At 31.0% G+C, this 547,572-nt stretch overlaps 12 protein-coding genes and 1 long non-coding RNA gene across 17 annotated transcripts; 7 read left to right on the top strand and 6 right to left on the bottom strand.

The window, feature by feature from the left end:
- The first annotated feature begins 3,703 nt into the window (after window positions 1–3,703).
- Window positions 3,704–8,755, top strand: LOC142319356 (uncharacterized). Its single transcript, XM_075356556.1, has 3 exons — window positions 3,704–3,865; window positions 6,893–7,304; window positions 8,434–8,755. The coding sequence occupies exons 1-3, from the start codon at window positions 3,754–3,756 to the stop codon at window positions 8,522–8,524; spliced, it is 615 nt and encodes a 204-aa protein (XP_075212671.1). The 5' UTR covers window positions 3,704–3,753; the 3' UTR covers window positions 8,525–8,755.
- A 10,426-nt stretch (window positions 8,756–19,181) lies between these two features.
- Window positions 19,182–154,093, top strand: LOC142319358 (solute carrier family 35 member E2A-like). 2 transcript variants are annotated; one of them, XM_075356560.1, is made up of 9 exons: window positions 19,182–19,311; window positions 42,360–42,458; window positions 133,847–133,982; window positions 139,718–139,833; window positions 142,614–142,746; window positions 145,210–145,263; window positions 148,664–148,867; window positions 150,602–150,779; window positions 153,867–154,093. In XM_075356560.1, the coding sequence occupies exons 3-9, from the start codon at window positions 133,858–133,860 to the stop codon at window positions 153,909–153,911; spliced, it is 855 nt and encodes a 284-aa protein (XP_075212675.1). In that variant the 5' UTR covers window positions 19,182–19,311; window positions 42,360–42,458; window positions 133,847–133,857; the 3' UTR covers window positions 153,912–154,093. The 2 variants fall into 2 exon arrangements, with proteins under 2 accessions (XP_075212675.1, XP_075212674.1); XM_075356559.1 differs by lacking the exons at window positions 19,182–19,311; window positions 42,360–42,458 and adding an exon at window positions 118,057–118,678.
- Window positions 28,576–33,280, bottom strand: LOC142319357 (uncharacterized). The gene is made up of 3 exons (XM_075356558.1): window positions 33,126–33,280; window positions 29,820–30,324; window positions 28,576–28,745 (listed from the first exon to the last, which is right to left on the bottom strand). The coding sequence occupies exons 1-3, from the start codon at window positions 33,220–33,222 to the stop codon at window positions 28,700–28,702; spliced, it is 648 nt and encodes a 215-aa protein (XP_075212673.1). The 5' UTR covers window positions 33,223–33,280; the 3' UTR covers window positions 28,576–28,699.
- Window positions 69,114–75,634, bottom strand: LOC142320286 (uncharacterized). The gene is made up of 3 exons (XM_075357986.1): window positions 75,478–75,634; window positions 74,287–74,431; window positions 69,114–69,367 (listed from the first exon to the last, which is right to left on the bottom strand). The coding sequence occupies exons 1-3, from the start codon at window positions 75,587–75,589 to the stop codon at window positions 69,259–69,261; spliced, it is 366 nt and encodes a 121-aa protein (XP_075214101.1). The 5' UTR covers window positions 75,590–75,634; the 3' UTR covers window positions 69,114–69,258.
- An 11,855-nt stretch (window positions 154,094–165,948) lies between the features above and the next one.
- LOC142319359 (uncharacterized) lies at window positions 165,949–224,772 on the bottom strand. Its single transcript, XM_075356561.1, has 11 exons — window positions 224,616–224,772; window positions 208,149–208,245; window positions 201,041–201,251; window positions 198,918–199,117; window positions 195,908–196,231; window positions 193,334–193,435; window positions 184,898–184,975; window positions 176,577–176,640; window positions 173,121–174,178; window positions 168,141–168,329; window positions 165,949–167,120 (listed from the first exon to the last, which is right to left on the bottom strand). Exons 2-10 carry the CDS (start codon window positions 208,221–208,223, stop codon window positions 168,141–168,143), a joined length of 2,301 nt encoding a protein of 766 aa, XP_075212676.1. The 5' UTR covers window positions 208,224–208,245; window positions 224,616–224,772; the 3' UTR covers window positions 165,949–167,120.
- LOC142319809 (proton-coupled amino acid transporter-like protein acs) lies at window positions 203,986–205,323 on the top strand. The gene has a single exon (XM_075357487.1). The coding sequence runs from the start codon at window positions 203,986–203,988 to the stop codon at window positions 205,321–205,323; it is 1,338 nt and encodes a 445-aa protein (XP_075213602.1).
- Window positions 224,773–225,459: 687 nt separating the features above from the next.
- On the top strand, window positions 225,460–305,396 carry LOC142319363 (uncharacterized). Of its 3 annotated transcripts, none has more exons than XM_075356567.1 (4): window positions 225,460–225,565; window positions 278,963–281,066; window positions 295,055–296,146; window positions 304,501–305,396. In XM_075356567.1, the coding sequence occupies exons 3-4, from the start codon at window positions 295,793–295,795 to the stop codon at window positions 304,558–304,560; spliced, it is 414 nt and encodes a 137-aa protein (XP_075212682.1). In that variant the 5' UTR covers window positions 225,460–225,565; window positions 278,963–281,066; window positions 295,055–295,792; the 3' UTR covers window positions 304,561–305,396. The 3 variants fall into 3 exon arrangements, with proteins under 3 accessions (XP_075212682.1, XP_075212683.1, XP_075212684.1); XM_075356568.1 differs by having other exon boundaries at window positions 278,963–279,181; XM_075356569.1 differs by having other exon boundaries at window positions 278,963–279,051.
- Window positions 230,963–418,758, bottom strand: LOC142319989 (uncharacterized). The gene is made up of 10 exons (XM_075357669.1): window positions 418,560–418,758; window positions 330,409–330,554; window positions 318,411–319,302; window positions 315,686–315,936; window positions 307,344–307,430; window positions 256,531–277,828; window positions 247,481–247,557; window positions 243,992–244,073; window positions 235,388–235,422; window positions 230,963–231,529 (listed from the first exon to the last, which is right to left on the bottom strand). The coding sequence occupies exons 2-10, from the start codon at window positions 330,523–330,525 to the stop codon at window positions 231,074–231,076; spliced, it is 23,295 nt and encodes a 7,764-aa protein (XP_075213784.1). The 5' UTR covers window positions 330,526–330,554; window positions 418,560–418,758; the 3' UTR covers window positions 230,963–231,073.
- On the top strand, window positions 338,844–398,773 carry grnd (grindelwald). 2 transcript variants are annotated; one of them, XM_075356563.1, is made up of 5 exons: window positions 338,844–339,176; window positions 357,088–357,372; window positions 380,797–380,856; window positions 392,060–392,235; window positions 396,927–398,773. In XM_075356563.1, the coding sequence occupies exons 2-5, from the start codon at window positions 357,147–357,149 to the stop codon at window positions 397,152–397,154; spliced, it is 690 nt and encodes a 229-aa protein (XP_075212678.1). In that variant the 5' UTR covers window positions 338,844–339,176; window positions 357,088–357,146; the 3' UTR covers window positions 397,155–398,773. The 2 variants fall into 2 exon arrangements, with proteins under 2 accessions (XP_075212678.1, XP_075212679.1); XM_075356564.1 differs by having other exon boundaries at window positions 392,060–392,229.
- On the top strand, window positions 418,740–471,727 carry LOC142319360 (protein-lysine N-methyltransferase SMYD4-like). The gene is made up of 12 exons (XM_075356562.1): window positions 418,740–418,925; window positions 426,056–426,258; window positions 431,030–431,201; window positions 433,963–434,107; window positions 437,556–437,746; window positions 440,813–441,017; window positions 444,378–444,618; window positions 448,571–448,697; window positions 452,891–453,092; window positions 457,446–457,661; window positions 464,726–464,912; window positions 471,149–471,727. Exons 2-12 carry the CDS (start codon window positions 426,064–426,066, stop codon window positions 471,278–471,280), a joined length of 2,013 nt encoding a protein of 670 aa, XP_075212677.1. The 5' UTR covers window positions 418,740–418,925; window positions 426,056–426,063; the 3' UTR covers window positions 471,281–471,727.
- Window positions 437,875–452,996, bottom strand: LOC142319364 (uncharacterized). Its single transcript, XR_012755181.1, has 3 exons — window positions 452,889–452,996; window positions 439,953–440,128; window positions 437,875–438,205 (listed from the first exon to the last, which is right to left on the bottom strand). It is a non-coding gene; the product is annotated as an uncharacterized LOC142319364 (long non-coding RNA).
- An 8,783-nt stretch (window positions 471,728–480,510) lies between the features above and the next one.
- LOC142319362 (uncharacterized) lies at window positions 480,511–482,461 on the bottom strand. Its single transcript, XM_075356566.1, has 2 exons — window positions 482,169–482,461; window positions 480,511–481,393 (listed from the first exon to the last, which is right to left on the bottom strand). The coding sequence occupies exons 1-2, from the start codon at window positions 482,293–482,295 to the stop codon at window positions 480,900–480,902; spliced, it is 621 nt and encodes a 206-aa protein (XP_075212681.1). The 5' UTR covers window positions 482,296–482,461; the 3' UTR covers window positions 480,511–480,899.
- An 18,300-nt stretch (window positions 482,462–500,761) lies between these two features.
- LOC142319367 (actin-binding Rho-activating protein-like) lies at window positions 500,762–531,742 on the top strand. The gene is made up of 4 exons (XM_075356579.1): window positions 500,762–501,073; window positions 517,268–517,472; window positions 525,393–525,485; window positions 530,648–531,742. The coding sequence occupies exons 1-4, from the start codon at window positions 500,910–500,912 to the stop codon at window positions 530,765–530,767; spliced, it is 582 nt and encodes a 193-aa protein (XP_075212694.1). The 5' UTR covers window positions 500,762–500,909; the 3' UTR covers window positions 530,768–531,742.
- Window positions 531,743–547,572: the final 15,830 nt, after the last annotated feature.

Raw genomic sequence — 547,572 nt, forward strand, 5'->3', positions numbered from 1 at the left:
GCACGCGTCATTAATATATATATTCCACTGTTGGTCGTTTTCTAATAAATTCAGAGCTTGGTGAAAGGCACAGCTCAATCACGACACGATCACACAAAAGTACCTCGATTAAAGTGAATATTTAATTCAGATTGTATAATAATCTGAATCAGATGCAAGTGGATACGTTTTTTGTTTTTTTTTTGTTAATAAACAATGTAATTAGGAACAGGTATTGTTTCACATGTGACTGCGGTTGTCGTTAGCTAGTATGGCAAGTGTTCTCCTCGCTTCCGGCAGATGGTCACTGGTACACAACTGACCGTTAAAAAAAAAATGTTTTCTCGCGGTCGCGGGTATATGACTGATGCGAAAAATAGATAAAAACAAACTTTGATGCCGGTTATATATCGTGCTAAAATTTGAGCTCAATCGGTGCAGAAAATTTTGAGTTTTTGAAGCGTACACTTAACATTTTTATATATAAAGATTTGTGAGCTGTGAAAAAAATCTCTTAAGTCGTGTGAAAAAATACACCATTTTAAATGCTTACAAAAGCAAAGTAATGCTTACAAATTACAGAATAATCAAACGGCGTTGATTTCAGATGTTAATAAACTGCTAACGTAAGTAGAAGTTGTGCTGCTTCAGTGTACAACGTGATTCTCTAGTATGAATCTGCTAATGAATTACGGTCTCCAAAGAAAACAAAACCCCGCAGGTCAATTGAGAAAAAGGTGAGATTTTGATAAAAACGCGATTCGTAAAAAAATTACACGAATTTGAATTATTGAGAAATAGTTTAGCGGTGTATTATGTCCTTTGGAAGAGAATTCGGTGATTGTCTTCGACAACGCTTCTTATCATTAAACGAAAAGAATTCCAGCCGTGTTATAGAAAAACAATGATATCAAAATGTGGCTTAGTTCAAAAGGAATAATTTTTGAAGAGGTTTAAGTTAATGTTCAATCATTGCAAAGGGTTTCGCGTCATCTGTTACATTTCGATCTGATTTATTAGCCTCTTATTTATTAAAAAACTGTACAAATTAAAAATAGATAGATAGATTTATTAAAAATAGATGAAAACAATTTTTTATGCGGGTTATATATCGTGCTAAAATTTGAGCTCAATCGGTGCAGAACATTTTGAGTTTTTGAAGCCGTACACAAACGAACTTAACATTTTTATATATATATATATATATAGATAAATAAATCAGTAAAAAAATGATAATAATTTAGTAAGTTTAATAGTAATACTTTTATTGTGAACATAATGAAAAAGATTAAATTTAATATCATTGTAAACACCGGTAATTTTCATTATGTTATCCAACATTCAGCTGCCACACACCACTACACCCAACAAAAATGTACTACCTACTAAATAAATTTACATGTGATATACATATCAAACCATTAAATAATTATCAGGCCGGTCTAGGCAGAACATGGACCCTTAAAGCTCAGATCAGCCCAGGCGAATCCTGGAGGGAGCCAACTTAGGGGCTCCTCAGGGTCTACCTCATGGTCACATAGCTCGCAGAGCTTGCCATTCGCAATTTGCCAGGGGGACCGGTGCCCTGGCAAAGCTTGCTTCGGTCGCCATTCCCATCTATCCAGAACCCCCGCCTGTATGTTATTCTTGTGGTTGTGAGAATAATACTGATAAATAATAATTATAGTATTCAGGCTTTATAGAATCCTGAAAAAGAAACTAAATTTTAAAAGATAGAATAGTAACTATGGTAATTAAAGTATCTAAACTAACTAAAGTATCACCTTTGACGACGAAAAATTCACAACTTATTTCTTTGCCATGATGGCAGAGTTTTAATAATAAAGTAAAAAGATTAATGTTTTTTCCTTATAGAATATCTTTAATTCATAACTTCACCACCTTGAAGGCGAAGAAATAATGAGTATTTGTAATACTTTTACCTTTAAGGGATCCAGGACCTCGATCGATGGCTTAAAACCTTCCCTGGGATAACACAAATATATCCTGTAAATTTGAAAGTAATCGGTCGGTTGGGTCTCGCGTGATACAATAACAAACAAACAAACTTCATATTTACGAGTATATACATTTCCGAATAATCGTGATCTATTAGGTCGAAAGTGTACCTGATACATGCAAAAGTTAACCTTCAACCTACTAAATAATGCCGCGTTTGAATTTTTGTGACTCGTAGTCCCAAGGGAAGCCCACTATTGTTAAATAAAAAATGTTTAATTCATTTAATATTATTTTATTTAAGTAAATTTAATTCTATTATTTTTGTAATGTTATTCATCCGATTGATTCAAATCATTCAGTTCAAACCCAGCTCACACAATGATAGAGACTCACTGTTCATAATTTATTAAAGTTTGTGCTTCAACCAGCAGATCTCCAGTATTACATGTACAATTTTTTCCAGATGAAATATATATAATAACCTTCTCATTTATACCAAGAAACATGGGTAAAAATTTGGTTGCGATTATCGAGTAATTTTTTTTGTTTACCCCGAACAAACAAAAATCCTCTTCCGTTTGTATAATAGTATAGATAATTATTAGTTATCATATTATAATTATTACAATATATATATATATATATATATATATATACATAAAATTTCTTCTTTCGTTTGAGATGATGGGCATCGAATGCTTTGGTCATTTTGCCCATGAGAATGGAAATTTGTAGCATATGAAAAATGCCATTCCAGACCGGAATTTGAACTCAGAACCTCCGGATGAAAGACTGAGACGCTACCACTCCGCCACGAAGATCGGCTTTGTTATTAGTAATTAATATTAATTTCTGTTATTATTATTATTATCATATATGAGAACCAAATTGATATTATGAAAACGATTTTATTAGTGAATGTTGATTTTACTTGATTCTTGTAACACTTGCAGATGCTTTCAGTTAACTATTTTTTTTTAACAACTTCAGTTGTAAAATAATATAACGGAAGGTATTTTTTTGTAAAAAAATGTTTAAAAAATAAAAATAATTGTTTAATATAAAATAATCCTGCGAGAAAAAACAAATTTACTTCCCAAATCTTATAATTGGGTCACTATCTTTTAAAAAATAATAGTTTTACTATAAGTGTGTGTGTGTGTGTGTGTGTGTGTGTGTGTGTGTGTGTGTGTGTGTGTGTGTGTCTGTGCACATACGGAAGTGCACATAGCGTGTACTTTATAATATAGCGTGTAATATACTTGACAATTAATGTATTAATTAACATCTCTTCAACGTCTCTAAGACAAAAAATTTCTAAGCATTTAATTTAAATTATTAAAACACTTTGTAGGCTTGTATATCACAGATAAAAGTGACTCATAAATTATTCCAGAAAATGTCGAACTGTTTTGTAGTATAACAAAACTAGCTTTATTAAGAAAAGTGCGAAATGAAGTGGTTTTCTGATAACATCATTTAATCGCATATACGACTTAAATTATTAATCATACATAAATCGTACTACCATAAATCTATATGCATGGCCTGAGAAATGAGATAATTTTCAATCTTACGGATTAGATCTTCAATATATTCAAAAAGACAGTGCAGTAATAAAGGAAAGAATGCATTTTATCTCTTTTTAAATGCTTAATCTATTAAGCAGATTATAAAAAAATTATTAAGTAGGAAAACTGAATTATTTAAAATAACGTTTTCCTGATGATAAAATGTTAATATAAAAGCAACGGAAGTAAAACTACCCAGTTATACTTAATCGCTTATAATCGTTTAACTGTTACATACAAAATGAGACAGAATACACTTATGCTATCTTCATTAATAATATTCGTCATTTTCTGTTCAATTTCAACGGCTCAAACAATCTCCGATTATGATGAGGATCAATTTAATGGCTATGGTAGGTAACAAACCGTGTTATTGTATTTATTATTACAATTTTACTATGAAAGAATAACTTATATATAATTTCATTACCCAAGAAAATAAGTTATTCGTAATTAAAAAGTACTCAAAATATTTGTCTCATATGTATTCTTGAACCCTAACAATGAAGTACACGAGTGAACTATAATTTATGCAACTATATTAAGTTGAGAACTATTTCCAAAAGGCAGTAAGTATTTCAGATTGTTAGAATCTGAATAATGATGACTAAATATTTAAAAATTAAATGGCATAATTTTTTTTATTTAATAAAATGAATATGTAATATATTTAAAGTATTTATACATTTTTTCTCTGAGTTATGTTTTTTACAAAATAGCTAGCCTGTGATGAACAAAATAAATGTGTCACTTAAAGGGCAGAATTTTATTTTCTGTAATGTTTGCGGCTGGAAGAAAGTCAACTGCTTCACCTTATTTTCAGGAGTAACTAGTGATTCATATTAAGGTCGCCTACAATCTTTATTGTGTGTGTGTGTGTGTGTGTGTGCGAGCGCGCGTGCGTGTGGCTCTCTCTGAGTGTCTCTGTGTGTGTATGTATATATATATATATATATATATATATATGTGTGTGTGTGTGTGTGTGTGTGTGTGTGTGTGTGTGTGTGTGTGTGTTTGTGGTTGTGTTTGCGTGTTAAATACCCTAACCACAAAGGTTAACATTTATTACCATAATTAAAAAGTAAATTACAGAATAATTGAACTTTTTTCAGTTAAATGTATACCCGATACGTTATCTAATTTTATAAGTATAACATTCTGAGTTAATTGAAAATTAAAGAAAAATAAGTCAATTATAATTTTGTTTCTTTATTTCTTTTTAAAAAAATATGTAACGTCATTTACCTTATATGACTACTCCCAATATTTTTTAATGGTTTTATCTTTAAAATTAAAGGTTAGTTTTAAAAGCAAATGTAAAAAGGTCGATTGAATAATTCTTTTCTTTCAGAATTAAATTTAAGTAGCGCAATATAATATTTTTTTTTAAATATTTAACATTAAAAAAATCATTTTCAACGTAAACATTAATTTAAAAAATAAAATATTTCCATCAAATTTTTCACAAATTGTAAAATTACTTTGTTAAAATTTTAATTATCTTTATTTATTTATTTATTTCTACTGTAATGTGAATGTTAAATATATTTCTAGTTATTTTTTTTAAAGCTAACAGTTTAAAATTTCTGATTAACATGCCAATTTTATTTTTGTTTCCTAAACAAGTAGTTTTTTTTTTTATTAAAATACTTTGAAGATGTATAAGATAAATTGTGAACTATAATTTCACTTAGAAACTGCTATCAGACACCATAATCATAAATTAAAACAAATATCAAATTTCCCGTTGCACATTATTTCGTATATTTTCCAAATTATGAAATGCATGAAGCCTCATATACATTTACATATATTTACACATACTTTACGTTTTAAACAGTATATCCATTAAATCACTTATTAATTCAAATAATCATTTATTCTTGCATATTTTTGAAATTTCAATATAGCGGAATGATTATTACCCTCATGTTGGATTGTTAAAAATGAAGGTACGTGGTAATTCATATATTTTTAATAGGCATTACACGCGAATTCATCATTTTAATTTTGATAAGTAAAAGTACTAGTGTAAAAAATTATCGATCTGATAATTTTAGCAAAATTATAGACACTATCGTACCTTCACCTATACATATCTTCAAATTTCAAATTTCGTTACACTGCATTGCAAAATAAAAGTAATTACTTTTATTCTGGTGGTAGAATATAAAATAGAAACATATTTATTAGAAGACATTAAACTCCATTAACAATTTTTCACTATAAAGTAAATCCTAAAATACTAATAAATTTATATATTATTATGTAAAAACAATTGTGACCTCCTAATTGATTATTTATGCACTATAATTAATAAATATAATGAAGGGGAACCGACGGTTTTCTTATTGTAAATGGAAATATTAAAATTAATCTAAAAGGATTTACTGCTAAATTTAGTTTCCAGATTTTTTTAATACAAAAATTTGAAACATTAATCTACTAACAATATGCAAATCATTTTAATATTCACATCCTCTTGGTTCAAGAGGAAGTTTTCCTCTTGGGAAATTAACTCCAGTTTCTTTTGTCATACTGTTTGAAATTAACTGGAATTGTGGCTAGAAAACCGTTTAATATTCGTACAACAACTTCTTTGAAATCAGTTTTTTCAATATTTTAAGATAGTCTTAAAGGAAAAAGGAATTTTTCAAAGAGATCTTATATGTCTTAATAACAGGATTTCAAGTTCTCAAATTCCCATTTGCTTATTTTTATTCGTATTTTAATAAAAACTCTAAAATAAAAGTATTTAGTGATTTTAAATATTATTATAATGTAATGAAATCTTAAGATAAATTAGTGCCAACATTTTTGCCTTATTAAATTATTTGAATTTTTATATAAGCTGTAAATAGTTTCCATATAATATATATGATTTACCTCAATTTCCTTTAAGAGGCTTGGACCCACCCCACTTATTAAGAACCTAAAATGTATGTTCTCAATAGTTATTCTTGCGCTTTATTTAAATTTTTAAATTCGTGGGCACAAAATTTTATTTGGAATTAATAAGAACGATGTAACATTCTGATGTATGCATCAGACACTTATATAGAATTTACATTTTTGATTTAGAAATTTATAATAAATATTTTACAAAAAATTCTAGTGAAAATAAATTAAAACCGAAAAAATAGGTTACAGGTGAATAACATATAACTAAGTTTAATGTTTTGTTACCTAAACAATCATTAATATAAATCATAGAAAAATTATTCATTTTCTGTCATTTGACTTACGAATTATTCTTTTTTATGTAGATTTTGTTTAATACACTTGGGCTGACAAACATTCAAATATTTTGTAACCAAAAAGCGATAAGAAACGATCTCTTTATATAATATTATTATCATATTTGTATGTTATTTTTACAGAAAATGGACGTCTTCGTCGTTTTACGGATAGTGAGGTAATGAGTTTCGGTCAACCCGAGGAATATCGCCGAGAGAAGAAATGGAGTTTCTTTGGTCTTTTTGGAAAAAAAAACCAACCTAAAAATGAAGTAAAATTAAAAGAAGGTAAATTAGATACCTCATCGAATGGAAATAAGATCGCATTTAATGGTATCAGAGGTGAAACTAAACCCTCCGGTGCATCAAATCTTGATGTGGATGGATTTAAACTTAAAACATCTCCAGCTGCATCTGCAGTCGGTATTCCACCAAAAGGTGAACCGGATTTTTCTCCTAGTAATAGTGGATATGGTGGATATAGTGGATATGGAAAAAATTCTTATGTTTCCAACAGAAATATGAATATCAACGGAGAAAGAAAATCAGAACACAGGTGAGTGTAAAAGTCTTTAGAAATAATTTTTTTTTAAATGTTGTTTTGTGATTAAAGATTATCACGGATATTAAACCAAAACGGTAAAAGTTAAACTTCAAAATGTTTTAGGCCTCCCTATTGCATGAAAAGAAAAAAAAACAACACAAATAATATATATCCAGAACTTATTTTGTGAATGCAGTTCCAAAAATAATTCAAGAAGTACATATTTATTACACTTATGAGTTTGAACATGTCTTATAAATCAATTAGGCCTGGGCATCCATCAGTATGGATACAGGAGTATTTCCAACTGTAATTTCCAGGTTACATCCAAATTCCTCTCAAATTCACACATTTATGTTCTCTTTGATATCAGTTTGTATTAGGGAAGTATTAATTTAACTGCAACTAGAACATTATAAGTGTAGTACAATGTTTTACCTTGCATATAATCACTGTCAGGTCAATCCTTTTAACTTCAAGCATTCTTTTATAATTATCTCATCTCATTATACTAGCTTTATGATGTAACAACTATTTGTCAACTTTGCTTCTCAAAGCACCAAATTTTTCTGAAAAACATTCTCACAAAAATTAAGTGGGTTGTAAAATTAATTTTGTAATTGTGTAAAAATATTTTTTGTGTCTACTGACACTCATTTTTTTTTCAATTGGTTCATCAATTTTTTTTTTTTTACTTCTACTCATTATACCTTATTTTTCTTCTGTTATTCTAGTGGGTTTAAGTGACATTTATAATTGCTAATTATATGTGCTTAGCATAAAAATTTTTATATTGATGCATAACTTTTTAGGAATTTCTCTGAGGACTTTACCGTATGATTTAAGATGTGATCCAATTTACTAAAAGGTTTACGTAATGTAACCAATTGTAAATAAGCTTTAAAACAACAACAAAAAAAATTGAAACTCCACTGTACTATTTTTAAAAATCGAGAAATGTGATCATTCAATCATATCAAACACTGGTACCTCTCAACTGCAATTACAAACCGAAAAAATAAGTAAAAACATATAATCTGTTTCAACATTTTTCTTGCAAATTTTGAAATAAATGATTTTTATATTTTTTACTTTTTTCTAATTTAACTAAATTTTTCATTCATTTTTATTTTCTTTTAAGGATTATTGAAAATGGTCAAGATACGATATATAGATATAAAGATGGTGATCTGGCTTCAAAAACAGTTAATGGTGTTCCTCAACCATACTGAACAAGAAAAGCAACGTAGAAAATCACACTGATTATTCTTCCTCAACCTAACATTACAATAAATTATAACTGTCATAATTAATTGTAATCAATATACTGGAAAAATAAGGAAATATAAAATGACATAATATATAAGTCGCATACATTGAAAAATATATTAATTTTACTTAATATGCAGGTAATTAAAATAAATATAAATAAAAATGAATAAATTATTTAAAAAATAAGTAAATTTTATTCTTTTGTGGTTACAAAACATAAATCCTTAGTTAGTATCTTTTTAGAAGTAACTCCTAATTCTTCTCATCGTTAGTCGTATAGTAAACAAATGTATAAAATCCACATTACTCAGGGAACAAGTGATCAAGGATAAAAAAGTGAATGAATAGTGAGAAAGAATCAGTCTATCCAAAGAGAGACCATGAATTCCTTTAAAAAGTGGAAATCGATTCCTCCCAAAAAGGGAGGAATCCCTTTTTTGTGAGATTAGGATATTCTGATCATATGAGAATGATAGAAGATAAGTCATTTTTGCATTGATAGAAAATAAGTCATTTTTGCATTGATCGACCCAAATGTATATTTAAACTACAGTAACCCTCAAATTCTTAGGAACCACCTGAGATTAAACTCCACGCTTTCTTAAGGAATACTCTCATCCCCCCTCAAGAATTATATTGCGTGTAGAAGTATCTAACAAAAAAATCATTCACCCAATACAAGGTACACTATAGTCCATAGAACTGTAGGGTATAAAAAATTTCATCAACTATTACATTAAAATATTTATGCTCAGAATTGAATTTTATTGTTGAGCACATGCAAGACAATAGATTATCATATAAATATATGTGAATTAACATGTAATTTTTAAAAATATTTTTTACTTTCTGGCTACCTGTATATTTATACTTTAACTACTTATATACATATTTATACTTACAGCTAGCTGTGCAGTAACTATATAAGTGAAAGTATCAGGTCAAATTTTGTATACCAGGTTTTTGCAGATTTTAACATTTCATGACCCCCTTTAACAAAAAATTGAAATTTTATTTTTTGTATGTACGATACAATGATTTTTGTAATTTTTGCCATTTAAATTTCATCAAAATTTGCTTAAGGGGGAGATACTCTTAACCTTACGGACTTTATGGATTCTATATCTTAAAATGTTACTCAAAGGGAAAGTAAATTCTTTCACATAACTGAATGTTCCTTAGATAGCTAATATATTTTCTGATTATGTTTATTCTTATTCAAATTCCCATAAAGAGAAGGGGGAAAAACCTTTTTGATAGTTTCTGAATTCGAAGTCACAATCTTATACTAATTAGCTGACTCCATTATATTATTATTTCTCTTTGGTTATGGGTTTGGACAATTTTATTTAGAAGAGGGAATAATAAACCTAATTCTTTTTTCATAATTTATTGTTTTGCAGATATCTTCATTACTGAATAATCAATTTTTCTGAAATTTTATTCAATAACTTTTGATTATGGTTCATTGATGCCACTTAATTTGGTTACAAATTTAGGAAAGAATGGAAGTTACAGTTACCATGCTTCCTGTATCTTAAAATTTTACTGAGAGTATATCATTTTTTTAAATAATTATTTACTAATGAAATTATGGAAGATCAGGAAAGCAATGTAACTGCATGATTTTTATTAATAACTATTATCTCTGATTATGAAGCAGTGTTTATTATGGGCTGTTTCACAACAGTAACAGGCCTAATTTCTTGTTCATATTATCCATCTTGCAATCTTTTTTAAGATTGTTATGCAGGTAAGGGGTGTAAGGTATAAGAGATGCCAATCAATTTGCGTTTTTGAGTACAAGTGATGTTCAACCCAAATCGATAATTGCAAAAGACAGAGTAAAGGTATCACTTGTAAATCTGAATATCAACTGAATATAACTAACTGTTCATATCATGTTAATACATATCAGTTTATTCAGCTAACTGAAGAAGACAACTGGAAACCACTTCATTCCTTATATCACTAAGGAATTGATATGGCTTGTTGAAGATGCTCGAGTTTGAATGCTCGTTACTTTAAGAATAGCTAACTGTTTTCAGAGAATCTTGTTACTCCCACACAGAAATTATGCTTATGGTAGATAACAAGCAATAAACATAATTTTAACTGCTTTGCATTAATTTGTTTTATATAGATATAAGACTTCATTATTCTCATACTAGTTAATTTAATAACAAATTCATATACTCATATAATAAAAGTAGATATGAGATCACTGTGTTAGAACACCAACAAAGAAAGGCATATAATGACTAAAAAAAAGTGAAATAGGGACGTAGTCTAACTTCTTTGCTGTTTGGTTTGTTTAAAGGAGAAGAAATAAAAGTTTTTAGAGAAAATTCCAAGAATTCAGGAGAAATAATAAAGATATTGAAGGTCATACTTCTATTTTAGTTATATTTTTAAATATAGTTTAGTACACTGCTCAAATTAATTAGAACACTACAGGAATTTTGATGTATTTCTGTAACAGGGAATTGGCAACACTGCAGTAGCTCTTACCAGATGTTTTTTTACACATAACCTCTCTGATAGTTAGTTCACTTGTGAGTTTAGGGTTTAGGATTTTGTATATTGTTTGCTATATTTTGTCAGTTTTATGTAAAATATAAATATTATAAGGCAATAGTTCTTTAAGCTTTGTTATTCATTTATCAGACAAGATGGATGTAATACCTCAGAAATATAGCAGAATTATTGCCTTACCTCAACGTATAAGCATTTTACAGAAAGAAGGGCTGAAGAATGTGAGGTAGGTTTGGCTACTTTAAAAAGAATTTTAAAGCTGTTTAAAAAATACTGGTTCTTTTTAACCCAAAAGAAAAGAAAAATGAGGTCTTAAAAGGAAAACCACTCCTCAAGCAGAACATTTATTAATTAAAAAAAGCAAAATGAATCCAAGGTTATCGGTTGTAAATCTAAATTGAGAAATGAGAAAAAATGGTGTTGATATCTATGAGTATTATTAAACAAAACTCTGAGAAGTTGGTTGAAGAGCACACTGATCAATGAAAAGCAGCTGATTACTGCAATAATATGCAATAAATATCTACAATTCGCTAAAACCTATAAAAAATATGAAATAGAACAATGCTAAAAATTCTCTTTTCTGATTAATCATATTTTGAAGTTAAGGGACATAAAGTAAAGTTTGTGAGCAAAAGTTCAAATCAAGTTACATCATATCTCATATCCTGCAAACATCAAAACATTTTCCAAAGAAGATGTTTTGGGTCTTCAAAGTACAGGACCTACTGTTCCAGTAGAAGGAATGATGAATCCTGATAAAAACATATCATTACTCTAGAGAAGACTGGTTCCACTCTTAAAAAAATTGTTTCCAGCTGGCAACATGATTTTTCAGCAAGATCTACACCTTGCCATATATCTAAAAATTCAATAACTTCTTCACTGAAACTGTTATAGATGTTCTTACATGGACAGGCAACTCACAAGACTTAAACCCAATTGAGAATCTATGGTCAATATATAAGCCAAAACTTGCTAAATAAAACCACACAGCAAAAATGTCTGTGATTCCTGCAATGATCAAGATATTTTTTCATGGCAATGAATGGAAAAAACATGTGATAAACTAAATGAATCAATTCTGAATGTTGTCAGGAAGTAACAAAGAATAAGGAAAGGCACATCAACAACTATTAAAATATAAGTCTGTACTCTTTATTGTTAATAAGTTTTGTATTAAGAGAAATTTGTTGTTTTTCAAGTGTTCCAGTTAATTTTAATGGTACTGTATTTTATTCCCAACATATTTAATCAGAAATCATAGATATTTAAAATATAATATTTAAATAAACAGTAACATTTCACATCAAAATATTTTGCTTCCAAACACCAACTTAAATAAGTATTTACTTTTGTATCATTTTTACTTTGTTTTAATAATTATTAAACAACTTCTATTACTTTCATTTATTTATTTATTTCCCTTTAGTAAGTATTGCTATTATTAAGGAAATGTTTACAGTATATATAAGCAATATTTAACAACTAAACAATAAAATTAAAATAATCACATATAATCAAGTATCTTAACAGTAAATTACAAAGACTTAATCTATTAAACATTATTATATATTCCTTTAACTACAGTTTTTTTGGTTAAAATACATCATATGATTTAAATATAAACTTCTCATTAATAAAATCTAGCAGTTAATGTTGAATTGTTTAATAAATATGTCAAGTTTCAACAGTAATTAAGCAAAGCTAAATTCATTTGATATCAAATGCCTTTTTATTTTGTTTCATACAACTTTATAACATATACATTCATAAGTAAATCAGATAATTTATTATGCATAGCTAGTTCCATATAAAATAATGAATTGAAGATTTACTAATGTTTTACTTCCATTAGATTGTCTTTGACCTAGTATCATATTTGTACAAGTTCTTATTCAATAATCAATTGACAGTTAAATATGATAGCATTAACCCAATTTTCATTTTATGATTCAAAGAGAATATTAAAATTAATACAAATATTAATCTCTAAAAAATTTTAATTTTAAAAGAACATCATATATACGTCTGATAAGATACACACAAGGTCTATAAATAAAGTAATGAGACTAGTTTTTTTGAGCCAAAGTGGCAACACTGTAAAGTTACTAAACATATGGTTATATGAACAGCTGATTTATATTAGATAGTAATATTTTTAGTCTATTGTTGCCACAGGAGACGTAAACAAACTTTTTGCGAAACAAATTTTTGTTGTGCATTACAAAAATGAGTGATACTGATTATGAGCAACATTGTGCGGTGAGAATGTTACTGAAACTTTTTCAAAATTGAAAAGGGCATATGGAGATGACGCTCTGTCATGAGCTCAAGATTTTAGGTGGTTTAAAGCATTTTCAGATGGCCAAGAATCAATTGCAGACAATTCATGCTCTGGAAGACTGTTAACGTTAAAAAGAGACAACAATGTTGAGTGAATCAGAGACTTGATATGGTACGATTGGTGATTAACTGTCAGAATGACTGCAGAACAATTAAATTTGAACCATATCACAATCGATCAAATTTTGACAAATGAATTGGACATGAAAAATGTTTGAACAAAGTTGATCTCAAAAAAACCTCACTATTGAATAGAAAAACAACAGGGGGAAGTGTGCTACGATCTTCTAGGGCGAATTGAAACTGATCCTGATTTTCTAAAAACTGTTATTACTGGTGATGAATCTTGGATATTTGTGTACGTCCCAGAAACAAAACACCAGAGCAAGAAGCGGCACACTTCAAACTCACCACGTCTCAAAAAAGCAAAAATGAGCAAATCAAAAATCAAAACCATGTTAATTTGTTTCTTCGATAGTAATGGCATTATCCATAAGAAGTTTTTGTCTATAGGGCAGACTGTAAATCAATATGTTTACAGAGAAATTATTGAAAGACTGCGAAAAAGAGATGCCCACATGAGACCAGCCATCAAAGACAACTGAACTGAACTGAAGTCAGGATGCTGCATCATGACAATGCACCTTGTCACACTAAACTTTCAATTAATGAATTTTTAGCAAAGAAAAGTATTCCTGTAGTTCCTCAACCACCTTATTCACCTGACTTGAGTCTCTGTGACTTTTTCCTGTTCCTGACTTTAAAAAAAGACCTCAAAGGACACAATTTTGGAACAGTAGAAAACAAAAAAAAAATGTAACCGACCATCCAAAGGATATTCCAGTTTCTGAGTTCCAACACTTCTATGAAGAGTGGAAAAACTGTTTAAAGCGTGCATGGCTTCCCAATGGAACTATTTTGAAGATGATAGAGTCCATATATAATTAGATTATAAATAAAAAGTTTTTCTGAACCAGTCTCATTACTTTATTTACAGTCCTCGTATAATATTCTCCTCATACATTTATTTTTTAGCAACTGTAATATATTAATTTCTGATTTATTAAAATTGGTAAAATCGTACTGCAGTATTGGATGTAATAACACTAATATACACCAATAGATGTGATATATAATTCAGATTATTACCAATTTGATAAAAATAATCTAATTTTTTGTTTATTTTTTTACACTGTCTAGCAAAAAATGGAAAGAATTTCAGGACAAGTTTCACAAATAAAAATAATTAAAAATTTCAATATAAACATGGTTCTGGAATCGCTCTGTTTCAGATGTAGCTTGTGATCCCTGCTCCAAGGGTAAATTGGTTCTTCTTGTATAGCCGCCACCCTTAACATAGAAAACAGATGGTGGTCTAAATCTACCATATGGGAAACTTCTGTTAAGTATTTTTTAGTCTAGTTTCTAAACTTATTCCCACCCAGTTCATATCCAGCTTAGGAGATGTTTCCAACAGCTACAAAAGATTTGGCTACCTAAGCTGCCGTATTCATAGCTTTATACTCAAAAGTGTACTTAAGCCTTAAAATCACAACAAGCTCCTGTACTCTTTAGTTACAACAAGAAACTGGAGCTATAACAGTTTTTTACAGTTATACAAATTATTCTGCCCTTATAAATTCTCTGAATAGTTACACAAAAAGAAAATGAAAGGTATAACTGTATTTTATACCGTGCAACATGAATATTCATGGTAGGTTCTAAAAACATGAAAATATGAATTTTAATTAATAAAGTAAAATTCTTAGCAGATTTTCAGGTTTATTTCAGCATAGACTTATATATTTCATTATGAAACAAAATAGCCATAATCAGATGAAAATCTTTGGGACTAAGAGGAAATAAATACTGATAATGTTGCAAGTAATTGATTAGATAACAATAAAGCAAATAAGTGGGACATTCTGCCTCCAGAGTATATAGCTGTGGAAAAAGTAAATTAATCAATACAATATTACAATAACATTTACTCTTACTTATAACTGCTGCTACTTTTTTGTAGAAAATTATATATTTAATTTTGATTATTCCATTTTGTAATTTTTTTTAAAAATGTCAGTCAATCATTAAAGAAAAATTCATTACTACCTTAACTATTAATTTCAGTTGAATTTTAGTTTTACTGTACCAAGCTATGTAACATGTTATCACCAGTACATCGATATGCAATTTTATTGCTTTAATCTCTTCAATGAAAGGGATTTTTACATTCCTTGTACAGAAAAAATCCATACCAAAAATTTTCATCACATTTTGAACCAACATGCCACTGATCATATTCTCATCTATCTTATTACAATCAAAGAATCAAGTAATCAGCAACTGATCCAGAACTGGATGATAGATATATTAAGAAAAACGTCATAGTACCTTGTGCATAAATATAAACTACCAATAATTCAAATAGGATTTCAAACAACCTTTCTATTTAATCTAATAACAGAAAATACAATCTAATAAAGTTTTATAATAAATCACTTTTTCTATCCTCTTCTAAAATAAATGACATTACTTGAACTTGGAAGTAAATGAACCACAACCAGGTCCTTCAAGGATTGCAAATCAAAAAGTAGTGATATTTGAAGGACAAGTGAGAAGATAAGCTGTAATATTAATTGTTTCTCCAAAGACAAATACATGCTTTCTCTGTACCTGATGGAAATTTTTCAGTTAAAATAGTTCAAATCAATATCATATAATTACACATTCTGATGTTAATGAAGATCATTGATCCAGCAAAATTGCAAATAAGCAAAGTCAATTTTAATTCACTAATGAAAGGAATTTTTTAAAAATGTAATAAAATGTCTGTTTATTGACAGATATAACAAGAAGAAAACTATTGTTATGATACTTTATGAAAAATAAAATATCCAACTACAGATAAAATTAGATAGAAAAAAAAGTTGAATTTTCTGTGACTTGATTAATTATACTGAGCTATTCTTTAAATAAAAATAAATTAACTTTTAAAAAAATGAACAACATTTGAAATTTCCTCCTTAAAATCAATGCATCATGAAATCAAGGCATAGTGAAATATAATTTTTGAAAAAAAAATACATTTGAAAAAAATTAGTTTAAAAATAGAAATGATAATTGATTTTTTTTTTTAACTTAATGAAAGCTTGATGTCAGATCAATTCATCAAATAATACTGATTACATCAGTAATGAACGGAAGTCTAAAGATAGAAAGCATAATGGGAAGATTTAAAGAGAAAATAATAATCCATCTACAGGCTTAAAAAACAATTTTTTTTAGAATAAAGCTAAGGGAATTCACAAGTAATGCATCACTGGCTGAGAATCTTTCAGAAATAATAGTATTCTTCATTAATTTGTTTATAAGTCAATTTGTAAATAAATTGAATTAGTATAAATTATTATCATGAACAATAATTGACTGAATATTAAAAAAGTGACTCAATTCAAACTAATATGACACTACACCTTATGATAAGCAAATCTAATAATGAACTTGTTGAAAAAGTTCAAAAATATGTAGGACATAAAGAAAGTTTACTTATTGGATAAGATAGTTAAGCACATGGATATGAGATATTTTGTTTATCACCCACCTGTATCAGCACATTACTACTGAACTGGTTTAGACTCACATACAAAATTATTTAGCATTTAAGAGATAGGTTAAAGACACTATCTTCAAGTATGCTTTATTTATCCTCCTGTGCAGCAATATCAAATTAAAATTTTATTAAAATGAAAAAAAAAATTAACTAAACATTCAAAAAAATGTTTGCAAAAGATTTATTTTTTAAATCTATATAAAAATATACAACTCTTTTTTTAGTGAATAACTGACTAAAAAGCTGCAGTGTAGATCAGAGAAGATCTCTTGGAAACTTATTTTCATATGCAGTTTTTAGAAAGAGAGAGAGAGAGAGAGAGAGTTGCTTTTAAAAATAACTTTTTTTAGATATATTAATAAACAATAATTATATTGCTATTTATCAAAAGAAATGTCAGGTATGTTATCATTTATATGAACTGATATAGAACAAATTGATTTAAAATCATTTTGTTTTATTCAAATATAGTAAAACTTTCTACTAGATTTTGCTATGAGATCCCACTAGTCAAATACAATGTGTTCAAAGATATTTTATTGCATTTTCACATAGCAAGATACTGGTCTCAACCCTTGAAGGAATAAACAGATAAAAAAATTTGTTGTCAGCAGAGTGAATACACATATTTTTGGCCACATGCAACCAAAATTGAACAATTTATTTTTATTTATCCCACCAGCATTATCACAAGAAGTCTCAGTTTTAGTAAATTTTAATTATGGAAGACAAAATAAATTTCCTAGATTTTTCTTGACACTTTATTTCTCAGCCACATATAGCTCTCACTCACTAGGTTATGAATTACAAAACTGAAAGTCTTTGACTATCTAAAGTAATAGACTCCACTGCAATTAAGATATGGAGTATGTAATGTTTTATGCAAAATGAATGAAAATACTAAATTATTTAATGATTTTCTTGCCAATCTTTGATATTTTTCTTAACTTGCCTTATAGCGTCAGCGTTTCATATTTGCAAACCTTTTAATATAGAGGCATGAACTTTGAATGATTCTTGAACTTTGAATGAGGCATGAATGATTCTAGAATCATTTTTAATAAGTTAGTCACAAGTAGTATGCGTAACACTATAATCACAGATTGAAAAAAGAATTAAAAGTATATTTATGCAAATAAATTTTTGCCATGTAGACCTGTGCTGTTCTTTACTAATTCTATACTGTGCCCATATTATGCTGACACTCATATTTTGTTGTGCAAGTCCAAATATTATACATTAGGATTATTTTGTTGAAAATAATGGCAGTTAATTTAAGGAAACCAGTATCCATATATTGGATGAAACAGAAATTTATACATTTGATTTTACAGATTTTCATTCATGAAATGAATTTTAACATTAAATTATTTGATTATTATATGAACAAAAGTAATATTGAAAAAAAAAATGTTTTTCATGGGTGATTTTATGTTGAATGTTTTAACTGCTGAGGATGCAGATTACAAAAAAAAATTAAACTAAAGAAAATTAAGCAAATCCAACTGAAATAATTCTTATAAACAAATCATTAAGAAACAACAGTGCTGAGAGGTTAGTGAAATAAATTAAAAATTTAAGAACACTGAAAACTGTTTCCAAAAAATATGTTTTGAATATAAAATTGGATCACCATTTCAGTTATTAAATAATCATCTTCCATAAATAAGAAATTAATAAAAAGTAAAAAATAAATAAAAACATAAGAAGATAAAATATAATAATTAATAAATGAACAAAACAAATTAAAATTTAGTTTATTAGAAATCAATGATATAAAAAATATCTGTAACAATTAGTAATCTTATCTTACAAAAAACAATGAATATTGATGCAGAGATTTTATTGTTGAATAATGATACAATTTTAGGTTCATTAAAAGCTCTTGTGAAATCTTTCTATCAGAGTAATTCTTAACAGTTACTCCCTCCCTTGCAGGCAATATTTCTTTTATTGGTTTAAGGTTCATGTTATATCTGTCTTTCTTGAGATAAATTTTTATCTTATCCAACTCAAAATAAAATGTATATATTAGGTCACATGATATGCAATCTGACCTGGAAAGTTTAATGGTAATGATTTTTAAATATAAGTTAGATGAATTAGGTTGATAATTGTTAGAAAAAATTGCATAATTTGATAATTGGTACTTATTACTTTTTATCAAACTGTATAATACAAAAGTAATGATTTAATTTCACTTTTATTTAGTTAAAGGGCAGAAAACAGAGATCCTGCCTGCCATTCCATTAACAGGTAAGTGGCCTTAATTATTTATCTCACATCAGGTTGTAAAATGCCATTCAAAACTCAATTTTTGAATTAACCTTATTAGATTACACTAAAAGGATTATATATATATATATATATATATATATATATATATATATATATATATATATATATATATTATGTATGTAATTATTTGAATTAGCTATTACAGATATTATTATTTATTTATTATGGTGTTTCCAATTAATATAGAACAATGTAAATTTTTAAGTAGAATTAATTAATGACTGCATAAAAAAATACAAGCATACTCATTAAAGCATGTAAATTTTGTTTAAAGCTAGAAAAATAAAATTCTAAACTAATATTAGATCAGGTTAACTGATATTTTCTTAAATTTTCATTACTTAACCATAGATCTGGGATCTGAGACAATATAAAAGTAAAAAAGAAACAGAACTTAATTATAATTAAGAATAAACAATTATTATTTCAGCTGCAGTTGGTTGTAGACTTTCAAACAGCAGGAAATTTGTTAACCAGCAGTGTTTATTTATAAATTCTATAACATGCTGGTGAGCAGTCTGAACCAATTACTTTCAAAGTTGCAAAGCCATGTTTATGAACAAATACCCTCCAGACATACCTGGAAAAGTGAAATATCATCCATTGTCTTCTTTACTTGGCCAAGTTAGTCATGCAAGAAATTAAACATTAATAAAAGAGTTACTAATAATTAAATCTTTATTGAAATAAACAATTAAAAATTAAAAAGATTTACTTACTTAGATCTACCTTAAAGATTTAAGGGAATGAAAATAAACTTAGCATTTTTACAAACTGCTTTACTGTTAATTATTATCAAACCAATCAAATGTTTTAAATTTAGAGGCAACCCAAGATATAGTACATTTAATTCTATCTTGACATGAGTTGTAAATAACTTTAACTTTTTTTTAATCTAATTTAGATAAACTAAAGTTTAACTTTTATTTAAGTAGTTGTCAGTGTGCTTGTATGTCTATGTATGTAAAACATGAGTATTAAAAATTATTCCAACAGATTTCTTTAAATATTCTCCTCAGCCATTTTGCCAGAAATCTTAGTGTAGCTGATATGAACGTATGGAAGTTTTATGAGTTGCTAGATTTAGATAAAATTTTGAATGGAAGTGCCTTGAAAGTTTTTTTTAAAATTTTTATTATGTAATACTCTATGCTCACTATTCTTCTTAAAAATTTAAACTGGAATGTTTGAATTTAATTGAGATGGCATTGTTTTGTGGAACCATAAAGTTTTGTTACATATAGTATAAATATGTACTTTTATAAGGTGTCAGTTTATTAAAGTGGACAATTTTGAATTTTTATTAAAGAAGCAACATAGAAATTTTAACCTGTTGTTAAATTGAAGTAATTTTATCTTGACCTAAGAAGATTATGTAAGCTAACTACACAATATGTTTGCAGATATTTTCCCTTATTATCATCAGAAGTTTGTTAATTAAGATCATTCAACAATAATCTTTTTACCACAATCTTTTTTACAGATTTCACTAGTACTTTCACACTACATTATTTTAACCAAGTCTCTAGAAGGTTCATCTGATGTCTGTTCAGTAAACTCATGTCTGACTGTTTTTTTATATAGACTTTTTGGATTAAAATTTCAGTAAGGTTTGGCCTTTTTCATGATACAAAAAAAAATTACATTACTTATAATTGTGCGTTACCTGAAGTGGCTAAATCAGCCACTAAGCTAGTTGAAGCCCTGAATTGCATTATTTTAAAAAAGAAAAGATGTTTAGAATGATTTTGTACAGGAATATATAACACTTTACAGATTTAAAATTTAAGTTTATATCATGATTTAACTGAAATGCAGATGCTTCAAGGAAAATGTAAGATCTTAAGTATTAAACTCTTGTTTAATAAATTTATACTTGAAATTATTTGGTAAACATCTATTTCAGCATAGAGGGTCTTTACTTGGATTGATTATTTAGAGTAGTAATGAATAAAAATCTCCAATCATTTACTTTATTATGTAATATTTTTATTAAAAAATCTTTAATTAACATTATCTGGAAGGAACTTGCAACAGGATATCTACAAAATAAAATTAAGAAAAGAGATTTCTCACAAACAAACACACATTTACAATTTTGAAAAACATGAGCAAAAAAACAAGGGCAAAACTGATAAATTAAATCATTAATGTAAGTCACATCATCTTAAAGTGGCACAACAATCATAGACTCAAGCATCGAGTCCATGGTTATCAGTTCATTTGAAGCCATAGTCACAGGATCCCAAAGAAGAATAAAACAATATGAACATTGCTGAAAACCTGATAAAAAAAGATTAGAAAAATGATGTATATATATATATATATATATATATATATACATTAACTCGTTTTGTGGGTAAGAAGGCATGAGCTTTCCTTCTCATACTACTTTTTTTTGAAGGTAAAACAAATTTTTAAAAAACTTTGATCACAATATTTCAATTTTTATTAATTAAGAGGGCCATAGGCAAGAAGATCTAAAATATTCTCCTACAAAATCTTTAATTTTTTTATATAGAACATGTTTAAAAAAAAAATTAATATTCAGTATTTCAATTTTTGTTAATTTAGGGAGCTGGAGTTACTAGCCAAAATTAATCTTAATCTTGATTTAATTTAAACATCTCCTTCTCCTGGAAGGTATTTTAATTTTTATACAGGCAGTAAACATTATGAACAATAAATAAATTTCATATTTTCACAGCAGTAAATTGGGAGACATCTGATAGGCATTATAAGAGTCCAGAATTTTTCCAACCTTAATGATGTAACACTTTTTAATCAATCTAAGTGAAATAAGTGTTTTAATCTGGTATCAAATTCCAGAGTTTTGTGAATTAGTGATAGATTTATTTTCCTATTCTTACTTAATTTTTTATCTATAAGGATGATTCAATAATTAAAGAAAAAATTTGCTCTGAACCTAAAACAGTTTATTTAACCAGTGTGACTTTTTTTTTAACATAATCTCCAGCAACAATATTGCACTGTCCTATTTCTGAAGAAGAAATTTTGTTTTGATGTTGGAGCCAATTTAGAACATATGCTTTAGTGTTGTCATTGCCAATTAAACTTCTTACCATAAAGACCTCCTTTATTGGACCAAACAAGTGAAACTCTGATGGGATCAAGTCAAGACTCTATGGTGGTGAGGTAGTACTTACTGATGCATGTTTTTTTTTATGGTTTTCACATACCCACTTCCCCTTGTAAGATACAAATATTTCATTAAATAAAATTTTATTTGGCTATAACTCTAAAACCAATGAAAATAAGTACCACTTATATATATATATATATATAATTGGAAAGCTCTCAATGAGGGCTTATTACTGCAGTTAAGAAAAAGTCCAAAATCCAATTTTTTTGGTGATCGCAAAAAATTTTGGATTTCAGATTTCAGGAAACATCCATTTTAACTATCCCTGAATCCATTATGACTAGTTTCGGTGTGATGTTTGTACGTACATATGTAAGTATCTCGCATAACTCAAAAACGATTAGCTATAGGATGTTGAAATTTTGGATTTAGGACTGTTGTAACATCAAGTTATGCACCCTCCTTTAATTACAGTCGACTGAACCAAAAGTGTCCAAAAAGCCCAAAATCCAAAAAAAAATCTAGATTTTGGACTTTTTCTTAACTGCAGTAATTACTTCATTGAGAGCTTTTCAAAGATATATCATAAGTGGTACTTATTTTCTTTGGTTCCAGAGTTATAGCCAAATAAAATTTTAATTAATGAAATATATGAATCTTACAAGGGAAGGAACAAGGGAAGTTCAATCAGACTACATTTCCTTTTCTTTTTTTAACCTTTTTTTTTTTAATTTTTATATATTGATTTATTAATCATTACTAACCTCTGATTGTAAAAATAATTTGACCATAAATAATAATTCAATAATAATAAAAAATATATGTACAAAAAAATCAGAAGTTATTATTGAAATAACATTTTATGTACTTTTAAAAATGTACATGTAATTTAATAGGCATACAAGGAAGTCATGTGGTGTCCACATCTGATTTTTTAATTTGGTTTATTAAATTATATTTGAATCATTCTTCATGTTTAATATTCCACAAACGTATGAAAAAACTAAAAAAATACATCTTTCTTAATCTCTTTTAAGGCATTATACTACACTAATTATTCTTAAATTAAAGAAAATCAAAACTATTGCTATTTTTCTTTTGTAGTAATTAATATTAATCCTGATGTGATTAATATTATTTAATAAAGAAATCTAATGTAAAAGTAAGGTGAAATATGGTTATTAGGTAATCTTCATGTTTAAAGATATTTTGGAAGGTTTAACATTCTACATTTATTATTAAATTATTTGTTTCGAGAACATTTTACTTGACATCAGGGCCCCAAGTATATACAAGCCCTGACAGTTTCAAGCATGATTTTCTCTTGACTAATTACTCTAATGACTCTCACTCTTAGTCAGTCAGTCAGTCAGACAGCTGTGCTCACCACATTTATCAATCACCTGAGACAGGAAGCAGCAAGAGTATTCAAGGCCGTTCCAAGGATCTTCCATATGCACCATTCCATCATTATTCCTAACAGACTTTTACTGGTGACTACTAGATGACAACTTCACCTGACATAACTTTGGTCGATACAGATAATTACTTTTTTTTTATCAAAATGTTCTATTCACATGGTGGTTGGCGGATAAACTGATTATTTAAAGCTAGAACAAAACTGATTTATTTAAATAAATATTCATACACATGAACATCACAATTTCCTTCACTGCGTAATAGTTAAGAAGAGAAGGTGTTTTTACATTTTGCTGGTGTCTCTTCTATGTTGAAAGATAAAGATGATCAATTTATTAAATGGTATTAGTTGGACAGTGCTGGCTGATTTCTGCCGGATAGTCTGGAATTGTTGATACTCAACTAATTCAAGAATCTAATTACTGAAATGAATTCTGATTTCATGTTATATGCTTGTTAATTTTAGACTGCTATCAGTACATTAGAACGTTTTTTTTCAAAACCGTTATTATTGCTTAGCTTATACACTTTGTATTTTTGTTGCAACATCTCAAATGATCATATGACCATCAGAAATGTGTTAATGTGTTAAATTTTATATCGTAAGGTTTAGAATTTAGTAAAGCATTATTATTATTATTATTATTATTATTGTTATTATTGTTATTATTATTATTATTCCATTGAAACAACAATAGTCCCATTACCATTTTAAATTTACTTATGAGTTCATTTCATACATATTATTTATCATTTCTGTCCACTCTTATACTATTACTCGGCTGGGTGTACTGTCTGTGTTTTTATATTGTTTTCTTCATTCTGTAAGAGAATTGAAAATAATTTACCTTATGAGTATTATCATTACTTGGTTACTTACACATGGCATACAGCAACGCTTGAATGAACGTAAGTAGTTAATGTATCCTGAAGAAACTGAACGAATTTTAGTTTATTTAGGTAAATTGTAATTACCTCTAATACCGGTAATTACTGTAATTGGCCCGTGGACTACTTGTCAACTACAGAAGTTGTTGGTGAGCCTCCACATGACTCTGGGGAGCTGGTCCTTCTCGTTGATCTGCCGAGTACACTCCATCACTTCTCTATAGGTCGTTGCGCCTCTGATCCTGTCTGGTCTCTTCCCTGCTGCGTGAGGACAGAGCCAGGTGAGGTCGAGTAGTCCGACATAGGATGGAGGGGCCGAAGAGAACTCACTGTGGTTGATAGTGCCTTCTGTATTGCTTTTTATGATTCCGGCTGCGGAGTTCGTGAAGTTCTATTCGATCTTCTTCAGAAGATTTCGGCTCAATCTTGATGAGTTTTGTGTTTTGTCTCCCAAATAATAAGACTGAACATTCTTCAAGAAGGCTTTTGGACTACCTGGGTCGGGGTGGAGAAGTCCCATCCGGGTAGCCCTCCTGAAGTTAAATGGACGAAAACCCCACGTGACAAGATTTCCTCAACGGCTAGACCTAGACCTCCTGATACCAAGACTTTGGTTGTACGGGCTCCCGGAAAGACATAAGCATATCTGCTGAAGACCATGAAAGACCGGGTGCCGGCCTCTGAGGCAAATGATGTATTGTGACTTCGTAAGGGCGGTGATGGAGAATTAAGAATTAGGGACAAGAATGTTCGGGTGGCCGAAGTCTTCAAAACTGTTCTGCAGACCAGGGCTAACGATTTCACGATAAGTTTGCGGTCCAAAGCTGATCGGCGGACCGTGTTTCATGTCAGTAACATCGATGCAACGACAGATGAAGAGGCTGTTAAGGATTGTATCTCTGCTATTCTTTGCGGGAGTGAAGAATTTTAGGTGTCATCTACGTATGGGTCTACCCAGAAGGCAACATTGATTATGTCTCGCGGGGCGGCTGAGTTGGTGACAAGAAACAGAGGACACATTGGGTGGGTACACTGCCATGCTGTCATCCGGGATATGGAGATCCGATGCTACAGATGTTGGGAAACAGGGCGTGTTGCGTCGAGGTGCTCCGGTACAGAACGGTCTGACCTCTGTTTTAATTGTGCCAGGCCAGGTCATCGATGACAGCAATGCACTGAGAAGGCGTCGTTTGCATTGTGTGGTGCGGAGGGGCACAAGTCGTTCAGCGGTTCCTGTGTTAAACAGTCATGAAGATTCTACAACTCAACGCGCACAGGTGCCGACAGACTGTCGATAATTGCTGGCAGACGGCTCTCCTAATTGCTGTGGATGTGGTGGCCATCTCTGAGCGATCAAGGGTCCCGTTATGGGTTACCGCTGGCTTGTTGACGCCAATTCTAATGCCTATCTGGGTTTTCCGGTTACGGTCATTTCGTTAGTCAATTTCGGCAGTGCTGATGGCTATGTATGTGCTGATTTGGGGAAGGTAATATTCTCTTGCTGTCACTCTCCAAACACTGATCTGGACACCTACATCGGCTTCTTGGATTGTCTCTTCGGTGACGTCGCTGGGTTTCCTGGACGAAGCTTGTCGTTCTGGACTACTTCAATGCCAAGTCTCCCGATTTTGCAGGCCTGCAACGGAATGCTCGCAGATCCTTTCTGGGCGACTTCATCAACACCCATGACCTGTGTGTCAATGATGATGTACAACTCTTCTGTAAGGGTGACTCGACATCTTGCATTGACTTGAGTTTTATGAGTTCTTCCCATGTGGATTCAGTTTTCTCGTGGCGGGTCCTGGATATTGAGAGTTTAAGCGACCATCTACTTATCCTACTTGAGATAGCTGGTACGGTTAGGCTCCAACGACAACAACTGAAGAGAGTCTCTAAAGCCGGTTGTGTCAGACTTGAAGGGTCCGTGGCAGCCAGCCTCGGACCAGGTCTTGACTCCATTGGCTGTCACGGGCGTTGTGACACAAGAGTGCGAGAGAGCAGGTGTCATGTTTTCTTTTGACGCCACACGACGTTGCACGTACTGGTGGTCGCCTCAGCTACATCTATCCCGACGAAGGTGTTTGGTACTGCGTTGGGCTTTCCAATGAGCTGCCAGGCGTGATGATCGACTCAAGCACGACCTCGCACATGGAGAGTATCTGTCATGCAGTCGTGATTATAAATTTGCCATCAAACAGGCGAAGAAACAATCATGGAGGTCGCTCTACGAAGTTATCGACCGACATGTGTGGGGGAACGGCTTCAAGATGGAGTATTTTGGCCCTATGGGGTATTTTGGGCATCGATTACCCGCTACCACCGCCGCTCAAGTTGAGGATCTCGTCACTACTCTGTTCCCAAGGGTGGCTAATTCCCCACGTACGGAACGGAAATTGTTGCGGACGACCTTTCTTTCTTCGAGATAGGTGAACTACATGCAGCAGTACGGTAGATGATACACAAAAGCCCGACACGGATGGGATCCCGGTTAAGGTTTTCAAGATTGTTGTCAAGCTCGCTTCTGCGGCTGTTCTCCGTGCAATGAACTTCATGCTCTTGCAATTATTACATCCCTGCAGGAAGCTTTCGCGGCTTGTTTTCGTTCAGAGGCCTGGAGCCCCTGGAGATGCTCCTGCATACCGCCCTCTGTGTCTGACAAACAACTTTTGCAAGTTATTCGGTAGCTTGAGTGACCGACAGTTTGGGTTTCGACCGGGTCACTCTACGATTAACATAGTCGACTACTTGATGCGTTTGGTGGAAAGAGCAGCTAACGGCAATTGGCGTTCCAGGAGTATCCCTGCTGTGGTACTGCTTAATGTTAAAAACGCATAACACTGTGAGTTGGACATCTATTTTTAAAGCACTCGATGAAAGGGGTATCTCAAGAGGATGATACATAGGTATTTGCAAGACAGGAAAGTTATCTACGAACTGGATGCGGGCGGCTCTTCGACGTTTGGTGTGGGATTCCACAGAGTTCTGTTGTTGGCCCTTTCCTGTGGAACCTTGTGTACGATGGAGTACTAAGATTACAGTACCCTGCAAGGGTTTCGTCCGTCGCCTTCGCTGATGACTTGGCGCTGTTGTCGTTGCCAAGACGGAGGCGGACGTAATGCTGCGGGCCAACCGGTCGACCACCCTGGTAGACGCCTGGCTCTTTCAGCAGGGTCTGTGCCTGACCCCTCAAAAGGCCAAAGCGGTGATATTGGCTGGTCGAAGGCGTCTTGCCTTCTTAAGGTAAGAAGGGACTTCTTTATGTCTGCGCTTACCCGGCCCTTCTGCGGGCCTATTGTGTCCTGTGATGGCAGCAGCATGTCCCGGGTAATGCCTTTATGGCGGGTACTGGGGCATGTTGTTTTTTTACGGAAAGATTTTTTAGTGGGTCCCCGCTTAGTGAGTTTTTGGCGGGAAACCCCTCACATACCCAGTAGTACTGGCTGCTGGTCGTCTAACAGCAGATTTTCTCTCCCGCGGAAAAAAAATTTATTATATGAGTGCAATTATTCAACTTCACGTGCAACATTTTATTTCTCTACCTTGTCGAATACCTTACCTAGAAAAAAACATTTTGATACTGCAAATTACAATAAGTAAAGATTTACAACCTTTTACTACCAAAAGCACAATTTTAACATATTTGTTCTTTAATATATTGATTTATTAAAATACCACAGTAAGTGCAAGGTAAAAATTACATTTATTTGCTCTACATATATATGTGTTATAAAATATATAATTATATATATATATATATATATATATATATATCTTTTTTTTACTCTTTTTTTTTTACTTCCATCAATCTGATATCCAGTTATAGTAAGTTTTTAAATTAAATTTTTGTTGAAGAATATTAGTACTAAAAATTAATAATATATTCGTTTACTCTTTTTTTTTTAACTGATTAGACAACACCATTTAATGTTTACGAGCTTATCCATGATATCTATATACTGTGTCCTGACCATCGTCGACGACCCTTAAAGAAAAGGAAAAAAAAGATTAAAAATTAATAACATTTTAATTTAAGCTAACTTCGTTAACATTAAGTTCTCTTTCCTAATAAACAAATAATACAATTAAATAAACACATGACCAGTAATCCACTTATATGATTGTTTTTTTTTAGTTTGATGAATTAATTCACCACAGAAGCTTAAAGAGAAGCTTGTACATGGGAATATGGAGATGGAATTTGTAGCATATGAAATATGCCATGCGTGAACGGGGTTCAAACCTGGGACCTCCGGATGAAAGGCCAAGACGCTAACACTCCGCAATGGAGATCGGTGGAGTGTTATATACTTTAAAGAACTATAAATTTATTTATGGTTTTAAGGGAAATTGGGGCAGATAATTTATACTTTTGCCAAGTTACGTAAGATTTTATTAGAATATGACTGTATTTCAGGACTGAGTGGTTACGTAGCTCGACTTTTTAATATACAAATTAAGACATATGTCGAAAGTAATCTTGTAGCCATCAAAAATGTTCCATCGAAAGAAAGACGTTAAATTAAATAACTGTTGTTAGTATCACGAGTTAAAGCGAGAGGGAAAATGTACTTGATAAGACCTCCTATCAATGAAGACAGACACAGAAAAACGTTGCAGTACCATTTTTCTGGTTAAAAGTGAATTATCTCTTTATCCCGGCAAAATCAAACAGAATGAATATAGTTGAATTTCAGGAGATAAAAACGCGCTGTGGAATCACAGTTGGCCACCGTGGCTTAAGTTAATTTTAATTCATTCTGCAGATCGGACGAAGATTTGCGTGATAGGAGATGTTCAATCTAAAAACCTTAAGAACTTTTTACATTATTTATTGGGGTTCCTCTGACTAAAAAACTTGTTCTGGATATACTTTTTTATGCACTTATTTTATGGGCGCTATTTTTTTTTATTTGTTCTTCTTTTAAGCAAAACTATAAATTTCTCCATTTCATTGTATCCTACAACTTTGCATTAGAAGAAGAAAACTGGAGAAGGAAAATTTAAAACCGGTTATTATTTCTACTGTTACTATTTACTATAAAACTTTTACACTCACCTGACTGTTGAAGACCTTTGTCCGTTGATATTCTTATTTTCAGAGGAAATGTAAGAATTTCTTCCATAACCACTATTGCCACCAACTCGATACCCGGGACTTGAATAAGTGCTTGCTGTAATAGCCGGCCCGTTAGATGGTGGCGTAGACACTGACGCTACGTAAGAATTTCTTCCATAACCACTATTGCCACCAACTGGATACCCGGGACTTGAATAAGTGCTTGCTTTAATAGCTGGTCCGTTAGATGGTGGAATAGACACTGACGCTCCATATGGTGATGTTCTAAGTGAGAGTCCGCCAACGTCAACATTCCGTTCATTGGAAGGACTTTGATATCCGCTAGTCTGATAACTAGGAGAATTATAAGTATTAGCTGTAATTGCAGGACCGTTTGATGGGTAAGATACTGCAGCAGATCGATATGGTAATGTGCTAACTCTGATTCCATTAACATCAACAGTCGGTCCAACGGCTCTAGTGAAAAGACGGTAACGAGTATTCTCTGTAAAAACATAATATCAAAATATAATATAAATATTACGTAAAGGAGTATTCTGACACGTCGTTAAAAATTCCAAACACTTGACCGTTAATTGTATCCGTCAGACGGTAAATTCTAAACTTATGGGACATAAAAAATACTTTACTTTTTGTACGGAAAAAATGCTCACGCATAATATAATTTTATACTCTTAGACACCTATATTTTATTAGTAACATCAATAAATCGGTTTGTTTTTAATTTATTTTAGTTAAGGCCATAAGAAGGAATAGATGTAACAACAGCTCCATAACCTAATTAAAATACTAAATTTATGTAAAACAAATAAATTAACCCTCAAAATTATGAAATATATAATATTACTAATTTAATTTAATTCAGCTTTGACGTTTTCATATGCTATGAAACTTTCACTACTATTATTTTAAAACTAAATTTTTGTTCAACATATACCTTAATGATAAATTAATTATTGCAAAATAAATCCTTGTTTTTGCAGTTTATCCTGGCTTGAAAATATCTTAAAGATTCCAGATACAGTCGACTCATACGCTCACTAAATTGTCAAAAAATGAATGATTATTAGGAGATCTATTTCAGAGTCTGATTAAGTAACGAAATTTAAATATTTTATTTCTTTAAAATTGTGTTTACTACATTTCTTTACACATTATTATAAATTATACATCAACTAATACAGAATTTATAAACCTATAGTAATTTTTTTATTCACTGAGTTTAATTTTAAATACTCACATAATTCAATAAAAGTGTAAAACCAAAATAATAACGTATTTAAAATAATTTAGTAATAACTTACGTCTTTCAGCAGATCCTTGGAATTTCGTATTTGTAACTATCCGGAAATTTTTTTCGTGTATATTTAATGTTATTCATATTCATATGTTCACATATTCATATTCACAACGAGTATGAATGAAGGATATTGAGTGGAACGTAGGATAAATATTTAAACTTAATTTATATTCACATACGAAGGCAAAAAATAACATGAGTAACATCTACAATAGCATACTCAGTGAGTTGGCTTTCTACTATTTTGGGTATTTTATGGAATCTTTTAATTTATCGCCGGATAAATAATATTTATATTAATTTTAAAATTCATGTAATTCTGAAATATCCTAGGTCGTTGATTATTATTGAATTATTATTATTATTATTATCAATTATTTGAAAGTATATCTTTAAATAAACACATGGAACAGCATAACTCCATGAGAGAACATTACTGTTACAATATGAATACATATATATATATATATGCAGAATTTAGTAACTGTCATTATTGCATTTACAATTGAAAAGGAAACTAACGACTATATTAAACACAAAAATTAATTCTTCTACAAACTTTATACGTGAAGTATCTATTATGATTGTATATCTTTAGTTAAAATATCTCCCTACAACGTAATCGGTTTGAGGAAAGCAGTATCTGTCCGCTTCGTCAAAACTAGGAAAGTAAGTTCGTACCTGACACATGTATACTCTATTCGACTTAACAAACGCTGATTTTTCTGCATTTAATAGTTACACAAGAAAGCTTATTACTTATTTTATTATCTTTAAATAGTGTTATATTTATGATCATTAAAAAATAGACAAATTAAATGAAAATCATTTAAGTCATTTAAATGAAACCTTTAGTTTAATTAAATTATTAAGTCCTTTTACTACATCTTGAGGATCTATAACCTAAATAGAAGAATCGAATTTGATGATGTCATCTCTTTTTTGTCAGCAATATATCTGTTTGTTGTTTCATTAACCGTAGTAAATTACATCGATTCAGAGAGAGTTAAAATATCACATAGCTTTTGTTTCAATATATTTTTAATTTACTACATGCTTTATGGAAATATTAAATAAATATATACAATTAAGAATCTACAGTGCCAATTCATACGTAGTAAATATTTTAAAAGGTGAAGATTTTATTACCTTTTTTTTTTCGGATCTCCAAGTTCGATTAATATTCGATAGTTCATCTTATCCATTTTCAGGTTACCAATCCTTCTGCTGGCAGAGGAGGGGAGGACTTTGAAATGAAAGAAAAAATTTGCAATAGAAGTTATTTTCGTAGACTATGTAAATCCTTTAAATATTTCTATTACCTCACAAGTCAGTATAGGAAGGAAATAGTTGAACTCGAAGGGTATTGCTTCGATAGAGATTTTAAGATCTGGCACTAATTTTAATCAAAGATACAATAAATGTTTCTTACTAACTTCACTAAGTCGATTTCAGCTTCATTTATAATTTGTGGGCAAAACAAAGAAGAAACCCATTATAAATGACTAAGTTTTCACTTTTCAATCAAATTCAACGTTTTATAAGTACAATCAGAGATCGGGTTTAAAATTAACTAAAAAATGTTTAATTTATTTTACAATCTTTGTAAATAATGTTAAATTAAATATTAAATAATGTTTAAATCACTGCATTAATAATTTACTAATTAATTAGTAATAATTCAATTAATTATTTGCTTATTAAAAATATTAACAATTTCTGGACCTCTACGAAAATTAGTTTAAATTTTTATTAGACGTATCCAGAATCTACAGAGTGAACGACTACTTTTTCTCTGGAAACTCAGGCGTTCTGAGATTCGTATTACTGGATACACATGAATGAACTAACTGTAAAGTTCAAGGATATATTCCAGAAAAGTTCTTGATGTAGTAACCAAAAAACGAAATTATAAAAGTTACCAATAGTTTATTTAAAGTAAAATTTAAACTACAAATACGATTTCTTACTGTAATCAGACATACCTTTATCCAAATAACTGGGACTACTTTGAGCTCTTGAAATTGAACAGAAACTGAAGTATATTACCAGTAGAAATAGCATTATCGTTACTTGTCTCATATTTTACGGTAACAATTGAACAGCTTATGGTCAGACAGTGATGCATAAGTATAACCGACTAAGGTTAAGTCTGTTGCTTTTATATAAAAATTTTATCATCAGGAAAACTTGATTGTTTCTTTTACAATGTGTTTGCGGTCGATCTTCAACTAATTTAACACATAACAGGGGTTCATCTCTATTTGTTTTTGTTTTAAATAACACATGTTTTAAATAGTATCGTAACACAGACTGTATGCTATATGCTGCTGAATGTTATGTTTTTATACATGTTGTAAATTTTTAACGCTTTTAATACTTGATAAAATTAAATTCAGCGATAATTCTGGTAAGTTTATGGTTTTATTTATTTTTTTAAGTACGAAATCTATTTCTAAAGTAATTAAAAAAACATATCGGCCAACGATGTTAAGATGCTGAAATTTTCTAGTATTTACAAAAAGATTAAAAAGCTAATAATCCTTCATATGTTAATAAAGTTGAGAATTATTTTTACCCTTTTTTACCTACTACCTAAATTTACATAATAGATATTGTGGAAGACCTACCAACCCAACCATTACCTAAATTTACAAGATACATATTGTGGAAGATTTGATGTAAACAAAAGTAATTTAAAAAGGCATTAAAAAATTTCAAGAATCAAGAATCACAATCATTCTATGCTCGACTTGCTTGCTTAGTAATTTAAGAAACTGTCTAATATCAGAGGCGGATTCTAAATTACGTTTCCAGGTTAACTTTATTGGATGTTCTTAAAATTTATTTATTTATTTGATTATTCAGATTACTATGATGTTTTGGAAAAAATAGAATCTTTGTCATAACTGCTGTCGGGAAGCAATACTTTTACAAAAAATATAATAGCCGTACTCCAAAAACCCTTAACGTGTTTAGCCAACAGGATATAAAGATGACTGTTTCCTCCTGAAAATATTTTTATTCTTTGTAATATTAACCTTTTTAGGCTGGTTGCAGAAAAACCCCAGACCCTTAATTAGATTCACAATTGAAAACCATTGCTAGAAAGCTGAATTCAATTAAATCGACCATTAAATTCCATCTAATGCTCCTTTCACATTTGGCTTTTTGATTCGGTGGTTTCTCCACCTAACCACATGCCTGGTAAAACATTCTGCAACTTACTCACCGCTAAATTTTACGCTCACCGATAGATTTCAATATTTGATTTATCAAATCATGCCAAACGTTTGACCTTTTTTAATGGTTTCCTACAAAGTTGGCCTGAATCTCAAGCTTTCTCCCTTAAATAATCAAACATAATATTTTATGGAAATCTCTGAGCAATGAACAAATCAAAATAACAAGGAAGAACCCCATTAATAATAAATAGCGTTGTCCTATCTTTCTTCCCGTACTTAAATCAGTAATAATTCTATAACCTGTTACCTTTTCTTATAATATACTTACATAGGAACCTAATGATAAAATGAGTTCTATGCTGATAAACAGATAACCTGGATTATGTATACACTCACACTTATATCCTCCCCTCATGAATTTCAAAAAACGTTTGGTTTTTGTTTGAAAAAGAATTTTAAGTAGATATACATTCGCTAATTACCATTGCTAATTCAGATAAATCTTTTATTACCTAGCTCAGAAAAATCGAGGGGTCCATCTGACATAAAATGTCACAGAATTTAATATTTTTATTCAAGCAAAATTGCCAAAGTCATTGCCTAAATTTCCCAGCTGGGGGTGTAATAACCCGTTTTTTGGCGGAGCTTGGTGAAAAAAGGTGTAGCCTTATTGGACCAAAACTTTGTTCGCAAATTTCTCTTAAATTATTTGACCAAATAATTTGAAATTTTGCATGCATTTTCTATACAAATTCAGAAGGTTTACAGTGAAATTTTGGTACTTCTAGGTATATTGGTTTCGAGTTATAATGATTTTTAAATTATCGATATAAACTGATTATTTTTTTCCATTCAAATCGATTTAAAAATAAGTTATTCGGATATTTCAGGTTTTTGATTAATTTTTTTTATCGAATTTCAAATATTTATGTACAGGTGTAAAACAAAATCGGGGTTTTAAAGCTATGTAATATCTCTTAACGTTGACTTACAGTAGTAATGAATAAAAAGTAAAATAAAATAGTAACTCTTACAGTTTTCCCTATAAGTATTCAATGGGAGTTCTTTTCGTCTCGCGACACACGTCCACCTGATAGAATAGTTCTTCCTACACTTTAATCAGCATATCTGGAAGCAACAGTTGCTTCATTCCTGTGCTTCAAATCGGATAGACAAGTAGCTAGTGGAGGCATACACACACAATTATTTATAAAATCTCAAAGGAAAAAGTCACATGGGGTCAGTCGGGTAAACATGGAGGTCATAAACACAAATAAGTTCTGTGATCGTATGTATGTCTAATCCAGTACCAGTATCGGGTATCGATCCAGTAGTTGGGAAAAGCGTCATTCAACTAATTCCATACAGAGTTATGGCAGTGAGAAGGCACAGTAAACTGTTGCCAATAACATTTCTGGTCCACCTTGGAGTTGACGAAAGAGCTACTTGGATATGCATCATATTCAAATAAACAATCTGTTACATTTGCTTCAGCAAAAACGAACGGCTTGAAAAATTGCAGTCGGGATATTGCACAAAATAAAATTTGGTTTTGTGGAGTTCCTTTCGCATTGTACAACAAACAAAAATACATTCTTGTGAGGAATTAACTGTTCACTTTATGGATGCGGCTGAGAAACTTAAGGACAGCCTTGAAGAACTAAAAAGAGTAACAAGTATTTTTCTGACAAATGTAGTAATGCATCGTTTCTAAATAAAATTTAAATTGCTCTAACTTTTTTTAATTTATTCCTATACAATTTTGTTCAAAAATGAATTCTGTACAAGTTTTTTTTTTTAAAGGTTTTATGTGTTTATTACCGATAACCAAGTTACTGTAAGTTAAATATAAAAAACAGGGATTTTTAGTCAATTTATTGGTTTTCAAAAAAGATTTCTCAAAGACTACGGCAAATACGATTCTGGGATATTTCATTCAATTTTTCATGTTAAAAGACATAAAAAAATCACCATTCTGCCCCTTAATTAACGACCTAAAAGTTCTAGAACGACCTCATTTCACCGGGGTAGATGAAATCCGAACAAAATCTTTCACTAGCCTTAACTCGCAAACAAAGCATTTTAGGTCATAAGTTTATGCTAACTTTTTCAATTATTTTACTTATACAACAGGTTATGAATATTCTGGGCAAACTTTGTGATACACTCTGTATATTTGATTAACGAATATGATCTTTTTTTTTTAATATCAATTTTCATGTAAAAATGTGTCAAAATTTTATCTGTTCCATGTCACAGACAATAGATAAATCGTATTAAACAAAAAATATTTCTTTTGAAATACAACGTAATATTTTTAAAGTTGCATAGCAATTTGCAGGTTAGAGGACCCGCTGTCATGAACTCATTTTTCTTGTCCCTCTTCTTTAGTAACGATTTATTTATTTCATATTTTTAACAGACGTGATATAGAAATTTTAAGTCGATTTTATTTTGGTTTTAACCTCAAAACTAATGTTTCTTTTTAATCTTAAAAATATTGAATGTTTGATATTAGGGTTAAGATGTAATTATATAATTTCCTTTTTTATAGAAGGTTATTCAAAACAATGAAGAAAATTCTCTTAGAAATAAGAATGACCAAAAAGCTACTATCACAGTAGGTTTTATTCCTTTTGAACTCGTATCGAATGTATGTGGTTGATCTAATAAAAAGATAAGGAAAACACGCTAAACTTTACTGACCGTTTGTACTTCCTTTAAATACAACCGCCATTTCTGACCTAGATGTTTGTTTTTTTCATAAATGATAATAATAAACGGGAAGGAGATAATATATAAATAGGCATTATACATTATTTAAAATAATATAATTTTGAAATAATCGTTTTTCCCCTTCTTTTATTCATTGAAAATTTCTAAAAATGAATTGTGAGTATTCTTAAAACATCGATTTTCGAATCTTTTCCTAGCCTTAGGTGGAAGAAGTCTTTCAACTTTATCTTGATCTGTAAGAGCTTTTATAAATTTTTTATCTATTCCAGCATCTTTAGTATTCAACTGAAATTCATTTTCATTTACAATAATCCTTATTATTTTTAAAATGTTTGGTAACTTTAAAATTGTTATTTATATTACCTTAAGTACAACATAAAACAACGATTTATAAAGTCAGATAAGGAAATAAAACTTGTAAATATTTATTTATTTATTTCGTACAGAATCACTGTAGTCTGAAAATCTATAAATTCATATTACTCATTAGATGACTTGTTAATAACAAGTAGATAACTTATTAAAGAGCGGAAAGATAAAAATGCGAGCATTGTATTTATTTTTCATAACTTTATTCTAATAATTATTCCTCTGCATAAAAATATTAAATTATATTATATCTAATGTATTCCAATAACTTGGATTTGTTAATTTATAACAAACTTTTATCATCCGTCTGAAATAGAATATTTATTTGAGAATATTTTATCTACATAACTACATACAGGTTTGTGTTTTGGCATTATAATTCCATAAAAACTACACCGATTTTATAAAAAAGATATGAAACGGTTTTTCTATTTGCTTAATCATATCATAAAAAAGTATATATATTTCCCTTCCTGAACCTTTCAAAACCTAAAATAATTAAAACTGTTTCAAGCACAACAAACTGAGTAAATAGTATCCAGCAAACCGATTTCAAAAAAATTAAATGGTTAAATAATTTATTAACAATTTTATACCTACAGAATAATTATAAAACTTTTTAAAATGTATAATTTGATAAAAATAGCAAAAAAAAAAGAAAAAAATTTTAAAGGATTCAGGTATTTAATAATTAAATCGGTTCCGAATCCTAGTTTGGCTTAGCATTTATCACATGCTAAGAAATTAATTCCTTATCACAACAAAAGGAGAAGATGCAACTGAAAGTAGAGCATATATTTATGGAAAAAGAATAGATATATAAAAATGTTAATTCAGGAAATAGAACAAATTGGATAAATTTTACAAACATAGATTGAAGATTTACAAAGACAAAATATTAAAATAGATAAGACTTCCTTTAAAATGTATTAAAAATTAATCGCTACAGAATAAAAATTCAAACCGTAAAATCTACAGAATATTATACTAAAGTTAATAAAAAATAATAGCTTTTAAATTCTTATTTGTATTTTGACTTTTTGAAGTGAAAATTTCCAAAAGTGAAGAATAAGAAAGTAATTGAAAGACTACTAATTTTAATAATAATTAGATTTCAGTCTTTTAATATATCATGTTTCAGATTATTTAGTTTTATTTCTACTTTAAATATGGATAGCCTTACAGAAAGAAAAATTGTCCACATAAAAAACTCATGTGAAAAAACGCAACAGCGAGAAATCTACCTTTTTAAAAATAAGAAAGTAGGTAATTTTCAAATTAATTATGTAAAGAGAATACCGTAAGCTCGTTTGGATACTGGAATTTATACAACAATGTGAAAAACGTTTTCAAACTAACGTTTTCCAACTAATTTTATTAAATATTTTCTCGAAATTTATTTTGAATATAAGAATGACATCAGACTACATCATTACTTTAATACAACCCAAAGACAGCAACAAAGAATTTTTAATAATCTTCAAACACATCGGCAAAGATACAGTGCTACAAGTAGCTTTTTTTATATAGAATTAAATTTTAAAGTATATCCTTGACAAAACTGACTTTTAAATAACGTTCTAGCGAGTAAAATAATAATCCTTATTTTGTTAACAATTTACTGTACATTTAAAGTTAAAATATTTAAACATTTTACTATATTAAAATCGTAGAAACGTTACCACCAGTTAAAGTTTATCACCAACAAATTATAGTCTTGTGTATGTGTTTAAGTAGTGAACAGAGTATGAAATTGACAAACTAATTTGGGTAAAGATGGTTTCAAATTCATTCAAATCAAGATACTGGATTTTTAAGGTACTTTTGAGAAAAGAGGATCCTTATGTAGGTGTACCTTCTTGATATAAGTATGATATCAGGCTAGATCATATTTAAGAAATTTATTTGATATGAAATCCCCACAAACTGAAAAGTATTAAAATTCTTCTGCGTTTCTTTATAACTTTTTAACATTAAAATTGGTCGGTGTTAATTATTCAAATGAAATATTTCACTTAAAAGATGAGTAATGTTAAATTTCATGTTTCGCTTTGTGAATTCAAAGACAGTTTCATTCCCAAATAGACTGAAAGATGAGACTACTAATTATCTAGCACATCATGTACATCTATCCTGCATGATCTTAAAACGTTTTATAACATACGCATGGAATTACTGTAAGAAATCAGTTAAATGATATTGGTTTTGTAAAAGATTTATGTATTTATTTTTTTTTATGTAAGGCGTCAGTTGCTAGGGTCATTAGCCTGTGTTATTTAATAACGAATTACGTTCGTGGTTTATCATTTGCATAAGTAATACGCATCCTTACGTAGTTACGCGCGCGCACACACAGACACACACACACACACACTTTCAACCGGGTTCCCGCATACGATATCTTAATTTGATAGAACACTTTTTTAAATCTTCACGAGATCACTGCATACGGGATAAATGACCTTATGAAATTTCCATAATAAATGAATAAAAAGAGCTAAAAAAGTAGAACTAATTTCAGATGTCACTGCATAAGGTATGTAAGGTCTTATGTAATGGTGGACATCACATAACCCACACATATCACAGCCAAAACACTCCTATTAAAAAATAAATTCCCAAGATTAAAAACTTAAAGCGAATATTTTCAAAACGAGGTATAAAGGTTTTTTTCAGTCCTGTTAACAAATATTTTAATGTTTCTTCCATTAAAATATTTATTTTAATGGAATTTTATTATTGTTATTGTTATGTTAGATGCAAACCAAACAGTCGTAGTAACCTGTCATGAGACACAGATCACCTTCCTCTTCATCATGACTGGTTGTGGCTATATAATAAACATCTTTTCTCTCAGAGAAAATAAATGTAACTTATACCACTCGCATCTCAATTGTTTTACACGAGTTACAGCCATATTAAGACTGGAATAAACTCTTAAAAGATTAAATTAATGTAACTCTTTATTTAAGAAACTATGTTTTAAACAACCATTTCTTTTTCTGTTTAGCCTCCGAAACCAGCGTAAGGTATTACTTCAGAAGATGAATGAGGATAATATATATGAAAGCAAATAAAGTGAACTCTTGTGCAGTATCAGGTCAACCACTCCTGAGATGTGTGGTTAATTGAAACCGAACCACTAAAGAACACCGGTATTCATAATGTAGTATTCAAAACTGCGTTTACTAGAATTTGAACCTTAAAACTCTCGACTTCGAAACCAGATGATCTGTGATGATTTCACCACTATATCAACTCGGTGCTTTAAATATAATTAAAAGAGTTTTTTTTTCTGTTTAGTTTTTTGATTTCTATATTTTTTCCGTAAAAAAATGTTTTTATATATTTATTAAAGGCATAGTTTTTAGAAAATCCCTGTATTCTTTAACAATCTGAGCGTATTGAATAATTTATTTAAACAGAATTTTTGTTTTTTAATAATTTTAAAAGTTTTGTATTTTTATGAATAAAAAAATCAAACTTTTTACTTAAATCGCTTTTTTCCCTAGCTACATTCCTATTTGAAAAAGATCTCATTAAAATAGTAGTTAGTATTATACTTAATCCCATGGTTATCATCTTTGATCTACTGAATAACAACTTAAATTAGTTTTGAATTACCTTTAGAAACCGAATAACATTTTTCTTCCTATTTCATAATAGATAACAGTAGGATATAGGTCAAAAACCTTTGCAGATGGAGGTTCATGGTTTTATTCCCAATTCATTTTCAACTCCACCATTTTGGTAATGTCTTTCCATTTTAATAATATTCTGGTTAATTATTTTTCATTTACACTCTTCTGCCGCACAAAATAACGTAAATAACATAAATTTTTAGAAATCCATAACATAGATGATATCGTAAAATTCATTACAGCGATATAAGGAAAAAGCAACAAAGATTGTTGTCGAAACGATCGAAGTCACTGCAAAGAATTAAAATAAACCACAATGCTGTTAGTTAAATTATAATGAAGAAAGTGAATGAAATGATTGTATAGCCAATTGTAGGTAAGGTGTGATGGTCGATCATTTCGCCGGAAGATAACAAGCAGTATCGACTCTTTTTTAATCATTTCCTAAAAACGAAGTATAGGAATCTTTTCGGGAGTTGAAATAAAAGGTAGAACGGAAAATACTAAATTCATGCAGTTTAAAAATGATAGGATACTGGTGCGTAACGATTAACAAAAAAAGATTTATATTTCAAGGGAGAAAGATATGGAAAAAGTGTTCTAAATTATGTTTTTTTAAAAATATTTAGGTATTTCTTTTTGATTCATACAGTTTTTACTTCCTTGTACATAGTAAAGGAAGTATTGTGATCGCGAAAAATTTCGGTTTCCAGATTTCAACGGAAATATCCATTTTGATCATCTCTGAAACTATTTTCACTAGTTTAGTCTGTACGTACGATGTATTTATGTACGTATTTACCTCGCATAACTCAAAAACGATTAGCCGTAGGATGTTGAAATTTTGGATTTAGGACTTTTGTAACATCTAGTTGTGCACCTCCCTTTTTGATTGCAATGGAAATTAAAATTAACATTTTAATTAATGAAATATTTTAATCATAAAGGGAAGGCACATCGTTCGAAACAGACGCAACGTATTATCACCTTTTGTGTTGTTTTTTTTTTGAATTTAGTGAATCGTAAGTAGAAGTTGTATTTTTAAATACTAAAAATTATAATAAAATCTGGAAATTAAGAAAACACAAAGTTTTTATGTTTCATATAGGTAATTTATTTCTGTACAGAATCATTAGTAATATTAGTGTAAGTCTTAGTAAGTTAGTACATTATTACGTTGGTATATAGTTTATACTTGTAATTATATGTATTACATTCTCTCTTCTTGAAAATATTGCAATACGAGTACTGTTGTTGGAATCAGAAATAATGAGATATTTATTTCCAGTTATGTAACCCGTGGCGAGGTACGGATCACACCCGATTATTGTACATGAAGTAGAAGAGCAGGAACACTTAGGATGCACATTACATCATAGGAATGTTCGTAAGTTATATTTTTGAATTGTTAGATAATAAAAAAGTAAATTAACAAATAATGGATTTTAATTAAAATATGTTTTATGATTTAGAAGGTGTAAGTAATTCTGTCTTGAATGTAAAAATTTATAAATCTATTATCAGTATAATTTATTATCAGTGTAAATAAGAGAGATTGATGGTATGGGCCTCAAAGTAAAAAAAAAAGAAGTTATCATTAGAGTCGGATGTCATATTATAATGTATGTATATGTCAAAATAAAAGAAAGAGTTCGCTTCTTTAAAGAATTAAAATTATAAAACATATAGAAATAAGTTTAGTAATGAAAGAGAAAAAAACAAAAGATTTCCTTTGTTTTGAAAAAAGGTTTGAGCAGCATTAAACTAATTTAAACAAAATATTCTACGGATTAAGTAGAATTATATATTGTGTTAAACAGGAAAATTGATAAAAATATTGGCAAAAAATAGGTACTTTTTGATGAGGTAGTTACAAAATTTTTCGTTACACAGATTGACTAAATTATTAAGAAAAATAACAATGTTTCCATTAATACTGCTACTTTTGATTTAATTATTGCTTGTAACCTTAATGTGAATTTTTGTTTGCCGTTTTATAGATTCTAAGATTATTGTAAACGATGTTTCTGTAAATGAGTCTTCTAGTTTTGAAAAAATTAAAGCTAGAGATATTATTAACAACAAAAATATCTTTGCTTCCTTATTATTAACTCAGATTTTCAATTTTTTTATAACAGTTAAGTTTCCTGATTGTTTGAAGATTTCAGTTATAAGATGACACATAAAAAATTAGATACAGCAGGTTACACAAATTATCGATTCTATCTATAACTGAATTAAGTTTGATAAACTTATTTTCTGTTGAAAAAACTTACAATTTATATGTATGTACATATGAATGTGTGTATGTCTGGATTGTAAGTTATATAAAATTGCTTAGAAAATTAAATAATAAAAAATTGTATTATTTATAATAATTTTTTTTTTTAAAGACAATTCTATTAATTTTTAATGTTATTATAATTATACACAAAATTTTTGTCATCTCTATAAATTAATTGTATTTTTAAGCATACGGTAACCTGATTTTAAGTCGAAAGATTTATCAAGACAAAAAATTTGGGAAAAATGAGGACTTATCAATTTTAATTGTTATTAGAAATAACAATTATTATTATCATTATTATTATATTTTAGCCAACTTTTTGGCGTGACAACGTCTTATAAATCGATGAACGCCGGCAGCACGCACGAAAAAGCATGACACATTGTCCCGTTCCGCATGAGCGAGCGTGCAAGAGAGAGACAGGATCGGCCTAAGCGTTCGGTTTGTGCCGCATCTATCTCTCTCTTCCACTCGATTGGCCCATGCGTCCGAGTAGAAGAGAGACAGCGGCAGCACACAACTTACACCTACACGTGAACTGTTTTCGTCAACTGTTAATAAAGTAAAGTGAGAAGTTAATGTAGTTTTCATTGTTTATTACACAACAATTGCGGCAATAAGGGTAAATAATTCTTACATTTTAAATATCTAATTAGCGATATAATGTCATGTATTTATTTTTATTATTAAAAGAAGTAGCATCGTTCGACGAGTGCAGTAATAATAGGTTATGTTACAATTGACTAAAAAATTATGATGATTCATATTAACAATGGTATGAAAAGTTAACTGCTTTTCTTTATTATTCAATGGAAAAAATGATTGTGCGTAAATGATTGTTATTAATGTAAGATTAAAAATTAATTTTTAACCTCACACATGTCATAACAATGTGTCTAAAATGACAATGTGAACCGGCCAACCGCCGTGCGAGGAAATCTACTATTTTATCAAACAGGTTAGGGCGGGCTTTTCAAAAGCAGCAATTTCATAAATTTGATTTATATTTTCAATTTCATCATTTCAAATTAACAATTTATTGTCATTGATTTGATTTCAGTTTATTTCTATAATTAATTATTCATGATTATATTTAAACAAATTATTTAAGTTAAACTTGCAAAAACTATAAATAATATTTAAAAATTGAATATTAATGTTTTTTAACCAGAATTTCGATTTACTTAACACGAGTTTTAGAAATATTGTCGGTCTTTGCAAGACATTGTCACGCTCAAATCTCGTGCGAAACATAGTTCAACACAAACCAATTTGTTTTTAAAGGTATCGAATGCGAGGATCGTTAGCGTGTGGTATTTATTACGTAGTTGGAAAGCAATTCTAATACTAAGTCAATCAAGTAGCTTTGCAAGAGGAATAAAAAACAATAACCTGGATTAAAGAATTAAAAAACCAACTAAATTCTTGAAACTGACAAAAAATATCATTAGGTAATGTGTAGAACTACTTATTTAAGTGGCACAAACACGTAAAGGTATAATGTGCCATTACATGCATCCATGAAAATCCTTGTTTAGTTATTTATCTAAATAGCGTAAAAATTCCTGTATCATAAAAAAAACCGTGGAAACATTGATATCTTCTTTCCTGTTTCCTAGGACTACTCACAAACGTTTTGATAATCCTAGTTTTTCGCTGTTCATAAAAAGCGCATTCAGTTAGCAAGATGATTTACAGTGTTTTTTGAGTCGAAGACAGCACATGTTGGTCTTTCCTGCCCAGACAACAAATACATAGGTATGAGGTTCGAGTGTCCAATCCTCTCAGTCGTTTCAGTAAAAAATCTTCTCTTCTTTTTAATGTTACCTTGTGCTTCCATTTAAGTGGAGAATACTTAAAGTGTTTAATTTTGTTGTTATATTTCTCCTTATCATATCCCATTTCTTTTTGATAGCTGACGTTACCGCAGCTATTGCATTTCATGGTTTAATTAAAAAAAGTCTTCTTTTAAGAAATTCGCAGCATTACATCTAGTTGCGTCTGCGGCCTCATTCCCTAGAATACTGAAGTGACTGGGCGTTCATATGTACAACCACTTATGTTTTCTATCTGTAATAGCCGGGACTGTAGCAATACTGCCTATTCGAGTGGTTTAGACCTACAATAATTAATCTAACATGGAATGCAAAGCTAGTGCTTTTATTGTTGGCAGTTTTTTGTACTCCGTAGTGGTCACTTTACCACTAAGGCAATTACTTGCCGTATCTCGCTGTACTTTGCTATGAACATGCTATACTCTCTTGGAAGATCAGGTTGCAGAGATTTTATTCATCGTCATAAACGTATGGCAGATCCCGCTCTTTTTCTTCGATCAGTACGTATAAAAATCTTGCCATCCGGAATTTTCAGCCAGAATTCCATTGAAATATTCTGTATCTCCAGTCTACAAACTATCTATGGAATACATAATGATGGAGTATCTGAGAAAAAAAGTGGAAAAAATCGTGGGTAATTTAATTCATATTTCTGTCGTAGTTCTATAGCTCTAATATTTCTGGTCGTGAGTTGGTCTGACGGTGAATATAATTAGAGATGATTATTAAATCATCTCTAATTATCATTAAACATCGTCATCTAATCATTACCTAATTATCATCTCTAATAATCATTATTAAATCACCATTGGTCCTTTAGGGATGATTATTATATTGGCCCCAATTTTCAAGTCCTTAAACAGAAAGAACTTTCATTGTATATTGCAGGAGGAGCAGATGTTTAAATATTGCAGGCAGAAAAAAAATTCATTCCAAAGACTCTCAACCGGTCTGGTACCAATAGTATATCTAATCTCCTTGCTTTTGATTAAATCAAGAGGTCATAGTACAATTCCCTTGACGATGAATAGACGGCAGTACTATAATTCACTTTTTACTACTCTAAAGACAAGTAAGAAAATGTCTTTGTCTGCAGCCTAGTCAATGTTGCTAAGGCAATGGATAAGATTTAAGCCAGTCGAAATATTTTTACGTTTACTATTCATCATGCACCCAGCATAGAAATTTATTTTAATTCTACTGATTCAAAATACCGTTCTCGTAAAATCGGCTTAGGCTGAAATATGGAAATGTGTAGAAAAGAAAATTAAATAGAGTGGTAAGCTATTGTTAGTTGTTTAAGTGAATAATTAACTATGCAATTAAGTAAAATCGATTAAGAAAAAGTAATTAATATTTTTTTCTACTTAAACTCATATAAACAAAATACTGCATACAAAAAATAAAAAAATACCCAAACTGGAATTTTGGGAACTTCTAATTTAATATTATTTTAATCATATGTATTATTACAGATTTTAATTAAAAAATAACGATTTTTTAAGTAGCTACTAAATCAAGAAAATACTAATGGGCTATTTATTTAAGAAAAATTTAAGTTTTTTAATCTACTCAGAATTGGATAAAATATTAATGACATTGAAAATAAATGAGTGAATTAATAGCTGTAAATTAACAAAGACAAATAGTTGAAAAGAATTAAAATGTGATTATTCTTATCCAAATTAATGTAAAAATAATTTTAAAACTAGAAAACAATTTTATCGTTTCTAGAAAACAAGTTAAAGCTTACTTTGACGTGTAATTCGTGATTAATTATTTCTTAAAATTTACAAACAGAAAGGATGTCTCAAAAATCTATTAAATAAATTAAAAAATATTAAATAGGGTATTTAAGAAAGGGAATAAATTTTAAATAATAAATATTATAAGGAGATTCATACAAATTTCGGAAATAAATTTAATTTAATAAGGAAATAGGAAAATAGTGACATTACATAACTACCATTACAGAAATTTTACATTATACGATAAATAAAAAATAATAATAATAAAAATAATTTCCGGATTTAAATAAGGCGAGTTTATTATATCGATTTAGTTACAAATTTATTAACTGTGCTGAGGCCTTTATGCAGAAATGTTACATTAAACTTTTCATATGTTCACTTGAATTTAAAAATTTAATTAAATCAAAATAAATCACCTAGGTCTGATGACCATCTAATTTTAAGTATTTTAAAAACGAATTTTTTTTTCTACAATAGTTTGCAAGTTCGCCTTAAATAATATAAACAATTCTATATCATTCGAGTATTAAGATTATTTGATTTATTTGCATATTTTTAGTTACTCATATGTAATGCATTTCCTTTTTGAAATTAAAAGTTTTGTTATCTAACATCAAACATGTTACACTAAGTTTTAAGGCTTATCAGCAGCCAGGAATACTGGAAATAAACTTAAAAAATTGTATTATTGTTGTTGATATTATTTTTTTTTTTTATGCCACAGAAGATATGAAAATAAGGAAAGAGGAAGGCCTTATGGAAACTTATGGAAAATAAGGAACATAAAATTAAAAATTATAACCGCAGCTTATTTTTAAAAGAAATAAATAAATCATACGATTTAAATTATCATTGGAATAAATGATTAGATTGTGGATACATTGTTTTAACAATTTTTCCTTCCTGTAAACCAAAATTAAGATATGGTAATAAAATTATTTATTTAAAAAAAAAGAAAAAATAATAATAGGTTACACGCTGTGCGAAAGTCAGCGGCCAAAAGAAAGATTACAAAATATCGCAAAATCAAAAATAAATTAGTAGTTATCCACACTTGGGTAATTCCTTTTTTTTAAATAAATATCCATTATTTATTTGTAAAATTAGATCTGTTTACCAAAAAAATTTATATCATTCAATTAATCTTATTGAAATTAAAAATACTAATTTTTTTATGCATGACTAATAAATAGCTAATTCAACACAGAGGTAAGAAGGTATAGCAAAAAAATATTAATAAATAAATAAAAAATCAAAAGTGCACACACACACGCGCGCGCGCGCGCATATATATATATATTTTTTTGTTTTTTGTTTATTTATATAGAGCATGTATCACGAAGTTCTCCCGGGACTTTTATTCTATTCTGTGAAAATAATCGAAAAATTTCACATAAACATTTGACAAAATGCTTCGTTTGCGAGTTACGGCTAGCGAAAGATTTCGCTTGAATTTTAGCTACCCCGGTGAAATGAGGCCGTACTGAATTTTTAGGACATTAATTAAAGGACAGAATTAGTAATTTTTTATGGTTTTTAACAAAAAAATCGAATAGAATATATTCCAGAACTGTATCTGCAGTAGTTTTTGAGTAATATGAGGTGAAAACCAATAAATTGGGGTAAAAGACCCTGTTTTTTATGTCTCACGTACAATAACTTCGTTAAATGGGTAATAAACGTCTACTTATTTTAAACAAACCTTTCAGAGAATTTAATTCTGAATAAATGGTTTAATAACAACAAAATAATAGTTGAATAAAGCAAAGTAGTTAGAAAAATTCGAATTTTATTTACAAACAGTACATTACTGCGTTTGTCAAAAAAGTACTTATTTAATGTAAACAAAATCCAAATTCTCTTTTGGTGACGGGAAAAATCTGTTAAACCAAAATTTACTGTTAAAACTGGCTGTTAAAAGGTTTTTAAAAAAAGGAAATTACACAATTATAAAATAAAAATTACTTACATAATTTTTTTTTTCTTTTTTAATAATGACAGAAATACAATAAATTATATGAAAAATTATTATTTAATAGTTGGCAATAAAAGAACAATATTCGCTATGCTATATCAACAATACTGATAGCGATACAATGCAATTCGTTATATACTAATCAATAATGTGCTATATTATGTTAGTGTTTCAATTATTCTGAAAGGTATATTAAATAAATCGTGTACAGTGAACTGTGCTATCGTTAGCGAAGGTTTTCTGTGAATCATAGTTTCAACGTGATCGGTTTGCCATTGAAATGATATCGTACTTATTTACAATAGAGGAATACGCTGATATGGCATCCATTTTGGGTGTATGTAATGGTAATGCTATAACTACTGCACTAGAAAGTGAATTACCTTTTCCGAATCGCAGGATTCCAGATCCTAAAACAATTAGCACGACTTTTCGCAATCATCAGGAAACAGAATCAATACCTAGCTATTCGTACCAGCTAGGAACGTTTGTCCAATACGGCGTTGTTATTAAAGAAATTATTATTGATGCAGTTCAGCGCCATCCAGGCGTCAGTACACGACATCTTTCTAAGCGGAACGAATTTTCGCATTAAATGGTTCGGATGACACTTAAACAAAACAAGTTTTATTCATATTATCAACAGCGAATTCAATATCTACACCCAGCAGACTGTCCGCTTCGCTTTTAGTTCTACAACTGGTGGAATACAAATCGGCAACTTTGCAAATATGTTCTGTTTACCGGTGAGGAAAATTTCACTCGAGAAGGTGTAAACATTTTACGCAATGAGCATACCTGAACTCATCCTCATGAAACGGTGGAAGGCAATTTCCAACACCGATTTAGCTTCAATGTATGGTGCAGCCTTCCTCACAATCAGCTGTTTGCACCGTCTATAATACATAGCCGCTTAAATACTGAATGGACTTTCACTTTCTTCAAAAAGAATTGCCGCCGTTGCTTGAAGATGACCTCCTAGCGCTAAGACAAAAAGTATACTTCAAGCCCCACTTCTCTTGTACCGTTTACACTCACTTAAATCATTATTTCCCTAAGAAATGGATCGGTCATGGAGGTTCACATTCCTGGCCAACAAGATCGCCTGATCTAATAGATTTTTGCGTCTGGGGATGGATGAAAATATTATATATAAACCAAAAATACATTCTCGTGAGGAATTCATTGTCCACATTATGACTGCAGCTGAGTAATTTAAGGACAGCCCTGAAGAACTAAAAAGAGCAAAAAAAGCAAAAAAGCAGTGCAGAAGCCTGCCAAGAAACGTTCTGAAAGTGGGGGGACAGTTTTGAACATTTATTATAAACTAAAACACATGAATAACATTCATAAACTTGTACATATAATGCATTTAGGTCTAGTGTGTTTCTAACTGAGGCCTTCGTAGATGCCGTTCGCGTCCAGGACACAAAATATACGTCTGACGAATTTAATAATCTTTTTAAGGTCATATTTTGAGCTGGCAGAAGGGACAGCAGCGATGTTCACTACATTATCGAGTATTACAAGGAGTTAAGTAGGACCTTTATAGAGAAAGGTCGTGTTTTTGTAGAGTAAAAGATTAAGTTAAGGTGAGTCACAGTTTTCGTTGTTTTGGGTTGGGGTACGTGGTCAAATCTTGTAAAGAAAAAGAGCTCTGCTCGTTTTGTGGAAAAGATTGCCACCATGCCAAAGTTTGTTCAACGGGGAGTGAAGGGGGTGTTGCCCGTATGCCCTAACCGTTCCCGGTTGGGAAACCACCAACCGTGACTGTAGATTGGATGAATGTCCTGCGTACAAGAGTGTACGGGACATTCTATGTCGCCGGATAGATATATAACAGTGATTTTTTTAATTTATTTTATGTTTTTGTGCTTAAGCTTTGTTTATGTTTATGTTTATATTGTTTATTTTATATTTACTTTTTGCTAGTGCTAAAAACGAACAAATACTAAGTTGTTCGTTTTTGTGTTTCAACTCGTGACTGAGCATCGGCTCCGCAAACACTGCAGACCGTCCGTGGTGCTAGCCCATCAGCCCGTGAGGCCGATTCCATTGTCGCCTCGCTTGTCAGTACCGCCTTCTGCCCAGCAACCTTACTGACCAACTGTTACATCTCTACCTGGATGCATTTTATCTCCCTTGTTTTGGTGGTTAGTTTGTGTATTTGTTTTCAGTTTACTTTTGTTTTGGTTTACATTTAGGTTATGTATATGTTTATAGTTGGGGTTTTTTTTAGTTATTTTAAGTAATCTTCAAGTTTGGTAATTTCTTTTGTTTATGTTCATGTTGAATCTGTTTCTGTAAGTGTTTTTGTTCTGGTTGTGTATATGTTTATAGTTTTTGTTTTTTCTTTGTTTTGTCTGGATTAGTTTTGCGTTTGTTTTAGTGTTCTTCAAGTTTTGTATTTTCTTTATGTTTCTGTTTTGGTTGATTCTCGTTTGGTTTTCACGTTAAATTCACCTTTATATCGTTTTCGGGAAGGTATGGACTAGGCAGCTCAATCGGTATAGTCTTGCTTAAGACCACTCGAAGACAGGTTAATTAGTATACCGATGGAAATGTCATTCGTGGCATTTGCATCGGTGGCATCCTGACTGAGGCACTTTAGACTAAAATATGTCAGTTGCTGAAGTATTGAAGATGATTTCCGGTAAAGCCTCTAAGGGCTAGGTACAGAGGGGGTGGAGTAGCGACCGTAACCGCCATGGAGGGGTCTTCCCTTCTGGTTCAGGATGGTTCTAAATAATATTCGAATTTTTCTAATTTTTCTTTGTTTTATTCAACTCATCTTACACCATTTTGTTCAGAATTAAATTTTCTACAAGTTTTTTTTTAAAGATTTTATGTGTTTATTACCCATTTAACAATGTTATTGTACGTCAAACATGAAAAACACGTTTTTGTTTTCCAAATTACTGCTTTTCACTCCGTATGGGTTTTTTAACCCCATACGAATAATTGTTTTATTTCTTTTGTACCTAATAAACATTCTTTTTTGAAAGCAAAACATAAAACGCTAATTAGTGAAAATAACTTTAAAAGAAATACAAAATTTATAAAACAATATTTTAGCTGTATATATTAAATTATTTACACTGGTAAAACGAAATAATTACTTAAAAAAACTACTGCACATAATGTTTTAAGACCTATTTTATTCGATATTTCATGTCAAAAACCATAAGACATCACTAATTCTGTTCCTTCATTAACGTCCTAAAAATTTCAGTACGGCCTTATTTCACCGGGGTAGCTGAAATTCGAGTGAAATTTTTCACTAGCCGTAGCTCACAAACAAAGCATTTTAGGTCACATATTTATATGAATTTTTTCCATTATTTTCACAAGTGAAATAGGTTATGAAAATCCCGGTAGTACTTCGTGATACGCCTTATAGAGTGTCCACGAAGAAACAGAGAAACTTTCAGGACATGTTCCACAGGTGAAAATAATGAAAAATAATAAAATACGATACACAGCTAAAATATTGTTTTATACATTTTGCACTTCTTTATAATTATTTTCAGTAATTAGAATTTTTTTGTTTTCAAAAAGAATGTTTTTTAGGTACAGAATGAATAATACGATTTTCTGTCTCTTTTTTCTGTTTTACATTTTATTCACTGCATTTATATTAATTTTCTCAGAATTAAATTCTGTGCAAGTTTTGTTACTAATACTTTCGCATTTACTTGTCATTTAAAAAATTATTTTACTACAAATCCAAAAAAAAAAGAAAAAAAAAGTTTTTCGATACTAAATTTTGTGTTTTACGTCAAATATTTTTAAAACTGGAGTTACATTTCTGGGAACTATTTTATCCTATTTTCCAGCTCAAATTACATAAGAGACCACCAATTTTACTCCTTAATTTTGGTTCCAAATATTACAGTAGTGCTTCCTTTTTTAGAAGAGCTGAAATCCAGGAGAAATTTTTCGCTAGCTGTAAAACAAAAACAAAGCGTTTCCAAACCTATTTTTGTATGAACTTTTTTCATTATTTTCACCAGTAGAATATGTCCCGAAAATTTCTCCGTTTCTTCATGGAATACTCTGAATACTCATATAAAACTACAGAAAAATTAAATTTTATATTCACCAACCTACAATTTTTTAATCCTACCGTAATTTCTTAAATCCCATTTAAAATTTCAGTTGTTACATGATTTTCAAGTAAAATCTGATTATAAAACTTATGGTGAAACCTCTTTTCCTACACTTTTTTCTGTTTTAGATTTATTATCAACCAAGTTTTGTACGATTTATTGCACTATTTTTTTTTTTTTTTTTCTTTGGCAATATAATGGTATGAAAAGATGGAAAATTGCTATAGAATTTTTTTTTCTTCAGTCACATTTTTATTACTCTTAATGTCGTTACTTACCAGGTATTACTATCGTAAAAGAACTTAAAGATTATTAAGTCTATTCAACATTTTACTTAATAACTTAGCAGCAATGTGAATGAACAATTATTAATATTTTAAATTATTATAAAATTGAATGACGTATGCTATAGGCTAGTTAATATATATTTCAAAACAGAGTAAAAAAAGTTAAGTTCACCCTTCAGTATGCTGAATGGCTTTATCTCTATGCTATGTAATAAAATATATTTTAGATGCTCATCTTTCTATAGTCAACTTTTCAGTATCTTCCTTGACCAGCCTGAAAGCGTGTTTATCTCAAGTCTATCCGTTTTGAATTCGTTGCATCTTATAGAGTTATACAAAAGTTGCTTCGACAGTTGTCTTTTTTCTAATCAGCAACGGTTTTGGGGTTTGGTTTGTAAAACAAGTGTTAGGTATTCCCAAAAGAATTATCTATTAGAATTAGATATCAAGAATCAAGAGAATCACTCTATTTTTATTTTTTAGAATCACGATCTATTTCGATGTTAAAAAGTAACACTGAAATTAATATTTAACATCTGCATTTTTATTTTACTTTTATTCGTATGTTTTTGTCTATCTCGAATAAGTTGTAGAAGTCCATTCACAGTATTTCGTTTTAATTATATTAAAAGAAGCATCATTAATAATAATAATATTACAAAACAAATGCAATTGTGTATAGTTTTGTTTGAGTTATTTAATACAATAATGAATGTTTTAGGTAGATTTCATAAGAAAGCTACCTATTGTAATGGGTACCATGATTCGACTTGCGGAAAACTTCGATATATCTTCACGTTTCACATCCCCCAGACCCAAAAACCAACGTCAGCTCAAAAGTTTATATATACATATATATTTCACTTCCTTATGAACACGATAACTGCCGTAATTTTGCGCCAATCACTTTCATATTATTCGTTAAAAATAACTCGTCAGAAAATCTCGATTGAGTTCGTAACGGCCAAAATCGGACTATGGGAATTGAAATGGGGAGCCTTTTTCGAAAAACAAAATATCGCTATAACTTTTTCATTAAGTAAAATATCGAATTCGTTTAAAGTTCCTACTGTTTTTTTGATAAGGGCCTAAAACTTATGTAAGTAAAGTTTTTTGATATCACCAACCACTGGCCCAGGGGGTTGGAAAAATTGAGTTTTAAAGACAAAAAAGAATCATACCTCTCTTAATAGTCACAGTATCGAATCGGTTTGAAGTTGTTGTTAGTCCTCCAAACATTATCTAGAATTTTTGCCTGAAACAATTTTTGATATGACCAACCCTTACAACAAGGGATAATCAAAGTTTTGCTGGAATTGTAAGAAGATGAGCTTGTCGTATGCTAAACATGTGAAACTTTTTTTCACATGCAACCATTGTCGTATTGATTAAATTTGATTTTTTTCTTAATTTTAAGATGTAAATTTTTTATCGCCTCTTTAGCACCGGCGAAATCTTCTTTTTCAACTTTTTTTTTTTTAATTTAATTATATTGATTTATTAATAATTATTAACCTCTGATTGTAAAAAAAGTTTTACAATAAATAATTAAATAATAACAATAGAAAAAATATGAAAAAAAAAATCAGAAGTTATTAGTAAAATTGAATTTTATGTAATTTTTATTTAAAAAAAAAAAGAAGGAAATAAAGTCGGATTCGAACCGATGTATCTTCCCGTTTAAGAGTAAAATATTTCATTAATTAAACTTTCATTTGGCTATAACTCTGGAACCAATCAAAATAAGTACCACTTATGCTATATCGTTGAAAAGCTCTCAGTAAGGGCTTATTACTGCAGTTAAGAAAAAGTCCAAAATCCAGATCTTTTTGGATTATTGGCTTTTTGAGACACTTTTGGTTCAGTCGATTGCAATCAAAAAGGGCGGTGCACAACTAGATGTTACAACAGTGTTAAATCCAAAATTTCAACATCCTACTACTAATCGTTTTTGAGTTATGCGAGACACATACGTAAGTACGTACAGACGTCACGCCGAAACTAGTCAAAATGAATTCAGGGATGGTCAAAATGAATATTTCCGTTAAAATCTGGAACCGAAATTTTTCGCGATCACAGTATTTCCTTTACTTCGTACAAGAAAGTAAAAAACTATAAAAGCAATCTAATTTTCAGGTTAGTTCATAAAAGTTTAAAAACAAAAGAATAAATTTTAAGTTGAAATTCTTTTACACTATGCTATGAAGAAATACGCCATTATTATAAATATAATGTAATTATAAATTATCAAATTTTATTCCTTATCAATTTACCTACATTAACAATAAAAAGTTTATTTATCAGTGTATTTAACATGTAATAATTAATATTCTCTGTCTTTATTCAAGCTCTAAAAAGATTAGTCTAAAGGAAACCACATTTATTGGCAGGAAATGATAGAAATAAATAGAAAAATAAGAAGAAATTTTAATAATTCACATATAAAAAAGAACAAAGAAAATTATTATCATTCTTTACTTATAAAAAGAGTATGTTTTATCTTGGTGCAGTATTTGATAAATTTTATTTCAGTACATTAGTATTTTTATCACAATATATATTAAAATGAAATTTACAACACTCTTTTTACTAGGACTGGTAACCTTATTCACTGTATTTTCGACGACATCAGGATATTACACCAGCCAAATTACTGATGAGGAGGAACTGCTTAATGATGGTAAATAGTATATTATTTACATTATTTCTTCGTACCGACATTTCCTAATTGAAAAATAATAGAAAACTAATTAAAAGATAAACTAATACAATAGATGTGTCCAAAAAATGAAGTCTGTAGTACCACATTAAAAGTGAAATATATTTATTCAACCACATTAGAAAATATAAACTGGCAAAGTATTGTATGACTTTCCCGGCTACGCCGATCAAGTCATGCAATACCTTGTACAGATTTTTCATTGTAAAACCTTTCCGGCGAAGCTGAAAGTCTTTGCAATTCACTCATTATTCTTATTTTTATTTTCGTAATAAACTTTTAAATATAAGTAACAAAAACAATTTTCGAATTTTTAAAACTTTATGTGCCCGTATCAATGGGTGTTTTTTACTGATTACAATGTTTCAATGATCACCACAATATGATTCAAGCATTAAAATTTTCAATTATCAAACAATAAAGGTTTAATCCTGGGAGCTTCTTAACTCTGTGAAAAAATTTAATAAAGAAGTGATGCTTAACAAAAAGATAATAAATTTTAAAAAAGAACTATTAAAAAATAATGAAAAAGTAAAATAAAACTTTCCTGATAATAATGACAAAAGATTGCTTCTTATTTTGGGTGCGGGCTATATCATAGGAAACAAAACTACTTAAACTTTTATTGCCCTTAAAGTGAAGAAGAAAAATTTTTTTAAAGAATTTTATATGAAAATTAAAAGAGTTATGCAAAAAAAACCGATTATTATACTTTTTAGAGGTGAAGAATAAATCTAAATTAAAATTTCTAAAAATATTTATATGCTTAACAAATTTTCTTAAATAGAGTTTTCTCTAAATCTTACACCCAGTCCAATGAAAGCCAAAACAATAAAACAAAACTTAAAAATTGTTCGTGTTTAATTTTGTAAAACTATAAACTTTTCGATAGCCTACGTATCTGACGAATAACATAACAAAACTTTTTTTTTTTAATATTAAAAATTTAAAACATAGATAATTCGTTTTATTTTTAGGATATAATATGATGCCTGTTTTCAATTATCATTATTCATAGGTTATTAGATAATTTATTCGTGCCTACTGACTTCCTAAATTAACATAAAACGGATAAATAAAAAGTATTAAAAACGCTTGGAAAGACTAAGCAATATCTTATCATTTTCATTAAAAAAAATAAATAAAAATCCTAATTAATAAATCGAAAAAGGAAATAAATATGTTTATATTATATTAAAAATAAAAAATCTAAGTATTTTATATTTTTTCAAGTTTCTTTACTTTTAAAGAATCAATTTATTCATCAAATTATTTACAAATTAGATTTCCCAAACTTTTGTTTTTTTTGGGGGGGTTCCCCCAAAAAAATTAATAGTGATAAACTATTTTTTTTGAAAGACTAATTTTTTCGTTTTTTTTTCTTTTACTTAAGTGCAACTCAATGGACGGTTTTCGATTTTATTAAAAATCAAAAATTTCTAGGTAAAAAAGCTAGATTTGTTGTTTTACATTAGCAAATTCGTCTAAAATTTTTATATAAAATTGTTCGATAGTGCATATTTTTTTAAAACTTATAAATATTTTATGCCATTAAAATATTTGTTTAAAAACAAAAAAAAATATATTCTTGTATAATATAACATTATGATGACAAATTTTATTTTGATTTGGTATTTTGTAATTTATCAAATTTTAATTAAAGGAACGACATTTAAATATTTACATTATGAGTAGAAAACGTAAATAATGATCTTTCGAAGGTTCCCGATCCTTTCGTTACCGTAATAATATTATTCCACTTTATCCCTAAGAAAAGAACGTAGAACCATATCGTATTAAAAATATACCTAGAAAAGAAGTAGGCTTTCCCACGTGAAGATAAATAGAAATCTCAAAATAACTTGAATTAGCCGAAAGCTTGCGCGGTCTTATCTCACAGCAGTTTCTGCTTAATATTTCTCCCTCGGCCAATGCGTTTACTTCATTAAAATTATTATGCAAGTATAATTACAAAGATATATTTTACGTTTGATTGCAAATAAAATTTCCTCACCTTTCTTTAAAAAAAATATTTTTTTAAGAAGATTAAAAACAAATTAATTAAATTTTCTGGACCAATAAATGTTAAATATTTTTATGATACAAAAAATATGAAATTTTATATAATATTTAGAAGGTTTTCATCCAAAGGAATTTCCAAAAGAAACTGTAGGCTATAACGTTTTTCTTGACATATTTCCGCAAAATGAGTATTCCTCAATTTCAAACACGTTTAAAAAAATCATGATTTTAAAAGAAAGCTCCTAAAAATTGAGTGTTTATAAACGCTAACACAAGCATAATAAAAAAATGTATTCCATTGCTAACATCATTAAAACCACCACATGTAATTTTTTTAAATGCTTGATTTTTGCAATTGTTAAAATAAAATTTGCCGGTGTAGTGCATTTTACTCTACAAAAAAGCTCTAATTATGTTAGAGCTGTATGTACGTACATATGAATTATTTATTTATTAAACTGCATTAGTGTGTATAAATGTACTTATTAATACGTATTTTCATATGTTATATATATATATATATATATATATATATATATATATATATATTTGTTTATTTACTTTATTACACATTTATTTATAAATGTAATGATAGAGCGTTAAGATTAGAGTGGAAACCAAACGTTCACTCTGCGGCAGCAGTTTCGTTACGGCGGAAACCTCCTCTAACTAACCTCCTTTCCCCTATCTAGGAAAGATAACAAGCTACCACAATTACGAAACGGAAAGTTTTATCAAGTATCATTACAGTTAATCATTTTGACGTATGACAAGGGAACCTTACTTAAAATTTCATAAAAATCGGAAAATGCATTTAATCTCACGCTCACGCTCAGTCAAACTAGCTTCACTTGGTCAATAATCACATTTGATTTATATATCAAAAATCAGCAAACTAGGGGTGTACATTTTCGTAAAAATATTTTTTTTTAAACGATTGATCCTTTTTATAATTTTCGACTATGATTTTGAAATTTGACCATTGAAAGACAAAATCAAAAATAAATTAAAGGAAATTAAATGATAAGCTTTCAATTATTTTTACTTTTTTTGTAAGCTTTCAATTTCTTAAGAAAAAACAAAAAAAGGGCCTTCTTTAAAATTAACAAAATATGATTAAAGACATTCTAACTTCTGTTAAATTTGATAAAAACTAAATTAATGTTAATTTCATAAATTTTATTTTAAAAGTCTCTTGACTTTTTTTTTATAGGACTTTTTTTCTTTAATTCTTTACTAAAACCTTATTTTTATCTCCTACTACTTGTATTCAACCCCGACTTTCAGATAAGTAGGATTATAGATTCTACAGTCTTCAAAATTCTTAAAAAATATAATTCCACAAGTTCATGAAATCAGATAAATTTCACCGCACTTATTAGAAATATTCTGAAAAATATAGTTACCGAATGAAAGAAAATTAAACTATTAAAACGCAATGTGAACATAGAGATAGCACCACCCTCACCTTAAAACATAGATTTCGCCAGTCAAATAATTTATCTTTCATTTAATAATTATCAATCTTACAACATAACTTCTTCAAGTCATGATCCACCTGCACGGTTGAAATGAAGAAGATTACTATTCTCATATCTTCACAATTTTTAGAAAAAAGAAACATTTCATTAAATTTCTTCTGTTATTTCTGAAGACCAAATAAATTATTGATATATTTCTTCAGGAGGATTTTTTTCTGAAAAGTTTATTTCAACTCAAACAATTAATCTTATTAGTATATTATATCTTAATTTAACAATTTATTCTTTGAATTCTTTGTTTTTTAATCTATTAATAAGAGTATATCTTTAAATAAGAATTATTCTTATTCTCTGATTGCGTTTTATGTTGTTGATTTGAGAATAAATAATGCAGGTTAAAACTTTTATTTCTGTATATAAACAGAGTGGTCCAAAAGTCGCAGTACAGCCTATTATTTCAGAAGTTGTAAAGAAAATGAAATATTTGGATACACCAACGTAAATTAGGTATGAGGGCCCATCTTTGGGGCATAACACAACAATGACCGCCATTCTGAATCGCCGTCTATTTATTTAAATGGGAAGGGGTTCATGTGACGTATCAAAAGAGATTGAAATTTTACCATGAATTTATTTCTGCAATCAGATTTCACATAACTGTTACGATGCAAAATTGACACTGGAGGACTACATGATGTGTTCAATATGTCGACCGTTTCGTTGAAGCATAACTCTATCCGCTTAATCCAGTCAGCAGACACTCGCAGAAACACTTCTGGTGCGATTTCCGTGCAGCACAGCGTAATTCTTTGTTGTAGATGGTGAACAAAATGAATCTTCTCTGCGTAAACAAATTGCTTCAAATGTCCCCACAAATAAAAGACAACTGGACATCGAAAGAAAAGGCAACTGAACGTCGAGCCACTGACAAACATTTAGCCCAAAGTGTGGCAGGGCACCATCTTGTTGAAAAATCGAAGGGAATGTTCCATCTTTATTTAAAAGGGAAGGAAAGACAGTGTCTCTCAGCATGTCCAATATCGCTCGGAATTAAGGGTTCCATCGATGAAGACTGGTCCAACCACACGGGTACTCCATATTCCAAACCACACCATAGTTTTAACATTCTAAAACATTGGATGGGTCAATCCAGTACAGATTTTCATAACACCAATATCGGTGATTCTGCCGCTTCACCTCGCCACTGACGTAGAAAATTGCTTCGTCACTAAATAAAATACTCTGTGGGAATATAGGGTTGTTTGATATTAACGTGGTGCCCACATAAAGAACTCGACACGTCTGTCTTGGTCACCTCGAAAGTTTTTGCACCATTTGCATCTTAAATGGGTGCCATTTGTTCCTATGAAGAATACGCAAGATGGAGGAATGACTAACACCAATTTCACTTACAAGATGTCGAGTGCTGCATTGTGGGCTCCTCGCAAAGGCAGCGAAGACCATCGTCGAGGTTGACTCATCAGTGGAATATTTGGGGTGACCACTACGTCCCCTGTCGGACACACTTCCAATTTCCTTGAATTTGGATATGAGACATGCAACATGTTAGGCAATATCGGTGGTCTCTCTGGGTGGCGCCTGTTGGAATCTGCTGCAGCGATTCGACTGCTTCGTTCACCAGACAACAGGATCACCTCAATTCGCTCTTCCTTTGTCAATGTAATCATATCTCAGCTGCAAAAGAGTAAGATTTTCAAAGTTTTGGATGTCAATAACTCCTACACCGTAACAGTTAAGTAAAATCTGATTGCAGAAATGAATTTCGGGTAAAATTTCAATCTGTTTTGATACGTGACATTTAAATAAATGTGCCCTTCCCATTTAAATAAATGGACGGCGATTCAAAATGGCGGTCATTTTTGTGTTATGCCCTAAAGATTGGCCTTCATACCTAATTTACGTTGGTGTATCCAAATGATTCATTTTGTTTACAACTTCTGATTTTTTATGTATTAATTTGATTAATAGGCTGTAATGCGACTTTCGGACCACTCTGTAGATCAGAATAGACATCCTATTGATCCTAATTTCATTGCATCGCCCAATTCTACCTGAAAGAAGAGGGTTCGAACCCTCTTTTTATGGCACGGCAGAATAAGAGAAACGAAAGTTTTTTATTGAATTTGGGACTTCGTGACAGTTAAATTCTATTGTGATAATCTATAATGGTTGTCAAACAGTACTTAGAGCCAGCGATCATAATACTAAATAACGGCTCCATAGTTACAACTTAGCCTAGCCTTGAACCAGGAGAAATCACACCCTAGTTGACTTATACCTAAATGTACTTATTCTATTAAATATTTTAATTGGCCAATAAGCTTGGAAATTATTTATTTATTTTTTAAGGATATTATAATGGATGTTCGACTTGGCGCTTAACTCGTTAGGGCGCAATTTGATTAATTTTATTTTACAATAAATACTAATTTTTTATTTACCACTTTTACAGTATTATTATAAATTTAAACAGCGGCGGCTCGCGTATAGGCACTGTGGAATTGCATAACCCCCTATTTCCACTTCATATTATCGATAACACTTAATACAATGAGTCCTTTTTTCTTTAATTCTTTCTTTATACTTGTACAACATATAATTCTTAAGCTTAATGTCAGTAGCCATCCCCCAGTTAATGAAAACTACATAAAATATTTTGTATGGAACTGTGTTTTGTATTCACAGTTCCAGTGGCATGGTGCTATTGCACACATAGAAAGCTGCACGCGAGGCTGCGAAGGAGATAGAGCACTGTCGCTTCCGCAGTGCCGTCTTTAGCGTGCTGGTGGAAGGTAGTTTATTTTTACTCCGCGTATGTATGGAACGTTCCTTGTTCCATACAAGGTGGAAGGAATCCAGCTTTTTCTAGTTTAGTCGGTGGAAGGAATATGAAAGTGATTTAGTTGTTTTTTAAGTTTTGATCAGAAGATGGCGGAAAGCAAGGGCTCTTTGATTGTCAAATGTGTCCAAAAACACGCTGGAAGGGCGAAAGAGAAGGTAATTAGTAAAAACGAATTATGTATTTGTGTCTGTCTACATAGAAATTTAAATTAAGACTAAAATGTTTTTAAGCGGACATCTTATTAAGTTATTATCTAATAATATTAAAAAAATATGATCTGTATTGGCATTTTATTATTTATTCGATTAAACCTAACATGGCTTTTAAGCATATATTCTTGAATGTGATAAAATGTATAATTAGATTATTATCCTGTTTCTAGCTATTCTATTTGATTCTTTTTGTTCGGTTCTTTTATTTTACAGAAAACATTAACTATGGCCTTGAAAAAGGCCCAGAAAATAATTTCCTGGAGCAGCATCTCCACCTATTAGCTACGAGCCGCCACTCAGGAATTTAAATAAAAATTCCTGAATTTAATTTTTTGGTTTAATTTGTAGTAGATATAAACATTTATATTTTTTTTAATCTTAAAATATATTTTCTTTTCTTAATATAGTAGGGTAGGCAATTTTTTTAATAAATAAATTTTTTTATTTCTTGTATCCTTTTTCTATCTCTTCAGATGAGCTTGCTCCCGATGAAATAATGAGAAACCAACGTTCTTTAGTCGGAGGTCGTGATTATAATGTGGATATACGTGACGAAAGATCGAGAAATCCTGATCTACTTTCCCCCTGGTTTATGGAGAAACCTATGGATAATTATTATAAAAAAAAATAATAATCAACTTTTTTCATATTAAGAATATTTTTATGTTTATTCTACTTTTTTTCTCTTTGAATTTAGATTAAACTGAATAGCAAATTTGTTTAATTTTGTTGTTTTATTTACTAATTTATTCTCAGTGTCAGATTGAATGTAGCTTCGTCTTTCATGATAAAGTTACTTGGTTTAAATTCCAATCAGATATTTTTCAAGTCCAACAAATTTTCATACTTTTTTCCATTTTCTAATCAAGAAAATCTGGCAGTAAAAATCTCATCAGATCGCAGTAGTCTTAGCCAAGAAAGTTTTGGGGTACAAAAATTATAAACTGGCCTGTATTGAGAGTACTTTAATTTAGTATGCGTAATTAAATAATGAAAATTTATTTTTTTTATATAGGAAATGAGAGAATGGAAGGTTAGTATAATGTAAAACTTCATCTATGTAACTTACTTATGCCGAATTTTGTTGAATAGGGGACTCCCAGTGACTGGAGTGAAGTAAGTATATTAATGGTCTGCCTACTCCTATTTCTTGCATTAAAAACTCTTATTTAACAGATTCATTCTCGACGTTGCTTTTTTATTTTGTAAATAAATTATTCATTATATGCTGTACACAGTTTTTCTACACCTTTTTTTCACTATATATAAGTCTTTCAGTTCTTTATAACTAATTGAATATCTCCTCTTTATGTATTAATTTTTTACATGATGAAAAGATGAAAATAAACTTCATTTTCCATCAAATATTTATAACGTTTTTTTAAGGTTCATATACATGGATAAAAGAAGTATTTAATCAACTGAAGTTAATAGAACTACTTTTTTATTGGATGTATAAAAGGATAATTTATAATAATTTGTTAAAACTGTAAAATCATTTAATTCCATTATTAATAATCTATTATTCGCATTCTTTCAAAGAAAATCTAGTTCTACAAAATGTTTATTAAAGTGAAACTATAGCGTAGATGATTTCACTTTCAAAAAAGGAAGTCACGGTCTTTTACAGTTATCAGTTCCTTTCCAGATAGAAATAATATCACAAACTTTTCTTTGTATACATATAAACAGTTTTTACTATAAGTTTTCAATGTGAGCACCATTCGTAGCACGGCACACATGCTGCCGATAGCATAGTTCATCTATTACTTTAATCAGCAAGTCTGGAGTAATTGATGTGACAGCTCCTTCAATGCTATTTCTCAAGTCGGGTAGATCAGCTGGTAACGGTATCACAAACACTTGATCCTTTATAACCCTAAAAGAAAAAAATCGCACGGGATCAGATCAGGAGAATGTAGAGGTTACGGTAAACAAACCTTTTCACCTGGTCCCTGGAAAAATATCCAGCGGTCCAGGAGAATTTCATTCAACCAATCACGTACAGCTTACGCCGTCGAGGAGGCGCACCATCTTGTTCCCAAATAAAGTTCTGTAGTTCGTATTGCGGTTGAGGAAATAGCCATATTTGCAGCATATCATTCCAGACACACTTGCTTCCGCGAAAAAGAACGGCCCGTAAACTTGCCGTCGGGATACGGCACAAAAAAAACATTTAGTTTTGTTTACAAATACAGCCAGTTTTTTTCAAATTGTTTACATCATCAGCGAATGTTACTGTTACTCGGAGGATCACAATAGAACTTCGAAAAAACGCAGATTGAATGGTAATTACAGATTCACACTTTGCGAACTGCAGAACACAGAACTTTTTTGTTGGGGGGGGGGGGTCGCCATATTTGCTACTAGCGCTTTCAAGCAGAAGGTACAGAAAATATTTATGAGTTTTAGCACACGTAAAACTGAGTTTCTTTTTCATTTCCTTTATAAATAATCAATGTACGTGAAACTTGAGAAATATTATGTAGCTTTAAAACCCTGATATATACCGTGTGTTATGTGTTTTATATATATATATAAAACTTAACAACCCCTTCCTTTCGGTGGTTAGGAAGGAATAATTTTCATTAATAAAAATTCGATAGAATATTATGAGGGGTGGCTGAAAAGTAATTCATAGTCGAACAAAACCATCTACGTCATTTTGTTCAAATTAAAAGGCTTAGTATTTTAGTAACGTATTTTGATAAAACTTATATTTATAGAGATATAACGGACTGAAAAATAAACATGGCCGCCACTTTGTAATTTGATATTTAAGTCCTGATTTTTTACTAATTTTAAAGCTTTATTACAAAGACGCTTACCAACTATTAATGTGATTCCTCTATCAGAACTTGAGATATAAATTTTTATTTAAGAATAACAAAATGGCGGACAGGGGAAGAGCGAAGGAGAAATTGCTATTTTTCCTAAGGATATTTTTTGTTTAACTTTACAAGTAGAATCCAAAAAAGTATAACCAGCCCACCATTTTAGAAACACTCTATACAGAATAACTTCTGCTTTGTTTATACAGTTCTACTTACCAACAATTTTAAAAGTATATGTACCAGTACTTTCGGAGCTGTTACTCCATCGTCAGGAATTTCCCAAAATACGTTAATTCAAATGTATAATTGTATTTAAATTAAAATTGTTACGTTCATAATAATCAGTCGTCAAGAAATAAAATTAAATTGTACGTCAATAAGACCGTAACGTCATGTTCATAAGATGTTTGCGACTATTATGAAATAAAGTTAATATTAGATGAAATATTACTAACCTATTAATAATTAATTATTATATAATTTGTTTATAAAGGATATCATATCGAATCTAACCTCTTCATCAGTTTATTATTATTCAGATATATATGAAATTATATAAATATATATGACATTTTATTTTTCCAAAATACTGGTTTTATAAAAATTATTATTGTATTCTAATATTTTATTATATTCATTAGGGTTACAAATGTCCAGTTTCTAAAATGTGTTTAGCGAAATTAGATTTTTCTTATTAACTGATTTTCTACATCTTCTTAATAAATTATTTTTAATATTACAATTAGTATGTTCTTTAATTCTAATTGCGAATGAATGATTTGTCATTGCAATATATTTTAAGTCACAATTTTTGCAATTAAGACAATACACTCCTTGTTTTTCTAAGTTATAGTTACTATACAATGCAATAAACTACAGGAAGGTTTACTGAGCGAAACAATCTTCTGTTCAGTTGAACATGAAACTGTATTTGCAAAACGTTTTCACCTTTTTTCACGGAAAAGTAATTAAAATACCCGTTACACCAAGAACAACCTCGTTGCTGAATCTAAAAATTTTAAAACCTTAAAATTAAAAATCATCTTTGTTTTTTAATATCTTATTTTTATAATATACATTTTTTTTCACTAATAAATATATAAGAGCGGTATAGTTCGTTTGTAAGTGTTTTATAGACTCCCCTTCTTTTGCTGACAATTAAAAAAAATTTTATTTTTTTCTCCTTTTGGATGTCTAATTTTTTCTAAAAAAAAAATAAAAAATAAAAATAAAGACGTTGGCTCTTGTATTAGGTAGATATTTAGTTAACTGCAAAATTATGCATGAATATTTTTGGAAAAATATTTAGAATTATTCGTTATGTTATCATGCTATTCAGTGATTTCAAAGATCTTCATAAGAATTTTATGAATACCGTAATAAAAAAATATTTGCTCCCATATCCTTTTTAATTTTTTTCTCTACAGGTAATCTTAATTTCACGTTTTATGAAATTACTGGCACTATATTTTTATGTAAAATGTTTTTTATGTAAAAATAGTAGAAATCAATAGAAAACTTAAGTAATGATAAAAGTTATTCATCTATTTTTTCCTTGTATGTTGGTATAACATTAAAGCATTTACAATGAAATGGTTAACCGTTTTATTGGTTTTTTTTTTTTACTGAAATTAAAGCATGTTATTTTGTTGTTAATATATTTAAATAAAATATATCAAAATTTAGTGAAACTTTAAAGTAACGTTGTAAAAGAAAATCCTTAGAATTTTATTAGCAACTGCTAACTATCCAGTTGGATAATTCAGTCTTTTTACATTCATTTATTTTTATTTTGGGGGCTGATATTTAGAGGTATACGAATATTTACGAATAGTTACTTTTTCTGATTACTTATTGAAAAAGGAAGTTCTATTTGCCTATCTAATTAAAATTGTTTAGGATTTTTTTTTTGTCTTCAGTCTTTGGTTTGATGCAGCTCTCCAAGATTCCCTATCTAGTACTAGCTGTTTCATTTCAGTATACCCTCTACATCCTACATCCCTAACAACTTGTTTTACACATTCCAAATGTTGCCTGCCTACACAATTTTTTCCTTCTACCTGTCCCTCCAATATTAAAGCGACTATTCCAGGATGCCTTAATATGTGGCCTAGAGTGGTCCAAATAGGGCAAAATTTTTGTCGATAAACGTGCACCCCCTGATTTAAAAGTACTCTCAAAAAAAAAATTTTTGACGCGTTGATGAACACTTTCCGTTTGAAAAAAGTCACCCCCACTCCACTTGAATTTTAAAGGGGATTTAACATGGGTTTTAGGTTATTTTCTAGTCGTGACGATATAGCGCTAGCATGTTTCATCACAAAACTTCAAAAATAACGTATATAAGGGTTTTTGGGGTCGGAGAACACGAATTTGAAGTAAAAAAACTCATTTTGGCTAGGTACGCTAGCTCTTTTTGATGAAGACATCTCAACTGAATTAAAACTGAAAATGGTTGAAAAACTAGCAATTTCGGGTGAAACTTACGAAAATTTATTATCTGCGACAGATGATGATTGTGATTATGATAACGAACCTGCTCACACGAAACGCTACGAAACTAAAAATGTTAACGAATTGTTAAACAAAGAAATCGACTTTTTTTGTCAACACGGAGTCCTTGAATTTTTTTAAACGATTCGAACTTGCGACTAGCTTTCTAGAAATTGATCCATGTATGTGGAGCGAAAACGAAGATTATTTGGCTGCTTTGAATTGTGTTAAAAATCTAAAGGTCGTCAATGACTGCTCAGAAAGAATGGTTAAGTTGGTGAAAGAATTTAGATGTAAATTCACTAAAGATGAAAGTCAATTGCAATATATACTACAAATTGTAAATGATCATAGCAAAAAACATCCAAATGTATATAATTACATTACATATGTAATGTAATATAATAATAGAAATAGAAATCATAAAATTTTAACAACATTATTTGAATAATTATATAGATGAATATAAAATTTTTTAAATAAAATGAGAGATTTTTTTTAATTGACAACGACTTAACAGTTTTAATGGGTCAAAACAATTTTTTCACTTCAAATTCGTGTTCTCCGACCCCAAAAACCCTTATATACGTTATTTTTGAAGTTTTGTGATGAAACATGCAAGCGCTATATCGTCACGACTTGAAAATAACCTAAAACCCATGTTAAATCCCCTTTAAAATTCAAGTGGAGTGGGGGATGACTTTTTTCGAACGGAAAGGGTTCATCAACGCGTCAAACATTTTGTTTTTGAGAATACTTTTAAATCAGGGGGTGCACGTTTTTCGACAAAAATTTTGCCCTATCTGGACCACTCTAATGTGGCCTATCAGTCTGTCTCTTCTTTTAGCTATATTTTTCTAAATGCTTCTTTCTTCATCAATATGGCGCAACACCTCTTCACATGTCACTTTATCCACCCACCTGATTTTTAACATTCCCTGTAGCACCACATTTCAAAAACTTCTAATTTTTTCTTCTCAGGAACTCCGATCGTCCAAGTTTCACTTCCATATAAAGCTACCCTCCAAACATATACTTTCAAAAATGTTTTCCTGACGTTTAAATTAATTTTTGGTGTAAACAAATTATATCTCTGATTGAAAGCTCGTTTCGCCTGTACTATATGTTCTGGATAAAAATATAAAAATGGTTTTATAATAATATATGATACATATTTTTATTTGGCAAATATTTATTTAATTTTTATACATTTCTCCATAAATAATCTATCTGTAATAAACTATTTCTGATAGAATGAATTACAAAATATAGAATTAAAACATGGATATGTATTTAGTATTAGTTATTACCAAAAATAATTATTTTGGGTGTGCTAAATGAACATAGTTACTTATTGGTTTGTGTTCTGCTGAGTTACCATATGGTAACAATGAAAAGATGCGTAACGGTTCATTTTCATCCAGAAAACTGCAACAAAACAAAAAATAACAAAGTATAATACAATACGAGTATACTATCATGAATATAACCTAATCACTTAAACTTGGTGACAAAATACTTTTAACTTTAATATTGTAACATGTATAATCTTATAATCTAACTGTCATTTTTATCAGTAACTCAAATTATTTATTTTAAGAAAGAATACAACTTTCCAACATTAAATATAAAAAAAAATTTAAAAACAGTTCAAATTTTTTTGTTTATTTTGCAGTAATGACAACAGTGAAGAACTGGTTCAAATTAAAAAAAAAAAAAAATTTCCTTGACCTTCCGTTTAGTTATCTAATATTACTTCATACTGTTTAAATAATTTTCTCATGCAATCTCCTTTGCAATCCATTATTTCTACACTTTATATGCATCAATAATTATGTAATGTCATGATTTTTTTTTTAATTTGGCCTGATACAAGCAATACTGTTTATTACTGTCTTCCTTAAGTAAATTGTATGCCTTATTATTTCTTAGATAATACGAACAAAATCATCCACAGTCACAAAAGGAACAAATCGAGATGTAGAAAGTGCCTTTTTCAAAAAAATCTTGATTTTCATTACCACTGTCGGTAATAATAATGTTTTTATTACATTGCATAGGATTGGACTTATTATCTGGTACACGACTATTCAATTTTAGATCAATAACCTGTTTAGGTACAATTTACTTTCCCGTCTAGCCCTATAGCAGAGCTATAGCTTTAGAAGGGAGAGTATTGTAATCGAATCCAATATGGGAATGTGCGGATTTCATCGGATCTTTACGTTTTGACATCTAAGGAACACAAAAACCCAAAAACCGGATATAAATTTTCCGGATGTTCGTATGTACGTGTGTATGTTCGGTGTCGCTCTCTAAATCACTTTATATCTCCAGAACTACTCGAGCGATTTTGACCAAACTAGGTCATATTACTTCTATATATGGGGTATTGATGCCATTAAATTTTCAACTTAAAAGGTCAAGGAGGTGAGGCTGTAGAACAAGGTTACCCTCAGAATCTCCAGATTTCGCCTAATTAAGGTTATATTTTCCTTAGACACATTTGTTAAAAATTAAAAATAAAAATATTTGCAAAAAAACATTTTTTACAAAATCACACCTCCATTCCAAAAAATGTTCTAAATTACTGCTATGTTGTGACGTCACAGGTGAGCGGTAGAATTAAATAAATGAATAATATTTAAAGTATAAAAAAAAGTATTTAAAGTAGCCGCTAGTGCTGCCACACCCCTAGAATGAAATACGGTATGTGCGTTCAATTTAATTAGAATAATTGGATTAAATAAACAAAAAATATTATATTAAAATAAAATTATAAATATTTTAAATTAAGTTGTATGTGTATGAGTGTGTAAGCCGTGTATCAGAAAAAAGTCGCGTGACAGGAAAGTCCTACAACTGTGTTGTCAGCTTTTTTTTCCATTGATCTTCCAACAACTCTTGATCATGTTTAATCTCCAATAAGATCTTCATTGTCTTTCTAACGAAGCACAGGTAAAAAAACTATGCACTCATTATTGAATTCACAAAAATAGATTCAGAGCGTACGCCAGACGAAACAGCATTTTTATCTTGTGAATTATTTTACTGCTTTCGTTTTTTTTCTTATTTTTTCAGATTGTCTCATGAAATGAGAAGAATCTTCAATACCAAAGCGTAATCAGTTTTTTCTTTATAACTTTGCAAATTGGTTCCACAGAATATCATTCGCTTTTCTGAATGAAACAAGTTTATTTTTAACAAATTTTCATAACACATTTTAAAATGGTACTGACTTTTCCATACATTAAGACACTTATGAAGCTTAAAATATCCTTATTTTTATTTAAAGATTTATTTTTTATTTTCATTCTGTACATTTTTATTTTTAATTATTTATAGTTTATTTACATATTTACCTCTAAGCCGAAATTCGTCACTACAAAAAACATCAAAAGATAAATCAGGTTTTGTCTAAGATAAGATTTCTAATTGATATTGTTTGACTTCATCCGCGTATCAGTATTTTTAATGATTTTTTTAACATGTTTCCTATTTAAATTTGATTAAACAATAAGCTACATTTATTTTCAGAAACTGAAGGCAGTTAATACGAAACATTTCTTATAAATGAAGAAATACAGAAATGTTTGTTGCTTGCCCTAAAAGGTTTTTTTTGGGTAGTATATATAAATCTCCACTAGGAGACATTAAAAATTAAAACTTATAATTTTTTTATTCGTTATTATTCCAATTAATTAAACGAATTATTCAATTCAAACTGCTGTAATTTTATTATCTAAAAGCTAATACAAAATTATTAATAAATTAATAATAATATTTCACAAAAAGAGAACAAGCAACTTGATAACGCCGATTATAACACATCAAACTCCGTTCTAGTTGCCCAGAGTACCCTGGCCAGTTCTGCTAACACTCGCAAAAAAAGACTGACCAGCATCCTTGTTACAAGCTAGCAGATAAATCCATAATTGATTTTACAGTTAGATTAATCCATCAAATAGTTTTCAAAGGTAAATTTTTAGATTCGGATTTTAAATCTATCTGCAACTCTTTTACATACCTTAATTTTGCCGTTTTATGGTAATTTAAAACAAGATTCTATCTTAATCAATGAGCCAGCGGAGGAAGATGATGATATAAAACAAACGAACAGTTTGTCCAACATGTTTCAAAACGTACGTGTTTTACAAGTAAATTAAACAAACTGTTCGACTCCAGTTCAGGTTCTCATTATGATTCACTTGTTTATTTGAAACCTAGCCGGCTGATTATCATATTTTATTAAAAACTATTATCCTTACGAATACATGTATACAGACAGAAGTGATATTGATTATAAAAACTTGTCATGTTCTAATAAGCAGGGGTTTTTATTACAATAAGGAAAAAGATTCATCGTATCAGAAAAACTGACTTACAAGTTGTTTCTACATGGGTTTGGATCAAAGTAATCATAATAGAAGGAAACGTTTTCTATTTTCATGCCACTACTTCCAACTGGAGTGTCATTCCAATCATCTGAAGAAATACCTAGTACATCTCAAAGCTAAAATCTTTGTAATCGTTTAATAGTGATTTAACAAAAACAGTGGAGATGATTGGACTACAAAATTAATATTCATTTTTATTTATCTACAGGAAAGGAAAAACTGAAAATTTTGCTAACATTATTACTAAAATTTGGCATCACTTCTGATTTCTTTAAAATTACATTCGATATTCTGCAAATTTATTCTTGGTCCGTTGTTGTTCATAATTTTCCTGAATGACTGAATTGCTAAAACGTCGACGTTAACAGTTCAATAGATACGGATAATGTTAAACTTTACTAACACATAAAATCTGGAAACTCACAATCGGCAGAATATAATTTTTTGGGGGGAGTGAAAAACGTGCTTTTGCGTTATCACCGTCCGACATAAGTTATCATAAACTACATTAAAAAAACAAAAAAAATTTACAATTAGTATCACAGTTAACATACCAAAATACTTACTTAAAACTAATATCACAGCCGGAATCTTAAAACACTTATATGCTTTATTTAAAAAATAATAGCAAACATAGAAAATATAAATTTTAAACAAAATAAATCTTAACCAAGTCCGAGAGAAATGTAAACGGTCTCTTCTCGGATAATAATAAAATTAAATACAGGTAACAGGTAAAACAATAAACTAAAAAACAAGTACATAGTCTACATAAAACAGTACCCAAATAAGAAGAAGAAAACAACATAATGTACAGATGATAAAAATAGAAACAACAAAAAGGAAATAAAATAAAAAGAAATGAACATAAAACAGAAAAATTAAAATAAATTTATAACTGATGATATATTCCTATGCAACGGAATAAATTAATAACTTTCATAAATTAATAACATCATAACCCAGAATACTCCGTATTGTGGTAGGCACTTAAACCTGCGATGTAAGGCCGTGTAACGTATACAGCCACAAGAATGTGGTGAACAGTTAAACGGCAGTTACACAGAGAACAAATAGGAATATCACCCGTCAACATAAGATGGTAGCGTATCAATCAAGTATGAACTATCCGCAGACGACAAAAACAACTTCATCTCTCCTGTTTGCTCTACTAGCCGAAAACCGAGGAAGTAACATGTTCTTCACAGGTCGTAGCTTGTTATCCATTGTTGCATTCCATTCGTTCTACCATTCTATTCGCAGAATAGAAAAAAGACAAACTCTTTTTCAAAGAGAAACTTTGAAAAAAGAATTTCAAAATTTCAATGGTCTAGGTGTAGGGCGGCAAATTGATCGATATTGATTGAAGTTGCTTCCATATGGTGGAAGTCGGAGTCATGCGGGTTATCGTTTCAACACATCTTGTCCGTCACCATTATTTCGAATTAACGAACATTCTTTGACATGCAGCTCTCGTAGTCGATTATTCGTATCTGTAGTCGATTAGATGTTCTGTTTTCGGCTGACGATTAAAATGGCGTAGAGTACGATGACGATTTTTCAACGTATTCGGACAGTCCTCATTCCACCATGGGACGAGAGGTCTGTTAGGATTCCCAGATATTTGTGGGATGTAGTCGTTCATAGCATATCTGTCAAGATAGCCAGATCTTCAAGAACAACATCACTAACTATAAACTGTGAACTTCTGAGCTCGAGAACTCCAGTTAGCACACACACACACACACACACACACACACACACATACATATATATATATATATATATATATATATATATATATATATATAATTAAAATAACAGGTTAAAAAAGGTATCTCATTAAAAGAAAAGTGCAGGTAGGGGTTTAATTACAAATCATGTTCTGTAATGCGACAAAAGATCGAAAGGTAGAAAACACTGAATATTAATATTAAATAAATTACCTACCTCAAATCACTATGATGTAAATGTGAATCGTGTGAAATAGAAATTACATTTTCAGCAGGAGGGGATATTTTCTTTGAATGAAATATTCCACCCAAAATAGAAGGGTTTGGCAAGTCTGGAAGTCCCACATCTGCGTGAAATATACCTATAAGGAAAAAAAATCAGAATTTAATTTTCAGATCACCTTGATGAAATGGTAACGATTTTACTGGAACTAAAGGGCAAAAGGTTATCCGAAACGATCTTCTGAGTTTGTATTCCACAGTCATTTTTTCACACGCTGCAAAATTTATTTCTTATAAAAAAAAAGTAAGGCGATTGTTAATTGATTCAGTCAGTCAGACAGTAATTGCGAGCATAAATAAACAAAATTATAATACAACGTCTATTGTAATTAATTGTTCCTGTAATCAATTAAGTATAATTTGTTGTTTGACAATGTCTGACAAGTGATGTGGAAATCGTGAAAATTGCATAAAATGTAACCTTTCCTCCAGTTACCTACAAAATTATTACTGCTGTTATGATTGTATTTCTATTTATTTACTTATTTCCTTACCCATGAGGGAAGGAAAAAAGGAAATTTTGAATTTATGTTTCCAACTACTGAAAGTTACATCAGCTATAGAAAATTTAATTCTGCGGTAAGGTAAGATCTTAAGGTGTTGTAAAATTTAATTAAAAACATCTGTGATGTGTCACTACTTACCTGTAAAACAGGGAAAATAATTATCTGTGACAGTTTGAAAACTACTTCTCTATAAAAAAGCTGAAAAGTCAGATAACCTGTACCGAATCTCACGGCTGGAGGTTAAACCATTACAAAAAGATATTGTTATATATAAAGCAAATTTCATCACTTTTCCTCATACAGTAATTACATTATTATTTTATTAAAATTGCTCTCCAAAGTTTAGTGGTGCTTGGGATTCAATTAAGGGACCAAGTATTAAGAGTGATCTGTTTAATACTAAACAAAATAAACTGAAGGAATGTAGTTTACAACCTAGATACAAATAATTAATAATATATATAAATTAAAATACAGGTATATTTATGGTAATATGCATCTCTAACTTTTAATACTTATCTCAGTATAAAGAACAGCCCTCTACTGAAGGATCTAATGAATTGCCGTCACTTTTAATATTAATAAATTTATAAAATTAAACTAAATATTTATGTTCTCACCATTTCCATCACCGCTGGAAAGATTTATGCTGCCCAGTTGGAACGCCGTAGTCACAAAGATGAGGCAGAAGAATTGAGCAAGAGCAAACAAAATAAGAGTTGCTTGTTTCATGGTTACCAGCAGCTGTTGTACACTGCATTAAATTACACATATACTATATCTTTTATATACAAAAAAGAAACCGAGCATCCTTACCAGTAATCGTAGCGTAGGGCTATCGGTTTTCTTTATCGCATTAAATATATATTTTTAATAGGTTCCTTGCAATGAAATTGATATGTGTTTAACCACACATAAACCACAAGTACTCCTTTTTGTACGCCCCTATTTATAAATATTTCCAATCTTGAAATATTTTATACAAAATAAAAAGCCTACTATAATTTACGTATGACTAGAGGGTATACTTTATTATGTAATCAATAACGGACTGAAACTGAAAAATATATATGTACTTTCATCAGTTGATGGGGAAAGCCATCTTTGTGTCATTTTTTGTTAAAATAGGGTCGTTTCTTTAAACTGCTTTAGCCCCTTTCTTTTGTGTTTGGAGACCTTCCAAGCCATTTTAAAGAATAAATTTAAAAAAATTTCAAATCTTCCAAAATTTATCGTTTTTTAGGAAAAATCTCATATATATTACATTAGATTTCAGATTACTGTGAAATAACAATGTTATTAGTAGACGCGTTTTTTCACAGTAATTATGTAACATATTAATGTAAACACTTTATACATTAGAGGTTTTTCAAAAAATTGCGTAATGTTTAACCTTTCTGTTTACAGTTTTACGCAAAAAGATTTCCTGAATTACAATTAAAGTTCACGTGTGGTAAAATGTCTTATGTGTATCCTTAAGCAGATTATAGAGGTAGTGGAAGGTGAGATAATTAACAAAGCGACTGTTCAAGTAAATCATAACAACAGAAGCATAAGTGATGGGTAAGATAATAATGAAGGTATTGATGTAAATCGGTGACAAAAATCCACAGTCAGTCCTCTAAAAGTGAAAGATGATCACATTCCTTAGCAAAATGTTGAAGAAAATTGGCAACCTGATAAACCTACTGACATTGATGAAAAACAGGGAAATATGTATATAAAAAGGTAACAAAAAAGGGGGTTATATTACTTTCCTGGCTTTGCCTTTGACAAATTTCTTTTTCAAATACGCCATAGGAGTTTTAAATATTAATTTCTTAAATACGCAATAAAGTTCAATTAGAAAAATTCAAAATTTTCAGTATATAATGTTGAGTCCAAGACCCCAAGATCAAATAATGTTTTTCCCAAAAAATTATGTAGCATTAAAAGTATAATTTAATAAATATTTTTATCTTGTAATTAATTGTTTATTCCATGGTGTTGCTCTAATTAAAGTTTTACCACAGTTTCCGTTGATGAATATACGTAAGTGTGAGAATTCTTTTTTTATCATGTAATAGTGTATATTCCGAACATGATCTATGTAATGTATTATTTTATACTAATCAGAATAAAATATTTATTTTAATTAATTTAGAATTGGTGCCATTTTAGTTCATTTAATTTGGGGTTAGTGTTCTGAAGAATTTCTAAGTTAATTTTATTTAAAATAATTACTTTAGAATTTATAAAACTATTAAGTATATATTTTTAACTTTTTACACACTACAACATCATAATTTTAACACAATCATTCCAGCAATCAGAGACGTTGTTAAAATGAGGAAATAATGTTTTTATTACAAATATGATAAGTCAATAAAAATATTTGTTTATCTAAGTGAATAATTAATAAATATGAAAAATAATATATATAAAGTACTAATAATAATTTTTTTTTCGGAGGGAGGTGGAATGCATTTACGCACGGAGTGTTGGGTTCCCGCTGATTATCCAATCACTATCAGCAGACTACCAACTAAAACCACCCCCTTTTCTACCAGGACTCGACCCAGAACCGTTTAACACATTACTTCCGGTCGAGTCCTCCTATACTACTAGCCTGATTAGGTGCTACATAATTTTCAGGATATCCAGGTCAACCTACTTGGCCCTGAGAATGTTGCCAACAAATCGGGCTACACTTTCCCAGCTGCTCAGGTCACGGAGCATCATCGCAACCACGTTGTGGGGGATCAGTGCTCCGAGATCTACCTCTAGTGTCCATCGATCTGCCGCCCACCAAGCACATTTGAAAAAGGTGTGCTCAGCGTCGTCCCGTACACCAGGGCAATAGAGGCAGTCGGGGGACGGCGCTTTCCCTATGACATGGAAGTAAGCGCGGAAGTACCCGTGACCCGTTCAAAATTGGATCATGTAGTACTCCACCTCTCTCCATTCCGTCGTTCCGTCCACGGTCTGACCAGAGGGATAAACATTTCGGTCCATCGTCCTCTGGTCTCGTGGTTCCAGGTCTCTTGCTATGCGAGGAACGTGCGAGTGCGTTCCTTGTTGGCAATGGTCTCCCGGTCTTCGCCTGTCCATCCCCTCCTGTAGATCACCTGGCGCTCCCTTGCAAAAGAGCAATGGGTATGTCGCCGGCGACCACAAGTACTGTAGGCTCGGAGACCGTCCGATACGCGGAAGCGACTCGCAAGGCTGCGGTGCGTTGCACCTGCACGAGCCGCTTCCGTTTTCTTGCAACTCTGAATGCCTGGACCCACACTTCCGACCCGTATATCAGGATGGAATGCACCGTGGATATCAGCAATCGCCGTCTGCTGGCCTTCGGTCCGCCGACAGTCGCAATGAGCCGGCTGAGAGCAGTTACGACTCTCGCAGCTTTGTCGGTGGCTCTATGAATTTGCTCAGCAAAGCTGAGTTTCCGGTCAATCATCATACCGAGGTACTTTGCGGCCTGCTTGGTCTCGACAATCTCTACCCCGACCCGCAGGGAGAGAAGGGTTTCAATACGCTTCTTCGTTAGAACCACGATCTCCGTTTTGCTGAGGGCTAGAGACAATCCATGGTCGTCCAGCCAGGCACGGACTCTGTGCATAGCTCGACTGAGCCTCAGTTGAGCGAGCTCCACGTCGCGGTCTGCGACAAGTAGCGCAACGTCGTCAGCGTACCCAACCAAGACAGATTCTTCAGGCATCTCCAGCCTCAGCAAGCCATCATAAACGACGTTCCAAAGGTCAGGGCCGAGAATCTACTCCTGCGCCGCCCCTTGTAGTCCTACTACAGCCTGCCGCGGTCTCGTAAATGAGACCGCGGTTTCTCAGATATGCGTCCACCATTTTGAGAAGGTATTGACGCACATGGAACGAATGGTCCGGGGCTCGAATCATATCGCTCCACCGTGCGGAGTTGAAAGCGTTTTTAACGTCCAACGTAACGAAGAAGACCACACGTCGCGAAAAATGATTTTGGTCCTCTGCTCGCCGTACTGCCTCAACAACCTCTTGAATTGCGTCTACGGTCGATCGATTCTGCCAGAAACCGTACTAGTTAGGTGACAGGCCTCCTGCCTGAGTCATCGCCGCAAACAGTCTTTTCTTTAACAGCTTCTCCAATACCTTCCCATCTGTGTCAAGCAAACACAATGGGCGGTAGTAGGACGGCGACTCTGGGTTTTCTTTTCCCTTGAGAATTAGCGCAAGACGCGCGTCTTCCACCTGGCGCTAAAAGACCCAGCCTTCAGACATGCATTATACATGTCTAATAGAAGACGGGGCCTGCAGCGCCCCACTAGTTTGAGTACCTCGGCCGGTATACCGTCGGGACCAGGAGCTTTTTTGCCTTTTAGCGACCGTAGGAGTCCCTCCAGTTCCTCCGTCGAGAAGAGCGGGAAGTCGCCCACGCCGCCGAAGTCCCGCTCGGCACGGACCGAGTAGGCCGGGAACAACATCTTAACGACGTGCTCCGCTTTAGTCTCGTCTAGTGGAGCTGGTGACCGCGAGACCCCCAATCGCCGAGTTACTACCTTGTAACCCAGTACCAAGGGTCTGCATACACGGTCTCCGTCAGTTCTCTCCAGCAGCATGCCTTGCTCATGTTGATGGCTCGACCGAGCCGCTTCTTTGCCGTCATATACTCGGCTGACCTGGCATTTGCGTTTGTGCGATTCCTTGTACGTTGCGCCACTCGTCTTAGTCGAAGACAGTCTCGGCGCAACCCCGCAATCTCCGGTGAATAATAATAATAATGTATTGAATAATAACATTTTGTTATGGTGGTAGTGGTAGTCACAGTGTCAGTAGCAGTAGCAGTAATATTAGGTGACATTTTTACATGTTACTCACAATTTGTAAAAATAAGATGGCTCCATTTTCATTATCAGTATTTTTTTTGTTCTGCTGTTTCTTATTTTTATAATTATTGTTTTACTTGAACAAAACTAAATTCAGTTAAGATTTTTTCTGGTAAAATATCTTTTTTTCTTCAAATTTTATTTTTTTTCTGTTTTCCCTTTCACAATTCTGCTTTTTCTTATTTCCTTTCACCTGAAATTTAAACCAACCTCTGCGACTTGGCACAAGAAAAGAGTTGGCACAAGAAAATTAGAAGGTAGGTACTTCTAACAGTAATATCCATTGAAACGAATTAAAAATTAAATAACAGTTGCTTATTTACCGACTTACTAGCTGTTAACTATCAATGACGTACGTTAAAAAACATGTTTATGCAATAAAACTGTTCATGAAACTTTTACTTAAAATCTAAAAGTAAATTTCCATTTTGATTGTTAAGCAAACAACATTATCAGTATATTCTAAGGAATTTGTTTTCAAAGTGGGCAGTAATGACCCCTTGTGGGCACTGGAGGCCTTGTGGGCACTGGAGGGCAGTAGAAGGCCCACAGAAAATTGGGCGTGTTCAGGTGTGCTAGGAAGGCAATGGCTGATTAAAAAACAATTGCAAAAATTATGTTTTCCTGATATTTCAAACTAAAACTAAATATCTAATACACAGTAAAAAAATAAAGGAACACCTATTATTTTATGATAAAAAATGATTGTATTCAAACACATTAACTTTGCAACCAAAAGGCTTAGAGAGATGAATAAAAAAAAAATTAAAGCTTGAATACTCTACTTTTTGACAGTATACTTAAGATTTCAAAAATCATCAAATTAAAAAAAATCAGTGCGAAGAAAAGTTTTAAAAATTTGAAAAATATTTCTTCATGTTTGATCAAGCGCATGGGGAAACAAAATTTTTCAGTAAACTGGATTAAAATTGTTTAAAAGTTTAAGACTTTAGCTCTATTTTTTTTTTTTTTTGTATATCTCAGCGATTTTTCTGAATCAAATTATTCCACTTTAAAGAGGCCCCTTTTGTCTTTAATGCTGCATATCTCCTGATCTAAGCAACATATTGATACAAATAAATATGGAAATTAAAGGGTTCTGATCTAGCTGATCTAGCTTTAATGACAAACTGTGAAGTCATTAATGTTGCATTGTAGTTTTTGCCTTTTGTTCATTTTGTGTCTAGATATTGAAATCTTTAAAGTTTGAGGCTGCAATATGTATCGCCTGCTCTCACCTTAATCCAAGATCATGTTACAGTCTCAATCATTAAATATTTAAATATCTCAGCACAAAATGAACAAAAACCAAAAACTGCAACACTACATTAAAGACCTCACAATTTGTCATTAAAGCTAAATCAAAACCCTTTAATTGTTGTTTTTAAGAGCGCATCTTAAAAACAGCAATTGCAATTATTATTTTTAACAGATGGTAAGTTTAAAAATTTTGGGGAGCACTAAAAAGTTTTGGTTCTCAATGTGGGTGGTGGGTGAAAAAGTTTGAGAATCAATGCTCTAAGGGAAAATTATATGTACGAAAGTAAATAAAATGGATAAATTAATAAACAAAGATAAGAATAATAATTATTAATTGATCAATGAACAATGAAATCATTAAAAAACAAGTATTTTTAACTTGTTTTAAGAGTAAGACTAAAAAAAATATAAATAACTATTGTTTTTGGCAATTCCAGTAGAAAATATGGTTAAATATACATTAACCAATTAATTTGAAACTGAGATCACCTATGAGTTAATTCTCTTCTCATATTTAGGTTTCATGTTTAGTTTCCTCATATTTATGTTATATAACCATTTATCTAAAGGATAGAAAAAATAATAGCATGAACCTTAACCAATCAAAGAGATATCCCCCCTCATGAAAAAATTTAAGGAAGCGAACAAGTGTTTAATGTTATGATTAAACATTTTCACAAAATGATTTTTAATTTAAAAATTCAAAAATATTGAATTCTTACCATTATTTATTTTTTATCTATGGATTAGAATATTTAAATAATGTATTCCTGTCATCTAAATAATGTATTATTTTATACCAAACAGAATAAAATATTTATTTACTAATAATGTAAGGGTAGTAAAGACTATTACTAATGACAAAATTTTTGTAAACTAAACCAGAAATGAAAATCCACAATTAAAAAAAAGACATTTTTTGTCATCAGAAAGGGCTGCATAACTTTTCTGGATTTGCTCGTGGTAGAGTTAAATATGCAATAGGATTTTTAAATATTAACTACTTAATTATGCAAAATTTAAAGCACAATTGGCAGAAAGATCAAAATATTTAAAAAAATGTGTGCCTGATTTGACATCTTTTCTTTATAAATATCCAGTATTAAAAGTATAATTGAGAAAAAATCAAAATTCTTAGCAAAAAAATTGAAATTCCAGCTGACCTTCTTGATTGATAGCTCTCTCTTATAACATTTATATTAACAGACATAATTTTAAAAATTAATAAAGTATCTTATCTTACAGTTAAGTAAAGAGGTTTAATTCTTGTCAGATCCCATGGGACCCTCGTTTTTAAAAAAAAGTTCATATGATATCTTGATTTGACATTTTGATTTTCAGTCTTGAAAATTGAAGTTTAAAAAGATTGATATTTTAATTATGATTCCATTCGGCCTCCTTTTTTTTGAGCTTAAAATTCTAATTTTTAGAGTAATTACTTATTTAAAATTTCTGTAATTATTTATGTATTATTACTCTTGGGTTAATAAGTTAAAAAAAAATAATAATAATAATAATATAGGAACTGTGATGCCCTCTTATCAGATGGAGTCCAAAATGAGCAAAAGCTGAGATATAGATAGCCAAATGTTTACTCTTTTGGTAAATAGATTTTTGAGGTAAAAACTGTTTAGAAATAATGTTGAATATCCTTACTCCTAAATCCGATAAATTTAAAACTTCAGAATTTTAAATACTTGATCATCATACTAAAGCAGTTTTCTATGACCACTATCCAGGTCAAAAATTAAACATGGTAAAAACTTCCCTTTGTTTAATTCTTTCAAAAATTTAATGCCATTAATGCCCATAACCTTTGAGTAACACTAATGTTCACCTTTTTGTGTATTTTTGGATTAAGCAGGGCTTGAAATATCATCATTTCCAAAACCTCTGATACCCAAAATTTTGACCCATCACCATACTTTTCCTTTATCTATGCTGTTACAGCAACAATAAAACTATAACCAAGAAAGTAAAAATGTAGAGTATTGGATACAGCACATACTTGCTATAAAATTTTAGTTTTCTTCTTAATTTTATGTATTAAATATTGAGAAGATTAATTTAAATTATGTTTTAAGATGTCTCAAGATATGAAGAATAGTGAAGAAAATAAAAATGATGATGTCAAAGAAGATATGCCAATTAATACTACTCATGCAAATAATAAGAATATTTATCTGAAAATGTAATGAAAGAGTTGTTCAAGAGTCTACCAAAAGCACATAATCACTACTCCAAGAAATCATCAAGAAGGCTTTGTGTTGAATTTGTTTTTCATTCAGTAGCACATATATTTAAAGTTGTTAAAGAATAGTATGAAGAGAAACAAATAATAATGACTGCATGAAAAGAATGTTTAAAAGTTTCTAAAAAAGGAGAATATAGCTACTTATCATGAAAAGATCAGTGCTATGCTTGATGTGGATTTAAAACCAGGTGTATTGGTGAAAAAGAATATAACAACTATTGCAAGAATGATTACAATTGTAAGAATAATTGTAAAATGCTGCTTTAGCAGAGAAAAACATGTTTCAGGAATGATGAGCCTGAACAAGACTACACCTCATTTACTTGTCATACATATCATCCCCATCTCTTTGGGCCATGGGATTTCTTATTGCTCACAAGCTGAACAGATTGCAATATACATGTAAGGAATAGAAAATTTTAAAAATATATTAATTTAGTACACATGTTCTCCTCCTATCTTATATAAATTTCTCATTATCTTCCTTTCTGTTACATTTTATTATATCTTTTTTTTTAATAAATATAAATTTTTTTTTCTTAATAAATCCATGCCAGTTATTATTTCTTGTAATTCATCTTCAGTTTCAGTTTAAAAACATTTAAAATTTTTTTTCTTATTTATTACTTTACTGTCAATAGTTTCTTTCAATTCCTGTACTGCTTCTTCTACAGAATATACTAGTTCAAAATCAACAGAGATATACTACATCCTTCTCTCACTACTTTTTGAATCAGATCTAGTCTTTCTTCATCCTCTACTCCCATAACTGCATACTGAAATTCCTTCTCTATATTTAATACTTTATTTTCTTAAACATTTAACATATAATTCTGTTTTACATTATCAACATTTTCCAGGTAAAATTTGCCTTCAAAATTTAATTTCAAATGGTCTCTCCTATACCCTTGTTTATTTTGAAATAGATCATCTAAATCATAAAATTTACTTTATTTAAATTCAGTATTATCTAAATTTTTTCTTCATCTAAACTACTTTTTACCTCACATTTTATTTGCCGACGATATGATAAATATGTGAAGTTTTTCACCATTATTCTATTACCAGGAGTTTTAATAATAAACCAGGAAAAAATTAATAGAATTTTTCTTCACAAAACAATAACTCTAAATGTTGTAATATTTTACACTGAATTAATGCTAAAACATTATATTATTTCATTATGAGTGATGTTTCAATTAGGTCCTGGGCGCTACTTCAGACTTTAGTGAAAACATTCTTCAAAGACAGTATATTTTTTGTAGAATTATAGGTTATACATTTCATTTTAAAGAAGCAAGCAGTCAACAAACTATGTAAATCTATAATGTTAAGTCATTATTACCATAATGACTCAAATACGTGACAAAGATGTAAATGGTAATTAAAGAAGAATAAAGAGACAATTTTAAAATCCATTCAACAAATTTTCCTTTGTTATAAAATATTTCAAAAACTTTATAACAGTTAAACAAAAAAAGTCTAAACAATTAAAAAAAAGTCCAACCAGTTTTTACAATTGTTAAGTAGGAATACCACTCTACTGTATTGTATAATAAAATGCCTATCTATGGCTGAATAACAGAGATGGAATGACTGGCTTTAAGTGCAATGACTGTGAAGCCTAACAAACAAATAGCATTGTATTCATAAGTCTACTTTCACAGTTTTAATAAGGCATATATATTTTTTCTTCTTCAGCGTTTATATATATATATATATATATATAGAGAGAGAGAGAGAGAGAGAGAGAGAGAAAGAGAGAAAGAGATACACAAAACACATACAAACTTATATTAAATTAATTTTAATTTATGAGATAATTAAGATAAATACTCATCAGAAGCTAATATTGTTAAATTCTTACATGTTAAATAAGCTTACCTAAATTTAAAAATAATAAAGTAACTAAAGGTCAGCCAGAAGTAAGATTACTTTTATTTAATTACATCATATAATTTATTTTATATTGTAATACTTACATTATGTTGATTTGTGACAGTATTGTAATAAATCATTCAGATAAATGTTTTTTTTTCTTTCTAAATTGTATTTCACACGTGGTTCACTTGTTAACTAATTTGTTAATATTAACTTTTTTTCATTAATTTATTGATTAAGGTTTTTTATAGTAATTATTTATTAATGACGCACAATATATATATATTTTTTTTATTTTTTTAGTATCATTTTATAACTTACATTATCTAACAACTTTTTTTTAATTGACTGACAGTTCTGACACAACAAAGGATCAGAGGTTCGGATGATACCTGCACTAGTGTAGATGTGTTAATACTGATTTCTACAAGGTATTTGCACTGCTAATTATGATAGTTTTTCTACAAACATCAGTTTTTTGACTGGAAAGATCGCATTTGATTATTTTGAAAATACCTTAAAAATTTTATGTCCATTTTCTTGGCATTATTCTTACTGCCATAAGAGCGGCTCCGGGGTGTGCCTCGGAGTTCAAACTTCGATCCACTTCTATTTTACTTTTTAATTTATGATCTGCCTTCTGATTCTCTTAATGTGATTATCTGAGTTTGCTAACAATGTAAAGAAATTCAGTGAATTTAAACTGTGGACGACATAAAATCAGTATTGTCTGACACAACTAGGCTTATTGAAACAATATTACATACATAACAGAGTGGCATTTGGTTTTGATTGACCCGAGGTTGAAATAATCATGTTACATGTTAATTATATTTTAAATAGGTGTCAACAATCAGACTTTATTTTTAGAATATGCTCACTGTTTAAAAGTAAGATTGCAATCTGTTTGGTTACAGTATTAAAAGATTGTGGCAATTTGGAATTGAATAGTTTAAACACTGACGAAAATTTAGGTCACTGCAGTTTGTTCACAATTTCATAATGGATTAATTGATGCTAGTTTCTTCTGCCTAAATTTAAAAATTACATTCCTCGGAAGGCTTAATCAGCTTTTTTTAATTTTATAATGCTAGATGATTTAGAGTCAATCATTACTACACGAGAGAGAAAGAAATATAATTTTTATTTAAAAGGTAATTGTTTAGCTTTTTGTTAATATCTAAACTAAGTAAAATGTCACAAGCAAATTAGCAGGGAGCAACACTATTATGTATATGTTGTAGACGCATAGTCTTATAAAGAGTGGTACAATCATTATTATTTTATGTATACATTTAGTTATTATTTTATCTTCATTCATCGCAGTCTAGAATATTTATTGCCAAAAAATAAGATTTGAATAAATTAATGTATAATACTTGTATATTTGCAGCTCATGATGAATTGTTTTTTTACTTAATTGAATAGATGATAAATAAATGTATTCGAGTAAGATTGTTAAAAGTAGATAAAATACTCTTATCTTAATAGAAATTATGTAGAATAAATTGATTTTAAAACAAAAATGGTAATAAAGTTCCTGCTTTCAAAAAATAAATAAATAAAATTACATGTTACGCAAATTAAATGTTATATTACTAAAAATAGCATTATATATAAAATTAAAAAAATATTAGAATTAAAAAAAAAATTGATCTGTGTAAGCACAGTGTTTGAAGGGGAATGTGATCCATACAGTACCAGTTCAGTACCAGCCATCATCAGTAGGATAAATACTAACAAGCATTCTTCAATAATTTTTTTCATTGAAATTTTTATAAATTCTCTTAAATTTTTACAATTATAGACATTTAAATAGATTTAAAAATCTATTGATCTTAGATAAAATTTTTACTCTTAAATAAACAATAATTCTGTTCTGTGGCCTCTGTATCACATAAATGGTGGTTAATATCTAATAATCTTTTGTAAAAAATAATCTATTAAATATTATAAAATATTTTTGTACGTTAAAAGAATATATATTTTTATAATTATAAGCAAAAATCTATGCCAATTTTACTAGGCCATTTCAATGTAACTGAAAATCTAACTTTTTCAAAACTGACCATTGATTACTCTGGAACTGAAAGCGAATGTGTAGAACAATTATTATAAATTGTTTAAGAATGGAAAAATTATTACAAAGAATGCTCATTAATTCTTTCATCTAGCCATACTGATTATTTCTACTAAATTACCCCATTTTTTGCTGCCCTCCGTGGCGCAACTGGTAAAATTTGGCCTTTCATTCAGAGCTCCCAGTTTTAAATCCCGGTTAGACATAGCATTTTCATAAGCTAAAAAACTGCCATTTCATCTCATCCTCTACCTAATGGTGGTCCTGGAGTCTAAAAAAAAAAATTAACCTGATTTCAGTCAATTTATGAGATTGTCTATCAAATTGACTTTGGTAAAGCCAATACAGGAAAATATTAATAAAAAATAATTTTATGATAAGCAATCTAAAATAAACAAATTGGTCTGGTGAAATCTTGGAGAGTATGAACTTTCCAGCCACAGTGAAGAGAAATAAAATTTAACAATAAACTTTGAAAATTATATTGATAATATTAACAAAAATGTTTCATATTATAGGACATACCTAATATTTAAATTTATTTTTACAATTTATCAGTGTGTCTCCTCAATTTACCTTGGGTGCTTTTTTTTTTATAAAACTATAGGAAAACTTTAAACAGCTATTTTTTCTTCTGTTATTTTTTTGACAGATTTGATCTATATAGATTCTTCTCCACATTTCTGTTACTCTACAATGTCTGTAAATTTAGACTGCTAGCTAAGCACTTTCTGTAGAATTCAATTCAAGGAAGAAATACAATTCAACAAAAAAAAAACAGGAATATAGAGGATAGAAGGAGTGTTTATTACAATATTTGGCTGACATTGAAGATTTACTGAGAACTTAAAAGAGCAGGAAACATGTTCATATGTGTATTTATAACATTACACATTATTTTCTTTAAATTATTTATTTTATTTGTGCTAACTTTACTTAATTATAATTTTTCTGCCTTATTCTTTATATTTTGTAATAATATTTCTTTCAATAATCTGAAGAATAAAGATAAAACTGATGATATCGGTAAAAAATAGTTGTCTCTGTATATTTACAATACTTTTTTTCTTATTCTGTTACTGATCAACCCATTCACCGGGTAAAATATCATATTGATATCATCTTCATTTATATATTTTATGTTCACACCATTTACCATCCTAGAAAAAAATAGAAAAATAATTAAAATTCAAAAGAAATTAAAATCAGTTTTTGTGATTTTTGCATGCATAGGTATGTAAAATGCAACTAGTTTAATAAGGGCTACTTTATAACAATTTTTTATAATTAAATGATAAAATGGAATTTTTAACATTAAAAAATACTGAAAAATAAAATTGCGCTTGTTATATAACAATAAGTCATCAGGTACAATTTTTTATTTATAAAAATTTATTCTTCTCATTGAAAGTAAGTAAAAATCTAAACAAAGAAAATGACTCGGATGTGCACACACTTTCATATATAACAGATAATACCTGTACTTCCAAATGTTTATCTAGATCTGTCACATATGGATCTGTCCACCTAAGCTAGACCGACTAAATCTTCGTCTGCTGTTATATCTAATTGAAGAGTGAGCAGCGGTTTGTGGATAATCTGCATCACTTTCAAATAAAGATGAAATAGGATCTGTTCTTTGGCGGATTCTGAACCATTCATCATAAAAACTAATCCCTGCTGAACGTTGATGCCTGTAACCTGTAAGTAAATTTAAAAGATTCATTGCAAACTAATAAAAATTAAAAGCAGTAAAATGTAATTTTTAAACATGACAATAGATTCTAAATATTATTTAACAGGATATTTTAACTGATCATCATTTGTGGAATTATATTATGGTCCCAGCCAAGGCAGAAAATTACCTTGATCACTTCATTATCAGAGATTATCCCTATGTGATTGAGTTTCCCTTCGCCCTATTCTTTTCCTTCATCCTTATTATTATCATGTAAAACAACCTGAGCAAGTATAACTTCTTTTTCAATTTCAAGATTTACTGGTACTTTAGCCATTTAAATTCAGTTTTCCTTGGAGCTTCTTGACAATTTTGAATTGTTCAAGTAATTGTTGGTAATTGGCAGAAGAAGCTAATTTTGGATAATAAAAAAAAAACCAATAAATATGGTATATTTTTGTAAAAAAAAAAATAATAGCAACCAATTTTGGCGACCAAAATTTTTCGATCCTGTTTTTAAATTAAATCTCAGCCCATTTCTGCTTATTTTTTTAAATCTTTAAAAAATTAATGATGGTATAAGTAAACGATTTATCACATCGTAAGTTTACAAGCCACAAGTCATTTCTGTCGCTTTATAATCGTACAAGTAGAGTCTTTGTAATTACATGTCGTTTTAAAACGTATTTTAATTTCTGCTTGAAGGAAAATCATATTACATCATCCAAGAATGATATATAGAAAGGTATGAAAGGTAAGACGAATCCGTAAAAATAATGTTACAAATTTGTGCAACGGGCTTTTGTAGAGGAACGCATTTAAATTCGAGTTATGCTGTCCTACATTATAGACCGAAGAACTTGAGGGATTTTTAACTAAGCTTATTACACTAATGGTTGGAAAGGGCAAATTAACTGATACGGGTAGTAAATATATTTATTGGTACTAATTTTACATGTCGATAACGGATATACGTTTAGGTAATCTAAACTGAAAAATTAAGGAATCAGATTATTAACTCAGTTTACTGATTGAACTGGGACAATGTGTGCATTGTTCAATTATACGTTATCTCAATTAATACATATTGTAGAATTAGGTTATATTATTCCTTTATTTCTCTTGTACAGAATATAATTAAAAAAAGGATTACAATATATAGTTAGGAAACATATACCTGCAAAGGATAACCTGTGTGCAGGTAGAACCACGTTATATAATATTTATAAAAAGAAAATAAAAAAATTACAACTGTTTTTTAAAATAAATAGTAATAAATAAAAGTTCTTACAAACAAAAACTTAATCAATAAAAACTGAAATCAATTAAAATTAAAACTTATCTTAGAAAACGACGAAAGAATAAAAAAAAATTGAATGTAACAATGCAATGACCCCAACCGTGCATTCAAATTAAAAATTCTAGATTTAGTAATATCAAGGAGATACAAGAATGTGAAGATGATGTAAATAATATTTATATTGTTGTACACTTTTATGCGATATATTGTATAAATTGGAGTAAAATGAATATTGTTATAATTTTTATGTTGTTAACCTTATATTGTAACAATGTAAAGTAATACTAAATAATCTTAGTACTCGTGTTAATATTATGATTATAATTACAAATTTCCCCTAATAAGTTTGCCTTCCTTAGTTAAGATTTAGCTCTGTTATAGGATTTTATATATAAAGAAAACAAAACGTTATAAACATGATTAGAAAATTAACTAATTCTGAATCATTTGGACAGGATGGCAAAAAAACATTTTTAGATTACTGGTTCATACACATTATTTGTCATTATCCATTCGTCTATTTCTTTAAGGATTTTTTGTTCAGCCTGTTATACATAAATTTAGGAGGAAAATGATTTATTAGTTTAGTAGAAATATACGTGAAATGTTTTCTGCAGACTGATAGGTCATTTAAGGGTATTATAAAGGTGATACTAAATGTTCTCAGATTACATGATGAATCACTGGTATTAAAGAGATTTATATTTTTGTTAATATATAAGACAATGCTTTTGACGTAAAGCTGTCTCATTGTTAATACGTTAAACTATAATAGGTCAACTGTAGCATTTACTTATAATAATCAAAATGTCTATTAAAAGAACTTGTCTCGGTTTTTTATGATATTATAGGTTAAAGTAATAATTTAATGGTATTTTTATAAATGTACTAAATGTAATACATTTAGTAGAAAAAACATTTGTAGAAAATGTAAAGTTTTATTTTTTATAATTTTTTAGTCTGGTCGCCTCAGTTTATTATAAAGCTAAATTTTCATTTTGGTATAATCCTTATTTTTGAACACTGTTTTATTAAACAAAATAAAACTATTTATTTCAAAATTTTTAAGAAAATAATACATTTTTTTTTACGAAAAGGGAAACTAAAATTGCTGGTCCGTATTCTGAAGACTAATTTCGAATAAACTCTTTCCATTACCGTTACACAATTTGTGTAATCAGGATGTAGGTTTCAATGAAAATTAAAATTATTGTTTTACAAAGTTCAACTAAATTTTTTTACTAACCTTATAAAACCTTCAAAACAGTTAGTAACTCTTGTTATGATTAGAAAGGAAATTACTTAGAAAGGAAATAAAGTTAAAAATTAAAAAAAGAAAAAGTATAGAATAAAAAAAAAATGATTTATCTGCTTTTACTTTTCTTAATTTATTGAGTCGTTTTAACACCGTAACCGTAAAATGGTTCGAGGATTAAAGCTCATGTATGCCAAGTAAAACAAACTAACAAAAATTAAATAGCACGACTACCGAAAAAAACATTGTCGACAAATATTGCTCTTTTTGTTCTGGTTTGGTTTCATCGTGATTTTATATTTAGCAGCCCTTTGAGTTCTGAAAATTGGAAAATTAGATGCGAAAATATAACATTTCCGAATTCCCGTGAGCTGTTATATCGAGAGTGTAACTGATGCATATACAAACACGCGCACGCGCGCACGCACACACACACACACACATTCAGAATCAATAGAGGTTATATTTGAACGGAACCTGGTTATATTTGATTGAACAGGTTGAGAACATAAGAAACCATCATCAAATTTACCCTTATATAACATCTTAAAATTTTCAATATGACCTCATTTCACCGGGGAAACTGAAATCCAGGAGAAATTTTCCGCTGGCCGTAACTCAATAACTAAGACATATATTTGTATGAATTTTTTTCCTTATTTCTAGTTCTAGAATCAGTTCCAAAATTGGTTCCCTTTCCTCCTGAATCACTCTGAATATATATATTTTGTTTCAAAAAAATATATACAAATCTGGCAACAAAACAGTTTTAAAAAAACTTGTTCAGCAATTCACCGCAAATCTTTATTCATTTATTCCTTAATAAAGTTTAAGTATAAACATAGTTTTAGCAATAGTTTGCCTGAAGGTTAAAATAAAATTGCAAGTAAAATTGTTAAAGTTGCCTACTGTTTATTATTGAACCTACACAACGTCATTGTTAGTCATTGTTTACATATCTTGATTAAATTTTGGTAATATTAATAAATAAATCAGTTAAGAGCATGATGTACTTCTTAAAAAAATAAAAAATAAAATTTAAACAGTTTTTAATAAAATATTATGCACATTTTGGATATCAAAATAAAAATAGATAAAAATGAATCAAGATTAGTTATCTATCCGAAAAACAAAATTGTCGGTAATAGAAATCACAAATACCAAATCACGCGCAAATCTGCGCAGTTTAAATACGCAGCAAGTTTATTTTAAATTGCTACGTATAATTAATACAGCCCTAAACTGTGTACGATAATAATAATGTTGACTTAAATGAGAAATTTAATTTAAAAAAATTCATAGCAACTTAAAATAGTTACAATACAGTACATATTAATAAATTAATAAAATTTTATATTCCTTTAATACCAACAAAAATAAATAATTATAAAAATGGGTTTAAAAAGCACAAAAACAAGTAAATAAGGTAATTAAATTATAATAAATTTACTTCTAATATTTATAATAAAACATGTGATTAGAAAATAAGACGCGGACAATGAAATTGAACAAAATATTTCTTAGGAATTACAGTTTAGGAACACATATTAGTATAATATAATTAAAGACATAAAACACTAATCACGCTGTTCACATTACGGAAAATAGATACATATTTTTTTCATAAAAAACAAATTAAAACTTCTTATTTAAAAAAAAAAAAAAAAAAAAATTAAAGATAAAAAAATAGTAATTAAGTTATAATTAATTAACGAATAAAATTTTATCATTATGATTGGATTCGGAAAATAATAAAATATAAATTAAATTTTCAGAAATGTATAACATATTTTTAAATACATTTATATATGTTACCGATATATGGGTTATAAATTGTTTGCCCAGTATTTATTAGAACTTACTATGTTGTAGAACACTTGGGACTGCAAAAGGATGTCCGTTACATTTATAGGCTATGATGAAAATAACAGCTAAAAAAACAAGAAACAACGAAGTTCTCATGCTGAATGTATGTTAGAATGTATGTCTGAGCATCTACTGATAAATGAACATTTTCCCACAACATGTTCTATTAATACTAGCGATGAAGATCATAGGGGTCAGTGACCAATGTCACTTTGAATTTAGGATTACTCTGAATACACAATTAAATTGTTTTTATCTGTTATCAATTCTACGTAACCTAACAAAAACAATTATCGAAAGAAATTAAGGAAAACTATTTAAGACGATCATAAACCCAACTAAATATATACGCTTACAAAACTTCGTCGTATTGCAAACGTCATGAGTTTTACATTAAATTAGGTCTACGAAAAAATTAGAATAAAATTAAGATTAAACAACAATAAAATTAAGAATCTATTTTCGTCATTTCAAGCATTGCAAAATAAGGAAAGTTATTTTACTTTGATTAAGAATAATAGTGAAAGATAAATTGAGATAGTAAAAGATAAATATTATCAATAGCGATATTAACTAAAACTATTAGTAAAATTAATGATGAGTTAAGACAATTTGTTGATATCAAATCGCCGAGTCAAGAGATTATTATACAGTAATGTTTTTCGAAACTGTTCCTTCAGTTACGAAGTCGGCGGTTCAAAAAAAATCTTAAACTCATTTGAAGAAATAGGAAATATTAAAAATCCGCTAGCTCAGGATTAGGAGTATTAGGATGCCTTTCAACTTTTGCTAAAGATTTTAGATTGATATCAGTTAAAATTATATTAAAAATGAGTTTCATCTTCAAATTTAACTATTTTTAGTTTGAGGACTGATTGTCGAATTACCTGATCATCATTTAAAATTAATAATAGTTTTCTTTTTTCAATAAAATTTAACTCTGTAACTTAAAGGAAAAAATTCATCGAACAAAATAAATGTTCGTCGTTGAACTTTTAATAGAATTTTTCTTTGAAATAAAATATTACACAAATACTTCGCCGTTAAAAAATTCAAATTATCTTCAAAAGGGCGGAGAGAATTTAATTATTTTTTAATAACTATTATTTATGATAAAAAAATTTCATTCAGTTTAAAAGTTAAATATAAAACCATCTCAAATTATTATATTTTGGTGTTTCTAGATTTCTAAGATACCTGAAAATCTACACACGCATTTTAAAGCAGCAAGTCAATTATCAAAGGGGATTTAAATGAAATAATAAACAATTTTAACAAAAACAATAATATAATGATATTATTACCAATAGGAGAGCATCAAAGGACTCAAAGCGTGCGTAACGAAAGAAATTACTCATCTTTGAAGTATTATACCTATGAACAAATTTTTATTTGAATGGCCTTCATACTTCCTTGAATTTTTGTTTACTTACTTAAAGGCTAAATAAACTCTATTCAATATTATGTTTAAATACTAACCTTTATATAATTTATTAACAAAGTTATGGAAGTTGAAATTGTACTGATAGGAAAAAATTAAAAAAACCAGGTATCTTTTATTTCTAATTTTAAAAAATCATACAAATATTTTTAAAAATAATTTTTCAACTCTATTACAGAATTTCACAATTTTTAAAACGGTATAAAATAAAAAAATAAATTTATTTTCATTAATTGTTGTCTCTTAAAACTGAGTGGTTGTTCGGAAAGTTCCCGGCCTGACAAAGAAAGTACTTCTTTTTTTCAAAAATTCTATTTTTTAACGTAGTCACGTTGCATTTCGATATATTTAGATCAACGATTTGCAAATTTTTAATACCCTCAATATAATAATACAATTTGTCCAACTCTGCAAAATAAGCGGTGTCTCAGGTTTGACTTCACCATTTGAAGTAAATCTTAGTCCAGCGAGCCATTCCTTCAAGGTTGGGTAACAATTACTGGAAGCCAAATCAAAGCACAGCTTTGCAGCAACAAACTGAGACGTGTGTAGATACACTTCATGATGAAAGGGCACCTTTCTTTATGACCAGAAGTGGACGTTTAGCCTGAATAGCATCTTTTAATCGATGTAGTAGTTAAGTGTAATACTTTGCGGTGATACTCCTGGTTTTTTCCAGGTCTTCTATGAGCACTACACCACGAGAATCCCAAAAACTCTACCCATGACTTTTCCTGCAGACAGAACCGCTTTCGCTTTTTTGGGCGCACTTTCACCTGTTCCCTAACCACAGTTTGGACTACTATTTGGTTTCGTGCATGTATTTGTGAATCTATGTATCATTTTTTGTTATAAAACGTCAAAGAAACTCAGCGGAATCGCGTTTTCGGTTTTGGTAGATTAACAAACGCAGCACCCATCTAGCGGAAATGTTTTTCATACTCAAAACATCATGTAAAATGGAATGGCCATGTTCCATCCAAATGTTTGCGATATTAGCAAGCGCGCGTAACTTCAATCGAAGATCATTAATTACAGTTCTATGAATTTTTGTTACGATTTCGTCGGTCATCGTGGTTTTTGGGCGTCCCGAGATCATCTTGAATGAATTTACGATAATGTTTAAATTCAGCAATCCACTTTTGTTACCGTCGAAAACAAGGTAGAAGAATCCTTTAAAGTGGGGTTAAAAACCTTTTAAAACTAAATATTTTGTAACAGCTCGAACTTCAATTTTTCAGAAAATGTCAAATCATGTTTAATCGATTGCTACAAACAAGAAACTAGACGTAAGTTTCTGAAACTTTGTAGCACGCTATCTGGATGTTGATACTTGACAGACATTATAGTCATTTGGTCACAATTGCACCATCTCTGTGTCAGCTTGTGAACTTTCCGAACGATCCCGGCAAATGTATCCTCGAAAGAATAAATAAAAAATTATAAATAATTTTCGTTGGAACATTTAAAAAAAAAATTAAATACAATCTTCTTTTGTTTTTTTGTTTTTTTAAACAAATGGAAAATAATTTTGTAATTTATTCGCTATAGATACATAGGAAAGTTATTTATGAAGATAGTTGTTAAGTTGGATATAAATTAAATGGCAACGTGAAAACTACTAATTACTTATTTTGATTGTAATATTTATTTAATTGGGATAGAAGGTTAACTGATAACTTATTGTCAGAATAAAAGCTAGCAATGAACTGATCAATTAAACAGAAGTTAATAGGTTAAATAAAAGGAAAAGAACGCAATGTGTTTTCCACTTGGCTTAGGCCATGTTTGCATTTAAAGAGCACTTGTTATGTAAGAAATTAGATGCAGATAAGTTAAGATATCTAAATAACATTTTTGTTATTCTGTTATACACTGAAATACGCATACGCATTGGCTCATGTAGTCTTGGTAGATAAAAGGTTGTCAATTATTATTAGAGAAGAATAGGCATAAAATTTATAAAATCTGTCTTGAATAGTGAGTCTACTTGATAGTTTTTTAATTTGTCAATTAAGAAATATGGTTCTTATAATCAACGACCTACTTTCTCAACATTCCGGTATAAATATCATCAAAATTCATTTACAAAACAATTTTAAGTTATTTTTTCTGTAGTAATTATTCAAAGAAAACTAAGTTTTCTTAGTTTTACCTTCATAATTAAACAGGGATGCACTGGTATCGGAAAGCCGCTTTGGTACTGCTTTTTGGAAGAAATAAAAAATCGTCCTTTCACATAAAATTTGCTTTAGCTTAAAGTCTGGCCTATTCTATTTTAACATTTAATATTCATTGTTATTATTTCTTAATGAAAGATATTACCTCTTCCTTAAGTGATATATGACGGACACAGGCTGTAGCCTTTTCTTTTTCCTGTTTAGTCTCCGGTAACTACCTTTCAGATAATACTTCAGAGGATGAATGAGGATGATATGTATGAGTGTAAATGAAGTGTAGTCTTGTACAGTCCCAGTTCCTGAGATGTGTGTTAATTGAAACCCAACCACCAAAGAACACCGGTATCCACGATCTAGTATTCAAATCCGTGTAATAATAACTGACTTTACTAGGACTTGAACGCTGGAACTCTCGACTTCCAGATGAGCTGATATGGGAAGACACGTTCACCACTAGACCAACCCGCAAACAAATCTTCAACACGAGCAAGCGCTGTGAGTCAGTGACCCCTTTATTTACGTCTAGCAGACAGAAAGCCACGTATAAAAACATGACTTTAAAAACACCGGACTGCAGACGATAACCGATTGAAATAAACAAAACCAAGAACTCTTCATTTGCTAAGTCTGTGTAACTCTATGGACATTGGATGTGTCAAAACTGGACTATCTAAATTAATAAAACATTTTCTGCTTAATGTTTCAACTATTAAATGTTAATTTGTTCAAATTTTCATATATAAAATGTTTTTGTGCGTATTAAAATCATTTGATTTGATTTCTAACTTCAGTTTTATTTCTATTGATATGTGCTATTAAGAAATTATGAATCGATAAAATATAACCTACATTATAAAAAGATCGAACAAACGTGGTTCTTGGTTTTGGACATCCGTAGGTAAAAGGCAACAAAATAAGTCGCTAAAAATCTAATTTACAAAAAGTTTTTAACATCTGACATGAAAAAAATAACTTTTGCTTCTTATCAATGTGCATTTTTCATAACATCGCCATGTAGCCAGCCGCCGGTGACATTGTCAAGTACTACAGTAGCTGTCCGTATTCTTACGATCAGCTACAATATAAAATCAAAAGTTACGGTACCAGAAAATTTACGAGTGCATCCCTGACAACAAAGTAAACAAAATGCTGAAGATGCAAAATATTAGAACACGACAAATTAAAAACCTTCTTAATAAATATATTTTTATTAATTTTTTATGCATTTCATTTTCTTTTTTCAATCATTGTTTTAAAAAAGAATTATACAATACAAATAAGATAATGCTGGATATACAGTTATTTATTTTGTAACGTAGAATTATTAGTAAGTATATTGCTGTAGTGAAAAATTACTTAGTTTGAAACTAGCAAGATTAACAAAAGTTCAGAAGAAGAAGAACAAGGAGAGGACACAGAAAACAAAATTAACAACTTTGGAGAGCATTGGGTATGGTCGCACAGCTGAAAGAATTCGCGATTTGCATAAACAGCGATGATTTGCGACTAGAATACGTTAACCACTAGAAATATTATTGAAAACGAAAGCTCCAAGAGTAAATTTTTGAAACAGAAAACTGCACCTGAATGTTTTAGAAAATTATTTTATTTTAGAGTTAGTGTTAGATCAAGTTATGTTTTAGGCTAAGCATATGTCTTCTAATTAAACGTAACTTTTAAATGAAAAATTACTAACTTGTAAAAATAAAAAACATCCTCTTTTAGTGTAACTGAGCAATTTTTGAAAATTAGCGGTTAATATTCTCTATATGCAGTATAATTTCCGGATTATTCCAAACGTTTATCCTTGTCTAACTTTATTTTACATTTGTATAATTCATAGCACAGGACCTCACGATAAATTAGCTCAATTTTTAAAAACCACAAGACGGAAACCTCTTCAAAACGGAATACTTACTCGGTCCTGTCAGATTCCGTTTGGGGAGGTTATATTGTATTACTAAAATTTATTTTTATAATCATTATTATTATAATCACCATTTTCATTAATATTGATTTGTATTGTTGTAATTATGAACATTTTAAACCAATAAACTGTGATTATATTCTAAATTGTCAATCTCTCAATATCCTGATCGAGCCGCGAACACGTGACAGTATTTTACACACTTCGTCATTACGGGATTGTGAAGAGGGTAGTGGTTTACAAAGACATGACATACCTCATAAAAATTAATTAGATAAATAAAAATAACTTAATTTAAAAATGCAATAAAAGAGAAAGTAGGCTTATTTTGTGGCAATTTTCATTAGAAATTAAGGAGGCTTCAATGACCTCCCCCCTCTTCTTCAGGCCAATAAATGTTTAGCTATAAGAATGCATAGTATAAGCCAAAAAAATGAATATATTATATTAATTTATTACAAAAAAAACTTTTTTATTTATTAATTGTATCATTTTCACAATTTTTTAACTTTTTACAAATTTTGAAATTACAATTTTCGAAAAATCCTGCCGTGATGGAATAAAATGAAGGTTATTTTCATACTCAGCGCTAAAAAATACATATAAATCAGTCAACAAGAATTAAAACCACAACCACCGCAGGCTTGAGTAATTAGAAGTTATTTCAGTTTATCTAAATTTTAGTGGTCATCAACTTTTAGATAAAATAAATAATGACTTGAAGAATAACTTTAATATACGTATAACAAAACTAAAAAATAAATAATGATAACAAAATCTTACAACAAAAATATAACTTTTTTGTTATAACACTCTCCTCCTCTATGAATCATGAGACCTTGCCGTTGGTGAGGGGGCTTGAGTGCTCAGGGATACAGAGTAGCTGGACCGAAGGTGCAACCATATCGGAGAGGTATCTGTTGAGAGCCAGACTAAGGAATGATTCCTGAAAGAGGGCAGCAGCTCTTTCAGTAGTTGTTAGGGGCGTGAGTCACAATGACTTAAACGGCCGTATCAACATCACTCAGTCCTCTGAGTACTGCGCAGCTGAAAGCAATGGAAAACTACAGCTGCTTTTTTTCCAAGAAAATGTGGCTCTCTGCATTTTCACATAGCAACAATGGAGGCGCCTTCCTTGGTAAAATATTCCGGAGGTAAAATAGTCCCCCGTTCGGATCTCCGGGTGGGGACTACTAAGGAAGGGGTCACCAGAAAATTAAAAAATAACATTCTACGAGTCGGAGCGTGGAATGTTAGAAGCTTAAAAAAGGTTGGTAGGCTAGAAAATTTAAAAAGGGAAATGGATAGGGTGAATGTGGATATAGTAGGAATTAGTGAGGTTCGGTGGGAAGAGGAAGGCGACTTTTGGTCAGGTGATTTTAGAGTAATTAACTCAGCGTCAAATAATGGGCAGGCAGGAGTAGGTTTCGTGATGAACAAGAAGATAGGGAGGAGAGTGGAGTATTTCAAAACGCATAGCGATAGAATCATTGTAATAAGGATAAAATCAAAACCTAAACCGACAACGATTGTTAACGTTTATATGCCTACAAGCGCCCATGATGATGATGAGGTAGAGTGTGTATACGAAGAGATTGATGAAGCAATTAAACACGTAAAGGGAGATGAAAATTTAATAATAGTTGGAGATTGGAATGCAAGCATTGGAAAAGGCAAGGAAGGAAATATAGTGGGTGAATACGGGCTGGGCAAAAGGAATGAAAGAGGGGACCGACTTATAGAGTTTTGCACGAAGTATAATTTAGTAATTGCCAACACCCAATTTAAAAATCATAATAGAAGAATATACACTTGGAAAAAGCCAGGCGATACTGGAAGGTATCAGATAGATTATATCATGGTTAAGCAAAGATTTAGAAATCAACTCGTTGACTGCAAAACTTACCCTGGAGCAGACATTGATAGCGACCATAATTTGGTGATAATGAAATGTAGATTGGGGTTTAAAAACCTGAAGAAAAGTTGTCAGATGAATCGGTGGAATTTAGAGAAGCTTGAGGAAGAGGAGGTAAAGAAGATTTTTGAGGAGGACATCGCAAGAGGTCTGAGTAAAAAAGATATGGTAGAAAATGTAGAAGAAGAATGGGAGAATGTTAAAAAGGAAATTCTTAAATCAGCTGAAGCAAACTTAGGCGGAATAAAGAGAACTGGTAGAAAACCTTGGGTTTCAGACGATATATTGCAGCTGATGGATGAACGTAGAAAATATAAGAATGCTAATGATGAAGAAAGTAAAAGGAACTATCGGCAATTAAGAAATGCTATAAATAGGAAATGCAAACTGGCGAAAGAAGAGTGGATTAAAGAAAAGTGTTCAGAAGTGGAAAGAGAAATGAACATTGGTAAAATTGACGGAGCATACAGGAAAGTTAAGGAAAATTTTGGGGTACATAAATTAAAATCTAATAATGTGTTAAACAAAGATGGTACACCAATATATAATACGAAAGGTAAAGTCGATAGATGGGTGGAATATATTGAAGAGTTATACGGAGGAAATGAATTAGAAAATGGTGTTATAGAGGAAGAAGAGGAAGTTGAGGAGGATGAAATGGGAGAAACAATACTGAGATCTGAATTTAAGAGAGCATTAAAAGATTTAAATGGCAGAAAGGCTCCTGGAATAGACGAAATACCTGTAGAATTACTGCGCAGTGCAGGTGAGGAAGCGATTGATAGATTATACAAACTGGTGTGTAATATTTATGAAAAAGGGGAATTTCCGTCAGACTTCAAAAAAAGTGTTATAGTTATGATACCAAAGAAAGCAGGGGCAGATAAATGTGAAGAATACAGAACAATTAGTTTAACTAGTCATGCATCAAAAATCTTAACTAGAATTTTATACAGAAGAATTGAGAGGAGAGTGGAAGAAGTGTTAGGAGAAGACCAATTTGGTTTCAGGAAAAGTATAGGGACAAGGGAAGCAATTTTAGGCCTCAGATTAATAGTAGAAGGAAGATTAAAGAAAAACAAACCAACATACTTGGCGTTTATAGACCTAGAAAAGGCTTTCGATAACGTAGATTGGAATAAAATGTTCAGCATTTTAAAAAAATTAGGGTTCAAATACAGAGATAGAAGAACAACTGCCAACATGTACAGGAACCAAACAGCAACAATAACAATTGAAGAACATAAGAAAGAAGCCCTAATAAGAAAGGGAGTCCGACAAGGATGTTCCCTATCTCCGTTACTTTTTAATCTTTACATGGAACTAGCAGTTAATGATGTTAAAGAACAATTTAGATTCGGAGTAACAGTACAAGGTGAAAAGATAAAGATGCTACGATTTGCTGATGATATAGTAATTCTAGCCGAGAGTAAAAAGGATTTAGAAGAAACAATGAACGGCATAGATGAAGTCCTACGCAAGAACTATCGCATGAAAATAAACAAGAACAAAACAAAAGTAATGAAATGTAGTAGAAATAACAATGATGGACCACTGAATGTGAAAATAGGAGGAGAAAAGATTATGGAGGTAGAAGAATTTTGTTATTTGGGAAGTAAAATTACTAAAGATGGACGAAGCAGGAGCGATATAAAATGCCGAATAGCACAAGCTAAACGAGCCTTCAGTAAGAAATATAATTTGTTTACATCAAAAATTAATTTAAATGTCAGGAAAAGATTTTTGAAAGTGTATGTTTGGAGCGTCGCTTTATATGGAAGTGAAACTTGGACAATCGGAGTATCTGAGAAGAAAAGATTAGAAGCTTTTGAAATGTGGTGCTATAGGAGAATGTTAAAAATCAGATGGGTGGATAAAGTGACAAATGAAGAGGTATTGCGGCAAATAGATGAAGAAAGAAGCATTTGGAAAAATATAGTTAAAAGAAGAGACAGACTTATAGGCCACATACTAAGGCATCCTGGAATAGTCGCTTTAATATTGGAAGGACAGGTAGAAGGGAAAAATTGTGTAGGCAGGCCACGTTTGGAGTATGTAAAACAAATTGTTGGGGATGTAGGATGTAGAGGGTATACTGAAATGAAACGACTAGCACTAGATAGGGAATCTTGGAGAGCTGCATCAAACCAGTCAAATGACTGAAGACAAAAAAAAAAAAAAAAAAGTTATAACACTCTATATATATATACACACACTTTAAAATAAAGTTTTTTTTGCTTGTTACCAGGTACTAGATTGTTCAAATATCAAATTAACTGTGATATTATGAATGAATATTTGTAATTTAGCTTATTGTTACTTGAAATATCGTATCAGTTAAAAAGTAGGTTCACAAATAATATGGACTTTCAAATGACAATAAAATAAAATATTTCAACAAATATGTTTGCGATTCTGAATGAATGTCTTTTTTTTATGGAAACAAAATGAACTTTTCATTTAGTATTCATTACTGTAATTTTTAATTACAAAATACAGTTGAAAGGATTTTAACTTTAAAAATAGTACAGATTTTGTGGTATCTCTCTTATAAAGTGTTTTTTTTTACTTTAAATGCCCCAATTTTAGAAACCTAGTTCTGACCATGAAATCATAAAACTTTCTGAAAGTACACCTTATGAAGTAAAGAGTAGAGATCTGCTTCAAAAAATCAACTTCCAAAAAATTATCTACATGAATACAACACAATATGTTTGCTTTATAATGTTTGTTTTATAACATTAATTAAAATGACTGATATTTACATTTTATGACTGGAAATATGTTGTGTATATATTTATAGTATAAATTAAAATAAATTTAGCTTTTAAACATTTTTTGTTAATAAATATTTATAAAAAATCAAAAACTGTATCTGTTATTAAAAAAAAGCATTTGTTTTTATTGTTCTTTGTATCTTTCAATTTATTATGTAAAATAAACTTTTTAGGTCATTTTGCTATCTTAAGATTATTAATACGAGTAATTAATCATATGTAAAAAAATAAACTAAATTATGTGGTGTTTCTAAAATGTTATTATGGATTTATTTTGTTGTAGTATGGCTGGTCGTTGATCTTCAAACTTATATAATTTATTCCCTATAAGATCTGATACAATAATATTATTGTACCATAGTTAGAAACCATGAAGTTAGTGTATATCATGGTTTTTATAATCATGACTGTATATCATGACTGTCATCATGGTTTTTTTCATTTTATTGACATAAATATGTTTGACTGGATTTTGTTCCATTAAAGAAATAGAGTATAATGAAGAGGAAGGTGAATTTCGACTAAGCTTTGCATCATTTATATTTTTATTTGCTATTTTTATTAGCGTTAATAAATGAGAAGCAAGCGAATCAAGATACAGCTAATTCTTCTCAATTCACTTGGACCCTAGTACTAATTTGGAACCTTTGCTAACAGGTCCAATCAATTTTTTATAATACCAGGTAAATTAACTTGGATATTTTATTACGCCAGCGAATCGTTTGTTTACACTTGTCCTTTAAATGGAATACAGTTTTAAAAAATATACACGGCATTATTTATAAGAATATAAATATAAATATATATAAATATTATATCCTAATATAACAATTTTGAAATCCTTGAAATGGTTTATTTTATTGTTTTGTAATAAAATTTTACAAAATTTTATTTTTTTTTTGTTTTTACAAAATTTAGTAGTAAGAGAATATGTAATTAAATTTACTTATGAAAATCTTGTTTCCCATTTTGTTGTTTTACATTCTCAGCACTGCTGAGTATGAACTGTAAGTAGTGGTTTATAACAAAATTTATAAATATTTCTTGATGAGTATAAAGTACAAAAATAAAGAATAACTTGTACACTGTAATGCTGTCACTGAAATGCTTACTAATAATGATGTTTTTCTCTTCTTACTAGTTTTGAACCACAGAAAACATTAATAAAAATAACTCATTATGTTCTGCCTAAGAAATTTATTTTATGAAACCAAATTAGTTTGTTTAAAACATTTTTTGTATGAATTCTTTTAGGCTCAATTCAGAGTAAACTATAGTTCAAAACTTTCATCTATATGTTCATCTACAAATTGTTTGTATTATGTAACATCTTAATTGTTTTCTGAAATCTCCACTTCTCAATTTTCAGAAAATTAAATTGAAATTTACATTTAATTCATAATTTATATTTTCTAGTTTATGGATATATCTATTGCAGCCAACAACCAAAGTGATAAGTATATTTTGAGTACTTTTCTTATTTTCTGACTATTAAAAATGTTAATGAAAACTTATTTGTTACTTTTCGTATGAAGTACTCAAAATTCTTTTTTCTTCTGCATTTATTCTTGCATCATTTTCCTGAAGTGGTATTTTTATTCTTCACAAATTATTCACTTTAAAGAGTTAGGGTTTATGGCATTTATGCTTATGTTTGTTATACGTACATTAGCAATTACTTTTAAAAAATTGACAAATATGAAATATCTGGAAATGTGCTTTCATAAGATCTTTTCAGCATTGATATGTAGTTACTTCATCAATGATAATGTTAATGGAGAGGCTAGAAAACTTGTTTAATACGCAGTCAAATGCCAAATCTGACCTATGTTGTGTTTATTTATTTAATCATTTTGCATGTGTTGTTTTTATCAAATTTATTATATTTATAAATTTGCTATACTTTTGTGCATCAGTCTGTGATGAGAATTATGTAGTACTACAAATTTTTAATACATCAGAGGCAGATTTATTAAATATAGTTTTCAAAATTAACATCAAAATATCTTCATTTATATGATCACTTGACTCTTCAATGACTGATGTTACAATCAATTATGGTATCTGCTGGTAGTTTTTTTTAGGTAGAAAAACAATTATTATTAAAACAATTATTTGGTCCACAGTAGAATTCGATCTGCATTTTAAATATTTCTGGTTTAAAATAAAACTACTGATAATAATACTACTGATGCCACGGTGTTATCAATGGGACTTTTCACAGAAGCTTACTGCAAAACAACTATGTGTTAGAAAATTTGCTTTGAAGATTATTTGAAATAAATCTGGTTCTGTTCATATTTAAAACATTGTTAGCTCTTTCAAATTTCACACTGTTCAAGTTTGTTGAGTTCATAGCTTTTATATGTTAAGTGAAACATTTGCTTAGTGTCTTTGTGTCTGTGAATGAATGTGGATCTTTCTATTAGTATACTGCATGTTGTTGTTTTATCACTGAGTGTTATGCAAGTTTCAATATAATTTTTGTTCATTGATTTGAAAGTGAGAGACAAAAATAAACCTTCTGTGAGAATACAAAAAAATTTTGTATGAATGTTTGTTAGTACATGTTCACATTTTTACCAAAGAATAAGAATGCTATGGTTACTCCACAATGAACATCTGAACCCCAAATACAAGGTGCTACCGAAAAGTTCAGGGATTTTACCATAAAAATAAAATAGTTTACCATAACTTATAATTCCCACTGTCTCCTTCAAAGTAATCCCCTTGGGCATTGATACAGTGATCCCAGCGTTTATCCCCTGATTCCATGCATCCCTGGAAGTCTGCAGGTGTAAGTGTTCAAAGCATGTTCTGCATTTCTTCCTGAATCTCCTCAATTGTGTTAAAACGACGGCAAACAATTGAAATTTTATTTTCGGAAAGAGAAAAAAGTCGCACGGGGCAAGTTCAGGCGAATAGGGTGGCTGGGGAATCATTACCGTCTTTTTGGAAGCCAAGAAATTCCGAACGGCTAGTGATGTGTGCGCGGGCGCGTTGTCATGGTGCAGAACCCCAGCTGTTGTTACCCCACAGATCTGAAGGTTTGCGTCTAATGCATTCACGTAATCGCTTCAAAACTTCACAATAGAACATCCCATTGACAGTTTGATCAACAGAAATAAATTCCTTATGGATAATGCCTTTGATGTCGAAAAAAACAATCATCGTGGACTTCACGTTACTGCGAACTTGGCGTGCTTTTTTTGGCTGCGGTGAACTTGGCGACTTCCACTGCGACGACTACTGCTTAGCTTCAGGGTCATACTCGTACAGCCATGTGTCATCACCGGTTATGATGTTGGAGATGAAGTTAGGGTCATCTCTTGCTGAATTTTTTAATTCACTAGAGACAGCTACGCGATTTTGTTTCTGGTCGCTGTTCAACAGTCTCGGTACGAATTTTGCAGCAATGCATCTCATGTTCAAATTGTCCGACAAGATTCGTTGCACGGATCCATATGACATTTGTACGATTGCACAAAAATCATGGATTGTTTGTCTACGATCTGCAACAATAGCCTCTCGCACTTTCGCGATGTTTTCTGGTGTTGCCCTTGTTGATGGTCTTTCTGAACACTCATCGTCATCGACTGTCGTTCGTCCATCTTTGAATCGTTTGTACTACAAAAAAATTTTACTTTTACTCATAGCATTGTCACCAAATGCTACCACAAGCATGCGATGGGTTTCTGCACCAGTTTTTTTAAGCATGAAGCAAAATTTGATGCAGGTTCTTTGCTCTTTAAAATCTGCCCTTTAGAACTTCGCCGAAGCAGTAAAACACAACGCTACACAACTTCACGAACAACAATGCAGCCTCTCACCGTCACAGCTGTTGGAACACTGATTCACAAAGAGTACTGTTAGCCACATCTAGCGGCAGCAGCTCGTACCAGCAATGTTTCGCGCGCGAAATTCAAATTCCCCGAACTTTTGGGTAGCATCTCGTATGTTGAAAAATATTTAATCTTACATATATATATATATATATATATATATATATATATATATATAAATGAATGTTTGTTTGTTTTTTTGTCAGATATGCGTTCCTATACCATTCATCCAATTGCAATGAAACTTTGGGGTGAGTTGTGCGCATTCCCACGAAGGTTTCTGTATTAGTTTGGACCCGCTAGGGGGCACTGGAGTCGAGATATTTCAAAAAATTGTATTTATAGTCCGATTTGACTCATATTCAGAATATGTTATTTACACGGAAAGAAATACCTCTGTAAAAAATAAACATGCTAGATGGCAATGAGGTTGAGATATTTGGAAAAATTTCATTTATGGTCCGATTTGGCTCATATTTAGAATGTATATTAGTTACATGAAAAGAAACATTTTTGTAAAAACTATAACCACCACTAGGTAGTGCCGGTGTCAACATATTTAAGAAACAAACAAATATACAGACTTTCTTCTTCTATTATTTATTTAAAAGGCAATGTTTGTTTGTCCACTATAACTAAAAAACTACTAGACCGATTTATCTACGGGGAAAAAAGAAAAATGGAATAAATAAAAAAGGAAACAGGGAAAACGGGGAAAAATAAAAATGGAAATAGAGAAAAAAGAAAATTGAAAAAGGGGAAAAGGAATAATGGAAAAGGGGAAAAGGGATAATGGAAAATGGGGAAACTAGAAAAAGGGAGAAGTAAATAGGGGAAAGGGGAAATAAAGGGAAGAGAGAAGTGGTGAAACAGGGGAAAGGGGAAAAGGGGAAAGGGGATAAAGTGAAAGGTTAAATTTTGTGAATTCTGTAATGTTCAGTTTTTTAATGTTTTATCAAACTTTCAGTTGTGTTCATTTAATCTATGTATGTACTCAAATCTAACAATAGTGAATTATTGCTGGGTCTGCAAGTATATATATATATATATATATATATATATATATATACGAGTATATACTTGCAGACCCTGCAATATAATATATATATATATATATATATATATATATATATACATAAAAATGAATGTTTATTTGTCCCATTTGCATTCCTACACCATTCATGAGATTACAGTTAAACTTTGGTGAGTTGTTGTGTACATGCCCAAGAAGGTTTCTGAATTATTTTGGACCCACTAAGTGGCGCTGGGGTTGAGATATTTCAAAAAATTGTATTTACGGTCCACTTTGGCTCATATTCAGAATATGTATTAGTTATGTGAAAATATTTTTTTTGCAAAAAAGGGTAAAAGGGGAAAAGGAAAGAAGAGAAAAAGGGAAGATGGGAAGGGAAAAAGGAAAAGGTTAAATTTTATGAAGTTCTGTAATGTTCAGTTTTTAAGGTTTTATCAAACTTTCATTTGTGTTCATTTGATCTATATAAATATATACTCAATCTAGCAATGGCAAAATATTGCCAAGTCAGCTAGTAAGTCAATAAAAATTATGCAAACAAAATATAAATTTAATTTAGTTAGACATTTTAATTAACAACTTATATTTTAAGATAAACATCTTAATATCATTACTTAATATTTATATTATTCAAGTAAATAAATTCACTTAAATTGTAACTATAAAATACAAGGAGAATATATTCATATCTTATTTAATATTGAATAATGAAATTTCAAAGGTATCTTCATGATAGTTCCTACAAAAAATAAATCTGTTAAACTAAGATTTGTTTACATCATGCTGTTCATTATTTTTTAATCTTCTGCAGCCAATCTGGATCAAAAAATCCTAACCTGTAAAAAGTATTTTATTCTTCTACTTCTTTTATTAAAAAAAAAGTGTTTCTCTAACACAGATGTTTTGAAATAACTCAAAGAGACCGAGTAAATTATGGGGTTTTCTGTAATTAGATTTTTATTGGTAATTTCTATTTACCTTCTGTTGCCATAAGATGTAACATTTTTTGTGCAACATGTCTCATCAGAATGGTGTGTAACCATTATTCTGTGGTATGTATTTCATTGTGTTGAGCTTTTTTATAGTTGTTTGATGTGGGTACATAATTTGTAATAAAATGAGAGTTGCATATTTATGTGCAGTGTGAAGTGATTGAATGTGTTGAGGAAAAGTTGACAGATGTGCTGACTTTGTTTATGGTAAAGTTTAGAAGTTAAGTGCACTCCTCTCTGCAAAGAGATGAGATTTGCAGTGCAGTTTGTTGAAGACTGCAAGAAATTATGCCACATGTTTTCCCTTTGTGTAGGGGTATGATATTACTAAAATACTTTGTTAATGTGTTTTTAACCGCATACTATAAGTTTATTTTTAAAGTTGTGTACAAATATCTCCTTCCACCAGAAGATTAAGAATGGATGTATCCATTGATACATCTAGTTGAGTGTAGTGTTTATTGTTGTAAGTGAAACAGTTCTGTTTGTTACAGCTTCTATTAAGGTTGTGAGCTCAGTTTTGGGTTGTACTGAAGTACTGTGTTTTTAGTGTAGCTTGGTGACTGCCATAAGCAGAGGTATTAACAATATCAGTCAACAAATTTGTTGGTTTTTGAAGGTCTTCTGGAAGAATTTTTATATTCACTTACAAAATCATTTTCAGTTTTAGATTTTTAAAGGTTTTGATCAGATTTATTCATTCTGATCATTGAATAAATATCCTAGTAATAAATAATCTGCAGAATAGCATCCTGCAGCATGTTGTACGCAGTGTTGAAATATATTAACAGTACAGCTTTATTTTATTTCTAATTTGTAAAGTTTATATTCTAGTAAGTACAAGAGAGATAAAAAAGGGGGATATAGTTTTTATTACAATTATCTTCTACATTAGAAACACAAATCAATCATTCAAATTATTTTTCATGAATCAGATTTTTTTATTTCACAAATAACTGAACTGAATAGCTAACTTAAATAAATTTTAAAAGCATCGTAGTTTGATTTTGTATTTTTGTTCTTGATTTTTTGACAGTTCATATTTTTTCTTATCATCTTTGTTTAAAATTATTGCACATTGTGTTTCAGTATCAGATGATACTGAATAATGATATAACTGAGCATTACTGTTGTATAAATACACAGAATTTGTAGCAATAATGTAATTTATTATTACAAATTTGGCTGGGGGATATTAATTCATAATTTTACAGAAAATCTAATGTGGAATGCACTGTTTCAATTTATTACATATGCTTCCAAAATACTGTATAATAACGTAAGTATACTGCTATGAATTAGACTAGTTAATGGTATTAAAATTAGTTTCTAGAATTGAGAATAAGAAATACAGTGCATTGTAAACAGTGTGCCTCCTCTATGAATCATGAGACCTTGCCGTTGGTGAGTGCTCAGGGATACAGAGTAGCTGGACCGAAGGTGCAACCATATCAGAGAGGTATCTGTTGAGAGCCAGACTAAGGAATGATTCCTGAAAGAGGGCAGCAGCTCTTTCAGTAGTTGTTAGGGGTGTGAGTCAGAATGATTTAAACGGCCACATCAACATCACTCAGTCCTCTGAGTACTGCACAGCTGAAAGCAATGGAAAACTACAGTTGCTTTTTTCTAAGAAAATGTGGCTCTCTGCATTTTCATATAGCAATGATGCTATATCATTGCTATATAAATATAGCATATTGCTTGGTAAAATATTCCGGAGGTAAACTAGTCCCCCGTTCGGATCTCCGGGTGGGGACTACTAAGGAAGGGGTCACCAGAAAAGTAAAAAATAACATTCTACGAGTCGGAGCGTGGAATGTTAGAAGCTTAAAAAAGGTTGGTAGGGTAGAAAATTTAAAAAGGGAAATGGATAGGGTAAACGTGGATATAGTAGGAATTAGTGAGGTTCGGTGGGAAGAGGAAGGCGACTTTTGGTCAGGTGACTTTAGAGTAATTAACTCAGCGTCAAATAAGGGGCAGGCAGGAGTAAGTTTCGTGATGAACAAGAAGATAGGGAGGGGAGTGGAGTATTTCAAGATGCATAGCGATAGAGTCATTGTAATAAGGATAAAATCAAAACCTAAACCGACAACGATTGTTAACATCTATATGCCTACAAGCACCCATGATGATGATGAGGTAGAGTGTGTATACGAAGAGATTGATGAAGCAATTAAACACGTAAAAGGAGATGAAAATTTAATAATAGTTGGAGATTGGAATGCAAGCATTGGAAAAGGCAAGGAAGGAAATATAGTGGGTGAATACGGGCTGGGCAAAAGGAATGAAAGAGGGGACCGACTTATAGAGTTTTGCACGAAGTATAATTTAGTAATTGCCAACACCCAATTTAAAAATCATAATAGAAGAATATACACTTGGAAAAAGCCAGGTGATACTGCAAGGTATCAGATAGATTATATCATGGTTAAGCAAAGATTTAGAAATCAACTCGTTGACTGCAAAACTTACCCTGGAGCAGACATTGATAGCGACCATAATTTGGTGATAATGAAATGTAGATTGGGGTTTAAAAACCTGAAGAAAAGGTGTCAGATGAATCGGTGGAATTTAGAGAAGCTTGAGGAAGAGGAGGTAAAGAAGATTTTTGACGAGGACATCGCTAGAGGTCTGAGTAAAAAAGATAAGGTAGTAAATGTAGAAGAAGAATGGGGGAATGTTAAAAAGGAAATTCTTAAATCAGCAGAAGCAAACTTAGGCGGAATAAAGAGAACTGGTAAAAAACCTTGGGTTTCAGACGATATATTGCAGCTGATGGATGAACGTAGAAAATATAAGAATGCTAGTGATGAAAGTAAAAGGAACTATCGGCAATTAAGAAATGCTATAAACAGAAAGTGCAAACTGGCGAAAGAAGAGTGGATTAAAGAAAAGTGTTCAGAAGTGGAAAGAGAAATGAACATTGGTAAAATAGACGGAGCATACAGGAAAGTTAAGGAAAATTTTGGGGTACATAAATTAAAATCTAATAATGTGTTAAACAAAGATGGTACACCAATATATAATACGAAAGGTAAAGTCGATAGATGGGTGGAATATATTGAAGAGTTATACGAAGGAAATGAATTAGAAAATGGTGTTATAGAGGAAGAAGAGGAAGTTGAGGAGGATGAAATGGGAGAAACAATACTAAGATCTGAATTTAAGAGAACATTAAAAGATTTAAATGACAGAAAGGCTCCTGGAATAGACAGAATACCTGTAGAATTACTCCGCAGTGTAGGTGAGGAAGCGATTAATAGATTATACAAACTGGTGTGTAATATTTATGAAAAAGGGGAATTTCCATCAGACTTCAAAAAAAGTGTTATAGTCATGATACCAAAGAAAGCAGGGGCAGATAAATGTGAAGAATACAGAACAATTAGTTTAACTAGTCGTGCATCAAAAATCGTAACTAGAATTCTATACAGAAGAATTGAGAGGAGAGTGGAAGAAGTGTTAGGAGAAGACCAATTTGGTTTCAGGAAAAGTATAGGGACAAGGGAAGCAATTTTAGGCCTCAAATTAATAGTAGAAGGAAGATTAAAGAAAAACAAACCAACATACTTAGCGTTTATAGACCTAGAAAAGGCATTCAATAACACAGACTGGAATAAAATGTTCAGCATTTTAAAAAAATTAGGGTTCAAATACAGAGATAGAAGAACAATTGCTAACATGTACAGGAACCAAACAGCAACAGTAATAATTGAAGAACATAAGAAAGAAGCCGTAATAAGAAAGGGAGTCCGACAAGGATGTTCCCTATCTCCGTTACTTTTTAATCTTTACATGGAACTAGCAGTTAATGATGTTAAAGAACAATTTAGATTCGGAGTAACAGTACAAGGTGAAAAGATAAAGATGCTACGATTTGCTGATGATATAGTAATTCTAGCCGAGAGTAAAAAGGATTCAGAAGAAACAATGAACGGCATAGATGAAATCCTACACAAGAACTATCGCATGAAAATAAACAAGAACTAAACAAAAGTAATGAAATGTAGTAGAAATAACAAAGATGGACCGCTGAATGTGAAAATAGGAGGAGAAAAGATTATGGAGGTAGAAAAATTTTGTTATTTGGGAAGTAGAATTACTAAAGATGGACGAAGCAGGAGCGATATAAAATTCCGAATAGCACAAGCGAAACGAGCCTTCAGTAAGAAATATAATTTGTTTACATCAAAAATTAATTTAAATGTCAGGAAAAGATTTTTGAAAGTATATGTTTGGAGTGTCGCTTTATATGGAAGTGAAACTTGGACAATCGGAGTATCTGAGAAGAAAAGATTAGAAGCTTTTGAAATGTGGTGCTATAGGAGAATGTTAAAAATCAGGTGGGTGGATAAAGTGACAAATGAAGAGGTATTGCGGCAAATAGATGAAGAAAGGAGCATTTGGAAAAATATAGTTAAAAGAAGAGACAGACTTATAGGCCACATACTAAGGCATTCTGGAATAGTCGCTTTAATATTGGAAGGACAGGTAGAAGGAAAAAATTGTGTAGGCAGGCCATGTTTGGAATATGTAAAACAAATTGTTAGGGATGTAGGATGTAGAGGGTATACTGAAATGAAACGACTAGCACTAGATAGGGAATCTTGGAGAGCTGCATCAAACCAGTCAAATGACTGAAGACAAAAAAAAAAAAGTAAACAGTGTTTAAGGTTTGCCACTAAAAATTTATCATTTATCAGCATTCTACTGTTGTAGCATGAGCCTGTAACTCAGAGTGTTTACCTCATTGGAAGGTGGGATGTGGACTCCCGCTTCTCCAATTATACTTAGTAATAATCAAATTACTTATTAATAGGTACAGAGTTGTAATAAAAACAATCCATCTGTATATTGTTTTATTTATTTTTCTCATTATATTTAGATTTTGTCTGATAAGAATATTTAATTGCTCATTAGTCAATAGATTAGTAATGTTATGCATGATATACACGAATGATAGAATGATAGTGATGTTCATGATTGTACGATATACAGTTACTCTCTAATTATAAAAGCAAGGATATTTGACTAGCTGGTTATCCATATATGCAGGGTTGCATGTAAAAACAAAATCAGGATTAAAACACATTATCTCAATATCTCATTTAATATAATTGATTGATACGCTGAAAATTACATGTTCAACCGCTTTTGGAAATCTATGTAGAGAAATACTTATAAAAGGGCTACTATATGTAAGAAAGCAGATAAGAGATTTAAGAACTAAAAACAATCAGAATCAAAAAGTAGTGTCTGATGTTACTATACAATTTTACTCTAATTTGCTGTTGACTTTGAGGGGTGGGAGCAATTCAAATATCTGAAATTGGACTAATGGTATCTGAAATATATTCTGATATGCATCTGAAAAATATATATATTTGATATGTATTTATCTGATATATATTTGAAAAAGTTCAACAAGATATTTAATGCCATTCTGGAGGCTTTGGTATGGGAAATTCTTTGCAGTGTGGAACTGGTCTCATTGCAGACTGCTAATTAAGGTACACCACAGTTTGTTTTGATTTTGACATAATCCCTTTAATGTTCGTTAAGCAGAAATAACAGTCAGAAAAGTGATCTTTGGGTTCCCTCCAAAACATAGGGATAGCAAATGGCATGTGGTGTGTGCCATTTTTCCATGCAGTGAGAATCCTAGAACACGATAGACAACAGATATGTGGGGCCCAGGCCCTTGTTTGGTCCCCGACTTTACACCCAAAATAAAGTTCATAATACTTTTTTACTAATGGTTTTGCATTTGGAACTTCAGTGCCACTTCACCACAAATATAACAAAAATTATTAGGATATTTAAACAAACTCTAGGCATTTTGTAACTAATGACTAATTAAAAGAAATAAAGTTAAAGAAATAAATATGTTAAGTTAAATAAATATATATAATAAGAAATAAATATGTAATACAGAATAATTCAGACACACAAAGTACTCACAATAACCTGTTTACTGGTTCATTACTATCTCACAACTAACATCATTCTGATGAATGTGTGCTACACTAGATCATGTTTGTACATGTCTATACACGTCTGAACCTGCATAACAGTAGCACCGCTACCCTTTGAGTTAGTTCATTTGGTTCCATCATATTTACAATACTCTAGGAGCTTTCACTTGACAATGGAAATAACAAAAAAAAAACTGTGGGTGATGGAGAAATTCTGAATATATATTTGAAAACAGGATAAAAAACTGCCTTAAGTTCACCCATTGATACTCATGAGACAAAAATTATGTTGAGCAGTGTAATTACTTAAAATCATCATAAATTAAAAAAAGCTAAAGTGTTTTACACATGCATTTCTGGTCACAGGGCCATACTGGAAAGGTATTATTAGTATTAACAGCTTACTTTATAAAACTTTATATGAAATAGAGAAGATATTTTAGTAAACCTTCAATTAAATATCAGAAACAAGGAACAATTAAATAATCTTAGAACAAGGGTTTTGCTAAAAGGCATACCAAACAAAAACATAAAATTTTTGTTGGTAGGGTTTGATTTCCAATACACTTACAAAGAGTGACAGAAACACATAAATAAATGATCAATTTAGTAAATAACAAAGTAGTGAAAAGGATGATATTACTTACAATCTCCAATATCAACTCAATTTCCTATTATGTGAGAAAAGTATGAACAATCAGAGAGAAAGAGAAACAGTAAATTAGCAAAGTAAAATTGTTACATTCAAATGATATTATGAATTTAGTAACAAATTCAAAAAATTGAATGTTATAAACAGAGTAAATATTCCATCATCTAATAACAAACATATTAAAATATTAAACTCAAGAACCATTTATTGGAGTTTAAGAGAATACTGAATTGTAGTTTCATAGAAGATTCCTGTTCAGAACTAAGTCTGGAATATCACAGAATTACTGATATTTGTTTATATAAGTCTGCACTGATGACCCAATGCTGAAAATCTGAAATCTATTAAACCTTTTAAGTCAATGATCTTTAGGACTCAGGAATATTCCCATGTTTCATAAAAATTCCATGTTTCTTGAAAATATGTTGTTGGACCATTGATCAGTAGCATTAATATACCTTTTATCAGAAGCTGTCCTGTCCAATTCTCTAAAACATTGTGAGGTATACAAGCATCATGAGTGAATTGATCACTCACATTTTCAGTGCTGCTGCCCTCATCAAGGAATGTGAAGATATCATTAAGTTGGTGACAGAAAATGTAAGGAAATTAATACAATGTAGATAATTAGTATTTTTTTTTAAGTAAATTAAAAGTATTTTAATTTTTCTAAGGTCTAAATTTATTGCATAAATACAGCAGTTTTTAATTTTTACTAATTTACAAATTTGTTCTGTTTTGTTTATAATAGTAAAAGTTGATATTTTTTTTGTTTTTAATACTTTATTTACTTTATTTCATTAATCAATTTTCTCATGGTTAAATTCTCTTTAAGTTTTGTTAATAAAATTTATGCATTTATTAATCATTTAACAAAGTTATTGTACTTCAAACAAAAAAAAAATGTGATTTTTGTCACATTTTTCTGTTTGTTGTCACAATTTTCCTGTTTTATGTTGATATGAAAACTACAGGAGATACAGTTCTGGGGCCAGTTTTATTTGATTTTTCAGATCAATAAAACATAAGAAACAATCAAGTTTACCCCTTATATGTGTTAGAAATTTCAGTATAACCTTTCACCAGTGGAAGTGAAATCCGTTTGAAATTTTTGGCTAGCCATAAATCGAAAAAAAAGTATTTTAGGGCATATATTTGTATGAACATTTTTTTTCCTTCAAGCTCTATAATCAGTTGCCAAAATATTAAATTAATGTTTTCTATTCAAAACCTAAAAATATTAATTATTAAATTAACGTTTTCTCCTGAATCACCTTGTGTGATTCAGTGCGTGCGCGCGTGTGTGTGTTACGATAAATTTGATTAATCCAACGTTAAATATCCGTTATTATCCATTATATAAATTGCTATATATTTTATAAATTCTCCGACGTTGGAAGTGATTATACATATTAACCGGTAATTACGCATAATCACCGGATTAATCAAGTTTACTGTAACATATTATTATGTATTAAATAAACAAACGGAAAAGCATGAAGCAGATCAAATACACGATTTTATCAGTACTAAGATGTTTCATAACTACTTGAAACTAGCACCCTTTATAGCACAATCTGCAATATCCCTGATGAGGTAATTATATATATATCTATATATATAAAGTTTAATTTTTATAAGTTTATACAACTCGTCATTTTTATATTCAAGTAATATTTCGAGAAAAAATTAACTTTAAGTTAGTTTTGAATTACTATTTGAACTAGTTTTCTAACAAATTATGCAGTGAATAATGTTTAGGGTTCGAAATCATGCTAGCTATTCAGTAATGGAAATTGTTTGTAGTTTTATAAAAGGTATTAGAAATTACTCAACAGTAAATTCACATATGATAAAAAAAATTGTTCAGTTTTTCGAGTTATGGACTTTAAAAAATATTTAGAGAAGTTAATCTTCTAAAATGCATTACATATTTTTAATCACTTTCTGAAAAAAGAGATTGTCAAGCGATTATACGTATGCATCTCAACAATATAAGTTGGCTAACTTTAATATTAAACAGCTGATTATGATGTTTTCAGCTGGGTTGTTTACATCAGTTCTCCTTCAGATAGTAATATTTTTCGTGCTTCGTTGGCAACGTGTTATTTAAGCGTGGATTTTACGGTTTTTTTTTTTTAAGTAGTTATTCTAAAATTAATATGTTATTTGTAGAGTCGCATACAACACAGAATAATTTCGCTTATTTAGTGCGATCTTAAATTCTTCATTCTTAACCTTTTCAGATATGTGCACAGTGTTAGTAATGTTACAAATTATGTTTTTTTAGCATATATCCGAATCTTTTATACTTTGTACATCTGTAATGGTAGACATGAATGTTGTAACTAATGGATTATTTAGTAGGTAGTATTAACATTACCGGTATGGCCAGTATTGCGGGTATGCCTTTATTAAAACATCATAGCTTACGCGAGGACGATTTTGAATATAAGGAAGATAGAGTTAGAAAGAAAAGTGTTGTTATAATACCACCCTCCTTGCTTGGACACAACGAAAAATGTGCTAGCAAGGAAGGTTTGTTTAATGTGCGTGCGTTTTTCTTTTTAATACTCTGGTATTTTTTTAGTGGTTGTACATTATTTTTAAATAAATATATTTTGTCTTACATGCAGGCAGATCCTACAATTTTGGGTAAGTAATTTTTTTAATTTTTTTTTGAGTGTGTATTTTAAATTTGATTTTATAGTGGTATGTATACATTAATATGAAGCAATAACAAACCAAACCTTGCTGTGTATCATCTTGTTAATAGTTTTATAGATTATTTTTTCAGAATTATTAATAAAATACTGTTGTGTTCAATTTGGTATGTTCTTCAGTACTGTCAAAATTATATTTAATGTAGTTTACTCAACTTAGTGAGTATAATAATAAGTTTACTGTGGTTTTAAAAAAGCCATCTTTCAAATTAAAAAATTAATTTAATTTGCATTTAATGAAGTTTTTCTTGTTTACGTTATTATAATGTATTGATCAGAATATGTTGTTAGTTTACTCATTAATTCATTATCTTAACACTCGCACACATGTAAACATAATACCCTATAATATACTTTATCCAGATATCTGTTATATTCAATTAGCCTTCTCATATTTTATATTTCCCATCCTTCGCACTTAAGAAGTTTTATATAAGAAATTAATGCAGATCATTGTACCAAAAGTCGTAATCACCAGTGAGTGTGATAATATCATAAGATTTGAGTGGGTTTTTTATTTTAAAATGAATAATCTGCATTTAGTTGCAGATCGATTTTTGCTCAGTTGTAAGAATAACTGGATGTTGAGTTGCTGTTTAACATTTACTGCGCTTTTACTATTGAAAGGAAACTAGTGATAATTAAATCAGTGGGCACTGTATTAGAATGGTTATTTCAGCTTTGTTTTGGCTTTTTTCTGCTTATTATTTTGCTTTTACAACAGTAATTTTGCTCAAAAGTCCCTGTATAGTTTTTCAAAATTACTTTAAGCAGCATCAAATAATCTTTGTATATTATATAAACCTTCAGGATATTTTTGAAATGATATTTATCATTCTGTAGAGTTTTATAAATGTTTCTTTGGTTTTAAAATTTAATCTACCAATCACATTTAGTATTGGTACCAAATATCTCAACTTTTCCATAAAATGTGCCACAAATTTATTATTTTTACTGTGTTTATAATATTATTAGCTTCTCCTTCATATTTAATTGATTTCATTGCAAGTGTAACATGTTCAGTTACTGCATCATATGTCAGATGATGCTTATTCAATAAATGTCCTTACTACTTTATCCCACAACTTGCCACTTAATTCATCCCAAGAGAATAAATCTTCGTTATACTTAATCCAGCAATTATTAAGACTAAACTAATATTTGGAAAATAATTTTTATTTTAATCATTAGAATCCATTAGTTTTTGCTTACCTACAAGAGTTGTACAATCTGTAAGTATGAAAACATATTCAAAAAGATTCCTTCATTTATTTGTATGGTACTTACGTATTAACGCCACCACAGCAGAAGTTGCGCGGTGTTCATCTGTTGATGAACACAATGATTATCGAAAAAAATTCTTACATCATAGTGAAACATATTTAAAGATATAAACATGAAAATATAATCTAACCATACTTAACCTATGCTCGATTCGCTCGCTAACCTTGACTAATCAACAGTAATGTTTTGATTATTTAAGTAATAAATAATTAATTAGGTTAGGTTCAGCTCTTGATGATTGCGGTTGTGTTTTTCTTGTTCCGAGTATTCGTGGTTATTATTGCAGTTTCGTTAATAGTTCTGTTTCTTTTTCGTTTTGTTGTTCGTTTTTAGTTGTTTAATGATGTTTTTTAATAGTTTTAAATGTTAGATGTTTTAAATATTACCCCGAAATTAATTGCAATAATTACTGAATTTATTAAATAAATACGCAAAAAATTACGGTGTTAATTAGTCAAGGTTAGCAAGCGAAGCGAGCGTAGGTTAAGTTTGGTTAAATTATATTTGGAATGACTGTTTTGAATCTTATGTTAAACTCTATATCGGCCCATTTTCCACCGAAATCCGATTGACTACTTTGTTTTTAAATAAATCTGTAGCTGTGGTAGCGTTAATACATAAGTACCATTTGTATTATTGCTATAGATATTCACTTCTTTAGCTGAATGCTGGATTAGAGATAACTACTTGACCATTAAATTATTTTCAGGAATTATAGTAAACATGTAGTTTTACATTTTGTTATAACTTTTACTTTACTAAAATTACCAATTTCTATTTGCAGTACATACTAGATACTATTAATCTATTAACACTATTTATTTGATGCAGATTTATTATACATATACAAAGAATAACAATTATATGTATGTGTGTTTGTTAGTGTATATGTACATGTAAGTGTATATATGATTATATTCAACAGTAAATGATGTTTAAAGAAAAAAATAATAACCATAGTGTAAACTGTTAAAAAATAAAAACACGACTGCCAAAAAAAAATAAAAAAGTAGGATGTCTGACTAGTGCAGATCATTACATGACAGTGTTAGTAGAAGTGTGGAGCCCCTACATTTCTTTATGCCAGTATGACTTGGTTAAAATGCTTATGTACATTATGTATATGTATAAATGCTTATGTATAAACTTCCCATTGCCTGTATCTTGGAAATGACATTGTTCATTTTTGGGTATTGATTTTGCTGCATTATTTGTATATAGTATAACTTTTTCAAATTTTTTTATTTATGTATTTTTATATACATATTAGATAGCCTATATATTATATATTTTATACATATTTAGATAGCCTACAACAGTGTTTATCATTTTATTTAAAACTACAATTTATGACAGTTTCTTAATTTTTTTTTTAAAGCAATAATTAAAAAAAATACAACGAAAAATTTTACGAGAAATATAGACTGTCATTAATATTAATAAGAAATCTCTGTAAAGGGAAATTTCTTCTCAGTGATTGTTGGTAGAAACAAAAAGAATAGACTAGTTCCAAGTATTTCTGAGCATATGTCTATAGGAAATTTTATGTAATTTTTATTTCATTACAAAAAATTTTTATGAAGTTTTGCCTTCTTTTGTATTTGAAAAAAATATAATATGAGTGATATACGTTACAGATGCTACATCCGTGAGACTTAATTTTGTGGAGCATTTAAGATTAATTACCCTTTCCTGAAAATATTCTAAAGCATAAAATGTTTACTTCCATCCCTGTCTAGAAACCAAAAAAACTAAACTTAATTTTATATAGAAGAAGCAAATTTTAAAGTTATTATGAAAGTGGTTTTTTGAGTATAAAAGTAAACTGATAGAATTTAATGTTTTAAAATCGAAGGACAAATGATGTATAAATAACTTTCTCCTTGAATCTACTACAAAAACACATGCACAGCATAATGTATAATATGTTAACTCCATTTAAATTCTTTATGACAACTTGCTATTCTGTTTCATCTTAAGTCATAATTCATCATTCTCTATCTGTCTTTTCAAGTTAGGTACAAGTTGAATGATTCTTTACATTTTATGTATTAAAGTGAGTGATTGTTAATGTAAAAATATAACCTTTTTGGTAATATTTAGCCAGTTTACTGTAGAAATAAAGCCCTACTTTTAGGAAAGCAGGTTTATTCCATCCTCACCCAGTAATAATATTTGATAACTTGACTCCTCTTAAAATACATAATTAAGGAAAAAGTAGTAATAGAAAAATTTCATGTTTATAGATTGAAAACAAAAAGAAAAATTATGAAAATTTTGTGTAAGGAGGAGGGCTGTTATCGTTAACTATCTGAGGTAGGCCTATAAAAAAGTTTCCCCACTGTCATAAATTAATTAGAGAAAAATAAAAATTATTATACCAAATCTCTTTACTGGTATTTTCTTTTGATATTACTTTTTCTTATAAAGCTCAGCCCAGTTGAAATATAGTTTCCCTCAATATTTTCCATCCCTTAATTTGATTTTTGCCATGAATTAATACAATCACTCTTCCTAACATTCATAATCTAAATCTCAGGGTTGTGGGTAAATTTGTTTCACATAGACAAATAAAAGCCAATATATGCATAAAAACACAGTAGAAGGTTTTAATTCCATGTACCTCAAAATGTTGACAAATACAAAAATTCAGGATTATCATTTTTATCAGTTGCTATATTTACCATCTTGGTTTAAAAGAAAAGATATGTGACTGAAATTTTTTGTTCAATACATTTTATTTTTGAATTTGTAGAAGAAAATCCTTTGCAGAGTGATCCAAAAAACTGTGATCAGTTTTTTTTAATATCTTTTCATAACTAAGCTGTTTACCTCAAAACATTTATACTTATTGTAATATAATAATTAATACTTTTCTTTTTTTATACATTATTAACTGCTGTGATGATAGTTATTAATAATTGGCTATGAAAGCAGTGGAATTTCAGGTAAGTTTAACTTTAATGTTTTACAGGGACCGCTCAGTTATATCTAGCTCAGCATTTGCTTGTATTCTTATTTCACACCATTCATCTTCCTAGATGAAACTCTGAAACATTTTAGGTGTTAAAGACTAAACAGGTTGTAACAACTATTTACAGTATTACAACTGCATTCTATTATTATGCTTGTTTCACACCATATTAATATTTGAGTGATATTGTTAAATAAACATTAACAATGGAAATAATTAGTTTCAAGTATGATATTTATTTACTAGTGGTGAAGTTGAGTAATTTGCTCCACTTTGTCAATAGAAAAATTAATTCTAATTGCAATAGTTATGATAAGATAAGCTGTAATTATACAGATTGATTATTTGATCAGTTTTAGTAAGGCAAAAGAGCTAGGTTAATGGATTATTTTATACATCATTCTATCACCATTGACATGTTAGTCTATTTAATATAAAATTCTTGAAGAATTCTTACTAAAATAATTAAGATTTATAATATATTGTGTGCAATGTTTTACTTTGTATCAGTAACAAATTAATTTATAAATATTTGAAATTAAATATTGATGCAATTAGATATCCAAAAAACAAGCAATGAAACATGAAGCAGCACAGCTTACAATGTATGAAAGTAAAGCAGACACGTTTATATAAGTAGTAATGAACCAGAATGTATTCGTATTGCATCATGCAGTACATCTTACATCAGTACATTTGGTAGTGAATGTAAATATCGAGTATGTTTATACTTTTTTAATTGATGCAGATGTTGTAATATGTCAATAAGTGATGAAATTTCAAAAACTGGTTTGTAATATTTGAAATCATTTTCTCCATTCTGATTTATTGGATGAACACTGTGTTTCCTTTCACTGTTTGGAATAAAGTATTTTGTGCCACTACTGCTAGAATAATCCTTATCATTATCATTGGAATTAGACGTAGTGAAAACTTTATGGTTTCCCAAAGAGTATGTTTGATAAAATGTAAAAATAAAACTGGAAAGTAAACTTTACTCTTAACACCAAGTATCAGATTAACAAGTGTACATAGACTGATTGGATTTTTTATTGTGCTACCACTTTATTTTGATGTGCTGTTTGGTGCATGATGCTGCCTTATTTAGTAAGCTGCTTTCACTGTTCAAACCCTAACTGAATACATCATGAATAACAAATTCAGTCAAATTTACCAAAAAAACTGCCATTTGTTGGATTTAGTCCAAAAAAATTCTGTCGTTTCATTAAGTTAATTTTATTGTATATTTATTTTTTATACCTTTATTTAGTAATGAACGTGACTCTTTAAACTCAAATTATATTTTTTATGTTGTATTTTTCAGATTACACTAGTCAACACAAAATTTGTGTTGAATAATATCACCTCCCAAATAGTGCGTTAGACATCTGTTGTCTGTTTAAAATAAAATATTCTCCCACTAGTTGTTTCCACATTCCTAGTCAAAAGCATTGGCATCCCCCTACTGATACCTGGTAAAAATAAATCATGCCCTTTCAGTTATTGTCTTGTATCCATGATCAGTACCCTGTGCAAGTTAATAGTATATATGATAAACTGTCATCTAGTATGGTAGCTTGAGAGAATTGCCCTTACTGCCACCAAACTATGCGGTTTCTGCCTAGGTAGATCAGCTATCAGTCATGTAGTTGCCCTAGAATTTGTTATTCAAAACGACTTCGTACTTCGCCACCTCCTGGTTGCAGTATTTTTTAATATGCAAAAGATGTACGACACAGCTTGGATGAGAGGAATCCTAAATAAACTGCATGAATGGGGTATACAACAAAATCTTGCATTTATCGGGGGTTTCCTCAGCAGTTGGTCCTTTCGAGTTTGGGTTGGAACGACGATATCCAAAAGTTTTACACTAGCAAACGGAATACTACAGGAAATTGTTTTAAGTGTTTCCTTGTTTGCTGTAGCCATAAATACTATAACAAACTGTATACAAAAACCCATTAATGTTCATTAATTTTAGATGATTTTTCTATTTATGAACTCTAGCTGCTGTTGAAGGCTACTCCAAAACACTATAATCCATTTAGAATCGTTTTACATCAGTAAAACGACTGAATTTATGTTTTCTCCAGAGAAAACGAAATACATTTGCTTTTCATGCTTGAGGGAACATGTTGACCCGCAACTGTTTCTTCATGTTGAACCAGTTCTAGCATTCACACAGATTACATTTTTAGGAAGGTGGTTTGATCAATGATTAATTTGGATAATGCATTTAAAGGAGCTGGAGGTGAAATATTTAAAAATGCTAGACATTCTGAGAATTTTATCTAATACTTGATGGGGAGCTGATCAAGTATGCATGTTGCTCTGCTACTGAACTGTGATCTGTTTTTGCTTAGACGGATGCATAGCTTATTCGTCCACACAGCTTACCACACTAAAGATCATCGATGCAGTTCATCAATCATTTATCCATCACTCTACATGTGCATTTTGCTCAAGTCCCGTGGTAAGTCAACTAGAGGATATTGGTAGGCCATCTCTCTGGAATAGATGGAACCAAACTGTATCCTCCTATGCAGCTAGCATTAAAGGACAACCAATCATCCTTCCTTTGCTGCATTATTCTTCAACAGCATGTTAATCGATATGAAGAACGGCCAAGATCTACTGCTCCTCTAGCCATCAGAGCTCATCGGCTTTTCTTATTTCTAAATATACAATTACCTATAGTGCTTCCTGTTACTCCTTTATTACCCTCCTTGGCAGCCCTCCCTCGTGAATTACTGCCTTAATCTTGGTCGATACAAAATGAAGGACAAGAAACTGGTTAGCTTACAAGAAAAACTTTTCAATAATGTTAAGCAAAACTCTATAGATGCTATAGTTTATACAGACCGCTCTAGACACGATAATTCTGTTGGTTGTGCTTTCGTTATTGTCAATAGAACATACATCTTTGGCTTTGTCGCAGAGTTATATGCTATTAACAAGGCCTTAATTATAATTAGCCCAACATTCTGACATGTACTTGTCTGCTCAGATTCCATTAGTACCTTACAGGCGCTTAGTGACATGTACTCCAGACACCCTATTGTCTGTGATGTGCAGTCTGTTATTTCTGAAATGACTCTGCATAATACAACTGTGAGCTTCTGCTGAGTGTTTAGTCATACTGGAATTTCAGGCAATGAGTGCACTGATTGTGCGCCAAAAGAGGCCTGTTTACAGTCCCCTTTCACTGATCACGTTGTTTTGTACAATCTTGTCTGTTTTCTGAATAGGTTGGCTCATGATTGGTGGCAAAGTAAATGGAATGCTACCATCAACAATAAACTTCGTCCAGTTAAGAACATAGTGTCACCATGGGGCTCTTCATGTATGGATAACCGTCATGAGGAGGTTATTGTTTGCCACTTGTAAATAGTGCACACAAGGCTCACACATTGATATTTGTTGACTCAGAATGATGTTCCTGTTCGTGTTCGGTGTGACTGTTAACTAACTGTGCACCACATCCTTTTGGACTATGTCTGTTATGCAGTGTAGCATTGGAAGTTTAAACTAGGACCTAACATATAAATAAGACCTCTAAGAAATATCTTGGGCAACAATTTATTGATGTTGTCTAATGTGTTATGATTTCTTAAGGCCATACATCTGGATTCAGGCATTAGATTAAAACTTTCATGTTTCTGCCTTTTGATGTTTTGCAATTTTATTGTTTCATGTAAGATTTTTAATATTGTTTGTATTTCAAACTTAGCATTCCACATTGGCGTTTTCAATCATTTTAGTTTTCAATCATTTTCTTTGATAATTTTGTATCCGGGCGCTGATAATGACACCTTGTGAACCCAGGAAAGAAAAGATTGACCTGTAAATTTACTATTGAAAGATCACATTACTATTCTTTGATGTTGAAAATTTTATCATGTAATACAAATTTAAAATTATTACGCTTAACGCTGCTGCTGCTGCCACCATGATTTTTTTATTATAGTCTGATACTTATCCATTAAACCAGACTAAAATATTACTATTAGAATCAATATTTTCTAACTTTATTAACCTTTCCATGACTTAATTTAAATCAGTCAAAATATGCAACAAATACCTTTTTTCTCTCGTTAATTTTTATTACACTTTGTGAGAGCATGTTGGAATTATATTTTTTTTGTTTTGTTCTAATAAGTTTCTGAGTTCAAGTATCTGTCAGTGCTGAATATTTTCACCTGGTGCAAAATTAATTTCTTATTATACAGAAAGTATAGTAATTGTAATTTAGTATTGTTGCCTGTGTAACTCATAAATAAATAACATGGTGCTATCAAGCAAAAGAAATTACTGTAATTAAATAAAATATTAAATATTATTTTATGCTTTGTTTGTTAAGCTAACATTTGGTAGGTATGTAGTTAACATGAATGTATTATCTAAATTATATAAATGTGACTAATTGAATATTTCTAATTTCCTTTGTTTATACAGCGTGAATCAAAAGTATAAACAATTAAACAACTTTAAAACTACTCCAGATAGAATATTGTAATTTTCAGAATAACATATCAGTCAACTATTTTACCTTTTGACGATAAATAGAATTTCATCCCCTTGAGGGATAGCAAATTAAAATTTAATCTAATTAAATTAAAATTCATTTTAAAAGTTTACTCAAATTTTAAAATATAAAAAAAAAAATTATTTTTAGCACAAAAACCTTTTCTTGTTCCAATTAATTGAATAAATAAATAAAAATATTGTCTCATAATCTTGCTGATCAGCCGATCATTGATGGTCGTCTTTCCGTTCTTGCAAAAATGCAGCTTACTTCATTGTTGTGTAATATTCCAGGTTAGACTGTTTCATTACTATAAAGTTAGCTTCTTATGAGAATTTATTTTGATCAGTTGGCTAATTAATTTTGTTTACCTTTACCACATTTGTAAGCCACTTTTGTTATTTACATCATTTTACCTTATTTGTAATTGTTTTTTACTGAATTAATTTTCTCTGCAGTATGTTGTTGAAAACAATGTTTAGCAGTATCTGCTAAATTTTTTAATTAATTGGGTTACACTTTTAATGATGGGCTAATTGTAACCCTTTTTCGAAAGGTACAGTGTCAAAATCATCAAACGATTTGAAGAAACAGGGAGCATTAATAATTGGGAAAACTAGGGAGACCTAAATCTACAAAAAATAATAACAAATTGTTAGAGATTATGCAAGGATTTATTGAGCATCCTCATTCCTTGACAAGAACAGCAGCACAAGAACATAACATTAGCCAAATTTCAGTGATTCGAACATTAAAATGTGAAAATTTCAAACCCTTCAAAATTTGTCTGGTGCAAGAACTTAGTGAACATGACTACGATTGAAGACTTGAGTTCAGCAAAATTATAATGAACAATATTTCTGCAGATTCTAATTTATTAAATATCGCAGCTTTTAGTGATGAGGCCACTTTTTTTTTAAACAGCAAGGTAAATTGCCAAAATCTTCAATACTAGACTGATATCGTGAGACACATACACAGTATTCGATAAAGTAAATGTGTAGGCTGGTATTACTAGTGGACGATTGATAGGGCCCATATTTATTGATGGAAATTTAAATGCAGTGAAATATGAGGCTTTGCTTCTCATCCATATCACTCCAAACATTCAAAATGTTGTTGGTATGGCCTCACCTTCCAAAACATTTAGTTTCAATGAGATGGTGTCCTGTCTCAGTGTGGTCTTCATGTGCGTGAAATTTTAAATGCATTTTTCCCTGGAAGATGGATGGTCGAAGGGGTAAAATAGAATGGCCATCACAGCAAGATCACCCAACTTCTCACCATTGGATTACTTTATATAGAGCCACTTAAAAACTATTGCGTATCATAATAAGCCCAAGATACAATAATTTTCAAAATAGAAATCTTTTTTTTTTTTGAGGGCAAAAAATACTTTCGTGTTACAATCACCTGGATACGATATTTGTTCTAAAAAACTGGACAGTTAAAAATTAATTAAAAACTAAAAACACTGACACGCAGTAATACATCTTCAAAATAGAAAGCGTTTAAAATGCTAAAAGCAAAATAACAACACAAAGATTTATCACATTATATATCTTGTAAAATAAAATCGCAATCTGCATTACAGCAAATGACAGGAATATTTGGAGCACGCTACAGTAACTTATACATTTGAATACAAACAGACGACTCCAAGAAATCATAATACAGAAGATAACATTTCACTTGTGGTGCATTGTAAGTCGGCAGTCGCAGCGGCACAAATTGGTTCGTCTGTTTGAGACATCAGATATCCACAAGTGTGACTAGTTTGCCCTAATCGCAAACAGGATATAATAGCCTTCTTTCGACGGTTATTTCTGCACGAGGAGCTCCATGGTGAAATTGTTTTTAATTGGATGAAGTTTATTGTTCGTGATAGCATCCTGCTCACTTTGCCACTCATCATGAACTACCCTCTTCTGGAAACAGACAAGATTGTTAGAAGCAATGTGTCTGGTAAAAGGAGGCTGAAAACAAGGCTCTTTTGCCGCACTGTTTGTGCGCACATTGCCTAAAATTCCTATATGACTGAGAATCCAGCAGAAGCTCACTGTTGTATTACTTCTACTCATTTGCGAAATGATACAATGAATCTCACAGACAACAGTGTGTCAGGTGTACACGTCATTAAATACTTGTAGCACACTTATGGAATCTCAGCAAACAAGTACGTGTTGATATTTTGGGCTAATTATATGTAAGACCTTATTAATGGCATACAGTTCTGTAGTTAAAATACTGGTGATGTTGGGAAGGCCATCTATGTTCTGTTGCCAACAACAAAGCCACAACCAACGGAATTAACGTTTCTAGAACTGTCCGTATAAAGTGTAACATCAGGATTCATGCTTTTTCTAATATTATAAAATTCATTTTGTAAGAGTACTGGATTTGTGTTATATTTACTATATTGACCAAGATCTAAGCAGTAATTAATTTGAGAAGGCTGCCAAGGAGGGTAATAACAATGAGGGAACAACAATAAAGATTGGAGGTAATTGTATACTTAGAGCTGAGAAAACACGTTGAACCCTGATGCCCAGTAGAGCAGTAGATCTCATCTGTTACTGGTATTGATTAATATATTGGTTCTACAATACCACATCAAAGGTTGGTTTAGTCGGTTGCATTTTGAGGCATATAGGAGCATGTCATTTGCTTTCGTCTATTACGATTGTGTATCGGCTGCCACAAGGCTCCCCATCGGGTAGTAGACAGAACTCTCAGCATGTCTATCATTTTTAGACATTTTACCATCAGCTCCTTCATATGTGATATTACCTATTTCTGATATATGGCTTAGACACAACATAATTTAAAATATTTATAATTTTATTTAAATGTAATATTTTTTCGTTTATTTAATTCAGTGATGCTAATTAAACGCGCATACCATATTTAATTCGTACAGGTGTAGTGGTACTAGCAGCAATGGTCGGCACTAACTACACCAATGTAATTTCACAACTTACATAGAACAAATTTCAGTTGTAAGGTCGGAAATTGGTGTAGCTGCAAGACTTAACGCACCAGGTATTGAGTCAACCGGGCGATCGCGTTCGAGACCCAGCCAGACTGAGTTACTTTTTTACACTTTAAATATTACTCATTTATGTAATTCTACCGCTTACCTGTGACATAACATAGCAAACGACTACAATGAAATTATTTGGGTTGGGATCTGAATTTTCAAAACACTTTTAGCAGATAATTATTATTTTTTAATTGTTAACAAATGTGCCTGAGAAAATATGACTTCGATTACGTGAAATCTCGAGATATTGAGGGTGACCTTGCTCTACAGCCTCACCTCTCGACCTTTTAAGTTGAAAATTTATTGGCATCAATGCCTCATATATAGAAGTAATCTGACCAAGTTTGGTCAAAATTGGTCCAGTAGTTCTCTGGAGATATAAGGTGATTTAGAGGCCAACTCCAAACACACACACACACACACACACACGCACATGTGCATATGAACATTAACATCCAGAAAATTTCCATCCGATTTTTTGGGTTCCTTAGTTGTCAATACATAAAGATCCAGTAAAAACTGCATCTGCCCAAATTACACTGATTACAATACTTACTCTTCTAGAGCTATAGTTCTGCTGCAGTGGTATCTATATGGGAAAGTAAAAATAAAATAAGAATTGTACCTTTTTACGTTGATGCCATTTACTTGAAAATAATCAGGCTTTACAAACTACAAGCTTCGTTGTTAGAATAAGTGTTAAATTTTTTTTTTATGTAAACATTTTTGAAGCAGCCAAAATGCAAAATAAATAATTTTTATAAATTTATTTGATAATATCCATTTAATCAAATTTGTGTAAATTTATTTATTTCCGATAACAGGTCCTTAAATTATCCCGCCACCATTTTGGGTTCAGACATTGTACCAACTTTTTATTTATATAGTTTTTCTTGTGTTAAATAGGTTTTTAAAATGATGTATCACACAAAAGGTGTACCATTTAAAATATTTTTGTTACAACCCTTCGGGATTGTTATTTCTCATCAAAAGGTAAAGTAGTTGACCAGTATCTTATATTGAAAGTTACGTATTCTTTCTGGAACTGTTTTAAAGTTGTTGAGGGGTTTCATACTTTTGACTCAATTAAAAATTTATTTAAAGTGTTTGTTCAGTTAAATTACAGTTCTGTTACACAAGGCATTCCAGTTGTTCAAAATCCTTTAAGATGCATTTTGAAACATATGCTTCTGTAGCCAATCAAAATCTTTCAAGAATTTGATTAAATTTTCTATACGTTTTGGATATCTTGATGGGAAAACAGAAATATGAGAAAACTCTTTTTATATATTAATGTAATCATTAGGAAATCATCAAGGAAAATATAATTGTTAATGTTTATGTACACATTTTACCCATAATTTATTTATATGGGTTGTGATAAAATGTTGTAGTAGATGATTTGTTTTTTTTTTACATTGTAAAAGTAATCACATCTCATTTAATTTTGTAAGAAACCCTTTTTTTAAAATGTGAATTTCACTACCGTTATTACAAAATTTGTTTTGTAATGTTTTTTTTTTTTTCATTGTAATTAAATAAAACAGTTTCCTTGGGACAAACTGGTTATTAGGTATGGTTTTTAATCATGTTAATTTTTATTACTTTCTCTTTCATTAGGTCATTGTCAGAAAAATTAATGAAAATAATTAATTGTTCTTGCTTTTCCTCACTTCATACCATTTAATTTAATATAAATAAAATAAAATAAAAGTAATATTTGTACAATTTATTCACTCTAGATTTACGGCCTAAATAATATTTGTTGCATTCTGTGTGAATGTGCAGGATATATTAAGAATGGTTGTCAAATATTTTGTCAATTCCTACAATAGTGCAAAAAAATCATATGAACTTAGGTCCAGAAACATATGTTTATTTAATTGTCTTCCATTCTGGCTTCTTTAAATAGAAATGTATAAGCCCATAATAAATTAATTTTTTTTTTTAATGGGTATATTTTTAAAAGTAATATTCTCAGAGAAGTTATGGAAATGTTATGTTTGTAGAATTCAAAATCTTAATTTTTGCTCCAGAATAGCTAATCAGTTACTAATGTTAGGAAGTAATTAGAATATTAGCCAAAATTTTTGACATTTCATTGTGAATAAGACTTCCAACTGCAAAGTTATAATAGAAAATCTTAGCTTGAGTCTACACACAAATTAAAAAATAATAGTCAATGATACCACTTATAAAATGATATACACAAATTCTACTGAACTGGTCATGCTTGACAAAAGCTCCCAAAATTTCAATAAAATTATTATTAAAAAACAACATTTAAAAATTCTCTAAAAATGTTTTAAATTTAAAATGTGGAGGTTTAAATTTTTTATTTGTGATGGAAAGTGTACTAGATAAAGAAATTTTGGTTTAGGAAGAGTATATGTATTAGAGGTAATTCTGGTCCATCAGCCTAATATTAGAAAACAGGGTTTAAGAAGAATAAAGCCATCTACGATTAGATCTAGAGAAGGTATTTAATTATGTAAAGATGGGACCAAACATTTAAAATTGCTTTTCATCTTTTTGTAGAAAAGGCAATACTGTGATTGAAAGACAGATTTGATAGAACATTAAAAATCCAAGATAAAATTAAAATTGTTAAAATTTTTCCATGACATTGTTTTCAGAATTAGAAAGTCTTTTTCTTAATTTTTGTGTAAAGTGTAGTGCTTTTAGACAACAAAACATGAATGATAGGGAAAAACTACTAGAGACCTTTGAAGTATTATGTTACAGGAAAACTGTCAGGTTTAGTTGAGATTTATCAGAACTATGCTGTTTTAGAACCACCAGAAAAGAATTGAGAGTAAGATTAAACCAATGAAGTGACCTTAAAAAGAAAATTCATTTATTAATTTTTTGGTTCATTCTAGTTATGATTCTACAGTTTAATCATAACATCGTATATTCTTCTTTTCCAAGTTTTCTTGGGCTTAATCATTCACCATTTTTCTCCATCTCATTATCCAAGTAGAATTTCTCCCTAAATGTTCTCATTAATAATATCTCCTTCACAGCTCTTTTATCATTGCAGCTAGCCGACTACCTACCTATCTTCAATCATTATTCACTAAATACATGTAACTATTGTCTATATTATTTACTGCTGTATAAACATATTTACTCACCCCATATTTTGTTACTGTAATGTACTCAATTGTTACATTTAATATTAAAGTATAAATACTTAAATACATATTAAGTGTTAAATTAAATAAATAAATTTAAAAGTTAATTAACACTTATTAAATATTCTATTTTTTAGGTACATTTCAAATGTTAATGACTGCAACATGTGGTTTTATTCAAATGTATTTTCCATGTGGAATGTACAAACCAACACAACGACACAGTAAGCCTCCAGGGTTTTATAAACATATGACTTTTGTCGGCTGCACTAGGTAAGTATAAGAATATGTTTTTTATCTATATGGGTGTATGTGTGCATGCACAGCTGCATATGCATGCATGTTGTGTATGTTTTAATGAGAAGAAGTTTTGTATGAGTTTAATTGACAAAACAACCGTAATAATTGATATTGAAAATATATATATTTATAAAATACTTTTTTTTAACATGAATCGTTTTTATTTTTCAATGTTTATTTATCCAAAAGTTAAATTGAGAAAGTTGGTTCTGCCAACTTATTTGAATATTTTAGTCTTTTAACAAAACGAATTAAAATATTTACAAATGCAGGTTAGTATTAATGGAATATAGTATTTTTATTTAATTTTGTCATTATAAATAATTATGAACATTTATAAGAAGTAATTGCCGAGTTTTGCTATTATTAATCTAATGTTAAAAGTGTTGTATTCTTTTTCCTACTTATTTTAATTTTCTTTATTCTGTATATATATTTATATTTAATTTTTAAATACTTTATTTTTTAGGTACATTTCAGATGTTAATGATTGCATCATGTGATTTTTTATCCAAATTTATTTTCCATATGGAATGTACAGATTAACACAATACACAAGCCTCTTGGATTTTATAATTAATGACTTGTTTATAAAGTTGACTTTGCTCAACTAGTACTCTGTAAAATTATCCTTCTGCAATCTCTGTGAATACATTCTTATATTGATTTTAATCTTTTCAGTTAATCCTGAATATCAGTTTTTTTAGGATGTAGAATTAGACTGAAATACTTGAAAAAATCATAAGTGATGTAACAGTATATAGATAAAAATGCTATTTCTTCAATAAATATATCATTATATTTAAATATGTCCATCATAAGGATCATATTCTTTTCCCATAAGTCGATTGGCTGTCCAAAGCCATAACTTTCCAGAGTGAAGCTGCATCCATTATTACTGAGTATGATGATACAGGAACTTATTTTATTATGTGTGTTGTTTGCAAATTTAATTGTATTGTAACTTTATTTTTAATGTGTTATATTATTTTCTTCTGGTGTAGCAAAACTAAATGCTATAAAAGCATAGTATATCTGCAGTCTAAAGACTCTTAAAATTTTTAAGGAGAATATTTTTGTTATTGCAGTATATTTTTAAATTGGTCAACATAGTCATTGATGAGTAATATATCCCTCAACTAGGGAAAAAGTACTCAGTCTCTCAAGAGTTGTCTATAGTATTGATAACCGCTGCTTGGAGGGAGCCATCAGCCATTCCCTGGGCCAAGTAATTTGTTTTATGTGGTTCCTTTGTGACTGGAACATCCTCACCCTCTGTCCTCACCTCATGTGTCCCCTTTTCCTTAATCTTAGTATTTTGGATCACGTAGTTTAAATTTTGCTTGGTCCATTGTGAGAATGTAGACTTGGTATATCCTCTACATATACAGACACAGATACTGCCTATTATTGTAATTGCTATTATTCTGCTGACTGTTTCCTGCCCAGCAGCTATAATAATCTCACAGGTTAGATCGCTCTGAAAATACAAGGGCATGGATTCATTTGCCATTTGTTCATGTGTTTCACTGGTTAAAATTTGTCCTGGTCCAAATTTATAATTTAACAGATGTTTTTATTTATGTCAAAACATTTTCAGCTATGCATTAATAATTTTCATTAATGAATCATGTTTCTAAACTGATAATTTTTATGAGGAAGGGTGGTTTAAAAGAATTCTGTGTTCATCAAACAGATATCATAAGAAAATTAAATTAGACTACTTAAAAACTCGTAAGAAAAATTGACAGCCGAAGGTAATTAAGCCCTTGTGTGGAGTATTGTGCTATTATGAAACAATATTAAGATATTTAATGTAATACTTTAAAAGCTGATGGATTGTATTATTAACAGTACTATTCAAGAATGGCCTCTGTGCGTAAAATAAATCACCTAAACATAATAATTAGATAAGTTAAACTTACCTTATTCATTTCTAGTAATCAGTTTTCACCATATCCTTCACCTTTAGTTGATATTAATTTCTGTATTTATTAAATTAAAACTTATTCTTTTTAATGATGTTATTATTTTTTTGGAGATTATATTTTCTGTTGTCAAATTTTAAATGATATAAACATACATGTACTTGTACTGTCCAGTACTGGAATAATTAAATCTTTAAAACATAGTATTTTCCTTTTTTCTGTTGTCATTATTGCCAACTGTTAGATTGTATTTTTATTATATTTTTAACCATATCATCCTCAAATGTGATCTGGTGGTTCATCATTTTATATTTTTATTAATATTTATAAATATAATATTTCTTGACTATATTTATTTATTTTATCATTTTCACAATATTAAAAGATCTCTTGCAATGTGTAATACTACTAACAGGTGGTCAGGTACATTAGATACCTCTTTTTTATTTTGGTTTGCTGTGTAATGTTCTGTGAATCTTTTTTTAAATGATCTATTTGTTTTACCTAAATAAATATTGTTACATTCATTGTGTTTAATTTTATATATTCCTCTTCATTGGAAATTAATAAGGAAAGTTTAACTGAAAACTACTGTGTTTCAGTAGTTTATATTTCATACAATATTAAATTCTATGAGAACAGTGGCCAAAATATTAAAATGTTACTGAAATGTTTGAATATTCAAAAAGAAATTGTAACTATTCTATTTATAGAATTCATTTTTAGAAATATATATTTATAAAAATAAAAAAATTTCAAGAAATGCGATATATTGTTGTATATTCAATACACTATTGCATGTATAATTCTTACATCTTTGATCAACAACAACTGTTTTCTCTTCTATTTTACATTGAACAACACTACAAACATTGTTGCAATGTCACTGATCACAAACTTTATTCCATTTAGTATAATTATAATGTCTCATTTCCATTTATATATATATATTGCTTTTAAGCCTTCAAGCTACTTTTCAAAAATTTGAATTCATTTTCTACCAAAATTCTTAGCCCTTACAAAGCTTAAGCTTGAATAATTGGTTCTGAAATATACAGGTGATTACAAATGAAATATACACTTTCGATAGCTTATTAAAAATTATATTTTAAGAGTTGATGACTTACATGATTATATAGAAGAATTCAAGTTTTTATTTATAAATGTTCAATGTGTCCACCATTTGTAACAAGACAGATATCAACATGGTAGTCGAATTCATCCCAGACCTGGGCAAGCATATGTTTGTCAATGGTAGCAACAGCATTTGTGATATGTTGTTTTAAGTTGTCAATATCAACAGGAAGGGGTGGCACAAAAACTTTGTCTTTTACATAACCCCATAAAAAGTAGACGCAAGACATTAAGCCTGGACTATGTGGTAGCCAAAGCTTAAACACCATTTTTTCCTCACTTGCATTACCAATCCATCATCTGGAAAGGCGTTCATCCAGATAATTTTTGACCTGTAAGTACCAGTGAGGCGGAACCCCATCTTGTACAAAAACGAAGTTGTCACTATCTTCTTCGAGTTAAGGCATTAGCATTCTCTTAACATGTACACATAAATTATACTCAGGTTACTGTTTCTTCGTGAAAAAAGAATGGCCCCTACAACCTTTCACAAGATGCAGCGCAAAACATGTTCACTTTAGGGGAATTGGGTATATGTGGTGAAGTTTTTCTTGGATTTTCTATACCCCATATTCTTACATTATGTCTATTAACTTTTCCACTAATCTGAAATATACATTCATCATTGAAAATTAGGCGATGAAAGAAGCCATCGTCATTTTCAACACATTCCTGCAATTCCATGCAAAATTGTTTACATAAGACTTTATCAACATCTAAACTTTGAAAAACTTTTCCAAAGTGTAAATGTTGACATTTGTAATTTATAAGGCGTCATTTTCAAAAGTTTCCACAGAATTTTCCAAACAGTTTATTGAGGAATTTGCAATTCTAAACTTGCTGATCTAGTCGATTTACTTGGGCTATGTTGATACAAATCACGAACATGATCAATTTATTCTGAAAGAGGAGGTCTTTCAGCACTTTTCTTTTTACACTGGCACCCTGTGTTTTGAAACAGTTTATTCCAGTCACATTGTTCAGACTCATGTATCATTTCCTCCTCATTATTTTATAATTAAGGAAACTAACTGCCTTCTTATTCATCTAAAGTATATAAGTTGTTACAGTTCAGTTGGCCTTGTTAAATGCTGATATTTTATATTAATAATGTAACAATGTATCTAATTCTAATAATGTTTAGTCCAAAGTACACTTCATGTAATACATGAAAATACAGTAACATTTAATACAGTAAATTACATATACTCTTCAACAATATAACACAGATTAAATTAAAATGTGAAACATATAATGATCATGATTTATGAAAATATATTCTTTAAACATAACTGAACTATGTATTTTATTTGCTCTGAAATATGAACCAGCAAGGTTAATAGATGATAATAAATACACCTAACCAAGGTATGACACTAAGGCAGTTTTTATTCGAACACATAGATTGATTTTCTTGTTGGTGGTGATTTACCATATTTTGTTCTGAAACGTTGTGCACGACAGTAACAGTTTGTTTTGGCTAATTCGAGCACATAAAAAGCTTTCTCTACTGCAGTAGCGGCCATCTTGTCAGACTGATAACATGGCATATCAATCAGTGACATTAGCAGCAGAGCAGATATACAAACATAAACTTTAAAAAATTCCCTGTAAAACCATAATATCATTTACTGTATTCACATACACCAGATTAATTTTTTATTAGCTATCAAAAGTATATATTTCAATTTTAATCATCCTGTACATCTCTTTCAGTCACAAACATACAATTCCAAATGGCACTGTTGACGTTATCATCAACAGAAATCATTCACTTACTTTTGTTAAAAGATTGAGGATTGTTCTAATCCTGTTAAGATTACTTTTTCAGTTATTCTTAAGTTATTATTTCATACTACTTTGAGACATTTTGTAAAAAAAATGTAAAACTGAAAAAATAATAATAAAATAAAGAAGTAATTAAAATTTTAAAATTCATAGCATTTTTTTTTTTGAATAGGTGAACAATTTAAACATCAGCATTTTGTGAATTGCTAAAAAATTCAACCTGCATGATTCACGAGCAACAAAACATTTGAACAATTGAAAAGATATATTTTGGTACTGTATAATATAATACTGCTTCATAGTACTCATTATAGGTATTAAATAACTGAAAATAATAAAACTAATCAACATAGAACTTTTTAATATGCTTAACAGCAGACCAAAGAAGGCCTGAAGTAGTTTTTTTCTACGGGTTGTGATTCATTTTGCAGTTCTGTATTGTTAGAAAATATACCATGATGCAAATGTTGTGAAGTTGAGTATAGCTTAGTAGAAAGGAAATAGCTCCCAGTAGTGTAACATATATCAAGGTAGCACCTTCAATACAATTCTGAAATAAATTATTTTTCATTTCTGCTTTAATTAAAAGGGTAAACATTCTAAGGAAAAAAGGGTTTCACTTCTACATTAGAAAGGTTTCTACTTTATTAAGGAACTTGTACATTATGAAATGATCAGGACTTAGAAAGAAAGCCATTTAGAAAGATTTAATATAGGTACTTCATCTTCAGTTAGATGCTTCTCTTGTATTCCTGTTTTCCATAATTCTGTACAATATGTTGATCTGTAGCTTATCAGAGCATTTTTTTTATTCAAAATTCACCCTATAATTCTATTAGATTTATTTTATTATTTCAGGTTTATGACTGTAATCCTTGGATTGGTTTCATTAAATTATGTTGCAGTTAGTTTTACAGAAACTATTAAAAGTTCTGCTCCTATATTTACTGTGATTATTTCAAGATTATTATTAGGTAAGCAAAATAATAATATCCATTTATTTAAACTTAAATATAATGATTCTTTAACTATTAATCGTTAATAAACTTTTACTATAATCCTTTAGTATTTTTCCTTAATTTTTATTGTTTTTATTGAACAATTCTAATTTGAATTTTTTTTTTTTCCATTGATGAGGTTTAGCTAATAATTTTTGACAATACTCAAGGTGATTCTTCCCTTTGTTGTTTAACTTGCCTATAGAAACCAGTATATCGAATTAAACCATTGACTGTTGGCATTTTATATTATTTCCTTCATTTTATACGAAGGCAACTCCAGATGTTGTGAAAGTGTGGTTGTAAGGAATATGGTGAATCTCTTAATGTTATTAAAAACATAAAAATCTCTTTGCTTCAATTTGTGAACACAACACATCTTGACAGTTGGTGCCCATGTCTGTAGCCAAAATATCTAGTTAATATTACATTTAAATCATCCATAAATTAATTTTTTGTGTACCAATATCTGTTAAAAAAATTTTTAAATTACTTTTTTGTTTCAAAATTAATTTTGCTTTAAATCATATTATATATGTAAGTTTGGTATTATAGAATTTTATATGCCAAAATTACAGAATAATTGTTGTATATTTTGATTATTTCTCAAACTTTATAGCCTTTTAAAAGTTCATTCCTTATTTTCAGCAATGTAATTACCAAAAAATTATTAGATTTGAATATTTTTTTTTTTAAAAACATGCATTTAATAATAAATTATAATATTATATTGGGTAATAAATAGATAATTTCATCTGTAGAAAATTAGTTAATAACTGCAGTTAAGACATTGTGGGCTTCCAGTAAAAGTTTGCTTAAGAGAGAAGTTAATTTACATCCTCTCATTTATTTGACTTTAAAACAAAAAGGTATAACATTTTCCTACAGTAGAAATTATATAATTTTACTAAATTAATTATTTATAATGCACTTTTGCCGCTTGTTGTTCCTGACCGCTTGGGGAAGAGGGGAAGACACCCTCCATGTGACTGTTTCAGTTACAACGCCATCCCCTCCATACTTAGCCCTGATAGCTTTACCGGAGGTCATCATCAAACCCTTGGCAAAACGCATCTCTCAGCCTTGTTCTTACCTCAGTCAGGATGGCACTGATGTCAATCCCACATGTGACATTCCCATCGGTGTACTATCTACTAGGTAACTCTTTAAAAACAAAACATAATTTTAAGTCTTTAACAAAACTGAATAGACAACTACCTACCCGAAATAGGAGAAAGTTGAGTTCAGCATGTAACATTAGTTAAAAACATAACACGAAAACAAGAAACAATGGTAAAACATGAAACCAAAAACAACAAATACATAAACCATAAAACAACACAAAACAAACTAACAACAAAACGTAGAATAAGACAAATCCAAGCGGAACCCCAAACTGCTTTGGCAATCCTTTCCTTTACTAAGTAAATAATGAAAAATTCTCAACAATCGCGTACTCGGCCCAGTCTCTTTACCTCTTTTTCATGCTAAGTATGACACAATCCAAAATCTTACCGTATAAATTCAATGAAATTGAAGTTGGTAAGTAATCTCATTTCTTTATTTCTTAGCCATACCAGACAATTTCTATTTAAAGGTGATAACTAATTACATTTTAAAATTTGATTAAAGTTATCTTAATAAATAGACCAGCAAGGTCCTAATAACCAAATTCCTAACAATTTGGTAGAATTGGCTACCTCAGATGATTAATTTAATGGATGGCAATTGTAAGTTTAATGGATGTTGGTATTAAGTCAGTATAATTTATTAAACTCTTTTGATTGTTTACCTTACCTAATAAACACTCGCACGTGCATGCACACAAAATATATTAAATTAATATTCTATTTTAATTTATGATTTTGTCAGTTCTCTGAGGTTTAGTGAAGTTCGTATAACTTGTTTTTATGGTTGCTGTAATATTTCAGCATCATATTAAATATATTTGTGCCACAGAATCATAATAAATGTTTTCAGAAATATGAAAACAGTAGAATGTAAAATAATTAAGATATTATTCAAGATTTTAGTCAATTTAGTTTATGATGTATTCTGTAAAATCTCTGAGCAATCGTACAAATGGTTTTAAAAAATTTTATAAATTTGTAAATCAAAAAGTAAAATTAAAAGTAAATCAAAAGTAATCAAAAAGTAAAAATTAATAATGTCTTTCTTATCCAGTAATAACATTTTAGTGTTGTTGGAAAGGATAAAAACTAAAATCAATGCTACTTGCTTTCAAATTGTACAATCCATTTTTTGTAGCTTAAAGCTTCAAGCTGGGTCTATATACTTTCCAAGCAAACTATTGTATACATTATACTGAAATAAATGATTATATTTAAGTTCCATTCTGTAGAAATATTTCTGCATTATCTTTCCCTCAAACTTCATTGTCATAGTGGTACAATGCTAATATCTCGTTTTTATGATTAGCCAATCCTTTAAAATAGTTGTTGATAATATGGAATCCTACCTCATTTTTTCCTAATAGTATATAAGTGTGGTATATAATGACATTTTTCTAATAGTATATAACTACCATTTTAGCCAAGTGAGATGAAACGTAATCCATTTGTTCATAAATTGGCCTGGAAAAAAAATTGCTTGAAATTGTTCATATTGATTGCCCTTAAGTTAAAATCAACAACCCTTTCAGAGGAAATTTAAGTGTCCTACATTGTAGGTTTCCTGATCCCTTCATTCATATATTTATACATATTTTATATTCAGATTTACAATTGATGTTACAGGTGAACATACTGGATTATATGTCAATTTATCTTTAATACCTGTGATGGGTGGTCTTGCATTGTGTTCTGCTAATGAAATAAGTTTTAATACTAGAGGATTTATTGCTGCTCTTGCTACTAATATAACTGAATGGTATTTATTTATAAATTTTTTTTGTAAAAAGATTATTAAAGTTAAGTAAAGTTATTAACATAGAGAAATCCATGGTAAAATTCAGATCTCAAAATTTGAGTGCTAAAAATCTACTCTAAGAGAGAAGATATTTAAAAAATATACAAGGGTAAGTCAATTATTATCCGCAATTTAGTTATATTTTTTTCTATGTTGGTAGTACTGTCATGTTGGGTAGATGACACATGCGTGGTTTAATTGTTGTTATGTCTGTGCAAGTTTGATGCTGCTTGGTCAGATCCATTATCATTGCCCTGCCATTAACCATGGCTACTCCGCTTTCTGTTTGCACCAAAGAAGAGCAACGTTCAGTGATTCGTTTTTTGTCTTCGGAAGGTGTATCAGGGGCCGAAATTCATCAAAGACTTTCGGTACAGTCCGCGAACAATGTGTTGTTGCAACGGAGTGCCTACGAATGGAGTGAAAAATTCAAAAACGGTCGCACAAGTGTTACGCACTACGAAGGAGTCGGACGACTGTTTACCTCCACAAATGAGGAAAACATTGAGCGTGCACGTGACTTGGTTTTCTTAGACAGATGAGTAACTATTGATGAAGTGGCACATCGTCTGCAAATTAGTCACGGTTCTGCCTACGAAATCATCCACAACAGACTTAAGTTTCATAAAGTCTGTGCAAGATGGGTCCCAAAACAACTGACACAGTCGCATAAACAAACACACTTAAAACATTTGGATTGCTATGGTAACGAACGGGACATCTTCTTAGACAGAATCATCACTGGTGATGAAACATGGATCCATCATTACAAGCCAGAGAGTATGGAATGGAAATTTCCAAATTTGCCCTGCAAAAAAAGGTTCAAGACCAGTTACCCTGCAGGTGGTTGGGTCTTGAACTTTTGCGTATGGTTTTTTGGGACTCACAAGGCCCAGTAGTGGAACATTATGAGGAAAGGGGCACGACAATAAACAGTGTGCGTTACAATGAGATGCTTACTGCCATGCTGAAGCAAATGTTGAGTAGTGCTGTCAAAAGTGTTGTGTTGCACGACAATGCCTCATCCACATACTGCTGAAACGCTCTAGAAACTCAACTTTGAAGTACAGGCTCATCCTCCATATAGTCCTGATCTTGACCCTTCTGACTACCACTCAAAGAGACATTAAGGGGCTCATCAATTTACATCGGATGAAACAGTGAAAAAAGCGGTGCATTCCTGGCTTGCAGCTCAACTGAAAACCTTTTATGAGGGCATCAGGAAGCTTGTGCAAAGATGGACCAAGTGTGTTGAAATGCAAGGGGACTATGTTGAAAAATGATGTATATGTAAGTTTCCTATTTGTATTGCAATAAAATTTATAACTACATTACAGATAATAATTGACTTACCCTCGTATATTTTTTTTCTATAAGAGATAAATTTAATACCATACATTTACCAGTTGTTATGGTGATTAGAATTTTTTTTAGAGTATTGGGAAATTACTGTTCATTAAATCATATTTTACATATAAAAATTTGTATGAAATTTTGGAAGCAGTGATCCAACAAAGTTGAAAATTCATTTAAATTAAAGAAAATAAAGTTAAATTATTATGACAGACTAAGTTTTCTGCAAATTTTTTTGATATTTTTAATTGAAAGTTAAATATACCGTTTAAGTAGAAGGTGTTAACATCCACTCACATTGACAAAAGATATTGATGTAAAGGAATTGACTATACTGAAATAAGATGTAAACTGTACATAATATTTTAAATTAAGATCATCATGAATTTGAATTTAAGTTAATCAATTTTTTTTAAAACATTTATTCAGGTTATGTTATTACTTTCATTGGAAAAATTTTAGATTAGATTTTATTGCTTTATGGGAAAAGTTTTTTCTTATAAGTTATTTTAAAAACTTAATTTTTAGATTATTTTGAAAAAAACAAAATGAAGTAATAAATTGTGTGAATAATAATTTATTTATAATTACACATGTAAAGTTATCTGCCTATTCAAAATCCTAATTTTATAAATTTAATATTAGTGTTTAATTTGTTTTAATGCACATAAGTTGTGTATGGGTTTCCCATCCAGTATCAGTTTTTAACAGGGTCTAGTTTTATCTGTTGTAAAATGAAATGTTTGTTTTAAACATTTTGGATATATAACAAACAGCATAAGAAAATAATACTTGAGGATTAATTAGTTCTCAAGAGTACTAATGTTTTACTTCAATTATTTAATTTATAATTACAGTATTTGACAACTTCTAGATGACAGAACAGTTTCTTGAGCTAAAAGTACCTACATTTTTTTTAAATTATTGTGAAAAAATGACAATTCTCTGGAATTCTAGCACAGAAACTTCAAATTGTTATCTATCGTGTGGGAAATTGATATTTATTTGTATTTGTTGATTAGATTAGTAAAATATCATTTTGTGTAATCAACTATTTTTTCTTTTTTTCAGTGTTCAGAATGTATATTCAAAAATGCTAATTAGTGGTGAAAAATTTAAATTTACGTATGTATTATGTTAGATATATTTTATTACAATATAATTTCCTTAATTTTATTCATTTGACTATGTATAAAAATATTAATTTTTATATGTACTAGTATGCTTATGCTTAGATGTCATTTAGTAATTGTGTATGATAACTACTGGAGCCTACCCATTTTGCTGTTCAGCAGACTTTTTGGAATCCTCATTTTGCAAAATAGAATGTTGAAAGTCTGTGTAATTTTTAGAAATTGTGTCTGTCTTTTCTCAAAAATGCATCTAACTTGAAAGAGACAATATTTGGGTCTGATATAAAAATACATACATTCAGCTTCACAAAAATTTTTCTATTTAACCAATTATGGTGATTTTTTTTTTAATTGCATTATAAACTTAAAATTTACATCCTTTTACATGTTTCTTAATACTGAAATTGATAGTTTAACTTATTTTATTCCCTTACCTTTAAATCTTAAAAAAATGCACAAAAATGATCTGTTTTACTTATTTGTTAATTCAGATATCTTTTTTTAATGTTTGGTGTTCATGATGCGAGTTAATCATTGACAAAAGCAAAAATATCCAGAATTTTTTCTATAAAAATTTTTAGTTTAACAAATACTTACCAGAATAATATAAAGATTTAAAAAGTTATAAAAAATACCTTTTCATTACTATCAAGATAAATTTTAACTAAAAGTAAGGGTTTTCAAGCATGATTTCCCAAGTTTTTTAAAAATTAATTTTTACAATTATAAACACAGTTAATGTACATACATGCACATTAATGTGTACGTGTACATACATACATACACCAAACACTCACATGCATATATAAATATACATAAAAATAAGGTCAGTCCAATATGTATCAGACTATAGGACATGAAGAAAAATCTTCTCGCCTTGCAACTTCAAATCCTGGTCTCCTCCAAAGAAGTCACATTGTGTTTCATTTTGAAATCTAGTGAAAAAGAAGTAATTAGGGAAACTGAAATACCCATCGAATTTTCTAACATGCACTAGCAGAAAATATTTTTGATTTGATGTGGTTTGAAAATTATTAATATATAATCCATATGACATTTTATACAGATAAAAGTAAAAGTTGAAGTCAGCATTTTACAATTTATTTAATCATCTCTTAACATTGAAAGGTACAAAAATTAAAATATAAATTTAAAATTATACCAGTGCTTTTCAAAAACTTGTTTAAATATATTTGTAATGTTTTACAATTTTTAGTTTGTTGATGGCCATGTGTAATGTGAATGAACTAAGTAATGTTGATCGAGGAAATGTAGTCATAGATGACACAATATTGGCTGGTTAAGAACTATGTAAGACCGCCTGTATTAAAAGGATAAAGGAGCTTGAAATGATTCTGTAAATGAACTATTTTATTATTTAGATTTTTTTTTTTTTTTACTGGTACTTATTTTTAATAATTCCTATTCTGTTTATTTTTTGAATGTACCATTCTAGTTGTATATATTATTTTTCTCTAATGTAACTGTTTTATTATTATTCAATCATGTCAAATTTTATTATATAATTATTCTTTTTGAATAATTTATTACACCTCTTGGTAATTATAAATGTAATTAATTCTAATAAAAACTATAAATATGAGTATAATAATGCAGTTAAATGTAAGGTTTTAGTAACATTGTTTATATAACCATATTTTTTAAAGAATAATATTAATTTTGATTATAAATGTCAATCAACAATGTATAAAAAATTGTTATTTAACAATGAAAAACAATATTATTTTTTATACATCTTTCATAACTCCCAACTGATGTAAAATTAACCTGAAAATATAAAATACATCAATATAAAAGGTATCAACAGCTAATTATTTATTTATGTGTAATGTGGTGTGAAATAAAATTTTATTGAAAGGTTGAATTTCTGTTACGAGTGAATGTGATAAACCTCAACTACATCCATATTTTGATAATAATGATTTTTATAATTTCTTCGCTGTTTTTCAGTAGTGTATTTTAAAATAGATCATAAAATGTAGATTCAAAAAAGGAAGAATTTTAGCTTTGGGTATAAATTTGTATGTACTTTTTTATGTTTGGTGAATTGATTGAAACATTTTAAGATTCTGTAAGAACCTTATCAAAAAACATGGATATATCTTAAAAGTAATTACTCATCGATTCTATATGATGAAGCATATAAATAAAGGTACATGCTCAACCTGGATAAAAAATATTTTTATTGTACTAGTTTTGTCGTGTGTTTTGTAAAATCACCATCACCTATAAAAAATTCCATTTGATAAACAGGATTTACTCATCTCTCTCTGTGTGTGTGCATGTGTGCACACACACGTGTGTGTGTGTGAGAGGTATATCCAAAAGTAAATTCTGTTTGTAAATATTCCTACTAAGTGTATGTTTAAGAAACTGAGACTCCTGCTGTGTCTAAAATTTGGTTTGTGTATTTCTTGATGCAAGAGACATTAAACTAGTTAAAATACACCATCAGATTTGTGACGTTTTTGAAGAAAATACAAGTGATTTCGTGGTGTAGAGATATGTATGATTGTTTAATGAAGGATGGCAACATTCTCGATAAAAAAATTACCACCATTGTAGATTTTTTAACAACTTCTGTATTATAAATCTCAGTTGTAATTAATTATTATATTTCAGATTTTTTTTTTTAATACTGATGACCAATGAAAGATGGTTATTTCAATATACCTACTGTCATTTTTATTATCCCATTCAACAAATATATAGTTTGCAGTGGAATTCTGTTGTAATTTTCTTTTAACATTTAAAAAAGAAAGTAAGCCTGTAGAAAAGGTGGTTTCTTTATATACAAAAGTCTAATTTCTGTGGCATAAAAAAGAAAATGTTTTATTTTTAGGTTGTTAAAAATGTTAAACTATTTTTTCCTCCATTGAGATTTCAGTGAGTATTTCCATGTCAATTCCTATTAAGCTCTGTGATTGTTTAATAATATTAAAGATGTTCTTTTCTGTTGATCAAAATCAGTTAGCTGTTTTTGTATTGTGTAAAAGTAACAAAAACTAAGAAGCTATAGTTCTCTAGAATGGTCCATAGGTAGGCCTTACCGATTCTACAGGCCCCCATTCCTGAGCAGGAATCAAACTGATAACTGCAGAACTGAAGTAGAAAAGAAATAAGTAAATGGTGGATAGCAAGATAGAAGACATATTATAAATAGGCTTATCTCAGGATTACCAATTCCCCAGTATAGTGCAGAAGTATCAAACTGAATTTTTATTTTTACTTTTATTTTGTATTACATTTTTTCTAATTCATTCTTTATTTTTTAATTATTGAAATTGTATGTTTTTATGATTTCTTTTTTTTTTAGCTAGTAAAGAAAAATAAATTTTTTATTTATCCCTTTTTACTAATTTATTTTACAGGCCGGCAGAACTGCAGTTTTATACCAGTATGGCTTCTGTAGTAGTGCAGATACCAGCATCTGTGTTCTTTGTTGACATTCCTAGAGCAGCGGAGACATTAACATTGGCGCAGGTGTTTGCCTTTATACTTAATGGAATTTTTTTCCATTTTCAAAGCATCACAGCTTATGTTCTTATGGATTATATTAGTCCTGTAACTCACAGGTAAAACATAATTATTTTTATAAGTATACGGTAAAATTCTGTCAAAATAAAAAAATAGACTTGCTTTTAGTTCAGTTTAATTTAAAATAATCTATGAATATACTGACATTTCAGAGTTAAAAATGACATAAATCACATGTATGGTGTATTTGAGAAAAAATGTTTTTGATTAATTATAAAAAAGATAATAATTTTCAACGTAAAGTAAGAAATATATTTCTACTGTGATCTTAATCATGATTTATTGGATCTTACTTGACAAGGCTTCAGTTCATATTTTGATATTGGCTTGTCAAAATGTATTGTATCATTTTGTAAAAAAAAAAATGATTGTGTAAGGCATGAATAAATGTTTTATAAAAAAAGTATTACTGCCTAATAAATTGATGTATTAATTTATTCATTTATGTTTATGTTTGTCATTAAATAATAGATAGATAAATTTAATTTTATGTACAGTAATATAAATATTAAAGATATGTTACTCTCAATTTTGTGTAACAATTTTTTTAATTTTATATTACAAACTAATTAATATAATTTTGATAATGTTAGGATTTACATGTTTATTTTTTATGACAAAATTGCTTTGATATGATATTTGGGAATGCAATTACAGATTTCTTTTTATATGGCTTACCAGAGTTAAAATAATAATAAAGGAGTGATGTGAAATGTAGTGAAGCTAAAGTTAATTAATCATTCATATAAAACAAGTTCATCGCATATTTAAAAAAAATTGTTTATATAAGTTATAGGTGATTATATGAAAAATATAAACATCCTTTTATATTTATTTTAATGTGTTCGTAATACACTCTCATTGAAAATGATAGATGTCAATTTAGAATACATTTTTGTGTAATTATAGTTTTCCTTTGTTAACCAAACTGTAACTGTATTATTAATTATTAATAATACTTGTGTAATTAAGGTCTTAGAATTTCTAATTTAGTAATAAAAATTTATATAAATTGTATATTACCAAATGATTTGGGGGGGTCAAAAACCAGTTTTTTTTTTCTTGTGTGCTTATTATAATGCCTAATGTCTGCTTTTTATTCTTTGAGTATGGTCTATGTTTGAAAACCAGTTAGGCCTATTATCTTTCATACATTGCTAAATTTTTTTACATAGTATTCTCTCATACTTAAACATTAAAACATTACTGAAATAAATAGAAGCAATAAAAAGCCCAATGAGGCCTGTGTGTAGAAAATAAAGAATCTGACTTGCCCATTATCTCCTGAGTCTTCTCAATAGATATGACTGTGGTAACTGATCAGTTTCTGAGAACCTATCTAGGAAAGAATAATCAAGTATTCCTCTGAGAAAAGCTGTTGTAATTCTGTGAAGAAATCAGGGTTGTGATTTCCTGATGGGCCTACAGTGTGTTTTATCCTGGAAACAGAAATATATAACATTTACAATATAAAGCAGAAGTTATTATTATTCAAGTGTATCATTAATCTCCACCTTGTTTAATTAATTACCTTGTTAGTTTTTTTATTTACCTTGGTGTAAAAACTAAAAATGGTATTTAGAGCTATGTAGAGCAGCAGAACTCATGTAGAAGTCCTGCTTTTATTCATACTAAGTTGCTGCTGCAGCAAACTTATATGTTAGATGGGAATGTACAGTCTAAATTATTTGATTTGCAACTTTGTTATTTTATTTAGTCTTATTCTATTTATGCTAAAGTTTTTTTTTTGTTTTGTTAACTTTATGTTACAGTGTTGCTAACACAGCAAAGAGGGCATTTCTTATTTGGTTATCAGTTGTGTTTTTTGGTAATGCTGTTACTTTGCTCAGTGGACTGGGCACATGTACTGTGATAATTGGTGTAATGCTGTATAACAAAGCACAACAAATTGATACAAGTTTATTGTTACATGCAACTGCTGATTCAAAAGTATGATTCTCTTTATCTCTTTTTGTATTTATACTCTTTTATATTTTTTAATTTTCCTTTGAATTAAAATGTTTGACTATTTTTTATTACAAATGAAAGTAGTCAAGATTTTTCTGAGAGTTTAGGGAGAGGATAAAAATTAAATCCTGGGAAAAAATTTATACAAGTTATATGTATAAATGATATTAACGATATGATAATATAATTGTTGTGATTAATATTTATTTATTAATCATTTGGAATAAAATTACCTAATAGTAACCTAACAAATCCAAAGATTGCAAATCAAGACCACATTGCTATTTACCAAGAAGTAATAACAGCATATAAATTTAAGGCTCATAAAATAAAGTCTAGCTCTACATTTTTGTCTCTGTGAAGAAGGTAATGGAATACCATTCCCTTCTTTCTGATGGAAGTTAAATTTTGTAACTAAAAAAATTATTTCTGAATAAATTATCATACTTTATAAAAAATTTGAAAAAAGTTTTGTTTTTTCAAAAAAAAACAGAATTTTTTCAAAATTTTTCAGAAATTTTGTGTTTTTGAAGAAAAAGTTAAATTCATTATTGTTAATTTTACTTTGTAATCTACTTACTTTATACATGACAGTATTTGACCCTGTCAATGTTGACAGTCTCTGTTGACCCAAACAATGATGAGGAGTTGGTTCTGCGACAGAAACAATAAACTATCATTGTCATTGATATCCTTATTTTCTTTAAAGTTCTTTTCCCTTTACTGGTATGATCATCTTCCTGATAGTTGAAATATTCTTCCATACCTTCTTTATAAATCTGAATAAGTGCATCATATTGTTGAAGTGTGTCATTATCCAGAAGCCCATTTTGCCACAATTTTGATGGAGGTGTGATAATACCTCTAATATCCATTAAAACTCTATGCCTCTACATCATAGTCCTGTGCTACTGATATCTTGCTTCCATTTAATTTTATTCCATTCTATAGATTTTTTGTGACTTGAAAAAGAACACGATCAGACCAGCACCCTTCAAACTAGAATCAAATCTTCAGTTATAATTAAGATTCTTTCTGCATACTTCTTCAGACATAATCTTGTTAATATCAATAATATTATCCTCTTAGGTTTCAAAGATTTCTTATTGTGGCTTACTGATCACAAAAGGAACCACATTGTTCTGACAATCCCTCCAATGTGGCATGTTATTTTTAATGGTAATTTTGAAATCCTCTTTTTCCCCAAGTTGCTGAATTCTTTATTTTGATCTGCCATTACTGAATGATGTTTAACTTGCTAATTTTTTTCCATTTTGATATCATTTCTATACCAGTTTTATATCATTTTTTGACTTGTCAAGCTGAGATGACATTTGTTATATCAATGTTTTCTTTTCGTTTAATCTTTTAAATTAATTAAAATAGTTTTTTTTTAAATTATTCAATTTTTGTATTTTTTAGTATAGATTAATGTAAATTTAAATACTTCAGTGAGTAGTACTTATACTATTGTATATTATAAATTTATTTAAATATTATGTAAATAAGATTTTTCAAATAATACAAATACTTTATTTGCTTTACTTTATAACTCTTATAGTAAAACATTGAAAATAGAATTTATGTGTGGCATTACAGTAGCCACAAAGTTGATTTATTTTTGATAGTTTGATTATGAGTGACCAAAACGTGGTCTGATGCATTATCTAACTGTTGAGAGGTAAACATAAACTAACATTGCATATGTTATCAATAACAGAAATAAATAACAGAAACCACAGATTTAAAAAAAATAATTAATTGTTTAATTTTAAGTTATACAAATAACCAACTGCTATCTATTTACCATTAAGTAGAAAAAAAAAATTCAATGTAATTTAGGATATAAATGTTGGCAACATCCAAGTTTGAAGTTCAAATTAATATAATTAATGTTATCTTCCTGGTGTTTTCTCAGAATTATTCTTTACCCTAACCTGTAATGTACATATTGGAAGTCTTTTTCATAAATTGCTCATAAAAAAATGTAAACTTTATACCTCTATTTCCTGATGTATGCTTACTTTTCTATTCCAACACAGCCAAATAAATTTAATTATATTATTACTTCAAAGATTACATAAAATACAGAGCACAATTTAAGCACTGTTCACTCTCTAATCACTAGCACCAGTTCTACCAATCACTGTTATTTAACTGCAACCAGTGTATTGAATTTGATCATTTTTGGCTGATAAGTTCAGTTTGTCTAGTTGTGGTACGATTTTACTTCATGGATTTTAATTCATGGCTGAATTTTGGTTTATCAGCCTTTATCAGTGATTTCATTATCAAAAAATTAAAGCATTTTCTACAAGTACTTAAGGAAGTTGATAGTTTAACTAGTTTTAATATATATGTTGGTTGATTGCAGAATTTCTCAGGTGCATGGTTATTTAGACTAACCACTTAGAAAGGAGTGCTAGACATCAAGAAGTGCAAACTGTCAAAAGATAATGGATTTACAGTTTTGTTTCTATTATTGTAGATATTGATTGAAAATCCCATTGTCATCCTTACTCATTCCTATTCTTTCTGCCTTGTGGCAGTGAATTTCAGGTATGTATCTGGTTTATGGAGTGAGGGGTCTGTCCGATTGGGCGTTCATCATGTCCGATTGTTTTTTCTATAAATTTTTAACTTTTTAGAGAATCTTGAACAAACTGTTGTCTGAGCCTCTAAGTTAATAAAATAATTTGTTTTTTTTCAGCAAATGTTTAATGTTTGCTATATGCATATCACCTTCTTAGGATAAAAATTTTTCAAGTTTTTATCCCTACATTTGTTTTATTATTAAAAATAAAATCAAGCTTAATACACCTTTTGTCTATCCCATCTTTTATCATTATCCCATTCTGTCACAGGACTCAGCTATCATACGATTCTGTTTAATGAGTAATTTTCTCTTTAGTGTTATACATTAGTCTGTTTTTCCAGTTTACTTGAGATAAAACAAACCTGCTATGAATTTTTATAAACCCAAACCTACTTAATAATAATTAATATAAACTAATTATTAATCAGTGACGTTTTTCTTCTGTATTTTTTTAATTTTTTACAATGTTACAGAAAAGTGGTGGAATACCATTAATTGGTAAAGTAAGAGCAATATGAAATGACATGAAGGGACTAAGTTACTATCAATGGCAGTTTAAGAGGTTTTTTTACAATTGATTGTTATTTTTCATCGCCACCATTCCTACTGCATTATTTGTAATATTTATACATTATAAGATGTACTCTTAATTATCCGTATTTAATTTAATAAATTATACAATAATAATGAATGTATATAATTTATTATTTTATTTATACTCTATTAACACTATACTAGGTATGGAAAAGACCTCATTTTTCAAAACTGAGGGGGTATACTAGAAGCAGAAATAAATACTGATCTATATAATTAATTACAAAGTTATTATTTTTATGGTATGTTTAAAGTTTTTGTCCACCATATTGAATCATCTTGTTTTTAAATAGTGATGTGGACTTATGTTACATGTTGTTAATGTAAAATTTTATGGAATAACAATGGCGAAAACTTTCTCAATAAATACCTTTCTTTTCAAGTTATGCAATCAAATTTGCAAAATTGGCAGTAATGAATTAAGAAAACCCATTGTCATAACTTTTTTATTTTGTTTATCTTCAGAATTACATTTAGAAATAAACTTAATAGTTTATGTTGAAATAACAAACAGTTAATGTTGGAATTAATGGCCCAAACACCAATAACAGCCTTTACTTACAATAATAATAATAAGACAGACTCCTTTTTGGGAAGAGAACAGCTGCCTCTCCCCTCAGTCGTTTGGTGAGCAGCAACCTGTACCATCCAATGTTCTACCTGATCTTCAGGTGCCCATGCCTATATGCTGGAGCATGAAGCAGTTTACATGGACAATGGAAATAAATACCTTCCTTTATTTCCAACTAACAAAAATGGAAACAGACAGATCATACAGCGTTGAATTGCACCACATCATGATTAAGTGTTTCCATAAGCTGCAGGGTAAAATTGTACAAAACATCCTGACCAAAGCAGGTCCCTTTTTATATCGTGCACTGTGCTTGCAGATATTGTCACAGCAATCAGGTTGGAAGTTTTAAGGGAACTCGGTTTGCTCTTTTATCAAAAGACCATCTTTTGATAACCAGTGAGTTGGCAGAGTTGTGAAGCAAGACAGATCTAAGATGCTGGCTTGGGAGTTTCATTTGGCTAGGAAAATCAGCAAGCTGTGGAGAGTTGGTCATCAGACCACATTCGCAACAACTCAAAATCCCCGCCAGAAAATGTGAGCTGCTGCGGAGAACGTTGTCAGTCCATAGGAGCCTGGAAAACAACTAAATTGTGAAATCCTGAATTTTCTCCTGTAGGATGCGTCGTTGCTACTAAATAATCATTTTTTCAGAATCAACCAGTGCAAATTCTCTAAGAAGCTGCAAACACCAGCTGAGCAGCATTGCCAGGCTTCAGCAGCTCCATCCAACACAGATGTCTTAGATTACCAGATACCAATCTGAACTAGTTTGTTACAACATCATGGTGGGGCAGAGTGGATCTGTGATGAGAAGAGAAGAGTGAACTGGATACCATCTATGGTTGACCACATTGTGACTCTTACTGATGTAATTCAGTCTGTTGCAGGAACCCACAACTGGAAGGCACCTGGGATTGACAGAGTGCAGAATGTTTGATTTAAACACTTCTCAGCTGCACATGGGCAACTTGCTGAGTTTTACTCAGCAATAATAAAGGATGTGTGTCTTATGCCAAAAGTTTCAGCCAGAGAGTGGTGACCTACCTAATTCCCAAGATTGTTCCAGCTGCGGCTGACCCTCAAAATACCATCCTATTAGCTGTCTCTCAACGATTTTTACGTCTATCCTGTGCGCTAAAATTTCTGATCATCTAGAACAGCAGCAGCGGTTGTAAGGAACAATTGGTGGTGGACAGTGTTCTTTCTGTCTTGGCTAAAAAAAATTGTTCGACTCTGTGCCACATTCCTGGATTGTGGAGTTTGTTTTGTACAATGTTAATCCTGTAATTGTGGAGTTCCTGCAATAAGCAATAGACAAACGGTGTCCCTGTCTTATGTTGTTATGTTCCTAATAAAAAGCCTGTAACCACCAGAAAAGTGGTGATGCACCAGGACATATTTCAGGGTGATGCTCTGAGTGCTCTCTGGTTCTGTGCGGCACTAAACCCTCTGTCCAACATTCTAAAATCAGCCAATAATGGGTTCACTACTGGCCAATACTCTTATTCAGCAAATTGGCAATACTCTTATTCTATAAATACATGGATGATATAAAACTTCTTGCTGACACTGAAAAGGGTATCCAACAACTTAAGCTGGTCGAGAAATTAAGCTGTGTCAACATACTTATGACATATATTGACACTGATGCCAAATTGTTCGCTGAAACTGAGGGATTTGCATTTGCAATTCAGGATTTGGTAATCAGCACACTCAATTACTGGAGGTGCATATTCAAGGACTATAGTGTGCTCGTGGATAACTGCCAATTATAGTGTGGGAGTATGAGTGAAACACGTGATTAGTGGCTGCCAAATCCTGGTCCAGTAAGAGTACATGTTCCACCACAATAATGTGACTAGCACCAAAGGCTAGCAGTAAGGCTTCTTACTTCAACATACCAACATACAAGTGTAGTATTTGATTGTCTCTAATTTAATTACTTTTGATGAATTAATATTATAGTGGTTCAAATTTTCGTTCTCTAGAGCAAATTTTATTATTATCTTTGATTCATTTAGTTTTATCAAATAATAATGCATCCTTTAAGTGAAATCAAAAGAATAACACTGTTAATGATGTAAAACAGAATTTTTACACTTATAAGAAGCTATATGCTGTGCAAGAACTTCTCCCAATAAAATTCAGAGAGCAGTTGTTTCAATATTAACACCAAAGTATCTTAATTCATTTTTACACTAACACATTAGATGTGTTCTTGAAACAGGTATATGCCCTCTTCAAGAACTGCTCAATGTTAGACGAACATATCCACCTCAAAACAGAACGGGAGAGTTTCTGAATTTAATTTCTTTCATGGGGGAAGGGTAGTCTATGAGGGGGATGTTGACACAATAAATGAAGATCTGCAATGCATTTGATAAACATTTTTTCTTGTTGCTGCATTTTCCTCTTCAGCTAATTTCTCTAATGCATTAACAATAGTAACGAAGTGATCCTTAAAAACACAGATGCCCTTGTATTTCCTTGACCACCTATTCTCACAATTTAGGAATGCTAGTAAAACAGACTCGCGAAAAAATGTGATTACCTCAGATAGTTCCAACACAGTTTCGAATTTCTGGAATAATATTCAAGTCGTTCACAACAATGAAAGTAGAAAGCTTTTTATGTACTTTGTCTCAAGATCACCAGTACACCTTCTACATTCCCAGAAATGGTGGAATATCCATTGAAGCGTAACCCCACACACTTATCAGGGTCTCAGTGGCTTTGGCAATACTCACAGCATTAAGTCCTTCAAGCTCCACAAACCCTAAAAATTCTTTTTTTTGATTTCATTTACGTCATCGAAGAAACATAATTTAACAGACAGCTGTTCTTTACCAGAAATATCTGTGGTTTCGCTAGCTAAAGCATAAATGCAAACTTTTTTAACCCATGTGACAGTGTTCCCCCGATTGTAGCGCCACATAGATTAGTTATTTCATTTTGGATGATAAGTGATCGGTATGATGTGTTTTTCGGTCCGTGCTCAAAATGGTCTTTTAGTAGAATATCCTGCCTCGATGCATAAATTGCTTAAGTCTATAAGTACACCTTAATCCAGATATTTGCCACTGAGAGGTAAATCGTGTGTGCTGGGAAAAATTATGCAAGAAACAACTGAGGACAGTACTTTTTTTGGTTTTTTTTCTATTAATTTTCAAGAAAACTAGTGAAGTAGGATGTTCACTGGAATGCCCTCCATGAGTGATTTTGCATATTCCATTGTAGTTTGTGTCCCTAGGACTGTACACGTGCTTTGCAATAATCATGCACATCCTTGTACTTAGTGAAAGGTCTGATGGAAAAATAACCCAAACACTTATCATTGTTCTGGTTGATGGCAAAAAGAAAAAAACACAATATTTACAGAAAGCACCTTTGTCACCTTGAGTAAGCCAACCATGGTGAATATGCATCCAGCCACTGGTGATTGACTTTCCTCATGAGATGTTTGGCATTTGCCACAAAACAAAATCGTAGTTCTTTGAAGGTACCCAAACATTTTCCAAGAAACTTTTTTCTTATCAACTGACAGTGCTTACCAGGCCGATGAATTTTCCAATATCATCTTCATGACAACTATTGTCTTCAGTTTAACTTTCACTGTGTTGGACATTGGTTTGAACAGTAGAAGGCGTGGAAGATGCAGTATTTGAACCAGAGGGTGGTTGTACTACCTTGTCTGTATCACATTACTGCTGCTGGTATTTTCTTTTTATTTTAAATTCACAGCAAAAAAGATAAATTTAATTTAACCAAACATTGATGTGAATGCAGACATGGCATCTCACTGTATTGGTTTAACAAGGAAGGTTCTAAGTGACATTTTTGTCAAAATTCAGTTTTATATGGTGTATGACTGTATTAGCTGAGCTTAATTCAAAAAGTACGACACTTATTATATAATAAAAACTTATGTAAGAATCGTCAATAGAAATTTACCAGACATTTTTTAAAAACTACTTTTTTGGATTCAGGGGCCCCAAAACGGACATTTCCCTATGTGTGTGTAATAATCATAAATCTGTCACAAGATAGTTAAATGTTTTCCTTTCTATACTGAAGAATTCAAGAAAAACTAGAAATGAGCCAACTTTACTTGTATAAAAACTGAACAACTGTCAGAAGCAATATTGGTAATTAGGCATTTTGAATTATTTTTAACTTTGTCAAAAGTATTGATAATTTAGAAGAACTTAAAAATTATAAAAGTAAAATATTAAATTAATGTGAAAATATGAAACGATTTTATGTTGAAAGAACCAAAAGAATCCCTAGTGGCATAACACTTGCAAGCATAGAATGATAACCAAAAAAGCTGAACTCAGTTGTAGGACTTTTTTGTCACTTGGCTTTTTCTGATGCACGGCTTACACACAACTTAATTTAAAATATTTATCATTTTATTTAAATACAATATTTTTTGTTTATTTAATTCACTGATTCTAACTAAAGCGCACATGCATACTGTATTTCATTTGTGTGGGTGTGGCTTTAGTAGCAGCCACTTTTAATATTATTCATTTAATTCTGCCACTCACCTGTGATATCACAACATAGCAGACAACTACAGCAGTAATTCGGCCGCTAAGTGGGATGTGGGGTGCGTAAGGAGAGGGTTGGGTTGAGATCCTATCAAGGAACAAATTTGTGCATCCAACATGATGCTAATAGAAGAAACTGCAACTAGAAAGACCCACTGTACTGCCTCCTACAAAGTTTCAAAATTATTACTATTTTTTGGGGGTGCAATTTAGCAAAAAAATGTTTACAAAGATGCGTTTTTTATAATTTTTCACAAAAATATTTTTAAAAAGTGCAATGAAAATCACCCCTCATACTGCATTTTATAATTCTTCAAGATTAAAACCACTTTTAGGGGTGGGCATGAAATCTAATAACATTTTTTTTTAAAGTTTATTTTATTAATATGCACAAAATTATTTTAAAAAATATAACCTTAATTATGTAAATTCTGGAGACGATTTTGTTTTCCCTCCTGTATCCCCCGTCAACTGACCTTTTGAACTGAAAATTTAATAGCATAATGCCCCTACTATAGAAATATTATAACCAAGTTTGGTGAAAATCAGTCAAGTAGTTCTGGAGATATAAAGCAATTGCACACCAACATACGTATGTTGTGTTAATTTTGATGCCATTTTTCCATTTTCAGGGGTCCTTGGGGTCAATTCGTCAAGATTTGGTGAAAACCGGTTATACCCAATTTTGGCTGATCACCATACTTTCCCTTCTATATAACTATAGCTGCTATATAGATAGGAAAGTAAAAATAAAGATTAACAAAATTCAAGTTATTTGCTTTTAAAGTAAGAGCCGCGCTTCGGTAAATTTATGGTATGTACATTGCAGGTTAAATTAGCATCTAATAAACATCATAGAAGGCTACTTACCAAAAAAATTTCTAATATCCATTTGTTATAATAAAGTGGATGCATGTAAAAATTGCATACACTACTTTCATTTGGGTGAAAGTGACAACTGCACTGGCTGTAACCAAAAATTCATGCACACTTTTATATTTTGTAAATAGCTTCTGGAATATTTCCATTGTATTGTGAAAAGAGACAAGTGTGACAGGACTATTCTAGAAAACTCTTGTTGCCACAAGTAAGATGGCGCCAGTGTGTAACAGTAGTTCTTAAATCTTCTCCCAGATGCTGCGAGTGTCTTTTATAATTAATATCTTTCAAAATGCTTAATTTAAAATTTTTCAAAAATTATTTATATATATATATTTTTTTTATTTTTGAATGGAGGCAGCTGACCCCCTAAGGATATGGCCCATAATATCATATGCATTTCTTGAGTTTTAAAAAAAAGTTGATTTTTTTTCCTATATTTGATATTCTTAATTTTTTCATATTTTGTATTCATAATGTAGATAGTAATCCCACAATATAAATAATATGACATCATCTTTCCCGAGCATGAGTCATGCATATTGTCAGATTTGCAATCAGGAGTAGCCCTTCAGATTGTCCACACTGCTTGCAACACACTTTTGGCTCTGTTAATATAACATCTACCTCATTATGTAATTTAAGTGTGTATGTGCATCTGGTATCATTTTTCTCTTTTCCTAATAAAAAATCCAAATTTAAACAATCAGCTTTGACATTTGTTTATTTTTCTCCCTCCTGAATAATTTGATGGATGTAATAACCACTTCATTCAACAAATAAATGTTTAAAAATTTTGAAAAGATGAAAAAATAAAATAAATCTTAGTTAAAAATATTATGTATGTTTAAATTTTTTGGAGGCTGCGGTTCATTGTCAGACTTCTAGGAATGAGAAGATTAGATTTTAAAAAGTAACATTACTTACAAGTAAACATTAATTTTGTCATTTTTGAAAAAATGTTTCTAAACTTTCTCCTTTTTTATGGTATAAAATAAGTATCTCCCTAATATAAAAGATAAATTTATCAATACTAATGGATTTTGATTCGATCTATAAAATAAAAACATAGCTATCTTATATTTTCTGATCCCATCCTTATAAAGTAAATAAAATCCCATCATAAAATAAAATGTTCATTAAAAAATACATTTTGCTTAAAAAAAATTACTTATAAAAGCATAATTAATCCTGACATTTTTAACCTAGACTAATTAGACAAAAGAAATCTTAATCAATAGTATCCTCTTCTCTGGGTTAATTGATAACGTGTTCAACTTCCATGATATAGTGGTTGGATTTGAACTGATGAACTTCCTTACATGGCATCTGAAGTTTGACTAACTGGACAAATGGTCAGGAAAATAGAAGACTTGTGAAAAATATTATATAAAATTACATTATTTGAATTATAAGATACTCCTGTTTAAATAGGAACAAGAAATAAAATTATTAAACCTATAAAAAAATTACCAGTATGAATGATGTTATTTGTTTTTGTGGATTAAGAACTTTTTTAATTATGCGCCAACAGATATTTACTCACATGCTGTTGGCAGCATTGTGTTCCGCATAACCTCCTCTGTAATATGTTCTTGAATTGTTGATATCTCATTTAGTTTTAGTGTTATTGTTATTTGAGTGCAACATGTTTAAGTGTTTGTAGCAATTTTTATAATGTGCGTTTTTCAGGTGCACTGATACAACATAAAATTTTATGTGAAACTGGGGAAAACTTTTATAGAAACTTCAAGCTTTAAAAAAAGCTTAGGGAAATGACGCTCTGGGTTGAACACAATGCTTCAAATGATTTTCACAATTTAAAAGTGGTCATCAAGTGTCAATTGAAGATGACCAAAACTCAACCAAAAATGCCTTTTGACTTCAACTGATGAGATACACACTCAGAAAATGAACGATCCTGGTGCTTGCAAATCGCCAATTTCAACTGTCAGAGAACTTGCAGAAAAAGGATTAGCATCTCGACTGGATCATGCCACAACATTTTGACTGAAAAAGTTAACATGCATCAAGTTGCAGTTAAGTTTGTTCCTCATTTGACTAAACAGCAGAAAAGAACATCAAGTGGACAATTGCCATCAACTCCTTGAAACAAGCAGATGATGATGAAACATTCATAATGGGAGATGAAAGCTGGGTTTACGGCTACGACAATGAGACAAAAGTGCAATCATCAAAAAATTGGACATTACAAAATTCACCTATCACTTAAACATGTTGTACTCAAACAAAAATAACACAAAGACTAAATGAGATGTCAACAATCCAAGAACATGAGTTTACAAAGTAAGTTATGTGGAACACAATACTGCCAACTGCACGTCACTAAATATCTCTTTTAGCGTGCAATTAAAAAAGTTCAGCTATTTTCTGAATAGACTTTGTATTATTATTTAAGTTTATTTCATAAATATTGTTGATGAAGTTATCAGAATTTATGTTTTACGGTATTTTAGCAATACTATATTGTGTTTTGTAAATGAAATGTTTATCTTTAATAAATTGTTTTTTGTTATTTTCTCCTTTTAAGATACAGCTGTTGGCACCTTACAGAAATTTGCTTATTTAATAAGGTGCAAAATAATGTAAAAAATATTCTTATTAGAAAAAATGAATAGCATATCACCAAAATGTCTAAAAACATTATAAGAAAATATTAAATACTTTAATTATAATTAAAATTTTGTTAATAAGTAATTAAATATAAAACAGTTGGAAAATAATTACAGTGCTTGACACCACTGTCTTGTAATTACTGGCAGGGAAGATTTAAAGACTTTTCATGTTTCAAAAATCATGTTGCTGAAGTTAAACAGAGATATTTAAGGAAAATCTAACCTAACAATATATTTTAAATACAAAAAAACACAAAACAAGTATGGAAATAGGTTTTTTACATATAAAAAATACTTCATGTACAAGTGATATAAAAAACAACCTCTTCAAATATTAAAAATCACAAATTTTTACTTGAAAAACCATACTGTTTTAATTTCCAGGCCACCTTCTGTTTACAAATTTAGGTTTATTGGAGTTTTTATAATTTATAAATTCTACTTGACATGTCTTATGTGGTTGTTTGTTACAGCTATTACAGTCTGACTGACTTTCTTCTGTGTTGAACAAAAAACATTATACAGTGATTACCAGCACTTTCTGGGTTCATACTACTAGCAAAAAAATAAAAAAAGTTCATAAAAACATGGGTCCACAAATGCTCTGTTAGCGAGTCATCTTGCTAGCAAAGATCCCTGATCCTGATTCCTGGGCAGTTTGAAATAAAATCATACTGAAATTCTAGGGACCTAAATTAAGGGGTTAACTTGATGGTTACATGTGGTTTTTGACCTGAAAAATTGAATAAACCATTATGAGGCTACACAATCCAGTTCAGGTGTTGGTACACAAAGCGCTTCCCAGACTATGGTGTAGAGGTCACTTTGTAACAAGCTGTATCCTTACCATATTCGAGTAAAAAATCTTCAACAAAGAGGTCCTCATCCTCATTTGCAATATTGCAACTGGTTGAATATGAACCACCAATTGCACAGGTTCATTTTATTTACTAATTAGGGTCAGTTTACTGAGACGCATCAATAACCTCTGAAATGAACACTTGGGCAGAAGTCAATCCACACAAAACAGTAGAACCTAGTTTCAAACACCAATTTAGTGTCACTACGTGGTGTGGTCCAGTTTACGATCAGCTAATTGGACTGTTCATTTTCCCAGAACATCTAAATTCCAAATTTACTTGGAATTCCTTGAGAAACAATTTTGCCACTGCTAATAAAAGCACTAGCATCACGATACTGCATGTCCTTTCATCACAATGGTGTACCTTCCCACTTCTCACGTGCTATAACAGCATATTTAAATGAGCAATGGATTGGCTACAATCCTAGCCAGCAAGATCACTTGATTTTATACCATTAGCTTTTTGAATGTGGGATTGGATAAATTACAGATTGAACTGGAATTGCCTATTTTACAAATGCCATTGCACAAATTAATGCTAGCAGTCTGAAAGTATAGCCAAAAAAATATATTATAAGTAGGAAGAATTCAAAAGTTTACTGTAAACTTTATTAGATATGTCAATTATAACATCTTTATCTTTTTAATATCATAAATGTTAGTAATAAAATCAAATCTCTTGGAATGTGTATTTGTTTTTTATTGGACTATTTTTCATCAGTTTTCTCCTAATTAAATTCTCTAAAAGTTTTAATAATAGATTTTACACATTAATTATTTATGTAACAAAGTTTTTGTATTATAAACTTAAAAAAAATGTTTTTAGACAACAAATTTTTCTGTTTTACATTAGACATTATGAAAACTACTGGAGACATGATTCTGGACCTGTTATATTCAATTTGTCAAGTCATAAAATGATAAGAAAGCATCAAGTTTATCCCCTTAATTTGTGTTCTAGAATTTCAGTATGGTGTTAGTTCTCTCTTTGCCCAGGAATCACAATGAAATCTTTCACCTGCCGTAACTCGCTAACAGGGCATGTTAGCGACCAGACCCATGTTTTTTATGAAATTTTCATTATTTTTGCTAATAGAATGAGCTTAGAAGGTGCCAGTTACACTATGTGAATCCCCTGTATATCATGCAATAATTGTCTTCAATATTATCACATTAATGTCTATCTATCTGTTTGCCATGCAAATGCTACATTGTAGTATACTGGTTTACTCAAAATTAATTATTGTGAATGAAGTATGATTAAGATTAAGTGCAAATATTATTACAAATGATCGAATAATAAAAGGTAAAAATTGGTCAGGGTATTTTGTAAAAAAATATTACCAAAAAAAGCAAATTATTTATTAATTATTAAAGAACTCACATAAGACAACATAATGAAGTTTCTGACAAAAGAGATCTTTGGAAAAAATATTACTTGTTGGATGCACTGGATTCTGAAAGATTGATGAAGCAAATGTGCACACATAAGGTCATAGAACTGTGAGAATTGTTTTCTCTTATATAACTTATTGTTATAAAGTTTGTTAATTTGAAAAATATATCAAGTTACATTCTGATACAGTAAAGTAACTAACTTACAGGATCCATAAACGATTAAAATCTTTAGTATTAGCAATAAAAAATGATGCAGACGATATATGTTGCAAGGTAGAATAAAAAATACTAACTCCCGAGGTGTAGGGTTCATGGTAGTCAAATACTGACAACAGGTAAAGTAAATGACGAAAATAATACAGGCTTTTGAAAATGGAGTTATAGGAAGATGTTAAAAAAATGGTGAATTGAAAATATATGAAATAAGAGTTCTAAAGCAAACAAAAGAGAGACGTTTGTAGCAAGTTCTTATGTTAAGATACAAGACATAAGGTTAAATTAATTTGCTCCTATAAAAATGTATAAAGAATAAACTGTGCAGAGGCAGGCAATTTATAAAACACATAGAGGGTTATAATTTATATAACAGATAGCTGAAAACATAGGAAGTATAGTAAATACATTGAGAAAAGAGCTGGAAAATAGCATCAAATGTAGTAAAATGACTGGATAACAACAAAAAGGAAAAAATTGCTTACAAAGTTGAAAATTACATTTTTAGCACAAACTAGACAATTTCACAAAAATCACTATATCTGATCCAAGTACCTGAGATTATCATCTGCAATTTTAGAAGTACTCAAATAAGTTACTTTGCATTTAATTCTGTATACAAATATCCATTCAAAAAAATTACACACACAAAATCCCAAGTGAGGTTCTAAGATCACCTACAACCAAAAATAAGGTTTCATGTCCCATTTTTCTGGTGATGCCAATTAAAATTATAAAATTTTTAAAGTACTCTTCCAGGTAAAGTTATTTCTTGTAGTTATAACAAAAAACTCAACAACCGTCCCTGATAGAAAAAAGGAAAAATGAGGTAAACAGACTAACAAATTAATGCATATAAAATATCTATTAATAAAAATAAAATAATTACAATAATAACACAGTTATGCATTACTAAGATAATTATGACAACTTTACATAACATTTATTATTATAAACACAATAAGTAATAATTGAATTAACTAAAATAATTCATCATCATAACTTCAAAAAAACACATATTATGTGGAATGGATTGCATAAAATATTCATAATTTTTTGTCTGTCGATTTTTAATTATTTCTTTTTTTCTAAGAACATCAGTACAACTGTTGCCTGAAAAGGACACAAACATTTTATAATTCCATTCAGCCTTTATTTAACAGATAATTAGTCATTTAAACATTTCCACAACAGAAATATATTAGTACAAAGACCATATACCAATAAAAACAGAAAAGGAAGAGTTTTACAGTAGCTGAAAAATATGTTATAAAATTATTATATTGTTATGAATACTTTCTTTATTATTTGTTATGAATACTTTTATTATATTGTTATGATCACTTTCTGTGAAATGCTGTACAAAAAAAAGTTCTCCTCAGTATAGAGTTAATATTCTTCCACAGCATAATTTATTGTCACTGAAACATCAAGCCATCTGCAATACATATGGAATGTTGGAGAGAGGAAAGGTTCTCTAAAATGTAAAATTCTACATTGGTAAAACCAGGAAAAGTTGCACTTTATATGGTAAGACAGAATTATTTTTTTGTTAGATGTTATGGAAGAATAGGAACTTTCTTTACACAGTGAAGACAACTTTTTTTATACAGTATTATCACAGAAAATGATAAAAACTTTCTTCATAACATCATAAAAATTTTAAACACAAAAAAGGAGTATATTAAAAAATTCAAAAAAAAAAGAATTTGCATCTTTTTTCATTAAATTAATATAAAAACCAAAAACTGGAATAACACAATTAACCAATAAGAAAACAGGTTTTACTTTAAACAATAAAGTACATTACACTATGATATACTAATTTACCAAAAAAATATAAGTAAGATAACAAATGAGAGGAAATAATTACACAAAAAAATTAAAAACAAAATAATATTACGTTATAAAAAAAAAAAAAAAATTGAAATAACAGTATTATTATTGTAATTCTTTTATCCATTCCAGAAAAGATAGTTTTTATATTTCAACTCTAAACCATTCACCGACAGCCCAACCTGAAACAGTAAACAGTATTAGAAAGATACTATACTATGAAACTAAATTAACACAACAATAATACATTTTGTATGAAAGGATTTTTTTTATATTTAATAACTCTTTAGCAAAAGTATTCAAATATGTAATTTATGGAAAGATTTTTAATAATATTACATGCCTTGTTGCTCTTTTCCAATATCGATTAATATTGTATATTTCCAATATACGAATATTCTTCTTTTTAGTGGTGTATCATATGAATTAATTCTCATACAGATGCACCTTTCTGATTTTAAAAAGGCATTTAAAATCAAAAAAAAATGATAAGGTGGATGTAACATCCTGCTAAAAAAAGCTACATTCAACTGGGGTTTTAGTCTGCTTGATATAAAAGCAGTTTTAGTCTGCTTCTAAAATTATTTTTAGTCCCCTACAAAAATAAAGTATCTAAATGATTTACTAGGAGCTTGGAAGTGCTGCAGATGAACTTGGGCCCTCTACTTTTTCTGTTATAAATACATGATTTACTTCAAGTATTAATAAACTTAAATGTTTACAGTTTGCCAATTACGTGAAGATTTATAAATCTGTCCACTGTAAATTAATAATGTTACCATTGATAATGTTACCTGTATAGACCTTAATTAAGAAGTTAGAATTAAAATAAGTAAAGGTTAAGTATTATTAACAACCTCAGAAATAAAAACCTAGTTATGGGGTCTTTATCAGCAAATTTAGTGCAGCCTAACCTTTGAGCTATTCAACAAGAGTGATTTAGTAATTTATTCTCCAATAATTTGTTGTTGATTACACAGAAGGTGAAGATAAAGGTACTGATTAAATGGAAGGAAGGCATTCTACTTTCCTTATCAACAAGCACACATAATTATAAAGGGTTCAGTGGATCTTACATTCCTCTTTTTATACTTATTTAATAATTTTAAATAAATTTTTGTAAACACGGCCATTTTGGCAACTGTTAAGCCACTATATATATGCATAGATAAGAATAAAATAATATTACAATCTGTACATACTCAGTTTGTTTGTGATGTTGATGGAACACAATCAGCAGTTGATGCTGTTGAAGTAAAAGCACGTTGGCTATCCACTGTAACCAATAACATCCTTTGATACTGTTCTCTTTCTTTGAATAACTGATTATAGAGTTTAGCATATTCTTTAGCAGATTGTTTTAAACGTTCTTGCATTTTATCACAACATTTCTGTAAAAAAATATGAGTACAAAATAAATTCAGTGTTAAGTGTTTAAGTCAAATCAATTCTTTTACTATTTAAAACTTAACACATATTAACCCTCAAGCAGACGCAAGTTCCTGTTTTTTTACAAGAACAGGAACTTCTTCCTCGACAAGGATTTATATTTTTTTTGTTACTAATTTTTTATCACTATTATTTTATTTATTAGAATTTTTAAAGTACTAATTCAACATATGTTTTTTTTATGCAAGATAAAAATTTTATTACGAATTCAAATTAACTTTACACATCACAACAAATCTCCAAATCAGCAAAAAATTTTAAATCATTATAATGATAATGGTAACAACAATAATTATAAATAAACAACAAAAGCAGTTCCTACTTTTGGTATTTATTTGTAATTTCTTGTTTAATTGTTATACTAGGTTTGTTTTTATCTATGAATTATAGATTTTATTATTACTATTAAATAATTATTTATACATAAATGTGAAATTAAATAATTATTATATATAAATGTGAAATTTTGTGGATCTGTTTGTTTGCAACAGCATCACATGAGAACAAACTGACTGCTTTCAAATTTTCAGGATACGTCTGTTTTGACCCACCGGGTTGGTCTAGTGGTGAACGCGTCTTCCCAAATCAGCTGATTTGGAAGCCGAGAGTTCCACCGTTCAAGTCCTAGCAAAGCCAGTTATTTTTACACAGATTTGAATAATAGATCGTGGATACCGGTGTTCTTTGGTGGTTGGGTTTCAAGTAACCACACATCTCAGGAATGGTCGAACTGAGAATGTACAAGACTACACTTCATTTACACTCATACATATCATCCTCATTCATCCCCTGAAGAATTATCTAAACGGTAGTTACCGGAGGCTAAACAGGAAAAAGAAAAAAAAAGGATAAGTCTGTTATTTCAGGAAAGGTTTTCAACATAGATTGAGGCTCTCTCCCTTGAGGGTGAAGTTGTGAATTAAATATATTCACCACAGAAATAAAAATAAATTTTTTTACTTCATTATATTTCTGTTGCCAAAAGAAATTTCATGAAGTAAAATGATTTTCCAATAATATATGAAGTAATATTTTTTTCCAATGGATTTCTGTAATTTAATATTCTAACAACCAAGAAGATAATGAATTGCATCAGGGGTTCAGGAGAGAGGCCCCTCTTTGCCCGGGTGAGCAAAGCGATCCTGACCGAGTATGCAAATATAAATTCACAATAGAATTAAAATAATCTTACACTAACTAAAAGTACATACGAAAAAGATTCTGATTGTGATTAATCTAAGTCATATGTTCCTTCTTGGCTGCATATTTCGCAAGAAACCTCAATTCAAGTGCTTCTTGCACACAAAACTGATCACATTTTGAGCACCAAACAGTAGTGTATCTTTGAAATTGACTGCATATTACACACCTTTCTTTCCTTTTTTCTTTATGGTATCTCCTGTTATTGAACACTATACTGTTTAAAAAAAGCAGTAATATTCAATGGAAGACAGGTAAATTTACTATTAAATTTACCTGTCGCCCGACACATTTGATCTACACCACCTTTTGTGATATTATGACCATATACTATATGAGATCTCCCAACAGTTAATCAACAATACCTTCGTTATGCATGAAGGATCATAAAACAATTGCTCTATTTTTTTTTTTTTTGTATATGTCATCATGATGTAATCTTGGAATCCAAATATCGAGAATCATACTTTATGATTTTTATCTGGCAACATAGGTTGAATTTTCTTTTTATTCTTTCGAACAGTTCCAGTGCATGTTATCTTCTCTTAACAATGATGCGATTAGTGGATAGCTGTCATTAATAATTATAAAGCGTGACAATTCTGTTATGTCCCTCTACATCAGAAATTAACCTGTGTAATATGTCAATTTGATACATTGTAAAGTTCTGGAGCTGATGTCTGCAATATATCTAAAACAAGGAGGTATAAAACATATTGGAATCACATAATGTGTTTATCTTGATCCCATATTTTGTTGGTTCATCCTTCACATAAATAATGAAGCTGCATCGTCCTGTAAAAGGTTCAAGTTTTTCATTTATTACTGCAAATTCCACTATGTTGTAAGAACAAAGAAAATTATTTTGTAAAGAAACTACAAATGGTCAAAAGACAAACAGTTTCTCGATCTTTTGCATTTCCTCCCTCGTTATTTTCTGTATAATTGTATAAATTAAAGTAGAAAGAGAAATCTATATAACTCATAAATCGTCTTAGCAGCTGGTTACCAGTTTCATATTCTCCCCCCAGTTCTAAAACATTAGTATGATTCTCATTTCTGAACCTATTAAATATAACATGCCGATTAATGCACAAATTTTGAATGGAGAAGTCAGATGAGCATCCTTGTCATGACTGTACTTTATTTCTATTTTTTTGTTAAATATACTCATTAGTATATTTTACTATTTAGTCTATCATGTCGACAGAAATTATTTGTTGGAAATCTCTTTTTCATTCTTTATTTTGTCTTGTGAACCCTGTAAGACCTGAAAATATTTATAGAGCTTTTGTTTCAAAGTAAAGATTATGCAAACTTGTTTCTGAACACATAGTTTCTGAATCCCTCCAGAATAAAAAAAATGCATCCAAATCATTGTACTCATTATCAGATCGTATTCCATTTCTAAATCACTTTCATGAACACTGAATAATAAATTTCTCTTCTCTATCTGAAAAATCATCATTTTCAATTGCTTCATTCTTTTTCTCATCCAATTCTTCTAATAAATGATTTTCCCATAAAATCTTTTCACTCTTCTGGTAACTCAAAACACTTAACCTACATGGATAAAAATGATCACTGAACTACATGTAGGAAAAACCATAATGTAAGCTTAAATTATAATTTATTTTATGATAATATTGAATAACATAACCTCAAGAAGAAACCATGAACAATAAAAATTTGGTAATTTGTAACCAGTTGTAATTGCATGACCGAGTGCAACAGGATATAAAATAAACAAACTTCAAAATAAACTACACACCAAAATATCACTGATAACAATAAGGTAACATACATTAACTTCTAACTTCGACTGACATAAAAAGGTTTTTCCGAAGGGATACATTCAACAAAGCCATAGATGTACGTCCAATAATACCAATATTAAACACCATTTCCCTACAATGGGGAACTCAATTCCCTAGCGCACCTGCCCCTTGGGTGGGTTTCTTTCAATTACTAAATGAAAAATCAATCTCTTTGTTCGTAATCAAACAAGCATGTTTATTTAAACTTTAATGTGAGCTACCAATATGTCTTTCTTACACTAACTTTTTTTAATAAATCTTTTTCTTTTTTTTTATATGGGTACAGTATTAAAAAAACGTAGATAAAAATAATTACTGCCAGGAAATACATTATATAAAAAAATTATCACACTGAAGTCTAGTATAATGTAACAAAAATAACATTCCATTTTTCAATCACTGACTTATGTTTATTAATTTAACTATAATAATCAGAAATTAAAACTGCATCAAGAATGAGAGATGGAGAACCTTGTTTGTTATAAATGTATTAACTTGACACAATAGAATTACTAAAAAAAAACTCCCCCTTCAAATTTCCTAAGCACATATTTAAAAACTCCATAATGAATTGAATGTTTCTTAATCTGGAATGGTATTTCAGTCATCTATTTTCTTAATGTATTAGCTGCTAATTTACAGAACATTTCATTGCTTCTCTACATTCACTTCATAGTGAAGTGAATGTGTCTGAAAATTTAAAAAAATATATATTTTTTTGATTTGTAAGTAGAATAAAAAAAAAGTTCAAAAGCCATAATAAGTTGATAAATTGGCTCAAAACATCTCAGTAGGTAATGCTATATCAGAGCACACTGCTTAGGTAATACTACTGTGCTTAGCTATAACCATGTTTATAATAGTTCTCTCTTTTGATTTCTGGAAAATTACAATACACACAGTATGCACATTCTGTTGATGTTTTGTCAATTGGTTGAATGATGTTTTCCCCAACCAATGGATCAATCAGCATGAACCTGATGACAGGGCTTGTTTGGAGGAGATCTACAAGGTCACCCAATCTAACCCCATGTGATTATTTCCTGTAAGGTTTTACAAATGGCTTTATGGTTTGTACATGTGCTTCCATTAGCTAATTTACCCGATTTGGGGTACAGGATTGAAGCAGCTGTATCTCCCATTACTCCAGACATGCTGGTTAAAGTATGAAATGAAGTTTCTTATTGTAAGCTATGTATCACATAGAATGCTCACAATGTAGTGCTCACATTAAACACTGTAAGAATTACTTTTTCATTTATTTGTGATTGATTATTGTAGGTCAATATTAAATGGTTTTAAATTCTGATATTCTCTTTTGTACAACCTGTATTGCATTGTATACAAATTATGTTGCATTTAATCAAGTTTATGTAAAACAGATCTGACAACTGAAAATGTTTATTAAAATTCTGATGTCACATTCAACAATGTGTTTCAATGAAGAAGTCTAAGTTCAATTTCTAATATTTATTGTGGAAGTTAAATTACAGTCCACTGATAAAATCTACAAGATTTAATAATAAAAATACTATTCTGCAAATACTTTTGTAACATGCACCATAAAAATGTTTAACTATTAGTCTCATTACTGCTATTACACACGTATTAGAACACAGCAACATTGAATTGTGGCAGCAGGGAAAAGACTACAGTAGAAAGATGAAACAATTTATTAATAAAATTACTTAATGGTAAAGTATGAAAAACAATTACCTGAGGTACTGCAGATGACTGCTGATCTTCCAGTTCTCTCACCCTTTTTCTTAGAAGCTCTACCTCTGATTTTAATGCTGTCTGATCAAGAGTGACATGACCAATATTAGTTAATGCACTGGCTATTTTTGCTTCTTTCAGCTGTTTTTCAAGATCATCTTTTTCCAATTTTAATGTGGTAATCTGATCTTTCAGTTCTTTAACCTGTTGTAATTCACATTTATCTCTTTTAACTGCATTTAAACAATTACTCATTTCACTGACTACTTCATTCATTTCAACAACTTTATTGTTACTTAATTCATTTTCTTCACAGACTCTTTTTAATTCTCTATTACTTTCTTCCAGAATTTTATAAACATTTTTATTTTCTTCCCTACATCTATCTAGATCTTGTTTTAAAATGCTGAATTCATCAAGTAATCGACGAACTTTTACACCAATATCAAGATTTTCAAAATCAAGAAACTGCAAGCTCTCAAATAGATCCTTATAAGTATTCATTGCATTGACACGAGTTGACTCAATTAAAATTTTACAAGATTCTTCAAAAGAAGGTTCAGTGATAAGTGCTTCTCTCAAACACCTCACTACCTCTTCTAACTCCTCTTTCTTTTCTGAAGTGTTACCTGCTTCTTTAAGTTTGCTTATTGTTAACAACAGTGCCTGTTTTTCAGATTCATATTCATCTTTTTTCTTAGAATAGTCTTCCTGTAATTTACTTAACTGATGCAACACTTCATCCTTATCCTTTAACATATTTGCATGCTCAAGTCTTAATCTGTTTAATTCATCGAGTACTTCTTTTTCTTTTTTTACGTAATTTTCTTCAAATGATTTCAAATGAACCAATTTATCATTCATACTTTTCATTTCTTGATACTGTTTTGTAATAATATCATTTAGTTTACTGATCTCTTCTTTATTCTTTACGTCATTTTCTAGAAATGTTTTAATATTGCTTTCTAATTCAGTAACATACTGTTCAGAATGTGCTGGCTGATTCTGTAATGTTTCATCTAGTAAGTGTAATGCATGCTGAAGTTGAGTTTGCATTTCTGAAAAAAGTTAACATCCAAAAAAATCAGAATAAATATTTACAATGTATATGATTGAAAGATAATACGTTATAAAGGACAGATAATAAAGTGAAAAAGTAATTTTGAATTAACTTTGTAAAAAAAAAAAACATTTGTGGTAACAAAAACTATACATCCTAGAAAAGGAATTAAGTCTAAAAATAAAATGTAGCAAGTTAGAAGTAATGAAATTAGAGAAATTAAAATAGCCATTATATTAGTTTTAACATAATCAAGCAATTGTCACTCTGTACTACTAAAAGTAATATACTAATTACATTTACAAATAAATGATAAAGCAGCAGCTAGTACATTCATTAACATGCAAATTTGACATAAAAGAAGTTAACTTAAAAACAGAAATGAGATCAGATAATAATTGCTGATAATGCAATATGCATATTGATAGAACTGATATTGTCAATGAAGATTAAGTAAGCAGTGCATGTAATATATAAGGATTACTCATAAAGAAAAATTTAACAATCTATTTAAAACTGGAAATGATTAATTACTATATTGTTTTTCTACCATCATTACACTACTGGGCACCAGTATTTAATTTATTGCAAATGGAAGAGAAATTCACAAAATAAACAATTTTATTTGACTTTACAATAGGTTGTCAATTGTTTCAAATTGCATGACACACCCATTAAGTGTTAACATCCTCATAAATTATTGTTATTCACTTCCCATGAAACCAACAACTATGACCTCAACTTCAATTGTTTATAAATAGATTGATGTTTCATCATCACTAATGTTCTGGATTACAAATTCATCACATTATGGTTTATGCTAATAAAGAAGAATCATGTCAATTCTGCTCCCATTCACTTTTTCTGATCTTTAGACAGCAGTCAAGGATACTAAGTGATCTTTTTTTTTTTAATTCAAGGTGTTTATTGTGAAATTCATTATAATAGACCTTGAAATTTGAGAAACTAAGCTAAGCAATACATTATCAATGTATTGTATTATCTCTAATTTCTAATAAAAAAAGAATTTCCAAGATTTAATATTCAGTTTAATCTATCAAAATTCACCATAAATAAAATAAAATAAATTTTTGAAATTTGAGATAAGAACAGTAAGTAAATCCTTATAGAAAAATAAAGTTGACCTGAAAATAATGAAATTCACCCAGAAACACTACAAGAATTGATTGTATCAGAACCAATATTACAGGCCGCTGTGAAGAAAATTCTTTAACAGATCTGAATAAATATATCATCTACAACAGCCATCTGACTGGATAAACTTATAAACATTGTATTCAGTTCTGCAGATATAAATGAAAATACTGTAAATGATTTCTGATTTGACTGATATTAACCAAAAGAAAGTATTCTCAATTCAGATGATACAAATGCTAAAATAAATTGTGGAGAAAAATATACAAAAGGAAAGTTACTGTCTTATTCTGTTGCAGAAATAAAGGAGAAATTAAAACCTTTGGTTACTGCTCAAAATTATACTAAACAACATGGAATTGTTGTCATATGTAAAATATAATTGAATTTTGGTAAAACTTTTATGAGATTTTATAATGTAATAAAATAAATGTATTTATTATTTTTACTTTTATGTAGAACAGTAAAATCTAAAAAAATTAAGATTGGATTTTTTACAGAAGTATTTCATAATTATTTATTAGAACATAAACAAATAGGAGAAAATTGAAAAAATTGTTTGTTTTTTTTATGTCTTCATATAGAGATCAATTTAGTTATCATTTCTTGTTATTAATATTATTAGTAATTATTTTATCTTGTTACTATCTTTATTATTATCTTATTATTATTAATTATTAGTAATTATTTCAAGATATGAGAGGAAGCATGAAAATATCATAAAGTGTGGTGGGGGGGTAAATATTGATAAGCATTATACAATTTTTGGAAAATTTCTTTAACAATAATTTATTTAAAAATTTTCTTGAATATGGTTCCACTGGTATATTTTATTTTAATAAAATAAAAGTAATTAATAAGTGATATATCCATCTTACAAGCAAATAGATATTTTAAGTCCTCGAGGTCTTTCTGTTTTTTAAACCATCATCATGAGTTAAAATATAATTAAGTCAAAAGTTAAAATACGTATACAGTCATAACTGTTTGCATATTAACAGTATACTGAAGAGAATAAAAAGACTATTGGATTGAAATGCAATTAAAATGACAGCCATGTTATCAGAAATGATATTTTAGTTGTTATGATTATTTCTTTATGTTCGTATTTAGTGCTTGTTTAAATAATTTATATTTAAAAAATTTCTGTTTAATAGATGTGAGTGCAAAATAATGATCTTGTTAGGTTATTTAATAGAATTACTTAATTAAATTAAATGATACAATATTATTCTACTTACCCAATATGTTTGTATCTGTATCCATATTGACACCAGCAGTTGGAGCTGAAGGTTCAACGTGCTCCTGTAACAGGACAACAGCAGACTGAGATATCATGAGTAAGAGATAATGTCTTTAAGCAACACATTAACAGGCGCGTGGTTTATCATATTGATTCCACTTCAAAATCAAATACCACTCTTTTATTAGTTAATATAATACATATTATATTTACTAAGTACAAGTGTAAATAATGATGAGTATATGTGTTCGTGTATACATAAAGATGCAATTACACACTCAAACGTAGATAAAATAACAATAACAGCAAAAGATATGGCATAAGAAAGATGATAAGAAAAAAAAACATTTACACTAAAGATAAGAAAATACCATTTACACTAAAAGAAGGGAACACCTACTTTAGAAAAATCTGGAAAATAGCCATTTTCTATATAATGGAATTTCATTGATTTAACAGGAAAATTAATACTAATAATCTTACAGAAACACACAGACTATCTTATAACAAAGATTTTATATTAAGGGGAGCTTAAAATGGATTTATAAGTAGTAGTAGAAATTTTATAAATGAGACTAAAATAATAACATTCTCTTTTCTACAAATAACAAACTTTTTATTATATCAATTATTATTTCTCCTAGAAATGAATAGAAAAAACACTTGCTATCTACTAATTTAAAAAGATTAAATTAGTTTAAAGTTCAGTAATACAAATCAGTCAGCAGTCACAAAGTGCGGTTCATCTGTTAGACTCATCAAATACCCATGACTGAGCCCAGTGTGTCCTATTCGCAAATAGCAGAGTTCCATGATGACTGGGTGAAGTTTGGTTTATATGTTCATGGTAGCATTCCGACCACTTTGCCACTCATCATGAACAAAAGATGTCATACAGCACTACCTGGGATGAATGATAAAATACTGAACCTGATATCCTTTCTGTCAGAAGAATTATTCAGGGCATACCTTAGCTCATTACGAGAGACGGGAATGTTCCATTCATTTTGTGAGTCTCGAATCACCAATGGGATATTTTCTACCTGCAACTTACATAATGCGTTTCCAAATCAACTGTCACACAACATCAACACAATGGGACCTGTGTATGACCTTGTATGATAACTGATTATTTTTTAAAATGGAGGCAGAACTTTTAGGCTTTCAGACTTGAGGAATTTCTTTGTATATAACGCCATGCTTCTGCACATCGGGAATGAGTTTCCATCAGTGTTACTCGCTTACGCTACAGATCTGAAAGAAAATTAGGTGAACATTGAACTTCTGCTTGATAAAATAATGTTAAATGAGGTGAAGAAAGCTGCATGGAAGTCTTAACCAAAAAATTACAAAGAAATTGTGGATTGCTTAAAATCATGGGATGCAATGTCAGTCAATGAAGATTCAATTCATGGACTCACACTTGGGACATCCCAACCCCCATAGGAGAAGACACCTACCTGCCTTGTGACGATAGTGATGAAGATGGTTAATGGTTCCATGATGATATTTCAGAGGGAAAGTGGTACAAAAGCAAGTGGGGTCTGAGCATGCAAACCAACTAATCAGCACAAACACACAAAAGATGTACAGCTCTCAACATAGCGAACACTGAACATGAACTGGTTATGGCTTGAAACAGTAACTCAGATCACTGTAATCAAAACAGATGTTGTTTGTGACTTAACAAATGATGACTAAGTCTATAAGAAAGCCATATTCTGACTCATTTTAGATTTTTAATTCATTTATATATTACAAATGTGTAATACCATAATACAATTGCATAATTTTGAATTCAAGGGGGAAAATACATGGAGAAACCACTTCTACTTGCTCAGAGATAAAATTTTGTTTACCAGTGCTATTACTTGTAATATAGAGTACTTCAAAAAGATCTTTTGTCTCAATTAATGAGAAATAATAAATATTGGGATTTATTTAATAAATTATATGAAACCTATACAAGAGAATCATTCCAAAAAACCAGCACAGCTATTCCCTAATATAAAAGATCCCCTCAGGGTTAAAGAAAGAGGAATGAACTGATTTCTTGTTGCCTTCCTCAATCAAACATACTGTTGCATATTAGCATGCTAAGTTCACTGAAATGTAAATATATCAGCCCAATAAGTCATTACCATTTACTATGTCCACCACAGGAACTGACTGAAAAATAAATATTACGTAGGGGAAAATACTGATCAGATTCACTACTTCAGACCTTCAATCATGTATAACAAATTTTTAATGACAAACAATCACCACTGCAATGGTCAGAATGAAGAGGAAAACAGGAAATTATGTTATGTGCAGAGAGCACCAATTTGGCCACACATTTATGAAATGTATTTATGATATTAGGTATTCTCATTAAACAACGATTTTCCCATTTTCCTTTTTTTCTTTTTAATACAGTATAATTATTATACAAAAGGTTTTTTAAACAGAAATTCATACCTCAAACATAGGTACTTTAATAAATAATCAGCACTCATAATCACTTTCTAATAAATAAAAAATTATTGAAATTTAATGCTGGAATTTCAAAATGGCAGCCATTGGTCAAATGCAATTTTAAATATTTATTAAACATACATAATACAGATTAAAAAGTACATGTTCACATATTTTGGCTTTCTTATACTTTTTGCACATTCATGTACAAGTGAAAGTATGGTCCAACTAATATACCTCCATGATGAATTTTATTTTATTTTTTATACTTCCCCTCCCTCGTACACGTACACAAGTTTTTTTAAACATTTGAAATTGAGCCAAGATGATAAAATAAAATATATACATCATAAAAGATCAAATGACAAATATCTCAAAATTTGCTATGCTTATCATTTTATATTAAAGATGTGTAATTAAAACAAAGAATAAACTGTTCGATAAAACATTTTTATAAGCTGAAAAAAGCAAATTAAAATGTATGGTATAAAAAAACTCTTATACTCATTATCAGAAAACTGATTGCTTGTCTGCTAAATTCAACTAATACCATAATACTTTAGACGTCACTCACAATTATACAGCATAAACATGAAATATGTTATCATGACCTCTCACAGAAAAAATAAACTGATTATTATAATAGCACAATCAATTATTATAATAATTAATCAATCACGCAAAATCAATTATTATAATAAATAGCAATTTAACACTACACTTAAGATGTTATGAAAAATTATTTTACAAAAAAAATCAAATTTTAAATACATGTTTCATGATTATCTTGTGCAAAAATAAACTTTTTTTTCATATTAAGATCACAAAGTCCACCAGCAATACTAACTGTTAATTTAGATATGACACTAAGAAAGAAATTATCAAATACAATTAAACATAATCTTAGATGTTATATGTGTTAAAAATAAACTTTAAGCTACACAACACTGTAATCAAATTAAAGACAACTTCACAGTAAAAATAAAAATGATGATAATAATAAGGCCCCAGACAAAATTCAACCCACATCCACCACGTCCATGCTGACATCTACACATGTCTGCGGTGGGCAACTTAGTACTTTGGTACTTTCACTTATGTTGGCCAATGGAGCAAGCATTGTTTTTTTGCTTTGCTCAGGAGCTCCTCTGTGGGGTATGGTACTGTAAATCCTGTTCTGTCCAAGCTGGTCACGGTTGTTTTCGCTGCAAGCAGAGAAAGCGAGAAAACAACGTGACTGACAGGGGGAACCCAAACAGGATCAGTGATCCAGGGTATGCTCAACTGCCTCTCCACCTGCACTTCGTGTCAAATTGATTGGCAACACCTTTTTACAGAATAATCTACTTCCACACTTTCTGTGGCTGAGAGTCCATATAAAAATCCTCACCTGGAGAACCTTTGTCTTAAAATGCAAAGCGAGGGATGAGTTCAGAGTCTAGTGATAAGGAGAACTAACAATGTAAGAATAATATAGTGATTCTGAAATAATTGGTTATTAAGAGAAGTGAAGGGGGATCAGCTCTTTTGTGATATCGTGAGGAATCAAGGAAGCTGCAGGAGGACCAGTGAAAGAAGTTAGAAAGACTGCTGTAGGTTTATTTACTGACACTGTTAGTGATTACAGTTTTCACGGCTACTTTAAAATAAAGGCTGATTTTCATACACTACAAATACATCCGTTTATCCTGATTCCTTTACAGTGCTTTGGATGTCAGCAATTTAGACACAACAGTACGTTGTACAAGGCAACAATTTAGATATGACCTGTATCCAAGAATCCACCAGTTTGTGTTAATTGTCGTAGACACCATTTGGCGAGGTCGCAAAATTTCCCAATGTACAAAGAAATAGTAATCTACAGGGTAAAGAACATACAAACAGCTAGTGTTCACAGCAGCCTAAGTCAACATCATGCTCAAATTGCAGAGGCTCTTACAACTTCTTACTTCTTTACAACTTCTTTAAAATCTAAAAAACATTATATCTGAGGTAGCACCAGCAACCAGAAGACTGAACCCACTATGTGGATGCACACATTATCTGTGAGGTCTCTAATGTTGAAATATGATCTATGTAAATGGTCAATCTTACTGTGGAACATCAATGGATGTTGCAGCCACACTGCATCAATGGATGATACAGAATTAAACCCTTCATGCATTTACTTACAAGAGATGTATTTAGGGAGTGCTGATACTTTGAAATTGAAAGCCTATATGTTCAACATAGTTAGGCTTGATCAAATGCCTAATCAGATATCACAAGAGAGGAGTTACCATAATTTCATCAACTCATTATACCCATACACCGCACAGTCAACAATTCAGGTCTAGAATTATAAATACTGGCACAGGAGCCTTCTTAATACCTTGGATGGTTTTTCATCCTGCAGCTTTTGCCATTATCGCCATAGGGCATAAATTAAGATTGGAAAGCTGTTGAAGATTTATATGGACTTGATCACTTTCCAATCGTGGTGCTATTAGATACACCCATCCATTTCCAAGTTTAAGTTTAAGGATGGTTTTTCATCCTGCAGCTTTTGCCATTATCGCCATAGGGCATAAATTAAGATTGGAAAGCTGTTGAAGATTTATATGGACTTGATCACTTTCCAATCGTGGTGCCATTAGATACACCCATCCATTTCCAAGTTTAAGGAATAAAGTGCTGGAAGACTGAATCAAAAAAAAAATATATACATATATATATATATATATATATAATTTTCAAAACAGCAGTTATAACCACGAAACTTGGAAAAAAAAATTTGACTAATATAATAACAATAATAGTGAAATAAAGATTTAATGAACAGAAGAAAAAACACTCATTATTATTTAGAGTAAAGTGTACTTCATTCATGATAATTCACTCTAAATAATAATGAGTGTTTTCTCTTCTATTCAATTCTTTATTTCACAATTAGTGTTATTATATTAGTCAATTTCCTTTTTGCCAAGATTCTAATTGGTAAAAAAAGCAAAGTTAAATAATAACTATTTGGAAAATTATTAATATATTGTATTAATTGAAATAAATAAATAGCAATAAATTGTGATTGCAGTTCTGCTTTACACACTTAAATCTAATTCACATTAATCTTCTTACATGCAATTATATATAAATATATATGTTTTTTTTTATTCAGTCTTCCAGCACTTTAATTCCTTAAACTTGAAATGTTAGTTAACCCTAAAACATTACTACTAACATTCAATGTCAGTTAATATGATGAACAGGAGTTCCAATCTCTCATAAAAAATGGATGACCTTTGCTACTCAGTAACATCAACTAAATATGGCAGAATACAAAGGAACATGTTTTACCTTTTACGACACTTTTTTTAATGACAATATTCATTTCCTTGAAAATTTAAAAATGAATAAATTAACACAGTCACTACTGACTTTTCATTAACCCTCCTTGCTGAATTATTCTTTTGTTTTTAACTCAAGTATACTAGTTATTATAAATGATATATGTTCTGGGAGAAAAGTTTGAAAAACTCGAAAAACATGACCAAGCACTAGAGCTTGGTGGAGATGAGAGATGAAAAACACTGGATTTAAACCATACTTGCTGAACTCTCACTCACACGTGGTTTAGTGTATTCGTAAACTTCTTATTTGTTGATGCTGACAATTACATAAAAACTATTTTTTTTTTGCCTTTTAATTAGATCTTACATAACAAAATTTTAAACTGATGTGCATGTGCAATAAATCCTCAATTTATTCAATTTAAATAACTGATTTAGAATTTTTTATTTTACTTTGGTATAATTGCTATAACTGTTTATTATCAATAACTAATAATCAACTGACATTATCTTCTAAATAAAAATTACACAAGTGTTAATAGCAGCTTATTTATTACTTCACATAAATGAAACAGATCAGCTGGAAATACTTACTTAAAAAATATATTACAAATTTAGTTGAGTAAATCATCTGTTGCAACTTATTAACTCCTTTTTTCACCTACTTACTTTAAATATTTGTAATAGTAAAATTTGATAGTGCTAGTAAAAATTAAGTTGTAGGCCTAGCGAATCAAATTTCTTATTTTGATGGAAGTTCTATTATTACTTTCCTCGTTCAATTTAGTTCTATTGATGATGTACAGGTATGGTGATAGAGTTCAGTCTTTACAAGGGGTATGCGATTTATTTAATAACAGAAACCTGTAAGTAAATCGAGTGTGATCAAGACAATAGAGCGATTTGAAGAAACCGGTACTACAAAGAATTGTCCTCTTACCGGTAGACAAGAAATGTCACAACGGATGAAGTCATTAGATATATTATTGCACACTTTTGTTGAAAACCTTCATTCATCGATTCAGAAAGATGCTGTCCAACACTACATCAGTTATTTTTCAATTCAAAAAATTCTTGTTCTTAAAACAAATAAATTTCACCCTTATAAACCACACCTGGTGCAAGAACTTACGAAGAGGATTTGACGGCCAAGTTGGAGTATTGTGATATTATAACACAAAAATTAGACATAGACACAAATTTTTCTGATTCAATAATATTTAATGATGAAATGACTTTTACGTTAAATGGTCATGTAAATGTGTGTAGGACGTAGAAGAGCCTGTCAAGCCCCAGACCTATCTCCCCTGGTTTTTCTTTTTTGGAGGTACCTGAAACATAATTAAAACAAAACCTGTGCAGACACTGATGAACCGAAAAGCAGAACTAACGAATCTGCTCGTATAACCAGTCCTGATACAAATTATTAATGGATATTACTTGAGGTTAGCACAATGTCAAGCTGTAGAGAAGCACTTTGAACAAAATTTATTTCACAAGTAATTTGAAATCAAAAACATTTATTTAAAATTTTTAAATAAATATTGTAATATTTAAAGTAAATGATATAAATTGATATAACCGTTCAATATTATAGTACTGTTTAAAGTTTGTTAGTGTATGCATTATGAATGTAAAATGCAATAAAATTGTTCATGCAGCGTTTTACCTCATTTTATTGTTAACATGATTTTTCCATCGTTGCAACTTTCAATTCTTGTAACTTGATAACGAAGGCATTCGGGTTTTACCATTTTTTTTCTTAAAAACTTTTAAATCATTATCATGTGTCATATGTCTACCTTCCTATTTAAAAAAAATTAAGTATGATTCAATATGGCGGATCCAAGATGGTGGACATAAAAACATAATGCAGATTATTTTTTTTTTTTTTTTAATTATGTAGAATTCCATTTCTTTCTGCCTCCAAATACCTTTCAGAAAGCTGTCTCCATACTTAAAAATCACCTGGTATAATTATAAAATATATTTAAATCCAATTACATAAACCACCTAGTACGGAATATTGAAATAAGACGTATCTTACATTAATTTTTCATTACAGTACTTTTGCAACATCCCACATAATGTAAAATGATAATGCTAATACCTAATGATAATACATAATTGCCTAATCAATACTAACCAACATATAAATAATTTATAAAATAAATCTATTATAAATTTATCTTCTTTCAAAAGTGATGAAAGTTCATAATAATTTAAAATTTCAACAAAAAATCCAGTTCAATGTAATTATGAATGAAATGTACAGTAATAAAATATAAACTTTTGTGGTGCATTAACATAAAATACTGAGTCAAGAGTAACATGCCGACACCCACTAGTAAAGACAGAAAAGTTGCTATACTACCACGCATATGTATGAGGACAGCAGGTTGCATGCATGCATAGACCATGATGAGCCTGCAAGTGCTAAGCACTGAATGCGTTAATTATATGTCAATAAATATTTTCAAATATCTACATCTAATATCTATAACAGACAGGAATGTTATTCTTTTTTTAAACCTACCTGACAAGTGTGGTGCTGCTGTTTTTGAGCTTTTTGTTGAAGTTGAACAATATCTTTCTCCATCATCTGTTGTTTGGACTAAAAAAAACAACATCTTATTAAAAATGACTAATGAAGAAAATAATAAGAAATGGAAATTACTTGCAACTCCTATCAACATCACTTTAACAATAAGCTTTAAGTTTAAAACTAACATTGAAAAGCAGAAAATCAGCATCTCTGCACTATTAATATTTCCAATACTATCAGTGAACTGTAACTTGGAGTAAATCAGTGATATTGATCAATATCAATAGCAAAAGTCTATACCATTCAAATAATATAAGCCATTAATGAGAATTATAACTAATTCTTTAAGTGGTTTTGTTCAGTTTTCTGGTTCAATAATCTGTCAATAAATAGCTGAATCAAAAGAATTAATTTGAATCAGGAACTATCAACAAAAATTATCTCAAGGCCAACTTAAAATGTAATTTAGCAATTAAATGGTAATGTTAAAAGATGCGCGTATCAGCTAGGTTTGTGTTTTATCCTATCTCATAAGGTTACACATTTTTATAAATAAATTGATCATTTTTATGAGTGTGTGTGTGCGTGCGCGCGAGCGCATATGGGCACCTAGTAAAAGTGATGCATATGATTTCTACATCTGCTCAATATTTTTAAATCTGAAATAGATGGGTTGTATGTGCATTTATGCTGTATGGTTTATGTGTATTTTTTGGATAATATATATTTATGCATTAAGTTAGTAATATAATGCCAGTCAGGCATGGCATTTTCACACATGCTACACATCATTCCATCACATCCTCTGAAGCAATACCTAATGGAAGTTTGCAATCCTATTATTTTATCAAAAGATAACTTTTGTTTGGTTATTATTGTTATTGTAATTGTATTCTTGGCTTCATTACTGGTTTTATTTTTGATTGTTCATAATATTATCAAGCTATTCATCCTATTAAATTTATTATAAATAATCACAGATTTAGGTATAATACATTTTTAGAAGTTAATTTTACTCATTAAGCGATATCAGTGAAGTAACTTCAAATGTTTCCCGTTAAGTAATTTATTTAAATTTATATTTTACTGTTATTACAACTTTGTAAATGGTTGTGTGGCTGACACCAAACTTTTTTTTTTTTTTTATATGGTTTTTTTCTTTTTTAATGGCACTGGTTTGTAAGGAACTCAAATGGTTTGTAAGGACACAAATTTCAATAACTTAATTTTTTTTGAAGGGTATAAAATGAATATTTTATAATCAAAAAAGGTGTTAGAAAAAATATTCCAGTTCCATTGCCTAAACTGCCTGAAAATTAAACCTGATTTAATCATCTTAAAAAGACATGGATTCAGAAAACTGTTGAAGCTTATAAGTATGACACTAATGGTCATTTTATTACACTTCTTGCAACAGAAGTAGATCTAGTATCAATTTGTATCATAGATGAAGTACTGTATGCGACTTGATTGCTAAGTCTTTTGAGATGCAGACTCCCTATTGGTTAAGTGTCAGGTGGCTATATTTCTATTTTGTTTGGTCTTTAAACAGGAGAGAATGTTCTTCCTGATATTATTGTGAAATTATTTAAGTTATTTAAGAGTTAGAGAAAATAATGGCTTAAGGAGGTAATGGCATAATTGGTTTATAACAGTGTAAATGCCAATAAAACTAGTTAATAATTAAAAAGAAATAGTTACTGGTTTTGAATAAGAAAATCTTGTCAATCACAATACATAAGTTACTGAAACTGAAATAAGTGATAATTTATTATCTTATCATTGTTCACCATGTTTTTTAATAAGATACAAATTGACTATTATGTGACTCATAGTTTATGTAATATGCGCTGCTAATGACAAACAGATAATTAAAAGTGATTAAACTGATAAACTCCTAACAGGGAGTAAATTCATCACTTTTGTATGAAAGTCTAGAAGTTTATGGTTCTTTTTACAGTTTTTATTATCTATTTGCTTTCAGGGTTGGAAGTTCTGATTTTTAAGATTTTATACCCTTTAATAAACTGAGTGTTTATTAACACAATAGTGGCAAGTAATCTTTTTAATGCATTTTCTAACATAACAAATCCCTATTATCTGCTATTCATGTTTTCATTGGTGTGTGTGTGTGTGTGTGTGTGTGTTCTATTGGAGATCCATATCTTATAAACTACGTGAATTCTATTTACAAATGGTGCAGTACTGTTCACCCAAGTCAAACAAATTTAATCCTTCTAACATCAGAATTTAATCTTTAGAATTATTAAGTATGACAAAAAATAAATGAGGAGAATAACTGATGAAAAATACAACTGCCTTACAGATAGAAAATCGAAGGCAGAATAGGATGCCTCATCATAAATGCTCATCATTACATACCTAACTGGAACCATAGCCAACATGAAAAAGGCAATAAAACTATGAGGTTAACATAATAAAAAATAAAATAAAAAATGAAAAGGAACCCAAATAATAGACAATTAAAAATCAAATTTAAAACATTGAAATATAAAATATTTTTAGTTGGGTTAATGGGGAAAAAAGTTATAACATTACAAGATTTGAACAAATAACACTAAAGGACAATGGGAAATGATTAATAAATTAATGGTGATGAGGTAAGATCTAAAAAACGGAAAAATACAAGATAATTAGAAAAGATAAGAAAGAGTACTCTTATTTCATAATTTACTTAGTCCCCAGATACGAAAAATTTTATTTTGCAAGGCAATTTCTAGACACAAAGAAATACACCTTAATATTTTTAAAACAAATCACCAGTAAATTTATTTTTTGGGATCCTGTATACTAAAAAAGTATAAACTATACTATACTAAAAGTAGTATAGTATCCTACTAAAATTAAAAAATTAACAGATTCCTTACCAGAGAGTAAGTTCATTAATGATGATGTAATTTCTCTGCAAATTATTAATTATGTAGATGAAATTTGTCTCATCTTGGAAGTAGAACAGATATTTGTAACTATAGACCTTTATAATATTATCTACTTTTTTCTGAATTATTTGAAAAAATAGTTGAAGGTAGGTTATTAAAATTTTTGGTAAATAATTTTTTGCTAATGCGGTGGCTTAACAAAATTTTACTGTTTCACTGTGTAAAAACTTATATGATCCTGCAAATAAAGAGATTTTGGGCTTTCTCTTAATATAAAGAAAGTTTTTGATATCACACATACGATATGAACCTGTATACTGGTATAATATGAACCTTGATAGTAGGATTCATTTCAATGTGATAAAAGAAATTAAAATAAGGAAATAATATATTATGGCAATTTCTTAAGCTATATTTTTTTTATGTAGATTTACACCTTCCCTGTATTAATGGTTCAATGACTGCTTTCACTGACTCAACAGCTTGCATACAGCTCAATGGACAAAGACATTTACATAAATCTATTCATCAGATCTGAATAAATTAAGCTTATGGTTTTTCTGCAATAAAGGTTGGTTCTGAATAGAGTAATCAATAATATAGAAATTTTATTTAATACTATCAGGTTTTCATTGACCTAACTTTTAACCAACCAATGAACTGTAAGTTTCTCATTTATATAATTCTATATGCAAGAATAACCAAATTAAATATTTGGGGTATGGTGGATGAAAAACTGTTGTAGATTAATGTTATACATTTACACAATTAGTTTTAATTTATATATAATTTTTTTATTTAAAGCAACTTTAATTATGTGCTTAGAAATATATACTATACATTTTTACACTCCGGCTAAATTATGTGTTTTCGTAGTACTTAACACTTTTGATTCAACAGAAGTCACAGTAAGATTACTGCCTAAAGAGGAAGGGAAACTTCACCAGAAGTTGATGGCAGGGAAGCCTACTTAAGACTGTATCACATCCTGTTTTTCTTTCTTTTTCCTGTTTAGCCTCCGGTAACTACCGTTTAGATAATTCTTCAGAGGATGAATGAGGATGATATGTATGTGTAAATGAAGTGTAGTCTTGTACATTCTCAGTTAGACCATTCCTGAGATGTGTGGTTAACTGAAACCCAACCACCAAAGAACACCGGTATCCACGATCTAGTATTCAAATCCGTGTAAAAATAACTGGCTTTACTAGGACTTGAACGCTGTAACTCTCGACTTCCAAATCAGCTGATTTGGGAAGACGCATTAATCACTAGACCAACCCGGTGGGTACATCCTGTTTTTACTGAATTTACAATTTTGCCTCTAAAATATATCAGTTTTCAGTACTTTCTACTTTTTTGAAATGGGTGGTACTTCAAGGTGACAATCGATGATAATACAACAGTTTAGACCAGATCTACATTGTGTAGATGACCTTGTAGATGATCTACAAGGATCTTGTGTAGATGATCTACATTGTGTTCATGACCTTGTATGACCTTGTGTAGATCTTGTATGACCTTCAGTCATATCACTTAATTCTTCAGAAAATAGTTTCTATTTTAGATCTAAATTCTTTAACACAGTGCCTGCTGTTATTAAGTTTAACAAGTGGTTACTTACATCATTACAGGTTTTGTTGACTTGTGTCCAATATTTTAGTCTAGATCTATGCTTTTCAGCTCTTATCAAATGCAAGTAGTAAAATACCTTGCTTTTAAATTTTTAACAGTAACCTTTTTTGGATTTAGAATAACTCTAGTTCTTCATAAATCTAGCAGCATAAAACTGTTGTTTTAATTTTGTTATTTATTTATCTGTGTAAAAGACAGATGAATTTTCATACAATTATGTTTAAAAGGGTCTAATTTAAAATGCTATAAAATTTCCCAATGTTGAATGGAACTGTTTACATCATTATTATTATTATTTGTTGTTGTAAGTTACAAAATGGTCGAATTTTAATTCCATCTTCAGTTAAATGACATATGTAATTCTTCATATTGTTATTTGGCAAAATGTGTTAACAGTATAAGTTGATTGTTCATACAAATGGAAATGTTTTAGTTAAGATTATGTATTAAAAAGATGCCAGTTCCTAATTTTAAGCAGATGTAACAGCCTTGACAGTTGATAAAAGAGTACAAAACTGCAAAATACATTCATTTTTGTTAATATTAAGTAAAATTTTTTAACTCATTATAGATCTTCGCAACAGCAAAGCAATTTATTACAAACTTGTATCAACAACAATTTTTCTCTCTAAATTATAAAGTTGTTGATTTGTATGCACTAGTGTAACACATATTTAAAGAGTTGTGTTTATTATCTTACTATTTACTTTATGCTACTTATTCTATTAACAATTATTTATAATGACTGAGTGAGGGTTACCTAGCAATAATTGATGATTATGATCATGATTATATTTTCCAGATAGTTTTTCCAGCTGTTTTTCATTTTTTGTTTAACCAATATCATATGTATGTGCTGTTTGTCTGGATTGATATTTTCCATTATATCTAAAACTACTGTTTAATAACTACTATTAATACTTAATAACAAATAATTAACATATTAGCTGTAAGTATAGGATTACAATAATATTTTTTTCTCAAACTTGGAGAATTTTGAGAAAATACATTCAGCAGAAAATAAAGCCTACTAGGAAATATACCTATGATTGAAAAGGCTAAATTAAGAAGATGTTAAAACATGAGAAATTTAATTTCAACAGAACATATATAAAGAAATGATTAATATTTATCACTAGTCTGAAATTTCTTTAGAAATTCTTTGTTTTTTAATGGTATCAAAATATTCACTACATTTTAGTTTGTTATTGATTTTGCAGTGCAGTAAAGCTTTTACAGTTGATTTAGTCATTCAATTTTTCTTCAGACCATATGACATTCATTAATGAGCATACTCTTTCGACTGGTGTAGATGTGGTTGGCATGCTGAAAATGTATTTAATTTGAACAAGATTGGGCAATGAAATATTCTTTTATCTTAAATGACTGAAAAGTTGTATCCATTTTTTTCACAACTTATTTTCCAAATTTCACAGTAAGCTAACCAAAAGGTTTTCACAATCACTACGTCATCAAAGAATTGATCCATGTTTTTTTTTTGTATTATTTCCAGCAGTTTCCTTAATTTGTTCACCTGAAGCTTAAATTTCAGACCATTTTATTCATGTTATTTATCCAAGTAAAAGATTCTACTCCACCAAAACTGTTTTCCTGTATTTCAATGTAAGAAAGACATCTGCAATAAAATGTCTGTAAACTCTTGTAGGATTGCATTGATATTAATACTCCTATTATTTTATAGTAATCTAAAACAATCTTTTGCTTCTTGAGGCATAATGCCTTTCCACAAATTTTATTTTTAATTTTCCAAGTTCACTGGCAATATCAGTTGCACTCACTTTTGTACTGTCCATAATCATGATAACTTTAATAAACAATATGAGTAGCCCTTATACAAACCACAAATACATTCCACATAATCTTTATAAAAAAAAACCGTTTCATCACCACTAGACAGTGTTCTTGTGAAATAAAATAAGATTTCAGTCCTTCATAGATTTCATAGCAGTATTCTGTGCATAGTAGCAAAAGAAATCAGATTTTGCCGTATTGAAGAACATTTTCATATTCTACATTTACAGATTCAACAGAACTCTTTTAGTTGAGTGTCTTGAACCATATAGATGTTAAATATTTATTAATTTTGAGCTTCTATTTCTATATTTAGGAACATCAACTGTAATTTAAAAGCAGTTGTGCACGATATGAGCATCACAACCAATGCCAACAATATTTCTTCCTAGTTCCTTCTTCAATCTACTGTAAATATTGTTTTCCTCTATGTTTAACACCCTCAAAATTAGTATTATCTCCACAAAATCCACTATTTTTTTACTATTAGTTTTTATAACTGATATTTAATGGTTGGTCAATATTTTGTTCTGGCTAGTCTAATCTAGGTTTCAAAAAACTCTGAAATCAATTTAGATGAACTACCAGTTGTCTTAAAGCTGGATTGTGAATAGCAACATAAAATGCAAAAGTTGCTTCTTTATTACTATTAAAAATTCTTCGTCATTTAAATCGGTATCTTTAAAATAAGACAAAATATTTGAGGAAGCTCCTGCCCACTGCTACTAGGCTTGCTTTATGTTTGGCACATTTGAAGCGATTTTTAATGTCCAAACATCCACAATCAGCTACTGAAAATTCCAAAAAGCACAGTTCACATTTCATTTTGTCAATACTATAACAAACTTTTTTCGAAAACCAGATAATTCTTTTTTAATTCATCAGTAACGCAACAAGTTGAAGCCAACTCTAATTGAAACAAAATACCTAAAAATAACTGCATCTCATAGGCTACATACTATTATAAATTATGTGAAAAGATATCCGAATGAAAAAAATAAAATTTCTAAATTAAGCTTCATTTTATAATTTTTTTGGAAAAACATCTAGACAAGATTAAAAGTACTTATATTCAGATACAAAATATTTAGATTGACAACAGTGTGTAACAAGAGGGGATATTTTAGATGCCAAATCACTATTTTACCTGAAACTGCACTATTTTTACTTCTTGTATATTTGCCATTAAAATTTTATCAAATAACTCTGACAAAATGACAAACTGGCTGTGACATTTGGACCACACCAAATTGGGACAGTCCCAGTCAAGGTGAGATGTCTGGTAATCCTATTTAAGTGTATTCTTATCTATAATGTTGTTCTGGCCACATCTTATTCATTATGGATATAACATCATCTATTAAAAAAATAATAATTTAGATTAAAGAAAATATGCTGATACTTAACGAGAATAATTTCCTTATGCTAACAACAATGGGCTAGCAACCAATTACTGATTTGGGTTTTCTTTTTATTTGAGAACTGCATTATGTAACATATGTAAACTGCAATACTTGACCAGGTTTCAAAACCCGAAGCTACCTGTTTAAAAACAAGTGCTGCAACCACTTAACCAGAAGAGAGCGAATGGTGATTATTATCCACTGAGGACTGAAGAGGGGTTAATTATACGAACAACCAATTAACAATTAAATTTGTTTACCACAGTAACATAGAAAAAAGGGTAAAAGATGATAGCACGATCAATTATATATAAACACATTATGCTGATTGTGTAAGGATGTATTTCAATAAATTTTGTAACATTGCAAATGTCTGGAGATATAATACGGGTTTGTAGCAGCATGCAAATATTACATTACACCATTATTGAAAAGAATGTTTTCAATGATTTAGAAAATAATAAGCAATTAAAATACCAAAAATGTTTTACAAAAATTACTACATGAAGGGACTTATTTAAATAGAATCATTTATCAGAAATTCAGCATGGACAACAATACTCCTGAGTGAACAGTGCATAGCAGGGCACTAAGAAAAGAGGTACTCCAGCCACTACACTTAAGAAGCGATTAAAGTTAAATAAAGAGGGATTAAATATTATAATTAATTCACATACTATAAGTGTCTCTTTAACTTCTTTTAAACTGTCCACCTCTTCTTTTAATCTTGAATTATATTGTGATACTTCCTTTAAAGTCAGTTCTGCATGAATTTTCTCCTTTAAACAAAAAAAAATTATTTTTAATTTGTAAAAATAAGTAACTATATCAAATACAAAAATACTGGGCGATTCAAAAAGGACTTCACAACTTTAAGGCATATAAAAACCTATTGATAACTTACAGATTGCTGAGATCTCATTCCATAGGAACACATCAAGTTTGTCACCCAAAATTCACTTTTGTTCGATATGGCTTCCATTTGTAATACAACATATATCTCACTTGAAATCGATTTCATTCCAGATTGTAGCCAGCAAGTCAGATGTCACCTCTGCAGCTGTGGCGTTAATTTTAAGTCCTAGCTCAACAAGATCAACAGGCAAAGGTGGTACATAAATCAGATCTTTAATGAAACCCTTTAATGATCTTTAATGAAAGTAGGGTCAAATCTGGGAAGCGAGATAGCTATGCAATTGGACCTTCAACTAATTCACCGATCCGGGAATCAAGTATCAGGAAAATCTCACTTCCTAGGTGGTAGTGTGGTGCCCCATCTGGCTGATAATAATGGCGTCCATGTCGGTTATCAAAGTCTAACTGAGAAATTAGAAAATTTTGAAGCATGTCTAGTTAAATGATACGATTTACGATGTCTCCTGGAAGAACGAGCTATACAGACTTTTTTCTCAGAGCAAAAGACATAGACCTTATGGCTATCACGAATGTGCTGCAAAGTATCATGAGGGTTTTTGCTATCCCATATTTTATAGTTATGGGTGTTCGCCTTGTCACTGATGTGAAACTTTGACTAATCACTAAAAATTACATTGTCTAAAATGTTTCGTTGCCAGCAACTCTATCCATCATTTCCACACAAAACTGCGGGAGAACGACTTTGTTGTCACCTGTAATGTATCCCTTTTTAACAACACTGGTGATAGAACTGGTGGCCAACTTCAGTACTAATGAATTATGAGTAAAAATTTGATGTGTTTTGCTATGAAATGAGACTTCAACCAAATCTGTTATCTAATTAATCTTTATATATTTTTAAAGACATGTAGTCCTTTTTGAATCACCCAGTAAATAAAACACATATGTATGTGTATTAGTGCTACAGTGTATGTAACACGTCAGGTGATTGTCAACCTCACATTAGATTACATCATATTAATTAAGAAAACCATTCCCTTTTTCTCATAGCAAGTTATTCAGTTGCTTGATGGAAAACCAAAGTCAAATGAATTTCACTGCTCTCAGACAAAGCACTCTTGCTTGGTTAATGCCTTTTGTACCTAAGTTGCTTTACATGTGTCAAATAAGATTGACTGGGCCAGGTAGCAAAAAGCAACCAATTATTTTATCTCCTTTCTGACAAGACAGGGAATACATTAATGTGTTACATGTTACAAGACATAACACTGTTTTATACACTGCATCAATTAATAAATAGTGGACAATAAAATACATACATCATCCACAAAATACTTATTTTGTGGTTAATATAAGTATTACATTTTTATACAATTGACAAAAAATAAATATGCATTAACAGAATTTAGGATATTGTTAAACAATTCAATTACAAAATAAATATTTTTATGGATAATTGAATAAAGTAAATATTTTGTGGATAACACTACAATTAGGTGAATTTTCTAGTTTGCCTGGGAACACTGTGAAGATTTCTAACAAATACTACTACAACTCCATACATTTTCTAGATATTTCTTGTAATATATAAACATTTTTAACTTTAGTTTATTATTGGAATTGATAAAAAAGATCTTATTCAATTTGACTAATTGCATCTTATCTTTCCAATTGGTGGTCTTCAATGCTGCTCAATTTATGACTTATAATGCAGGAAAATCAGACAGAAAATATGCCATTACTTCTGGCACCCTATGTCCAGTAATTTTACCTCTTAATAAATTTTAGATTTTCTTCTCTAATCCTAAACCAAAAAATTTTCTTTCAGCTGATTAAAGGTACCTTCAAGCATATTCTGAGTTTTGATTTCCTGATTAGGTCAGGTTCTTCTCAGTCTTGCTTAACAGCAAAACATCATCTACAAATAATTAACATTAATGATTAATATTATACCTTCATTATACTGGTTAGATTAGTTACTACTAAACACATCATTTGTAACATTACTTTAAAAAGTTTTAGTATCATAATAAGTCAGTATCATAACACCACCCATCTTATTTTCATACACTGTTTTTAAGATATTTTACACTGTTAACCTGGAGAATCCTTCCAACTGCATTTTAAAACTGGAGATCATTTAATGCTTATTTAATTCCTTTCCTGGATGTTCACTGTAAATTTTATAACATGTTGAAATTTTAGATAAAAGAAGAATATATAAGCATTAAGTTATGCTAGTCATAACTGCAAACATTTTATAAGTAGGACTTTTTTGATTGCTGATTAATATTTTATAAAAATACTGAAAATAAGACTAGTCTCTAAAAAATTTAATGGTGAAGGGACAAATCAAAAGAAATAACAATATTTACCTGTTTTACACTATTTAATTCAGTCATAATATTTTGCAATGCCTCTTCTTTAGAAATTAATGAGGTATTTAAATTTCTGTATGCTGAGCTTACACCATTTATTTCAGTTTTAAAATTTTCATTCACAGTTTTTAATGCTTCAAGTTCAGTTTTCATATTTTTTAAACTAATAGTCAATTTTTCAACACACTCTTTAGCATTTTCTAATGATACATTCAGGTCATTCTTTGCTGTGCTAAGTGAAGATACCTCTTTTTCTAAAACTGAGATCTGATTAGTTAATGTATATACTTTTAGTTCAGCTAATTCTTTTTCTTCTTCTAGCTGTTGAGAAAAATAAAAAAAGGATTATAAATCAAATAAATCAAAATGTTGTTGTTTAAATCACAACAGCCTCTTTAACCATTTATTATTAAGCTTTTTTATTTGGTCAGGACAAAATTAGATTTTTGAATTCCGCATTTGCATAACAAGAAACTCAATTTCACAGTAAAATAATGCAGAAAAACGAAAAAAAGGAAGATAAGTTTTCAAGATTTGAATTCAGAGGATTGTTTACTTTTAAATAATTTAAATTGCTGACCACCACAGAAAAAAAAATCATACTTGCAAAAACGACATGCTTTAAACACCATTTTATGGAACAGATTACAATGAAAATGTTAAATACTTTAGTATTTATACAGTGCTACTAGTTTTGTTATTACATGAACAATTACTGCTGAATGTAATAAACAGATTCAATCCAAGAGAGTATGCACATGTTCACCAGGTTTATATACATATGTATATAATTCATCAACATATTGACCATTGTGCTAATTAAATTAAAAAAACAACTTAATCCCCAAATACAGTAACAGAAAAACCTTTAAAAAATGAATACCAATAGTGAAATTTAGCAGGGTCCGCGTCCTCAGACGATATGCAATTCTATAATTACATTAACAAATAATAAAAAAGAAAAACTTAAAACTTTCGAAAACATAAACACTCTAAAAATCACAAAATTTGTAAAAAAACACTACTCCACTGCAATTACTGGAATGAAATAGATTTAAAACATCAAACATCCACTTTGCCTAATTAAAACATTATCTTCATACACACATCCACTTTGCCTAATTAAAACATTATCTTCATACACAAACTGTTGGATCATCATATCACACTTCAATTTAAATTTTTAAATACAATATTTTTCAAGTAAATTCATTTTTTTATTACAACAAACTTCTAAATTATCTTTACAATCAGTAATACTATGCTTACATTGCAACAATTGGTTGGCCGCATTAGATACCTTTTTCTGTTTCTCTCAGCGTTTTAATGTTTCATAAACTATTTTTTTTTAAAGATTTGTTAGTTTTACCAATATAAATTTTATTACATTGATTATCTCCATTTTTATTAATGTTATTCCTTAAATATTTTTATACGGTTACTTATTATATGCTTTTTTACACAGATTCTTATCAGATAGATACATTAGTAATTTGGTCTATTATTTTATTTGTATATAATTGTATTCTAAGATGAAACTATTACTAATCTCTATGTTATATTCTTGTAATTTTGTAAAACTATCTTGGTACTTTATACTCTTCTTTTTTTTTTTATACGTTTTCTATAATATTACTGAAACCATTAAATACTGCTGCTATTTGTTTTATTTCATAAATGTATTTTTTGAGTTTATTTTCATAGTTTTTTATATAATTTATAGCTCTAAAGATCAGATTTTAATATGCAATAACTTTCTGTAACCATGGGTGATCAGAATTTAAATCCATTATAATACTATTCATTGTGGGGTTTTCTATAAACTAATGTTTCTATAATATTGTTTAAGTTTACTTCAATTTCAATATCTAAAAAACATATTTTTCTGTTCTTTTCCATTTCACATGTAAATTTTTATTGTAAATTATCAAAATATCATCTACGTATCTAACCCACAATAGTACTTTGTGCGTACCAATATAAATTACCATGAACTATAATACGTTCAAAATTAAAAAAAAAAAAATGTCAGACCCTTCTGTTTGTGAATAACAATTGTTATCATATTCAAAATAATTTGAAAATTCCTTATAATGGTAATCAATGCATTAGTATTTATATTAGTATATATTCCTTTAAATTATTTCTATTGTTTTATCAACCGGTATATTAATGTATACATTCGTGATATTATAACTTAACATTTCAGTGTTAGAGTTAGCTTTAATAGAATTTAACTTATTTATATGACTTCGTAACCATTTTTTACACTATGTTTACATTAAAGATTCATTTTTAATCTATGAATTTTAGCTGTTATTTTAGTGATAAAATATGTAGGTGCTGTTTTAAAATTTATGAACGGTCTTATACAATTATTTATTTATGTAACTTCAGTATCCAGTAAGTTTTGGGGGTGATTGTACACACAGATATTATCTTGAGTGATAACCTAATTTTTATTATCATAATTAAATATTGGTTTATATTTAGATATTAAAATCCTTTAAAATTTTTAAATAGTTTGTCGGGTCTATTATTACTTTAAAATCATTTTCTTCAATGTAATTATCCATAAGTTCTTTGTACTTATTTTTATACATAATTTTGTGTATTAGTCTAGTCCAGTTTTAATAATATTAGATCATTATCATTTTTTGGCTTCATAACTTGAAACTTTGTTATTTTTTTATTAATTATATTTTGTTTGTTTACATTACAGCTAATTATATATTTCTTATTTGATTTTATTCAAAATATCCATTCTTTCAATATTATATTACATATCAATTGTGATATTCTTAATTATATTGTATACATGTTACAATCTTTACAATATTTTCTTTATTATTAATTTTAAAAACTTCACTAATATATTTTTTGGTAATACAGAAAAGTAAAAACGTGAAAATCTGGCACATCAGGTGCGTTTATGTGCATACACACTAACAATCACCACAATTTATAATTTTATTAGAATAATTAAACAAAATTTTATCATACTTACAATAGCTATTTTATCATACAATATTGAAGTACGTGATTTATATTGTATGAGCCCAGGATTATTTCTATCCTCAAGACCAACTAGTTCATTTTCATGAGGGCGGCGAAAACCAAATGGAATACTAGCACCAAGAATCTCATTGTTGCCTGATATGTAACATAACTGATACAATTCATCTTCTTCACGTGGTATTATACTTGCTATAAAATAAAGGAGACTGCTAACATTACATAAATTAAAAAAAGTAATAGCAAACGTAGTACTAAAAATAGCCCTATTTATAAATTTACTAATTCAGGATAAATTTTCAAGGCAACTACAATATAATACATGAAACAAAAATAAATATGTTACAGTACCATTCTACACACATCCCTTATTTGTTTTACTGTTGATAAAAATTACTCATTAACTAATTCATTAAGTTAATGTTTAGTTGAAAGAAACTGTTAACTCATCTAACTGGCTTATATCACCAAATCAATGGCTTTTATATAAATATTCAACTGTCACCTGGGCCAGCTCTAAAAGCCACTCATGTTACTGTTGACTATTAATTTTGTGAACAACACTCTTTGAGCAAATTGGCAAGGTAACTGGACTGCTACAGTAGATAAAAAACTCAATACACATTAAGGATACTGTGCTGTCATGGGACTCATCATGTAGATAATTCACCAAGAGGGCGTGGTCATCTGCCAATTGCGGTTAGGACATACCATTCATTGCTACCCATGGGTGTCTGATGTATCAGAAAACTCACCCTTCTGTGAACAGTGCAACTGCTGCTTGACTGTGCACCATATCCTTGTGGATTGTATATGTTATGCAGCCTTGCATTATAAACTCAAATTGCCATTAAACATTTGTTGTATCCTGGGCATTGTTGAGCCCCATGAAATATAGTGGGCATTAAAATCTCCTACTATTAACAAAGATTTTTATGGTGACTGCAGGGATGTGGGTAGCTTAGTGATATCCTTGTAGCTGCTACCCCATTCTGCATTGACACCTATCAGTAAAGGCAAAGCCTTGTGGACAGGAACTTTTGAAGGGATCCCACTCATGATGGATTCACTGGCTGTAATTATTGACTTCTTGCTATTTCTAGTCAGCTTTAAAACAGTAGCAGTGAGCGAAGTAACTTGATCAGATAACATCTAAACCAACTTTTTTTTAATTCAAGTTTTTGTTTTTTTGACCCGGGCGATAAACATGAAAGCATTTTTCACTTGGGTCAAAATAATAACAAGAGGCTCCTTCTCGGATATTAAAATATTAGTAAGATAGGGTTAAAACTAAAATGAAAAGATAGTAATAGTAATAAAATTGAACTAGTAAAAGAAATGCAACAATTAGGCTAACATATGTAACCTGAATAACAAAATAATATCAATGTTTATGACATTTATAAACAATAAATAAACGATAAATAAACATTTAAGGGTTAAATCTTATTAAGTACATTAATTCTTCTTAGTAACAATATCCAGTCTAGTACATTTTTGTCATTTCCTAGGACGTGCTATACGTCCCTCAACAATTTAAATTTGTTACATAAGGTAGCAATATACGCAGTCCAGAAGAATGTGGCGCACAGTCAAGCAGCAGTCGCATTAGGACACACAGTGGTGCACTCTCTGGTGACATCAGGTATGCATGAGAGGCTCTGGTATGTCCTAATTGCAATCGGCACAGGACCATTTCCTCTCAGCAAATCTTTCTGCATGAAGAGTCCCATGGTAACACTGTGAGTTTATTATCCACTACAGCAGTCCAGTCACCTTGCCACCTTCTTTGAAGAGTATGTTTAATGGAATTAATAAAATTTGTAGTAGTAACTCAAGAAAACCAGTTGGCTACATGCATAATCCGTTCATTACCCATGATTACTACATGGCTAGGGATCTAGCAGAAATTCACTTGTGTGTTGTGATGATTCAGCTCAACAATTGTATTATGAACTTTTATGAAAAGGATAAACAGAATATTTTAAACACTGAAAAGAAATAAAAAAGTTTAAACTAATTTTTATTTTGAATTATAAAATGAATCTACTTCAACAGAAATTCACAGAATAATATTAACTCAAGAGATTAATAATTATATAATTTATCACTAACCAGCAAACGTTATATGCAGTGTAGAGTACTCTCTTTCAGACAGTGGCATTGGTGCCAATTTACTTACAATACTATCATTCCATCTTTTCCACCCCACTTTAAATATTCCGATACGATCACGTTGCGAAGGTTGGACATGTTGAGTTAAAGTGTAACGGCAGTGAAGATCACAGTCTATTGGGTATATATCAGCAAGTTCATGAAATATTACCTTAAAAAAATGAAAATAAAACTCTACAGATGTAATACTAATATTATTACAGCACTGCTATAAATACATTTTTTCCTAGAAATTAAAACTATTATTTTAGTCTGAAATTTGCATTTATTGAAGAACTTTCCATTCAACACAAACTTTAAATAAAATTTACATTGTAACTTAATGTTAATTTTCCAGTATACCTATTTCAAAGTTGGTCCTAGAGCATTATTATGCTCTATATTAAGTATAGTGTTATGTAAAGGATAATACATCCTTTACATAACACTATACTTAATATTATATATTTGGTGTAACTGTTAAATAGATAAATACATAAACAATTAATTCATTTAATTTTCATAATTAGATCCACCATATAAAACGTTTTTTAATATAGTATTACTTTAAATTAAAATATCAGTTTCTAAAATAGAGTGGATTGATGATTTAGCATAATCTACTTCATCTAGATTTGAATTAAATAAAATAATCTTAAGACTACTTATTAAACACCAAGAATAACATAAACATTTATACCAACGTTTTTCAATCTTTCAATATTGCGATCCAATTTTCAATCATAATTTTCATCGCGCCCCCTTCCATACAATAACAATGTATGCAATAATAATTTATTTTGAATGTTTTGACGTTAAAGCTACACTACCACCTCATCATAAATCTTAGAAATTACCATTAAGTAGATTTATTGAAATTTGGCAACACCGATCCGCTGCATTGACAAAACCAGAATTGATGCCTCTCTAATGCTCTCTGTCTTACATCCACCATATCAGACATTCTCACGGCTTCGCGAGAAGTTCCAATTTGTCTCATTGTGGAACGTCTGTGCAAACATGTATAAATGCTACACCTCGTTTAATTCCAGTCAGTCTCAGTCGAGTCGATCCTTCTATCACTATTGAATCTATAGTGAATGTGTATGTTGTAATTTGCATGTTAACAGCAATTCACAGTATTAAATATTCACTGCAGTAAATTTAAACAGAATCATGGATAAATTTGTAAGTGCGTGTAAGCAAGCATTAGACAATAGTTAAACATCAACAAGTGTACAGAGCGTAGTTCCGACAATAAAAATCAAGAAAATATCCTCAACAATACTTAAATTTTGGGTTTACCACTACTGAAGTAAATGAGAAGAAAGGCCCCTCTGCATGTGATTTGCTCAAAGATTTTGGCAGCAGACAGCATGAAAACTAAAACCTTAAAATTACTTTTGGAAATGTTTCAGTGAGTACATTAACAAACCCTGAGAATTCAAAATAAAATCACATGAAAACCAAACACTTTTAAAAAAACGTTGTCTGTGAATAAAAAAGCTTTACTTGCTTCTATCAAAGTTTCATATAAAATAGCCAGATGTAAAAAGCCTCACACCACTAGTGAATAGCTTATTTTGCTAGCTGCAATGAGATTATAAACTATGTTTGGAGATAATTTTACCAAAAAATTGCAGTCCATAGCTCGATTTGTTTTCTTTTTTTAGCAGGTGAAAAACTCTGTTGCACTATCATCACCCGAACATGATGAATGTGCTTTAAAAAACTAAATTTTATACACAATTAAAAATTAAATAAAAATGCCCAGAAAACAAAACATGAAATATAAACACAAAACCTAGAATAAAAAAATTAAAACATAATAAAAACTTAAAAGTAGAAATTTAAAAACAAAATCAAAACAAACTAAAATATTAAAAACAAAGATAAAACAAAAACTTAAACTAAATGTTAAGACACAAAAACATACAAATAGTGTTATAAAGAATAACACTATTAAAAAGTTTGTAAAATATTAGCACCCCGTAGAAATAAAAACACCTGGTCCAAAACTTCTCATTAAACGATACTGCTGCTCATCAAATTGTTGATATGGCTGAAGATGTGCAGCTCAGCTTTTTGGGTATTTGCATGACAAAGTGTTTTCAGTTCAGCTTGATGAGGCAACAGATAGCAGCAATAAAGATGCTCATTTCACTTTACTACCAGATTCAAGGTTAGACTATCCTTACATATCAACAACTTTTATACTATCCAAGCATAACAACTTGGTTTCAAATATAATGTACTACTTAATTTTATAGAAAAAAGTAAACATTTATTTAGGCATATGTAATTACTTAGCATAATAAAGAAATTGGTGAATACAATATATGATGAAATAGACCAACACAAAACTATTAACTAGTTTTTGTTTTTAATAATAAAGAGCCATGATTGTTCCCAAATTTTCAAGTAAGGCCGAAATAAAAGTTTAACCAGTTTTTTATGTTTGAAATAATACAGTATTCTCTGAACTCTATTGCAATTCATTACGAACCAGAAGGTCCCAAATAAGCAATGATCAAAAATAGATAGGCAAATATAAATGAGAGTGAATAAACATTAATTCTGTTGGGTCCATTCAAGAGTACTTTTCAAGGCACATTTCAAAATTGCTGTTGCTTAAGCCCAATATATTTGTCTGAATTAGTCCAGTCCTAACACCAGTTCAATCTAGACTACTCAACAAATGGCAGGGATAATAGCGAGTCATTAATACATTAAAATAATTGCTGGTTAGTCATGAACTGGAAATGAAATCGTAACCTATTTAAATACAATACTAAAAAATATATAGGAAGCATTTGTTACTATGGATACGAACAGTAAGTAATAAGTCATTTGGGTTTAAAAGACTCTACACAAATTCTATGCGATAAATTACAACAAAACGGCAAATGGCAAGAGTAGATGATCATGAGACAGGATCATCACTACAATATGAACCATCTGAACACAGAAGAATACGATATCCAACAAATTATATAGAAACACTATTTCATCTGTTAAAGGCAAGTATTGGAACAGGGATATTAACTATGCCTAACGGATTTGCCAAAGCTGGATATGTAGTTGGTTTCATTTCTACACTACTACTAGGAGCTATATGCATTTACTGTATCAGACGACTAGTGCTAGTTCAGTATGAATTATGCAAAAGAAGAAAAGTACCAAGTATGGCTTATCAAGAAGTTGCACACTTTGCAATACTAGAGGGACCACAATGTCTAAGAGGTTTCAGATACATGAGACCAATATCAAATATATTTCTAGTGGTATTTCAAGTTGGAATATGTTGTATATACCTATTATTTGTATCAAAAAATGTAAAACAAGTAGTAGAATATAATACATCATTCAGAAGTGAAATAAGATCATATATTCTCATAGCTGCACTACCAACTTTAATTGCATCTTTAATAAATAGTTTAAAAGTTCTAGCAATATTTAGTTTTATAGCAAATTTGACAACATTTATTGGGTTTGGTATTATCATGTACTACGTGTTTAATGACAGACCCGACTTTTCAACTCTGTCAAAATTTGGAGATCCAAAAAAATATCCATTATTTGTTGGAACAGTAGTGTTCTCTTTAGAAGCAATTGCTGTAGTAATGCCACTGGAAAATGAAATGAAAGATCCATTACAATTCACAAGTCTCTGTGGTGTTTTAAATGTTGCCATGATTCCCACAGTAGTATTATATGCGCTGGTTGGTCTGTTTGGCTACATGAAATACGGAGACGATGTGGCAGGGACTATAACACTTAGTTTACCCGATGATGAAACATTATCTCAAGTGTGTAAATTGTTATTAACATTTGCAATATACGTGACATACAGCCTCGCTTTGTTTGTTGCATATGACATAATATGGAAAGCATGGTTTGAAAAAGAAAATCTTGAAGAAAATCTTGAAGAAAATAGTAAGTGGGTTACATTCATATGGCAATATATAACAAGAGTATTACTAACAACTATAAGTTTACTGTTAGCGGTAATAATACCAAATATAGAGCTCTTCATATCACTTGTTGGATCACTTTGTCTATCGTTTTCAGGAATAGCATTTCCTGCACTGTTTGACCTCTGTACATATTGGAATAAATACACAGGTAAAACTTTCATTTTATTTTCTATGAAGTGCTTTTCCATAATGATTCTTGGTATTATAATGTGTATTATAGGAGTAACTACAAGCATTCAAGAAATCTATGTAAATGAATATTCTTAGGAATATTGAAGAGAAAATATACAAGAAAATGAAAAAAAAAACATAATAAATTAACCTGCAATAATCAAGTTAAATTGACATAAAATAAATAATTATTACTTGAAGTGCTTTTTCATAATGTTTCTTGGTGTTATAATGTGTATTATAGGAGTAACTACAAGCATTGAAGAAATCTTTGTAAATGAATATTCTTAAGAATATTGAAGAGAAAATATACAAGAAAATGAAAAAAAAAACATAATAAATTAACCTGCAATAATCAAGTTAAATTGACATAAAATAAATAATTATTACTTGAAGTGCTTTTTCATAATGTTTCTTGGTGTTATAATGTGTATTACAGGAGTAACTACAAGCATTGAAGAAATCTTTGTAAATGAATATTCTTAAGAATATTGAAGAGAAAATATACAAGAAAATGAAAAATACTTAAAATAAATTAACCTGCAATAATCAAGTTAAATTGACAAAATAAATAATTATTACTGAAAACTTAGAATTTTTTTTAGTGTTTAGAGTGTCCTTTTAGTTATAGTGTTAGACATAAACTTTTTTCAAACTCTTTTCATAAGATTTAGACATCATTAAAAAGTTAATGTTTAAGTAACTAAACTTTTATAAAATACATTGAAGAAAGAAAAAACATTCAAACCATACATATGAAAACTAATTACAAAGAATGAATGAGTTATAGTACGTTGTTCATATTCAATAATAGTAATAGAAAATACTTGATCCCTAAATACAGCCCTTCTAAATTAAAAATTACAAACCTGGAAAAATTTTGAGTTATAAAATATTTTTCACTAAAGATTAGAAATCATACAAAACCAATTAAATGGGGACTACATAACTTAAAAAATAGAAGCAATATCAATACTAAAGCAGTAAGGTAGGAAAATCATAAATTAACCACTGATAAATGATACTAATTTACAACTACCAATTTAATACAAATACTATAGTAATGATACTAATTTAAATTTACATTATCTAAACATTATCTGATCTTTTTTTCAACTTTTACGACTTTAGATCAAAGAAAAACTGTCATTATTCTTCACTGACGGAATGAGAAATCTGGTTCACCATTAGCAGAAATGTGTAGCTGTAAATGGGACTGTACAAAAAATAAAAGTTTTTGTAGCATATAACACTTGTACTTTAATCCCATATTTTCATCTGACTACTTCTTTTCATTTGTAATTTATGAGCAGTAACTGTGCATTATATTTCAGCCACCCCTTGAAGAAATAAAAATACTCTACACCACAATGAAGAAGATACAATTTTAGAACAAAAAATTTTAGGTTAAAATTTAAGGATTTCAGAAAATCCACATTAGGAAATAAGGTTGTAAATGGCATAAAATTTTACTATAATACATGTTTTTTTTTTTTTTTTCTACTGCAAGTTTTTTTTTTTAAAGAATGGAAATCCTTTCTTTACAGTATATAGTACTGGTTACCTAGACATGTCACCACAATTACAGAGAAATATGAACAAAAAATTTATTTCGTTAATAAGGTACCACTAACATTCCATCATGAGGCAGTTTGTCTTTCTCAGTCGCTGTATTTGAAAACACACTTTTATTTTATATTTTTTCCTGTATGGACTCACAAAACGTTTTTTTTCTAAAATCTTATGAAAAATTTAGTACTTTGATCATTTAAGTTAAGAATAACAAACTTAAAAGAATGCAAAATGAGAAAAAGATTTGTCAAAATGATAAAATTAAATAAATATATTAAAATTTTATTTTATTTCAAGCATTAGCTATGACCAATAAGTATGTAAATAAATAAACTTAACAGTAGCAGTTTACAAGCTACACTTATTACATTCATAGAAACAGTAACATTTTTTCTGGGCCCAGAACAAATTGTCGTTATCACCACCCAGACACAATATTACCATAGGAAAAGATAAACCAAACTTCAAAATTAAGTCATATAAAAAAAAATAGTCACAAGACACAGCATTACGGATTCCACCATACCACTGCAATCTGAATCCAATAGAACTAGTGTACAGTCAAGTAAAAGGATTTATATTTCAGAATAACAAAACATATATAAATTAGTGGATGTAAAGGTTTTATTTTAAAAAGGTACAGCTGAGGTAATGGCAGATAAGTGATGGAAATGTGTTGCAAGAAGAAAAAATGTGGAAGACAGATTATTTTGTTAATACTGAGATTGATAAATGCATTAATTTTGAAAATGTCTCCAAAGATTATATGTTAGTGAAAATGAAGGATGAGGTGTTGAGGTGATTAGGTGTTGAGTGGAGGATGTGATTATTTATCCAGTGATCGGAAGAGAATAAAAAAAATAAAACCAACAAAAAATGTTAGTAAATCAAAGTATTTTTTAAATTATTTTATTCAGTAAATAGTATTTCAAGGTTTGTTTAAAGCACTTAAATTATTTACAAACCTATTTATGTTTATCATTTCATTAAACCATTATTTTTTTTGTATAGTTACTAACTGCGTATGACAATTACTGCTGTAACAATAAAACAAAATTACCACTGAAGATAACTTTAGTATATTTATCAATTTATAACCTCTTCTTAATTTAATAGTATATACTAAGCAATAGGCAAATATTTCTATATTATTAACGTTAGGAACTAAATCAGGCAGTTCACATCTATCTGATTTAGTTGATTGATTTATCCCAAACACCTGGTTTATACTTACTTACTCGCTTGGCATCTGTTTTGTTTGCTATATTCTTTTTCACAAATTAAGACCTATAAAATATATTTGTGTCAACAGGTCATGCATGCATAATAAAATAATTTATTTTAAATACCTGTCCAAACTGTGAACTTGTCAGTGACAAGTCATCTTTTACACAAGAATCACAATCATCTTGATCAGAATCCATTTTATTTTTGCACACTGATTTCCTACAAAAAAAAAATAATAAAAAATAAACACACAAACCCACGTCAAAACAAAAAGAACTACAATCTAAAACATTCGTTACTAACAAATATCAGAAAATACTGCAAACGGAAATTTTGCCAGTTTCTACATAGGTATAGTAATAAGATTTTTATATATCAAGCCAAAATTAAAAATTAAATTCTTGCTTGAGATTGTGAAACAAATCTTACTTCATATATACAGAATGTTCATTTCAAGGTGGCCATCCACCACTAAATTAAACTATTAACTATACTGGAAAATATATTAACCTATGAGAAACTTTAAATTGATATTTTAACATTTTATCTTTTTATATTTTTTTTTAATATCATTACAACAAATATATTATCAACATATCTTATGTTTTGATACAAGTTCATAAAAAACCAGAATTGCACCTTGCACCCCACAAACGCACAACAATCTAAAAAAAATTAAGATATAAAAAAAACAACTATTAAAAAAGTAATCTTCATTATTCTACTGTATATATCAAATTCAGCATCTGATAAGGTTGCCAACTGCTAATCTTTTAATGTTACATTGTTACAGTCACTAAAATTATCTGAATTTAAAATTGACCTATAGTTGTATACATTAATTTAACACTCAATTTCACACACTGCAGATCACACAATGCCCATAAATCATATGGTCTGTATCATGTATAAGTCATAAGAATATTTATTTCAATCAAGTATCCAAATTTATACATGCACACAATTCTTGAATATTGAGTTTTCACATCACTAACAAAAGAATTACATAGTAACACGCCAACAAAAATAGAAAACTGTGTAATACTACCCCACAATATCCATAGAGACCTCAGGACATCAAACCATGTTCTACGCAACAAGCATAAAAAATCTTGAAAATCTTTGGCATAATTTAAGTGTGAACTTATCATCAATCCTTTATCTGTAGATGATTTAAGTTTCAATTCACAAATATAATTATTTTTAACTCCATAATTCGTCTGTCCTAAGTCTTGCCAAAATTGCAAACTTTTTAGTAATTTAAAATTACAAATTTGTGGATGATATTCATATACCAGCAGATGTGCAACACCATTATGCATACTAGATTATCCAATACCTTTCATTAATTTGGAAATGTACCTTACTGGCCAAATAACCATAATGTTATAAATACATAAGGAATTTTAGGTTTTTCAAATGTAGCAGCAAATAATTATTTTATAAGACAACTACCATTTTTGGTAAAATATAACATCATTAAAGTTATTCTATGCAACAATGTTTTTCTAAAGCTAATTCTTAAACACTACAACCAATTTTAAAAATAATGTTTTCCAAGTTTTGGAAAAAGCTTTCATTGAATTTAAGGATAAAGTACACAACCACTTATGACTTTCTAGTCTTATTTTCTTCTTTTTTTTTTGGGGCGAAAAACATTTATATATTATCATCGCCTGGAAAACAAAATATGAAATACAAATACAGAATCTAATAGAATAACAAAAATTAAAACAAAATAAAAGCTTAAAGTAGAATTTAAAAACAAAATAAAAACTAACTATAAAATATTAAAAACGAAGACAAAATAAAAACTTACAACATGTTAGTCACAAAAAACATACAACTATTATTAAAAAAAAACAAATATGTAAAATATTACTTAGCACTCCGGAGAAACTAAAACACCTAGTCCAAAACTTCCTTATTATTGCCCAGGATTTGACAAAAATTTCTGGACAAAATTTTCGATAAGGCTGCATAATGTATGCATTCCACAACAATGTGGCGCAGAGTCAAGCAGCAATTGCACCATATGCATACTGGTGCATTTACTACTGACATCAGCTACCCGTGAGTAAGCCTCATATGTCCTACCTGCAATGCATAGAGGACCACTTCCTCATGATGAATTTTTGTGTATGAGGAGGGCTATAGCAACACAGAACCTTTTATGTGCAAGAATTTTTTTATTTACTGTAGTCATCCAGTCAGCTTGTCACTTTATACAAGGAGTGAGTTTTGCACAGTTAATAAAGTCAGATGTAGTAACACGGGTAGTGAAGCAGGGTTGATTACATGTGTCTTTAACAGTAGAATCTGCACGTTCATTACCCAGAATCCCCATGTGGATAGGGATCCAGCAGAAACTCACTTGTGTTGCGATGGTTCAACTCAGCAATTGCGTTGCGCATTTTGATGGCGATAGGATGTCTGGAATAAAAGTTTTCTAAGGATTGAAGAGGACTACACAAGTCACTGCAAATAAGGATATTTCGGTACTTATATTAATATTCTGAGCCTTATTTAAAGCGTATAGTTCAGCAGTAAACACACTCGTAATACAAGGTTAGGTATTCTACTCTTATGTACTTCTCTAGATCCAACGGTACAAGTGCTACAGTCAGCTGACCGTGATAAAATTCATTAATTATTAGATATTTGGGAAAAATTTTATTTTATTGGATGATTCAGATTGGAATGAAAACAAGAAATTTAACATTCCTGCAAGTACCTTTTCATTTGAAAAAAAAAAAATTGTTTGCAATTAATAAAAATTAAAAGAAAGATCTGCATTTCAGAAGGACTCATGTACAGAAAAAAAAATCCAAACAAATACAGAACAAATTGAAAGGCTTTTAATTTACTATAAGATTACGTAAGGGCTGTTTGATACCAAAAAAAACGACAGAAGAAACTGAAAGATATATTAGCATTATTCAATGTCATAGCTGTGAGTGATTGCTTGCACATCCAGTAAGTCAACCGACTCAGTAACCAAATTGCTCTAGAAAAACAAATAACATGTACACAACCCTGCTATACTGATCAAATCAAGGCTATGGCTTGATGGCAAGGCTATGGCTGATGAAAATCAAGACAGAGGCTTTAGTTTTCAAATGGATAGCAAAAGAGGCTAAACTAATCACAATTTTCTTTCATAAATCATCTAAAATGTTGAAATAAATTTTCTTGTATAAGATATTCAAGAAAAAAATAATTTACTGGTCAATACAAAACTAATTATTGGTGGAGGTTATAACTGTTAACTGTAGGTTCATCATATTACTTGAATATTATCATTAACTTCTACAACGAGAATGTTTTCACTGTTATGGTGCCTTCAAACTTTAGAAGATATTTTTCTGAGTCTACTGAGGATGTCATAAAATAAAAGAGGATGTCATAAACTAGACAACTGATGTATTAATCAACAAGAACACTAGCAAACAACACTGCAGAAGTTATAGCATCTTTACATACTTATTTCCCATACAAATGGGCTGCCACAAATCTACATAAGAAATTTTATAGCTAGAATAATATAAATCTTTAATATCATTCACTGCAATACTTTACACTGAATGCCAAAGATGATAAATGGTATTTACAGAAGAGAACACACTCGTCTTTACAAAGGTGGGGATTTTGAGCATCAATTACAAGTTCTCCACATTAATCAATAGTTTTCGTTTAAATTTTTTTGTTAAAAGTATTTTTTTTTGTTAATAAAATAAATTTACAGACAGTAATTAGCTGTTTCTTTCCTCAAGGTAAAAGAAACCATGGTCTAATTTGTTTAATGGAGATCCATACATTCTTACTCTTTTTGTACATTGTTTGAGGATAGAGTCTGAATAAAACTTACTCCAGGTTGTACAGGATTCCTTTGCTGAGGAATTTACTGTATTCCTGTTGAGTCACAGGAAAGGGAACTTTCTGTTCAGTACAAGATATGGAAACAACATTTCTTGTTTCCATATCTCCTGATACATCTAAGGCTTACAACGTTGGTCAAGGTCTTTTCAAACTCCCCAATTTGTTGGTTTTTTCAAGAGGACCAACAACCATCAAAAGATTGTTATTTAGGACTGCCATATGGTTACTACAAGTACTGATTTAACGGACCACTCCAGCATTGCCCACACGTACTTTTTTCTTTTTCCTGTTTAGCCTCCGGTAATTACCGTTTAGATAATACTTCAGAGGATGAATGAGGATACGTATGAGCGTAAATAAAGTGTAGTCTTGAACAGTCTCAATTAAACCATTCCTAGATGTGTGGTTAAATGAAACCCAACCACCAAAGAACACCGGTATCCACGATCTAGTATTCAAATCCTTATAAAAATAACTGAATTTACTAGGACTTGAATGCTGGAACTCTCGACTTCCAAATCAGCTGATTTGGGAAGACACATTCACCACTACACAATCTGTTGGGTTAAGCCCACACATACTGGAGCTAGGGCTTCATACAAGTAAGTTTACCCTGGTGCTCAGAGAGCATCATCCAAGACTCATTTCATAGAGCCATCCACCCATTGGCACAAGATTCCACATTGGGTTATGGTTGCATTTCATAGGTGTTGCAACACCACAGAGTGTACATGTAAGAAGAAACCATGTACAGTGGTTTCTTCTTGGGTTGCTGTGTATGTGTGTATGTTGCGTAATTTGTATGGTGCATGTGGTGTGATGTATGTATGATGTAAAAGGTTCAGCAGCTCTGTGTGAAGTAGGAAGAAAAGCTGCATAGCTTTTTTGACAAGGTCGGTTGAAATCTCTTTAAACTGCCGGGTATATTGTTTATTTTCAAGTGGACCAACAACCACCAAAAGATTATTTGGAACTGACATTCAGTTCCCAGGAGTACTGTCAATTTAATGGCCACTCCAGTAGAGCATTCATGTACTGCAGCTAGGGCTGCATAAATTCAGTCGACATTTGGTTAATAAATTCTAGTGTTCAATTCTGTACTCTGCTTTAGGTTTCAACCCACATTTTCGCTAAGTTTTGAATTAAATATTTTTGCATAGTTAATTATAAGAATCAGTATCAGTAATTGTGTGTGCCACTCCGTGCTACATTAGTTCGTGTTAATGATGTTGTATACTTCAGACCATCTGTATACAAATTTTTTTAAGTACAAACAATTAGAAATAGCTAAATTTTTTTATTTAAACTTTTAGTAATATTAAAAGTTTAATTAAACAAGTTTAGAAAATTTTTTTTAAATTTTAAAATTAACCGATTAAGTGAACATTTATTTTATCAGAAAAAATTTCATCATTAAAAAATATGTATAAAACTAAATTTAAAAACTTGAAATTACATTGAAAATGAAAATATATTCTTAGTTAAAACATTTTTTTTCAGCTAAGTGCACTGGGCTCCCAACTGAATTAATAAATAAAAAGCAGTATAGCAAGCTAAATCATTCTAAAATTCAGCTATCATTGTAACCACTTAAACAAACTCATCTTTTAATTCTTAAATTTAAAATTATTCAAATGTTAAATTTATTAAGGATAAAACACCATTTGTAGACTAAGTGCTTATATAAATTGATTATTACGAGAAATAATACTATTTTTAAATCAGAAAATGAATAGAACGTAAATCAATGCTTCTGGGCGCTAATAACAAACATGATAATGGATGACCTTGAACTTTGTGAAGATTATTCTCACATTCTCACAGCTGTCATTTATGGTTATATTTATTATAATAAGTGATAAATTAAACAGACATTTAGATTTTATTTATAATCCAAACTTTTAATATGAAAAATACCACTCTTGTTATCTAAACCTAGAATCTTCTGGTTGAAAGCAAAGACACTATCACTCAGCCCAGAATTGATATCGGTATTATCAAATTAATAATTTATGATAAATTCCACTTACACTTATTCAGTGACAAAATCTGAACCAATCACTACGCAGTCAGTCAATCATTGTAAATATAGATTATGTTAAAATAATAAATCACATTTATAAATTCAGCCCTCTTTTCCCATAAAACTTAACTGACAGTAGATTAGATTAGGTCTAGTTTTTTCAAGTGCTCTAAAACATTTTATTTTAGGATATTAGATAAGTGCTGTGCAGTAATGTAAAAAAAGTGCTATAATACAAGAAACTTAGTATACCAGTTAACATCATCTTAAAATGTAATGTTTAAAGGCTTGCATATTTTAATGCAGCACATGTATAATCATTTAGTAAGAATATGTGTCTAACGTCACACGATGTTTTAGAAACAACATGCTCGAATAATACAAAATTAACAAACATTAAATTGCCAAAGACATCACACCCCATAAAGAAAACAAAACAAAGATCAAATATACTATGTGATCATATACAAAGCAGGTTTAATGACCGCTTTACAATAAGTTTCAGCAACATCACAGAAGCTGGATCATATTACTGGAAAAACAAAATCATGGAAACATATTGCAATTATTTGGGAAGGTAGATGTGATTTTTTTATAAAAATTAATAATTATTTTGATAAACTAATTAATAAATGAATTAATGCTTTAGATATAATACATTTATTTTTATTTTTTTAAGTACATAAACACCTCAATTACTTTAATCTAAGATAATTACATACATCACATTATATATATAAAAATGTTTTTTAAAAATTAGGCAATCCTATTGCATATTATGGGACATTTTATTATTTTTAATTTTATACTTTTTTCATTCTTAATATAAAATCCAGGCAAAGTAACTATTTTAAAAGTTTTATTTAAAAACTTTTTTCATAAATACTATTTATTTATCAAATATTATTTTATTTACTTTCTGACATATTTTTAAACAAGCCTATACTTTTACAAATTTTTTGAAGTTTTTCAAGATTTTCTAAAATTGGAAACAACACTGGGTTGTCCTAGGCTTTTCAAACAAACTGCATTGTATTCAGTACATTCTGGCCTACACACTGAAGCCTTATGGTAAATAAGGCTTTAATGGTTAATCAAGCTATTTAAATAAGGCTAATTTATGGTTAATAAGGCCTATCTATTATTATTTTGTTCATATACACTTTGTAGCCCAAAGTTATTGGAATGCGAATGAACAAAATTCTATTTTCACACGGTAACCTCCCAAACAAGGAACAGTTTCTCAATTTTTATGTGCGTTTATATATAATTTTTAGTTTTTTAGTTTTTATATATAATTTTAGTTACAATATTTTTGTTAAAATATTAATGGTGAATAGCATACCTTTTAAAGAATTTCATTCTTTTCCCCCAATTTTTCAGCTACAATATACCTGTTGGGGGACCAGTTAAATTTAAAGACCATAATGAAATAAAAATCTTCTAAAATGGAATCAAAATAGCAATCAGGTAAAATGTAAAAAATTGTTTCCCTGAAATACTTTATTCCTGAATTTTAACAATTAATAAACTGACAATATAATGTCTTCTCATCTTTAATCAGTTTTTACTTTGAAGTTTTTAACAGCTGTGAGATTTCTTCACAAAGTTAGAGTGTGTATTAAAAGTGCACCCAGACACAGTGGTGAATAACTGGGGTCGATCAGCTTCTTAAATATATTTTTGATTGACACCCAAACTTAGTCCTTTTCATTTTTTTGGAATGACCTTCTTGTTGAATGATAAAATATAAAACGCACATCTTTGTTTTGATCATCTATGTTGTTCACTTCTGGCAAGCTCACCATTTATATTTTATATAAAGTAACTAACTGTTCCTTCTTTGAGAAATTACCCTATGAAAATTGAAGTTTGTTCATTCGCCTTTGATAACTTTGGACTACGAAGTGTACATGAACAAAATCATATTAGGTAGATAAACAGGGATTTGATTTGTAGGCTATAAATGAACATACTGAACATAATTCAGTTTATTTGAAAAGCCTAGGGCAACTCAGTGTTGTTTCTTCAATTTTTTTACTAACTGTGAACTTTGATTTGCCATCATCAACATTCAAAGCAATACCGAAAAAGATAGGAGTATATGGGATAGCATATTACATATTTTCTCTCATAAGAAAGATTTTTCTTTTTTATATATTTACATTTCAATTTCAGTCTAACAGAGCCATCAGTTGAACTTTTCTGGGAAGTTTTCTGATGCCTGATAAGTCTTCTACATTGCCAATGGGTCATTTCATGCCAAACTCAACAAGATGGATATAGCCAATTACAACCCAACCAACTGGGATTTTCATGAAATTTGGTATGAAGAGTTATGAGTAAATACTAATTTCAGATCTCTATCATAAACAGTTTTGTTTTAAGAACCCTACAAACAAATTTGCTGGAAAATGGCAAATTCCAATTTATAGCAATTTTTTTTTTGGGCGAAAAACGGTTCAGCGTTATCATCAGCTGAACTCAATAGAAGTGTTATAAAAACTATTCAAAAAAAAAACTGTCAAAAAAAAAAATAAAATTTACAATTAAAAATTTAAAAGAAATGCCCAGAAAACAAAATATGTAATATAAACACAAAACAATGGTATAAAAAATTTAAACTTGAAGAAGAGATTTAAAAACAAAATCAAAATAAACGAAAATAAAGACAAAACAAAAACTTTAAAAAAACCAACATTAAAAAATGTATAAAATATTAGCACCTCAAAGAAATAAAAACATCCGGTCTAAAACTGATTTATTTTTGCCCAGGATTTGACGAAAATTCCCGGGAAATTTAAACTTAAGACGCAAGGCCGCATATCGTATGCATTCCACAAGAATGTGGCGCACAGTCAAGCGGCATTTGCATCGCATGCATGCTGGTGCGTTTACTGCTGACATCAGTTACCCGTGAGCAGCTCTCGTATGTTTCTTTATGAGTAGCTTCCTCACGACGAATTTTCCTTTATGAGGTGACCCGTGGCAACACAGAACCTTTAACATGCCGCAGTTTGGTATCTACCGTAGCCGTCCAGTTATCTTGTCACTGCGCGAAGGGTGAGTTTCACACAGTTAACAAAGTCGGATGCAGTAACACGGGAAGTAAAGGTTGGTTGACTACATGCCTCTTTAGCAACAGCATCTGCATGTTCATTACCCAGAATTCCCACGTGGCTAGGGATCCAATAAAAAATTACTTGTGCGTTGCGATGTTTCAACTCAGCGACATTGTAGATGTAACAATAGGATGTCTGGAATAAAGATTTTCTAAGGCTTGGAGAGCACTACACGAGTCACTAAAATAAGGATACAACGGTATTTACAATTAATGATATTCAAAGCCTTATTTATATCGTATAATTCAGCAGCAGACACTCGTAATAACAGGTAGACCAAACATATAGGTTCAGCCAATAACAATAAATGCACAGCCAATGGTATCATTCTGTTTCGACCCACCTGTGTATAACACTGCGCCCAGGTTTTCTTTGAAAAGAATATGGTGAAACATTTGCTGAAAGAAAATAGGTGATGTTGACTCTTTATTGTATTTCACGAGGTCAACCATAAAATGTATGCGAGTGATTGTCCACGGAGGATATGAACACGGATAAATAGGAAAAATAAAAGGTGTGGCCACATTCATAAGGTGCAGTAAATGTCAGGTACGAATACCTACAGGTGAAGCATAACGTGGATGATGCTAATACCTGCAAAAGTAAATTTCCAATAACTGCGTCAAAGGCCGGGTTAAGTCGACATAACTGTTATTTATTAAGGTAGAATGATAAGCATGAACTTATTTAAAAGCTTATTTGATGCTCTTTCATATGATATACAACAAAGCTATGTTAAAAAAATCTTCATTTTGACTGTTAACAAGCCTTTGACTTTTGATCTTCAATTTCAGAAAAAAACAGGTGTGTTATGAAGAATATATTTTATTCATCATTATATTATAAAATAGCTGTGCAAATCTGAAACTGGGACTGCACTGGGATCAAGAGAAAAATGAATGTTTATCAATGTTTTATCAAAAAATATCTTTTTTTGTGGGGTTTTGAAGTTGTAAATACTTATTTTTGTTTGCTGAACTTGCAAAATCAAATAAAATGTCTTGAAAAAAGAAACTTAAAGTAATGAGGTAATGTTGCTCATTTGTTTTGTCCAGTAATAAGAAATAGCATATTTCAACTAAATTAAATGACCAATGATAATGCAATGCGATGAATTTGTAATTAATACAAATTGAAAGATAAAATGTATTGAAGCTTACTATATATAGGAGAGGATATCTTAAAACAAAAATTATTTCTGAAATGAAGAACATGAACTATATAAAGTTTTGCATGAAACAGAAGTTTCTAAAAATTTCTGATTTCAGAAAGGTTTCATCACGTGAATTTATAATGGTGCTTGGTGGTTAACTTGTGTATTATCTACAAATGAATCAACAAAAATGGAAGTAAGTTTTCTTTACCCTTAAGGTCCATATTATCACCCACAGTGATATTCCAATATCTTGCCAAGAAGTACTAACGAAAGTTTATCCGAAAACTGCTACTGGACATAAATATACATTATCTGAAAAGAAACTACTTGGGCAAATTAAAAACTGACAGCAAAATAATCAGATATTTCAAATAAACAAGTAAGCACTCTTAAAATTTAATTTAATACTAATGTTATTGGTATAATTTTTAAGTAGCAATAATTGGAAACCCAATGAAAATACCATATTACACTTATTAAATCATTATTATAAAAAGTTATCTTTAATAAGAAACAATACTTTGAAAAATTAATCAGTACATACTACATAAGCATTAATCAACTTATAAGTGCTGCTGATGTATTTTATCACACTATTGTTAAAATTAAAATATTTATTTAAAATAACAGCTACTGGAATTAAACAGTTAATTTAAGAATGTATAAAAGTAAGACTGTCAAAGTCCAAATCATAAATGCCATACTGTAATTATTTAAAGACATGCATTATTATATTTTAATTATTAGTCATACAATTATTATTTATATTATTGTAGGTTCTTGTATTAGGAGAAGTGAGTCTTGAGAATTATATTTTATACATAATGTTTTACACTTGAGGTTTTTGTATCACTTAAAAATGTATGAAGATTTATTGTTTTACTTAAAATCATTAACTAAATTTCACTTTTAAGTATGAAGTGTAATGAATTTTCAACCAAATTTTGACTTAATTTTCATTGCAGTCTAGTTTTACAACTAAAAATACATTTTTAAAAAAGTAAATTTTGGTAAAACATCGATTGATACAAATTTTATTTTTTATCTCCTATCTCAGAAAAATCCCAGTTTCAAATTTTCTGTAACACTTCTTAATATAATGACAAATACATATATTTTTTATAAAAAAATTGAATACTTTTTTCTAAAATTGAACATCAAAAGTCAAAGCTTGTTAACAGTCAAAATGAAGCCTTTTGTAAACATAGGCTTGTTGTATATCATATGAAAGAGCATCAAATAAGCTTTAAATGGGCCCAAGTTACTTATTCTATTTTAACAAATAACAAAATTATGTTGACCTAACACTACTGCCACAAGTTAAAATTTGACATTTTCCAGCAAATTTGAAGGGCTCTAAAAACTAAACTGTTTATGATAGAGATCTGAAATTCAGGATTTCCTCATAAATCTATTAACAGTTAATTCACACCAAATTTCATGAAAATCCCAGTTGGTCAAGTTGTGGGCCTTGTTGATTGAACAACATGGAATTTAATCAGAACAGGAAAATACTTTCAATTTGATACAGGTCAGAATATTATGGTAATTTTAAAATTGAAGATCTTTTTGACAGAAAAATTTAATCTATTTTGCATGTTACCATTTCTGGTTGTTGTACTTCATAATGCAATATAACTCCAGTGTCAACATAGATTTATTAAATGCAAATTTCTGCTTTGTTAAATACCTACCATTATCACTTTTAATCAATTAGAATTACTTAATATCATATACTACAGTAAGTGTTACTAAATGTAACTGTAAAGTTAGGTAATAATGTAAAAATTTACAACATAGTTTTTAATGAAGGCATCAAGAAAAATTTGTTAATAATAAAGAAATAAATACATAGAAAATATGTCTTATTTATGATGACCTTTAAATGCTAACAGCAATAAATGGTGTTATATTGCCATCTCAAACAACAAAATATGCCCATTACATGACTTCAGGGAATAAATTTTCTTATAAATATACAAGATAAAACTTACTGAGGGTATTGTAATAAATAAAGAAGCTAAATTTTATTTGAAAACATAATCTTTAGTGGATTAATTCGGTTACTTAGTCTTATGACAATACCTAATGTAATAAAGCTGGAGCATTTTATTAGTTGTATATCCATCATAAATATGTTTTCAAGAGAAATTAGAAGATAAATAGAATCAAAATCAACAATATGAACAAATCTAATGATAGCTGACAATTTGCCAAAGCAAAGAGAATCTTCACAGGTAGCCTGCTGAGCATTATTACTGCCACACCAACTAAATACTAATGTATGCCAAATAAGAAACCTACGTGGCCAACAAGGAAGTAATCCAAGTAAATCAAAGCAACAAAATACAATTTTTTTGAAGGAAAAAGGCCTTTAGTAAATGAAGTACATCTTTTTCAGCCCCAGGGGCTGAAATCCTATTATTTTTTTCCTTCAGTTAAGGTAAATTATTTTAGTAAAAAACTGAAAATTACAAAGAGTAAAACAATTCATAATAATTGAAAAAATGTTTTATTATTAAACGCAGTAAATTAATAGAAATTATTTAAACAAATTACTAGGATATTTAACTTAATGACAAATACCCATGAATCAAGTTAATAAAGTCGGATACAGTAATACAGGTAGTAAAGGATGGTTAACTACATGCGTCTTTAGCAGCAGAATCTGCATGTTCATTACCCAGAATACCCACGTGGCTAGGAATCCAGTAGAAACTTGCTTGTGTGTTGCAATGGTTCTATCGCATGGTAGATTTCCCGTGATGGTAGAATGTGTGTAATAAAAATTATACTGATAATGATCAAAGCAGTAATTAATGAGAGAAAACTGCCAGAGAAAATAATAACATGGAGCAACAATATGGACTGGGGGGTAACTTTTTATTTAAAGTTGAGAAAACAAGTTGAACTCTGATGCCTAGAGATCTTGGCTGTCCTAGTACTCATTTACATGCTCATTCAAGAATACCACATTACAAGGAAGAATTTACAACATTACCATTTTCAAAACAACATATATATATATATATATATATATATTGTTTTGAAAATGGTAATGTTGTAAATTCTTCCAAAGATTTCAATGATTTTGGCTTAGAAAAACGAAAAAAAATATATATATATATATATTTTGTTAATAAATTAAAAATAACTAAAAATCAATAATATCCATTTCTGCATAATATACAACCTATTTTAACTTTCAAATACTGATTCATAACTACCAATTAACTTTAACTGAATAATTACTTAAGACTTAACTGAGATTAACATATTTTTCTCAAACAAAATTCAAGTGGACAGAACTTGAAAAATTTCACACGAGACCTTTTCTAAAACTTCAAATAAGTTCATGCTCATCTAAAGAAAATCTTTTTATAGAATCATTTGCTGACGACATGTTCTGCTATAAAAATTACAGGGGATATGAATGAAAACAACAAAATATAAATTAATTTTCTTAGGAAGGATATTTCAATAATTTGACCAATATTCTTTTTCAACAAATTATCTGAGTTGGTATCCAAAGGAATAATGGGAAATACCAATTTATAACTTTGAAAGAATAAGTATAGTAATAATATTGTTTTTCATATAATACTATACAACAAATTTGATTAAAAGATTAAACTATTATATAAGAAAAATCTGATGTGGACATCACATGACTTCCTTGTACACCTATTAAATTACATAAACACATTTTTTGCTGCATTTCATTTAAACTTATTTCATTTGAAAGTGAGATACAATCCTCCAATTCTTTAATAAAGAATTTTTTTTCATACTTTTTTGATAATGAATTGTTATTTATTGTAATGATTTTTTATACAATTCCAGGTTAATAATTATTAATAAGTACCACCTATGATATATCACTGAAAAGCTCTCAATGAGGGCTTATTAGTGCAATTTAAAAAAAAGATCAGTCCAAATTTTTTTGATTTTGGGCTTTTTTGGACACTTTTGGTCTAGCTGACTGCAATCAAAATGGAAGGTGCACAACTAGATATTGCAACAGTCCTAAATCCAAAATTTCAACATTCTACGGCTAATCATTTTTGAGTTGTGCTAGATACATACATATGTACATTCAGACATCACATCGAAACTAGTCAAAATGGATTCAGGGAAGGTCAAAATAGATATTTCTGTTGAAATCTGAAACCTGAAATTGTTCACGATCACAATACTTCAAATACTTTACTTCAGAGAAGGAAGTAAAACTATGGCGGGTTATTATAGGAACAAGTTTTCAAATAAGTATAGTGTTATAAATAATTACTTTGTATAAAATTAGCACTGCATAGTTTTTTTCATAAAGACACAGTGTCTTCACTTTTATACAACCACAAATTTTTAATTTTCAATAAAATTTTAACAAATAGAAATTGTATCATCGTATAGAAATAATAGACTTGATTTATCCTGCTCAACAAATGCTAATAACAGAAAAAAAAATGTAAGTAATCTATCACTTGGCTATTGAATACCAAAATGAAATGACTACTCTGCTATTGCAATGAATTAATTTTTTACCAAACTGAATATCAGGTTTAGGCATGGAAAAGAACTGGAGTAGAACATTTTTTAGTATCATGAAGTGTGAAATATCATTTGGATATTTACAACAAACACGACATGTAGAGGAACTATAAACAAGAGCGCAGGTCAAATGTAGCAGTAAGAAACAGTGCATTCCCTTTCAATAATTTTTTTTTTACATATTCAAGAATAAAATTACAATTTGATTAACAAAATGAGAAAATGTTTGATTACAGGTTGGAAAAATCTTGCAAAATGTTTGTGGCAACTATCTACAAAATCTGAACTGACACAAGAGTGGAGATTGTTGTCAAAAGGAGTCTTGTTTTTTTAAAGGAAAGGATGAATATCAGATGAATCTACTTCCAAAAAATTCAATTTAAAAAAATTATTATAAAAATAAGCAATGCTTTACATGCCATATCATTCTGCAGAAATGTTTCGAGGTATTAATGAGTGCTTTGAACCCAGTTTAACTGTAACCTCAAATTTGTGAAAATCTTAAACCAGAATCATTTAAATTTCTGGAAAGCATTTACAACATTAACCATTCTCAAATTCTGACCTAGGAAATGACCCACTCAAACCACTATGTTACACAATTTGGAATCACCTCAATTTTTGGTTATATAAGTTTTATAGAGGGAAGGATGTCAAAATTGTGATTTCAAAATCATGCATTTTGGTCTCTGAATGATGTATATTTTTAGCATACAAATAAGATCAGTTATATTAAACAAGGTATCTTTTTTTGTGATCGAGCTGTAGCTTCAATACAAAGAAAACTACTTAAAAATCTAATCTGCGCACACCAGATAAGAAAGATGCTTTCATTACACTGTAACTCTTAAATAAAACATTTAAAATTTGGTGGTCGTACAATAGAAAAGGCGACACTATTAAATCAAAACCATTACAGGCCCCAAAAAATAATTCTTGATCCATTGCACAGGGTCAAAGTATAATAATCAACAATAAAATACATAGTGAGAAAACAAAAAAAATATTTTGTGGAATATACTTCATTACAATTTTCTTTTATACAAAGTGCAATTTCTTAAGAAAACTCTTCTCAATATATGGCTTTCCGTTTTGTAAATCGGTTATTGATGACATCCGAGGTGGCTAACGTAAATAAAAATTACTGTGAAACTATTAATGAATATAAAATTTAATTTCATTCACAAACCCAACAACAATAAATTTATTTCTTACGTACGGTTAGATAAATTTTCCACCTCCATACGGAGAATAGCAACTGCGATTTTTATAATATAAATTACATGACAAAAATATTAAAATTCAATACAAATCATTTATAAACAGTCGCCAACAATATGACCGGTGTGTCGTACAACTTAAATGTTTCTCACGTCGCTTAACAAAATATGTGCCGACATTAAAATGGCGTACCACGTAAAATCGTACTTCCCTAAACTACTCTTCTACTATTAATTTGAAATATACGATAAAAAAAATACTTTAAAAAGGCAACATAAACGTTATGGTCTCGATAATCTTTTATTTCAATAAAAAATTCTTGATTTAAATTTATTATAAATGCCCTACGATGAGAATATCTTTTTTATTTTAAATTCCCTTTTAACATAATAGAGAAAATTAATCTTAAGCAAGCATAAAAGATGTTCCTAGTAGTCAATGGATACCAAAAATGATATTACAAAAATGAAATTAGGAAAACAAGAATGTTGTGAAATCATAACCACTATCATGTAAATGTCACGACGGAGTAAAAACTCAATGAAGGAACTGCTGGTCTGAGCTTCAGGAAGTCATCAAAATAAATTCCTATTTAAAAGTAAAATAACTTATTTTAAATTGTACTCGTTTACGTTCTTACCTTTTGTGAAATTGTAAATAAGAAATCTGCAACAACCACAACTTCGCTAAAGAAAACCTAACAGCAGCTCACACACACACGCACAAAGAAGTTACCAAACTCACAACGTTGCATAAAACATGGAAGATTGCTTACTACTATCACCAGCGTGCAACCCGCGTGTAGTATCTCTTTTCAGGATTTTACCTACGTTCTTCGTCGCTCACTTCCACCTTCTTAATATCTCATTATTTACCTACAGGTTAAAGAATCAGTAATATAACAGTTTATAAATAATAATCACAATCCGTTGTAAGTTAAATAAGAAATCATAACCATTCTTAAACTAGAAGAACTATCTAATCACTACCGCTGCTACTCAGCAGTAATTTTTTTTTTTATTTACTTACAGAATCATATTTTACATCTACAATTTGAAATTTGTAGCTAAAATGTATAAAGTAGTTAACAATTTTAACGATGCTTTTGCAGAAATGACAACAGTATTGTAGAATTATGTAATATAAAATTTACCGCTAACATTCAGCATTTGAATTTCTAATCCTTGTTTATCTGTCTAATTTGAGGTAATCTTTATGAATGAAGAAGTAATATTTTAAGTTTGTATTCATATCATTTCATTGTTTATTTTACTCCTTTAAAGATCAGAACAGGTTAGTTATGTACTTCGCATAATACCTTATGGTACACTCCTAAGAAAACTGCCATAACTCAAAAAAATATAATTTCAGTATTATTTCATAATTATGTGCTAAACACAATCCTCTGTGTCCCAGAAAAAATGTATTAACAACAGTTCATTCGTTAGCCAGTAGAATGCGCATGTGTCTCTTCTTCTAACCTACTTATCACGAAGTCTCCGGTCCAAATAGTTATCATTTTGTGTTGCTATATGAGTTAGAAGTTTCCGATGAAAATCGTATTATTCTGTTATGCAACTATCGTCTTTGGTAAGTATTCCTTATTTATTACACTTCCGTAATAAATAGTATTATTTTTCTATTACTACATTATTCCTAGGAATTTTAACAGATTTAGATGAATAGTGTGTTATTGTGGATTATTATTATATTCATTTGAAGACAACTTTTATGTAACAACACCTTGCTAACAACAATGCATTATTTTGTCTTATATAATATTTATCGAAAAACTTACGGTATATTTTAGAAATAACTTAGATTGACAATATATTATTTTGAAATAACACGGTATTCAGCGCAACGTGATGTTTAATATTATTGTCCTAAAAAAAATAACTCAGATTAAATATCAACATCATCTTCATGTTCCTTACGCTCAAGTAGTAGTAGTAGCAGTAGCATCCCGTTCTTTCTCAAAGCCCGGTAGTTATTATTAAAAGGGTAATATAACTCCGAAATAATAAGCTATACAAGGTGTAAATGTAATATTAATCATATAATAAAAATTTACTAAAACAAGCCAAGAAGGCAAAATAAAACCCAAAACTAATATCACAGACAAAGTTGATAAAACATTAAAGATAAAATAATAGAATAAAGAAAGTATAAAAACTTACCTAACTCTGATGGGTTGTGCAAAAATCCCCACCCCGGATAGTAAAATTAAACTAAAAAATCAAATCGAAAATAAAGGTTAAAATTATTAAAAAAACTCTCCTTACAGAAAATATAAGTATATTAAATCCTTTGCAGTAACCCAGTACTATGCAAAAAGAGAAACATTCACTCCAAAACCCTGCCATCATTGCCCAAGACATCACGAATGCTGCGGGGTATATTAAACTGACGACGCAATGCCGCATAACATACGCAGTCCACGAGAATGTGGTGCACAGTCATGCTGCAATTGTATCGTGTGCACAGGGGTGGGTCTCCTCCTGACATTAGATATTCGTGTGTGATCCTCGTATGCCCCAACCGTAACCGGCAGAGGACCACTTCCTCACGACGAGAGTTCCTGCAAGAGGAGCTCCATGGCAACACTGAGTCTTTAATCCGTCGAAGTTTACTATCGACGACAGCCGTCCAGATACTTTGCCACCTTGCTCGCAGTGATTTTTTTATATGATTAATAAAATCAAAGGTAGTAACTCGGGTGGTGAAAGGAGGCTGAATACACGCATCTTTCGCAACAGAATCCGCCCTCTCATTACCAAGAATCCCAACGTGGCTAGGGATCCAAGCAAAAACCTACCCCCTTGTTTCGTTTTTCTAACTCAGCGATTTTATAATAAATGCCAACGACGACAGGATGTCCGAAATAAAGGTTTTCCAACGCCTGGAGAGCACTGTACGAGTCACTGCAAATAAGAATGTTCCTATATTTAGGGCCAACGATACTTATAGCCCTATCCACAGCGAGTAGCTCCGCGGTGAACACACTCATAACACCGGGTAGGCCAAACGTATAAGTCTGTTCATTGAAAACAAAAGCACAACCAACGTTACCGTCATGCTTCTACCCATCAGTGTATACCACCACGTCTGGGTTCGAATTGGTGAGGAGAAACTGGAACACCTGCTGATAAACAATAGGTGGCGTTGATTGTTTATCATACGTTGTAAGATGAAACATGTAAAAATTTACATGGGCTATTCTCCACGGGGGATTCGAGCACGGACATGATGGAAAGAACGAGGGAGTGCCAACATTCATACGCTGCAGCAGACGTCGTGTACGGACACCCACAGGCGCAGTACAAGGTGGACGGTCCTCATACTTCCTCAAATTAGGATTCTTAAGAACTGGGTCAAAAGCTGGGTGATTCGGCTGTCCGCTGAGACGGGCAAAATAAGATAAATAAAGCTTGTCTCGTCTATCCCAAAGTGGCTCACCACTGTCTCTACAAGTAAGCTTGCGATAGGGCTTGATCTAAACGTACGCATGACAAGCCGAAAAAAAGAATGATGCACACCGTCCAGCATCTTAAGTACGGTTTGACGAGCTGAGGAATAGGCGACACAACCATAATCCAAACGGGAACGAACAAGGGAGTAGTAAAAACGTAATATACACGACCGATCGGCCCCCCAGTTGGTGTTACTTAGGACCCGCATCATATCCAAAAGTTTGGAACACTTTGTCCTCAAATCCCTCATATGTGTGACCCAAGTAAGACGGCTATCAAAAAGCAAACCCAGAAACCTGACGTAAGTAGAGACAGCAATAAGCTCCCTGTTCAGAAAAATCCGCGGATTAGAAGGGTTCCGTAGCGGAGAAAAGACAACACATTTCATCTTGTCGGGTGAAAATGTGAAACCAGTAGTCCCTGACTAAGCCTCAAGGCGAAATATAGTGTTCTGCATCTGTCGCTCCGGAGTGGGTGTAGAGCGGCTCGCAACGTAAATAACAAAATCATCAACGAAAAGACAACAAGAGACAGGAGCCTGTACACAAGTGGTAATGCTGTTTATGGCCACAGAAAACAAGGTGGCACTTAATACACTACCTTGCGGTACCCCATTTTCTGAGACGACACTGTCTGAAAGGGAATCGTTTACACGAACACGAAACGTCCGGTGATTCAAGAACCCCCGGATAAAAGCAAGCATGTTGCCAGTGATCCCCCACCTCCGAAGGGTGTTTAGAATGCCACGTCGCCAGGCCGTGTCGTACGCCTTTTTTATATCGAAAAAGATAGCAACGAGGTGTTGGCGGTTCAGGAAGGCGTTTTGTATGGCTGTCTCCATCGACAGCAATTGGTCAATGGAAGATCTCCCATGTCGGAAACCACACTGTTCCGAAGAAAGAAAGCCATGTTTCTCTAAGTACCACGCAAGCCTGCGGTTCACCATCCTCTCCATTACTTTACACAACACGCTTGTTAAAGAAATAGGGCGGTAGCTTAAGGGATCGGTTTTCTCTTTGCCAGGCTTTAGTACTTGTATAATAAATGCCTCCGACCAGTCAGGCGGAAAGACTTGTCCGGAGAATAAACCATTGTAAATACTCAAAGGATATTGTAGTGCTGAGTCAGAAAGGTGCGAAAGCATACAAAGGCGAACGTTGTCCGGTCCAGGGGAAGTGTCACGCGAGTTCCTAAGTGCGTGTAACAATTCTTTAAGTAAGAATGGAGTGTTCAATTCACCAACCGAAACACCAATATTCAATTACCATTACTTCCATCCGTGCTTTGTACCTCTGAAAGTCGTTACTATATGACGAGGTGAGAGACACCGAACGGAAAGATTTCGCTAAAGCATTTGCTACAGCCGAAGATGATGTAAGGAGTTCCACCTCATCGACGAGACCGAGAATAGAATGCCCTGGCGACCTGAAAATTGCATGGATTTTTCTCCACACAGTAGATGTGGGAGTAGTACGTGAGATGGAGTTCACATACTTCGTCCACGAATTCCTCTTAGCGGTCAAGAAGACCCGACGGCACACCGCCCTAGCTCTGCAGTACATATCTAGATGTTCAGTTGTAGGTCGATTATTGAATTTGCGTAGAGCACGCCGTCGTTTACGAATAGCACACTTGCAATCATCATTCCACCACGGAACGGAAGGACGTTTAGGATTGCCCGATGTTTGTGGGACATAACTGCTGGCAGTCTCAAGTATTTTGGACGTAAGAGAGGAAAGTCGCTCAAGGACGCCCGCACCGACGTGACAATGCGATTGGAAGGCCGTACGATATCCATCCCAATTCGCCTTTTCAACAATCCACCTCCGTGGCCTTCTCCGAATCTCGTGGTCCACACCGAAACGAAGAACAATTGGTTTATGGTCGCTGCCATGAAAATCGTCACAAACAGACCAACCAAAACGAGGGTGTAAAGTCGGCGATGGAGAGATCGATATTAGACATAGTACCAGAAGACATGAATATATGAGACCCATCATTCAGCAAACTAAGGTCTAAGTCCTGTCTTACATTGTGTATTATATTTCCCCGAGTGGAGCAGAAAGTCAAGCCCCAAGAAACATGGTGGGCATTGAAATCTCCCACTATTAATGATGGAAATGGTATTTGTGCGAGGAGGTCTGAGATATCCAGAGCACTGAACTCAGTGTTCGGCGAGAGATATAGATTGCAGATATGCAACTTGAAGGGGACAGAGATCTTCACTGCAACAGCAGGAACGAGAGTGGTCAGTCGAATCCTTGTAGCTGATACCTCATCCTTCATGACAAGAGCCACTCCACCACTGTCTCTACCGTCCACTACACAGTCGAACCTCTCACAAAAGTGTCCCCTGAGTGCCATATCCTCCAGTATATGGGCTGACGGCGGAGGAGATTTATGAGAACGTGATGTCGCTACATAGTGGGTGGCCATGCGGGTCACTTTCGTGGGGACCTTGTTAGTCGGCTTACTGTCGTCTGTGGTAGCCTCTTCCCGTACCGGCAGCACGTTGGGAGTAGGAACTCTTGTACGGACCACACTGCTGTGTTCAGTTGTTGCAACGCAGGACTTCTCACTCATCATTCATCCCGAAAATAGTGGCCGTAAGCGAAGCAACCTGATCAGAAAGCATCTGAACGAGCTTCTTAAGTTCCGTGCAGGATCCGTACTTTGGAGTATGAGCAGGTGAAGCAGTCTGTTTTGACGCAGCTGTGGCGAAGGACACATCAGGTTGAACGAGGTTCCGTGAGTTAACCACCTTCCTGTACTCCCTTCGTGCAGCCGGGAAGGATAGTTTCTGTTCAGTACAGATCCTGAGAATCGCCTTCTCTTCCTTAGAAGTTTTGGGCAATCTCGGGAGCGAGCCGTATGCGAACCATTGTAGTTCGCACATTTTTCTCTTTCACATTTTTTTTTGGTGCAGAGAATGAGTTTATTATCCGCTGTAGCAGTCCAGTCATCTTGCCAACTTCTTCGAAGTGTATGTTGTATGGAATTGTTGAAAGCAAGCAGTAGGTAACTCGAACGGAGAAGGCAGTTGGCTTTAGTAGCGGAATCCGCACGTCCGTTACGTAGTGTAAGTGAAAGAAGTAGTGTAGAATGTTGTTGTGTAGTTGTATAAGGGTATATGTTGGAATTCTTGGTGTAGTATATGTGTATTGTGTAAAGTGTGCTGCGCTCTGTGTGTTGTAGTAAAAAAACTGCAGGCTTGTCCCGTGGGGACGCCAACCCCTAAAGTCTTACAATGCTAAGACTCCTGGTCGGAGCGTTTTATCCTATCTTTGTGCTGAAAAATTTCTTTAACTTTTCTTACTTTTTTCCTGGCGCACAACGAAGTACTTCTTCTTTCTTACTGGGAATAACGGGAAGTAAACCTCAGGTTTCATTCGTATGTATGTATACTAAAGATAAGATTTGTAGATAATTAGTATATTAATAGATATACTACATAGACAATTCAAAAATATTATATTTATTAAAAAATAATAGTTAAATGCCCACATAAATAAAGACATAAAATTAACCGTTAAAACAGATTACAAAATTATTTAAACACAAAATTAATTAAACAAGCATAATTTAAAAAAACGTCTTTCAGCATTTCATGTGCACTATGACGCGTTTACGTGCTTGAACGTCTAAGAAAATTATCTACAAAATTAAGATCGGTCGTAGATGAATTTTTAAGATCAGTCGTAGATGAATTTTTAAGAGCAGTCGTAGATGCATTTTCAGGTTTACAATGACACATTCTTCTACTTCTACAGTAGCAGTGCTTTTTAGGTTCTGAAATTTGCTTCGTAGTCTGTCTACACACAGGAGCATGAAGATTACAAGTCAGGACAGCAGGTTTGTTGCAATGACACAATCTTTTATTTTTACAGTAGCAATGCTTTTTAGGCTCTAGAATTTTCTTGGTAGTCGACGGTCTACACACTTGAGGGTTCTTGGTAGTCGACGGTCTACACACTTGAGGGGGAAGATTAGTCGAGGCAGAATATTTCACTCTGCAATACTTATCTCTGCCAACAGCTGAAATTCTATCATGCAGCAACGCCAACTCGTCAAATGTTAATCTCTAGAAAAAAAAAAAAAAACATTTTTCAGATCATTTTTTATCGATTTTCATTTTGAAAATCAATTTATTTAATTTGTTTACGCCAATGCGTAAAGCAGTTATAAGTTAATTCAACTTGTTTGGTGTTTGACTTATTTTCATCTAAAATTTAACAGTATTTCATTGTAATGAATATTTCAATTATAATTAAGAAGTTTTTCATACACTGGGATTTATACATTACATTCCATTCAACATACATATAAATATATGCTCAGCTGATTTTATTTATGCCTTTTGTATTGATTATAAAGATTTAACTCTGTATTATTTCATGTGTTTCTGATATTTCATATCTTGAATAGTAATAATAGTAACTTTTAATTGTGAAGAAGAGGAAAAAAACATTCTGAGATTGTTGTATTGTTCTTTTCTTTTTTTTTTTCATAATTACACAGTTCATTTTTTTGTAGTGTGAAACTTTAGTGCCCGGATTCACTACCAATAAGGAGTAAGGAGGTCAATGGGAGAGGATAAACAAAATGTTGGGTCAGCGAGATGGAGATGTTGAAATTTGTAGGCGACTGAAGGGGATAAAGAATGAGAAGGAAGATTACCAGAGATATTAGAGAGGACAAGGGCCTTTGATTGGAAGGTCTGAATTGCAGAAGGTCTGAATTTTAATATTGGCGGTGCCAATATTAAAATTAAATATTAAAGAGGTAATACCGGACAGGCGTATTTGAGAATTTTCCAAAGGAAGCGCAATATTACTAAGTAATTCAATACATATTCATGAATGCATTTGATATATCTTTATTTTCCTGGGCGCACAAGTAACTATGCACGTAGTCGCGTTATCATCGCCCGGGTCAAAAAATAACAAAAAGCCGCTCCTCGGATATAAAAATATTAATAAAAGAAATATTAAACCTAACAATTAGGATAAAAAATTTAAAACATTTTTTTTTTGGGAGAGCGAAAAACGATTTCACGTATCATCGCTTGGGAAAAACACTAACAAAGAAATAAAAAAATACTAAAAATATGAAAAAACCAAAAAAAGAAAAACTTACAACTACTCTCACAGCTAACTAAAGAATTATATTACCGCAGAAAAATTCATAAAAATAATTAATATTAAAAAATATATATACGAGTATATAAAATAAAAATAAAAATATAAATGACTCTTTGTCATTGCTCAGGTTTTGACGAATGTTCCTGGCCAACCGCATAACAACCCACCGGGTTGGTCTAGTGGTGAACGCGTCTTCCCAAATCAGCTGATTTGGAAGTCGAGAGTTCCTGCGTTCAAGTCCTAGTAAAGCCATCTATTTTTACACGGACTTGAATACTAGATCGTGGATACCGGTGTTCTTTGGTGGTTGGGTTTCAATTAACCGCACATCTCAGATATGGTCGAACTGAGAATGTCTTGTACATTCTCAATGAAGTGTAGTCTTGTACTACACTTCATTCACACTCATACATATCCTCTGAAGTATTATCTAAACGGTAGTTACCGGAGGCTAAACAGGAAAAAAAAAAGGCCAACCGCATAACGCATGCAGTTAAATTATTTTAGTATCCTAATATCATCAGCTAGACAAAACCCCTTCTTTGTCTCGTTTATATGTCTAATTCTCAGGTTCGACCTCTTAAGAACGCAGGACAACTTGAAAGTCATCCCTCATCTTCTTACTGGATTTAGTAACACCCTCCTTTCTGTTGAACTAGACTCGGATTGCTATCGAGATAAACCAGCATCCCTCTTGTTCTTTATAACGTCTGCATAACGCATTCTGTGAACCTAAGTTGGTTCAACCACCGGCGTAGGAACAGTCTCTTTAACTATCACTTTCTTTATTTGAACGAGCTTACAGACCAACGCCTTAAACCCTTCTGCAAGAGCACACATAAAAACCTTGAACTCCCTCAATTTTTGAGTTACACTTGCTGAGGCACTTCTCGGATTCTCCTCGAACACCCTCATCAAGGACACAGAGCCAGGTTTGTCGGCCGATTTAAAAAAATTGGTGACATCCTTCTTCCCACGGGTGGATGTGCCTGCCAGGCTCTCATCCTCACAAGGAGGTTAACTAATATTCAATCCCCACTTCCCGGATTTCGGTAGCCTTCTTTTCACTTTCGGACATGTCGTCAATTCCAAAACACTCGACGGCAAACAGTACTCGTATTGCGGAAGGGTAGAGGATTTCAGTTTTCGGTCTTCGATTGAAATTACATAAAGCCTTACGCCGATCTCTTAGTGAGATCGGCGATCTCACTAAGAAATCTGCAATCTTCATCCTACTAAGGAACAGCATGCCCCCTTGGATTTCCCGATGTTAAAGGAATGAATTCATTCAGTCTATCGACTGGTGTGCAAGTATGGCAAGTTTGTACACGTCACGCTACCGTTTTTTTTTCATACTGGCCGAAGGAATCCTTGAACCCGATCCAGTTCGCTTTCTGTACCACCAATCTGCATTGCTGACTCTGATACAAATCATAATTACCAACTGAGATTACAACCGGTCTATGATCGCTTCGAAAGTAGTTTTTGGAAACGCACCAGTTAAGACATGGGTACGAAAATGTACCTGATGAAAATGTCATAAACGTATACAATCCATCGTTCAGTAAGCAGACATCTAAGTTTTGCCTCAATCGATCAACTATAGTACCTCGAGAAGAACATGATGATGTGGGGCCGACGAATAGTGAGGTGCGTTGAAATTATTAGGCAGCACAAGGGAATCTGTGATAAAAATTTACAGATCATCTTCACTAACATCGGTAGTTCTAAACTCGATTGATAAAAGACTGCTGGCTGCTACATGCATCTTTAGCAGCCGAATTCTCGCGTTTGTTAGCCAGGATTTTCACATGACTAGGGATCCAACAGAAATTCCCTTTGTGAGTTGTGACAATTCAATTCAGTGGTTGTATTATGTATTTTGATGACGATAGGATGTCTAGAATACAAATCTTTTAAACCTTGGAGTGCATACACAAATCGTTACAGATAAGGATGGGGCGATATTTTGACTTAATGGTATTCAAAGCCATATTGATGGCGTATAATTCAACATTGTTGACACTTGTAATCCAGGTAGCCCAAACCCATAGGTTCTGTCATTACAACAAAAGCGAATCGAACGGTATCATTCTTCTTCGACCCATCCGTGTATACCACTGCGTCTGGGTTTTTGTTGGATAGAAAATGGTAAAATGTTTGCTGAAAATGTGTTCTTTTATTATATATGGTGGTATAAAATTTAAATTTTTGGGGTCGAATCTCCAGACAGGAAATGAACAGAGAAAGGGTGGGAAAGTAGAATTTGTATCAAAATTTAAAAGGTACATTAAACGCCAAGTTACATTAAAAATATACTTGTTTATGACATAAATGTGTGTACCCATCGTTCAACAAGCAAAGATCCAATTTCAGCCTCAGTCTATCAACTATCGTACCTAGAGAAGAACTTGATTATGAGCCCCACAAATAGTGATGTGCATTGAAATAGCCAATTATTATGCATCACAAGGGAATCTGTGAGATTGGGCAGATCATCCTCACCGACAACGGAATTTCGGGAAAAGTACAACGGCAGATATTAGTTTTAAATGGTGCCGATACCTTCCTATAACCACAGGGATAGTTGTAACCAGCGGAATCCGCGCGGCTAATACGTCTTCCTTCAGGAGAACAGCCTCACCTATATAACTAACCTTCACCTTCAGTTTGATGGTATCTCTATGAGGGACTAATAATTAACTAAAAAAATATTAATTAAAATTTTACCTATAAAAAAATTTCAATCCAATACATACTAATAAAATATCTATAAAAATGTATTTAAAAATGCTTACTTTCACTTCTTTCCCCATTTCACTGCAAGTTGATTCTGAAAGAAAGGATAGAGTACCATTAAATAATTTAGTAATTCATGATAAATACAATAAATCTTTGACGCAAGAAATACTTAATTATAAACAACTGACTCCATAAAGACAAGGACAGACTACGTTACAAAAAGGTTCACTAGACAAATTATTTTGCAATAAATATAATATTAAAAACAGCTTACCAATATATTATTTCATTTACTCAAAACGTTTTCGGCTATTCTGCCATCTTCAGGAAAATTTATAATAATTTAGAATTAAAATATATAAAAAATATAAAATTCACCAGATAAATTAGACATATGCAATCCGCAAGGTAATAATTTGTTATATTTTTGTGTAATTGTTATAAATTGAACAATTCAATGATCCAACTAGATTAAACCAATTACCAACTAGATTTAACAATTAACACATGTTTATTTTTAAGTGTAATATCAATAATTATACAAAAACGTAAATTATATACCAATTTATCATTTATAATTGTAAATGATAATTTTGGAACGCTTACAAAAATGGATGTAATTTTATCCTGTGAATTTTATATTTGTTATATATTTCAATTTTAAATTATTATAATTGCTTCTCAAGATGGCAGAATAGCCGAAAACGTTTGAGGGAATCAAATAATAACACTGATAAACATAATTTCTGTTCCCCAACATGCGATACATGATTTTTTTTATGCTGCTGACGAATATGAACTCACTCTTTCTTCACTCACCATTTTTGAAAAGTTAAAAATTTTAATTAAAGGATTTTTTTTCATTTTTCAGCGCATAGTTAGCATTTTAAGTTCCTGTGTTGTATTTTGTAACACTAGACAAAGAATTAAATCATATCATAGTCCCATATTATGACATCATATCTAATACTGAAGAGTGAGTCTTCATGGACAACATTAATCATGTCTGTGCAGGTCAAAACATGTAGCTGAAAACACAGTTGTGTTGTTTATATTAAGAACAGGATTTAGGAATGAATTAATTTTGTTCAGTCTTATTGCTTTCTTAAGTTTGTTAACAGTGCAGTGTCATTATGCCTCGAAACTGTGTAAATAATGTGGATGCCGTTTGATATATGTGGTGAGTTTACCGTAAAATCAAATAGAAAAAACATTACACCTTTAATTAAAAAGGCATATCATTTGTACTTTCAGTGTAAAATTGGTGATCAGGATAAGACGTGGGTTCCTCATATAATATGCACTAATTTTTCTGTATATTTAAGAGGCTGGCTGAAAGACACACGGAAGGCTTTACCAGTTCAGTACCTATGGTTTGGCGTGAACCAAAGGATCATGTAAGCGATTGTTATTTTTGTTTAACAAGTGTGTCTGGAATTTCTAAAAAAATCTAAACCTACTATAAAATATCATTGCAATTTGCAATCAATCAGACCTGTACCTCACAATAAAATTATTCCAGTTCCTGAGCCACCTGTGAATGTATGTTTCGAAAGCAGCGATGAAGAATGAGGCAGCAGTACTGAAGAAGACAACAAAGATTTTGATTTTGAATTATCATCCAATAAGCCGCATCTTATATCACAAGCGGAATTAAATGACTTTGTTAGGGATTTAAATTTATCAAAAAATCAAGCTAACCTGTTAGGATCAAGACTGCAAGATTGGAATCTACTTTAAAAAATTACAAAAAATTTCGGGCTTTCGAAGCCGACAAAAAGAACTTTCTCAGTACTTTATTGGCGAAAATAATTTGGTTTATTACACAAATATTGATGAGCTTATATTGCTCTTAGGACAAGCTCATAAACCTGAGGATGGGCGCCTTTTCATAGATTCCTCAAAGTATAATTTAAAAGTGGTTTTACTACACAACGGTAACAAATATCCTTCGAAAACAATCGCTTATGGTATTAATTTGATAGAGACATACGATGTGATGAAAGACGTTCTTGAAAAAATAAATTATAAAAAGTATAGCTGCAACATATTTGGTGATTAGAAAGTTTATTTTGTTAGGCATGCAGTATTTTGAATGGGATAGCCGAGCTAGGGATAAACATTATGTTACCAAAGAGTGGAAGAAACGAGACAACTTAACTCTAAATGGGAAAAATATTATTCATGAGCCCTTAGAGCCCTTAGTTGAACCCAAAAAAAATACTTTTACCTCCTCTCCACATCAAGCTAGACTAATGAAAAATTTTGTAAAAGCAATGAAGAAGGATATTCCCGGAGTTTTGTACATCAGACAGAAATTTCCGAATATAAGTGAAGGAAAAATTAAAGAAGGAATATTTGTTGGTCTTCAAATAAGAGAGTTGATACAAAAACATAGCATAGATTGAAAACGCCTATATCGTATGCTAAAAGCGAAATAAAACCACAATGAAATACAGTATTTAAAATTTAACTTAAAAGAACTAGAAAAGTAAATAGACGAAAAGATTAGACGAATCAAATTTTTGAATTCAGATGGAAGGCCTTAAGGAGACATTCAATAACATCGTATAATGTTTTTAAGATATTTTGTTATTAGCCCCTACTTTAAATTTGTGACGCAATGCCGCATTAACAGGTACAGTCCCCCAAGTGTGGTGAAACGTTAGTTGGCGGTCGCAGCGAACAGAAACGGGTGCGTCGGTTTGATTATTAAGAATATATCTTTGTTAATTCATATTATCAAATTAATATGCATCTGTCTAATATTGACAAACCTTAGATGAATTACTGAATCTATTTTCAATTCATAAAAAGAGGAAAAACTATCAGTCAGAAACTGAATAAAGATTAGTAAAGATTAGTATGAATAGGAGTATATTAGCTGTTAAGAGTCGTTATCAGTGCCCGGACCAATATTACTGACATTACTAGTATAGTAAAAAAGTTAAGCTAACACCAAATTTGCAAATTAAATAACTGTTTTATAAAATAAATCAATTAAAACACGCAACATCATAACGAAAAATATTCCTCGTAAAATACAGCATAGATGTAAAGTGTCTGTGCCGTATCCTAAAGGCTGCATAAAACCACAATGAATATTAAACATTTAACTTTTTTTGTTTTTTGGGGCGCACACCGAAGGCTCGTTATTAGCTCCGGTAAGAAATTATTCTACATTAAACTAATTTTTAACATATGCGTTAAGTATAACGATATTAACAGAAAAAAAATTAATTAAAAGAGTAAAATTAACAACACGCACAATAACAGAAAAAATAAGGCAAGTTAAATCACAATATAAAATATTACTAAACTTAAGTATTGCATAATCGAATGTAGATTGTTCTCTAAAATACTTCTGATGGTAGCTCTTAATTTAAATTTGGATTGCACTTCATGAAGCTACTGCAAATAAGAATGTGATAGTATTTTGGGTTAATGATAATCAAAGCCTTGTTGATGGCATACAGCCTGGAGTACGTGCCATCATTAATTTCCTGCAAGGCAATCATGGAATCTGAACAAACACGTCTGTGTCGGAATTATGGGCTAAGCATATTTAAAGCCTTATAAATAATGTGAAGTTCCATAATGAAAACATTGGTGATGCTGGGAAGGCCATACATACAGTCGCGCTAAGTAACGGCGAGCTGGGAGAGTGGCGACGATTACTAACCGACGTAAAAAACATTCGTAAAACGTCTCGCGCTTAGTAATCCTACTTAACTAAATAATTGTTTTATTTTTAACAAATGTATACAACAATTTTTAAATGAAATACAGTCAGCTAGTTATGTACTTTTTTGTTTTTCTGGACGAAAAACGCTTCTGCGTTATAATCGCCCGAACACTATGTAAGCGTTTTAAAAACTAAGTCAAAAAAAATTTAACAATTAGAAATTTAAAAGACAAGCCCAGAAAACAAAACATGTAATACAAAAACAATAGTATAAAAAAAATTAAAACAAAATAAAAAAATAAAGGAGAAATTTAAAAACAAAATCAAAACAAACTAAAATATTAAAATAAAGACAACACATAAAAACTAAATGTTAAAACACACAACATACAACTACCACAGAAAATAAAAAAACAAAAGCAGTATTAAAAAATATATAAATTATTAGCACCTCAAAGAAATAAAAACATCCGGTCTAAAACTGATTTATTTTTGCCCAGGATTTGACGAAAATTCCCGGGCAATTTAAACTTAAGACGCAAGGCCGCATATCGTATGCATTCCACAAGAATGTGGCGCACAGTCAAGCGGCATTTGCATCGCATGCATGCTGGTGCGTTTACTGCTGACATCAGTTACCCGTGAGTAGCTCTCGTATGTCCTATCCGCAATTGGCAGAGAACGACTTCCTCACGACGAATTTTCCTTTATGAGGTGACCCGTGGCAACACAGAACCTTTAACATGCCGCAGTTTGGTATCTACCGTAGCCGTCCAGTTATCTTGTCACTTTGCGCGAAGGGTGAGTTAACAAAGTCTGATGCAGTAACACGGGAAGTGAAGGATGGTTGACTATATGCCTCTTTGGCAGCAAAATCTGCACGTTCATTACCCGGAATCTCCATGTGGCTAGGGATCCAGCAGAAAATCACTTGTGTGTTGCGCTGGTTCAACTCGGCGATTTCATTGTTGATGTCGGTAACAATAGGATGTCTGGAATAAAGATTTTCTAAGGCTTGGGAAGCACTACACGAGTCGCTACAAATAAGGATACGACGGTACTTAGGATTTAATGATATTCAAAGCCTTATTTATAGCGTACAGTTCAGCAGTAAAGATACTCGTAATACCAGGTAGACCAAACATATAGGTTCGGCCGTTAACAATAAATGCGCACCCGAAGGTATCGTTCTGTTTTGACCCATCTGTGTATACCACTGCGTCCTGGATTGCCTTGCAAAGAATATGGTGAAACATTTACTGAAAGAAAATAGGTGGTGTTGATTCTTTATTGTATTTCACGGGGTCAAATATAAAATTTATGTGGATTATCATGTACTGTACATTGTAAAATATAATAACGGATTACAAAATATTATCTATTAGTAATTACATGGAAAATATTGCGATATATGGTTATTACTGTAATTACTTACTGTATAATGACTTATCAGTTTAATTCCTCAGCTAGAACGCTCTCCTCGCTGTCATCACTACATTCAGTGTAATTGTCACTATTATTACTGGCACTACGTAGAGAGTGAAAGATTCTGTCAGAAAATCTATTAACGATTCTTGGCTCCGATATTCACCTACGATTTTTTTTAACTTTTCACAGTAAGATTTTCACTGTTCGCCGCTCATCAAATTCATTTTATCTCCACACAGTTGACATTTTAAACGTTGTGTTGTTGTACCTCTGTGTATGTTTTACCTCTGACCATACAACCTTGATTGGATTTAAATCATGATAGTAAGGAGGAAGCCGCAGAACTTTATGCCCACTTCTTTCCAAGAATTTTTCAAAACTGTATAATTTTTTATTACTTTTGTTCAACTTAAATTAGTTCATACAATTGTGGTTAAAGCATCTGAGACGAAAATGGAATATGATGTTTCTGTAGGTAAACAGCCATGTTATTTTTCTTGCTTGATGTCACTGGAAGGTTTTCAGAAAGGATGTTATGATACGAAGCATTGTCAATAACGCTACAGACTCAGGATAGAAATAAGGAACTAATTTTTTCTTCAGCCCATTTCAAATAATTTTTAGTATTCATGCTATCTGGCAATCACAACTTTTTGATTTAGCTGTCCAAGTTAACATTGTGTTTGGAATAAAGTTCATTTCACCTCTGGCGTGAATTATAATTAAGCGTTCGGCTTGGTAAATGAAGTCCTGCACCGCTGTCGTGAGCTCATAATTTTGCCGTTAAATTTGATGATCAAACATAGGATTTATGTAAGTTACCTTTTATAAAATAACCCGGTTAGCCCTGTTACCTTTTATAAAATAACTGATTGCCTGCAAATACTAAATCCTTAACTGACTATTACAATGTTTTTCAACTAAAATTTTCCTTTAGTTTTATTTTGCGCCACTTAAAACCTAATTCTTTCAAAATTCTTCTTAATCTGGTTTCACTGTTAAATTAATTTTAATTTACAATTCTTCACAGAGTTTGTTAACTTTTGGCAGCGATTGTATTACAGACCTCGGTAACTGGAGGATGTTTATAATACAAATCTTCTAAAGCTTTTAGAGAGCATTGCAGAGAAGGATATGGCGGTATTTAGAGTTACGATATTCAAAGCCTTATTGATAGTGTGTAGTTCAGCAGTAAATACTCTTGTAATTTTAACTTTTATACGAATCACGAATAACTCTTATACGTTATCATTAAGTAGACAAAATATATAGGTTCTGTCATTAACATCAAATGCGCATCTGATGGTATCATTCTGTTTCGATCCATCTGTGTATACTATTGAGACTGGTTTGTCTAGGAGAAAATATGATAAAGCATTTTCTTGAAATACGATACGTAGTAACGGTAGATAATAACCCCCTCTCGACGGTTATTTTTGCATGAGGAGCTCCAAGGTGAAACAGTGTTTTTAATTGAGCGAAGTTTATTTTGATCATGGTAACATCCGACTCACTTTACACCTTGATCTACCGTCTTCAAGAAACGCCTCTTTAGCCGCACTATCTGCGCGCTCATTTCCTGAAATTCCTATACGGCTGGGGATCCACCATGAATAGCTGAAATAAACTACAGTAGTTCAGTGTAAACGGACAGCCTTAATAAATCGTAAAACATAAGGTTACAACATTCCATTATTCCCTACAATAGTTAGCATATTAGTCCCTAGATTAAACTTGCGATGCAATGCCGCATAACTTTTTTTTGTGAAAAAAACTCTCTCGTGTTACCATCGCCCAGGTCATAATAATAAAAAAGGCTTCTAGCTGAAACAATCTACACTAGTTGTCATACTTGAACATAGACGGACTCCCCTTAGAAACTGAAAAATATAACAATCCATTATCCCCTAGAAGAGTTTGCATGTCAGCCCCTGCGATAAACTTGCGACGCAATGCGCGTAATACTCTTTTTTGTGCCAAAACGCTTTCGTCATTTTTTTATTTTCGGCCAAAATTGTTATTTTCTTTTGGGCGAAAAACATTTTTATGTTTTCATCGCCCGGAAAACAAAATATTTAATACAAATAATACAAAATACAAATACCAAATACAAACTAATACATTAAAAACAAAGACAAAATAAAAAAGGTAAAATTTTCTATTAATAACACTACTAAAAAGCAAGTAAAATATTAGCACTCCGGAGAAACAAAAACACCTTGTCCAAAACTTCTTTATTATTGCCGAGGATTTGAAGAAAATTCCTGGGTAATTTAAATTTACGACGCAAGGCAGCATAACGTATGCAATCCACAAGGATGTGGCGCATAGTCAAGCGGCACTTGCATCGTACGCATATCTGTGCATTTTCTGCTGACATCAGGTACCTATGCGTAGCTCTCGTTATGTCCTACCCGCAATCGGCAGAGGACCACTTCCTCTCAGCGAAATTTTCCTGTGGGAGGGATCCCATGGCAACACAGTATCTTCAAAATGCCGGGTCGAAGTTTGTTGCCTACCGTGGCAATCCAGTTATCTTGCCACCTAGCACGAAGTGGATGTTTGACATGGCTGACTACATTCGTCTTTTGCAGCGGTATCTGCACGTTCATTACTCGGAATTCCTACGTGGCTAGGGATCCAGCAGAAACTCACTTGTGTGTTGCGATGATTCAACTCTGCGATTGCATTGTAAATTTTGGTGACGATAGGATGCCTGGAATATAAATTTTCTAAGGCTTGGAGAGCACTACACGAGTAGCTACAAATAAGGATATGTCGATCCTTAGGGTTAATGATATTCAAAGCCTTATATATAGCGTGTAGTTCAGCAGTTAACACACCCGAAAGACTGGGTTGGTCAAACATGTAGGTTCGGTCATTAACAACAAACGCGCAGCCAACGGTATTGTTCTGTTTCGATCCATCCGTGTATACCGCATCAAAGGTTGGATTAGTTGGTTGCGTTTTAATCCGAGCCATACAGGAGCATGTAATTTTCTTCCGCTTATTCCAAAAAGCTCACACAACTGTCCATCAGCAGACTTACCACTGGGCTTGAGCGAAACGCACCTGAAATCAGATGGATGAATGAATGATGGACTGCATCGATTATCCTTAAATCGATGACCCGTGTCGACGAAGAAGCGATGCAGCCGAAGTCTCTGCGGAAACTGACCAAAGCTCGGTAGAAGCGTAACATGCATATACGATCGGTTCCTCAACGGCTATTAGATAAAATCCTCAGCATGTCTAACATTTTTAAACATTTTTTTCTTTAGACATTTTGCCTTTAAATTTGTTACCGACGTCAGTCGGTCTAACAACAAAGGTGGAGTTATTTAGAGAGTAAGCAAGTAAGACTATATATAAATCTATTGAGCATAATATATAATACTAAATATCTAATATAGCTATAATAGGAGATCCTGTGGAGATAAAAACTAAAGGAGGTTAAATAATTCAAAATTTTAAGATTGCTATTTATCTTATAAATATTACCACTTTATTATTATTTATATTTTAACAGAGCGGTTACAGAATTTACCTTCACTTTTAGCCCGTAGCATCATAGAAACACAATTTATCACTTCGGTATGCAGTCTCTGGAGTTCGTCTATTGAAAACACCTGAAAAAAAGTGTATTGTTAAATTCATGCTCCCAAACTAATAATACCTAAGCAAAATTTATTTGTAATCTCATTTTTATTTTGGAAGTTTTTTTGGGCGCACAACGAAGATTCGTTATTACCGCCCGGAAGTAATGCTTCTACAACAAACAAATTCAACAACAGCAAACTCCAAATATCATGGATATATAAACTAAATAATATAAAAAATAAAATTAACAATCAAAAAGTACATTATCATAAACAAAATAGTAAATATCTAGAACATTTTTTTTGTCTTCAGTCATTTTTTTTTATAGGCGACAAACATTTTCGTGTTATCGCCCGGAAAACCAAAATGTGAAATATAAAAATATAAAGTCTAATATGACAACTACCGTACAAAAAAGAAAATTTCAATAACACTATTAAAAAGTATGTAAAACTAATACATCAGGTTCAAAACTTCTTTATTATTGCCCAGGATGTGGTGACGAAAACTCCTGGGCAATTTAAATTTACGACTCAAGGCCGCATAACGTATGCAATCCACAAGGATGTGTGGAGCACTTTCATCGTAGGCATTTTTCTTCAGTCATTTGACAGGTTTGATGCAGTTCTCCAAAATTCCCTACCTAGTGCCACTCGTTTCATTTCGGTATATCCCCTCTCTACACCAAGACATACCACCATACCAACAATTGTTTTACATATTCTAAACTTTGCCTGCCTGCAACATTTTTTTCCATCTTCCTGTCTCTCATCAAAAAGACTATTCCAGGATGCCTTAAGATTCAGCCTATAAGTCTGTCTCTTCTTTTAGCTGCATTTTTCCAAATTCTTCTTACTTCATTAATTTGCCTCAACACGTCTTCGTTTGTCACTTTATCCACCCATCTTATTTTTAAAATTCTCCTCCTATAACACCACATTTCAAAAACTTCTAATCTTTTCTTCTCAGGTACTCCGATCGTTCAAGTTTCACTACCATATAAAGCTACGCTCCAAACATACTTTTGAAAATGCTTTCCTGGTGTTTAGATTAACGTTTGATGTAAGCAAATTATATTTCTGACTGAAAGCGTGTTTCGTCTGGGCTATTCGGCATTTATATTGCTCTTGCTTCGTCCATCTTTAGTAATTCACTTCCCAAATAACAAAATTCTTCTACTTCCATAATCTTTCCTCGTTCGATTTTTATATTCAGTAGTCCATCTACTTTATTTCTACTACATTTCATTTTCTTGTTTATTTTCACGTGGTAGTGCGTAGCACTTCATCCATGCTATTCGTTGCTTCTTCTAAATATTTTTTACTCTCGGTGAGAATTACTATATCATCAACAAATTGTAGAATCTTTTTACCTTGCACTCCTTAATCCGGATCTAAACTTATGTAAATATTAAAAGGTAACAGGAATAGGAAACTTCCTTGTCTGACCCCGTTTATGTTACTGCTTCTTTCTTATGCTCTTCGATTATTACTGTTGCAGTTTGGTTCCTGTAAATGTTAGCAATTGTTCTTCTATCTCTATACTTTAACCGTAACTTTTTTTAAATGCTTAACATTTTATTCCAATCTGCCTTATCAAATGCCTTTTCTAAGTCTTATAAATGCCATGTATGTTGGTTTGTTTTTCTTTAATCTTCCTTCTACTATTAATCTGAGCGCTAAAATTGCTTCCCTTGTCCCTATATTTTTCCTGAAACCAAACTGGTATTCTCCTAACACTTCTTCTGTATAGAATTATTGTTAAAACTTTTGATGCATGTGTAATTAAGCTAATTGTTCTGAATTCTTTTCATTTATCTGCTCCTGCTTTCTTTGGTATCATGACATTAATACCCTTTTTGAAGTCTGACTGAACTTCCCCTTTTTTCGTAAATATTACACACCAGTTTTTATAACTTATCTATCGCTTCCTCACCTGCACTGCGCAGTAATTCTGCAGGTATCCAGTCTATCCCTGGTGTCTATTTCCCATTCAAATGCTCTATTAAATTCAGACCTTAATATTGTATCTCCTTTTTCATCCTCTTCGACTTCCTCTTCTTCCTGTATATACCTGTTCTAATTCATTTCCTCAGTATATCTCTTCAATATATTCCACCCACCTATCGACCTTTCTTAGATTATTAGATTTTAAATTATGTGCCATAATATTCTCCTTAACTTTTCTGTATGCTCCGTCTACTTTACCATTGATCATTTCTCTTTAATATTCTGAACATATCTCTTTAATCCACTATTCTTTCACTAATTTGCACTTCCTGTTTATAGTAGTTCTTAAATGTCTTAATAGTTCCTTTTACAGTCTTCATCACTAGCATTCTTATATTTTCTACGTTCATCCATCAGTTGCAATATATTTTCTTATATCCAAGGTTTTCTACCAGTTCTCTTTGTTCCACCCAAGTTTGCATCTTCTGGTTTAAGAATTTCCTTTTTAACATTCTCCCGTTCTTCTTCTATATTTTCTACCTTACCTTTTTTACTCAAGATTTCTTGCGATGTCCTCAAAAATCTTTTTTACCTCCTCTTCCTCAAACTTCTCTAAATTTCACCGATTCATCTAACACCTTTTCTTCAAGTTATTAAACATCAATCTACATTTCATTAACACTAAATTACGGTCGCTAAATATTACTTAAATTATTAACTAATCTAATAAAGACGTGTAGCCTTAAGAAATAATAAGACTTTCGATAATAAGACTTTCGATAATAACATCATATTGCTCAATAAAATATTTTGTATGTAAGCATCTAATTTAAGTTTCCAACGCAATGACGCATAATAGACACAGTCTATAAGGATGTTGTGTTCAGTTATTTTGCAGTAGCAGTGAACACGAAAAGAGTGCATCGAATGTCCAGGAGTAAGTTGGATCAACCTTCTCCAAGGTTGATGCTACTCTATAAAGAATCTCAAACACGAACACGGAAAGTTGGTCATCATTTATGAAACCCCTAATAAAAGCAAGCATATTGCCCTTTACTCTTCATTCTTTAAGGGTGTTTAGAATACCACTTCGCCGGGCCGTGGCATATGCCTTCCTGATATCAAAGAAGATAGCGAGCGACGAGGCGCTGGCGAAGTAGGAAAGCGTTTTGAATAGCTGCTTCTAGTGACACTAAATGGCCAATGAAAGATCTTCCTTGACGGTAACCACACGTTTTTGGAGATGTTTCTCCAAGGCTAAAGTACCACGTAAGCCTGCGGTTCACTATTCTCTCTGTCACTTTGCATAAAACACGCTTGTCAAGGATATAGGGCGGTAGCTTGAGTGATTAATTATATTTGTAGCTTTCTGTTTGGATAGAATTTTCAATTACCTTAATTTTAAATATTATTAAATCTTCTCCACTATAGAGAACTTACTTTAATTGTAATTGTTTTTAGTTTAAATGTAATTTTCAAGTAGTTACCTCAATCCCATATTTTTTATATTTATCATATAGACTTTCTTCTTGAACTAGCAGACACCCACTGGAATCTTTACCACCTGTAATAGTAACACATTTATGGAAAAAAACGTTAAGCAATTTTTTTATGGTTTTTTTTCTGAGGGAAAAACGCTTCCACGTTTATTTTACCACATTTATTACATTTTACATCTCAACTAAACAATAAAAATCTCTGTTATACAGCAATTGAAATGAATAGCTGAAAAACACTACGAAAATTTAGATAAGCAAGTATAAACGGACGGCCCCAAAAAACCGTAAAACATAAGATAAAATCATTTCATTATCGCCCAGAATAGTTCGTATATTAGCCCCCAGTTTAAACTTGCAAAGCAATGCTACATAACAAATACAATCCACAAGGATAAGGTGTATTGTCAGTAGGCAGTCGAAGCGAGCACAAACTGGTGCATCTGTTGAGTCATCAGATAACCATGAGCCTAAAATTCCCTATTTACAAACTGCAGATAGGGCATGATTTATCTTTATCAGGTCTCAGTAGGGGGATGACCAATGCTTCCGACCAGGAATCTGGAAACACATCGTCAGAGATTATTTTATTGTAAATAGACAAAACATATCGTAATGCACTGTTCGACAAATGAGATAATGTACTGAACCTGATATCATTTCCAGGGAAGTGTCACGGGAATTTTTCAACGTATACCTTAGCTCATTTAGATAAAAGGGAATGTTTAACTCATTTTGCGAATTTCCGATAATAAAAGGTACACTTTTTCAACCGAGCAACCAAACGTTTTTCTTGGGCGAAAAACATTTTCGTGTCATAATCGCCCGGAAAACAAAAATATAGAATATAAAACCCAAAAGATAAAATAGTTGTGTAAGGGTATACGTTGTAAATTGTGTAGTGTTTTTTTTTGTGGTCGAAAAACATTTTTGTGTTATCATCGCCCGGAAAAAAAATATGAATAATACAACAACAAAATTAAAAACATAAATTAGAAATTTAAAAACCAATTTAAAATTCAAATTGAAATGCTAAAAACAAAGACAAAACAAAAAACTTAAAAAATGTTAAATATAAAATCATACAACTACCGTACCAAAACGAAAATGTCAAGAACACACTATTAGTATGTAAAATATTCATACACTGGAGAAATAAAAATATTCGATTAATAACGTCTTTATTTTTACCTAAGATGTGACGAAAACTTTTGGGCATTTTAAATTTACGACGCAAGGCCGCAATCCACAAGGATGTGGCGCACAGTCAAGCGACACTTGCATTGTACGCATATCGGTACAGTTTCTGCTGACATTAGGTATCCGTGAGTAGCTCTCGTATGTCCTATCCGCAATCTGTAGAGGACCACTTCCTCTCCGCGAGTTTTCCTGTGGGAGGAATCCCATAGAAACACAGTATCTCTGATATAGTGAAGTTTGTTGTCGACTGTGCCACCTCGCGCGAAGTGCATGTTTGACATGGTTAATAAAATCGTAGTAACACGGATAGTGGTGAAAGATGGTTGACTACATGCGTCTTTAGCAACGGAATCTGCACGTTATTACGTGTAGTGTTCTTGGTGTAGCGTATATGTATAGTGTAAAGTGTTCTGAAGAAAAGCTGCAGAGGCTAGGCCCGTAGAAACGCCAACCCCCAGTGTCTTAAAGCCACATCAATTAGCGTGGTAACGATGACGCTATTGATTACTAGTCTAATCGGCGGTGGAAATCGTCCTGATCCACACATGGCCCGTACCTTTCTCCCAACAAACCGATGACGGATTTGTCCGAGAAATTATGTTACTTTTTTTTTAGTTGGCTTTTTGCTGAGCGAAAAACACTTTGGCGTTTCATCGCCCGAACACGATGTTATGTTCTTGAAAAAAGCTAAATTTAAAAAATTCACAATTAAAAATTAAATAAAAACGCCCGGAAAACAAAACATGATATACAACTACAAAACCTAATAGAATAAAAAAATAAAATAAAATAAAAACAAAATCAGAACAAACTATATAACTGTTGGACACAAAAACATACAACTACTGAAAAAATTAATCTAAAAACATTGTTAAAAAGTACGTAAAATATTAGCAAAATATTAATACTCTGGAGAAACGAAAACACCTGGTCCAAAACTTCTTTATTGCCCAGGATTTGACGAAAATTCCTGGGCAATTTAAATTTACGACGCAAGGCCGCATAATGTAGGCATTCCACAAGAATGTGGCGCACAGTAAAGCGGCAGTTGCATGCATACTGATGCGTTTACTGCTGACATCAGATACCCGTGAATAGCTCTCGTACCTCCTATCCGCAATTGGCAGGCATAATTCCCTTTATGAGGTGACCCATGGCAACACAGAACCTTTAACATGCCGCAGATTGGTATCTACCGTAGCCGTCCAGTTATCTTGCCACATCTGTGCATTTTCTGCTGACATCAGGTACTCGTAAGTAGCTCTCATATGTCCTATCTAAGTATTGTTTTTTTTTTGTTTTTTTTTGTGTTTGTGGGCGAAAAACGTTCACAATCTAAGTATTGTGATCGCGTAACATTTCGGTTTTCATATTTCATCCGAAATATCCATTTTTACCATCCCTGAATCCAATTTTACTAGTTTCGGCGTGACGTCTGTCGCATAACTCAAAAACGATTAGCCATAGAATGTTGAAATTTTGGATTTAGCACTGTTGTAACATCTAGTTGTGGACATTCCTTTTTGATTAAAAGGAAATTAAAATTAATGAAGTAACTGGATCTTAACGGGAAGAATCATACTTCATCTTTTATTTTTTAATTTAAATATATTGATTTAGTAATTATTAACCCGTGATTATAAAACTTTTTTACAATAAGTAATAATTCAATGCTAATAAAAAAAAATATTTGTGAAATAAAATTTTATGTACTTTTAAAAATTTGTAATTTTAATAGGCATTACATAGGTGTATATGTAATATATTTGGTGAAACATCTGATTAAATATTAATTGAAAATTATAATTTAAAATCTTATTATTTTTGGATTTTCTTTCTCATAAAAAAAAATATTTTTTATTTAATATTTGACAGAAAAATAAAAAAATATTTTTGAATTTTATTTAGTTTTTAGTGATTGTTGAAATTTTTTTCACTTGGGCATATTACGCCACAAGATTTTTGGTGTGTATTTCAGATTTCTGGCTTTTTTTATTATATGGCTTTTTTCTGGGCGAAAACGCTGCGGCGTTATCTCTCGAACACGATGCATATGTTTTAAAAAACTAAATTTAAAAAAAATCACAATTAAAATGCCCGGAAAACAAAATATGAAATATAAATACAAAACCTAATAAAATAGCAAAAATTAAAACAAAATAAAAAAGTAGTATAAATTTAAAAACAAAATCAAAAAACTAAAATATTAAAAACGAAGACTAAAATGTTAAGACACAAAAACATACAATTACTATAAAAAATCTATAAACACTATTAAAACGTATGTAAAATATTAACACTCCGGAGAAAAAAAGCATCTGGTCCAAAACTTCACACCAGATTTCTGGTGTGAAAGTATTCAGTTTAGTGTACTCTCCTCTATACTGGTTACAAATATTCATTTTGACCTTACGGTGTAGAATAATCAGTTTTTATTATTGGGTTGTTTGGTAAACGATTTATTTAAAGAGTAATCAAGGCACTTTCATTCTAACCTAATATTTCAGGTAAGATTGTTGAATTAATAATTGTATAAATATTTGTTATAAATATTTTAGCAATTGTGTAAACTGTCCACTTTTATTAAAGAATTGGAGGATCGTATCTCACTTTCAAATGGAAAAAGTTTTAATGAAGTGCAGCAAAAATGTGTATAAGTAATTTATAGACGTACAAGGAAGTCACTACATAGTGTCCACATCAGATTTTTTCCTTAGTATAATTCGTTTGGTTTAATAAGACTTTATGAAAAAAAATTGTGAAACATTTTAAGACTTCATACAACTGCAACAAAATTTTGAGTGCACTTTGGTATTGGGACTAAATGAACCTTAAGACAATTTTGAAAAGAAAATCGAAAAACTTACTTTCTTGGTTCAGAACATATATTAATTCAAATGTATTTTTTGAATCAAATGCATTTTTTGAATCAAAATAACATTTGTACTGCAATAGCTAATATAAAACAAAACATAAATTACGTACATTTTTAAAATTTTTGGCTTTTCAAAGAAGTTCAATTTTCTTTGATCAAGATGTAAGGATCATCTATAGATAATTGTAGCTTTACGGGAGTCTAATTTGAAAAAAAATCTATTTTTAGTTTTTCATTTCAACATATAGTGTAACATTCCCGCTTTCCACCGGTGCCAAAATCATGTTTCTATGAAAACTACAAATATTTTTATTAATGTTTTTTTCTGAGCGTTTTCACGATGATATATTTTTTTCCCATTATTTTCATGGTATTTTACATCTCATCGATCTGTTTTTTAGTCAGATTTTTCTTTTGTCATCTGTTCTGTATTTCTGTATAACCTAAAAAATAGTATGTGAATAACTTCTATTTCTAAACAACGTCTTGCCAAAAGATTAGTTTTTATGATTGTTAGTTTTTTATTTTTGATTAATTGATTTTGAAATATATTGTTCTGCATCAGTCGCTCCGCAGTGGGTGTAGAGCGGCTCACACCGTAAATAACAAAATCATCAACGGAAAGACAACATGAGACAAGAGCCTGTACACAAGTGGTAATGCTGTTTATGGCTACAGAAAACAAGGTGGCACTACCTTGTGACACTACCTTGCGGTACCCCATTTTCTGAGAGGACACTGTCTGAAAGGGAATCGTCTACACGAACACGAAACGTACGGTGATTCAAGAATCCCCGGATAAAAGCAAGCATGTTGCCAGTGATCCCCCACCTCCGAAGGGTGTTTAGAATGCCACGTCGCCAGGCCGTGTCGTACGCCTTTTTTATATCGAAAAAGATAGCAACGAGGTGTTGGCGGTTCAGGAAGGCGTTTTGTATGACTGTCTCCATCGACACCAAATGGTCAATCGAAGATCTCCCATGTCGGAAACCACACTGTTCCGAAGAAAGAAAGCCATGTTTCTCAAAGTACCACGCAAGCCTGCGGTTCACCATCCTCTCCATTACTTTACACAACACGCTTGTTAAAGAAATAGGGCGGTAGCTTAAGGGATCGGTTTTCTCTTTGCCAGGCTTTAGTACTTGTATAATAAATGCCTCCGACCAGTCAGGCGGAAAGACTTGTCCGGAGAATAAACCATTGTAAATACTCAAAAGATATTGTAGTGCTGAGTCAGAAAGGTGCGAAGGCATACAAAGGCGAACGTTGTCCGGTCCAGGGGAAGTGTCACGCGAGTTCCTAAGTGCGTGTAACAATTCTTTAAGTAAGAATGGAGTGTTCAATTCACCAACCGAAACACCAATATTCAATTACCATTACTTCCATCCGTGCTTTGTACCTCTGAAAGTCGTTACTATATGACGAGGTGAGAGACACCGAACGGAAAGATTTCGCTAAAGCATTTGCTACAGCCGAAGATGATGTAAGGAGTTCCACCTCATCGACGAGACCGAGAATAGAATGCCCTGGCGACCTGAAAATTGCATGGATTTTTCTCCACACAGTAGATGTGGGAGTAGTACGTGAGATGGAGTTCACATACTTCGTCCACGAATTCCTCTTAGCGGTCAAGAAGACCCGACGGCACACCGCCCTAGCTCTGCAGTACATATCTAGATGTTCAGTTGTAGGTCGATTATTGAATTTGCGTAGAGCACGCCGTCGTTTACGAATAGCACACTTGCAATCATCATTCCACCACGGAACGGAAGGACGTTTAGGATTGCCCGATGTTTGTGGGACATAACTGCTGGCAGTCTCAAGTATTTTGGACGTAAGAGAGGAAAGTCGCTCAAGGACGCCCGCACCGACGTGACAATGCGATTGGAAGGCCGTACGATATCCATCCCAATTCGCCTTTTCAACAATCCACCTCCGTGGCCTTCTCCGAATCTCGTGGTCCACACCGAAACGAAGAACAATTGGTTTATGGTCGCTGCCATGAAAATCGTCATAAACAGACCAACCAAAACGAGGGTGTAAAGTCGGCGATGGAGAGATCGATATTAGACATAGTACCAGAAGACATGAATATATGAGACCCATCATTCAGCAAACTAAGGTCTAAGTCCTGTCTTACATTGTGTACTATATTTCCCCGAGTGGAGCAGAAAGTCAAGCCCCAAGAAACATGGTGGGCATTGAAATCTCCCACTATTAATGATGGAAATGGTATTTGTGCGAGGAGGTCTGAGATATCCTGAGCACTGAACTCAGTGTTCGGCAAGAGATATAGATTGCAGATATGCAACTTGAAGGTTACAGAGATCTTCACTGCAACAGCAGGAACGAGAGTGGTCAGTCGAATCCTTGTAGCTGATACCTCATCCTTCATGAAAAGAGCCACTCCACCACTGTCTCTACCGTCCACTACACAGTCGAACCTCTGACAAAAGTGTACCCTGAATGCGATTGGGTCATGTTGCAGAAGATGAGTCTCCTGGAAACACATGACAATCGGATCATGCAGCTGCGCCAGTACTCCAATATCTGCAATGCGGGATCGTACACCTCGAACAGTCCAATGAATAATGTCCATAAAATTAAAATAAAGTAAAAAATATAAATATAATAATAATAAATAATATAAAACATAATAAACAATAAATATACTCAGGAAACTATACAGAATTCAGTTGTACGTGATTCTATTTTTCTTTTTTGTGTTCTTCACTTTAGATAACTCCGATGCTTTTGGGTCGGGAGGTTCCTCGAACATATCCTCCAGTATATGGGGTGACGGTCGAGGAGATTTATGAGAACAGTTTGTCGCTACTGACATCCCAGAGCGTATGGCCATGCGAGTCACTTTTGTGGGGACCTTGTTAGTCGGCTTACTGTCGTCTGTGGTAGCCTCTTCCCGTACCGGCAGCACGTTGGGAGCAGGAACACACTGCTGGGTTTAGTCGTTGCAACGCAGGACTGTCACTCATCCTTGTCAGCCCGGAAATAGTGGCCGTAAGCGAAGCAACCTGATCAGAAAGCATCTGAACGAGTTTCTTAAGTTCCGTGCAGGATCCGCACTGTGGAGTATGAGCAGGTGAAGCAGTCTGTTTTGACACAGCAGTGGCAAAGGACACATCAGGTTGAACGAGGTTCCGTGAGTTAACCACCATAGGAGATGGTGACGAAGTGATTCCTTGCTGTTACTGAAGCCAGAGGTACAAAGGTGGAAATAAAAAAGTTGGAGTGCGCAGGGCATGTACAAAGAATGGGAACAAAGTTATGTACTTTGAAAAATGAACGAAAAAAATAAAATTATCGGATGGAAAAACAGATTGACTGATGAGGCAAATTTGAATCTACAGAAATACTATGGCCTCTCGCCATAAGAAGAAATAAGTAAAGTGTGCCTGCTGTGTAACACAATATGGGCTGAATATTTTCATGTTGGTTCTTGTAATGAGACTCCAGCTTATCAGCTGTGTTCCACTGATGCTGGCATATATTGTATGCAAATATCACAAATGTTTTATGATCATCTGAAACATTTTCATCTTGCTCAGATTGTAATCAGGATCCAGATCAATCTGGACATTCAGTTGGTGCTTATTAGAACAAACACTTTAGAGGAAAGGTGTAACATTGTATTTTTACAATCAATTTCCCAAAAACTGATTTTTTGCTGCTTTGATGTTAATTTTCTCAGGCGCAGTAAGAGATATCGGCTTCAAATTTTCAGGGTATATACTAACCTTATATAAAGCTATTTCTGGACACAGGATTTTACTTGTGCATAGAATAGGAAGGCCCACAGATTTTTTTCTTATTTTTTTACCACCCAAATTAACTCTCTTGAATTATGTATGTGAGGTTCATGGTACAGAACCTTTCAGTCAATTTTGAAGCACATCCACTTAAAATTTTCAAGTTGCTAAGTGAAAAAATACTCCTTTAACTTATGCAACCTCATATTTGCATATTCTCTAGTGAAAGAATTATGCATGTTTGTGATATTGTAGTTTCAATTGATTAAATTGAATCAAAGTATTTTTCTACAACTGAGGCAAAATTCGAATTTCATATAATCACTCAAACCTGTGTACTAGCACAGATGTAAAGTATAAACTATGATGACTAAAAAGCAGAAAATAAAAAATATGTAAAAAGACTTTTTAAAAACCACTATTATATTAAATGCACTAAAAAGTAGAAAATAAAAAAAAATATTAAATTTTTAAAACACCACTCAAATTACACACAAAAATTAAAAAATACACTCTTAAATTAAATTCATTAAAAGGTAAAAAATAATTTTAGGATGGTATTTCTCAATGGATTTGACAACAAGCTTTGTTGATGGTGATATGCAAGGTTATGTGAAAGTCGTAGCTTAAAAGTAAAAATTGATGTTTTTACCAATTTTTTCATGTGTGAATGGCCTAAAGAGTGAGGTGCAATGACATGAGCACCACATTCAAAGTGTGGTGCATGTCAAACGTCAAATTTTTAATTTGAAGCTATGACTTTCACATAATCTTACATATCACCATCAAAGCTTATTATCAAATCCATTCTGAGATATTGTCCTAAAATTATTTTTTACCTTTTGGTGTGTTAAAAATTTCTTTTAAATGTTTTTATTTCCTACATTTTAGTGCATTTAATATAAGAGTGGTTTTTAAAAAGTTTGTTACATATTTTTTTTAAGGTACCTTAATGCAGACTTTCATAAGAAAATATTTTGAAGAAATACTTTTCAACATACAAAAAATGCTTGTGTATCATACTAAAAAAAGAATTTATGTTTAATTGATGTTTTATCCAGATAAGGACTGAGAAAAGTGGCATTTATTTTACATTATGTAATAAAGAAAGTTTGACTCCCCGTAACAAAACATTAAAAAAAGCAAATTGAATTTTAAATAATGAATAATTATGTTTAACATCATTAAGAAAAACATACCTCCATTAAGCCAGTCGTGATTAACACAACGAAATTTACTTGTAGATATTATTTTTTGAGATTTAGCTGGAAATTTTTTACACACGTCTTTAAGGGTGCAGATAATTTTCTCTTCTTTAGATGTGTCATCAAATGTTTCTTCTTTATATTCTGTGTCACTTTTTTCAAGTTTTTTTTTCTGTGTCAAGTCTTTTTCTACTTTTGTGTCTCTGGCTTCCACCATACATTTCTCTATGACTTTGTCTATATCTGCAACCTTTGCTTTTGTTATTAATTCCAGTGCCCTGTCTATGACCATCATAATTTTCTCTTTTACAAAAGGTGCTTTTAATTCTTTTTCATCTTCTTTAACCACTTTTTTTACTTCTTCTAAAATTTGATCATCAGCAACTCTGTCTCTGTCTATTAACTCCAGTGACCTTTCTGGAATTTTAATAACTTTATCTTTTACAAACAAATCGCTTAAGCGTTTTCCTTTCATTATGTCCGTCTCGTCCACTTTACCTTTGTACACAGTTTGGTCTTCATCAGCATATTCACCCTTTTCTGGAAAATAAAGTTGCCTTTCAGTCACTTTTGTAACTCTATCTTTTTCCAATGATGCTTTTAAATCCTTTCCTTTTGTGATCCTCGATTCCACTTTTACTTTGTCCATAATTGATTCATCAGACAACTTACCCATATCTATGAATTCAGGTGGCCTCTCCGGGAACTTTCTACTTTTATCTTTTTGTAAAGGAGCTTTAAATTCCTTTTGTTCTTCTTCTTCTTGTGTCACTCTCATGTCCACTTTTACTTTTTTCAAAATTTGGTCTTCATCAGCAACCTTACCCTTGTCTATGACCTTTGTTGATCTTACCTGGTCTTTACTAACTTTATCTGTTACTAACACATCGCTTAAGCGTTTTTCTTTCATTAAGTCCCTCTCTTCCAATTTACCTTTTTCAACAATTTGGGCCTTATCCGCATCCTCAACATTTTCTGGAAAATAAAATGGCCTTTCAGACATCTTTGTATATTTATCTTTTTCCAGTGATGCTTGCAAGTCTTTTTCTTCTTCTGTGACACTCGCTTCTACTTTTACTTTGCCCACTATTTGTTCTTCATCAGACTCTTTGCCCATATCTATGAATTCAGGTAGACTCTCCGGAAACTTTTTATACATATCTTTTTTTAATTGAGCTTTTAATTCCTTTTGTTCTTCTGTCATACTCGTGTCCAGTTTACCTTTTTCTGCAATTTCGTCTTCATCAGCAAATTCACTCTTTTCTGGAAAATAAAGTGGCCTTCCACTCACCTTTTTTCCTTTATCTTTTTCCAACATTGCTTTTAAGTCCTCTTCTTCTTTTGTGACTCTTGATTCCACTTTTACTTTGCCCACAATTTGTTCTTCATCAGACACTTTACCCTTATCTGTGAATTCAGGTGGTCTTTCTGGGAACTTTCTATCTTTATCTTTTTGTAAAGGAGCTTTTAATTCCTTATCTTTTTCTTCTTCTGTCACACTCGTGTCCACTTTTACTTTTTCCAAAATTTGGTCTTCATCAGCAACCTTACCCTTGTCTATTATCTCCTTTGACCTTGCCTTGACTTTAGTAACTTTATCTTTTACTAGCATATCACTTAAGCTTTTTGTTTTCACTATGTCTTTCCTCTCATCCAATTTACCTTTTTCCACCATTTGGCCTTTGTCTGCATCTTCAACCTTTTCTGGAAAATGAAGTGGCCTTTCTTTCATCTTTGTAAATTTATCTTTTTCCAATGATGCTTGTAAGTCTTTTTCTTCTTCTGTGATTCTAGCTTCCTCTTTTACACTGCCTACTATTTGCTCCTCATCAGACTCTTTGCCCATATCTATGAATTCAGGTAGACTCTCGGGGAACTTTTTATACATATCTTTTTTTAATTGAGCTTTTAATTCTTTTTGTTCTTCTGTTATACTCGTGTCCACTTTACCTTTTTCCGCAATTTCATCTTCATCAGCATATTCACTCTTTTCTGGAAAATAAAGTGGCCTTCCACTCACCTTTGTTCCTTTATCTTTTTCCAACAACGCTTTTAAGTCCTCTTCTTCTTTTGTGACTCTTGATTCCACTTTTACTTTGCCCACAATTTGTTCTTCATCAGACACCTCACCCTTATCTGTGAATTCAGGCGGTCTTTCTGGGAACTTTCTATCTTTATCTTTTTGTAAAGGAGCTTTTAATTCCTTTTCTTTTTCTTTTTCTGTCACACTCGTGTCCACTTTTACTTTTTCCAAAATTTGGTCTTCATCAGGAACCTTACCCTTGTCTATGACCTCCTTTGACCTTGACTTGACTTTAGTAACTTCATCTTTTACTAGCACATCACTTAAGCCTTTTGTTTTCACTATGTCTTTCCTCTCTTCCAATTTACCTTTATCCGCAATTTGGTCTTCATCAGCATATTCACTCTTTTCTGGAAAATAAAGTGGCCTTTCAGTCACCTTTTTTCCTTTATCTTTTTCAAACAATTCTTTTAAGTCATCTTCTTCTTTTGTGACTCTTGATTCCACTTTTATTTTGCCTACTATTTGTTCTTCATCAGACTCTTTGCCCATATCTATGAATTCAGGTAGACTCTCCGGGAACTTTTTATACATATCTTTTTTTAATTGAGCTTTTAATTCTTTTTGTTCTTCTGTCATACTCGTGTCCACTTTACCTTTTTCCGCAATTTCGTCTTCATCAGCATATTCACTCTGTTCTGGAAAATAAAGTGGCCTTCCACTCACCTTTTTTCCTTTTTCTTTTTCCAACAACGCTTTTAAGTCATCTTCTTCTTTTGTGACTCTTGATTCCACTTTTACTTTGCCTACTATTTGTTCTTCATCAGACTCTTTGCCCATATCTATGAATTCAGGTAGACTCTCCGGGAACTTTTTATACATATCTTTTTTTAATTGAGCTTTTAATTCTTTTTGTTCTTCTGTCATACTCGTGTCCACTTTACCTTTTTCCGCAATTTCGTCTTCATCAGCATATTCACTCTGTTCTGGAAAATAAAGTGGCCTTCCACTCACCTTTTTTCCTTTATCTTTTTCCAACAACGCTTTTAAGTCATCTTCTTCTTTTGTGACTCTTGATTCCACTTTTACTTTGCCTACTATTTGTTCTTCATCAGACTCTTTGCCCATATCTATGAATTCAGGTAGACTCTCGGGGAACTTTTTATACATATCTTTTTTTAATTGAGCTTTTAATTCTTTTTGTTCTTCTGTTATACTCGTGTCCACTTTACCTTTTTCCGCAATTTCATCTTCATCAGCATATTCACTCTTTTCTGGAAAATAAAGTGGTCTTCCACTCACCTTTGTTCCTTTATCTTTTTCCAACAATGCTTTTAAGTCCTCTTCTTCTTTTGTGACTCTTGATTCCACTTTTACTTTGCCCACAATTTGTTCTTCATCAGACACCTTACCCTTATCTGTGAATTCAGGTGGTCTTTCTGGGAACTTTCTATCTTTATCTTTTTGTAAAGGAGCTTTAAATTCCTTTTGTTCTTCTTCTTCTTGTGTCACTCTCGTGTCCACTTTTACTTTTTCCAAAATTTGGTCTTCATCAGCAACCTTACCCTTGTCTATTACCTCCTTTGACCTTGCCTTGACTTTAGTAACTTTATCTTTTACTAGCACATCACTTAAGCTTTTTGTTTTCACTATGTCTCTCCTCTCTTCCAATTTACCTTTATCCACACTTTGGTCTTTGTCTGCATCCTCAACTTTTTCTGGAAAATAAAGCGGCCTTTCAGTAATCTTTGTAAATTTATCTTTTTCCAATGATGCTTTTAAATCCTCTTCTCCTTCAGTGATTCTCTCTTCCACTTTTACTTTTTTCACAATTTGGTCTTCATCCTCAACCTTACCTTCTTCTAAGAGCATCAGTGGCATTGCTGGAACCTTTGTACCTTTATCTTTTTCTAATGGAGCTATTAATTCTTCTGTCACTCTTACTTCCACCTTTACCTTTTCCACAATTTGATCTTCATCCTTTATCTTACCCTTGTCTATAAACTTTGGTTTCTGTTCTTTAACTAATCTACCTTTATCTCTTTCTAACATATCTCTTAAGCCTTTTTCTATTTTTCTTTCTCTTTCTTCCACTTTATGTTTGTCTTCTAATTCCTCCGTATCAGCAGCCCTAGGTTTTTTTATGAAGTCCAGTGCCCTTTCTAAGAACTTTCTATCTTTATCTTTCTCTAATACAACTTTTAATTCTTTTTCTTCTTCTTCTGGCCCTGTTGTTTCCACCTTTACTTTTACCATGATTTGTTCATCTGGTACCTTACCCTTGTCTATCAATTCAGGTGGCCTATCTTTCTCTAATGGAGCTTTAAATTTTTTTTCTTTTTCTACCACTAACATATCACTTGAGCATTTTTCTTTCATGTCCCTCTCCTCTTCCACCTTTTCTTTTTCCACAATTTGAACCTCATCAATGTCCTTAGACATTTCTGGAAAATAAAGTGGCTTTTCAACCATCTTTGTAAATTTATCTTTTTCCAATGGTGCTTTTAGGTCCTCTTCTTCTTTTGTAACCCTTGGTTCCACTTTTACTTTATCCACAATTTTATCAGCATCTTTATCCTTGTCTATGAACTCAGGTGGCTTCTTATGGAACTCTGCATCTTTGTTTTTATCTAATCGAGCTGTCAATTCTTTTTCATCTAGTGCTTCCACTTTTACTTTGTCCAAAATTTCTTCCTCCTCACTGACTTTATCTTTTTCTAAAACCTTCAGTGGCTGCATCGCTGGAAACTTATCTTGATATTTTTCTAATGGAGCTATTAATTCTTCTGTCACCCTTGCTTCCACCTTTACCTTTTCCACAATTTGATTTTCATCAGCAAACATTCGTTTGTCTATGAACTCTGGTTTCCTTTCTTTAACTTTTCTAACTTTATCTTTTTGTAACATATCTCTTAAGCCTTTTTCTATTTTTCTATCTCTTTCTTCTAATTTATGTTTGTCTTCTATTTCATCTTTATCTGCAACCTTTGGTTTTTTTATGAAGTCCAGTGCCCTTTCCAAGAACTCTTTTTCTTTATCTTTCACTAATGAAACTTTTTCTTTCTCTGTTACCTCTGTTTCTACCTTTACTTTTATTTCAGTTTTTTCCTCATCACCAATCTTACTCTTGTCGATGAATTGAGATTGTCTTTTTGGGAATTCTACATCTACATCTTTTTCTAATAGAGTTTTTAATTCTTTTTCTTCAATCACACTTGTGTCCACTTTTAGTTTTTTCACAATTTGTTCATCCGCAACCTCACCCTTGTCTATGAACTCCTCCACTGACCTTACTGGTTCTTTAGTAATTTTACCATTTACTAAAGTATCGCTTAAACGTTTTTCTTTCATTATTTCCTTCTCTTTCACTTCATGTTTATCCACAATTTGATCGTCAGCATATTCAACCTTTTCTGGAAAATGAACTGGCTCTTCAGTCAATTTTGTAACTTTACCTGTTTGCAACAGTGCTGGTAAATCCTTTTCATCTTTTGTGACTGTTGCTTTGATTTTTAATTTGTCAACAATTTGTTCATCAGATATCATATCCTTAACTGTGAATTCAGGTGCCCTCTCTGAGACCTTTGTGTCTTTTTCTAATAGTGCTTTTAATTCTTTTTCATCTTCACTCGCCCTCATTTTCACTATTAATTTGTCCACAGTTTTGTCCTCTTCATACACCATCCTCTTTTCTATGAACTCAAGGGACATTGCTGGTATCTTTGTATCTTCACCCTTTTCTAATGGAACTCCTATCTGTTTTTCTGTCATTATGGCATCCACCTTCACTTTTTCCACAATTTGATCTTCACCAGCAAGCATACCCTTGTCTATCAACTCTGATTTCCATTCTTGATCCATTTTAACTATATCTTTTACTAATTGATCTTTTAAGTCTTTTTCTGTTTTCCCATCTCTTTCTACAAATTTATGTTTGTCCAGTATTAGAATTCTATCAGCAACTATAGCTTTTTCTATGAAGTGCAAGGGCATTCTACTGACTTTTTTATCTTTATCCTTCACCAGATGAGCCTTTACAACTTTTTTTTCTCCAATCTCCCGTTCAACCTTTACTTTATCAAAACTTTTTCCCACATCTAAAATTTCATGCTTGTTGATAGACTCTGGTGGCCAACCATTACTCGTAACTTTTTCTTTCTCTAATGAAGGAAATATTTTCTTTTCTTCTATAGTAACTTTTGGTTCTAATTTTACTTTCTCCACAAATCGGTATTCATCAAACTTCCCCTTGTCTATGAATTCTGGTTTTCTTTCTTTAACCGTTGTAAATTTATCTTTTTCTAACTCATCACTTGACAGTTTTTTTGTCTTTCTTCTATCTTCTTCACCCAGTTCGTATTTATGTAAATCTTCATCTACATCAACACCCACACTCTTTTCAGTGAAATCCAGTTGCATTAGACTAGGAGCTTTAGGCATTTCTTTGAAGTCTAGCAGGCTTTTAGAAACCATCCTATATTTATCTATCTCAAAAGGAACTTCTAGGACTCCTTTTTTTTTTAACTCAGCCGTCTCAACCATATCCTTTTCTTTAGCTTCAAGCAGACTTTCTGATACCTTCATATGTTTTTCTGTCTCCAAAGGAATTTTTAAGCCTTTTCCTTCTTCTATCTCCCGTTCTTCAGTCGTTACTTTATCTACAAGTTGGTCTTCATAAACAATTTTCTGCATGTCTATGGACACTGGTGGCCATTTTGTAGGCTTCATATATTTATATTTCTGTAATGGAGCAATTATTTCCTTTTCTTTTACAGTAATTGTTGGTTTCACTTTTATTTTGTCCAGAAATTGTTGTTCATCATGCTTACCCTCTTCTATGATGGATGGTTTTTTTTCCCTAACCTTTGTAATTTTATCTTTTTCTAACTCGTCACTTGATGGTTTTTTTATCTTTCTTCTATCTTCTTCATCCAGTTCGTATTTGTGTAAATCTTCATCTACAGCAACACCCTCACTCTTTTCTATGAAATCCAGTAGTTTTACTCCAGGAACTTTATCTTTTTCCTTGGCATCAAGCTGCCCTTCTGAAACCTTCATATGTTTTTCTGTCTCCAAAGGAATTTTTAAGCCTTTTCCTTCTTCTATCTCCCGTTCTTCAGTCGTTACTTTATCTACAAGTTGGTCTTCATAAACAATTTTCTGCATGTCTATGGACACTGGTGGCCATTTTGTAGGCTTCATATATTTATATTTCTGTAATGGAGCAATTATTTCCTTTTCTTTTACAGTAATTGTTGGTTTCACTTTTATTTTGTCCAGAAATTGTTGTTCATCATCCTTACCCTCTTCTATGATGGATGGTTTTTTTCCCCTAACCTTTGTAATTTTATCTTTTTCTAACTCGTCACTTGATGGTTTTTTTATCTTTCTTCTATCTTCTTCATCCAGTTCGTATTTGTGTAAATCTTCATCTACAGCAACACCCTCACTCTTTTCTATGAAATCCAGTAGTTTTACTCCAGGAACTTTATCTTTTTCCTTGGCATCAAGCTGCCCTTCTGAAACCTTCATATGTTTTTCTGTCTCCAAAGGAATTTTTAAGCCTTTTCCTTCTTCTATCTCCCGTTCTTCAGTCGTTACTTTATCTACAAGTTGGTCTTCATAAACAATTTTCTGCATGTCTATGGACACTGGTGGCCATTTTGTAGGCTTCATATATTTATATTTCTGTAATGGAGCAATTATTTCCTTTTCTTTTACAGTAATTGTTGGTTTCACTTTTATTTTGTCCAGAAATTGTTGTTCATCATGCTTACCCTCTTCTATGATGGATGGTTTTTTTTCCCTAACCTTTGTAATTTTATCTTTTTCTAACTCGTCACTTGATGGTTTTTTTATCTTTCTTCTATCTTCTTCATCCAGTTCGTATTTGTGTAAATCTTCATCTACAGCAACACCCTCACTCTTTTCTATGAAATCCAGTAGTTTTACTCCAGGAACTTTATCTTTTTCCTTGGCATCAAGCTGCCCTTCTGAAACCTTCATATGTTTTTCTGTCTCCAAAGGAATTTTTAAGCCTTTTCCTTCTTCTATCTCCCGTTCTTCAGTCGTTACTTTATCTACAAGTTGGTCTTCATAAACAATTTTCTGCATGTCTATGGACACTGGTGGCCATTTTGTAGGCTTCATATATTTATATTTCTGTAATGGAGCAATTATTTCCTTTTCTTTTACAGTAATTGTTGGTTTCACTTTTATTTTGTCCAGAAATTGTTGTTCATCATCCTTACCCTCTTCTATGATGGATGGTTTTTTTCCCCTAACCTTTGTAATTTTATCTTTTTCTAACTCGTCACTTGATGGTTTTTTTATCTTTCTTCTATCTTCTTCATCCAGTTCGTATTTGTGTAAATCTTCATCTACAGCAACACCCTCACTCTTTTCTATGAAATCCAGTAGTTTTACTCCAGGAACTTTATCTTTTTCCTTGGCATCAAGCTGCCCTTCTGAAACCTTCATATGTTTTTCTGTCTCCAAAGGAATTTTTAAGCCTTTTCCTTCTTCTATCTCCCGTTCTTCAGTCGTTACTTTATCTACAAGTTGGTCTTCATAAACAATTTTCTGCATGTCTATGGACACTGGTGGCCATTTTGTAGGCTTCATATATTTATATTTCTGTAATGGAGCAATTATTTCCTTTTCTTTTACAGTAATTGTTGGTTTCACTTTTATTTTGTCCAGAAATTGTTGTTCATCATGCTTACCCTCTTCTATGATGGATGGTTTTTTTTCCCTAACCTTTGTAATTTTATCTTTTTCTAACTCGTCACTTGATGATTTTTTTATCTTTCTTCTATCTTCTTCATCCAGTTCGTATTTGTGTAAATCTTCATCTACAGCAACACCCTCACTCTTTTCTATGAAATCCAGTAGTTTTACTCCAGGAACTTTATCTTTTTCCTTGGCATCAAGCTGCCCTTCTGAAACCTTCATATGTTTTTCTGTCTCCAAAGGAATTTTTAAGCCTTTTCCTTCTTCTATCTCCCGTTCTTCAGTCGTTACTTTATCTACAAGTTGGTCTTCATAAACAATTTTCTGCATGTCTATAGACACTGGTGGCCATTTTGTAGGCTTCATATATTTATATTTCTGTAATGGAGCAATTATTTCCTTTTCTTTTACAGTAATTGTTGGTTTCACTTTTATTTTGTCCAGAAATTGTTGTTCATCATCCTTACCCTCTTCTATGATGGATGGTTTTTTTTCCCTAACCTTTGAAAATTTATCTTTTTCTAACTCATCACTTGATGGTTTTTTTATCTTTGTTCTATCTTCTTCATCCAGTTCGTATTTGTGTAAATCTTCATCTACAGCAACACCCTCACTCTTTACTATGAAATCCAGTAGCTTTACTCCAGGAACTTTATCCTTTTCTTTTGTATCACACAAACTTTCTGAAAGCTTCCTGTATTTTTCTTTCTCCAACGGAAATTTTTCATCATCTGTCTCTCGTTGTTCCATTATTTTTTCTAAAATTTTGCCTTCATCTGCTATTTTACGCTTGTCAAGGGACTGCAGTGGCCAAACTTTCCCCTTTGTAACTTTTTCTTCCTCAGAAAAAGGAAATATTTCCTTTTCTTCTACAGTAACTTTTGGTTCTAGTTTTACTTTTTCCACAAATTGGTGTTCATCAAACTTACCCTTGTCTTTGAATTCTGGTTTTCTTTCTTTAACCGTGGTAACTTTATCTAATTCATCTCTTAACGGTGTTTTTATTTTTCTATCCTGTTCATCTACTTTGTGTTTGTATAAATCTTCATCTACAGCTATACCCTCACCTTCTTCGATTTCATTCAGTGGCCTCAGTTGAGGAACCTTCTCCTTTTCTTTCGCATCACGCAACCTTTCTGAAAGCTTCCTATATTTATCTTTCTCAAACGGAACTTTTTCATCATCTGTCTCTCGTTGTTCCTTTATTTTTTCTAAAATTTTACTTTCATCTGATATTTTATGCTTGTCAATGGACTCCGGTGGCCAAACTTTCCCCTTTGTAACTTTTTCTTCCTCAGATAAAGGAAATATTTCCTTTTCTTTTACAGTAACTTTTGGTTCTAATTTTACTTTTTCCACAAATTGGTGTTCATCAAACTTACCCTTGTCTTTGAATTCTGGTTTTCTTTCTTTAACCGTGGTAACTTTATCTAATTCATCTCTTAACGGTTTTCTTATTTTTCTATCCTGTTCATCCACTTCGTGTTTGTATAAATCTTCATCTACATCTATACCCTCTTCTTCGATTTCATCCTGTGGCGTAAGTTGAGGTACCTTCTCCTTTTCTTTTGCATCATGCAACCTTTCTGAAAGCTTCCTATATTTATCTTTCTCCAACAGAAAGTTTTCATCATCTGTCTCTCGTTGTTCCTTTACTTTTTCTAAAATCTTGCCTTCATCTGATATTTTATGCTTGTCGAGGGATTCCAGTGGCCAAACTTTCCCCTTTGTAACTTTTTCTTCCTCTGAAAAAGGAAATATTTCCTTTTCTTCTACAGTAACTTTTGGTTCTATTTTTACTTTTTCCACAAATTGGTGTTCATCAATCTTACCTTTGTCTTTGAATTCTGGTTTTCTTTCTTTAACCTTTGTAACTTTATCTGATTCATCTCTTAATGGTTTTTTTATTTTTCTATCCTGTTCATACACTTCAGATTTGTACAAATCTTCATCTACATATACACCCTCACCTTCTTCAATGTCATCTGGTGGCTTCAGTTGAGGAACCGTATCCTTTTCTTTGGTGTCAAGCATAGCTTCTGATAGCTTCCTGTATTTTTCTTTCTCTGAAGGAAGTTGTAAATCTCTTTCATCTTCTAGCTCTCGTTCTCCAACCTTTAATTTTTCTAATATTTTCCGTTCATCTGGAATTATAATGTTGTCAAGGGACTCAAGTGGCCAAACGTTTCCCTTTGTTACTTTTTCTTCATGTGAAGAAGGAAATATTTCCTTTTCTTCTACAGTAACTTTTGGTTCTACTTTTACTTTGTCCACAAATTGGTGTTCATCAAATTTACTCTTGCCTTTGGTTTCTGGTTTTCGTTCTTTAACCTTTGTAAATTTATCTTTTTTTAACTGATCTCTTAATGATTTTTTTATTTTTTTATCATATTCATCCCCTTCTTGTTTGTCTAAATGTTCATCTACATCAACACCCTCACCTTTTTCAATGTCATCCAGTGGCCTCAGATGAGGAACTTCATCCTTTTCTTTGTCGTCAAGCAACCTTTCTGATTGCTTCCTACATTTATCTTCCTCCAATGGAACTTTTCCATCATCTATCTCTTGTTCATCAACCTTACCTGTTCCTAAAATTTTCCCTTTATCTGCAATTTTATGCCTGTCAAGGGACTCAGATTGCCTAACTTTCTCCTTTGTATCTTTTTCTTTATCTGAAGAAGGAAATATTTCCTTTTCTTCTACAGTTACTTTTGGTTCTAATTTTACTTTGTCCACAAAATGATGTTCATAAAATTTACCCTTGTCTTTGAATTCTGGTTTTCTGTCTTTAACCTTTATAACTTTATCTTTTTTTAACTCATCTCTTAAGGCTTTTTTTATTTTTCTATCCTGTTCATCCACTTCGTGTTTGTATAAATCTTCATCTACATCTATACCCTCACCTTCTTCAACGTCATCCAGTGGCCTCATTCGAGGAACCTTGTCCTTTTCTTTTGCATCAAGCAACGTTTCTGAAAGCTTCCTATATTTATCTTTCTCCAAGGGAACTTTTTCATTATCTATCTCTTGTTCTTCGTTTACTTTTTCTAAAATTTTGGTTTCATCTGCTGTCTTATGCTTGTCGACAGACTCAGGTGGCCATTCTTTCCTCTTTGTAATTTTTTCTCTGTCTGAGGAATGAGATAATTTCTTTTCTTTTACAGTAACTTTTGGTTCTAATTTTACTTTGTCCACAAATTTGTATTCATGAAACTTACTCTTGTCTTTGAATTCCGGTTTTCTTTCCTTAACCTTTGTAACATTATCTAATTCTTCTCTAAATGGTTTTTTTATTCCTGTATCCTCATCATCCACTTGATGTTTGTATAAATCTTCACCTACATCTATACCTTCACCTTCTTCGATTTCATCCAGTGGCCTCAATCGAGGAACCTTGTCCTTTTCTTTTGCATCAAGCAACGTTTCTGAAAGCTTCCTATATTTATCTTTCTCCAAGGGAACTTTTTCAACATCTGTCTCTCGTTTCTTTACTTTTTCTAAAATTTTGCCTTCATCTGATATTTTATGCTTGTCGTTTTCTGGTTTTCTTTCTTTAGTCGTGGTGACTTCTAATTCATCCTTTAAAGGTTTTTTTATTTTTCTGTCTTGCTCATCCACTTCGTGTTTGTGTATATCTTTTTTTACATCTACACCCTCACCCGTTTCGGTTTCATCTTGTGGCCTTAGTTGAGGAACGGTATCCTTTTTTTTGGTGTCAAGCAGCTTTTCTGATAGCTTCCTATATTTATCTTTTTCCGAAGGAACTTTTAATAATTTTTCATCATCATCATCATCTGTCTCTCGTTCATCAGTCTTTGCCGTTTCTAAAATTTTTCCTTCATCTGGAATTTTATGCTTGTCAAGGGACTCAGGTGGTGGCCAAACTTTCCCCTTTGTAACTTTTTCTTTTTCTGAAGAAGGAGGTGTTGTCTTTTCTTCTGCAGTTATTTTTGGTTCTAATTTTAGTTTGTCCATAATTTGGTGTTCATCAAATTTACCCTTGTCTTTGAATTCTGGTTTTCTTTCTTTAACTTTTTTTAATTCATCTCTTAACTCTTTTTTTATCTTTCTGTCCTGATCATCCACTTTGTGTTTGTATAAATCTTCATCTACATTTATTCCCTCATGTTCTTTGATGTCATCCACTTTCTCCACACCTTCATCAGCAATTTTACTCATGTCTATAGACTGAGGGGCCTGTTCTTTATCCTTTGAAACTTTTTCTTTCTCTGATGTAATCATTACTTCCTTTTCTTTTACACTCAATTTTGGTTTAATTTTTACTTTGTCAGTAATTTGGTCCTCATCAGTCTTACCTTTTTCAAGGAACTGTATCCCTTCTTTGAGCTTTGCAACTTTATTTTCTTCTGACATATCTCTTATGTGTTTTCTCTTCTTGCTCTCCTTTTCATTTGCTTCAACATTGTCTAGAAATTTAACTTCATCAACAACCTCACCCTTTTTAATGGAATCCAGTGCCCTTAATCCAGGAAACCTATCCTTTTCTTTGAAGTCAGGCTTTCTTTCTGAAACCTTTCTATATTTTTCGTTCTCCAATGGAACTTTTTCTTCATTTATTTTCCGTTCTTCACTCTTTCGTTTTTCCTCAATTTCATATTCATCGTCAGTATTATGCTTATCTATAGACTCCGATGGCCATATTTTATCCTTTTTAAGTTTTTTTTTCTGTAATGAAGCAATTTTTTTTTCTTCTTTAGTCACTTTTGGTTCCAATTTTACTTTATCCACAATTTTTTCTTCATCAGACTTAACCTTTTCTATGAGCTCTGGAGTCCGTTTTTTTACCTTTTTAACTTTATCTTTCTCTTTTTCATCTTCACGTTTGTTTAGAATCTCCTTTTCATCAAGAACCTCACCCTTTTCTATGATGTCCATTTTCCTTAGTCCAGGAATCTTAATCATTTTTTTTGAGTCAAGTCTTTCTGAATTCTTCTCATATTTATCTTTACCCAGCGGACCTTGTAGGTCTTTTTCTTCTGCTTTCTTACGTTTTTCAACCTTTACTTTTTCTACAGCTGGATATTTTTCTTCATCAAGTTTATACTTGCGTATAGATTGCGGAGGCCATTCTCTACACTTTGTAACTCTTTTTTTCTCTATTGATGCTATTATTTTATTTTCTCCTGCAGTAACTTTTGGTTCCAATTTTACTTTATCCACAAATTTTACTTCATTAAATTTATGCTTGCATATGAACTCCAGTTTTCTTTTTCTAAACATCCTTACTTTACCTTTTTCTAACACAACTTTAAAGGCTTTTTTTATTCTTTTATCCTTTTCCTCCACTTCATGTTTGTTTAGCATTTTATCTGCATCAACAACCTCATTCTTTGCAGTTAATCCCGTAGGCATTTGTCCAGGAACCTTAATCTTTTTTTTAGGGTCTGGTAGCCTGAACTCTGGTTTCCTTGCTTTAACTTTTGTAAGCTCAACTTTTTCAAACCCATTTCTTGCAGCTTTTTCTGCCTTTGTATCCTTTTCATCCACTTCATGTTTGTCTAGAATTTCATCATGTTTTTCTATGACATACAGTGGTCTTAACCCAGGATCTGTAGCTTTTACTTTGGTGTCGAGTAGTTTTTCTGATACCTTCCTATATTTTTCTTTATCCAAAGAAATTGGACTTTTTTTTCTCAATTCTGGTGACGGAACATCTGTATCTTTCTCTTTGGCTGATGAACTTCTTAAAGCTTTTTCTTTCACAGTAACCTTTGTTTTCAATTTTACTTTGTTGATGATTTGGTCTTCATCAGTGTTACCCTTGTTTACAAACCCTGCTTTCCTTTCTTCAACCTTCCTAACTTTATTTTTTTTTAACCCTTCTTCTAATGGTTTTTTTATCTTTCTATCCTTTTCATCCACTTTATGTTTGTCTACATTTTCATCTTTATCAACATTCTCACCCTGTTCTAAGATGTCCAGTAGCTCTGGTATAGGCACATCATATTCTTCTTTGATTAAGAATACTGTTACTGGGGCCTTCCTATATTTACCTTTCTCCAAAGGAACTTTTTCTTCAGCTACCTCCTGTGCTTCAACCATTATTTTTTTTGCAATTTCCACTTCATCAGATATGTTAAGAGTGTCTACAGACTCCCATGGCCATTCTTTGCCCTTTGTAACTTTTTCATCAGATATGTTAAGAGTGTCTACAGACTCCCATGGCCATTCTTTGCCCTTTGTAACTTTTTCTTTCTCAAATGCAGCAATTATTTCCTTAACTTCTAGAGTCATTTTGGGTTCTAATTTTACTGTGTCCACAAAACTGTATTGACCAAACTTATCCTTTTCTATGAATTCCAGTTTCCTTTCTTCAACTGTTGTAAGTTCTAAAACATCTTTTTCTAAAACATCTTTTAATGGTTTTTTTATCTTTCTATCCTTTTCACCCATTTCACGTTTGACTACAATTTCATCTACATCAACTACCTTATCCTTCTGTATGGAGTTTAGAGACCTTAGTCCAGGAACCGTAACCTCATCTTTGGAGTCAAGAACCCTTTCCGTAACTTTCTTGTATTTATCTTTCTCTAACAGAACTTTTAAAATCTTTTCTTTTGCTATTTCCTGTTCTTCAACATTAACACTTTCTGCAATTTGGTCTTCATCAAAAATTGTATGCTTGTCTATAGACACTGGTGGCCATTGTTTACCCTTTAAAACATTTTTCTTCTCTAATGAAGAAATTCTACCTCTTTCTTGTGTAGTGACTTTTGGCTCAAATTTTACTTTTTCCACAAATTTGAATTCATTAACCATATCTTTGTCTATGAATTCTCGTTTCCTTTCTTTAACTCTTGTTAATCTATCTTTTTCCAGCTCATCTATTAATGGTTTTTTTATATTTTTATCCTTTTTGATTTCATGTTTGATTAGAATTTCGCCTACATCAACTAACTCACCCGTTTCTATGTCATCCATTGGCCTTAATCCAAGAATTTTATTCTTTTGTTTGGAGTAGACTACCCTTTCTGAAATCCTCCTATATTCATCTTTCACCAAGGGAACTTTTGAGATTTCTTCTTCATCTATTTCCTGTTCTACAAACTGTAATTTATGTACAATTTGGTCTTCATTGCCAATTTTATGCTTGTCTAGCAACTCTGATGGCTGTTTTTTAACCTTTTTTACTTTTTCTTTCTCTAATGAAGCAATTATTTCTTTTTCTTCTACCGTAAACATTTGTTCCAGTTTCACTTTATCCACAAATTCGTATTTACCAAATTTATCATCTTCAGTTAACAGTATCCTTTCTTTAACCTTTGTAACTTTTTCTTTTTCCATCACATCTCTTAACGGTTTCTTTATCACTCTATCTGCTTCATCCACTTCATGTTTGTGTAATATTTCATCTACATCAACAACCACACCCTTTTCTATGCCCTTCATTTTTCTTAGTCCAGGAAACTTATCCATCTCTTTGTTGTCGAACGTACTTTCTAAAACTTTCCTATATTTGTCTTTCTCCAAAGGAACTTTTACATCTTTTTCTTCTTCTATCTCCCGTTCTTTCAACTTTTCTGTAGCTACAACTTGCGTGTCATCTTCAATTTTATGTTTGTCTGTGGACTCTGTTGGCCATTCTTTACCCTTTGTATCTTTACCTTTTTCTAATGAAGCAATTATTTCCTTTTCTTGTAGTGTCTCTTGTTCCAGTTTTACTGTGTCCACAAATTGGTATTCCTCAACCTTATCTTGATCTATGTGCTTCAGTTTCTTTTTTATAATTTTTGTAAGTTTATCTTCTTCTATAACATCTCTTAATGGTTTTTTCAACTTTATTTCCTTTTCATTCACTTCATATTTGTATAAGATTTCATCTATATCAACAACCTCAACCTCATCCTTTTCTATTTTATCAACTGGCATTAATCGATTAACTTTATCCTTTTGTTTGGAGTCTAGTACCCTTTCTGTTGTCTTCCTATATTTCTCTTTCCCCAAGGGAACTTTGATGATTTTTTCTTCATCTATCTTTCGTTCTTCAAACATTACTTTATCTACACGGTCTTCATCAGATATTTTACTTTTGTCTATGGACTTCTGTGGCAATTCTTTATCCTTTATTATTTTTTCTTTCTCTGAGGAAGCAATTATTTCTTTTTCTTCTACAATAAATTTTTGTTCCAGTTTTACTTTGTCCATAAATTTATATTCATCAAGCTTACTCCCTTCTATTAACAATATTCTTTCTGTAACCTTTGTCTCTTTATCTCTTTCTGTCTCATCTTTTGAAGGTTTTTTTATTACTCTATGCTTTTCATCCACATCGTGTTTGTTTAGATTTTCTTCTATATCAACAACCTCATCCTTTTTTATGTCATCCATTGGCCTGAATGCAGGAACTTTATCCTTTTTTTTGGAGTAGGGTTCCCTTTCTGAAATCTTCTTATATTTGTCTTTCCCCAAGGCAACTTCTATGATTTTTTCTTTATCAATTTCCTGTTCTTCAAACTTTACTTTATCTACAACTTGGCTTTCATATGCAATTTTCTGCTTATCTATGTACTCTGCTGGCCATTCTTTACCCTTTGTAATTTTATCTTTTTCTAACAAAGCAATCATTTCCTTTTCTTGTATTGTCACTTTTTGTTCCATTTTTACTGTATCCATAAATTGGTATTCATCATCCTTACCCTTGTCTATGAACTTTGATTTTCTTTCTTTAAGTTTTGCATCTTCACTTTCTTCTAACACATTCTTCAAAACTGTTTCTATCTTTCCCTTCTTTTCATCCACTTCATGTTTGTTTAGACTTTCATCTACTTCATCATCCTTACTCTTTTCTATTAAATTCATGAGCCTTGGTCCAGGAACCTGAACCTTTTCTTTAGAGTCATGTGACTGTTCTGAAAATCTCTGATATTTATCTTTCTCCAACAGAATTTTTTTTTTTTTTTCTTTTGCTATTTCCTTTATATCCATCATTCCTTCTTCTGCAATAGTCTCTTCATTAGCAATTTTATGCTTTTCTATTGACTCTGATGTCCATTCTTTATACTTTCTCAATTGTTTTTTCTCTATTGGAGCTCGTAATTTTTTTTCTTCTACAGTCGCCCTTAATTCCAAGTTTACTTTGTTCTCAACTTCATCTTCTTGAATCTTAACTTCATGTACCTTATCCTTGGCTAATATTCCTTTTTCCACAATTTGTTTTTCATCTACAACTTTATCCTTGTCTATGGACTCAAGTGTCCATTCTTTTCCCTTAACTTTTTTTTTCTCTAATTTAGCTCTTAATTTGTTGTCTTCTACAGTCACCTTTGATTCCAATTTTACTTGGAACTCAATGCAGTCTTCATGAATCTTATACTCCCCTGTAAACTCCGGTTTCCTTTCTTTAACCTCTGTAAGTTTATGTTTTTCTACAACATCTCTTAAGGCCTTTTTTTCTATTCTATCCTTTTCATTCACTTTATGTTTTTCTATAATTTCACCTACATCAACATCTGTCTTTTCTATGAAGTCCAGTGGCCTTAGTCCAGGAACCTTAGCCTTTTCTTTGGAATCTAGTAGCCTTTCTGAAATTTTCCTAAATTTATCTTTCTCCAAAGGAATGTTTAATACTTTTTCTTCTGCTATCTCTCTCTCTTCCACTTTTACTGTTTCCACAATTTCATCTTCATCAACCATTGCACCCTTGTATTTGAACTCCAGTTTCCTTTCTTTAACCTGTATAATTCCTTTTTCAAATACATCTCTTATGGCTTTTTCTGCCTTTCTGTATCTTTCTTCTACTTTATGTTTATCTGTAATTTCATCTACATCAACCACCTCACCCTTTTCTATGAAGTCATGTGACCTTTCCGGGACCGTTGTTACTTTACCTTTTTCTAATTGATCCTTTAATCTCTTTTCTTCTGTTGTGATCCTTGGTTCCAGTTTTGTTTTTACAGTTTCTTCATCAGTAGTGACCTTACCATTCTCTATGATCACTGTTGATCTCTCTGGAACTTTTGTATCTTTATATTTTTCTAATGGAGCTTTTAAATATTTCCGTTCTTCTGTCACCATGTCTTGCATCTTTCCTTTTTCCACAAATTGATCATCTGCAATTTTTTCTTCATCAGTTCTTTTAAGTTTGTGTGTACACTCTAGTTGTCTTTCTTCACCCTTTGTAAATTTATCTTTCTCTAATGGAGCTTTTAATTCTTTTTCAGTCAATTTCATTTCAATTTTTACTTTGTCCACAATCAGGGCTTCTTTATCAACTTTACCTATATCGATGGACTCAGGTTTTCTTTCTTTAAATTTTGTAATTTTATGTTTTTCTAATACATCCCATAAGCCTTTTTCTATTTTGTTATCTCTTTCTTCTAATTTATGATTGTCTACTACTTGATCTACATCAGCAACCTTTTCCTTATGCACGAATAGCAGTGGTCTTTCCATGACCTTTGTTTCTTTATCTTTCTGTAGTAGAACTTTTAAGTCTTCTTCTTCAGATGCCCTCTCTTTCGCTATAAGTTTCTCCACAATTTGGTGTTCATCAGCAATTTTACCCTTGTCTATGAAGTCTGGTGGCCTCTTTAGAAGTTTTGCATCTGTAACCTTTTCCAATTGAGTTCTTAATTCTTTTTCTTCTTTCACACTCATTTCCACTTTTACTTTTTCCACAATTTGGTCTTCATCAGCATTCTCACCCTTTTCTAGAAAATAAAGTGGCATTTCAGTCACCTTTGTAATTTCATATTTTTCCAATGGTGCTTTTAAGTACTTTTCTTTTTTTGTGACATTTGCTTCTGCTTTTACTTTGTCCACAATTTCTATTTCATCAGGCAACTTACCCTTATCTATGAATTCAGGTTGCCTCTCTGGGAACATTGAATCTATTTCTTTTTCTGTTTTTAATTCTTTTTCTTCTATTACACCTCTGTCCACTTTTACTTTTTCCATAATTTGGTCTTTATCAGCCATCTTACCCTTGTCTATAAACTCCATTGACCTTTCTGGAACTCCAGTAACTGTTTCTTTTACTAACACATCTCTTAAGCATTTCTCTTTCACTATGTCACTCTCTTCTACTTTACCTTTTTCCACAGTTTGGCCTTCATCAGCACCCTCACCCTTTTCTGGAAAATAAAATGGCCTTTCAAATACTTTTGTAACTTTTTTTTTTTCCAGTGGTTCTTTTAAGTCCTTTTCTTCTTTTACTGCCTTTTCTTCCATTTTAATTTTTTTTACAATTTGCTCTTCATTGGCAACCTTACTCTTTTCTGTAGTATCCACTGGGTTTTCTACAATCTTTGCTTCAACTTTTTCCAATGCATCTTTTCTGTCTTTTTCTTCTTTTGTACGTCTAGCTACCTCCTGTTGTTTTCCTACAATTCCTTCTTGATCATTAACCTTTTTTATGTATTTTTCTAAGATATCTACAAAGTCTATTTTTTCTGCTGTACATGTGACATTTTCTGCTTTTCTTACCTTTCCTTCTTTTTCAAAAATCTTTTTTTTTTTTGTTTCACGGTGACTTTCTTTCTTAATAACTTTATCTTTAACTGAACCATCCTTTTTAATATCAATTGGTCCCTTTATATCTTCCTCTACGTTTTCTTCTTCCAGTACCTTACTTTTGTGTAAATAGGCCAGTGGACATTTCACTTGTTTAGTGTCTTTATCTAATAAGCTCCTTATTTCTCTTCTGTCACTGGGTCCTTTCAATTCTTCCCCAACCTTAACTCTTTCTTCAGAGACCTTACCCTTATCTAGTGGACTTACTGTTTCCTCAGCTACTTTTTTTTTTTCTATGGCATACATTATCTCTTCTTTTTCCTTTTCTTCAATGGCTTCTTCCTCTAGTATTTTTACCATTTGTTCTTGACCATAATCTGTTACTTCCAACAGGTTTTCTATTTCCCTAATAATGTTGTGTAGTTCCTTTTGTTTTAATGTAGTGGGTCCTTCAATGAATTCCTCATCTTTTCCTTTATCATCAGAAGCCTTATCCTTGACTGTTACATTTGGTGGACTTTCTGCTTTCATAGTAACTATTTCTATGTCTTCACCAGAAATCTTACCCTTGACTGCTACAGTTAGTGAACATTTTACTTCCTTTTCATCTTTACTTTCTTCTCTCTCTTGTAATAAATGATCCTTTTTATAACTTTTGCGTTTCAATAACTTTTCTTCATCTTTAAGGAAGTGCCTTTTTTTTCTGGTTTTATCTTCTTTTGATGTTCTATCTTCTTTGTAGTCATCACTTCCTTTTTTTCCATTGACTGCAATATTAAATTCATCCAACAACATCTTTGTTATATCATCAGCATCTTTCTTTAACATTCTCAAATCTTCTTCTGTTATATATTCTCCTTCATCTCTATCACTTTTTATTTGTATCAACTGTTTTCTCTCTAATGCTTTACATTCTGTTTCGTAATCATGATGTACAGAATTATGCTCAATTAATTTTTTTGTATCCACTTTAATTTCTTTTATTGATGTTTTGCATTCCAGTGGGTCATATCTTGATGGGCATGGAATAACTTTGTACAATTTTTGTCTCTCACATGCAGTTATCTTTAAAAAAACAAAAAAATAATTATTAGGTAATTGAATATAATCTATTATTTCTAAAATATTTTTAAGGTATTTGTAAGAGATCCATTTCAAGCACTACAGAAATTTGGTGTTATTTGATAATAATCTCTTCTTGTGTACATTTACAAGTTATTTTTTTTACAGTTGTTAGTAGCTTAAATTGAGTATTTTTAAAAATGTTATTCTTTTTTGCTTTTACATGGCTGTCACTTTCTTATTACATCCCAGGCTTGCTATTCATTAACCCTAGAGGTTTTGATACAAGGGTTAATGAAAACAAATATTTTCTCTTTTATTTGTCCTATTAACATGGGATTAAAAGCAGTTTGTTCACAAAATAAACACCAGCAATTTAGGTGGAGGTAACAGAAGTACAAGTGTAGATTCTGAAAAACCTTTTTGCCTCTTTTTTAAAAGATTCTCAAGTATAAAAAAAATTGCAAAAATTTTGCATTTTTATATAAGAGGGTGAAACAAGGCAAGAGTGTGTCAGGAAAATAAAACTTGTCAATTCCTGACTAGTAGAGATGAAACATAACATTGAATTAACTCAAAATGGGAAATTACTGCTTTTACAAAGTTTATTATGCAATGATTTCAAACTGCAGGTGAATTAATTTTTGAAGTATCAGAATTTTTATATTATCAAGAGGGCTTGATAAAATCTAAAATTTTTATATTTCCAGAAGAAATTTTTCATTTCGTGATGTAAACGTCCCATTTAGTACATTGTCTTCAGATGAAGAAATGGCCAAAAATGGAGATGAATTGTATAAGTGATTTCAAAATTGCTTGCCTGTTCCTAAATTATTTGTTTCATACATATTCTTCTTTAAATGATACAGAGATGAATCATGCAATGCTACCATACTTTAACCTTATTTGACTTATAGTGATTATTCATTTGTATTCATTTTCATTCTTATCCTCAAAATTAATTTTTTAAGCAGTAAGATCAAGAATTTTGCCCTCTCCAGCTTTGCAGTTATAGTATACCTAATATAGTTATAATATTTCATAAGTATTTTCATTCATATATACTTTTAAATGTACTAATTTTTCATGTAAATTTTACATTATGTTATAACATTTTGCTATATTTGTTTTTTTCAGAATGCCATCAAAATTATCCATGTATGTTACTTTATTCTCATGACATATTAATTACACTGGTGAACATTAAATTTGGAACTGAGAAGGAAGTAGGTATTCTATGCATTATTTTGTATGGCGAATCTGAATATGTATTCTGAAACAATCAATCACGTTACCTTCTTAAGTTACAACCCCTTAAATTTGTTCCATCATTCGTGGAAGAAACTATACAAATAAGTTAGTACATCTGTATGTTTGTTTATTCTCATGTGATTTATACTGTGACGCATGCTGCAGACCTATATTTAATATATAACAGTTGAAAGATGTCATTTCATGTCAAGCCAGACAAGTACAGACTTGTCAGTGAGTCGAATAATGAATAATTCAAACATAATGAAATTTTCTTCAGTATAAATTCACTCTTGGTATGACTTTCTGTGTACTTTAGTTGTGGTAGTGGTTTTATTGTACACATATTATAAAGATTGTTTCTTTAGTGACAGAACAATTTTTGGTGTTATTTTATTGAACATCAAGATTTGTTAAGTTCTGTGTGTGCATGCATGCACATATTATTGCACTCCATGGTGAAACAATGTTATGAAAAAATACTTCATAAATAATAAATTTTTGTAATATTTTGAATTTTACAATTAATAAAAATTGGCTTGTAGAAATTCTCAAATATTTATTGTTACATTTGCAGAGAATTCATTGCGAAAAGGTAATGAAAACCAGTATCAAATCTGTTGGAAACTGCTTACAAACATTATTTTGACTGTCCCTTGAGAGACCAAGATAAATCCTGTGCTCCACATTTAGCATGCATGCATCAAGCACTATGTTAAACTAACCCAGTGGTTGGAAGGAAAAAAGAGCATTTGCCTTTTGGAATACTTATAATTTGGTGAGAGCCTACTAATCATTATGATGACTGCTATTTTTTCTTAAGAAATGTTACTGTCACAAACAGAACTGACCTAATTCGTGGCGGCTTGTATTTGTCGAAACAACATGCAGAACTTCTAGATTCATGTATTAAAGAATGGAATTTACTAAACAAGTGTACTAAAATTTCAGTATAAGAAATCAAAACAAAAATTTACTGAAATACTTCACAAGAGTTGGTTTAATTTATTCCTGCTACGATGTTAGGGGGGCTAATGTCTGAATGGACATTGAGTATGTTATCCATGATTGGCATTTATTTATAGACTCATCAAAAAGAAGTTTAAAGGCAGTTTTGTTGCATAACTCAAATAATTTTTCTTCTATGTCGGTAACACATCTATAAGAATGAAAGAATGTCAAAAATTTAAAAAGCTATTTAGTATGATGAACATTCACAGCAAATCATTGCTGACTTGAAAGTGAAGACCAAGGCTTCTTCTTGGTCTTCAGAGTGGCTTTACAAAATGTGTGTTTCTTGTGTTTGTGGGATAATTGGGTTACAGATAAATTCTATGCAGTTAAAGACTGGGCCAAAAAGAAATCGGTTCAGCCCAGGAAAGGAAAATGTTGTCAATATTCTCCTTGTCAAAGCAGATCTTATTATTTTACCACCTCTACATGTAAAACTAGGCCTGATGAAGAATTTTGTAAAGCATTAGGCAAAGATAGAGACTGCTTTACATATTTAGCTGAGGTTTTTTCACAATTAAGTGAAGTCAAATTAAAAGAGGGAATATTCATTGGGCTACAAATAAGAGAATTAATTTGTGATAATATATTTGACAGCAAACTGAATCCTAAAGAACTAACAACATTCAAAGATGCAGTTACTGGTTTTCTTGGAAACAAAAAAGCTGAAAACCATGATCAGCTTATAAATGAACTCTTAGTGAACTACAAAAATTTAGGCTGCAAAATTTCATTGAAAATTCATTTTTTACATTCTCATTTGTACTTTTTCCCTTTAAACTTGGGTGACATCAGCTACGAACAAGGAGAAAGGTTCCACCAAGATATTGCAGATGGAATAACATTATCAAGACAGATATGATGAATCTATGAGTGACTAGTGCTGGATGACAGAAAGAAAATACTTTGATGATAGATGAACACAAAAGGAAAATAAAAATAAAAAATTAAGATAAACGTAAATGTCTGCAAAGTAAAGGTTTGAATTTTAATTGTAATTATGATTTTTGTATTCTATTATTTAAGAAGTTATTATTTTAAAGGATCATAAATAAAAATCTGAGAATGATGAAAAACTGATTTCATCTTAAGATTCAGCATAAAAAATATATTCTCTAATTCTCCTACTTTTATCTCAGTTGACCTGTGTTATGATATGGTTGGAAATGAAATCAGTTTTTACATTTCAACACAAATAATGTTACAATTCATCTAAAAAAACTATGTTTTAAGGTTTTATAATGATTTAAACATTTTTCCTTTATTGCCTTTTGGCTAGTACAACAAAGTGTCCATTAGATATTAAATATTTTTCATATTAAATGAATAATATTATTATATTAATAATATTTTAATGTTATTAAAATATTATTCTAATGTTTTAATGTTATTAAAATATTATTCATACAAATTGTCCATTTGTATGAATAATATTTAATGATAGGATGAATGGGAAACTTGCTAAGTAGGATAGAGATTTTAAATCTCTAGGAGGAAATTTTAACATTATGTAGATGGAAAGGGATAAGTGTAAGGCAATGAACTGTGAAATAAGTGACCTTCTAGTGAGTAGTTAAGATGTTTTATCAAAATTTTAGATTTTTTTGCAGTTAAAATAATAAATACTAAAAGGATGGTAATATGTTGTGATAGTTAAAATTGATGTCATTTATTGTTTTAAATTTTTTCTTAATGAACAGGCATCGTATGCTATGGCATCGATTTTAAATGTTAAACTGTATTTAATATTTAACACACTTTAATAACAGTATATATTATCATACAACAAAGTATAGAAACATTTAAGGGTTTTTCAGCTCCAAAAGGTTTACTTGAACGGATGATAGTTTTAAGTATCAATGATTAATGCAAAGAATGATTAATGAATTTACTCCATTTAACTGAGAGCATTACTCCATTTAACTAAGGGCATTATGTTTGTGAAATTAAATACAATATTTTTCGTATAAAAAATTATTTTAGTAGTTACCATACAAGATCAAATAAAAAATTCCCAGTTATGACAATATAAATTATATTTATTCTGAGAGCAATTGTTTTTAACATTGTAGAGTGGGCAAATCTATGAAAATTAAGGAGTATAAAAAATTAAAAATTTCTTGGAAGTCATTTCTAAGTGAAAGTCCTGCATCCATATGATTAGCTGCTAAATGTGTTGTTTCTTCCCATGTTAATTTTAAGTTGTTTGTTGTAGTCATTGAGTGCGTGTTAATGATCGTCATAAAGTGTGTTGGTTAGTCACCTACCATGTAAAAAATATAGATCAACATTATGAGATTCAAATCAGTTCAAACATACAAATGCTGAAAGAAGCATTCAGTGATGAGAGAGTATGTCTGTCACGTGCAACATGTTTTCTGCTTTACGAGAGAGCTTGTAAGTCATGGCAAGTATTGGTGAACATATCGTTGTATTGCTGTGCAGCAGTTGCTAGAACTGCTACATATTTCAAAAAGTATGCATATAATATTCTCAGCCAGCAAATGCATATGAATGAAACCGCTTTGCATGTTGTTGGGTTCTGCAGCTCTTAACGCCTATCAAATGGAGTACCACGTATTTGTTTATGAAGAATTGTTGGCCTGCTATAAGAAGGAAGTACACGCTTTTTGCATAATGTAATAGATGTTGTTTCATTATGACCATGAGATGAAACAACAAAGCTGCCAAAAGCAAGTCAACTTTTAACAAACTCAAAAAAAAACTAAAGCTGCACACGTAACAGGGTAACGTCATGAACATCTTTTTTTTTTATCGTGAAGGATTAATTTATCAATATCAGGTACCCACAGGCTCTCTCAGTTTATTGAAGACAGTGGTGACCCAATTCGGAAAAAATGCCCTCAAAAAAAAAATAAGAACTTCTGTTGCATCATGATAATGTTGGCCCCCATGTCACTCAGATAATCTGAAATTTTGAATGGAAAAAAATTAATTTTTTATTGGGTTGGCAAGAAAGTAATTTTGGTTTTGTAGTGTGAAATAAAACTCCGAAATATGAGCCTCAATCAATTATATATTTTCCATTTTGTCTGACAAGTACAGTTTCAAGTCATAATTTTTAGTGAAAGTTTTACCATTTTAAGAGTTTTGCAACTTTGAAGTAAATGGTAATTTGATTGTGCAAGATTAGGACAGTAAAAGGAAAGAGAAATCACTTCTCACAATAATGTATCATGAGTAACCAAAGATGTGCGAGGCCTTGCATTGTCTTGGTACAACACAATTCCTTTGTGATTTGCCATTCTGGCTGTGTTTCTTTGATTGCTTCCTCCAGTTTTATTAGTTATTGACAGTAATTATCAAATTGATCATTTGGTTCCTTAGCTAAAAAAAAAATAGCATCTATGTAATTAATGTTAGCATCAGTTTTCAATGTTTTTGGGGTTTTTTTTTCTGAGCAAAAAGTCTTCATTTGTTCTGGATTGCTCTGCGAAGGTGATGCAAAGGTTCATGACAAACTTCCTTTGTTATTGTTGTCCTCTGCTTTTTAAAGTTCAATAAGACACAACTTTATGGTCCCAAAAAACTGTAGCCATTATTTTTCTTACTCAGTGTCTGTGTCTGACCTCAGTGTCTGTTTGAACCTTTTCAGCTTGTTTGGAGAAGAGTGTGCATTTACTGCTTAGACTGTTCTTTAGTTTCTGGATTGTCATACTGGATCCAAGTCTCATTACCAGTATCGATAAGACTAAAATTCTTCCCACTCATCGTAATACATGAGAAACATTAAGGGTGACACTATTCGCTGCATTTTGTGATCGTCACTCAACATTATTGGAACAAAACATGACACAGTTTCCAGTATTCTAGGTCATAATTGTGTACAGAGAAGACCTGAAAGAAATTTCTTGGATTTCTGCAAAAAGTTCACCAATCATAAACCTCAGTTTGACGCGAACATAATCACCAACACTCTCAACCAGGCGTACAGTAGCGACAGGTTTGCATCCTTGACCACCTTCATTATATTCGCCCTTCTTTAAATTTCCTATACCGTTCCCATATCCTCCATCACACAAAGTTTTCACCATACACTAGGCACATTCTGCGATTGATTTCCTGCTTGCAGGAAATGTATCACACTCTAAGAAAGCATCAATCATAGCGGCCAAGTTCAATTGCCCTTATCTCGGCTCAGACTGATGCAATGTAGCTAGCAACAGCAAAGGTTGTTGTTGGGGGTAGCCCAATCGCTCGACGTGCAGACGTGGTCCCGCCTATCTCATTTACTTAGATGCATGATTGAAGGTTGAAAAAAAACAGTCCTCATAGTAATACAAACAGTGAAGGACTGCTGACTACATGCATCTTTAGCAGCGGAATCATTACCTAGAATTTCCCATGTGGACAGAGATCAATCAGAAACTCACATGTGTTGTGGTGGTAAAATTCAACATGTGTTGCGATTGGATTATAAATCTTGGTGACGAAAGGATGTTTAGAATACAAATCTTCTAAAGTTTGGAGAGCACTGCAGAAAAGGGTTTGGCGCTATTGCAAGTTCAATATTCAGAGGACCCCTCTCCTGGTATGGAGGAGGTAATGTGGCAGCCGAAACCATTACATGGAGGGTTTCTTCTTCTATGGGATCAGAATGGTGTTATACAAGTACAGTTTAACTGATTGCCGAAATTAAACAATTAGAAAACATTTAGATGGTGATGAGAGTAAAGTTATCTATGTCTATGACTGCTAGAAAATAAACTGATTAAAAAACTATGTTCAGTAATTGATGGATTTTAAGTATAGAAAACTTACTGCAGGCAAAAGAAAGCCCTTTTGAAAGCTCCTATTTAGCTCTTCAAGCTAGACATAACCCTGGCTTTCTATCTTAATGCTATTTATGTAGTCATAAAGTCATATAATCAACTTCTGTACTACTCCATTGTAATTCACATTTCAGGCAAATTTAGCCAAAATTCAAATCAAGTTACAAATCACTTTGTACATAATTTGTGAAGCCCTTGCATCCACTTTTGGCTGTTCACATTATATCCAAAAGGGGATTGTTAATAAATACTTATATTCAAAGAGTTTGATCATGACACACTGGGGTTATTTTAAATTAGTTTAAATTAGTTCTTTTAAATTTCATATATCTAAATGTTAGGTGTATACACGCACACACATGGGCTGAAAAAACTTAACTTACACCTCCTGTAACTGGATGCAGTTGGCAGAATTCTACATTGTACCAAGCAGCTACTTCAATGAACACAGATTTCACTCTTTTTGATTTTTTGATGCAGTGGGTGGGGGGGGGGGTAACTCTAAAATTTCAAATGAGACCAATGGTCATTTGATTTATCTTTGAAAAGAACTTGAGAGATGAGAAAATTGATATAATTAAATTTTATTGCCCAATTCAAAATGGCCAGAACTACAATTGCATGCTCCCTTTTAATTTTTTCATTATTTGACGTCTTCAAATTCTCTCTTTGAAATTTTCTTTGATAAGAGAGAATAACTCAGTAAGCCCAAATTTAGAGTATTTAGTGTTCAGGGGAAGGCAGGAAGGGACAGGACAAAAATTTTAAATGGAACATAATTTATATGGTCATGTGATACGTAATTTAAAGTTTTGTATGGGAAAAGCAAGGCAGTACCAAAAAACTTAAATTTTGACTATTTATATAGAATTGGTGAAAATATATGTCATTACATTAATTAAAAATTGAAAAAAAATATTTTTTTAAAATACACTAACTTAATCTTGATTAAATAAGTTCCTCATTTTTTAACATTAAAATTTTATTTTATTACAAGCTTTTAACAAAGTAATTTTTATTTCATAAGTTGGTAATGTTAACAGTTGATAAATGATTAAACAAAGGTAGGATACATTTTCCCTATATGTAGAGAGATTGGGATATGAAATTTCTTCAACTTAATTGGTGAGCAAACCAAACTGTACGTTGGTAAAGAACAATTGATGGATGACTGATGGTAACCATGAGATTGTGCCATAGGGAGGGTGTTGAACAACTTTACCATTAGTAATCTTGGAAATGGCATTGGATACATTTAGGTGGATGTAGGGGGCTGCAACAGTGTCCAGTTGTTACATCTCACCTAATATTCCCAGGGTTGTTTAGTGCATAATGCTTTGAGTGGGAAGATCAGATTACTTAGGGAAGACTAATCTTGGCAGTGGCATCCCTGGGATTAATCTACTTAAGTAGTGGAGATGCTGTTACATCTGAGAGGGGAGAGTATGGTTCAGTACTGGATCTTACCTTTGTCTCAGAAGATATGATAGAGAGAATTTCTAGCTGGAATGTAATGGAAGAGATGATTAGTGACTACAGATGCACTGAGGTTGTGACTACTGATATGCAAGGTAGGCAGCAGTAGGTTCGTATCAATTGGAGCTTCAAAGGAACCTGCCTTGGGAAAGTTAAAGAGGCTTTCAGTAAGAAAATGGAGGAATGTGGGAAAGATGGACCTGACATGCTTTCGCAGGTGATTACCTAAGAATGTGAGAAGTGCTGGATCATAAGAAGTCCTGGGTCAGGAGAACAGTGATTTGGGAAAGACGCTGGTATACTGATGATCAAGAGAGTTTAATGATTAAGAGGTAACTATAAAGGGGCAAGAAGAGATTTTCAAAAACGGCAACAATGAAGTATTATCTCTGTGGAAGAGGCTGTCTTGGTTACGGACTAGCTGCAAACTGTTGAAGGAGGCACAATCTGTAGAGAGAAAAGAAGGGAAGTTTATGAACTAGAGAGAATAAGTGGCGGATTGTGTACAAGATAGTGATGGGAAGATTTGGAAGAGTGCTACCTGAACTTACACAGAGACAGTTGACCAATGCAACTGAGTTTTCTTTCCACATAATAATGTTTGTTGTTAACTGGAGAGATATTGTTGCAGAAAATAAACATAGGTCTACAATTGAGGAGCTACTACACACAGCAGCAAGATTGAGGCTGAGCTCTTGCCCGGATGGCAAAGCAGTGGAGGTGGTCAGGTTATTCATTAAATTTGTGCCACTAATGGTGCTGAATATAATGAACACTGTTTTATTAGAAACATGGATTTTGGAAGAATAGAAGTGTGCTCGTTGGAATTACGAAAAAAAGTTGGAAGAAGAGTAAATGATACCTTAGGTTATAGGTCAATTTGCCTTATTAATGTTATTGAGAAATTACTAGAGAGAATGCCATGTAGAAGATTGAAAGGGGAAATTGAGTATAGTGGTAGACTCTCGGATCGATACTTTGCATTTAGGGAAGGGAGAACCACCTTTGATGCGATAAATTAATGAACATTGTGGATATGGCCACTAACAGAACCAGGTGCAGAAGGATCATGTGGTGACACTTGTAGCTGTTAAGCATTTAATAGTGTTCTGACACAATCAAAATGTTGGTTACTATGCTATTAATTTGGTTTATATCGATCAATAGTACAAGTAAAAGTGTTGATAACAAGTGAGCATCAATAGAGTAATGTAAAAATTAGAACAAATTCATTCTGTATTTGAGAGTTCTTTTTTGTTCTGTGTAATTATATTTAAAAAGGAAACTGCTAGTAATCATTGTGTATTTATTTAAAACACTACAACAAATAACATGTCTTGGAAGATCATGGAAGAATTATTGGTGAGGAGAGTTAGTGCTTATTTGATAAGATTACTGTAGAAATATTTTAAAGGGAGGCAACTTAAGAGGGTGAGGAGGTGGCTGTTGCTATGGAGTGTGGTGTTCGGCAAGGTTCTGTTTTGGGACCCATACTTTGGATTTGGCAAATGACATGAGTGCTGAATTTCAATTGGCCAGAGGGAATGAAGCCTATCACATTTGCGGATGATCTCGCTTTGGTTGTGACAGCAATAGGTATAGAGGAGGGTAGTAAAAGTCAAATGCATCTGTTGAGATTGCTAGGAAGTGGCTTTTTGGAAAAGGACTAATGTTGGCTGCAGAAAATACAGTATTAATCCAGATGACAAATAGGGAGAGGATACCTGGTTCAGCATCAAGGTTGTATATCTGAGATCCAGCCATCCTACAAAGGTAAATAAGTACCTTGGAGGAGTATGACTGAGTAGGAACAGGAAACTCTCAGCACAGCACAGCACATGTGGGCGAAACTATATAGAAAGCAGAAAGGAAAGCTTCAGCCACAACAAATGGATGGAAAATACAGATGGGCCTAGAACTGGAAGAGGAAGTTAATTGTATATGCTATTTCTTCAGTTGTGCTGCATGCAGTGTCAGTCAAGGGATGAGCAAGTTGGAGGCAAGGGCGGTCTTGGGTGGCAGTGAGCTAGCATTGGCAGATGGACATACTCGCTCATTCTGACATTGAGAACTGGGTAGGATCAAGTCAAGCTGAGATGGACTTTTGGATGACCCGTGGCTTACAAACTATGGAGCCTTCAACAGTTATGTGTTTGATAGAAGAAGGAGGCTATCGGTTGAATGTAGGTACTGTGGAGAGGAAGTTACAGTTGAGAAATTTTTTTTGTGTGAGATGGCTGGCAGGTACACCGTATTGCAAGAATTATGCTACCCCAGAGGTGGTGATGCAATTTATGTTAGGCTGTGATATGGATGGAGGTTATGTCCAAACTGGTTCATAGCCCTGCAAGTGAAAATGCAAGAAGAGTAAAGTATGGAGAAGGCAGGGTGGAAAAGTAACCACTGTTGGTAAGAGGAAGGAGAGGACAGCCTGAAAAAATAGGTTGGTGGGTGCTCTCAGAGGTAGTCTGCTACTACTGAGCTGTCTAGGACTCCCTTAGCTAGTCTGAAGTCCCGTGGTGAGTGCAACATGCCTTTAAGTAATGCCAGGTATTGGGATATATTAAGGCCAGGTATTGGGGTATGCTGTATTAAGGGGGAGGGGTTTTAGTCTGTGCAAACTTGACACTACTGTCTGCACAGCTTTTCTCTTCATAAATGTAAAAAAGCTATATTTTTTAAAATTTATATTCATTGTTTATTTTGCAGTATCTACAGATGTTACTGCAGAGTATTATTTTTGGATCAAGTTTTGTGTGTTTTTATTAGCAAGCTTAAAAAAATTTAAATTACGAAGTTCAAAAAATAAAAAAGGTAATAAGATTAAAGAAATCAAAAATTAATAAAATTAATTTACATTAAAAAAGTTTCACCTGACTAAGAAACCAGATTTTACTTTTTAACTAGTTAAAAAACCATAATGTATTAAAAAAAACTCTGGTAAAAAGCAATGTTTTTTTTTTTCAATTCAATTAGGTATTTTTATTTGGAGAAATAAAAACATACAAATGAACAGTTAATGCATTTATCGCATTACAATTTCCAGAATTGCAGTCTCAAATTTAATAAAAAAAATTCAACGTACTGTTTTAGCATTTTAGTTTGATAAAAAAACCTGGCTGACCTAGTACAGATGAAATTATTTTAGAAAGAATGTTAGCAGAAATCTCGTTAATAATCAAAAAATGGCCAAGAGCCATTCCACAAAATAATTTATCTAGATGGTTAGTGCAAAGTACAGGGGTCAAAGAAAAAGGTTGCAGCAATAAAAAAAAAATCAACCTCTCTTGTAATTGAAAAAGTATTAATTGGAAATGCAAAATAATTGGGATCTCAAGTTTTTAAGATGTGACTGGCAAAGATTGCCAGACCGGTTCAAGATCACAATCTTGAGCCGGTGCAAACAACAGCACAACACCTCTGTACCACTGTCAAGTCAGTGCAATGGCGATAATTCAGTGGAAAGCATGGTGCGTTTTGTGGTTAGTAAAGTATAATATAGTTATCACTGTTCAATGGGCTTTCCAGCTTGTTTATGACAATGATCCCTGTCATGCAGACAACATTAGATGGTGGTACGATCAGTTTAAAGAATTTGGCAAATGAAAATGAAAAAGTTCCCCGGATGGCCCAAAATGAGAGATGAAGCAGTTGAGCATACACCAAAGTTATTTAAGAAGCCCTAAAAAAAAATCAATTTCCAGATGAAATTACAGTTAAGAATTCCAAAAATACCTATTCAAAATGTGTTGTACAACCATTTATGCAATCACACTTATAAAATTCAGCTTAAACATCAAATTAAACTTATGGATTGTCCTAAACGTGTTGAATTCGCAAGTAAAATGCTTAATAATATTGGCAATGATGAAACATTTTTAAAACATGTTATGTTTATGGAAGAAGCAACTTTTCATGTCAGTGGTTGGGTCAACCAGCATAATTGTAGGATATGGGGATCTCAGCAACCCAATGAAATTATCAAATATGTCAGAGATTTCCCAAAAATAAACATTTGTTTGATTGGTCCATTCTTTTTTCATTAGCCTATTATCACAGGAAATGTTTATTTAGACATGCTACAACTATAAGTTTACCTGCAAGTTGACCAAATTGAGCAAGAAAATAACTTGCTGTAATGTTTCAACAAGGTGATGCACCCCACAACTAGCTTAGGCGTTCTTACTCTCAATTAAAGATTCCCTATCATTGGATTAGTAGGACCAATCCTGTGCTTTGACCTCCAAAAAGCCCATATTTGACACTCCTAGACTTTTTTCAATGGGGATATGTTAAAAAGAAAAAAATAAGGGATGTACAACATTTAAGACAACAGATTACCACAGTTATGCCTGCAATGATCCAGCAGAAATGGGCAGAAGTTGATTATCGGCTGGCTGTATGTTTGCAGAGTGACCAATGGAGTTATTGAAACATTCTAAGGTATGTAAAAAAACTTTTGAGTTTGTGGAAAAAAAAGAATACTCATTTGATTATCTTTACTAGTTAAAGAGATAATTTTTTTTTAAATTGCTGCAACTTCTTCAAGGACCTGTATGTATTAAAAGAACTAAATACCAGCCATACAAAATTCATTTTGTACAAGAACTTATTGAAGGGGATTTTGATAGGAGGGTTGAATACAGGAAAATTTTGGCAGATTAACAGCAAGACTATTTTTTGTTTCAACATATTGTTCACTGATGAAGCCTCTTTACTTATATGGGGCTGTTAACAGACAGTAGTAGGTACTGGTTCCAAGGAAACCCTTATTGGTATCTAATACATAGCCAGCAAACAGAGCAAGCCTTTAAATGTATTGACCATTTGTCATTAATGTAACTTAGATGTGATATGTAGTAGTATGCTTTGCTAAATGAGCAGATACTTACAAGGTGGAAAAATAGATTTAATGGTTGAAATAGCTTGTATAATAAACTAAACTGACAACCTTTATTCATGAGAGAAGATATATTTTTCCAGCCAGATGGTTCTCTTCTGCACTACACTCACAATGTGAGAAATGTGTTGAACCAGCACTTTCCAAATTGTTGGATAGGTTGACGTGGTAGTATTAAATGGCCAACCAGGTCAGCTGATCTGAAGCTCCTTTATTTCTTCCTTTGGGAGCATTTAAAATCAACCATTTATAGCTCACAGCCAGCTTCTCTGAAAGAATTAAGGGAATGTATTGAGATAGAATGTAGGAAGATTTCACCAGAACATTTTCACAATGTGAGAGACGTTTTTGAGCAGCATCTGTATTATTGGGTGGAGGAACAAGGATGATTTTTTAACTGAAATAATTTTATTAGGCGGCGTTTCAATTCATGAGATTATAGGATTTTATCAATAAATATAGAAATAATTACATTTGAAAAATAATTATATTGAAAACTGTTATTTGAAAAAGCTGTTAATAGAATTTTTCAGGACTAACTTAATTACAAGTATTTGAAAAATTTTAAATAATTTTTTTGCTTTTTAATCAACATAATGACATCTGTGGTTACCATTTTAGTTTAAATAGTCAGAATTTAATTTTCTTGATACCATTAAGCTTGTCTCACAAAGACCTTCAAAACCAACGTATCGCATGACCATATGTCCCATTTAAAATTTTTGAGCTACCCCTGCACCCTGCTCCTCTTAAGGCCAGAACTCTAAATCGAGGCTTTTTGAGGCCTCTCTTATCGGAGAAGATATCCAAAGAGAGAATTAGGGATCTCAAGTAACAAAACAATTAAAGGAAAGCATGCAGTTGTAGTTCTTATCTTAACCACACTGTTAGCTACCATTTTGGACTGAGCAATCAGAATTTAGTTTTTATTGTATAATTTTTCTTGTCTCATCGAGCTCTTTAAAGTAATATATCAAAGACTGTTTAGTCACATTTGAAATTTTGAGTTGCCCCCACCCACCACCACCCAACAAAGTGAAATATTATATGTTCATTGAAGTATCCCCCCTCAGTACAAGTAAGAATGCCACAAACCACATCCAGTTATTTCAATTATAAAAAAAAATTATAAGAGTGGTGTAACTCATTCTAATAAATAAAACTTAACAGTAAAAAAATTTGAGAAACTTTTGTCTAAGAAATTTTTTATAAGTGATATTTTTCTGCTTATGGCATAGGAAAACATACGAAAACGTTTTCCTATTAAACCAACAACTATTCTAATTCTATCAACACATCTATAGACCACTGTAAATAAAATTACTAAATGAAATAATTTTTAGAAATGAAGTAGAAAATATTATTCATTTCTGGTTTTAGAATTCTCTTAATTAGTAACAGCTTTAGGCACTTCATGAATGTTAAGCAATGTACTTTACTTTCTCTTAAGAGAATAAAATCATTTATTTAAACTTGGCAAAATTTTATTAAAAAAAAAATGTTTCATGTTACCACATCTGAATTCATTGTATTCATTCAGGAGTTCATAATATTGTTCATGACACATTCAGGACCACTAATCTGTTAAGAGGGATAGTTACTCTTATAAAATTTGCGTTCTTTACAAGGGAAGATTAGAAGCTAAGCTCAGCTCAGCACCTAAAACATTTGGCAAAAAGTGTTCTTGTTTTTAATAGAAAAATTTATTTTATCAATTTCATATTAGACTTTATTCAGTTTATTGTGACCCTCTACTCTCAGCTGTTCAAAAATGTTCTTAAAAATAGTGTACCACAAAATAGATTTAAGTAGCTAAAACACGTCTATTTCAAAAGTGACTTTTGATTGGCTATTAAAAATAAAGTTGCTACAGTAACACACTAAGTCCAATATCCATCAACTATCTATAATCTCCATACATGCCATCTGGATTCCACTCCACTGCTAAAACAGTATTTATTAAAAAAGGGAATTTTATCATCAATACTACTTTCATCAATGAGATGCATGGGGCAATTGATTTTTAATTGGAAGAGCAAACTGCTACTGAGATCCATTAATGGATGTGTTTTATTTATAATAAAAATGTTACGAATGAGAATGCTGCGAGATCGGTGCTAGAAGTTCAGAGATAAAACTGATATGCAGAATGTGGGGAGATAAATACAATCAAGTATTATAAAATGAACAATGGTAGTACAATGTTTTAGGGCTGCAAAGGAATTTCATTGAGAAAATTGATAGAACCTCTTGACAAAAAATATCAAATTTATTGTAATTCACCCCAGAAGCTTTGGAGCCTACTCCAGATAAGAATATGCAGTAATGATTTTTCTTTGCATCACAATGTTTGATATGGGATTTGTGTTTGTGGATTTGCTTGGATAGTTTGTATAAGATTTTTTACTATCCCCTTTAATTCATACTCTGTACCTTCATAAAAATGGAAAGTAAGGATGATGGTGGGTATTTTTAAACATTGTTACCATTTGATGTCATATTAGAATTAAATACAAAATAAGAAAAGTACATTGTGTTTTCCTTTTGAAGCTAAAGAATTTTAATTTTTCTGAAATTTGATAACCAAATGCATAAATTTTACATAATTGAGGAAGAGTTCAATTACTTTTCACTAATTAACTTAACTAGTTACAACTTAATCAATCAGTGATATTATTATAACCATACTGCTACCTCCACAGATGTTCCTATTGGTACACATTAATTATATTTTTATTTTCTAGTAAATATTTTTTATTGATTCTTGACAATTTTCTGAACAGAATAGGTAAATTAATGCTATTTTATTTACATTTAACATTTTAAAATATTGTTTAATAATTGAATATTAACAACAATGAATTAAATTTATAAATGGATTGCAACCAGTGGTTAAGTAATATCTTTTGTTTTCAACTTTCTGTCAGCAAATCAAATCTCATTTTCCCTCTTCCCTCAACTTTCTCTCTGTCTCTCCCATGAGCATAAATATACATTTTGGATTCTGTAAACTATTAAATTATTAATTAGTGAAGCAGTTAAATAAATCTTTCATTATGTAATTATGTATCTTTTTTTCAGTAAGAGATGTTAAGTGGATAAAATAAGGGAGAGAATGAGATGGAAAAATTACTGAAAGAAATAATCTGAGACTAGTAGATTTGTAGACTTTCAAATTGTGAAAGAATTTTTCAAATGAATTAAGTAGTTTCAGATCTCTACATTGTATTTCATATATATATATATATATATATATATATTTGTGTGTGTCCGTGTGCATGCGTGCCTGCCTGCGCGTGCGTGTTGCATTTCATATGGATGAATAAGGAACCCAAAGTGTCCTCATTTTGCAAATCATCACAACTATCTAAACCAGTCAGAATTGATGTGCGATCCTGAATACTTTTTAATTTTTTTTTAAGATTTTAGCTGTAGTTTTTTTATATAAATGCTGTAAGAAACAATCAAAAATAAATTTTTATTTTGTTAAAAAAAAATTGACTGTTTTAATTAAAACAAAAATATTATAAGAGACTTTAACGTAATTTGTTTGATCTGGAAAATGGACTTTATTGAAACATTTAGCTTACTGATGGTACCTTACTAGTACCAGCTCAGCTCAGCTCAATTATTGTAATATGTATTTTCTATGAATTTTGTCATTTTAAGACCGTCGGTACCTTCTAGTAACTTTAAAACTACATATTGTTTTTGTTCGTTCTTGTTTGTAACATTGGCTATTACTGGCAAATAAAATTTGCTTGTAATTTCTAATTTTTTTTCTATTTTTCTGTTTAGCCTCCAGAAGCACAGGTATTACTTCAGAGGATGATATGTATGAGTGTAAATGAAGTGTAGTTTTGTACAGTCTCAGGTCTACCATTTCTGAGATGTGTTTAATTGAAACCCAAACAGTTCACTATCTAGTATTCAAATCAATTTAAAAATAACTGCCTTTACTAGGTTTTGAACTGACGCTTTCACCACTAGACCAACCCGGTGGGTTCGTAATTTCTAACCTATTCAATTTGTTTGTGACTTTTTTAACGTCTGTGTTTTGGTGCTATTTTTGGTAATTTTTATGTAATCAAGATTGATCTTTTCGTCCTTGTTTCACGTTTCTAACATTTTTAAGTGATGTAGAAACTTTAAAACTCTCGTAGTTATTTTATATTACAAGTAAATACGATAAGACTAAGGTGGACCCAAGTACCTTGGAAGGCTATGTGGACTTTATTTTCATACTAAGTCTTGAATATTTTTTCTTCTTTTAGTGTATGTTGTTATTTTACAATAAAAACGTTCAGATACTCTAATAAAATAATTACAAGTGTAGAAGGACCAACTTCTGTTGAACTCTGATCTTAATATTCCATTGGCCAACCACGAATTGAAAATCGTAGAAGACTAAAATGATTAACAGTGCTCTCTGCTTCTAATGATAATGTTGGTGAATGAAAAGCTATTGGTGAGTCCAGTAATTCTGATGTTTTTTTGCAATTAATGTAATTGAAGTGTCTTGTAGTTCTAATTCAAATGCTGATCAGAACACAGAGAATAGGTAAAAGTCATCAGAGATCAGAAATTTATAATGTAGTTAGGTCTAATTTAACTTTTCAAATTAGGCCTAATCAAAGTTTAAATGTTAAGACACTAAAAAACTTTCTTCGACATCTATGGCCTCAAAAACTTCACTTGAGATTACCTTTGTTAGCAGATGGAAAAATACAGACAAATAAATCAGAGTTTTCAGATTATAACCAAACAACCTCTGTAAGTGAAGTGATGTTTACAGACTGTCATACAGCCACTGATATATTTCTTACTTTTGTGAAAGATGTCAATGATGCAGTACACCAGACAAATGTATACAGCACAGAAAATACGAGGGTAAGTCAAAATTATTATCCGCAATTTAGTTATATTTTTGTTTATGTTGGTAGTACTGTCGTGTTGCGTAGATGACACAAGTTGTTATGTCTGTGCAGGTTTGGTGCTGATAGGTTAGTGTCATTATCGCTGCCTTGCCTTTAACCATGGCTGCTCCGCTTTCTGTTTTCACCAAAGAAGAACAACTTTCAGTGATCCGTTTTTGTGGTCGGAAAGTGTATCAAGGGTCGAAATTCATCGAAGACTTTCGGTACAGTCCGGGAACAGTCCGGGAACAGTCTACGAATGGATTGAAAAATTCAAAAATGATCGCACAAGTGTTACGCACGACGAAGGAGCCGGACGACCGTTTACCGCCACAAATGAGGAAATCATTGATAGTGCAGGTGACATGGTTTTCTTAAGACAGACGAGTAACTATTGATGAAGGGGCATGTCGTCTGCAAATTAGTCACGGTTCTGCCTACGAAATCATCCACAACAGACTTGGGTTTCATAAAGTCTGTGCAAAATTGGTGTGCAAAACAAATCACACAGTTGCATAAACAAGCGCCCTTGGACATCTGCCAAAAACATTTGGATCGGTATGGTAACGTCTTCTTAAACAGAATCATCACTGGTGACGAAACATGGGCCCATCATTACGAGCCGAAGAGTAAACGACAGAGTATGGAATGGAGACATCTAAATTCGCTCTGCAAAATAAACGTTCAAGACCTAACCATCCGCAGGAAAACTGATGGTTACGGTTTTTTGGGACTCACAAGCCCCAGTACTGGAACATTATGAGGAAAGGGGCACGACAATAATATATAATAACGCTCCAGAAACTCAACTTTGAAGTACTAGCTCAACCTCCGTGTAGTCCTGATCTTGCCCCTTCTGACTATCACTTGTTTGGTATTATTTTCTTGCATATTGTAGATTTTTCAGTAAATAAATTTATCTCGTTTTAACATTAAAAATGTTATAATGATAAATTTTTATCTCATTAACATGTTAATTTAACACAGTAAAAACACAGTAAAAAGCTACAAGACTGGACATTTATAAATAATTACAGTTTCAAAAGCTTGGAGATTTTTAAAAACAATCTAATTTTAGCTCAATCTTTCAAAAACGTTTAGTTTTAAAAAACTGAAATAAATTAAAACTTGCAGTAAATTAAAATTACAAAAACCGCAGTAAAAGCATCAGCAAAAAAAATAAGAAAGACAATTTTAAAACATTACTTTTCATAATGAGCAAATGCAATCTGAATTCCCCTAGCGGTATATCATAAAAGATTTCACTCACCATTATTATTCTTCCTTTTTATTAATAACCAGGAAGGAATATTATGAACTATAGGTCAATATGAGTGGGTAAAGCAAGAGGAGAGGAAATTCCAAATAGTAGAAAAAGATCATTTGCTAAGTGTTTTTTTTTCAACACAAGAGTTGTGTCAAATTGAACAAAGAGTTAAGTTGAACAAGAATTGTGAATTATTTTTACAGTTTCTAATTACAAGATGTAAAAATTAATGTTTACTATAAGAAATATACATATATTTATATTTAGAATAATTTCTTCTGACACTACAGTTTTATAAAAATATGGTAAGCTTGATAGGTCCTTCAAAGAAAACAAAACTACTTCTCTTAGAAACTGTGTTTTGCAACACCTGGAATCAGTAATCCACTGAGAAAGAGACTTGAATTAAATTAAAAGATCTGTAAGTATATTTCCAAATATTTAGAAAGCAATTCATTATAATAAAGACCGTTTTGAAAGTGACAACTGTTTAGTAATTTCTCTTGTGGTGATTGACAGACAATTAGGATTTCAGGTCAGCCAGTTCAATATAGTTTATTATTTTCGTTACATCTCTATGGTAATTTACATGCCAGTTAAGATTTTAAAACGAATAAGGCAAGGTTGCTGTTTCCTAATTTTAGATAAATGTGTTTCTGTAATTACAAAACGTGGTTTTGGCTGAAATTTACTAAATAAATAACTAACTTCATGCCATTAAAAAACAATGATTACTTGACAACACTTGAAATAAGTTTTATAAAACTGTATAAAGCTTTTATAATTTTTATAAAGCTTATAAAAATCCTGAAACTTTTCCAGTAAAAAGAACTTGCTGCATATGTGAATGAGTTATTGCCTAACAACATAATCAATCTTGTCAACAATTCTGGGTGCATGTTGTTATTTTATTGCATCAATTTTATTGGGTGCAAAAATTTTATTGCATCATTTTTTATTTTGATGATATTTGATATATATGATAACTACCCACCTTGTAGTGGCCAAAAAATATTGCCAACAGATAAAAACACCAATTTTTGTTTCGATAACCTATATAGCATTCTTACTTTACATTATACAGAGGTCAAAAAGGGTTTGTTGGAAAGAGTAAAGAAGAAACTTCATAGTGTAATCAAAATTAATTTTGTTATGTAACCAAATCTTGTAATATTTACTGATTTTATTTTTACAAATTCCTGTTTTTCAAATTTTGGGCATAAAATAAATAATGAAGGGCTTAGGGTAACAGGCATGTTTTATACCTTTTAACTCTTGGGTACTTATAAAAACAAAATTGACTGTTACCGAATGTCCTTCATTAAAAAAAATGGCGGCCAAATCCTATGATATTAAAAATGTCTCATTTCTGGGACCAAAAACCACATGTGGGACAGATGACAAAAATCTGAAATTTTTACAGCAGTAGGTACTTTAAAACCTTATAAAATTTATTTTGTTACTCAAAGGGGTTATGAGTAATGAAGTCATCAAAATCACTAAAAACACTATTCCTTATAACCATGAACAATGTATCCAAGAAATTCACTGCATGTATTTTTTCAGATAATAATATTATGTACCCTATTGTACAAAATATTTCGATATGTCTATAGTGAGATAGTTTGTTACTTAAATTATGACTCATACACACAAACTCATGTTTAAACACAAAAGTGAATAGACATCCATGGACATGAATGTTTGCATAATCTTGAATGTAAACTTTGTAGAAGGCTCAGTTACTGTTTTTATTTCAATGTGATACGCTGTATTGTTGCTAGTGTTAATACTGTGGTTAGGTAATGTTCACTTGTTTATAAAGTAATTTTATTAGCAGTGAACTTCTTTTTTATGCGATATCTTTTATTTCTAATTTTATTAATTAGAGAAATTTTTATTTTAGCTCTAGAGAAACTGGTATAAGACAAAGTGAGGTGCAATTGGTAGTTTTATAATTAATGTAACTGTATTGTTATTGTAAGAACCCTTGCATTTTATAAAGATGGATTATGGAGTGTTCAATTGGCATTCACACAGAAACAGTGTCACAAATTGACTTAAATAGATCTTCAGTATTGCATGATATTTTAGAGTTTACTGGACAACAGTGGATCTACTAAAACAAAAAATATCTGTAATTTTCATAAAACTGAATATTTGGATAATTATTTTTATATTATTAGGAAAAATTGCTCTGACCCATTTAGTTGTCACACTTAATCGGCTAAGAAATCTGTTCAAGAAATATCTTTGACACTTTCAACAAGCCAGTGACGGATTTACCATAAAGCAAAACAAGCAGCTGCTTGAGGCCTCACTTTGACAGGGGCCTCGAAGTAAAAAATTTTGAAAAGTAAAATTAACATAAAATAAAGAATATATTTATAATACTTTACGTATTACTTTTATAACTTATGTATAATTGTAATTGCTATCTTCAATTATGTAAAAGCTTCACTTATATTTATAGCATAGATTATAATGACAGTATATTTTAAATTTGGTTTGTCATGCAAACCATTTTTTCCCGCACGTCATTTCCATGTTTAACAAAAAGATGGTGCCTTGGTCAAATGTTTTGTTCATCTGTCTAAACCGGCAGAGATTCTTGAAGCATCTTGTTTCGTTGCTTGAGTCAAAGATACAAGGTATGTATTCGAATCATACTATTTAAAAATTCAAACGAAAAATTAAGGTCAATAAAATTCATTAAAAAATTTATCAGGTTGTGTTGATTATTTCTGTTATCATAACCTATATGTTTATCAAATGAAATTTTGTAGGATAATAAGCATTTGGAACTTCCGGGGGGGCCTCAAAAATATCGATTTGCTTGGGGCCTCGTCCAAGGTAAATCCGGCACTGCAACAGGCAATCCAAATTTAGAATTAATTCCAGGCAGAGCACTGTGTACAAAATGCTTTAAAAAATACAAAAACCACAAGATGATAGAAAGCAATCTGGAATGTCAAGATATATTTGAACTTCAATGTGTTATAATCGAGTCTGTGAATAAAGCTTCTTCAGCAATTGGCATTTCCCCCATTAAGGTTCAAAACTTATCAAGCAGCTCAAAGGAACCAATTTTAAAAAATAAGTTACACAAATAGCAGAGTCAGTTACAAGTAAATTAATTGATCCCTTTGATGTAAATATTTCTACAGAAGAAACCAGTTTAGTACCACAAAATTATGCTAATTTAGATTATGAATAATTAACCATTAAAACAAAGGATTAAATATAAACGGTTACATCCATCCAGGAAAAAAGTAATATTTTTAATTTGTTACCAAGCAGCAGGAGCATTCAAAAACTTCAAAATGAGTTTAGTGTTAGTCAGTATTTAGCCCGTCAATCCAAACAATTAGTTAAAGCAAGTGGAATTTTGGCTTAATCAGCAAAAAGAAATCCAGTCACATAATTGATGAAAATGTTATTAAATGTGTCCAAGATTTTTATCAGATTGATGAGCATAGTCAAATGATGCCATGCAAGAAGGATTGTTTCTCTGTAAGACTAGCTGATGGGAAGAAAATTAATATTCAAAAAGGCTTATGTAACTTAAAACAACTGCACCCAGCCTTCAAAGAAAAACAATTTAAAAATTGGTTTTTCAAAATCTGCGTGTGTGCGTGTGCGCACGTCACCCACCAAGATGTAAAACTTGTATATCTACTCTAAAAATGAAATTTAATTATAGAATTCTCCTTTCAACCATGGTGTGTGATATAGAAAATGAAACATGCATGCTATCACAGTGTGAAAAGTGTCCAGGCATTACTAATGCCTGGATTAGTGCTTAGCATTATGAAGTGCTCAGATTACTGGGATAATTTTGATTCTGAAATTATCTTCAAATAGTGGGTTTCTGTTGTCCGTTGTGAACTTACTACTCAAATTCTTCCATTTCAAGAGTACTAGATAAACTTACTGAAAATTTAAATAATCTAAACAGGCATAATTTTGTTGCAAAGAAACAAGCTGATTTCCTCAACATTAAAAAGTAAAACTTGTTAGAGGGTGAATGTATTGTAATGGGAGACTTGTCTCAAAATTTTCCTTTTGTGATGCAGGATGAAGTCCAGTCATATCACTGGTTAAAAACGTATGCCTCAGTACATCCATTTCTCATACATTTAAAAAAGATGGAAAATTACTTAGTCAAAGCTACTGTATAATTAATGAGTACTTGAAGCACAATTCTACATCATTATTCTGCTTCCAAAAGCAATTTATAAATAAACTAAAAACACATACCAGAAGTTAAACAATTTTTTAATTTTTTTTATGGCTCCTCAGCCCAGTATAAAAACAAAATAATTTCATAAATTTGTGCTACTATCAAGAAGATTTTGAAATCACAGCTGAATGGAATTTTTTGCCTCAAACCATGGAAAAGGACCATGTGATGTTATTGGTGGAACTGTAAAAAGGACTGACTAAGGCAAGCTTTCAAATGACATGCAACAATCAAATCGTTACAACTTCTGAAATGTACAATTATTGCAAAGGCAATATTAAAAATATGACATTTATGTTCTGCTCTAATAAAGATGTTCGAGACTGAAGAATACCTCAGTTCTTGTTATCAGGTAATCACAACAGTCCCAGAAACAAGAGCATTTCACAGTTATGTTCAATCAAATCAGAAATGTATTCTGAAAGTCCAGGTGACCTCTGAATCAGAAACATTTATAGGTTTACCAAAACCAAAACGTAAAAGTTATGTCTGCTGCGTATGTGATGGTTAGGTGAAGTTATTGAAGTCAAAATACATGAAAATGAAGAGGAATATCAAATACACTTTTTCCATCCGCAGGGTTCTGGTACTTCATTCAAGAAATCATTGAGAGATAATTAAACATGGGTTCAACTGAAAAATATTTTAATGATTCTCATGCCTTCAGAGCTTTTGCCATCAATTACTGAAAGAGAACTTAACATACACCAAACATAAATGAGGACCCTTCAGTTCTATTCAATAAAAAATGGCAGGAGCACTAAGTTATCAAAAAAAAAGTTTGTTATCAAAAAAAGTAAGATTTATTCCTAACTTCCAATAGCAGGAGTAAAATAAGGTAAAAGTGACAAACAACTTGTTAATGTATTTTAATTGTTTATCATTTTGTTATTATTAATTATTCTGTAATTTACTATTTATTCATTCTAATGAGATTAGTTGTAATTTTTATTATCTGAAAAAAATATATAACATCAGTATTTTTGGATATGTTGTTTACGGTTAGAAGGAACAGTGTTTTTAGCTGTTTTGTTGGCTTCATTACTCATCAACCCCTTTGAGTAACAAAATAAATTTTATATGGTTTTAAAAGTACTTGCTGCTGTAAACATTTCAGATTTTTGCCACCTGTCCCACGTGTGGTTTTTGGGCCCTAAAAATGAGACATTTTTAAAATCTTACTATTTGGCAGCCATTTTTTTTTTAAAATGAAAAATACTTTCATTAAAAAAGTACTGCTAGTACCTAAGAGTTAAAAGGTAAAAAACATGCCTGTTACACTAAGCCCTTCATTATTTATTTTGGGCTCAAAATTTGAAAAAAAAGAAACAATTTGTAAACATAACTTCAGTAAACATTACAAGATTTGGTTATGTAACAAAATGAATTTTGAGTACATTACGATGAAGTTCCATCTTTACTCTTGTCAAAAAGCTTTTTTTGACACTCTGTATGATGTAAAATAAGAATACTACAAGCTCATAGAAAAAGTGACGAAGATGGCTGTTTTTACCCGTTGGTGAGTTAGAAAATAGTCTATTACTTAAAAATAAATATTTTTTAAATATAAAAAAAAAATTTTTTGGCCACTACAAGGTGGGTAGTTGTCATAAACCAAATATCAAAATAAAAATAGTGATGCACTGATCATTTGTCGAATTAAACTGTAATACCCCAATTTCTTCTGGACAAAGGTTCAAGCAATATCAGCCAGATAAAAAAAATTGAAGGAATTTTGGAGTGGAAAGTGATGAGTTGAAAGCAGGTAGCAATCAGCGATTACTGGACCAGTAGCAAAGAAGTTTGACAAAGCTATTTTGGATTGCTATGACTAATGGTTAAGTACTGGCACATTTAGACCAATAGACTTATGTAATAGTTTAAAAGAGTAAGTGTAACATTTCATGAACAAAATTTCTGTTCAAAATTTCATTTGGTTGAACCTGATTTACAATATAATTTTCATACATTTATATATATTATTTTAATTATTTGATTGGCTGTCTTCCTCTTTTCGTCACGTATCTATTTCAGTCAATTGTCAATATAGTGTTTTATTGGGTGTGGGGTTTTTCTTCAGTCTTAAATCCTTTTATTTCAATTAGAGCATTTTCTAAATGTAATTAATTCCTAAAAAATCATTATTTGAAATTCTTAGTTCAGTTTCTTCAAAGTTATGTTGTTTATAATAATATTTACAAAATAAAAAGAACATTCTGGTATATAAATATGATTAATTAAGATCATAATTATTGTGTAATAAGAATGCAGGAATTGATGTTAACAAATGTTAAAATGTGAACAACAAAGTTGGGTATGAAGTGGTCGTTGTTTTTATTTATATTAGGTTTTTTTTTTTATTAAAATGTTCATAACAAATCTCCACCATGTGATTTGAGCTTCATTCTGCCAATCTTTATGGCAAAATACCAGTATCTCTGTCTTTGTTGATAAGGCTTTGGGTTTAAATTTCTGAGTAAACAGAATTGACTCTTTCATTTGGAAAAACATTACATGCAATTTACCATAAAATGAGAAAAGAGTACCTGTAAAAGGATAAAAAATAGATGATAATGCATAATCTTTCATTTATTGTTATATCTTCAATCCATGCTCAGCATTTTTCTGGTAAGTAATTTCCATTCAGTATTTTTTTTTATTTATTCTTTTAAATAAATGGTGTTAGTCATTTGCTTTTTGCATTGTTATGTTACAAAACTGATTAATTATGTAAAAGGATTATGTATTATATTGTCATTTTGTTGATATGAACAATGTGTGAGAACATAATGTGTATGTACTTATATCGTTTTTTCAGGCAAGCAATCAGAAGCATAATCATGGACTAAACATCATGACCACAGAAATGTTGCACTAGAATATTCAAGATTAAAATGGAATATTAAATATACAATAGATGCGGAAATCATATTTTGCAAACTGTGCAGTATAAACAATTAGAAATATATTATATATTATGTTTATAAATGCATTATATAAGTAGTATATTCATATATAATTGAAGTAAAATTGTTAAGTGGAGAAAGTACATTGAATTAGCATAAAAATTATGTCTTTTCAAACTAAATGCAGTTTGTCTTAGTGTTCTAGGAGGTTCCTACTAAATTTTACAGCCTTATTCCTCTGATCAGAATAATGAAAAAAGTTTTATGTAAACAAGAGTATAGAAACAAGTTTGCAAGTGATGGTCAGTAAAAAATGTTGATGCTTGATTTACAATTCATTTTTATAAAAGTCATTACAGATTTTAATGATGGAAATGTTTTAGCTGAAACATACTACACATGTTAATATTACAGTTGGAAAGTTTTATAGTAAAATGTATTGTATCATTGTGCAAGTAATTTACAAAAAATATAGAATCCTACTTTACAGCAAAATGCAGTAAATCCTAATTTTACTTGATAGAGTAGTTTAATATCAGAGTCAAAACATTCTTTCCTTCAGTTTATCCTTCATTTTTCATGAATCAATAATTATTTTATTGGGTTTGCCATTTATTTCAATACAATTTAATAGTATTTTGCATATGTCCTGATGCTTGAGTTAGTATTGCCTTGAAAAAAAGGAGGATCTGTTTTTGGAGAAAAGCAAAAATTATATAAAAGTAAAATAATCTTTGCTAAAAATTTTGTAAAATATTTAATTCCAAAAAAATTTATGTAAAAAAAGTAACCGTAAACATGCAAAAAAAATAAATTGCATTTTCAATAAAAACAATAATACAAAAAAAAGTTGAATACTGTATTCACCCCATAGTCACTTATATTTATATAAAAGTAACATGATAAAACAACATTGTTGTATGAGTATCATGAATTAATTTTATGAAATCAGATATTTACAATTGATGTTTACAAACATCCTAAAAGCATATTCAGCTCAGCAAGTTATGAGACTGTGTTCAGTATGCTTATTATTCTTGATTTATTGGGACCAGACATGATTGTTTGTAGTTCATTTACAATTTAACCTTTGGGTATATAGAAATAATTCTATGTTCTCATGACAAGGATTCATACTAGGTGATCTGGCCATGCATGTAATTCATCTCTCCCAAACAAATGGAAAATTTTCTATTCAGATTAGTAATAGGAAGATAAAAATGAGGTGGTGCTTCATCACGTTGGAAATGCATGCATGTTTGAGTCAGTGGGATGTATTCAAGATATTTCATATCTTGAATAGGTAGAGAATGATACAATCTTCATTATGTAATGTTCTCATTAGTTAACATACACTAGTACTATTTAGTTTTATTTTGCTTATAAAAAGCAAAACCCTAATCCTAAGGATTTTTTTCTCATTCTAATTTGTTTTTTTTGTTATTTTACATAACCTTTCCTATTATTGCCAATAGTTTAGAAAAGAAAGGAAATAAAATTTATTATTGAAAAACAATATAGCAAATTTGTTAAAATATGTCCTACCCAGATTTAATTTTATCCTAAAAGTTAGTTTATCAATAAAGCTGAGCAAAATAGAATAACAAAATCATTAAGCACTATCATAAATTTAGCAACATTACTGTAAAACACTTTTTCAGTCATATAAAAACACATCCAATATTACATAGCATTACAACACCCCCCCACCAACACTGTCAGAATAATTCATTACTAAATCAGTTGAAATCAATTATGAAGACAAATATTCAGCATAATTGTTCTAAATTTGGTTTTTATTGAAAATTCATAACATTTAACCACAATAATTACTTTTAACGTATGAAAATAAAACTGTTACTCATGTAATGGGTTTATTGTTGATTTTTTTTGACAAATTTATTCAGAATGTAGGATTTAACCAAAGTATATAGTAAAAACCTGTTTTTTCTGTTATTTTTGTTTGTTTTTAACAAAAATTTGAACTTTTTTTATGGTATTTCACTGGATTTTTCCTATGCATAATATTGGTATCAATTTTAACTTTTCATAAAATTAAATCTAAAATCATAAAGTTAGCCTACGCTAAATTGGTATTTGCCTAAGTGTAATGTTTTGTTGTTTTATATTAAGTGTCCAAAACAAGAAATATTTTAATTGGCCATTACTAAAAAACAAAGCATTTTCAGACCCATGCTGCTTTACACTCTAGCAATCCTTCTTTGGTTGTGACGCATATAAAGGAAATCAGGTACAAAAAGCAATTAGTTGCAGCTCTTTATTAGTCTCAGTAAAGAAGGTAATAATAGAAAACCACTTCGCTACTACTTTTGTTAATAAATTATTTTTTCATAATACTCCTATTCTTTCAGTAGAGAAAAAGGAACAATTATTTTAATGTAAAAAGGAAGGTAGTTACAAAAATACTTATCAGCAACATCAGTAGTTCTCATTATTTTCCTGGGTTCATTGACTACAGAAACTCTTCTCTCCTATATGCAAGTAATTAACAGGAGAATCTTTAATAACAGTAATACGAGAAGGATCAGCAAATGGTGTAGGGAAAAACAAATGACCTGAACGATATATATGTAATGCAAAATTATCAAAACAAATCATTGTTTTCTTTTCTAAGGGGAAAAGTACTTTATGTGCTACTTGAACAATTGGCAGTGTAATGAATAAAATAAAATTTTTAATAGAACATTGTTTTATTAAAATAAAGGATCAAAATTTTATACTGTAATGAGTTTACCTTTTGAAGAAGCTGATTATTTTTTTCCTTTAAATGTTTAATTATAATATTTGTTGCTGTTAATCGAGTGCAGTATAATTTCACCATCTGAAATAAAAAAAAATAATAAACTTAAGAATTATATTATTTATAATTATATTTAATTTGTGTGTAAGTATTTATATTAACTTAACAGGGGTCTGCTTTGCAGATAAGTTATGTAAAAACCAGAAAAGTATAACAGAAGTCCAGATATTAATGAATGCATCACAAATTTAGTAAAATATATATGTATTTTGCTTAAGTCATCAGAACAGAGTAACAAAAATGTATGCAAAATATTTTTTGATGAGACAATAATGTGAGGGTTGTCCTGAAATAATGCAGAATATCACCTTTTCTAGATATTAGTTTGAATCTTTGTTACATTGCTGCATGACAAACACAACCATAAAGAATGTAACTATTTCATGGCAGTTATCTCAAAGGGTTATTAAAGCATCAGATGAAATGAGAAAACCATGGTTGTTAAAAACCTGTTATGCCTAAACTGGAAAAGAAAAGTGTGACTTCATGACATCTGCACCTCACGCTAACAACTTCCATAACAGTACAAGTTTTAACAGGTCAATAAGTAATATCTTATTAATTAATAACTATAAAGCAATAGCTTAAATTAAGTAACAAGTTACTTAATTTTTACTTATGTATTTTTTTTATTTTTTAATAATAAAACAAAAAATTTTAATCTTCCATTATTACTTTTATGTTTATGTATGGGGAACAATACATACATTTAACACATGCACATTATACGTACATATTTTAAAACAAATTGTAATATAAGAAAAAACATTTTGGTACATTATTTTTTTTCTTTTGGTACAAGCTCCTCACTAGGAATTTGCAATCATTTACTAGTATTCCTCTTTATTCTAAACTAGCCTCACAACAGATCCAACATCGTGAATATTAAAATATTAGTCAAAAATTTCTAAGCTTGAAAAACTCTTCTGATCAATCTCTTGGGTCTTCTTCCTTCAACTATCTCAAACTGCAATTATTAACTGAATGAGGTCATGTTTATTACCCCCTAAAAATATAATAAAAATATCCTGAGTTTTTCTTTTTCATGCTCATTAATAACGCTGTCGTATTCATTCTTTGAAGAACTTTTGTCCATTACTCTATTACCCAAGAACACAATTATAGTGCCACCAATCAAAGGCATCCATTCTTAACAAGATTTTAGCTTTTAATATCCATCCTTTAACTCCATATAATAGTACTGATAACATTTACTAGCTCTCAAATAGCTTAAAGAAAGTTATTGATAACATAATGCAGATCCATTTTAAAGAAAGTAGCTCTGGCTAACTTTATAAACTCTTATTTCATATTACAGTTTCATTGCTTTATTAAGCCCACACTTTTTATTAATTCCATTGACTTTATTCATCAACAGCCAGAGACCATGATAAGTCGGTAAGGTTGCCATTGACTTTATATTATCTATGTTTGTTCCTTTGCCTCCTGAAATGTGGTTTCAGAATATTAGTTAAAAAGCATTGGAGCAGCACACATCCTTGCATGATATATTAAGACCCTTAATATCTTGTGATGCATACACCCCCCCCTCCACCATTCTAAATTATACTGCTGTATGATTCTGATACAAGTTTTCAAGATTTGAATGTACTCAACTCCACCACATTTTGAAGGTTCAACAATTTGTTCGTGCTTTTGAGCATTTGCATCAATTTTATTTTACTTTTATATTTTGCCTGAATACTAATTTTTTTTTATTGAAATACTCTTAAATTCTTTGTCATCCAAGACTGGGCTAGAATCTATGAAAATTCAATTTCAAAATGCGCCATGATGATGACACTAGGAAAACCATAAGGATTCTTAATCCTTATGTCAAAATGTCAAGGCAAAATCATCAATAGTGATCATGTACTACTAATGCTAGAATTGAGATTAGCCTTACAGAAAGTTGAAGCAAAAATATTTAAGAAATGTACTTAGAAAAATTGAAGGTGAATGAAGAAACAGTGGGAGAAAACTAGCTAAGGCACTAAAGAAAGTAAAATGCAAAATGAAAACTGTAAAAAGACCTAGGTGAAAATATAAATACCTTAGTAAAAACAGGAGAGAAAGAAGTAGGCTGTTATGAGGAAAATAGCCAGAAAGCATAAGTAATAACAGAAATGCTAAAGAATTTGGGAGAAAAAAGAAACTATAAGAATAAAACCAAAGAGAATGAAAAAAGTATCACAAATTAAACAATGAGTTAAAGAGGGAAACACAAGAATCTAGTGAAAGTTGGTTGAAGGAAGAATGCAATGGACATTGAGGTTCTAGAAAAGAAACAGCCGTACAATGATGTGTATAGGAAGGTGAAGAGCAGTACATGGGATAATGGAAAGGAAATGGTAAAATGAAAAACTGAGGACTAAACTTGTGGAAAGGATGAGGAGGTAGCTAAAGAGGATTAAAGGAGCATCGATATTAAAATGTAAAGTATAGAAAGCAATTTTCCATAGAATTTTATAAATTCTTAAAGAAAAAAGGATTGGAAGGAATTTATGAACTTTCTATATAATATGTAGGGTATACACAATACGGGAGAAGAATGCCTCTAACAGTTTGTAAAAACAATATTTGTTTTGAAGAAAACTGTTACCAGAAAATGTACAAAACATAAAAGCAATATGTTTAGTAGTCCATGCCACTAAATTATTGTTAAGAGAGTTCTAAACTGGAGTTTGGTAAAAATAATCAAAGAGAATGCAGAAGAAAAACTGTTTTAAGATAGAAGGTAGATTTAGAAGAAGGTATTTGATAAAGTCACTTTAAAGAAAATGATAGAAATTCTTAAAAGAAAAATGTAATGACAGAAGGTTAGTTAAATATCAGACAAACAGCACTAATTTCCAAATGCCAAGCTAAGTTCTTTGAAATTCGTTAATTTTGCCCTGAATTTGATTTATACATACTCCATTAGCTTCCTTTGAGAAGTTTTGGGGAAAGTTACAAAAAAAGGTTAGTTAAATATCAGACAAACAGCACTAATTTCCAAATGCCAAGCTAAGTTCTTTGAAATTCGTTAATTTTGCCCTGAATTTGATTTATACATACTCCATTAGCTTCCTTTGAGAAGTTTTGGGGAAAGTTACAAAAATAAAATTACACATAGCTCGTTTTTGCCAAAAGAAAATTGGACTTTATTTTTAACAGAATGAAAATCAGAATTATATAACCATATTCATAAAAACAAAAAAATGCCATGAATACATTATTACATATTATTGTTTTGTTAAGACAAATGCTTTGCACAAAATCTCCTTGTGCGATATTTATAAACAACAATCCTTAAGTAAAGTATAGGTAAACTTATTACCTTAAATATTTATTTTACATACACACAGTATATAATAATAATATCTTATTATTTAACAGAGGATTACCTTATTATTTAGTAGACAATTACAGTTTTTGTTAATGAAAAACAATATCTTTATACTCACTGGCACAGAATGTAATCTGGACTATCATAATAAAAAGTTTAACAGACAATTACTGTAGAATGAAAAACATTAATATCTTGATATTCACTTATGCAGGATGTAATCTGGATTATCATAACAGAGAGTTTAACGGACGATTACAGTAGAATGAAAAACATTGACATCTTGATGTTCACTTGTACAAAATGTAATCTGGACTATCATAATAGAAAGTTTAACAGACGATTACAGTAGATTGAAAAACATTGACATCTTTATATTCACTTGCACAAAATATAATCACAAAATCGTGGATTTTATATATGTCTACATAAATTCCTTTAAGTTTAATATTTTATCATACAATTATAGAGAAGAAAAAACATAAACATAATGTTTAAAAGAATTTTTAACAAACAAAAAAAGATTCATTGTTGAAGAATATATGTAATTTACTTGTTAACTGCATGAAGTGTAAATTTTGACTAAACAATATTAGAATTGTAAGACGCACTAATGATTCTTCGAATGATGGTCAGAGAGAAGACACTGCCTGACTCTAGTGGGTAGCCGGCTTATATAGTGTAGATGGAGCTGAGAACCACCAGGGGCTGTGTGAATCATCAGGAGCCGAGTTCATTGAACATGTTTACGTTTTTTTTTTTTTTTTTTTTTTTTTTTTTTTTTTTAAACATTATAAACATGAAATAATACAGAATTAAATCTTAATAAATAATCAATACAAAAAGCATAAATAAAAAACAGCCAAGCATATGTTTATATGTACATTGAATGAAATGCATAAATTTCAGTGTATGAAAAATTTCTTATTTATAACTGAAATATTCATTACATCGAAATACTGTTAAATTTTAGATGAAAATAAGTCAAATAACAAACAAGTTGAATTAACTTATAACTGCTTTACGCATTGGCGTAAACAAGAAGGATTTTATATATTTAAATATAATAATAGGGTTTAGTATGAGTTCTCCCTGAATTTTCCTCCTTTTTGTGATTGTATCCTCCACAGTAGCTAAAGTGGTTTTCTTGAAGTTTTGACGTGCTGTTTTCTTAGGACACTTTAATGAGTTTTCTGCAAAACTAACCAGGAAAGAATTTGATCTTGTTCTCCTCAGAGGAACACAATCACTAATTTTGGTGGATAAAATTTTACAAGGCAGCTTCACTAAAATTTGAGGAAGAATTGATTATTATCAATAATCAATTTTTTTTTAAATAATTATTCAATTTGTCTGTCTCCAGTATCATTCATAAACTCACAGTCTTCTTCCTTGCACAATATTGAGTTCCAGGTTTGAGGGAATAATCATTTCCATTAACTCCTAACATAGTGAAGTCACCCAGCATCACAGTCATATTACTCCCAGTCTAATTTGCTGCATAGCTGATTAGAGTACTCTGTGAACATCTCAGGAAGTGTCAGGGCTGAAATAATGGTTACCAACTACTTTTAGGTTATTACAATCACTCATTCATATCTCAACCCAGGCACATTCTGTAATTAGCTCACAATAAATGAGGTTACTATATCAAGTACATATTAAATAGTAATGCAATACATATTTCATAGTAAATGAGACTTACTACAGTTAAATAAGCTGTAAGTCATTCATCCTGAAAAGATTGAATTTTCTTAACTGCAATAAGAGAATCCCCTCCACGAGTTTTACCTAGCTTTATGTAGCTCCTACCAATGTTATAAACTATTAACAAATAGCTTAATCTTAAAGACCACTTATGGGGTAGTTTCAACACTTTCCAGTTATTTACTGGATTCTCCCTCGGTGAAACAACATCGCTGCAAACATCAGCAGGGGAATTTTCTTCTCACTTTATAAAGAAATTACCTTAACCTCTCACTTTGCTTGTGCTTTCATACTTACAGGTACAATTATGCAAACAAGAAGCTAGATGGGAGCTGGACCCTATTTAAATTGAGAAAATAGGGAATCCAGCTTTTCTATAAATAAAAAAATTCTTATTCTTTAACTGTTATTGATGAGTCGCTCATCTGCTTCAAGCATAGATTGCTTGATCTGCAATCAATGTGTAACTTTAACATATTTGTTTCTCTAAATTAGAGGTGAGGTCAAATAACTTGAGAACCTAATTGACACACATAACAGTTATCCTTAATAACATCATATTTTTCAATTTCAATACTATATTTGGGAACTCCATTCATGTTATTTCTGATAGTAAAATCTGAATTACCAGATGAGTAATTTGTGTATGATCACACTTGGGAATATGAGAGCAGTCATCACAAACATATTTGCTCACACAATTAACAAGAAAATTATAACCTTCCTCCCTAATACACATCCATTCCATATGAGAAAATACCACACGCATGGACCTTTACAAGGTATAGCTTCTGCTTCTCATAAAAACCTTTCATACACTTCTCACACTTGACATAAAAAGTGCCAAAAAACTAAATACTAAATCTGTGTGCCTTCAGTTTATTATGAATTTATTATCTATTATAAATAACATACATTATTATGTATATAACAGTAACCTAACCATTGGGACCAGATTTTAATGGCAAGAAATAAGGGGTCATATGAAATATAGAAAAAGTAAAGGAATCAACAGGTTAAACCCTATGAACCATTTGGTCCTTTTAGTGAAACTGAAAAAATCCACAGGCTACTCTTACTATGGCAAAACCATAGTAAGTAACATTTTTGCTTTGTGACCAAAAAGTAGAAAACTCCAGCAACTGACACTAGTCCAACAAGAGTCTTCTAACAAACACCTATCCTAGAAAATATAGGGTCATCAGGACTCTCAGTTGTGGGAAACATTTACAGAGAAATCCTATGGTTTTCTCAAACCTGTGCAATTTGTCACAAAATGTTGAGTGAATCCACTGAACAACAATGTGGTCAAATACTACATAAGATTCTGTCCCTTATTGGCAGTACATTGTGAGCTTAAAAATACTAGATACCATGTTTATTAGTACCGTACGATTCTCACAAATAAATTGGTGGAACATAAATTGACATTATTGTGAGAGACACCATGAGTATAGTGCTGGAAAAGATCACCTGGTTTCCATAACAAAAAACTCACTACTTTTCTTATAAACCTCCTTGTGTTAAAAGGCTACCAGTGAAACAAATGTTTTAATTTAACAGATTAGCTCTTGCTGTTGTAAGTGTAAGGTTTTTGGTTTGGTTAGAATGTAGACAAACATTGTGAAACTTCCCAGTTTCATGAAAGAAAATCCTGATGGTTAACTGTTGTTTTTCATGAATTTTCTGCTATGAGTAAGCAGTAAATGATTTAGAAGCATATATTAGTAAACCTAATTATGATTCAGGTTGAAATCTGTAAAAATTTTATTATTCATTAATCTAATGAATTATATTCAGTAAATCTAATATATCCTAATAGATAGTGAATAATTGGCCCAGATCTCTTAATTTATTGATCATAATCCAGTTGATGAACTTACTACCATTTCATGAATACTCCTAGGAACTTAAATTAGTTTTACAGGTTTTAAATTACTTTTAAACTTAACAGAATTATATAATAAAATGTTTATGAAAAATTTACACAAAGATTAGCAGAAACTGATTTTAAGAAGAAATATTGTTTAAAGATGTTATGTGCAGAGATTTGATAGATCAATTGAAGGAGATTTATGACTGGAAAGATTTTGCACATTGCTTCTTTACTGCTGGATGTGATATCTAAGATTCCATACTTGTTGCATAAAACAATAAAGACTTGATCTTCCAACCAGTTTATTCCTGCCAATACGGAAAGCTATCCTGTCGGACACTGTGAAGTTATTAAGGATGGGTATAACATCTGATCCGACTGGCTCATCAATAGGTGATATGGAATGGGAAACATGAAGCCCAAGATAAACATAATGGTTCTTTTAGCCCACAGGTAAGTTACCAATTCATGTTTTCATTATATTTATCAGTATAGAAGTATAGATACAATAGTTAATTAAAGCTTGCTTACAGTGGCTGGTTGAAGCACTGAACACTTTTGGTAAGCCATGATGCAATCATCGCCATTGCCACCACCATCATTATTATTATTACATTATATTATTTTTATTTCTGTGGATGTTCTTCAAACACATCTTAATAAGGTGGATGAAAGGATGGAATAATCCAGAGCCTTGCAAATTGAATCTGAGGCCAGCATACTAAGCACATAACTAGCTAACATTTATAGAATACATTAACCAATGTGGTTACATCATACAATTCAGTATTCTTTCACAGGCATTGTTTACAATCTTAGAAAAGATTGTAGGTAAACTTCATCGCACATGGTTTTTTATATTTAGGCTTTGTCAAATTTCTTTTAATGTATATCCCTAATTGCTGGTTAGTTTCACAACACCTAGGAATTTTTTGTTAACCTCCAGGACCACCATTACGTATTGCTTCAGAGGATGAGATAAATCATTTGTAGTGTATGTAAAAATGCCAGGATAGCATCCTGGAAATTAAAAGTTGTGAAGTCGATAAAAGTCTTCAAATTAAGTACTGAAGTAAATAATGATCACTACTTCATCACGGAGATCAGCATATTTTATATTACCATAAAAACATTTTTATGTATATCAAACCATTTTCTATTTTATAGTATAACAAACTATTTTCTATTTTATAACATAAACCACATACTATTTTCATCAATAAAATTCTGAGTAATAAACTAAATTTTACTTATTCTGTGAAGCCAATTATGTAGTCTGATAACATCAAGAGTTTTAATTACAGTTATGAAACTTCCATATTAATTAAAATTAATTTATATACTCATTTTATTAAATAAACATACCTTCTCATAATTTCCACATTTATTCTCTAATGCAGTACAATATACTTTTAAATTGTCAACACAGGACTCATATTTATTACATTTTAGGAGATATATCTTGCATGTCTCACATTTTTTAATTTTCTGAGCAAACAAAAATGATGGCAAGCAAGGGGTGTAGTTATCATCTCCTCCAGCTCCCTCAGATCCTCTTTCACTACTACCTCCACCTCTATTACCATCAAAATCTCTTACTTCTTCAGCTTCATTTTCTAAATAAAATTTGATATTTTAAATAACTAGCCAAATAATATTATTACAGTCAATAAAGCTAATGCAAAATTCATTATCAAATGTCAAAAAAATCAAACCATGAACATTCAAACAAACAAATAAACAGTGGAAGAAAACCATGGTCTTCTATAATTTTTTTTTAACTATTGGTAATAAAGAAAAGAAATTAAAGTAAAAACTTTTTTTATATCAAAATGTTTAAACAATTACGTGAACTATATAGACTAAGTGATGTTAATAATAACCTCCTGTTACTGCAGGCAGTTGCAGTTGAAATTATTGTTGGCAGGTGTTTTCATGTTGGAAAGACAACTCTGTGTACTTAAATTATGGCCACAAAATTTCAACATTATGTTGGAAAATTGTTAATTTTATTTGTATAATAATTAAAAGAAGGTTATATACATTATACTAAACAAATAAAAACTTTCAACTATTCTCTTTTTATTACTTTCTCATAATCTCCATTTTTATTCTCTAATGCAGAAATATATACTTAAAATTTATAACTCTACTCGTAAATTTACAAACATATTTACTTGCAATTTACTTTTACTCTTTGCAGTGCCTTTATGTTTTGGTATTATAGTATTTTAAACTAAAAACTTTTAGGATATCGTCAGTAAGTAGATTAGATTTGAACTATGTTAGGTCATGATTTTTGTTTTTTATTCATTTTGTTTTCATATAATTTTGATTAGGTGTGTCAAAGAGCAATTTTTTTGTGTGTAAAATATCTAGATTGCAATTTTGTCAATGTTTAGTATTTTCAAAGAGCGAATAATTCGTTATCGAATTCAATATGTTTGTGTGTACACATACATCTTTTGTCTCAAAGTTAGATTTTGGATTCAGATTAAGCATCATTAGAAGATTACAAAAATACACGAATGGATGGCAAAATTAAAATTTACAGTAATGATGGATATTTAAAGTAACAGATACTTAGTTATATACTTTGAGAAATATTTAAATTATTAGAAATGTAATTTTGTTGTTGATGCTTTGTTTGCGACTGTAGAAAGTGGTATTAAATATACTCTTACAGCTGCAATCAGGAGATTGACATTCAGATGTAATCAATGTCAATGAACTTTACATAAAAATCTACTTTGTTTGTAATATGTAGCCTATGTTATTTATTATGTAATCAGTTCATTCAAAAATTATAAAATATTACTTTAAGGCTTAAATAATAAACACAAAACAAAAATACAATATTCACATGTGCACTAACTCTACTAGTATATTCAGTTGTAAATGTACATTGTATCAGTTGACAATGTACACATACGTTGTCAAGAAGGCATTTTGTGTGACATATGGTAAATTTGGATTGGGGTCTAAATTTTAAGACCATGTGTACCCTTTATAAAGGTGTGTGTGAGGCAGTTATGTCATATGCCACACTAATATGGGTGGATAGGCTAAATTATAAAACTTACAGGGATATCTTACTGAGGGCCCATTGATGTTTTCACAGTTGAGTGTCAATAGTGTTATTTTGCAAAAATGTCAAGTGAAATGACTTCAGCAAAAATGAGAGAGATTGAGAATAATGGATTTTAATTGTAGCAGGAGAGATGGGATGAGACAACTAATGGGTGTTATTCGCTTGGTCTCTTCCCTGATGTGAGAGTTTATAGGGGACACTTCATGGGTGTCTCCTAATAAATATGCCACACAGTTTCTTTGGGCCATGGTGCTTTTATGGATAAATTGGCTCATTTCAGCCTGGCTGATCTGAATCAGGTGGCTAGGTTCACTTGGGCGTTTTAGTTGCCATGATAGACATTTTGAAGTTTTGTTTGGTGTTATTTTGTTTTTGTTTTGTTGTTTTGTGGTGTTTTTTTTTAAATTTTCTTTTGTTGTAGGGAATTTAGCTCAAAATTTATAATTTATTCCAGTCAGTCTATTTTGTTTTGGGCAATTTGAAAAATGCTGAAACATTCAGTAATATTATACACTTTATTTTTTCCACTCCCTCCAACATAGTAAAGAATATTTTCTACATTTTAATATAAATGTGCAAAACGTTTTGTACCACATTAAAAAGTTTATTAAATAAAAATAAAAAAATACTTTTTTATTTATATATATATATATTTTTTTTGTGATTTTTCATCAATAATGCAGTACTAATTTAAAAAGTAATGGTTTTTATAAGAATTTGAAATTCTGAATTATCTCCTGTGTGTAAAAAAGTGGGATTACTTTCTAATTGATTTAGTAAATGAGTTATTATTAAAAGTTGATATATTTTTTTTTTTTTTTTGTAGTACAGCACTAGAAATGTACTAGGCTTACTTTTTTATGTAAGATATAGATAATAAATTTAAAAGCTGTTGAAGAAACTTTATGATTACCACTATACAATTTATCTATGATAAATTGCAATAAATTCATTTATTGCACTTTTGTATAAATGAAATGCAAATATAAAGATAATTACCTGAATCTGTATCTGGTGCATTATTATTTTGTCCATTATTTGAATTTAGTTCTTTAGAATTTAATTTTACAACATTAACTGCAGTTTCTTTATCCCCACTGGAAAGTAAATCAGGATTAAGCTCTTTTTTTTCAACTTCATCTTGTAAATGTTGGTATTCAGGAAGAAAAAAGCCATGTGAAGGTCTAGGAGGAAACTCTTCATAATCTTTTGAAGAAGTTATGATTGGTAAATGATTTATATGAGAATAATCATTCATTTTATCCAAAATATGATTGTTTAAATCTTCAGTTGATGTCTCTTTATCATGAGAATCTACATTTTGTTTTATTTCTAAAATTGATAAATAAGAACTTTCAGATGATAAATCTGATGAGTCTAACGAGTTTTCTTTTTCAATTTCTTCTAACGTTTTTCCTAATACATCAGGTGTTTCTGATTGCAGTAAACTGATTCTTAAATTTTGCTCTGATTCTCTGTTGGTTGTTATATAACTTTCCTGTGACTTTTCGACTGATTGCACTTTCCAGTCCTCATAATTTATTTTGCGCAATATAAATTCATCAGTTCTTGTTGAATCTGTTTCCATGCATTCATGATTTACTGTAGTTATACATTGCAGTGAATCGTGTCTTCCTATACTTGAATGTTTAACTAAATCTTTATGGTCCTCAAAGGAAGTTATTTGTGTATTTGTGTTAGTTCCTTGGTCACAACAGTTCACAGATTTAATAATAGACCGACTGAAATGTGATATTATTGATGATGGACAAAGGATTCCAGCAGTCCTTATAAGTGGAGATAATGGCTGAAAATTACCTTCTGAAAATGATGAATTCTCATACATGAATTTTAATGACTGGTGAAGAAGTGGCAAAGATATATGCACTATCTGCAACAAAAATAAAATCAAACTAAGAAACTGACAAAAATTATCCAAATGAAAATATATACACTCACAAAGATGAACATGCTAATCACTCCTTCATACATCCATCACTCCTTCCTTTCACCTACAAAGGTCATCCACAAAGGAAATAATGTTTGTGTATAATAAATTTAAAACTGTTTTTATAAAATATTTATTTGAAACTTATAGCCAAACTTTCTTTGCTTTTACCCCTTTACACAGTCACCAACTAAATTTAAAAACCTATGTTATGCAACTAATTTTCCTGTTTAATTATTATAGAATTCTTATGCTAGCTTTTCTAGCCTGAATTAGTAGAACAATTGTACAATGATGACTTAAAATTTTTTAGCAGGGCTTGAGCTGTAGTCACCAAATATGGGCAAATTTTGTGGTGGAAGAAAACAGTGCCTCTAAAACAACAGTCTATATTATTTCTTTAGGATTGTAAGTTAGACATGGTAATGTACTTCACAGTAAGCCAGTGATTTTTGTCCTTCCATTTGACATAAAATCGAAAAATAAGGGGCCTTCTGGCTCCTGAAAACACTCATGACTTTGGGTGACTTAGAGTTTACTTAGTTTTTTCAGTTATTGAACTGTTAACTATTCTATGTTTTACTGCAGATCCATGTTCCAATAGCATCTGTCTCATAATCAAAAATTATAAGGCTGACTCTTCATCAATGAAGAAATATCAAGAGTACTCTTCTCATTTGTTATAAGTATTAACTGACTTTATATTGTTGATGATGAGATGAGATCAGCTCAAATGGTGAGTGCTATGAGCAATATTCTTTGCTTTTCTGGAAGATATTCAAGAGCAGATGTTTTATTAAGAGTAAATTTAATAATTGTAGAAAGTATAAATATATACAATGGCTGTCAGTTTCATACAAAGAGTTCATTGTATCTTTTAATGTTAAGTGGATTTAAGACTTCTTACCGAGAACACACTAATTCAATTTAATTTAAGGCAAGAAGATATCTTTAATTCACCATATCAGCTTTCATCTACAATATCTATCCATTATAGGTACGTGAAAGAAGCTAATAACTAATGTACTAAAACTAAAGAATACTTTGTGCATGCATACTTATCACCAATGATATCAGTTAGCAATCTTGGTTAGCACAACCAGAGCAAAGTTTCATGATTATAAATAGTGTAAATTATTACTGTTTTCCTAATCACTGATACTGGTTATTATGAGTTGTGCAGAATCGGGTCAACATGACAGCTAGTAAAAATATCAAGGTGTGCCAAAAATTCCATTGCAATTCAATTTTAAAGTTCTAGGAAAAAACAATAAATATGTAGTATATGCTTATTTGTAATCTAATGTAATGGCTGCATCTCAGTCGTTGGCCTTAAAAATGGCTCAAGTTTTTGTTTGTTAAAATGTTACAAATAACACTATTTTACTATTGTCTCAAGGTAATAAATGCTGTGATATTTAATGTGAACATACAATTCAAGGACCTCTTATTCTCTTTTAAATGCCATAATCAAACTGTTGCAAGCAACATGAGATGAAACAAAACTGTAAATCCAGAAAATGGTTAAGGGTTCTCCTGAATAACCTATACTCCATGCCAGACATTTTTTCACCATTTTTTTTTTATTGAGGCAACATACTGTAACACCATGCTTAGTTCATAGAAATTAAGTTATATTGAGGAACAAGAAGGGCTAGTGAATGTTACTTTTCCTAAGAGTTTTGTTGGTTTACTCTTTCTGATAAAAGGAGTATGTTATTTATAGAGATTAATACGAGGGTTATTTTTTTTCATAGTCCGATCGGTGACGAAATAAAAACCCGCGCAAAAACCGGATGAACCTTTGCGCATATGGGTTGCGCAGCGTCTCTAGTATGGCCTTCAATCACGCCGCGTCACGTCGTTTAGTTCTGAACACGCAGCTAGCACGTAAACATGTCTACAACAATAGCATCTCCCGCCACGTGCGAAGTGCGTGCGGTAATTCGATTTCGTCAGGCTGAGGGGTGTAATGCAGCTGAAATTCATCGACGTATAAGTAATGTGTGAAACTTCAATGAGTGACAGCGAAGTGCGACAATGGTGCAGGAACTTTAAAGCAGGGTGTACAGATGTTCATGATGTATGCGGTCAGGGAAGGAAGCGAGTGTCAACCGATGATCTCGTTGAGCGAGTGGATGACGCAATTCGAGAAAATCGTCGGTTCACAATTTCTGTATTGAGTGATTCGTTTCCTGAAATTTTAAGGTCAGCTCTCTACACCATTGTAAGTGAGACTTAAGTACCGCAAACTTTGTGCGAGATGGTTTTCCAAGATGCTGTCCGACCATCACAAAACAATGAGAATGGATGCCTCCCTAACGTTTCTCCAGCGTTACCACAATGAAGGAGAAGATTTTTTGAACAAAATTGTCACAGGGGACGAGGCATGGGTCCATTTCGAAACTGAAGAAACTAAAGAACAATCCAAACAGTGGATGCATTCTCATTCTCCCAGTAAATCAAATAAGTTCAAGTGAACTTTCTCCAACAGAAAGTGTATGGCTACTGTGTTCTGGGACCGGAATGGAGTTCTCTTGGTGGAATTCATGGAACGTGGCACGACCATCACTGCAGCATCATACTGCGTGACTCTTCAACGTCTACGAAGGGCAATTCAGAATAAGCGGAGAAGAATGTTATCAGGCCGCACATTGCAGCTGTAACAAAGAAGCTCCTGCAGCGTTTTCGTTGGGAAGTGTTTGATCACCCACCATACAGCCCGGTCTTGGCTCCATCCGATTTTCACCTCTTTGCTCACATGAAACGCTGGCTAGGAGGACAATATTTTGGCACAGACATTGAGCTGCAGACCAGCGTAGAAACGTGGCTGAAAACACAAGCAGCTCCGTTCTGTTGGATTTGAATACTAGATCGTGGATACCGGTGTTCTTTGGTGGTTGGGTTTCTATTAACCATATATCTCAAGAATGGTCGAACTGAGCATGTACAAGACTAACACTTCATTTACACTCATACATATCATCCTCATTCATCCTCTGAAGAATTATCTAAACGGTAGTTACCGGAGGCTAAACAGGAAAAAGAAGCTCCGTTCTGTGACGAGGGTATTGAAAAGTTGGTACCACGCTACGACAATGTCTAAATCGGAGTGGCGACTATGTAGAGAAATAGCGTAACTATGTAAGTTCTTGTTACAAATAAAAATTTTTTTATTTTCACTGGTTTTAATTTTGTGACCGATCGGACCTTGAAAATAAAATAACCCTCGTATTCATCTCTATAAATAATATACTCCTTTTATCAGAAAGAGTAAACCATCAAAACTCTTAGGAAAAGTAACATTCACTGGCCCTTCTTGTTCCTCAGAGCTTTTTATATATCCCTACTGTAAAAAAAAAACAAATCATTGCAAAATCAGCTGATTTTCAAAAAGGCAGTTGCTTTTATATGGGTTTGAATACCAGACTGTGCATACTGGTGTTTTTTGGTGGTTGAGTTTCATTTTACCACATTGGGAAGACAATGACAAACCTGCCAGGAAAATTCCAATTATGGAATCACCAAGGATCGAATACGACTGAATGGCCAAATTTGATTTTTTTTTTGCTATAAAAAAGTCTGGGACAGTTAGTGTAAAGCAATATGATAATGTACTCTCTTCTGATTCAAAACAATAATATACACTGCTTTTAAGCAGTAAAGAAAGATTTCAATTTACAAAAACAAAGAATTTACACATTTTATGTATATATATTTTTACTCTTTAAATAGTAACTGAAATTGTAATAAAATTGCTCTGTATGTTTTAGTTTCTAAATTTAATCTTATCTTTAGCTCAGAAAAGCATCTTATCTTTAGCATTGAAAAGCTAAACAGTTTTGTGTCTTTATAGCTGAACAATTTTTATCATTATTTTAAACTATTATTAATGTAAGAATAATGTGGTTCTGGGTGCTCTTTCCACAGTATCAGAATTTTCTTTTTCCAGGTTTTCATTTTCAGTATTTGGTAAGTTGTAAATGATTATAGAAGCTCTACAATAAAAACATAGTGTTTTCATGGTAGATATGTTACAGAGACATCCTCTGCTTTAAGTATTGCTCTGAATTAAATTAGTTAATATTGTCTATTAATATTACTATTTACATTAGTATTATTCTTGATGAAAAGCCAATCTACTACTAACAGCCTTTGAGCTTACTATCCCTTACCAATCCTGCTGCTGAGAAGTAAGGTCAGATCATTGCTGTTTAGCTCTATTTCCAGAAGTCTTTTGTTAGAATGCTTCATAATCTGTTATGTAAATTATCTTCTATTGGCTTCAGCAATGGTACTCTTTGTTGAATTCAGTATTACTTGTAAAAAGATGATTCAATGTTTGTTTTCGAGGGCCATTCTTGGAAAATTTGTATTTTGTTAAGTTGCTTCATTGAGTTTTATTTTTGTCACTTTCTTGTTTTTAATTTTCATTAATGACTCCAAAAGCATTTCCTTGCGATTAATAGTGGTTTGTAAACAACGTCAAAATATACTGTATAATTAACATTATAGATGACCACTGCAAACTACGAGAATGTGTTGACTTAAAATTGCTTGGGCCTACAAAAATAAAATGCCATTAAATCTCACGAAATGCTTTCTTGGAATGTTCTCCCTATAAGATGATTACTTCTGTTTTCAAATATAATGCTTATACTGGAAAAAAGCATCTCAAGAGCCTTATGGTGCTTTTTGATTTGAAACTTCCGTTTTACAGTGTGACAGCTTAATTGTCAGCAATGCAAGGAGGAATCTTGGATTGATTAAGTCAATATGTCAACACTTTGGGAATGTCAGTAGCTGTTTTTAGCTGTACAAATCTAATACAGAATCATCTACTATTCTCATAACTTATTTGAAGTATAAAAAAACTTATAGCCGAGTTGATTGAGAGCATTCAACAGCTTATCACATGATTGGAAAAAAAAATTCTCCATTCAATTAGAAAATAAGATTATGAGATTGTGTGTGATGACTTAAAATTTCAATTTTTATAGAATTTTGTATATTCAATGATTTATTTTCAAAAGATATTGAGAGTTGAGAGCATCATTCAAGTGAATACTTGTCTGAATACAACTGTTAAAAATTATAATTATGATATTAAAAATTATCTATCATATTTGTAAGTGTAAACCTAGAATTTTAAGTGATTGCAAGACCTATTGTCTGCTTTCTGAAACTGACAAATCACTTCATTCAGTTTTAATTTTATTAATGTACTAGCAGACTCCGGCAATGTTTCACTGTTGCTAGATTTGAGTATATACATCTATAGATTAAATGAACACAATTGAAAGTTTGATAAAACATTAACAAAAGGAACATTATGGAACTCCATTTTCCTTTTGTCCCCATTTTCATTTTTACATTTCCCTGGTTTTCCCATTTTCCCTTTCCTTGTGTTCTTTTCCTCTTCCCCCTTTCCCTTTTATTTTTTTAATCTTTTTTCCATTTTCCCCTTATACCCTTTTCCAATTTTTCCTTTTTCCCTGTGTGTAAATCGGTCCAGTAGTTTTTTAGTCTATAGCGGACACACGTATCAGAAACATTGAAATGGAATTTTAAAATATTTATTATAGCATGTGTTGCTTTTACGTCCAGTAGGTAGGGCTGTTTTTCAAAAAAAGCATGTTTTCTATTTGTCACAGGCATGTTTGTCATCTTAGGCATATACAAAATACAAAAAAAAAATATTTGATTACATATAAAAAATTATTTTTTAAAAAAGCTTTTATTTAACTAATATTAATATTAACATTAATAAAAAAAGGAAACAAATTATAAAAACCCTCTAAAAAGTAAAAAATAAGAATTAAATCAAATTGAGAATTTTAAACAAAAAAATATAATATATTAACAAATATAAAAATGCACTGAAAAGTAAAAAATAAATTAAATAAATATCTAATAAATAACCAATAAATAAAAAGTAAATAAATGTAATAATTATTAAATTTTAAAATTAAAAGTAATGAAAATATTTAGTTAAATAAAAGCATGGTGCAGTTTTTATAGCAATGTTTTCGAATAAGTATTTATAGACATTTGCTGTATTTAAAATATATTTTTTGTTTAATGAGGTTGTTTAGTATATGTATATATACTTTATTTATCTGTAATAAAATAACTCAAGTTTTAATTCTTTGATGGTTCAAATTTGCACCAAGATGACCTTTAAGGGTTAATAAGATTAAAAATAAAAATTAAATTTAGAAATCTTACACAAAGTTATTACATTTTGATGGTAATCTGAAAAATTATTAATTATTATAATTATAATCGTAATTATGAATTCATTAAATAAAAATTCATAATTAAGTAAAATGAAACTTTTAGCAGAAAGAGTGCGTTCAATTTGGCTTAGATTACCAGCAGAATTTGAAGATGAACTTCAACTATGTGAGAACACGTACAAAGAACATATACTTTATTTATCTGTAATAAAATAACTCAAGTTTTAATTCTTTGATGGTTCAAATTTGCACAAAGATGACCTTTAAGGGTTAATAAGATTAAAAATAAAAATTAAATTTAGAAATCTTACACAAAGTTATTACATTTTGATGGTAATCTGAAAAATTATTAATTATTATCATTATTATAATTGTAATCGTAATTATGAATTCATTAAATAAAAATTCATAATTAAGTAAAATGAAACTTTTAGCAGAGAGTGCGTTCAATTTGGCTTAGATTACCAGCAGAATTTGAAGATGAACTTCAACTATGTGAGAACACGTACAAAGAAAGCGAGTGGGTGCATTTTCCCAGATAGTTACTTGTAAATACTCAGTCTCAACTGGAGAGTTTCCAGCAGACCTTTCCACCTTTTTGTGTCGTTACTGAAAATGAAAATGAAGATTAATTGTAAAAATAAATGTTGTGTTGTTTTAAATAAATTATAAAAAATGCGCCATGCTTTTATTTAATTAAATATTTTCATTACTTTTAATTTAAAAATTTAATAATTATTACATTTATTTTTTATTTATTAGATATTTATAAATTTATTTTTTTTACTTTTCAGTGCATTTTTATATTATTTAATATATTTTTTTGTTTAAAATTCTCAATTTGATTTAATTCTTATTTTTTACTTTTTAGAGGGTTTTTCTAATTTGTTTCCTTTTTTATTAATGTTAATATTAATAATAGTTAAATAAAAGCTTTTTTAAAAAATAATTTTTTATATGTAATCAAATATATTTTTGTAATTTTTTTGTATTTTTTTAAGACTAAAAAAAACTAAAAATATTTATTTTTACACATCGAAGTTACATACGTGTACCAAATTTCAATCATTTTCATACAATAGTTCATGAGAAATGAAAATTTTCAACTAAATGCATGAATTTAGCGTAGGGGTAATGTGTGGGGGTGGGTCATATCAAATTCAGACACCGTAGTGCTGTATTGTCATCGAAGTTACATACGTGTACCAAATTTCATATCATATAGATCAAAGGATATAGCAGTTGCAAAATTTGATTATTCCTAAAGCGAGTTAAATAAAAGGTTTTAAAAACATGCGCGTATTCAAATGCAACGCTGTGTCAAAATTTCAAAGCAATTAGTGATGAACTTTTGGAAAGATTTTGAACAAACTAACATTTACATTTTTATTTATATAGTTAATATTCTATGTTGCAAATTCTTCAATTTTTTTCAAGTTAAATGCTTTAAAAATAATTTTATGAAATTGTTCTGCTATTTGAGCAATATTCCAAAATATTTAATTGTTCTATTGTCTGGAAAGAGTTATTTTCTCACTCTGAATTCTACAGCTTTTTCTGCTGAAGTTTCCATCCGCAGCTTTCTGTCCACTGTGGATGGATCAGATAGCTAGAGGCAAGTTCAGAGACTGTTCAAAAATTAATATAAATACTCTTAACTACTGTTATTTTCTAGTTAAAAAGTTTCATGTAATTATTCATTAACAATAGTTTATAGTGACTTCTAACAATGGTTTATATCAAAGATCTAACTTCAGTATTATGTTTTAAGTAGCATTTGTATGATGTGATTTTAGTTAGGTATTGAACACTTTTTGAATAGTGTTTGTTGTCTCCAATAAAATGTTCTGGAGCTTGATGTACGTTGAGTCAACATTTACTGCCTTTTATTGAGTCCTTAAGTTACGTTAGTATTTCTCCCATAGGCACAATTATCACCCAGTTAAGGCATAGATCTTTCCTTCTCACTTGTTCTTTTCATGTCATTGGATAATCCTGAATATTTCTCAGTTCTTTTCCTTGGGATTTTGGCTAAACCTGGAATAAATGATTCTATAAGTGGCCCTTGTCAACTTATCTGTAACATCTGTATATGATTGGTTGTGTTGGGCCAGACCATGTGTGATCACTGAATTATGTTCCAGTACACCTTGTGGAACTCACTGTCAATTACAGACTCAAACCAATATCTGTAATAAGGAATTGCTGTCTTACATCAGGTTTCTTTTCTATTTGTATTTATTTATTTATTGTATGGTACATAGATGTGCTGTGTCTAAAATACTAAAACTAGACATTCAAACAATTATATTAGCAAAGTAAATATTTACATACATATTTGTATAATTAAAAATGTCAGTATAGCTACTGATTAACATTCAGTTTTTCTGCCACAACTCCAGGTGGAATAGTGAGTTAGCATGATCAACAGCTGCATGATCATGCTGTTGAATATAGAGTGGCTCACCACACTCTAAATCAGTCATAGATGACACCCCATTTGTTCATAAAGTAAATAAATCTACCATGTCTAATTTTATGTGATTAAGTCTGCATCACAACTTTCTTTCTAGATTTAAGCCTGGCACTTGTACATGGACTGCCTGTATCCAGTGGTAACTGTAATTTTCATTCCACAACTTCTGCCATTATTGTTTGGTATTAAAATCATCCTCTTTAAGCGAAGCCAGTTCCAATGCAGGATTCCAAGATTTCAATGCTGACAACTGATAGTCATTTTATTGGTGCCACTGCATTGGTAATATTTTTCCAGAGTAGTATGAGGGCATTCTGGCGCCTGAGATGTGGTGGAGGAATGTTACCTAGTACTTGGACTCGGCAAAGGTATGTTAGATAGTATTAGAAGCCATGTAACTGGGGTTGAGGAGATTGAACCAGTAATTGTTCTGATGATTTTAATTAAACTCAATATCCAGCTTACCAATGCGACAGCTATTCAATCATTCAGGTACAAAAGTAATCAGCCACAGAATAGGCTAAGGCTAACAATGCTGATGTTCATAGTATGTTGGATCCACTTCCCAGGTGCTTCCAGCCAGCTTATGAGTTATGTTCCTTGAGTTCTAAATTTTGCAGCAGTGTACATATGTTGCTTGTAAGCTTGTCAGTTTTCTGTCATGCGTTTTCTTCATGTCTAGTTCTTTCTCCACAAATGAGACCTTCAGCAACTTTCTGGTATTTCTATTGCTTAAATGGAAGCAGCTTATCTCTGTTTTAGTTGGGTTAAGTTTCAGATCCCAATTACAAAGTGATCTCAGATCTTAATCATTGTTTTACACTTCCTGAATGAGCAATATCGTCTGTTTACAGGAACTTCATGGATCTAGTAAGTGGTACTTATGAACAATGAGTGAACAACAAAGGTGGGAGAACAAATCCCTGAGGCAAGCCATTGTTTGATATTCTTGGTCTACTCTGAGCCTCACCAAGATATACTAAAGTACCATTTGTCCATTTGTCAGAATTTCATTGATGTTATAAAAAGTATTGCACTTTATTACCTCTTACTTTATTTAGTTGTCCCTGCCTCTGAATAGTATCATTCTCTGAAGATAAATTTACAAATGCCTTCCTGCGTTTAATATTTTCTGGAATCCTTGAATGCTAGAGGTAAGCGTGAATACCTGATCTGCACAATTTCTACCTAGTAGTTATTATTTTTCTTATCCTATTGTACAGTAGCTTCTCTAACAATGTATAACATACACTTAGTAATGATGTAGGATGATAGCTAGTGACATCTGTGCTGGTTTGCCTGGTTTCAAGTTGCTATTATCTTACTCTTCATCAAGGATAATAATTTCACAGAGATCAATATGCTTTAAAGAAAGCCTTCAGCCTCAGTTCTTAGTACTTCTGCTACAGTTCTTCAAGAATTCAGGGTAATTTCATTTGCACTGGCAGCTTTACATGTTTTGACCAATGCAATTGCCTGATCAACGTCTGTCTCAATGGGTGCTGCAAATCTCATTCTCTGAACAGCACTTGATTTACTTATAGTAGTTCTTTGATCTTTCATGGACAAGCATAATGCTAATATTATTTGGCTTGATGTGCTTCTTATGTAATTTTTAATATGTTTCTTATGTAATCAATGTGAAAAAATTAAACCTTATTATGAAAACAATTTAAAGGGGCTAGTGTGCAATATGTTTGGTCTTCTTGTGAAGAAAGTCCATGAATTTCCTTCAATATTCATTTGATAACCTTCTCTTGACAAAACCTTGAAATGCAGGAAACAAATGACACACCATGTCCAATGAAGTTATATTCCGCGGTACAAGTATGTGACAACATCATTATATGTACACACACACACACACACAACAATTTTATAAATATATAAAACTATAAAGTCAAAAGCTTTATAAAATATATATAATGTTTTAGCAGTGTAATTTTATTAGAAATAAACTAAAAAAATTAAAAAAAAAACAATTATTTAAATTCTAAAAAGTTTTATAAAGTATATCCTTTTTTAGAAATTTACTTAAGTTTGAGACATGTTGATTAAGGATAAAAGAGTGGAATAGAAACAAATATATATGTCATCATTATTTATAGAGACACAAGTTATAACATTTTTGAGAAATCACAAACTACAAAAGTTAAGAGAAGTCACAAAACACCTCTAAAAATTAAGTTGAGTACTGTGTAAAGAAATGAATATGACAGAAATATGTTGTTATACAGAGAACATACTTCTACTATGTTCAAAATTTTGATCTGGTTTGAGTCAGTTTGATTTTATAGAGGTAATAATCTAATTTTGATTCACTCTTTAATTTACCTCAGAGAAAGGAAGTCTTAATATGTACTGTCTTCTTTCACAATCAATTGTACTCCATGATCTGTAGTCAGTTGATGAATATATTTGCATAGATCCCACTGAATGCAAACGATTCATTTTTGATAAACTCTTTCCATACCAGTCACCTAAAACCAGCACTTAAAATATATTAATAACTTTAAAATTACATTTACAAATTAAATAATACAAATAAATTATGAAACCAAGATATTTATTACAGTAAAAATATACAATAATTTGAAAAAGTTTTTTTTTTGCTAAGGTAAATGACTTCTTCAGTTACAATTTTTAATTAGAGAATAAAGAATTCAAATCACATGTTTATTATTTTAAATAGATTATGTTCATTTTTCTTCTAAATATGTGGTTCAACCAGTTTTGGTTTTAATGAATGTAATTTGTTCTGCTAGGTTCAATTATTGGTATTCAATTAATGGAGATGCATCAGAAAAGGTTGGTGTGAGATTGAGTAAGACCTGAAGTGAAAATGACATAGCCTCTACTGAGATTCTGACTAACAGTCAGCAGTACAGTTGGACACTTTAGCACAACTTAATTTCAGGGAAGAGAAAAAGTATCACCTCAAGAAACAAACAAACAGGCCTGGGCCTGTTATGCAAAACATTTTTATTTTCTGAAGGAATAACTAACTTGTCACAGCACATACTTTAGTAGATCTACTGAATTAACTTTTTTGCTTAACTTTTTTCTAATATTGCATCTGTCTAGATGTAGATCATTAATTATTAATGTCCACCCTTCTTCATATCATTAGTCTGTGATTTTTTTGGCTTATTCTGTGGAAGTGATACTGGGTCAGGTCGCAATTGGATCCAACTTGAGGTTGTGGGGCCTTTAAAGCTAGTGTGGCATTATTTGTATGCACAGATGAAGAGCTCTGTGGACCTGTCCTGAAAGTCCTCCTGTCAAGTATTTGCACATGCTTAAGACTGATATGACTTTATGTAATGTGATTTGTAATAATATCTTAATACCTGTTACATTACCACTGGACATTTTAATCCTTTATAAAATTAAGTACAAAGAAAGATTCAAAAAAATACAACTGAAAAGAGAGTTTAGTTTCAAAATAATTAATAATGTGATAAGTTAAACAGTTATTTTTATATTACCTTTACCTTTGTAGAGGTATATACCTCTACAAACATTAAAAATGAGTTCTGAATGGTCCAATAGGGCGAGGTTTGGTTAAGGAATAACACTAACAGAAAAACCTTGTAAACTGCAAGGAAGAATAATTTTTTATTTATAATCTTTCATAAAATGAGGATACTAGTGAACAGGATAATTGGGAATTTTGAAGAACACGAGATCTTAGAACACATATCTGTTGAAAATGTGATATCAGAAAATGAGTCAGTTTATATGTAAAGCTTTATTTTGTAAATACAGTAATCATTTTATACTTAAAGAATAAATCAAATCAATTTTGAAATCTTTCATTCAAAACATCTAATAAAAACAAAATCATAGCCAGCCCAAACAAACTTATTAATCACATTTTAACTACAAAAAATAGACAATGGCAAGTTGCAAAGGAGAAGAAATGTTTATCGCTAACCATTTGATATTTGCTTGCAATAGTGCTATTTTTATTACTTCTATTGATTCAAATTCACATTTTCCTTTAGAGTGAATTAATTTTTCAGTGCTCCTTTATTAGTTTCATTAGCACTTTGTATTGCTGTCCAACAAAGTATTATTTCTAACATGAATGTAATTTTACTGTGGTGTATTTAAGATTTTAAGAATATCTCTAATATGGATTGCCTGACTTGCTTGGTAAACCTTTTTTACCTCAATATTTTAGTCGATTTTCTTTATCTTGCTTTTGTATTATTGTACTGTGCAGTATGCAATTATTTTTACTTTTTAACATTAATTATATTTATTGTAAAATTGATCTGATAAACTACATTGGCATTACCAGAATTACATCTTCAACGGTACATTAAATTTTAGTAATATAATAGCAAAAAAATTCCAGAAATTTCAGAAATTTTTTGAAAATTTCTGCATAAAGTAAAGTGAATTACCTTAAAAAAAAAACAAGTTGTCTTCTAACTAAAATAGGCTTTAAATGAGCTTTTACTTGTGAAAGTAAATGAAGTAGCCTCAATGTAAATTAATACATTTAATTAACACGTATTGAAAAATAATAATAGTGCAACATTGAAGCTGTGGAAAAACTAAGCACATACTGAAAAACAAATTTTAACTTATTTGATAAATTATCAGAAGCAATCGGTTCTGGAAAAGAACAGATTGCTAACCTGGAAACAATTTTTGCAAAGATCAATGTCAAAATTATTGACAAAGTAACGACGAAGTAAACTTGAAGAAACGTGCAGAGTCAGAAAATGGCAGAATATATTAATTAAATGTCACGTGTTAATATAGAGCAAAAGAAAAACGATACCTCGTTTCTAAGGAACAATACTCCATAGTCTGATCTGCCCTATTAAAATATTGTATGTTAATTCTAGTTCAGAAATTTAATTTATGAGGATTTTTTTCTGCAGTTCTATCATATATTTTTGTATTAGAACCTCGCACGTGTTGTTACTCCCATTTTTCGATAAAGATTAGATGGATGAAACGATAGGTGACGAAATAGCATTCCCGTGAAGAGAATCGTTCCCGAGACTAAACGATCTGTCAGCAGTATTGATTTGCGATAGATACCAAGAGCTCAATTTACGACCACACTCTAAAATCGAATTCATCGTTATAGAAAGGATCTACCGTACTATTGTAAACAATATTTCTTCCTGTGAAGAGAATACGGCTGCAAAATTTAACGCGTAATCATGTTATATCAAAAAACTAGTTTCGGTGAAATCACAGTTCGCATTAATTGGTAATCCAGAAGTTGGGTGAGCAAAAACGTTTTACGTAAACGAGATCCACGGCTGCATTCGGTCATCCGCGAACTGCTAAAGAGTAACACACGGCTCGCAAAAGTATTTTAACGAGAGATGAAGTGATGAATAGATGAAAAATACATATTCTTGGATCCGATAACTGGAAAATAGTCGGTTCAGCAACTCCCTGATAGGATGGGGTATTGAGTAAAAGTACTCGTATAGAGCATCATATTGCCAGAATTTGTGTTTTCTGTTTTGTTTTTCACATGGTTATTTAGTAGAGCAAGGTTAAAAAGTTGTCAGATAAAGATAATTCTATTTAGATTTCTTTTTTAAATTTGAGAAATATAATGAAATCGCTTAAGTTAAGAATGAACCGAGTAGAAAATAAGATAAGACTATCTATTTTTTTACCGTGTAATTCGTAATTAAAGAAAACACGAGACTAGTAGCATGCCTACAGGTTACACTATAGATTAGATGTATTTATTTATATGTATCGCACAGCACTAAACTCTGAGAAAACAAAACCGATATTGTTATTATTTATTATTAGTATGTTTCATTATTAAAATCAAATCATTCGTAAAAGCATATATTATTTAATGAATAAATAATCTGAAAAAGTAGAAGATTACCATTTAATATTTTGCATACATTAAATGTCATCCTTATAGTTTATTTTCCCAGAGGCAAGTTTCTTTCGCCAACTTAGTCTTCATTTTTAACTATACCCCTTCGTTTCCTTTTCACCACTTATAGTTCCAATTTCATATCAGATCGACTACAATCTGTACTCTTTTCCAACATATTTTGCAACTTCAAATTCATTTAGCAATGTTTTAACCAATCCTTCTTCACTCGAGCTGTCTCCCAGCGGGGTTAGCTTTCCTATTCTGAATTATTGTAATTAAGGTTATACTCTCGTTAATTCTCATACTCAATTTTTCACGTTTTCTGTCAATTTAATATTTTCCGATCTCCTTATATAATCACATTACAAATGCTTCTAGCCTTTTTCATTTCAATTTTGCTGGCCTCTCAAAGACTACGTTCCAATTTACCTTCTTTGTAGTTTTCTCTTTGCCCAATATTTTGTCATTCTTTGAGCTCACTATTCTCTTCTTTCTTTTGACCATTCTGGAGCATCGTTATCTTTACACTTTCTTTTACTTGAAAACCCTGTATTGATTCAATCTTCTCTTTACAAACTTTTCTGATTTTTCATTTTCTGAGATATTTTGTTTTTTAGATCGATTTAAATTTTTTCATCCAATTAATTTCAGTTTTCCTTCTACAAAAATGATTAAATATTTGTTTTGTAAGTCGATTGATTATTTGGCCAATCTAAAAAGGTGTCCACAGAAAAATAATCTTCGTTTTTTCATTGTAATTAAATTGTCTGCGTTTATAAATTCCTTCGCTAAGTCTGTGTCTATAATTGCAGTTTTCATAAATGGGGACTAAAGTTTTCCGAATTCTAAAAGGCTTCTAGCCTTTATTATTATTTACATAGCAACAAAAGCTTACGCTCTCTTACAGTTAGCAGATAAATTAATTTTGTAGCTTGTGAAAAATGCCATGCCTGACCGGGATTCGAACTCCGGACCTTCGGATGAAAGACAGACGCTACCACTCTGGCACGGAGATAGGCGTGGCGGATCTCTCTTTCTTAGCGTCCATGTTTAAAACCGTACAGAAATAGGAATTTTATGTAATAATATTAAATATATTAAAACACGCGCGCGCGAGTGTTTTATAACTTATGATGTTGTTCTATTCAATATTCCATATACGTTTTATATGTTTTATATGTATACAATTGAAGATGAATCTATAGGTTGATTTTAAAATTATATATTTTTTTGGGGGAATGGTACTTCAGAAGCTGCTCCTTCAACTACTGGAGCTAGTAAATACTTTCATGGGAAAATTATTGAACTTTACACTACAGTCGAATACTTTAGAATACAATTTTTTTAAGTGGCGTTTAAATGATTTAAAAAAACTACATCCCGACATTGTAGTGATACTTATCACAAAGTACATTTTTATTTTTAATTTATTAAAATAAACAAGCTGGATATTTTTATTTATTTATTTTTTTTATTTAAAAGAATTACAATTTCTGACCGAGATAGCAACTATTTAGGAAATAGCCAATAAAAGGAAAATTTTTATTCAAAGCTCCTTTAAATTCAACAAAATCTTATTAAAGAATAGTTATTAAATATTAAATTAAGAAATATTATTAGAAATTTTGGGGAAATTTTGTTTACGTATTACGAGCGATCGGCCATCAAGTGTTAACATTACTTTAATTTTAAACCTTAATTTCTTAATTTTTATCAAAACTTTCCGTGCCAAATTTTAGCAATTGAGTGAAATTGGGTAGAAAATCAGTAGAAAATTGACTGGGGGAATAACCCAACTAAATACAACGTGAAGGTGTTAAGCACCATTTCTTAGCAATCCTGATGCGATTTTTTATAGCTTATTTTCAAAGCTTTTTTTTACTTAGTCAGATTTATTACTACTTTTTAAATATAAATTTACGATATATAGTAAATTTTTAATTTAATATTAATAACTTTTTTTATATTTATTTATTGAAACATGTAGTAAGTAAATCACCCAAAGTGAACGTTCTTTACACGATACAGACAGTGTGCTATTATTAAGTTGTAAAGACAAAATTAAATTATGTACCAGTTTCGCTGTGTAGATGTACATTACACCATCGGATAACGAAGGAGAGCTGTATAATGATGCGAAAATTATAGCATAAATAAGACTATTTTTTTAATGGAAGTTCGTGCAACAAAAAAACCAAACAAGCGTTTAAAAAAACATTTTATTGTAATTAAATTACACTATAATTTTATTAAATTATAAACTAATACTGATAATCGGCTTATCTAGCCTTAGAAACCCGTCCACCTTAATACTTAAAACATAATCATAATAAAGAGATATAATACGATTAGTTTGGTTTACTTGGCTGTATTTTTAACACTAGTTTTGAAACTATGAATTAATTGTCTTTGTGAAAGAAATACTGATCTCTGCAAGATTAAATAAAAATATAACATTTTACGATAAACAATACTTAATCTATTTTAAAATCAACAACAAAGTACCCCTTTGGTCCGTAACCATTAGATTATAATACTGTCATAACTCTAACAAAATATAGAATACTTACAAAAAAAAATATTAAAAAAATATAGGCCCAATACGAGATATAATCCAAAACAAATTTCAATAAACATAAAAGCAGAGACTTCGATAATTTTTTTAATTAAAAATTACTTAAGTATCACAGGAACAAATTCTTAAAAGTAAAAGATTTTTTATGTCACTATGGGAACATGATAAACATTAGACTAACATATGGTCAAGTAGAATTAAAAGCAGAATGTTTTGTATTGATTATTTTAAATCGACTTGAAAAAGGAGGAGGTTCTCGATTCGACCAGAATGTATTTTTTTTGTAAGTCCATCCTTACTTTCATCAAACGGTTGCTTTTTACTTCATTGTACGAAGTAAAGGAAGCATTATGATCGTGAAAAATTTCGGTTTAAGATGTCAACGGAAATATCTATTTTGACCATTCCTGAATCCATTTTGACTAGTTTCGACGTGACGTCTGTACGTATCTCACATAACTCAAAAACGATTAGCCGTAGGATGTTGAAATTTTGGATTTAGGACTGTTGTAATATCCAGTTGCGCACCTCCCCTATTTATTGCAATCGACTGACCCAAAAGTGTCCAAAAAAGCCCAAAATCGAAAAATAATTTGGATTTTGGACTTTTTTCTAACTGAAGTAATAAGCCTTCATTGAGAGCTTTTCAATGATATATAATAATTGGTACTTATTTTCATTGATTCCAGAGTTATAGCCAAATGAAATTTTGATTAATGAAATATTTGGTTCTTGCAAAGGGAATGCGCATCGGTTCAGTCAGACTTCATCTCTTTTTTTTAATTATATATTCTTATTTATTAATTATTAACCTGATTGTAAAGAAAATTTACGATAAATAATAATTCAATAATAATAATAAAGAAAAATATGAAAAAAATCAGTTATTAATGAAATAAAATTTTATGTACTTTTCATTTTAAAAAAATATTTATATGTAATTTAATTGGCGCGCAAGGAAGTTATGTGGTGTCCACATCAGATATTTTAATATTATCTAGTGGAAGTTCTTGCAGTAGACCTGTTATAGATAATTTAAATTGAAGGTTTTTTAAACTAAATAAATAAATTCTATCATTATTTAAAATATTTTTAAGCGAAAATTTAAGAAAATTAGTTGGTAGATATAGAGTAATAAAACTACATATTTCGGCATTCCAACACATATCGGCTCACGCTCGGTAGTAGTCTTTTTGTTTCTCTACATTGTTTCCTTACTTTTATAAGAAACAGTAAAATTTTTGCGTTTCACGAGACTTAACGTTTTAATACGAATAGTGGTTTTTATTGGTCTATCCCTATTTTAAATAAACATTAAATAAAATTAAAATTAATTTAATTAAAAACTATAGAATTTTAAATAAACATTTGAGTAATCACGCATGCATTTCTGGTGCTACAACCAAACGATTGAAGGCGACTTGATTTACACATCTCTCATTCTAGAAAAAGCATAATTGTTTTCAGTTATTACCCTAGCCAAGGTTACTGTGGAAAACGAGGAGGAAAACTTTCCCACCTCATGCTCCACTCATTATCTATTTCTTTTAAATATAACTAATTAAAAAGCCGATTGTATACAGTTTTACGCTACTAACATTCCAATTTTTAAAACCAAATTACAAGAAGTACGACGTGTTTCTAAAGTCTCTGAGAATTGTAGTTAAATAGACTGAAAGAGCTGTTTAATTAAAAAAAAAAAATGTTACTAAATAAAAAATACTATAGACATATTCAAAAAGATATGATTAATATTCCTTTAAAGTTGACTGGCGATGAGAGAAACCGTTCGCGAGGTATAGAAAATGAAAAGCGTATATCACAAAAAAGTCAAATGTTTTCACATCTTTACAAGTACTCATCTGTGTATACATAAATTTTTCGTACATAGAAATTAATTTTACATCATTTTATAACGGTTAGAACTTTTTATACTAACATACATGGTATGAGTTCGACCAACGTAAAGTTTGATATGTAATTATTAAAAATCTATAAACAAATTTATGGTATACTTAGCCTTAAACTTTATTCAACTAACAACTACATGTACGATGCGGTACACATTATTAGTGCAGTACATAATAAGTAGATATAAGAGGGGAGGGAAAGGTAGAGTTTTTACCTTTGATTTACCTCTTAAGTGTACTGTGTATCAACCTAACTCGACCCCACCAAAACCAGTTAACACCTGTTGCCATGATAGTGACGTCATGAAAGCATGTGGATGTTGAAGCGGTAGGCGTTCCTTAGAGCACTCTCCCACCCCCTCTCTTTCTCGGCCTGCATACCTGTATACACTTACAAAACGCGAAGTGACGACCGACTACAAATTCATTGTTCCTAAGTCAGATCAGTCTGTTTAAAAAAGTGTGTGTATGTAGGTACCACGTCATTACCGTTTAAAAGCTATTCGATTACGCGGGCGCGAATCATTGTTTTTGTTATTAAAATTGAAGTGCAATAATATTTATATAATTACATAATTAATTTTATTACAAAAAAGTAGTTTTAAACTAGGTCAACAAACAATAATTTTGTTCAAATGTATTGGTGTAAAAAATCGTTCGTAGTAGGTTTCGAAGACTGTAAAATGGATTACTCAGAAGAAAATGTTTAACAATTATGTGTCAACTAAAGTGGATAAAGGTAATGTGAACATTTTTACGTACTACGTAAACCAATCTTTTGTAGATTACAAAATCTTGAATTCATTTACATTATTAAACATATTTTTCTTAAAACATTATAATATCCACTTGTGTCAAACCAGACAACAGAACTATTTTCCCCTAACATAGTACAGTAATTTCGCCTGCGAGAAAGGGTTTTTATTATTCTTCCGTTGCCGTTTTTTATTACTTAATCCTTTAAAAAATCTCTTATCGATTTATTTACAGTTAAATTAAATAATTACTAAAACAATAATATCATTTTGTTGAGGTTTTAAAAAAATAATGCAAAAAATATATTTGAATTATCTGCATCCACGTTTGACGTTAACAAATAATAGATATTCACTCAATAAATTCACATTTAAAAAAATTTATTATTATGCACGTTAATCACAATTTTTTTCTACTTTATCTTGTTGCTACGGTCAGGATTTTCATTATATTATTACCATTTTCTCCTTCGTGGAATATTCTCGATTAGTGAAATCTAATCACTGCATTATTATGATCTGACTAATCCACTATTTTACTAAAAACTACTTTTACTATGTTAAAATAATAAATGTTAACCAAATGCAAAAAAGGAACAGAGGGCCGAATCAGGTCGGTCAACTTTTTTATGCATATCGAGTTTATAAAATGTAAAAATTGGCATAACGATAAAAGATTATTCTCAATATGAGAAGGGCAGAACTTCGAAGTAAGCAAGCAAAAGTTTTTCATTCCATCAGGAAATTTAATAATTGTTTTGTAATACATTCAAAACGAGAAGGTGTTATTCATCATTAAAAGGATATTCCCTATTGGTTGTAGGCGTTGTATACAGAGTATTATTTCTCAAAAGAAGATGTAATAAGATTTTAGCTGCTCTTAAGTTTAAAATACCCTAACAGTTTCTTTAAGTCGGTTCAGCTGCCTTTTTTATTAAGTTAGAATTAACTAAAGACAAAAATAAATATTAGTATATAGATGAATGAAATCCTATCTATATCATGACAAAGATCTAGAAACATTAGATCATTCCTTCTCAAATGGGTGATAACGCCCCTTTATGAGCGCTGGAGACCTTAACGGGGGATGGTAGAAGGCCCACAGAAAATTGAGGGCGTTCAGGCGGTCTAAGAAGGCGATGGCTGGTTAAAAATAAAGGCAAAAATTATGTCTTCCTAATATTTTAAAAAAAATACCTACTACACTATTTTAAAAAACAAATAGACTATTTTAAAATTAAATACCTACTATACTAGTATAAAAAATTAAAGGGACACCTATAGTTTATGATAAAAAATGATTGTATCAAACTGCTTTAACTTTACAACCAAGAGGCTTAGAGAGACGAATAAAAAAAAGATTAAGGCTTGAATACTCTACTTTTTGATAGTATGCTGTAGATTTCAGAAATCATCAAATTTAAAAAAAGGAAATGTTTCTTTGTGTTTGATCGATTACATAAGGAAATGAAATTTTTTCAATAAACTGCGTTAAAATTGTTTGAAAGCTTAAGTCTTTAGCTTTAATTTCTTTTTTTTTTGTATATCTCTACGATTTTCTGAACCGAAATATTTCACTTTAAAGAGAAAAGGCCACTTTCGTCTTTAATGCTGCATATCTCCCGATCTAAGCAACCATATTGATGCAAATAAATATGGAAATTAAAGGGTTATGATCTAGCTTTAATGACAAATTGAGAGGTCTTTAATGTAGCGTTGCAGGTTTTGGGGTGTTTTTTCATTTTGTGCCGATGTATTGAAATCTTTAAAGACTGAAACTGCAACATGTTTCATCCATTCTCAGCTTAACCCAAGATCATGGTACAGTCTCAGTTATTAAAGATTTCAATATCTCGGCACAAAATAAACAAAATTCAAAAACTGCAAAGCTACATTACAGACATCACAATCTGTTATTAAAGCTAGATCAAAACCCCTTTAGTTTTCATATTTATTTGGATTAATACGTTACTTAGTTTGGGAGATATGCAGAATTAAAGACAAAAGTGGCCTTTTCTCTTTAAAGTGGAATATTTCGGTTCAGAAAAATCGTAGAGACATACAAAAAAATAAATTAAAGCTAAAGTCTTAAGCTTTCAAACACTTTTAATACTGTTTACTGAAAAAGTTTCGTTTCTCCCGTATGCTCGACCAAAGACGAAGAAAAACTTTCACATTTTTAACACTTTTCTCTTCACAGATTTTTTTTTATCTGATGATTTTTGAAATCTGACGTGTACTGTCAAAAGTTAGAGTATTCAAGCTTTAATTTCATTTTTTATTCGTCTCTCTAAGCCCCTTGGTTACAAAGTTAAAATAGTTCCAATACAATAATTTTTTATCATAATACGTAGGTGTACCTTTAATTTTTAGTATCAGTGTATAATGTAGCAGTAGTACGAAATATAAAAATTAAACCAATTTATATTCTTTGTTACACAGCCACTTTACTAACGCAAGTTCGAATCTTTCTTTGTTCTGTGTAGCAGTCACCAAATGTGTCATTTTGACGACTACTTATAATAAATATGGCAAAACAAATGAGGGTAATTGTGAGCTTGATTGTCCTCAACTTAAATATGTCATATTGGAATATGATGAACAATCGAATTAGTAAAAACAGAAAAACATATAGTAGTCACCGGAAAGATGTCTTTAACTGTATAGGTTTCATAATTGATGCCGACCTCCGTGGCGCCAGTGCTAGCGTCTCGGCCTTTCATCCGGAGGTCTCGTGTTCGAATCCCGGTCAGGCATGGCAGTTTTCATACACGCTACAAATCATTCATCTCATCCTCTGAAGCAATACCCAACGGTGGTCTCGGAGCTTAAACAAGAAAATAAAGGCTTCATAGCTGATAAAGCGCTAAAAGATCGTTTGCGATATTATTATTATTATTAGTTTAGGTTAAGTTACATGAGGGTTACCAACATTACCCAAATGAGTATTTATTATATATTTTTTTTTTGTCTTCAGTCATTTGACTGGTTTGATGCAGCTCTCCAAGATTCCCTATCTAGTGCTAGTCGTTTCATTTCAGTATACCCTCTACATCCTACATCCCTAACAATTTGTTTTACATATTCCAAACGTGGCCTGCCTACACAATTTTTCCCTTCTACCTGTCCTTCCAATATTAAAGCGACTATTCCAGGATGCCTTAGTATGTGGCCTGTAAGTCTGTCTCTTCTTTTAACTATATTTTTCCAAATGCTTCTTTCTTCATCTATTTGCCGCAATACCTCCTCATTTGTCACTTTATCCACCCATCTGATTTTTAACATTCTATCTTCTAATCTTTTCTTCTCAGATACTCCGATTGTCCAAGTTTCACTTCCATATAAAGCGACACTCCAAACATACACTTTCAGAAATCTTTTCCTGACATTTAAATTAATTTTTGATGTAAACAAATTATATTTCTTACTGAAGGCTCGTTTCGCTTGTGCTATTAGGCATTTTATATCGCTCCTGCTTCGTCCATCTTTAGTAATTCTACTTCCCAAATAACAAAATTCTTCTACCTCCATAATCTTTTCTCCTCCTATTTTCACATTCAGTGGTCCATCTTTGTTATTTCTACTACATTTCATTACTTTTGTTTTGTTCTTGTTAATTTTCATGCGATAGTTCTTGCGTAGGACTTCATCTATGCCGTTCATTGTTTCTTCTAAATCCTTTTTACTCTCTGCTAGAATTACTATATCATCAGCAAATCGTAGCATCTTTATCTTTTCACCTTGTACTGTTACTCCGAATCTAAATTGTTCTTTAACATCATTAACTGCTAGTTCCATGTAAAGATTAAAAAGTAACGGAGATAGGGAACATCCTTGTCGGACTCCCTTTCTTATTACGGCTTCTTTCTTATGTTCTTCAATTATTACGGTTGCTGTTTGGTTCCTGTACATGTTAGCAATTGTTCTTCTATCTCTGTATTTGAATCCTAATTTTTTTGAAAATGCTGAACATTTTATTCCAGTCTACGTTATCGAATGCCTTTTCTAGGTCTATAAACGCCAAGTATGTTGGTTTGTTTTTCTTTTATCTTCCTTCTACTATTAATCTGAGGCCTAAAATTGCTTCCCTTGTCCCTATACTTTTCCTGAAACCAAATTGGTCTTCTCCTAACACTTTTTCCACTGTCCTCTCAATTCATCTGTATAGAAAGTATTTAATATATTGTAATATAAAAACTGCAGAAAGCACAATTAAAATTCATGCTGTCTATAAATACACCAAAATAAAGTCATGTTGTCTATAAATACACCATCTGTTGTAGCATTTATATAACAATGAATATATGTGTTTGTCCATCATAATTATAATTACAGATTTCTATTCTGTGACATTTTATCTGTTTATTTTATCATTTTCATTCCATAGGAGTTTGAACATAATGGAAGCAGCACAGGGAGCACAGCTCATTGAACAGAGCATCAATTAAACAAAAACAAACATGCTTAACGTTTGGATTCACTAGCTGAAGGCTACTTGCTGAAAGAGTCTTATTGACTAATTACTATTAAAGTGTTGGCTTTTATTTGCATGCATTGCTAACTGTGGTGCGCCATGCTTCTTGTTTCAAATATTTTCTCAACTTAGGTTTATAAATTTATTTATAGCTTTTCCTATAGTTTTTATTCTTTCTTTTTCAATTTGATATTCTGGTTTTTTAAAAATACTGCTTTTGTAGCAGTATTTAAGTCATCATATTTTACTTTTAGTTTTATGATGTGTCAAGTAGAAATAATGTTTAGGATTGGACTTTTTAACTTTTCTCTAAGATAACAACTTTAACAAAAGTCAGACCCTCCACTAGGTATTTCTAGATACATCTGGAACAAATAGGAGAAATTTGTCCAATGAAATGAATCTAAACAAACTTCACAGTTTCATCTATCATCAAGTCATAACCCAGTATCACCTCACTAGATCACATCTAGAGTTATTACGCAGAATTTAGTCCCGCCACAGATGACTCCTTGACAGTCAATCATGAAAGGTTTTTAAGGAATACTCCACCGACTGAACTAAGCAACACCAGAGCTCAGAGAATGCAGCACTCAGATACAGTGGACTGCTACTTAGAAGATAACATGTGATTGAAACATTGGAATGTCCTAACACTGCACACATGAACAATAACAATACAAAATCCAAAATCAAACTGAAGAAAATCAATGCAGTGATTTGCTTCAGTTTGACATACAATACAAACACTCAGGTTTAACACCTAATCAGAGACTTCAATCCTCCACTAGCCAGAGAAAGAACATACTGCAATATCATCAGAAAACGGTCCAAAATGGGCCATTTTTATTGAAAATGAAAATGAACATACCCTCATCAATCTTTGCAAAAATCACATGCAAAAACCTAATCTCGAAATTCACATATTTCATGTGGAAAAATCAATAACTCAAAACCTGGAAATACCCCCAACTACACTAAAACAGAATGGCAACTAGATCATGTCTTCATGGACAAAACTACTGCAAAGAGATCTACAATGTAAAAGTTCTCCTCTGAATAGACACAGACTCAGATTACTATGTACTCAAAATTGAAATTAATTCAGTCCCAAAAGGAAGCAACAAAACCAAGCACCTAACACTAAAAGAAAAAAAATCCTACTCAACTATCAAGAATGAAAATGACCAAAAACCAACTGAAAAAATTACAATTACAGATAAACTCAAAGACCTAGTGAAGAACCTTAAATATATTGCAGAAGATTTGGCCCCAATATAACCCCATAAAAAACATTATTAGTGGAACAGCATACATGGTGAAACAGTAGAAAAGAGACATCAAGTATGGCTATTACACCAATCCTGAAAATCAGAAACATCCTTCCAAAATCTAGTAAAACAATGAAATTAAATCGAATCCTAAGGAAAAAAAAAATCAGATCATAAAGACACACATCAATAGAAGAAGAATTCATCACAATGCAGTTGAGAGACTACCACAAAAGCTTCAAAAAACAACTCCAAAAATATGAAACTCAAACCCCGTTAATGAAGGATGTAAATCATAATCTGGCCCATAAAAATAAAGACAACGTGAAAATCCTAGTTAAAGCTTTCAACACACTCCTAAATTGCGAAGAGCTGACAGAACTCAGCACCTCAATATCAACACCACCAGAAACATCAACCCTCCCTTAATAAAAGAAGCACCAGGTGAGAAGAAGAATTACAAAACAGCAGGAGAAGATCAGACCTTTGTAGAGATCTGAAAACATGCAGGAAGGGCACTAGAAAATGTTTGATTCTCAATCAGGGCCGTGGGCAAAACAGTTTGAGAAACATTGCATTAGATCATAGAAATAATTTTCTTTGTTGATAGATAATCAATTCTTGTTTCTATTCTAATAATACAGTTTATCTCCAGTGATAAATGCCGCAAGTCTCAAATCGTAAATTGAACAAGATTAAACGATCTAATTTTTTTTTAAATTAAAATTCTAGTATATAAACTATGTAATATCACAAATATACCAATTAGGTTTTCAGATTGTCAATATAATAAATATCATCATTCATTATCGCTTTTAGAAAAACAACTTTTATTATTTAGGAAGTTAAATAATATTATATTTTAAAATAGTGTAATAATATTAATAAAATAAATAATTTAAAACTTCTTTCCTTACTTGATTCCCACAATAACTAAGCTGAAATTTAATATAGTTGGGTTGTAAATGGGATTCTTGCGTAGTCGAATTTTTTTTTGTTAATTTTTAACATAATATTTTTACGCAAGAATTCGGTTCTTAACTGTAAATATGGATTTTTCAATATTAATAGTACTTATAAAATCCGAAGTATTGAAAGTTAGGTAATTAAATAGGGAGTTAACGATCTGTTGGTAGAATTGGAATACCGACCACCCGAGATTTTCAGAATTTTAAATATCTATGATCAGTCTACCGTGACTGGACGTTCAGCAGCTTTGTTTATATCATAATATGAAGCTAGCAGGTAGAGAGTTATAAATCAGACCGATTGTACATTCAAATCGGTCTTTTCTTCGGAAGGGACAACGCATCAATTTTCTTATAAGCTCAATTACACTATATTTGTTCAATGGAATAGAATGAAACAGGTAGATGAGTGCTATTTTTTCGCTTTAAACGGCATTAATATAACAGGCTTTAATAACAGAATCTTTAATAAAATTAAAAAAAAAATTAATTTAAAAATAATAAAGGAATGTTTTATTTGTATGTTACAAATTCGGATTTGAAGTCCTGCTTAAAGTAGTTTGGTAATTTTAAAACTTATGAACCCTATTTTGGAGAAATAATTTAATAATAATGATTTATAATCTAAAATGATTATTGTTTATGTTTAACGTCTGTGTACTTAATACTAAAAATTAACTTTTTATTGGCTTCACGTCTGATTTAATTTGCTTATAATTATCGTGAAAACTTAAAAATAAAATCTAAACAGACCCAAAAAAGGTAAAAAAATAATAATAAATTATTAAACTCTTCGTTAAATTTTGACTTGATATCGACAAAAATTAAAAATAATTATCCACAGTTTCTAATCCTTAATTTGGCATCGGTTTTAAATGCGGCGAAATTTAAAGAAGAGCGTTTTTTTTGGAATTTAATTTACTTTTTTACAAAAATTATATATTTTTTTAGGTTTTTTAAAATTAAAATATAATTGGATCAACAGAAACGAGGTCCGTCTAAAAAAATTCCGTTCGCAAGAATGATTAAACAATTTCTTCTTTTGAATATACGCTGCACTTGACAAATAGGTTTTTTTGTACGTTTATTCTTATTGCTTTTATAGCTTTTTCAAAAAAATTACGCTTTAGTTTCTAATAATTTACTTGAATTTGAGATTTGTTGTAGTTTTTGGTCAACAATATCCCTCCTGGATATTTACCTAAAAAATGAAGAAATTTGAAAGAAACTCGGACCTTCGTCTTTATAAAAACAAGAAGACGAATGCAGGTGAAATGCGTAACTACTTGTTGATTGAGGTCTGGAAAGCAGGAATACAGATTATAGTATTTTTTACCTCCTTATATCAATTAAGGAATTATTGTGATAGCGAAAAATTTCGGTTTTCAGATTTCAACGGAAATATCCATTTTGACCATCCCTGAATCCATTTTGACTAGTTTCGGCGTGAATATGTACGTACATACGTATGTATCTCGCATAATTAAAAAACTATTAGCCATAGGGTGTTGAAATTTTAAATTTAGGACTATTGCAACATCTTGTTACAGCAGTCCAAAAGTTCAAAAAGCCCAAAATCCAAATAAATTTGGATTTTGAACTTTTTCTTAACTGCAGTAATAAGCTCTTATTGAGAGCTTTTCAATGACATACCGTAAGTTTTACTTATTTTCATTGGTTCCAGAGTTATAGCCAAATAAAATTTTAATTAATGAAATATTTGAATCTTACAAGGGAAGGCACATCGGTTCCGATCAGACATCAGCTCCTTTTTTCTTGTTTTTTAACTTTTTTTTTCATTTATTTTTTTAAGTTTTTTAAAATGTAAATATACTGATTTATTAATAATATTAACCCGTGGTTGTAAAAACGTTTTACAATAAATAATAATTATTCAATAATAATAAGAAAATATGAAAAAAATCAGAAGTTATTAGTGAAATAAAATGTTATGTACTTTTAAAAATGTGTATATGTAATTTAATAGGCATTATTACATTTGCGTATATGTAATAGATTTAGTGAAACATCTGATTATTTAATATTAATTGAAAATTCTAATTTAGAATCGTATTATTTTTGGATTTTCTACGAGGGACGATCAGAAAGTAAGTTACACTCCCTCTATGAAACAGACACATATTTATAGACAATTTTTTTTTTATTGAACAAAAAATTACATATTTTTATCTACTTTTCGACATAATCACCTAGTTTTTTAAACACTTTTCATAGCTTGTTACAAGGCTTTCAATTCCACTCTCATAAAAGTTTCGTCCAATTTCCTTCAACCATTTAAGAACCGCTTCCTGCAGTTAGTTCATTATCATTAGCGAAACGCTCTCCTCCCAGGTCTCGCTCGAGAGGATCAAACAGGTGGTAGTTGCAGGATGCTAGGTCAGAGCTGTAAGGCGGATGAGACCCCACTTCCCACTTGAATTTTTGCAGTAACTCCTTTGTCACATGAGCTAAATGAAGAGTAGCGTTGTCGTGAATAAAAACTACCCCCATCGTTCAATCTTCCAGGTCTTCGATCTTTAATGGCTTTACGCAATTTTTTTGAAGTCTCACAGTAAGATTTGGCATTGATTTTTGTTCCTCGGGGCATAAATTCACTGTAAACAATTCCTTCAAAATCGAAAAAGACTGTCAGGATAACCTTTTGAACATGTGGGGATGTTTCCACATTTTTTGGATGCAGCGAATTTTTGTGTCTCGATTCATGTGATGCTCGTTTAGTCTCAGGAGTTAATGAAGTACTCAGCTCTCATCCCCTGTGATAATTTGTTTCAAAAATTGTGGACCAGTTCTAGAATAACGTTGAAGAAAAGAAAGAGTAGATTCAAAACGGTGATGTTTGTGGTTGTCGGTCAACAAATGTGCTACCCATCGTGCACACATCTTTCGGTAACCAAGCTGATCGTGAATAATCTTGCCGTTTTTTTAAATGTATTTCGTCATGTTATCTTTCTTTTTCATTTTTGATTATTCACCAAATAATCCAATAATAAAGAGTGAATATTTTACACCGTAAGGTCTAAATTAACATTTGTAGCAGGTATGCAGAAGTTCACTAAACGGAATAGTTTAATTATTATTAACTTTCGTTTATACGACACACCAGAAATCTAAAACTTTTGTTAATCAGCAACTCACAAAGATACGAATAATACTGATCTAATAAAACGAGTAATAAAGGGACTTTTATTCTATCCTAATATTTCATATAAGTTTTTTATACTAATAATTACATAAATATTTGATGTTAATAAAAACTAATATTTCAGCAATTGTGTAACTGTCCACTTTATTAAAGAATCGGAGGATCGTATCTTACTTTCAAATGAAATAAGTTTAAATGAACTGCAGCGAAGAAATGTGTATACGTAATTTAATAGGCGGACAAGGAAGTCAATCTATTGTTGGTGTCCGCAATAGATTCTTTTTCTTACGTTTTCCAACGAATGTTTTTGGTTTTTGCGTAAAGATTTATACAATGACGCTATAAAAGATCAATTACTAAACAATATTGACAGTAAAAGAAAAATAGAATATATAATTTATCTTCAAATCGTCTATACAGCCAATATAATTTCGTTAAAAATTCATGTATTAAAGTTATTTGTAACTGTTACTGAAGAAGTTTCTTCTACGAAATAATAAAGAATCTTCGAGATCCGTCCGTTTGCTATGTAGTAAGCCGTAAAAATGCATAAAAAAAATATGCTAGACGAATTGCGATGCTCCAGTTTTTATTGAAGTCGATTTTGAATACTTTTAAATCGATATAAAAATTTCAGTCTTTTTTATAAATACCTTAAAACAATTTAACATACACAAAAAACTATTAAAGAATTATAAAATTACATAAAAATAAAAATGCAGACAATTTGATAAAAGTAAAACAGTAAGATGGAGTATTATTAAAATGTGAATTGTCTTGTGATAAAATCAGTCACTTGATTCGAAAAATCGATAATCTGATTTTATCATTATCTTTTTCTATCGAATTTCTTTAAGATTATGGGTATTTAATGTATCCGTTTTCCAAATGAGCCGAGTTAGTGAATATATATATTTTTTTCGTAATAGAAAGTTCTATTTTGGTATCTGTCCCAGTCTTTTTTTTATGCTTAGAGGCATGAAAAGCGACTCATGTATAACAGTAAGTCAAAGCTAAGCTATTTTCTCTAACAGTAATGATGTTCACTATAACTAAGTGAAGATGACGCTTGAAACGGATATGCATACAATCTCCACCTCGATGCGAAAGTCAAATTGATGTTCAGCTCTCTATACGGCACAGTAAAGAAGTGGCTTAACTTTCCCTGGTATGAGAGGCGGTTTGTTTTTGAGAATAAATATGCCGTTTTCGGTACTGACTTAAGACTCATGACAATTGCCTACAGTCGGTTACGGTTATCGAAATTAACAAGCAAAATACAAAATGTAGGAAATTTCACAAGAAATGTTTGTCTGGGGCGAAAGGCACATTTCTGCTAGGCCGGAAGGCTCTAGCACCGAAAGGACTTCAGGGGACGGACTGAAATGGAATCACGCCGGGAGAACGAAGCTCATACGCGGCTAGTCCCCTGCCATGTCAGCCATGGCCAACAATTTCCCCCCGGTCTAAAGGATCGGAATGCAATAAATAATTCCGTCCATAAATAAAATACAGCAAATATAACCGCCAGTGAATAAATAATTACCCACCCGATAAAAGAAAGACACAGCAGCAAGGAACTTTTGTACAGGTTCTGCGATTAGTAAAGAGATAAAAAATCTCCCGCTATCCTTGCGTTCTGTTCCGAGGAACTACCCAGATAAGTCTGAAATGTGCACCAAGCAGCCCTATTACTACGAATACGAAAAGTAAAGGTTAGAATTTGAAGAAAATATTTCTAAAAATTCTTTATTTTATGTCTTTAGCCGTTCAAGATTTTATACATTTATACATGTTTTGTTTGTTTGGTTTAAATTAATATCAAGATGTTTAATTTTCCAACATAGAATAGTATTTTGAATTCCATACAAAACGTTTTACATGAAATAAAAAAATAATTACACCTTAACAGGAACTAGTTCTCCGAAAATCTAAAAAAAATATTCTGAAAGTTAATTGAAAATTTGATTTGTTAATAAATAATATGTTAATTTTTGTACTGTTACGCTACTTTTTTTGTAAAATCCATTGTGTGTAACGTGTAACACGAATTTCTGTAATTTTAGACAATTTTTACTAACTAATAATAACAAAAATATTTTATTTTTAATAAACTGTGCAATACTATGTTGAAAAATTCAAGTTCTACAAAAATGCCAAATAACAATAAAAGTTTAACAATAACAAAACATTTCTAGGTAACATACTACACTAGTATGTAACATAATGCACTATTTAAAAAGCTTTGTTAAAACATGAGCTAACATTTAAAAAAAATAAATAAAATTAATTATTGAATTGACAGAAATAACCACGAAACAAACGTTACACTTTAAATATATAATATCTATTACTTAACACAATATATGATTGGAATTTTAAGCTGTGCAGTTTGTTAAGAAAAAAACTGCTTCATGTTTAAATTACCTTCTGAGTAACGGTAGGAAGTTTGTTATAAAGAATGAGTCCTCTTATAAAAACGATTTTTCCGACTGTTTTAACTTACTATTATTATGCATATTAAGCACTTATGACTAGTTTCGCAATCACGTTAACTTTTCTTTTATTTCTAAAGTTTACCACTAGTAATATTGTTTATTGATATACAATATAAAGCAGCCATTATTTTATTCCGTCTGAATACCTCTTTACAGAAATCTGTCGGTAGAAACCAAAGTTGAATCTAAGAACCCCTTTTTTGGCAGATTATCGCCTCTGTTCATTAATTCATAAGCAGCATAACTCGATACCGCATCCCAGATGTGGATAAATCATTTCATAGTAAATATTTAAAATATAAATCTTATTTAAAAATATACGAAATCTTTTAGTTCATAAGAATTTTTTGTTTATTTTATTAAAGAGAAAATCACCCAATGACTTTCTCATATTAATGTGCTAACAAAACATACTCCTAAAGATTATACACTATTTTCTAGTCAGGCTTTTTAAATTAAATAGACTTACTTCCATTATCGGACTTATCTAATTGTATTTTGCTAGGATACATGAAAACATTAGATTTAGCAGGAAGATTTAGCAACTAGGAGATTAAAATTTAGATAATTAATAAAGCTATAAGCTTTAAAATTGTTATCCCATATCGAGAAAGATATATCGTCAGCATTCGACACCAACGGGTCTTTTTCAACTCTAGAAATATCATAGATATACCCACAAATACATGATAAACCCTAATTTTGACAATGTCATCGCTGTTTTAATTCTAGAGGTACAGTATCAAGTATTATACTTAATACAAGTATTTTTCTCTTTCCGAATACGTAAGTGTACTGGTAAGTTTGTTTATTAAAATCAAATTAATTCCCCATAAACCCAGCAATTCGAGCTTTTTTTCTGATGATTAATTAACATTTCAGAAACTTTTGCAGATCTGAGAAGGTTCAAATCAAGATATTCGTTAGTCCTTTTTACCTCTCCACTTTTATTATCTAATAAAAACAGTTTGATAGACTGTTTTAAGAATATTTACTTATGTACTATTTACGTTCATTTACTTTTCTGAATGTTGAATTAGTCCGATTGGACGGAAATTATTGATATCATTTCATTCCTTTTTTTAAAAATAGATATGTGTTGTTGTTACATAATCAAGAAATACCCCTTCGTTTAAAGTCAATAATTAGCCCAGTCATTGTTACAAGTTATATTTTTTTATAAGTTAATATAAGTTCATATCTTTTTTTTTTAAGTTTAACAGATATGTTATCCCAGTCATATTTTTAAGTTTTTAATTGTCAGTAACATTTTATAACTGACTTTCTCTTTCCGAAATAAAAAAAGCTGACAAAAATTAGTTATACTTTCGTGGCATTGGTTATTTATTCTTATAAACTTGAAAAATAATGATACAGGAAAAGAGTTTTAAAGCTCAAAAATCGATATTTTTTATTTTTTCCTGCTCCCCTGCCACCACAAAATCACCTCCACAAAAAAGTATTTTGATTTGTCTTCGCTTACTATATTAAAAGGTAAGAAACTAAAAAAAATTCCACAGAAAAATTAACAACCAATAAAAAGTTACCTAAGAATTTTTTTTGTGGATGGGAGTGAATTATGATGAAATTTGATAGTAAGATTATTAAAATTTTAAATAAACAAAAAAAACTTTTAAAGATTTCCAAAAATCTATGTTTTTAAACTTTGATCGGTTCCCCTAACGTTAATATTGCCCCAATAGTATTTCTTTTGATTCGTTTGCACTACTACTATGTCTTGAAGACATAAAATAATCGGTTAAAATATATGCAATAAATAAAGACAGATTTTTTTCAATTTTGAGGGAAAGAGAGTTAAACGTTTTTAAAAATGGTAAAATAAGTATGTACGCATGTACTGAACTTAATATAAAGGGGATAATGTTTGAAAAAGTTAGATAAAAGTGAGAAAATTGACCCCAAAAAGCTATCTACCCCACCCCCGGGAGATAATAACCCCAAGCTTTTACCTAAAAATTGCCTGATATACACTAGCCTTTGTGCCAATTTTCATCAAGATCGGTTTATCCAGCCTAAAGTTACTAACCTTTAAACTCGCCAATACACGTACATGAAAATAGTTTTGTGTACGTACGAACATTACCCCCAACTTATTTTTGGACCCCTGAATCATGAAACGTCGAGAAATGAAAAAAACCGATATCTGATTTTTTTATCTAGATGCGTACTTTCCTTCTTGCAGCATAACTCTAGAGCTATGTTGCCAGAAAAGTAAAACACGTATCTTCAGGTTACTGGGAGATTAAAAGTAGCAATATTAATACAAGTTTTTATTACCGTCCCGTCATAATAAAATGATTATTCAAGGTTGCATTGTGCCCAAGGTCACTCACCATTTCTCCATTTTTTAAGGTTAGTTTAGATAACACCCCAGCATTACTTCCTAAAAGTTAAGATAACTTATTTTTAAATTTAGTAATTTTATCCAATTAAGAATTTTGTACATATTAATGGAAAGCATAAAAATATCGTAAATTTTCCATACAGTTCGAACATTAAAAATTATTTTTAAAGATTCCTGAAATAAATCTTTCCTAAATACATTTTAAAAATAGATAAACAGAAGGGCATTGTACTAAAATTTCAAATTACATATAATACTAAAAGTTTTGTTTTAAAGGAGCGATATAAATATTTTTTTCTTATAAAATTGGGATATCTACCCTCTTTTTAAAAAGAGAATAGATTTAAATATAATAATAAAATATATTTAATGTTAGCATTGAAATTTGGAGAAACTTTTAAGGATTTCTTAACATATTTCATTGAACTATTCTTTAAAAAGAAATTATTACAGACTTGTAAAATTAAGCGTAAAATTATAAAAGAAATTCTTGTGTGAAGTAAAGGTATTTTTGAAAAGGTAATAAAACTGAAAAATTATGTATTAATTATATGCAATGTATAATGATAATTTTAACAATCAGTATCACCAAACTCAGATAAGGACGGACTTAAGAAAAATGGAATAAAAGTTTACTGGGTAAAGATAAATAAAATACAGTGATTGGATTTTAAGTTGTTAATATACGAGTTCGGAGTAATAGTGATAATTTGTGGATGGTTAGAAAAAATGCAAAGAAAATAAATAAAAATTAGTTATACATCCTTTAAAAAGAGTGTTGTTACATTTACCGAAGAGAAATTAAATGAGTAGCCGTCTAAATTAAAATAACGCATTCATTTTTTACTAGCTAAAATCCTTCTTCAGTCACCTACAATAAGCCAGTCTGTAGTTTCACAAATAACAATTAGGTATTTATAATTGGTACACTCGTCCAGTGTATTTCAAATAACAAAATCCACATTCAATATCGCGTACCTAATTCATACATGAACTTTCTTAAATTTTCGACAAAATTTAATCTTCTTTTTCACTCTTTGATTCTATGAAACGTTATCATACCGGAAGATAGCATATGTAATTGCAATGATTTTATTTTAATATTAAGGTAACTATTGTATCTAATTTGAATATTTTGAAAAAATATAGATTTTTGTTTTGTTTTTAAGTATAGTTTCCACTAATTTTTCGAAAGAAATATAGGATCTAATTTAATAACACGCAGTTATAAATATAATAAAATCAACGTGCTTTGTCATTAGAATCTTTTACTTCCACCCTTACTTCTATTATATTACAGTTTTTCAGTTCTTCTGTAATAACTGTGAATTTCTGATTTAATAGCCCGATTAATCTTTCTTTTTTTACTTCCTTGTATGAAATAAAGTACTGTGATCCCAAAAATGTCTGATTGCAGATTTCAACGAAAATATCCATTTTGACCATCCCTGAATCCATTTTGACTAGTTTCGGCGAGACGTCTATATCTCGCACAGCTCAAAAACGATTAGCCGTAGGATGTTGAAATTTTTTATTTAGGACTGCTGTAACATCTAGCTGTGCACCTCCTCTTTTGATTGCAGTGCACCTCCTTTTGATTGCAGTCAACTGAACCAAAAGTGTCCAAAAAAGCCCAAAATCCAAAGAAATTTGGATTTTTGACTTTTTCTTAACTGCAGTAATAAGCCCTCATTGACAGCTTTTCAACGATACATCGTAAGCGGTACATATTTTCATTGGTTCCAAAGTTATAGCCAAATGAAATTTTAATTAATGAAATATTTGGATCTTAGAAGGGGAAGGCATATCGGTTGAATCAGACTTCATCTCCTTTTCTTAACTTTTTCTTTTTTTAATTTAAATAAAATGATTTATTAATAATTATTTACCTCCGATTGTAAAACGATTTTTACGATAAATAATAATAAAAAAAAAATATCAGAAATTATTAATGAAATAAAATTTTATGTACTTTTCATTTAAAATAAAAAAAATGTGTGTATGTAATTTAATAGGCGTACAAGGAAGTCATATGGTGCCCACGTCAGATTTTTTAATTTAACTATCTTTTCTGTTGTTTTCAATAGAATAAAAATTATCCAGTTGTTTCGGTTTGTAGTACTTCTCTTCAACTTTCTTTCCTACGCCTAAAATCTCTCAGTAGGAAATATCTTTAAAGTATATAGTAATATATTAAAAAATGTATTTACCCCGAGCTTCAGGACTAATGTAATTATTAGCACAGTTATTACATCGGATTACTGAAGTTATTAATGTTAGACAGAAGTTCAAATTTTTTAATTCTTAACTATCTAGATCCTTGGCCTTAAAACCACATGCTTGTAGAAAGGAAGTCTATGTTACCGCTTCATTATGTTCATATACACATTTCTTCTTAATTTACTGTATTAAAAACACGGGTATATCAAAATAGCACGTTCATAAAAATTATTTATCTTTCTGATATCTTTATCTATTGCATCTCTTAAAGAAAATTGCGGGTAATATGTTATTTAATTACTCCCACCAATAATTATAGCAAACTCTTCTTTAAAAGAATCTTCCACTAAATTCACTGTCGCACCTGTTTTAAAAACTTTCAACTGCACACCCATCTCGCAACTTATTATTAAATATATTTCTTAAACCACAACCATAACTTCTTTGATTTGATTAAGAAAATAAAAATCAATTCTGAAGTTTATGAATTTAAAATTATTTAAATTCTTTTATGTTTGTATATCTTTTTTTTACCAACGTTTTTTGCCCTTCCTGAATTATGTCTAATTTTAATCCCGTGTGTTTGATCCCGCTGGAAATTAGACGAGAATTGTCTAATTTTAGACTTTATGGAATTTTTTTCAGACTGAAAAAAATTCCATAAAGTCTAAAATTAGACAATTCTCTGAAATTTCTGATGCCATGCAATTAAAGGATTCTAGCTTTTATCTGATAATAGGTAGATTATTTATTATAGGTATATAAATGGTAGATTTAATTTATTTATCATAACTGACGTTCTAAATTCGTTGTTTATGTGGATGCTGCTGAATTAACAAGGTTAAAATCAAAGACGATATTTTTCTTACATATTAATTAAAATAATTAATAAAATCTAAATTAGATTTATAAAATTTATTTATTTTTTGTTAACAGGAATTATATGAGGCGCTATAATGAGAATTTTATATATTTTCTGAAGGCAGTGGAAATAAATGATGGTGATAAGTTGTATAGTGTTCGGGTATTGTGCACTTTTTATGGCAACGCAACTGGTGAGTGGTGCGAGTGCAGGATTGACTTTAGCTAAAAAGTGTGGTTATACAAACTGTAATAAATATGAATATTGCAATACAGATACGGCGTGCGATAGTTGTGAAAAAATATGTGATATTAAATCTCATAACTACGAGCAAGGTAGTTGTGAAACTAACTGCCAAGGTAAGTCAATAATGCAAATTATGTTCAGTAATTGTGAGATTACGCGCAATAAAAATGTATGCATGCTTACGAAATATTAAAATTATCTTAAAACTATTTTAATTTTTCAGTTAAATTTTCAGCTTGTTTTTATTAAGTTAAACAACACGTCAACAGGTACGAGTGAACTCTTCATTAAGTCCAGCTTCCAGTGTGATGTAGCACCCGCTCACTAATCTGTATGTTCCAAAAAGGTTTTCAATAATTTACTATAACCATTGTACAAGCAACTATTACCAAATTTCATAATTGTAGGTTAAATCATTTGCGGTTTAAAATATAATTAAATAAGAAAGCGTGGCTGCAAACATACAGAATTTTATAAAAACATACCATTCTATAATTATAAGAATCTTTGTTTCATATCAGGAATCTCAAAACGGCGAGAAATAAAAATCTCTGTCGAAAAGTTAACTTTTAGATAACTCTCTCAGTGTCATACTAAAGGAAAATTATATACTACAATCGTGGGGGATCTCCGTAGAGTAGTAGCGTCGCTTTCTTAAGTCATTAGGTTCGAATCTCTATCACGATTGGTATTGTTCACACGCTTCAAATATCTGTAGTTAAGTATCAGGCTTTAGTGACCGAAGTGAACAGATAAATAACAACTGAAACGTAAACATATAAAACTTGCACAAATTAAAGTCACAAAGGCAAAGAATTAATTATAAGTTAAAAGAGAAAATTATAAATTAAACATTTCAATAAAAAACAACTTTTTTTTTAGACAAAATGGAAAAGAATGAAGTTAACGATTGGATTTTGTAGAACTAGATATGTATACTTTAATTTAAGATAACCTCGATTATGTAATTTTGTTTTAAAAGGAGTAGGAACAAGAAAATTAAAATCGAAAACAAAGTTAAAATATGTGACGCAGGGTGTAGAATGTAGAAAATATTTTAAGAGTACAATATTAGTGCAGAACAGAAATTAATTGAAGTTGCAAAAACTCTAATTATTGTTGTGAAAGAACAAACATTCGAAAGCATTCATTGTAGTTTTTTTAACTACATAGAGATTCTGTTACCATCATTTCCTATTAATTAATATTTTGACATCATTAATCATTTTAATAGACTTTCTCTATTCACTTTAAAAACGTAACAAAATATTTTTTACTATCGGGAAAACGGCCAGCTCCCGTTCGAGTAACCTTCATGACCTGGCAAAGTTTATTTTTTTTTAAATTTCTGTCTAAATAATTGTTTAATTCGCTAATGAAAGCTAAAACTTCTGAATAGAAAATTGCCATGTCCGACCTAGATTCGAACCTGGAACCTGCCGAGTGAAAAATAACTGCTTTTGGTATTTCCATTCTCTTCTCTATCGATCAATTTTATAAATCTTCTGATGATGTTATTTAACTATCCCAGCATTTGGACAGAACTTAACATTTAATTCTTAAGCCAATGATAAAATTAAAGAATATTATCCAAACATACGACCAAAATGACTTTTTAAAAAAAAAGTCCTAGAAATAATCCTCTATATTTTAAGCATTGTTAATGACAATCCAAATATTATTATTTCGGGTTATTAAATAAATATAAACGAATAAAAATTTACCCTCTACCTCTCTCATAATCTTAAACATTTTTAAGTTAACAGATTGAAATAAAATGTTAATGAATCCCCTTATATTAAAGAATGGAAGGAAGTAATTATCTTTTAACCCTTTGAGATTTGAAAATAATTTTCATCCAAATAACAACTCACTAAGTGAAAAATAATAAAACATTTTAAGTTGAAAAATATTGTCAAAAGTTAGAGAGAATATATTTATACGTGAGGGCTTGCTTTTTTATAAACTTAAAAAATTTCTTTCCAATTTTCTTTCAAAAAATTAATAGAATTAATGTCCTTATAACCAAAGTACAAAATGAAATATATTATTTCTCAGTTAAACTGTTTCTGAGATGTAGAAACCGACAAACAACACACCCACTTCATACATAAAGAATTTTATAACCAAGATTTTTATATTTTTGACTCAGGAGATGTCAAAAAAACGATGAAAACAAAAAATCATTGTCTACCTCTGTTTCCTCATTGTTTCCTCTGTTATGTTCTATAATAAATCGAAAAAATAATAATCACAAAACACTTCTAACATTTATTTAAAGTTTGGTTGCGATCAGAACAATAATTGTTCCCTTGGTAAATTTCTGTGTTTCTGTTCATAGCATAAAAGGTACTTTTTTTTAAATCTTCTGATTATTTTTTTTTACAAATTTTATTTAGTAAGTTTTAAACGATGTTTGTTGAATTACAAAGCATAGAATAAAGGAAAAAAATTACACCCAATTTTAAAAATTAATTAAGCTGTTTACAAGCCAGTTTGAAACTTGAGTGTGAAAATATTTTAATAATCATTAGTTACCTAACATAGATGGGAGACTCCTTATATAAAAAATGAAATCACGAAAGTAAACTTATACGGTGGTGTTGGTTAACCACTTCATGGATCTTCAAAACGTTTATTTCAGTCGAATCGGGACTTCTGTCAAAAACAATAATAGATAAATAAAAGTAAGTAATATTACTGGGATGTTTCTAATGACTAGTGAGAAAGGATCAGTCGTAAAATACTGAAACCACCTATTCATCTGACCTGTAATATTTTATGAATGGGGTTAAAAAATAAGTCTTCCCCGCTTGTTAACAGCAACAACAAAATTTCGCATTACGGAAAAAATTAATATATCACAAGTAAATTCAAACCATATTCCTTATATTACATCTATTATTGTAAACTGGGACTTTCACACAATCCTAGTAATGTAAAAAAAGAAAATATGAAATAAAATAAAAAGTGCGCTAATTTTAGGATATTGAGAAAGACATTTATACAACGTTATTCAGCTGCTACCTGGCAGAATGTTTGTTGAGTCAGCCAAGCCCATGTACGAGGACAATAGAAACCCTTCCCCGTCCCACCAATACTTAGTTTATACTCGTAGTAGCCATTAAGTCTAAAGACGTTGGCTGTATGATGGTCTCGTAAAGCCTACGCAGACAACACAAAAGAATAGAAAATATTTATTCTGTGAACTCATATGTGTCTTTCTCTCTCTCTCTCTCTCTCTATATATATATATATATATATATACAAAATATATGCGTGCCCACTAATACAGTCAGGTTTTATAAAAATGTTTGGCTGTTGATAATTCTAGGCATAACAAACTTCAATAGAGTATTGTAAAGTGGTTAAATTAATAGAAATGTTCAAGGAACGCTAATTATTGAATTTCCTCTTGGAGATTTCAATTATCAGTAAAACGTAATACTAATTAAAATACGCCTAATTCCAGTTACATCCTTTCTGAAAATATATTCTTCACAAGAATGAATAAGGACAGTATGTTCAAATAAAACATTCCTTATAATCCAAGCCAGTTGAAAATTGAAAAAAAAAAAATAAATATTTGAACCATCGAAATCCATTCTTCTCACCTAACTACCTTGCATTTGCGATGTAATAATAATTTAACAAGATCGTTAAACAAAAGTTTCCTGATTGAATTCTAAAGCAATATTTTTGTTTTAAAACAGACTAATAAAAAATAAGACGTATATTTATATCAATAATTAAAATAATTTTTACAAACAAGCTGTATGAATTATATTATTAACTTCTGTGACTCCGGTAAAAAACAGGCCAACGACCTTATACTCATTTTTTGATGGTAAATTAATCTCCAGCAGATGAAAAATGCCAAACATATTTGATCGAGACCGAACCCAGAACCTTCTTAATAAAACGCAAAAAACTAACACTCTACCACAGAAACCAGGCTCATTTTCTTTTTTTTCCACTACAAAAGCGTGGGATAAAAATTATGTAGCGTATGAAAAATGCTATACCTGACCGGGATTCGAACCGTTCTGGCCAAGGTGTTATCCTGTAGGAACTTAATTATAATAGCCCGATTACCCAATGCTCTTCTAGGTATTAAATTTTATTTACCTTCGGTAGAGAAGTGTTCAGTAAAATTTTTAAAAAAATTCTGCAAAAGTTAAAGAACAAATAAGCTAGTCTTTTAATTTAATTAAACTCTTTGTTTCCTTAAAATATTTTTCTGAAATTCATCTCAACTAGTAAATCACCAAAATCTCTTCTGAAGTGGAAATGAGGTTTCATATTCATTTGTCAGGTCATTCATTTGTGTTCATGAGTCATTTGGTTTAATTGAAATGTATTCTAAAGTGCCACAAAAGTACATGTTTAAGATAATGAAAATAGTTTACAAAGTGGTGTGGTGTATCATTTAAAAATTTCTAAGAATTTCTAATTTTTTTACTATATTTATCATAGCTAAATAATTTTCAGTATACTCTGAGCGTGTAAGTTAAAAATAATAATTTAGAAGGATTCAAACTAACAAATAGTTCTTATAAAGGTACTTTAAGATATTATTTGAAAGATTTTCAGATTTTATCAAGGACCTTCCAGTAAATACTTGAAGTATTTAAGCAACTAAGATGTCAATTCAGATTAAAATAACTTCACCTTACGAATTTTGTCAAAATCGGTTCAGCTGTTCTTGTCGATGTAGATCGATAGAAGCTAATTCGTTAATAATAAGCATTTTTATTTTTAATTTATAAAAAAATATTTATTTATTTTCTTAAATAAAAATGATAAATAGTTTTGCGATAATATGTTAAACCAGTTTGCAAAAATCACATAACTCAATTCTTTGCTTAATTATTCTGGCTTGAAGTATAACAACACGTGAATAAAAATATTAAAAAAAACCATAAAATGACAATATTTTTTCTTCTATCACTAAAACATCCTCTATCACTTTGACAAAGATTCAAAACGTTTTCTGCCGGTTACTAAAATTACTAACCCCTCGTCTAAAAATAGAGTAAAAATATTTTCAAGTTGATGGATTGAATGAATGAAAAAAAAATAAATTTATAAAGATTTTAAAATATTAAAATCTCTAAATGATCTTGATAACAAGTTTAAGAAATTTTAAGATAGTGGGATAAAGAGCTCAATTTAGCGGTTTTGCTTACGTGAGATCACTTAAGGAATACTGCGAACCGTGTAAATGGTGTAATGATGTTCTAGTATTTGTTATTCTTGTTCAAGCTTCATATTCAATGTTTGTTGTTTATTGTCTAAGTATTTATGATCACTTAGTTTTATTTAAGTCGCTAATGGCTGTTATCGTTGATGTGACTATAAACAAACGATGGAAAAAAGAATTTCAGATTTATGAAACTTTTCAAAAAATGTTTCAAAAATAAATAAATGACCTTAATGGTCATTTAATTATTTTTTTTGATTAGGTAAATTAAACACATGGGCATAAAATATTCAAATATTCTACGTTTTTATGAATCTCAATCTTACTAATATCTAAGCTACCTCACCAACACTCAAGATAAATGTATGATCAAGATATACATAAAATGAATATTTAACTTTGAAATATCGATTTTAGTATTTTTGAACTCTAGCGAGCTCTAAGTGAAAATAATACAATAATCCGAAGGGGGTTATTGTTTTACCTTTAGCAATAATTCCTCTGTTATACCGGTATAGTGCAATAGTTGAGAAATTAAGTTTACTATGTTTTAAAATTAGTATTATGTTCGTTTTAAAGATTTTTCTGGTGTAGGGTGTAAATGGACCAAGAAATCCTTACTAATATTATAAATGTGAATGTGAGTTTGTTTGTTTGTTACGCTTTCACGCAGAAACTACTCAACTGATCATCATGAAACTTCGTACACATAATCTCAAAGGTATTGCGAAGGACATAGGACACTTTTTAGTAAAAAAAAACAATATTTTTTCGGGAGAGTAAAAAAATTTATATTGGTAGGTATGATCGTCCGACAAAAAATTTGACCAAATTCAACGCCATCTGGCGTTCCAGTAAGTAAATGAAATAAAGTGCCAATCCAACACTGTAATACCGACGGTCAAGTCACTATTCAATTAAGTATAGTGCTTCTGCTGTTTCGAATCCTTCTATATTTATTGTTATTCTTCTGTCACTTCTAAGCAATACTAAAACTTTCCCAGTTTTTGAGGTTAGGTGCCTGTTTATTGTTTTACTTCTAACGCTATTTTTAGTTTTTACTCTGTTTTTTTTTTTTTCTAAAATGCCTCGGAAGCGCAAATCTAACCTGTCCAGGGATTCATCACGGGCCCGGGCGGCAAAAGTTGCTCGAACTCAAGAATCTTCCGCTCACGCAGAACTAAGACGGCAACAACAAGCGAGGCGACAATGTGCTTTGAGGGCTGGTGAAACAACTTCTCAGAGACAAGAAAGGTTAGATGAGCAAGCTGAACGCCAAGCTACCTTAAGAGCAGCTGAAACGCCAATTCAAACATAAATTCGTTTAGAAATACAAGCTGAACACCAGGCAGCTATAAGAGCGAGAGAAACTCCAGAACAATCGCAGGCGAGAAGAATCGTTCAAGCAGAAATGCAAATCGCGCGCCGTCGAAATTTCATGCGTAACAATTGGTCTGTATTTAATAATTCTGGATTTCAATATGATCTTTCACTTGAATACCATAAGCATTCTTTAATTGGTATTGGCTCAATGAATAGAAAATCTCAGCATTGCGATGCTTTGAAATGGAAAGATGAAACTGCTGGAATGTACTGTTCCAGTGGTAAAGTTTCGCTTCCTTTACTTGGTGAACCAGAGGAGCCTTTGAAAACTCTATATTTAAGTGTTATAGATGAGTCGAAGCAATTTTTAAGTAAAATCAGACAGTATAACTCTTGCTTCCAAATGACACCCTTTGGAGTAGATAAAGTGATAAGAATGCCCGGATTTTCACCAACTTTTATTGTACAAGGACAGATATATCATTAAATTGGATCACTTTTTCCAGCAGATAATGGACAGCATAAATTTTGGCAGGTGTATTTTATGGGTGATGAAGAAAATGAAGTAAATCGTCGTTGTCAGTATACTGAAGGAGTCGAAAGAGATACAGTATTGAAAATTCAACGAATGTTACAAAGCCACAATTTGCTGGTAAATACAAAAGTCTAATAGAAAACTGGCCTCCAGATCACCGATGATCAATGAAGTTGCTGTTTTGGTTACTGGTGACCCATGCTCTCCACGAGACAGTGTTACGGGCACATGATAATACGCTGAAACGCGTAGCCGATACTCATAAAGTTTATGATGCTTTGCAGTACTCGTTAATTTTCAGTAAAGGTGAGCCAGGATATTATTTCAATATTCCAGTCATTAATCCAACAACAAGACAGCCAGTTCCCAATAAAAAAGTTTCCTGCATGGATTTTTATGCGTATCAGATGATGCTTCGAGAGCACGACTTCAATCTCCTTTCGCGGTCAAGAGCAACTCTTTCATCAATTCTTGGTAGATAAGTATAAAAGAGTAGAGACCGAACGCCTTCGTTACATTTCTATAAACCAGACGAAATTACGAGCTGAAAATTACATTCATCTACAAGACGCGATTAGCGCAGATGGTAATATTAGACCTAACGACATAGGCAAGATGACTGGGAGTCGTGGCGGCTCCTGTAATCCAGCTACTTGGAGGTCGGGTATTGTGGACGAGTATGAATTGTGGTTGCTTTATTGTACGTTTCTTGTTGTTGAATATTATCCGCATTATGTTCTCCTAATCAGCAATCGACTTTGTTTACATTACTATATTATATTTGTTTACATTACTATATTATAACATTCCTCTGATGTAAACCTAAAAAAGGTGCTTCCAGAGTTCTAATTGAAATAAATAGTACTGTACAAATATATATTTACTAGAATTTACCTTTCAAGACAGGCAAGATGGTTATTCTGTCTTCTACTTTCGTGAACAGTCCCTGTTATCTGCATGAATATACTCAAGACGCTTTCGCTTATGTACGAACTTACGGCAGGCCTGACCTCTTTGTAACTTTTACCTGTAATCCTTCGTGGCAGGATGTAACTAAAGAGATAATGCCCGAACAAAAAGCCACTGATCGACATGACATAGTTGCTCGCGTGTTGTTTCGTTTAAAAGTTCACCGCGGGTAAAAGCTAGTAAGTAATAATTATAGACCTACGATACTTTCTAGGAAAGACTTGCTCATATAGTGACAGGTTTTTTTAAATGAGTTGTAAATAGGTAAATTGCAGGACAAAAATTAAATAAAATTCAGAGATAATATAAATTATATATATATTAAAATTGAACACCTACACTGAACCACAAACGAAGGAGCTACATAATTAAAGCTCCAAAAAATCTTCTGAAAAAAAACATTTTCTTATATAAAAAAAGAAATAGCTTATTTTTTTAAATTAATATTTTTATACTGGTTAAACGTAGGACATTATATAATTTTACATGCTTTGGTAAAGTTTGGGAAACTGAAACAGCAAACAGAAAAAACTGAAAAAAAAGTTTTGCATAATTATAATTTTCATTTTTTTCTAAAAGACTACAGATTTTAGCCTTATTTATTTATTTTTAAATCGCAGTTGTTGCACCATATCTTGCTGCAATTTATTTCAGAAAAAATATCCAGTAAATTATTCTAACTTTTATTTCTGGAGGCAACGTGAAGTAGTTTCAACTACAAAATTTCCCGTAAAAAAAAAAAAAAAGGTAAAAACCTCTATTCATAACAAAATATTATTTTCAAACGTTTTTTATAAATATTTTTGTTAGAGAAACGAAAATCATGTAAAGTTTCAGTAGCAGATTATAAATCATCAATATACTCGTATCTTGAAATATAAATTGTTAAGTCACTAAAATACGAGTATCAATAATTTAGTACAGAATTCAACACAAACAACTACATATTAAAAAGATACTGTTAAATTACATACTAAGATTAAAAAAACAATTATTGAAAACTATTTAAAAGTATAACTATTTGAAAATAACTATCGGAAAAATTTTACCTTCAAAAATGTTGCCCTAACAATAGAAGAATATTTATAATTCAAATATTATTTAAAATTTTTATGTTTAAAATTCGATTCGATTAAAACAAAATCGTATTTTCAATTATCTATTCATACTAATTTTCATATGTACTGGTTCATTTCAAGATTTTCAAATTTATAAATAATTACTTTCGAAAATAAAAATGTTTATTATAAATCTAATATACGCTGAATAGAGTAAAGATTTAATTTATATAGGGCTAAATGTCGCTTTTATCACAAAGATTTTAAATATTTTGATGTGTAGCTTACACTGGCCCAGCGAAGAAACTATTACGCTCCTCACTTGTCATAGCAAGTCTGTCTTGGGGTCTCGTTCCTGAGAATGACTTGGCCATTTTTGGAAATAACTTTTGCCTCGTGTTAGTTTGCATACAAGACTGGTTCTGGCATCTAACGGATATTTAGCGAAATCTTTACTAATAAGTGAACAATTCAGGCTGTTTATTAGAGATGGTTGTATATTGAGAATAAATACGGAAATAATCAAATATAATCACTCACTGAATCATTTATCATGTTATATATGTAATAAATTAATTTTGTCTTGTATCATTAAGAAAATCAACCCTATTTTTTCATAACGTTGAGGTCTTGTTATCGTAGTGAAATTACTGGAACGTATCCTCTCTTAAAGACGTAGTGACAGACAATTCTATTCTGTAATCAGATACGTGGATTTGGTGTTAATAAAACGTTAACTACGCCCTGTAAACTAATTAAGAGATAATCAAGTTAATCTCTTTTAAGATACCAATAGTGAAGAGATATAATTGATTAATAGATTATTGGTATGATGTATTGTGCAATTTTATTGATTGGGAGCCAGTGAACAGCTGCATCCCTTGTTCGTGTTGTGGTCGGCCACAGGCTCGTATAATCGAAAAATAGAAAAACTACGAGTGCTTTTCCTGATATAACTAAATGTAACTCTGAATTCTCAGACCAAAACTTTCTTTAATTAGTAGCAAACAATAGAATGATGGCCACGACACATTATCGAGTATCAAAGAGCGGCAAACGTTTTTTAAAATATAATTTCGGGTTTGCTCGAATTGTCTACCAACGACAAGTAAAGAAAAACAATCCACTGGGTTGGTCTAGTGATGAACGCGTCTTTGCAAATCAGCTGATTTCAAAGTAGAGAGTTTCAGCGTTCAAATCCTAGTAAAGGCAGTTATTTTTGTACAGATTTGAATACCAGATCGTGGATACCGGTGTTCTTTGGTGACGGGGTTTCAATTAATCACACATCTCAAAAATGGTCGATCTGAGACTGTATAAGACATATACACTCATACATATCATCCTCATTCATCCTCTGAAGTAATAACTGACAGTGATTCCCAGAGGCTAAACAGGGAAAAAAGACAAACGTAACATTCTGCCCCACTTCGACACGGTAAGTATAACAATATGCAGGCTTACCCGATTTATAAAATTATTAATCGCCTGATCTATATTATAGGATAAATATTTCATATCATTTAGTAAATCGTTTAGAATACAATCAGAAAAAATTTTATTCCAATTCATAAGAAGGAATTAACAAAATTTTATCGCAGATATATTTTAAAATGTTAATACCTCAAGATGCATTAACGTTTTATATTTTCTTAATAGCCTACTTTAAGGCGGTTAAAATTACTAGCTTTCGCAAGTTCAGTAAATTTATTTTCTTAATATTAAAAGTCGTTTAGAAAAATTTCATCAAGAAAAAATTAACAACGATCTCATAATACAAATGGTGAGTACAAAATGCTCAGCAGGCCAATAAAATTTGGCTGTTACTCCTCACCCGGATTACAAAATAAAACGGATTGAACATTTAGTTAGATGAATTTGCCTGTTGACTCTATGCTTAAGAAGAAATGATGGGATGAAAAAATTAAGGCAGAATAGCAGACTGGATATGGTAGATAACATCAAGGTTGAAAGCAGCATTCATTCATCACGTAGCGACAAGAGGCTACTTGGATGTACACCATCGTGAGAACACGAACATTCTTACATGGATCACCATGTAAGAATGTTCTGAACAACAGAATTCCAACTAACAGTGATTTACTAACAATCATTTACAGTCTAATATTAAAAATACACGTCAGTACAGAAAGTACTTATTACAAAAAAACTAAAAGTACCGAACATGTTAAAGGAAAAAAAGTATTTTTTTAAACAAACGTTCTAATAACAATTAATTACTGTAGTGTTGGAAATACGATGAAAAATTGCCAGCTATCATTTCCTGTTTAGAAAATCCCCGCCACAATTTTTATTTTATTAGGTTCAGAAGCTATTTAATTATTAACTCATTCGGTGAGTTATTCAGCAAAAACCTACGTGTTACATTACTATACAGTACAATATTAATTATACATTGCAATTATGCATTATATATATATATATATATATATATATATATATATATATATGCAGCAGCCTGATTTCGGTGCTATATCGATTATTATCGAGATCGCTAATCATTGATTTAATGTTCGCGTAAGGGAAACGATTATAAAAATGGTAAAATGTTTTTCTATAAGTCACGTTTACGTAGCCATTTAGGATTGGTTACAGCGATTATTAAGTCCATCGAAGAAAAAGAATTGTTTCCAATAATTATTATGTTGATTGTAATTCAAATGATTCACTTTTTTTGTTAAACCACTTGAAAAAAGTACATAAAAACGTGATTTAAAACAGGTTTAACGTATACTTCTTTTTTATCTGTTAGTTTAATTATTACTATTAGCGTGCATTAACTTGTTTACATAGTTAATTAATATTTGTTGTATTAGTCATAACAGTGACGTCATAGATTTAACTACCGTGCACTGAACGAATAATGTGATACTGTATTAAAAAATAGTCTCTTATCAAATTTTTTTAATTGCTGCCGTAGTTATAACTTCGTCCTTGAATCTTTCCTCATTTAAAGTTGTTATACCTATTTTTGTTTATTTTTTATATCAAAAACAGTAAAACAACTCACTTTTATAGTTATTGTAATGTCCTTGTCAACAAACGTAAATCACAGTTAAGTAACATTAATACAATGTACGAGTACAATTACATAACCGAGGCTTAGCATTCTTCATTATAATAAATCTAATAATGAAATAAAAAAATAATACTGTAATAAAAGAGTTACGTAATTACTAATAAACCTATTAACATGTCCTGATTGTGCAAGCATCAAAGAAAAATCACTGTAATACATGAACAGTAAGTGTTATATTTGAACAATACATAGAAAAACCTTAAAATTGTTAAAAAAATATGAGTGATTCATGTTTAGATTTTATGGAAATTGATCTTCTAATTAAACCTTGTAAGGATCTAATTAACACCACCTTCAGTAGAACTTTTACCAGTAGCATCTTCAAATATTATGCAGTACCCATCTTAACCAAATTATACATATTTTATTTATCCTGCTTTTTTTCTTATTTTTTTCAGATTGTAGATAAATGTGTTGAGATATTGGTTTTTATATGTTATGTACAAAATTTTGAATGAAGTAATTATGACTTTGTATATGTACCCACATTAGGTAACCATTTTATCGTATTTGTATGAGGTGATTTGCGAAAGTAAATTTTATTGTTGTATGTAGTATCTAATATGTACTTTGTATCAGAGGGTAAATGTACACTCAGTCAATAAAGTTTCTGATACACCATTGCAGTTTAATTGGAATTGGGCTGCTGATCAGGATATATTTTGTTTGTAGTATTTTTTAGTAGTTTTATTAGCAACAGAATAATTTTGTTTTCTGAAAATACTGGTAATTTCTACGACTAGTTGTCTGTCTGTTAACATGATATGTGTGTATATTAAGGTTTTTCTTCCCTTAGGAGTACTTTTAGGAGTACTTTTTACTTAGGAGTAGTTTTGTTCTGTACTCGGTTATAAATGAGTTTAATTGGTTAACCGTTAAGTAGTGCCAGATGCTTATTGTATTAAGATCTTCAGAAGTTGACAGCTAATAAAACTGAGGTTATTAAGCAATGAAACATGTGAGATAACTGCATATCTATACTGCATGGAGTAACATGATACTTGTACACTGTTGTTAGATGTGTTAGTAATAGTGGGGTTTTATATATCGTTTATTTTAAAATTGTAATGCACACATTACAATCTGTGCAACTGGTGAACAAGCAACCCCATTACCAATGAGATGAGGATGATCTAGTATTCAAATGAGTATAAAAATAACTTATCTTTCTGGTATTTGAACTCAGAACCTTCAACTTCAAAACAACAATTTTAACACTACCAAACCAATGAGTTAGATGTATTTTATAGGAATGTCTTTTATCTGTTTAGGAAACTGTGAGGTCAAGGATTAATAAGTGCCAGCCAAAGACGTGATGTTTTTAAAGCTTGAAAAAATATATTCATTACCCATTTTCATTTCTGTTGTTGACTCCGATTAAACCTGTCCATATTTCAAAGCTCTCTACTGGGAAATTTAGCTGTAGAAAACTTTTCCAGAGGTGAGGAGCTGGCCCACTGCACAACCCTTCACTAGGAGGATCAGATGATTTATTCTCAAAGTTTTCTTCCCTTAGCCTTTGATAACCCAACTCTAAATTATACAGCAGCAATGCTAGCTTTTGTCCATCCTGAGTATTTTATTTCCCCAATATCTGTGGTTGGAGGGTACTCAGCAATAATGCCTACAGCAGGATTGTGGATTATCTTGCACATTGTTTAAACTATACCTTTGTTCAATTTTGGGTAACTGGCATAAAAAATGTAAAAGTATGGGGATCCTTTTGAATGAAGAGCAGATATTCATCTTGTACTTCACATATAAGCAAACTGTAGTAGCAGATGATGAAGATGATTATATGATTCATAAGAAAGATGAGTATGGGGCTGCTGGTCTAAAGATGAATATGTGTAAGTGTGAGCATTTGGTTGTTGGAACAAAACAGGATAACTCCAAAGAGGAAGAATGGAGAGAAAATTTCTGGTATGGAAAAAGTTAAGTATTTGGGGTATGGTTTAATAATTTTGAAAACATTCATTCATAGTGTTCTGCCATTAGGACAGGTTCTGTGCTGCTTTTTTTTGGGGGGGGGAGGGCAAAAAATGCTTACACGTTATCATCACCTAGGTCAAAATAATAACAAGAGGTTCCTTCTCTTATATGAATATGAAACTATTAGTAAAATAGGGTTAAAACTACAATGAAAGCCTAGATGGTAATAATAGGAATAAAATTGTTATAGTAAAAGAAACTCAACAGTTAGGGAAATAATAAAATAACATCAAAATTTATGACAGGTTAAATGTTATTAAGTATATTAATTCTACTTAGGAGTAACAATATCTGGTCTAGTACATTCTTGTCATTTCCTAAGATGCGCTGTATGTCCCTCAGCAATTTAAATTTGCGATGCAAGGCTGCATAGCATATGCAGTTCACAAGGATCTGGTTCACACTTAAAGAGTAGTCACATCGGACGCACAGTTGTGCACTCTCCGTCGGCATCTGGTATCCATGAGTACCACTGGTATGTCTTAATCGCAATTGGCACAGGACTACTTCCTCTTGGCAAATCTTTCTGCATAAAGAGTCCCACAGCAACAATGTATCTTTGATGTGTCGGAGTTTATTGTCCGCCATAATGGTCCAGTTACCTTGCCTTCTTCTAATTATATGTTTAGTGGATTTAATAAAATCAGTAACTGTAACTAGGGTGGTGAAAGACCATTGGTTACATACATCTTTAGCAGCAGAATCCACTTGTTCGTTACCCAGGATTCCTACATGGATAGGAATCCAGCAGAAATTCACCTATGTGTTGTGATGATTTAATTCAGCGATTGTATTATGTATTTTGGTGACAATAAGATGTCTGAAATATAAATCCATTAAAGCTATTATGAATCACTTCATAAAAGGATGTGATGATATTTTGATTTAATGATATTCAAGAACATTTTGATGGTCAACACTGTGGACACTGTAATACTAGGTAGATCAAACACATAAATTCTGTCATTTACAACAAAAGTGCATTCAACGGTATCTTCTGCTTTGACCCATTTGTGTAAAATGCTACATTTGCGTTTGTCTCTGATAGAAAATGGTAAAATGTTATCTGAAATATGAGAGGAGTTGTTAATCTTTTATTATATATGGTGAGATCATAATTAAAATTAATGGGGTTGAGACTCCATAGAAGATATGTACAGGGATAGGTTGGGAAAATTGGTGGGTTAAAATGTAAAAGGTACGTTAAATGCCAGGTATGGACACTCATTGGTGCTGAGTGAGAGTGAGTGGTGCTGAGACTGTATTACATGGATGGTTTTCATACCGTTGGAAATAAGAATTTGCAAGGACTGCTTTAAGAACCATGAAATTTGGTTGTCCTTTAAGATGTGTAGAGTAAGATGCTAGCAGCTGGTCCTGCTTGTCTCAAAGTGATGGCTCACTGCAATCAACAAGCATGCTTGTGACAGGGCTTGATCTAAACACACAAGTGGCAAGACGAAGAAAAGAGTGGTGTACAGCACCTAGCATCATAACCATGGTATGATGCACTGAAGAGTAGACAATACAATGATAATCTAAACGGGATCAGATTAAAGAACAATAAAAATGTAACATACATAATCTGCTTCCCACTTGGTGTTGCTAAGAACTCATAGCATATCTAGAAATTTTAAACATTTTGCCTTTAACTGTTTAATGTGTTTGGCCCATGTTAGACGACTGTCGAAAAGTAAACCTAGAAATTTAATGTCAGGAGAGATAGCAATTGGCTCTCCATTGAGCAGGATTTATGGAGTGAATTGGCCTCATAGACAAGAAAAGACTACACATTTTGTTTTCTATGATAAGAACCAGTGACTTTGGAGCACGTTTCGAGGCAAGATATAGTATTCTGTAGTAGTCTCTCAGCTGTGGTTGTTGAATGAGTCGTGGTATATACATAGCAAAATCAACGACAGAGAACATGAAACAGGTGGTTTCACACGTCTAATAATATTGTTGATGGCTATAGTAAACTTCTTTCTTTCTGCGTATTTTCCCTTTTTCATAATCCCATCCATCATTTGAAATCTTATCCTTCCTTCCATTAACCAAGCCTTCTATCGCATTCACTAATAAACACCTTCTTCTCATATAATGTCCTAGTCAGTTCCTTTTCCTATATTCAATCACATTTAGAATTTTCCTGTTTTCTCCAATTCTCCCTAATATTTCATTAGTTACATGGTTTTGCCATCTGACATTTATTTATTTCATTCTGCACCACACCCACATCTCAAAAGCCTCAATTAATTTTCTTTCTGTTTTTCTTATCGTCCATGTTTCAGCTCCAAAGAGCATTATGTTCTAACTAAAACATTTCATTAATCTGTTCCTTAATGTTATATTTAACTTTTCACTCAGCACTCTTCCCTTCCAATTAAATGCATGCTTACTTCTTGATATTTTTGTTTTAATTTCTACTGTGCGATTCAGGTAATCAGTTATAAAGCTCCCTAGGTACTGAAATTTCTTTACCTGCTCCAAAACTTCATTTCCTAACTTAATTTCAATCCTCTCCTCTTTTCCACCTAATACCATACATTTTGTCTTCTTTTTGTTTATCCTCATATCCTGACTTTTGCAAGCTTCATTTAAGTCTTCAAGCATTTCATTTAGTTTACTTGGGCTCTTCACCAGTACAACCATGTCATCAGCAAAACGTATACATTCTATTTTTCTTTCTCTGATCTTTATTCCTCTTTTCCAATTCAGACAGAATTAATAATTTATTCCAGATATTGACTAAAAATTGTTGGTGACATGCAGCATTCTGCTTCACTTCCCATCAAATCCCTATTCTTCCTGTCATTTCGTCTCCTACCCTCACTTTTATTCTCTGGTTATAGTACAGCTCTTTTATAAGGCACCTTTCTTTCCAGTCAACTCCCTTCTTTTCCAAAATTAGCAGTAATTTATCCCATCTAACTTTGTCAAATGCCTTTTCTAGGATGACAAATTCAACATATACTCTCCACCTCCTTTCCGTGCATCTCTCATCTATTACTCTTAGCAGCCCTATAGTATCCCTTGTTCCAAAATCTCTTCTAAACCAATAGTGTTCTTCCTCAATACTGTCATCCAATTCTTTTTATATCCTCTGACTTAGAACCCTAATAATACCTTAGCATGTGATATTAGGCTAATTCTTCTATGCTCTTCACATTTCTTTGTATTTTATTCTTTTCATATGTAGACATATCTTGTCTACAACATAAACAAGGCAATGGTGGCAGGAGATTTGAACCTTCGATGGAAGCTGGGTGCAGAGAGGCAGCAGCAGATGTAGAAAGAAGAAAAAATGTATTGTTTGAAGACATGACACCAATCAAAATTCCATCACTCATTTACTGCTGCAAGCTAATCCGCCTATGTTCATCAGTTATTCACATTAAGATATTTTAAATAGAATAGTAATAATATTTTGCTAATACATCCAAAACAGCTATAATAACTTTATTAGCAACAGAATGTAAAATGTCAATGTACAGTGAAAAAGATTTTGATACAAAATTCTTTTGGCTTGATTTAAGTCAAAAACCTTCTATTTTTTCCTTTTTCTTTTTAATGTACAGAGTGATTCAAAGAAACGGGAAATTTTGAAAGTTGTGTTGGTAGCCGTGGGCGATTGGTACCACTTGATAAGTGGCGCCAGCCTCTCTAACCTAACCTGCCATTTAGTTCTCATGGATCCTTGGAGTGGTGCGCAACATGCATCTGTTATCAAAGCGTTTTACAAAAACAATGACAGTGTGGAGGGAGCGCGTAGAGAATTTCGCCGTCATTTTAATCTGGGACGGCACGACCGTGTTCCATCAGCACATGAATATCTAATTTTGAGGAAACTGGTTCGGCAATGAATAAGAAACCTCCAGGCCGTGAGCGAACCGTCCGTACACCACAGAATGTTCAAGCTTTACAAGATGCTTTCACATGAAGTCTACATCGGTCAATCCGTTGTCTCTCAGCATCTTTACAATTGCATAGTTCAAGTGTTCGAAGAATGTTAGCGAAGAACTTGAAATTCCATCCATACAAGTTGCAGATCGTCCAGGAACTGAAACCGAACGATGCAGTTGTGCGAGCACAATTCTGTAATGTAATGCTTCAGAAGATAAATGATAACGAAGAGTTTGTTCACGAACTGTGGATGTCAGACGAAGCGCATTTCCACCTCAGTGGATTTGTTAACAAGCAAAATTTCAGATACTGGGCACAAGAAAATCCTACACCAGCGTCCGTTGCACAGCCAGAATGTGACCGTGTGGTGTGCTATGTCATTTTACGGTGTTGTAGGGCCTTATTTTTTTGAGGATGACAACGGTCTTGCGATTACAGTGACGTCGGCTCGTTACGTAGCCATGCTTGAAACCTTTGTTGTGGAAGAACAAAAGAGATTTCCACCAATCTTAACACAGCCTGGTTTCAACAAGACGTCACATACTGCACGAATATCGATGGCAGCTGTACGCCGATTGTTTGGACAACGTGTCATTTCACAAAATGGTGACATTAGATGGCCTCCCAGATCGCCTGATCTCTCAGCTTGCGATTACTTTTTGTGGGGTCACCTTAAAAGCAAAGTGTTCCACAGTAGACCTGCTACAACGGAAGAACTGAAGGCAGAAAAGCAATTGCGGAAATTCCAGTTGAGATGTTACATCAAACCATGAACAATTTAACGAAGAGACTTCGTGAGTGTTTACATAGAAGAGGAGGTCACCTGCAAGATGTCATCTTTAAAAAATAAACTAAAATGGCATCATTTGTACAATTACACGAAATAAAATTCATTTTCTAAAAAAATGTTTTTCATTAACGTTATTTAATTTTTAAAATTTCCCGTTTCTTTGAATCACTCTGTATATTAGTGAACTACAGTCAAACACCTACAATTAATATAAATTATACAATCATTAAATATAACAAAAATTCGTACTATAATCTCCCACAAACATAGGTTTACATGGTGAGTTTAATCATGAAAAAGTAAAAAATACAAGTTGTGTTAAGTATTTATTGCATTTAAGATGTCTAAATTTACTGATGACTGATAAAAAATTTCAATAAACTAGTTTAGAATATAAAATATTCTGAAATTAAATTTTCAACACAGGATTTTTTTTTTTGATTGTTCACCAAAGACAAGAAGTACATCATTTTCAAAGAAAAAGTATTAGTTTTTTTGGGGTTTTTTTTAGATTATAATTAGCATGATTTTATCAAATATATTTCTTTTAAATGATGACATCATGTTTTATTTAGTGTGTAAATTCCTTACATAAAAAAAAACAAAACAATAATAGTATTTTGTAAATATTATTAATCACAAAAATAATTTAAAATCTATTGCTCATTTTAATAACTTGTTTCTTAGCAGTAGAAGAAAAAGATGAGAGGGTTTGTAATAACATTACAAGGTCAACAACATCCTTTTTACCTCTCCTCCAAACTATTTCATCATACTATAACATTACTAGCTTCCAGGTTTTTATTACAGCTTGTAAGATTTTATTGTTACCTCAAATTAAGGTAATCAGACAATTTAGAGAAAAAGATTATAATTAAGACATTTTTGAGGATAATTCCAAGATGTGAATTACATGTCATTTAAATTTGAAAACTAAAATTTATATCCAGTTTTCATTTTTAATCAAAAAAATTTAGCATAAAATATAACCTGCACATATAAAATATTAGATAAGCAAAAATACAGTAGTTAAAAATTGTAACTTTATGTTAACAATTTACTATTAATACATAAACTTTTCAATAATCCAAACTTTGGATCACTTAAAATGTAATTCGGTTAAATTATAAAAATTTGTGCAAAGAAATTGGAAAAGTAAATTATTACATATTAGAAAGAGGATCTCATTGGAAAGATTTAAGTAGAATACTGCTAATTCAATTTCCATATGAAATTGGCTAAGTGCAAATAAAAAAAAATTATGAATACTTTTGAATATTGGAAAACTATTTGCTGAAATTTGAGATAAATATCTTCAACAATGATATCAATCACTTATAATAAAATTTTTATAAATTGAGATATTGTGCAGATACTTAAAATAGACATAATAACCCATATAAACAAAATCACATTTCATTGACAATAAATTTTCTTCATACTTAGATATTTTTTAATAGTAAATTTTATTTTATATAAATGACTTTTTGTGACTATTTTATGATTTTTTTTTACAAAATTTTGATATATTTATTTTTTAACTTTTTTGTTTACATATAACTAACTTTCAAAGTTATGTACATCAGTAAAAATAAGAAATGTTAAATATTAAATACTAAGTAATAAAATTTATTATACAAATTTATTAAAAGAAAAAAATTATAAAAAAAAATTCTATTCACAAACCACAAAACAACAAGATTGTCTTCAAATCTTCAATTAAATTAATTTCTAATATGTTGGTTACTAGGTACAATTTTAATTCAGCAATAATATATATATATATATACATATATAAATGTTTGTGTATTGTTTTTTAATACATGATCAGTTTATTATACAAAATTTAATTCCTTCATGACAAGCTTCCTTTTCAAAGACAAAGTGGATTGGATACTGTAAGATTTCTTTATGGATGTTAATGTAATTATGAAAAGGTTCTCTTCAAAGATTTTCAAGCTTAACCTAAAACCAAAAGTATTTCCATAATATATAATAAAACAAGCATCAGAATTCAACAGTTTTTAAATAGATATCTACTTAAGAGGATTATATATTTTGAACAGAAATTAATTAAAATGATTCTTTTTTGATAAGGATTGCTGTTTACAACATTTTCCCTGAAAATAATCCTCTATTTCAAATACTGGTAAAAGAAAGCATGATAAACTATTTTAACAACTGGAAAACTGGTTACTGGACATAAAAATTTCAGAGCAAAACATGCTTTAGATTACTTAACATACCTGATTAATGTGTTGGTTCCAATTTAAATTTTTATCCCGATTAATACCGAGAAACTTAGTTATATTGCACAGTTTGATAACACAATCATCATTCTTTATTCCAAAATTTGTTTTAACTGAGGAGCTATCAAATTAAATTAAATTATTTATTTTCATAACTACATCCAGAATATTCTTTTTTGACCAGCAATTTTATTTAGCTTGTCATTTTATTGTGTGTTTTTCAAAAAGTAGTCATTAAGGCTGCTAGTTTATATGGCACATTAGAGAGTAATAACATGATGAAAATGTTCATACAAAAAAGCTACAAACCTTTTATAAAAAGATCCACCTAATAAATCTTTTCCTATACTCAGTATTAAATCTCGTAAATAAGAGTAAAACAGCCAGTATTCTGATAGTACCACTAATTGTAAAATTTAGCATTTATTGTACTTGTAAAATAATATTAATATGATCAAAAGCTTTACTACAATCTAAAATGATGAGTTTATAAATTGCATATGAAGCAGTTGTAGTTTTGTAGAAACCATGTTAGAAGGAAGAAAAGTGGTTCTATTATCAAAATATCTTAACAATCTAAATTTTTCAGAAATTTTAGAGGACTTCATGAGAAGAACTTGGATAAAAGCATTTGAATCAGTAGTTTCCTTATTAAATAAAGCTTTACAACAATGTATGGTAAAAGACTGGGATAAACTCAAGAATTTGTGGGTTCATTATTATACATACCAGTTTTGAATACCTGGTGTGTACTATTGAATGCATAAGGATTGGAACAATAACAAACTTCAAACTGTGCTTTTAATTATTTTTGAAAGAATGTTATCCTACCCCATTGAGTTGTTATTATGATTATTCACTAAATTACTTCACAAACTTTATTCACATTAATAAATGAAACTAATAGTAAAAATTACTTTCACTTGTTTGAACCTAATAATATGAATCAAGGTTGTTAATTTAACTACAGTAACTACATATTTACATTTTATTGGTCTTTTCATGTTTAGGGGAGAATTTGTCAAATTTTCAAGTAATAACGATTAAATTCTGAAACAAATAATCCGAGGTTTTAAATAATTTTGTCATCTCTCATTCTGAAGAAATTGTATCACTTTTCTTTTCTGTTTATGTCAATAGAATTACTTATAGCATATGACTGATTCTGATATTTAATAATATACTTATTGTAATATAAAATAATATATTTCTGTGTAAAGTTTTGCCACCGACAGCCAATTTTTCACAAAATTATTTAAAAGATAATCCCATTTTTAAGACTACAGTGCAATAGATTAATAGGAGCCATTGCAGAAATACCAGAGGGATAATATTCCCTTAATAAAAATGTGTAACAAAATTATTTAAAAAGTAAAAGTTATTTATTACTAAATGGCTCACTTAAAATAATTGGAAGTTTTTTAGAGGCCTTTTTAAATCAATTGTGGCTCATTTTTCAGTGTCTGGTAAGGTCATTGTTAATGACACTCATCTTAACAGTAATAAAAAGTACTCTATTAAAAGAGGAGTCGATAATTACCTCCTAAAGGCTTTTTAAAGGAAAAGTTCCACTTATTTGAAAGTGAGTCATTTAATTTTAAATAATTTTAAAGTGTTATCATGCTTCAGTGTGCTTATCAACAAACTTTACATTGCATCGAGTATACATGTTAGCAAGCGATGTAGTAAGTTTTAAAATAAATAATATTTTTAAAAAATAATGCAAATTAATAGGCAAACAGCTCTCTCTCTCTCTCTCTCTCTCTCTCTTTCTTCTCATAAATATACATAGAAGAATGTTCCAAAATTTCTTTCTAATTCATAAACCTTATTTTTTACTACCAGATTTCTTAACAAGAAGCTTATGCAATGCTTTCATTGTTATTTTATTTTGTAAATAACAAAAAAAATCTGTCTTCTGGTCTTTTATATCAGCTTTTTTTATATTTAAATTATCATTGTCTTTGATTTGTCATGTTACTTTTATTCTGTTCTTATTAATTTTCAAATATGAATCCTCTCCTAGTGATAAAAGTGAACTATTTTTCAGGTTTTTTAATATATTCTGTAAAAAAATCAGAAACGCTAAAAAATTCTATCAAAAACTTTCTCCAGTATTATAAAATTTTGCTAACAATTTACAGATTTTCACTTTTTATGAGATAATTTATCAGAAATAATTATTTTATGAATAGTAACCACACTTTTAGGTATTTAGGTAATATTTATTTTTGTAAAATTTTAACTTTTAAGTTAGTTAAATATTAATTACTTAACTAAAATACTGATAAGGAAAAAATAAACAAATATTGTTACTCAGTAAATTTTTTATTTAATGATATAAATAAATATAATAGATAATAATAGTCATTCATATTAAGTATATTGTATTATAAATCACTATTTTTTTTTCAGATTACATACATGATCAGTTAAATTCCTACATAAACGGATCAAAATTTGCTCAACTAGAAGGTAAACAAATGATTGCATAATATTATGAAATACTGTTAATTTTACCATCTGTCATAAAGTACAGTAAGTGACGTAGGTGCATTAATGTACTAACTGATTAAAAGAATCAGCTGTTAATTTAAATAATTCTTAATAATAATTAAGAATTATTAAATTTAAATTAAATTCAAATTTTTTTTTTAGAATTGTTTATTTACTTAACTTTTTCTTTAATAATTCTTAAATATTTAACTATTACTTGATGAAATCTAATACACAATTATTTAAAAATTGAATTTTATAATTAATTTGTAATAAAAATCATAATTCACATTAAATGCCAAGCAAAAAAATTAAGAATTTCATATCAATATAGAATGCACAAAATACTTGAATTTTTAACTTATTCATAACAAAGATGTGTTGAAAATTCTTTTGTTCAGTTTCAGTTCAGTAAGTATTACATTAGTAAAGCATGACATTTTAAAGAAAATAAGTGTTCCTCAATTTTTCCATTTGGTATTATTCTATTTATGAATAATTCATATTTTGTTTCCAAAAAGTATAAAAATTGTTTAAGTTAAGTTTGGGCCTAAATGTGATCTTCAGAGAAATTTCATTTTTACAGGAAACATAACATTATTTTTTACCAAACTGAGATTTTATGAAACTGTTATAAATAATTTGCAAAATGTATCTTTTCAGTAGTTCATTTTAGGTTATTTCTGATTATTAAAGCTAATAAAGAATAACAACATCAGAAATATTAAATGGACTTTTCTGAACCAAACGCAGACTATTTCCAGTCATTCCTTAGAAAGTTGAAGACCAAGATATTCAAAAATGGTGTGTCTCCAACTGAAGGAAAGATCTTTGGATCTTTTTTTTAAGCAATTTTTATATTCCCTGCAAGTTTGATCAAAGAAGTGTGCAATATAAATTTGAGACATCTAGCCTGAATAGCCTTGACATTTTATTTTTTGTTCTGGAATGGTTTTTAACCTTACAATGCACAATTTAAAAAAAAATCATAAAGGACCAGAATTTTGTAAAATTTAATGGAAAAATAATTTTAAAAATCTGAGTGAAATTTTACTCACCAATTTTTTTGTTTTTTGATGTGATTCCAAATGGAGTCATCATGCGGCCAGTGGAAAATTATTCGGTACATAATACATTGATATACCACACACTAAATGAATTCTATAGAAATGAAAATCTATTTTTTTTTTTATTTTGTAAGTAATATGAAATTTTGCATAAAAGGAAAAATAAAATCTCACTTTTGATTAATCACAAATTAATAAGACTATTTTTAAAAATACCACAAACCTAAAACTGAAAAAAGGTTATTTCTTTAGAATATAGCCTATATTCACTTGATAAAAAAAACAAAATTCTTTGCCAGATATTTTTACTAAATTATACATGTACAGTTTATTTATAAAAAAAAAAAAACAAATCATTTTAAAAAAACAGAAATAATATGTCATAAGTCATTCCATGTCAAGTGGACCAGGGGTCCTCAGTCGACCATCTCCAAACTTCATCAAATTTTGCATGGACATTTGATGTGGTCTTAAATGCCATTTTACCAAATTGTTAACTCTATATCTGTTATTGCTGATTTTTTGTGATCACTTGAAAAAAGGGTACGTACTGGTAGTTCGCACATACATGCAAAAAATTATAATTGCGTGTAACATCCTCAATTTCAAAGGAAATGGAGGCTTATTTCAGGAGATATTCTTCAAATTAGTAATAACAGAGTACAATAAAGTATTGCAGTGTTACAGAACACAGTAGCTTCAAAATAACATAAAACTATCTAAAGTAGTCAGAATAATTTTAGTACAATACTTTTAATTCCACTTCAACTTAAATTGTTTTTTTTTAATTGTAGAGTAGATGTATTCTGGATACATATAATGTTGTCCTGATGATGTCATTGGTGATGCTTCAAGTGCAGCAAAAATGTGCTGTTCTGGAATCCAGCAAGTGTCCTTTCTAGGGGTCAATGATAAGAACGAGCTGCACCAGGAGGGTACATAAAACTAATGAGAGCATCATGTTCTTCAAAAGATATATCACATACATTTCCAATCAACCAAGAACTATCATACATGCAAGCCACAAATTGGCCTGGTTGCATGCTGGTATGTGATATGCCTTGAGTAGGTTTATCAGTTTCAAATACTGAAGTATCATTTGAGAGTCTGCTGACTTGGATTTTAGTTTTCTAATTTTAGCTTGGCTTAAACTGGAAGTTCTCTCTTCCAGAAATTGTGTGACCACTACTAAACCGGCTTTTCTGTTCAGATCGGATTCTCTCAACTTAATCTCTTGGAATAAAAAAGAACCTGATATCTGGTATATTTTCTTTACAAAATTCAAATAAGCTTCTTGGTGCCAATATCTGGTTTTCTATAGGTCGCTGAAGACTGGCACGTGCTGCTAATCATTATGTAGTATCTCCTATTCCATCACAAGGTAATTATCTATGGCTAGTACCAAAGAAGTTCCATTTAGCTGTTATCCCAGAGTCTTCGTGGTGGCATAAATTGATAAAATTCTTGTATTGAGCTGCTGAACCATCACTGAAGTAGTGTATATGCTTTATTTCAGTCGCTGTCTTCAAGCATTTGATCAGTTCAGTCAAAAATATATGAATAGCAATGATATCTTACTGCAGACAATCACTGACCATGCAAATTCTAAGATTATGAAGCTCGTTTTTATTGTAATAAACCATGAATGGATTGTGTAGCTTGGCTGTTTTCCCAATGGAATCCTTGTACAGCATCTTGCACAACAAATGAATAGTTCTCAGCAAAATCCATCTGGACAATGGTATGATTATCATTTAAATTTTCCTTCAGTTGTTTAAAATATGAACTTTGATGTTTTGAAACAAAATGGTGTGGCTAGTCAGGCAAAAACACCTTTAAGAAAAGCACTACAATAAAATTTTCCGTAGTCGTGTCTCCAATGTGTCAGTCTGTATGAATCCACTGCTTATATTCTATTAGTTCCTCCAAGTGATAATCTTTAAGCTCATTTAATACATAGGACTCCAGTTTTTCCAGGACACTGTTTACAATATTGTAGCATGCAATCCTTAGATTCTAAGCTGCAGACAGTTTTCTCAATCAATACTTTGTAGTCATCCTTGATGGATATTGCAACTATCATGAGCTTAAAATTTTGATGAATGGTACAAACACAAACTGAATGTGTGCCAGCAGCACCAACTGTAATGCACTACTTTGGCCTAAGTTCACAAAATTTTGAGAAGCCAATTTTTACGGCCATAATGTGAACAGTAAGTTATGAACATCTCTTTTAAATTGCACACAAGTAGATGTTTCTGCATGTGGACTTTTTCACCATTGATTCTCACTGAAACAAAATATTTCTTTCCTGGGCAGATTCGGGAAAATTCATATCTTCAAAAAAATTGAGAACCTGTTGTCTAATATCAACCTTCAATTTTTTCCTCTTTTTTGTTCTGGTGTCACCAAAATACTAACTTCAGATTTGAGCTTCCTGGCCTGCTTCACCATTTGCACTGAAACCTGGAATTCATCAGCTGTTTTCTCAGTACTCCAGCTACTGGATGTCAATGTCAAAATCTGAACTTGTTGTGGGTGAGCTGAGTTCAATAGTTTAGCTTTCAGCTCTTCAATCAGGATATCCAGATCTTTACATCCTTGACACTGTTTACTCTTTAGTGTTTCCATTACATCTGTAACACTCAAACCAGCAGCAGCTGCTACTGTAGTAGCAACAGCATCTTGTGCTCTTCTTATGCTCTGCTTCAGATAGCCTTCAGATAATCCCATTTGCTGACATATTTAAGCTACAAAGGAGAGATTCCAAGTAATGACAATGAGGCATCCATTCTTCCAGAAGCCTCTAACATTTCCACATCACTAGATTCTGATTCTGGTGATCATCCCTTGGCTGAATCTCTCTTTGTGCCAATTCTTGCTTGCATCATGTGCATAACTTATGACCTGGCTTGAAGTCATAATTTGTTAAAGCTTTTAATTGGTCAGCTGAATTAATATCAATAAGCCACAATCTTTTTCTGGCTTTGTGCGACTCTTTTCCAAATGGATTACAGCAGTCCTTCTGTAGGAATTCCAACTTCATCAGCAAAACAGCTTTGTGATAGGAACATACATCAGCATCTTCATTAAAGCTAATTCCAGATCGCCGTTGTGAAAGTTCTTTGTCTATTGCTGATAGTTGAGACAACAAAAAAGCTTTTTCATAATCAAACATTAAAGGCTGGTGGTATTCAGAGCCATCAAGCTATCAAGCTAGCCAAAATGGCAGGAGCCAAGAACTTCACTCATTTTAAAACAATTCAAAACATAGTTGGAGATAACAACAAATGTCATAACTGATTACAGAAGTTATTCACTAACAACTATGCTAATTCATAAAAACGTGATGCTTATATACCCTTTCTTGAAAATAAAGAACATTCTGGAAGAAAATGAAATTTTTCAGATCAGCCTAGAAAGTTCTACAATAGTCCAAAATTTTCTGGAACATTTCAAATTTTTTTCAAGATATTGTAAATTTTAGAACATTCTTAAAAAATGTAATAATATTCTAAAACATTTGTTTTTTTCACCTTCAGCTGTTTTGATTAACTAGATATCACACAGATAAAATATCACAGATTCAAAATCTGCCACATGCAAAAGATTAATTATCTTTGAAAAGCTTTTTTACCTACTATAAGATACGGGTCAAGAAAAAAATGCATGGATTATGTTGTTTAAAAGCTGCCCTTTCCACCTATTATAAAACTAACAAAATCTGAGAAGAAGATATATCTGAGATATAAGCCTTCGAAAATGGCCAAAAATCAAGATAAAAAGGTTTTGACCAAATCTGGTGATGGATTTCTCCTGTTATAAGATTCCAATTGTTTTGAAACTGCAAGATCCTTCACATAATTATTCCCTTTTTCAAATTAGTCTCATTTCAATTAAAGAATTAGATAAGGAAATATACATACTCAAACTTTGACTTCCAAAAAGTTGCGACAAATTTTCGGATGAATTTTAGCTGCTATATCTCAAAACCAGGTTCCAAAAGAAACTTGTGACTAACATATTCAGATATAGCATAAAAAGTTAACCAACAGTATCAAAATTTGAATCTGTATCAAATTTTGGCACTTTATTATTTTTACATAAGTTCATTATTTTTACTAAGTACTCTAAGTAAGTAACCCTTTTTCAAGAGGCCACAAAAAATCAGCCGTAGCAAATAAAAAAAAAATGCAATTTTATCATTTTATTGCGATTTGATCATGGGGTACCTCCACCAAAAATTTGATGATATTTGGAGATGGTCAACTGGGAAGATTTTCCAACTGAACCACTTGACATGGAGTGACCCATAATGATAAATTTGGTCCTTTGGTACATCACTTGGAGGTCAATATGCAAGTAATTTTCTTTTTTGTTATACTCTGATCCACTGAACATGGTTTTTCCCCTTTTGGCATACTGTAAGTTCCTATTTTGCAAAGTGTTTCCCCAGTTCAATTCAGAATCCATGAAGACTTAATTTCATGGCATTTGTTGGTTTTAGCTCACACACTCGCTTACACAACAACCAAGAGTTGACCACACAAATATACACGAGATGATAAAAAATCCTCATGAATCATTTCTTGGATCATATAATAATTAAATAACATCCAATCAAGCTATCTAGCAGATTCACACCACCCATGTATTTATTATATATAGTGATCACTATAGAGCACTTTACAAGTACACGTTTTATTTTACGATCATACTGTTTTACTTGTAATGCAGAATTAGTACCAACTAGAGTAGACATAAAATTACAGGTTTGTAATCCTTCCAAACAGATTGTATACTTGGATATCATCATAATCTTTATGTATTCAGTAACTACACCTCTTTCTAGCTATTTAATGGCTTTTTTATCTGGGAGTTCATAGTTGATAACCCTATTTTGTTGCAGTTTCCAGGGCAAATATACCATGTTTTTTTTTAAATAGCCTAATAATCCTAATGATGTGTAGTAATTGCCAAAGTAAACCTTGATATTCTTATTACTTAGAAGCAATCGAGTCAAGCAGACAACATTGCTACTGGCACCCAAATCAGGCTCATCGTTTTGACGTGTATTGTTCTCTTGGCCGGTATATATTTCAAATGTATTTGGAAAGCCTGACACATCCCATAAAATAAATATTTTATATCCATATTTATATGGTTTGTCAGGCGTACACATTTTTAAATGATGACATGTTTTGTGGTACACATCTGCTCGTCAACAATTAAATCTTCTAAGGGAATGCTTTTGAATATTTTTATCACATGATCCAAAAAATTTCTTAATTTAAAAAGTTTATCAGATTGATTATTACATGAATTATCACTGAAATGCAGCATTCTTCTGAGCTGCTCAAAGTTATTTACATGCATAATTTCTTTAATGGTATCAATCCCAACTGCAGGATACCAATAATAACATATATTTTTTGCTGTCATAACCGAGCTCAAAAGGCAAATACCTAAGTATTTCCTTTTATCATTCACACTGACATCACCTGGTTTAGATGGGTCTAATTTTATGCTGTACAAACATGACTATTCAGAAATTGAATAAATCAATAGAAAGGAAATGAGAGAAAAAAATCAAACGGTATGATAAAATTTAATATTTGTTCGGATAAGGATACCTACTTTAAAGGTAACATCATTTTCTGAGGTGCCTTTTTTTCCATAAACAGTTCTTTTAAGTTTAGGATCTTTTGAATTAGGTAGGTCTACCAGTCTTTCAGAAGCATAAACATCAGGAATGGAAGGCAACATAAATACAGAATGGTACTAGTTGATGGTTGTACTTTTTCTGGTCCAGATGATTAGGAAGGTAGTGTGGTGATATTATAATTAAAAGGCAACGTAAGAATATTATTATTAATTCTGTTTAGAAAAAAAATCATAATATTTATCAAATAACAATTCATTTTCATAAGCATTACATTCGTCTTCACTGTCACTTGGAACTGGGATTGTCTTCTGTAATTTCATTTAGAAACCCACCCTCTCCCACCATAAATACAAGATCATCTTCTATTTTAAAATAAAATAATGCATCGAAACCATTATAAACCTCATTAAATTACTAAAATGCAAATATAAAAATAAGACGAATAGATCAACAAAACAAAACTTTATAGGGTTTGAAAACCAGAGCACGAGCTGCAAAGTGGAACACAAATGCATGACGACTCCAAATAGAATGATGGTTTTGGTAAAAAAATTAAAAATCATAACACAAAATTAAAAAAGGAAATAAATAATAAAATGTAAATATAAATTTTAATTGCAATAAAAACTTTTTTTGTATTGAAAATTATTAAATTAGTGAGAATTTTCGATTATCATCGATAATAGTACCGTAACTCAGAGGTTGTGACTTTTGGCCTTTTTTTTAACCTCCGAGACTATTGCTTCAGAGGATGATATGAATGACAATTTTTTTAGCGTGTGAAAATGCCATGCCTGACCGGGATCGAGCCGGGACCTCGGGACGAAAGGCCGAGACGCTACTACTCCGACGTTACGGCCGGCCTCGTGCTACGGGGGCCGGCCGTAACTTGGCTTGAACAAGATATATTATCTGTAAAATGCTCTCTGAGACATTAGGTTGAGAACCATTTTAAATTTAAGTTGAGAACTTATAATTTAATATAATACGAGGGATGTTCAATAACTAACGAGACAAATTGATGTAGATAAAAACGATTTATTCAATGACAATGAAAGTTACACTATTTTTCAAGATATTCTCCAGCAACATTTAAACACTTGTCCCACAGCTCTGTGAGCTTTCTGATACTCCCGCAGCGCAGAAGTCTTCTACCTTGCTGTTTGATCATTCGTTGACCGCTTTGTTGTTGTCGAACTTTTTGCCACATAAAAAGTCTTTGTGCCGTCCGAACAAATGAAAATCGGACGGGGCGAGATGTGGGCTGTAAAGAGGATGTGGCAACACCTCCCAACCTCTTCTCGACTGTTTTTCCAGTTCTCTGAGCGATGTGGGGACGCACGTTGTCACGCAAAAGAATCTCACTTTTTGAGAGAGCGCCCTGACTTTTTCACCTTTTTGTTGGAGCATGTTAGAGTAGTACTCACTGTTCACGGTACGTTGTTCTTCTAAAGTCCCAAAAAATTGGGCCTTGAGATTTCCAGAAAACCGTCAACATCACTTTACCGGCTGACGCGTGAGTTTTGAATTTTTTTGGTGGGCAAATCCGGATGTTTCCACTCAAGACTTTGCCGTTTGGATTCGTGCTCTAAATGGTGTATCCAGGTTTAATCGCAGATTATATGGTCAGGAAAGTATGAGTTAACTACGTAAAATATATTTAGGACTGTATTAAAATATATTTAGGACTATTGTAACTACACCTCTCTTTTTGATTGCGATTGACTGACCAAAATGTAAAAAAATTAGGATTTTGGACTTTTTCTTAACTGCAGTAATAAGCCCTCATTGAGAGATTTTCAGGAAAAGATTTTTGAGAGTGTATGTTTGGAGTGTCGCTTTATATGGAAGTGAAACTTGGACAATCGGAGTATCTGAGAAGAAAAGATTAGAAGCTTTTGAAATGTGGTGCTATAGGAGAATGTTAAAAATCAGATGGGTGGATAAAGTGACAAATGAAGAGGTATTGCGGCAAATAGATGAAGAAAGAAGCATTTGGAAAAATATAGTTAAAAGAAGAGACAGACTTATAGGCCACATACTAAGGCATCCCGGAATAGTCGCTTTAATATTGGAAGGACAGGTAGAAGGAAAAAATTGTGTAGGCAGGCCACGTTTGGAATAAGTAAAACAAATTGTTAGGGATGTAGGATGTAGAGGGTATACTGAAATGAAACGACTAGCACCAAATAGGGAATCTTGGAGAGCTGCATCAAACCAGTCAAATGACTGAAGACAAAAAAAAGAGAGATTTTCAATGATATAAGTGTTACTTATTTTTATTGGTTCCAGAGTTATAGCCAAATAATTTTAGTTAATAAATAAATTAATTAATAATATAATTTAATTAATAAATTTTAATTAATGAAATATTTGTATTCTATGAGGGAGAAAGCACATCTGTTCGAATCAGAATTTATCTTTTTTTTTTAACAAAATATATTGATTTATCAATAATTATTAACCTCTGATTATAAAAAAATGTTTTACGGTAAATAATAACAATAAAAAAAAAGAAAAAATATCAGAAGTTATTAATGAAATAAAATTTAATGTACTTTTCATTTAAAAAAAATGTGTATATGTAATTTTAGAGGCATACAAGGAAGTCATATGTTGTCCAAATTAGATTTTTTCCTAATTTTTTATAAACAATAAATAACAACATTAATAAAAATTATAAAATTAATAGATTTTACTACTGTAATTCATTCATTTGATTTCGTAGCAGATCTTAAAACACCATCTGAAAATACTGTCAATTATCTATTTAGAATCGTATATATGACTTTTTGTTGCCTTTTAGTTTTAATTAAACATTCATATTACTTAAATATGTATATATATTTATATAACCTATGATACTCCCTGTAACGTAAGGATTCTAATGCATAGTCATACATCTAGATTGGTTCGGCCATTGAGCTGGTACAGTGGAACAAACAAACAAATAAACACATACATGCATTTAACTTAAAACCATTAGACTCAATTTTGGGCAATCGCATAAAAAAAAATAAACAGAATTAAAAAAATAAACAATTAATAAAAAATATAAAAAAACACAGGATCCAGACAAGTTTGAGGCATGAGGCCAGCAATTCAAGCACAGATGTAGACAAGACACATGGGTGGTGTGATAATACCATAAGGTGGGCCTGGCATCCCATGTTGTAGAGGAGGAGGGGTTTTAGTGGATAGGACCACAAGGGAGATTCCCACACTCTAGGAGGTATGAGACTACATGGTGCCTATAAAAGGCTTCCCCTCTTCTGAAAAAAAAAAAAAACATTCATGTGGTTTATGGTTGATGAACCATAAGCTCATTTTAATTATTCTGTTCATGAAAATTTTAATAAATATCTAATTGATGGATTAGTTAGAACGACCAGTTCCTTGTCTAGCAAGATCCTTTGACAATCAATCAAATTAATATATAATTTGTGAGGACATAATTTAATATCTTATTTTATTCTATTGGAGGACAGCATGTTGAAAGGCTGCTCAGACAAACATTAAAAGCTTTGAGGTAATTTGACAAACATTGAGACTGGCATTTTTTAGAGTTCATTAGTCTTTATCATGTAAGATGACAGTTTGTTAAGTGAAGGTACTTACTTGGAGCATTCCTTTTTAATTTTTTTAAAATTATTTTCCATTCTCAATTATAAAATATGGATTTTAGATATAAATTCTTAAATCTGTTTGAACAAATTATATTAACTGTTATAAAAAGGTTTTACTAAATTGTATTATTTTATAATATGATGTTTTATTTGCTTTCCCATAAAATTATTATGTTTACTTACTAATATTTTGAAATTTTATAGTTTTTTTTCCTTTTGTAAAATCCAGTATTTCAAAACAAACAAATGAAATATTTACACTGACTGGCAACAAAAATAGTTAATTGAAATATATATTTATGGTAAGTGAAAATTTTCTGAAATTTCTTTCTTAGAGATACCAAAAACCAGCAGAAAGTTATTTTTTCAGGTATTCTTCACAACTCAATTTTTTAGTCATATTTAAACAAGGATGAATTTTATTTTGTTAATAAATAAAGGATTAAGATTTTATAAAAAACAAAAAAAAAAACAGTTTGAGATTTCTAGTAACTGAAAACCTACACTTCAGCTTTGAAATTTGAAAACATAAGTCCATTATCATTTATTCATTTTGTAAAGAATGACCATTTAAAATTATTTATCAAATTTTCATCTGTTTTTGAGATATGACTATAAGAACTAATAAAGAGACAGAAACTGGTGAATTTTTGGATACATGTTTAAAGGAACTTTTTTTACTTTTGCATGAACAATCACTTCCCACTTTTGGTGTATGTAACGTAATTTTAAAACACTCTTTGGATTTATGTATACGTACATAAATTTATACATATAAGTATGTTCTATTAAAATTTTCAATATTTTGTTCCAATTTATTACAGATAAAGTAAGGACATTGCAAGTGCTTAACATCATAACACTCACAGTACTAATTCTTGTACTAGTAGGTGGAGTCATAGTATATGTAGCATGGCACCATTATCGACGATTTTTATACAATAAGCATAACTTGAATCCAAAAAAACAAGAAATCAAAAAGAAAATCACCAATGTAAGTGTAAGTAAAAAACAATTACTAATAAAATTAGAATATGAGAAAAAACACACAATAGAAATGCAAAAACATTCAACCAATTTCATGTGAAGTTTTAAAGATCTTACATATTCTTTTTATCATGTTATTCTACATAAAAATTTTTTTCTTTAAAACTGTTGTAAGTTAAAAAGAAAAAAAAGACAAAACCCTGGATTGTTAGTATAATAGCCATACATTTTTTAATGTTTATATATATTTAAAAACTTTTTACAATGCCAGATTTATCAGAAGTTATAATTTTTAAGTCTTAAGTATCCAGTGCTGCAAAAGAAACATTTTTCAGTTATAAAGTAACTTATCATTTTGAAGTATTTATTACGTTTTTTATACCAGCAACACTAATGCTATGTGAACTATCATAAGAATAAAATAAACTGCTTAGTAATTTTCATAATTGCTATTTGTGATGATGTAATGCATCAATAATGCATAAGGTATCATCAATAAATTATGATGAAATTCAAACTTCATTTATAATCCTGATGTCATTAATATTTAAAAAAAAAAAATCGTACCAAATTAATTTTATTTTAAATACTTAATAATTTATCATTACATGCATTAGATATACTTTATGTGAAACATAAGTTATAAGAAAACAAGCAAAATTACCCATAGAGAGTGTATAAAAAGATATGGTACAGCTGCCATCATTAAAGAATGTCATGGAAATATTTGTTCTTTTTTTGTGATTCTCTTACACTCTTACTTATTTTTATTCGGTTGTAAAATAATTATACTTAATCATATTAAAAAATAACATAAAACAATACATAAAGTATACTTTTTATGCATAATACTATAAAAGCATAACAAACTTGTAATCATATGAGTAATTAGCACTATAGTTACATAAGTTAACAAAATTAAGAGCTGGACAACAGTTAATTTGTGTATTACTTTCCATCAGGAATAGAGGCTGACATAAGATCAAATAAAACTGTAACTGTTACTAAAAAAACTATTGCTAAACTTAAATCCAATTGAAGGACGGTATATGTTAAAATAAACAAATATGATTTTAAGAAATTTTAGAAAACTATAATACAAAAGTAATCAAAGCATAAGAGTTTAGTTTCCTACTTTATAAAGCTGGAGAAAAACTCTGGACAGATACATCTCACATAAATTAACCTAATTTTTCACATATCAACATTGAATAAATTGAAAGATAATCTGCCATTTTGTAGATTATGTTGGGAAGCTCTATTTGTTTAAGACTATTAGGTTATTGGGTTCCTTATTTGTAAAGTAACAGTGTATATGCAGCTGTTATACATTGGTTAATAAAGTCCAGACATGCAATTAATTTGAACCTAACTAACTGCAAAGGAAAAAATTTAACTTTATTATAAAACACATAAATGCTACTTAGCGCAGTATGAATTTAGTTATCTTGTTTACATGCATAATTCATGCACTTTTTTGACCAACATTTTTTATCTAAAAGTAGGTACATGATTTATGAGGGACTCCTTTTTACATAGGTTTGTTATGAAACTAAAATGTGGTAATCGGTGAGAAATTACATTTATTTAACTGAATATTTTTAAAAAATTCAGGTGCATGAATTGTGTGAGTAAATACAATATATTAAAATACAATCTTCTAAGCAGTTGCTTTCAAAAATTAAAGAAAATTACTTTAAATTCTGTTTTGTGTAATCACTGTTATTATTATTATTGACATTTATTATTATTATTTTTATTATTATTATTTTTGTGGTTGTGATTACTATGATCATTATTTGTTTTTTTTATTATTGTCATTATTCTAATTATTATTGTGAGTTGTTTATTATTGTCGGTTATTATTATTACTATTGTCATTATAATTGATTTTATCTTGTTTTATTTATGTTCTTTAACTAATTAAATTGTAATTATATAAAAATTTTCAATTGTCAATCTCTCAATATCCTGACTGAGCCATAAATATGTGACAATATATATATATATATATATATATATGTTTATAAATAGGTAAATGTAGTAAACATATGTTTAGTTTGGTCAGTATAATGTTTAGTTTAATTTATATATTCTTGGATTGCTGTCTTCATCAGCTTAAGCTTTGTTAGTGCACTGTGTGATTTTTTTTATGTTTTTGAAAGCAACACAGCAACCTTCTTTCCTGAACATTTTGTTAATGCTTTATGAATGTTTGTTTTTGTAGTGACTGCTTAATGTAGTATTATAATTTTTTTAATAATCTTCATTATTTATAATTACAATTATTTCAAAGTAAAGTGTAATTAACATATTATTTTATAAAAGTGTAAACAATTTCATAATGTTCACGAGCAAATTTTATTACTTTTTTATATCTGTTTTAATAAAAAGTATTGTCATTGCTTATTAATAATCAAGAATTTTTTTTCAAAGTAGATTATTTTGTTTAAGTATTAATTTACTACCTATTTTATTTTAATTAGAAATTTCAACTTCCCACTTTCTTTTAAATAGAAATTTTTCAAAATGATTTACTTTAGTAAGTTTGGTATTCAACTAACCGCTTTCTTAACATCCAATAAAAAACGATATAACATTATCCATAGTTTCTTGTTTAAGTAGACGTGACTATACATTGTGTAACACACATAATAGACCATAGTTACTATGGGAACAAACTTGTAAACACTGATTTTAACATCAATATTCTGTTGCATTTTAATTATAACTGTTTGCATTAGACTGTCAATGTTCTTAATGAAATGTAAGTACAATAATAAAAAAAATGAAATGTTTTTTATTAGTAAAATTAAATTTATAGAACTACAAAATTCTTATCAATACTTTTCTATTTATGTTTTCTTTTACTGAAAATATTATTACAGACTATAGTTAATATTAAAAATAATATATATTAGAATATTAATAACTGGAAAAATAATTCAGAAGACCAGTTGTTTAAAATTTTGTTAACACAGCATTTGTGTTTTGCTTTTTAAAGCAATTTGCTTTTTAAAATTGTTTTTTAAAGCAATTTTAATTTCATAAATAGATTTTGCATTAAAAATTAATATGATAATTTGTTATAAATATTACAATGTAGCATAGCTTACAGGAATCTGTATTGAATTCATATTTACTCAAATTCTTATTTCAAGTAAAGTTTCTAATATTCTGTTTTTTTTTGGTATTTTTTTTAATTTTACGCAATTCCACTGACCTTTAGTAATACTTGTTACTATTTTTTCTGCTTGTATTAATAGATCTTACTGATTTTGTATGTATAATTTAACTGATTCAATTACACATGGTGTAATAGAAAGAATGTCTTTTTTGCATTCAGGTTACATTAATTTGATTTGGATTTGTGTCACTACCAGTTTACAATAAAAAAGAGTTCAAGGTAGAATCTTACCAGATATGATTAAAACTCCCACTGTATAGTAGTTAACAATTTACAATACCTATTAGAGTATCACCCCACACACACAAATGCACTCACTGTATATATATATATATATATATATATATATATATATATATATATATATGTGTGTGTGTGTGTGTATATATATATATGTGTGTGTGTGTGTGTGTGTGTGTGTGTGTGTGTGTGTGTGTGTGTGTGTGTTTCACAGTATTTACTGTTAACCTATTATACTTTATAGGGTACAATTAAAATGTATAACTATTACTTATTTCATAAAATAATGACATTTTCCATGAAAATTCAGATCCTGTCGATTAAAAGTATGAAATAATTTAGTATATTTAGATTCATCTATTACAAACTAAATGTTTAAGTAGGTGCAGTAGCACCCATTTTTTCAGAAAAAAGCTATTTTAATGTTACACAACAATAATAATTTTTTTATGATAGAATAAAGGGAAACATGGCACTAAGAAATATTTTTTGCTCCCTGCTTGAACACTAACTGCAACTCATTGGAGGAAAGCAAGATACTTGGTGAAGGATAATAGTAACACTTATTTATCAATTGGTAAAACCTCAGTGAATTTACAAAAGATTTAACTGTTTTAGAAATACCAGCCAATTAAAGAAAGCTTTAAATATATATGTTTATAATTAGGAAAAGAAACATGTAATTGGACAAACATACAACAGAAATAAAACATCATGGCACCTTAGATTACCAGAGATAACATTGGAGTATACATCATTAATAACCTATTAAAGTTTGATTTACCATTTAAAAAAGAAGAAAACAATATATTTTTGTAATATCAGACTGTTTGCTGAACCCAACATTTTACTACTAAATCCTGACAATACTTATTAAACATTACTTATTAAACTAAACATTACAATATGTTACTAAACATTACATTATTAAACTAGACATTACTTATTAAACTAAATTTATAAATTTCTTACTTTAAACTTCATAAATTATAAAAATATATTCATTTAAAAAACTGAAAGACAATACTTATATTCATTCAGTACCTCAAATAAAGAATTACATAAAATTTAAATTTCCTTGCAAAATGGTATTAAAGCTGTGGTCTAGGCTCCACAAAGCAGCAGATCACCACAATGTAAAATTTAGATTTAGCAGTACTTAATTTTTAATGGAATTTTAATTAACTAATTTTTTTGTTATATTTTTTTGTTAATTAACTAATTACTATAATATAATAAATTAAAGGGAGAACTAACTTTATGTTTTCTGATTTCAGGTGATTAGTAATAACAATGATGCTATCACAGAAAATCGATTATCATTACAGATACCACCACCACTAGCTGAAAGTGAACAAGGATGTCTTCCAAGTGCAGTTACAACAACCACACCACTTAGCACAAGACATCCTTCAGAAGATAATACACTAGAATATGCTTATGATAATCCAGGCTTAATACCATCACCTCATTGTAATTTAAGACGCACTGAGACTACCTTTTAAAAAAAAAAATATATTTTTATAATTAATTTTTACAAACAAACTCAAATTAATTGTAGTTAATAATTTAACATTGTTGAGTGGTTCTCAAATTTATAGTTATTCCAGTCATCAGTGAATCACAAAATATACAGAATTATTGACAACAAAGAGATTCCTGAATCATAGTTAGTAATATGCAAAAGATTTAACTACTTTTCATGAATTCCAATAGATATTTTTATAAATTACATTTTAAAATGTTCAAAACAATTTTTTTAGAAAAACAATGGTTTTTCTAAAAAAAAAATTTAAGACTAGTTTTTCTTTCCTCTGTCAAAATCTTAAAATGTTTGACATTCTGGAGAGTTGAAATTCGCCACAAATAATCAAAATATGTATTAGATGATAAAAGAATAACAGTTTCCCTTTAGTATAAAAAAGCAGAATACATTTTTAAATTTAAAATAATAAAATTAAATTTTTATTTAATGTTGATAGCTGATATATTTTTACTTCTCATATTTTATTAATGCATAATAACTCATATCAGTAAAAAAATATATCAACTACAAAAATGAGGATGATATTCAAAATTTAGGTTGCTCAAATTTAGTAGAGGTATAATTTTAGTCGTTATATTTATAAAAAGAATAGTGACAAATACTAAGAGAATTCTAAAAAAAATTTAGAATTTAGTACGAAATGAACACCCAGTGAGACATAGATTGCAGTAGTATATAAATTCTGAAAACAATAAGTCAGTAAACTGTATTCTTACAACACCTTGGACATCAGAGGGTGTAGCATACTGAAAATTGAGAGCCATAAGAATAAAATATCAATGGCCAAAATACCATTTAATTAACCAATTCTCACAGGTTACTGAATTTAAAGAATGCTGGGTGCAGTTCAATGGAAGATGCTGGCATTCTTTTTGTTAGGTATTGACATTAATGCCACCTAAAATAATTAAAAGTTTTCTTTCTTTAGATAGTAGTTTTTTTAGTTACTAGATATAGTTTTTATTTCTATTAAAAATTCAAATTTGTGTTTTCAACTGTCTTGGCAAATGATATGATAGATAAGCAATTTAAAAACCACTTACTACAATAGTAATATTATCAAGTACATGTTAAAAGCACAAATATTATTTAAAAAAGGATGATTAATAATTTACATATAACCAGCATTTATAGGTTAATGATTATTAATATTAATGAAAGTGCAATATAGAATTAAAATGGAACATTTTTATTTTTAGATTAATTAATATGATAATTAACTTCAACAGAAGATGTTGTATTATGTCATAAAAATACAAATTATATAAATTATAATTATTATTGTACAAGTACAGCTCAATAGATGATAATTAATGTCATTACTCATTTAGATAAATTTAAGTATTTGATGATCAGTCATAGAATTTTTTATGTTGTGCTGTGAATAAAGTGAGATCATTTTCTGGTAAATGAATTTTAGGCTAGTAGAAAATAAATAGATATGTTAATCATCAACTATTCCAGAAATAAGAATCATTTCCTCAGCTTCATAATAAATTGTTCATATTTTTAACTTAATGCTCAAATAAATCAAATTTTTTTATTTTATATACATATTTGTGATTCTTTAATTTTCTTTCCAAGATATTAATTACAACATTTAAATAAATGTTTTAAAAGTTTCTTGATAAGTAAATATTTTCATGTAATTAACAATATTATTTAATTTACAATAAATAATATTTATTATTATTTTATGTTAGGAATTCAGTAGTACAATGAAATAAATTTTATTGTGTATATATTTGTTACATATCTAAATATTAAGAAATTTAATTATTATTATTATTTGTATTGAATAAATACATTTGCATATTTCAATGTTGTAAATATACGTAAGACAGTAACTTAATTTTAAAAAAAGTTGATGTTAATTTGTACAATTATCATAATCACATAGTGTTCACTACCTTTCTTTACAAATTAAACAATTTTTTAATTATTAAAAAAATAACTTCTCTGTATACAATATTGATGCACAAGTTCATGGCTGTTTTACCTGTATTTCTATTTTCTTAGATGGAAAGCTGTCTTTACTTCTTCAAGCTTTTTTAAGAATATTATATAAATTATCAAACAAAAGGAAAATCATATTAGAAATTACCTTTTTAAAGTTAAAACAGTAACGTCATTATAGTTAATGTTAAATTTACTTATATAAGCAGTACTCCCCTTTTCTTGAATTTAATAAGATTACATAAATTATTTTGTATTCCAAAATGATATAAATGCCAATTCCTTATCGAAAGTGAACACTTTTCTTTCTTCAAAACTTAATCTCTTAACATTCTTAGATAACAGTATTTAAAAAGGTAATAAAGTAAAGGTTTTTATTAAAAATATAAATTAACATTTAAAAAAATTTAAATGTTATTTGTGATGATGCACTGTGATTAAAAATTTAAAAGATTTTAAATAATATATTTTTTACATCAGAAGATTTAAAAATCATACAAAATTTTATTTTCCTCTGGTGTAAAAGTTTCATTCATTCACCAAATTCTTCAATAACAAGTTAAAAAATGTATGAAAGAAGTAGAGGGTTCTAAATTTTACTATTTTACTTGTATTTCTGTTTAATAAAAATTTAATATAACATGATTTCTGATCTTTGTAGTTGACTTAATTTTGTGTCATACACAATTTTGCTTAAGTGACTTCATTTAATATTAAAATATTGTATTAGAAAATTCATTCAAGTTACAATAAAAAATTTGTAGATAAAATCTTATCATATTATAATCATTAGCACATAATTATGTAGAAAGTATTAACAGTAAAGTCCTGATTGTCCGATGTAGGTGGGATTCCAATAGCAAGCTGCAGGATAGATAATCATGACTTTACTGTTGTGTAATAAAATATTTTAATGCACATATTTTGTATGTAGTGTATATACATTTATTTAATATACTTTATTTTATTATCCATACATAAAACATTCCATTACTTTTTAAGATTTTTTTTTTATGTTTTAGAATATTTTATAACATGTAATTAATAAGCAATATATGTTAGTGAAATCTAGCCATTTTTTTTTTTTTTTTTTGAGATGAACTTGTAAATAATGGCTGTCCGTACACACAATGAACAAATTTTAGTAATAGCTAAATTATGAATTTGGGACTCCAGTTACATAGCAAACATGTTGTGTATATGTAATACCTTAGTGACCAAGTGGTCACAGATACTAGAAAATATAATTGATCTGAATATTAGATTACTTCAATAAATAATAATATTAATGTAGAGCTAAATTGTTACAGTGTGTTACTCAGACATAAAAAATTGATATCTCATTTAATGTCTTGCTTTTTTCATTTTAATTAGTTCTGGGTTCAATTCTTATTCATATTCTAGTATTTTTCCATTATTCCACCTCACAATTGAAAATAGTACTCAGAGAAATTAAATTGATTTACTTAAAATATAAAAAATAAAGTTGTTAGATTAATTTTTATTTTATTTAGCAGTATATTAATATATATATATATATATATATGTGTGTGTGTGTGTGTGTGTGTGTGTGTGTTAATTAGTGAATCAGAATGAATAATAATTAAAACCAATTTTTCTTTCAATGCCATAGTAATATGTACAGTAGATTATAATAATTAAGCCTTTTATTTATAATACCTTTCACATTATTTCTAAACTGATAATAAAATTTTAATTTTGCGCACGTGCACACGCTCACACACACACACACACACACACACACACACACACACACACACACACACACACACACACACACACATACACATAAATATATATATTTATCACCATGAGATAATAATTATTAAATATTTGTTACAATTTAAATGTAAGATGCAAAAAACATAATAAATATTTTATGCAGCTCAAAAAATTAATATAACTTATCTTTACTGATGAGACCAGCAGTAAACTCACTTAGGTGATTGCTGTCATCTTACCAATAAATGTGTTTTTTTTTTGTTTTTTTTTAAGAAAATAATTTATTCTAAACAAAACTTAAGTAAGATTTTTATATTAAGCATTTAGCAATCACCTTGCCTTGGAACAGCCCAAAATTACTAGCAGCTACATTTTCAGTAACCTTTTCTAGGATCCACAATTTAATTTATAACAATAATGATATAATTAAAGTATTTAAATATGCTTTGCCATATAGCTCTTTTCCTTTCCTACAGCCTACATTAAAATTATTTTTTAATAATTGTTAATAACATGAACTAGTAATAAAATGTCAATGAGCAAAGCCATGTTTAGTAAACCAATTTCAAAACAACACAAAAAAAGGAGCATGTTACTATAACTTATGTATTACAATAAAAATATTTTCATTTCAATCATATTATAAAATGTGTTAAAATTTTTTTGGAATAAATTATTAGTCAAATAGAAAGACAATCAGTTTATCATAAGCAATTTGCCTGTCTCTGTTTTAAATAAATATGTAATAGAAATTTTGACTGGAAGTTGCATAATAATTAAAGAAATAACTGCTGCTATCAAAGTAACTACATTGAAATATTAATTTTGTAAACTAAAAATTATTTCTGTACAAGTATGATTATTGTATGAATATGTGTATGGTTTTAATTAATTTTTTTTTTGACAAAGACATTATATATGTGTTTTTCTTTTTAGAATTTTAACTTTCATTGTATAAATCAGTCTCAGATGATAAAATGTATATATAAATTACTGCAATACATGAGTGAGAGAGAGTGAGTGAGAATGTTTTGTGTGAATGTCTGTGAGTGCTAGTTGCTTGTATAATTGTATTAAATGATGTGTAAAATAAATGTATTTATTTAATAATGATTAATATGATATAGTATTACATTTATATTATTGTTTTTTTTAAATATTTAATTTAATAAAATAATTTTATACAAAAGTACTTTAATAAAGATTAGCAATAATATTGAAGAATGTAATTATATTATTTCAGAGAACAGTATTAAAATACAGTATTACAAGTTTATTATTAGTTTGTTTATCTCAAATTAATGCTTTCTATTTAACTAACTTTTTCCATATTTTAAAGATTAATTTTAATTGAGCATCTTTTTGTATCTAATATGCTAGGGTGAGTAAAGGATATGATTGCCTTCACAGAGTAAAATTCCTTACAAAATATAAAAATTTCATAAGAATTGGTTCATAGTTACACATGCTATTGCACATGAGTAATAAACAAATGATACATCCACTGTCTTTAGTGAAGCTGATACTGTGATTCGATGAAATGATGTATTTCATAATGTGTAAATGATACGTAGGGGAAGGATTATTAAGTAGTTAAATATATTTTATGTAAATAAACAATAGAATTTTTTTTTTTAAATAAATATTTTTAAAAGATTATTAAATGTACATATTTTAAAACTTTTTCACAGAAAACACAAACTTTTCTGCTGAGTGTAAGACTTTGCAGATCATAAAAGGTAACAAAAGAAAAAAAATATTTCAACTGAAAGTAATTGCTGACTAATCTATTTATTTTTCTTTCGTGGTTTAAAGTATTGCTCATGACCATTTAGTGCAACCCACACCATCAGTGTCTACAAAAAATAATTTCACAGTACTCATTTACCCACAGTGGTTATATCACTTACCAACCTCCTCATTGGCTGGCTTTTCTTTCTCGTTCTAGCTGAAATCCAGCTCTAAGTTTTCTGAGGTATTGTACTCTTGATCATATGTCTCAAATAACTGTACCATGTCAGTTATGTCTTTCATAATATATGTTGGTAATGCATCATTTCTGACGTATGCTTGGTTGTTTTCTTATTATGTAAAAGTTTTATTCATAATATCAAAATTTATCCCAGGACAATTGACAGAAATTGCTAACAGAAAAGCTAGAAACTGTAAAATGCACTATCATTAAACGATTTTCAATAACTGATGAGGTATGATTATTGAATATATAACTTTATTTATATTTAAAAGACGTGGATTTTAAAGAAATTAAAAAAAAATTTTTTTAGGTAGATATAAAATTTTTGATTTTTAGCTCCTAAAAAACCATCACCTAATAATAACTACATATATATTATTTACTTTTTTGTTCCGTGAATAAGTTCATTTTACACAAAATGAACTAATCAGCGAATACTTATTAAAATTTTTTTTTAAATGTAGAAATTGTAAAATTTACATTTATAATATTTTGTAATAGTGTAATTTTTAATTGTAGCATAACTGTAAAAATGTAAAATTTCTACATTATAACTTACTTTTACTTTTAAATTCCCAATATTTGTCATAAATTTGCTTAGAATTATTTTTTAGTAATATTTATTATTTTGCTTAAAATTGTTACGGTTAAGTTTTATTGTGATAGAACAACATAATAATAATAATATAATATTTTATATGTTAATAATAATAATAATTATATAATTTACATATATATATATATATATATATATAAAGCATAAAATTAAAAAATAGATTTAGGTTGTAGAAAAACTAACAGAAATAAACCTTGCAACAATAAATTACATATTGCCTTAGCTAATTAACTTTAAGCTTTATTATAATTATTTTAAACATATTTTTACTACATTAATGTTTGCATTTTATAATTGACTTGCAATACTACAACAGAATGCAATAGGTGGGTTGTGATTTTTATATTTCATATATAAGCAATGGTACATCTACTTCCTCTAGATTTAATATTTCTTAGAGAAGCTTCTAAATTAAAAAGCACCAGAGTATATTTTTGTCTAAAATGAGATTGTATTGAATCAGTTGGTTGTAAACCTAGCTGATAATTTAAAATATCTTTAACTTATTCTGAAATCTGAAATCAAGTAAGACAGCATCACTGAATAACTGTCATAACAGATGATTAGTGGTGCTAACTGATAGTTGATTAACCTCTCTTAGTTATTTCTATACTATACTTGACTTTTTTTAACATTTTACCAAGAAATTTTATGTTATCTACATAATTAACAATGAATATAAATATTTTTTTTTTAAGTTACTGATGTAAAAAAATTAATCTCAGAGAGCTAAATTTAAATTCTTGGTTGTTTTATTCGCTAAATTTTTGTAATATACATACTGCTATAACTTCCACAATTATACTATATAGCTGCTTAGGCAATTACAATAAGCAATGTTTATAATGTTTAAGCACAAACACTATTGTATTTTTTTTATTCAATAAATATTAAAACTGCACAATATTGTAAAATGTATTGTCATTAACATAAGTGAAATACTTTAAAATAAAATGTATAAATCCCCCTTCTTTTAACAAGAATAGTAAAATCCTCATTTTTCTAACTCCATCTGGTGTGATAGTTACTGTAAACCTGATTTGTAAACAAAAGTGTGAAATGTTTGATTCATTGTTATCAAAATACAAAAAATAACATCTGTCAGAACATACTCTTATTCCACTAAATGAAATCAAGTTAAATTTAATCCCTTTTTACCAAGTAAATTTAGCTTTCTTCCATCATCTTTACTGCAATATACAAGTAGTATTCTGATGACAGCAGGTTCCTGATACTAGAATGGTTTCCATATTTTAAAGTTCCTTTTCATTACTACCAATGTGCTATATATCACAGTTAAATAAAAATGTATCTTTTCTGTATAATCTGACTTGCATTCGTATAGTTATTTAAAATACCTTCCCTCTTCAGTACTGAATTCCAACTTGTATTTTATTCATGTTACATTTTTCCATGTTCTATCACCTCATACAGTATTTTTTTGTTCATTTCCATATCACTTATTTTATTAACTGTCTGGCAACCTTAGATTATAAATCATACATTAGTAATCTATAATCATAGATCATACATTACCAAAATAATGGAATGCTATACTAGACCTTGTTATTCTATGTTGATCAAGTTCAATCTTTAAAATAATGGCTACATCTAAACAACTAATATCAAATATTATGCATATTTTACATACATATTTTTTTTTATTTGAAATAAATCATTTATGGTAACATATACTTTTATTGATTGATAGGTATAGTGTATTGGGCAGTGATGCTTGATAACTAAACATTTATCATCAGCTGTAAAAAATTTTACTGTTAGTTTTTATTAGCAATTTGATTATAAGCACAGAATCTGGCTTTTCATCACTTAAGTAAAGTCTGTCAGTGAGGTATAAGTTTTAATCAGTTATTATAATATTCATTATACTCTCATCTAGCATGTATTTGTAACAAGAGCTTAATAATGTTATTTTTTTGTCTTTTTTTACGTTAGTTAATTGTACATTATATTTGGAGTAGAATATTATATTTTTGTACTTATTTATTTTTAATGAATCTCATGCTTTTGTGCATGTTGGGGCCTTATCAGATTGTCCGTCCACTGTTTGTAACAATATAAATGTATTAGTTTTAGTTATTCATATTTGTAATGATGTGTGTTTATGAGTTAGTAGTTTATATTATAAGTAAACTAAATACTAGGTATCTGCTTAAAAAAGAACATTTTGGAAATGTAATAATTAATTCACTGTTTTTCATCTATGTAATGAAATATATTTACTAAATATTTACTTGTAGAATTAATAATAATTAAAATAGATTTAACTTTTTTCAATAAAACTATTTTTTCTTATAAAACAATTATCTGAAATTTTGACAGAAGAAAGAATAGAAGAAGAAGAATAGTCTGATTCATAGTTCATATCACAGGGCAGAACCAAACAGACTATCTTAACAAAAAACTATGAACACCTACTCAGTGTAAATTGAGATTCTGAGTAAATTCAGAATCACAAGTAAGCAATAATAAACTACATTTACTCTTTGAAAATAAAAGTAAATTGACCTTTTCCATTCAGTTTTATTTAATTTATCAATGTAATTTCTTACAATCTTACACGTTTAATTATCTTTTGTCCTTGGTCATCTGATTAAGCTGATATATTCGAATAATGTCTTTAAATACAGAGCAGATCTTATAATCTCAAAATATTTATTTCATTCTATATTTTAATTGAGAAGTGGATAATGAAGAGTTGATTTTTGAGATAGGAGAATACATTGTACCAAAAGTTCATAATTTGATTACAAAATTATGTAGGATAGATAAAGTAAGGTCAGGTATAAAATTCACACTTGCCAAAGCAAAAATTAAAAATTATCCTTTTTAATTAATCCTCTTCTGAATTAAAGATGTTTCATTCAGAAAAGAAATGTGCTTGTAAAACGTAGAATAATGATTAAAAAATACATTTTTAAGTATTTTATAGGGAGCATAATGGTTTATGCAGTGAAACTTGGATTCATCAAACATGGAAATAAAATTTGATTAGGCAAACTGAAAAAAAACAAATCGTGATTTTTGAAATCTGGTTTTACAGGAAAATACTGAAAGCAATGTAAATAAGAGTTTAAAATGAGAAATGTTTAAGACAATGAAAAGAAGTAAAATTAGCACCAAAATCTTTAAAAAAAAAATCATATGGTGGACCAGAAGTTAAGATATACAGGATTACTGATTTTAGTTCTAGAAGGAAATACAGGCTACAAAATCAGGAAAGGAAGAAAAAATTATACTACATGAAAGAAATAGATAGAAAGATGAAAGTCATTTAACAGATGAAAGTGGCATTTTAAGAAAATAGACTGATACAGAAAAGGAAATAAATTAATTAAATTGTCCAAATAACTAACGAAAAAGAAGGATTTTTATTTATCGATATAACATCCTTTAATTTTTGTCTTCCTTACATTTTTCAACTGTACTTTCAAATATAACTTTTATGTTCCTTCAAATATAAAATTAACTAATCCTGGATGCTTCATACTATCACCATATTTGTTTTAGCTTTAAAATGAGAAATGTTTAAGACAATGAAAAGAAGTAAAATTAGCACCAAAATCTTTAAAAAAAAAATCATATGGTGGACCAGAAGTTAAGATATACAGGATTACTGATTTTAGTTCTAGAAGGAAATACAGGCTACAAAATCAGGAAAGGAAGAAAAAATTATACTACATGAAAGAAATAGATAGAAAGATGAAAGTCATTTAACAGATGAAAGTGGCATTTTAAGAAAATAGACTGATACAGAAAAGGAAATAAATTAATTAAATTGTCCAAATAACTAACGAAAAAGAAGGATTTTTATTTATCGATATAACATCCTTTAATTTTTGTCTTCCTTACATTTTTCAACTGTACTTTCAAATATAACTTTTATGTTCCTTCAAATATAAAATTAACTAATCCTGGATGCTTCATACTATCACCATATTTGTTTTAGCTTAGATTCTACCACAAATTAAACACAAAAGCTTCTGAACTTGTATTCTATACACTTAATTTTTAACATTTTTTTTCTATAATGCATTCAAAACCTTTCTCTCCTTTTTATTACTCACATTTTAACCCAAAAAAAATTGTAAACTGTGTTTGTGAATTTTTAATACTTAATAATTTTAAAGTATTACCATGTTTTGACATACTGTTAAATGTATTTTTTATAGCTTGATACCTAGTATTTAATAGTAATAAGTAATATTTTGTGAAATGTTTTAAAGATTATTTATTATAATTATTTTTAAATGTTATGTCCATGTATTGGGGCCTAATCAGTGCATCCGTCCATTATGTAATTAAATATTGTATATATTCAAAAGAATGTTATCAATAAGCAAATATTATTAAATTATTTTTATTTGTTTAGGAAATAAAATGAATCTAATTAAATCTTTTATTTTTGCAATGTATAACACACTGGTAAAAAAGTTACAAACTATATTCAATTTTGTAATACTTTTTGTGAAAAAATAAAACTAAACAGAGGAAAAGATTAAGAAAAGAGACTGAGAGAATTTTTTAACTAAGAATTTGGACTTAGGGGCCTCAAAATCCTGACAAATACAAAACAATACTAGGAGATTCATTTCTTGTACATTAGAAATACATTCCCTTTGTTGTTTACTACTGCAGTAAGGAAAGATCATAAATAGTCACATTCCTAGATGAAAATACATGTATGTATGTGTTCCTAAGCACAATTCAAGTAAATGTATTATGCTTACAGCTGAATTGATAGATTAAACAATAAATACAGTAGTGTAAGTGTATGGTGGGTGAATTAACCTTATCTTTCAGTAGTAGTGCATGAATCTAATTTTGTAAAGTATAACCAGTCACTGGGGTATGGCTGGAACTGTCCCTTAGAGGGTGAGTTTCCCTTCTTTAAACATACCCAGACCCTTATAGGTAGAACATCTCACAGCAATACTTTCTTTTACATAGGTTGTTTACTCAAAGACAAGAGAAGAAAGCAATTCATGTCTCTTCTAAAATTTGAATCAAAAGTGATCAAATATCTCAGTAAGTATTTCTGATTATTGTTATAAAAAAATAACAAAATAAAACACAGACAGAAAATTATTGTAATTCACGATTTTGGCTGATGTCTAATTGTTATCAATACGTACAAAAAAAATCAGTTGAAACCCTGATAAACAGAGCATGATTGATCGAGCATTGCTGGTCTGAATGTCAGTGTAATAAGGACATTAGGATATGCTAGTACCATAGCTGACTTCTCAAAATTAAAATTTGGGAAAATTTTTCACGGTCTACCTCACTGGAAAGGAGAAATAAGCTACATCATTCCCTGTATTTTTTATATTTTATAGTAAACATAAAATAATACTGAGCATACTATTTTAATTTATCAAATGTTTTATTGCACTAGCAATATCTTGAAAAAAGAAATCTACCTACTTACTTGTAATAATCAGGAATAAAATTCATGTTTGGCTATTTTTTCAGTGTCTGTAAGGCAGAAGTATTATCAAATCACTCATCACAAAGATCTGAAATTCAGATATTATTTTTAAGAATTTATTTTAAAGGTCATAAAAAAAATCAAAACAAATGTCAGATGCTTCTTGTAATTCAGGTACTTTATATGTGTTTCAACAATTTAAAGCAGCGGTTCTCAAATTGTGATATGTGTATTACTGGTGATATGCAGACCTTCTCAAGGTGGTGTGCAAACACAGCAATACAAAAAAAAACTACTATAATACCAAAATAGTTATTAGATTAATAATTAGATTATAAAAATCTTGTATTCTAATTATTATTATATTACAAAAGTATTTTATCTTGCATTCCTTTTTTGCTATTTTAAGGAAATTATTTTTATATAGCAACAAAAAGAATATCAAGAACATACATGATGAAATGTTGATGGCCTATATATATAGCGACTTGTCTATGCCATGAATGAAAACCTGAAGTCTTTTCCAAATGTGAAAAATTTTGTGAGAGTATACTCAACTGAAAGATAATTACATAACAATATAAAACACCATTGCCTAACACTTGTAGAAACTTTTGAAGAGTATTTAAAAGAAGACTTCTAAATTCCTATGGAAACAAAACTTTCATACTGGATATCATTACTGGTACCTAACTAACAATGAAAGAGAATCTTTGATGGGACTGTCTTGTAATGGAGGTTTAAAAATGGAATTTACTAAATTAGAGCTATGTGAATGTTGGCTAAAAGTTGAAAATTAATATCCATTGCTGTCCAGAAAAGTATTGTTTTTAATTCTACTTTCTACACATATCTTTGTGAAATTGGATTTTTCTGCTATAGTGACAATAAAAAATAAATTTCATAATAAACTGAGATTTGACCCAAATTTGCACTTAAAATTAAATTTAACTGAATCTATCTTTTCACTTGTTTCAAGCATGCAGCACCATCCTTCTCACTGAAATTTTAGTCTTCAAGACTAGTTTTTTATTGCTTTGCCATTCTGAGATATAACTTTATTACTATCCTAGTGATATATTAAATATTTAGTTCAGTGGTACGCTACTGATCTGTAATTCACAGTAGTGGTTTATAAAAAAAGTTTGAGAACCACTGATTTAGAGGCTAGATCAACAGTACATTGAAGGTATAATTTATTTAAGTCAACTTCATGACACCTGTGTATATAACATTCTTACATAAACTTTTTCAGAAGGTGCCAGTTTTCCCCAAAAAGAATCAAAATACATAGATTTCTAAAAAATCAACAACAAAAAAAGCTGATATTGGGTATGTTGGTTACAATAAATTTTTACTGCTCATTTTTATTTCAAGAAATATCAGAATTATAATAAATTGGAGAAAGGATGTTGAAAATAACAATATATTAAAAAGTAAATTATTATTTAAAACCAACTAAAGACTAAAATAACAATTATCTTTTGTCTTCCCTTTCAACTCCTCTTTAGATTTTCTTAACTTTTTCAATTCAATGCTAAACTAAGAGCTTTTAAGTTGGCGATAGTTGTTTGTTTTAATTTGGTAATGACGTCAGCCAGTTAAAGATTTAAAAAGTTTTTTTTCTTTTAGAAGCTTTTTTCTAAGTTTATTTTGCTAAATAAAAATTAAACATTTACTTATCAAATTAAGAATTGTAACTGAGAGAAACACTGCAAAAATCTGAAAAACCAACTTTAACAAAATAAAAGATTTCTTAAAATATGACTTATTTCATTCTCTAAATGAATCAGGTTTTTATAATACAAAATTATTAGTACAACATATATTTTTTATTTATTTATAACTCCATTTTATAATTCCCATTTAAGGAGTACATTTGGTAATAAAAAGGAAAGCCTTGAAAGTAGGAAAAAGAAAGATCTATGTAGTAAGGGTAAACAAAAAAAATACGAACATGGCTAATATTAGAATGGATAAAAGGTTTTCAATTTAATAAGAGCAAAAAATATTAAAAATTATCAATGACTTAATGGAACTTGTTCTTTTAAAGGACCGTTCAAAGCAATTATCAATGTCTTTTTAATTTGGTTTTTCTGGTAGCACTGTTGTTAATGGCATCCACAAAAAGCTTAGGAAACATCTTTAATATTTAACTAAATAATATATGTGATCTATGTGGTGTTTGGTTATTTAATATTTTGTTCCTTTTTGTCAAATTTGATGTAGATTTTGCTTTTTAATAACAGCTTTTGTTGTGTGTTACAGCTAATATTTATGCAAGGTTAATGCAAAATGCAATATTTTTTTTATGGTTAATGTTTTTCAGTGAGGGTATGTGTGACATGTTTCTATGACGTGATTTTGTAAAAGTTAATCAGATTTTGCAAATCACTATATACCATAATCATACATAAATCACTGTTTTATATTGTGTGTTGTTTGTATCTGTGACTTTAATATCCATCCAATCTATTTAATGTAATATTAATTGTAAATACCATAATTTAATTTGTAAACAATAGATTTACTGTTTTGTTACTGGGTTTTTATTAGTTTGTTCTGTGGTCTGGTGTGCTTTGTTATTATCTGTTGTTTTGAAGTTTGATAACTGTGTAAACTTGTATTTAGTTGATATATTTTAGTCACATATTTTTATTCTAAACTGAAATAGTATAAAAAACATATGAGCAAATACAATGTAGAGTGAATACATTATTCATTTACATACAAAGGGATTGTTTGATCTTTTGAAGAAGGTTGCTATTAACAAATAGTTTTACCAAAATTTCCACTGAAAAAGCTGACAGGAAAGGTTAAAAGAAAATGTATAATCCATTTGAAAACCAGTCATTTGTAATTTTTAACTGTTATTGTATTCTTCAATGCTGTTTAGTAAAGTAAAAATGTTTTGGGAAATACATGCAAAATAAAAAATTAACCAACTCTTCAATATACAATTAAAAATTATGGAAGTGGAAGATAAAAATTATTATTGTATTATAATAATAATAATAATAATAATAATAATGGAAGACTGAATGCTGCGGTAGGGAAAAATGGAAGGAATAAGTAATGAAATAGGATGGACTGGGCACACATAATGAAACGGAGAAAGGCTTATTGAGTTTTGTCCGAAAATAAAGTGTTCATAACAAATACTTGATTTAAAAATCATAAAAAAGCACATAGAAGTCATCAGGAAATGAAATCAGACAGCAAATTGAAAATAATTACATTTAAAAATATAGAAAATGCATCATGGGTTGTCCGGAACCTGCATAAATAGTGATTATATACTTCTGGTAGCAGAAACAAATGTAAAAGTGAAGAGAGTTAAAAGAGAAAAAAACAGTTCTATAGAAAATATGTGGCATATAAGGAATAAGAAAAAATTCTTAATAAGAACAAAAAATTAATAAATATGAAAGTGGATGAAGTATGGTTGAAATACGAATATATTACAGATGAATCGTTATATTATATTACAATTATATATTACGTTATATTACAGATGATTTGTCAAACGTCCCTCAACTTATTTCACTAAAATAAAAATTAATATTTCACCTACTAAGTAAAATCAACATATTTAATACGTCCATTTATAGTTGCTATACATCTACTGTTTCAGTTTTTCTTTAGCTTGACACATTTTCTTTTTAAATCTTTTATGACTGCATAGAATTATTTTAGTCAGTCCATTATCCAAGTCTCTTCGATTGGACTGTTTGGGCCTTGCAGTCCTCCCAGTACTTTTTCATATGTTCTGATCTTTGTGCCCTTTCTGGTGTTGAAAATGATCATGTTGTGAATTTATTCTTCCTTGTGAGTGTTAAGCAAATGTTCTTGTCCTTGATTTTTTCATTTAACTTTATCTTGTCTGTGGTGTCTTCTGGTGTAAGGCCAATTTCCTTCAGATCCTCTCTTATTTCTCTGATCCATCTGCATCCTGTCTAGGTATTTTTCGAGTCAAGATTGTACTGTAACTGCTTCAGAAGTTTCAAATCTTGCATCATTATCATCATCATGTGTCCAAAGAGTCCTAGTTTCCTCTTATATGATATCAATGACGGTTCTAACTCTTGAACATGACTTTGTTGGCATGATCCACCACTGCCCAACTTTCTGGTACTTTCTGTTGATAAAGGTTCTTCCAGTTCTTCTTTTTTGATTTTCTGTAGTCTGTTGGTCTTTGATTGTTTGTTCAGGTGGAAGAGTGTTTCTGCTACATGTGTGACTTCCAGTTTTATAACTGTTGTAGTGTCTTATTTTTGTATTTATGGATAAAACTTTTTCACTATAGGTGTACCAGGTTAAGTTTTGTGCCTTAGCTAGTATGTTTGTTCTTTTTGGATTGAGGTTTTTTTTTCATTTAGGTTGTTTGTTATTATTTCTCTGAGTTATATAAGTTGGCTTACTATTTTGACTTTATTACCATTTATGTTTACTTCTTTTAATTGTGTTGGTTTTTGGGGCATTATTTCTGTCTTTTCAAATGATATTTTTAGGACAATTTTATTTGCAATGTTTTGAAGTTCTAATATCTATGTTTTAGCTTCGTTGATGTTTGCTAGCAGTGCCAAGTCATTGGCAAAACCAAAGCAGTTTGTTTTGATCTTTTGGCCTATTTTTATTTTTTGGGGACATTTTTTGAGCCATTCCCTCATTACAATTTTCAGAGCACAGCTGAATAGTAGCAGTGAAAGTCAATTGCCTTAGTGCAGTCCTGTTTTGATCTCAAATGGTTCCGGGAATTCACCTTTGAATTTCAGTTTTGACTTAGTGTTTATGAGGATCAGTTTATCATGTTTATTAATTTGGAATGTAGTTGGAGAGGGGGTCTTAGAATTTTTAGTAGGCATTCTCTGTGGATGTAATTGTGTGCTTTCTTGAAGTCTACAGACATTATCACCATGTCTCTGCTTCTCTTTCTGATGTAATCCATTATTAGTTCGAGACTCATGATCTGGTCTGGACAGCTCCTCCAAGATCTGAAACCTCCCTGATATTCTCCTAGTTCTTTCTTGAGTTGTAAACCAATCCTGTTGAGAATTATTCTAGAAAGAATTTTTTATGTTGTGCCTAGGAGTGAGATTCCCCATAGTTGTTAGAGTCTGTTTTTTCTGTTTTTTTGTGTGGTGGGTGGATGAGTGCTTTCATTCAGTGTTGTGGTAGTTTTTCTTTGATTCAAATGTTGACTAGCTGTTGATGAAGGGTGATTTTTGTTGGTCTTCCTGCATGTTTTCAGATCTCTACAAAGGTCTGATCTTCTCCTGCTGTTTTGTAATTCTTCTTCTCACCTGGTGCTTCTTTTATTAAGGGAGGGTTTTGTTTCTGGTGATGTTGATATTGAGGTGCTGAGTTCTGTCAGCTCTTCGCAATTTAGGAGTGTGTTGAAAGCTTTAGCTAGGATTTTCACGTTGTCTTTATTGTTATGGGCCAGATTATGATTTGCATCCTTCATTAACGGGGTTTGAGTTTCATATTTTTGGAGTTGTTTTTTGAAGCTTTTGTGGTAGTCTCTCAACTGCATTGTGATGAATTCTTCTTCTATTGATGTGTGTCTTTATGATCTGATTTTTTTTTCCTTAGGATTCGATTTAATTTCATTGTTTTACTAGATTTTGGAAGGATGTTTCTGATTTTCAGGATTGGTGTAATAGCCATACTTGATGTCTCTTTTCTACTGTTTCACCATGTATGCTGTTCCACTAATAATGTTTTTTATGGAGTTATATTGGGGCCAAATCTTCTGCAATATATTTAAGGTTCTTCACTAGGTCTTTGAGTTTATCTGTAATTGTAATTTTTTCAGTTGGTTTTTGGTCATTTTCATTCTTGATAGTTGAGTAGGATTTTTTTTCTTTTAGTGTTAAGTGCTTGGTTTTGTTGCTTCCTTTTGGGACTGAATTAATTTCAATTTTGAGTACATAGTAATCTGAGTCTGTGTCTACTCAGAGGAGAACTTTTACATTGTAGATCTCTTTGCAGTAGTTTTGTCCATGAAGACATGATCTAGTTGCCATTCTGTTTTAGTGTAGTTGGGGGTATTTCCAGGTTTTGAGTTATTGATTTTTCCACATGAAATATGTGAATTTCGAGATTAGGTTTTTGCATGTGATTTTTGCAAAGATTGATGAGGGTATGTTCATTTTCATTTTCAATAAAAATGGCCCATTTTGGACCGTTTTCTGATGATATTGCAGTATGTTCTTTCTCTGGCTAGTGGAGGATTGAAGTCTCTGATTAGGTGTTAAACCTGAGTGTTTGTATTGTATGTCAAACTGAAGCAAATCACTGCATTGATTTTCTTCAGTTTGATTTTGGATTTTGTATTGTTATTGTTCATGTGTGCAGTGTTAGGACATTCCAATGTTTCAATCACATGTTATCTTCTAAGTAGCAGTCCACTGTATCTGAGTGCTGCATTCTCTGAGCTCTGGTGTTGCTTAGTTCAGTCGGTGGAGTATTCCTTAAAAACCTTTCATGTTTGACTGTCAAGGAGTCATCTGTGGTGGGACTAAATTCTGCGTAATAACTCTAGATGTGATCTAGTGAGGTGATACTGGGTTATGACTTGATGATAGATGAAACTGTGAAGTTTGTTTAGATTCATTTCATTGGACAAATTTCTCCTATTTGTTCCAGATGTATCTAGAAGTACCTAGTGGAGGGTCTGACTTTTGTTAAAGTTGTTATTTTAGAGAAAAGTTAAAAAGTCCAATCCTAAACATTATTTCTACTTGACACATCATAAAACTAAAAGTAAAATATGATGACTTAAATACTGCTACAAAAGCAGTATTTTTAAAAAACCAGAATATCAAATTGAAAAAGAAAGAATAAAAACTATAGGAAAAGCTATAAATAAATTTATAAACCTAAGTTGAGAAAATATTTGAAACAAGAAGCATGGCGCACCACAGTTAGCAATGCATGCAAATAAAAGCCAACACTTTAATAGTAATTAGTCAATAAGACTCTTTCAGCAAGTAGCCTTCAGCTAGTGAATCCAAACGTTAAGCATGTTTGTTTTTGTTTAATTGATGCTCTGTTCAATGAGCTGTGCTCCCTGTGCTGCTTCCATTATGTTCAAACTCCTATGGAATGAAAATTATAAAATAAACAGATAAAATGTCACAGAATAGAAATCTGTAATTATAATTATGATGGACAAACACATATATTCATTGTTATATAAATGCTACAACAGATGGTGTATTTGTAGACAACATGACTTTATTTTGGTGTATTTATAGACAGCATGAATTTTAATTGTGCTTTCTGCAGTTTTTATATTACAATATATTAAATACTTTCTATACAGATGAATTGAGAGGACAGTGGAAAAAGTGTTAGGAGAAGACCAATTTGGTTTCAGGAAAAGTATAGGGACAAGGGAAGCAATTTTAGGCCTCAGATTAATAGTAGAAGGAAGATTAAAGAAAAACAAACCAACATACCTGGCATTTATAGACCTAGAAAAGGCATTCGATAACGTAGACTGGAATAAAATGTTCAGCATTTTAAAAAAATTAGGGTTCAAATACAGAGATAGAAGAACAATTGCTAACATGTACAGGAACCAAACAGCAGCAGTAATAATTGAAGAACATAAGAAAGAAGCCGTAATAAGAAAGGGAGTCCAACAAGGATGTTCCCTATCTCCGTTACTTTTTAATCTTTATATGGAACTAGCAGTTAATGATGTTAAAGAACAATTTAGATTCTGAGTAACAGTACAAGGTGAAAAGATAAAGATGCTACAATTTGCTGATGATATAGTAATTCTAGCCGAGAGTAAAAAGGATTTAGAAGAAACAATGAACGGAATAGATGAAGTCCTACGCAAAAACTATCGCATGAAAATAAACAAGAACAAAAAAAAAGTAATGAAATGTAGTAGAAATAACAAAGATGGACCACTGAATGTGAAAATAGGAGGAGAAAAGGTTATGGAGGTAGAAGAATTTTGTTATTTGGGAAGTAGAATTACTAAAGACGGACGAAGCAGGAGCGATATAAAATGCAGAATAGCACAAGCTAAACGAGCCTTCAGTAAGAAATATAATTTGTTTACATCAAAAATTAATTTAAATGTCAGGAAAAGATTTTTGAAAGTATATGTTTGGAGTGTCGCTTTATATGGAAGTGAAACTTGGACAATCGGAGTATCTGAGAAGAAAAGATTAGAAGCTTTTGAAATATGGTGCTATAGGAGAATGTTAAAAATCAGATAGGTGGATAAAGTGACAAATGAAGAGGTATTGCGGCAAATAGATGAAGAAAGAAGCATTTGGAAAAATATAGTTAAAGGAAGAGACAGACTTACAGGCCACATACTAAGGCATCCCGGAACAGTCGCTTTAATATTGGAAGGACAGGTAGAAGGGAAAAATTGTGTAGGCAGGCCACATTTGGAATATGTAAAACAAATTGTTAGGGATGTAGGATGTAGAAGGTATACTGAAATGAAACGACTAGCACTAGATAGGGAATCTTGGAGAGCTGCATCAAACCAGTCAAATGACTGAAGACAAAAAAAAAAAATTAAATACTGTAGTATATATGGTACAGTTTATATAAATTACTGTTTATATAGTTTTTAGCATATGCTGTAGTATTATTTTATAGTTTCTGTAGTTTTTAAAATGAAGGAATTATTTTTCTACATCAAGCAAATTATTGTTATTTAGGAAAATAATCAAAAAGTTTGGAATTGATTAGTTAGTATGCTTCAAAACTCGTTCTTCTGCTCAGAAGAAGCTCTAAGACAAAATTCCATTGGATTGGAATGTATAAATGTAAATATTTAATGATCATGACAACAAAGCTTAATGTTTAATGAGATATTTCAATGCTAAGAAGTATGGTTCGATCTTATTAAAATGAAGTCTATTTGATCATCCCAAGAAAATTAATTATTTAAACAAGTATATAGACATTTTGTATTATGTATAGTAAAAGTAGTACTCTTTTTAGTATATTCATGCGAAGTCTAACATTATCAATAACACAAATTAAACTCTTTGAGAAAGTTATTCATTAAATGAATTGAATGTATTATCAATTAATAAATTCATAAATATGCTTTGAATGAATTTTCATTTTTAATATACTTTAAACCATTGACTTTTTAAAATTAAATTAGTTCCTTATACTCGTATATGATTTGGTCTTTTGAAATAATTAAAAATTTTATTATTTTACTAGTACATTTCCTTTATTCTTTATCTTTTATCTTGAATAAATTTATCTTATATTCTTTTGTAAGGCCAAAATATTTACATACATATGTATACAAACATGTACAATCAAATTAAGACATGATTAATCATCTCATTTTAAAACTTCTTTTACGTAAATTATTGATAGCCTTAATTTAAACATTAATTTTTAATGTAATACTTCATGAGCAAAATACAAAAATATTTATTTATGATGTGCAAGATAGATATATCCAATCAAAATTTGCAGTTAGATAAGTGATTAATTTTTATTAATTCGTTTTTATTTTATAATTGTTTAGTCATTATTTTATGATGACAATGACAAAATGAACAGAAGAAGAATGCCAGACCCTTGTACTAAACCTAGGACTAAGATTTAATATACTGACCTAGTAAACTTACTGGCCAGTCAGTAATGTCTTGATATACATATTAAATAATGTTGTTTTAATTGTTTTAACACTAGGTTAAAGTGTAATATTTTTCTTGCCAGCTCTAGTAACAAATTCAGAGATTTCTATTTATAGCATCATCTCTCCACCACTCTACACACTTCTATCCCTACTTTTCTTTTGGTTGAATTCCTCCTGTAAATTTTAGTGTGCTACGCATGGTGCAGTTATTATTAGTAAAAAATTTATAATTTTTTATTAACATGAAAAAAAATTATTTATGTCAATGCATTACAATTTAATTACAATCGTAAATTAAATTTCTCACCATCATTCAAACTTATTTCAACTGAATACAGACAGGTAAGATATTTAAAATTTAAAATAATATAATCATATAAATACTGTAATAATAAATATCATTACATAAATAGCACAAACATTTATATTTTTATTTTTATCAATTTATGTTAATTCATAAAAAAATGTTATGAATGAGTATAATTACTTTTTTTTAATGTAGTAGACAAAATACTCACACTTCAGTTAAAGTAACATCTACAGACTAACCTTAACATAAATAACAACCTATGAACCAAAATATATTTAAAAATATAGAGAAATGTATATTAGTATGGATAAATTATGTAAATATAACCAATAAGAACATATTAAATTACTGAAAAATGGTTTAAGCTAACAAGTATGGTAAATAATAAAATAATGATTATTTATCCAAATAAGCAAAAATTTACGCTTGAAGTTTTAAGTTCAATTTTATGTGAACGAAAGCAATGTTCATACAAACTTTGACTTTCATGGCAGAGTGGTAGCACTGTGGATGCCATCAGTAAGGTTCTGAGTTTGAATCCAGCTCAGACTCAGCATTTTTCAAATCGTATAAAATTCATTTCTTATCTATGACAAGTATAATGTTGCCAGATAAATAAATAAGTAAAAAAACATTCAATTTTAATTTTTAGATTTGAAATCAGTACAAAAAATATTATAAGGCATACCTTATTGAAAGCATGTAAAAGAAAAAAAATTGTTTTATAGGCCTTTGTTATTGGTTGAAAATAGCATCATCTAAGGTAATGAGTTATTTAATCATATCATGGAACTGAATTATTTTGGTAGTAGTTAAAACTGAATCAAATAATTCAGAGTAACCAATAATAGTAGTTAAAACAACTATCACTGTTTATATATAACACTGGTAATGCAACACCTGAAGCGGTACCTTGTAAGTGATGAATTTATATAATTAAAAAGCTTTTTATATAAACTGGTAAATATGTATTAAACTTAATTTTTATACTAAATTTGTTCATATTGAACTTGGTAATATATGTATATAACTTTTTGAAAATTCTAATAATCATCAACATATTGACTACTATGCCAATTAAATTAAAAAAAAAATAATAACTTATACCAATAATCGACTTTCACGGGATCCCATATTAACTCGGTAAACAATTTTACAATTACATCAGCAAATAACATAAAAAGAAAGAAATATTGTGGTTTTTAGTGTTTGTTTTCTAAATTTTTAAGTTTTTATTTCTTTTTTATTATTTGTTGACTTAATAATAGAATTCTGTACCGACTGATGATGCGGGATCCCGTGAAAGTCTATTAGTATTAATTATTTTTAAGGTTTTGTATGCTACTGTGTGTAGTGGTTAAGTTGTTTTTTGAATATAATACTTACAATAATTTTATCAAACATGGTCCGTTTGTATGATTATATAATTCATAATTAAAAAATCCACTTACTAACAATTTTTTTATATGTGTTCAAGCGCTTTCAGTGTAGAATTACATCATCAGGAACTTAAAAACGTATATTATATTCTTAATAAAATTAAAACCTCGTTTTCATATGTAAATTTGTTTATGTAAAGTGTATAAAATATAACAGTGGTCGTCATGAGTTTAAAATTGTGTCGACATAACGTCCTGTTATTATGAATGTCTCCGTGGAGACATTCTCCCGAGATTGATCAGCGGGTGTCGTATTATGGCTTATGCTGTCGATGGGCTCCTGCTGGTCGAAGGATGCTCGCGGAGGGAGGTTGAACACCGAGCCACTCAAGCTTGCAGGATACTTGAGTTGAAAGGTCATCAACATAAGATGACGTTCAGCCAGGATAAAAACCACGATAACATAAGATGATGTTCAGCCAGGAGAAGACCACGATGATGCTTTTCAAAGCGCGTTTGGCAGTGAGTCGGCAAGTACGTGTTTCAATGTCAGGCCATCGTATCAAGTACGTTCAAATTAAAAAATACCTCGGGGTGTTTCTTGATGAGACATTCTAATTTAAGAGGCACCTTCAATACGTCGCGAAGAAGGCCTATAGTGCCTTCTTTTGTATTTAACGTGCGGTCAATTCTGACTGGAGTCTTAATTTTATGACCATGAGTATTCTGTATAAGGGCGTGTGCGAGGCAATTATGCTATATGCGGCGCCTTTTTGGGCGGATAGGTTAAAATGTAAAAGCTACTGGGATATGTGGACAGTTGGAAGATGCCTATCATGTTCTTTACATATGCCCTAAGTGGTGCGGGAGCTTCGTCTGCGGTGACGGAGCTGACCCTGAAAAAGGTCCTGGACCGCGGAGAGAAATGTACCAGATCTCACGGGTCACAAAAACAAGGGACCATGGAGTGGTCCTGGAGATCGTAAACGAGAAGCAAGTGAAGCGGCTGCTGGGGGCCGACGTTCTGAAAAAGAACGGGCTGAAGGCTGAGTTGCTGGCCGAGCGGAGGCCACAAATATTGGTGTACGATTTGCCAAGGACAACGAGGGCAGAGGAGCCCGAAATTTTCAAGGGGATACACAGTCAAAATCCAGCATTGAGTATGGCTGCCGAGGACTTCCTCAAGGGAACCAGGGTGGTCCAGCAGTTGGGACTAAAAGAAGCCTCAAAGAGCCACTCGATAATTGAGATCTTGCCTAAGATCCGACTGGTCGGCTGTTCCTTGGGTGGACCTCTTGCAGGGTCGTCGATCATACAGAAGTACCCCGGTGCTTCAAATGTCAAGGCTTTGGTCACACCTCTCTCCGCTGTAGTAGAAGATGTGTGGTCATTGCGCCCTTGCTAAGCACAGGGAATTTAACTGCCCTAATAAGATTGCTCCTGCAAAGTGTGCTCCTGTGCCTTGGCGAAAGACTTTGAGCGGGACGCCGTGACAGGGGTAAACAATGCAGGTCGCACGACATAGCCCAGGCGAAGTTCGTACATAATAAGGCGTATGGCGACGCCTGAATTAGGGAAAGCTTTCCAGAATCGTCACCATATAGAACGCTCGCGACTGGGACAGTTAAACCTGCATCGTTCCCGGACGGCCACCAATGAAGCCATGAGGATTCTTGAGGAGTACGACCTCGAGGTCCTCTTGGTCCAGGAGCCGTATACGGTCGAGGATAGGGGGGGGGGTCGACTTCCACGGGGTTGATGTTATTTATTCTCGTGGGGAACGACCGCTCTCTGCGATCGTGATCCGGTCGGTCTCGTTGGGTGTCTTCTGGATGCACAGGCTGCGGCACGAGTGTGCTGCTGGATTACAGGGGTTGGAATGGCACAGGGAGTAGGTGTAATTGATGGCTGAACAATTCGGCCGGGCTATCAAGACTGGCTGCGATAGGGTCCTACGGCGGCCAATGGACGGACCCTTAGGCAGTGGCCACTCCGCTAATCGGAGAGTGCCTGGAGCCGTTATGACCACTGCTTCCAGGGAGCCTCTGTTAAACGCGTGCGGAAACTCGGAAAAAGTGGTGATTCTCTGACCTTAGCGTGCTGCGCGCAAGAGTTAGGACCGCTAAGAGAAGATACCAGCGTCGCCACCTAACGGGAATTATCTTTGATGACGTGCGAGCTGAGGGTTTGCGGATCTACCGGTGCGCCCGTAATGAGCGATTTCATGCCGTCAAGCTGTACTCAAGTTTTGGCAAGACACCATGCGCGAGTTGCAGCGCAGCCCCTGGCAGCTCGCAAAGTCACGTTACCGGCCAAAACCATTGCACGTGCTGTCAAGTGTTCGATGCGGGTTTGGTGGTCGTGAACACACTTTAACATCTGTGGCGACTTACCAGGCTTTCCTGGATACTCTGTGTCCAGATGCTCCGGAGGGTGAAGCAGAAGACGGCGTTAGGGCGGATGAGACACCATTCCCTGGCGTACGGGCTGTGGAACCCGTACCAACTTGACCCGGATATTTTCTATCATCTGCTGCCTGTCATAAGAGAACCGCTTGGCAGGCTGTTCTCGGAGTGCCTAAGCTGGGGTTGCATTCCGACTTGTTGCAAGGTGGCTTTAGTGAGGGTGCTCTTAAAATCAGGAAAGGATCCGAGTGAGATCAGCAGTCAACCCATCATCCTCTTGCCGGTAATCGGCAAGTTGCTTGAAAGGCTGGTTGTGTAACGGCTCTGGGAAAGTATCGGTATGAACTCACTTCTAAATCGAGGCCAGTATGGCTTCTTGAAAGGAGTTGGCACCGAGGATTGAGTCTTAAATGCTCATGCCGAGGTGGAAGGCGCCGACTGTAAATATGTTTTGGCAATTTTTATTGACATAGAGGCAGCATTTCCTTCCTTGTGTTGGAGTTCTGTTCTCTATGAGCTGGAACGCCCCAATGTTCCCGTAGCCCTGCAGGCCGTAGTGCGTGACTATTTGTCTAACCGTACGGCTTTGTTTAGAGATGCGCACCTGGCTGTGGAAAAGTCTGTCACCAGGGGAAGCCTGCAGAGTTCCGTTCTCGGTCCCCTGCTGTGGAACCTGGTATTTGACGGATTTCTGAAACTGACATTCCCAGACGGGGTCACGGCCCAGGCTTTCGCCGATGACTGTCTCCTGTTAGTTCGTGGTAATTCACAACCGCAGCTAGAAGACCGGGCGCAGGCGGTTTTGTCAACCGCGGAGGGCTGGATGGACATGCAAAATTTGAAGATCTCTGTGCCCAAGACGAAGTTTATGCTTCTCAAGGCTGAAGACAAATAATCGTACAGTCGTAACCTCCACATTAAGTATAAAGGCTGTGTAATCAGCCGAGTTTGAGTTCATAAGTACCTAGGTGTTTTGTTTGATAAGAAGTTGCAGTTTAGCAACCACATTAGGCAAGTAGCGGCGGACGCCGTCTCTGTTATGCACAAGCTTAGGAGGATTGTTCGGAAAGATTATAGGCTGTCGGGCCGTCATTTGCGTCCGTTTGGGCGCATAGATTGGACAGAAATAGAGCACTTATTCAGAATTTAAGAAGTGCCCAGCGCAGGACATTAATAGTATACACTTGTGTTTTTAAAACAACTTCCTACGAGGCTACGACTAAGGGAAGATCTTTGTATAAATTTATACAGGATCTGGGGGGATGGTATGCCTATCCTTCGTTTTTAAAGGCAACGGGTGCCCAGGTGCTCGCCATTCATGTTAATTTAAACCAATATCTGTATCGGTTCCGCCTGGCAGCTGATGAGTTGTGCGTCTGTGGGGAGGTCCAGCCAAATGAACTTCTGATGTTTGACTGCCCTGCACTTGGGGGGGCCAGAGACCGGGCCACCCTGAAACCTAGAGGTCAAGGGAAAAATTGGCCACTCACAAGCGGCGAGTCAATTGTGGCGAGAGCCGCATTTTCGTACCGTGTGCGAGTTCCTTGATGCGGTTGCTTTGTCCGACATCAGTAGTTTACCTAAGGGGAAAATACTCCTACCGCACTGCTGTGGAAAGCTAACCTAGATATATATATGGCCGACTACCAGCCAATTAAGGCTCCAAGCGCTTTAAAATGGTGGACAAATACTTGCTGGCAGTCAGCGACCTACGCGTGGCAACGACTTACTGTCTAAACGAAATGAGTTTTAATTTATGGGTGTCATATATATTTTTAGCAGTTGACGGTGTGCGCCTACCCATTTTAGCAAATATATGACAAGTGAACGGCTGGGGCACGTAGGCCGGTGTATGGCACCGCGAATAGTCCGCTCACGCTGTTAGGTAAGCCCTAGAAGCTATTTAGGATACTGGTCGCTAAAGTGTTTCGAAGGCTCAGTAGCCGTTTGTGGCACAGATATTTGGTCGTATGCTTTAGGGCGACTGAATGGGATGTGGTAGGAGAAGTACCAAGCAAACCAATTATGCGCTAAGTACGAGTACGCTAATGCGGACGGAGACTTGGCTCAATATTTTCGGGTCTGCGTTAGATCTCCGTGTAAATTGGGGGAACCGAGCTGACTAGGCGATCTTGAGAATTTCATCATTTACTTGGCAAGGGAAAGGATTCCTGAAGGAGTTTAGGGTTCCGCTTGGATTTGCCTTATCCTACGTTTTGTTTTGTTTTTGTCTTGTCTTATGGTTTATATTTTTGTAGTTGTTTTTGGTTTTATGTTTTGTTATTGTTTCTTGTCTTCGTGTTATGTTTGGCACTAACTTTGCGTGTTGAACTCAACTTTTTCCTATTTCGGGTAGGTAGTTGTGATTTCAGTTCCTTCTGTTTTGTTTCACCGTTGGAATGTCACATGTGGCATTCGCATTGGTGGCATCTTGACTGAGGCAAGAACAAGGCTGAGAGATGCTTTTTGCCGAGGTTTTGAAGATGACCTCTGGTAAAGCCCATCAGAGCTAGGTACGGAGGAGGTAACGTGGCTACCTAAACCGTCGCATAGAGGGTGTCCGTTATGAGATCAGGATGTCTCGGTATTGTGATAAAAGTCTACAATGAACTTCAGCTCCTTTCACACCCTCATACCAGAGAAATCGGATCACTGTTCTTCTCTCCTTGGTGCAAACTGCTAGCGTTGCGGACATGGTTACATTGTAATAGTCGTAAAAGTCGGAAAGCAAATGACGCAATCGGGATCAACTTTCGCACACGTCACACCAACTATAGGCAAGCATGGGTAGAAGGAATTATGACAACCTTGAAGTTGTGTTATGGCGAAAGTGTAAATAACTTTTGACTAGCCCTCATGGGCATGTGTGTGTATATATATATATACAAAATAAATATGTAATTTTATGTACGTATTTAAAAACTTGTTTTTAAATTTGGAGAACATGTTCTATAATATTCACTAGTTTAAATTCTCAATTTGCCATTCACTTAAGATTCGTTCTGTAATCGAATAAAACATTAAAATTATGTAATCATTTTAACCATTTTATAAAACTCAGGGCATATTTTCTGTTGTTGTATTACCACAAAAATGCCAACCTACACTTTTACAGTCAGGTTCTTGCTAGCCAACTAGAATATGATTGTGGGAAGCCAGTTATGCAGCCCCATTATAATATATATATATATATATATATATATATATATATATATATATATAATATAAAGCTAATATTAAGTTAATGTTAAACCGAATTTGTATCAGCCTTTAATAATTCAACAATTTTTTTTCACCAAGATTATTTGGCAAGAATTGCCAGATTTTTTTCAGTTAAAATTAATAATCTGTTTATTTTCTAAACGTATATGTTTTCAGTATATAAAATGTTATCATGGCAAAGTCAAGATGACTACTACACATCAATATGTAGTGCTGCAACACTGCAATCAGACAAGAAAGGATTTTTTCAAAGTTTTGCAGATCATGTGACAGAAACTGCGGGACCTGAGTGGGTGAAACAATTTGGATCATTGCAAACCGATCAGGAAAAAATAAATAAATGTTTTCATGACAAGAAGGTAATTAAATGATTTTTTTTTTTTTTAAGTTTTAGGTGGATTGACTACTGTGGTCATTAGCTCTTTTCCACATCAAGAAAAGAAGAAAAATACAAATTTATTTTCCTCCCCAATAAAAATACTAGCGACGTAGTAAAGGTCCTTACCACTTAATAGCACACAAATCACTTCTAATGAAAGGTGTTCAAAAACTATCAGAAACACTTAAAGTCATATAAAAATTAAAAGCTACACCTTTTATTAAAATTCTTCAAAAGTAACACAAAAACAATCGCTTCTTAAATTTTATCGCCTAGGTTTACCCTTAGGTCATCCTTTTTTGCTTCTCTTTTCCATCTTCCTTAAGGCCTCGGTGTCAAATTCCAAGGTATATGAGGCCGCGGAGATAGAATCATCCGATCCTCCGCAGTAAAGCACGAAGGATCCTTTGCTACCGGTATTGGACGATGCTGTGGTCAGTAGTGCATCTGAGTCTAGACTCGATGCACTTTCCGCTAATACTTGTGGAGCGGCTGAAATACTCGCCCTCTCACTTAAAGGCTTCCGTGCTTTTGGGGCTCCATTTTTATTTTTCCTTAATATTCTTTTTCTACCATTTTTATTTCTATTTTCTTAGTTTACTGCTTGGAGATTTTTGGTATTTTTACTCTGGCTGCAAGCTTTTGTCTATTTTGCGTTCGCTGTCCTTGACCTTGGAACTGATTGAAGGCTCGCTCAGTCCTCAGTAGAAACAAACTATTTTATTCAATAGCATATGTTTTCATCCTTGTCGACTTTGGGCTGCTATCCCTAATTGGTCGACTATTAATCTTCTGATTAATGATCTGATGCACTAAATTGGCTAAGGCTTTTTTTTTAAAGAGGTTGAGGAACCCCAATTACGGGCGCCTGAGCAGTGCGGGCTCGCTAACAGGTTCCGCAAGATGTTATTAAATGCATATGTGTTCCTGCGCACTACCGACTAAACCTCCACCCCTGGCTACCCACCTTCCTGATACAGCTGGTGTGCATTACTTCAGGAAGGGGGAATACGCCCTCGGACACATTTACATGGACCTCACACTCACAAGACACCAAACATCAGACTAAATCTCACCACACACTCCGCAACATCCAATCATCACTCAGAAATAATACCTCACGCCGTACATTCCACACATCACATCAAACCCAGCCACATCCAATCACATAAACAAACACCTCACAGACAATCGAACACTGTAGTATACGTACCTCACGGTTACCACCGGACGCGAGAGCGTAGTGCCCACGACCTCATTGCACCCAGGCGATCCCCACACGTACGGGGAACCCCCTAGGCTCTCAGCGGCGTGCCTGTCCACCCCCGCACCCTCTGACGACCCCTTCTTCAACCTCTGCATGACTCTTCCCAGACATACAGCTCCTCTATGATCTTCCTAGCAAACCTTGCTACAGCCCTCCAATTTTCCGCGCTTTCTAACATGATCTGCTGCAGTTCCTCTGGGAGGAACATTTCCCTTTTATATATGATCTCCAATATTTCCTTCCTTGCATCCTCAAATCGGGGGAAGCGAAATAAGACGTGATATGCTGTCTCTTCCTCGTCTACATAGTACAACATGAACTGTATGCTGATAATTAGCGGAGTGATCTAGCTTAAACCTAAAAAGGTATTCTGTGAACCTCCCATGACCCGCTAGAAACTATGTGAGACAGTAATCCAGCGAGCCATGGGTCCTCTCGCACCAACTTCTCAGGTCCCTAATTATGCGGTGTGTCCATCGGCCTCTAACACTAGTGTCTCACCGCATCTTCCATTCTCTCCTCATTTTTTCCATGATGGAGCTAGTCACTCTCCTGTTTTCCGCAGGTTTTGACGCCCTTTGCTCTTTAATCTTCTTTCTTCGGGTGATCTCCAGATCGACAAGTAATATTCCCGCCAACACTCCAACTGCCTCTCCAGAAACCGTACGGTATGCAGCTGTAATACGGAGGCAGCTCCTTCTGTGTATTGATTCGAGAGCATCCCTGTACATACCGTATCTAATGACCCCTCCCAATATCTCGGCACCGTAACGTAACGTGGAGTATATCACTCTAGACAGCAGCATCCTTCTCTGCTGCTTCGGCCCCTACAATTTGGAAGTAATCTCCGCAAGCACAGACTGGTTTTCTCGTCCATCGCGCTGGTCGTCCATCAACTTCTGATAACCAAAACTCATTTTGTATGTCAGGAGTCGGGATGGACGAATTGACATCCCGAATCGGGATGAAAGGACGAACATTTAGTTTACGAAATCCAGCCTTTATTTTTTCGGGACACTTAGGTCCATTAAACCTCAGGACAAGCGACATGGAGAATGAGACTTCTTTGCGTTGTGTGTTCAATCGTCGACATGCAACAACCCGATGATTTCTCCTTCTGTGCAGTTTAGCAAATCCCTGCACATAACATCCTCGGAAGTATTAAGCGTACCATGTGGTAAAACTTCAATATGGAATAGTCCAATCTGTTTGGCTTCAGTAGCCGTGACGACTGTAGGTCATTGACATTTTCTTGTCAACATTTCTTGTTGACATTTTTCGAACAGTCCCATAGCAGTCTTCCTAATCTCTTAAACATGTTCGCCTGCAGCTTCCTTGATCCCTCAAGCGATCACAAAACCACTGTCTATAGAAAAATTTTCTTACTTTTAATGGTCAAATACTTTGGAATTGGTCCGCTGCTCTTAGGTTGAAACTTAGTTCGATCCTTTTTCTCTACAATACAAAACTCAACGTTCTTCCTTCTCTTCACCTGCGAAGGCAGAGGCTCTCCAAGACGAAGTTTTTACATGGACCATCTACCACAGAAGTTGTGGATGATGAAGTCTTCATATCCTACTGTTTTGCCAGTAAATATGTCACAAGGTGCAGGTGGAGAGACGGTTGGGCATGCCCTGGATCATTGAAGCTGCCTGGGTTCCCTCCAGTCAGTTGCCTCCCACAAATTTAACCTGGGCCAGGGAATCAGGTACTGCCTGACCCACGATACTGACATCCCAGGACTCGCACCTAGCAATAAGGGCTTTGACAACCCCTACCAAAGGCCGACTCACACTCGGAGGCGCAGGGTTTTAAATAAATGAAATAAAATTTTTCCCTCTTCAACCCACATTTTTCATTATTAAAAGCAATTTTAATTTGGAGATCAAAATTAACTCTCATACTGAAATAAATAATTTATGAACATATTAGATTATTACAATTCTTATATAACTTGGTAAGCTGATTTCAGACACTTCATTTCAACAGACATGTAAAAATTTTTAGTGCTAAGCACTTCTAAAATCTTTTAAAATACTCCCTTATCAATTTAGGCAATATGAGGTTTCCTTTATTTCACAGTGCCACTCAACTAGAGTATCAACCCTACCATCATTCCAAAGACAGAAAATATGAAGTGCTTTGTAAAAATATAAGTGCTCCAAGGGAAGCAAAATAAATTGCTTTTAAAGTGAATATGAGTGGCTTTTATCTATCATTTTGCATATAACTCACATAACATGTTTCTAACCAGTAATTGTGTGCTGAAGGGCTGAAAGCTGACGCATTGTACCATTACCTAACACTCAATCCTGTTTAACATGGACTCAAGCATAGCAATAAAAAGTATTTTTAAAACACTGATAGGACAGAATGTCTTAAATAATAAAATTTTCCCACAAAATTTTATATTTCATTCCTTAAAATATTAAATGCTTATTCCAACATAATTTACTATAATATTCAAACCTAGGTATTTCATACTATCCGTCTGTTCAATAAAATCACAGTCGCATCCTTCAGTTCTTGGACATGAGATTATGGTACCTGATCAAAAATTAGTAATCATTCAAACTCTCAGTTAGTTTTGATTTTTTAAGAATCTGGTTCAAAAAACATAGATATGTTGTTTTTGTAATTTTTATTTTGTATTTGATTTTTTTGTATAAATAAATATCATAAATAAAGGTATTTTTATGGTAAAAAGAAAGATTTCCTTTCAAACATGAACCTTGCTGAACAAATGATACCTTAATTCTATTAAAGTATGTAATATTAAACAGGCTAATGCCCTTATCATAAACTGATAGTGAATTCCTTTGAAGGTAAAAGGGATTGCCTTAATAAAAATACCAACTGTGACAAAATACGTAGTGTGACAAAAAACTCATTACAAAAGAAAAAAGAAGAAATGATATATTAATATGAAACGCAGGCAGATAAAGGCAGGTTTCCAAGTACAGGTTAAGAATTTTAAAATAAAGTGGTACTCATCTTTATAAATAGTTAAAACCTTTTTTTACAAGTAGTTTTTAAAGTATAAATGACATAAGTAGAGAGATATAGAAAAATAATCACAGATATAATTAGGAGTCAAGAGAAAAAGGTTTAAATGAATTAGATCAACTAAAAATAAAACTATCATCGAAAAATAAAAAAATACATATCTCAAAATCATTCTAAAATTCATAAGTTTTAAATAAAAATCATATAAGATCCTAAGCAGTAGGATTTTAACTACATCCCTTACAAACTGACCAATTTTTAAGCTGTTGTAATTTATCTGAGAATAAAAGGATGTATGATAAATAAATTCTTATACGAAATATGATTTAATTAAAAAATCTGAGGTTAATTTCAGTGAATAACTACGTTTACTTCCTAGATAGTTGTTTCGTAGATTAAAGTATTAATGGATAGAAATTAATGCTAAAAAAAGTGTGAAAAGTCATAATGTATCTTTAAGTGTTAACTGTTTTTGTAGATATTTGAAGCAGTGCATGGTCCGCTACAAAATATTCAGACTTTATTTCGAAGTAAATCTGGACGTATTGCTCAACAGCGGCGGATAGAAGGTCAACGTACAGCTGAAAAAGGAAAATATGAACGAGCACTTCAATTGCTATCACAAAGTGTAATAAGAGCTCCACGTGCAGGTCAGTCAATCGATTTTTGTAATCTTAATACGTACAGATGCACAGAGTGTTTTCAAATTGCACGGCAATCTCTCGGGATACGATTTTATAACCAAAAGAACAAAGGTTCATATAAACATAGTTCAGAATTTGTTTGTTAGGAAGTCGTGGCTCGTGGAACATTTAGTCCTGCTTTCTATTCCCTCTATGAAATTAAACCATACTAAAATTCTTGGGTTACAAATCTAGGGGTTACTTTTCTGCTTATGTTTTTGATCTAAGAAGGTGAATAAAAGTGGTTCCAGACCTCTATCTCACTTAGGTGTTAAGAAAAACGGGGAAAACACGAAAACGTTTTGTTGCAAAATACGCTTTTTTATGTTTGGAATAAAATAACTTTGTTAATTTACCGATAAACAAATACAAATTTCTAGTCAACTTTGTAGAGAATTTAATTCTGAGAAAATTGATATAAATAACATCTATTAAAATTAAACACAAATTTGAGAAGTTCAACTTGAAACATAACAGACAAACAGAATAAGGAAAAGTGATATTATTTGAAACAGAACAATTTTCATCAATGTTTGGCCACCATTAAATAAATGAAAATGAAAAGAAAACTTACCAATAATAGAAAAAATAAATTAAAAAAAAATAAAAATTATTATATATCGAAATGATTACTTGGTAAGCTGCAAACATTTCTTCAAAGCAATCGCTTAATGTGACCGCCGTTCTATTCAATGCATAGTTTAGCTCGGCGAATTCATGCTTGCCAGGCACATCTAATAGCATCATTATTATTCCTAATAGTAGCTCCAGCTTTTATTATACAAAGTCTCAATCTTTTTACGCCAGTACAAGCAGAATAGACTAACGACTTCATTCAACCCCAAAGGAAAAAGTCTGCTGCTGGCGTGAGATCGAGAGATCAAGATGATTTTACTGGTCCGTTTCGACCAACCGTTGCTTACTAAATGTTTTTTTTTTTTCATTATCTCTTACTCCCCTGGGCCAGACATACAATCAAGTAAAGCACAACCCAGGAGAGCGTCCTTCAACTCTAAGAGGTCCTCCCCACGTACCGGCATGGCAGTTCAGACGGTGGATCTCTTTTATCGCCTGCCTCTAATCTTCGAGAAGAAGTGTACCGGAACCGACTATGTCGTTTCCGGTACACTTCTTGATTATCACCAAGAAGACCACAGCACACATTAATCGAAAAAGCGCGTTGGAAATAATTTGTATCAGTCTCATGGGGATTTTCTTCTGCCCAAGTGTGAGTATTCGATCATTTACAATGCCATTTCTTGAAAAACGGGATTGATCAGTTAGAATATTACTTAGGAAATCGGAATGATTACATCTTCTAATTAACCACCTACAAAATTTCATCCGTTTATCAAAATCATATGGTAATAACTCATACACATATGATGTATGTAATACATATAATTTTTATTCCTGTAACATCACCACACACTTGATTGCGAAACATGAATGTGACAACAACCTTCTGATGCTTGAGTGGTAGATTCTTGTACCGCATTCAGTATTGCTTCTTCAGCGTTGGCATTTCTCACAAAATGTCCACGACCAGCATCAAATCGTTGTGGTTTAAGTATGCCTGTTTCTCGAACTCGCCTCTCCAAAGACTTGAATGTTTTACTCTTCGATCTGGATAATTTTCCCGGTATTCACACACAGCAGAAAACCCATATTTATTTACTTTACTATAAATTAACATGTCCGTCATTTCTGCAAATGAAAACAAATTTGTGGTATCACCCATTGTGGGTGACTAAGCGAACAATTACACCACAAACACCACTCAAATGAATATTCATACGCTAGACACTAAACGGAATTGTTGATAGCTGTTATTGCCAACTTATGAAAAAATAAGAATGCTTAATGTGTTTAAGAATGTTTTTCAAATTTATTTTTTTAATTTTCACCATTTGTATGTTAATTGTTCGGTTTAAAATCGTATCACTTTTCCGATCCAGTTTTTGTGTTTTGTTTGTAATTAAGGTTGAACTTCTTAAATTTGTGTTTTATTTAAATAGATGTTATTTACATCAATTTTCTCATAATTAAATTTTCTATAAAGTTAGCTAGAAATTTGTATTTGTTTATTAGTAAATTAATTTTTCCGCAGAGGATGAGATGAATGCTTTGTAGCGTGTGTGAAAAATGCCATGCCTGACCGGGATCGTACCCAGGACCTCCGGGTGAAAGACCGAGATGCTACCACTCGCGCCACGGAGGCCGGCTTACCTAAACAAACTACGTTTATCCAAAAATCAGTACTTTCTGTTATTGTAAAGTCTTTATTTTACAGTAAATAATATTTGTATTTCCACTTCAGAAAATAATACGTATAAAGCACAATATAAAAGATAAGCTGTTCATTGTAGAAATATACATAAATTTCAGAAATACATTCCACAGACCAAAATTAAAAAAAAAAAAACATATTTTTATAAATAAGATTGTGAGAGCGATTAATTTTTCTTACACAAAAATTGAAAAATTCTTTCCAAATTTATATATCTTTCCAAATGAATTTTTAAATTGTTTTTTAACAAAAAAAATGTTCTTTTAAGTTTGTCGTCAACTTTATTAAATAGCTAAAAATGTAACAAAATCTGTAGAATCTAACTATGGGTAAAAAAAAACTGTACAATTAACAAAATTGTTTAATTAAGTAAAAGATAAACAAATTTTGATAAAGTTTTATCTTTTAAAAAATGTTACATTCATACGTACATTTCAGGATGTGAAACCAGTGTTGATGATGGTTTAAGCCTTGCATTTGCTTTATGGGAACGATCAGCTGTTCTTATTTCACTAAAAGAATATCAGTTAGCTCTTACTGATATACAGTTTGCTATCAAGGAAAAACTTCCAGAATCATACAGGTAAAAAAACACTTTTACATAATATTAAAAAAAATATCAAATTAAGTAATTATAATTGCTGTTAATATTTTTAAATGAAATTGACTCTTTTAAATAAAAGAGTAATAAAATAATAATTATAAATTTAAATTAAAATAATATAAAATAGTAATATTATTTTAATAATATAATTATAATTATAGAAAAGCTCGTGTGTACTTATGTACGCAAGTATGAACTTATACTTCTTTGGCGTGAATAGAAAAATAATTTTTTTACGCAATCAAACAAATTTGAAATGAGTCTAACGATCGATAGACGACATTAAATACTGTGAATAAAGTTTGAATAAATAACACTTAAATTAAATAATATTTATTTTATACAGTTTAAAAAGTATTGAGGTATTCGTTGTCATATAACACAAAATTCATCCAATATATTTCGATTAGTTTACTTCCATTAATTCTTCGGATGACGATTGAATAGGCACGAGGGTTATCAGCGGCTTATGATATGAAAAATATGATACAAATAGTTATATTTTATAATAGTATATTTTATCAATTTTTTTTTGTAAATTTAAAATTATTTATGCAAAATCAAGAATTTATCTGCTGTGTGCTATTTTCTACTGTGTCATTAAAAAATATAATTTTACTCATAAAAAATTATACTTAAATAAATATAATCTCAAATCTTGATGCATAAATAAATAAGGCCTATATATAAATAAAGTTTTATGAATACGAACAACAATATTCACAGTTTAAAATATCCGTCTTCAGAAATCCGTGTATATAAATATATATTTATTACAAATCAATATCTGCTATGTTTACAACACGTGCTAATCATTTAATTGCATTGAACGACTGACTGAATTAGACACTAAGGCAAACTTCATGGGCCTGAAGTTTGCCTGCGCAAATCTTCATGGTGTGTTACATCGGCGCGCGCAACTTCCGTAACTTGCTGAAAATACACTCTGATTAGAGTGTATTTTCACTCTCCTAACGCGCCAAAAGAAGTGTAACTTCATTAATATAAACTAATAATTTGTTTAAATAAATATCCACATTTATATCAGCAATAATATCAATAGGCGCAAGTATGACAACAGCTGCAGCAGTTATTGAAGCTGTCACAAAGATAATTGAAAATATTTTGAAGTAAACTACTAAAAAAATTTATAATGAGATTTGATTCAGCTTATACTGAACCAAATTGGAAAGATTCGTGTTTTTAAACAAATATGTAAATTGTGAACATCAGATTCATCTCTTGGAGCTCTCTCAAAAAGTCAGAAAACGTTTTCAAGATACAAGAATATCCTATCAGATTACTATTTGGTGCCTATAAATGTGTTTACTTATGACTGTGTAATGTTTGCAAAAGTGAATATTTATCTATTCTTAAAAAATAACAATATCTATCTTAATTAAACCAGACAAGGGAACTGGTTTTGTGTAACTCAACACAATATTTTAGCTAATGAAAGTGTTTTATTTTTTCTATTGCTATTTTTATAAATTACCAAACACATTTAAAATAATTTTCCCATCAATTTATCTACAATACGATTAAAAAATTGTCTTTTACAGAAACAATGATATTCTGTTAATACGTTTTTAAATAATATCAATTACAGTATTTTTAAAATATGTGAATTCTCTGCACCTCGTTCAACTCATACATAAATATATGTTCAAATAATTTTTGATGTCTTTTGAAATGTGAATTATTTTGTAATTATTTTAGCAACTTAATGTATTTACCTTATATCATTCATGTGTTAATAACAAATGAAATATACACTTTCGATAGCTTATAAAAAATTAAACTGGTGTATGTGAATACAATAAATGATATGGTTTTACAGGGAATTTTTTAAAGTTTAAGACGGTATATTTGATATATTGCTAATGTCACTGATTTATGTGTCATGTTATCAGTTTGGCAAGATTGCCGCTACTGCAGCAGAAAAAGCTTTTTATGTGCTCGAATTAGCCAAAACAAACTCGGTTACTGTCGTGCAGCGACGTTTCAGAACAAAATATGGTAAATCACCACCAACAAGAAAATCAATCTATAACTGGAATAAACAGTTTCAAAACAGGGAGTCTGTGTAAAAAGAAAAGTGCTGGAAGACCTATTTCAGAAGAACGAATTGATCATGTTTGTGATGTGTATCAACGTAGCCCAGACAAATCGACTAGGTCAGCAAGTTTAGAATTGCAAGTTCCTCACCCAACTGTGTGGAAAATTCTTCGGAAACGTTTGAAAATGACGCCTTACAAATTACAGTTAGTACAAAGTTTAAATGTCGACGATAAAGTCTTACTAAACATTTCTGTGTGGAGTTGTAGGAATGTGTTGAAAATGACAATGGCTCTTTTCATCGCCTAATTTTTGGTGATGAATGTACGTTTCACATTAGTGGAAAAGTTAATAGACATAGTTTAAGAATATGGGGAACAGGAAGTACTGTATGTCGTGAAGGGGTGTACGGCCGTTCGTTTTTCATGAAATGATAATAACCGGAGTAATTTGTCTGGACATGTTAACTGAATGGCTATTGCCTCAGAGTGGCAACTTCGTTTTGTATAAAATGGAGCTCCGCATCACTGGCACTTACAAGTCAGAAATTACCTGAATGAACGCCTTCACAGACGATGGATTGGCCGTGCAAGTGAGGAAAACATTGTGTTTAAGCGTTGGCCACCACCACGTAGTCCAAACTTAATGTCTTACGACTACTGTTTATGGGATTATGTAAATGATAAAGTTTTTGCACCACTCCTGTTGATATCGACGACTTAAAACAACGCATCACAAATGCTGTTGCTACCGTTGACCGGCATATGCTTACACGTGTTTGGGACGAATTCGACTACGGTGTTGATATCCGTCATGTTATAAACGATGCACACATTGAACATTTATTTATAAATAAAAACTTAAAGAATTCTTCTATATAATCATGTAAGAAATCATTTCAACTCTAAAAAAATAAATTTTTAATAAGCTATCAAAATGTATATTTCATTTGTAATTGTGTATACTTCGATTTGTAATCACTCATTTAAAATATCATTACACTAAGAAATGGATCGGTCGTGGAGGTCCATATTCCTGCCCACCAAGATCGCCTGGTCTAACAGTTTTAGATTTTTGTATCTAGGGATGGATGATAAATATTGTATACATAACAAAAGTACATTATCTTGAGGAATTAATTGTCCGCATTATGGATGCGGCTGAGCAACTTAAGGGTTGGTCAGTGTTTCATTTAATTACTGGTCCTCATAGATAGAACTGAAGTTAATAAATACTCATTGATGCGCTTTAGATATGTAGCTGTTCATATATTTTTGGTATTCAGTGGCTATTTACCACAGCAGTCAGTGCCAGTTTAAATTAACAGAAAAAGAATTTTAATTTTATTTCTTTATGAAAACATTTTAAGGGCAGAAGCTTACTATCGAATGGTTGAATGTTACATGGGAATGAACGAGAAAACTAAAGCACTTGTTGCATTAAAAATTGTTTCAAAACTTACAGAGAATGATTTTGACTGGAAGAAAAAAATTGAATTAAAATTCAAAATTATTGAAGAAATATCTCCTGTTGAAGATGCAGCAAAAAGTAAAATAAGAGGTAAATTCATGTCATTTAAATAAATATATTTTACTCAGCTTTTACAAAGAAATGTAATTCTCAACAATACATTAAAAAATCAGAATTACCAATTTTTATATTTAAATATTGATTTATATTGACACAGCCTAAACAAAATTTAGATAAATTAAGGTATTACACATAGTATTAATTATATGCAATAATAATATATATTATTATAATCTATATAATATATTGTATATGTTATAATAATTGTTAAATTATATATTATATGGAACTCAGTACTCAGTTCAAACAAATGTAAACAGCTCTTTAGTATTATTAAACATATTTAACTGATTCACTCACACATTCACAATAGGAGCGCATTAATTTGTTGTTGTTCAAATTTTTCTTAGATTTTATGTAGCTGTAACTATCATTTATTAACAATTCCTCACAATTGCATCAATTTTCCAAACAGTTTCTGTCATATCTCTGTTAAAAGAAAGCAGAAATAATTAAAATAATAATTATTTTATAATTAAATAATTAATGGTCTCAAAGAATAAATACAACTCCATTAATTAAATAAGTTATAAAATCTGAATTTGGATGTAAATTAGGTATATCAAGACAAATCTTGGGTTCTCATATTTGCTGTGATTTATTTATGTATCGCTGTTGACTGGTTGGTGAATGGAATTTGTTGTATGACATTTGCAATTCCAGTGGTTTGGAGAGAGCCAAAGGATCATAATAGAGACTGTTATTAATGTAAAGTATAATAAAAACTTCTACAACAATAGCTATGACAAGATGTAATGTTAAATATTCCAATAATTCCTTTACTACAATGTCAGTGCCACACACAATGTCAGCTTTCAGTTTCATTATTGCTGAAGGTGAAGATATAACTAATGTTGAACCTGGAGTTTATCAAGTGATGAAGAATTTGAATCTAAAAGTTAAGAATTCATTTATGATCTAAAATTTAAGCAGAAATACTAGCATCAAGATTGAAATGATGGAATCTTCTACTAAAGAATATTAAAATAAATATCTTTCATAACAGGCATCTGAATTTAAACATTTCTTCTTTCAGAATGAGAACGTAGTTACTGCAAACTCTTTACTGGAAGCACTGGGACATTTGCATCATTCTGAAGAATCATATCTTCTTATAGAATCTTTAAAGCTTAGTTTAAGGTAGTCCTACTTCACAACAGAAATAAGTACCCATCAATCCCTTTTGTTCAGCTACTCACAACGTCATATGAAATTACAGAACTTGCTTTTACTATGCAAAATATTCATGACACTTTTATGGAGATCTGAAAGCAATTGTACTTTTACTTGGAAAGCAGCAATACTAAATTTTATTGCTTTTGGTGTGAATGGAACAGAGGGATAGGAAAAGTCATTGATTAAGAGAGTGGCACTGATTGCAGGAGGGAAGAATGAATATATCAGGCACTAGTAAGATTAAAAATGTTTATCTTCCACCATTGCACACTAGGTAAGTTTAATGAAAAAGTTTGTAAAAGATAAAGGAAGACACATTTGTTCGAACACAGATAAGAAAACGAATGAATGATCCTAAATTTGAAGAAGGCTTCAGTAAAGTTGAGTTGAGACATGGAAATCATTTCAAAATGTGGTAAATGACTTCCTGGTAAACCACAAAGAAGATAAATATAAATTTGTATGTGAGCTCCTTCGAAACTATAGAAAACCTGGATGAAACATGTTTTTCAAAGTTAATTTCTTACATCTCTATTTGGATTTTTTCTCATTAATCTTGGTGTTGTGAATGATGAACATGGAGAGCACATTCACCAGAAAATATCCATCGTGGAAACATACTACCACAGAAAATGAAATCCAAAAATGCTAGCTGGCAACTGAAAATTCAAAGGAAGTAAATTTTAGGTCAGTATGCATGCAGTACATATAATGTACTGTTACATTACCATCACATGTATTTTTTATTGCAAAAATAATGTTAATTACTAAAAAAACTACACTTGATAAAAAAGCTGTTAACATATTTTAAACTACCACAAAAAAATACTACAAGTGTCAATCATTCATTTTCATTTAACAAACAAAATATTAAAATTTGTTGTTTAAGTGTTCACTTGTTCAATGTTCAGTGTACAATCACAACACTCACAACAGTAAACAAAGAAAACAGTATAATAATTAACACATTCCAATTATTTAGTTAATTTGTATCTCTTACATTTTCTTCCAAAATTTCATGATTTTTGAAGTCCCGTTTTGTCCAACATTAAGAGGTAACTTTATTTTAACATCCTCATGAGTGTTTAAATTGCATAGTCACTTTATCTTTTGTCTTTCAGTAAACATATTTTAAATTGTTTAATTTGAATTTCATGTTTTACATTAATTTTTGCTCTGAAAACAAAATAGACTTTACAATGTAAATCATATTTTTACATCAGTAAAGGATAAATTATATTTTCTCTTAAGAAAAGTCACAAAACTCTTTTACTAATTGACTAAAACCACTTGATTATTAGTAAATTTTATAAAAATAAAATATCTGAATTAATAAAATAATTTTATTTATAAATCTTTAATTAGATTCTTCAGATTAATATATTATGTAGAGCTAACAAGGATGGATAATTTTCTGAATTGCATACATTTGGATTCTGAAGTACTACTTCACAGTAGTGTGTGTGTCTTCTTGACTTACATTTGAAAACACTATTTACATTAAGTTAGTGACTACATTTGGCATCACACATTTCCATTCAAAATAATTTGAATAATCTGAAACACTCTTCAAGAGTCTTAGGGTAAATATTTGTTATACAATTACATTTGTTTCCAAGTTTACTTATAAATACTATTATGAATTATAATATGAACGTTGCATTATCATATAAGACATAGAGTTTACCTATGTATACATTGAAAAATTTATATATAAGTAATAATAGCAATGACTTTCAGCAAGATTCTAGAATTTTTTAATACTTCATTAATGAAAGCAATAAAGAAAAATAATGTTGTTTGTTATTATTGTAATGTATCACCCAGTTGTTTATATAAAAACAAAATTTTATTTCATAGAGTTGCCAGAACTAACAGAAGGCCCTAATTCAGGGCTACCATCAACATCAAATCTCCTGGGTCTTGTAAGTACAGAACAAGCTGGTCGCTTTGTAATAGCTCAACAGCCAATTAAAGCTGGTGATATATTAGCAGTTGAAGAGCCATTTGCTGCAGCACTCCTTCCAGAAAAATTCAACTCTCATTGTCTACACTGCTTTAAAAGGTTAGAAAAACTTATCTTCATGCTCAATTATTTTATTTTTTAGCAGATGTCTAAAGAATTTGTAGAAATCTCTACTGAGCCAGGTCAGATTTTCTAAGGAAATATCAGGAAAAGGAGAGACCAACTTGGAGAGACTTTACGTTTTGGTGTCTCCTGAACATGATTCAGCAATATTTATGTACATATGTATCTTATTTTAATATTTTATTTTATTTCTTGCTTAATTCTATATTTTTAAATGTTTTCCCAGTATTTTTATTCTTGTTTTTTTATTTTTTAGATTGCGTATTTAGGAATTATATTATGTTTCAAGCATTTTTATTAAATTTATTATTTAATAAAATACAAGCTGACTTGGCAATGCTTCACTATTGCTAGATTTGAGTGTATATATATATAAATGAACACAAATGAAAATTTGATAAAACATTAAAAAACTAAACATTATGGAAAATCACAAAATTTAACCTTACCCTCTTCCCATCCCTTCCCCACTTCACCCATTTCCCTTTTTCCTATCCACCCTTCTTCGCAGATGATAGATGATACTGACCCAGATGGAGTGATGAAAATAGAATCAGAGTTGAGAATTGATGCACTCCCCACTGCAATTCTTTGGGCATTTAAAGTGCTTGTTCTGTCACTTAAAGGCCTTTGTGCTTTCAGAGGTTCCATTTTTGCTCATCCTACACCCTTATTCATACATCATTTCTTCTTTCCTGATTGCCTTAATGGGGATTTTTTCTATTTGAAATTTTGCCTGCAGTGCATTGGGTTCAGGCTTCTTCTGTTGATTTGGTTACATTTACATCCATCTTTTGGCTGGTCAAAAACTCATTCCTGGCTTAAACAGACTCCTTTGTTTAAAAATATATGCTTTTTTCTGTGTCAGTTTTCAATTGTTTTCTCTGGATGGTTGACTTTTCAATCTTCATTGATGATACAACCATACTAGCTAGGGCTGAAACTGGTTCAGAGACTATGTCTTTTATTAAAGAACTGCAGAAGCTGCAGCAACCTGTGCATAAGATGCAATATTTGGCTCTTAATGACCGAATCTCTGACATCCAAAGCACCACAATGGATTTGGGATGGATGGACATACCTCAATCTATGGAAACCAGCTTTTATCTTCTCTGGACTCTTGGTTTACTGAAAGGTCAGGTCATGAGATGAGGAGGGTAGAACTTCTCTGTTGCGTCATGTGTTTAATTGTCGACATGTAACAACTCCTTGATTATGAAGTTCCTCAACAAACTCCTTTTCTGTGCAGTTCAGCAAGTTTCTGCACATAACTACTCCTTTTAAGGTGTTTAGTGTTCCATGCGTGCATCTTCAATGTCCATGACTCCAATCTTGTTGGCTTTAAGAGACCGTAACAATTGTGAGTCATTAACTGCTTCTACAAAGATTTCAGTACAAGACTTTCTTGTTTTCTTTACAGGCCTTCCTGCAGCCTCCATGGCGCCTTGAGCTATCACGAAAGTACTTCGAGAAATCCCCTTCTTTTTCTTAATCACCAAATATTCTGGAATCGATCCATTTAACTTCAGTCAAAACTTTCCATTCCTCTTTACATCAGTAAACTTGATGTTCTTCCTTAGCTTCACTTGCGAAGGTAAAGGTTCATCAGGACATGGGTTTTTATACGGACCCTTTGCCTTAGAATGTATGGAAGTAGAAATTTTCATACATAAACAATCGCTCGTTAAGATGTCTCAAGGTGTGGGCGGAGAAGTGATTGAGCATACCTTAGATCATCATGCCTGGGTTCCCCCAGTCAGCTGCCTCCCACAAATTTAACCCGGGCCAGGGAGTCAGATATTGCTTGACTTCCCAAACCTCACATGTAGCAGTAAGGGCTCTGATACCCTTACCGATGGGACAATTCCTGCCAAGGGCCAAGTGACTGATGTTGAACGATGTAAGATTCGGTAGAGCAAGCTCACATCGCTCACCCCTAACCTGGTTTCCACTACTAGAAGGAGGATAAGCACTTCCTGTCTGCACTCTGGTCAACGTTGGCAAAAAAACAGACCACAGTCATATCTCCTCCTCCTGCTGCAGGCAGTGAACCCGAAAAGCATAACCTTGGACAGCTCGGGACTGCCAATTCCGTATTCCACATGGAGCTTCTGAGCATTGTCCTATCGGCCGACGTATGTAAAAATATCTATGCCATATTGTTGCCCACCCCAGTTGTAACTGCATGGACATGGGATTGATTTTTGATTTTATTCAAAGCAACCCAGTTATTATTTGACATTCTTTGTAAAATGAATATTCAGTATATGATAAAATTTATTACCTATATCTTCTTAGAATTATTTACAACATCTTAACTTAATATTTAAATGATGAATCACTCTTATTTATTATTTTATTAATACAAATTTGCCTTGAATTAGTATAAAAATAGTTTACTACATGACAGAATTTTAATATTTTTTAACTTAGATTTTGAGAAAAAGTTGGAACTTTAGCATATATGCATAAATTGAGGATCTTAAAATTTAATTTATGTAAATAAACAATATTATCCTCCAATCATATTATACTTCTAATTGATCAATTTATTGTCTCAAATTCCTGTGTAGTGAGGAATCCTATAAAAGTTGATCTGTGTATTACAGTAGCATAAAGTGATGTGCATTTGAAATTATTAAGCAAGTTTTAAATATATTGGATAGAACTTAAAATCCATTAGTTAAATCACGCACAAAAAACATAGTACTACCAATACACAATGTACTGTAGGACTTAAAGTATGACAACCTCCTACAATTAGTAGATAATTTGCTAAAATTGACCTAAGATATAAACTCTTTGGGCAAATACAAAGCCCACAGCTAACAAAGTAAGAGTAAAACAGTCCATTAGCATACAGCACCACATTTAAATTTATCTTGTAAAACTTTTAAAACTAATGATGGAATTCCAATTGATTAAGTGATTTCTTAAAAGTCATTAATTTAAGGAGAAAATGCAAGGGTGTAAATTACAATCAAAATAATTTGTCATATAAAAGCTAAAAGTGATGACAACAATAAGTCAAAGTTAAAAAAAAACATTTCTATTTTAGTAATAATTTATAAGCAGAGTTATAATTTTATACTACAAACCTTTATTACAGTTAGATTAAAAAGTTTCCTACTAATGTTCCACTTTAGGTTTTAAAATAAATGATCACTGTTTACTTGTATTTATAAGCAATATAACCACATTTGATCAGTTTTAATTTAAGAATAACAAGCAAACAACATGATAAAAAAATGTCAAAGAACTTCTGGTAATCTATAGCAAGTAAAAAAAATTTGTTGTTTTTTATAATTTTTTTGTTTGTAATATACCTTTTAACAGACTGAGGGCTGCAATTCCATGTCCAGAATGTAGTGGAATAGCATTTTGTAGTGATATATGCAGAGATACAGCTTTAAAAACTTACCATAGATATGAATGTAAATTTCTTGACATGCTGTTAGGTTCTGGAATGAGCATACTTTGTCATATATCACTAAGAATTCTCACAAAAACAAATCTGGATTATTTTTTACAACTTAAACCAGATCTAGGGACTGATACACCACAACCATATCTGAGGGTAAGTAAAATTAAAAAAAACTTAGGCAATCACTGTTTTATATATATATATATATATAACAGTATATATATATAAGTTTAAAAAGTATATACCTGTACAAAAAATTAACAAGATATTTTTCCAAAAAATAATAAATTTTCTAGGAAAAAAGTAAAAAAGGATAACATAAGATGTTATAATAGAACCATAAAGGGAAAGTTAACCAGAATAAAAAAAAGATATAAAAGTTAACACAGATGGAATAAATGAGGAAAAACCATAAACAGGAAAAAAGACAAAATTTACTATAATAACCTTAATTAAAAGAAAGCTTTAACTAGTGTATTAGTAAAAAAAAAATGTTTCATCTATAATTGATTATTACACATTAAAACCATTGCTGTTTTTTACTCATGCCAGAAAAAAGTCATGAGTTATGTTTCCGAATGTTGAAATTTGGTAAAAAAACAATCTTTAAATAATATAGATCAGGTTACTGATAAGTAATCAGAGAGAGTGATAAGAAAATTTCAGTTTTCCCTGCAATGAAGCAAAAAAAGAGAATTTATTCATACAATATCTAATAATATCAAAAATAAAGTTATTTTAAACTCCAAATGGATTTAATATTTAATACAGTATATTTTTATTGACAGTATGAGCCTACATTCCTAAGTAATAAAGAGCCTGGTAAAAAAAATTACACAAACCTGATAGATGGTAAGATCTAATCAACCTAAAACAAATCGCATAAGAATTAGCTCCAATAAAATCCCGTAAAAAACATCAATGGTAGAACAGCAAATTAAATGAAACAGTGGAAAAAAGACATTAATCATGGCTATTTCACCAATCCCAAAAATCAGAACCTTCCTTCCAAAATCTAGTAAAATAAAGAAAAGAAACCAACCCAAACCCTAAAGAGAATAAAAAGACACATTGAAGTCAACAGAAGAAGAATTCAGTAAAACACAATCATTACAAAACTTTCAAGAATCAGTTCCAAAAATACAAACCCCCAACCCTATTAATAAAGAATGAAAATGGTAAACTGGCCCATTACAATAAAGACAATGCGAAAATCCTAGATAAGTATTTCAACAAACTCCTAAATTGTGAAGAACTGACTGAACTCTTAAACTTAACACCAACACTCCAATAACAACATCACCAGAAAATATCAATCCTCCCACAATAAAAGAAGTCTACCAAGCACTGGATGAGATGAAGAATTACAAAACAGCGGGAGAAGATCTGACTTTTGTAGAGATCTGGAAACATGCAAGAAGATCAGCAAAAGTTGCCCTTCATCAACAGCTTGTCAACATCTGGATCAAAGAAGAATTACCAGAATATTGGACAACAGCCTTCATCCATCCACTACACAAAAAAACGGAACAAAACAGACTCTAACAGTTACAGGGAAATCTCACTACTAGACACAACATACAAAAATTCTTTCAAGAATCATCCTCAACAGGATGGGTTTACCACTCGAAAGAACTAGGATAATACCAGGAAGGTTTCAGACCTCGAAGGAGTTGTCCAGACCAGATCATGAGTTTCAAACTAATAATGGATTACAACAGGAAAAGAAACAGAGACATGGTGATAACACTTGTAGATTTCAAGAAAGCTTATGACTGCATCCACAGAGAATCCCTACAAAAAATTCTAAGACACCTCAGAGTACATACTGCATTAATGAACATGATAAAACTGACTTTCACAAACCCTAGGTGAAAAGTAAAATTCAGAGATGAGCTCTTGGAATCATTTGAGATCAAACATGACAATGCCAAGGCCACTGGGCTCTCACTGCTATTATTCAACTGCACTCTAGAAAAGGTAATGAGGAAATGGCTCAAAAAATAAAAATAGGTCGAAAAATCAAAACAAACTACTTTGGTTTCACCACTGACTGGGCACTGCTAGCAAACAACATCAATAAAGCTCAAAATATTCAAAAAGACAGAAATTATGCCCCAAAAACCAACATGACTAAAAGAAGTAATAATAACAAACAACCTAAATGAAAAAACTCAATTCAAATAAGAAGAAACAAACTAGCTAAAGCTCAAAAATTAACCTGGTACACTTACAATAAAAAATTCATTATCGATAAACGCAAAAATAAGATACTACAACACAGTTATAAAACCAGAAGCCACTTATGCAGCAGAAACACTCTTCCACCTGAACGAACAATCAAACACCGACAAACTCCAGAAAATCGAAAGAAAAATTGGAAGAACCTGCATCAATAAAAAGTACTAGAAAGACAGGTTGTAGTGGATTGTGCCCAATAAAGTTGTGTACAAAGAGTTAGAACCCATCACTGATACAATGCATAAGGGGAGACTACGATTCTTTGGACATACCATGAGGATGCAAAATTCAAGACTTTGAAACAGCTAGTACAGTACAATCTCAACTTGAAAAACACCAAGAAAGGATGCAGATGGATCAGAGAAATAAGAAAGGTTCTGAAGGAAATTGGCCTTACACCAGTAGACACCACAGATAAGAAAAAATTAAACAAGAAAAACAAGAACAAAAACAATTGCTTCACACTCAAAGAAAAAACTCACAACATAAACATTTTCAACACTAGAAAGGACACAAAAATTGGAACGTATGAAAAAGTACTGGGAGGACTGCAAGGCCCAAACATTCCCAGACTTATTTACTCTTAGAGTAACGATATATATGGTTCATGTTAATGCAGTTCCTATGTATAAGAGTGAATGTATCACCTGCATTTCAATATGCTTGGCATGCTAATGTGCAACAGTGTATTCAGTACAATGACAAAGGCATTGGAGTACCTCGCCCCCCCCAGTTTCCTAAGATTAGCACTCCTAGGTAGTTATAACGAAACTTAACATTGGCAACTTCTCAGTTCAGTAAAGGCAGTATGCATTACAGGACATGGATAATTCATGAGGTGCTTTTTATTCTTGATATTTACTATGCTATTTTCAGGAGTGACCAGAAGCTAATGTCAGTTTGCCTATTACCATTTAGTTCTGGTGCCTGTTACATTTATAGCTATTTAAAACTCAAGCTATTAAAATTAAATATACATATAATTAAATATATTATATAAGATATAACTAAATATAATTAAAAAGGTAAATATCTATGATACAGCGTTGCTAAGTTTCCAAAGAATAAAAAAATTTAATAAACAGTTCAACAATTTTATCATATTTCTGGTTTCCAAGTTCAGGAGTTTTGTTGTAATCTCTTTCAGAAAAAGCAAAAGTGCGCCCACTTTCATTGTCAGCTAATGTTAAAAATGGCATATTTTTTTCTTTCATTAAAGCAACATATATTTATAATGTAGTCAAAAAATATTCTATGTGAATTGTGTCTGTTCATTTGTTATAACAAATGAAATTTAGTATAGTGGGTTTTTGTGTATACATATTTCATAATATTTAAGTTTATTAAAATATGATATTTTTTTGAGTACATATAGAATATCAAGGTTTTTATTGATGTTACCAATGCAATAAAAGCATTTTATTACAAAATTTGATGCAATTTTTAAACTTGAAAAGTTTATATTTTTAAATTAATAAGTTTAAAAATATAAAACAGTTTATCAATTGTTGTAGCCAAAAACATACCAAAGTTATTAAGTTCATCTTCAAATATTATAAAAGTAAATGAAAAACATAAATAAATTTCTTGTTAAATATTCTACAAGTACAGAACATTATTTATGTTATGTTGTATGTAAAAGTGCTAAGTTTGAAAACCTTATGGTTTTAGGCAATCTGACATTTGAACTTTCCAACTTTATACTTGTACTTAACTCATCCAAAAAAAAATTAAGTTAATAAATAAAGTAAAAATCATACAGTAATTAATGTTATGAATATTATTATAATATTACAGTTGTACAATTACATATGCAAAATCAGTTTAATACAAATTATAACAATATTTTTAAATTTTTTTTCAGTTTTATAATCTTGTATCACACAAAACAATCAGAACACCAACTGATTTTCTTCATCGGACTTTAATGGCCTTATTTCACTTAAGAGTTTTACAGTCAACTGGATACTTCGGATCTCATTATGATAAAGGTCAAAGGTGACATTTATTCAATACTTCTTAATTAAATTAAAAACTCAATAAAAGTTTTATTTACTTCTGTTGATTGGTCTCAAATAATGATTGTTTTATACAGTAGTCAGAATTTTTTTACATAATAATGCATATAACAACAATATTTGATTACTCAAGTATTTTTTTTTAAACACTCACTCAGAGATTCTGACAAAGTTTTAAAATTTTTAAATACTAAAAGTGCTAGATGACATATCATTACAAAAAAGATTACGTTTGAATACAAAAACATTACTTATTAAAAGTTATTTGTAACTACCAAAGATCACATATAACACACCAAATTAATAGCAAGGTTGATGTAAACTTATCAGTTTACATAAAAAATACTTATCCAATATTTGGATTCACCATCAGCTATTAAAATACTATTTCAAGCAACACATACCTGTAATGTATGTCATGTTCATCAACCATAGTTATTATTAGATTGATCATGCTAAATATCATTTTTAACATATGATTAAGAAATATATTTCTGAAATATTTTTTTTAATAATTGATTATGAACCTATAAATTTTAAAGGTGCTTTTTATTTTTATGTAAATTGGTAACTTTACATTTAGCTTGTTGTTAATGTGGCATGTTTATAGAGTTGGATTCTATTGGCAATACTTGATTGCAACACACTGGACAATAAATTTATTCTTAAAACTGTTTACTTCATTGGCGTAGCAAATGATATAATAGTTAGAGATGGCATATAAATTAGCTAATCTCAAAATTAACTGGCAGTGAGGATCTTGCATTTTTCACCTACAGTATGAAAAATTAAAAATAAATGAATAAAATTTTACAAATAAAATTTATCATGCTAATGAACGTAGTCCAATCTTTGTTGCACAAACACTTTGGAATTTAATTTTCTCTAGAGCAAGTTTTGATTAATTGCATTGATCACATTTCACTGAAATTTCTGAAAGAGAACTTTTTCTATACTTATGTCATCTTTACATTTTTCAGGTTGTTACTAATGCTTCTGATTGTTTACAGCTAAAACACCAAACAACATTTTTATTGCTTCATTTGGATTTTTTAATAAGATGTATTTTAAGTAAAAAAAGTTCTATTCTGGGATTTTTAAGCTTTGGGGAATTCTGTTTTCTCAGTTTGAATGAGCTGAGAAGCCACTTGGTCAGTTGTAACATTAGTGAGCCGTTGATAGAAGAGTGCTACCCAGTAAAGTTTAGTTATATAAAATAATTCAATATCTACATTAACCTCTCCACAATTATTTTTATCTTTTTTCTGATAAGATTGTTCCTGCAATAGCATACATTGCTGCAGCTATCCTTATGGGAATGTTTAACCCAGAGACAAAGAAATCAGAATAAAAAGCATAAGTAAATTTTATTGGTTACAGTTAAATGACAGTTCAATAATATGAAGCAACAATAAAAAAATTGCAGTGAGTAAATACGCAAAAATGTTTTTTTTTTTAATCATATAATGTTTATATGATTAGTTAAACTGATGAGAACACTTGGCAATTTTTTGTTGTAAAATTTCTATATCAACAAATTTTAATACAGAAGAACATTTTTATGTTTTTTTTTATATATTTTGTACTAGGTATATATTTTGTCTAAATGTAGCAAATGTGGGGTAACTAACGAACATGTTTCTGATGAACAATTGTTAGAAATGTTAGTGAAGATCCTGATTGGTCAGAATTAAGTCTTGGTAGATCAGAAGATGAAAATGGCATAGAGAATAATTTTATGTCACTGTATGTCTTTAAGAAAGATACTGGAATTTCTTGTATAGAAGAAAACAACTTTGATGATAGGATTGAAAATACAAGAAATCAACTTTAATATAGAAGATGTAGTGCTTACATCATCAAATACAACTGCAAACCTAAGTTGGAAACTACTGTAGTGAAGAAGATCAGGTGCCTGTAGTATCAAATAATCTTGCAAAACCCAAAAGAAAAGTAATGTGGTACATTGAAAAGAGAATGAATTAGCAGATAACAGCCCTAAATTTCTTAGTAATAAGGATCATAATTTGACAATAAGGACTTATGGCAAAACTAATTCCCTGACACCATTACAGAATTATTTGCCAAAGAACAGTTCAATATTGTCCACTATGCGTCAACCAATCATTATTTTTACGTAGTCAAAAAATCAGATGAAACTTTTCTACCATAAATATTATTACGAGATACATTAGAAACATTATTGCAGGATGTCTCATTGCCAAATAAGATAAAACAGGTTAGATATAATAGGAAATGCCCTGGCTTTGAAAATATTTGAAAAAAATTATAAAGTACTGGTACTTGCACTTTGTTGATAATATTACTACTCGAATAATAAGAAATATTTTTTTTAAATTTAGTTGAATATTAACAATTCTAAATGAAGTATCTGAAAACGTATGCTCTTCTACAGAATTTAAAATTATCATTGAAGAGATAATACCTTTTAAAGATCATAGTAAGGTAAAACAATATTTTAAAAACATGCAAGAGTTACTTGTTTTCAATGTATTTGTTTCTATAACAAAGTACATGGAAGGTATCAACTTTACAGACAAAATGGCTAGGCATTATCCACATAAAAGGGAAAGTAAAATATTGTATGCAAGAATCTTTTTAACATAACAGCAACTAATGTATGAAGCCCATATTTTAAAGAACTAACAACGAACTTGGTCTTGTCAGCTTTAAAGTGATAGCAGATTGAATTGATTGAAGCTTATTTCATCATAAAAGGTTTCTAGGCCTTCTCCTAGCCCTCCTGTTTTTGTGAAAAAAAAGAGCTCAATTTTATTTATCAAAAGAGCTGTGTTTGGATGGAAAAGACCACTATCCAGTACTGAAGAATTATAAGTCTGCAAAGATTCTTGTACAAAAGATATGTACAAAGTGAACAAGATATGATTATGAGAATTGTCAGGTCAGGTCATGTCCTAATTTAACCTGAATATATGAAACAATTTTATTCTGAATGAATGATATTATTTTTGACTCATTGAAAGAACTATTAATAAAAATTTTCAATTTATTTTTTTGTAATTTTTGTATGCTTTCGTTCAGAGTATTTCAGTGTCTCTTATTTAATAAACATAAAATATAAGCTTACTTTGTTATTTTTATGATGTTTTGAGTTAGAAAGTTAGTCTTTAGATATACTTGCTTTGAAAATTTTAGACACAATGTTATTACATCCTAACAGTTCAACTGCTTACTACACAATACAACAAATATCATAATATGTTTATTCTTATATTTTATATTTTTTTTATTATATAAGAATTCTTGTAAAAAATAATTACCATCCCTTAGATAACAGAATACAATATTAAAGTTATAAAAATTTTCTGTGTTATCTATTTTTATATTGCGTAAAGGAAATTGTAGTATAATACTATTTACATATTCTCTAATAATATTATATTTTTATTTAAGGTAACTTGGTATACATTACCAAAATTTGTGATTTTATTGTTGTTCTCAAAATTTAAGTGAATTAATTTGAAGAAAAATAGGTAATAAGTAAAACTTAATTTTCTATTCAGCTATTATAAGCTTTAATTTAATACTGTATACAACTAATCGTATTCATATGTGTCAAATAACTTTTCTAGTATATATATAATACCCTTAATGGTGAAGTTCACATCTATGGATTTAACTTTTTTCCATTTACATCATTTCAGAACTTACTGATTTTTAAAAAATAAACTTATGAGTTCTTATAAGATTAATAACATAAAAAATTAACTGGAAGAAATTTTTCTGCTTTGGAAAAATATTCTTTTGATAAAAAATCTCTTTGAAGTTGCTAAATAATATTTCTTAATTTGTAAACCTCAATATCAAGTAAACTTATTATACTTAATTCTTACACTTACTGAAAAAAAAAACTTTACAGTAACAATAACTTTTTATTGAAACAGAATTAATAATAATTTGAAGAAAATTTTGTACTAAAAGTGTTTTTTTAGTATTTCATTTATTTGAGAACACTCGCTAAAAGAATTCAAAATGTACAGGTTAAGTACATTAATTCTTATTAGTTTCAAACTGGATTATTACTACTATTAATCAAGATAAATAATATTAACAGTTATAGAAAATCATAGAAAATTATATAAAATTATTATATTTATATGAAATTAATTTTTGTGTTATTACAGTGAGTTTAACAGAAGACGAACAATTTATTGGTTCACTACTACTGCATCAATTACAAGTATTGCAGTTCAATGCACATGAGATATATGAAACGGTAATGAAGTCCCCATACCACTTTCAGTCAACTAAGCTTAATTATATTGCTGTCGGTGTTTATACAAGTGCAGCCATGTTTAATCATGATTGTTACCCAGCTGTTACAAGGTCAGTACATAAAATGACAATTAAACAAATCTATTAGATTTTTAATCATAATTTTTCTCTTAAAAATGGTAAAATATGTATTAGATGTGTATACCGTTACAAAATACATAGAAGCTTAAAATATGTGGAACACATACTTAACCTAGGTTGATAGGAATTGCCTACCTGCATCGCACAAATGTTTAGCAGCTGCTTTTCATGTTACTTAACAAATTATAAATTAGTTGCCACATATCTATAAAAATATATGCTAATAATCATAAACACAACTACAAGTTTTCTGTACATCTAAAAAATCCTGCAGTAGTATTAGTGGGCGGTCTGGCTAAATGGTTTACAGATCGGCTCTTTCTAAACAAGAGTGTTTACGTGTACTCTGTACCACGGTAAGTTGTTCAAGATTCTTCATGAAAGTTGATTCATCAGTTGCAAGGCTAGCCGCCGGGGTACACCCTCCCCCCCCCTCCACTCAAGGGACACTAACCTTGGAGGACTGACCTGATACTCTGGTGGCATCAGCATCAATGCTGACAGAGAGCAGATGTGCAACGCTCTGCACTGACTCCAGGCACTTACTCACCAAAGCCTTCTGCTTTCAGGGATTCCATACATTGACATACATGGTACCTTAGCTACATGCTTGACATCGCGGGAGATGACGGAAGAGTCTCCGTTAACACCTGCAGTCAAACCGACTCTAGCCGCCACATCGCTAGCTCTAAACGTGATACAAGAACATTTTCAAATTATTTTCAGAAGTAGGTGGCCGAAAAAAATCCGTTCCATTTAATCATCTAAAGATGGAGGTCAAGTCAAAATAGATGATCACATTTCCAAGGAAAATACTCGGAGCCGTGTTAGCCATTTACATGATCGTACTTATTGTACAATAACAGGGCAGCTATTGCCGCCCAGGACGTTGAACGTGGATGGTATGTTCCAGACCTTATCTTATTATTGTAATAATTAATATGTGATTATTATTATTGTAATTATTCACTCCTTATCGCTCAAGGCGAGCGGTTGTTCCTTCAACTCTCTACTCTTATAATGAAACTCGATCGTGAGTTCAAATAACTTTTCAGCTGGTTAATCAAAGAAAATTCTTTTTGTCCATAATGTTCAGTTATTTTAGAAATTTTTGTATGTGCTCTCGCTAATTTTTATCTGAAGACAGGTGATTTCCTGCGAAAGTAAATGACATGTAACATAATAAGTGGTGTATTCGAATTAAGTTGAAACTATTATAAAATTCGGCTGTCTGTACAACTTGTAACGAGCCACTGCCTGTTGAAGAAGATCAGGTCAAATACCATGGATGCGAAAATTCTTTTCTTCTTGTTTTTTCTGGACTTTCAGAAAATACGTATAATAATATACGTATGTACGTATAATACGTTTAGTACGTAACACTAAAAATGTGTCATGGCGTTGTATAAGTTATAGGCGCTCCCGCACATTCCCGTTGGGTCGCAGGCAACGAAAAAAATTTAAACTTTGATCTTAAAACAACCTTGATTTATTAGATAAAAAAAATTGATTCGCAAATGGAATCAATGAGCGAACTTAAAAATTAAAAGTACCAATATATATAAATTGAAAAAGGAATTGATTACATCAAAGTTATTAGGTCAAATTAAATAAATTAATAAACTTTTCAAAAGAAAGAAGCAATCTACTGATAACCTTGTGTTGAAAAATTGCTATATCAGTTTCCGGAATCAATTAAATAAAAAAATTAAAAAGCAGAAGAATAACTTTGAATTTGATAAATTAAATTAGCTTTAGAAAAGGAAAACATTAAAAATACTTGGCTATTATTAACAAGGTGATTGGAAAATAGTCAGCTTTGGAAACTGATTAAGTAATTAAAAAATGTTTTCAGAATGATGCATTAACTGAGCTTAATCGTTTCACTGATTGTTTTATTACAGATCAACGTTATAAAGCACAGATGCAATGTTTTGCTATCAGCCTCATGCAGATTTGGTACCACTTGATGGTACCAAACAACATCGTGTTAGTTTAGTGGTGAACTCGTTATCGCAAATCGGCTGATTTCGAAGTCAAGACTTTTAAGGTTCAAATCCTAAATACACAAAGGCTTAATTAAGTAGCTGTTCTCTTGTACAAAATAAATTTAAAAAAATATATATTATTATTATAAAAGATAAACTGTGTGAAACTTCATTTATGTGTTACATTCATTATTTTATTTATGCCTTCTTAATAAAAAATAATTAAACAAAAAACAAAAAATGTTATCTGAAAAATATTTTAAAAGATTAACATATTTATTTACATCCCCCATTTGTCTGGCATTATACTTTACTTATCAGTAAATGATAAGATCTTTAACATTTAAAAGGAAATACAATGAATTGCACAGTAATATTAAAAAAATAAACAAATAAATTCATTTTAGTTATGTCTATAATTAATGAATAAAATTTTTTAACTATGAGCAAATATTAATTATAATTTATTTTATTGACTTGTGTATTTAATTTTATTACTTTCATTTTTAATCTGTTGAAAAAAAAACACTGTAGATTTCTTTATTACCTCCTAGTTCATCTGATGTGATAGTATATATTTTAACACAATACAGATCCATATGTAATACATTTCTAACACCACAAACACAATGAAATAATCTTAAATATTCTTAACAAGTCTATATTTTTAACCATATTTCATTATCTTTCTTGTAAATCATAATAAAATGTAAGAATTGTTTTTGTTGGGCTGTTCGACATAATTCATATCATACTGCTACTTGTCCAACCCATCAGTTAGAAAATGGTTAGCAACGTTCCTAAATAGATGTTTTGTAATGCTGAAAAATAAATAAAATCTTGTTACATTATTACTTACCAGATTTGATAAATGTTATTAATGTAGTTCAATGGGTTATTGTGAATGAAGTAATGGACTGTCTAAATCTGGTAACATATTAGTTTTTAGGAAGTATTAGGGAATGAATTTTTATCAGGCTTTCTATCGTCAATAATAAGGGAAAGAAATTAAAATGTTTGCTACCATGTAACAAAATGTAGCACAGTGCAAGATATTTGTGTATAAATGCTACTATGGGGATCATCCAAAAAGTAAAAACTGGTTTTCTTTTATAACAAAGTTATTTTAACTTTAATATATCCATTATAATATATATTTTTATGCTATTTTTTCACATAATCATCTCCTAAGTTGAAGCATTTATCAAATCATGGCACTGGATTTTGGATGCCGTCATCAAAGAAGTCTGCCACTAGCCCATTAAGCCACTCATGGACAACTGATTTGGCGTTGTTATCACTTTCATAGCGACTCCCCAAGAAACTCCTTCAACTTTGTAAAGAGGTGGAAATCGCTTGGAAGAAGATTTGGACTGTATAGCAGATGATAAAAAGCATCCCATCCAAAACCTTTGAGAGGTTCACAAGTTTTATTTATGCAACATGTGGATGTGCATTTTCATGAAGAAAATTCACTCCATGACTCAAAAGACTACGCTGGCAATTTTGAATTGTGGGATGAAGTTTCATCAAGATTTCTGAATAAGAATCAGCATTAATTGTCTCTCTGCCTTGCAGAGAGACAATTTTTTTATCTCTTGTTGGGATTATAATTTTTAATTTAAATAAAATGTTTTAAATTTTTGTATGGTTTTAAAGTATAAGTTAAATTTAATTTAAAAATCTTAATTTAAAAATGTTTTTAACATAAAATTATAAGGGAATGGGCGGTATGTTGTCATGGATTGCAAGTTTTTGATGGTTTTGTGCAAGTGATGATGCGAATCAAATTCATGAAATCACTTCTGTTATGTAATGAAATAAGTTAAATCATTCTATTTCAATTGTTCTGTACTTAAAGTTGATGTATTATATATAAATTAATCTGTATTGACACAGATAAAGACACTGTATTGACACAGTTGGTTATTAAAAGAATTGCTTTAAAAAAAATAAATATATATATATAGTATGTGTGTGCGCACCCACCGTCTTTACTGAAAAACTGTGCCTCAGAAGATAGGCTTGCTCAGCTACACTCCTAAGATAAATAGTATACACACAAGTAAAAAGTGAAATATGTAACATCCATCTTTATTTCTGTAAGGAGTTTAATAATGCATCAAGTTGACAAAACTTAAACAATCAATTTTATAAACCTTACTACTTCTGAAAGTGAAAACTGAGTCATTAAACCAACACTTTACACCACTAATCCTTGATTATGAATCTTACATCAATAACTCTTTAATAACACAACTTACTCATTACTTTATTTTTTAATGTACAAATAATTATTTATGTTTTAATTTTAAAATCCATCATTTTTTAACAGATATTTTTCTGGTGACAAGATAATACTTAAAGCAATTAGACCGGTAGCTGCAGGAGAAATTGTATCAGAGAATTATGGTCCAATATTTACAAAAAAGTCGTTATCAGAAAGACATAGATCACTTTTATCACGTTACTGGTTCAACTGTTCGTGTACGGCATGCAATGAAAACTGGCCTAAGTATGAAGAATTAAATGAAGACATATATATAATAAGGTATATATTTTAGTCAAGCATTTTTCATTTATGTATGATTAAGTTATTAACTTTATTAAAAATTGGGTATATTTTCTCACGTGCAAAAATATACAGATGAACATAAATTATTCAGCGCATTTTAGGGGTTAATACAAAATGAACAAAACAAAGTAGCGAAGGTTGATATTTTTCAAACATTAGTGTATGTATTAGAGTTACTGATACCTTAAATGAACACGCCAGTGCGATGTAACGACAGAGGTGATCGTCAGTTAACCAATGGTTACTGTGAAGGAGAAAGCAATGTGCGTACTATGGTTTCATGAAAGCAGTTGTTTTAATGTTCGTAGACGTTTTCGTTTAGAGTATGGCTATGATCCTCCTAATAAAGAGTTTAACAATTGGTTTCAGCAGTTGAAGAATACAGTACGTGTAATACACCAAAAAAGGTGCTCGCTCACACACCTCCCGTCTCCAAGGAAGTTGTGGATCGAGTATGAGAAATTTTTCACATTAGTCCAGTTAAATCGACTCGTGGTGCGAGTATAGAACCAGGAATAACAATCACAATTCAGTTAGAAGGAACCTTCGCAATCGACAATTGTGAAGCTCTACACAAGCGCCTAAAACTTTATGCATGCAAAATTCAGTTTGTGCGTGCAATTGAAGATGACGATAAAACTACCTTCAATGCTTCTGGTCTTATTAACCGTCACAATTGTCGGATTTGGAGTAGCGAAAACCCTCATCGCGTTCGACAAACGCAACGTGAGAGCCCGAAAATGAACGTTTCGTGCTCGTTGACTGCTTATAAGATCAGACCATTCTTCTTCGCCAAGTAAATGCTACAAAACTAACTTACTAGCGGTAATTATCTAAACATACTACAATAGTATGCAGTACCACAAATTGAACATTGGTTATGTTACGTTTACTTCCGATAAGATTACACGTTAGGGACTACCAATATGAAAAATTTCCTCAATGTTGGATTGGCCGTGATGGATCAATTCCCGTGCCACCTCGATCCCCTGATGTTATGTCACTCGACTTCTTTCATTGGGGGTTTATCAAAGACAGGATATACGCAACAAAGGTTAACATGAATGAACTAAAAAGAAGAAGTGAAGATGTAATTAATGGAATAACTCCAGATATTCTTCGTAATGTGTGATGTGAATTGAACATCGTCTAAACCAGCGTTTTCTAACTGGGATTCAAAGAAGCTTTGAAGGGGTCCACAAGAAAAAGATTATGGTCTTAATGTAGTAGGCGATCTACCTCCGTCGTTAGTAGGTTAGTTCTTAGATGGCGCAACTGAAACGCTATATTAGATTTTTGGCACCCATCCTGCACAAAACTTGTGATAACCAAGCTTTCCCGATATTATTTCATACAACTTCGTGAAATTTGTGGGAAATGAAGCGAGAGTTCCGTAATCTAAATGCGGCAATTTTTACGAATTTTATCGTCGATTTTCATCGTCAGTTCATCAGTCACAATGCTAGGCCGACCAATGTGGTCCTCATCATTAACATTGGTACGGCCATTTTTAAACTGAATGCACCACTGTTTCACTCCACCTTCACTTATTATTCCATCTCCATACACCTCACAAAGTTGCCGGTGAATTTCAATTGGTTTGAAGTTTTTTTCCAGTGAAAACTTAATTACTGAACGCACCTCACAACTCGCGGAATTTTCTATTGAAGCGCACATTTCAGTAATTCACAATGAACAAAGAAACAAAAACACAGTCCACACGCTACGACAACTTGATGCATACTGAGTATAGAAACGTTTTGACACCAAGACGGCGGCTCTATCCCCACCCGTCGCCGCGCTAGGCACAAACGTAAGTTACTTTCTGGACCACCCTTATATAATTTTTTTTCTTCCTGTTTAGCCTCCGGTAACTACCGTTTAGATAATACTTCAGAGGATGAATGAGGATGATATGTATGAGTGTAAATGAAGTGTAGTCTTGTACATTCTCAGTTCGACCATACATGAGATGTGTGATTAATTGAAACTCAACCACCAAAGAACACCGGTATCCACGATCTAGTATTCAAGTCCGTGTAAAAATAGCTGGCTTTACTAGGACTTGAACGATGGAACTCTCGACTTCCAAATCAGCTGATTTGGGAAGACGCGTTCACCACTAGACCAACCCGGTGGGTTGCCCTTATATAATCTAACCAAACTCAACGTACGCTCGCTAGTCAAGGTTAACGAGAAGTGCGAGCGTAGGTTAAGTTTGATTGGATTGTATTTATAATTTTATTTATTTACTTTGTTATTTCAATATACCGTTTCAGTGATGCCATCTAATAACTAACTACAGCGGTAGATCGCCTACAACCTTAATAACAAAATTGTATTTCGAGGATATATAATATAAGCTAAGGGATTCATGATAAAATATTATAAATAAAATAAGTATGTAAGTGTACTTATGTACACGCGTTAGATAACTACGCCACCTGTGAACGTAATTGGAGGCAACAAATTATGAATTTTTTTTTTTATCCTCCAGGACCACCAAATTCTGAGTATCTGAAACAAAACAAACCAATATTCTCTATGTAGGTGTTATAAAATATGTAAATATTTGATGTTAATATTACTGTTTTCATATTACCCATGAACCTTGCAAAAAAAGAACAAGGCAATATTTGACTGAATATCTGTCATATATCACCAGAGAATGTAATAAAATATGTTTTATATGTTCAACTATATTGTCTAATGATAACATGAAGCCAAGTAATTATTAGCATATAATCAGTAAAATAATAGCAAAATCTGGAAAGTCACATTGGTTGTAATTTCAACAATGTTAAAAAAAATATAGGTGATATTACCAATAACCTTCCTTTGAGCTATAACAACACATCATCCGATGCATTGATGAAATGTATGAAGATGTAGAAAATCAACTTATTGCTTAATTATATTTGAAACAGTTTACAATACAATTCAATGAATCAACTTTTGTGGACAATGAAACACCTTTATTGGCAGATGTAAGATATATGGATGATAAATCAACTCAGAGAGGAAATGTTTTTTACAAGATTCCTCAGAACAGATATTAAATGTGAAACAATATTTAAGGAAGTCCAGTCTTATTTTAGAGAAAAAATATTGCACTTGAAAATTTACTAGCTTGAGCTACTAATGGCACTCCTTCCATGGTTGGTAGATACAAAGGGTTTATCACTCATTTAATAAATGCATTGCCAAAAGTATCTTGTACACATTGTGTGATTCATGACCAACATCTTGTGGTGGGACGTCTTCATGAAACTTAGCTTTTATAATAAAAGTTGTCAACCTCATTAGGAATAAATGCTCTTCAAGGTCATATCTTTCTCAAATTTTGTGATGAAAATGAAGAAAGATTTGACTGTCTAGTACTGCATACAGAGGTCCAATGATTGTCTAAAGGCAACTGCCTTTGTTGCTTTGTCATTCTCTGGGACAATATTGTTTCATTTCTAAATGAAAGGGAGACTTTAAACAGTTAGTTTCCATGAAATCAAGAAATATTTCACGTCTCACGTGTGTTTAAATATTGAATTCTCTTAATAAGCTACAGCAAGGACATAATTGTGATTTAATGTCCAGCAAATAATTCATTAATTCAATCCTAGGAAAATTCAAACTGTACAGTCTTAAAATATCTCACACTATGCATTTGATCAGTCTCCAAACCTTGCTTCATTTAGCAGTGATTTAAAAGATGATTATTGTGTTGTGTAAGTTGATCATTTAAAAAAGATTTATGAAGACATGCAATTTCTGTTCAAGGAACTACTAAAACTGAACAGTTCAGATTAGATGCCAATTCCATTTGAGGAAAATGTTGCTGATGTTGAAACTGATTTACAAGAACTTATTGAGTTGCAGTCTCATGAAACTTTCCGAAGTCTATTCAAAAAGGAAAAGCATCATGTAAAGAAAAATAGTGATATTGCATGTAAATATCTGCTTTTGTGGGAGAAAGCTAAAACATATGTGAATCTGGCTTTCAAAATTTCTAATTTACATTTTTTAAACTAATAGGAATTGTTTAATTATTAGCGTTTACTAACTTACAAATAATATCACTTATGCTTATAACATATTTACATAATAGGGTATAAACTTAAGACTCAGGGGGTAACCCAATGGGTTGATCTAGTAGTGAACACATCAGCTGATTTCGAAGTAAAGAGTTCTAAGGTTCAAGGTTTATGTAGATTTGAATACTAAATCATGGATACCGGTGTTCTTTGGTGGTTGGATTTCAATTAACCACACATCTCAGGAATGGTTGACCTGAGACTGAACAAGACTTCATTCATACATATCATCCTCATTCATTCTCTGAAGTAATACCTTACGGTGGTTCCAGAGGCTAAATAGAAATTGAAGAATTAGGACTCATGGGGGGTCTGCAAGCAAAAAAGGTTGGGAATCCTTGGTTTAAAAGTTTTACACACCACAAAAGGAAGTCATGTGAAACTTGTTTGAAGTTAATATGTTATAAACAAAAGTTTGAAATGCCCTATAACAACATAAAAACAATAAAACATATGTGTATGTACATTACGTTATTTTTTTATTAAACCCTAAAATGTACTCAGTAATTTATGATCACCTGTATAATAAACTTCATAAGTTGCAAAAATAGGTAGAACATCACAAAAAGGAATAATAACAAATATATGCAAATGTCGAGAAAAAAACTATAATATTGTAATTTTTACCTTTTTAGATACAGAATTATAGTACAAAAATGTAAAAAAAAAATTATAAAAATTAGTTCAAAAGATAGTAAAAAAGAATTATATACAGCTATATATTATGCTACATAAGGAAATGTAGATTAACTTAGTCAAATTTTGCACAATGGCGTTTTTTCAAACCTTAGTTTCATGACCCCCCCCCCCCCACCAATATTCATAAAACATAATTTTAACATAGAAAACTTTCAGAAAGATGTATAATGGCCTGTTTTTTGCTCAAAATCTCCAGACTGGATAAACCTATTTGAGAGAAATTTGCTATGTTTATTTGTATATAGAAGGCTTTGATCCCATTTAATTTTGGGTCAATATTTGACCTTATGGTTATTATTATTTTATCACATAATTTAATTCCCCTTAGAAAAGATATTTTCTGATGTTCAAGGTAATATGTGGTTATTTAAACTCCCATAAAGAAATGGGAGCAAAAAAGTTTATCTTTTTGTAATTTCTGGACTCAAAATTAATTTATGTACTAATTACAAGATCCGCCGATCTCCGTGGTGAAGTTGTAGTATCTCAGCCTTTCATTCAGAGGTCTGGGTTTGAATCCCAGTCAGGCATGGCACTTTTCATAAGATAAAAAATTTCATTTTCCATATCATATCCCACACACAAGCTTAAAGCTTATGTGATGAAATCAAGCCCCAAAAATTAAATATTATATATTTGGAAAATTTCATTCAAGCCTAATTTTTTGCTCTTTTTGTCAACTAATATTTAGATTGATATCTTCAGACTGGATTAACTATAAAAAGTAACAGCATCAGTAACCCCAATATTATTGGTGCCATTTAGTTTTGGTTACAATCGGCCCAATAGTGAGGAAACACAGTCACCTTGGGTCCCATACAAATGCATTCAGAGCAGAATAATTTTTTTTTTTCATGAAAATGACAAAAAGGAATGATAAAAAACATGAACAACCATCAGAAAAAAACTATAATAATGTATTTGTTACTTTTTTAGCTATAGAGTGGAACCTTACCTTAATGTTCCTGTTAATTTTTCTCCTACATAGTAGTAGCATGTTAAAGATGAAAGCCTCAGTAGTCAGAGTTGCTGGCTTTTTATATTAATATCTATATAAAAATCTAATGTTCATGCTCTGCACTGAATTTATTAATTTAAATTGGCACTTTTCTACAATTAAATTGAGAACTTTTATAACTTTACGGTACCGTTTTTTTTTTAAAATAAAAACGTTTCTAACATTTAATTTCTCTATTTGTTATGCTATAATTTAAAACCATGAATTTGATTTGAATCATGCCTTTAATGTGGAAAAGCTTTAACAGAAGTTTTGCAAATGACAACTAAACAATAATACAAAAATATCCCAACAGGTCATTCCCTCAGATTGTTATGGTGTTTCCCAAAAACAGATACCTGGAATCTTTTTATTTGGTAGTATTTTCTCAAAAAAATAGCAGAAAAATTTAAAACAGCTTTTCTTATCAGACATTTTGTTAAATCTGAGGCTAAGATAATGTTATTTTTTTTTTCATATTCTGGCAAAATCTTTATTGTATCAAAATTTCATTAAAAAACTCAAAGCTCATACATTTTTTTAGCACCCTTTTAACAATGAAAATGTTTGTTAAGTTTTTGCAGGGTTCTGTCTTTTCCATACTGAGGAACTTGATTAAAAGTTTCTTATTTAGCTAGCATTTTACCAGAATTTTATAAGGAATAAACTGAATCGCAAGCTATTTTAAAAATAGATTTTTACAGACTGGCCTTCATTCTCTAAAATTTATTATAAAACAGATCCTTGGCAAAACTACAAAATACTTTCCTTGATTAACCAGGAAAAATACTGCCAGAAATGCATGGATGTTCCACAGAAATTTAGTTTGTAGCAAGTAAATTTTATTTAAGTACATAATATGTTGGTACCATATTATCAGCTCAAGAATAGTAATATCGCTGCCTTTTTTCTGATAGATTCCAGTTTAAATTTGAAACTTATCAATTTTTTTATGCTTCATCACAAATAATCAGTTTCAGACACCAGTTTAACCATTTTCAAAATGTTAATATTTTGTTTTGCCACCTCAGTTAAAAAATCATCAGTCAATGTTTCCATTTGAATTTGTCTCATTTGAAAAATACTGGGTGTGATGTAATGTCACATGTTGATTAGATGTGACATTGAAATTTTTAAAAAGTAAGTCACAAATATAAACTGTAGAATAAAAAATATAAAGAAGTCATTAGAACTAGTTTTCAAAAAAAAAAAGTTGCATTTAATTTCACAAATTAGTTTTAATATCTATTTAACAGATGTCATAACAAAGGCTGTAGTGGAACCATAAAAACTTCAATCAAAACATCATCAAAATCAAATGTGAAATGTTCAGTTTGTAGAAATGAAATTAAAGTAGAAGAGATGGTATTACTAATAAAATCATTTGTTGATGATCATGCAAGAGCTTTAACATCAATGGAAAGTGGAGAAATAGAAAAAGCAGTAAGTACAATATTTATATTAATTTAATCATTTTTTATTGTAACTGCTTAATTGGTTTTAAAATTCCAGTCTTATCTATTTGACAAGAAAATATTGTCTACCAGAGACAAAGTCTACAGATAAAACTGTTAATGAGAGGGTAAACATGAAATTCAGACTTTACATCCTAGTTTTATTTACATCTACCTCTATTCTTGCCAATAGAATTGTTTAATTGAACTGACACGTGTTTTGATTCAACACTTCCATAAAGCTTGTGCTACTCTACTCATGTTTGGACTTATTCAAAATACTATCAAGTCAACACATTTTTCAAACAATTCAGCTACAATAACGTTCTATAAATTTTAAACTTACTATTTTATATTTACTATTAATAATATCTTACATCTTAGTATTTGAAGCTGATTAGTAATTGTAAGTGAAAATATACTAATAATTACAAGTAAATTTTCTAATATCATTTATAAACAAAATACTACCAAGGAAAATAAAATACAGAAGAAATTTTTTTAACAAAAAATGTTAAAGCAAAGAATATAATCATTCTTTGACTGATTATATTTTCAAACTAATTTTAGTCATTTTATTTTACATGTGATATGTTAACTGCAACACAAATTATTGCTAGTCTTGATGTAGTTCAAGATGAAGAAAAACAGATTATTTTTTCTTGAAGAGTGAGGAGATTAATATTGTAATTAGTAACAGAACTATAGTCGATTTCTGATCCTTCTTAGTGATAGAGGATTGGAAGCAATAGTACTGATGTAATAAAACACTCGCATGGAAAAAATTTCTTTTTTCTTCTAAGAATAAATAAGTGCTTCTAAACATTTTTATAGTAACTAACAATTTTATATTATTGCAGCACTTATTAAATTAATGTAACTTATTATAATTTAAGTGTAATTACAGTAGTGGAAATATTAAGTTGTGAAATGATTTTATAGTAATATTAATATTAAGAAATATTTTAAATATTAATATTTATGATTAAGATTTTACATGATTTTATAATAATAACAACAACAACAGCTACAGCAACAACAACAATAATAATAATAATGCCCTGAGGTAGATAATCCCCACGTCCGGAACACAACACCTACGTTCCACGTCGAGAGCGGTAACAGCTGAACTCACGTACAACACATGTACCTGGCTAACGGGGTTCCAAGTGCTGTTCTTGGAGATTCTATTTTACGGTCGAATTTCATCTACAGGCCGTATTTAAGGACTAGATTTTGCGGCCACCTGCAGATACGAAAATTTTTAACGATTAAGGTCATGGACTGATACCACCTTTAGAGCTGGCGATGTGGCGGCCACGGTCGAAGCGATTGCAGGTGTAACGGAGCCTTCCGCTGTCCACATGTCCCCCGCGATGGCAAGCATGTAATTAAGGTGCCCATGTATTTCGGTGCAAGGGAGCTCTGAAAACCTCGGTGTGTAAGGGGACTGGAGTCAGTGCAGAGACTGCGCATCCGCTAAGACATATGCCTGTTCCACCGGAGTACCGGAACGGACCTCCAGGGTTGGTAGCCCTGGAGTGAGGGTGTATCCCGGCGGCTAGCCTTACGAAAGAAGGGATTAAAACACATGCAGCTTGAACAACAATCAAACGTGGCAGAGGGTTCACGTAAACACCCACGTTTAGAACCGGCCGTTTCGCCTCAGGTGAAACGGAGAAAAAGTGCAGAATCTCGAAGAATAGAAGTTGAGGCTAGAAAAAGCTAGCAAAAAGCTTTTTTCAAGAGCAACGTTCCAAAGCCAAAATATTTAGTAATTACAAAGGAAGATGGCAATTTCTCGAAGGTGAGTCCCTTTCTCATTGCTCGAGAAATATCTAAATGCGCTGGAGACCCTGCTAAGGAAATAAGAAAAACCTTCACTGGACTTCATGTGGAGACTGTAAAGGATGCTCAGTCTCAGAAGATCCTAGGGCTCAAAAAGATTGGAGAATTGGTTGTACGTGTCGATCCCCACGGCAAACTCAACAACTCAAGGGGTGTTGTAATCTGTCGGGATCTTTTAAACTGTTCGGAGCAAGAAATTGTTGAAGAATTAGCATCACAAGGAGTAATAGAGTTTCGCCGATTGAACACGAGAAGGAACGGCGAGGTCCTACCATCAGCCTCTCATGTCCTCACTTTCAACCGGCCTACTTTGCCGGACAAGGTAAGAGCGGGGATTCATCGATTGGATGTGCGGGCATTTGTCCCAAAGCCAATGAAATGCTTCAAGTGGCAACGTTTTGACCACACCACTCTTAGATGTGAAAGACCGCAAATATGCGTGTGCAGTGATGGGGTGCATGAAGGAGAGCCGTGTAAAGAGCCTCCTCCTGCATGTATCAATTGCAAGGGACAGCATTCATGTAGATCCAGGAACTGTCCTGTCTACAAAGACGAAGTAGCTGTGCAGGAAGTTAAAACCCTGCAAAACGTCAGCTACTTTGAAGCCAAAACGATAGTAAGCGCCCGCAAACCTAGAGCAACAACAACCTATGTTCAGGCTGCGGCTGCTGTTCCTGCTCCTGCTCCAGTAACTGTTGATGAAGGTGAGATTATTAACAAACTTGCGCCCACTTTGGCTGGCTTGATTGAAAGGATTATCGAAAACAAAATGAAGCCTTTCAGTAGTAAAGAACAGGTCAAGCCAAAGATATTAGTTCAGCCTCCTGCAGATAAATCTCCAAAACCGAAAGTTGCTCTTGTAGAGAAGAAAACGAATGCCAAGCCAGAAGGCCATGTCCGTCTTAGAGAGATATTAGATGACGGACAGAAGAAAGTGACTCCCAAGCCTTCTGCAACTGAGGTGGCCTCTAAACTACAGAGGCCACAAAAAACCACACAGGGGGGCAAGTGTCACCCCCTTCCAGGGACGGTGACTGGTCCGATTCCCGTGTCGGGGGTCGGCCAGGTTTCCGCCTCTCAATCGGCGCCTGAAACCGGCGCCGATCCATGTCCGTCATCGTCGGCGGCTTCGGTGGTCTCCGATTCGGAGACCGGAAGCTATACCGGCGACGACGTTCTCCGTGAACACGAAGTTGTTCGCAATATGGAGAAAAAAGGAAAAAAAGGCTGGCCGAAATTCGTGAAATTCGCCGAGAATTCGTGAAAGCGTTGGAGAAAGCAGGTAACACAGCTGCTGGTCCTGATGAAATCTATTATAACATGATCAGGTAGCTGAATACTACTGCAAAACTCAAGATTACTAGAACTATATAATCAAATATGGCGGAATGGAATGTACCCGCAGCAGTGGAAAAAAGCACATGTTGTTCCAGTATCAAAGAAAAATAAAAATTTAACAGATTTCTTTGATGTGCGCTGTGGGTAAAATACTTGATTAATAATCGACTCGTTTGGCTTTTAGAAAAAGAAAACCTGATATCATCATATCAAGCAGGTTTTCGACAATACCATTCTACCATTGATCAAATGATCAACTTCGAGAACATTATATAAAGCAGCTTTATTACAAAGAAACATTGTGTATGGACTCCAGGGCACGCTGGTATTGTAGGTAATGAAAGCGCAGACGAAGCTGCCAGAAATGCAACAGTCTGCGATGTTTTGGATGCAATTCCTGTAAGGGTGGCAGATGTTAAAAACTGCCTAACTAACATAATAAGAAACAAGTGGAGTACTGATTGGAGGAGTATAAATACAAAATTAAACTCAATTAAAACTTCTCCGTATAAATGGAAAAGCGACGTGAAGTTGACTCGCCGAGAACAAGTGGCTGTGACCAGACTTAGAATCGGTCACACGCGAATAACAATTTCATATTTGTTAACCGGCGAAGATCAATTTGTGGTGTTTGTAATAAAACACTTACAATTAAGCATCTAATAGAAGAGTGTATGAGGACCTCAGAAAGAAGTTCCTGCTAAGAAATGATATTGCTGCTGATTTGGATAATGGAAATGAAGGAAAAATAGTTGCTTATTTACACGCCAGTGGACTTCTTAAAAGTCTGTAAAAGTGAAAAATTTAAAGCTCTATAAACAAATTCTAAGGGGTACTTTTATATAAATACGGTAGTCTCGAAGTGTGGCACGTATAGTGACAGGAGGTAGCCCTCTTGCCTGCATGCAAGAGCAGAGAGTCGGGGTGATGACATGGGGGACCCTCAAGGGTGGACTGTGGGCGAGAGGCTATGGGTAAGCGCAATACATGCCTGTAGCCAAATAGGTCAGGACTGGGAAGGGCAGCCTCCCCACCGAGAGGCTTTTTGGCCGTCCTGAACAGGTGGTCAGATTGCTCTTATGACGCTGGGAGGTCCCTGATGGGCTACGTCCTACGGGACTGTTTATAGGGGGGAGTCAATTGCCACGGCATCCTGGGGCGACTGACTTAATGGTGGTTCTGGTCGCCCCGAGGGTGCTAAAATTAATAAATAAATAAACGAAACAGATAGAAGGAAATAATGGTATTGTATAGACTTATATTTTCCTTTCATGTTCTTTAGATATTATCTCAAATTTTAAAATCGGGGCCCTTTACACCCCATGAGTGTTGTTTGTTTATTGTTGTGTTTTTAACCTTTACACCCTTACATATGACAACCCTGATGGTGATACTAACCTCGTTTTAAGAATGTGACAAGGGCTAATCACCCTAGCAGTCGATGCCCGTAAAACAAAAAAAGTAATAATATTATTATTATTATTTTTATTTTATAATATTAAGTTGAGGTAAAATTTTATGCTTCAGATAATGTTATCAAAGAAACTTGTGACCTTCATTCATATGTAAATATAGTTTATCCACTCACACACATTTCAAACAGTTTTCATATCAGCTTTAAAAACCTGCCAATGTACATCAGTGGTTTTAAAGCCTAAAGGTTTAACCTCTGGATTAATTTAGTCTTCAAGCAGAAGTAATAATGTCAGTTCACACAAGTAATGTGTCTAAACACTGCTCCAAATCTAACCTACATCTTAAATACAAATATACTTGAAGGCCCACACTCCTCTTCATCAAAGATTATTGTTTTTATTTTTGCACATACTTAATAATTTACATTTTCCATAAAACATTAATAATAATAATTTTATTGCATTTATTTTAGTAAGAACACAAAACGCAAAATTATAGTTACTTATAAAAGATGAACTTTGCAGTGTGAAAAATGCCTAAGCCTGACTGGACTTTAACCTAGAACCTCCCAGATAAAAGGCAGATATACAACTGCTCTGCTACAGAGGTATACTAATAAAGAAAACCATAAAAAATGTTAATAATCTTTTATTTTGCTGAGAGATATATTTTAAACTTTTATAGAATTATTTTAAAATTTCAGTCAAGGACTGTTAGCAATGATGCAGTATTTTGTAATTACCAAGTAAGGTACTCTTTTAAACAAATAAATATTAAATCTCATAAAATTTTCACTAACTGATTACGCCAGGAAAAAGAATTTTTTTTTGAAATTTTAAATAGGAGTACAAATCTTCATTCAACTCTTGGTGACATTTTTAAGACCTAACTTCTTATGATCTACTTATGTATATCAAGATATAATTATATTGCATTGTAATATATTTCATTATACAAAATAATTAAAGCCCATTCATTCACTTTCAGATAATGAATTTTTTTTATGTAATACGATTTCCCCTTTGGATTGGGCAGTAGTCAAATTTATTCACAGAATGTTTCTCTTGTCAGAAAAGTTAATTAAAGGATTTGTTAGCTGCTTTCTTGTAATCCTGTCTATCTTTGCATCCTTTTAACATCTCATTGTCTTACATTATACTGGTCCTGAATAAGATGGTAATTTATAACCACTCCAAAGGGTTCATACTCCCTCTGTTAAGTTGATTATTATTTTCTTCACTACTCCTTCCATTATGTTTGATTTTTTTTTCTACATACACACTGTTGTAACTGGTTCAGTTGCAACTCACTACATTGTCTCAGCCTAAACCTAAGCAAACAATACTTAGTGTTTCCCAGGAAAAAGAGCCCAACTCTTTAATGTACTCATTATATGCAATCAGGCCTCTGATATCTCAACAAAAAAGAAGGTAACTAAAAGATGATTTTCTCTATCAGTGTACTAAAATGTCTAATAAAAGTTTTCAAAAATGTTGTGAACGTCTTCAATAAATGTTGAAATAAATGTACTATAATAAAAAAAATATAATTTCTTCAAGATTGACTCCAATAATTAAAATTAATTCTCTATGCACTAACATAATAAATTCTCATATGTTTCAGGTAAATCTTTTATGCCAGTATACGAACACAGTTCACTCAATTTGTCGTCCACCCAATAAAGATTTAAGCTTATGTCAAGAAGCATTAAGGTCATGCTGGGCTCTTGAAGGAACTGTTTATTACATTTCTTAATATATTTAATTTAATTAAATAAACAAAAGAAATAATAATATTAGATAATAACTGAACTTGATTTGAATCAAAATTATTCTATAGCATACTACTCATTACATAATATTAACAGATCCTGGGTAAAGAAGTAAACTGCACCTACTTATAACCTGATAGTTAAACAACTCCTGAAAAATCTAATTGAATAGCTCTCTGATAATTAAAGGGTGTGAAGTAAAGAGAAATGTCACTGGCTGACATTAGTTAAGGAATGCCAAGTGCAGTGTTTCATTCACTCGATTTATTTTTGGTATTTACTAATGGCAACTGGTGATTCCATTTTAAAAAAAAAAACTGTCACAGGATGAAGAATCAATATATTTTTAAACCATGGTTGTGGTTAATTTTGAGCATAAAATTAAATTTTAATACTAAATAAGAAATTTTAAATAAACGAATATTTAAGCATGAAATTAAATATCTGTAATATCTAATGAACTATTATAATTATCCTACTATGACAAGATTAATTTTTTCAGATTGCCTTAAGTTTTATAGTAAAATTAATCTACAGCAATTTTATAATAGGATAGTAAAGTGTAATATAGTGTAATGAGAAGAAAATGTTTAAATGTAAATCTAATTATGTCAGTCATAAAATCCTAAAACCCTAATTATAAATGAAATTAATCTTGTGCAGTAATGTCACAAATAGTTAACTGCAAAATGCCAGAGACTTTCTGATCCAATTCATAGAGCAAAAATATCTTGCCAACATAAAAAAAAGTAGCTGATTTATAATAACCTATGCTGATAAACATTCCTGTTTTTCTTGCACTCTACACCAGTAATTGTTTACATAAATCATAACTATTAACCAATAAGAAATTATTTCCACTGGCCATGTCTGATACTGTTATTTCTGAATATGACTCAATATTACACTATAGAGTGGTGGAAAGGTGCAAATAGAAAGGTATGCTTATAGAAGTAAGTTACCATCAACATTTTAGTGGGCTTGACATATGAAAAACCACTTCTCTCTATTCTTAGTAGGACTGAGTAGGGAATTAATTCATAAGTATATTAGCTATACTTGTGAATGGTAGTGTCATATTACCTACCATTTTTATGGATGAACTGTCAGGAGCAAAGGATGACAAACTACAGGTAAAGTATACAAAATAATTACATAATTATCTGAAAGTTGAAAAATAGGCATAACATTTCACAAATGAAATTTCATAATCACGGGAAATGAAGTCAAAATGAAAATAAGAGGTTTTACTAAGGACACCACCACATATAGATTGTATATATACAAATGCATATTTAGATTAGATATACAAATACCATATTAGATATATAAATACAAATATATATGGTGTATCGCCCCAGGCGATTTGCTAGTAAACTATGCACAATACAAAAAATGACCTAAACAAAATTTACCAAGATTGGAGGGGGACATCTCATGGTGACCTTGGATTTTATCCAAGGTCACCAGGTTTTATATTTATTAGATTTTAAAATAATACTGAAGTTTAAAAATTACAAGGGTCAGATATTTAAAAATCAACTAAGTAAATAAAAAAGTTGTATACCTTTATTAAATAGTCCTAACTATTAAAGAGCCAATTACTGAATGTCTCACTTTCCCACTAAAAAGTTTCACACAGCGAAATTTAGACCTAGTTCCCTTAAGAACCCCGCTTATTACTCAAAGTGAGTTTCTATCTGACTCCACGGAGGCCCACAGGGGGCACTCCAGTTATCCGCCAGGCGGGGCACCCCCAGCGTTTTTAGACACTGTTTTGTATGCGGACGCAATACGTATGTTCACTCGCCGCTGTAGTGCTGCTACTCGCTCAAGACTCCTCTTCCTTTCGAAAGCCTCGGCCCAAGCCGTGATCGCGTAATATACTATCGACATGGCAACCGTTGATATTAACCTCCTTCTTGACGGACGTGCTCCCTGATGGTTGTTCATTAGCCTCCTAGTTTGCTAGTCACTGTTTCAGCTCATTCGGTAACTTTATTCAAGTTTTTCACATTTTTAAAAAAAAATTTAGGGTTTTTCATTGTATTTATACCTATATATGTATAATATACATCACTATTAGTAATACTAATAGTATATCTTTCAAGGCCCCTGGGGAATGTTTTTTGTTATACATTGCGGCAGCCAACGTGGTAAATGAAAAATACACAAAATTTGATTTCATTAATAACTTCTGATATTAAATTTAAAAAAAAAAAAACAAAAAACACAGGAGATGAAGTCTGATACGAACCAATCTGCCTTCCCTTGATAGAAATATTTCATTAATTAAAATTTTGTTTGGCTATAACTCTGGAACCAATAAAAGTAAGTACCACTTATGAATTTCGTTGAAAAGCTCTCAATGAGGGCTTATTACTGTAGTTAAGAAAAACTCCAAATTCTAGATTTTTTTGGATTTTGGTCTTTCTTTGGACACTTTTGCTTCAGTCGATTGCAATCAAAAGGGAAGGTGTACAACTAGATGTTACAACAGTCCTAAATGCAAAATTTCAACAGTCTACGGCTAATCGTTTTTGAGTTACGCGAGATACGTACGTCACGCCGAACTCAAAGTGGGCTCAGGGACGGTCAAAATGGATATTTCCGTTGAAATCTGAAAATCGAAATTTTTCACGATTACAATACTTCCTTGTACTCAACAAGGAAGTAGAAATTGAAAAAAAATTATAATTTCTTTTAAAACAAATAAACTGACAATCCCTTGTGTCTTCCTGTGAAACAACAAAGAACACCTAGTAAAAACTTCAGCTCAATATCTTTATTGATTACTGAGTAAAGGGTTATTTATGTGTAAAAATATGGTTTTGAGAAATCTGCGATGAAAAAAAAATGCATTAACAAATGCAAGTTAAATTCAGCTAATGCATGCAGAATAACCAAACTTTTACTTCCAAAGGAAATAACATTGCTTATAAAGGCAGTTTATTTACAATTGAAATAACAGATAAAAATTCCCCTCAATAAAAGTGAAATTTCCCGACTCAACAAAGAAATATTTTTGAACTAAAAAAATGCGAAAAACAATATAACTACAAAAAAATATTGACAAAATGCTCTCAGTAACAAACATTTCTTTAAAAAATGATAAAATATTATTTAGCTCTCACATTTCATAAATAAGGTCAATAAATCTAAAATTATTACGCAACCATTTGGGGCTAAAATTAAAAAAAAATTTAACAAAAGTTTTTAATTCGGACCACCTGATGTAGTTTTGTTTTGCCTTGTGTTAAAAATGATCTCATTTTTATAATCTAGTTGTGTGCTATTTTTTTATGATTCTTGTATAATTTTGATTGATTGTTTTAAAGAGGGGTTTGTGTAAAAAATTATTTTATTCAAGGATGGATATACAAAGCTGTGTGAATTGTATACATGCTTCATTTTGTTCGTAAGTTGTTCTGTATTCTTTATATATGAGCTATTTTCAAGTGTTCGGCATACATATATATATATATATATATATATATATATATATATATATATATATATATAATATTTAAAAACATCATACTTAACACTGAATTATTTTTATATTTTATTGAAACTACTTTTCACTAAGAATGAATTTTTTTTATTATGCTCGTAATTTTTTTTTTAATTTTTATTATTTCTCTAATCATAAGCTTTAAAATTGTAGGGCAATCATCAAAATTGGTTCAACATTTTCTCACAATTGCTATTACTGTAGATAAGGTTTTCAAGTTCCATACATGTGGTGCAACATACACATGTATGTGCGACCAAGCGCGTGCGCACACACACACACACACACACTCGCATGAGTGCAAATAACAATTATAAATTTTAATTTATTCTATCTAGTCACCAAATATGTAAAAAAATCATAAATAATAATTCTACAAATAATAGTTTTATAAAGTATAACAGCAATCAGAAATGAAACAATAATTTAAATTTTTTTCAAAATTTATTTTGAACAACAAAATTGTTGTTCGATTACAAATTGCTCATATCATGTGGACAAAATGGCAGCTTGAAGGTATCCTCTGTATTCAAATTAAGAATAGGGTTGTTTTTCTCATTCTGCAATCACTACAAGGACAGATAGTTCTTTCTCACCATCCCAAACCCTTTCCTTTTCTTTACCCTTGATCCATTCTTCCTCACTTTCAGTCCTGCTAAGTCCCTTGTAGGTCCTGGATGCAACTGTAGACCAACCCAGCACATCCTTGGTGGGTAGGCATGCCTGCCCGTGAACCAGTCTAATAACTCTTTCCTGTCTGGTAGCTGTGCAATAAGCTAAAATCTTTAGTCCCCATCAGGTAAAGTCAAATTTCTAATCCCTTTTAAAATACAAATATTCTAGGTAACGATCTGTTCCACAGATGAATCAACTGAAAAATTCCACTTTCTATTTTTATCGTACAATATGTTTAATTCTGAAATTAAAAACACGTATAAAAAATATAAGAAAAATTGATTTTTAATTTTAAGATTATTAGTTATAAAATCGCAGAAGTAGAAAATTACTTAAAATTAAATCTGCATTAATAATTTCAACTTTTATCGCATAGAGTTATTAGTATAGAAAATTATTAAATATTACTATTTATTACATATAATTAGATGAATTATTATTTACATCTTTAACTATCATGATTTAATTGTTGATTTACATCACATCCTTCTATTATTAAGAAATTAAGTTGTAAAATCTTGTAATATTGTAGGAATATTTTATACACTTATTATTACTTATTATTACTTATTCCATAGTTATTAATTTATTTGCAGGCTACAAATCTATATCAAAGGTTTTATATGTTTTTTTGTTACTTCCTGTAATGATAAACTCCCTTCATATACTCTTATCAATCACCTTCCTTTTCATAGCTTTTGGATAACAGAGGAAATATTTGAGTCAGTATGTATTAGGCTAGTTCAGAGATTTGTAGAAGATAGATACCACTAGTTGCATGATAATAATGAATTCTTCTCTCTTCACACATATACTACTATATGATTAGTTCATTAGCTGAATAGCTAGCTGAAGAGAAATGTGTATGATGAAATATTGTCGACATACTAATATTAAATAATTAATCAACCAGAAGCACCATCATATAAGATGTTCAGAATATAAAAAAGTAAAATATAAATTACATAGCTATTTTAACAAAATCAGTTTGAAAATCACAATTCAAAACATCAGGGGTGAAGAATTAAATATAAAATGAGCTGCTTTCGCGTATAGCAAGGATTCTTAACACTATTATTAATAATAATAATATCCACAAATTACATTTGTCTGCCGTGTAGATCAAGAATATGTATATAAGAACTTACCTCATAAACAAAACTGAAAACATTAAGAAGCTCCGTTACTCAATATTAATAACAACTGGCAAAATAAACTTCAGAACGAACATCTTGATATGAGAAATTCTCTCCATTCCAAACAACAAACTTACCAACAAATTACCAGAACGCAATTTAGAATTAATTTATCATATTAATTACTACAAAAAAAATCACTTTGAATTCCAAAACAAATATATTTACTACAACTTAATGATTTTTCAAGAAGAAATCTTATTTCAGAAGAACTCTTATTACTTATTTTCAGAAGAAATCTTTGTAAAATATATCCATAATAAGCAATGTTTCAAAAGTAATAAGCATGCTCACAAAATGATACATATTACCACAGACCCACTGAAGACAACATCCTTTTTATTCTACCAAGGCATCAGTGAAAAATAAGAACAATCTAGATTTAGTTAAACATAATACCCTACAAATTAAACTCCGCTGAACACAAATATAACAGACATAATTTTCTTATTTCACTACTACAAAAAGAAGTCAATAAAAACAACTTGAAAATATACCGAAACAAACAGCAATTAATACAATTAAACCTGCCAAATCTACAGCTTTTAGACACATCATACATAGACTCTCAATGCATCTTTGTTTTCAAAAAATCACACAGAATTAATAAATATTGTAAAATATCTAGGATACAGTTAGATATCAACACATTATTTCAGTTATATAAAAACACAAAGCATTATTATATCTCACTCATACCTCTCTTTTTTGCTGTTTAGCCTCCGGTAACTACCGTTTAGATAATTCTTCAGAGGATGAATGAGGATGATATGTATGAGTGTAAATGAAGTGTAACTCTTGTACATTCTCAGTTCGACCATTCCTGAGATGTGTGGTTAATTGAAACCCAACCACCAAAGAACACCGGTATCCACGATCTAGTATTCAAATCCGTGTAAAAATAACTAGCTTTACTAGTACATGAACGCTGTAACTCTCGACTTCCAAATCAGCTGATTTGGGAAGACGCGTTAACCACTAGACCAACCCGGTGGGTATCTCACTCAAACCTAAAATTTCTTTTTAATAAATGAAAACAGAAATTTAATCAACAAACATATCATAGTATAAAAGCAAACATAAACATACTCAGAGATAGTACCTTTTATATAACACGAAGTTCTCCCGGGATTTTCATAACCTATTCTACTCCTGAAAATAATTGACAAAGTTCATATAAACATATGTCCTAAAATGATGCTATATGTTTGCGAGCTAGTGAAAGATTAGCTCGGATTCAGCTACCCCGGTAAAATGAGGTCGTACTGAAATTTTTAAAGCGTTAATAAAGGAGCAGGATTAGTGATTTCGTACGGTTTTTTGCTTGAAAAATCGAATAAAATAAGTCCCGAAACTGTATCTGCAGTAGTTTTTGAGAAATCTGACATGAAACCCAATAAATTGGGATAAAAACCCTGTTTTTTTTATGTACGATGAACAATAACTTTGTTAAATGGGTAATGAACACGCACAACTTTTAAACAAAACTTAGAATTTAATTTTGAACAAAATGGTGTAAAATATGTTGAATAAAACAATGAAAGTTAGAAAAATTCGAAATTTATTTAGAAACAGTACATTACTATACTCGTCACAAAAATACTGATACACAATTGTATTTATGAAAGTGAATTTAATGTAAACAAAAAGTAAATTATTTTTTGGTGATGTGACAAATTTGTAAAAACAGAATTTACTGTTAAAAATAAAAATAAAAAAAAACATGGAAATTACACAATAATTGTAAAACATAAATAAATAAGAATTCTTTTATCAATGTCAGAAACCCAATAAATTGTTTGAAAAGTTATTATTTCGAAGTTGGCAATAAAATAACAACAGCTGATTAGTAATGCATAATTTAAACTGTAATATACTGTTTAAATTATTCTGCAAGGTACGTCGTTAAGTATATTGGGTACTGTGAAATGAGCTGTCATTAGCGAAGGTTTTCTGTGAATTTTAGTTAGAACGTGATCGTTTTGCCACTAAAGTAATTTCGTACTTATTTACAACAGAGGAATAGCTGATATGGTATTTATTTTGGGTGTATGTAATGGTAATGCTACAGCTGCTGCAGTAGAATATGAAATACGTTTACCGAATCGCAGAATTACAGACCCCAAAACAATTAGCTTGACTTCTCGCAATCTTCCGGAAACATGTTCACTACCTAGTATTCGTACCAGCTACGAAGGATCTGTCCAACACGACGCTGTAATGATAAAATTATTATCGATGTAGTTTACCACAGTCCAGGCATCAATGCACAATCTAAGCGGTTCGGAGTATCGTAGTCGATGGTTTGAAGTGCAATTCGACAACTCTACAAGTATGTTTTGTTTACCGATATTTCACTCGAGATAGAGTCAACAACTTACGCAATGGCAAACATGGGCAGAAGTAAATCCTCATGAAACGGTGGAAGACAATTTTCAACACCGATTTAGCTTCAATGTATGGTGTGACCTTCTTTACAATCAGATGTTTGGACCATTCATATTACCTGATCGATTAAATGCTGAGGTCTATTTGCACTTTCTTCAAGAATTACTGCAGCTGCTTGAAGATTCCTCTAGCGCTGAGACGCAAAGTATACTTCCAGCCCGACGGCGCGCCTTTCCACATCATTTGTGCCATTTCCATTCACTTAAATCGTTGTTACCCTGAGAAATGGACTGCTCATGGAGATTCACATTCCTGGCCACAATATCGCCGCCTGATCTAACACTTTTAGATTTTTGTGTTTAACTTAAGGGCAGCCCTGAAGAACAAAAGCAGTGCAGAAGCGTGCCGATAAATGTGTTGAAAATGGCGGGCTCATTTTTAACATTTATTATAATCTGGTTCGTGCCATACACTTTCGTCTAGTGTACAGTTTCTAAATAAAATTCGAACTTTTTTAACTTTACTTTGTTTTGTTCAACTTAAATTATGTTCAGAATTAAATTCTCTACTAGCTTTGTATAAAAGTTTAATGTGTTTATTACCCATTTAACAAAAGTACTCTACGTCAAACACAAAAAAAATTGGCTTTTTACCCCAATTTATTGCTTTCATCCAATTGGGTAACAGGACTAAAAAATCACCTGTACAAGTAGTAAATGACCTCAACAGTTCAAATTAAATATTATTTTACCCGCAAATCCATAAATAATAATCATAGTCAAAATACCACTCTGATAATCCCCATGCTGGTGTGGCAGTGTCTCAGCCTTTCATCCAGAGGTCCCTGATTGAATCCTTCTCAGGCATAGCAATTTTCATATTCTACAAATATCCATTTTCACATATAAATTATTGGTAAGTTTCAATGGTGAATTAATTCATCAGTCAAAAAACTAATAAAACAAACTATTTCACTGAATCACAGCAAAAAACTGATAATAATTAAAAAATATTAAATATTGAACATCTTATTTTCAAATGAATGAAACTCTTTTTTCCAAAGGCCTTTTAGAGCAAGCTACTACCAGCTTCCTCTTCAGTGGAATATCTGGTAGCGCAAAAAATTTGGTATTAATGGTTTTTCAAAAGTCCGAAAAACATTTGGAAAAAGTAATTCTACTATTCTGAAACCAAAGTTATTAAACATTTATTGAATATCAACATACACCAAGGCTGAATAATGATACAAACACTGTAAAATAGTTCTACTGATAAAATAACACAGTAAATAATTTCAAAAACCAGTATAATAAATCAACTATAAGTAGTTAACGCTAGTTGTTGTATTTTAAGTGGTTGAGAAGATCATTCCTAAAATGAAGAATGGCATAGCCATTCTTAAGAAGATGGTTATACAAAGGTAATATAATAAATATACTATCCACTCAAAATCATTTTAATTTATTAACAACCAACCTTAAGTTGAGCATATATAAAAAATTAATTAATTCTGTACATATCATAAAATAAACAAAAGTATTAAGGCTATAAAAATTAAAAATAAAATAAATATCAATGATTTTAGAAATATTCATTCTCCCAGACTAAAAAAATATCTAATTTCGCGAAGTGGGATTAAAATCATCTATCCTGAACAATTTTAAACACATTTAAAGCAAAGCTTTGCAATATGTGATTACAAAGTTACATTCTTTGTGAGCACTTGACAATATTGGTTTCATGTTTTTTTACCAAAATTTCCATAAAGCTGAACTGGCATAGAGTTTTTCTTAAAAATAAAATCTCCATCAAAACTTTTACTATTACATTCTATTTACAAGGACAAACAGTACACTTGCTTGGATTATAACTTAAATGAATTGGACAAGTACAAATTTCACAATTTACACCTTTTATAAATATCATTGACTTTTTATACGTATCCAAATTCAAATAATCTGAGTCTTGTTTATCATCATTCTTTTTAATTTTTCTTTCATTTACCTTAGTTTTTCTCCTAGTTTCAGACGACTGAACACCATCTGATAATGTAAAATCTTCATTTCTAACAGTTTTTTCATTTTGAGATATATAATTACTTTTTACACCTATATTTTTTCTTACATATGGTTGGATAGGTATATATGGCAAAGGTCTAAAATACCTATCAATCAGTAAATTATAAGGGAAATTTCGTCCTAATGTTGAAACGGATGTTTCAGAACCAAAATGGTTCTTACGTAGTTTGGTTTCTGGAAAATTTAAATTTTGTTGTTGCACGCCACAATAATCACATTTTTTTAAATTTGTTTCATGTTTTGGTTCTGAAAGAGAAGAAAATAAGAAATTACCACAATACCCAATTGTTTCATATCTTTCAACATTAAAAACAACCTTAATGTTCTACACCTACACAAAAAAGACTAAATCCCATCTTTACACACTTGAACAACACAAAAACAATCAAGAATAATATATTAAATGAACAAACATAATTCAAATCAAAACATACTTTCTGACCAAATTCTGATCTGAGTAATAAAAAAATACCATATCGGTAATATCAGCTGACACTAGCATGAAAATATTACCATCAATCACTGAAATGACAGTAAAAATTAATGAAAACGTCTTGAATAGGCTATTAAAATCATTAAATAAACCATAATTATCATCATGATTATTAAAACAGGATAAAATATAACATAGTAAATAACTGAACAGTATTGTACTGTGTTATTTTCTACATGTTCACTGGATATGAATGAACAAAATAAAAATTTTTGTCACAAAGGAAACAATATCCTTTAATGTAATAAATTAATAATTAAAACGTTTATACAACGTTTTAAAATTGCGAAAAACAATGAATTGTTGAAGAAAACAAATTAAAAGTTAAATTAAACCTTACGTTAAAGGATAAGTATCGTAAATTTAAGTACAGGCAGTTTATTGTAATAACTTGTAAATAAAATAAAACATGTTGTCTAGAGAATCAAGTAAACACATGTTAAAAATTTTAAGAATTTGTTCTTCAGTCCACTGGTTAAATTTGATTCTGTTCCTTTCATGACAATTATTTTGTATTATCAAAATTACCTGCAAAAGTTTCCATTTTTGCTGGATTCTGTAAAACTGGTGATTCGATATGTAATCTTGCAAAACAATAATTATTAGATATTAAATTACTCAATGAAAAAAATACCAATAAACAATAGCATAACATAGTTTTACTCCCTAAATATGCACGTATAAACAACAAACAACTATAAATTCAATTTATCAAAGTACACTACAACGGAATCTATCGATAACGTACAACTGAATAGTGCGTATCTAAGACCGCCAGTCAAAACAATTCATCAGAGTAACCAACATCAACAACATAACAGTACCATCCTCCAGGAAGCTTTAAATTACAATTGAGTATAATTAATATCATTCATTTAAAGAGAAAAATAATTAAAGCTAATAGGTAGTTAATAGGCGCTTGGTTACGAGATGGGTAAGAAATGTTAAAACGTTAACAATAAGCCGAAAAAAAAACTATGCAGTGGTAATTTTTTATTTTGTTATATGAATATGGATATATGAGTGTATGTTATATATGGTTATATGAATATCATAAAATGAAACACTGCTATCATATCACGTATTATTAATTTAACAATACTTGTTTTATTTTGTACTGATAATTCAAATAGTACAATCAGCAATATTTCGAACAACACGTAATGTTGCTTTTAATTGCTAACAACTAATTATATTTGACCTCTTAATTACATGAATACATTGAACCTTTTTGTAGCTAATAGCTTTGTCAACTCCTAATGATATGGCGTGAGTAAAAAATTCAACTATATTGTAAGGAAAAATTATTAATTAAAAATTTATTAGCGGATAACGGTTAGTAATATCGATTACTTATAAAATAGTGCAATGTTTATCAGAGTTAAAATATTATTAACTTAAAATATCTTTATAACTTAATTGATAAAAACGGTAAAGAAATAACAGTTCTAATACTGAAGTCAGGCTTAAAATTTTTCACTCAATGAAAAAACAAGTTAATAGTAATCTAGCATCAGCCTGGTTACTTTTTGAATGAATGAATCAAAAAATACCACAAATGTTCCTAAATGAAAAATTTTCCTATTCAATCTGTAAAATGAAAAAACAAAGATCCGATTATAATCGAGCTAAACAAATTGGAAAATTTTATCAATTTATTTTCAAGGTTATGAGAAAAACAATTCCACCTAGTCATCAGTTGATGTCAGTACCCAACATCTCCAATTAAATAAAAGTGTAAATATTTTCATTTTTTATTATTATTTATATTTATTTTCGTTGATATTTCATAAGTTAACACGAGTAAGTTTAATGTTTTTTTGGCAATTCATGTTCCTGTCTTAGTTTTAATATGCCTCTCCTGCAATAATTTTTCCAATACCGAATTAACTGACTTGCGTCATCTCTTAGTAGGTAGGTTGTCACTAGAGTGCATCATGGACCGCAATTTAATTTTACGAATTATGAGTATATTCACGAATGATGATTCTTTATATCATGAATCTAGTCTCCAGTGGCGGCTCGCATTAGGAGCTGTGAAACTGCAGCAACCCCTATTTCCACTTGATATTATCGATACCATTTAATATAATGAGTCCTATTTTCTTTGATTCTTTCTTTATACTTGTATAATATATAATCCTTAAGCTTAATGTCAGTAGCCATACCCCAGTTTATCAAAAGATACAAAAATCTTTCTATGGAACTGTGCGCTTCACAGTTCCAACGGAGTGGTGTTTGGCTGTTGTGCGCATGCGCACATAGAAAGCTGCACGCTAGGCTGCGAGCAAGAGAGTACTGTCATTCCTGCAGTGCCGATCCTGGCGTGCTGGTGGAAGGTAGTTTTTTTTTACTCCGCGTGTGTATGGAACGTTCCTTGTTGGTTCCCTTTTCTAGTTTAGTCGGTGGAAGGAATATGAAAATGGTTTAGTTGTTTTTACAGTAGTGATCAGAAGATGGCGGAAAGCAAGAGCTCTTTGATTGACAAATCTGTCCTAAAACACGCTGGAAGGGTGAAAGAGAAGGTAATTAGTAAAAACTTTTTATGTATTTGTTTCTGTGTGCATAGAAATTTAAATTAAGCACCACTGCTCTATATTGTTTTTAAGCGAACATTTAAATTTATTATCTAATACTAAAAAATATTATTTGTATTGACATTTTATTATTTATTCGATTAAACTGAATGCAGTTTTTAAGCACAATGTACTTAAATTTCATAGAATCAAATAAATCAATTCAATCAAAAATTTTGTTTTTTCGGTTCTTTTTAAAATAAAAGAAAACTTTAACCATACCCTTGAAAAGGCCCAGAAAAAAGATTTCTGAATCAGCACATCCAGAACTAATTTTAGCTACGAGCCGCTACTGCTAGTATCTAAAGATGGTCATAATAATAATGCTGATTTATTGAAGTGAAAAATGTTATTGAAGACTAATTCAGTCACTATGTATCTAAGTAAAATTATATATTTCTCGTATATGCGTATATAAGAAGCAAAATGTGAAGCGGAAAATGGACTAATAATCATAATGGTTACTATTTATACCTCATTTAATCAAAGTGCAAATAGAATTATCGAATTCATTCATAAAAACCTGTTCGTTTTACACCAGCAGGGTCTGCTTTGTTCAATCGGAACTTACATCAGTTACCTATGATTTTGAGAGGGGATTTTTATGTAAATTTTTCAAAAGAGATATCGAAGACTTTAATCGATTTCTTAAAAACCATATTAAATTTAAATATGTCGAATGATCTAAATTAGAATACAAAAAAATGAACTGCAATTACGGAGGGTTTTTTAAGAAATATTTAGACAAATTTCAGTCAAAAATATTTATCTCATATTTTAGTTACCAGAAGTCCATTGTTTCATTCTTAGATTATGGAAATATTCAAGAAAATACTGATTTATAAAATCTTCCACAGCAAGATTCAACAGAATAATCGATGCATTATAAATGCACACATTGCAGATTGATGATTATATGAATGAAAATAAATAATTATAAATATATATTAATTTATGACTTGTTCCTGATTCATCGAACTAATGTCATTGGTAATATTAAGATGTATTATGTATATATAATACATATATTACTTCAAAACGATTACTATCACCATAGATGTTTTCCCTACGGCCGTGTGGACTTAAGTTCACACAATCTTTTACTGTTTACTTTTGGGGTCGAGTATTTCTTGACTGTATCTATATTTCCTTATTTAGTTTTCACTCCTTAGGCTTACGTTATGATACTGAGGTTTTTTTAAAAAAACTAATGACCAAACCTAAAACTTAAAATCATTCAAGAGGCAGACCAAATCAAAAAACAAATGAAAAATTTGCTACTTCTTAGTTTATACAACGGCAACAATTTTGTTCATGGCAAAACGAAAGAAGTGCGTAGAGAAAGTTTAAAAAAAAAGAAGAATTTAACGTATAATTACTTTGACAAATTTTGGTTACGAAGAGAATTTTTTTCCGGCTCGGCTAATATATTAGCTTTAAAACTTTCTGATAATTTATTGACCTTTATCGAAACACTATTAAGAAAATTTAACCTGTTATTGTGAAGTTTCACAAAAAGCTAACGTTTATCAAACGCAAATTTTTGTTTGAAATGTCCCATCCTACAACAATTAATAAAAAAAGGAAAGAAATCAGTCGTAATTAGAACAAGGGGAAATGAAAAACAGAGAGAGAAATTAAGCTTTGGGTGACGGCGGACGAAAAAATGTAAATTTTTTTTATTGTTTATATTAATGTGTAACAATTCAAAAAGAAAAGAGAAGAGTAACATGGACTTCATCTTAATTATTGCAAATTACGGATGACATCAGAAACTAGATGTAATTTAAAGAAGAAAATTTTATTCATTTTTTTTTTTTGTAGGTTTCTTATTAATTAAGTTACTTATTGTTTTACTTATAAATAATTCATTTTATTAATAAATAAAGAAAAATGCTGTAGTCAACAAGATTTTGAGTTAAGACTAGCGGTTTCTTTTGTTAATGGGTCTGAATTCTAGTTTTCTATTTATCTACCTGGAATAGATTCCGAACGATTTATTTTGAACTCTGTCTTGTGTGTAATCTGTATTTATTATTTATTATTCAAGTGTTCGAAGAATGTTAGTGAAGGACTTGCAATTTCATCCATACAATTTGCAGATCGTCCAGGAACTGAAACCGAACGATGCAGTTGTGCGAGCACAATTCTGTAATGTAATGCTTCAGAAGAAAAATGATAACGAAGAGTTTGTTCACAAACTGTGGATGTCAGACGAAGCGCATTTCCACCTCAGTGGATTTGTTAACAAGCAAAATTTCAGATACTGGAACAAGAAAATCCTACGCCAGCTAGACCAGCGTCCGTTGCCACAGCCAGAAAGTGACCGTGTGGTGTGCTATGTCCTATGCTTTACGGTGTTATAGGGCCTTATTTTTTTGAGGATGACAACGGTCTTGCGATTACAGTGACGTCGGCTCGTTACGTAGCCATGCTTGAAACCTTTGTTGTGGAACAACAAAAGAGATTTTCACCAATTCTTAACAACAGCCTGGTTTCAACAAGACGTCACATACTGCACGAATATCGATGGCAGCTGTACGCCGATTGTTTGGACGACGTGTCATTTCACGAAATGGTGACATTAGATAGCCTCCCAGATCGCCTGATCTCTCAGCTTGCGATTACTTTTTGTGGGGTTACCTTAAAAGCAAAGTGTTCCACAGTAGATCTGCTACAACGGAAGAACTGAAGCCAAAGATCCGAAAAGCAGTTGATGCGGAAATTCCAGTTGAGATGTTACGTCAAACCATGAACAATTTAACGAAGAGACTTCGTGAGTGTTTACGTAGAAGAGGAGGAGTTTACCTGCAAGATGTCATCATTAAAAAATAAACTAAATTGTATGTATCCTAAAATGGCAACATTTGTACAATTACGTGAAATAAAATTCATTTTCTAAAAAAATTTTTCATTAACGTTATTCCATTTTTAAAATTTCCCGTTTCTTTGAATCACCCTGACATAGAAGAAGCTCTTACCTTACAAATATAATATTATTATATATGTAAGAAAAATAAAACTCATTAAATAAAAACTGAAAAAATGTATAGATCTTGAAAATGCTCTGTGATCCTGTTGGCTAGGGCTTCTAGACAATTAAGCCGTGCGGAATTGGCATTATGGTCGCTTTTGTTACAAAACGGTCTCGTTCTGTATTCGCAGTTCGTGATCCTAAAATTCTCTGTAATGAAATGAAATCGTTTAAGACTATTAAATTCAAAATAGCCATCGATATATATAAATGGATTGCTAGCAAACTGTAAACACGATCCGGTGCTGTATGGAACTTCCCCTACTCTTTTACTTCGAACAGACAGTAAGTCACACAGGCCACATTAGAATCCCATTGTTTTTGTTACTTTTCTGTGTTGTGTGTAGACTTCAATTTATGGAATGTAATTATGTCGTATTTTTACGTAGTTTATGTTTTAAATATTCAATAACCATTAAATTTATTTACCCATTAACTTTATCATCGAATGAGGTATTTGTATAAATAAGTATTAATAATTTGTTATGGAAATCTTACTACGGTTTGGATGTATAAATAAATTCACAAAAGTTTCAATATTGGTTTTTGAATACAAGTGAAAACAAATGTAGTTTCCAACACATGATTATTAAATAGAAATGAACATTTAATCTTTATTATAATTAATATTAAGTCCTTGGTATGATTCTAATATATATTTTTTATTTCAACTACTCGTTGTTGTATAAAATTAATTTTGTAAGTTTATGACGTAAGTTTAAGTTAATCCTGTTTGATACAACAGCAGTAATAATTTTTTTCTTTAGGTAAATGATTACGTATTCTTGTAGATTAAAAAAATAATTAGAAAACACCTAATGCTGGTAATTTGTCCCTTAAAATTATAATAGTTATAATATTAATAAAAAATTCAAGAGTAAAGGTTTTTCTGGAGTGGTACAAAATCGGTATGTCATCTATTTCAAGTGCAGGACAATTAATCCTTAGAATATTTCACATTTCTCTTCTTTGACTTTATTTACTAGCTTTACTGAACCTTTAAGCAACCCCTTTATCAAAAGGGTAAACAGTTACCCTTTAAATAATAAACAATAAACAGTTGTTTAAGTAATGAACAGTTGAGGAGCCCGAAGTTATTTGTTGTCTGATTGGCCGAGTCGAACAATAATTTGTATCGTTACAATTTCAAATTCTTTGTAATTATTCAATTAATTGGTAAAATAATATGATTGAATTGAATAAACAGTTTCTGTATTACTATGGTAAGTTGTACAGTAACACTACATTAGCAAAGTGGGGGTGCTCTTTGCAATTCAAAAATTCCAATTCGTTGGCTACGTTAAAACTTAGCGGCTTTTTAATTTATTTTAAAATTCATTAAGCGTTTCAATGTATTTAATCAACAATGTTTTTTTCAATTCAATAATCCTCACATCTCACAGCATTATGGCTTTACTTTCACCTATGAGGAGAATCCGGTAAAACATAACACTGTGGTTTATTTTATTTATTCTCCAATAAAGTGATTTATTCATTGAAAAATCTATTTCTAAATTTTTCAAAACACGTATTTGAAATATCAGCATCGAAAGTTACATTTGATTCCCACTTATATAATTTTAAAACCAACATTCTGATTAGCTGTGATTATCGTTTTACCGCTGTTATTACTGCATTTACTACTGTTATTTATTTATAAAAAATGACACATTTGAACTTTCTGTTCAGACACAATTTGGATTAACATTATTACGATGTAACATGTACTAATGTAACATCCACTTCCATTGGTACAACAGTATGTACGAATAAAAATCTATTTCTAAATTTTTCAAAACACGTATTTGAAATATCAGCATCGAAAGTTACATTTGATTCCCACTTATATAATTTTAAAACCAACATTCTGATTAGCTGTGATTATCGTTTTACCGCTGTTATTACTGCATTTACTACTGTTATTTATTTATAAAAAATGACACATTTGAACTTTCTGTTCAGACACAATTTGGATTAACATTATTACGATGTAACATGTACTAATGTAACATCCACTTCCATTGGTACAACAGTATGTACGAATAAAAATAGACAACAATATTCAGAATTCAGTACGATGATAAATATTACGTTATTATTTAAAGATAAAAATATTTCTTGCAAAAAACCTGGAGGACAGATAAGACGAGAGTCTATTTAAATTAGAAGGATTTGTTTTTCTTTTTATACCTACATCCCTGGGCCGGACATCCAGTTAAGTATACTCGACCCAGGGACGTGTCCTTAAACTCTAAGGCGGCCTTCCCACCCACCGGTTTTACACCCGGTACGGTAGGTCGGCCACCCCGGTATCGGATCTTTTCTGTGCCTGCCTCTAATCCCTGCCGGGAGGAATGCAGCCCGGCCATGCCGTTCCGACCCCCCCCCCCCCCGGCTAGGACCGGGTCTCGGTCTTTACGCCATCGCCTCAAACCGGCAGAGCCAGCCCCAGGGGCACAGGACCCCCAGAAACCAGCCCCGCCGGCCGGGTCTAGGTCTTTTTTATTTCCCCCCTTCTTACACGGACAAGCTCCCCAGGAGTCCCCGCCACCTCACAGGAACCCGCACACCTGGGCATGCGGGTCCTCAGTGACGAGGCTATCCACCCTTCCCTATTTACGGCACTTTATCAGTCCCATTGTCTCGATTCCTCCTCCTTTATTCTTAATATAGTTCCAGCAAAACTAGAAAATTTCTCCCAGTTTTCTTCGGTAGTCAACGACCATTCGATGAGGTTATCCACTTCTAGGTTGTTCTCCATTATAAATTGGCGATACCGTACCCACCTCCTGCACCGAAACAGGGTGTGCTCGGCGTCATCAATCTCCCCGCAATATTGGCACTGTGGGGTGTCCCTCTTACCTATCCTTTTTAATTAATACCCGAAACAGCCGTGACCCGACATAAGTTGGGTCACATAAAAATTCATATCGCCATACGGGCGGTCCAGCCATATGTCTAAATTATGTATCAACCTCTTGGTCCAGGCCGCAACTGTAGCCTCAGCCCACATCACCTTCCAGGCTCGTCTAGTCGCAGCGTCTACCTCAGTTCTACTTAGACCCTCCGATCTCAATTTCCTTCCGTATATCTGGAGTTCAATCGGAAGGACTGACGCCAGCACACATAACGCCTCATAAGATACTGTGCGAAAGCCAGCCACGACTCCCAACAGCGCCATCCTATGCGTGCTGCGCATTCGTGTTTTATTACGTTGGACATTAATGGCTCCAGCCCAAACCGGTGCAGCGTAAAGCACAGATGACATCATGACAGATGTGATTCTTCTTTTGGAGGACCTCGGTACTGAATGATTATCAAACAGCCTCCTTATAGCCTTAATAGTGGGCGCCACACGCTGACAGACCATCTCAATGTGCCCTTTAAATTTAAGGTTTTTGTCGAGTACTACACCCAAATACTTTGTGCTTTTAACTTCTATTATACCCTCTCCACGGATCATGACATTCACACCTCGAAGCCTTCTTCTACCCGTGAAGAGGATACATTTACTTTTAGCCTGTGACACCTCCATCTCATTTTCTCTCAGCCACTGATCAATCAAGCGTAGAGATATATTGGCCTAATCCTCGACAGTATCTATTTCTTTGTCTTCGACTAAAATGGCAATGTCGTCTGCGTAAGCCACAATTGTGACTCCTTCAGGATAGTTCAGTCCAAAAACCCCGTTGTAGAATATATTCCACAACAGGGGCCCCAAAACCGATCCCTGTGGGACACCACCGAAAATCTGGAACCTCCACGTTCCCTCCAATCCGTTGACTTCCGTCCATCTGTCACTTAAGTAGTAGTGCACCTGGTTTACTAGTTGGTCACTGATGTTCATTGTTCGTAGTGCATCCAAAATTGCAGCCCACGGTACAGAGCCGAATGCATTCTTAATGTCCAGCTGGATCATCATAGGTATTCTTCGCGTCCTCCAAGTCCCCTGTCGCACAGCATTCGCCCAATTAACCACCCTGCTGATGGCATCAATTGTTGAACGGCCCTTTTTAAAGCCATACTGCCCTTCATGTAAACTTCCACTGTTATTGAGTTCCTCTAGAAGTCTATTGGCCACACGTCTCTCCGCTACCTTAACAATATTATTGATGAGGCTTATGGGGTGGTATTCATTTATGCCAGAGCCAATTCCCGGCTTTGGTAGAAAAACATTCCTGGACTTCTTCCAGCACCGGGGGAAGGTGCGATGTTGCAGACCGTAACTCATGATGTCAGTTATTTCCCATGGGACGAGCCTGATTAGGCCTTTTATCACTGCTGCCGGGACTCCGTCCGGTCCGGGACTCTTTTTGTTATTTAATTTGCTGACAGCAGCAATTACCTCATCTTGTGCGAACCTGCCACGTTCGCACAAGACAACCTCTCGTCTTTCTCCTTCATCCCGTGGGAAAAGCATCGACATCTGTCGAGCAATCTCCTCTCCATTTAGTGTGGGCAAGTGTCTTCCCAGTCGCTTAGTGATAATCTGGAAAGCACGCCCCCATGGGTCTGCATCTAACTCACAGCACAGCTCCTTCCTCTTGCTTTTTTTGCACTTTTAATCAGATAGTTTAGTTTTTTACGAGCCGCCCTATAAGCTCTCATTGTTCGCCTTCCACGGTAGTCCCCTCTCTAGCCCTCAGTCTTTGGGCCGTTCTTTTATGCCTCTGAAGCTCAGTCCTTTGGTTGGCTATGTCCTGATTCCACCAATAAACAGGGTGGTATTTATAAGCGGAAACTGGTATATTAGCGATCTCTCCTTTAATGATTTCCTGCAGGGATTCAGGATCCAGCTTTCTATTGTTCATTATCTTGTGCGCCGCTCGATCAACAATCCTTTGGATTTGCCTCTCAGTAAATTTTCTTACCGGTTCTGACACGGCGGGAGTCGCCATATGTTCTTTTAAAACCAATGAGACAGCGTAGTGATCACTTCCGATCTCTTGGTCCAGCACCTTTATTTCCACCTGGTTCAGAGCCATTCTCCCGTCCAAGATGATTAAGTCCAGGACGGACTCATGGCCCTCGCACTGAAAGTAGGGGTCCCGTCATTTAGGCATGTAGTATTAGTAGTCGCCAGAAAGTCCTCAAGAACATTGCCCCTCGCGTTGCTGGTATGTGCACCAGCAGCCACAGTCTTGCAATTAAAGTCCCCCAAAATAATGACTTTTTTGGGGGAATGCATAACCAGACGTTGTAATTCTATTATTTTGTTTTGATATGCCACTACGGTTATGTTGGGGCTGATGTAAACCCTGAATAGCACATAGTTATCCAGCTCGACGGCTACGACTCCTTCAGCTCTACAAAAGAGCCCATATCCTCTGCTTCCAGTGGCTCTTCTAATTGCCAATGTTCCTGCCGTGTCTGATACCCACTGCCTTCGAGCAGCCGCATAAACATTCGGCTCAGTAGCCACCACGAAATCAAAACCATGTCTACCAGCAATTTCCTCTACTAAATCATTTGAAAGGAGACTCCGGTTATTATTTGTAAGTAGGATCTTAATCATGTTCTACTGCATTCTTGACTGCCTGTCCTGTGCAGGGCACTTTGAGAATCCAGACATTTAGTTCCCTCCCTGCACTCTCTACTCCCGGTTCTATGTTCTGTACTTCTGCAATCGAGACACCTCATTGCTTGCCTACAGTCTTTGATGAAATGTCCCGTAATTCCACAGTTAAAACATAAATGTGTGCGGTCTGGGCCCCTGCATTCTCTTCTATCGTGCCCCGTGCTCCAGCACCGGTAACATTTTTCACTTTCGGTACGGATATATGCCCTACAGCATACCCAACCTACTCTCAGTCTTGATGTTATTAACCTTGCTGCGCTACGTTGAGTAGTAATAACTGTAGCATTTTTTGTTCTACCGTATGCGTCTCTCATAGATGTTATCTGGAATCTCTCGCCCATTCCTAGGACCTTCTCTATTGCCTCTTTTAGCTCACCTTCCGTAGTATCTCCGAGCATGTCCTTAATGTGCACAACTGCTCTGCGGTCTCCCTTGTTTCGTATATCGACCTGAATGCTGCCCTGTCCTTCAGCATTGCAGAAAACTCCCCTGCCTTCTGTACTCCACTTACCCTAACCTCTAGCTGCTCATCTCTTCCCTTTCTTATAGATAGAATTTCTCCAGCCTCCTCCACTTTAACTTTCTCCTTCATAGTTTTTAAAAGATCGGCATATGTTTTCCCCGGCGCTTGGACAACGATGGTTTTACTCTCGGTAACCGGTGGGGTCCCGCGCCTTACAGATGCCGATCTGGATCTTGATCTCGCGTTCTCGCTTGGATTGGGGAGGGACCATCCTAGGTAAGGTCTTCCCATTCCTTAAGATATATATTACTATTTTCCTAATCAAAATGCCCGGAGGGCCATTTGGTATCACAAAAACAGAAGACTCCGAATTACCCACTACCCTTCTTAGGGCCTTAAGTACATGTGACGCCATTTCCTTATCTCCGCAACTGGAGTCATAAATGACTGTATACCTTGTACCATTGGTTGTGACTTTACGGTCCTCCAGTATCGTTGATTCCTGAAGGAACATTGCACCAGGCGTTGCTCCTGCGTAAAGGCTGTTTGGTCTTATGCCATTCAAGTCTACAAAGTGACAACTACCCTCTCCAGGTTTTACTGCATTAACCTGAGTGATCCGGTTCATCACCCACCTTGACCACCTAGAGGGCAGTCTCTCTATCAATTGCTCATCGGATAAATCGACATCCAAAATGTCCGACATCTCGGATTTGGACTTAGAGGACAATTCCGCATCCGTGGATACCCCACACGAGTGGGTGCCCCAAAAAAAAATTTGGGGGGTCGGGGGAGGTAAAATATATATGTTCAAAAATAGGGTTAGTAATTTGGGGGGTTAAATTTTGGGGGAGTCAAAAGATCGGAAATTTTTTGAAATGGAAAGATCACAAGGAATTTTGGTTCTATTGCAATTAGTAGTGTAGATATGGAGGTACTGTAGTTATTACTGCAGTTACTACTGTTATTTATTTATAAAAAAATGACACATTTGAACTTTCTGTTCAGACACAATTTGGATTAACATTATTATGATGTAACATGTACTAATGTAACATCCACTTCCATTGGTACAACAGTATGTACGAATAAAAATAGACAACAATATTCAGAAATCAGTACGATGATAAATATTACGTTATTATTTAAAGATAAAAATATTTTTTGCAAAAAACCTGGAGGACAGATAAGACGAGAGTCTATTTAAATTAGAAGGATTTGATAAGCAATATTTAAACTTCTTAAAATTTGTAACACTTTAGAGAGTAAAAATATATGGTGACCACATCTGGGGCGAACAAACAAATTTCTCACTCCCTACAACAGAATCAGGCAGAAAATGTCGACTATTCTAAAGCAACGAAATTCTTTTTGTTTTTTCGTGTACACAAATTCAATTATTCATGACTACTTACACATTAATGTTTGCTTGTTAACCGAATAGATTTTTTTTAAAGTAGCGAATTTTTTTACTAATATATGTATAACTTGAGTAACAAACTAAAACTGTATCTTCTGATTAACTTCGATTATTAGATTAAAAACTATTTGTTTAGATTAATCTCTCGGTTAAAAATATAGTACTCGTACAATTTTGCCTAGTTTTAGACACATTACCAAGACAAAAAAGAATAATATGAAAGAAGTTTAATAAAAAAAGGAATGTAGAACAATATATATATAAATTATTGTTAAAATAGAAAAAAAGAATACCACTGACAATAACTAATTTGTATTGGTGGAATGGTGATATAGCTAGTCAAAGAGATTATATGCACAGATGTAAGAGGAAAGCGCAGAGGCTTCGCACCCACTTCGGTATAAATGAAGAAAGTAGTAGAGCCATGGAAGAATATAGAACCGCCAGAAAACGCCTAAATTACCTTATTAAACTAGCTAAACGCAAGAAGTGGCAAGAACTGTGTAAAGATCTGGATAACGACCCTTGGGGTAAAGCATTCCAAATCATAGCAAAACGTCTTGGTCGGCAAGCTCCAATACTAAACAGTGATGAAGCTATACAACAGCTAAGAACCTTATTCCCCAGGGAGGATACTGGAAACACAGCGATACTTGAATGCCAAAGGGGTAGATTCGATCAACAAGAGGTGTTAAATGCGATCAAGAAACTCAGCAATAAAAAAAGCCTAAGACCAGACGGTATACCAGCAGCTTAAGGGTCTGGCAGAAGCTGTTCCCTGGGAGATGGTGGACATGGCCAGCTTTGGACTTCAAAACCGCATGTTTCCAAGCTGCTGGAAGGCGGCAAGAACCGTCTTCCTGCCCAAGCTAGCCGCGAATATAGATCAAGCTGGATACCGGCCCATAAGTCTTATCAATAATATGGGGAAGACGGTTGAACGACTTATAGCCTCCAGACTACAGAATGAGTTAGAGGAGAAGAACTACGTACACCAAGAACAGTACGGCTTTAGGAAAGGGTGTTCCATGATACAGGCGATTAAGAAAGTTACGGAATGAGCAACAGCAGCCAGAAGCGGTACTCGGAGATCTAGAAGTCCGCCATTACTTGTGTTACTGGATGTAAAAAACGCATTTGGATCTGTACCGTGGCCGGCGATTATTGATGTTCTAATAAACATGAACATCAGTGATTACATTGTAAATCAGATTAATCAGTACTTACACGATAGTCATACTGAGGTCAAGACTGTTGAGGGCACGGTAAATTTTCAGATTTTTGGCGGCGTTCCACAGGGGTTCGTTCTAGGACCCATACTCTGGAATGTTTTCTATGATGGAATATTTAGGCTTCCTTATCCGGAAGGAGTGAGTATTGTCGGCTATGCAGATGACGTTGCGGTACTGGTGGAAGATAGGGAAGTCGACCGTCTTGAAATTAAGGCAAATCAGGCCTTACAACTATTAGATGAATGGTTAGATAACAACCTACTCCAAGTAGCTCCAGCTAAGTCAAAATGCATTTTGCTCTCTAGTAGGAGAAGGGTCAGAGGAATAAATATAGAAATAAGGGGGGAAATTATTCGTGAAGTCAGTAACGTCAAATACTTGGGCGTATTCATAGATAAGAGTCTAAAGTACGGTTATCACATAGATATGATTTGTCAAAAGGTTGCCCCTACAATTAAGGCTCTAAGAGGTCTATTTAATAACCACTGTGCACCGAAACTGGTGGTCAGAAGGTTGATCACAACGGCAATGATGTCATCTATCTTATACGCGGTACTAGTCTGGGGCACTGCAATGAATGTACAACGCAATAAACGCAAACTTAGAAGCGTGCACAGAGTAGCACTAATACGAATTGTCTCAGGATATAGAACAATTTCTTACGATGCGTTATGTGTCTTAGCTGAAACGCCTCCCATTGAATTACAGATAAAAGGCCGAAGTATGAGGGCGACGGGTGTGCCAAGAGCCGAGGTAGAAGACACAGTCGTTAGCAACTGGCAAACCGCATGGTCATCCGCTCAAGCAGGAGAGTGGACAAGGAGACTTATTCCCAATCTAAAAGAGTGATTGGGTAGGGAGAAAGGCGGACTAAATTTCCACACCACTCAGTTGATGACAGGACATGGGTCGTTCGGGAAATACCTTAATAGAATCGGGAAAAGGTAGACGTCAAGGTGTCCGTACTGTCAGGAAGAAGACGACGCGGAACACACCGTATTCAACTGCTATAGATTCTAGTTTTCTACTTATCTACCTGGAATAGATTCCTAACGATTATTTATTTTGAACTCTGTCTTGTATGTAATCTGTATTTATTATTGACATTTATCACTATTTGAAGTGTAATATTTTGATTGTTATCTTTGTTGGTTACATTATGTATGATGTTCTGTTTTTATGTCATATTTACTGTTTTGATTATGTTATGTATTATGTATGTCATGTACTATATTTTGTATTAATTGTTTGATTTGTTGTTTTTGACATGTAATATTACTATCGCTTTTTAATATTTCGTTTATCTGCATTTTTTATTATTCTGGTTGTAAATACTAAATTAATATTTGTGTATTTACTATTTTTTATGTACTTTTTATTATTATTATTATTATTATTATTATTATTATTATTATTATTATTATCATTATTTTATTTATCACCATTGTTGTTATTATTATTACTATTATTATTATTAATTTGTCTACTTTTGACAAAAATGAACATTTTAAACCAATAAATTATAATTATATAAACATTCTAAATTGTCAACCTTTCAATATCCTGATCGAGCCGCAAACCACGCGACAATATATTGAATATATGATGAAAGAAAATAACATCGATCCGGTCAAATTATTCGCATGGACAGAAATAATAAAAAACGAAAAGATAAAAAAAAAAATAAACTGTTTAGTTCTATTTGGACAAAAAATACAGTAAAATATTTGATTATTTATAATCTGATTGGTCCACAGTGCCAGATGAGATACTTAGAAAAAGAGTCAACAGTGGCTTCCATCTAGATAAACTACCTAATGGATCAGGAGTATTGTTTGAAGAACCCATCAAAACTCCAATAAACTCCAGTACATAGAAGTTGCTGTTAGAAGGAAAGGTGGTCAATTAGGGTCAAGTAGATGTGATATATTTTGATTTTGCCAAAGCTTTTGAGGAGATGCCTCATCACTTGTTATCGAAGACCAGAAACTTTGGCTTCAGCGATCATCTTAATGCTTAGTTGTCCTCTTAGCTTTATAAGAGATGTTTTTCGGTATGTTTTGGCGGACAGATGTCTGAGGAATCATTCTTGGCTAAATCTGGAGTACCCCAAGGCTCCTCTATTTTGGATCTCCTCCTCTTTATTAGTTTTATAAATGATATCGGGAATCATCTGATACGCAAGTTTCAGATGTTTGCGAATGACATCAAGATGTATTGTCAGATCAGGAATAGTATGGATCACCTATTGCTGCAATCTAATATTGACGGAGTTGTATGGGTGAACCGCAACTGTATGCTTTTGAATTTTCAGAAGATTAAACGTTTGACTCTGTCTCGCAAGACATCGAATTCAGTTTTCAGCTATCGAGTTGGTGTACACGCTATTGCCGCTGAAACATTAGTTGAGGACCTCGGAGTTTTAATTGACGCGAACTTGTATTTTCACGAGTATGTTAATCAGATTGTCAATAAAACACGCTGGGGCCATGGTCTTTTCTTTGGGTTTGTAGACGATTTAACAATATTTCCACCTGTAATCTTTTGCACAAATCTTTGGTGAGGAGTTGCTTGGAATACTCGACTGTAGAAATAGTACACATGATTTTACCTCTGATCTGGTTGAAGAGGTAAAAGTCAGAGGTAAAAGAGTCAAAACTGTTTCTTGAACTGGGTGAGTTTTAAGTTTGGATTTTTTTTTTGTCGACGCTGCTAGAGAGTATATGTTGAAGTTATTAGATCTTTCGAGATTGTCTGATAGAAGAACATACTTTGATTAAGTTTTCTTTTATGAAGTTTTACACGATGAACTTCCAACGCAATACCAAGTTGTCTTTCGGAACCAGGCCAGGACAGTGAGATTTTTTCGACAGTTGTGATGCTGGTTGGCTCTGCTGTGTCTCCAATTGAACGGTGTACCAGCGTTGCGGTGAAGTTTCAGGATAAGATAAGCTTTTGGGAAGATTTGAAGACCTTTATTGAAAATTTGAGGAAATTACATTGTGATGGATTGTTATCCTTGGATTGGTTTATTCTTTCTTTATTTCTTTTTCCTTTTTTATTTCCTGGTTTAGTTCCCTTTGCTTCCTTGCTGCCTAGCCTTTTCTGTCTGTCTGTGGTACTGAGGTTACACGAGGGATGGTGGAGGTGCAATATAAGAATGAAAATAAAAACTAATTAAGGTTATTACTTAATATTCTTCGTAATTATAACTCTGGTAGTTATGTTCATTTTTATGAATTTGTAATTATTGTTATTTTTAAAATGTATTATTACTAATATTATATTTTGGATTTTATATATTTTCAATTGAGTGCTTTTAAATTCTATAAATGTAAATTGTTAATTGTATAATTGTTGTCAAATTGAGTCTTGCATATACGTTTATCTGCATTTTGTGTAATATACGAAGGCATTATGTAGCTGTTCTTTTGGTTAAACAAAATAAATTGTTATTATTATTTATTTTATTTTCTATGTTTTTTAGAGTAATAAATTGAATTTATAAAACATTTTTAGTTTGTTAGTCTCTCAATAAATGGTTGAGCCGCAAACAAGTAACAATATACTTATAGAAAAAATTATATTCCTCTTCCCTTCTTCTGACCATCCGTAGAAATATATTGACTAGGCAAGAACATAATAAGAACTTATTAGAGAATGCTGTTTAATCACATGGATAACTTTCAACGACGAAAACTGCAGCAATTATTGGTAAGTGTTGTTTGACAATCTTTAGCTCTATGTATTTTAAAGTGTGAACCGTACAACTGAGTTACTAATGTAAATGAGGTAGGGAACCCTGTACGCTGACGGATCGACAAACAATTCGTTTCACTCAATTAAAAGTATTATTATACTTTTTTTTTTAGTATTTCATATTTTATCTGTAATACAACAAAAAAAGAGAAGAAAATACAATCAACCAATGAGATTTTTTCATTAATTTTCCCGTGATGAACGTTCCAACGAATATGTTAATGCTTTCTTGAGCCAAGAATAATCTCTACGGTTCAAATAATTACTGTTGCCTAAAATATAATAGAATTTAATTACCAAATAAAACATTTGTAATTTTTTCTGTAATTTAAGACTAACTTGTAATAAATGTTTCTTAAAGTAGGGTGCGCAACTAATTGGCTGCTAAAATTATCTACATATCTTATACATCCGTATTTTACATCCTTATATATGTAGAATCTCAAGCTAATTATTGTCTATAAAGATTAAGTAAATTTAGAAAAAAATCTTAAAAATTACACAATCTAACATAATACTGCCGACCCAAAAGATCTTATGGTATTTTTAATTTTTTTTTTTTTTGCAGGAATATGAAGTTAATGATTCCGTACGATCGGTAATCGAGATCAACTGTTTACTTTTCCAAATCTTAAATCCCCCCCCCCCCACCATAATCTTACAAATGTAACGGTTATCGTGAAACACAGACAAAAAAATATTTCGCATATAATTGTTATCCTTATATTAATAAGGGAGTAAAAAAAAGCCTGGGAGAAAAAAAGGTTTTTACGTAGAAGTACATGGAAATAACAATTTATGAATCATCACAATTTTACGCTCATACAATAAAGAATGCACAAGGCTTAAATGTTGCGTTGTTCAAAGAATTTATACCTCACTTCAAACGTAACAGAGCAGGGTAGTTACATGATGGAGAAGGGATTATTGGAATAGCTAACTATGAATGCGGCGTTGGATATATTCCAAAAGATACAAAAGACTGTACTGACCGTCAGTACAGTCATATTCATAACAGACTGCAACAGAAGCCAAAAGAGTAGTTCATGTAACACCCACTCCCACAAACTACAATTACTACCTCCGGCTACATCCACTTTAAACATTCCGTTGCGATTCACTTCCTCGTGGTCTCTACTCGGCTACAGTTCAGTAGTTCATCTTACTACTCAACTACCGATTAATACCGGGTCTGAGCGGCGCTAAAATGAGTGGTATATCTTTGTTGCCAGAAAGGCTATCTGATAAAGTGAATAAATTTAATCAAGAAATCAGTAAACATTTAGAGAGCCAATCTTTAAATCCATTCAGCGGCCAGTTTAGTAGATCGCCTTCGCCTCGACCTTCTCTTAGTGCAGATGATTATGGCAAGTGAGTAAAAGATAAATTTATATTTTTAAAGTGACCTAACAACTATTTTTTAATACTGTCATAATCTGATGATTACTTACCAACAGATAAGAAACTTAAAATAATGGTCTCTTTTATATTTATAGACAACGATACAAATAAATTTGATAAAAAAGTAAAAACTGGGAAATTATAATTTTAAATTATTGTAAATACACACATCACACACATGCATATATATATATATGTATGTATGTAGGTTGTGTGTGTGTGTGTGTGTGTGTGTGTGTGTATGTGTGTGTATGTGTGTGTGTTTTGGGCGCGCGCGCGTATAAACTTTATAAAAATAGCATTTTTTATTATCTAGATAATAAAATCAGATAGATATATCAGCCAATATAATATCCTGACTGCATGATACATTATGTCCTGACAGTAATATGTTCATTAAAAGCTAGTCCCTGTGCTGAATATATGGAAGGTGTTACAAACTTAATATTACCAGAATTTCATTGGAATCATATTGCATTAGCAGGGTATAGAATGCTGACAAATAGCAGTATATTCAGCTAAGTGAAGAAGGCAATGGGAAACCACTTCACTTCTCACTTTTCATAGTAAGCCTGATAGGGTGCTTGTTATTCCTGGTAATCTATATTCTATTTTCAAGAGTGAGTGGAAATTTATGTCAAGTCACTTTTAAGTGTTCAGTTGTTGGTAATAACATACAGCTTTATGTTTAATGTGATCGAAAATTTTAATTTCATTGTAATAAGGTTGCATTAGTAATAAGATAAAAAAGTAGAAGAAATATAAATTCTACTAGTATTCATTACCTCTAGTATAAAAATGGGAGATGTAGCTCCATCATTTTTACCATTCTCATTAATTATAACCCATAACAGATAAGAGACTGGATATGAATAAGTATCAGGTTATCAAAGCTTGATCTAAATTTGAGACTTTTAATTAGAAATTGTAAGTTTTATTACTAAACTGTATCATGACCTTTACATATAAATTTAATCTGAAAATAAATTAAAAAGTTTTTTTTGATGTTAAGTAATGCTAAATTTTAAAATACTTTTTTTTTAATTTTATTTTATTTCTTAATCTGCCTTCACTAAGGACTATTGAAATCGGTTATGAATAAATTCATTTTGAAACAAGTTTTATGTTAGTAAATTCATGCCATTGATATCTAAAAATTAATATACCCACATCACCTTATCAACCACTCCACAAAACATTCAAAAATTCTTAATCTCTACCGCATGATATGAATTTTAAACTTCATCTCATCATTATGCCTTATGTAAAAAAAAATACTAATAATAATAATAATAATAAATTTTCAAGTCAATAATTAAAATGGTAAAATAATGAAATTCTTAGCAGTAGAGTTGTTTTATCAAAAATGATTTTTATCTTTTTTTCTGTGTTGTAAAAATGTTTTAATGTTATGTGAAATAATTTTATTACTTTCTGATAAGTTTTTTAAATAAAGTTTCCATCAATTTTAAACTCTTTAAGATGTAACTCCTGATTCTATTCTCATCCTTTCATTAAATTTTTCGAAAAATTTAAGAGTTTTTTACAAAGTACACCACCAAAGTAGTCCATCAAATCTCATGAAAAAATGTTTTTCAGGTATAAAACAAGTATGGGTATATACCCATCACATCAGATCAACACATGTATACACATACATTTATAAAAAATTTGATTTTAGGACAAAAGAGACCTTAAATTTTACAAATTAAAAATATCTAGGAGTGTAATTTTTTTATCAGTAACAGTACTTCCTATATATACCTCAATGTTATAGAAAATACAATAAACATTCTTAAATAGGAGATTTATTTAAATTACCTGTTTATTTTTAGCTTGAGGAAATCTTAATACTTTTATTTTGAAAAATGAGATAGCATTAAATAAATGAATGATATGTATAAAGGTTGTGGGTGTAGAAAGGAGCGTAATGTAGATACATTTAAAAATATAGTAAAAAATTCAGAAAATCTTGAATTAATTTTTTTTATTTTATCTATTAAAACGGTTAACAAGCAGTTAAAAGTAGCTTGACATAAGACACAAATCATTCCAGAAAATAGGGTTTCTAAAGAAGTAGGGCACAAATTGTTATTCTATTTTGCATTCTTCATCTAGCTGAGTGTACTGTTGCACATCAGAATGTCAAACCTACTGACATTCTGAAGATGTCCAAACTTACAAGTGACCTTCACTCGGTACAAAATCTGATGTTGAAAGAAAAATCATTGCTTTCAGGGAAAGAAATTCTCATTGACAAATTGTGAACTTCAGGTCCTTTATGAACTATATAAGAAAGACTGGGATAAAAAGTGTAAAGCAACAAATTAATGCATTCATTTCTATTGAGAAAGACTGCGATATAAACACTTACTTTATGCAGTAAAGAAAACATTAATTTAACATTATTTATTTAATACTTTTATTTATAGTCGCATCAACGATTAAAGTCATTAGCAACTTATCAGTGTAATGTAACTGTACTAGTAAGTTTATAGTCTTGAACAAACTTGGGCTGATTATTCCTGATGTGTGTGGTAAATTGAAACCCAACTACCAAATAACACTATCCTAGTACTCAATCCAAATAAAATTCATGACCTAGTACTCAATTCAAATAAAAGCAACTACCTTTATTAGGATTTGAACCTGAGAACTCTTGACACTGAAATCAGCTGATTTACGAATGAGTTTGCCATTACAACAAAAACCGGTGGGTTAATTAAAAATTTTAGTATCTGTTCTACCTGTTAAATAAGGATTAAACAACTTTTCACCCCGATAATGTCCAATTTAAAATAATATAATAAAAAATATTCTTCTCAGTAGGCTTTGAAACAACAAAAAAATTAGAGAAACTTTTATAAATATTTTTAGGAGATTCAGATTATCAATCTCTAAACTTCAAATACATTTTGAAACTTCCCACTTTGATAACTTACAGCATTTAAAAAAACAGTTTGATAGTCAATCATTTGAAATAATGAAACATTAAACAATTTTTTAAATACTAATTTTTTTAATTGATGTGTAAGACATTTTTTCAAATGTCCAGTGGTAGTTTCAGTTGTATTTCCAATAATATTTATTTTTTATAGACTAAAAAATCATGCATGTCTAAAATTTTCATCAAATTCTAGCCTCTTTTAGATAATAGCACACCCTTCTTAATGCTGCACTGCCTCAACCAACTTTCAAAGAATTTAATAGAATCAGTTCTAGTACGCAGCCAAATTCACAACCTACTATTAAATTTAATTATCATATGTAAAGTAATTTTTCGCATATAAAATCAAATAGTATTTTGGATTATGTACTGGCTACTATGTACTATATACATATATTCGAGTAGTTTGTATGTGGTAAGTATTCATTCATGCAGTTAATTCCTTAACAATGAAATTAATAAGTTTACTTTGATCAGTTGTAACAGAATAAACTGAAGAAATTGCATCAATATGAAGTCCCTTCAGTCAATATTTTTTAAAATCATAACCAATAATATTAAGATTTCTCTTATAATTCTGTGTTAATTATCTGCAGTTCTAAAAAAAATGCACTAAAATATAAATAAATATACCCTACAAAAATAAATATATTAAATGTAAGAATTATTTCTGAGAACAGTTTATCGATTTTTGAAATTAAATATTTTTAGAAAAATATTTTTTAAATATTACATTTTTTTTTATATTTAACAACATAGAGAATGGTGGCATTAGAAGATTGTTGAAGCATTGCTGACCGACTGAGAGATTAAAGAAAGGAATAGGAGATCTGGACTTACTCAACAGGCACCTCAGACAATAGTTTAGATTTTTGTGCAGCCCACAAATAGAAAACAGATGATTTAGGTGACTGTGTAAATATTCAAAGCCACTACCCCCAAAGTTCCAACAAATAAGTGGCTGTCCTGCTAGCTATCAAAAGATTGCCATCATGTATCATAGATGGAATCCAACCCTCTTAACACTAATCCAGAAAGAATGGATAAAGGTTCCTTCTTTCTGTATTAAGGGATAAGGAAAAAGAATTGAAGTGAAGAGGTGGGTATAATCAACCAAATGACCAGAAAAATGTCTGTGATTGCATTTTTAGAACTAAGGAATTATGGAAGCATTAATAGGGATCCCGATAAAATTTGTAAATGTAATAAAAAGTTAATGTAGAAAAGGGCATGTTATGACCAGAATGAAAATATACAAAATGTTGGTTACAATGTGTTTTATTATTTTTATAGGATCAGTTATAAATATAAAACAAATTAAGAAAACAACTAACAAATATTAAGTGTAAAATTTGAACATAAGACTTGCATTAGACTTGTAAATTTGAATGAATAATTCTCATTAATAATATTAAAGCAAAATACCTGCAGAAGGCACTGTTGTAGTGCTACAATAAGTTGGAGAATGATACATGAAAAAGTTAATGTCAAGAAGAACTGTTATTAAATTAGTAAAGGAGAGAGAAAAATTGAGATAATATGAAAAAAAAATAAGTTGTAAGAATATTTTAGAAATAATAATTAATGAAAACATTATAATAGATTAAGAGATAAATAAAGAAATCAGAATCAATTAGATCTTTTATAACATATATAATACATTGGAAGGAAAAAAAAAATAAAAGCAACATATAAACATATCAAATTTATCTCCCAATGTTATTACATGGTGAAGAGAGATAAAATAATGTAAGTTAAAGTCAACTGTAGTGTGACAGCTGTAGAATTGGAGTTTTTTTTTTGAAGTATTAGGTAAGACAAGAAGGGTAGATTATTCCAACTATCCCAGTCTTTTTTATAATAATGTAAAGTATCAAATACACTACTAGCACTAACTGATGTTACTTTCTGAGAAAAATGACATATATTCAACCCCTGTACGATAAAGATGTAGGTGTCATTGTAGTTGCATTTTGGTAGTCTTGGTATGCTGAAGTGCCTTAGCATACTCAACTCAGCAATGAATAGATCTCTTCACTCCATAGTAATTAGTAGTTCCACTTTCCCTAGTAAGCCTGACAATAGTAGTCTATTCTGGGAATGGCTATGCGGTCTTCAGGAATGGTTTTGCATATCCAGATACCTAGAACATTTGGTCGTGATCCTAACATACTCATACATATTAAAATTAATATCGAAATGTTTCATATAAAAGCAGTAGCTTTTCCAATTGACTGCTGATTATTATTTAGTTGGTTTGAATCAATGTAATACGTATTCTACATTAATAAAAAGAAGCCTAATATATTCTGCTAAAGAATTGACTGAAATGCACATATAATTGCCGTATATATGCCGGATAATTCTTTTATTATAATATTTTAGAGGAAATCTTCTACCAAGATTTCTGCTCTCTGTGAAGTAATTTTTATACCGAGCTAGAACTTGGATTTGAAATTAAGCAAATAACTTTAATTTTTCCTTGTGAGATATAATGCTAGTGAATTTTTTACCTTTAATTTATACAATCCTCTTGCTCAGACAAAATCACAAGCATCACATTACTCAGAGTGTAAATGCAAATGGTACACTTTAAATATACAACAGCACATTGGTTTCTAATGTTTAATTAAATAGAAAAAAGGTGGAAAAATTGCATTTAGACGCAAGCCTCGTAACGTGAAACATTTAAAACCACGTTAATAATTTTATTTTAATGATCCGTCTTTATTCTATTTAAAAATATACTTTAAAATTTATCACGTAATAAAACTTCAAATTTCTATTTTAATTATCTAGGCAACAAAATATGTTATGTGTGCGTCGCGGCGCCACGGTAAAGCTAACCGGCGTCGTGAAACTGATGTCATTTCATGGGCGTCTGGTGCAAATGAAATTAGAAGGTTTTTCTTTGTTTTGACAGTATGAATAAATACGTCAGGCTTGACAAAAGTCGGCCGTCGTTTCCTGTTCACCCCCACTCACTTTAAGCATTCTCGTTCTGTAATCTTTAAACTGCTGCATCGCAACGACGAATCATCTGATATAATAGACTAGAGTCAAGGTGATTGCCAAACAAACATAACTTTACTGAAATAACTTAACCCCTAGAATGAAACGCTCTGTCATTCGTACAGTGGCCCAACACCAACGCCAAAGATATTTATTGTCGTGCTCTTAACAACCTATTTACGGTTAAGAGTTTAGCTGTTTAAATCTGGTTAACAGCATCAATGAACTATGTGTACAAAAATTACTGAATTTGTTTCATGAAATTGGAAAAATAAAAAAAAAGTAAAATAGTATTTTCTTCTTTACTCATTGGGGCAAATTTTTGCAAGATTCCAGCAGAATATTTTAAAATTTTGAATTTTATTTAATTGTAAAAAAATTATCAGATTCAAATTAATAAAATGAATATGCCAATAAAAGCAATGTGGTAATCTATGTAAAAGCAAGATAGATGAATAAAAAAATTAAGTAGTAAAAGTAAATTACCCTTACAAAACAAGGGTAACTACTTATAAAACAAAGTAAGGTAGGGCTACTTTTATAAAACAAGGGTTATAAGTTTTCAATAGTCGTGTAGGAAGGTAGTTTTCACCCTTATCTTTGACTTTATTAACTTTCTTTTCGAGGTAATCGAGTAGAATCTTACCTGTATTTCTGCTGGTTCTCCGACATTGGTGTGTTGCTTTGTAAGTATTCCTTATTCGAAGGCTAGTAGAGAGTCTGCTGTGGTAATGTATTGCAAAAACTCCTGACTGTGGTCGGGTACTTTCTTACAGTAATAGAAGTACTAAGGAAATTAAAATTTCAAATATTACATTTCTTATATTTTTCTATTCATAAGTGTCTAAAAATGTATTACAAATCTTAAGCAATTTTACAGAATATTAAATATTTAGCTGAAATTTTATTCCTTAAAAAACTTATCAACGAAAATTATTATCCACTTTTTTTAATAACTCAAAAATGCTTTGCACGGTATTAACGAGAAAGGAAAGATGGTAAAAAGTATTATACCCCTTGAGAGGAATCGAACCCGAGATCAGATAATTGTTGTTGAAGACTAAAGAGTGTTAAATTTTTATTTTCCTAATAGTAGAGTAAATTTTAAGAAATTAAAATAATAAATCGATTAAAATCGGCCATCCATTGGTACAGTGGTTACTGTAATAGCGTTTAAATCAAGAACTTCTGGGACTGATTTCAAAAGTAATAAAATTACGTTTTTTATAACGTAAATCGTATTTTTTCTTTAGTCGTCCATTAACCTGCTTCCATGATCATCATAATTCTCTAGAGGATCTAGATCAAAAATGAAAACAAATCACGTACTTCCACTCTCCACATAATTCCGGAAATGAGAGAGTTTTCTTTAAAATGCGTCCTAAGTTTGAACTCAGGTCGTTCTTAAGTATGTTAAAGGATCGTTTCTTTTGCAGATCCACCTCTTTCTCTGATCTTTGATTCCTTCCCGTTCGCTTTCTACGGGTTTAGGACAAAATATACACTGAATACGAGGTAAGCATTCTAAGAATTATTTGAATTAATTCTCATAGTTCGAATTGTTTTGTTCGGTGGAAACGACTCTTGCTATGAACCTTTTTTTTCCAGTTTTGCCTCCGGGAATTACCGTTCAGGTATTACTTCAGAGGATGATATGTAAATGAAGTGCAGTCGTGTACAGACTCAGTTCGACTATTTCTGAAATGTGTGGCTAATTGAAACCCAACTACCAAAGAACACCGGTATCCACGATCTAGTATTCAAATCCGTATAAAAGTAACTATCTTTACTAGGATTTGAACGCTGAAACTCTCGACTTCCAAATCAGCTGATTTGGGAAGACGCGTTCACCACTAGACCAACCCGGTGGGTTAAAGGTTCTGTACTACTGTGCGTGTAGTTTTTTACGAATTTATTCTATATGCTGAACTGTTTGACCTTGGATTTTCTTTCGTTCGGTATCATTTGTGCCGTACCACATATCACATTGGTTTTTTTTTGTTTTTTATAATACTTTTTTTTTTTTTATCTTCTGACAATTTTATTTCCTTTTCGTATATTTTTATCAGAAGTTGTTCAATAAATTATTCAGTAAAATATAATATTAATAAATCTTATAAATGCTGGTTTTTATTTATAAATTAGATTAATTATATTACGTCTCCTAATCAATTATTCACTGTTTTGATTTATCGTTTTTATTCTTAATTGTTGAAATATTCCAGTTTGTTAAAATATTTTTCTCTATAAATAACATTCAAAAGTATATTTTAGTAATATGACGAAACAAAATTATATTATTATATTATTATATTATATTATTATATTATATTATATTATATTATTATATTATATTATATTATTATATTATATATTATTATATTATTTTACTGGACGAAACAAAATTATACCAGATAACTGGGTCTGATTCACTTCACTTAAAATGTTTATACGCTTGCTTATAAACATCATCTAAATTATTAAATAATTAATAATTGATTTACTTTTGACTTGATTAATTACTTTGTTTTAACATTCGTTAATATCATTGTGATAAAAGCTTTTAAAATTCATAAATATCGAATGCTATTTTATCATTTATACAGTCTGAAATTCTTAATTTTATTATTCATCTTTATTAAATTAATACCACAAATTAATTAATTATATACCATTAAAATTACTATAAAAAATTTTTTTTATAGAAAATTTGTCATTTTAGTAAAAGAAATGATGCTGGCTGTCACGGAACAATCCAGTAAAATTAGTTTATTAACTAATAATGTATACGAATAGACGCTAAATAAGAAGATGTATAAAAGAACTGTTTCAACTGGAATTAGTTCACATGTTTTCTGAGAGATGTGGTAGACTATAAAATCATATAAAAGAATATTTTTAATTATAAAGAGAAATAAAATATTCTTTACATACGGCACATTATGTGCCGTAACGCACAGTCATAAAGTATAATACTGCAACAATGAGGCCCGTACAGCACAACAGTTAAGTTAAAAAGTTACCGTTCAGCACTATTGGAATTACGCCCTACTACTAACACACAGCAACTCCCTATTACGGCACATATATGCGCCGTACCGCAGCGAACGAGTTAAGTATTTATCTCGATTGTGAAATTTCCACAGGATACGTAAAAATTCTTAAAATGTTAATAATGAACAGTACGAACAATTTCTTTCAAATGCAAGAATAAAAATTATCTGAATTATCATGACATGAATAGAAATAATAGAATTAAAATGATTGATTGTAAAGAGATTTTTAAAATACAAATTTTTGTGTTTCGTAAGAAAATTATCCGAAAAGAATAGCTTTAAAAATAGTATATATTTTATTTAATAATTATAATGTACTGAAATAATTTTGAAAAAAATTTTTAAAAATAATTTGAATATTTTATGGACCATGTCAGGTGGGTGAAATCACACTAAAAGGAGCTCTCCAGATTTGCCTGAAAGGATGGGAAAAAATTACAAAAAAAAATCTTGTCAGAATAGAATTACGGAGTACAAAGTAGTGAATAAATACGAAAAGTTCTAAAATAAAACTTAAATTAATACATACATACTTAAAAAGTATACATGTATGTATTATAGTACTATAATCTATATATAACCTATATTTATTAACACTAACACAAAAAAAGTAATAACAATGAGTGAGTGAATGATTTTTATTTCTCGCAAAGTAATTTACATCAAGCTTAATACTATTTTTTTAAAAATTGAAGTTTGATATATCCAAAAAGATAGCTACATTTTAATATTTTTTGTTGACTACTCTTATGATTAGTTAACTTATTAAATAAAAAATATAGAACACAAACCGAGAAATTAGGTATTCCTGTGGGGGTTACCTGAGTAAGAGATACCAGCATATATTTGTTTCAACAAAACGTTATTCTTTATTCAGCACATAATAATAAAATAATAGAATTTAATGAATTCTTATTTACTTTCCACTGCATATCATAATCGTATTGTACATTATTTTATTGCAGCAATAATCTTACAGCATAGTGTTTACGCTTCGCTTTATAATTAAATTTTGCACTCACTAAAATATAGAATAGAAAAAAGTAATTTAAGAGGACTAAATCAGATTAAGACTATCACTAGATAATAGATAAATAAATATTTTTATAGATTCTAAATTGGATATGGAGTGAGCCTAGACTGCATATGAGAAAAATAATTCATTATCATCACTCTCCAGAAGCCATTTCTTTTATATGTTCCTAAAGACACTTACTCGCTTAATATGTCTTATACAAGGAAGCACTGTCCCGAATACATAGGAGCGCCACAAATGCATAGAAATCTATGGAATATTTCTTTACGGAGGTCTTGGAGGAGGAAGTACACCCATCGATCTTAAATGATAATAGTTATACGGGTATGTAGTTATATGAGTAATTGCCACTTTTGTTGTAAAATATTTCGAGAACTTTATAAGGATAATATATATATATCTCAGTGGAAGGAACCCGCACCCTTATCTAAACAAAAACAGCAAGAGATGAGTACGGGATTTTTAGATCCCATATCACAATCCCATACTGAAATCTACTTTGGACTAACGTATAATATAATATTTCATTATATAGGTTGGGTATAACCTACGGATAAAGTATAATTTACTACATTGACGAGAAGCTCTTTTTTAAACGTATAATACGATAACTTCAGCTCAGTCGGGAGTCTATTGTTATGCCAAAATATTTGACATTATCAGCTTCCTCAATCACTCCACATCCACAGGTTGCTATTAATGTGCAGTTTGAAGATCAATGGCTAATCAGTAATTAGCCTTAATTTATAGGAGAGTAGTTTATTTTTTTCTACATTTATACTCAACGCATTTACATGAAAACTATTGAGTTTTTGAAGGTCCTTTACACCAAATGCGAAAGAAGATTATTTATACTGTAACTCAGCGCCGTAACAGAGGCAAAACCTGTCAGCTTACCGTTCAGTTTTCCTTCACACAAATCATTAATGAAAATCAGCAACAGTTCGGTCGAGAGTTTTGCTTGAGCCCTGTGATATCCCACACTTTATTAGACTATCGATGTTCAATGTGTCCGAAATACGAATTTGTTATGTCCTATTTGACAAAAAGCTCGCGCACTAGTCATTGCAGACACCTCGTACACCAGCATTATTCAGTTTACTTAAAAGAATGTTGTGCCTTAATGTATCAAATGCTTTCCTGATGTCTAGGAAAAGACATGCAACCTTCTAGTCATTATTAACTCGTAAATAGATACCAGAAAAGCTAACATTGCGTCTTCCATCTTGAGTGCTTTTAAAAATCCATATATTTTTTACTAGGATAATTTTTTTTTTAAGATTGCTAGATAGTCGTATCTATCAAGTTTCAAACTAGCTAGATAGTCGTATCAAGTTTTTTCAAAAATCTTTGCAAGGACAGATAGACGAGCAATCGGTCTGTAGTTATTGGGACAATCTCTAACCGATAATAATAATAGTGGTGCAACTAGGCCTGAGTAAAATTAATAAATAAAGAAAATCGGTAGAGAATGTACAAAATATTCCTGAGGAATTAATCGATAAATATTTGACTACTTGCTTATGTAATGCTTAAACTAGTGATGTAATCGACTACATAGTGAAGTAGTGACTTAAATGTTTAAGTAGTGATGAGTACTTCTTTTTGATCGTTAGGTAATTTAATAAAAACTTAATAAATGTCTTCATCGCAAGGAAAACTTTTATGTTACGTAGTGCGAAAAGAGTTTTGATCTTAATCAAAACTTTAATGCAAATGAGTTTTGTTACATTTTTGAGGGGGCAATAAGTGACTAAATGATTAGATGTTTTAGCTAAGATACATTTTTAGATATAAAACGATTAAAGTGATAAAATTACCACTTTATAAACGTTTATCAACATGAATTATCGTTTTCGGCACCAATAAAAGTCTTGACAACCAATTTTTTTTGTACCCTAACAGTTTGTTCTAACATTTTTTTAAAAATATTATGAAGATGTAATTATAAAAATAAATAATTCTTTTATTCTGATCTATACATAATAATAGACATAGATCACGCCAGGAGTTGATAGGTAATAGATTGCCTGGATGGTTCAAGGGAAACCATAGTAAAAACCTTGATCAGAGGAGCATCCCGAAATGCGCAATTATAAAATAAAAAATCTGATGTGGACACCATATGACTTCCTTGTACGCCTATTAAATTACAAATACACATTTTTGCTGCACCTAAAAATTCAACTTCTTTCGTTTGAAAGTGAGATGTGATTCTCCAATTCTTTATAAAGTGGGCAGTTACACAATTGCTAAAATATTAGTTTTTATTAACATCAAATATTTATATAATTATTAATTCAACAATCTTACCTGAAATATTAGGATAGAGTAAAAGTCCTTATATTACTCTTTAAATAAATATAAGTCTTTATATCTATCTACCGTAACATATCAGTTCGAATCCGACTTCATATATATATATATATTTTTTTTTTTTTTTTAACTTTTTTTAATTTAAATGTATAAATTTATTAATAATTATTAACCTCTGATTGTAAAACTTTCTGAATTAAAATGAAAAGTACATAAAATTTTATTTCGCTAATAACTTCTGATTTTTTCTTTTTTTTTGTATTGTTATTATTGAACATCATTTATTGTTAAATTTGTTTTTACGAACAGGTTAATAATTATTAATAAATCAATATATTTAAATTAAAAAAAAAAGAAAGTTAAAAAAATATATATGTACATAAAGTCGGATTCTAACCGATGTGCCTTCCCCTTGTATGATCCAAATTTCATTAATTAAACTTTTATTTTGTTATAATTCTGGAACCAATGAAAATAAGCATCACTTATGTATGATATATTGTTGAAAAGCTTTCCCCACGAGGGCTTATTATTGCAGTTAAGAAAAAGTACAAAATCCAAATGTTTCAAAATTTAAACCTCGCTTTATTTAGAGGTCTGACTGTATACACATTTTTGGCCCCCTCGATTGCATTCAAAAGGGGAAGTACAGAACTAGATGTTACAATAGTCCAAAATTCAAAATTTCAGCATCCTACGGCTAATCGTTTTTGAGTTATGCGAGAACATACGTACGTACAGACATCAAGCCGAAACTAGTCAAAATGGATTCAGGGGTGGTCAAAATGGATATTTCCGTTGAAATCTGAAAACCGAAATTTTTCGCGATTACAATACTTCCTTTACTTCGTACAAAGAAGTAAAAAAAGATATGATTAAAGTCAATAAAAATTATTTTAAATATTAATACATGAAACAATGTTAACAAGAATAATATTAAAATGTGAAGATAATAAATATAAAATAATAGCTTTAACTTAATCAGAATTCAGAAGGCATTAGTTGAAGAAGAAAATTATTTGAGCGCATATACATTAAACGAAGATGCAGAAAATTCAGGGTTTTCTGAAATTGTTTTAATTAATATTATTTAAAAATGAATTAACAGTGTATCAGTTTCTGTAAAAGATAATCCTTAATTGTTTTTTAAATAAATCGATTAGAAGATTTTTTTAAACGGATCGATAATTTTTGAAAATAGCAACGGAAGCATAAGGTTCTTTCTCGTAAACCAAAGTAGGCCTACTTTGTTGAATTACAAGAAAACAGTTCAGTGGTCTGGCTCTGGCTTGATAAAAATGAATAATTATATTTTTTAAGAATAAATGATAAATATTTTTAACAAATATTGCACATTCGTAAATAATAACCAAAACAATAGAAAAATTATTTAATTTTCTCAATATCAACCTACATGATATATATTTAAGGGCGCCAAATACTGATCTCACAGCCCATTTTTGTATCTTGAAAACTCTTGTGACTTTTAGGTAGCCCCAAGAGGTGGTATCATACTTCAAACAGGAACATAAATAATTGTTTTATAATGACAAGCTTAGTGCATTATTGAGAGTAACAGAGAATGTTTCGAGATTTTGAGACAAACCATCAATGAACAATAAAATATTCAAGGGGCCAAGGACATTTCTGAACACGTCTACATCTTACAGTGAGAATCTATATTTTTCATGTCTATTCATATCAAAAAATGAAATTTCTACTGTCTATTTACGATCAATATTATATTAATTAATTAATTTTAAGCAGCTCCTTTGATGCGATAGTTAATAATCATCTTCATCAACAAAAATTGTGGAACTAAATCGAATACTTTTTCTGAGATCGCAAAAAATTGAAAATGGAATTCTTTGCTACCTTCAAAATTCTTTGTACAAAATTTAAAATATTTTGTAAATAGTGGGAAATGATTGTGATAATGGAAGCTTTTTCCTAAAATCACTTTGAAAGTCTGTCAATACGTTCCGTCTTTCAGTAAATGTTAAAATGTTAATTTCAAATACTTTAGAAAATTCGGAAAATAGCAAACTTTGAAAATTAAATATTTAAATATATAAACACCTACATTTTTTATTACGTGAAAATGTTATTATTGTAAAAATACTTTTTTCCTTCCTTATTATAACCTGATTAGGACAAAGATAACAATTTTAAAGGGCCATGAATACCGAAAAAATGAATGAATTGTAAAAACAGTAATTTATATTTTAACATAGGTTAGCTGCATTATTATTTTTTAGTTTTTTTTTAGAGAAATTATGGAACTGTAATATAGATTACTCCGATTTTTAACTTTCTGGGATTAGAAAGAAGGGTGGAAAATACGACGGTGGTCATTGTAATTGAAAATATACGCGTACGTTGATGAGAATGTATGAATATATATTAAATTTATATATGTATGTATATTTAATACAAAGTTCTAATTTACAATGACTCATCGTCGTACTTCCCAATCTTCTAAACCCAGAAAGTTAAAAATTGGTCGGTACATTTCTTTTATAATAAATAGGTCACTAAGGAAAGGTTTTTTTCTAGATTCTTATGGAGAGCCCAAATAAGCAAAACGAGATTTTTCAAACTGCAAATAAATGTATATAATAAGTTTATTTCCTGTTTGAAATTGTTATACGAGTAATTTAGTGTAATTTGGGTCAAATTTGAGTGAGAAAATTATATAACAGGCATAGAAAATCGGCAAATTGGTTAAATATAAATTTACAGTTCAAGAAATTTTATAACTTTAGCATTTTTATTTCCTCCAGTATCTTCTTTTTTTAATTTCTCTTAGTTTATACCAAGGAAATGTAGTTAGCAAATATAAATTTGCAGAAAATCACTTCTTATTTTATATATATATATGTATTCACACCTTATTTTAAATAATCTTAGATTTATTATTTTATATATATATGATTAAATACGAGTATACTACTTTCTAAGTAGTTCTATAGCACGCTATAGCTCTAGAAGGGAAAGTATTGTAATCGGTCCAATTTGAGCATATACGTTTATCATTGCATCTTCACGTTTTGACACCTAAGGAACCCAAAAACCAGATGGAAATTTTCCGGATGTTCGTATGTACTTGTATGTTCAGTGCACCCTTTAAATCACTTTATATCTCCAGAACTACAGGACAGATTTTGACAAAACTTGGTCAGGTTACTTCTACATAAAGGGCATTGATGCCATTAAATTTTCAACTTAAATGCCAACGGGGTGAGGCTACACAGCAAGGTCACCCTCAGTATCTCGAGATTTCTCATAATTAAGGTCTTATTTTTCTCAGGCATATTTGTTAACAATTAAAAAATAATACTTGCAAAAACAGTTTTGCAAAATCGCACCCCACCCCAAAAAATACTGTTGTAGTCGTCCGCTATGTTATGACGTTATAGGTGAACAGTAGAATTAAATAAATGAATAATATTTAAAGTGTAAAAAAAGCAGTCGGGTCTGGTTGGGTGTCGAACTCGTTCGCCCCGTTGACTCGTTAGTTGGTGCTTTAAGCCTCGCGGCTTCACCGCTCTGCCGAATGTACAAGCAAAATTTGTTCTATATAAGTTGTGAAATTAAATTGGGTTAGTTAGTGCCGACCGTCGCCGCTAGTACCTCCACATCTGCGCGAATTAAATACGGTATGCGCGCGCGCTTTAGTTAGAATGATTGAATTAAATAAGTGACGGGAAAGTCCTACAACTGTGTTGTCAGCTTTTATAAAAAATTATTATTATTTTAAATTTGTTAATTATTATTTTTTTACATATTCATTTTAGACCACAAGCCGGATCACTTACAGACGTACGAGGTAAACGAGCACAATCTCAGATTAGTAAAGAAATATTAGAATTATGTGAAATCATACAAGATTTAGGGGAATACAATAAAAAACAAAAACAAAGGCATCCGGATCCAGAAGATGACGAGGAAGAAATTCCAGATGATGGCACAATTATTGTTACCTTCGGCGAGTTATTCCAGGTAATTTAAAACATTACGCATTATTTAAATGTATATAAAATATTAATATCGATTCTATTATTATTTTTATTAACATTTTTCAAGGATTTACCATCTAAATTCTATTTTAAATATAGGTAAAATAATTATAGTTTTTAACAATTTATCCTTTATTTATTTCGTCCGCATAGTTACACGACAAAAAAATATTTGTTTAATTTACTAACAGCATGAATTTTACCAGGAAAAAATGAAAAGATTGTACAGAATAAATAAAACTGTCTTCAGTTTTGATCGGTACTGTGTCAGTCTTTTATCCGGAACGTTCCAGATTTGAATCCAAATCATTCTCTTCTAATTTATGCTAAATTAATTATTAAAAAAAAAACCACAATAGTTTCTACAATACTTTTTACAGTAATTTTTAAGTTATTTTTTAATACCTTCAAGTCCTGTGTAAAACAGTTTTTTTTTAATTACTTGGTTAACATGCACTTTAGCAAAAATATTTTTAAGAAATAAAAACTAAAGAAAATAAAATAATGAATAACTTTCGTACGAATTTTTTCTCTAAAGGAAAATTGTATTTCTTGCTGAATAAAAACATTAAAAATTGCGTTCTTTTTCATATATTTTTTAATACGATATAATATTTAATATAGCTAAAAATTAGAGTTTTATAATCCTCTACTCAAAAAAACAAACAGCCCCACAAGAACATACCATACATCGTGAATTAATCCCATACAAACACTGTATTCGCATGAAATAGTCAAATTAATATATTATAATGAAATAAATAATGTACTGATAATGAGAGATGCAGAAGAAAACAGTAGATTTCTGTCGAGATTATCTACAGCAGGAGTTCCCAAACTTTTTGTATCCTAGAGCACGCTCTAAATTATCAATAGGGCGGCGGGCATCAACTGTTTTTTCAAACCAAATTTATAGTTGGATATAGTTAATAATATATAAAATACACAAAAAAATATTTATTACTATCTGTAATTTTAACTGTTAAAATAGATAAAAATTATAGTTTAAATTCTTGTTAAATGAATACATTCTTGTACAAGATTTATATTATATATATAAAAAAAAAAAAAAAAACATTTTAAAAAGTATTAATTTCAAAGTTAGTGTAATCTTCAGCATTGCATTTCATATGCCAACGCCTCATAATTAGGATAGTATGATGTTATTCCTGTTGGTAAACAAGATCCTCGTCAGCGAGTCAAGATCTATATTTTGATTTTATAATATTCGTGGTTGAAACCAATGATTAGCAAAGGTATGTGAAAATGCAAAATTATTTTATCTTGTACGCTGCTCTTTTAGGTAGAATTCATAAGAAAGCTACCTATTGTAATGGGTACCATGATTCGACTTACGGAAAATTTCGACGTACCTTCGCGTTTCACATCCTCCAGACCCCAAAACCACCGTCATTTTAAAAGTTTATATATACACAATGTTTCTAAACTGGTGGGCTGGCTATACTTTTTCAGATTCTACTTGTAAAACTAAACAAAAAATATTCTTAGGAAAAATGGCAATTTCTCCTTCGTTCTCTCCCTGTCCGCCATTTTGTTATTTTTATATCAAATGTATATCTCAAGTTCAAATAGACGAATCAGATTAATATTTGGTAAGCTCTTGGTAATAAAGTTTTAAAATTAGCAAAAAATCAAGACTTAAATGCCTTCGAAAATTACAAAATGGCGGCCATGTTTATTTTTTCAATCCGTTATACATCCACAAATATTAGTTTTATCAAAATTTATGTTATTTACTAAAATATTAAAGCCTTTTATTTTAAACAAAATTCCATTTTATTTTTGAAAATCGGTTAACAAATAGCTGAGTTATGGCAAAAAATTAATGTTGTAATTATGTGTCTGTTTTCATGTCCTCCTCTTTACATTCAATTCGATGAAATATTAATTGTTTTCGTTTATTGTTAATTCTAGTGTTGTAAATTAGTATAAAATTAAGTAATAATTTTCTCACAATAATGTACCTAATAATTATGACACAAAATTACATCAATTTTCTCCCATAACTCGACTTTGTTAACCGATTTAAAAAAATAAAATGTCTTTTTGTTCAAAATAAAAGCTTTATCAATTAACAGAAATTTTGATAAAACTAATATTTATGGAGATATAACGGATAGAAAAATTAACATAGCCGCCATTTGGTAATTTGCGAAGGTATTTAAGTCCTGATTTTTTGCTAATTTTAAAATTTTATTACCAAAGTGCTTATCAAATATTAATGAGATTCGTGTATTCGAATCTGAGATAAAAATGTTTATATAAAAATAACAAAATGGCTGACAGGGAGAGAACGAAGGAGAAATTGCCATTTTTCCTAAGAATATTTTTTATTAAGTTTTAAAAGTAGAATCCGAAAAAGAACAGCCTACCCACCATTTTAGAAACATTATATACCATTATATATAACATAACATTATTTATATATATATTATAACTTTCTTATGGACACGATAACTGCCGTAATTTTTGCGCCAATCACTTTCAAATTGGTACGTAAATTAATGCAATTAAATCCGTCCTTAAAAATACTAAATATTAAATAAGACAAAACTTGAAAAATCAGACCCGTCACTTAAAATAAACCTTTTAAAAACACGCCCGATTAGAATCATTCAGCAGCAAGGGACTCTGTCCAGGTTCTGCGATCCGTAGGGAGAAATAAACTCCCGCCAACTTTGCATTCCATTCCATTCCTGATACGTAAAATATAGACCCAAAATCTCGTTCGAGTTCATTAATGGGCAAAATGGGACGATGGAGGTGGAAATGGTGGGGGAGCTTTTTCGAAAAAACAAAATATTGCTATAACTTTCATATTAAGTAAAATATCGAATTCGTTTAAAGTTCCTACTGTTCTTTGTATAAGGGCCTAAAACCTATTAAAGTAAAGTTTTTTGTTACCAACAACCACTGGCCCAAGGGGTGGAAAAAATGGAATTTCGAAGACAAAAAATTATACCTCCCTTATTAGGCACAGTATGGAATAGGTTTAAAGTTGTCGTTAGTCCTCTAAACATTACCTAAAACGTTTATCTGAAACAATTTTTGATATGACAAAACCTTACGGCAAGGGATGACCAAAGTGTTGCTGGAATTGTAAGAAGATGGGGCTTGTCGTATGCTAAACATGTGAAACTTTTTTCACATGAAACCATTGAAATAAATGGTATTGAGTAAATTTGAAGTATTTCTTAACTTTAAGATGGAAATCTTTTTTATCCCCTACTTAGCACCGGTGAAATCTACCTCCGCCTACCGGCGTGCCGAAATGGATTTTATTAAGAATGGAAACCTTTCTCTGTCCACTAAGTTCTCATCTGCTACATGGGATTTTACTATGCTACTAAAATCCCGTATATATCAGAATTGTCATTGGATCTGAAGATCCAGAATAACATAAGCTTGAACAAGCTTATGCCCTTATATGATCAAGCAACGTAAGTAGTCATTTCTGCTATATTTACTTGGCAAGTAAAAGGATTGATTAAAATAAGAAACTATTGGCTCGATGACAATAAACTGCTAAAATCTAAGTACTTGCAGGTAACAAGTTAAATTCACTGTCGCGTACCATTTTCCTCATATTTAGGAAATGCACGAGAGATTCCATCTGCAGTTGTGATATCCATAAAACCAGTTTTGCTTTAAATATGTTAACCGGGCCTATTATTTTAACGATATGTTGTCTCTTCCTTGTCTAAACGATATGTTGCTTCAATTGGAGCTGGAATTCAATTTTTTTCATGTCTTTGAGAAAGCCCATATCCACCAGCCAGTAGGAGTCCGTTAGTTATCAAAATTTTCATTTTTGGCGCTAAAATATTTTTTATTTCTTCAATCAAACTTAAAAATCATAAAACGCAGCGAGCCGTTATCACTCGTCCAACCGTTATAGCTACTCCTCTCGTACTACCTTTCTTTATCTCCTTTTACTTCATCTTGATTTCTCCCTCCCTATCAGATCTCTCCTAGGCCTTTACATGAAATATAAGGTATTTTTAAGCATCGTAAGGTAAGGGGAGGCCGGTAGGAGAGTTCAATTTGAATACACAGAATTCATTTCGCTATCAGAACGAATCCAACAAGTATTTTAAATTACAGCAATATCTATTATATTTATATATTTTGAAAAATAACAATAAATATTAATCACATTTACGTTTTAAGTGGCATTAAGTAAAGATAAGAACACACAAAACAGCATCAAGAAAATGGGTAACATTAACATTCCACTAAAATTGTTTCTACAATTTGGAATAATATTTTTAAAATAAAAAAATACGAATTGTAAATATAAGTAGAGGTTCATTTAGGAAGAAAAAGACTTGAAAATATTTTAAAAGTTTATATAAGCAATAGCGTCACCCGTAAGTTATGGAATGTGTATGTATATATGAATGTATGAGTTGGACACATTTCAAGGCCCCTAAAAATAGATCAAGGAATGGAATCTGTATAAACAGTTTAATTTTGCCATCATCGCTAAAGAAAATATGAATTTGGAGGCTGTAAAATAAAGTAATGGAAAATTTTCACATTCCATTGACGACATTAAAATATACAGTATATAAATATAATTATAAAGATTATATATATGTATTACGCAACTAAACGAACAAGAAAATAATATTTAACTGCAAAAAAATTTCTTCTCTGTCATTACATAACATAAATACTGGCAACGATATTACTAAACTCAACTTTTCAGCAATTAATAGGCGTTAGAATTTATCACCTATCCCGATGAGAAGAGATGATAATTATTTCTACCTTACGATCCTTATTAACTTCTTGTTTACTTACATACATATTAAAAAAATAATACTAATATTACTACTATATAAAGAGACGATAGTTTGTACACGATAACCGCAAAACTATTGAACCAATAATTACGAGATTTTAACTGTAGCTTTCTTATGACCCCCGGATGTTTACTACAGTTTAAACCTCACCAATGTTATTACTATATAAATCGCAATTACCAGTGTTGTCTTCCTGCTGGATCCGCTAAGTTGTAAACCATCTTAGAGTTGAGCAAGACAAACAACGCGCGTAGACTTCCAGTATATTATTTCAAGACCGATAAAATCAGACAAAGAATAATGTATCGTTTAAAGCAAAATAGCTATGTTAAATAAATGTTTAATAAAACGTATGGTAACGCGTTAAAATAATTATAAATATCGTCATAAGATTGTTCAGAAATGAAAGAACTTTGGAAATTATAAAGTAGCCTATATATTGTATGTCCGTGAAAATCATATGATGTCCTTGAAAAATAAAAATAATACTGATATAAATCCACCGGTATAGCAGTATAAAATAATACTTAACTAATTCTTCTTTTACCTTCAGAACTAAACCATGGGTTAGTAAGTTATTGATAAAAGTTTTAAATTTAGAGACTGCGCGAAAAAAAAATTTTGTCCTTCGTTTTGCCTCATGATCCGAGATATTAAACGTAAACGCATCAGAAAAAATATAATCCGACTACTATCATGCAAGTAAATACAATATTAACTGATGAACTATTTTTTCTAAATTGTTATCCTTTTTATTCACCAATTCTCGCAACTATGACACGATTTTCATAAGATTCGCCGACACATGACTGAAACTGAAATATATACAAATAAAACTATCGGAAACACGTTCAGAAAATGATGGGTTGGTATCCTATATAGTAGTAGCGTCATTTGAATGTCATTCATAAAATAATTAACTATTCTAATAAGCAAGTTTACATATTACGGGTATACAAAATACTTCGATACAACGGGGAGTACGAGTGCGTATGTTAATGTTCGCCTCCTGCAAGTCACAACAAAACAAGAGTTGAGTAGCTGTAGAAAAATATTTTATTCTCAGAACACGGATAGCATTTATAGTACATCCATTCATTCATTCTTAAATTTAAAAAAAACTATGAGTGACGTAAATTCTTGTTACTTGAAAATAAACAAATAATACGTAAACATTCCTTTAACGAATTATAAATAACTCCTACGATACAAATCGTTAGTAATTTATTTTAATTTCTCATAGCAAAATATAGAATAGATTTTAAACATGAATATTCTTTTGAATACCTCTTATCTTTTGCGTTATTTATTAATCCAGTATCATACATCTATTTAAAGAGTTAAAAGCCTGATTTAATTATTTAACTACTCATCAAACCGAAGTTTCTGTTAAATTATTTTCTACATTAATTCTGTAGATTACATAAAAGATTACCGTTTAACCAGTTTCATTACTTTCATTCCTTAAAAATTGATAAAAAATAGTCTCAACACTACATGTTTATCCTTTCATTAAATTATTTAACCTTAATGTTGCTAAACGAAATTTTTAAATTTATAAATAACTGAATAATGCTCAATTATTTTAAAAATGGATAAATTTTGTTTTAAATACGTAGAACCAGTTTGTTCTTGATCAGATCTGATGGAGCTTGCATACAGACAAACCCGCGAATTCTGTTTTATGTGAAGTGGTTGCATAATAAGTCTATGTCTGAAGACTATTTCGGATAAATTCGGCTTTCTTTATCTCACCGCACAATACCGTGTTATTCATAATTAAAAAAGTAATCTCTTATTCATGAAATTTCAGTTTTAAAATATTGTTTATAGTTACTATTTATTGTACTTACTTTTTATAATAACTTTAAAAAAATCAACTAAGTTTCGTTAGTTATTAACAACCGTTCGCAAGTTACTGACTAAGAGGTATCTTGCAAAACAGAATTAAAAAAAAACTATTTTTGTTCAACCCTGTAAGAAATTATTAACCGTTTTAACAATTTTCGAACTACATAATACTGAATAAAACAGTGGCAATTTGACGTGAAATTCTTAAAACTTAAATGAAGTATCAAATTATTTGAGGAGTTTGAGAAAAACGTTTTTTCAAAAACTTTACCCTTAAATTTGAGTTTGCAGTCGATTTTAATAACAACTGGCAATATCTTCACACTAAAGTGGAACTATCAAATTTATTCAAAACCTAGTTTAGTATTCGGTCGAGTTATAACGTCGTTTCGAGTTTGTGTATGGCATAAGCGTTTCTGTGGGTCGGTTTGGTGTTAATTTTCGTAATGGGGACCGTCTATCGTAAAGAATATCAAAAATATTAAATGTTTTGTTGGAAGGAAATTTCTTTAGTGAAAAGTATCAGTTTTTGTGGGCCAACAGTATTTCCCATAATGATCTGAAAGTGAATTCTATCCATCAACATTTGATTCCAAATATTTAATATTCTGATAAAAAAGAAACACAGATGACACTGGTGGAGATCTTATCATTATGGTATACCACGATGAAAATTTTCGGAGGAAGAAAATCAAACTATTCATAATTTTACCAAAATTTCATAACTCTCCACTCACATGCACTTTCATTGTTATACACAGCCCTCCCTGTAAAGGGAGTAAGTCAAAACATTCTACAGTGACCAGCTGGAACTATAATAGCTTCTAAATCACTTAGGTTTGATTATCTATGTTGACAGATAAAAAATAATATATGTGTGTACACGCACGCGTGTGTGTATCACATGCCCAATTAATTCTGTAAAAATATTTTTAAATAGAAAAAGAATATCTTTAATAAAAGTGTAACACAATAATTCAACAAATATGATAATGTAATTAATCTTTTTTAAATCACTTAAATTCATTAGCAGTTCAGTATATTAATTAATGCTGCATTTGTTAAAAAAAGTGCGACACAGCAGGCTATCAAAAATTTATATTTAAAACTGATATTGAATAAATTGGTTTGAAAGTTCTTTTTTTAAGGTTAACATGGAATATGTGTGTTTTTTTTTAATAGAATCAACAATAATACATTTTTAATAAACTGTTTTTTTCCAGATGTATACAAAGATTTCTAATAAAGTAGTTGGATTATTACTGGCAGCTAAGAAGAAAGGATTTGTTTATTTTGAAGGAGAAATGTTATTCCAGGTAAACATAAAATGTTAACTTCAATATTATATAATATTACCTTATCTAAATAGAATATCCAGAATTTTAAGTCTGTTTCAGTCTAACTTTCATTTAAACATAAATGTGAGACATAAAATGTGAAACATAATTCTCTTAAAAGAACTGTGAGATAATCTTCCTTGTAATGTTGACACAAAAGTTAAAAAAGAAGCAGATCTGCAGATACTTATAAAAAACTTTAGACATTTCAATATGCCATCTATCTATTGGTGTGTGTTCCACAAATGTGACGTAACCTTTCTTAATGTCTCAAAATAATTATTTTATTGATTCGTAATAAAATTATGTCACTTTCCATATATAGCTATTAACAAACAGCCTCACAGAAAAAACAAAGTTTTATGAGCTAGATACTTAAACCTTTAAGTATCTACTAAATCATAAAACAATTCTCACAAGAATTGCATTACCTTTCTAATATCTATGTCTAGCAAGTTTTCCTTATATTTTTATATTAGCTTTATATAACTTTTTACTTTCCCATCTAGCACTATAGCAGAGCTATAGCTTTAGAAGGGAAAGTATTGTAATCGGTCCCATTTGAGCATATGCATTTTTCATTGGATCTTCATGTTTTGACACCTAAGGAACCCAAAAACCAGATGGAAATTTTCTGGATGTTCACTTTATATATCCAAAACTACTGGATAGACTTTGACCAAACTTGGTCAGATTATTTTTATATATGGGGCATTGATGTCATTAAATTTTCAACTTAAATGTTAAGGGGGTGAGGCTGTAGAGCAAGGTCACCCTCAGTATCTCGAAATTTTGCCTAATTAAGTTCTTATTTTTCTTAGGCACATTTGTTAACAATTAAAAAATAATATTTGGAAAAAAATATTTTTGTAAAATTGTACCCCCACATGAAAAAATGGTCTAAATAAACTAGTGGCTAAGTGGGTATGCTGCGTCAAAATTATCCCCTCTCACCACAAGGAGCGCTAGTGTAGCACCAACATACTGCTGCTATAGTCTGCTACTTTGTGACATCACAGGTGAGCGGTAGAGTTATGTAAATGAATAATATTTAAAGTGGCTGCTAGTACTGCCACATCCGTGCGAAAGAAATACGGTATATTCACGTGCTTTAGTTACAATCATTGAATTAATTAAACAAAAATTATTATATTTAAATAAAATGATAAATATTTTAAATTAAGTTGTGTGTGTATGTGTATGTAACCCGTGCATCATAAAAAAGCCGCATGAAGGGAAAGCCCTACAACTTTGTTGCCAGCTTTTTTTTATATTGTCTAGCAAGTTTATTTTTGTATTTATGTCACTGACACAATTTGTTATTATTTTATTAAATAATAATATAATTAAATTGTAAAAACTGCTGAATTTCCTTCCCTTTAATCCCAGGATACTACTGCTTGGGACATTTAAGATGATGTCAAACCAGTGTAGATTTTAAGGTATGCAATTCAGTATTTTAGCATTTTTGCCAGACCCTCTTGGGATAAATAACAATTGTGGAGTTACATTTGGATTACTGTTTTAGCACAACACATAATGGTGGCTGACAATTAACTTATTAAAATAATTGTTAGCATTACAGATTACAATTAGATTATAAGTAATTTTTAACTGCATTAACTAACTTTTATTGTACCATATTCAATAACAAGCATTGAATCTGACTGTGTGATTAAGTCTTGATTTATTGCTATTCTGTAAAAGGACTTCATTGACATGATAAAACTTCTGTTAAAAATTCTTTAGAGCTATTCTTCTTTCAGGACCTTGTCTTCCATTTTTTTTTCTCAAGTACAAACTATGTAAGACACCATCTTCTAAGAAAAGTACTTTTCTGGGTCTCATCACATATTCAAAATATTCATGTTTTTATTTTTAATTTTTAATGAATTTAAAAACAATCTTAACAAACTTTTCTAATACCTTCCTTATTGTGAACCCTATCCCTCCAATTTAAATACCCTCATAAAAATGTATTCTTCAAGGTCCTCTTACATTTCAATAATGCTTTTGTCAATGTCTAAGATGCACATTATGAAGCAACAGAGAAAAAGTGTAATCCTACCATGCATATCCTAACTTTCCATATCCTAAAATTCCTCATTCTAAGAAAAACTGTTCTAGCTTTGTTTACTCTGTCTTTTTATTTCTCAGTCATGATCCAGTCATCATTTAACAAACACCCCTTTGAGAATGATGTTCACTCTTTCAGGTGAACATCTCTGATAAAATTCTAGTCATACATTACATTTTTGATAATCATCATTTTTGATTATCTTACACTAACTTAGTTTTTTCTTACTTCTTCCTTTCTTTTTAATTTGAATGCCTAAATTACAAAATGCTTAATCTTCTATTATATTATCTAACTCTCTTATTTAAATATTAAACAAAAAAACAGGTGATAATTAACGGTACTCTGCCTCCCAAATCAGACGGTCTCTGGTTCAGTTCTCAGTAAGGTATTGTTGATACATATTCACTCATACCATTTCTTATAATTAATGTAGATTTAAGATTAAAATCTATGTAGATTAGAGATTAAAAATAAAAATTAAAAAAAGTTCCTTGACAAGATATAAATTGCATCCCTACTAACTGATGATTCTGTGACATATCACAGTTGCATCCTAGAAACTGAAGGTTGTAAATTAAGAATAAAATTCAGTAGCCAAAACCACAATCAGCAAATCAGTACCCATAGGTCACTGAACTTCTACAATGCTCAGTCTAGTTCTTCTACCGCATTCTTACTGTTATTTTAGTGCCTCCAGTGGTTATAAGAGTCACAACTAACTGAAATTTATAAAAAGAGAAAATTATTAAACACATTGCCTTCCTTCTACTCTAATTTTATTATTTTTATTAAATTTACCTAATTTTAACTGAAATTAAATATATTTCCAAGAAATAGACCTGGACTACAAAAAATAAATGAAAAGTGTAAAAATCAAGAAGTCTATTAAGCAAGCCAAAATTATAAACTATAAAAATTAAAAATGACAAACAAACTGAACTAAATAGTAATGAAAACTTATGGAATTTTAATATTAATGGATAAAACTAAATAATTTAAACAGCTTCTAAACGGATATTAAAAAATTATGTATAGCAAGATATAGCCATTCATTTGCCTATACTTGAAATATTTGTTTAACTTCCCCTAAATACTTTACCAGTTAAAAAAAAATTTACTTTGAAAAAGAAATACAAAAAAGAAGTCACTCATACAGTATTAAAAGTATAAATACATTTTAGAAATGAAGAAAAGGATTTTAACAATTTTTAATAATACTATACAACAGATTCTGTACAGTAGATATGAATATTAAAATAATGTAAAATGGGATGAATTAGAGTTGAAGTAGAATGAACATATCTGTAAAGAAAATTTTGTACTAACCAATTAATCTTTTGGTCTAGGTTGGCAAATTAGTTCTAAAGTTGGCAAACACATTTAGCGCTTATTTCATTTATTAAGAAATACCCTGAAGCTCAATATAAAATATTCCTTTTTCTTCTAATATAAGTAGCCAAGAAATGTATTTTGCAAATGTAATAATAGACAAACATGATGTAAAATGTGATGAAATCTGTTTCTTTAAAATTCTTAGTATTTTATCAAATATGCTGAGCCATTATACGTAAAATTAATAGAAAATATAAAGATAAATGATGATGATGATACCATTTGTATAATTTTTTTAAGCCTTTTGTTTGATGTTATAATTAAGTTGGCTTATAAATCAGTTTGACTACAATACAACATTTTTATATATACTGCCAACATTTTAAAACATTTAACTTTAAATATTACACTTTAGTTTTATAATTACAATTTCTTTGTTCACTTTATTAGAATTTTTATTTTTTCCATTTTCTTTGTTTTATTTTTATATTTTTCTCAAATTAAAGAAAAAAACATAGACAAAATTAAAAATAATAATAAAGAACTTAAAGAAAGGACTAAATACACTGTTAAATTACAAAGCACATTAACATATTTGATAACTCGTTAGTTATATTAATTGAAAAATCAAATTATACATTAATATAATAAGAAAATTTGCTTATAGCATTGCTCCCAATTTTCAAATAAATGGCTAATAAGTAAGATTGTTTGTTATTCTCTTCCTCTTTGTTATAGGTTCTTTTTCCCCATCCTCTTTATTATAAAGTAACTAGAAAGTGAGTAATAAATTTAAAAAAAAAAAATTGTATGAAGATTCAAGAACTTGAAATTTTTTCAGAGCTTTTCAGATCATTGAAAAATTTTAATAGATCCTTTCCCAAAGCTTTCTTTACAGTTTTTCATTAGAATTAATACAATTCTTTCTGGTAAATGCTAATGCTTTAGTTCCAAAATTCAAATTACATTATACTTCCTCATTTATTGTGTTCTAATATTTATTCTCCCTTCCAGATTTCACCCTTTACTTTATTTAAGTAACATTAGTTCACTAACCAATTTCTTCAGTCTAAAAAATTTGAACACTTCATAAATTGGTTTTCCTTCTCTCTTCACAAATTCATCTTTGCATTTTGGTCAATTTATCTTCTCATTTTGAATTTATGTTTAGATATGTTTATAAGTATTAATAGAGATTAGAAGGTCTGGCTTCATTACCCAATAAGCTTTTCAACTATGGGGTGGGCTTCCTGTACAGCTACAATGTGGAAATAGAATCTCCAGACAACATATATATTATAAATATATATAATGGAGATTATGATATGATTTTATTGAACAACACATCCTAACCTACCAATCCAGGAAGTGATGAGCTTAAGTTATACCCATTAAATAAACAAGGTGTAGTTGCCTATAAACCGTAATTAAATAAAGTCAGAATATTAGAACAATCATACATTATAACAATAATTATGATTATCCACTCAGGGTTATATTCCTATTCAAATTCTAGACAGACAAAATATTTCTACACGTAAGAAAAAATAATTAATTATTAACTAAAGACATTCATGTTTGATTAAAATTTCTTAAATTAATATTTTATTGTAATAATGGAATTACAAAGAAAACAACATGTATAATTTAACCTAATTTATTTTCTAAATAATTAATTTACATTAACACTAGTAATATTAATAATATATATTGCATTATTTTTTTGCAGAGACGAGATGATCATGTATTAATAGCATTAATAAAACCAATAGAAGAAATTAGAGCAATACTACAACCAAGCATTTCACCAGTGCCATTAACCGATAAAGGAGAACAGACAATATCATAAACATACTTTCCAAAATTAATCTGTGCTTACAATGTAATAAAGTGCAATAAATTTCTTGTAATATAAGCTGATTTTAATTCCCAAATGTAAAAAAAAACACCCTAGTTTTGATGAAACAGATTCAAACATAACTGTGAATAAGAAAAACAAATTTAAGAAACTTAAAAATAAGAATCATTTTATAAAAATAATAATTTTATTATGTTTTGTACTTCCTCAGACAGCTAAGATTTATTTGCCTCTAACTGATATATTCATTTTCCTATGCAGAAGTACTCAATGAGGTATTAATAAAAACCGTAATTTGTACAGAAAAGAGAACTGTTTTTTAGTGATAAGGATAAAAACAATATGAAACATTTTTTAATGCAGTATCATTAAAAAAACTTTGTAACTGATAAAGTGTAATATATTTTTACCTGTAATAATGTAAATTATATGTGATTGTACCATAGTACTATCATGGTTGGCAGGGATAAAAATGAAGTTATTCTCACCATCAGAAGGAATGTAGTCACAGCAGAGCTATTATGTTCTTTTTATGAAGGTGAATACAATTATTAACTTTAAATAGTTATTGTTGTCAAACTTAACATTCTTTACCACTTAATAATGAAGAATAGAAATAATGAGGAATAGCAGTAATAAACAGAACCCAGTTTTGTAAAACATTTATATGTAAAATAAAATTCTACTAAATTAAAGAGGTAAACCCAAAAATTCACAAAGATTGGCAAACTAAAAAAATCTTCAATGTTAACTTCCTAATAGTATACAATAATAAGTTTAACTAAAAAATATTTTATATGAAATATTCATTTATTATTAAATATACAATTGATTAAATTTTGCAAATAATTATTTTTTTTTATAGAATACATTGTGTGTGTGTAAATAGTAGTGTAATGTTTATATTTATGTTTTTTTTTTTATTGTAATAAAAACAAGAATAAAATAACTGTTGTTACTTTCTTATTTTATTTGTATTTTTCCCCTGCAGTTTATTCTTATTTTAATAATTTGATAACCTCAATAAGGTCAAACGGTCAGTTTAATATGAACCCCAATATTATAACATAACTTTTTTTTTACTCCAATAAGCTCCCTGAAACTGAAATTTCATACATAATAGTTCTCATTATGCTTAGAAATTTTTTAATACAACTCTAATAAATTAGAAATATAGTTCCCAATTTTCATGCTTGAGATAGATGAGAGATTATAAACACATTGTTACACAAACTACAAAGTAACATCATTATTATGAATTATTGTCACAGCTTTATTTAAGAACAGAAGAGGAGAGAGAATATCATATTTTATTTATTGCATCTGTAATATATAAATTGTAATAACAATTTGATTAATGGGTTATGAACAGTTTGTAACATTTCCAAAAACGTTATAAATATATTTAAAAAAAATACTTGTAAAGATTTTACAGAACACGAGTAGTAATAAATTGATTTTTTTTTTTAAATCATGATGTCATAAGATAAATTAAAACTCAAATTTTTCTATATATAACAGATTACCATACTGAAATCAGTTGAAAGAAATAATTAAACATTTTACTTATGTGTTTTGGTAACCAATCCCATACTAACAATACAAACCATGTGTTGATTGACTACACATAACAGACATATATTATAGGCAACACTATTGCGTTGCTATGTAAATATTTACTAAATAATTGGTGCTAACTGACTGACAAATAACATTACTGGTTATCCCTAAAATATCAACTGTCAATATTATTCTAATAGATTCTCAAATATAACAGATTTGAATAATTGTATTAGATATACAAAATAAGTTACTTCAAATGCAAATACAATGCAAATACTCAAGTCAATGCAAATACTTAAGTTCTGTAAACAGCTACACAAATTCATCCTTGAAGTAAAGTGACATTTGACATGAGCAGATGTATGGATAACTCCTCTGAGGCTCTGGGGAGTGGCATCCCCACGGCTCGAGCCCCTGCAGCTTTTTTCCACTACACATTGGGCTGCTGGACACAATACAGACACATCATAAACTGGCAACATTACATGAGTATCACACGTACCCTTCCTTTAGACACAATACACTCCGTGATCTTGCGGCACCTTCTGCTCCGCAACCGTAACCTAAGGTGGAAGCTATCGTGTTGATGGGTGGATGGCTCTACGTAATTGAGTCTCAAACGATGCCCTCTGAGAACCAGGGCACACCCAGTTGTATTTAGCCCTAGCCCCAGTACGCGTGCGCTCTGCCAGGGTGGTCACCTCTTTCACCAATACTCATGGGACATTTATAGATGTGTTAACTTTTAAAAAAAATATGATGGTTGGTGGTCCATTCCAAAAAACCACCAAACAAAGAGAAGAAAGGAGGAAGAAGTAAAGGGACTAAGCACAAGTCCACTGATACCTGAGATAAGAAAAGACTGCTATCTACAGAAGGTTCCTACTAACAAAAAAGCGGTACCCGAGAAAAAAATCAAGAAGATCCAGAGAGGATGTGAGCCATTCCAACATAGAGAGGAGCAAGATGGAATGTGAACTGTTGAACCTCATCACTGATTTAGAAGATCTCTCAAAGGCGCTACATAGAAATGTAGACAAAAATACCAAAAGGGGGAAAAAACAAAAATAAAAATAAAGGAAACAAATGGGCAGTGAAATAACTGACTTAGTTAAAGAAATGCCGAAGTACAAATCTGCACTATCATCTTTGTCACAGAAACCTGAGACCAAGGACTCAGATTCGCAGACTAATTACGTTGATTACCAAGGAGATTTAAAATCGATACTCAGCAAACATGACTCTGGAACTCAAACTTATACGCATAAAGTTACCACTTTACCTCTAGACGATATAGAAAACAAATTGACATCAGATGTGATAGATGAAGACATCTCAGCGCTTATCTCGTCAAGATGGCCAGAGGAATTCTTTTGTCATGTCGAAACTAGCTTCGGATTCCAAAAGCGAATACCGACCGAGAAACAGCCATGATTCTCGATTTACAAAGTGACAATAAAGACATCTTTGCTAAACGAGTTTGCGACATGGCACCAAGAATGAGCAGGATGCTCAGTAGTGGAGAACTAACGCCAGGATGTGTCTTACGGGATGCCGCACAAGCAGAAATACTTGACACGACCCAGGAGGGACGTCATAACTGCAGAACGTTCATATTGATCATAGATTCCCCACTGAAGGAAAATGTTATTACAAAACACCTTATTGAAGTACTCGCATAATTGAGAATTCATCTACCAATTTGCTTGGGTGCAATTTTAAACAAGACGTGCAACAAGTTAGGAATACCAGAGTAGACGTGATGGCAAAAAAAATTTCTTTATCAATTTAAGGAACATAGATCCAGAGATGGTAAAATCGCACTAAAAACAGAGACTACGCCAACAAAGACGATGTTTATCAAGCAGGAAGAGCTGACTTATGCGCAGCTTCTTCGGGAAGTAAAAGCCGGTATGGGGGATACAGCAGCAGGTACAGTTATTGCTGCCAGAAAAAATAGGGGTGAGAGCCTGGAATTAAAAATTAAAAAAGGAACGGAAGAGGCTAAGGCTCTCTCAGAACGTATTCATCAGAGCGTCAAGGGTGCTCAGATTACTGCTGGGGGTAAATTGGAAAAACCAACTGCGATTCACATTAAACATCTAGACAACGAAGTTGTTAAAAGCGAGTTGCTTGAGGCGTTAACGGCATCCCTGCATCCGGAGAAACAGGTTAACATACAGGTCACGTCACTCGGACCTGCCTTTAGATAAACCTAAAACGCCACAGTGATCCTCCCGAAAAGAATGACCGACTTTCTGGTCAAAAAAGGCAGAATATGCGTGGGATGGCAATCCTGTAGAGTTTTTCCCAGAGAAGATAAGCCCGATGCTTCCGATGCTGGGAAAGGGGCCATATTGCAAAGTCATGCAAAGGACTTGATCGGCGACAGGCATGTTTCAATTGTGGCGGACACGGCCACCACAGACGAAACTCTTCTGACGAGATGAAATGCGCCATGTGCTGATAGTTAGGACACAGGTTCGAAGCCTGCATGCAAACCAAACCAATTAAATGAAAATTTTGTATATCAGTGAAAACAAAAGTGGCCTCGTGCACGATCTCTGTTAGAAAACGGTCACAGCCAAAGAGGCAGATCTACTCTTCCTCTCTGAACCCAACGGCGTGCTAGGGTGAGGAACAATGAATGGGTTACTGACTCACACGAGGATACGGCGGTCAGGGACCTATCTGGAAGGTTTTCCTTCACGAGTTGCAAACAAGGAAATGGCTACGTCAGGGTCAGAATTGGCGGGATATATGCTTATTGTTGCTATATATCCCCCAATTCCACATGGAGCGAATTTAACGAGTTTCTCGACGATTTGGCAGACGACATCAGAAGTACTGATTTCCCTGTCCTTCTACTAGATGATTTCAATGCTAAAGTGATAGAAGTTTGGGGGATGTCACCGACCAGAGGGGAGGTGCAAGGCCAATTTAACATCCGCGCTTCGCCTTGTCGCTTGAACGATGGCACTCCCACCTTCTGGCGATTGGGTCGGGGATTGCGGTGTTGGACCATGTTTACGCGGCAGAGGTCCTTGCACCTCAGGTACTATACTATGTGGTTATGTCTGAGGAACTGGGAAATGACCACAGAGGTGTTTGGGTTAAGATCGGCGGAATGAGGCTCATCCAGGCATCACACACATGGCATGTTGATCAAATAAGCCTTCTGGAGTTGAAGGAACGACTAGTGGAAGAATACCATCACGATCCACCAAGGAGTCAAGAGGAACTAACAGTCTCGGTGACTACTGCCTGTAACGAGATTCCCATTGAGAAGGAGGACCAATCAACATGTCTATTGGTGGACACAGGCCATAGGGAACTTAAGAGCCGAAGTACTTAGGGCAAATAGAAGATATCTAGCCTGGCAAGAGGGAGGGCCAATTCTGATGAGTTAAGAAAAAACTGGAAGGCCGCCAAGTTAAGATTAAAAAAGAGATAAAAACGACTAGCTTGGGGTCGGCTCCTCCAAGAACTACAAGAGGATCCATAGGGCCAAGCTTACAAGTTGTATCTAAAAAGCTAGGTAGGAGGCTAGCAGTTGTGCCGGCCGATAGAATAGAAGAAATTATTATCAACCTATTTCAACGCCTCCGCGTCACAGAGTGGGAATTGCCACCGCTTGAGGACCCTTGAGGCTCTTGTAACGTGATGACATGCTACAAGAACATGGCTGCCATTCGGCTTAACTCAAGAAGAGCCCAGATCCTGACGGGGTCCCGGGCAAGGTCGCTAGATTAATCATACACGAATATTCGGAAACAGTTATTGGGTGCTTTAATCATGCATTCACGCGCAGTTTGTTCCCTGGCTATTGGCGAGCTGGTAAACTAGTACTTCTACCTAAGCCTAGAAGAGAAATAGACGACGCAGAAGCTTATAGATCAATTTGTTTACTAAACACCCTGGCCAAGGTGTATGAACGAATTGTGGAGGGCCGACTCATCGATCAAGTTGAAAGACGAGGCGGGCTTTCTCCTAAGCAATTTGGTTTTAGGAAGGGAAAGTCCGCAGTGGACGCAGCATTAGAGGTTATTCGCTTCGCGGATTAAGCCGCCTCGGGAACGTGGAGATCACGTCAAATTCCTGTAATCATCAGTTTAGACGTCACCAATGCTTTCAACAGCCTTCCATGGCGAGTGGTAGGGGAGACGCTGGAAGACTTGGGACTTGATATGCAGTTCCGGAACATCATCAAGTGCTACCTGCAGTCCAGGAAGATCACCACAATTACCGACAGTGGTGAATATTCATTCGATATGCTGGCGAGGATTCCCCAGAGCTCAGTCCTGAGACCCCTCCTCTAGAATATTGCCTACAATGATATCCTTCGTCAGCAGTATCCAGAGGGGGTGGATGTTATAGGCTTCGCCGATGACTTGGACCTTCTCATCAAAGGAAGAGATGAACAGGAAGTTGAAGACAAAGGAAACGAGGTGTTATCAATCATCTATGAGTGGATGTCCTCAAGGGGGCTGAGATTATCGCCAGCAAAATCCGAGGCCCTGATTTTCTGGGGAAGGAGAAGACTGCATGAAGTTTTGTATTCTTCTCAACGGCGCTGTATTAAAACAAATCGACAAACTCTTAGATGTCTGGATGGATAAGGCCCGTAACATTTGGGACATATCCTGGAAACGAGGAAGAAGTCAGAGAAACTACTGATATAAGTTTCCAGACTCATGTTGAACACAGTTGGTCCTAGTGCATGTAGGAGAAAAGTGATTGCAGCGGCAGTCACATCAGTCTACTATACGCATCACTTGTCTGGGTTATAGCTATGGACACGAGCAAATATAGACTTAGATTTGAGGCGGTTCGTAGGAGGCTGCTCCTACATGTGACTTGTGCATATAGGACTGCCTCCTATGACACAATTTGTGTCGTAGCAAGTGTTCCACCAATAGATCTGATGGCAGAAGAGAGAAAGCTCTGCTATGAAGGGAATTCTAAAAAAGAGACCAGAAGAAAAATTACGACTACCTGGCAAGCTCACTGGGATACAAGTGAGAAAGGATACTGGACTCACCACCTGATCCCAAATATCAACCACTGGGTTGAATGTTGACATGGGGAGCTGGATTACCGCCTCATCCAAGCATTAACTGGACATGGCAACTTTAATGAATATCTGCTGAGGTTTAATAGAAGAAACTCGGCTGTATGGAGATATTGCAGTGAAATAGATAGTGTAGAACATACACTTTACTCCTGCACAAGATGGGAAGAACACATGAGAAGACTCACAGTATAAATCATGCCGGAAACCACTGTGGACCAAATGTTAGGAAGTAGAGAGAACTGGAGGGAAGTTGCTAACTTATTCAACACAATTTTGAGGGTTAAAAGCAAAGCAGAATCTGTTTGGTATTAATAATGTATAACAAAAATGATCCAACTAGGGGGGCTGCGACCTGCCATACCGGACGTTCAGCCGATAGGTGGGGAGGCCTCCTTAGATTAAAAGGACACTTCTCCAGGTCAGCGTAATTGTAAACTTGGTCTTGAGGAGCACAGACTAAATAAAAAGAATATAAAAAAAGGATGTGAATCATGACATCGCAATAGAGAAAAGGGAGACAGCTCCTGCACCTAGGAAGCCTAGGTTCACACACTTGCAAATGCAATTGAGTCTGGGTAAATCTGATGATGGTGTGGGAGATCCTCATAGTATGCTGGTAGGGCGCAGTGCAAAGGGCATGTGAAATACGTGCCTGAAGCAATCTAAATAACTTAAAAACAAAAAACTTAACTTAAAAAAAAAGAAGATATATGGATAATTAAACAGATTGTATATTTAAATGACATGAAATTAGGGAGTTTGTTACATGTTGTTGGCATGAAGGGCAACTGGTTCTAAAAGTATATCAAATTCTTAAGTCTAAGCCTAAAAGTTCACTGTAGAAACAGACCAATAACACAAATGTTTTGTAAATGGCATATATTATGTACATGCGGATCTTGGTCACTTTCTTTAATTTTAAAAGACGTATTATTTTGTTAAAAACGCTGAGATCTATATTTTTTAAATTTTCTTTTTAATGATATTGCTTTTTCATTGTAATTAAAAAATAATTAGTTTCAGTCTTTAAAAATTATTAATTACACATTTATTTATATATTAAATAATAATCGATAGAAACAGGTAAAGTTTTTCATTGCAAGGCACTGGAACAGAATTTATTCAATCCCTTAAAATTAAACAACAGATACTTCTAAAGAAAATGGGCACATTAGTTAGTCTCAGCTTGGTATGTAAGATTTATTTGATTAGGTTTTCAGTTTTAGCGAGGCTTTACCCATTAGCACCCCTACAATAAGTTTGGTTTTTGAGCATTCTCTGGGAAGTAATCAAGTCTCCATATTCTCCCGTATATCTCCCCCACTGAGTTACACTAAAAGAAGTCACAGTCCTACTAAGTACTAGAAGGATTTGTCACAGATGAAGCCAGGGCAGAACTATCCTAATCCGATGTTATTGATCCATGGGAAGGGGTGAATGTTAAAAGGGAGAGGGTAAAGGAAACAGGATGATTAACCTGCTGAAGGATTGTCTCTATTTGGGGTTATTAATTTGGGGTATCACCACAATAGCTATATCTACTATACAATATCTACATTGACAAAGTTAATTTTATCCAATCCTGTATGAAAACCAACCTCAAAATCTTCAGATAAAACTATTTTTTATTTTATTTCCAATCTTCTTAATAAATATGATTCACATTTTGCAAATGACTACATGTATTTTCTAAATTATGTAATGAAACTGAACAAGTATATAAGTTTCATACAGTGAAAAAACCTATTCAGTATATCTAATATAAAATAACAATAACAATCTTAAATCTATATGGCAAAGAAATTAGTTCATATTATAACATATTATGTAGTTTTTCTCAAGTTCTGGAGGTTTAAATTTTGATATCAAAGTAGGATGCAAACATCATGTCTTTTTTTGAAAAACTTAAATAACATGATTTTTGTTTTTAAATGTATTTTATGGTTTTAAGGGGTTTTTTAGCATGGTTTTTTTTACAAAATTATTTCATTTTAAATTTAGTTGTAATTTCTTCTTTTTTTAATCTAACTACAATAAGCACTCATTCAATGAAAAATTGTGTACCTTTTTTAATTATAATAGAAGTTACGGTGTTTAAAAAATCAATTAATAGAAGGTAACTTTAATACAAAGCTGATAATAATTACATATTGTGTTAATAAAATAGTAAAAGAAACTGAAAATTCCTGCCAATTGTCATATAATGTGAAAAATATAAAAATAACTAAACATACATGTTCATTTATCATGAAAAAATAAATGCTTCATGCAGATCAGAATGTATTATCATCCCATTTTATACATACTGTTTATGTAATTTATAACAAGTTGTAGGTGTGATACCATGTGTAACTTCATCAAGGAAAACTCTGGTAAACCTTGATCACAGCAACATTATAAGTTATAAAATGAATGAATATAAAAGTGAAGCAGTTGTAGTTCATATTAATACAAAGCAATTCTAAATTTACTAACTGTATTTCCTGAACTATACATTGTATCTGACTGATCTATGTAGCAGTTGAGAGAGTAGGTTTGAAAGTTTTAAATAATGTTACTACAGCAAAAATAGTTGCGTAAACGATCACTGGGGGCTTCCATCACCATCAGTTGTGAGTAATATGGCTACAGTGTAACACAAGGTTTTCTGTGTTGTTGAGTATGGCAAATCTCAAAGAACTGCAGTGCAGTATGCATTTCTCTGATTTAATATTGACCCTCCAACAAGGAAGAGCAAATGTCATTGATTTCATCAGTTTGAACAAACAGGGTGTCTCTGTAAAGGCAAGAGCATGGGCCGACTATGTGTGGCAGAGGAGAACGTGAGGTGAATTGAAGAAAGTCAACCCACAGAGCAAGCAGAGAACTTGGAATACTCAATCAACTGTCTGGCATGTTTTGAGATGTTTACTTTTCAAGCTATATCACCTACAACTTTCACAGGCTCTCTGTAAAGATGATAAATCAAAGCATGTTGAATTTTGTGATCGAATGCTTGAAAACTTGGAGGATGACACTTTTCTTCTTCCTTTAATTTTTAGTGATGAAGCAATGTTCCTTGTCAGTGGAAAAATGGATAGACCCAATGTTCACATTTGGGGTCTACAAAATTCCCACGACACACTGCAGCATGAGAGAGACTCCCACAAGGTTAACAAGTTTTGCACCCAACTGCAAAAAACAAACATCAATTGCAAAATGAATGGTCCATAAACCTTTGTTTACAGACCATTCTTTTTTGCTGAAGACATGGTTACTGGGATAACGTACCAGAACATGCTAGAAAATTAGCTTTTCCCTCAAGTAAATGAAGATTCACAAGACTTCATTTTTCAACAGGACAGAGCTCTACCCCACTGACGGCTAAATGTTCGACGCTACCTGACTGAATCTCTGAATGGATAGGACACATCAGGAATGAAGATCTGGCTCTTCTGTTCTGGTCTTCATGATTACCTGGTCTCATGCTTGTGACTTATTTTGTGAGAGATTTGTGAAAGATGCAATTTACATACCACTTCTACAAACAAATCTAGCCATTCTGCAGAACCGTATCTCAACTGTGGTAAACTTAGTAACACAGCATATACTTCCCCTGCATATGGGATGAGTTCAGCTATCGCTTAAATGTGTGCCGTGCAGCTAGAGGGGGCCAATTGAACATTTATGAATTGTTTCTGTAAACTTTGTTGTGAGTAATATCAGATGTAATTTACTTCACATTTTTCATTAGTTCTTAATTTGGAATACATAGTTACGAGATTGATTCTATCATTTTGAATTACTCTGTAAATAAAAATAGTAATTTATGAAATAATAATTTAACCATTATCAATAATAAATAAAGTAAAAATAATATCACTTCATGTTTACTTTTCTTTTTTTTTAAATGTTCACATTAACATTTGCACAATGCACACCATTTCATCAGATGTATTAAACTTAAGTTTAAAATTTGACTAAAACAATAATGACTTAATTTTAACAATCTAAGAAGAAATTCCCTTTTTTAAATTCTTAAGTTAATACACCTGATGAAGTGGTATGCATTGTAAAAGTGTTAATGTGAGCATTTTTAAAAGAAAAATAAACAATAAGTGATAATACTTTTACTTTATTTATTATTGATAATAATTATTATATATTGCTAGAATACTAAATTACAAATTCATAAACAATAATATAACTAAATGAAAATAAACAAAATTGATGCAGAATAAAATAACAACTTTGCAGACATTTCTACAAATATTTATGCAGATATTTAAATACATGTTAAATGAATATTCAGAAAACTGTCAGTCAGAAAAATTATGTACAAAGATTTGATAATAGGAGTTAAAAAAAGTTCAGTAATAGTTTGTTTGAAAGAAGACTCTTCTCAAACAATAAAAATGAATTTTAAAAATGCAATTCCATTCAGATTTTATATACCTTCCAGTCTATACTTATCTGGTAGGATTAAAATGAGCATAACATAAAGCAAACTCAAGCACAAAATACACAGTTATGTTAAAAATAACTTGAATAAAAAAACATTCTTGAACAGAATTTCTATTTCGATAAATTAATGTATCGTAAAACTATTATAATTATCATTAACCTAACTGTTATTGGAATGACATGTGTTTACTCAGCAACAGTGAACAGCTGTTATGTTTAAAAGTAAAATAATAAATAGTAGTTACTGGCAAATGACAAAACAGGATATGAAAATAGTAATATCAAGTGGGTGGGATACAGAAAAAGAAAAGAAGCTTATACTACAAGAAGATAGGTTATAACGAATCACAAAAAAAGAAAGTTTCAAATTTGCCAACTTGACTAGTTAGTTCAATTCGTTAATGATTTTTACTTAGCTAAAATATTTTGGAAATCATCCAGAATATTAATGTTAGTCAGCCAGGAGCCCAGACTGGTACTGCACTAACTGTTTGATTAAACATGACCTAATCTAACATATAGAATTATTTCTATTACTATCAACACTTGCCAAATTTCATCAGTCAAAGAAAAAATATAAATTTGATTTTGTCTAGAAAGTGAATAGCATTTTCTAAATCAACCTAACAGTAAAAAAAGTATTAAAAATAAATTCTAATAATAATAAGATAATGGATAAAACAAAAATCTCCCTAAAATGAGTGGTTCATCATGATGTAATATTCTGTCTGTTGGTAAGTCCTGGCACTGCTGTTGTCTCCATTTGTTTCTGTCTCATAATTTTCTTTTTATCTCATCATAACCATCACTACCCCTTTATGTCATTTATTAACTTCAGCCTCTTCCTTCCTCTTCTTTTTTCACCTTCAATAACTATATTTATTATTCCTTTTCTCCTAATCATATTCTGATCCAGTTTCCTTCCCTCCTTCTGTTAGTTGCCAATATTGTTATATATTCATTTATTCTTAATACTTCTATGTTACTTAATCTGTATTACTTATTCATCTCCATCCTCCAGACCCCCATTTCAAAAGCCTTGATCTTATCTTTTTCATTTTTTTCCAGTGTCCATGTTTCCCTATATACAAAAGTATACACCGAACATGGCATTTTACCAATCTCTTCTTCAGGTTCAGATTCATATTGCTGATGAGTAGGTTTTTCTTTCTAAAATAAGTGGTTAGAAAAATAATACAACTGAGAAATTATTTAATACTTTTTCTGTTTAAAACTTTAATGCCATCATATTTCCTAAAGTATAGTTACAGTTTTTTTTGTAATAAATTCAGTGATATCTATATAATTTATTTATGTATAATAGTATTTTGATGAGAACAATAGAAGAGAAACAATATGAAGAGAACAGTAGTATCCTCACTACTTCCTTAATAACCCTGGCATGAAATTGTTCTTGAAAATGGCTACATCATAAATTCAGGAGTGACTTTTGACTAATTTCAGGTCACTTACAACTATTACGGTTACTACAGTTAATATTCTTTTTTTACTAGCCTGGACTTATTAAAAAGAAGTAGTCTTTTAAACTGTCTCAAAATCTGGGGCAGCCAGCACAGCATAGGCCACCAACAACAATTTCTAAATTCAATGTTAACCTAATCTCATTAAATTTCTTATGTTTTGGTCTGGGAATCAGTGATTAAAATTACTTTACTGTAAAGAATTTTTAAACTCCAACACAAACTAAATTTAATAAATACAACATTTTTTTTAAATTCTCATCACAATTTTCAGTTGCCCCTGCAATCGATGGCAAGTTTTGAAAGCTTTACATTTATCAAATTGTGTTCTACTAATTTTTCAATAGTTCTCATAGTTTTTAACAATCATTATTTTTTATCTTAGCTGATGAATAATCTCTAACAATTAAATGAACTACAAAATACTCAGGAACTGAGATATCGTTCAATCCTTCTATCATCTTCTTGATGATACAAGGTGAATCTACTATTAATAATAACATTGGGTATTACTAGTAGAACAATTTCTCCTACGTCAAAAGCCTGTAGAAGTACTAAAAATTCTGCAGCTGTGATGGAATTTGTAATAAATAAAAATAAGACTAAAATATTTAATCCACGAAACTAGTAAGTAAAAAGAAGTAACATTGGTTATAGTGCAAGGGAAGAAATTTAAGTTATGATGAAATTTGTATACTTGGGATGCTCTGCGCATTGCATAATTTCTGAAATGATTGAGATGAAATTAAGAATTACATCCATAAATAAATGTTATTTTGTCCCCTCTAAGTAATTATAAGTATTATGCAATAGCCAGGAGAAAAAACTATTCTGTATAGAGATTAAATTTTTCTTGTTTTAACTTAAGGTTGTGAAACATTGACAAATACATGTATTTGGTGTGCCTGGAGAAGATGATGGATATTCTGTAGAAAATGCAACACAGAATGCATGATATATGAACTTACAAATTATACAATTATTGTAAAACACATTAAGATGGACATACCTTTTTATCTATGCAATAGCATACACCTTCCAAAGCAGATATTAACTGAAATCATGAAGATAATGCTAAGAGAAGTAAACACCATCTCAGGTACACTGATGCTGTGCATCATGAGTTAAAAAAAACTGGGCTGAGAAATTGGAAAAGAAAAGCTTTTGAAAGAAATAATTAGAGGAAGCCAAGGTTTCCAAATGGGTACACTGTCAAAAAAAAAATTGTTTAATATTTAATGAACTTTAATTTTTGGTTTTATAGAATTTTTGAGAGAATATAATTGTAGCAAGAAAAAAATACTGTTCATTCAAAGAAGGGTCAAGCTCACACTCCATCAAAATATATTTTTAAAACAATGTGGCAAACCTGAAGAGGCATTAAAGGTAATTGAATTACTGTCTGCATAAATTGTTTCCTAAAATGTAATCCAACCTTTTGAAAATAACAATCAAATATTGTCCTTCAATGATATCATATCCCCCAAAAGAAAATTTTAAGATAAAGTATGCCCTACAACATTGTTTTGTCTGTATTACTACCTACCAACTTTCATAGAAATTCACCCAATTGTTAAACTAACGATTTGTTTGCCTATCAGTACCAAAACTAAAATGCTTATAGGCAAGATGATAAATTACTCTAAATGAAAGGGGATACCCAATATCAGTATTCAGAAAATCTAATATCATAAAAGCTCAAAATACTACAGAACATTCAAATCAAGTTCAGGTCACAATTCCAAATCATCAAAATAAAGGTAAAATTCAGTCCTATAGTGCTACTGACCTCTTTAGGAATTGGCCCAGTTTCTACAACATTCTTTGAAAGTAAATGATATTCAATGTATACAGTGAAAATTATTATTTCCTTTTCCAATGACTTTTTAACTCCTTAAAGTTGTCAAATTAAGTAATTTTCTGTTCACTTTTCCAAAAGAGCCACTTAAAAATAACTATGGAAAATTCAGTTTTCTAGGTTATTTAGAAAAAAAAAATTAGTCACGAGTGAATCAGTAAGGACTTACCAACTTATGTGTGAAAAACTCTGAAATATTTATTTGTTAAATATAAATATATCTTGTATTTAGATGTAGATGCATAATAATGTTATGATTTGGTGTAGTATTATCACTGAAAGATAAAAATTTATTACTGTTTCTTCATATCATTCTGCAAAAGCTTATGCCACATTTGAAAGTAATCACCCATAACAAAATAAAAAGTTTGATAGCAATTAAAAGTTGCTGTGCTATATTCTCAGGTAAGCTCAATGACTTATTAATTTAAAAATTTCATTATGTCAGTCTACTAGCACAGAAATTATAAATGAAAAATGTAATAATCTCAAATATCAAAGTTTCTGCCTAAAAAGCAACTGTTAATGAAGAGCATTGTATTATTTTTTGTCAGCATGTACTTGGAATTTATTCATAATTTCATTTTAAATTATTTTTCTATTTTTTTTTTTAGTAATCTATGAGGCTCGGCTGATAAATTTTGCACATATATGTGTAGCATGGGAATGAAAAGAGACATTGGAATGAAATAAAAATGAATATAAGTGCAATAACTTAGCTGCAAAGTGCAGTATTTATTTTTCAATGCAATCCCTGTTTATACTGATACACTTTTCCCAACATGTGACAAGTTTTTGCATTCCATCACTGAAAAATTCTGGCAGTCTTTCTCAGATCCAAGTGGCCGCAGTGTCCTTCACCTCATCATTGGTGATGTAATGACTACCTTTCAGATCCCGCTTGAGATGAGGGAAGAATCAGAAGTCATACGGAGACAAATCTGGCAAGTATGGTGGATGCGGAATAGGCTCAGACTTCAGCTTGCAGAAAGCCATCAGAGAATACCTGTCATACACAGATTTTCTACCCAACTGCTCGATAATATGGCCTGCTCATTCTTTAGATATGCCTAACTAAATAGCAATGCATAGCTGGGTGATTCACTGGTCACATTGAAGCATATTGTTCGCCTCCTTTTGACGTTTCTCATCAGTCACAGAAACTGGTCGTCTATTGCAAGGTGCGTCCTCAGTTGTCACTTTACCAACTTCACATTCACAAAATTTGAATGCCCACCTATTCACAGTACTCCTATCCACTTCATAACCAGTGGTTTCAGAACCACTTTCAATCCATTTTTAAACGATGAAGAATATTTGTAGGATTCACATTTTCTGCTGTTTAAAATTCTATCACTGCATGCTGTTTTAATCATGTTGTCATATTGGCCATACTCGACTCCATTTTAACTGCTACTGAAAACAAACCAGTTAACAGATATCAAAGCATTATTGCAGGTTTGTAGAGCGGGATTTCAGAAGATGAATGAGGATGATATGTATGAATGTAAATGAAGTCTTTTACAGTCTCAGGTTGACTGTTCTTGGGATGTGTGGTTAATTGAAACCCAACCACCAAAGAAAACCGGTATCTACGAACTAGTATTCAAATCTGTATAAAAGTAACTGTCTTTACTATGATTTGAACTTTAGAACTCTTGACTTTGAAATCAGCTGATTTTCGATGATGAGTTAACCGCTAGCCAGCCCAGTGGGCTAATTGTAATTGCTAGGAAAATAGTGTGAACAAATCATATTGGTCGACAACAGGTTATATAATTCTTAACTGTGCTCATTTATTTAATAGTTTTTTCTTTATTATGACAGTTTAAAGCATATTAAAAAAATGCATATATTATAGTAAACAAGTAATCAGTGCATATTTTGCGATCAAGAATACATACACTTTTGCAAATTACATAAAAAAACTAACTATACAAAAAATTAATTTATGTACTTATTTTTCTTATACATTTCCAGTTGTGTTTTTTCCCACCTATCAGACATTAAATCTGATGATGAATTTTCCTTTCAAGATCATATTATATTGGAGATTAAAATAAAATGATTTAGCGAGGCATCAAGTATAAGAGGAATTATGAAAAGAGATGTGATATCCTGATAAATATTGCAATGGTCATAATATCATATTACTCGCATAACTCCTACTAATTTAGTTTCATTCAATAAAGAAAGTAATGAACTGTAAAGAGTTAGTGATGGTAAAACAACTCCAGTTCAATGAAATATAAACATCATACATCCTTACAGTCTCCCTACCTTCCCATTGTTAACAACATGGATGAGCTGTTTAGAAAATATTCCTACAATCAGTGAAATAAACTCCAATAATTCTCACAGCTCACACCACTGAGTA

The sequence above is a fragment of the Lycorma delicatula genome, chromosome 2, assembly GCF_047948215.1.
Source record: "Lycorma delicatula isolate Av1 chromosome 2, ASM4794821v1, whole genome shotgun sequence".
Classification (NCBI taxonomy): domain Eukaryota; kingdom Metazoa; phylum Arthropoda; class Insecta; order Hemiptera; family Fulgoridae; genus Lycorma; species Lycorma delicatula.

Excerpts from the sequence above, each read along its gene's own strand:
- LOC142319356 (XM_075356556.1), top strand. The coding sequence starts at position 3,754 with ATGAGACAGAATACACTTATGCTATCTTCATTAATAATATTCGTCATT. Across the intron at positions 3,866-6,892 it reads GGATCAATTTAATGGCTATG|AAAATGGACGTCTTCGTCGT; the intron begins GTAGGTAACAAA and ends TTATTTTTACAG. Across the intron at positions 7,305-8,433 it reads GAAAGAAAATCAGAACACAG|GATTATTGAAAATGGTCAAG; the intron begins GTGAGTGTAAAA and ends TTTTCTTTTAAG.
- LOC142319357 (XM_075356558.1), bottom strand. The coding sequence starts at position 33,222 with ATGAGACAAGTAACGATAATGCTATTTCTACTGGTAATATACTTCAGT. Across the intron at positions 30,325-33,125 it reads TCCCAGTTATTTGGATAAAG|AGAATACTCGTTACCGTCTT; the intron begins GTATGTCTGATT and ends ATGTTTTTACAG. Across the intron at positions 28,746-29,819 it reads CAAAGGTCTTCAACAGTCAG|GGTCGTCGACGATGGTCAGG; the intron begins GTGAGTGTAAAA and ends CTTTTCTTTAAG.
- LOC142320286 (XM_075357986.1), bottom strand. The coding sequence starts at position 75,589 with ATGAAACAAGCAACTCTTATTTTGTTTGCTCTTGCTCAATTCTTCTGC. Across the intron at positions 74,432-75,477 it reads TTCCAGCGGTGATGGAAATG|GTATATTTCACGCAGATGTG; the intron begins GTGAGAACATAA and ends TTTTCCTTATAG. Across the intron at positions 69,368-74,286 it reads TTACATCATAGTGATTTGAG|TTTTCTGGATGAAAATGAAC; the intron begins GTAGGTAATTTA and ends GTTTTGTTGCAG.
- LOC142319358 (XM_075356559.1), top strand. The coding sequence starts at position 118,375 with ATGGATTATTTAGTAGGTAGTATTAACATTACCGGTATGGCCAGTATT. Across the intron at positions 133,983-139,717 it reads ACTTTTGTCGGCTGCACTAG|GTTTATGACTGTAATCCTTG; the intron begins GTAAGTATAAGA and ends TTATTATTTCAG. Across the intron at positions 145,264-148,663 it reads GGTGAAAAATTTAAATTTAC|GCCGGCAGAACTGCAGTTTT; the intron begins GTATGTATTATG and ends TTTATTTTACAG.
- LOC142319809 (XM_075357487.1), top strand. The coding sequence starts at position 203,986 with ATGGCAAGAGTAGATGATCATGAGACAGGATCATCACTACAATATGAA.
- LOC142319359 (XM_075356561.1), bottom strand. The coding sequence starts at position 208,223 with ATGGATTCTGATCAAGATGATTGTGATTCTTGTGTAAAAGATGACTTG. Across the intron at positions 193,436-195,907 it reads AATTAAATAGTGTAAAACAG|GAGAAAATTCATGCAGAACT; the intron begins GTAAATATTGTT and ends TTTTGTTTAAAG. Across the intron at positions 174,179-176,576 it reads TACAGATACAAACATATTGG|AAATGCAAACTCAACTTCAG; the intron begins GTAAGTAGAATA and ends AACTTTTTTCAG.
- LOC142319363 (XM_075356567.1), top strand. The coding sequence starts at position 295,793 with ATGCTGATCAGAACACAGAGAATAGGTAAAAGTCATCAGAGATCAGAA. Across the intron at positions 296,147-304,500 it reads ACAGCACAGAAAATACGAGG|GCAAGCAATCAGAAGCATAA; the intron begins GTAAGTCAAAAT and ends TCGTTTTTTCAG.
- LOC142319989 (XM_075357669.1), bottom strand. The coding sequence starts at position 330,525 with ATGAATCGTTTGCATTCAGTGGGATCTATGCAAATATATTCATCAACT. Across the intron at positions 319,303-330,408 it reads TAAGACTTCCTTTCTCTGAG|ATAGTGCATATATCTTTGCC; the intron begins GTAAATTAAAGA and ends TTTTTGTTGCAG. Across the intron at positions 244,074-247,480 it reads ATAAAAAATATGGGATTGAG|GTGTTTTCAATAGACGAACT; the intron begins GTAACTACTTGA and ends ACTTTTTTTCAG.
- grnd (XM_075356563.1), top strand. The coding sequence starts at position 357,147 with ATGATGGTGATAAGTTGTATAGTGTTCGGGTATTGTGCACTTTTTATG. Across the intron at positions 357,373-380,796 it reads TTGTGAAACTAACTGCCAAG|ATTACATACATGATCAGTTA; the intron begins GTAAGTCAATAA and ends TTTTTTTTTCAG. Across the intron at positions 380,857-392,059 it reads AAAATTTGCTCAACTAGAAG|ATAAAGTAAGGACATTGCAA; the intron begins GTAAACAAATGA and ends AATTTATTACAG.
- LOC142319360 (XM_075356562.1), top strand. The coding sequence starts at position 426,064 with ATGTTATCATGGCAAAGTCAAGATGACTACTACACATCAATATGTAGT. Across the intron at positions 431,202-433,962 it reads AATAAGAGCTCCACGTGCAG|GATGTGAAACCAGTGTTGAT; the intron begins GTCAGTCAATCG and ends CGTACATTTCAG. Across the intron at positions 464,913-471,148 it reads GTGGAGAAATAGAAAAAGCA|GTAAATCTTTTATGCCAGTA; the intron begins GTAAGTACAATA and ends CATATGTTTCAG.
- LOC142319362 (XM_075356566.1), bottom strand. The coding sequence starts at position 482,295 with ATGTTATGCTATTGTTTATTGGTATTTTTTTCATTGAGTAATTTAATA. Across the intron at positions 481,394-482,168 it reads AAAAATGGAAACTTTTGCAG|AACCAAAACATGAAACAAAT; the intron begins GTAATTTTGATA and ends CTTCTCTTTCAG.
- LOC142319367 (XM_075356579.1), top strand. The coding sequence starts at position 500,910 with ATGAGTGGTATATCTTTGTTGCCAGAAAGGCTATCTGATAAAGTGAAT. Across the intron at positions 501,074-517,267 it reads AGTGCAGATGATTATGGCAA|ACCACAAGCCGGATCACTTA; the intron begins GTGAGTAAAAGA and ends TATTCATTTTAG. Across the intron at positions 525,486-530,647 it reads AAGGAGAAATGTTATTCCAG|AGACGAGATGATCATGTATT; the intron begins GTAAACATAAAA and ends ATTTTTTTGCAG.